Below are 529,641 nucleotides of genomic sequence, written 5' to 3'. Positions count from 1 at the left end.
ACTTTCAAAGGGTCAAGAATCATGATATCATGTTGCCTATACTCTTATGCTTGAATAGGTGTTCACCAATCTGATATCAGATATTTATCTATATTACCTTCTAGTTTTTTATCTTAAATGTGTATATAATACATGTGGAAATTATGTTGGTGAATGACGTGAAGTAGAGATTCAAATTTACTTTCATTAAATTCAGTTATTTATCCCAGAACTATTCATAGAATAACTTTATCATATGTTATCAATTTACTCAATAAATATTTATAGATAGTCTGTAGTGAGGTAGATCCTGTTCTTGGTGGAGATATAATAAAGACTAGTAAAATCAAGTTCTTTGCCTTCAAAATGTGCACATTTTAATAGTAAGAATAATTAAATTAAATAGACATTATGCAGTGGTGAGTGCCAGCAGAGGGTTAGTAGAGGGTGATACAGAAAAATCCACAGAAGACACAACTGGTATATGGAATCAGGAAGATCTCCTTGGAATTTTGGGAAAATGAACAAGAGTTCATCAAGCCAAGAGAATCAGGTGGCATGCGACAGGAGGGAGAGTTACAGGAAGAGAAAATAGCAGGAACTAAGGCCCACAGGAACTGACAGATATTAGACCTAGCCTGAGTGCTTTACCTTTTAAGCAATCTGGGTGTCCCACCTTTGTCCTTACACATCTTACATCTCCCGGTTATGCCTAGGTGTTTGTGCCTGTTCCTTATGTTGCTTCTTATAGAATGTGAACTACTTCAATCCACATACCAGGTTTTCCTTCAGCAACAGGAAAATTTTCTCATCACGTATTTTAAAATTAGTTTATATTTCTTCTTTCAGACATTTTAAATTGCAAGTGGTTAAGGTTAGAATTCAAGGGCCTGAGCTTTGTAGTTGCCAGACCTGGCTTTCATTCCATCTTCAGCCTCTCTACTTAACAGCTGTATGGGTCAGGGCAACTTATGTTTAACTCTATGAAGTTCAGTGTCTCCATCTATGAGCCAGAGATAATAACAATGCCTACCTCTTAGAGTTGCTGTGAAAAGCAAACTAAATTAAATAATACTTATAAAGCTCATAGCCCAATACCTGCAATATAGCACCTTTAGATGTTAACAATAACTGCAAGCTCTTAAGCTATTTAAAAATCACTTCAAAATTTGAAAAAATTGAAAACTATTTCAGTATGCAACCTAAAACTAAAAATATATTTTGTCCCCAGCCCCCTGACGGTTGGAGGCTTTTCAGAGAAGTCTTGAATAGAAGCATTATCCCTTTCTTGCAGAATGAAGGAGAGCAGAGTTCCTGGCTCTCAAAAATGCATCTTCTTGAGTAGTTTCCAAGCAACATTTCTTATAGTTGGGCATTCTGCAACCCCTCCCTTCCTTTCTCTTTGTAAATAGCTTGAAATCTTTCTTATTATTAATTTAATATTTATTTTATTAAAAACATATTAGCCAAAACAATTAGCTTGATTTAAACTTCCAACTGTTTTCCTGCCAAGGATGTTAGGAATTTTCATTATTCCCTTTGGGAATTTTGAGGCTGCTTTAGCCAGTTTAAGAACAGGGTACTGGTACACCATCGTTAATATTTGGCTGTAAAACTTGCCTTAAATGAAAGGATTTGAAGTCCCATGCAAAGATATGCTGATTTAAGTAAGTTCTTAATAAAGAAGGGCCAAGCATGAAGTCTTATATTTTGAAGTCAGAAAGCATTCTGCTCTGAAAGGCATAGAGTTTTGTTGCCTGACTGTAAAATGTGAATGTTTATTTGTTGTTAAGTTTGCGTTTCTGTATTAACCTGGTATTTCCTGAAATGTGAGATGAAACAAGGACTTGGGTACCGATGGCTTATATGGGGATGTGAAACAAGGTATGAACAACTTAGAGAGGAAAAATAGGGAAACACAATGCAAGAGTGTGCTATTGAGCTAGTCCTTTCCCTTGGTGGTCAAGAGTTGCCATGGGCAACTCCCTGACACTTCCAGGTCTGTGCGTGCAACATGATGGCTAACCAGAATGCTGCAGGAGCACCATGACAGTGAAGCAGGGTGCTGTCAGGTCATACCTTGATGCAGCTGGTTCCCATGGCAATGGCTGTTATGAAAAGGTGGGACAAGAGGATATGAGACAGGGCACAAGAAGAATCCAGTGCAGTCCACTGCTTGTATTGGTCAATTCTGGGTGCACCCTACTTCAAGTCCAAGCTGCCACAGAGCCTTTAAGATGATGACTGGCCCCAAGCTGTAAAATAACAATGCACAAAGTTCGTGAATAAGTGACAGACCCTGCTTCAGCCACTGCAATTAATATTCATCTCCTCCCTTCTCTACTCCCTTCCCCCATTCTAGATTCCCTGATTTGACCAACATTTCAGCAGGTCTGGTTTCTTACATTGTGAGAAGAGACAGAACTTTATCTGTATAAGGTTGGAGCTTCAGTTGTTTCACTCTTGTTGAGCCATGGTTGCTGATCTCACCCACTTACAGTTATCAGTGGGCATGGAATCACCAAGAGATGCCCTGGTGAATCTCTTGGGATCCAAGTGTTATCCTTCCTTTTTCAGTTGCTTAGAGATCAAAATATCTAGGTGGCAGTCAAATGTTACAAGTTTATTTAAACTCTTATGGTATCCCTAGAGAAGACTAACCTCTGAAACCAAGAATTAGGACTTTGAATTGAGCAAAGAAAGGATTATTGGGATAGGAAAGACAAATTTTATATGTTTCCAGTATCTGAAAACATTATTTACCATTTCTACAATCCTGGCATTGACCAAATCAAGCTGGTACGGTACCATGCACAAAAACTAATGGATGATCTATTTGCACAGGTGCTACATACTGCAAAGCAAAGTATATACAACAACTGCAATAAGCCACCCTGATCATTCTTCAACCTAAAGATTTGCAACTCTCATCCAAGTTCAACTGGTTGAAAGAGCCTGCCTCCTCACAGCAGTGCCTGATTGACACTATGAACTGAAATACTAAAGACACTTCTTCTTTCAGGATAACTGATTAAATGTTCTGGCTGGTAAAGCAGGTCATCACTCAATTGTTGTGGCTTTGGCAAGATGCCACCAAAGCAGGCCATCATGGTCGGCAGAGATGTAAAGGCCCCACATATTACAGAACACCCTTTGATATGCAGACTAATTAATAGAAGACCTAAGCCTTTCAAGGGACTTCTATACCATAGGATGTTAGGAGATGTCAAGAACACAAATGAAACTAAGATTTTCATACAGGGTTCAGGTTTCGTTACTTCAGATCTATAATCTAAAGTTCTGTAATCATCACATCACTCCAAGAACAAAATTTGATAGGCAAAATTCTTCACACTCATTTCATGGAGAACCTTGAGGGTCCAGAGTAGGGCTTGATGGCAAGCAGGAGCTCCCTGTCCCCTGTCTCCACCCATGCAACCCCTAGCTCACCCATTGTTTTCACTCTAAATTTGTGAAGTATAACAACCTTTAAATCTTAAATATTAAGAGATTTGGGTTTCTGTATCAACAATCTTTAAATATTAAGAGATTTTTCCAAAGATTAATGACTTTCCTAGAATTGGCCTACAAATTCACCACCTCAACTGGATGACTTGCTTTGGAATAAATTTCTAACTAACACCGCAAGTGAATTGAATATTTTCTTCCTTTTTTATGTAATCTAATATAGTACATTTTTAAAAATTTATAGGATGTCCAGATGCTTATAGTTTATCATTCTATGATTCAAAAGAATTTGGTATAATTGCATTGATAAGCTTACTGCCTTGGGCACTAAAGTAACCTAGAATATGGAGAAGTAGCTTTTGGTGACATGCATCTATTTATATCTCTAGCATTTACTAATTAATTAATTTGTTTAACAAATACACATTCAGTACCATTATATGTTTGGCATTGTCATAGATGTTAGAAAATCAAATATAAAAAAGAGGTAATTTCTTCACAACACACGGAAATAAGAGTATCCCTAGGAATTGTCTCTAGTTGAAATTGTTTTCTCCTACCCACCTCTATGATTCATCAATTTAGCTTTCCTTCACTGTAGTGACAGGTGTTTTAATCTCACCTAACAATACGCCTGATTAAGCTTCAACATACACAGAGAGAGGCCTGAAACTCATAACGTAGCTAACAAATGGATATACCTCAACCTTTGGTCTCTATGTCTAAGTTTATGTTGTTAGTAATAGTTATAAGAGCCACAGCGATGGCATCATGGTGTTACCTTCTCTGAAGGCTTTCCCAGCTTTCCTAGCAAAGCTCTTTTCTCTTCCCTCTCGTTAAAAAATAAATTTAAAAAAAATAAAGTTTTTCCTTTATTGTTATTCTTATGTGTCTGATTTTATCACATTTATTGTTTTGTTTTCTGATTGTATAAGTCATACATGCTCATTCAGAAAACTTGGAAACTATGGAAAAAGAGAAATAAAAAATAAAATCCACTCTAATCTACCTTGTTTCTATCTCTAAAGTAGCATTCGTCACTTTGGTATGAAGTTGATGTGAGTAGATCTGTCTAATCAACTAAATTTGGAGCTTCTCCTGAGAAGAACGCATGTATTCAGCTCTGTATTCCAGCTGTAGGAAGTGTGTGATGTATTGGAAACATTCCATAATTTTGAATAAGTAAGTGAGTGAAAGTGTAGTCATAAACAATGACACTGGGATTACTGAATTTTTACGTCAAATTGTATTTCCCTATTTCATATTAGCATGCATGCACGTGCGTATGTATAATGAAGCTTTATAAATTTTTTTTTTTGCCAAAACATACATAATATTCCCTAATAGCACAAAGGTGATCTAAAATAGTTATCGGTATCTTAAAACCTTGGCAGAATTTGAAAGATACAATTACATAATATCTGGGGCTAGGATTATTCAGCTGGACAATCGTTACTCATTTTCTGGAGAATGAAACTATAAATAAGGTTGTGTAAGTGACAAGTGAATTAGACATGAGTTCACTTGATGATCTTTGACTTCTAGAAAGGCCTAGAAGTGAAATTTATCACAAAACTGTTTCCATTTCACATAAAATATTTTAAAGGAATAATATTTTTATCTAAAGAGTGACTTGAATTGCAACATTTGACAGAAATTTCAGCAGTGTTTCCCATTTTCTTTCCATTTGGTTTTAACAAAGAAAAATCTTAATTGTCAAATTAACCAAAGATTGGCCCATACATAGAATCTGTGTTTGAAAGTGCATTATTCAGGCTCCACACAGCCTGAAGGAGACCCAAATGAAACCTCCACCGCCAGCAGTGACAGAATTGGGAAGGAAAATATTTTGGTGAAAACATTTTCTTTCAACATTTTATCTCACAATGAAATTCAATTTCCCCTTGGTGAATTCTTACATGTTTCAGTGTGTAGCTTTCTATACACTTACTACCCAATATAGGTTGGGTAGTAAGAGAACCTTTCTCCACATCAACAGTCCCAGAGTGAAAGAGCCCTGGCAACTACAAAGAAGTTACAGACTTCAACTGCAGAATTGCTTATCTATCTTTAAGTCCTTTCTTCCAAGGATTTCTAAGCATTCGATGGGCACCATAATAGTTTGTTATTGACTTGATCAAAAGGTACTTTTAAAGTATTCACGGGATGTGGAGCCTTGCAGAGCTAACCATTTTAGTCTAGAGCTAAAATGATAACTGGCTCAACCCATACATGGGCACATAAAGTAAGGGAGAAATTTCTGGGTTCACTTTTCAAAGGGAAACTGAATACTAAGATGCTAAACTCAGCTCCCATGGTAAATTTGTTCCAGAACTTTTTTTTAAGATCCCAGTTTCATATCTCACCTAGAAGTAGCTGATGAATAGAAAGAAAAAAAAAAGCGTTAGGGAGTTGCTGATGTTGAAAGAGATAAGATTTACGGGTAGTTACACATTATACAGATGGGTAATTTGCATGTTGAGCCATCTAATCTTGAATTGGCTCAGACATGCCACAGCAAATTTTCTAGAAATCTAATGTTTCATTTATTGGAAAGAACCCAACGATCTAATCCCAACACAGTGTCACGTTTCACTGCTGAATAAGTCAATGCACAACATAGAATTAAGAGGCTCATTAATTATATGGTCATAAATTTGAGAGTGAAAAAGGCAAATTGGGTATTTTGGAGTAATTAATGGCTTTGGGGGATGAGCAACCAATTTAGGGTGATTAACCAAATGAAAAGAAAATCTCACCTAGGCTCTTTGGCAAAAAATCACAGTGCCTGTGACAAGGATGGGTATTTGTGTTGGCCACTTTTAATCCATATTTTTGGATAACCTTAAAAAATAGTCTTTAAAAGCCAAAAAGAAATAATTACAATTCCTAGTTTATATCAGCACATGTAAGAAAACACCTGATATTTGTCAGGAACAAACGAATGGGTCAGCTTACCAGGGCTTACCAGACAGCTTTCTGCTCTCCATTTAGTAAGTCCCCTCATCCTGACTAGGCAATACTGTCATAAATACACACAGACAAGGAAAGTCCAAAGGGAAAAATGTTGTTGTGATAGTTTTCTAACTAAAAGAAATCATTCTAGAATTTAAGTTAAAAGATCACAAATGCCTTTTGAATAGCCCAAGATGTCATAGCTTGGGATGAATCTATACACTTAAGTAAGTGTAGTGTCAATTACTTTAGACATCTCTTAGATTGTGTGGTGACTTATACCAAGGCTTATTTGTAAGGACAATGTTCTAGAAAGTCAACGAGTGGCTAACAAACTCTGTAGTCAACTGTATGAATCTTAACAGTAACAACTCCTAAACTGAGTGTAGTCCCAAATAATGGTGCACAAATCAAAAATAATTCCCAGTTTCATACCAGGAAAAATACAAACATCAAGACATGCGCAATACAATAGCAAGTTAAGAAGCTCTTGTGCACTGTTTTGAGACAGTGTGATTAAAGATGAATTCTAAAAATATCTTCAGTACAGACGAAAAACCAAACCAATTCATGCCTAATCTGGAAAAGCCTCCATAAAACATACATCTATACTGAAGAGCACAGCACCAGTCATTTCTTAAACTGCAAGCCGTAGGTCTTCATTTGCAGTCGATGCTTTATTTTTGTTTTTTCAATGGAATGATGTTAAGGTCAAATCAATTATTTCAGGTCAAACATCTACTTTCCAAGATTCTTACATATCACTTATGCTTCCATTTTTCCAGTGGACACTGGAGCCAAGATCCCTGCCACTTGGTGCTGTCATGAACGGTCCCAGGGTAATTTCCCTGATGTGCAGGTGTGCCGCAGTGCATGGGCCGTCTCTGGAATCCAGCTCAACATTTGAACAAAGAGAGAAATTAGCTCGCCCTTTGCCCTCAGGAGAGGAAACCTGTGTCAGAAAATATCAGCCATGTCTCCAAGCTAAAACTGACCAAACCCCAAGCTTTAATTGTCAGATGGGCCCTTACATTCTGGAATGTCCTAAACTCCAGAATCTCACCACCACTGGTGCTGCACAAGGGGAAATGGGGGAGGCAGGCCTGTCTAAGGGGCCAGTCCATAGGGATACATGGCTAGAAATATCAGAAGGACTTCATTAGGGCAGCATGTCACCTGTAATACAGTCTTCATGCCAGGGTCCCCCAAGGATTATGTTATAGAAATGTTCTAGTGAACTTCAAAAATTAGAGAAGGAATGCAGTGATTTATCCTAACAAGATATAGTTCCATGTTCAGATGGAAAATTTGAGTCAAATGAACTTTGTGGGGGTTAGATACCTTCAGAGTAAAAGCTCACTTTGAATACAACATTACAGAAATAAAGGTGTATTTTATGTTGTATCAACCATCTTTTTGATGAGGGCAGCACTACCCGGACTAAGCTTCAGGCAAGATTGCAGGGTCTGGGACTTTAATTTAGAATTGAAGTATGTTAAAGCTGGAAGAATCCTTAGAAGCCTTCTGAGCCAGTTATTCCCAAACAGGTGCTTAAAAATCGTGTAGGGAGGCTACAGTAACCAAAACAGCACGGTACTGGTACCAAAAAGGAGATGTAGACCAATGGAACAGAACAGAGCCCTCAGAAATAATACCACACATCTACAACCATCTGATCTTTGACAAAACTGACAAAAACAAGAAATGGGGAAACGATTCCCTATTTAATAAATGGTGCTGGGAAAACTGGCTAGCCACATGTAGAAAGCTGAAACTGGATCCCTTCCTTACACCTTATACAAAAATTAATTCAAGATGGATTAAAGATTTAAATGTTAGACCTAAAACCATAAAAACCCTAGAAGAAAACCTAGGCAATACCATTCAGGACATAGGCATGGGCAAGGACTTCATGTCTAAAACACCAAAAGCAATGGCAACAAAAGCCAAAATTGACAAATGGGATCTAATTAAACTAAAGAGCTTCTGCACAAGAAACTACCATCAGAGTGAACAGGCAACCTACAGAATGGGAGAAAATTTTTGCAATCTATCTATCTGACAAAGGGCTAATATCCAGAATCTACAAATAACTCAAACAAATTTACAAGAAAAAAACAAACAACCCCGTCAACAAGTGGGTGAAGGATATGAACAGACAATTCTCAAAAGAAGACATTTATGCAGCCAAAAGACACGTGAAAAAATGCTCATCATCACTGGCCATCAGAGAAATGCAAATCAAAACCACAATGAGATACCATCTCACACCAGTAAGAATGGTGATCATTAAAAAGTCAGGAAACAACAGGTGCTGGAGAGGAAGTGGAGAAATAGGAACACTTTTACACTGTTGGTGGGACTGTAAACTAGTTCAACCATTATGGAAGACAGTGTGGCAATTCCTCAGGGATCTAGAACTAGAAATACCATTTGACCCAGCTATCCCATTACTGGGTATATACCCAAAGGAGTATAAATCATGCTGCTATAAAGACACATGCACACGTATGTTTATTGCGGCACTATTCACAATAGCAAAGACTTGGAACCAACCCAAATGTCCATCAATGTTAGACTGTATTAAGAAAATGTGGCACATATACACCATGGAATACTATGCAGCCATAAAAAATGATGAGTTCATGTCCTTTGTAGGGACATGGATGAAGCTGAAAACCATCATTCTCGGCAAACTATCACAAGGACAAAAAACCAAACACCTCATGTTCTCACTCATAGTTGGGAATTGAACAATGAGAACGCTTGGACACAGGAAGAGGAACATCACACACCAGGGCCTTTTGTGGGGTAGGGGGAGGGGGCAGGGATAGCATTATGAGATATACCTAATGTAAATGATGAGTTAATGTGTGCAGCACACCAACATGGCACATGTATACATATGTAACAAACCTGCATGTTGTGCACATATACCCCACAACTTGAAGTATAATAAAAATATATATATATATAAAAATCATGTAGGGAATTTGTTGACAATGCAGACTCCCAGGCTCCACCCTGGAGATGTTGACTCCTCTGGGAATCTGCTTTGGTTCTGAAATCGGTGCTCTGTGAAATATCACTGGAGAAACAATATTAATTCCAACCCCTGTGGTCTACAGAAAGGGAAGTTGAGAACCAGAGAGGGTAAGTGTATGCGCAAGGTAATGTAATAAAATATTGTCAGACATACTTCCCTCGTGGGGCAGAACTCTTGGGGGCTGACACCTTAAGATGTGCGGAAACCAGCGTTCACTACTGCTCTTGACCGAATAGCCTCCTTGGCACCAAAATGGCTACTGCTTTTTTTAAGAGAAAAGTGAATTAGATGCTGCCCTTAGTTACATGGAAAAAAATGTTGTGAGTAGCAAGCGCTGAAGTGCCTTTTCTCTTATTGAAATATATTCATATGTATTCGTGGTATTCACCAGGAATCAAGAGGACTAGATTCTAGTCTTCCCTGAGCCATAAGTTACTCTTAGGCAAGTCATCTTGCTGACTTTTACTTTGTGCATTGTTAATGATGAAGCTGGGCTAAGAGATCTCTAATATCTTTTCCAGACCTCAAATTATGAGTTTCACCACATGCAGAAATATCCAGCTTCCTTACTTTATTTTAGCCACTTGTCTTATGAATTCTAATAATTATACTAACAGTTAACAGTTCATAAGCACTAAGTGCCAGAAGTATCCTAAGCATTTTACATAATTGTTTGCATTTAATCCTATAATAACCCAGTACTACTATACCCATTTTTCAGATGTGGAGACTGAGAAACAGAGAAGATAAATAACTTTCCTAAGATCATATAAATAACTTGTGAGTGGTAGAGCTGGAAAGAAATTAGGTAACAGAAGTAAAAAAGGATGGCAAACCATTATGATGGCATAATATATTTTAAATGTTAATCTTTTCTCAGCACTTTATTTTGCCCTTTGCCTTGCTCCATTTAAAATAGTTAGGCTTATCTGTGTTCATTACTTCAGATAATGAATATAACAAAGAAGCCTTTCTTCTGGCTTTTATCTTTCAATTGCTTAGGCTTTTAGAGGAACTGAAAAGAGGCACTCCAGACGATTTGAGAGAAAATATTAAGAGTGAAGTTTACACACAGACACCATACACAGGTGAGACAAATATAGGCGAAGCTTACAAAAGAGAAGACCCATAGAGAAGTAATGAGGCTGTGGGTATTGTGGTGTAGAGCAAGCTCTGAAGAGGTGGTAAAAATCTCTGAAGAGGTGGGAGCAACCCAAGAGCAGGGAGGCTTAAGGGTCATTTCTTGGGAGAGGCCAGAGTTGGGCAACCAAGACCCAGAGTAGAAATAGCCAGCATCCTAAATAGCCAGCATCCTTAACGCTCAGGCAAAACTTCCATGGTCTATCATGACACAGAAGCATCAGAATGTTTATCATTTGCCCAGGAGCAGCATCGAGTACACAGAGGACTGCTGGACCTAGAACGACACATCTGGAATACCCTGAGTGGACGAGTGGCAGAAGAGCAAATGGAGTAAAGGATATCTCACCGGCTATCTGCATGGACACATGACATCGAGGACTGTATGGACCCTTCATAATGCTAAGCACTCTTACTTGGCTGTAACTTGGGGGAAATTAGGTAAAACTCTATACTGATCAAAATTGGGTTTCTACCACCCTGATAGAATTTGGGTTCAAGATAGAAAACAATAAAATTTTATTTTCTGCATACTTGAGTTTGTGAAATGAGATTTTCCCCCAATAGGGTAACAATAATTTCAACTTTTGAGAGGCAGTGACGAGCTTTGAATATGGTATGGTTTTGTTTTTGAGTTTACGTACTTCTACCATTTTGGTGAAAGGAAAATGCACTGACAAACCTCTGTCATATATGCATAGAGATAATAATCAGAGATCTATTAAATACAAACAGTAATGTTGACCGTTAAATAAAAACAGTTACACCTATAGGAGTTAAAAATAGTTGGAAAATGTCCCTATTAGCTCAAACAATAAGGTGATGCTTCTGTTTCCAGCCATGGATACTCTGACTCCTGCACTAAAGAACTTACTCAGAATTCAGCAACCTCAATTTGTGGATTAGAAGAGAGTATTGTAAGGAGATATAAAGTTGGGGGATATGGATTGGGGGAGGTCTCATTTGAGGTTAAACACTGAAAAGGTATTAAGAAAGAAGAGTGTGAGCTAGTACACATTTGTTAGTGTTGTCCCTTAGGCCTAGGAGAACCCTGGACTTGGAAACATTGCCTGTGGATAACGTGAAACACTCATCTTTGAAATGTATTTGTCTCTGGTTTCTAACAAAAGATGGTACCATCTGTCTGCCAACCAGCAAAGGAAAGTTGTTTACAGGTAACAATTCTCAACGCCCTATTTTATTTTTTATGTCTATGTTTTAATGATGAAAAAAATACTAATGTTGGGACTTCTGTTTCAAAAACCTTGGAGGAATAGGAACTGAATTTGCCTTTCTATCTTAACCATAAAACAGGACAAAATATATAAAACAATTAGTTTTAAAACACTGGGCATGAGACAAGGAAGGAAAATGATCACTGAGTGAAAGAAAACAAACTGAGTCCTTTTATTGCTCCAGCTTACTGCAAAGAGGCAGTTTCCAGAACCTGGCAGACTCCCTGAGTTGAGAAGGAGCTGGGAATCCAGGGAGACCAAGGGAGCTAGAATTTGCCTAGCAGAACACTGGGAATGAGAGCTGCACAGAGAACTCTGGAGATCTGTAGAGGATGCCCCTCAAGTGTGCACAGCATATACAGTGAGGAAATTACCCAAGGCCTGAGAAAGAACCACCTGAGAGGGTGATAAAGAATTAGACCTGGCATTTCCACAGGACTTGGAATACTGTCTTTTCTCACCAGCAAAACTGGGGTATTGGGTTGTTTTCAGAAGAGTTTGCCTCAGTAGTGGTAAATAATTCACCCTAGGCAAAATATGACTCTGGTCTCACCTAACAAATCTTAAAAGCAAATCCTGAAAAGATCAAACTATTTCCAGATAACTGTGTTCCAGACCAAAGCTTGAAAATATTTAGAGGAGGCCAGGCACAGTGGCTCATGCCTGTAATCCCAGCACTTTGGGAGGCCGAGGCGGGAAAATCACGAGGTCAAGAGATCGAGACCATCCTGGCCAACATGGTGAAACCCCATCTCTACCAAAAATAGAAAAATTAGCTGGGTGTGGTGGCACATGCCTGTAATCCCAGCTACTCAGGAGGCTGAGGCAGGAGAATCACGTGAACCCAGGAGGTGGAGGTTGCAGCGAGCCAAGATCGCACCACTGCACTCCAACCTGGGCAACAGAGCAAGACTCTGTCTCAAAAAAATATAATATAATATAATATAATAAAGAAAATATTTAGAGGAATACCAAAAGTTTCAGCCCCCATCAAGGTAAAATTCACAATGTCTACCATCTAATCAAAAATTATCAGACATACAAAGAAACAGAAAAATACAACCTATAATGAGAAGAAAAAACAATCACTGGAAACTGACACAGATATTGGAATGAACAGACAAAGATATTAAACAGTTGTTAAAATCATATTCCGTATGTTCAAAATTTTATTAGAGACATTGGTGATTTTAAAAGGAACAATATCAAACTTTTGGAGATGAAAACTACAATGTTTGAGATGAAAAATACACTGCATGGGATTTATGGCAGATAAAATATTGCAAAATGAAAGATTATTGAACTTGAAGACATAGAAATAGAAAGTTTTCAAAATGAAAAATAGAAATAAAAAATAATTTTAAAAAAATGAAATGAAGACAGAAAAAATATTTGAAGAAATAATGACTAAAATATTTCAACTTCATTGAAAACTAGAAACCCACAAAACCAAGAGGTTCAACAAACCCCGCACACAACAAACATTAAGAAAACTTCACTGTAGCATATCAAAATCAAACTGCTCAAAACCAGTTTTAAACAGAAAATCCTAACAGTGACCAGAGAAAAAAAATCAGACATGTTACTACAGATAAACAAAGATAAGGATGCCAGTAGATTTCTTATGAGAAACTGTGTTAGACCAAATCCAGTGGAGTAATATCTTTAAAGTATGGAGAAGGGCTAACCCAAACAATCAATCTGGAATTCTAGGCACAGTAAAAATATTTTTCAAAAAGAAAGCAACTAAAAGCTTTTTTAGACATACAAAAGCTGAAAGACTTACAGTAGACAAAATAGTAAATATTGTCCTTCAGGCAGAAGGACATAATTCTAGTCGGAAATATGCATCTACACAAAAGAAGGAAGAACAGCTGAAATAGTAACTACGTGAGTAAATCTGTAAGATTTTGTTCATAATATTTAATTCTCTTAAAAAATATGTATTGTTTATTCAAAATAATAAGGTGTTGTGTGAAGATAATAAAATATTTGACAAAATATCACAAAGGCCAGGATGGGAGAAGCACACTCTTGTAAGGTTCTTATGCTATATGTGAAGTGACATGTGAAGGTAGGCTACACTAACTCAGAGGGTATCATATAAGCCCTAAAGCAATTACCAAATTAACAAAAGAGAGAAGTTGTAGCTAATAAGCCAAAAAAGAAGTTAAAGTCATTAAAAATGGGTATTTAAAAATGTTTGATTCATTAAAAATAAAACAAAAAACAACAAAGGCAAAAAAACAAGAAAAGAAAAGAGCAGATGGGAGAAACAGAAGAAATAGAGAACTACATCTGATTGTGGTGATGTCTTCATACATGTAGACATGTCAAAACTTATCAAAGTGTATATTTTAAATATGTACAGTGTATTGTATTTATGTGTCAATGAAATTGTTGGAAAAAAACTGATTCGCAAGTTATTTTCACTATGGAAATAGCTTTATACATCAGTTAGAAAGGAAATTATGAGGAGTTGGATTGTGCCCCCTTCCCAAAATTCGTAGGCTGAAATCCTTACCTCTAGTATCTCAGAATGTTTGGAGATAGAGTGTTTACAGAGATAATCAAGTTTGAGTTATGTTATTAGAGTAAGCCCTAATCCAATTAATCCAATATCATTGATGTTCTTATCAAAAGGGGAACTTAGGATAAAGGCACCATCTGAGTTTGTTCTGCCATAATAAAATACAATAGACTAAGTAGCTTAAACGACAGATTTTTTTTTTTTCTGAGACAGGGTCTCACTCTGTGTCCAGGCTGGAGTGCAACTGCATGATCATAGCTCCCTGCAGCCCCAACCTCCCAGGCTCAAGCCATCATCCCACCTCAGCCTCCCAAGTCGCTGAGACTACAGGTATGTGCCACCACACCTGGCTACTTTTTAAATTTTTTGTAGAGAAAGGGTCTCTCTATGTTGCCCAGGTTGGTCTCAAACTCCTGGGCTCAAGTGATTCTCCCACCTCGGTCTCACAAAGTGCTGGGATTACAGGGGTGAGCCACGGTGCCTGGCCCAGAAATTTACTTCTCAAGGTTCTGGAGGCTGGAAAAGCCAAGATCAAGGTTCCAGCAAAGTAGCTTCATTCTGAGGCTTCATTTCTTGGCTTATACGTGGCCGCCATCTTGCTCTGTGCTCACATGACTTCTGTATGCATATGTGAGAGACAGAACAAGCTCCATGGTCTCTCTTCTTGTAAGGGCACTAATCCCATTAGACCAGAGCCCCATCCTCATGACCTCCCAAAAGCCCCATCTCCACATACCTTCCAATTGGATATTAGGTCTTCAACATATGAATTTTGGGGGGTACACAAGCATTCAGTCCCTATGCACACACACAGGGAGAACACCTTGTGAACATGAACATCATCTGCAAGCCAAGGACAGAGGCCTGAACAGCCTTCAGAAGGAGCCAACCCTGCTGACACCTTTATTTTGGACTTCTCACCTCCGGAACTGTCAGACAATAAAATGTGTGATGTTTAAGTTATCCATTTTATGGTACTTTGTACAGAAGTTTTGTAAAAATAATACATAAATGTAACTAATAAGAAAATTTTACTGAATCATCAGGAATCTAGAGATATTACACAGTATATAACCTCTTCAACGCTTCGTACAAACAAAAACATTCCTGGTCCAGCCATATTCAAAGTAGCTTCTTCTATAGCAAGAGGTCTTCTAGTACTCAACTCTGATAGGGAAAGAGATCAACATGGAAAGATACTGCTCTTTTCTTTCATCCTTAAAGGAAGATGATTTAATTCTTTATTCCTTATTCACATCTTAAGAACCCACAAAAACTGCTACAATATATAATTGTATATATTATAATTGTATATACTTGTATATACAAATATATAATTGTATATATAATTGTATAATTGTATATATTGTAGTATTAATACAGACATTCACATATAACAAAAGTTCTATAAAACCTTTATATCCCTTTAAAATCCCCATTTCTAAATTGATAATAACAAACACAACTTTGTAAAATCCAAGACAACAGTATGTGCACATTATACTTTATATTAAACCAATTAAACTTAACAAGTGGTATAGAGTTACTGTCTAAAGACTTGAAGACTATCAACTAGCTGAAATTACCTATCTAAGATTAAATGGCTGTCTATATTCCAAAAATGTACTTCCTAAGACTTAACTAGCAAGCCCTGAAAAACTATAGTGATATCCTCCAGATAAGACTCAGATATTTGTTTTCTGAAAGCTGATTGGAATGTTGCATTGTATTCCATAACCAAACCCTTTCGTGAAGAAACAACTTCTTGTTTACATTTTTTTCCTTGTTTGTCTAAGAAAATGTGTGCTTCTCACTAATATTCAAAAGCCCTCAAACAGTATACCTTATAGGAGAAAGTAGAGATTGTACCAAAAAAAAAAAAAATGGAAAGAGATACCATGAGAAATATTTTGCATTAGTGCAGCCTCTCATACATAGTAGGCATTGTCTTTTAAAAAAAATCTTTCATTGTAAAAGTTTATATGAAGGAAGGCTATCTTATTTCAAACCGAATAAGTTGAATGAGAGCAAACGGCTTCCTTCTTTAATAGTATCTGATATTTAGTTTGTAGCTGACATAACCCTTTCAAATACATTATGTTTTTTGGCTTTGCAACAAACCTTATGAGATAAGTACGATTAAGCCAAATTTACAGAAAGAGAAACAAACTCAGAAAGATTATACAGCTGGTAAGATCACCTAGGTAGGAAATGGCAAAGTTAGACTCAAACTCAGGTTTCTAATTCCACATCCTGTGCCTTTTACTTTCCTTCCAGGCCATACGGAAGCCTATCTCTCACACCACATCTTTCAGGGTGGTTTGTCAACTGGGTTTATGTTACAATAAAATATAACTTTCCTGCATAATCCCTTGATCTTGAACTGTTGTAATTGATCAAGGCCTATTTGTTGCCTGAGTATAAATGGAGGCAAATAATATACTTTGATCTCCTTACACAGGATCTGCTTCCAAGTATGTTGCACATACTTGCTAAATATCATCTAATATTAAAGTGGCAGAAAAACATTTTATTCCATTTATTTTTATTTTTTTGCTCAGCTAGAATGGCCAAGAAGAAGCAAATGAATTATAGTTGAATTTGTATTTATAAATGTTATCACCAAGAAATTGTTAGATTTGATGTTATCATTTCTGTAATTACAGAAGAAATATCCATTCCACTGGAAGTTACCACAATATGAGAGTAATTGCTATGCCATTACAGAATAGTTGCATGATATGGTTATTCTTGTCATAGAAACTATAAATTATGTACTAAATGTAATATAATTTATAATGAAAAACTTAACATGGCTTAAAGTAGCTGCTGAACCAAATAGAACTCTGTGGTTGTTGCAAAGTAATTACGTAATTATTTAAGCCTCACAAACTTAGAAATTACAAAGTACTTATGAAAAGCATTATCACGAGAAGCTAAATGGAACTTAAAATAGTTACCAACCTAATTTGGGTGATGTTTTTTGTTGTGCTAAATGGCAATCCCATCATTATCTTTTTCTGAGACAGCTTCTAATGTATTTTCCCAAATGCTTCCAATTTGTCTTTATTCATACAATCCTAGACTCTTAAGTTTCGAAGAAAACATTTAAACTAATTCTCTACCCAAACCATGATTCTCTTCTACAGCATTCAGACAACTAGTTATTGGGTTTCTTCCCTTAACCAACGCAGCCCAGAACTGCATAAATAAATAAGGTGGGTCAATTGGCTAGGATTCTTTGGTTGCATGTGATAGGAAACCCAATTCACACTGGTGTAAGAGAGAAAAGAAATTTATAAGCTCATGTAATTGAAAAGCCCAAGGTTATTGGCTCTGAACCTGGCTTGATCTGGGTGTTAAAATTATGTTCTAAGTATTCAATTTTAAAAAAGAAAAATCTGCTTGAGTTTCTCTGTTGGGTCTCTTCTCAGATAGGCCCTTACCTTACAGGGGCAAGCTGTTCATCAAAAGCTCCAGACACAACCTACCAGCTTAGCAATTTCAGTGGAGAGAACTTCTTCCCAGTGGTTCTGTGAGAGACCTGGAATGTTCTGATTAGGATATTCTGTATCACATGCCCTTCCCTGAACCAGTCACTATATACAGGTATTTTCATAATCTAAATCTTGGTCACATGGATATCCCTAGAACCAGCAGAGCTGGGTCATTGCCAAAGACATACTATGGTATTAATGAAAGAACAAAGAATGAAAGCAGAGCGAAGAAGCACAACAGATTTCCACACCAGGCAAGATGTATTATCCTTCCTCTAATAAAGAGATTCCTCTTCTTTCTCTTTTATCGTGGAGGAACTCTGGGAGATGAGTTCTGGTAAATATAAACTGGATCTGGTCAACAAATTGGCTGAGTTAGAAGCTGACATCCATACTGTTGGCATTTACCATGAACACAACCAGAAGAATAATTACAAGTTTAGAGAAGCCCTTTTATTTTTCATCCAAAATGCAGTTACTCTGGACACAGTGTTCTTTAGCCTCAATCCAAAGAGCATTGATTCACCAGCACCAAGCTTTCACAAGTACTAAAAATTTTTTTCTATCTTCTTTTTAAATAGTAGCTATGCATGACTCAGGATCTCTGATGACACCACTCATAGTCCACAGAACACTCTGGTGAACCACAAGCCCTGATATATACATACTGATGATCTGAGAATCACAGGGCTGAGGGGAGGAGCATCTTATACTCATGTGGATGAAGGAGTAAATTATATGGTGCTAGAAATCTTGCCACTCTAGTTCTCAGGTGTAGCCGGAATCTATTACTCCTTCTGGCTGCCATGCATCTAAACCTCACCTCCATTTGGCAACATCTACTTTGTAGGTTTCGGTGGGAGGTACAGACATTTATCAACATAGAAGCTAAAAAAGCTCCAAACTCACTTTCCCAGGCGCCATTGTGGGTCAGGCGGTCATGTGTGGGTGTGTGACCTTGGCTCCTCCAGTAAAATGCATCTTTGAATAGGGGACCAAAGATGAAAGGAAGCAAGGATTGAGAAGAATCTTTCCTGGCAGAGAGGGCCATTGCTATGATGAGATCAAGTTCTTGGGGCAACAGAGAAGCAGTGCCAGCATCTGTGTCCAGTGTCTGAGATCCATTGTATCACAGCTTAAGTGCAGGCCTAGGGCACAGTGACAGCAGCTCTGCAGCCATCCTTCCTGGACCCATTTTGCAGTGCAATTTTGGTATATTGTTCCTGACCGCAGCACCTCTGGGCCTGGACTTTCTACTTTTGCAAAGTTCCTATGGGCTCCTCTTTAAGTTTTCTTTTTTCTGAAACAATCCAGAATCAATATCTGTTGCTTGCCTCCCCAAACCCTGGCTGATATTAAAGTTCTCATTGTATGCAGCCTCAGGGCTGGATGTCTGTCTAGAAAGGTTTTCCAGTACAGCGGTTAAGGGGACGAATGCAATTCTGTCTCTGTCGCATAATTCTATGATTTTACTTAAGATATAGAACTGTTTTCATTCACAATCCTCTTAGCTGAAAATGCAGATAATAGTATCTAATTCCTAAGATTTAGGGAAGGCATTGTAAAGCATTTAGCATATCTCTTGAACTTAGTAAAGTCTCAACGTGGGTTTCTAAAATTATTAAAGAATTCTTCATAGTGTTGGGGCATGGCTTCTGGGTTACAAGAAGAGGTGGCATTTACTATCATAGAGGGATAAAATGAGGAATTTATATTTAAAAGTCAAAATTCTGTCATCAATAATATTTAAGCAGTTCTAAATTTTATAATTTCCTAATCTATTTAAACAAGTGTATTAGAAGTAGCGGCCTTGGTAAAAGGTGAGGGAAGCTCTGGTTAGCCGGAAGGTGACTTCTGTGAGCTTCTGAAGTATTTCCCTGTTAGGGGGTGAGTGCCCTCCACTGGCTTAGCTAATGGTTTTATTTCTATAAAGGAAAAAATATCGAGATTCTGATTCTCATTATTTACTGTTTAATGTGCCTAATGGGTCTGGTTAGATATGGGTGTATAGCTATGGAACAGACAAGGATGGCTTATGAATCCTGAGAGCAAGGGTGACCTCGCAACTGAGTAGAGAGAAAAATAACACCACAGTGGTGCCTGGGCTACCCCTAGATGGTAGGAGGGAATTTTCAATCATACATTCGCCTTCCCAAAACTTGCTGATTGACTCCTGTTTTGCTATGGAATTTTACTGCGAAACCAAAAACGTATGTGCTTATTTTCCTTTTGGACTATAATTATAGCAGAAAATGCTCCCCCATCTCTTGCAGGCATACCCCCCCAATACTCATGCAACTGTACCAGAAATTGGAGATGACAGCCATGGTCGAAGGACTGAAAAGGAAGAGAGAGGGGAAAGAAAGCCCATGTTACTAAGTTAATAACCAGAAGAACATCTAAATAGGGGCAGCTCTCTTGCAATCCCACATACTATTTCTTAAACAGAGTCATTTTGTGGTTTGTAATCAAGTGTCTGAATTCGGAATTTATAGGCCCCAGGATGGTAAGTGTGGTTATATGGTATTTAGCAATTTTATGTGGTGTTGTGCTAAATATGGAAAAGTCAGAAAAGTATTTTGGTGCTTTTCCTTAGAGTCCACTCTGAAAGTTAGGTTGGGTGACAGCTAAAAAAACCACCCGTCTGGCAAGAGATATTCAGGTTTATCTGCCTTTGAGCTTTAATTTCGTTGGAGAATCGTCTCTTTAGAATATGTCTAAATTAACTTCTTTTTGCTCATGAAATTGCATTTATTTATCAAAGTCTTGAAGTACCTAATACATGGAGATGAACTTCTACTTAATATGAAAGAAACGGATTTCCTAATAGTTACAAACTGGTCAAGGAAAAGTCCTGGGTTGAGGGTGTGAATGAGTAAAAGGCCAGAGATATCTTTATCATCCCTGGAGGGTTTTAGCGCAGCATAGTCTCACTGGGCAGGGCCTTGGGCTCTAAAATTATTTTCCAAAGTGTCTGGGGGCAAAGACATACAGTGAAAGGAATTTAGAGCCTGATAGTATGGGGTCCAAAGGTTTGCTCTGCCACTCACTAATATGGTATTTGAGCAAAAATATTGAGTGATACATATTAGTCCTTCTAATCTTAAGATTCAATGATGGAATTATAGGTTTGCTATAAAATAAAAATGTTCACATTTTTTATACCAAATATCACTCTTTCAGTATTTATGGTGGTCTAGAAATTCCAAAATCAATGATATTTTAAATTATCTTTTAATTCCATTTAAAAACCACCCAAAGTATTCAGTGTGTTTCCTCCAAGATCGCACCTCATTTTTGCTCCCCAAGCACATGAGTGTGCCCCAGTCTCCCACCATTTCCGACATAATTTATTCCAAAAGTCTTTTAACTGCCTTTAAAACTCAAATTCATCTGAAAGTACAAAGATGTATTAGTGAGTACATTAGATGAATCTACCTTAGGTTTTAAAGCATTTCTCAAAAAATATTTTGAGTCAAACAGCAGAATTAGAATATGAGCTTTAGTGTCAGATTGGAGTTGGATTGACCACTGGCTCTGGCACCAGCTGACCTAGCTGTCATCTCTTTTGGACAAGTTAATTACTTAGTTTTCTCATCTGTAAAATTAGGATAATAATGCTTACCTCCTAGGAATGCTGCAAAATTTGAGATAATAAAGCATTCATAACAGGATCCAACACATGGCAGACAATAAATTATAACAAAACAGAAATGGCAATATCATTATCCTAAGTATACAGTTGTCTAAGATAACTATTTGGGGAAGAAAAAAGATACTTGTTTACATGTATAAGTTGTAGTGTTTTCAAGAATCAAGTTTATTCCCTTTTAGTTAAACTGACTATGAACTAATATAGAAGTTATATACTGCAAAGTTACATATTAGGAAGAAGGATCTATCAGACCTTAGATGAGGATTTCTGAAGAGAAAATAGTTCCATTTCTAATTCATTTATTCATTCACCAATTCAACAGTACTATTAAATATAATCACTTTTGCAACTTATTCAGAACATTCATGCATACTTAGCTTCATAGAGGATTGCCAAGTTGCCATCTCCTATTCCAATGAGAAGTCCTGAGAACAACTGAAATGTGAAACAGGTTTTCTTACTATAGACTGATACAAATAACTGTGATATAAAACAATGTTAAATCTGTGCTTGTGATGTGAAATTGACAACTACTCCTTCCCTTTCCCTGCCCCAAAGTTCCTGGCCTTAACACTGTTCAGTACCTGCCCTGAGGATGATGCAGAAGTTGGAAGTTCTTCCATTGGGTGTTTCTTGCTTGTGTGGCTGCTGTCTTTCCAGTGTTCTGTCCCCTGGGTTCCAGAGGACAGGAGGAACTTCTGCCTGCCCTCAGTCCTTTCCTGTCCATCTTTCCTGGATTACAGATAGAGCCCTCTCATTCTTAAGGCGACGTGTCTTCATGTTTTTTTTTCATCTCTCACAATCACCATCACACTCATGGTCACCATCTGCTTTTCCTGTGACCTCCATGACATTTTCTTTGCTGATCAGTCATTCTGGTCTCCCCTTCACTTGCTCCACTCAGCCTCTTCCCGTTGTGTTTCTTCATGGAATGTATCAAAGTCAGATGACCCATTGGTTGAAATCTGCCACATTTTGCAACATAGCATTCTAAATGATGTGAGTGAGAAATATGTAAAAGTTTTGGATAATATAAAAAGTGGGAAAATAATTAGTTTGGCCTAGACAGACCTATGCAGATTTCCAGAGGAGCTAGGACTTCAACATGAACAAGAACACAACAATGAAAGGAGGAAAAGGAATTTCATGCAGAAGGGATGAAAAAAAGGCATAAAAACATGAAAATTCAGAAAAGAATATTCAGTATTAGTGATGTGTTTGTTACATGTGCAGTGAAGAATAATTGAAGATGAGACTGGGAAGGGGAATAGGGACCAAATCACAAGCAGCTAAATAGAGCAGCCTACAGGGGTCACATTTATCCTGTTGGCAAGGGGGTCTGTTAGAAATGGGAGGCACATGATAGAGCTGCACTTTTAAGATGAAGATGACTGGGCATGGTGGCTCACACCTGTCACCCCAGCACCTTGGAAGCAAAGACAGGAGGATCACTTGGGCCCAAGAGTTCGAGATCAGCCTGGGCAATATAGAGAGACCCTGTCTCTGAAAACAAAACAAAACAAATACAAAAAAAGAAAAAAGAAAAGAAAGGATGGTGGTGTTAGCCCTGTGGGGGCAAAGTAGGAAAGAGTGTAGAGATAGGGAAATTTCTCAAGAGGTAGTTGAGAGATCCAAGCTAACAAGAAGGAGGTCTTCGACCATGGGTGGTGAGAAAAAATGGTGAAGCCTGAATCAAGAGATGCTTCAGAGGAGAGGAGAGTTACAAGATGAGATCATTAATTGAAACTGTGGAAATAGGTAGAAGAAGGAGTCAAAGATGATTCTGAGTCAACATTTTAAATTTCTTCACTTTCTGGATAGGTAGATAGACAAATAGAAGATAGACAGATAAATAGATGGATAGATAGATAGATAGATAGATAGATAGATAGATAGATAGATAGATATTAGATAAATAGAGATTAGATGGATTGATAGATAATATAGATTAGATAGATAGGTAAATAGATAAATAGACATATGCTAGATAGATAGATCTATCTTTATTCTACTCTCACCAGCACCCTTTTAAAAATCTAGACATCTGCATATCATATAATAATGAAGTACTCAGCACTTGCACACTACGGTAGAAGAGCTTCAAGGAACTCATCATTTTCTCAGAAAAGCTGGGCATGTGGAATAGGTTACAGGGAGATTAGGGAATTTCCTCCCCTGGGGGGCTTTTACAATAAGTTAGATACCTGTTTGTCCATGATGGCTTAGGTGTGGTCCTTTCTGAAGCCTGGGAAGTGGCCTGTTTCAATTCTTATTATCTTTTCCAGGCCTATAATTCTACGCTTCTACATCATTTTATGGCTTAACCTTAAAGTGTATCATTCATTTGATAAATCATGAGATAAAACTTGGAATTTTCTATGGACACTGATATAGAATGTAGTCTGAAAATTCTTAAAATTAACTAATTAACCTACTGAAAAATTATAAATAATGTTATGGGTTAGGGTTTCTCAAATCGTGTTTGATGGAACTACTCCTGCAATATTCTTACTCCAGAAAGTGGAAACTGATTGAAATTCACAGTAGACATTAGCATATAAAAGCCCTAAGACGTCCTATAGAAAGAAGCTTCTTCAATTTTTACCTAAAGCTTCTCAAAACGTTTAGAAGAATGAGATGTATGTACCTGTAACTATACACATACATGGCTATCCATCTATAGCTATCTGCGCATGCACCCATCCATCCATTAGCTATTTATCTGCTTTTTAACCTCCTGGGAAAACAGGGTTTCACAAAACACACTCTGGTAAATATCATCTAAGCTTGCCCAAGGATGATCTTTGGTTAATCTGATAATTATTTTTAAATTACAGTTTGCTTCGCCACAAAATGGAGATAATAACACCTACCTCATATAGCTGTTACAAGGATGAAATAAAATAAAATGTGTAAAGCACCTGGCATAGGGCCTGGTACCTTGTTAGTGCTCCAGAAATGTTAGCTTTCTACCCTCTGCTCCTCCATTAAGGTTTGATATCTAATACATCTCACAAATACATTAGTTTAAGTGCAGAAATGCTTAAGCAATTAAAACTTTTGGCTTCTTGTAAGGAATGAGCATACTATTCTGTGGTAAATTATAATGCAGAAGGTCAAGTGGTTATCCTTCAGTAATCACAGCTATATGAAAATATATGTGTGTGTGCACAAGGGCCATTATAGGAGAATAAGAATTCACCTATTTTTAATAAGTGGTGGGATCATGGGTAGTTTGTTTCATTTTTAAAAATTAGTAGATTTTGTTTATCACAGAAGTTTTAGTAGCAATTAATTCATAGCAATTCATAGCAATCAATTCATAGCAAAATTGTTCAAAAAGTATAAAGAGTTTCTATGTAACCCCTCCCACCACACATGCAGACTTCCACACCATCAACATCCCCCAGCAGAGTGGTATATTTGTTACCAGCAATCAACCAACAATGACACTTCATTATCAACCAAAGTCCATAGTTTACATTAGAGTTCACTCTCGGTGGTGTACACTTTATGGATTTTGACAAATGTATGAAGACATGTATTCACCCTTCTAGTATCATACTGAGCAACTTTACTGCTCTAAAAATCCCCTGTACTCTACCTAATCTTTCTTTCCACCCCCAATCCTGACAAACACTGATCCCTTTAGCATCTGTCCACAGTTTTGCCTCTTTCAGAATACCATATACTTGAAATCATACAGTACGTAGCCTTTTTAGATGGACTTGTTTCACTTAGTAGTATGCCCTTAAGTGATCTCTGTGTTTTTAAAAGCTGTTTTACTATTAGAGAATATCACCTTTTAAATGTAAGAAAATGAAGTAAATTGAAAATAAACAAATAAATAGAAGAAGCCAACCAAAGAAAAATAAAGAATGGATGTCCTGAGGCAAGGGCCTCTGTCCTGGAAGTGGCTGGCCCTGCCTGCTTCCCATTTCCCCAGCTGCCGAGTTCCACCTCCAGACTGACAATTGCAAGCTGCCCTACTCCTCTTGTTCCCTGCTTGCCTGCTGTCACAGGGCTCCTGCTTTTCTCTCCCAGGAGCTCCACTTTTAGGGCTCCCTTGTGGATCTAAGGACAGAGCAGGCAGCGATCAGTGAATGCAGAAAAACCAAACAAAAACATGGAAATCATTTCCATGTATTTAGCACTTACTATGTGCCAGGTGCTGTACTAAGCATTCTACATATATTATTTCATTTAATCTTCACGTTGATGCTGTGAGATGGATAACTGTATCCCCATTTTAAAGATGCGCAAATGGAGGATGTGAGAGGTTTAATGACTTTCCAAATGGTACACAGGTAAGAATTAGCAGAACCAAGATTCAAATCCAGGATGGCCTGTGTGTAAATCCTGTGTACTTAACAATGCTTTGTGCTTAGAACGGTTACCCGAATACCACAGATAAGTGATTCCCAAATGTTAATCCTGCCCTTAAAAATTTTTGCTTATGTGAATCACCCCGATCACTTTCTGTTGAGCAGCCTCATCCCAATATTCCAGGTATGAGAAGTCACTAAGGGAGAGACAGAAGTCCCCTTTTACCCTCTCCCTGAATTTCTCACTGTCTGTGTTCCTGATCTACACCCCCATCTCAGGGTTTTCAGGCCCTGGAGGAAAAAAGTGGAGGAAGTTTGTGTGCCCCACACAGTTCTTAGAACAAAACCTGACTATTTAATATAAAATGACATTGAATTGGCTTCCAATTTTTATGTGGAATTTGACTTTTGATTTAAACACCAACAAAAAGAGGTAAGACAACATTGTGATAAGAAAACAAAGTTCTGCACCAAGACAGACATCAAGCTCTACCACAAGGTTCATTGACAAACATAGAGCCTAGAACACAATTTCACACATATGTAACAGAGAACAAAATTTTATGTTGTAATTTTCTGAATTAGAATTTTTAAAGTAGGCCTTTTAAAATATCAGTTCTTTCAAGCTATAATTTACATATATTAAAATTCACAAATTTTAGTTTAAACTTTCAGAATATTGATAACCAGTCATGTAACCACCACTGCAATCAAGATGTAGAATATTTCTTTCACACTAAAAAGTTCTGTCTGCTTTTGCCCCTTTGCAATTAATATCCGCTCCTTATCCTTGAGCCAAGGCAACCACTGATCAACTTTCTGTCACTATAGTTTTACCTTTTATAGAATTTCATATAAATGGGATAATATAGTATGTATTGTTTTGTCTAAGGCTTCTTAGACTCTGAATAATGCTTTTGAAATTCACCTGTGTTGTTGCATGTATCAGTAGTTCATTCCTTTTTATTGCTAAGTAGTATTCCATTGCAGGGACATACCACAGTTTGTTTATTCATTTACCTATTGGTGGACATTAAATACTTTTCCGTTTAGGGCTACTATGAAAAAGCTGCTATGACCATTCACATATATACCTTTGCAGGAATGTATGTTTTCATTCCTCTTGAGTAAATACTCAGCAGTATAATTGCAAGGTCATATGGTAAGTCTATATTTAACTGTATGAGAAACTGTCAAACTGTTTTACAAAGTGGTTGTAACATTTTACATACTCACCAGCAAGATATGAGAGTTCCAGTTGCTCCACAGCAATGTTAGCACTTGGTATTGTCAATATTTTAATTTTAACCATTCTATTGGATGTGTAGTGGAATCTTACTGTAGTTTGAATTGGAAATTCCCTGATAACTAGTGACAGTGAATATGTACTTTTTGCATTCATGCGTCTTCATTGTGAAGTGTTTTTTTAAAAACTCTTTCTGTCATTTTTTTGATTGGGTTATGTTATTATTATTAAGCAATGAGATTTTTATGTATTTTGTATACAAATCCTTTATCAAATATATATTCTGAAAATATTTTCTTTCACTATATGGCTTCCCTTTTTATTTTCTTAACAATGTTCTTTGGAGAGCAAATTTTGAATTCTAAAGTCCAATTTATAATTTCTTATTTTTTGGTTCATGCTTTTTATGTCCTAAATAGTTTTTTACAAACAAAAGGTTACAAAGATTTTCTCTTTTATTTTCTTTTAGAAGTTTTATAGTTTTAGCTCTTACACTTACCTCTATAATGCATTGACAGTTGACTGGTTTTTATATATATGATATAAGGTTTTTAAGTTCATATTTTCCATATAAATATCTAGTTATTTTAGTCCCATTTTTTGAAAATATTATATCCATTGAATTATTTTGGCACTTTTATTAAAAATCAGTTGACTATTTTTGTGTCCATTTATTTCTGAACTCCCTATTCTGTTACATTGACCTATACATCTATATCACTGGGAGAGCAATTTCTGTGACAGTTAGTTCTTTATGGGAGGAAGCCAATGCCCTAGCCTCTTTATGGTGTTGTTATTTTTGTGCAAATTTACTTTTAATAACTTAGTGTAGTTTTCCCAACTATCCTACTGTGAGAAAAATGATCGTTTAGATATGTCACTAAAGGTACAATCCTTGAAAGAAGGAATTAATAACTTATACTCCATTGAAATGAAAAATTTCTGCTCTGCAAAATACACTGTCAAGAGGTTGAAAAGGCAAGGCATAGACTGGAAGAAAATATTTGCAAAAGACATATCTGATAAAGGACTGTTATCTAAAATATTTTTTAAAAATTCTTAAAACTCAACAATTAAACAAAAAAGCCCCAATTTAGAAAATGCGCAAAAGGCCATAACAGATACCTCACTAAAGAAGAAATACAGATGGAAAATAAACATAAGAAAAGATGCTCCACATCATAAATCATCAGGGAAATGCAAATTAAAACAATAATGAGACACTGCTACACATCTATTAGAATGACCAAAGTATAGTATGCTGACAACACCAAATGCTGGCAAAGATATGGAACAACAGGAACTCTCATTCATTGCTGGTGGGGATGCAAAGTGGTATAGCCACTTTGGAAGACAGTTTAGTGGTTTCTTACAAAACTAGACATACTCTTATCATACAGTCCAGCAATCACACTCCTTGGTATTTATTCAAAAGAGTTGAAAACTTATGTCTACACAAAAGTCTACACATGGATGTTTAAAACAGCTTTACTCATAATTGACAAAACTTGAAATGGAAAAAGATGCCCTTCAATATGTGAATGGATAAATAAGCTGTGGTACATCTGTACAATGGACTATTATTTAGAGCTAAAAAGAAATGCACTATCAAGTCACAAAAAATGCATACATGAAACTTAAATGCATTTAGTAATCTAAGTGACAAAAAACCAACCTGGAAAGGGTGCATACTGTATGATTTCACCTATAAGACATTTTGGAAAAGGCAAAACTATGGAGATAGTAAAAAGATCAATGGTCATCAGGAGTTGGATTGGAGGAAGGGATGAATAAGTGGAATATAGAGAATTTTTAGGGCAGTTAGAATACTCTGTATGATACTATAATGGTAGATATATGTCACTATAAGTTTACCTAAATTCACAGAATGTACCAAACCAAGAGTGAACTCTAGTGTAAACTATGCACTATGGGTAACAATGGTATATCATTGTAAGTTCATTGATTATAACAAATGTACCATTCTGATTGGGAATGTTATTAGTGGGTGTGTCTATGCAAATGTGGGGGAAGGAGGCATATGGGAATTCTCTTTACTTTCCTCTCAATTTTGTTGTGAACCTGAAACTTCTCTAAAAAAATTAAATTCAAAAAATTTTTGATTCTCAGATTGTGTTCTTCATCTTTTTTGTTAAAAAGTACTATCTTTATGAAACAATTGTGATAGTATATGTAGATGGTTTTTAATACCTTTATCTGGTTAAAAAAAACCTGGAAACTATATCAATTCCTTAATATTTTGCTTGTTTATTTTATTGGGCCATGAAACGAAAAAATGTTTTGTTCCACTGTATTAGATCACAGTCTCACCCACATGGAGACTTAAGAAGGGAATAAAAGGAAATTGGTAGTGTCTACATGTTTGATCAGGATGGCAGTATAAGGTCTTAGTTCTACCCTCTAACTATATAGAAATGATATTAGAGTAGTTAATATAAACATGCCTCTGCCAACTAGCAATGTTGTAGATAGGCTATTTGTATCAGTTCAGGTTCTTGGAGAAGCACACACCACGATGGAGTTAAGAGTGCCAAGAGATTTGGGAGTGGTAAGATCATGAATGATAAGGGGAGTGCCAAGAGGAGTAGCCAAGAAAAGCCTTTAGTCTGTTCTGATCTCCCCAGATGAACATGGGAAGGGAAGGAGTAATCGGTAGGAAGAGGCCCAGGTTGTGCTAGAGCTCTGAGAGGCCTAGTCAGCCTAGTGGGGAGCTCCAATGCAAACACTGCCCACAGAGGAGTTCTGCACTGGGTAGAAATGACCAGGTCCTGTTACATGCTCAGTTATTGGCCAGGACTTCTCAGGAAGAGGGTGCACTAATACCCTGAGGCTGCAGGTGTGGTAGTCCTGAGAAAGAACTAGTCCAGATCATAGAAATGCATCCCAATGAGGCCACCTTCCTATTTCTCAGGGTATGTTCTAGTTTTCTAAAATGAGCACAAGTTTGGTGCTGGAATAACAATTGTTACTACCGGTTCCCCAGCTGATGTTTTAAATTTGAGTTATTGTACCACTGTGTTCCAACTTTCTTACCCATAAAATGAACATTACAATAACGTCCTCCTAGGCCAAATATAAATTGAAATAATATGAGAGAGTCGGGTAGATATAAAAGAAAAACAGATTCTGCCTCTTTATTAAGCCAAGATATTTTACGGAAAATCTATGTCTTCATCAATTAGCATGGTTTCACCCCTCCCCGCTCCATTCCAATTTCCAAATGGTTATAGAGATATCAGTGTTTTTCCAAAGTAAAAAAGAATAGAACTACCACCTTCAAGTTATCAGAAACATTCATGAAGAGTCTTTTCCTTTTTTTCATTTATTTGGACCCGTGATTAAGTTAAATTCTTACATTACACTGTGAAGAATTACTTGGGTTGCTTGTAGCCACACTGTTGCAGCATCCCTGGACTTCCTGTTTATTATTAGTTTTCAATTAAAAATTTACATCATAAATCACTCACTTCCTTAGCATTTATGGCTTGCTTCCCTTCAAGTAAAAAACATTTTAATCAGCTTTTCTGAAAGGTCATGCTTCGTTGTTTGTTCAGACCCGATGTTCTAAATTTAAAAGTCCTAGCAGACAGTTCTGTAGGAGAGAAACAGAAAACACTAAAATAGTAACTCACAATAGAGAACAACCCTGATGAAATCCAAAAACAACCCAAATTATGATTTTGTTAGAAAGAACTTTCATCAGAGGGAGTAAAATTATTGAGATAAGCAAAAACACAATCTGCATGCCACTGCTATAAACAGTAGTTGAAACAAGTAGCAGGATGACTTGGACTAAAATTTAGCTCCAACCCAAAACCAGGTTAGATTCCTCTACAGCGGTCTCACCAAGATTTGTGGTTAGGAGAATTGTAAAAATTTCATGATATGTCTGGCTGGAGGAATGACTAGAACAACAGAGACACATGTAGACAAGAGAGCACATCAAAAATGTACACATCGGGATGAATATTTCTGGGGAAATGCCACAATATGCCTTTACTGATCTATAAGGGTAGACTCACTAGGAAAGTAGGTGGGTACCTAGGCTTTACCTGCTTTCATTGCATTGTTGCATTCTCTTGCCTATCTGAAGGCTTCCATTTCTCTAGGAAATATAACCGAGGATAAGGATGGGAAGGTGGTTGCATCCTAAACTATTCCTTCCATCAGCATTGTTCCCAGAAATATAGGCAAGGGATTTTATATATATATATATATGTTAGAAACAATAGAAAGTTGGTCAAGGATCAAGTGTGCATCTAGCACTGTTTAAAAACTGGGGTAATTCAAAGAAGAAAACTTAGCCTTTGCCCTTAAAGAGTTATCCTCTCACAAAAGAGATGAAGAAAAAATACATTTGAAAGAAGACTAAACAAAATAAGATTATAGGAATTCTGTTCTAAAGCATTGCTTTGTTAATCACATTCCATTTCATTTAATTCTCACAGCTTGCCTTCCATATACACTTCTCTAGAGGTTGAAATTCTCTTCATCCCTTTTGCTGCTTAAGAAGTTGCTATTTAAGGAGAAAGGACCACACTTCACATTTTCTTTTACCTTAATGAACTGTGTCCAACTTTTACATTTTTTTTACATTATATGTTTAAAGTGGTTAAGACTAATAAAAAGAAAGAGATTAATAGAGATGAGGTAGTAAAAAAAAAAGTTGAGGTAAAAAAAACCTTGATCTTAGAACCCTAGGATTTAGCACATACAAGGCCCTTAATATATATGTTACAAATGAATGAAAGAATGGTTTGAAGATAAGTATTCCAGGAGTGGAAAGCAATATCATCAGAGAGAGGCATTGGAATGGCATATTGATGGATCTGAGAGAGATTAGGCAAACTAGAGCTGAAGTTGGGCAGCATGAAATAACAGGAAGTAAGAATCAGCAGGATGGACAAAATTATGGGTCTGGAAAATTCAGAACAGAAGCTTAGATTTGATATTTGAGAAAATGGGAATCTTTGATGGTTTGGAGACCAGTGATCTGTGGAATAAGAGTGTCTGAGGAAGATGAATAACTTTGGCATGTAGGATGACTTAGGCAGGAGGGGGAAGCCTCACCTAGTCAGCTATAAGCCCATGCCAGCCATCCCAGTGTGAAGTGATGACTGAGGGGCTGGGGAGTGATGTGGAAGGGATGGGATGTTGATAAGGGGCATTTCAAAAGAAGACTCAGCAGGATTTAATAAACACTTTTCGGTAGATCAAAATCTGTAGGCTTACTGAGGTCGCAGCAGAAGAGATAAGAAAATGACTAACAGTTGTAGAAGTAGCAGAAGACAGAAGGTCTAGAAAACAGAAGCCAGGCCTAGGAGTCAGCAACCCATGACCTTGCCCAATGCACTTGTTAATTCATTCCTTAAAACCAGGAGGTAGCCTCGCCATTATGGAACCTTGCTAGGCTCTTGCATTCTGCCATTGAGTAAGAGATCTAAGATGGAAGGAGAAAAGACACCCCAGCCCTGTCAATAGCAGCCTTTCTGAAATTTCCTGGATCCTGCCACTTCACAAGGCAAGCTTCTCCTGGCCTTGTCAAACCCTCCCCACCTAGTCCTGCTTCCTCTGAGGCTAAAGACGCACTAAGACAAGCACCCAGACATGCCCTCACATACTAGACAATTTTGGTCCATGAAGAACATTAGGTTACAACAGGTCTCAGTTTTTTATTTCAGTATTTAAAACACTCAATGTGATGTGTAGAAAGAGTAAATTCACCTGACTAAAGAAATATACCTCAGAATACATGCAAAAGAAGATACAATATAACTAAAGGTGGAAAGTAGAACTACAAAAGCATCATCTAGCATGCATTTTCTTGACATGTTCTCTTTGTGAGAATCTCTCTTAGGTGTGGATATTGTATTTGCTATGAATTCTGCCATCTGAGGGTCCCATTAATACTCCAAGTATTTCTTTGTCTGTTCAGGAGGAAAGAAGGACTTCTGGGAAGAGATAAATTGTGCTATCCCTATCCAACATATAGTGGAAATTATGTAATCGAGCAGCATGTGTGATAAAACTCATGATAAAATGTTATCCACATGGATAAAACTAAAACACAGAATGAGCCAGTTGCAAAAGAATACATATATACAGCAAGATTCTATTTACTTTGTCTAAAAACTGTAAAGAACACTATTTTTATTTGTTTGTTTGTTTAGAGACACCTTAATGTATGAAAAAACTTAAAGACTTGCCTCTGGAAGGCAAAGGAAGGATGGGGGTATGTGTAAGAAGGAAATACAACGGGGATGTGCATAGGGATTTCCACCATATTGCATTGATTGATCTCATTAGCTGGATACTGTGTACTTGGGTGTTCATTACATAATTCCTATGCCTTTCTGTAGCTTTAAAATATTTAACATATATTTTAGTTAAGTCTTCATTTTTTTCCTGAGAAGAAGGGAAAAGCCTGCCCTGGCAGTGAGCTTTTTTTCAACATAGAAGTAGACTCACTTTCCCTCCTCCTCAGTGTAGAAGACACCCACATCCACAGTAGGAAGAAAAAAAAAGACAGGATACCCTGCATAAATTGTTCAGCTATTAAAGGGACAAATAGTTTTCATTCAAACTTCAGTAGTAAGCTTGGAGAAGTCCATGTATGTTTTATTTTTATTGCACACAAGTTCCATTCCAGGAAGAGGAGGGGCATCATTTCTTCACATTCCTGTGCAAGAGAGAGGGCTTCCTCCTGTTACAATGCTCAAGAAGGCAAACATATGAGAGTCACCAAAAATGCTCAAATGCCTGAGACTTGCTGGCCCACAGAAAGGGGATTAGTAAAGCACCATTAACCCTGCAATGAAAACACATCAGTTTAGCGTATTCTTTCATCCTAAATCCAGTTTATAAACACAGCCTTATCACAGGGAGAATGTTTATCTTCATGTGTAATAAGTAGATTCCCAAAAAGCAACAGTAGCTAATGAAATTAAATATAATGTTGGAAAATATATGTTATCCTTTTAGCAAAAATGGCACAGTTAACAGTTAAGCCAGCATGTTTAAGCATCTTCTTCTACTCTGATTCATTTAGAAAGTTTGTTTATGAGTCGAAGAAAGTCAGAGGTTTGAATCTAGGAATCTCCTACTTTCCAGTTATCTAAGCCAAATTTCTAAATCAAGTCAAGAAAGAGAGCTTTTCATGGCTTCGCCGTGCTAAAAGTTAAGACACATTCTAGTAATTTATGATCATTTATCTGGGAAGTGGAAGTAGTTGATGACAAAGGAAACTTAATTACTGCTTCTTTTCCTTCCACTTCCAACTGCCCAAGAGGTCCTTGAGATTCCCTGTTTGTTTCTATTTATATGTAAACTTCCAGAGGCTAATTTAACTGTAGACACTAACTAACCTTGACCTTTCTCAAAGCTTCCCTTAAGGATTAATAACATGTTTCTATCCCTATCATCATTTTTCACCAGAGGGTCACATTTGTTATGCATAATTACTAATGAAATTATGAAACAAATAAAGAAGCAGTGCAGGCTCTCTCCCAAAAAGCCAACGTGCACATTTAAATGTGCCTCAGTTACCAAACATCAGTGCATATCCATTTGTACAGCATGTGCCATACAAAATCTTGACAATGCAAGAATCACTGCTAAAGAAAATTGAAAGCAAAATGTAATTTACCATCTAGTCTTTTCTCCTGGTGTGTGAGTGTGGGGTGGGGGCAAGTCAATAACTGAACAAAATGCATAGAATTTTCCACACCAAAATGTGGGTCACTTGGTCTCCAAAGAATCTAAGCAGTCAGAACAACAAGGGGACAGAATATTGAAAATGAGGACTCTCCTGGAATGATTGGGATATGTGGTTTTGGATCTCCTACTTTTCCAATTCCTGATCTACTCATGGGTAGCTGAGGGTAGAAGTGGGGAGATCCAAATGTGCACATTAAGACTCATATGTGGAGAAAGGTAGCCTTTTAAATTTTCAATAACTGACAACTTTTCTCCCAAGTCTCCTCTGTATTCCCAGAACAGACAATTTATCCTATTCTGTTCAGGTACGCATAGTCTGCTCTAATGATTTTTAGCCAAATCTGAATATTATAATGTCAGGTAAAATCTAATTGTCACATACAATTTATATATGAGTCTTCCAGGGATTCTACCTTTTTTTTTTTTTTTTTTTTTGAGATGGAGTCTTGCTCTGTTACCTAGGCTGGAGTGCAGTGGGGAGATCTTGGCTCACCGCAACCTCTGCCTCCCGGGTTCAAGCGATTCTCCTGCCTCAGCCTCCTGAGAAGCTGGAATTACAGGTGCCCGTCACCACGCCTGGCTAATTTTTGTATTTTTAGTAGAGATGGGGTTTCACTCTGTTGGCCAGGCTGGTCTCGAACTCCTGACATAGTGATCTGATCCACCCACCTCAGCCTCCCAAAGTGCTGGGATTACAAGTGTGAGCCACCACGCCCAGCCAGATTCTACCTCTTCCTATTCTCCTTTGGAGGTCATCTAATTTCCCAGAGACTCTCACATTGTCCTGGCAGATGTCTACTGCTGAGTGGTCCCTGAATTGGGTTTCTCACCTTGTTTGGTCTCTGAGCATTGGCTTTTCTCCTTGCCATGCCCACTGTGGCGTAGATTCAACCTGGTCTTTGAAGTCTCAGGCTGGAATCCGTAGACTTTTCCATTACCTGTGACCTGTCCTGGTGCTCTGGGATCCTGATCCTGATCCTTTCTGATCCACTAATTCTCTTAACCCTTCCTTTTCCTGCCTTCCTTCTGGGCCTGCAAATTCTCAGCTCCTTTCTCTGTACCACAATATAGTGAGTAGGATTCTGGGAGACTGCCCAGATCTACCTCCAAGGCATCTCCTTGAGAGAGTACTTTACTACTCCAGTCACATAGGTTGGATTTCTCTGAGGGGCTTGCAGGCTTGCAAAGAAAACTCAACACATGTCCTGATATTCTCAGATTTCTTCCAAACCTATCCGGGAGTCATCTTCCTGACCCTAGTCTGAGGTGTCAGTCTGTGAAAGGAAGCAGAGAATTAGGCAATAGCTTAAGGATAATAGTTGAGTTTGGAGAAGGATCATTCAGAACAGAGGATACTAAATAAGGTTTTATTTATTCACTTATTTATTCATTCATTTAGAAATACTGACTGTGCTAAATGCTGTGTTGATTATATTAATATAAGCAAGACATGGTCCATGCTTTTAAGGAATCCTCAGTCTGATAGAGAACAGGCACGTTAGCAGGTATTTCCAGGGCACACAAGGGGAATAAAAAATGTAAATAGATATTTGTACCAAATGACAGAGTGGCATAGGGTTTCAGAAAATTTTCCTTAGAAACATTGATGCTCCAATTTCTCTTGGAGGATGATTAGTATATCATCAACAATGGAAACAGCATTTTTGGCAGTGGGAGTAAAAATACGGAAGAATGGAACAGCACTAGAGTACTACAAGTACAATATGATTTAGTATAGTTGGAGCAGGAAAAAACATGAACTGGAGAATAGTAAGAAGAAGGGGAAGATGGTCAGAAGAGAGATAATGAAACTAAGGAGTTGGGGTTTTATCCTGTAAGAACTGAGAAACTATTGAGTCTCTTAATAAAGGTAAAGACAGGGCTACATTTACTTTGTAGAAAGTTCATTGTGGCCACAGTCTAGGGGAGGGTCTTGAGTATGTCAAGATTGGAAGTGGGGAGGCCAAACAGGAAATGATTTAAACAACAAATTAAGGGAGCAATAGAGAAATAAAAAAAGAATGTCTACAAGAAATGGTCAATAGACAGAACTGAGATTTGGTTACTGATTAGTGTTGGAGACTGGGAAAGGAAGAATTTGGCAATCACTAAAAGTTTTGTAGGTGAATAGTGGTATAACTTGCTAAGATAAAGGGTACAATTCAGGGAACAGATTTTATCAGGCAGATTATTTAGCTCAATTTTGAACGTACTAGGTTTAAACAGATTTGAGATATCCAGATGGAGTTATTCCACAGGTCACTGAATAGCTGAGGAACTCTAGAGTCAAGGTCTGGCCTGAACTTGCACATTTGGAAGTCATAAGCATACAGACTATATTAATGGCTGCGGCAGTCTTTGCATGCTGAAACATGTCCTTATATTGTTTGGTTAGGCATGAGTTTCTAGATGGAAATTATTAAGTAATTGATTCATGTTCTACAGGCTTGTTAATGAGGTGTCTAATTCCTACTTTAGTCTTATTCCTCTACAGGCATGGTTTTTCTCCCACCTCTGGGAGAACCCTAAAAACAGAAAAGAGAAGAACAAAGATGGAAACTTGGTAACACCAGCATTTCAGAGATTACAAGTGAACATGGACTCTTATAAAAACAGCCTGGAAAAAAAAAAAAGACCAGGAAAGTATCAAATATTTGAAGCCAAAAAATGAGAGATTTTCTAGAAAAGAATGATCAACAATATCAAATTCCAGAAAGATCAAGTAAAATAGGTCCAGAATAGACTGGTTAGATTTGGCAACCTGTGGTGCATAGGTGACTTTCACCAGTAGAGTATTAGACTGAAAACTGAATAGAGACTTCCAGGTAAAAATGGCAAACTGAGTATAAGTTCACCTCCCTTCCCAACCTGCCGAGATGACTGAAAGACTTACAAAGGAGACTAACTTCATTAACAGCTCTGAGAATAGGGAGAAGTCATGAGTGTACCAAATATTTGATAAATTTCTGGAAAACAGAAAATAAACAGGATTTTTACATTGTGACTACCCAGAGCCAACAAAGCTCAAAACCAGAACATATGCAGAAAACTGAAGAAAGCTGCTCTTCCTATGGGACCTGGAAAGCCTCTGAGATTGGTGTCAGAAGGCCAACTATGAGTCAAATCCAGAAAGAGATATGAAAGATATTGTTAACATATATAAGCAAAATGTAGAAATGTGTCCAGGTATAGCTTTTGAGGCACTGGACCAAGGAGGGTAGAATATAATTTTCAAATGAGCCAAATCTGTAGATATATAAATTTAGGTCAGAGATGCAATGTGCTAGCTAGAGCAACTTGGCATGGTATAATTGTTTGCATAGTTGAAGAGCTGAAACCTGGAATCAGTTATGGCCTAGGGTAAAATATGTTAAAATGCCAGTAGTTCCTCAGAATAATGTAGAGGAAAGAATCCAAAGACTTAGAAAAGGAACTTACTATGGACTATTTACGCACTGTCTGCTATGTGTTGAGTGTATCTCCCATATTTTATATGTTGGGAACTTTATCCCCAAATTCATATGTTAATGGCATTTGGAAGTAAACCCTTTGGGAGGTAATTAGAATGAGATAAAGTTATTAAGGTGGGGCCCCCGTGAGGGGACTGCTGGCTTTATGACTGTATAAGAAGAGGAAGAGAGACCTGAACTGGCATGCTCTTGCCCTTTTGCCATGTGATGCCCTCTGCCATATTATGATGCAGAAAGAAGGCCCTCACTAGATGTTGGCATCTTGATATTGGACTTCCCAGCCTTCAGAACTATACAAAATAATTTTTACATATGTATGAATTACCCAGTCTCATGTATTAAGTTGTAGCAACAGAAAATTGACTGAGACACTGTCCTTTTAAATATGTCCTGTAAAGAGGGATTAGGAGGGAATTCTTTCAATTAGACATTGAAAATATATCATTTTTTGTAGAGAAACTGCCAGCATCTTTGAAAAGTGTTACTCCATCTATTCTTTATGCTGCAAAGGTGGTGGGAGATACTGCAGTAAAAATGGGTTAATTTCAGTAGATGTCAACAATTCTATATGGTCTGAGATTTACTCTACTTACAAGTTGACAAGTTAGCTTACTAAAATTTCAGAAGACCTGAGACTCCTGGGTGAAAGACAAGGGACTTTTTAATTCATGGTACAGCAAGCAGCATAAGCATCAACATATCCTCTGGCCCAAAACTCTTCAGGAGTGATGGAGATGGTCCCAAATGGATATCTGTACATGCAGTGTGTTGTGTTACAGGAGAGAAACCCTGAGCTGAGGGAACCTAAATCTTAAATAATGAGCAATAAGCATGCCTGCTTTTTGATCCAAAGAAAGATGCTATCTCTATCTCCCAAAGCTATTTGCTACACAAACAAAAAAGATAATATGAAACTGAAGGCAGTCAGTGTCTCATTCATAGATACGCAGAAATGCAAGGGACTCATGGAGAACTGTCACTCAACAATATCCACTTATAATTTCCACACTGTCTTAGCTTTTGGTAAATATCTCATTAATGTACAACTCTGTTGGCCACTATGATTAATCTGAATCATAGAAGCTGGGTACTCTGAGTAGGATAATGGAAAAAAAATGAAGCTGGGATCAAATCTATTCATATTGTCTCACACAGCATTTTACTGAGGCTACTATCAATAGGACTCCAAGCAGCAGGATGATGCCAAACTGCAGTATTGATTTCAATCTGAGGAATAACTTTGTGTGATTACTTTTTAAATGTAGTAAGATTTATTGTGGCCTAACATATTGTCTATCCTAGAAAACGTTCCGTGTACACTTGAGAAGAGTATGTATGCTATTGTTGTTGAGTAGAATATTCTATAAATGTCTATTAAATCTAGTTGGTTTATGGTGTTAAGTCTCCTATTTCTCTTTCCTTCTGTCTGATTGTGCTATTCATTATTGAGAGTGAGATATTGAATTCTCCAGCTATTATTGCATTTTGATGGTCTATAATTAGATGTGTAAATTGTATCTTCTTGCTGTATTAAAACTCATTAATATGTAATGTCCTTCTTTGTCTCTTGTAATCTGTTTTGATTTAAACTCTATTTTGTCTGATATTAGTAAAGCCATTGTGCTCCCTTTTGGTTACTATTTTCATAAAATATCTGTTTCTACCCTCTCACTTTCAATCTATTGTATTTGTGTCTTTGGATATAAAGGGAGTCTTTTACAGATAGCATATAGCTAGATCATTGTTTTTATTCATTCTATCAATCTCTGTCTTTTGATTGGATGGTTTAATTCATTTACTTTTAGTTACTGATAAGGAGGGACTAACTTCTATCATTCTGATATTTGTTTCTATATGTCTTGTAGCCTTTTGTTGCTCATTTTCTGCATTACTGTCTCTTTTTGTGTTTAGTTGATTTTTTGTAGTGAAATGTTTAGGTTCTATTCTTATTTTGGGGCATATATTCTATAGCTATTTTCTTTGTAGTACCATGGGAATTACAGTTAACATACTAAAGTTATAACGCTCTAATTTAAATTAGAATCTAATAATATTGTACCTGTACTAGCTTAACCTCAATGATATACTAAACCTCTGTCCTTTAAAGCTTCATCCTTACCCCTTTCAGTTGATGTCACAAAATATATATTGTGTTCCCAAAAACATAAACTAATTCTTTTAAATGCAATTGTCTCTTAAATATGTAGAAAAGAAAAAATGAATTATGAACCGTTTTTACAAAAACACTAGATTTAATAATTGCCTATGTATTTGTTTTTATTGAGGTATTTATTTTTTCATACAGCTTCAAGTTACCATTTATTTCACCCTGCAGGACTTCCTTGAGCATTTTTTACAAGCAGATCTAGTGGTAATAAACTCCCTCAACTTTTGTTGATCTAGAGATGTCTTAATTTCTCCTTCGCTTTTGAAGCACAGTTTTGCCAGATTTAGCATTGTTGACTAACAGGTTTTTTTTTTTAACTTTAGCAATTTGAATGTATTTGCCCACTGCCTTCTAGCTTCCAAAGTGTTTAATGTGAAATTTATTGATAATTGTATTGAGAATCTTTTGTATATGATGACTCACTCCTCTCGTTGCTTTCAAGAGTCTTTGTTTTTGCATTTCTAAAGTTTGATTGTCTCTTGTGTGGGTCTCTTTGAGTTCATCTTATTTAGAGTATGTTGAGCTTTTTGGATGTACATATTCATGTCTTTTATCAAATTTGGTGAAGTTTTCAGCCATTATTTTTTCAAATATTTTCTCTGCCCGTTCTCTCTCTTCTCCTTCTGAAACTCCCACAATGTGTATATTGGTTCAGTTGATGATGTCCCATGGGTCTTTTTAGGCTCTGGTCAATTCTCTTAAATTTTGTTTCTTTCTATTCCGCAAACTTGATCATTTCTGTTGTCTTATATTCAAGTTCACTGATTCTTTCTTTCACCTGCTCAAATCTACCTTTGAATCATTTTAGTAAACTTATTTCAATTGTACTTTCAGCTCCATTAATATATATTAAATATTTTAAATATTTATAAATAGAAATATTAATAAAGAGATAGAATACCTGCAGAGAAATATATATCTAATATAAATAATACCTACAGAGAAATATATATATGTATACTTTTATATACATATAGAAGATGTAGAGAAAATAAACAACATATGAACAAAATAGAAATATCAATAAAGAGAATACCTGCAGAGAAACATTTTGTATTTTCAATAAATGGTCCTGGAAAAACTGAAATATTTCTCTGTAGGCATTTTATCTCTTTATTAATATTTTGATTATATATGCAAATAAATACATATAATTATCTGAAGTATTCTCTTTATTAATATTTCTATTTTGTTCATATGTTGTTCTCTTGACTTTCTTCACATCTTCTTTTAGTTCTTTGAACATCTTGAAGACAGTTGTTTTAAAGTCTTTGTCTAGTATATCTGCCATCAGATCTTTTTTAGGGACATTTTCTGCTAATTGATTGATCTTTTGAACAGGCTATACTTTCTTGTGTCTTTGTATGACTTAACGATTTTTCTGGTTGAAAATTGGACATTTAAATCTAATAATATTGTACCTATGAAAAGCAGATTCTTTCTCTTCCCCAAGGTTTGCTATTTGTGTTATTATTTTTATTATCTCAATTTTTTTTTTGATTCATGAAGGATGACTCTGTGCTGAGAATTAGCCTAAGATATAAATCTAAAATATTGTCAGGTCTTTTCTGAAACTTTCCCTGGGCATATATAGTCACTGTCTAATTTATTCAATTTATGTAGGTCTTTTTAGTTGTCCTAGTCTTTAATATCTGGTTCCCATAAGGAGTAAAAGAGCAAAATAGAAAAATACAGAGGGAGGAAGGACACTGGCACTTTAAATCCCCTGGAAGTCATTTCAGTCAAAGGGGCAGGGGCTTGGAACAGTGGGGGATGGTGTGACAATTGTTACTGCTTCATTGTCTTTTCCAGCCTTTTCCTGGAAGTTGCAAGCTTTCAATAGACTCTGGAGTTCAACAATAGTCACATCAGACAGACTCTGCAATGCAGCTGTTGTCTAAGTGAGGAGACAGATTCCTGGTGCTTCCTATCCACCATCTTCCCCAGCAGCCAGCTTTTGAGGCTTAAAATTCCAGAGGAAAGAAAAACATATTGATATGAGCCAGGCATTCTCTACTGTTGTTATTGTTGTTGTTTTCCTGGAGGCATTCACAAGTAGTACAAACCTAAAAGTGAAGATTACAAACAGAAAGTGAAGGTTTAAAAGGTGAGACATTAGCAGAATTATTAGCAGTAGTTCCACAGTACAAAGGAGACTACAACTGGAGTTCAGGACCTGCCAAGGCAGAGCTCTTTGATAAACACTCAAAGCTTTGGGATTCATTGAAGAACTACACCCCAGAAATAGGGACACGCTAGAAGTAGGTCAAACCTTACAGTGACTGAACCCAAGCCTTGAATCAGATCAGTCCCTGATTGAATTATGTGATATGTATAACATCATATGGATCCTCTATAACATATTTTACACAATATTCAACATTCAATTAAAAAATATTAGGAAACAGAATCAATGAGAAAAAAATAGAAATAGATGCACAAGGGATTCAGGAAGTTATGAGATAAAGGCTTAAACCAACTGTGATTAATATGTTCTAAACGATAAAAGGCAAAATACAAACTTTTACCAGAGACTTATACTTATTTAAAAGAAAAATAGAATGGACTTAACAAATGCAAAATATATATATATTGTAGTTAAGAATACAATAGATTGGTAAAAAAGAAGATTAAATACAGAAGAAAAGGGAGATAGTGATTTGCTAGATATATCAGTAAAAAATAATCCAGATTGAAACAAGGTAGGAGAAAGAATGTACAATATGAGACATGACGAAAGATTGAACACTTGTGCAGTTGGAGTTATAAGAGAAGAAAGACAAATGTAGCAGGTGAAATATTTAATTAGATAGTGATAGAGAATTTTCCAAAAATGAACAAAAGCCACAGACTACAGACTACCTAAGAACATCAAGTAGGATAAATACAAAGAAAACCACACCTAGGTAAATCAGAGTAAACTATTAAAAACCAAACCAAACTCAAAGACAAAAAGACATTCAAAGCAGCCAAAAGGGAGGGGGAAGCACTATTTTCAAAAGAGCAAAAGTAACCAAAAGGATAGAAGCCAAAAGACAAGGTAATGCATTCTTTAAAATGTTGAGGTAATAATCACCATCCTAGAATTCTACACATAATGAAAAATTTCTTCAAAATTGTAGATAAAATAAAGGCAGTTTCAGAAAATAAATGCTCTGAGAATTTATTGCCAGCAGATTTGCCATCAAAGTAATGATAAAATAAATTTTTTCACTCATGAAAGAAATTGAAAAGAAGACAAAAAATTGAAACACATTCCATGTTCACAAATTGGAATAATTAATACTGTTAAATAGCCATACTACTTAAAGTGAGCTACAGATTCAATGCAATCCCTATCAAAATACCAATGACATTCTTCACAGAAATAGAAAAAAAAATACTAAAATTCACATGAAACCACAAAAGATCCCAGTAGTAAAAGCAACCTTAAGCTAAAAAATTTCAAAAAGAAAAATCAAAGCTGAAGTCACATTACCTGGCTTCAAAATATACTACAAAGGTACAGCAACCAAATCAGCATGGTATTGGCATAAAAACAGACACATAGATTAGTGGAACAGAATAAAAAACCCAGAAATAAATCCACGTATTCACAGGCATCTGTTTTTTGACAAAGGTGCCAAGAACATTCACTGGGGAGAGAACAATCTATTCAAAAATGGTGCTGGAAAAACTGAATACACATATTCAGAAAAATAAAATTAGTTCTCTATCTCTCATTATATACAGAAATAAACTTAAAAGGGATAAATACTTGAATGTAATGCCCAAAACTATGAGACTATGAGAAGAAAACATAGGGGAAAGTTTCAAGACATTGGCCTGGGCAAACATTTTATGGAGAAGACCGCAAAAGCACAGGCGACAAAAGCAAAAAATAGACAAATGAAATTATATTCAACAAAAAGCTTCTGCACACCAAAGGAAACAATCAACAGAGTAAAGAAACAACCTACAGAATGGGAGAAAATGTTTGCAAACTATTCATTCAACAAGGGAATTAATATCCAGAATATACAAGGAACTCAAACATCTCAACAGCAAAACAACAAATAATCCAATTTAAAAATGGGCAAATGAGTTGAATAGACATTTTTCAAAACAAGACATACAAATGGCTAACAGGTGTATGGAAAAATGCTCAACATAGCTAATCATCAGGGAAATTCAGATCAAAACCACAATGAGACATCATCTCACCTCAGTTAGAAAGACTATTACCAAAAAAGCAAACAAAAAATGACAATAACAAAAAACCAAAACAGATACTAGAGAGAATGCAGAGAAAAGGGAACTCATACACTGTTGGTAGAAATTTAAATCAGTATAGACATTATAGAAAACAGTATGAATATCTTCAAAAAACTAAAAATAGAACTACCATATGATCCAGCAATCCCACATATCCTAAAAAATGGAAATCAGTATGTCAAAGAAATTCCCGCACTCTCATGTTTGCTGCAGTATTATTCACAACAGCCAAGATAAGGAATTAACTGAACTGTCCATTAACAAATGAATAGATAAAGACAATGCAGTATATATACACATAATGAAATATTGGCTGGGCACATTGGCTAATGCCTGTAGTCTCAGCACTTTGGGAGGCTGAGGCAGGTAGATTACTTGAGCCCAGGAGTTCAAGACTAGTCTGGGCAACATGGCAAAACCTCATCTCTACCAAAAATACAAAAAAAATTGCTGGGCGTGGTGGCATGTACCTGTAGTCCCTGCTACTCAGGAGGCTGAGACAGGAGGATCCCTTGAGCCTGGGAGGTGAAGGCTGCAGTGAGCTGTGATCACACCACCACAATCCAACCAGGGCAACAGAGTCAGACCTTGTCTCAAAAAAAAAAAGGAAAGAAAGAAGAAAGGAAAGGAAGGGAAGGAAGGAAGGAAGGAGAGAGAAAGAGAGAGAAGAAAAGAAAGAAAGAAGAAAGAAAAAGAAAGAAAGAAAGAAAAAAAGAAAGAAAGAAAAAGAAAGAAAGAAAGAAAGAAAATATTATTCAGCCATAAAAAAAGAATGAAATCCTGTCATGTGCAGCAACATGATGGAATTGGAGGACATTGTTAAGTAAAAGCAGCCAGGAACAGAAAGACAAATATCACGTATTTGTCTCTCTTTTTAATATGAACTTTTTCAGCTCTCGTATATGAATGGAAGTAGAGAGTAGAATGATGGTTATCAGATGCTGAGAAGGTTGGGGGTTGGGAATAAAGAGAGGTTAATGGCTACAAAAATACAGTTAGAAAGAATAAGTTCTAGTGTTTGACAGCATAGTAGGGTGATTATAGCTAACAATAATTTGTTATATATTTTGAAATAGCTAGAAGAGAAGATTTGGTATGTTCCCAACACAAAGAAATAATATTAGGTTGGTTCAGAAGTAATTGTGGCTTTTGCCGTTAGAGGTAATTATTTTTGAACCAACCTAATAAATGTTTGGTGTGATAGATGATTTCATCATTACACACTGTATGCATGTATCAAGATACCACACGTACCCCCATAAATATGTATAATTATTATGTAGCAGTAAAAAACTAGCCTTTTAAACCAGAGAAATTTGATGAAAAAGCATGAAAATGAAGGGAGAAATAAAGAGCAGACAATGAAATAATTATGTCAGTAAATTTAATTGAATACTGACTCTTTCAAACCATAACCAACAAACTAGTAGAAAAGAAAAGAAAATAATAAAAAGTGCTTCATTAATCAAAAAATGCAAAAAAGACAAAAAAGATTATGAATTAGGACAAATAGAAAACTAATAGAAAAATGGTAGATATAAGACCAGATATATAAGTACTTACATTAAATGTAAAATAAGTCAATAATCTAATTAAAACATAAAGATTTTAAGACCAAATTAAAACACCAAAACTGAAGTATATGCTACTTTAAGAAGACATATCTTAAATATAAAGAAAGAGAAAAATTGAAAGTAAAATAATGAAAAAATATACATATAATGTTAACATTAATCAGTAGAAAGTGTTGCAGCTATAATATTTTTTTAAACAGACCACTAAGAAGCATGACTAAAGATAAAACAGATAGAGGGATAACTAATATATATACTAAAGTGTCAATTCACAAGGAGGATATTACAGTTCTAAATTTGTATCTGAGAGCATAGCTTCAAAATATATAAAGAAAAATTTCACAAGATTAAAAGGAAAAATAGATACATTCATAATCATAGCGGGATACTTTAACACAGGGGTCCCCAGCCCCAGGGCTATGGACCAGTACTGGTCTGTGGCCTGTTAGAAACCAGGCCACACAGCAGGAGGTGGGCAGCAGGTGAGAGAGCATTACCACCTGAGCTCTGCCTTATATCAGGTCAGTGGAAGCATTAGATTCTCACAGGAGCACAAACCCTATTGTGAACTGTGCATGTGAGGGATCTAGGTTGCATGCTTCTTATGATAATCTAATGCCTGATGATCTGAGGTGGAACAGTTTCATTCTGAAACCATCCCCACCCCTAACCTCAGTCCATGGAAAAATTGTCTTCCACAAAACTGGTCCCTGGTGCCAAAAAGGTTGGGTACTGCTGTTTTAATATACCTCTCTCAGAAACTGAGAGAACAGAGATTAAAAATTATTAAAGATGCAGAAGATCTGAACAAATCTGACCTAGTTACATCTACAGAATGCCAAATCCAATAGATGCAGAACATGTATTTTTTTTGTCATTTTTTTGGTAAATGCTCAATCCACATTGAACATTTACCAAAATTGACCATTCTGGACCATAAAAGAAGTGAATATACTTTGAAAAATTGAAATCAGCAGAATATATTCTCTGACTGAATTGGAATTGTTAGAAATTAGTAACAATAGGATAACTAGAAATGCATACATGTTTAGAAACTAAGCAACACATTTACAAATAATCTATGGGATAAAATACTTTTTAGTGGAAATTAGAAAATATTTTGAACTAAATGACAAATGAAAATACAGCATACCAAACTTTGTGTATGGTATCCTGACAACTAAATTAAACTTGTGATCCTCTTATCAGATCGTCTGTTAGATATTACAAACCTTAAAAAGATAATATAATGTTATTATAGATAACTATGTGACAACCAATAGGAAAATTCTGAAAACAAAATTTCTAGGAAAAAAGTTACAAAAATAAGCTCAAGAAAAATAAACACATATGAATATGTGTATTCAAAAAATACAAATGGAATTTTAAAACTTCAAAAGGCAGAAAATTTCAGGCCCAGGTAACATCCCTAGTGAATTCTAAAATTTAGGGAAGATAAAGTATTAGTCTCCAAAGATTAGAAAACTTAACAGAAGATTACAGAAACTGAAAATAAGCAAGACCATCAATGTCTCAGAACTTACAGGTATGAAGATATAGTTTAACCCACTGAATAAAAAACTGCCTGAAAGCATAGGGAAAATGAATAACAGAAAAAGGAAGTCATAAACACTAACTACAGCTTTTTCATCAGCTTCAGATAGGTGGACTGTAATATCTACCTGTATTTTATTTTTTTCCTTGATACATGATATGTATCTTTCTATCTTTAAAATAATTTTTCTCATATTTTACCCCTTTTAGTTTATATAGAGTATACTGGTAATCGTTAACCTAGTAATTTTCAGGTTACTGAGTATACAGACCACATTGTGGCAAAACAGGAGGAAAGGACATGATCTAGAAATTTAGACTTGGTGATAAACACGGTAGCCAAGGAACCATGGTGAAGGATAAGTGAGTAGAAAGTAGATACCGACCCAAACACTGGACTTCTTATTGCTGGGCTTAGGTTTTTCTGATTCCGAGAAGTACTCATAGTGCTTCTCAGTGATCCTCTCCCAAGGGCTCAATGGGCAGTGGAAGCCCAGAATGGTGATTTGTGCTAAAATGGTCATCATCACGGTAGTGAAGCGTATTGTAAAATAAGAGTTGCAGGTGGCATATGTAGTCATGAGGGAATGAAACAGTGTGAGCTCCCTCAGGTCACTGAGGATTATACGCAGAGGCAAAATGTCTGAGTAATTCCTTCTGAACAAAGCATAGCTCAGTGCTATTCCTGGATCAGGGCCTACTAAATATGTTGGGTTTTGATAACGATCAAGATTACACATCAACAGGTAGTTGAGTGAAGAAATGGATTAACATCATGCTATAAGCATAAGCCCAAGAATGTGTTTGAAAACAGCTGCTATGAGAAGGACTGGAACAGAGCCATGATAACAGACCAACACATTCTGGCCCCCAGGACAGAGTCAGTTGTTTGATGAAGTTAATAAAAGTGTCATGTTTTCTAATACTGCTGCTCCAACAAGCTCAAATCCTCCAAGAGCAGACAGAGAAGCTAAGGAATGAGGTTCTGGCCAGGCATGGTGGCTCATGCCTGTAATCCCAGCACTTTGGGAGCCCGAGGCAGGTGGATTACGAAGTCAGGAGATCGAGACCATCCTGGCCAACATGGTGAAAACTCATCTCTACTAAAAAAAAATACAAAAATTAGCTGGGCGTGGTGCCACGTACTTGTAGTCCCAGCTACTCAGGAGGCTGAGTCAGGAGAATCGCTTGAACTTGGGAGGCAGAGGTTTCAGTGAGCCAAGATCATGCCACTGCACTCCAGCCTGACTACAGAGCGAGACTCATCTCAAAAAAATAAATAAATAAATAAATACATAAATAAATAAAGGCCTCACTAAATCAAATGGGAAGTCCAAGCCCAGGAAGGACAGGCCAATTATCAACTCAGAGACATGGGTGGTTCCCCATATGCTGCTTAAAGTTCCATTAGTTTTTTGGCCGTGCTCAAAAGCAGTACTTCTTGTTACCTGTCATAAGCAGGAGATTTTTATCTCAACAAAAGAAGATTTTCATGTACTTGGAAAATTCCCATCTTGTTACAAATGCTATGAAATAACAATGGATATCACATTTTCTTTCTCCCTAAGACGCTAAAGTACTTTGATATATATCTTATTTCACTTCAAAATAGCCCCTTGGGGCTATGGGAGGGAGGGATTAAATATATTTGGCATATGGAATACTCAACAATTGAATGAAAAGTGTCAAAAATAGTCAAGAATATAATGTAGTGTCTTCAGCTCCAAACACAGTGGCTTTTCTTAGACTTAGCCTCACTTTGATGACTTTCTGGACACAATTCTAGCCACAGGAAACCGACTTCACAATCTAGACTTATATTCAATCAACAAACACTTGCTGACATTCATTAAGTACAACTTATTAACTAGGTGTTTCGAGGGTAGGGTGGCCATGGTGGTTCATTAGGCAACATCCAGTGCACACCTCCCCTCTTGGTGTCTTATTCTGTTTGTGCTGGTATAGAAAGAATGCCATAAACTGGGTGGCTTATAAACAAAATAAATTTATATCTTACAGCTCTAGAGGCTGAGAAGTCCAAGATCAAGGTGCCAGCAGATTCAGTGTCTGCGGAGGGTTCTCTGCTTTGTAGACAACATCTTGTTGCATCCCCACTTGGTGGAAGAGGCAAACAAGTTTCCTAAAGACCTCTCTTATAAGGGCACTAATCCCATTCACGAGGGACCTAATCACCTTCCAATGGTCTTGTCTTTAAATACTATTGCCTTGAGGATTTGAAAGGGACACAGTCAGTACATAGAAGATAGGACCAAGCAGTTTGGCGAACTGCCTGTAGCTCAAGAGGTAGATGTGATGTATCTAAAGAGTTATCCTACCCCCCATGACAGTGACTGGTTTAGGAATGGGCATGTCACCAAAGAAAGACTTTCTGGAGGCTTCTAAGGAAGTGCTTTCTCACTCTTAAGGGAGCAACAGGAAAGCAGACACTCCCCTGCCAATGGCTACTGGCAGCCTTCCCGCAGCCTCAGGAGGAACTGCCTTAGGATTAGACTGATGCTGTGGACAGCAGCATAGAAGATGAAAAGATACTAAGTCCTTGATGACATTATTGGACTTCTGGATCTTCTAAGGCCAAACACTCTTAATTCTTGTTTTCATCTCATATGTAAGCTAAAGAAAAATCTTATTGCACAAGCAAGCTTGAGTTGGCTTTCCTGTTGCTTATAGCTGAGAACATTCTAATGCAAAAGGGACTCGGAAAAAAACTATGCTGACATGCAAAAGGAGCCTACATCTCCAGCTTCAGATCCTCCTTTCTGGCCTTCATTCCATACAACTGGACCTTGTAACCCCAACAGGTCCTTGTAACCCAACAGCCCAGGGTGCAGACACTTCATTTCCAACCAACCCCAAGCTCTCCTCAGCCAACTTCTCCTTATACCATTCATTAATCATGGTCCAAGCCACTAGATACCTGGGCTTATGAAAGGATTCATCCTCATTACAAAATCCTCTATGTGAGGTTGGCACAGGGTCATGTTGTAGGGCAATGAACTGTTAAGTACTTTTTAAATTTTATCCCTGGCTATACCCCGTAGCCCCGCTTTGAGACTTCCTCCAGGTATTTCGTCCTTGGAGGAAAGAGGAAGAAGGCAGCACGGTCTTCTCCATTGTTACTTTCCAGTCCCACAAAGAGATTTCATTCTCCTTGAGCTTTCCAGTTGCAGTGTACACAGACCTACTCCTGAAGCTGCCCTGTGCTGAGTGTCCCTGACTTGATGGTCTTCCAAGACCAAGGTTAAAGAGGCTGCAGGTGTCTGGAGCAGATTCCCAACGAGAGGCTTCTCATCCTAGAACAAAGGTTCCATTATGACTGAAACTGCCTGCTGGGCAGGGGTGTGGTGTTATCCCAAGCAGCCCCCAAGAAGCTCAGGGTCTAAGAACTGGGAACCAGAGTGGAAGGACAGGGAAGGGCAGATTTTCGGTGATTTCACAAAGCCCATTCAGGAAATGGGTTGAGGGTGGAAGACAGGGCAGTTTCCCTGAAGAAGTGAAGGAGCATTGACTTTGAAAATAGATGGACTCAATTCAGTTGTCACCTCCCAAATTGACTAGCTTTGTTACCTTTGACAAAATACTTAACTTCTCTTTCCTGTAGAATGGAACCAATGATCACTACCTCTTGGGGTTGCTGGTTTTTTACAATTTTAGTAATTTATATATAATAATTGTATATATTTATGGGGTAAAATGTGATGTTTTGATATACATATACATTGTAGAAACATTAAATCAAGCCAATGAAAATATCCATCACCCCTACTTATCATGTTTCTGTTGTTGTAAGGGCAAAGTCTACTCTTTTAGCAATTTCGAAATATACAGTCCATTATTATTAACTGTGGTCACCATGCTGTTTGAAGATTACAAAGACAAAGCACCTAACACAGACCTTCGTTAGTGGCATCTTTTAGGATTCTGTGCCCTCTTTCTCTTTGTGTGAAGTTTAAAACCACTCAGGGAGGTGCCCTGCAGAGGGGAGGGACTGGGAGCTCAGTGATAGGATACTATCTTATATGAGGGCATGTGTCCAAAGGGAAAAAGCACAGGGAAGGAACCTAACAATTAGATTCAAGACCTAGCTCTGTAAACTGGGTGACTGGGTCCTTCACTCATCCTCTCTGTGTTTAGCTTCCTTCTCCATAACAACAGAGTGGGACCAACTCATCTGTAAGGTCCCTTCGAGGTTTCAGAACTTCAAGAGGAGGAGATAACCACCCTGGCCATGCCTGGTAAGGATCACAGGCAGATGTGATTTCATCTACACACAGTTCCTTGTTGGTCCCCCCTGAGTGCTCCCTGCAGGGGCTTTGTCCTTGGCCACTGGCCTCACAGTGCCTCACACTCACCCTCACCCTCCTGTTTCACACTCCAAGAAGCAAATGGTAGCGCCTTCACCACCCTTTGCGAAGGGGCCAAGTATTGTGTCTGATCCTATACTTCCGCAATTCTCTAAAGGCTGAATTCCTACCTAATTATTTCTTCTCTTTCATTCTGTCAGTTCCATATTAGGGGTTCCGTATTGCTTTAGGACTTTTCACCTTGGAATTCTATGCCAGAATTGAAACAATCCACGAACAGCCCTTTCAACTCTGTCCCTTTAACATTCTCCCGATGTTTCATCTTCACCATTTTCATGGAAACTCCTCCTCTGTGTTTGTGCCCATCTAGACCCAAAAGTCCTGCTCAGTTTCATCTTAAGCAGTTTAAATGACATCCTGATAACTGTGTCATGGTCTGTCTTGTTTCCAGAAGGCATCTTTCTCACTGGCTGCCCAGGGTGAGGTTCCATTTTTCTACTTCTTTTCTAATAGACTCCAGAATTGGGCTTTCTTCAGCAGAACTCTATGCTTGGAAGTTGAGTAAGAATGAAGAATTCAGGCCATGTGTGCTGAGAAATCCCACATGAAGTGTGCTAAAAATGCAGACTTCTGACCTCGGACATGGTGCCAGAAAGAAGTTTTAATGTCCAAGGGTTTTATGCTTCAAAGATAGACCCTTGTGATTGTTGGTTTAAACCTCCATGCTACACAGGAAGCAATCTGATATCCCACTGACTGGAACACGTAAGGTAAGTCAAAATTGCTTCGATTGAAGCCAACAACCTTGCTGAAGATTTGATACCCTCTAGAGATTATTGCCTAAAATAGGTGAGTAGAGGAACAACTTGCTCCACCAATTGTACATTCAGCATATTTCATATATTACAGGCAGATTTAAGAATTTAAGTATTAGAATGACCAAGAATTAAGAATTAGGATTAGTCTTCATAGCATTTCCTGGCATTTGACAGCTTTTTGAAAATGTGTAAACCCTCAAATTAAAAAGATGGATAATAACTATCATTTGTTAATTGCAAAGCAAATGTATTTCTCCAGCAAAAAGAACCTGTCATGGTTTAAATAACGGTATAGCATTGCATTGATGATCCTCTTTCTAGGAAACACTTCAATTCCACCTTGTGAGAAGGTGACCCAACCAAATTGAGATACTCTTTTAAAATATCATTTAATCCAATAAACTTTTATTGAAAATTTCCATGTGCAAAACACTAAAGAGGATACCAAGATAAGACATTTTTTTTCCCTTGAGACTTACAGGTGAAAAGACAAAGATAAGCAAATAGCTACATTTAATAAATAAAATCTAATAAAATATATCTTAAAAAATAGATAACATACAGTGAAAAGCATTCTAGGAGGAAACTAATGACCCTTTGAGAATCTGGCAAAGTCTTATGGAAGAAGTGGCATTTGAGCTGAGCCTTGACCAATGGGGCACACTCCCAAAATTAGAGGTGATGGGAAAATGTTTCACCTGAGGAGGAAGAACAGCTGAGCCAGAGTTAAGAAATTGCACACACAGGCGAGGGACCAAATGTCATCTGAATAGTGCATCTGGGGAACATACCTTTAGTAGAGACTCAGAGACCAGGGCAGATGACAGTGAATGGCTATCCGAGAAGTTTTTGGTTTTTTCTGTTCCAGCTGGTCTCTCTGGTGTTGCTCAAGGAAATCGTTTACCAACATTGTATAAATAACCCCAGCAAATGCTATATTGAGTTGTCCATGAGAACAGCAGCTCCATGAAAAATCAACACCTATTGCAAGTCAGCATCTGCAATTCAGAGAACTTGCCCTTAAACATTCAATTGGGACTCAGATTGGAAACCATTGTTTTCTTTGTCCATGGTTGATGTTGTTAGCTGTGTCTCTTCCAAGCAGGAGTCACGCAGGTGCCCCATACTTCATTTCCAGCTGGTCTGAAGTTAGTGACCAAAACCATTGAGATGCCCTCCTGAGTGCCTTCAGGGGAATTTTGTGTAGTCCACATAACTTTGCATTCTAAATCACACCGTCCTAAACATATCCTCCACATTTGATGAAAACCCTTCTATCCATATTTACATGACACAGTAAGACTCAGACAACTGAAACTCAATTTTATTTATCTAGGTAAGTAAAAAGAATCAGCAAGATTGATGGCACGCTTTAAAAGGCACACTCCAGTGGCAGTGGGTTTATGGATAATAGGATGAGTCTGGGCTGTTAGGAGGATTTTACGATGCTCCAGGCAAGAGGTAACAAGAACCTGAATTAAAGCGGTGAGACTTAAAAGAAGCACAGATATGGGAGGCATGTTGAAGATAGGATCAAAAGGGTTTGGCAAGTGATTGAAAGTATGGAGAGAGGGAGGCAGAAATGCTAAAGTGGCTTTCCAAAGGCATGAGGCTGAGTTCACAGGAGGATGACAATAACATTACACAGGGAAGGAGAACCCAGAAAGAGCAGTGATTCTGGGGCTCAGGGAAAGGCGGTAACTTATTTAGAAAATGAAAAGAATATGCTTAGCTTCTATTTGCTGAAGTAGTTAGAATTAGGGTAATCCTTTAATATTATTCTCCAAACTGGGACACTGTGAAGAGAGAAAGTGGATGATTTCATAATTGCACCAGGACAACAGGTCTAAACCAAGATTGCTCCAAGTACATCCAGATGTTTGGTTCCCTTATTTATAACACCTTTTACTATTCACTCAGTGGGGGCTGGCATTAATGAAGCTGGCTCATGGTTTCTTGAATCTTGGGACCTCAGAGTTATAGTGAACCCCCAGAAATCCATATAACAGTCTCTCAGGACTCCCAGAAGGTCCTCTCTATGCCAGTTCCTATGTCCAGCCTCTACTGCAACAGTCCCCAGGACTGGGGACTCAATAAGACACTCAGAAGCTCATTCTATTTTTGGACAGTGCTAAGTATTCTTTCTCATTATGCTTAGCTAAAATTGGCTTCCCTGTGTATTCAGCACATTAGTACTAATAATAGTTCTAATAATAATGATATCACCAATATTAAAGTAGCTAACCCTTATGGAGCACCTACAAAGGGCCAGGCCTTTCATGAATTGTTTTTGAAGCTCTCCGACAAATCTATTTACATTGTAGCATCCCCCTTTTACAGATGAGGCACCAGACACTGAGATGGAATGTTACTTCCCAGGGACATACCACTAATAAGTAGTAACCTAGAATTTGAACTAAGTTCTCTCTTCCTGATCGTAAAGCCCATATTCTTTCCACAATAACACCTATCTTCAGGTCAAAATAGTTTGCTCTTGGAGGAATGCAGACCAGATTCAATCTCTCTTCCATTTGTCAGCCCTTATGATATTTGAAATAATTATCATCTCTTCCCTTGATGATCCTGATTCTTGTTTCATCCTCCCTACATCTGCCCTACCAATGGGCACCAGCTTTTTCTTTTTAACATTTCTGGATTCCTCATTCTCCACAGGTTTCAATGTAATAATGTACCTTTTGAAATATGATGCTCAGGACCAAAACCTATTTCAGGTGTTTTCTGACCAGCACAATGACCAGCTACCTACTTGCTCTGCTCTGGGCACGAGGCTTCAGCACAACACAAAGTCTCTGAAGTTTGATTTTCCCCTTCATTACCATCTCCTCTTCATTGATCAGTTGTTTGTCACAGGCATGTCAGGTTGTTAGTCATTTACAAGGGTTCAGCATGGAGGGTGTGGCATCCTGATTCAATTCATCACCAACTCTAAATGTAGATTTTGCTGACGATGGATGTAGAAGACATCTATTGTTTTTGCCCATTGGAATCCTCTTTGTTGTTGTTGTTGTTTTTTAGAGATGGAGTCTTGTTCTGTTGCCCAGGCTGGAGTGCAGTGGCACGATTTCGGCTCGGCACAAGCTCCACCTCCCGGGTTCACGCCATTCTCCTGCCTCAGCCTCCTGAGTAGAGCAGCTGGGGCTACAGGCGCACTCGCCACCACGCCCGGCTAATTTTTGTTTCTTTAGCAGAGACGGGGTTTCACCGTGTTAGCCAGGATGGTCTCGATCTCCTGACCTCGTGATCCACCCGCCTCGGCCTCCCAAAATGCTGGGACTACAGGTGTGAGCCACAGCGCCCGGCCTTGAGCCACCGAGCCCGGCCTTGGAATTTTCTTTAGATAACAGTGTCCTTATTTCTTTGCCCTTTCAGTCTTTATTCCAGAGGTGAGTCAGAATCCACCACTGGCTTCTAGCAGCCGAACTCATGACCTAGACTTATCCAATCACATACCAAGCCCTTGCCTTAGAGATTGGTATAGGAATGGGCAGAGTGGGCTAGTGGATTTTATCAGTTACCTGTTGCTATCATAATGCCGTGTAACAAATTATTACAAAACTCAGTGGCTTATAATAACAAGCATTTATTTCTTGCTCACATTTCTGCAGGTGGCTGAGGTTTGACTAACAAAGGGTAGGCTTGGATGATGTTAGCTCCAAGCAGATGACTACGTCCAGGGTTGACCCATCTTTCATCCTCCTTGCACGACAAGTCTTTCAAAAAGGCATTTTCTTCCCATGATGAAAGGCAGGGGTGCAGCAAGAGGGAAAGCCCAACTGTATACTTCAAGATTCTTCTTGAAGAATCTTGTTTGGCTAATGGGATGCTAACATTTGCTAGCATCCTATTAACCAAACAAGTCACATGGGCAAGTCCATGGCCATTGAGCTTATACAATGGTCCACTGCCTACCATGAGACTGTGGCCATAAGGGCATGTATAATGCTGCCACAGCAGAGTAAAGAATTGTGACCAAGAAATAACTCAATGTACCACAGTGATACTGTCTGGGTGAAGAGAATTCAAATCCTAGCCTTCATTTCAGTTCTTTTTGAAACTACTATTTCTATTTGAGACTCTATTTCCAGTAGACTGGGTGCTATAATGCAGCAAGCCTAAAGTTTGGGACCACCACCCAGAGACGGAACTGAACCACCACAGAGAAAGAAGAGCCTATAGGTGGAGCCTGGTGGCAGGAGTTGAGCCCTAAATGAAGCTATACCTGCAGTCAGAGCACCTGCTGAGTATCATTCAGTGCTGTGAACCAATACATTCTGTTTTGCTTAAACCAATTGAGTTAGGCTTTCTGTCACTTTGCACACAAAGGCATACTAACAGCTGGTGAATGAGCGAAATCATCTTTGCAACTGAGTTATAGCACATGGTTATTAAGCCTATAAATACTTTGGCCAGAGTTTTTATAACACAGTCTTCTAGCCCACTCATCACTGTCACAGCTCTTCTTCCTAGGTGGAGTGATAGCATACAATGCCTGGAACTAGGCCATTTCATCTTGTCTCTCAAACATCTTTTAAAACCACTTCTAATTATTAGTAGTCTAGGTTGATATTTAATGACATATTTTCCCATTAAAAAGCCCTTTTCACCTTAAGTGACTTCAATTTTTTTTCCATGGAAGAAATAAAACTGAATTTAAAATTCCAGGATGGAAGCTCAAAAGAAGCAGAATTACTGTTTTTTTAGGCCAAAAAAGGGAAGAGTTTTGTAATTACATTGTGTTCCTGGCCTGTGTGATTGAGTTTTTTGCTTTGACTGTTTAAGAAAAGAAACGACATGGTAAGGTTGAAAGAGCACTTAATTTCAGAAGCCATCACCTTTGTCCAGGCTCATCACATCAGTCTCTCTTAGTTTCCTCATCTAAATAAAGGGGATAGTTTCTGTCCTATATGACTTACAAGGTTGTTGCAATAATCACAGGAGATAATGAATGAGAATTAGATATTGTTATTATTTTCCTTATAATAAAATCATCTTCCGAACATGGTAAATTTAGAGAGAGACTGTTTGATTTTAGCTAGTTGGATGTATTTTATAATACTTTTATACCCTGTAACTAGACTGTTCCGAGTATTACAACCACCACATTGGAAGAAAGGGGGGCCATATTTCCTAGTGCTTTCTTAGGAGCAAGAAAGCCTTTCCTACAAGTTCCCGATGATACCCCTCTCCTGATTCATCGGTCAGAAGCGGCTAACATGTCCAACTATTAAACCGAACATTAGCATAGGGGAACGGGACAGCTAAAATTGGCTTAGACATATTTCCTTTGCATCCAATACCATGTTCAAGAGAGTGCATACCTGAACAAGACCAAAGTTTATTTCCCAAGAAAGAGAAATGGTGCTGAGGTTGGAGACCAAAAGAATCTGGTACAGTACTTACCAAACTCTACTAAAAATGGCCTGCCTGCATGTCTGAATCCATTACTCTCTAACTTCTGGGGCAAGAGAGGTAACTTGCTCTTATATCCCAAGCACCCAAGACAATTTCCAAAACCCAGTGGGAACTCAGTAAGCACTTATTGAATTTTATTACCAGATTTTAAATTCATTTTAGCTCTAAGGCACTATAAACATGTTTCAGTGGTAAGCTGACAGTTATTTCTATACTTTTCTTGGTGCTGGGTGGAGACTTATTAGGGAGGAAGAAACACCCCATGGTATGTGTAAAACTCCTGATAGCCTTCTGTGATTCTTTGATTTTTAGGATGATTCCATTTCACTGCCCCCTTTACATTATTATCTAAAACCTTTAGAACTAATTAGAAGTGGGAGGATCAAAGATGATATATTTTAAATTTGCTTCCCGCCTCACCCACTTAAAGTAAAGAATCCTGCATAGCCCATTAAGCTGGAGGTACTTGCTGACAGGAAGGAAACCATCTGGTGAACAACTTCTGTTAATTATGTTGGAACATACTAACGAGAATAAAGAACAGCCCTTAATGACCTTCCCCTTGGTGGCAGAATCCACTGCAGAGTAGACAGTCGTGGCTCAGAGCCAAAAGTTAATGGTTAGTATTGGCACCGAACACTCAGGCTCACTAGGACTTAATAATCTCCCCTCGGTGGAGAAAGTATTTTAGGCATTCACAGCATAAATCCTCCTACCACCTGCATGTAACTGAGCTCCAAAATAGTCATTTAGGGCATTATTTGGAATCCCTTAGTAAATGTGAATCTGGGTGTTACCTTCTCTGTATCTTTGGACACATTGAATGAGGCCAGACGAAGGTTTGCATTTTGTTTCAACCAATAACAATATTTAAATATTTCCTGGCAAAGAACAGATGCAATTATTGCATATCCCAGAGGGATAAAGATACACAAAAATAATTATCCTCATTATGACCTGGATGAGTTAATTATTTATAATAATATTTCTAATTCCACTTTACCCTTGGAAATCTAGACAACTCTATGTTGCCCAGCAAAAAGGCCGTTAAAGCTGTGGCATTTATATCACGAATTAGCTATAGGTATCAAAACATAGGTATTTTTGTTTCATTCATTTCTACTTGGTTTCAGAAATATTTTTAAAGTGGCTTATGTAGAATGACAAGATTAGGTAAAATTTAAAAGAAAGTTGTTTAAAATTTAAAAATTTAATATTAAACTTTAAAAAAGTTTAAAAGGAAACAAGAGGTGAGAAAATAATTTATGGAAGCTAGTAAACAAATATGCATATCATGAAATACTATGCCTTACTGGAGGTGGGTCACAAACTTGGCCTTAAGCTTCCTAGTGATCCACTTAGAAAAGGCAAATACGCTGGTGGGCACTTGAGGGGCTTTGGAAAATGTCTTACAAAACATCTCAAGCCTAAGAGTTTCCTAGTATTAAAAATACTTTAAGCTGACTGTATCACCTAGTACATTCACAATATGTGTGCGTTTTTAAAAATCCTAGAAACTGCTGCTTCAAATCAGGTGGAAAATGTTATTTCAACAGAAATCTTAAATAAAAGATGTGTAACTATGAACTGTCAACATTTAGCTTTTAAATTATAAAAATCTGTAAAGAATATAAATCTGTAACATATTAAAGTTTAATAATCCTAGATATTTGCCAAGAAAGGGCTTTATATATAATTTCTTGATGTATATTTAAGGCTTTTATATGTACAAGAATATAATTTTTATGAAGGCAGGTATGTCCAAGAGAGTGCACAGAAGTAACAAAATAAAAGTTGTTTGTGCCTAAATCATCCCATCTGTGTCTCTTGGATAATACTCAATCTTCTTTGCAACCACATGCATCAAGCTATTGGCTAAATATCTTTGTAGACAGGATGTCTCCTACTTGCATTTGAACTACTCTTTTGTTTAAAATATAAATGCAATTAATTTGCATTATTTATTTAATCTGTCTTTGCATACTAATGTCGCAAAAACTGAAAATAAATATTAGGTCGTGATCAACATGCCTCAAAATATCTTTGTGTTCAGTGAATTTAAATAACTTTTGGCAAAAAAACTAACCCCAACTTTCTTTGAAGCTTTTGATGCTTCCCCACCTCCTACTATCCTCTGCGCCGCCCACCACTATCTTTGAAGTTGGCTCATCTGGTAACAGACTCACTGCAAACTGTAGTGCACACCTACCATTCGAAGAGTTAGATGTTGTCCATGTGACAGATTTAATCAGTCCCTTGGTCTCTCAGACATGCAGCTGGTGGTGAATTCTTTTTTGCTAGTGTAATCTTGTAAGTGTCTTAAGTTAAAATCAAAGCTGCCATTAAATTTTCATCTTGTTCTTCAAGAAGACTGTTTTCTGGAAGTAGCATGTGTATATATTTTCATGTGGCAGTGCCAAAGAGATATTTTATACTACATCAAATCTTTCATGTTCAGATTAATAGAAAAGTCAGTAAAGAATCCAAGTTGTTGGATCTGGGCTAAACCAGGTCACCTAGAATTATTGGTAAAAATAAAAATATGACCCTCTTTGGCAGTTTTATGCTACAGATGCTGCATTTAAGATGACAGCATCGAAATACAGAAAATCATGTGGGATTTATAGAAATTCTCTCCATGTCCAAATTGCCTGGCCTCTACAAGTCAAAATGTCACTTCTGAAACACATCATTTACCAGTCCTTGAGCAAAACAAACAATCCTTAGGATGTCCCCCATGGAACCAACAAGGTAAAAAGTAATAGAGTTGGAATGTTATCACAATAAGGAGAGGATGGAGCTTCAGATATTGCCAACTTTTTGTAGAAAAGTCAAAAAAAAAGGAAAGGGAACTAAAATTAAATACAGGACAAAAAAGACTTTGAAAGGAGAAAACAAAATGAACTTTTGACAACCACCAACAAATATGTATCCTGTGGGAGATGGTGGATGTGGTTGGGGAGATAGAGGATACCAACTAATAGTAGAATATTTACCCTATTCTGCGAAGAAAATCTATATCTGGGTCTATAAGCAAGAGTTACAAGTTTTCACTGCCATTGTAATTGGGTAGAAAAGTATATTCATGTTTTTAACCTCTTTTTAATGGAAGCTAAAGCACAAGAAAAGACTTAGGAGGGGACTTCAAAAAGTTTGTGGAAAGTGGAATTAAAAGATAAAAATAAAAAATATAAACTTTTTTATTTTATTCAAGTTCCGGGCACATATACAGGATTTGCAGGTTTGTTACAAGAAAACGTGTGCCATGGTGATTTGCTGCACCTATCAACCCATCACCTAGGTATTAAGCCCCACATCCATTAGCTTTTCTTTTTTTTATGCTCTCCCTCCCTCCCTGACTCCCCACCAGCCCCAGTGTGTGTTGTTACCCTCCTTTCTTTCTCAAAATAAGCTCCACCAAGTTTAAGGCACTCTTATAAGTACCCAGTCATTTAATCCATCCTTAAACAACTGAAGGTCCTGAGAATTTAATCATGTCAATGCAGTCTTTTTCATTATTAACTGAAGAAAAATGGATGCCCTTTAAAGACTTTTTTAAGATTAGAAAACAAACAAACAAAAAAAACTCAGAAGGTAATCAGGACTGTAAGTTGCATGCCTAATTTTTTTCCATTGTTTGTTGAGAAGAATAAGAAGGAGCATTGTCATGTTGGAGAAGGACTCTAGTGAAGATTTCTTGGGCATTTTCTGCTTAAGTTTTGGCTAACCTTCTCATAATAAGCACATGCTATCATTCTTTGGCCTTCCAGAAAGTCAACAGGCAAAATTCCATGAGCTGCCCCAAAAAATCTGTTGCCCTGACCTTTGCTCTTGACTAGTCCTCTTTTGCTGTGACTGGACCCCTTCCCTCCTTGGTAGCCATTGCTTTGATTGTGCTTTGTCTTCAGGATCATACTGGTAAAGCCATGTTTCTTCTCCTGTTACAATTCTTCAAAGAGAGGCTTCAAGATCTTGATCCCATTTACTTAAAATCTCCACTGAAAGCTCTGCTCTTGTCTGCAGCCAATCTGGGCACAACAGTTTTGGCACACAGCAAGTGGAAAGTTTGCCTAACATTGATTTTTTAATCAGAACTCTCTGTATGCTGAACTAATTGAGATGTCTGTGGTGTTGGCTATTGTTTCTGCTGTTAATCATTGGTCCTCTTCAAGAAGGGCACGAACAAGATGAAATTTTTTTCTCACAGATTGATATGGATGGTTTGCCACTGCATGCCTCATCTTCAACATCATCTCATTCTTTTTAAAACAAGTTATCATTTGTAAACTGTTCATTTATTTGGGGCATTGCCACCATAAACTTTTCATAAAACATCAATAATTTTTCCATTCTTCCACCCAAGCTTTACCATAAATTTGATATTTGTTCTTGCTTCAATTTTAGCAGAATTCATGTTGTTCAGATAAAGGCTGTTTTTAAATTGATGTTTATCCTTCTTAGTGTCTCACACTAGGTCCTGTTTGACATGCTATAAGTTAATACGAGTTTATTTTGGTTCAAAAAAATTTTTGAAATCTATGCTTACTTTTTTCATGATATGCATTTTCTGTGACATTTTTGAAGTCCTTTTATGTATTAAACTTTTATTATCCTTTAGGAAAGAATTCTAATGAGCTCATTTTGTGCTTAAGATTTGATACTCAGAATAGTGAGGTTGTGGGTCAGAAAATCTTGGGACAGATTCCAAGCTCTACAGACTCCAAACTAGGTTATCTCTACTGAGCAAGTTTGCTAACCTATTTAACCTACAAATTTCTCATCTGTGAAATGGAAATAGTATCTTTTGCATAGTAAAAGTAATAAATACAAATTATGTTGAGCGTTTAGCACAGTGTGTGTCACATAATAAGTGATTGATAAAGTATAACTGATATTTCTAGTGAAAATACATGAGAACCCTACATCCTAACAAGTGTTACAAAATTATTCTAAGGCAGGAGAGTACTGTGTTAGGAGCATCCTATAAGACATAGATCTAAATTGCAGAATAGATTTAGAATACATAGAGTATGCTAGATAATAAAAAACCTCCATGCCTTTCTTCTTTGAAAAGATTATGATACAGTTCCAAATTAGGTAAGGAACAAAACACTAAGTCCTGAGGTTCTATTAAATGATGAAGAAACAAATTCGTATAGGTAAATATGAGACTCTTTCTTTTTGAAATATACATATTTTTTGTTTTGGATGATCTCTGGATTCTTGGGTAACTTAGGAGTGAAAAGCCATGATTCAATTTTGTACTATCATTCTAAAAGAATAAGTAAAGGCTTTTATCTTGGTTTAGCAATTATTGTGTTCATCTCAGAGGGTAGAAATTTGACTCCTATATCTACAGACTCACCTTGTAGTAGGCAAATTGCTTAATCTCCTTTTTAATCATCTTCCTCATCCATAAAACAGCACAATATTATTCACCTATCTCACAGAGTGTTATGTGTCTTTATTAATTAATGTTTGGGAGAATAATATCCTTAGATGAAAGGAAATGTGAAGTGTAATTATCATTTTATTTTTGCATGATACGTTATGGAATGAGACCTTAAGATGCTGTTCCTGCCACAGAGGCCAATAGAGATACGCAGATCTGTGCATCTGATGGCCAACAAACAGCCTATACAGAAATGATATGAAAGGTTTTATCAGACTCTAATTTCAGAATTTTTTTTTAATCTCCAACTGCATGAGTTAGCCAGTGATGAAGGAAAAGAGAATTAAGTATTTCCTCCATCATCACAGCATTCCACCTTCAGTTTTTACCTGTCTCTTAATCAAACAATCCTACCACATTGAGAATTCATTCTTTTCAAGGTCAGGTTGAGGGGAAGGGTCTCTAAGAATAAATCAGTAGTTAACAATAGGAACATAAATAAGGTATTTCTCTGTGTTCACCCTTTTTTATCTTTGATTTTTTTTCCTCTCATACATCTTTTGGATGAACCATTCGTTGTTTTTGTTGTTTTCTTTTCCATGAAATTGCCACAAACCTCAGCATTGAATGTGAAATTTTAGAACCCAGGGATACACCAATGAGAATATACCCTATTACACACGTGACTGTTTCTCCCTTACATTTTCAATGGCTAGGACTGTTTTGAAAGACTGTTGCAGGGTTTAATGATGCTTGGAAAACACTTTAGACCCCTGAAGGAAGCAGAGAGCATACCAAAGGATTTCTAACCAAGTAACCACCCTACAGATTTACTTGCTATAATAAAAATACACACTAGTCACATCCCTGGTCTGCTTGAAACCACCTTTTCATGGCTCCCCACAGTCCATAGGTAAAGGTCATTATTTAGTAGCACTTTACAAACCAGCACCAATCTTCATTACAGTCTTGCTGCCTACTGCCCTCCTTACTCCAAACCCTCAGCACAAAACGCTTTTCCCTAACCTCATTCTAATCCTTCAGGACTCAGGTCAAAAGTTCTCTCTCACCATCCAGGAAGTTTTTATAGTTACATCTCTGAGTCTCCCTATTATTCATAAATACATTTGCATTAACAATTGTTGCATTTATATATTAAAATTACATATATTTGTTTATTAATAAATTATTTAATGTGTTATTTAAATTTAAATTATATTACATTTTTATTATGTATTTATGTTTTATTTATACTTTATGTATGTATATATGTTTATTTCTCTAATTTATATTTGTCTATATATTTATATAGTTATTGTGTAAACATTAATTAAATACATGAAATATTTAAATGTATTTATGTTTATATAAATATGCATAGATTCATAGATGTGTATGCTTTATATATATCCTCATTACTATTTATTTAGAATTTTATTTATATGTTTATATTTATTTGTATTTAGAGTATGTTCAATTAAATATTAAAATTAAATAAAATTATTTAATTTCCTTTCTACTTCAACTACTAGGCTGTGAATTCCTCTAGGTCAAGGATTCAAAATGAGACTCAAACTCAACTCAATACAATGATAATACCTACCTTTATTGAGCACTAATTTCATGCCAGACCCTGGGCAAAGTGGTTTGTGTACATTATCTCATTTAATCTACACAATCATTGAAGGATATCGCTATTATTATTATCCACATTTAAAGATGAAAAGCAGTAACTCACCCCTAGTATTGAGTGCTTAGTTAGGCTTTGAACCCAGTTTTGGTCTTAACTCCAAAGACCTGGCCTTTGACCACTGGGTGATGGGAAAGCAAGGTGAGGGCCATGCATCCTAGTGGGTAAGAGCCAAGCAAGGGTTTGGGAGTCAGATAACCGAGGCACAAGTCCCTATTCCATTATCTCTTAGTGGCGTGGATCTAGAATATTTCCGTCTTTCATGACCATTTTGTGTGAGAGAGACCCAGATGCAGAGTGAATGCCAATTGGGAAAAGGAAAATGTATCAGTAGTTAGTGATAGAAAATTTAGATTTTGTAAAAAAATGGACATTGTTACTTCCTCGATGACAAAACTAAGAAGAACACTGGCTAAAAGTTAAATTCCATTATTTTCTATCCTTTAGATCCTTGCAACTCAAGAAAAGGTAACATTAGAATCACCTGGGAGTTCGTGAGAAATACAGAACCTCAAGCTCCAACCCAGAGTATAGAATCAAGTTCTGTATTTGGACGAGATCCTCCAGTGATGCCTACATAGGACATAGCTTGAGAAGTGCTTGTTTGTATCATTCTCTCCCTGACCAATACGATTAAACTGTGATTCCAAATAAGACTTGTTGATTCTCCAACTTTATATGTAAAAGAAATTCAAGGATTACAGGAGAGCAGTAAGGGTGCAAGTAAACCAAGAATCAGTCTAATATCAGGTTGGCTGCAAGTAAGCCCTGTGATCTCAGCAAATTACTTTCTCTATGACTTAAATTCCATCTCCATAACAAATGTTTTAGAAGGAAGGAGGAAAAGGAGATAGAAAAGAGAGAAATCAGTATAGATAATTATAAAGGAGACTTTCTAAATTCAAATATTCATTAAGTATAAGATTAATAAAGTAAAACAGACCTGACTAAAAATTATAAGGATTGTGTGTCTGTCTTAACTACTGCTATATTTTCTAGTACTTAGTAGGTGCTGCGTAAATATAAATGAACTAATAATGAAGAAGTGATCACTCTCACACTTAAAAATAGTCAGAAGTCTTTCTCAAACTAGCAGCACCTTCTTCTGTACTCTTATCATAATTTGTTTACATCCATTGACACTTAAGACAAGGTAACAAATTTATTAAACAACATACAATCATCCATAACCCTATCTACTAATAACATTTCTGCAGATTTTCTCCCCTCAGCACACATCTTTTATGTAGCTAATATCATAGAGTACGTAGATTTGCAATCTGCATATTTCTATACTATATAATAGCACTGGCATATGGCAGCCATCCAATAGACATTTGTGAATGTGCATAGCTTTCATAATTATTTTAGGACTGCATAATATTTCTTCAAGTTAATGTGCCCTCATTTTTAAAACAGTCCATAATGTTGAACATGTTGGTGGTTTTTACATTTTTTTTTCCTTTTACAAAATAATTCTAGAGGAACATCTTTGAGAATGTACATTTGTGGGTCTGTCGAGTGACATTTCTTTGACATTCACAGGAGAGGACTGATTGGAACAAAGAGCACATCATTATGGCTCTTGTTACATACTGCTGAATTTTCTTTCTAGTTCCCAGCCTTTAGGATTGTGAGAGAGTCCTAAATTTTCCAGTGGCTGTAGCAAAAACTAGAAGCCAGAAGCCAGCTACTGGTGCCACCACAGTCCTTGAAAATGGCAAGACAGACATTCCCACATTCTTTTCTTTCATAGACAATTTAAACAAAATGGAAACCCTGCACTAGAATTTGGCTTACAGCATCTAATGGATGAAATATCGTGTTACACAAATGACCAGACCTGCTGGATAAACAAGCTACATTCAGAGTTGCATTCTTTTCCAGAATCTTTGGAGCATAGATTCACAATTCTATTTCTAGCCTATTTTTAAAATATCAAAGAGAAGGACCAGATGTCACAATGAATTAATATCCTGGACTTACAAATCTGGAGACATAGGTTCAAATTCTCCCCAGTTGAAAGTAAATACGAGTTTTCTGGCTTCTTGGAGCTCCCTAGTGAATATTTCATTCACCCCCAAATTTGACAGTTTGACAGGATGATCCCAGCATCTTCTTTTCTATCATGACCTGAGGGCTGAAAGCTCAGATGAAGTGAGGCAGGTGCCATAACTGAGCCGAAGGAAAATCCAGCCTCATCTCCCACTCCCCTCACCACACAGACCTCTAGGGATTCCTCTCTCCTGTTCAACATTTCCCCATCAAGAGGCACTGAGTTACACAGCTGTTGCTTAAGAGAGACAGGAAATAAAGGAGGAGGAGCTCTGGCCCTTTGACTGACTTAGTGATGGAGAGTCAAAGGCCATCAAAGTGCAGCTGCACAGTCCATCGGCATGGCCATGGTACTGTTGCAGTCCATCCAAGCGGATCTCATGAAGGCTCTCCCTTGATGGATTTCCCCTTAGTGACACTCACTTTTATTCTCTACTTGAGTCAGTTTCTGACACCCATCACAGAGACTGTGGCAATGTTATTAACATATTTATGCTTGATGGCCTTTTCTTCTAGGAAGTCTTCCTGCTAAGCTGGGGTTACGTACCCTGTTGTCATGCTCTCCTGGCACCTTTCTTCCCATCCCAGCACTGCTTTTACTTCCTGCAATAGCCATACCTATCTGCTTCCCCCTGGGGCCCTAGACTCCATGAGAGCAGAGAATGCACCTACCCACTTCACTTCACTATTTAAAGATCTCAGTAAGGTCTTCTAGATCATCCTAGAAATCACTGGAGACACCTCTGGGAAAAGAAGAGTGGTGTGGGAGAGGCAAACTTTGTGTAGGAGAGGCCCCCTGATGGGGGATGAAAAGGGAAATGCCCCAGGCTCACTGCCAGCTGGGCACCTCACTCAAGTGAATTTCCCTAGAAACCCCAGCGGGTCCTCATGTGGAAAGTGTGGCTGGTGTGATGACAGAAAACGGCAAATGACCTTTCCCTCAAAAAGGCAAAGGAAAGGGAGGCAGCACGTTAAGCATCAATGCCAAGATGCAACCCACAATAATTACAGTTCAGGAAAACCTGAACTTGGAAAATTTTGATTAAAAAAAACCCTACATGTACAGTCTTACTTCATATCTGTTTTTCTTTCTAGTTACGTTGGATTTTCAATTTAAAGTACATTTAAATGGACATTTTAAAAGGCAGAAGGAGCAAATTCACACAACTCCCCCAGCAGCTTGCCCATGGGATTCATCATGGGGAGAAAGCCTGGCTGATCCTGGGCTTTCTGAAAAGGTGGGATGTCCACTTGTCACCCCATATGAAGATGCCCTGCTTTTATGTGAGTTCAGCTCTATCAAACTATGAGCATATGTTTCAAAAAAAAAAAAAAAACTATGTCTTTTAAGGCATAGTAAAGACAGTTGAAACATTCTTTCTCTCCCTCCAGAAACCTAGGAATGAATTCCTCACCACTAAGGCAGAGTCCAGGAGAGAAAAGGCAACCAGCCAGAGAGGAAAAGGGAATCCAGAGAGAGCCGATCAAGTCAGGCCAAGTTAATAACAGACCTGCAAAGACCAGCCTCCAAGACTCTAACCTGCAGCCATGGGGAAATCCCAAAGAACCTGTCTCTTTATCTTTAATTTTTTTTTCCCTGAAAAATATTATCCGGAGCTCTTCCTCTAAGTCTCTCGGCACCCTGATATTTGGGATAATTGCACCCACTGCTCTTAAGCTTGGGTGCTAAAATCCCCTCCTGGAGTTGAGTTTTTAAAGGGAGCAGATTTAAAGCTGTCAGCAGTAGAGGAGAGAAGGCCAAATTGCTCTCATGCTTGAGCCTGTGGCCCAATTTGTTTGTAATTGGATTGGTATGCAGGGAAGATAGAGCTGTCTGGGGGAAATGCTACATGATTCCCTTTAGTAGAGGATACTACTGATGCTGCTGGTAGCCCAGCGCCAGATCCCAACTAATGAGGGAGGGCAGTGAGACCCTAAACGCAGAGGAGAAGGGCCAATTCCATGTATTCACCAGGTAAAAGGACAGCAGGGGATGCCCTTCACCAAATTCAACCCAGAAATCAACATTGCAAGGTTTGTGTGCAAAGTTAGGGAATGTGGGCCAAGGAGGAAGCTTGGATGACAGAAGGGAGGAGAAGATGAAGCTGGACAGGATTCCAAGAGTCTAATAGCAGCCCTTTACCAGGAGAATTTTTTTTTTAATAAAATGAAATTGCTGCAACTTCCATTGCCTTCTCAGTTGAGTCTACATGGCCCAATTGTCAGCCAATAATATAAATTCCATCTGCAGGCCATCGCCAGCTGCAGAGCCTGAAAAATGTAGGCTTGGGGAGAAAGAGATTTAGTTCTACTCTCGGTTTTGCTACATATCATTTATGAAACTTTGGCAAGATACTTAACCCAATTGAAGCTCAGTCTTCTGATCTGTAAAATGAAAATAATAACTCCTATGAGAATGCTGACTTAAAGGGATCTTGAAAGTCTGAAGAGCCATATTGGGTAAAATTCATGGTCAGTCAGCATTATCCCCCCCCCCCCTTTATATATGTTCCCCTTTATCTCAGGCACCAGAAGCCTGGGAACTACATATCCCAGATTTGCTTTCCACCAAGGTTCTGAATTTGACTTACATTTGACAATGAAATTCATTTGTGAGATATCTGTAAGGGGAAAGAGAGCAAGAGATGCCTCTTCCTCTGTCAATGGTGGTGGTGGTGACTTGAGTATGAGCTCCCACAGATGCGACCAACATAGTAGCTGGCTGGTCACCTCTAGGCACCAGCTTCAAGGCTGTGGGCCAGTTATTATTTCCTGACCTCAGGTGGCAACCTGTGTGACATAACCTGAAAGCTAAGAGTAATCCACCTTGCTTTCTTGGTTCTAGTCTTTTCCACAGCATAGTACTTTCTTGGTTCTAGTCTTTTCCGCAATGTAGTAAGCACTCATATTTGCTTTCTATTCCTATTTGTTTCAGGCAATGGAAGGCAATGGAAGTTGCAGCAATTTCATTTTACTAAAAAAATTTGTATAGCAAATTATCACAAACTTAGCACCTTAAAACAACACTTATCACACACTTCTGTAGAGCAGGTGAGCTCAACTTGGTTCTCTACTTAGGGTTCTCACAGGGCTGAAATCAAGGGGTCAGTCAGATTGAGCTCCTATCTGGAGGCGCTGGAAAGAATCTACATCCAAGTTCATTCATGTGGTTGGAAGAATTTACTTCCTCCTGGTTTTAGGACTGACATTCCCCTTTCCTTGCTAACATCAACCAGGGGCCTCTCTCAACTCCTTAAAGCCACCTATGTTCCTTCCCACAAGGCCTCCTGCATCTTCCACATGGAGTCCTTCTCACAACATCACAGCCAGCAGCAGAATCCTTGTGTCAAATCCATCCCCACACTTTAACTCTGATTTGCTTTTCCCTTACGAGGAGAAAGCTGCCTGCTTTTAAGGGCTCATGTGATTAGATCAGGCCCCATAGATAATCTCCTTTTCTTAAACTGAGTCATATAATGTATCACAGGAGTGTTATATTAGCATACTTACAGCTTATAGAATTACAGTATAAGATTTTTGGGGAACCATTTGATAAATTCTGCCTACCATAGCACCTAATTCCCTCTATTAAATCACATCCTGCATGAAAAACCTAGAGTGGTTTCTGTTTTCCTGTACTGAACCATAAGGGATCTGAGGCCACTGTCTGCAAACAAACTCTAAAGTAGAGAAAATATCCCTTAAGGTTTCATAATGGTCTTACCCTTGGAACATGGTGGACCTTTACCCAACAAACATCAGTTCAACAAACAATTATTTAGCAACTGTCATGTACCAGGTTGTGCTACATTTAAGGCAATCAAACAAGAATAAGAAACCCTCCTATCCTTATGGTCTAACTGGCAAAATAGCCACATGAATAGAGCATTTCAGTGGATTATAGCATCAGAGATTATAAGAGAGATTAGGTTCAAAGTGGAGCACTATTCATTTACTCAAGAAATATTGTTTAGACAGCTACTCTGGGTCAGGCATTGGCTTAGGTGCCAGCGATTGGAAGACTAATAGAGTAGGTTCCTCCCTGGAGAATCTCAAGTCTGATGGAGGAATTGGATATGTAATCACAATAAAATATAATGTTATAATAATGTCTGCAATATTTAGACTTTTTACTAGGTACCCTACACTATGCTAAATACTTTAAGTACATTATCCTTTTTAACTTTTACTTCAAGCCACGGCTGGGCATGTTGGCTCACGCCTGCAATCCCAGAACTTCGGGAGGCCAAGGCGGGTGGATCACCTGAGGTCAGGAGTTCAAGACCAGCCTGGCCAACATAGTGAAACCCTATCTCTACTGAAAATAAAAATCAGCTGGGCATGGTGGCGCGCACCTGTAATCCCAGCTACTCAGGAGGCTGAGGCGGGAGAATAGCTTGAACCAGGGAGGCGGAGATTGCAATGAGCCAAAATCCAGCTATTGCACTTCAGCCTAGGTGACAAGAACAAAACTCTGTCAAAAAAAAAAAAAAAAAAGCTTACCTTAAGCCTAAGAGTTATATACAATTATTTTCTAAATTTTACAGAGGAGGAAAATAAGGCTGAAAACAATTAGGTCACTTTTCTAGGAAAAGATAGATCTGAGTTTGCAACCCAGATAGACCCAATTCTGTCACTCCCACCCCACCCCCTCAGGGGATCACTTCAGGATCATTTCTCACCATTTCTGTACTGCTTGCTCCACCCCACCTCCACAGCTTACCACCATTCCCACACACATGGGCTTCACTTCCCACAGCCAACACCTGCACTCTTTCTTGGAGAACTATCTTTTGAGTCTCCTTTGCCCACACAAATGGAGAAACCAAAGTGTCTTAGGGAGTGCATGTCCCCTGGGGTGGTTCTTGACCCATACCTGCTGGATATGAGGGTATGAAAACTCCAGTTCCTTTGCCTTAGGTTAGGACAACTCTGAGGCCTGATGTATAATTATTGACTTTGCCTGCAGATTGGGCAAAAGCTGATCGACTTTGTCTGTGATTGTACACTCCCTTGGCTTCCTCCTTCCCCTCACCTCTGTGCACCCCTCCCCACTACTTTCCCAGTTTCCTTTGGGAATTTCCTCATTGTGATGGTTAATATTATATTGAGTGTCAACTTGATTGCATTGAAGGATGCAAAGTATTGTTCCTGGGTGTGTCTGTGACGGTGTTGCCAAAGAAGATTAATATTTGAGTCAGTGGACTGGGAAAGGCAGACCCACCCACAGTCTGGGTGGACACAATCTAATTGGCTACCAGGATGGCCAGAATAAAAGCAGGCAGAAGAACATGGAAAGACAAGACTAGCTAAGTCTTCTGGCCTTCATCTTTCTCCCATGCTTGATGCTTCCCGTCCTCAAACATCAGACTCCAGGTTCTTCACTGTTTGGACTCTTGGACTTATACCAGTGGTTTGCCAAGGGCTCTCTGGCTTTTGGCCACAGACTGAAGACTGCACTGTCAGCTTCCCTACTTCTGAGGTTTTGGGACTCAGACTGGCTTCCTTGCTCCTCAGCTTGCAGATGGCCTATTGTGGGACTTCACCTTGTGATCATGTGAGTCAATTCCCCTAATAAACTCCCCTTCATATATGCATGTATCCTATTAGTTTTGTCCCTCTAGAGAACCCTGACTAATACATTCATAAACACCTTAGCACAGATCAGAGGGTCTGCCCTAAGACACCACTGCTCTGATATTTACACTACACCACTATGGGAACCAAGAGGAGTGACTATATCCATTTGGGGCAGTTGGCATGGCATTCCCAGAGAAAGTAATATTTCTGGGTTATAAGCAGAGGTCTGCCAAGATGGACAAGTGGGAAGAAGAGCATTCCAGCTGAAGAGAATGGAACACACAAAAACACAGAAAAAGGAAGGTTAAGGGCAAATCGAAGGATGGAGAAACAGGTTGGATAGCTGGAGCCAAGGGTAGAGGAGGCAAGGCCTGCAGTAAGTAGGAACCCTCAGGCCAGGAGAAGCACCTAAGAGTATTAAGGGAGATAGACCATGATCACCTTTATCTTTTTGATTCAGCAAATACTTACTGAGAGCTTACAATGAAGGTAGGAAACCAACCTAGTCACTTGGGGATATTACAATGACAACCACTAAATACATGTGCATATTTAAATTTAAATTAATTAAAATTAAATTTTAATTTCCCAGTCACACTAGCCACATTTCAAATGCTCAGTAGCCACATGTGGCTAGTGGCTCTCACACTGGTTAGTGCAGGTATTGAACATTTGCATCACTGCAGAAAGTTCTATTGGATGGTGACAATCTAATCACAGGAGGGGATAGCTATTCACCTTCCATCTAATTTTTCATTTTATGTGGCTATTTCCTTTTTAGTCTTTTTAAAAAGTTACTTCTTCTGCCTGTCCCTTTTAGTCAGAAGAATCTGAGGATTCTTTTGATTGCACAGTGGGGCGGCTGCACAAGCACCTGCATTGGGCAATCAAATCATAGTAGTGGTTGTCAAAAGATTGCAAAAGGGATTGCAGAAATCCCTTTGAAAATGCGCATGGTCTTTTATGTATTGGATGAGTGAGATATGCTCACACCTGCCTAGAGAATCCAAGTAGTGGGGTCTGCCTGCCTCAATCTGTTTACCTTATTCATTCTGAATGTGTGTAGCTCAAAGCATGTCCTCCCAAAGCAAAAGAATATTCACAAAAGAGACACAAACTGAATTCCTCACCTGGCACTCTGTCATTTCCAGTGCCACACAAATGAAAGTAAACCAGCCACTAGCAACAGTCATTTCCAAAATCCAGTGGGAAATTTAAAACTCATGATTTTATGAATTTTACATAATAAATTCGTAGGAACTGGAATTTTATTTGAAGAGTTGTTTCCTTCTGCTTCTTCATCTTCCATTTGATTACAAGAACCAACCAACCAACCAAGTTTTTACTGATATCCTAGAATAAATCTATCAAACAGAAACACTGAGCTGTGTTTAATCAGTGTCACTGCAGAGAAATTTAAACCTAACACAGTACAAATCATAACAATTATGCATTTAAATACTAAATTCACCCTAAAGAGGCAATTTAGTATTTAACTGAGAAAAGAACAGATGTCTCATTATTCCTGGTATGGTACACCTTTCAGGGTTCAAACAAATACCATCCACTTTATAAAAGCTCTCCTCTTTATCATAATAACAAGAGGAATTATAAGAGAGGAAAAATGCTATTTTTAAAAATAAAATTTCAACTTTTATTGACCATGATGCCTGTATCAACAGCTTAACCCAGTCTGCTTTATATGACTTTTAGTAGCCAAATAAAGTATAATATTTTTTAAAAGCTTGTAAACACTAGTAGACCAGTTCTTAAAGGCCTGGAACAGCTACATGAACCAGAAGCTACATAGAAAAGAGATTGTATTTTTTCTAGGGCAGAGAAGGTGTCATTGCAATCAATAATATGTCTTTTACAGTTTTTCTTCTTTTGGTGTATGTGTCTGTGTGTGTGTGTGTGTGTGTGTGTGTGTGTGTGTGTGTGTGTGTGTTTAGGGCTTGGTTAATTCTATTGCCCTTGCACCTGCAAGCAAAAGGGTACAGAATATTCCCACTCTCCTTTTTCTCTAATTCTACAAGACTGAGGAAGCAACAGCGACCAAGCTCTTAAAGTTTTCCAGCTGCTTATAGATAGGTGGGTTGTGTTCCACATTTTACTCTTACAGCCTTGCCACCAGATGAAAGGAAAAGCATAAAAGCGTCAGCAAAGCCTGGACTCTGCTTTTCCTGCTCTAACATGCCATCAAATAGAGACAGAGCACTCGACTGATGTAGGCATTCTGTTGTTCGTATTTGCCGAGTTCAGCTAAGAATGTCTGAGATCAACAGGTGGCCTTGCTAATGGAACAGATTCACTCATTGTTTGTGTGTTTAATGAATCATTGAGTTACTGATCAACAGTGAGCAATGGAAGCTGTTCAAACAGAAAGGAAGCCCAGCCGTGAGGTGGTGCCGCCAACACACTCCTTTGAAGCTCGGCTGGCCCCTGTGGGGAGTGCAGGAGGCTGGGGGTCTACTCCCTACGGTTCCCAGAGAAATGGTAGCAAGAAGACGGTGTTATTTCTAATTGGATGATGAAAGTCAGCCTAGGGGACAGAGACCAAAGGGCCAAACGTAAGAAGAGGAGGAAGTGAAAACATCTGAATCAAAGGTTGAGGTAAAACTGAGAGACAGGTGTTTGCAGTGAACCATGCAGTAACCTTCATCTTGCCCCCTGGTCTTCAGGAAACAAGCAAGTGGGGAAGCACCGAAAGAGGTAAGAAAAAAGCAAAGCTGAAGATGCAGATGCTGATTTTTTTTTTTACAAAGAGTTCATGGTACAGTGGAAATTCTCTGTCATTCTGAGGCGGGGCTGAACTTCATTGTGGGATTCCTAAGTTACACCAAGCCTTGCCTGTGAGTGGAATTGACTTACGGTAGACTAGAAGTGTAATTAATGAGATGTGCTTCTTAAATTCCCTACAAATGATATATTTTATTTGTCACCATTAAAAGTTTGAATTTTTAAACAGATTCTTGGACTTTCATCCATCAGCTTGTTTAACGTTAGCATCTGTCTCACCCCAGTAGCATTTCTAGAACCACTACCTTCATCATGAGGCTCCCTAGGTTTTCCCAGTTCAGAGTTGGGCATCTTCAGCTTCACTTTTCTAATGAACACATTATAGAGAGGATAACTAGATTGGCAATCCTCTTCTATGTCTTTCCAGTGCTTTCTGCTATCAATTCAATGGCCACTTCTTCCAAGACATCCGTCTGTACCTCCTAGGTCGAGATTTCTATCATCTTCTTTCAGGCTTGGCAGGCCTATAGTTGCTCGGTGTAGGAGGTCATCAGAATCTGATTGTTGCTTCTTTTTTTTTTTTTAGTAAAACCAACACAAAAGAGATGAAGCAAATAACCATCAGTAGCTCTGACATTAATGTAAACTTCATACCTGGTCTGACACTTTTTAACCATGGAGCACATTTTTTCGTGGGTGAAATCCCTGCCACGGAAGTTGGTCAGGCAATCTTCATCCTAAATACCCTCAGTAATGAACTTGAATTTTCTAAATGCAACCTCATTGTTCTGTAGATCAACAAGGCTCACTTCAAAAAAATGGCTCTACCACTTTCTCCTTGGATCCCTTTTCGGCACCTTTTGTGGGCTGTGTTTTTTTGTTTTTGTTTTTGGTTTTGTTTTGTTTTGTTTTCAGACGGAGTCTCACTCTGCCGCCCAGGCTGAAGTGCAGTGGCGCGATCTCGGCTCACTGCAAGCTCCGCCTCCCGGGTTCACGCCATTCTCCTGCCTCAGCCTCCTGAGTAGCTGGGACTACAGGCGCCGGCTACCACGCCTGGCTAATTTTTTGAATTTTTAGTGGAGACGGGGTTTCATCATGTTGGCCAAGATGGTCTCGATCTCCTGACCTCATGATCCACCCACCTGGGCCTCCCAAAGTGCTGGGATTACAGGTGAGCCACCGCGCCTGGCCTGTGGGCTGTGTTTTTAAAAGGGAGGGGACATATGAGAGATATGACCAAGTGTGGTCTGGTGGGGAGAGCACTGTGCTATGGGTTAAGCAGTGTGTGTCTTAGTTCCAATTTGGCATCTATCTTTGGAGCACCGTTGGTCCCATACTGTCTGTGGCAGAGACTGGCTAAGCTATTCATCAAACCTGTGTCCTTTTTTCCCAACACAGCTAAACCTGGTTCTTAGCCTTTCTGAGAGTCAGATGTGTCCATGTGACAGGTACTGACCACTGGACTGTGGACAAAAGTCAGGTACTTTACAATCAGGTCTGAATCAGGTCTGAATCCTCACCTTGAGCTGGATAGTGATACCTAGGGCTGGCCATGAAGATCACAGAGCTGCCAATCTTGGGTCCCCTCAGACCTCAGGGTGGCCAAGCATGGTCTGGGGCAGCTGGAGTACCTGGGCTGGGCACCTCAGTTGTAAGAAATCTCCATTTACCCTACTGTGCTAACTCCTTCTACACGTGCCATGAAAACTGAAAAGTAAGGCAATTTCCCAGTGGACTCTGAGATTGCTTCCAGTCCTACCATCCTCAGTTGGAAGCCATTTATGCTCTCATCCACCCTCAACAAAGATAGAAGGATGCTCTTCCTGTGCATTCAAGATCTCCTGGGGGAAGGAATGGGACTTTGCTTCCTCGTATTCTCCCTCAGAGATAGAGATGAAGGGGAAAATATAGAAAAGAAAGAAAACAGAATGTCTGTCGTAGTTCACTAGCCAGTTAATGGGAGGGAATCATGAAGGGGCCTCACAATGAGGAGGCCTATAAGGAAATAGCATGACATCTGTGAGAGACACAAGCCAGAGAACGAGGGTGCCACTTGCCACCACATCTGGCTGGTGGCAGATCCCTGGGCTGTAAATCCTAAACAAGGGCCAGACCAGTGACAACAAACTCCTGTTCCTCCAGCACATCTCTTGCTATGGGTTTGTGCTTAATCAAGCCAGCCTCAAATCCTTTTAGAACTAAAAGTCTCAGCTATTCCAAAATTAACCTCCTTCCATATGTCCTCTTCAATAAAGCCTTCTTTTCAACTCAAAGAAGGATGTGAAAGCTATTGCTCCCTTAGGCAATGCCATTGCTGTTTGAAAAACCAAGATGTATATACATATATGTCCTATGTATACATAACTTATAGCATAATTTTCTGATTCTGGATGTTTGTATGTATAGTGGAATGTTAGCTCCTTCTAGACATAGAAGCTGCACCATATGTCCCTGTGGTAGGAATGTGACCTACTCCTGCAATGAAGAGATTGCATTTGATCTGTGACATTAAATAGTCAAACTAAACACTCTACATTGAGACAATACAAAACTGGTCCATAAAGATATCAACAAGACCCCCACATTTTTACAAGGACAGCAAAAGATAATTCTACATTTTTTACAAGTCTTTTTAAAAAAATCTTTGAAGCATTTCTATAGTGTTTATTATGTAAAAACATAGTTCTAAATGCTTTTGCAGCTATTAATCTGATTCTCCATGAGAAGGATATTATTATCATCCCATTTTACAGGTAGAGAATCTGAGGAACAGATGAGGTCATTTGCCCAAATTCACACAGCGAGTTAGCAGTAGAACCGGGGTTCCAACTCATGTAGTCTAGTGTCACAGGCCGTGTGCTCAGTCATGACACCATGCTGCCTGGTGGCTTTATTTATTTATTTATTTATTTTTTGAGACAGAGTCTCATTCTGTCTCCCAGGCTGGAGTGCAGTGGCACAATTTCAGCTCACTGCAACCTCTGCCTCCCGGGTTCAAGAGAACCCCTTACCCCAGCTTCCCAAGTAGCTGGGATTACAGGTGCCGACCACCACGCCCGGCTAATTTTTGTGTTTTTAGTAGAGACAGGGTTTCATCCTGTTGGCCAGGCTGGTCTTGAACTCCTGACCTCAAGTGATCTGCCCACCTAGGCCTCCCAAAGTGCTGGGATTACAGGCATGAGCCGCCGCTCCCAGCCCCAGTGGCTTTAATAATGACCAAACCTCATCTGTGTTTTCCTCATACCCACCCACACTCTCTGGTCCTCCCCACATTGGAAAAGTGCATAATAAGTTTCACCCAGTCATTTCTCCAGAGTCTCCTGAACTTATGGATCAAAAGCAGCCCATCTGAAGTATGGCCCTGGCTAGGAAAAGCCTTCATGGCAAGTATAGAACCTGAACATGGGCTCTCGGTAAAAACTTTCGGTCCTTAGAAAATTTAATTCTTAATGAAAAGCCAATGTTCAAACTATCATTCTCTATGGAAAATAGGAATCTATTCTACAAGATTGACTTTTTCCTCCATGATGTTTTAGTTGTGTGAGTCAAAAAGACAGTATGATTGTGACATATTTTAAAGAGTAGGTGCTTAAATATTTAATGACTTTCAATAGTCCCTCTTTTCTAGCATTCAGGCAGAGTTGAGCAGAAATTGGCAGAAACCGTGTCAGAAGTTCTCATGTTCAGTCACCACATTACCATGCTTGGCTGGCTGAGATGGAGTGACAGAATTTACCCCTCTAGGCTCTGTTTCTCCATTTTTGAAGTGAGAAGGGCAAACTCTATGACTTCTGGAGTCTAATCCAATTCTTGCAGCATTTTTAATTCACTATCCCCATGGCTGCAAGACCACTAGAGATCTGCCTCCTGACAAGGCTTTCCTGCCTCATCTCAGATTCCTGAGCTCCTTGCTCATGAAACTCTAGGCACATGGGCTTCCCTTCTTCCAGAACGCTAATCCCTTTCCTGGCGTAGGGCCTTTCCACCAGCAATTCCCTCTGCTGGAAAGCTGGATCATCACCGTTTAGCTCTTTTTTATCATTCAAGTTGCTGGTTAACTTCTTTAATCAGCTCTTCTGTGAGCCTGTCCCCAATATCTCAAGCTAAACTAATCTCCCCATCCCAGCACTAACTCTCCATCAATCACCCTGATTTATTATCACCTATCAAAATCTGATATTCTCGTTTATTTCTTTTGTTTATAGTCTGTCTCCCCCCATTAGGTATAAACTCCATGTCTGTCTTATTCATCATTTTATCTCCAGTACCTATGTAAGTGCATAGTAGCTACTCTATGAATATTTGCTGAGTGAATAAATTCAAGAAATGCGGGACTCCTAATGCAGGCAAAATCAGAGCCTAAGAGCAAGAGGCAGTAAGATTCCTTTCTAAGAGTCACTTCTTGGTGCTACACTTCCCTTTTCTTTTTTAATTTAGTGATTTCAGAACGAAGGTCTGAGTGACTATACAGAGATCCACATTGTAAGAGGTAGGTTTGTGTGCCCTTTCTCTTCTGTGGATGGATCTCCTACCTCTTGTGAGAAGTTGTGAGTCTTCAGTGACATCTTGTCTGGTTATACTACCTGCATCACAAACAGAAAATTGCATGTTCCCCCTTAGGGAGACCAGCACCTCACTGTGAGGACAGCTGTGTTACTCTGGTTCTGCAGATTCTGGGCTTCTAGATCTGAATAAAGGTAGGTTCAAGTCAAGTGGCCAGCTGGGCAGAGAAAGGCTGGATGCTGTACTCTAAGAGGTGCTTCTATATTGGCTTCAATGTTCCCTGAAGCTGATTTGACATTGGCTACTGCCCTGGTGCAAAGGTGTCCTTTCTCTCTTAACAGAAGGACTGAATACCATACCAGATAATAGTGGATATTCTGTCTTGGATCTCTGACCAGACAGAGAGGCTTGACAAAGGCTTAGAGGCTTGACAAAGCTGCGTGGAGTTTCTGGGCGTGACACCTACAGAAGCTGCTCCTCCCAGCTCAAAAGGGAGCAGCTGCCTCCTCAGGGCCAAAGGCAGAGTCTCCACCCAGGTGACTCACCAGGGACTAAAGTAGAACGAGGAGGAACAACCCTGGTGAAGTCACAGGACAATGTGAAAGCATCACCACCTGGATTTCAGAAGGGAAGGCTTGGCCCTGATGTGTGAGGAACCATCTCAACACACCCATGACCCACGGGTAGAGAGCTGGCTTCATAGTTTTTAATGGTTAATTGACTTTGACTTTTCCTTCTCCCCTCCAACCAGTTTCAGAACCTCCAGGTCTGTGAAGAGACAGATCTCAAATTCCTCCATTCACTCTCCCCAGCCTCCTACATCAAATATGTTATAAAGTAACAACTCAGAACTAGTGATTTTCTATTCCACTGTAAACAGATTTCAGAGTCGGAGACTTCAGCACTTCATTGCCCCAATATTTGGTTGAGAAGTGCTTCCTTAAGTATTACCAACATATCTCTTGCAGCAATATCAGCCCATTTCTTCCTATTCAATCTAGTGTAAAGGAGCAAAATAGTGACTATCTAGATTCTTCATGATCCTTGAAAACAATTAAATCAACCCTTAGCTTTCTGTCTTTATTCATCAAATTTCAGGAGAGAACATGCTCCCACCATTATAATCTTTCTGGTCATCCTTTTACAAACTTTACTTCTTTGCATCATTTTTCTAACTATGAAGTCAGAATTGTACATCCTGCCCTCATAAGGTCCGTGGCAAGTCTTGGAGCAACAATAAGTTTCTTTCCAATTTTTGATGTCACATTCCTATTCTTTCTGATCTGGAAATGCATGGCTGACTTATATTCAACTTGAATTTAAATCTCAGGTCTTTTCTTGTCATATAGCCTCACCTAATTCTTCCCTAGACAGGATTAACTGCATTAGTTTTTTGTCCCTGGATATACTGACCTTGTCCTCTACCTCTTTTCAGATGGTTGGTGTCCTACATTTCCAAGTTTATTTACATTTATTTTTCAATCACTGAAAGTTTCAGAAAACTCAGACAGCTAAGAAGAAATACCTGCACATCATCTGACAAGAACATGGAACAGTCTTGGCACCAGGAAGATACAGATGTGGCTGACCCAGACTTGCTCCCTAAAGTTCACCCTGAGCTTGTGATACACAAAATTTGTTTAAGAGTTCCTGTAGTGATGTCCTCACCTGCTATTAGAGTCATTCAGGCCTCACCTAGAGAATAGTTGTTGGAAATCTGTTCTCAGCTTCATTTGTTCTCTTGACTTATTCCCACTTCCATATTGCTCTGCCTGTCTAGATACTTTTTTTAAACTTATATAATGACAACTCAGGACGACTGATTTTCTATTCTATTATAAGCAGATTACCAGGTCAGAGACTTAAGCACTTTGTTGCCCCACTATTTCATCTGTCATACGCACTTGCCCATTTCTTTTCTAAACATTGTTAACTGTATTAGGTTTCTATCCCTAGGTAGACTGTCCTTTTCCCAATTTTATTCTGTTTCGGATCATTGTCTTACCAAATTTATTAAGTTTAGTTACATTTCCTTGGAGGTTTCCCAGACTCAGAAACCTAAAACTGCCTGGGGTGGTCCCAGCTTATGTTTGTATTCTCAGCATAATTATTACAGAGTTTCCTTTCACTGTCAGAAGAATCTTGCTTTGGATGGTAAATTATATGGTCACTCTGCTGGCCTTTCAGACTGACTCGGAACCACCCCACACACCTGACTGAGGGCACCTCAACTTCTTCCAGAACTTCAGTTAGAGACTACATGTGGTCTTTCCTCCAGGACTAGCTTCTGGTGGTCTGGAAATCAGTATCTGATTCCTGGCAGGGGTGCTGTGGCACTGCCTAGGACATTAAGCTGAGCTTCTTCCTAAGCTAATGGAGCCCATGAAGGTTAGATGATGATTACTCTGCTTCTGTGTGTACCTCATAAAGATGGAGTGGAGTGGAGCAATTAAAAACTGGAACTTTGGAGCAGGACTGCTTAAGTTCAAATCCTGGCTCTGTCACTTTCATTTTATATCATTTAATTGGGGCCTATAAACCCATGTACCTGTTCTTTATTAAGAGATCTTTGAAACAGAATATTTATACATGCACAGACCCACACTCATTTAGTTGTACTTGTGATCTAACATTTGCAGATTTCCCATGTCACAAGATCTAATAACATGGACATGGCATGGATGACTCAGCTCCAAGCCAGTTTGTCATATTATGATAATTCATGGGACAGTAAGATTGGCAAAATTTCTCAGCACTAAGACTTCCTCTCCACAAGACAGACACAACAACTATTCCCCCTCTGGATGTTCAGTAAAAGCTGAATTATGTCATTCATTTATTCACTCACAAAGCATATGTTCTTTATGGAGCTCTCAGCCGTACAGCATTAAGGGCAGTAAAGAATCTAAAGAAAATAATGTCCATGCTTAACCTCAAGTAGTTTGTTACTGAGCTGGAAATAATAGAAGTATGCACACAAAAATTGAATGACCATGCAAGACAATGAAGCCAAAAATGCAAGACACTGAAAGCGAAAAGAAATATAATAACTAAATGTCAGATGACCTCACATAAGATCTGTAGACGCTCAGAAAAGAGAACCTAGGAATGAAGACACCAAGAGAGTCAAGACCTAGAAGAAGATGGAAGCTATGAATCTGGGAAGAAAAACATAAATTTTAGATATGCATTAAACATCAGATTCAGACTAAATCTAGTATCTGGCATCAGCTTCAGCCTTGGCTTCTAGAAAGCCAAACACCTACTTCAGTGTCCTTTTTTAGTATCCTGGAAGTTGTAAATGGTCAGTGATCCTGTGATTGTGCAGCTTAAAATCTTATTTGATGAGCTCAACAATGCTAGGAAGATGACAAAGCCATGTCATTTGGAGTAATTTTTAAAATAGATGTGCCATGCCAGCTTTTTATTCTGAGAAGTAAATATGTTAGAAAGGACAATCCTTATTATCATTTCATACAAGGATATTTGACACCAAAATATAGATATGACATGATCGGATTTAATTTTAATATCTCAATATTCACTTTCAAGTATGGGTAAGTATTCTCAATATCCATTGGAGTTTTTAAAAGACACTGTTTTGTTTTATGCTATAGCACATAACATAAATGCTATAAGATTAATTAGTAAAGCAACTGACTGTACTAAACAACCTAATATCAGTCAATTGAAATATAAAATATATTAATGATTGTAAAAGTAAAATGCTTTACTAATTAATTATAATTATAATAGCTAGTAATTTCTGTAAAAAATTAATTATAACTTTCTACTACATAACTATAAAAGAATAGAGTTTGGCAGCATAAATGTTAAGAGAAAGTACATTTCCTCAGTAAATTAGGAAGAATGCTGTATCTTTTTCAAACACATGCATGCTTATAAAAATTTAAATAGTAATATAAGACCAAATAAAAGAGATTGGGTTTGTTATAATTCTAATCTTCAAATAATTACTGCACTAGTGAAAAACTTTTTCCTAGTTACATTCTCTTCACAAAAAAGTGACATTGTTAAATGTAATTCTTCTGTGTGTCATGTAGCAGATATTTAGACAAGCAGAGACAACCAAGAGTCTTATTTTTAAGTTTGGCAGCATTTAGGACTAATTACGAATTCAAGTGGGTTTCTGCTTTACTTGGTTCCTGAGGGATTTCTGGTTCCCAAACATTGATCACTGCAGTAAATCTTTTCAAAGACACATTTACAGAATGAAAAAATTAAGAAAAAACAGCGTCACATAATTGTCATTGTCAATGGAACAAACATGAAGATGCCATGAATGATTTAGAAATCACAGCATGTCTTGTTCATACAGTTCATGTGTGTGCTAAGGAATTATAGGACAGGATAATGTAGTAGAAAAACTGGTAATCAGCAGGAAAACAGTGAGCTACTGTGGTCGGTTTTCTTTTTCTTTTTTTTTTTTTTTTTTTTCTTGAGAGGGAGTCTTGTTCTGTCACCCAGGCTGGAGTACAGTGATGGCGGGATCTCGGCTCACTGCAACCTCTGCCTCCCGGGTTCAAGCCGACTCTCCTGTCTCAGCCTCTTGAGTAGCTGCGATTACAGGTTTGTGCCACCACACCCGGCTGATTTTTGTATTTTTAGTAAAGACAGGGTTTCCCCAAGTTGGCCAGGCTGGTCTCGAACTCCTGACCTCAGGTGATCCACCCACCTCGGCCTCCGAAAGTTTTGGGATTACAGGCGTGAGCCACCGCGCCTGGCCAGATTTTCTTTTAGCCAAAGACAGACTCCTTGATGCATGAGATTTTAGAAGTGCTATCTACTTACACGAGGTATGCAAACAAGATGGAAAGAGGGACAGTGGCTAGTACATGCCCCCGCCTCCCCCCAAAAAAGAGCTGCTTGACAAAAGAATGTCTAACCCTCTGTTTCACAGAGAGCAGTGCCAACATCACAGGACTTCCTGCCACCGAAGACACTCCCTGTCTGCAGGAAGGGTAGTTTGTGTGCTGAAACCTTCTAAAGAAGTAGCAGATACAGAGGTGCCTTGAGAGGGCAGCGGCTGCTGCAGGGTACCTTCTCCAGAGATCCCCAACTATTCCACTCCAGGATGTGCCTAAAATGAGAGCAAAAACACAGATGGAAACTCTGAAATGGTTTTTTGTCTGGAAATCCAAGTACCTTGTCCCACTGATACATTTTTACATCCAAATGTTAAGAAACAATTTTTGTCTCAAGTGATTGTGGGAAGCAGCACAAACACACAAAATACTGGAAATAATTTAAATGAGAATAAAAATCTTAAATTAGCTTTCAAAGAGAGTCAGAAAGTAACTTCTGCAAATGGTTTTTCCCATCAGTAATCACTTATTGAGTACCTATGTAGCATGGAACCTGGAACCATACTGCCTGGGTTCGAATCATAGCTGGGTCACTTGCTGGCTATATAACCTTGGGTTAGTTATTTGTCTCTCAGTTTCCTCAACTGTAAAATGGGATTAACCATAATATCCACCTTATATGGATATCTTGAGGATTCAGTGAGTTAACATTTGTAAAGCACTTAGAATAGTCCCTGGCACATAACACACGTTATATATTATTTGTTAAATTAAAATAAGATGTACCATGCACTGTTCTAGACATTTGGGTTAGAACAGTGCACAAAGCACCTTTTGTGAGATTATTTCAAAGAAATTAATCATTACCATCAATCAAATATTCAAGTCCAGGAGTTGAAGGGAATGTAATTCATTATTTCAGCTGATTAGTTTTAGAGAGAAAAAGAAAGCTTAATAATTTGGTGACAATGTGGCTATCAGCTATACCTCATACTGGCAGATTAGCCAAAAGATATCTTGGTTTTTTAATCAATTTCAGTTGAAATGAGTGAATGCTCAATAAATGTTGATTAAATTAGATTGAAGAGAAGCTGCTACGGAGACTGAACCACGCAGTGCCATGGAAGAGAAAGTAAGGAAAAAGGGACACATGAAAAGGACATAAACATCAGGAAAACTAAGAATGCAAGATAAGAAAATTACAATGGTTTGATGGTTTAGGGGACCCTGGTGGCCTTCAAAAAACCAATTTCAGTAGAAATACTGGGGAATGAGATTACTGGAGGTTAAGGAGTTTGCTCTCTAGGGAATTTGGGAGGCAAAGAAACAAGCAGATGATACCTGTAGATGTTAGCAGGCTAAAAAAAAAATCTTCACTATATGAAAAACACAACTGATTAGAAAGGAGGCACTGGAGAAGGAGAAATTTTAAAAAAGTATAGAAAGTAAGGGATATAACTGATGAAGGTTCCAGAGGAGTTTAAAGGGGCATGAGATTAAAAACACTGGCAGAGTAATCATGGGAAACAGTGAATGGGAAAGAGCTCAGATCAGATGTTTTTTATTTTCTTGGTAAAGAAGTCCATAGGAGTAAGGAAACAGAAGTCTCTTTGGGCATTTAAGGAACATGGGAAAATTTATTACTACAATTATGGGGGATATGATACAGCATTAATTCTCCATGAAGAAAAGGATATCCCATTAACCCTGGTTGCCCAACTGAGGTCAGATAGCAGGGATCTGTGTTAGATCCAAGCACAACTTCTTGTAAGGATTCACTTTCTGAAATGGTTAACAATAGTATGCATAGGGATCATAGGCTTGGAAGAGTCAAGTCTGGAGCAGGGGACTTTTCACACCAAAAGATTTTTCCAGCTGACTTGGGCTAAGAAAGAACAAAGTGAAGACAGAGGTGTTGACAGATTTGGGAAACAGGCACAGATTAGGAATTGGAGGACATAGAGTGGCTTGGTGGGCATGAGGTGGGATGACAGGGCATTACTATCAGAAGGACAGTCAATGAGTGTAAGATCCTGGAGATGTCAGAGAAAAGAGAACCAAGAATCAAGTCTCGAAAAATATGCAGAAGAGAGGCAGAAGGGAGTCTACTAAAGATGCTACAGTGAGAGAACTATCAGAGAGATAGAAAGACAAAACACAGCTATGCCATGGAGGTCAAGGAGAAAGAAAACTTTACACAGTATACTTACAAACAATAATCCTAACAAACTTGCGATGTTATATAATGATTACTGAATGCTAGTGATGAAGCTAGCATAGTACAGTTTTATAGGCATTGCCATAGTAAGTTTTCTCAGCAACCAAGTAAGGCAAGTACTATCACTGATATTTTACAGCAGAAGAAAGCATAGCTGTGGGAAACAACTTATCCAAGGTCATACCACATGAGCTTCTAACCTTGACCATGAACAGCTTTCTATTTTAATAGCCAAGCATTACGTCTGAAGTAGTTGCCATATTACTGCAATTGTTTTTGCAAAAACTCTACCATATCATGTGTATGTATTATCATTATTATATTTCAGAGCAGACAACACAGAATTCAAGGAGGACTGAGGCCAAAGGTTATCACTGGATTTGTCCATTAGGAGATTGTTAGAAACTGGCAGAGCAGAGTGTGGGGATAGAGCACATTATTGAAAGACAAGACTGGGGAAGGACAAAGAAGCCACAGGGGGTGGGGTCAGGAACGTGGGGATTGAAGTTTGGCATATGTGGATTCAAATCCAGGCTGAGTCACTTAGTTGTGTGATCTTGGGCAAGTTACTCCTTGTTAATTAAGCTTCATTTTCCTTGAGTGTAAAATGGTAATGATAATAATACCTACTTCAACAAGATTGTTCTGAGAATTAAACAACACAATTTCTATAAATATTTTCATTCAGTGCTTGGCTCACAGTATGCACCCAATAATGTTTTTACTATACAAACTGCATATATAATTATACAGTTAACCGTATATACTATATAATCTGTACTATTATCAGTGAACTTTAAAAAATTCCCTTTTTTCTAGGCATTCATGATATAGCCACGTTTTGTTTATCCTCCTACCGCCTCTCTGATCTCTGGTTTCCTGAATTAATGTAGTTAATGTTATGTTTCAGAGCACTTTTGTATATATTAGTTTTTTTCTCAGACAAAACTTTGTGAGGCAGTTAGAGCAAATTTAGATCCTTTTCTAGGTAAAGAATTATCTGTTCTGATTAAACAAATATTCTGCTTTATAGAGAGCTATCATATGTACCATGCACCAATAATTATTTTTCAAATAATATTTAATAGAACACATTCACTAAAACTGTGCTGCTCATATAAGCACTTGTAGGTGATTTGAAAGGTCAATTTAGGATTTTTACTATCTTCACTATGTATGCATCATCATTATGAGCAATAATTTTCATCTTCCCATAGATGTTCAGAATACCAGTTATATGTCTTGTCAGAGTGTCTAACACCTGTGAATATAAATATGTATAATATACATGTGCAATGAGTTCAAAAAGACTAAGTCCTTAGAACACTAAACATATCGTAGGAAGATCAACTGTACTCAGACTCAAGGCTAGCATTTGGGATTAAGGAAATACCTGGAGTCACCAATAACTTTTGGAGAGCAACACCAACCTTCTAGGTTGCTCCTCCATATAGGGAGGTATGAGTTCAGCTAGGTATGGGAAAAACAAAGGATGACCTAGAAATTAAGCACATCTGTTATATTATTGAGACATCAGTATTTAACTTTTGGAACAAGAGGCTAAGTTTCAGATAAACTTCATTTTTTAAAAATCCTTATTAAGGACCTCTAAACACAGGACCAAATTCTGTCCTTGAATTTTTAAACAAAACTGGGTCTGAAATCAATATAGGCACTGTTAGAAAGGATTTGAGGATTGAATTAGGGAATAGGATTTGGCTCCTAGGACACAAACCATGCTACTAATCCCGGAGAAAGGATTTGCCCGTTTAAAGGATTATAAATTTTTGAAAAGCATATTCTGTTGATAATACTTTTCATTTCCTGCAAATCAAATTACTGAGGGATATTTTCATTGTGAATGAAATTGGACAATGTTTTTATTGTTGTTGTTTTAATTTTCTTTGTTTCAAAGGGTACTAAATTTCCAAATGATCAGACGTGAAGTTTCATGGCCCATAATGGCTACACATTTGAAGGCTCAAGCAAATAAATTAGAAATAAAGCCTACCAGCAAACCAAAAGATAATTACGTGTAAAAGCAAGTCTCCTTGATTTCTGATACTTGCACTTATGAGAATGAGAAAACAACGATCGCACAGAGAGATGGTGGACATGGAGGACAGGTCCTGTAGGCTCACTTCATGGGCTTTTTCATACCCTGACCACTTCCCACGCTGGATTCATTTTACTGTAGTGAAACAATTGGCTGTAGATAATGTTAAAAGATAGGACTTTGGTAACAGGAGAATTCATGGATTCTTGAAATTCCTGAATGGAACTGGCTCTCCAGAAGCTACTTGCAGCTCAGAAGAGAAAGAGAGAGAGAAAGCAAGCCAGAGAAACATTTGAGGTCATATAACACTTTGTCTCCAATGTTCTCAAGGCCTCCCTCTGTGCACAGACCCCACTTTGAAATTACCACCTGTCACAGGCCTAGCAAATCCCCTCACCAGAGACCATGTCTAATTCTTTGTTTTAAAGGGCATCCGATGGTTTTCTCCAGAGAAGTCATCATCATCAGTGGCAGCAACATCCTACTTTATTTACACAGCTTAGCATAGGACCATCCCCACAATATAACAAGAAAGATTTGACCCTGTGGGCTTTTTCCTGTTCTAAATTTTCTCCTGTTGCTTGGACAAAAGGTCCATCATTTCTGAGAAAAAAAAAAAAAGGGAGGATGGGGCTGGGTAAGGAGACTGCCACAGTAACAGCGTAATGCTATTAGTCTGAATTCTCCCATGACGGAGCCCTCGCTGGGAAAGACAATTACAGGCAAAAGGGTGATAACCTCACGAGGCAATAACCTCCTGAGAGATCCTGTGCCACATGTACAGGTTATTAATTTCAGGGAAGGAGCCAAACTTCAGGGGCCCTCTCAGAACCAACTCTTTCAAGGTTTGCCCATCTCTAATGAGCTGGGTCTTTTTTGCGATTGTCTAACCACACAATTTCCTTAATTCTTAGCTGGTTGCATAATGGCAAAGATAAATGTGGCTTTTTCCAGCTGCTTCTAAAATAGGTTCAAGGTTGAATTAATATGAATGGAAATACTTTCTGTTCATGTAAAGGGTTGGAAGAAACCATATGTATGGGATTTGCTGACACCTGCTAAAATGTACACTGTGTGTCCTACATGGAGGACACAAGAGGGGCAGAGGTGGAATAATGACTTATAGGAGCCTCAAAGTCCTAAGATGGTGAAATTCCACCAAATTTATTCCATTTCAGCATGAGCTAGAATATTCCAAAATTCAAAAAAATGGACTTAGTTATAAAGGAATCTTTTCAGAAGTCTTGACTCTCATCACATACTCAATGTTAATTACCATTTGTGTGTAGAACGATGTGAATTAAAACTAAAGAAACAAACAAAAAACTTGCCTTGTTATTCTGCCAAAGGACCCCATAATCTAATGAGGGAGAAGTGGCACCTGCAGACCAAAGAACACACAAGATTTCGAAGGTGGTTATTCCAAGTGAAAACACACAACTGAAAAAGTCCATGAGGACTGAGTGGAAATTGACAAGGACAAGGGGAGTTCATCAGGAACAACTTTTCCAGGAAAACTTGAGGTTCAGATTTGAAAGGATAATATGGCTGGATGAATAGGAGAAAATAAGCTACTCCAGAGAAAATGAAGGAAGTTAAGACATGGAATCACAATCCATTTCACCTCTTTGTTCTTTTCTTTTAACCTTAACTGCAACCTTCCCCGTAGTAAGCAGAGGAAGAGTAGATATTGTTTCTGTGGTTAAGTTACAGAAAGTGTGTTGCTTGCTAGGTACTGCAAAGTATTTTTCTGTTAGTGACAAGCAAATCATATCAAAATGTTCAAACTCAATTTCAAATCTTATAAGAGGATAGACATGGGTTTTCAGGAAAAGGTTATCATTTGCCTTGTTATTACCTCATCTTTGAGCCCCAACATGTGCCTTTACTACTTATCCCAGTGATTCTTTCAAAAAATTATTTAATAAATCAAAATATTCTATAAGTCAAAATATCTTCAGGTTGCGGATTTACCTTTGACTTTCATCTTAACCAATTGTTTAAAATTCCCCCATTCTTCTCTCATCTATTGTGTATAAATTCAGATTAAAATTTAGTTAAATTCATTAATGCTCAATCATTTGATGTTCCTGTTATTTATGTGTCTAAGACTGATACTAATAATGACAACCATGTATTTGACACTTTCCAAACTGCAGGCCATAGGCTCAGTCCTTTGTTTTGTTAGTTTATTTAATCCTTATAGCAAGACTAACCAGTGCTTCCAAAATCCCAATGGATATTAATCTTTGGGAATTGAAAACAAAAAAAATTAGAATTCCCAGAAAATCTTAGAAATTTCTGAAATCACAAGTTATTCTGTATTTTACTAGTATTTACCAAGAGAGAAGTAATATTTAATATTTTAGTTGTTCAGCTTTTTTTGGTTTAGTGGGGTTTTTTTTTGTGGGTTGGTGGGATTGTTTTGTTTTGTTGGCTTGTTTTTATTTTTTAATATTTTATAGTATTTACTAAGATGTGGTTTATAGTTAATATTCAAAAATTAGAAAATGCCTGCAAAAATTATGAGATAATGCTAACAAACCTAACATTTGGACTCCCTAGCAAGATTAACAACACTATATGAACTGATATGTCAAAATTGCTAATTTAAGGACTTATTTTGCTTCCAAATGTGTTATTTCTTGAAACACCATTCATAGGATTTGTATAAAGTATACGATGCATATGAACTTATAGACATTTATTTTATTTATAAGAATGACTCACCCTTAGTCACAGAGAAGATCACAAGCAAGCTCTTATAACATGGTTAGTTGGTTTTCTATTACTACATAACAAATTACCACAAATTTAGCAGCTTTAAACAACACAAACATATTATTTAATGTTTCTGTAGATCAAGATCCACAGGGCCAAAATCTAAAAGTATCAGCTGAGACTGCAGTTCTCACTGGGAGCTTGGGGTCCTCTGCAAGTTCACTGGATGCTGGAAGAATTCATTTTCTCGAGGCTGCGGGACTTAGATCCACATTTTCCTGCTAGCTGTTGGCTGGGAACCACTCTCAGCAACCAAAGGCTGTCCACAGTTTCTTGTCATGTGGTCTCATCAGGCAGTTCACACTCGATATTTTTCTTTCTTCCAGGCCAGCTGGAGTATGGCTCTCCGCCTTCCTTTCCAGCACCAGTCAGAGAAAACTCAGGTTTTAAAGGGCTCAGGTGATAGGTCAGGCCCACCTACCTAATCTCCCTGTCTTTAGGTAAACTGATTTGATTCTTTAATTGTATCTCCAAAATCCCTTTACAGCAGTACTTTTACTGAATAAGGAAAAGAAGGTGTGTATTGGCGCTGTGGCTCACGTCTGTAATGCCAGCACTTTGGGAGGCCCAGGCAGGTGGATCACTTTGAGCTCAGGAGTTCAAGACCAGCCTGAGCAACACTGTGAAACCCTGGCTCTACTAAAAGTAAAAAAAATTAGCAGGGCATGGTAAGGCACCTGTAATCCCAGCTACTCAGCAGGCTGAGGCTGGAGAATGGCATGATCCCAGGAGACAGAGGTTGCAGTGAGCTGAGATCGTGCCACTGCACTCCAGCCTGGGCGACAGAGAGAGAATCTGTCTCAAACGAACGAACAAGCAAACAAACAGAAGGTGTGTGTACACCAGAAGCATGGAAATTTGAGGCTGTCTTAAAATTTTGCCTGCCACACATAACAATAGCCATCAGCCACAAATGCTGGCCACCTCTATAATTTTAAATTCTTTAGGAGTAACATTAAAAAAGGAGGGAAAAGGCAAAAATAATATGTCATTTAGCCTAATATATCCAAAACATTATAATTTTGATATGTAATCAATATAATAATTATTAATGAGATATTTTACCTTCTTTTTTCCATACTAAGACTTTAAAATCTAATTCATATTTTATACTTATAGCTCATTTCATTCAGGCTAACCACATTTCAAGTACTCGATAGCCATACAATGCTGATCAGGATTGGATGGTGGCTGCTTTTCTCCTATATGAGACTGTCTCATTTCCAGAAATGCTTACCTTAACTTTCAACTCTGAGGGTCAGCAGTTCTTGTTCTTGCTTTCGGTGTGACATTGGTGTCTGTCTTAAAGCTCATAACACTTCTATGTTGATTATTAAGCTTTAATTCTCACAGAAGAACTATGATAGTTTTTTCCTGTTTTTCTGATTTCTCAATTGATTTTTATGGAATGCAAGATTAATGAAAACACACATTTACTGAGAAATTCTGAGAAGGAATTTCTACGTGGAAATACTATGAGATATATACTGCAAAAAGTAACTAAGGCTCAAAGAGACTAGATTATTGCCCCAAATCTTCACACAACTAGTATGACTGTCTGATCATCCTCTTGGCTACTGTATTGTATTGTTAATTCTTGTGTAACTAGAAGGACAAACCATCTTTCCTCTTCACTCCTCATTCCCAGTGTGTTAGAGGGTAATTCTTGTCTAAGACTTTAATCAGAGGCATACTTGTGAACAATATTTTTTATGCTTCAGCTAAATCCGTAGGTGTGCAAAGGAATATCCTGAGCTAAATTTGGAGGTGAGGGCTGGAGATTGTGGAATTGTTCTGCTTAAGAACATAGAGGTAAAACTATACATTTAGTGGTTAGTCAATTTTCAACAAGAGTGCCAAGACAATTCAATGAGGAAAGAAAAGTTTTGCAGCAAATAGTGCTGGGACACTGGATATCCACATGCAAAAGAGTAAATTAGACCCCCTACCTCACACTACCTACAAAAATTTACTCAAAATGAAGCAATGACCTAATTATAGGAGCTAAAACTATAAAATTCTTAGAAGAAAATGTAGGCGTAAATTTTTCAATTTCTCAAGAAGTTAAACATCGACTTACCATATGACCCAGCAATTCTACTCCTAGGTATATACCCAAGAGAACTGAAAATATATGTTCATGCAAACACTTGTACACAAATGTTCACAGCAACATTATTCCAATAGCCAAATGTTAGAAACAAACCAAATGTCCATCAACTGATAAATGAGTAAATAAATGAGGTATGTCCATACAATGGAATATTATTCAGTCATAAAAAGGAAAGAAGTACCGATATATGCTACAATGTGGATGAACCTTGAAAACATTACACTAAGTGAAAGAAGGCAGAACCAAAAGACCATATATTGAATGATTCCATTTATATGAAATGTTTAGAACAGGCAAATCCAAAGATAGAAAGTAGATTAGTGGTTGCCAAGAACTGGGAGCTAGGGGACTGAGGACTACTAAAGAGTATGAGGTTCCCTTTTGGAGTTGTGCAAATATTCTAGAATTATATAGTAGTGACTGTTGCACAACTTTGTGAATATATTAAAAACCATTCAATTGTACACTTTAAAATGGTGAATTGTATGGTATATGAATTATATATCAATTAATACAAAGGGAACATAGAAGAACTTGTATTTTGTTCCTGAGAAGAGAGAGACTTTTAGAAAAGGAAGCAGGAGCAGGAAGAGAAAGAAAGAGCATCCAGGGCAATGTGGCTGGGGACTCAGCCTTACTTGCAACAAGGAGCAAGGGGCATTTTAAGATGAAGACTGTCCAATATTCAGTAGTAAGATGTTGCAATAATAAATCATCTCAATCTTACCTAAACCCCAGTGAAGTTTGATAAATCCAAAAAGGCTTTTTATAAATGAGTCTTTTTATATTTTATTTGCTGCTTGCTTTGGTCTTTTTCTGTGTGTGTGTGGCGGGGACAGAATTATGTCAAAGCTCTGAGTTCCAAGTGTAGGCCAATGCACCATGGAGCAGTAACATAATGTGAGGGACGATATGATTATCCTCAAATGGAAGTAAGGTGAGCAGCTGGAACCTGGAGTCAGCGGTGGGCATAAGAATGTGAGCCCTGGAAATGTGCAGATATTCTGGGAAAGGAGGTTCACTTCCCACAGTGATGGACTGGAGTTTCTAGGTAATATTTTCTAAATCATAATAATGAGAGTGACTCCAATGAATGTGTGAGTAATCAATAAAACTTAGTTTAAGAATGGTTAATTCTGATTCTTTCCTATGAGATTTAGACCATACCTGCCCTGATGAGAGCTATGTGTATTTCAAATATCTAGACCTCAGTTTTTCTGTTTCTATAAATTAAGAAAGTTGGTCTAGATCCTTTTTCATCCCCCAAATTCTTGCACGCTGGGCAAATAAAAATTTGCAGCTCAAGTTTTACAAGCCCAAGCTTTCTGGATTAAAAATATATATATATGCCACCAACAAATTACCCTCAGATCCATAAAATTTCAAATCAGTTAGTTGGGAAAGTCACAAGGATGCCAGCAAGTACTTGCTAATAGAGAAAGAAAGCAAAGTTCTTTTTCAACTGGACACCCAAGGTAGGGGAGAACATCCTCCTCACCTACAAAGGAATTCTTAACAACTTGAGGTCCAGGCCCACGTCAGTGTATTTAGCAATGGTTTCAGACTTACAGTATGCCAATTTGCAAAATGGAGAAGGTTAACTTGTTGCATAAGAGGTTTTCTTTTCTGCTTTGTCAACTTTTCTCTATCTGAAGAATGGTATCTTACAGACAGCCTTGTTCCTATAACCAAACACTCTCATATGAACTAATTCTAGAGAAATTCATATTGTGTTGATTTCTGTCCCTCTGTACTTAAAAACCACAAAGAATGTATACAGTGGTCAAGAACATGGCTCTCAGGTCAGAAAGGTCTTCTTCCATCTAGAATGCCAACTCTGTGAGAGCAAGAGCTCTGTCATTCATCGTGACATCCTCAACATCTGCCATAATGCCTGACACAAATTGTTTAATAAATGTTTGTCAAATGAATGAATGGTTCAAATATCAATTCTACCATGATGATTTCATTGGCTGAGCCTCCATTTCCTCATCTGCAAAATGGAGGTAATAGCACCTCCCTCATAGAACTTTCTGTGGTATAGGGTATGCAAGGAGCTTAGCACAGGGCTGGCATGCAGCACTCATTCATGGTGCCTAATGTTGCTATTTTCAGAGCAACCTGTCTTTGAAACATTTTTTGGGACTCATTATGAAAGAGTCTTTTAAAAAGTGGACAGCTTGTCACATGACTCCAACTACTAGAGGATTATAAGAGTAAAGTAATGTCTGTTCAAATCAAAGCCCAACATAAATAATTCAGAGGGAATTATTTAGGTTGGGAATTCATTAATGAAGAAGCCGGTGTTTGCACACAATGAGAGACCTAAGACTGAAGGGGCAAAAAAAGACACTTCAAATTCTGTTCTCACATAGACCCTCAGAGAGTACTTTGGGAAGAAAAAAACACCATTCTCTTTATTCACCTCCTAATATTACTGTGGCCTCTACAACATCCTCCAGACTTAATTCTCATCTTTATGACTTCAGAAACTTCAGTACAAATCAGGGGTTCTGATGGGATATCTATGAATGGAGGAATCTCACTGCTTTAATTTATACCACAGAACGTCTGATTGTTCAGTTTTGCAAATTAGCAAGTGAACAAACCAATTTAAAGAAATAAAGACAATGCCACATAAAACACAGTCCTCTTATTTATCTTGACGAGGCATGGTTCCATTTTAATGATTTCTGTTAATGTTTTATTGTACAGTGGTTATGCCCCCAAGTGCATTTTATAAGACTAATGAAGTCTCAGTAATCCGAGGCGTCTTCTCCAATATGCTCTTACTATGTCTTTGCTGAGAACGCTTGTGGGGAGACCACCACCACTGTGTGAGCAAGGAAGTTTGTGAATTAGTGAAATGAGAATCAGTCAACTTCTACAGTAGTGAGGGGTCCACAGGCAGTTCCAGTGGGATTCTGCATTTTCACACAAAAATGGTCTATTGGTCTTCATTACAATGAGAGATGAGCAAACTCTGCTGTGTTTAGGGTTCATCAAACATCAAACCATTTTTTTTTTCAAATGTTTTGGGTTTGCCAAAATCCAAAACACGTTTTGCCCTCAGCATTTTTCCCTTCATTTTCAAACCCCTGTGTATTTTAAGGGAAATTTAATCCTTATGTTTCTGACTCATTTGCACTTAACACGTGAACATGTTGTTTCATAAGACTTATTTGAAGTCTATGAAGCCTTGTAAGTCTTCTAAAGCCCTTTTTCCATAGTGGCAGGAAGCTGTGTGTTGCAAAGTTATGTGAACTTGAATCCTCAATGAGTGGAATTGGTTTGAAACATAAGATTTTTTTAAGACACAATGTTAAATTGAGTTAAACTTGGTAAAACCCATCCTCTCTCCCACAATTGCTATCCTATATTTTGGTGCATAGCTTTTAACAATAAAATAACTGAGGCTACACAGCAGTTATTCTTGAAATTTCTGTGCTATATCCAGCAAGCTGGATTTCTATAGAGGAAGAAGGAGCTGAGGTCATTTGCTAGCTGTGGCCAGTGAAATGCAGTTTAAGTTCTAGATTTTCTAATTTCTAGTCACACCCTCCCTGGAAGCCACTGTCCGCTGGGTGTTTAGCTAAAAGACCCCCCCTGCAAACTTCCCCCAGCCTTACAAAGGGGTGTGTTGCCTGTAGAAGCCCACGCACACTGGCATCTACCAGACCTGGGTTCAAATCCTAGCAGCACTACTTCTTGGGAGTCATGCAAAGTAGGGAAGGATTACTGCCTAGATAGAGAACATTTCCCACCCTAGAGAGTCAGAAAAATAAACCAAAACAGTGATCAATTCATGGAGTTTTAATCCAGATACCGTGGCAATAGGCAGAGGTGGGGAAAAGTGGAGGCTTCAGCCCCTTCCGTGTTCTTATGTTCAGCCCTCTCATTCATCCTTTCTCCTATGCAGCTTCTTCCACTGCAACAGAGCTCCAGACGGGTCTGCAAAATTGATATGGATGGGGCATCCAGAGCCATTTCCAGATTCTTCTTCGAACAGATAGAAACCTTGGGCCTCCTGAGGTTTCTCTAGGTTAGAAATGATTTAGAATCATTGTGTAAGGAATAAGAATTTTAGAGTTAATCATTCTAGCCCTGTACCTTGCCTCTTCCACTTCTTAAGTTGTTTCATGTTTGGGGAGTTAACTATATCTTCTCTGATAACTTCTCTGAGCTCTATTTTCCAGGTGCAAATGAAGATTTAAAAAAATACTTATAAGGTGATAGCACCAATTAAATGAGATCAAACATAGTAAGTGATTAGTGAGCATGTAGTAAAGGCACAATGAATAGTCTTTGCATTTGTTACTATCATTGTTGACATCGTTCATTTTGGCAAATGACCAGCTCCTGCAGAATTTATGGTATCTAGTGTCCTTCTCCTCCACTGCTTATAATCCCTTTCCCTATCCCAATTATTTGGACAGGACTAAATATCCAAGTGTAGTATTTTGCACTATTTATTTTTGTCACTATTGAATCTCTTTGGGCATCAAATTAGCGGCACCTTCCTTCTGCCTCTGCCCCCATGGTCAATCATGAGCAATCCCACTCCTAATTAGATTAGGATAATCTTTAATCTAACCCTTAAACAGTAGTCTTCAGCACCATCTATTTTCAGGCACAACTGGTTGAATTCAAATATATTTGCCTTTCCTTTGAGACTGTCTTCTACATTCCTCCTTTTCAATAGAGTCCTTCTCTCTAGTCGCTCCTCTGCAAGCAGATACCTTTACTGATGGCCTTCTTTCTGCCTTCATGCCTTTCCATATAATTTCCTTGTAACTTTCATGGAGTGCTTTCTTATTTCTTGCTCCTCCAAGAAGTATCCTTGGTTTAATTCATGATCGTTATCTCAAAACTAATTCTCCTCCCTCTGTAGATTAATGAACGGCTCTGCTACTTTCCCAGACACTCAAGCCAAGACTCTCAGGTCATTTTGGTTTCTCTCTTTCCATCATCCCCCATATCTGATCACTCTATGGATTCCACATCAGCAACAAATATATTTCTCCATCCTCTTCTGCATGTTCACTGCTAACACTCCAGGCTAACCCTCTGTTACATGATGCCTATACAACAGCACCACTTTTCCAGCTGCTGATCCTCTCCACTTTTGTTTCCCCCGTTTTTCCCCAACAACCCATTCTCCAGTGTTTTTAGGATCCTACAAGGTTCACATAAGCCAGCACATCTTGTTTCACTCTCCCTCCAGCTCACCATGCACCAGACACACTAACCTTGCAGTCCTTCAAAGGTTTCCATCTGCCTTCCACAAGGGGGTATTTCCTCTGTCCAGAGCAAGGTTCCCTCCTCCCTTAATCCAGTCGATTCCTAGTCTTTCTTCTTGCCAAAGCTGAAACCTCACTTTCTCTGAGAAGCCTTTCTTAACCTTCCTCATACACCTTCACAGCACCCAAACTTCTCCGTTGTGATACTTATTACAAACATCACTAAATAATTTGGATGGTGACTATTCATTTCATAGCTCCTAATTGTGCCATAAGCCTAAATTCCAGGAGGGACCATGTCTGTCTAGTATACTGCTGTATCCCCCCTGCTAGAAAGAATGCCTCAGCCTGGTTTGTTCTTCATAAAAATGCCTTGAATGAATTCATCCCTCCCAACTCTGTGCACTGTTGTCCTACATCCCTTCCTGTGTAAGGTTTCAGTTTGCACAGCTGAAATTTGTACTAGTCTTAAAGTCCTTTGGTGGTTGTAGTCAAGGAACTAGATCTGGTTCAGGATTAGATTGTGAGCTCTAGGTGGAAAAATGCCACATTTTCCATTTCTTTTGTTTTTGCCACAGTCTCTTCACTCCTGATATAATGAAATCATATTTTTTGGTTTTACAGGGTGACTGATAACTCACACTCTTCCTGAACAACTGTTAGATTACCTTTGAGATTCCTCTTTTCTAAAAATCAAGTTCTTGACTTGACTATGGTTTATATTCTTCTATCAACCAAGTGGCAATATGAAATCAACGTTGTTAAAGCTCAGGAACTGTTTTACATGTTTAATAGATTATTAGTTGAAAGTTAAGTAAATGTATGCCTTTGATAAGTTGTATTGATTCTGAGATCTGACCCAATAACATGAAAAAAAGGCTCCAGAAAACAAAAGCATTTAAAACACATTGTTTTAATTTGTTAACAGGTACGTCAGTAATTACATTTTAAGGATAACAATTTTTTAAACTTTTATTTTAACATGATTTTAAACTTACAGAGAAGGTACAAGAATTGTATAGGAAATCAGGTACACTTTTCACCCAGATTCCCCAATTATAACATTTTACATTCTCTTTCTCGTTTATTGTTCTCTGTCTCTCTGTATGTACATTTCTGAATCATTTGAGAGTAAGTTGTAGATAGGATACTCCTTAGTATTTCAGTGAATATTTTCTAAAAACTAAGACATCTTCCTATGTATCTATAGCAAAACAATCAGAATCAAGAAATTAACATCAATACAATAATAATAGCTAATCCATGGATCCTAAACAAATTGTGCCAACTGTCCCTTTAACGTCCTTTACAAGTCCAGGATCAAATCCAGGATCGGCCATGCATTTCATAGCCAAGAGGGCTTGCTTTGTTTTGTCTATTTTGACCTTAATATTTTTGAAAGTACACAACAGTTACTTTGTAGAATGACCCTCAGTCTGGGTTTACCTGATGTTTCTTCATTATTAAATTCATATTCATGATTTTTAGCAAGAGCACTACAAAAATGATGCTGTAGTCTTCTTAGTGCATAACACAAGACACATTCTGTCAACTTTCCAATTTAAAGATTGTGTTAACTTTTTTCCTTAAGATGGTATTGACCAGATTTTCCACTTTAAAATTAATTAATATATCTTTTATACTTATTAAAAACTCATTAATAAGTAAAGTCTGTGGCTCTATTTTGAGACTATGTAAATATCCCATTCCTCATCAAATGTTATCCACCAGTTTAGCAACCATTGATGAGTCTTGCTTTAATCAATTATTATTATTATGGTTTTTAAATAGTGGTTTTTTTCTAAATTTTATTATTCCTTTTACATTCATTATCTGGCATTCTACTGAAAGATAGCATTTTTTATATTTATCCATTCATACATTTCTATCATTATGGTTTTTTGAGGCCCAGATCATTCTACATGTAGCCAGTGAGAGTTTTTTCAAAATAACTCTTGTATCCTTTTGATATGTCCCCAATATTCTTTGTAGGCTTTCTTATTTTTTTAGCACACAACATTTTTCAGAGTCATCTTGTACTTTTCCTGCTCCAGTCCCAGAATCACTTATTTCTCCAAGGAACTCTGTTTCCTTTTAGTGGAGAATGATACTTAGTAATCAAGATATGGGTATGAGGCGTACTCATTGCTACTGGGTATGATTGCTTCTACTCCCTCTAATACCCACATGTCTATACATAAATCTATATTTGTTTCAATATCTATATCTATCTCTCTATAAATTCCAAAACCCATGACTCATGTATGGGTTTTCTTTAGCCTTCCTTCTTTTTATTGGTAAATCCTTTCTCTAAAAGACAGAAATCTGGCTTTCAATTCTCTTAATATATTTACTTATATGGTCAATTCCCCTGCATGTAATCAATATCCCGACCACATGGACCACCTCCTTGGCCCCCAGCCCATGTCCTCAATCAAGTAGGGTACCTTCATGACCCTTGCCCTGCTGACGCTAAATATATTCCTTTCTTCTGGAGAGTCTCCATATATTTAGGAAAATGTCACATACTCTTTCTCTGTAAAACTGAAAATAAAGCTTATTTTTGACATATGACAACCATATTTTGGATCTTTCTTATAAGTAGAAACAATCTCTGAGACTCAGCAATGTTGAAATTCTTGTTTCAATGCCTTAATTCAGAAACATATAGTTCTTTAGCTATTGATCCCTAGAATCTAACATTACCTAAAAATTTGAAAAATACTTCTAATTTTAAATGGACTACACTCACAAGATTCTATGGAAGTCCAGAGGAGAAACACCCAATCCAGCCTTGGTGAGTCATAGAAAGCTTCCTGAAGATGATGTCTGGTTTGGTTTGTTATTGTTGTTGTTGTTGTTTGTTTTGTTTTGTTTTGAGACGGAGTCTCGCTCTGTCTCCCAGGCTGGAGTGCAGTAGCGTGATCTCCACTAACTACAAGCTCTGCCTCCCGGGTTCACACCATTCTCCTGCCTCAGCCTCCTGAGGAGCTGGGACTACAGGCACCCGCCACCACGCCTGGCTATTTTTTTTTTTTTTTATATTCTTTAGTACAGATGGGGTTTCACCATGTTAGCCAGGATGGTCTCGATCTCCTGACCTTGTGATCCACCCACCTCAGCCTCCCAAAGTGCTGGGATTACAGGAGTGAGCCACCATGCCTGGCCCTGGTTTGGTTTTGATGCCTCGTGTATTAGGTTTCTCCAGAGAAATAAGATCAATAGGATGTGTATGTATATGTGTATGTCTGTATATATACATATGTATAAATATTAATTATATATATATATATATATATATATATGGGAAAAGAGGATGAGAGGAAGAGAGAGGGAGACTTATTAAGGAATTAGATCTTGTGATCATGGAGGCTAAGAAGGCTGAAGATCTCCAGTTAGCAAGCTGGAGACCCAGAAGAGTTGATGTGTAAGTTCCAGTCCGAGGCTAAGTAGGCTGAAGATCTCCAGTCAGCAAGCTGGAGACCCAGAAGAGTTGACGTGTAAGTTCCAGTCCAAGGCCAGCAGCTTAAGACACAAAAAGAGCCAATGTTTTAATTTAATTCTGAAGGCAGAAAAGGACTAATGTCCCAGCTCAAGCAGTCAGGAAAGAGGAGATTCCCTTTATTTGCATGAGGGTCCGCCTTTTTGTTCTATTCGGTCTTTCATCTGACTGGATGAGGGTCACCCACATCAGAGAGGGCAATCTGCTTCAGTAACTCTACAGATTCAAACATTCATTTCATCCAAGGACACCCTCACAAACACCAGAAATGATGTTTGACCAAATATCTGGGCACCCTGTGGTCCAATCAATTTGACATATAAAATTAACCATCATACCTTGGTTTTTCTAAATACTATTTTTGTTGCTAAGATCTTTGAAAGATTCAATAAGTTTTCCTTTAGTCCTTAGACTAGATTAGATTTCTTTACTCTTCATTCACTTTATTATTATTATTATTATTTTTTTTTTTTTTAAGATGGAGTCTTGCTCTGTCGCCCAGGCTGGAGTGCTGTGATGCAATCTTGGCTCACTGCAAGCTCAGCCTCCCAGGTTCATTCCATTCTCCTGCCTCAGCCTCCTGAGTAGCTGGGATTACAGGCACCCACCAAGACGCCTGGCTAATTTTTTTGTATTTTTAGTGGAGATGGGGTTTCACTGTGTTAGCCAGGATGGTCTTGATCTCCTGACCTCGTGATCAGCCCACTTCAGCCTCCCAAAGTGCTGGGATTACAGGCATGAGCCACTGTGCCTGGCCTCTTCATTCACTTTCTTATTAATCACATTACTTTTTTATTCATCATGTTATTGTAATTAATCACATATTAACACCAGAAATTTCCCTTACCCTCTAGCTCTATGACCAAAGTGGCTGTATTTCACTTGTTTTCTACCATAGCCTTAGGTCCCAGCACTGTGCCTGACCTAGAGGAGGCACTTGATAAACATTTATTGAATTGAATTGATTATGTCCTCGCTCCTTGGTATTATGGCCTTTAAGTAATTATTTTCCAAAATTGCATCCATGCTACATTGTAGCCCAAGTACAAATGATGACAATCCTCTCCCCATCTGCTTTTTACTGAGCAAGGGTACCATGACTAAAACTTTTCTCAAGTTTAGAGTCTAGCAAAAATTCATATAGAGTCAAACAACCAAAATTCTGGATCTGTTGCTCATTCTTTTAACACACAATGGTGGTTTCAGCAGTTATAACCCAGCCTGTCATTGTCTAGCCACACTACCCTCAGACAGAAAACCCTCCCCTCTTAATGATCAGCACAATTAGGTGATTGTGGCTACAATTATTTGTCAGTTCAGCTTTGAATCTCCAGATGAACTCAGTATCAAATGAAATAGACAAAAAACAAAAATAAAGCAAATTCTGATGCAATGCTGAGATAGAACGTAACCTGGGGTTTCTCTCTCCTAAAAAAGTTGCAATAATGAGTGTTCCATGTTTAAACTCAAAATATCATAAAGTTTCTTTGCAGTCATACTATACTTAAACCATAGCTGCTGTTCTATTTTTATAAAAGATTAAATCCTAGCAATACCCTAATTTACATTCATTTTTACAAAGAAAGCTATGACAGCAGTCACCAGTAAAATGTTGCTCTAACACTTAAAATGTCACACCTACAAAAGTAGCTGTTTATTATTTCCCTCTCTTTCAGCATTATAGCATAGAGGGAATGAAGTCAGCCTAAGATTCAAGAACCTGTGTTTGATTTCTAACTCCATCTCTTACTAGCCATGTAACTTTATCTATGGAGTCATTGATTTATAAAATGAAGATGGTAATGTCTTTGCTATGTATTATAAAGAGTGGATAAACCAAATGATATATCATATGTAAGCATACTTTATGAAGTGCTGTACACACTAAGCGACCATCAATGCCACATTAGACAAGTATATTTCATTTTAAAATAAAGGATTCCTAGAAATGAAAGAATTTTTCATTAAGGTATAATTTACGAATTATACTTTTAAGTATTTTCTTCAGTTTTTATACTTAACTTTTTAAAAGCAACTTCTTTTAATTCCATAGGACACCTTGTATTTAATAGATAATGAACAAATAATTTGTTGAATGAGCAAATAATTGCTTCATCTTTTTGGGTGGGTAGTTACTTTGGTGAAGGAACACCTTCAGTTAATTCCATAGCCCCTGCACATACAGGCAACAGGAAATTTCAGGAAGATCTTTAAACTTTGGGAATTCAATGAATTGTCTTCAAGTTCAAGATGTTCCAGTCAACATGGCAAAGAAGAGGCAATGCTGACACCATGTTCAAACGTCCTAGTGAGGTTTCCATTTTTAAAAAGGGTCCCTTGATGGTTTGTTTCCACCAGGGCATCAGAGACAGCAGCCTGCTCTCACCATCTGGGTATAATAAATGAAGAATTTGAGTCATAAAAATTTCTACCCAATTTAAGATGCACAGTATTGCTTTTCTCAAACTAACTGCCCCTGGCAGTTCTAGTTAATACTTCCGTTCAAAATAAAAAACCTTAAAAGCCTTTTAAACTGACATTTAAAATAATTTGGGAAACAATGCTAAGGCTTAATCTCTTTTACATCAAACCTCCTGTGAGATATGATTGTATAAATTCTCCCATCCCCCAATTTCTCCTCATTTAAGGCAGACCCGCTGAGAAGCAATGCAGAGGGTAGAATCAGTCTCCTTAAGAAAACAAATGAGATGATGTGCATTTTACATTTCTGCACTGAGGAGGTTTTAACCAACATCAACAACAGCAAACTCAACAAAGTGGATTCTGCCAAATCACGAGCACACTGAGTCAATAGCAAATTTTTTAAAACTGCTATGTGCCAAAGTTTTAATCTTTGTCAAGCAATGCATTTTTAGGAAGGTAAAGAACAGATACTTCTATAGCCCTCAGTGGAAAATAATTTCTACTTAATGTGACTACTGCACTTACTGCAGACTCTACAAGAAATGGGTGTGAAACAAGAGTAGAAATTTTGGAATTGAGAAAAATATGTTTTCCCAAAATTAACCATAAATGACTTTAATTATCATAGATTTGTTTGAAGAAGGAAATGAAAGAGCAGGAGAAAAAAAGCGTGATGATAAAAACAAAATCTCCCTTACCTCTTCATGGTAAATATTTAGCTTTTTATACAAATTTTTTAAAGAAAAACAAACAGAAATTCATGCTTTCTAAACTTAAAAGCAGTGGAAGAAATCACAAGTGGAAATAACTTTAAAAATTGACTACATAAGAATAGAAAACTTACATGCACCAAGGACAGATAGAAATAATTTGGCACAAATTTGACAAAAAGTTAATGCCACTACTGTGTGAAAAGCTCATGCAAGTTGATACAAACAACAACCAAAATCCCCTCCCCTCAAAAACTGGACAAAGGGTACATTTGGATGATCAGTGACGGAGAAATCAAAGTGAAGAAACATTTTTTAAAAGTTCATAACTTCCAGTCTGGTGACTATAGTTAACAATACTGTATTGTATACTTGAAATTTGGTAAGAAAGTAGATTTTAAATGTTCTCACCAAAAAAAAACTGATAACATGAGGTGATTAATATGTTAATTAGTTTGTGGTCATTATTTCACAATGTACAAATCTATCAAAACATCATGTTATATACTTTAAATATATAAGATGTTTGTCAATTTTACCTCAATAAAGCTGGAGAAAAGTTCAACTTCACTAGCCAACAAATATTGCTAATTAAAGTAAAATGCTATGTTTCACCTATTAAACTGACAAAGATTAAAAAATGATAGTACTAATTTTAATGAATATACAGTGAGTTGGAAACTCTTAAACATCGCTAGCAAGAGTATAAATTAGTTTAGGACAGGTGCAGTGGCTCACACCTGTAATCCCAGCACTTTGGGAGGCTGAGGTGGGCAGATCACTTGAGGCCAGGAGTTTGAGACCAGCATGGCCAACATGGTGAAACCCCATCTCTATTAAAAAAATACAAAAATTAGCAGCCGTGGTGGTGGGCGCCTGTAATCCCAGCTACCATGGAGGCTGAGGCAGGAGAATCACTTGAACCAGCGAGGTGGAGGTTGCAGTGAGCCAAGATCACACCACTGCACTCCAGCCTGGGTGACACAGCGAGATTCTGTCTCAAAAAAAAAGGTGGGGGCGGGGGTATAAATTAGTTTAACCTTTCTGAAATCATTTCAACTACAAGCAAGAAGAATTTTTAAAACATCCATAATCTTTAACCCAGTACATTTATTTCAGGGTGCTTTCTCAAGGAAACAATCAAATAACCTCACAAAGATTTGGGTAGAAAAATATTTATTGTATTTTTTATATAATAGTGAAAAGCTGTAACATCTAAATTATAACAATAAATAAACAATGATGAATCATATGATCCAAAACTGTTACCAGAAAAAATACAGGGTTTGTTCATGGGGTAAGTAACAAACGACTCTCCACAAGAATGCAGGTTTTGATCTATAGGAGTTTTATTACTTGTCACAGGTAAGGAGAGCACTGAAAGGATTCTCCAAAGCAGCATCTCGCTGAGGGAAAGGGAGGGGAGGGTTTTATGGAGCAATGAAGAGGGTAGAGGGTACATCATTGCACATAGTGGAGGGGTCCCAGGGGCATGGACTCAGTCAGTCATCCTGCCAGCACATAGGGCACATGTTATGATAATAAAGCTGCATCTCCTCCTGGGGTGGAGACTTTGGCATGGTAATGAGGAAAGTTCATTCTGGTTCATCTATAAGTTGCCTGGGTCTGTCAGGACCTAGCTCCAGCCCACTAGGTTACCGCATTCCACACAGGGTTAGGGAAAAAACAGGCTGCAAGGCAGGAGGCTGTAAAACAGGCTGATTGCTTGAGTTGATTAAATTCCTGTAGTCCCTGGAGACCCTCCCTGTCTGCTTACATAATCATTAAAAACAGTGTTTTTCACGAATAATTGATGACAATGGAAAATGCTGTCCTAGTAGGATACAAAACTGCATGTATAATATGACCACATTTTGGTTAAAATACGTGCATAGAAGAAAAAAAAAGATAGGAAGGAAATGCAACAAACTTTCAACAAGGGATAAAGTAGAACTATAGTTTCATTTTTGTACTTGCATATTTTCTACATGTTTTATAATAAATATTTTATAATTTAAAAATTTCTGATTATGGAAAGACAAGCCATTATGGATGCATTCTTGCCAGAGAGGTCAGTGGATATAAACTTGGCTTCAGAAAGGAGTCAGTAACTGCAAATATATTCAGATATAAATATACATATATTTCTACTATTTCTGAAATTCACAGCTCAAATTCTACCTGATCCATTAAGTGGTCCATGGAAATTCCCCTAAGTATTCATACTCAAAGAAACCTCTCCCTTCAAAAATTCACACTTTATTTACATACATCTTCTTAAGAAATAATAAACATGGAGCTCCTGTCCTAAGACCCATAGATGCATTAATTAACTTTCTATTCTCATTTTACAGATGGGAAAAATGAGACACAGAGTGACTGAGCAATTTGCCTAGAATCACACAACTAATATGTGGTAGAGTGAGGACTCAAATATGGTTAGTATGGTTTCTATGCCATCCCTCTTTACTGAGTTTTAGTGTGTTCTACCTGTTAGGTCACCATTTTATGTGTGTTTTTCTCCCAAACAAGAGTGCAGTTGCTTTAGGGGCAAAGCATAAGACCTTGAACTTCTTCAACCTGTCCTTAAAAAAACTGAGGAAGTGAGCCAGATAAATATGGACTTAATTGTATTAAAAACAAAACAAACAAGTCAAATGTCTTTACACATTCACTGAAAATCTCAGGAGTACTTCAGAGATTAATATTATTGATTTTCAAGACTTGTTTCCTAAACGGATATCTATAAAAAGCAAACCATAGTCGGTCTATATAGCCATATGCTCTGGTCTTAATTTCCCTGATACAGTGACATAGAGACTAATAAAAAAATTTTAATGAAAAAAATCAAGATGTTGTTATGAACTGCCTTTCACGTAAATCAATGTATTACCTGTGGAATTTGTTTGGACAAATGCAATTCAAAGGTAGGAAATGAGAAGGATGGAATGAAAGACCCTCCTTTTGTAGCACTTCCAATAGGACAACATTTGAAAGTTTACATCTGTTGGATCCCATCTGTCCCTCTAAATCCCAAGTGTGTAAATAGCACAGTGCCCAGCACTTGGTAGGTACACCATGGATGTTAAACTCTTGGTTCCTTTTATTGTACCTTAGGCTTGGCCTAATGTAAGAACCTTCTCTCCCCAAAAACTCTTTAAGCCCATTCCCCACTTTAATTCGGTCCTTTCTGTCCTGACTTGTGAGTATCTTCTACATAAGCAGATTCCCCTATTGAAGAATATTTTGTCAGGGTGTCTTCTGCCCTGATTGTTTACTACAGCAATCAAACTGTAGCTTCTGTACTGGAGCTTCTACTGGCAGGGGGAATCTTCAGGTTGCTCAGCAGCTTGGCCCTTTCTACTTAACCATGTCTGCCTCCTCTAGCCAGGCCTCTCAAACTCCTTTGTGAGTGATTCCCTCCATTTCTCAGATTGCTTTATATACCCAAGTGTTTATATCTGCAAGGGACGGAGAACTATTTCCTTATCTGCCAAAGTGCATCTCCACCATATTTTCATTTTCTTCAAGGAGTTTTGAGACGTGAACCCTAGACTAGGATTTGGAAAACCTGGTTTCTAGTATCTACTGAAGGAAATCACTTAACCTCTGTTTCATTTCCAAACAGGGAATAAAGATCCCCATTGGAATTATGTGAATGAAAATATAAATGCTTATATGCAAATTCAAACAATTTCAAAACCATTAGTTGAATCATAGTATGAGTTAATCTTATGGCCAATCAAAATTTACCTGCAAATGGCCAAATCCATTATATTCAAATTTAAAAAACCTTTTAGTGCTACTCAAAACATTTAAGAGTATTGCCCTAAAAAGAAAAAGGCTGTAATAGGTCTTTGAAGTAAGAACTGGTTCTGCTGCCTTTCTCCCCCATTCCACCCCCTTCAAAGCCATCAAAGCAATGTTCTTAAAGTGTGAATGTCTTACAAGAAGCCTCTAATGGATTCACCCTTCACTCTGTTTCTCACTAATCAGAGGTAACCTGACTTTTACATTCCTAATTATGCCTCTTTCAAAGAGCATTAAGGCTAATATTGGTTTTAAATGGCCCTAAATGCATCTCTGCTTTTGACCTGGGCTGCTTTGACCAACATACATCCTGATCCTAGAGCAATCCGAAGGACAGTATGTCCCAAGGGCATCTAGCCAATAGGATTGTTTTCAGGGTCACTTCCCTTTCTTTTTCCCTAACCACCTGCAAGCTGTTCCCTAAATGGTTGATTCCCTTAGTCCTCTTCCAGAAGAATCCAAAGTTTTTCAAAGACTCAGCATTGTCTACAAGAGCGAATTTCAAATGGAACGCAATTTTTAAAAATCCTTGGAGAATATTGTAAAACATGAAGATCCCTGGGCCCCACAGCCTAGATATTTTAATCTCATTGGTTGAGGTGAAGCTGGGAGTGTATGTTTTAAATGAGCAGCCTCCAGTTCAGCTGTAGGTGATCTGCACTTGGAAAAACTGTTCTACAGAATAATGTATATTTCAGGCCCAGAGAACTTCCTGGGCTTATGTCCCATATTAACTCCCATCCTAAAAAGTTCACTCACACACTAGTTAGGCCAAGATCTAGCCTCTGTGCTCTTCTTTTCTCTCAGTTTTGAGTGTCCTTCCCCATCCCCCTGCCACATGAAATCTGTATGTTTTCAAGGTTGTGCACAGACACTGGCTCTGATGTCTGCCCTAAGAGCCCATTTGGAGCTCTCTCCTTGAAGTTTCAGCAGAATCCTTTTTTTTTTTTTTTTTTTCTGAGACGAAGTCTCGCTCTGTCGCCTAGGCTGAAGTGCAGTGGCACGATCTCTGCTCACTCCAAGCTCCACCTCCTGGGTTCACGCCATTCTCCTGCCTCAGCCTCCCAAGTAGCTGGGACTACGGGCGCCTGCCACCACGCCCGGCTAATTTTTTTTGTATTTTTAGTAGAGACGGGTTTTCACCGTGTTAGCCAGGATGGTCTCGATTTCCTGACCTCGTGATCCCCCCGCCTCGGCCTCCACAAGTGCTGGGATTACGGGCATGAGCCACCGCACCCAGCCAGCAGAACCCATTTTTTATGTCATTTGTCCCTCATCAAAACAGTTCTTGTATTGCATTTATTTTTTAGCCAATCAGTGTTTGCTATTAAACTGTTTTTTTTTTACACTATCAGTGTTCACTATTATACTTAAAGGTAAGTATTATATTTGATTTATCTTTTAATCTTAGAGAGGGCTGTGAACACAGTAGCTGCTGAATACATGTGTATAAAATTAAACCTACTTAAATTATGTCTATCAGATGTATTTAAGGTTAGTTAAGCGCCTCTCCTGTCTTCCCTCAGATAGCTGAAGTAGAAAGCATCTCTGACCTGGATGTAATACACAGCCCAACCAGCCAGAAATAAATGTTGTATGACTGCCTTCTGACCTGGCTGCTTACCTTATTTATCAATTTGAGCTCCAGAATCTTGCCCATAATAGATAAGTTATAATTACAAGTATCTAAATATAAAAATATTCAGAATTGTTCTTTAATGAGAAACCTTATAAAGGTATAAAAATATTAACTCAGAAATTAAATAATCCAATAATCAGAAAACTATGCTCATCAAATTAGCAAAAAAGAAAATTGAAAAGATTGATAACACTGTATATTACTAAGCAGATGGGGAACTGGGCACTCACATATGTGGTAAGAATACTGTAAACCAGAAGAACAGTTTTGGAGTACAATCTGACAGTTTCTATTCACATGTAAAGTGACCCAGAAATTCTACTATTTTTGTGGTCTTTCCTAGAGAAACACAAACAAATACGCAGAAAAATGCATAAAAATATTCATTGCAGCATTGAATGTAATAGCAAAAGTTCCACCAATAAGGGAATGGATAAATTAATGTCGGTATGATCACACTATAGGATATTATACAGTAGTTAATAATAAGCATCTACATATACATTATGAAAAGATCTTTCATATATCTTTGAGTTTAAAATAAAAGTTGCAGAATCTATATGGTAGAATACTGGATACTTACTTTTTAAAATGTGGACCTAAAAGTTGATAAAATAATATCTACACTTAACTGCAATTGAAAAAGTAAACATATGTATAAAAAGGTATGGAAGGCTGGGCACAGTGGCTCCCTCCTATAATTTCAGCACCTTGGGGGGTTGAGGTGGGAGGACTGCTTGAGCCAGGGGTTCAAGATCAGCCTGAGCAACATAGGGAGATCCTCATCTCCACAAAAAACTTTGAAAAATTAGCCAGATGTCGTGGCACACACCTGTAGTCCCAGCTACTTTGGAGGCTGAGGTGGAAAGATCGCTTGCACCCAGGTCAGGGCTGCAGTGAGTCGTGATTGCACCATGGCACTCTAGCCTGGGTGACAGAGTGAGATTCATTCTCAAGAAAAAAAGAAAAGAAAGAAAAAGGTGAGGAAGAATATGACACAAATGGAGGACATGAGTTACTCCTCCTAAGGAGGTGACTGTTACTGATATGGTGGATGTGGAAGAGTCTGAGTGTATTTTAAATAAATTTGTATCATATGTTACATATGTTAAGGAAATGTCTTATATGAATGATTTGTGCCATGAAATGACAAATACATTCTACTTCATATTTAATATAGTAGAATACTGTATTATATGGTTAGCTTACTATACAGACATGATGTAGTTAGCATAAAGCTGCAGTTTTCGAAGTATGTGCAGTTTCTGATTGTAAGTCCCAATTCTTTTCACAAAAGACTGACACAAACACTTAACTAGTCTGTTGAAAACAGAAATCTGTATTTGGTGTAGTTATGCTCATTTTCTTCCTGTTCCCATGGGTTCTCTTCTCAATGTTCTCATGCCTGCATGCTGCACTTGTCCTGTATTATTATCCTCCTATCCCAGGATTAATGACAAATTACAAAAGTCCTTATTCTCTGCATCTACGTACCCATTGCTTTGCTAATGAACCAGGAATGGCTGCACAGTACTGCAGCTCTCTGTCTCTCACTAACATGAGCTGCAGGTAATGCTTCTGAAAGCAGTGTTCTCTGCACATGGTGAGGAAGAGAGGAATATTTTAAACTCTCTGTGCCTGGAAACGACACCAGGATTGAGAGTTAAAGCTTTCCTTTTGCTCCTACCTCTCAACAGAAACATAGATGCCAAGATATTCCCTGTTTTTGTAAGGCCTGAGGCAGATACAATTTTGGAAAGCCCTATTTTGGAAAAAAAAAATCAGAAATTTACAAGTAAAAATTGCCAGAGTCCCTCCCAGGTCCCTGGAAGGAACATGCAAGTACAGGGACCTGAACTTTAAGCTTCATTAGCTTCTTGCTAAGTCTCTTCTGCTCAATGTGTAATATCAGTAAATGTGCACCTAGGCCAAGAGTGCAGGGGTGCTTTCATCATTTCATTTCCACTCTCAGGTGAGTTGCACAAGGGTATGTACGCTAAACATACTCAGGATATGTTTAGGCATTAAGTCCTGATGATGATGGTGAAAAGAACAGTGACAAACTGAGTTATATGAACACACATTCTGCCCTAGATTATTTTAAGATTAAAATGTACATCCTGTAGGTCATTGATAATAAAAACCAAATCCCATTATGGCACTAAAAGTGTAATGGACTGAATGTTTGTGTCCCCCGCAAAATTTATATATTGAAATTCTAACTCCCAAGATGACGGTATTACAAAGTGTGGCCTTTGGGAAGTAATCAGGTCATAAGGGCTCCACCCTCATGAGTAGTACTAGTGCCCTTGTACAAGAGGCCCCAGGGAGTTCATTTACTCCTTCTGCCACATGAGGTTAGAGTGATAAGACTATTGTCTTTGAGGGAGCGAGGCCTCATCTGTCACCAAATTTGTCGATGCCTTGATCTTGGACTTCCCAGCTGCCAGAACCATGAACAATAAATTTCTATTGTTTGTGAGCCACCCAGTTTATGGTATTTTTTTTTTACAGCAGCCTGAATGGACTAGGACAAAAAGAAAAAAGAAGTAAAAAACCCTTTCTTTCAAGGACCTGCAAACTTCATGTGTATAGGTAGTTTCCATTTTATGACAAAACTTCAGACAAAACTATTTCAAACAAGATAGGAGTCATATTATTTGTAGGACTTTATCAATACAAATTTTACAAATGTTTTAGTTGACAAACTTTTAAATTTTAGATTATTTATAGAAAGTAGAAAATTCTCCCTTTACATTGTAAGTGTGATTAATGAAGTTAGTTAGTGGCATTCACAGCACCCCATGCTTCAGGGTCCTCTGAAGTCCTCTGAAAATCATGGGCAATAGAAATAGTATTTTTGATTTGGTTTAAGGAAAGCTGCTTATGTCTGAGAGTATTGTTTCATAACAGTGTGTTCACATAACAATGAGCCTTCACATTACCATAAAGTAATAGAGATGAGGGAAAAGGGGGCTCAAAATTCACTAAAAACCCACAAAAAAAGCTGTGAGAGTTTGAGAAAAACCTAAAATTTAATAGCACACCTCCCTTTTAATATTAAGTGGGGAAATTTAGGCAAATTTTAAAGCTCTTCTTCTCATTGTATTTACAAAATCATTTCCTAACCCAGTCTTTAACAATCATAATCACCATCATCATCATGATGATAGCTACAATTTCTAGAAACTTCCACTCTGGTCAGTCATGCTACTGAACACTACATGCATCAATGCAATCCTTGTATGAGATAGATGAGATCCCACAAAGATACATGTTCCTAAAGGACAATCTTGAGAACTATGCCCTAACTGAACAGTTGCCACCCTTCCGCTTTCCTGCTGTGTCAGTTAGGATCTTTCAGTTACAAGTGCCAGAAAACCTTAAAATGAGATTTTTAAAAAATTCCATTTGACTAAAACTTCCAGTAGGATTGCCTTCAACAGAAGCTTGATGAAGCAGCTCACTCCATGTAACAAGAAATTTTTTTTTTACTGTTTTACCATGCCATTTCCTCAATGTCAGTTTCATGAGGTGCTCCAGGTTCTTCCCCTTAAAATTAAAAAAAAAAAAAAAAAAAAAAGAATAACTGGTAGGTTCTCAAACATAGCACATTGAATAGCAGCATCCCCATAAGCTCTTGGACTCAATCTCATTGGCCCACATTACTCATCATATGCCCATCATATACCATCACTGTCACCAAGGAACAGATGGAATAAGGTGATTGACTTAAGCTGACTCTTTGGGTTCACATGATATGATATTCATCTCATGGATGAGAAAAGAATAGGAGTAACTTCCCCAAAAGGAAAATCTTGGTGCTATTGGCAGAAAAGGGGGAGAATAGAGGCTGGGGGAGAGGGGTATCAGCCCAAAAAATAAGTACACTATACATACTACTATACATGTCCACTGCTAAGTGTTATTCCCATATAAGAATCTAAAACTTTGATGTAGCATCTGTTTACAAGTATTCAACTAAAAATAATAAACAAAACTATTGGTTTCCCATTCTCTCTCTCCTCCTTGAATAAGAGGGAGCAGTTTGATCATTATCTGCAATTTAGAAAACCCTACTAAAACATATTTAATTACTGCATATATGGATTTCCTTTCCTATGAGAAAACTATGGTGACCTAATGACCATAGGATCCAAAATCCCCCCTAAAGCAAAGACCAAATCTATGTGAGAGAGAAATGGGGATCAAAATAATGACCCAAACAATAGAGCTTTAGTGTTCTTTGTTCTTCTCATTCTTTTTTTTTTTTGAGACGAAGTCTTGCTTTTGGCCCCCAGGCTGGAGTCGGATAGTGTGATCTCGGCTCACTGCAACCTCTGCCTCCCAGGTTCAAGCAATTCTCCTGCCTCGATCCCCCGAGTAGCTGAGATTACAGGAGCCTGCCACCATGCCCGGCTAATTTTTGTATTTTTAGTAGAGACGGGTTTCACTATGTTGGCCAGTCTGGTCTAGAACTCCTGACCTCAGGTGATCTACCCGCCTCGGCCTCCCAAAGTGCTGGGATTATAGGTGTGAGCCACAGCGCCTGGCCAGCGTTCTTCTCATTCTTTATAGAGATCTCCACGTCAATCAAACTGCTTATACCCATGCATGACTTCATTATATATATTTTTAAATGTTCTTATACAAATATTTTTATCCCTTCATCAAGATTTTATTGGATTGCCAAAAACATAACTATATTTGGAATTATTCAAATGTTGTGAAAAAATTGAAATGTGTTAAATCTTAATACAACTGAGTTCAAGATTGTTATATTTATTGCTAATAACATAACCCAAGTTATGAGACCAAGATAGATTACTGTGTCATGTATATTGCTGAACGAGTTATGGGTCTGAATTTTCACCACACTTCACAACAAAAATGTTAGACTTGAGGAAATCACAAAAAAGTAAAAGAAGTTTTCTTTTCTCTATGTTAACAGAAGTCTTATTTGGAATATTGTTTGTAGTAGTAGTCAGCTTACCACAAAAAGTGCTGTTCAACTTGCATTTAAAAGGAATGGTGGAAAATGGACTGGGAAGAAAGAAATTTCAGTTCCAGTTTAAGCTCTGTGGCTAACCAGCTGTGAGACCTTGGGCAAGTCACTATACATCTCTGTTTCACATTCCTCATTTGCACAATGAATAGGTTGGTAGAGATTGTCTTTACAAGTTCCCAACCCTGAACGTCTTTGAGTTTGGTGAAATAAGCATACCAGACAGGGAGCTCAGTTTACCTACACATCCAAAATGGAACATTACTGTCCAACTCCCCTCTTGGGATGTTAATATTGAGTGATAGAGACAGAAAGTTTGGAGGATAATTCTGGGTTTTACAAACAAATTTCTGAGTACTTCTTTAATTTGCGATTACCTTAAGTAAGCAATTCCCTTTACATTTTTATTCAAAAATAACAAGCTGTGTTTGAAATGCCAGTATACACCATTTATTACGCTCTCCAACCCAAACACAAAAACATTTTTACTTATGTTATGACTTCACCTGGTGGCTTTCATTTTCCCCAACATAAAGACAGGGTGAAGCAAAGTAATAGAAAAATAGAAAACATCTTTGTCGGAAAATGAGATTGCAGCTGTGTAACTGGAGCACACAACCATAAATCAGAATGTCAAATCCAAAACACATGACTTTTTGCAAGTTCCCCATGTGCGCTCTAATGTGATTACAGCCTGGTTGCTATTATGATTTAAAACAAAGTCTTTCATGCTAGAAACAAAATGCGGAATGTGAGCCGCCTGGGGGAGAGAGCTGCAAGCTAGCTAGTGACATACCCCTTGCTGTCATTGAGGTGGGCTACGGTATTTCAAGTACTGGTTTGTCAGGTGTGAGAGAGCAAGAGGATACAAGAGGAACCTTGGCAGAGGTCTTAACATGAGGGACAAATTAGCCAGCAGTGTTCAGCTCAGCTTGACAATCTGAAATTAGCTTCTTTCTTCCCCCTCCCCATATTTTTTTCCCCTAAGCAGAATCCTGCAGCCAAATAGAAAGATTACAGAAGTCATTCTTTCCTGCCTATCACATAAACAAATGGCCCAGCTGTTATTGCTAAGATTCCAGTTTTAAACTTGGACTTTCTTGTATAAACTTCAATGTAATGGTATTTAAAGTGTCATAGGCAATAAGCATCTAATCCTACTCAATAAATTGTAGGCTCGTTGCATGAACTCCTAGAGCTGTTAAAGACAGCTGTGCTTTTTTTGTAATTTAAGTCATTTCCAAATTGGGCAGTTCTCCAGGTGTATTTTCAGACAAACAATGTGTGCTAGAAAAAGTAATGTTCTGATTCTTTCAGCAATGGAATAAACACAAAGAAGTAAAAGCTGAGGTATAACACAATGAAAATATCATTCCTGATCACCCCAGGAGGGCAGGCATCAAGGTAGGGGTGCTAGGAAACTGCCCTTGTTTCCTTTGACTATTAAAGTATGAGCCAGGACATTCTCCCCTCAAGGACCTTTTGCCAGGCCCATCACTTTTGTAACTGGTCTTTGGGCAAATGCCATAGATGAGTACCAGGATAGAGGATAACACGTTAGTATGTATCAAAATAGAACCATCAACTTGAAGAACAAAAATACAAGCCTCAAATGGAAAAAGCTCCTCCCATAGCTGATATTTAAAGGGTCCGGACAAAACAGTTTGCACTTCTGTAATGCCATTGAAAAAAGTCATCATAGGCCCATAGGATAAGAGGGAATTGACAAGAGGTTATTTCATCCAGCTGACTGTCTCTAAGAAGACCCACAACGGAAGAATTTCAAGCAGATTAGTTGGTAATTAATTTATATCCAAATTATCATTAAGCATTAAATGAATCCTCTTCCAGTACATAAAACCTCTGAGTAGACAGGGCACTTTCTATATCCACCCCAAGTTGAGAGTATTCGACAGTCAACTGATAGACCTGAGTAGGAAGCAGCCCCAGCTCTTCCTAACCATGGTTTGATGATGGTGAGTCATTTTCACAGAGGCCATTGCAAAGTTTGCCTCCTGTAGCTGATTCCGGAGCACAGGAGGGCTGCTATTGTTGTTTCATTTGGTGTCTTATCATCAACAGTTGGTTTGTGCCTACAATCTTACCCCGCCTTGTTCTACACTGTTATGAGATACTGTGCATTATCTTTTCGGCTAAACACATGTGATATCTACCTCATAATTGACAATGCAGAGTAAGCACAGAAAAGCACAGAGAAAACAAATCCCAGACCTAGAGCCCACAGTGTAGTTCCCCTGAGTCCTCTGTGGTGGGTTGAACTTCATCACAGAAAGAGTAGGCCTGAAATGAATCAACACCTCTCTCAGTTGCTGGAACATAACACAAGCACACAGGTGGAGGGAGTTTCAGGCAATGACTCAGGATTACTTTTGGCCTAGGTGGACAACTGGACAGCTAAACACAGTCCCAAAACTCTGAGAAATTGCTTTCTGGATTCTTACCTCCCCACAACCCCAAAAATGACAGCTCCAGTTGCATTTCTACTGAAGCTTTGAAGTTAAGCCTCGATAATTAGAACTCCCCTGGGATTGAGATAGTATTCCTACTGTTCCCCTTTGAGAAATGACAGCTTAGACCTGTCACCTTAGGGGAACACTTTACCTCAGGCAAAAGCAACGGTCCACTTGTTTCTAGTCCCAGAGAGCAAAACTCCTCAGGCTTTGTTCATTTTTGAGGGGAAACTCTACAGCTCTGCGTACATTAAAGACCTAACCAAAAAATGTCTAGAAACAACTAATCTCTCAGTGTCACTTCAAACAAGTATAGCATACCAGGCACATGATATTTATCAAACAACATAGACCCTCAGCTAGCCAATGCATTGAGTCCCATTTCTCTTGTTTAAGAAGTCTCTAAAAGCCTACAAAAATATTGTCAAAGTTATATATATAGTATTCAGAATTTTGTTCTGAAGGCAATTAACCCCATACTACAGGTAGCATTTTTCAATGTGTATAACCCCCACTAAAAACTGTTTGGTTTTCATGAAAGTGTCTTGAAAGGGAGGACATGCCCCATAGAATGGAATGGTGGGTTGTTGGTTTTTGTTTTTTTTTTTAAGCTAAAAGCTGGAGAATGAAATTATTGAAACCATCTTCTGTTCTACTTTAATTTTCACCAGCTTTTTGCTAGTTTACTTTAACAAGTAATGTTTGATTGAATTCAGGCCTGCTTTTGTTTACAAAATGAACGAGAGCCAGCAAGTCGTGGCCTGGCTAATTTGCACATCCACTGCCTTGGTCTCCTCCCCTTTAAACAAAAATCTGGAGTTTGTGATTTATTGTTGATTTGGTTAGCTCAAATGATTCTGATGGCTAAAATCTACCTTCCACCCCATCCTTGAAATTTTCTCCAAAAGCACCCACTCTATTTTTACCATACAAGGCAGACTTGACACTCCTACTCCCCCAACAAAAAAAAAAAGAAAAACACATCTTAACTCCCGAGATTTCAGATGCCAATGAATGAAGCTGAGAATAAAAATCCACAGATGGGAGAAGAGGAAAGCAAGACCCTCTACATCTATAGCTTTAGAAATGAAACTGGTCCATTCAGAAGAATAGTATCCTGACAGCAAAGCAAAATGGTAATTGTTGATAACAAATCTCTTTGAGGCTTTGTGAGACATCCTTGTTTGACAATCAGGTAGACCAGATGTTTTCAGATTTGGCAGCCCCTCAGAGTCATCTTGGAAGCCCTATTCTTAAGTATCCTCCTTTAAAAAGTCTGATTTTAAAAGTCTAGGGGCCAGGTACAGTGGCTCACGCCTGTAATCCCAGCACTTTGGGAGGCCAAGGCAGGCAGATTATGAGATCAGGAGATTGAGGCCATCCTGGCTAACATGGTGAAACCCCCTCTCTACTAAAAATATAAAAAATTAGCGGGGCGTGGTGGCAGGCACCTGTAGTCCCAGCTACTCGGGAGGCTGAGGCAGGTGAGTGGCGTGAACCCGGGAGGCGGAGGTTACAGTGAGCCGAGATCGCGCCACTGCACTCCAGCCTGGGCAACAGAGTGAGACTCTGTCTGAGAAAAAAAAAGAAAGAAAGAAAAAAGTCTAGGGTAGAATCTGTAGGTTCACAAAGTACCCTCAAATGGTTCTGGAGGTCCACCAAGCTTTGAAACATTAAGTATAGTCTTTATTCATGTTTAATGTTACCCTGTCCAGCCAATTTAATCTCTTTCTCTGCTTGAATTCTCCAGTTGCAATCTGGAGGTCACATAGGATAAGTATGCTGTGAAACTGGTGTGTGGTTCCCTGTATAGTCAGGAGAGGGGAGGTGAGGGGCAATGCTCCTTGTCATTCAGGCACAAAATCCACACACACGTTTCTGTAGGGGCTACTTCAGCAAGATCACTACCTAATGCTAAAAATCATTTGACTCTCACATGCCTACCGTCTATTCATAACGTTTCACCTCCATTCAGCCATCTATTCTCCTAACAGCAAGGCAAAACTCACTCCCAGCCCCCTCTATCCCCATGCAATCGGCTGCCTTTTGGTGATTTGCCCTCTTCCCTCAGGCTGTTTATTTAAACATAATCTCGTTTAAAGTAAAAATTAAATTTACCCAATGGTAGAGGTATTGAGGCAATGACTAGTCACTCCGACAGGGAAGAAACCATACCCATCTTGCTTATCCCTGCAATCCAACTGAATAATAGGAAATTCAGTTCCAACACCTATCTACCCAGAGTTAGGTCAATTCCAACACCTACCTACCCAGAGTTAGGTCAAATTTCACAGGTTAAAAGCAGAGTCCCCCATAAGATTCTCCTCTTCTCAGACACCAGCCATAAGCTCTGGGGTTCCCAGGCCACCTGCATTTCTAACTGGCTACAAATTCTGGGGTTCTCACTACTCCCTCAGTACTGTAATTCATTTTAACAACTCACAAAACTCAGAATAGCACCATATTTATAACTACAGTTTTATATAAAAGATACAAATTGGGACCAACAATGAAAAGACACATGGGGTGAGGTGTGGGAGGGTCCCAGATACAGAGCTTCCACGTCTTCAGGACACATCACCCTCCCAGCATATCAATGTGCATCACTAACCGGGAAGTTCAACTGAGCTCCAGGTGTCCATAGTTTTTATTGGGGTTTCATTATATAGGCATGATTGATCTTAGCACATGATTGAACTTCATCTCTAAGGCTCCTCCCCTCCCCACAGGTCAGCCTGACATCACACAGATCAAACCGCAATGCTCTAATCACACGATTGGTCCTTCCAGAGTAGCCAGTCCCCATTCTAAGTCATCTCATTAGCATAAACTCAGTCATGGTCAAGGAGAGGGCATCTATGAATAACAAAGACACTCCCCTCACTCAGAAAATTCTTTAGACTTAGAGGTTACCTCCCAGGGACCAAAGTTTAGCCAAACTCCTTGCTATACAACAGGTCTCTACTTGAATATGACTGTTCTTATTGTCCTCAGACCATAAACAGTACCAGGTCAGCTCCTTTGCTAAACAGGCCTTAGCTCTCTGCTTCTGCCTTTTGATACACTCATCGTACTCATAATCACTTGCTCTTCATCTCCCCTCCTTAAGCTTAAGGTCAAGAACCATGTCTGTCATATTCATTACACTTCACCAGTTCCTCACACTAGTTAAGGAACATAATTAATATAATCAAATATTTGTTGTTAGGTAAATTCTATCTCCATGCCTTTATTCATAGGTGTGAAAATGACATTTACAAACATAAAGCTAGCACCAGGCACACAGTAGCTACAGTAAAAACAGGTATGCATATAAATAAGATAACCAGGAAACCCCCCAATCATTGAAAAAACCTTTGGAATAGATTTGAAATATCCTTCATCTCAAATCCTGTTGTGTCTACCACAGTCCTGGGAAAATGTGAATCAACAGGCACAAAATAACAGGACTTCTATATTTTTCATCCTGAAGGTGCTGATAATGGTGATGGGGGAAGGGAGACATTGATTGATTTTCTTCTTTATTCAACTTCTAGTTGAGTTTCATTAACATTTTAGCAAACAATGATGTTCTAAACAAGCAAAGTGTTTCTTCGAAGTTTATTCTCCCCTAAATATATGGTAATAGTATTTGAAAGTGGATTTCTATTTCAATTGCCACACAAGCATCCTTTTCTCTAGCCTCTCACCAAAAAAAAAGATTATACATAATATGATTTTTTTTAAAAATGGAATTCAAAATTTAAATTTGCAATGAAAAACACAATCATCTTAGTTCAGTCAATAAAAAGATAGAAAGTGAGCCTGAGTATTTTGATCCACCCACTTATTGCAAAGTTCCACATAACTTTGACTTTCAGATGAAAATATTTTCAATAAACATTGGTAGAATCAAACTGAAATCTGATTCCTCATTTGTCTAAGTCTTGCTCTCCAGCAATTCTGGGTTGTAAACTCAATGGTAGGAAGTAGAGCTTATGGAATGTCATAGCTGGAAGCAATATGCATAATCAGAAAACAGAGATCCATAGAGGACAAATAACTTGCTCTACTTTCCACACCAAGTTAATGGCAGAGATGGGACCAGAATCCCATCTCCTGACTCTCTACTTCCTAACATTGTTTCTATATCACATTATATTAATATTTCTTTTCTATGCCCCAGAGTTTACAATAATGTTCGGCACATAATAAATGCTCAGTGAATACGCCGATTTTGATTTCTTAAAGTGTTTTGTCTAACACACTGTGAAGCATGATTCCATACTTTCCTTTCATACATTTAGTTATACTTTTGCACCTACACAGATGACATATGGCTGGTCATATAGCACTGCTCTGCTGAGAACTCAATGTGTCTGCATTTCTTCTGTCATCCTTCTTCCATCTCTCCCCAATCTGTGCGCTTAAAAATAAAGGTGCAGCCCTACACAACATACTCTTCATGGATTATCACTATCTTGCCAGGTGGTAGACTTGCTCTTTTAGCTCCAGTCTTAAAAGTAAACAAGAGTATTTGTTGTAAATGATTTAAAAACTTGACTTGTGGGTGGGAAAAAATATCTCATCCCTCCCAAGACATTCAAACTTTGTTTTTGGTTTCACTGGACTTCAAAAAAGACTACAGCTAGCATTTATGATATTCATTTGCCTTTTAAACCAAAGTGGTTGACACATGTTAGTCCCTCAAATGTGTGTTGAATGAAATGTGTGTGAAAACATGTGATGTGAATTATTTCACCTTAAACTGCAATGGGATGTGTTTTTATGCATTCTACATTTGGGCACCTTCGAATAGAGTGTTTCTCTTCAGGTAACTAATTAATGAATATGGGAATTTACACAGGAGCCAGCACCACCATTTGAAAAGACAGATCATATCAGTTCTTTCCTGCTTGAATTATTTTAACGGCTTTCATTTAGAATAAAATCAAACCCGTAACATTAGCCTACACGTCCCACATAATCTTGCTCTAGGTTCTTCCCTAGCCTCATCTCTATTGAAATTTCTTTCCATTCATCATCAGCCACCATGCTTTCTTTTCACCTCCTCTTATTTCAGCTCTTTAGGAGTCTTTGCACACGCTGTTCCTGCTGTTTAGAGTATTCATTGATATGGTTTGGCTCTGTGTCCCCACTCAAATCTTATGTCAAATTGTAATCCCCATGTGTTGAAGGAGGGGCCTGGTGGGAGATGATTGAATCATGATGGGGCAGACCTCCCCCTTGCTGTTCTCATAATAGAGTTCCCAGGAGATCTGGTTGTTTGCAAGTGTGTAGTGCTTCCCCCTTCACTCTCTCTCTCTCTCCCACTCTGCCATGTGAAGAAAGTGCTTGCTTCCCCTTCGCCCTTTCATCACGAAGGGCCTCCCAGCCATGCTTCCTGTACAGCCTGCAGAACTGTGAGTCAATTAAACCTCCTTTCTTCATAAATTACCCAGTCTCAGGTAGTTCATTATAGCAGTGTGAGAACTGACAATGTGTTCCCTATGCTCCTCCTCCCACCTCCCCCTGCCAATGAATCATGTCTCTTTGTGTCCATACTCCTGTGTAATGATATTTTGCTGCACCTCCCAGCAAATGGTAGAAACTATTTCTCTTCTCCTTAATCTGGACAAGACTAACATAATGCAATGGAAGTAACATTCTAGAATTTCTAAAACCAGGTCTTTAAGTGGCCTTATAGCTTCCACTTTTGCTCTCGGAACCCAACTGCTATGTAAGAAGTTTAAGCTGTCTTGCTGAAGAGAGAGGACATATGCAGAGAGAAATCCTAGGATAGTAAACCAGGTAGAAAGAGATGCCACATGGAGGAGAACTAAGGTCCTTTGGCTAATAGCCAGCATCAAGACCCAGACACACTAGTGAGGCCATCTTGGATTCTTCAGTCCCAGCTGAATTGACACCATATGGTCAGCTGAACCAGGCTGAACCCTGCCAAATTCCTGACTCAAAAAATTGTAAACAATAAAATGGTCATTGCCATTTTAAATTTATATTTTTGTTACACAGAGTAACATTTTGTCTTGTTTACAGTTATATGGGTTTCAGCACACACACAGATATTTGTAATCACCACCACAAGTGGATTTAGCTTAACTTCAACATCCCAAAGCATGTTCTTGTACTGACCATCAGAAGTCAGAGCTCTATACCCACCAACCCTAGCAACCACTGATCTATTCTCTAAACCTACAGTTTTGCTTATGTCAGAGTATCATATAAACAGAATCATACAGTATTCAACATTTTGAGACTGGTTTCTTTCAATTACCATCATATATTTGAGATTCATTCATGATGTATGTATTAATAGTTTGTAACTTATTATGACTGAGTAGTATTCTATTGCATGGATTACTCATCCATTGACATATTTTGGGGTTGGTTCCAGTTTTTGGTGATTTTGAATAAGGCTATTTTGAGTGTATATGTAGAGGTTTCTTTTCAAAAATAGGTTTTCATTTCTTTGGGCTAAATAGTTAGAAATGGGATTGCTGGATCATATGCAAGGTCTATGTTTAACTTTTAACTCAGAAACTGCCAGAAGGCCTGTACCATTTTGCATTCCCATGAGCAATACATGAGAAACCTAACTGTTCCACACCCTTGTCAGCAGACTATTTTCAGTGCTTTTTTAATCATTCTAATAGCCATGCAGTGGCAACTTAATTGTGCTTTTCATTTGCATTTCCCTAGTGGCTAATGTTACTGAGCATCTTTTCATGTACTTATTTTCCACCTGCATATCCTTCTTGATGAAATATTGTCTCATCATTTGCCTAAGCTTTTATTTGGTTGTTTTCTTATTGTTGAGTTTTGAAAGCTTTTTCTATATTTTGGATACAAGTCCTTCGTCAAATATGTGATTTGCAAATATTCTTACCAAATCTGTGGCTTATGTTTTCATCTTCTTAGCAATATCCTTTGAAGAACAAAATTTTTTAATTTTGAGAAAGTCCAATTTGTCTTTCTTTTTTTCTTGGATTGTGCTTTTGGTGTAGTATTTAAGAATTCTTTGCCTAGCCCAAGGTCACGAAGATTTTCTCCTGTGTTTTCTTCTAACAGTTTTATAGTTCTATATTGTGTATTTAGATCTATATTGAGTGAATTTTTATATAAGGTATAAGGTATGGGTTGAGATCTTGCGTATATTTTATTAGATTTATACCTAAAATTTTACTTTTTTGAAGGTATTGTAAATGTTACTTTTAAAAAATTTTAGTTTCCACATGTTCTTTCCTAGAGTATAGAAAACTAACTGATTTTTTGGATGTTGACTTCATAGTTTGTGACCTTGCTAAACTCACTTATTAGTTTTAGGAGCTTTTTTGTAGATTACTTAGGATTTTATACATCTTGAAGTATAGCTTTATGCTTCCATTTCCATCTGAGTGCCTTTTATTTATTTTTCTTGCCTTTTTGCACTTTCTAGGACTTCTAATACAATATTAAGTAGGAATGCTGACAATAGACATCTTCACTAGTAATAAACTTAAAAGAAAATCATTCAGTCTTTTCCCATTAGATATACCGTATTAGCTGAAGGACTTTTTAAATGTATTTATTTATTTTTTTGATGCCCTTCTATTTATGGCTTGTTGAGAGTTTTTAAGCTTTTTTTTAATTTTGTCAAATGCTGCTTCTTCATCTATTGATAGGATCACATGGATTTTCTTATGTATCCATTAATCTGGTGAATTATATTAATTTTTGAATGTTGAGCCAGCCTTGCATTTCTAGGATACACACCCCTTGGCAATGGTATAGAATTCTTCACATATATTGCTCAATTTAATTTGCTTATGTTTTGTTGTTTTGCTGACAACTTTTGTATCTATGTTCATAAGACATATTAATCTATAGTTTTCTTTCTTTTCTTTTTTTCTTTCTTTCTTCTTTTTTTCTGTCTTCCTTTCTTTCTTCTTTCTTTTTTTGTAGAGACAGGGTCTCACTTTGCCAACCAGAGTGCAGTCCAGTGGTGTAATTACAGTTCCCTGCAGCCTTAAACTCCTGAAACTTTACACCCATTGAACAACTCCCCATTTCTCCTACTCACCCAGCCCCTGGCAACCACTATCGCATTCTCTGCTTCTATGAGTTTGACTATTATAGATACCTCATCTATGTGGAATCCTACAACTTCATGGCAAAAATACCCCAAATAACTGGATTTTAAAATGTGCAAAAAACCTGAATAGACATTTCTCCAAAGAAGACATACAAGTGGCCAGCAGGCACATGAAAAGATGCTTACTACAGATTCTGTATTCCCTTTGCCTTCAGCAAGCACCTCAGCAGGTTTTGTTTTTTTTCCTGGTGGAGTGACCCAAACCCTCATTCCTGAAGGGTCTGGATCATTTGTAGTCCCGCCTGAATTGGGCTGTTATAGTTTCCCATCAACCTTAATAACAGGGCATGGTAATACTAAGAGACACCTTAAGGGATCTTTTGTATTCCATGCATACTCCTCCTTACCTCCATTGTGGAGTAGTAGACTGATTTCATCTTGATAATCTAAGTCAGTCACCCCAGCCAGTACTGTAACTCCCTTCTTAGCCTGTTGACTTAAAGGTAGGAGAAGCCCAAAGTGTCCAGGTGGCAATCTTCAGTTCCAGTTTAATGGAATCATTGTGTCTCCTGGTGGCTGTGTTCTTCTCTCTGAAACTAAGACCTCTAGGCCAGCAGGATGTAATGCCGTGGGAACAGGAAGCAAAAATGTTGCTAGTGGATCACTAGGGGTGATGGTGAGTGGTGCCACTTCCAATTCCACCTCTTGATTCCTGGACCCGTGAATCCTGGCTATGGGAGAAACAGTACCATATATTGGACACTGATTCAGAGCATACATGGCCTTCTGGAGAACTTTGATCTAGCCCTGCAAATTATTGTCACCTAGTTGTCATTGTCATTGTGACTTCAAAAGACCATTCCACCGTTCTATCAATGCAGCTGCTTCAGGATGATGGGGAACATGGTAAGACTAGTGAATTCCATGAGCATGAGCCCACTGCTACACTTCTTTAGCTGTAAAGTTGGTTAGAGGCAATGCTGTGTGGAATACCATGATGGTGGATAAGGCATTCTGTAAGTCCATGGATGGTAGTATTGGCAGCACTGCATGCAGGATAGGCAAACTCATATCCAGATTGTCTATTCCAGTGAGGACAAACCTCTGCCCTTTCCATGATGGAAGAGGTCCAATATAATCGACCTGCCACCAGGTAGCTGGCTGATCACCCCGAGGAATGGTGCCATATCAAGGGCTCAGTGTTGGTCTCTGCTGCTGGAAAATTGGGCACTCAGCAGTGACCATAGCCAGGTCAGCCTTGGCGAGTGGAAGTCCATGTTGCTGAGCCCATGCATAACCTCCATCCCTGTCACCATGGCCACTTTGTTCATGGGCCCATTGGGTGATGACAGGGGTGGCTGGGGAAAGAGGCTGAGTTGTGTCCACAGAACGGGTCATCCTATCCACTTGATTATTGAACTCCTACTCCGCTGAGGTCACCCATTGATGAGCACTCACATGGGACACAAATGTCTTCACAGTTTTTGACCACTCAGAGAGGTCCATCCACATAACCCTTCCCCAAATTTCTTTGTCACCAATTTTTCAATCATGCTTCTTCCAAGTCCCTGACCATCCAGCCAAATCATTGGCTACAGCCCATGAAACAGTATATAATCACACATCTGGCCATTTCTCCTTCTATGCAAAGTGCACAATCAGGTGCACTGCTCTAAGTTCTTCCCCCGGGAAGATTTCCCTTCATCGCCATTCTTCAGGGATGTCCTAGAAAGGGGCTGTAGTGCTGCAGCTGTCCACTTTCAGGTGGTGCCCGCATATCATGCAGAACCATCTGTGCACCAGGCCCTAGTCTTCTCTTCCTCTGTCAACTGATCATAGGGAACTCCCCATGAGGCCATTGGTGCAGGCTGGGGGAAAGAAGGCAGAATGGCAGGAGTGGAGACCATGGGCATTTGAGCCACTTCCTTATGTAACTTACTTGTGCCTTCAGGACCTGTCAAGCCTGATCAGGCATATGCCACTTCCATTTGATGATGGAATGCTGCTGTGCATGACCCACTTTATGGCTTGATGGGTCAGAAAGCACCCAGTTCATGATAGGCAGTTCAGGTCAAATGGTGACCTGATGATCCATAGTCAAACGTTCAGTTTCCAACAAAGCCCAGTAACAGGCCAAGAGGTGTCTCTCAAAAGGAGAGTAGTTATCTGCAGAAGATGGCAGGGCCTTACTCCAAACTCCTAGAGGCCTCCACTGTGATTCACCTATGGGAGCCTGACAAAGGCTCCAAACAGCATCCCTATCTGCCACTGACACCTCAAGCACCATTGGATCTGCTGGGTCATATTGCCTAAGTGGCAGAGCAGCTTGGACAGCAGCCTGGACCTGTTGCAGAGCCTTCTCCTGTTCTGGACCCCACTCAAAACTGGCAGCCTTTCAGGTCACTTGATAAATGGGCCAGAGTAACACACCCAAATGAAGAATGTGTTGCCTCCAAATAGGTCCACTAGGCATGCCTCTTTCTTGGTTGTAGGAGGGGCCAAAAGCGGCAACTTATCCTTTACCTTAGAAGGAGTATTTTGACAGGCCCCACAACCACTGGACCTCTAGAAATTCTACTGAGGTAGAAGGTCCCTGAATTTTAGTCAGATTTATTTCTCACCTCTGGCATGCAAATGTCTCACCAATAAGTCCAGTGTGTTTGCTACTTCTTGCTCACTGAATCCAATCAGCATAATGTCACCAATGTAATGGACCAGTGTGATATCTTTTGGAAGCAAGAAGCGATCAACGTCTCTCTGAATAAGATTATGACATAAAGCTGGAGAGTTGATATACCCCTGAGATAGGACAGTAAAGGTATATTGCTGGCCTTGCCAGCCAAAGGGAAACTGCTTCTGGTGGGCCTTATGGACAGGAATGGAGAAAAAGGCACTTGCCAAGTCAATGGCTACATACCACGTACCAGGAGATGTGTTAATTTGCTCTATCAATGAAACCATATCTGGTACAGCAGCTGCAATTGGAGTCACCACTTGGTTAAGTTTATGATAATCCACTGTCATTCTCAAAGATCCATATGTCTTCTACATAGGCCAAATGGGAATGTTGAACAGGGATGTGGTGGGAATCACCACTCCTGCATCTTTCAAGTCCTTGATGGTGGCACTAGTCTCTGCAATCCCTCCAGAGATGCAATGTTGTTTTTGATTTTCTATTTTTCTAGGTAGAGGAAGCACTAATGGCTTCCGTTTGGCCTTTCCCACCATAATAGCCCTCACCCTACCAGTCAGGGAGCCAATGTGGGGGTTCTGCCAGCTACTAAGTATGTCTATGCCAATTATGCATTCTGGCACTGGGGAAATGACCACAGGACGAGTCTGGGGACCCACTGGATCCACTGTAAATCAGACCTGAGCTAAAACTCCACTAGTTACCTGACCTCCATAAGCCCCTACTTTAACTGGAGGCCCACAATGACATTTTGGGTCCCCTGGAATCAGCGTCAGCTCAGAGCCAGTGTCCAGTAATCCCTGAAATGTCTGATCATTTCCCTTTCCCCAGTGCACAGTTACCCTGGTAAAAGTCCTCATGTCTCCTTGGGGAAGGATGGGAGAAAGATTCACACATAAATTGTCGGTAATGTAGTGGGGTCCTTCCTCAAGGGGACCCAGCCTCCCCTTCATTCAAGGGGTCCTTGGTCTGTAAACTGGCTCAAGCCTGGAAATTGACTGAGGGGCTGTGATTCTCTGTTTTTATAATTCAAATTAGTCTTTTGTTCATTCAACCTAGAAGTTTTCTGATTGTATAATTTAAGTTGGAATGCAGTACACTTCTCAACAATTTTACTTCTAGGAACACCATGATTAATTAGCCAATGCCAGAGCTCTACAGGAGTCAGACTCTTCTGGTTGCCGCTTTGCCTCTGCTGTCCATTACAGTAGCTATGCCCACCTTGACTTTGACAGTTGAGTCCTGCCACTTGGCTCCTGCCAATTATTCCCATTGTATTTAAATTTTGTAATTGAGTGACTCCAATTCCCACTGTTAAATCTGACATATAGAGAAAAGCAATTACAAGGCTCTTCAAAGATGCAGGTGCTGCCCTCACAAATCTATTTCGCAAGGTGTTGGTCAGGGGTATATCTTCTGGACCTTCCCAGCTGGGATGAATAGGTCTAAAGTGACTAATCCACTCCATCATCCCAGTCTCCCTAAGCCTTTGGATCCCTTTCTCTACATTAAACCAAGGGAGATCAGGCATTTCCAGCTCACTTACAGTGGGCCATCTTTTAAACCATATTTCAGCTAACCAAGCAAGTAAACTGTCACAACCTTTTTAACTCCTCGAGGGGCAACATTAAATACAGATTCCCTATTTAGTTGTCCCATATCGATAAATTCAGCCTGATACAACTCTATGTTCCTTCCACCAATATCCTATACCTTTAATATCCATTCCCATGCCTGTTCTCCAGATTTCTGTTTATATAAATTAGAAAGCTCAAACAGTTCTTTTCAAGTGTAGCGCACCTTCTCATGGGTCACACTCTCAACCTCCCCTCTAGGGGCCCACCTGGACTTCAGCCTATTTATAGGTCTAGAAGCAAACAGAGGTGTTGAGGGTGGCTTCTGAGGAGAATCAATATTATCTTGCCTGGCAGCTGCCTCAGGGGAGGCCATCACTGTTTCCTCAGTCAGTGCAGGGTTTATCTCCTCAGGCAAAGGTGGAAAGGCTGATGGCAGCCTGGGTCAGGGATGGGGTGTTGCCTCTACTGGGGATGGGGAAGCTGTTCTTTCTGGCAAAAAAGGTTCATGAGAGTTTACAAACTCAGTGTCCCCAGCTTCACCAGGGTCCTCCCACATGTCCCCATTACAAGTTTCAGGGTCCCCTTCTTTTCCAATCAATGCCCTCACTTATGTATAGAGTCACTAAACTTCTTGCCTCTGACGAGAGGTGAATCAGGAGTGTCAAATGCATTTATTTTGCATAACTCTCTAAACAGTTCATGCCACGGACTATCAGTGTTGTCTATACTATTAGAAGTAGAGTCCTTGGCATTTTAGGGTCTAATCATACTAAGCAGCCAACTCCAGAAAACCCAAAACCAATGAAAGAATTCCATCCTTAACACTCTGTTCCTCTAGAACCACTCCTGGTACTAAAATCTGTAGTCAGGGTTCAGCGTTCTCTTAGAGGGACAGAACTAATAGGCCATATATATGAGTTTATTAAGTATTAACTTACATGATCACAAGGTCCCACAATAGGCCATCTGCAGGCTGAGGAGCAAGGAGAGCCAGTCCAAGTCCCAAAACTGATGACCTTGGAATCTGATGTTCGGGGGCAGCAAGCATCCAGCATGGGAGAAAGATGTAGGCTGGGAGGCTAGGCCCGTCTCTCTTTTTCACGTTTTTCTGCCTGCTTTGTATTCACTGGAAGCTGATTAGATCCACCAGATTAAGGGTGGATCTGCCTTCCCCAGCCCACTGACTCAAATGTTAATCTCTTTTGGCAACACCCTCACAGACACACCCAGGGTTAATACTTTGTATCCCTCAATCCAATTAAGTTGACACCCAGTATTAACCATCACACACATATATATTCATGGTGCTTCTTGCCTTCCAAGTATTTCTCTACATTCTCTATAAATTCTGGATTTTTTTCATTTGTGTTCATGAGACTAACTTCCATTTCTTTGCTTAGAGAGAGAATTGAGCCCCCAGTATTCCCTCCTTGCCCTTTTGCTTGACCCTAGTTATCCTAGAAAAGTCTTGATCTTCGACATCCAATTGCTTCTGGGAATCTTTCTGGTCCCTTCTCTCAAACCCCATTACTCCTTCTTGCCTGCAGCTTTCTAGTGTGATCTATTGCTTTAAATCTTATTTTTGTTTTTTTCTTCCATTACCGTCGGACTGGATGCTTTGGAGCGTCCCTTACTTCCTGGGCCCACCCCAGCCCTCATCCCAGACTTTGATTCTAATTTCCCTTTAATTAGAGCCCTCCAAGTGCAGAAAAACCACACCTATTCTAATATCAGCCCCTGCTAGTAGAATTTCAACCTTGGCCCAGTCCCTGCTTTCCTGAAAAGGAAGGTCTGCCGTCTAGCTTGCTATGAACATAATAAGAAATCTGACAGCATGGAACTACCATGGAATAATTCATGCAGTCTTGCTGGCTTTATTGATTACATTACAATTTTATCCATTGAGTAAAAGATCTTTGATTTAAAGTTCAATAGAATCTAGATTTTTTTCTGCCTTCCTAAAAAATTACATAAAAATCATTTCACTTTTTTATTGGTATTATTTTAACATCAGTTATCTACTAGGATATTACAGAGTGAGAACCCCAGATCTTAGTCAAGTGAGGACTGTTTCCATTCTAGAGAGGCCAAGATTGCTGTAGGTTTATTGGGTTTTATTGTTCTTGGAGGTATATTTGTTTTTGTTCCTTTTTCTACTTCTTGTATTTTTGATGTTTTCTCCTTTTCTATGAAGCTATTAACTTCCTCTTGAAAAGTCTTTCTTTTAAATTGATTCTACTTTACTACAAATATTTTTTAAAACAAAAACAAGTTATTTGCTTAACTTACTACTCCCTTTTTTTCTTTTGAATTTTCATGCTTACCTATGACTTGAATTTTTACAATAATTATATATTACTATTACATATTAAAATTCAATTTTAAATACATTTTTAAAATAAATTAAACATAGTACTTACCTCATGGGAGAATTGTAAATTTTTAATACATAACAACACATAGGAAAGTACCTCATACTTTGTAAGTGCTCAGTAAATGTTAGCTATTATGGGTTTCACGTTTATGCCTGGTCCTAGAGATAGTCCAGCTCTGCATCTTCAGCTCCTATGAGACGTCTCCTCTTGGAAGTTCTATGTGCACCTCAAATTGCAAACTGGAATTCACCATCTTCCTCCACACCCACCCAAACCTGTTCCTACTCTGCCAGTAGCATAATGATTTTACTTTCATAGACTTGAATTTTTAAAGATGTATCTGAGTCTGAAGGAGTGCAGATCAACTGAGATCAAGAGTTCGAGACCAGCCTGGCCAACATGGTGAAACCCCATCTCTACTAAAAATACAAAAATCAGCTGGGCGTGGTGGCACATGCCTGTAATCCCAGCTACTTGGGAGGCTGAGGCAGAAGAATCGATTCAACTTAGGAGGTGGAGGTTGCTGTGACCCGAGATTGCACCACTGCACTACAGCCTTGGCAACAAGAGCGAAAATCCGTCTCAAAAAAAAAAAAAAAAAAGATATATTTGATTTTTCTCTTATGCCCCAACTGAAACAATTCCCAAGTGCTTTTTATTCTACTTCTGCCATATCTCTTAGGTCTCTTAAGACTTTATTGTCCTCTCCATACCCTCATTCAGAACCTTGTTGTTACTTATCTGGACTAACCCCATAGCATCTGGACTAATGCAGTAGTCTCATAACTGTCTTGGGTTTCCAGCCTCTGCAATATATTCTATGCACTTCAGGTTAATTTTCCTAAAGAACATGTCTAAACATGTATCTTTCCAACTCAGTAATTTTCTTTGACTCCCTAATCTATACTGAATTAAGGCCTTGCACTTTCTAGTCCCAATCAACCATTGCAATTTGCCTCGGAAACCCCTTAATGCTTTACACCCTTCAGACAAGTTATTTACCTTGTAGTAAAATAAAAACAGTAATATTCTCACTGAAGGTCTATGTGGTTTATTTTTTCTATATTTAAATGCATTCGATGTAATGAGTAGACTTAGAAGCCCATCTTTATCTCGGCTTCTAAGTAGTCTTTTCTGTTGACATAATAGGTTCTTGGCTTTATTCTGGATAGGTAAGATTGCCAAATAGAGCAGTTTCTTATAAATAAAATTTCCTGCCATTAAAAAATATATATATGTATATAATGGATACACACACAACCACACATACAGGTGTGGGCACAAACACAGACACACATACATCTAAGGAACACTTTGGAATTTCAACAATATTAATTCTTTACCTCAAATGCAGTAGATACCAGAGGAATACTTTTCCATTTTCCTTTACATTGGACATATTTGCAATTTGAGAACAAGAACCAGTGTTGGTTTTCAGACAGAATCCATTTAATTAATCATACTATTTGAACAGCTGGGGAGGCCACATATTTATGTAAGAGCTTAACATTCTTTCGAAAAATTGTCAAGTATGAATTAAAATAATATTATTTCACTTTTTAATGATATGCTATTTATCTATAGATTTTATTCACACCTAACTTTATAAATCAATAGTTCCAGTCTTTGAGGAACATTATTACCTATGCTTAAATGCTTTTAAAAGCACTATCATATGCAGTGCGGTAAAAAAGGACTAAGGTTCTATTTACCACAAGGACTCATTTGCAAAGTGTGAGATATTCCCATTTTTGTTTCTAAATTTGGCAAGCAATGGATAGAAAAGAGAAGAAATTGCTTGATAAAATCATGTTTTCCACTTACTCATCACCAGCAGTAAGATGAACTTTTCTTATTAAAAAAGATTAAGTTTGTCTCATTCAATACAGCAGTAAAAGCTCTACACAGACAAATGTGGGTAGAAGACACAGTAAAATGGAATTATTGTATTAAATTGCCCAAGAACACAGTTTTAAAGAAAAATACTCATGAAAGCACAACAGATGATAGTGAAAATAAGTGAGAAAATATTATAAAACGTGTTTTAATACCGGATTCTAGCTTCTGTTTCTAGAATAAAGGCCAACTTGAAAGAGAAACTTTGGATTCAGCCAGAGCTAATCCAACAGGAAACTCCAGGGATATGGGCAATTATTTAAATGGGAGTCACTTACGGGCACCATCAACAGCTGTCTTTTGGGCCAGCCAGTGTGGTTGGACCTTAGAACTGTGGAGTGACTCTAAGCACTTACAATGGGGAAGAGGCACCATATGAATAAGTTTGGGACAATAAAGGGAAGGATGGGTAACTGGAACACGGCACAGTAACGTTTACTTTTCTGATTTATATTCTTGCAGAACACACTGCCTATGCTCAGCAATTAGCATAGCTAATGCCATATGACTTTGACTGTTACGATTCCAATGGAGACAGGATAATGCTCTCCCTTACAGTGATAACACATGAAGCTTGCCACTGCAGACTGGTGCTCAGAGAAACCCAAAGGCCTTTTATGCATCAACTCAGCCTTGAAATTCAGATGAGCCATCAACCAAGGTCCACACACCACACACCTTTCCTATGTACCTCCCCTGCCAACTTTGCTTTAGGGGGCCATCTCTGCTTCTTCTCCAGTTCTTTAATTTAAATAAATTCCAGCTGTACAGGAAGAAGATGGAAATGTGTTATTATGTTCTCTGTTCTGTTTTGCAACCTCATGGATGTGGCCCTGTCTCTGATCTCTGTCTGAAACTGTGCTGAGGACTAGACAGGACAAACATAGAAAGCTAGTCTTTACCCTCTAGAAATTTAACAATCCAAGAGAAGAGATGCAGATGCACCTGAAAGTATGGACTTAAGAATAAAAACATCAACCTGATATACAAAAGTTTTGGGTACAAGTCAAGTGAACCTTATGTTGTACATTCATTCATTCACTCATGCATTTATTCATTCGTTCTACAGATATTTACTGGACACTTAATACCAGGCAAGTTCTTCAGTACTGCAGATATATAAATGATCAAAACTGAACCCTATCTCTGACCTCATGGACCTCTGTAAGTAGTGGAGTAGAAAGCCAATCAAATAAAAGATAAATAAATGTAAAATTGAGACAGTGGTGTGAAGAACATGGTACTATGACAGCTGATCATAACCAAAGTGACACCATCAGGAAAAACACTTGTTTTCCTGCGAAGGCAGGAATGGAGCAGGAGTAGTCCATGAGGCCATCAGGAAACAGTTTTCCATCAAGGAGGAGGAAGCATGTGAGGCACTGGAAAAAGGCCAGTGTGCCAGGAAAAGAAAGCATGGGGGATCTGATGGGAAATGAGGCTAGACAGGGAGAGGGGCTCAGATCCTGCACAATTTGCAGGCCTCCCTAATGAGTTTCATTTTGAGTAGAAAGCAGGAATAGCACATATTTTGAGGTAATTACACAAAAGAGTCATGTCCAGTTTGGAGAGAGGAGAGATAGACCCACAGTCTAGAATCCAGTATGGTTGAGTATAATAAGGGCACACCCACCCTCTCAGTGTACATTAATTGCTGAGGACAGCAATATTAAGAGATGGCTTCTTGAATAGGAGCCAAACCACCACTTGGTTAAAACAGGGAAGTTTTGACTAGCTCTACTAATAAATAATGAACCCAATATCCTTTGCCTGGCCTCCGCTCTTCCACATAAATTCAATATGTTAATGCATCTGTAACAAATTAAGTGTCTCTTAAAAGTCCCTTAAAAGTCTCCAAATCTTTGAAAATTTAGAGTGCCTATGGAAAACAAATAAGCAAAATCCTTGACCTTTTCTCTATTCATAAGTAAGATCAATGGAATATGCCAAGAACCCAGAAACCTCTCTATTCCCAGAAATTTTTTAAAGGAATTTGCTTGTATGAATCCAAAGCAAAATTGGAGGTCTCTTTCAAACTAGCTTGTTTGGTTTGCTTTTGATAATGAAGTCAAGAGAATACTAATATATACCAGTCATAATGCAGAACAACCCAATCTCCAAACTCACACTGATACTTGACATATGTAGCCTAGACAACTCTTGGAATCTAAGAGTAGCAATTTATGTTGTTTATTCTTACATAATACGAACAGAGGGAGGAAAAGAATTTCTATTTCCCATTAGACGGCATCACATGTCCCTTCTGTTTTGCATTGAGCATTTTCTATAATAACCCACTAAGCTGATCTGTAACAACCAATAAAATACCTAAGATCATGCATGAAATCCAAATGGAATCTGAGAATAGAGAGATAACAAGGAGATAGTCTTTTGACTGGACATGCTAAGTAACAGATTTTATTTTATTTTGAAAAAGAAAGAAGGAAAGAATCATGAGGGAAATGCTATTAAAAAACTACCCCAAGGAGTCAGCAATTTCTGAGTTTTTCAATTAAGTTGCCAATTTTAAGGCTATTACACTGCTCCCTGAATCAAAAGGATTAACAATTTTCCTCTTAGCAATTAGAAAGGTAGAATTTTACCATGGAAGCACATGGGGAAAGACTGTACAAGAAGTTAGAATTAACTAAATCTCCACTGAGGACCACCCAAGAGGAGCTAAATGAAGGGTTACTTTCAAGTGGGGTTGGGATCAAAGATTGAGGGAGATTAGAACCAATGGGAGGTTAAAGGAAAACATCTGGTCTTTTGCAGTAATCACCAATAGAAAGGTGGATCTTCCTTGGGGAAAGAGCAGCCCATCTGACCGCGGACCCTCCAACGTGCCATAGAGTGCTGACTCCATAGAGAAGACACCTCTGACATTCGGCAGAAAATGCAAAAACATTCTGAAAAATTAATCAGGAAGTTGCTTCATCAGGCAGAGTGCAGATGTACAATTCAGCATTGAGATTCAAAGACCTTTTTTCTCCTGTTTGGGCAACATGGTCATGCTACCCATTGAGTGTAACCCCTCGATAGTTTTGACTCGATGAAATCCATTGCTGTGGATGGTGGAGGAGGAGCACACTGCTCTCTTTGGACAGAAGCTTACAGCTGAAGCTTTCAGAAAAGGAGGCAATGCGTGTTAATATCATTTTTATTTAGCCTTAAAGCTTTAGCTTATATCATCAATTCCTATGTCTGCTTAGGCAAAAGACATTAAAGTCCTGGGAAGAAAGTGGAAATATTTAAGAGAAATAAGATGGAGGGGGAAGTTCCAATATTTTCCTAATAAAATATTCTTTGTTTTAGAATGTTCTTGCTTTTTGTAGTTTGAATCTTTTAAGAGGAGCTTTCAATGATTTCTATACAAAGTCTAAGTCTATACTATTTCCTATTCTTCAGATTATCCTGGAAGATTAATCACCTGGAAGAATGACAAAACAGCCCCAGAATGGCATCTTCACACGTGCCAGTTTTATCTGTTATCTCGTCACATCACATTTCCTTAGGAATCCAAGGAGGAATTTTTTTAAAGGATTAGAGCAAGTGTGTTTGCTTGACTCCTCTATCTAACAGGAAGGCAACTGGGACGGAGCTCCTGTGCACTTTGCCCTGGGTCATGGTGGGCGGCTGGCTGTTTCCTCAGTCAGCCCACAAGTGAAAAGAGGTTACTGCTTTCTGAGCACCATTTTTTCACACAACGCTTTTTTTGGCAATGAGCTTCTAAGAGGAGAGTCACAGATGAACGGGCCTGGAACGGAGCTTTGATTAGACCATCTCACTTTTGTAATGAGGACACTGAGGACCAAAAGAGTCACAGATCGCAAAACTAGAGCCACTTCCTCCTGGTTTTCATCTAGAGGCCTGAATTACAGCCCAGGACTTACCTCATTTCACCCATATCTCATCATCACTTTTTTTTTCTTTTTTTTTGTTTTCTTTTTTTTTTTTTTTTGAGACACAGTCTCGCTCTCTCGCCCAGGCTCAAGTGCAGTGGTGCAATCTCGGCTCACTGCAACCTCCGCCTCCCAGGTTCACGCCATTCTCCTGCCTCAGCCTCCCTGGTAGCTGGGACTACAGGCGCCCGCCACCAAGCCTGACTAATTTTTTGTATTTTTAGTAGAGACGGGGTTTCACTGTGTTAGCCAGGATGGTCTCGATCTCCTGACCTCGTGATCCGCCCACCTCAGCGTCCCAAAGTGCTGGGATTACAGGCGTGAGCCACCGCGCCCGGCCTCATCATCACTATTTCAGTGGGCCTCCATTTTTCTTCCCCTCTATCTCAAACGCCTGAAAGCTAGGGTAACAAGAACCAGGGAACCTTTGTCCCAGAGGAGTCAGCATCAGACTAAGAGGTGGGCACGAAGAGGAAAAATAACTCAGAGCCTGGGGTCACTGGCTTCTACCTTTTCCCCCAGTCATAAATGGGCTTTCCTACTAACCCAGCTAAACATTTCCCCCTTCTACTTTTCTCATTGTCTTCTTGGACCTCAGGTGTAGAATGCTGAGAATTATATTACTCAGTTTGTGATTCAGTATTATCATCTGGCTCTGCCAAGCCTGCTCTCTTTTTTAAAATTTTATTTGATTATTTTCTCTCTTCATCTTTCATCCTCACTCCCGCTACCCTCCCTCCCATAGGCTGCCCCTTTAATTGTTACTATATGTCCTTGAATATCCATGTGTCCTTGAAGTATTTAGTGTGTTGTTTTGTGCGGTACCTGTTTCTAATTTACATAAGTAATATTGCACTAAGCTCTCCTTCTGTTACTTTTTCCCTCAATAGTCTTAGTAAGATCTAGCCATGCTTCTTTATATGAATCCAGTTTATTACTTTAAGCTACGGCCTCTGATTATGTAGCAGAATGCATCACAATATTTTTCTTATCTATTACTTCCAGTGATGGACATCTAGCCGTCACCAGTCCCAGCTACCAGAAGTCACATTGCACTGAACATTTTCATATATAAATTCATTAGTCAATGGAAGAATTTCTCTTGGGTCTAATTCTGAGAGTTAGACTAGTGGGTCATGGGGAAAACCCAGGAATACTTATTTTACTACATATTCACGTACTTATTTTTCAATACATATTCACATTTTGTTCTCTAGAATGTCTGAACTAGCCCCTCCTGCCCACCTTGCAGTCCAGGAGAATTCTCACATCCTCATTAGTACTTGGTATTATGTGACTTTTTAATTGTTGCCAAGCGGGGTTCCCTCCTCTTTAATTGACTTAGCAATTAAAAGTATTTTTCTTATGTTCTGTTTTTCTATTTTGTGAAGTTATATGCAATGACCAAATGCAGGAAAATCTCGTTTGCAGTTTGAATAGGTACTGAGGAATAATTCAATGTTCTGATTAGTAGAAAGCTATCTGTATGGCATACCCAGGTTATCATTTTTGAAGAAGCAGAAAACAAACCAGCTTTAATTATAAAAACTCCTATGACCATAGTTTATGAGAATTCAGAAATCACTTCTGTATTAAGTGTGACCTACAAACAGACAAGAAAACTGGCACTCATTGAATTTTCCCTGTGGATATACCAGTTAAGAAATCACTTTGCTTTATAACATGGGACTATTTTGGATAAGGTAGCCAATATATTTATTATTTCCATGCTCTTTCCTTGAAATTGCTCTCCCCACAAAGCCTCTGCTGAAGGAGTGGTCCTAGGTTCATGTTAGGACCACATGATTCTGCCCTCTGGTCACAGCTTGCAGGATGAGGGAAGTTCATTGATCTAACATTGAACTCATCTATAACCTGAAATGGACCAGTAACAGACTTAGTGACTTCGAATTAAATAAAATGAAGTCACTTGGTCATGATAAGCACCTGAACCATCAGGTCATGGAAAGCCTGGCCTAGAGGCAGCCCAGGGCAAGACAGAGCTGAAATCATAAGAAAACAGAAACTAAGAAGCTGCAGAGGATCTTTGCCTGCAGAGAGGAGACAAGAGCAAATGTGCAGAGAGAAGCAGAGATTACAACCACTCCAACAACTGTGAGTACGTCAATCAGCCAAGCAGGAGCCCTACTGGGAAGAATCCTTATCAAAATCCTTCATCTGATTTCACTCCCATTTTACAGGAAATAAACCTGATGAGACATTCTATCCCAAAGACAAGCCTCATCTACCCCAGGCAAGGGGACGGATTTTCAGGCCTGTTTTCTCCAGTTCCCCAGAGCGTTCTTCAACAAAGCACCATCCACCATTGTGAAGGGAAAATAGAACACCTGAGCCGTCACCACTCCATACCTGTTAGAAGTAAACTTTGATAAGTTATCCTCAAGGAGATGGGTAAGGAACTGGAGGGAGAAAAGACAGATGTGGCACTTATCAGGGAATCAACTCATGCATCCAATACACAAATATATCCCCAAACTGTTGGAATGTCAAAGCTAGAAGCTACCTAAACATAATAACTCAGATTATGATTTCACAACATTTTTAAACATCCACCGAGTGTTCTCCTTTGAGTATGCTGAAGATGCTCTAAAAATTGTTTTTTAATAGAACAAATTGACTTGATAGAAGTCATCATGTGAGAGAGATGTGGGAGGAAACCATAAAACAAGAAGCTATGATTGTGAGAAATCACTTTCTCACCAGCCAGGAAGCAACTTCTGGGTTGCCAGAGAAAACCCACCCTGGCAATGCCCAGACCACAGGTGAACCAGTAACTCTCCATTTGCCGTCATGAGTTAGATGCTACCAGACCATTGGCTCTGTAAATAAATGAGCTAAGTACAGTGAACATCCACGTTTTTCTTTACCCCCAAACTCCTTTTCAGGTAGCAGAGTGTAGTGGTTAAGGGAATGGGCGGGCAGTGGGACTGTGAATGTTTCCATTCTAGCTCTATCTTCCCAGCTATGTGAATTTTAGCAAATTACTTAGCCTCTGTATACTTCAGTGTACTCATGTATAAAATAAAGATAATAACAGTGCTTCCCTTAAAGGGTGTCTGAGCATATTGCCTTTTGAATAGTGTCTGGGAAGTAAGTGTTTAATTGTCAGCTATTATTGTAATTATCATTTTGGGAACAGCACTAAGATTCTCTTTCAGAGAATCACCATCTCTCCCAGTCTCAGTCCAATTGACTGAGGTGAATCTGACCTCCTGCCTTGGCTCCTCAGACATTGCCAAAGTAGATTCTGTGAGAGTCAAAGTTAGGAGTTTCTATTTGAACTACTGGGAAAGAGCCACTTTTATTTTCTCTGGGGTTTGCTGAGCTAATGACTGTAAGCCTGGAGACACTTGGCAAATTGAGAGAACCTGCCTGAGGATACTGTTAACTCAGAAAAAAAAAAATCAGTCGAACAATGGCAAGACACCAAATCATTATGACATTATTCAAGACCCTGGATCTAGCTGTGCCCGAAGCCAGTACCCTTGGAATTTCTAGTTGTGTATGCCAAAACATTATCTTCTTTGCTTAACTAATATAAATTGAAGTCATACTACTTATAATTGAAGAAGTCCCAAGGATTACAGTAAATTATGGCCAAGAAATATTTAGGAACTACGTAATTTATTTATTTAATTCATCAAAAATTTGTGAGTACCCACTTTGCTAGACACTGTAATGGATACTGTGACACAGCTTTGAACAAAATCATATCTGCATTCTAGTTGGGAAAGACAGACAATAAATAAATAAAAATTATTAAATGGAATGACATGAAGTTATCATTTTTGGAGGTCAAATACAGTTGAATATTGGCAATTTCACACGATTCAGCCTAAGACCTATAGGCCATTCATACAACAGTTACTCTTTACCATAAGAGTTTAGATGCCCTGAAGGGGAAACACTTTTCTGGCTTCTAAGCAAAAATCACCACAAGGGGCTGCTGATTTAACGTCTTCACCCCAGAGGTCATCACCACTCTTGCCAATCATTTCTTCTGTCATTAATTCATCCTGATTAATATTGCAAGTTCTGTTCCATCATGGCAAAGGGATACAACCACCACCTTAGAAATCATCTTCTTATTAGGTCCCTCATACCTATAAAAGCTCATTGCTTACCAATACTGTTGCTGTATTTTCTTTCACATGTTTTTAGTAACAATCTGGCTCCCCACCCCCTTTTCCTAATCTTCACTCCTTACTTGATCCCAAGGGTTCCCCTTTATAAGTGATATCACCTGGTATTTTCCTTGCCTGCTGCTGGTCTGAGTTTTGATTCCTGCTTGGTTGCTCATTCCATGCCTCCCTAACCTAGAACATCTGGCCGGCCCCCATCCGTAGTTTAGGGGAAGGTTACATCTTGGCTGGCTAGAGGGAATTCAGCAGGCCTGAATCTGGTAGAGTGACTATTCATATTGGAAGCAACAGTAACATGGGGTGGAGCACGGAGCCAAGGTGGTAGCTGGGGGAAGTGGACTCTGAGACACAGAGTAGCATGCAAGAGATTATTAAGGAGTACTATTGAGAGTAAACAACTGCAGAAGAGAAGAGGAGGGAAGGAAGCAAGATTGAGTAGAAGGAGAAGTTGAGCTGCAATGCAGTCCCAATGGAAGCCTTAGAACCCTACAGGGAGTTCTGAAGATGAGTTAATGCTTAAGATTTGTCCTGAATTGTGGTAAGAGAAATGAGGCCTTTATATTCCAGCATCAATCATCAGATGGGGGTCATTCTGGGAAGAGATACGACAATAGCTTAAGAGGACTCACAACTGAGGGTGCCTGCTTAAGACACTCTCAGCATCCAGGATGATAAGTCCTTTACTCCTGAAGGGAGACCTGAGCAGTACAGCACAGCATCCACCACAGTGGGCATGCAAGAGAAAGGAGTTCCAACAGCCACCAAGGTACAGAGTAAGGCCAGAAGCAATTAGCAAAAGCCACAGCATGGTACAAGCATGGGACCTGCTTCACTTCTTTGTTAATATATTATGAACAATATTCATGTTATTTAGAGTGTGTTTCATCATCTTAATTTTAATTGCAGTATTTTCCCACTTGTTGTCAAGCCCTTTAGCCCCTAAGTGCCATCCTTAAAAGTCAATCAAATGCTTGTTAAAAGCATGAGTAAACAAATGAAGTGTCAGTGATTAAAGGGAGCAAAACAAGACAACAGTTCATGTTCTCTACAGGACTCCTTATGTTTAAGGAATAAATCTGATCATTTTATTCCCAACATTTGCATTAAGAGAAACCTAAAGACTCCACCAAAAAGCTGTTAGAACTGATGTTAGTAAAGTTGCAGCATTCAAAACCAATGTACTAAAATCAGTACCATTTCCATATGCTGAGTGAACAATCTAAAAAAAAACCAATAAAATAAAATAATTTCTAATTTTAATCTCTCAACAAATGTTGGCTGAGAAATCTGTACTCAATTTTGTAGAGATACAAACACAAATGAGAAATGGTCCTTAGTGTCAAGAAACTTGCCTTCTGGTTATAAGTCAGACAAACAAGTAATTCCTATGCAAAGCAGATTGTGTCACTACCATTGGAATCATCCAAAGTGCCCCAGGAGTTGGGAGGCTTGAGTCTTTCTTAGACCTGGGATGGGGCAGAAGGCTTTGGGGAAGTGGTACATTTTATCTAGTCTCCAAAGGTTGAGTTGGCTCGGATAAAGTTAACGAGCATGTTCAAAGCTGAGGGAATGACGCTGAACAAAGGAAGAGCAAGCTGTGTGAATTGTCTGGATGATGGAGTAAATTTGCGGAATGGCAGGAGGTAACACCAAAATACAGGTTTTGGGTCAGCTTCTGGAAATGTCCTAGCAAGTCTCAGCAGCCCAGACACCTGAGCCCTAAAAGAAAAACACTTTAGTATTCTTTACTGCAATTCTTAATTTTATCTTATTCTCTCCAGAAGTGGGCCTATGCTAGGTCAGTAATTCATTTGTGGATCTCAGTGTTTTTTATTTGATTCTGACATTTTCAAAAGATAGGAGATTATTCATGAGCACATGTGAAAATCATCTCAGCAATTGTATTGGTTGATAAGACCAAGGTGATTCTGAAATGTCCTAAACCCATCAAAAGGCTTAAAGATTACCTAAGCACTTGTGAGAGGTCCTTAATTTTGTTTCTTTTTGTGTTGACAGGGGAGAGGTCATGTTCTGAATACCCACCTGAGAAAAGGAAAATATTCAGAAAAGTTTTTTGGACAGCTAATAATTAAACTTCTACTACTCTTTAAAAGTGTCAAACCAATTGACAGTAGGGAAAGTGATGAAATAAAGGTGAAAGGGAAACATATTTCACTTCTAAGGTTGATCAGGACTAAATTAACCATGCGTTACTTCTCTAAGATCGTTCTATTTTGAGATAATTTTAAAAGACAATGGGTCTAATTATAAACAGTGACAGAAATAATTTGAGATTTTGGATAAACTTAGGAAAATAATAATAAACAATATATTTACTCCCATATTTCCATAACTATCAGTTTTGTCCTTCAGAAGGAAAGCCAACCATGGCCAAACCCTATCTCTGAGAATGAGAAATTGTACTTTTTTTTTTACCATAGCCTTAGTTTTCAGCTAGATCCATGCCTAAGTTATCTACCAGCATTTTTATGATAGTATTGAGGCTCACACTGAGCAGGAAGATGGACCTGTTGAATTAGAGCAGGATAGCCCCACATTTCTTTTGAAGAAATCCATGATTAATGTGTTCTTGCGTCTCCCTCAGCAGGTTACACATTGGAAAGGTCTTTCCAGAAGGCTCTCTTAAAAAAAAAAATTCACAGCATCAGCCAGATTCATGAATGTCTTCTCGCTACAGGAAAACTATCCAGACTGGAGATTTGCCAAAGGGCATACTTTGGCTTCCTGCCAGTATTTTGTAGTGGGGAAACATTATGTTGAGGGACTTCCTTTGCTCTAGTGAAAGCTTACTAAAGGTCAGAAAATTATCCATTTTACCCACACACGGTGTCTGACATTCACAGATTTATTGTGGTTCAGGAATTCATGACATGTCCTTTGAGTTTACCCTGGATGACAAAGAGAGTAGAAATACGATAATGAAATCATTATACATAAACATTAGTCTTTTCCACACATTTTCCTTACACTGCCCCCTCCACCAAAAAGTGTAAGTAATGGCTTGATTTGCTACATTCTATAATGCTTTAAATAACTTTAAAAAATGTTTTCCCAACAGAAACATAATAGCATTTGGTACATAATAACTAAACCTGATGTACTGGAACATAAATATAATCCTTCTTTAAATTTTTTAATTAGATCATTACATTTACAGTTCCATTTTTAAACTATACTTTTTAAACAAAACATTTGATGTTAAAGGGGAAATATCACAAGGACAGATGGGTTGTTTCTATCCCTTTATACTCCACTCTATTTTCTTTTTTATATTAAATACTAACATTAAGGAAAATTAATGTCTTTTTGTTGTTCTTTGTGAAATAAATACAAAAAATCATGTGCGCAAACTGCTAAACTTTAACAAAGCAATACATAGAGTTTTATTCTTTTTACAAATTAAAATTTATTTCAAGTCTTTTTCATTCAATGCCAGGCCTAAGACCACCAACCTAGAAATAATCTCTAGATTTTAATAGCCCCCATTAATATCTATGAAAGCACAGTAAATGCATAATTTTCACATCAGGATATGGAACCACAAGAAGTGAATTATTTATATGGACTACATAAAAGTAATCTAGCAATACCAACACTTGCCAAACAAAAGTATCCTTTATAATTTTCATTCATTCAACAAAGATTCATTGAACTCCCACCAAATGCTTTGCACCAAGGCAGAAGTTTTCAGGGATTTGAGATGTATAACATGCAACTCCTGTCCTAGAGAAACTAGGCTTTTTGTGTGTTGAGAGGGGAGTTTAGCAGACACAGAAGTATGTGTGCACAAGATAACTTACACCTACACAAGATATCCAGTCATATTATGTGATTACTGATGCAATAACAGTCATAGTAGACAAAGGGCATAGTGGCTCAGAAAGAATTGTGCTCACTATTATTTTTTAACTGTCTAATAAGTTGTCATGGAAATGGTGGGGCATTATTCCAAAGGATAAACCAATGGCCAAGGAGTCCACTCCTCACAGATGTATACATCTAATTGAAAGGAATTCTGTTGATGCTCTGTTACCCTGGATAAATATTTTTATACCTTAACATCCCTCTTCCCTCTTTCTCTTCTCCCACTCCACACCCATCAGCTGCTTGTGCTTGTAGTGCCTGTTGCTATGATTCCTACATGTTCTGCCAGAAATCCTAAGCAAAAGTGAACCTTAATCTTTGAGCACCAGAGAATACAATGTTACATTAATGACCTATCCTTATACACAAATGAGAATTGGGAAGGAGGCATATATATGAATGCATGGACTTCCTGAAGAACTTTCACGAAGAGTTATAAGCCATCTCTTGTATCATCTTCTGTGGAACCAAACCAGCCTCCTCCAGAATTATTAATCTCTGCGAATAGATGACTAAGCTAGATGGCAACTAAGTGTTCATACTTTGTAGTTAAGTTTTCTAAATGTTTTTGAACCTGCAAATTTATCCTCTTTCTTTTTTCTTAACATTATAGTTTTAATCATTAGAATCAGCACTAGAAGAAGGATCATTAAGAAACTTAATGTATGTACACTTAAAGGTAAGGAAATTAAAATCAGATATAAACTGCAGGATGTTCATAACAGAGGAATTGCTTTTGTTTCTAACCCCCCTGGGTCCAGTCTCCAGCCATGAGGTATCATGACATCATCATGTGATGGTAGTCCATGATGTGAGATGGGTGGAACAGAGAAGACATTAAGGTGTTACAGTGCATCCTGGCCAACATGGTGAAACCCCATCTCTACTAAAAATACAAAAATTAGCTAGGCATGGTGGTGCACGCCTGTAATCCCAGCTACTTAGGAGACTGAGGCAGGAGAATCGCTTGAGCCAGGGAAGCGGAGGCTGAAGTGAACTGAGATGGTGCCACTGCACTCCAGCCTGGGCGACAGAGCAAGACTCCATCTCAAAAATAAAATAAAATAAAAATAAAAAATAAAATTGTTACAGTGGCACAAAGGTTCTCCAGAAGGTAGAAAACTTACTGTTTTTCTTTAAAGCCTTTTTCTGCTTTGTTTTCTTCAGAACTTGACTACAATTAAGATATCTCACACACGTTATGCCTTATTTGGAGAAGTCAAGCCATGCATCCTTTTTTTATTTTTTAACAAACTGCCTGCTCTCTGCACCAACAATATGGATGCTGTTTTCACATATCAAGCCAAAAAAGAAATCAATTTATAGCCTGTTATTCAAATTAGGCCATCTGTGAATTCCTCGTTGTACAGAGAGTTTTTATGGCCAGCTATTCTTAAAAGTTGACAGGTGTTCAAGAAATATGTGTTAATTTTACAAATTGAAATTTTATTTATTAAGAAATTCCATGCACTCAGAAAGAGATGTGACTTGAATAGGCCAGCTTTGTTGAAAATGAGCAATCCAAATCTTTGGGAGATACAAGGACCAACTTTCCAGGCCAAGATGCCCCTTTAAGTAATGAAACAGTGGGATTTATTTTACTACTGAATGGTTAGGGATAGCCAAAATCTTATTCTGGGCCACAAGTCTATGACCTATTAAAAAGCTGAGAGACTTTGTACGTTTCTGAGGTTAAACAAAGGGGCCTATGGTTCAAAAAAAACGTACAGCCACGAAGCCCAGAGGCAAGACCTGAGCAGTTGGGAACAGGCTGCAGGAATCCAGCTCTTCCCAACTTTGCTCATCTCTGTTGCTATTTTATTTAGTGAAGTTATCCTTAGTGACTAACTCAGAATCAACAGATCTTATGCAAGTGAATTCCTATCTGGGCTAACAGGAGCCAGGGAGGTGGTACAAAAGAACACTGAAATCCTAGAGAAAAGGTCTATGGAAACATCAGCGATCTTTAATTCACTTTTCTCTTCCTCTAAGAACGTGCTTTTGTATTTCCCTTTCTCTCCTTTTCTTATTACTCCCCTTCATCAGTCATTCTTTTCTGTAGTCAGTTGGGTTACCACCCAAACCCACAGTGACACCTGCTGGCCAATTTGCAATGGCGAGCCTGAATCCTGCGAGGCCTTGCTTGGCCCACAGTAAGCAAGAGTCCATTGAGGCAAACATTAAATACTACAAAATTCTTTTAGAAACTTAGACAGTGAGAAAAAAATTAAGTGAGCATTGCCAGGGAAGTTCAGGAATGGAGAATTTTGCAGAGAAAGCTTCCTGAACCATTACAAATGTAAAATGTATGTATTATAGGTGTTTTTACCTCATAAAAAATAGCCAAAAATATATCCGGTGCTGTGAGACAATTGTGAAGACTTAAGAAAATAGTTATGGTAATCACTCATGGAATGTCACTTTTTACATTGGTTTTCAGTAACTACACTTATAGTCCAAAAGATTTTATATTAGCATTAACTTATATTAAGTCCCCCCCCAAAAAATGCAGGAGAATATGTTGTACAAACATTTATTTCCTTTAAAAATATTGATTAGAGCTCCAACACAAAGGGTTAAAAATTTAGGTTTAAGACTTCTTTTTCTGTTATTTCCCAAGGACTTCCAATTCTTGGTCAAGTTTCTTTACTGAAGAATATTCATATTTTGTTAATCCTAAGTATTTATACATTGGTTATTTTGGCTGGGTACATTTTTGAGGATGTTTGCTTTGTTTCAAGCAAATCCGTTCCTGACTTGAAAGTACAAATTCTAGCAAAAACAAAGACAACAGAGATATTTTTTAACATTAATACATTTTCTTAAAATATTTACACTTTTCATTTGAAGGTTAAATCCTAGGAATAATTTTCCATACACATGTTCATATTTGAAACAGGAGGTTGTCCCTAAGGACTTGTAGCAACAAATGTGTATTGGACAAAAATGTTGGCCTTCTTCATCCTTACTCTGTGTTCTAAAAGCCAAAACTTCATTTTAGCATGACCTTAGAAGAATAGTGATACTTTTAGAATTTCCTGATATTTGGTGGAAGGAATGTTTTTATTTGACTGCAGATGTCACTTGGTTTACAGGAAGGATTTGGTAATGCATTCATGCCAGTACTGCACTTACCCCAGATTTCTTGCTATGTAGGAAGAACACATGTCAAAGCTCACTGTTTGTTAAATGGAAAAGATTCAGTACACCAGAAGCTTCTATTATAAACATTGTGACTTTGTGCAATTTACAAAATGTTCTATCTCCATTAAACAATAAACCCTTGACCCCAGAGCTCAGTTTTGGGATTCTGCGATTTGAGAAGGTAGACATAATGGATGGCAATAATAAATGAAAAGTTCAAGAGGTTAAGAAAAACTGTTTAATTATTTCTGTACAGCGTGGGCTGCAGAAAGCTTGCATGTCTGCCTTCTTCCTCATAGAAACACTGCATGGAAGGGATCCACCAGGGCAGCCCAGGCAGGGCATAAAAGCAGGTTGCGGTCCCTCAGCTGTGTTTATGAACAAATGATTTCTAGATACCCTTCCATCTCTGAACCTTTGCAGTTCCTGCCAGGGGAGATCCAGTGCCAGTCCCAGCACTCAGCATCTGTTTTCCAAAGAGCTTGGATTTGTTAGCATGAGAAATTCATTGCTCACAGTTGCTCCCCAGCTGTGGCACTAGTGAGTGTAGCCTCTTTGCCTTATTTATTTGGAGAAAACATGCCCTGTCCTCTCTTGGAGGTTCTCTTATATAACTAGTCCTGGACACAGGCCGCTGTGCTTTTAATCCCAGTCCCATTAAGCTGCCTTGTTAGTGAAAGAACTCCTCCACATTTGAATTTCACAAGGTTGGGATGTCCACATGAGGGCAGAACTTGGCGATTCCCAAGGCACCAAGCTCTAAACCAGATGTCTAAGAAATAAGGGAAGTCTATCAACTTGGGCCTTAATTGGAGAGATAATCTAGGGACAGGTCTCAGTGGAGCTTTGGAGGCCAGGTGAAAAGCCTTCCCAGAAGGAAATGACCAGAGCAGAGCTGCTAGGAATTCCTCGCAGGGTCCACACTGCATTCAGAGCAGGAGCCAGCAAAGAATGCTTTGTAGGCCTAAACCCTGGATCTTAAGGATAGCAGACAAGCATTCTTGTTGTTGCCAGATGAGTGTGAATTCTTTAGAGCTTCCTATCTCTCCACCCATCCCAAAAAATTTACAATAAATTGCTATCTGTCTTATTCCATCTAGACTTGCAGAAACCAGATAGGGGCAGCTGCTTAGATGAACCTTGGCTTCTGAACTCTAGAAGAAAAGCATTGTGAAAGCTGTGACATGGGAAAGGAAAAGAACTTGGCTTTGCTTTAATTTAGACACTGAGGATTTTTTCTTTAAAATCTAGGGAAAAAACCGTAGAAATCAAAACTTTAATGAAAGAATTATAGAATTTATTCAGTGTCTTAATATGGAAAACACTGTGACCAGCATTCCCCACAAAAGAGGGGAAACTGCCTTTTTTCCCAATGTTTGGATTACATGACAGGAGATGGGCAGAACAATGAATAAGAACCAGAGCTTTGAGTGAGAAAGTTCTGGATTCCACTATTACCTAGGTGGGTAATGTTGGGGAAGTTATTTAAATTCTGTAAACTCCAGTTTTCTAATCTGTAAAACAGGGATAATAATAGTTCTGACCTCAGATTGTTGTAAGGATTAAATGACACAGTGCACCTAAGAAGACACAGAACCTAGGATCTGGCACTCTTCAGTCATTGCTGGCAGTGTCTTTTACAATTAAGCCATCAACTGTGACTAGAAAGGCCTCAAATTTAAAGCCAATCTTGACAAGACTCTGTGTGACCTAGAACAAATTTTTTCCCATTCCTTTGGTTCACTGGGATGAATAATAGAGTGGATGAAATGTTCCTTGTTTCCAATCTGTATGAGATTAAAGTAATCATTTCGATGGGAAAAGGCTATGCCCTAGAAACAGGTGCCTTTATTCTATTCTTATTCTGCACTGTACAGACAACCTCCTGACAAAAGAAAAATTGCAAACTCCATGGCCTCAGCACTAACTGAGACACATGGGAGAAGGGGCACGTGAGTAGACACACTGGGTACAGGCCATCTGGTCCCCAAGCAGAGAAAGCCTGGTTGAACCAAACTCAGAAGTAGGCTAGAGCAGAGTTTCTCAACTGCCATGCTCCTCCCATACTGCACACTGATATGCCTCAGATGGAGTGAGCCACAGCAGGAAGAAGAGGGGGCTGCCCAGGTGCAAAGCCAATGAGGCATGGACTTCAGGCACAAAACTTGAGAGGGCACCAAAAAACTCAGTAATCAAATAATATTTCAATACCGTACTTCAAAGGAAAATTTAATGTATAAAACCCCAGGTTGAGCAAAATATAATTTTAAATAAAGACAAGATTGTAGGGTTCAGAAGCACTTCAGAAGACACGGGCTGGAACTAACTTGGGGCTGTTGTTGCAACAGAAAAGATCTAAGTCTGACTGAGCTAAATGGGGTGCTAGAAGTCCTCAATGGAAAAGCCCATAAATGTCCAAGGTCTGTTTCTGAAGGCCTTGCCCCCAGAAAGCCTTGTTCCCATCATTGCTTTATAGTAGACACGTGGAAAGCTCCCCACTCTGTCTGGGAGATAATCTGAGAAGTATGCTCTGTACTTCTCTGGGTTCATTCAAAGAGAATTTTTACTTTCAGGTTCAAAGAAAAAAAATTGCTTATCAAAGAGCTCAAGAGATTTCTTGAACCCAGATCTAGTATTTACCATGCAATATTTTGATGAATGAGAGTTAAATGATTCCAAAATACCCGGATTAAATTTCCCTAGAATATACATGGTTTTGGAAAATGAAAGGAAAATGGTACTTTGAGCAAAATACATTTTGGGCTCTGCTGAACCCCAAATATTAAAAAAAAGAATATAAAGTTTGCCAAACCCCAAGTGCTTCTGGGCTCACATATTCTGGCTCTCTCCTTGAGAACACCTTTCTACCATCATTTTCCCCAGGCAGCTCTACTCACAACAGGAAGTCTGTAACTCAATTTCCCTTTTATAAATAAAGGCATCTTTAAATGGTATAGACCTGACATCCACATCAGAAGGCAAGAAAAATATGGCAAATACAGTTCTTTGGGGTCTTGTCATCCACACAGGATCATCATACAATTAGGCAGTAGGATGGCAGGTGCTAACCTTGGGGGGACTCTGATTAAACAAACAGCACCGATTTTCATGTAATGTTACACTCCAGCACAAGGCCTTGGGAAAAGAGCAATGGCATCACCAGGATCCTGAGTTCTTACCGAAATCTAAGTATACAGATGAACTGTGAGCGCTGGTCTATCCAAATTTAAATATACGCACAAAATGCTCTTTTGCATAGGGGTATAGTCCATCTCTGGAGTTGCAATGCTGTGGCCGGGGGACCAAAGCAAATGAACTAAGTTTTGATGAAAACCATAAAGTTACGTTTGGGAAAAATGTCTCGTTACACATATGTGACCATGTTTTCCTAATTCTCCTAGAGCAGGATTTGGAACAGGTATACAACAGACAGAAATTTTGTTTCCAAGTCAGAGAACGCAAGGCAGCCAACAAGAGCTAAAGACTCGCAGTGTTCTCGGGTTTACAAATGGGTTAGCAGGGCACAGTTGAGGTGTTTCCGTTTGTGGGTTTGTTTGCTTCACTCATTGGCGTGAGAAGCCAGGCACATTTCTTCAACTTTGGAAGCCACGAAGGAGTCCTATTCATTGGGGCTTGTGAATCAACAAAGAGGAATGGCATTTAATATTTATATATGTCTCATGTAGCCATTAAAAATCTTTTATGAGTGTGAAGCCATTATTAAAGCAAGATGGGTTCTGGGTCATGGACCCTTTCATGGCATTCCCATAGTGCTAATGAGACAAATAATATCTCCTCACAGTACAATGGCTGCCTCTAGCACTGAATTCAGTGTGCCTACTGTAGTTAAAAATTCTAAAGGAAAAAAATTTACCATTAGAATTACCCTACCCTAAGAACTTTTTCCTTTTCATTGCCTGAACAAACAATGCAGTTTCTAACTCAATTAAAACTAGGTTGGTGTGTGTGTGTGTGTGTGTGTGTGTGTGTGTTAGAGGGGCTGAGTAGAGACTATAGACTAAAGATGGCCAAATACATGGATATTAATAACACACATGAATGTCTGTTATCCACTGGACCACATGTAGTGTATCCCCAGGAGATATTTACCTTCATATATTTACAGATGACATTACGTTGCACCCTGATCTAAGTCATCCACTACTTCTAGAACAGCTGAAGAGAAGGCAGAAGAAGGAAAGAAAAATGATGACAAAAGCATGGAAAGCTAACAAAAGAGGATAAACATACTGCATAGGAGAAATATGTGAATGAACACTGATGCTTTAAATTTTATTTATAACTTGTTTGGGAAGATCTGCCTTACTTATGAGTGATATCTTACACTTGCCAAAATAAAAGTTTTATGATACCCCCTTGCCAAACCATATTCTACCAAGAGAAGCAACCACACAAATGAAGAGTAAGATATACATGTAAATGCTTTCAAACACACTTCTTCCCCTTTACCATAAAGAAGATAGAATTCTACATTCAGCTGCCATCAGAACATGGCATTCCCTACCAAGAGTAATTTAATGGCAACCAGCACGCTATGCGAATGAAACACAAATGTCTAGTGGTTTCCAGATCATATATTCAGCACAAAACTTCATTATAGCTTATTTTTATATCGCACATAACAACTTTTTAGTTCCGTACTCATTAAAATGAATTAATAATAAAGGACTATATAATAAGGACTTCTGAGTTCTGATATTAGTGGCATCTGATTTTTTTATGGACATTGGTAACAAGGAAGAAAACAATTTCCAGTGGTTTTGCAACTACAGACATTCAGTTTTTCAACTACAGACATGTAGTCAAGGCATTCAGAAGACATTTTTATGATTGGGAAATGGTAGTGGGAGGGTAACAATTACATTGGATATCCTCCAGTTAACTTATCTTGGTTTCTGTAATACTATCATCCATAGTGTCACAATATTCAACATAAAAGCATCAGGCTTCACTGAGGTTGTCAAGGCTCATTTGGCCATAAGGGGCAGAGGCAGTTCATTCAAGGTGCCCCAAGATAAGAGACATGGGTAAACCGAAATTGGAAGCAAAAGCAGTCAGGAACTGAGGTGGCTTTTGTGTGAGTCTGTGTATAAACTTGTATGCGTGTGTGTGTGTGTGTGTCTGTCTGTCTGTCTTTCTTCCTTTCTCTCATGAACTGCATGGAGCACTACTCACACCTTCTCAGTGCATCACTGCTTTGTTCTCCCTATTCTCTTGATCTTCATCCTCATAATTTCAGCCTGTCATTGCTGTCCTAGTCCCAAGTCTACTTTGCGGCCTTTCAAATCAGTTTCCAAAGCTAACCTGCCCAGTCTCTGAATTTCCCCAATTCTAAATTTCAACAGGAGAGCTAAGAGACAGAGAGAGAGTGTGTGTGTGTCTCATCTTTCCCACCCAGACGCCACTGCTGGTGGCCATCAGCAAGCCTAGGCTATCCTCGAATCACATGTGTCCCATTAATCCGCCCAGGTGTTACCAGGCCATGGAGTGACTGATTTTGTAGGGGCTGTGAGGGGAGAGAACCAAGCCAGCTCACAACACGGCATGAAAATGGCTAAACATGATACCAGTAAGCCACTCCCATCAGTGAGGACACAGGAGCAGACACAGAACATGTGGCAGCAGCTGTGCTTCCAACAATGGGAGACTCCGTTTTCACTTCAATCTGGAAACAATTCAGAGGTAAAAGTCTTCTCTTCTATATATATTTTTTTATTACAAGAAGAAAATCTCACACTATGAGAGTGCACAGAAAAAAAAGAGAGAAGTCACTCCCTGCTAATAAGTAGCTACAGGAAGCATTTTTCAGACTGAATAGATAAAGCAAGGTATTGTTGGAAATAAAATTGGTTAAAACTAAACAGCAACAATGACAACAAAACCACACCTCAAATAAACTTGGAGAAAATGCTCTTAGGGCCCTGATATGTGGAAATGACAGTGCCAGAATAGTTCATGAAAGAATAAGTTCACTCAGAAGAGAAGCAATAGCCACTAAAGGACCTAAAAGAAGAAATTTAATTTCAAGAAGATGCTGCTGTTAGTATCTGTCACCATTTTCAGTATCAGTTTTAATGTATTTTATTAGCTACTCTGGGGTTTTCAACAACCCTTAGTGAGAAGGGATTTAGAAAAGAAAGTTTAAACCCAGCTGTGTTCTTGCTGATCATTTGTTACCCATGATTATGCATACATTAACTAGATGGATAATAAACTATGCACAATTTTCAACCCATAGCAGAACTTACATGCACATCTCTCTTGTTCATTTAATCTGAAAATAGATACTTTTGTGACTGCTTATCCGAAGAGCTTTGAGCAAATAGGGAAACTGCACAGCAAGTCTGTTCATAGTTTTCTTTCAAAATGTTGTTTTAAGCAATTCCTAGTCCCTATTATCTTCTCATCCATCTCCCCACACATCTCAAACAAAGGAACAAAAATGACCAGAAATCTTCTTGTTCCCAATTCTGCTCCCAAACCACCATAGAACAAGAAGAAAGTGGGTTACCCAACTGACTCTAACAGAATATATGTCAATCCATTGTTGCTGTTTTTCTCATGACTTTAAAGATTGTGTTCAGTATAAATTCATTCAATAACATCTGAAATCTTCCTTGATAGCATTGGAACTACAATTCTAAAGCTTTACAATGGTGGTGAGATAGCATGCCTAGATTATTTCCCCAGGGCCTAGCACAGTGTTTGACACAAGGTTATGATGCAATCAATATTTTTTGAATGACTCAATTAATTATTGACAGTAGGCAGGAATGGAGAAAAGGACAAAGGGAGGTAAGGGTCACTAATCACATTTATGCAGGATTTTCTTCCAATCCTGTTAAGTATTATACTAGCAGGAGACAATCTGGGATGCTTTACTAAACACAGCTATTATATCATGCTAAATGACAGACAGATAACTTATAAGTTATTTCAATCTAAAAGCAAGACACAAAAATGGCAGTACTTCTTGTCCTCATTGTAGGCAGTGAGTAGTTCTGAGGCTCTAGAATCATTCTCAAACATGTCAGCCTTTACCAGTTGAAGTTTTGGAAATTACTCAGGTAACACTAAAACGTGACTTGATACAGAATCAGAGATTTTAGAACTGAAAAATGATGGTGTTAATTAGGATTGATGACCCTGACCATCTGATTACTGTTTGTAATTTCATCATTTGAGTTGTAATTCACTGCCCATTAGCTCATATCAATGTCTGGTTATAAAAGTGTTCATAATGTTTACAATGAGAGGCCTTGGTGATTACAGTCCCATAAATGTGTGAATAATTGAGAGGTTATGCTGCAGCACACGCCTCATCAAGCTTCCTTTTCAAGTCTCAAGTACATATTTAAAGCTCAACACTAGAATTCAATTACACTTGAATTGCCAGCAAGAAAAAAAAGAGCTAAATTAACAAAGCTGTCAAAAACACTCTCTGCTTTAAACTTACTGGGACAACTGGACAATGGAAATAGTTCACTCATTTAAGGGTTGATTTCATCTGGTAAAGATTTATCGAGTTTCTTTCTTGGTCCCCAAGAAGATAGATGGAAAGTCAATCTTGATAAAATAGTTCGCAAAATTGACTGGATTGCTAGATGTATATAGCAGATTTGGTAAAATCAATATAGAGAGAAGTGAGCAGTTTATGTATGACCCAACAAGATCATGTTACAGTGGTCTCAATAAATTACAATGGACCCAGCAATAAAATAATTTGGTACAGTGCGCACCATTCAAAGAGTACAATTAAGTACCTACCATCTCTGCTTTGACTCCACAAGGTAAGGGTCTGTAGTTTGGAAATGAAACTAACCCAACGCGTGTGAAAGAGTTCTATTCTTCTCCACTAATAAAAATACATTTCATGTAATACTCTTTTAAAGGATAATTCAAGTTTCTGGGATAACTCCAAACTGTTCTTAAATGAAAATGTCTTATAAAAAAAGTGTGATGAGATTTCAAAAATAATTACCACCAAAATTCAGACTTCATTAAAACTCTAATTTGTATTTATTTTTAATATGACATATTTTGTAAGCTGTACAATGGGCCAAGCGAAGATAATCTTGGACTACTCCTTTTATGCTAGGTTTTTTTTAACTTAACCCTTTTTTTCTTTTGAGACAGAGTCTCACTCTGTCGCCCAGGCTGGAGGACAGTGGTATGGTCTTGGCTCACTCCAACCTCCACCTACCGGATTCAAGGGATCCTCCTGCCTCAGCCCCCGGAGTAGCCAGGACTACAGGAGCATGCCACCACACACAGCTAATTTTTGTATTTTTGTAGAGATGGGGTTTCCCCATGTTGGCAAGGCTGGTCTCAAACTCCTGGGGTCAAGTGACCTGCCTGCCTCAGCCTCCCAAAGTGCTGGGATTACAGGCGTGAGCCACTGCACCTGGCCAATTTAAATCATATTTGAAACACCATCCACAGACACACTTGATCAATACCTTATTCTGAATCCCATAGTTATGTAAAACAATCCTTACCACTCAAAATAGAATAGACTTTTTTGCCCTGGAATCACCCACTTACGTGGTTCCCATTTTAAAACATCTAGAGGCCAGAAAGGGGGTTGGGGGGCTGAAAAGAAAAAAACAAAAGAATATAAATGTATTTTTACTACTGAATTGTACACTTAAAAATGGTAAAGATGGTAAATTTTATATGTACATTTTACCTCTATAATAAAGAAATAAAAATTTTTTTAAAATTTAACACATTCCTTGATTTACCTGAAGTTGTTCTCAGCACCTTACCTTAGATGTTAGAATCTTAGTGCTGTAAAGAAGCATAATGTCAAACTCATCCCATTCTCTCATTACAAAGAGAAGGGAACAAAGGCTTGGAGAGTTTAGTGACTCATCCAAGGCACATAGAGTCATGCAGTGGCAAAGCATGTACGGCCGTCCAGCTCTCTGATCTTTGCTCTGATTTTTTTCTGTGACATCATCTATTATATATAAAAAAGGATTTATATATAGAGCCATGAAGTGGCAAAGCATGTACAGCCATCCAGCTCTCTGATCTTTGCTCTGATTTTTTTCTGTGACATCATCTATTAACACCAGATGCCCTTCAGAAGCCACCACCATTTTTTTCCCTCCCGTGTATAGTCTACTGAAGAAAAATAGTAATTCAATTTAAAAAGCATTTCTGTGTACCTACATGCATGGCACTCTACAAGGTAAGGTGCGCAGGCCCAAAGCCAACTAAGACTAGGCTCCTCTCTGCAGGGGAAGACAGACATGCTCCCGGATGACCATCATACATAGTCGCTAACCTCCCGTAAGAGCTGACACAGACATGACCCATGCTAGGAAGGCACAGGAGTTAATAGAGTCATTACAGATTAGAAGACCTAAGAATGCTTTGAGAAGTAGGTGACAGGGTGGATGAGGAAGATTTTGGCAGGTGGCATGGTATTCATTCTGGGAAATTAGTTTATTCGGCCAGACTTGTTCAATTTTAATTCATTAAAAAATGGAATGTAAAAATATAGTAGACCATATGCAGTTGATGGATGGTGGCTCGGAATGTTACTACTGACTTAACAGGTAAGCTGGCAGACCACTAAATGTACATTTATCTACATAGCTTTGTCCAAGTTATTTGTATAAATAAATCTGTCCCCAATACAATACTTTAATTTTATAATGGGGCATTAAGGGCAGACATTTTATCCATTTTATGGATTTTTAACATGAGGATCAAAGAGATTGAAGACTTATCCACAGAAACATGGCTGGCAAGTGGCAGAACTAAAGTTAAAGCCCGTTTCTCCTCTGCCTTTTCCCTGCATTTACATACCACCATGTTGTTTTTACAATTTTACTGCTTTTAAATCCTTTTTTATGTGCATTGAATAAGGTCACGAACTTTCAGAATACCACTACAAAACCAATTTTGATAAATCAGATATAGCTGTTACACACAGTGGACTCACCCACAACCCACCATCAACAACTGTGATCAGCAACCTAATGTGATCGGGCAGTATCCTCTAGACATGGCCCATCAGACATGACATACATACTCGCCTTCTTTCCTAAGAAAACTGGAAACACCTGGATCATGTTAGGTCACTTCTTGGTTTCTACAGCTGGATTTTATGCTTCTCCCCTCTTAAGGAGTTGACAATCTGGAAAAAATCTTGATATTCAGCCAAGAAAACAAGAGCCTTTTGAACACAGACATTTCTATATGTTCTGGCAAAGGAGTGGGGAGAGTGAGATGGAAATTATTCCTTATGGTGTGTAAATAAAAGTGTGGGCAGTAAGAAAGATCGGTCATGACCTTCCAGTAAGGATATGTGAAGCAAGAAAAACCAGCCCATTTTCCTTCTAAACAATCCTCTTCAGCATAACAAGTGGCTGCGTTATGCAAGGGCCTTGGTCAGTAGTGCCCAGTGAACAGTAACTTCCAGCCTCCTGTGTTTCAACTGAACCATCTGCTGTGTGGGTCCACACAGCTGGGCTCTGCTCAGTGGTTCCTCCACCCTCTCTCAAAGAGACACTTGAGAATCTCCTCTCTCCAGGCAGAGGGCAGGGGATCAGGGGTGGGGCGGCCCTGCTTACTCTTGTAGCATACTGTTTCTCTGGTTGAAAAAGCTTCTGATGTAAAATTAGTCATCAATTTAGCTATTTTTTTCCATGAGCCTCAACTCTGGCTTTCTCAATATAATGTGTAGATGTAAAATATCCAAACCATGGGGAGAGCTGCATTTTCCAGGACATAAATATTAAAGCCAGCAACGTGCAGAGCAAATTTGGCATTAACCAAATATCACATCCCTACCCAGGCTATAAGCTGAAAAGTCACCATATTGAAAACAAGAAGAGGCAGTTTCTTACCCAAGGGAACACAAACTACTCCAAAACTGAGTGTGAAATAAGGACGCGTTGGCCTTTTGCTTATGGCAAGAACAGGCTAAGGTGTATGTGTGTGTGGAGTGGGAAATGCTGCTTTGCATTTACTAATTGTGAAACACATGCATCAGCCAGCAGAGACAAAGCCCAGGTGTGAGGGCAAATTCTACCTGCTGCTGACTGATTTCTTTGATCAAATTGGTTATCTACATATGTTTATTTCCCATCGATGTGTAGTTCAGTGCTTGCGAGCAGCTAGAGATACAAAAATGGGTGTGTCCCTTGTTAAAAGTCTCTTTCCACATGTGCAGTCCTGGTCATACATCTGATCTACCCCAATATTGTGCTTTTCATCTATTTCACTACACCTGGCTGATGGCCATTAAAGGCAGGTCCCAAGCTCCAGCTTCATTCTTGCAGTTGTCCAAAACATTCTCCTATTGCTCCTGATCTCACATCCTTCTGGTTTCACCCAGCTCCTAACTCTTGACTTTGCCTCTCATCAGCCAACCTGAAGGTGGCCCCTTCAGTTTAATGGCAGTATTTTCATATGCTGGTTTTAAGCCTCCATGTTCCCTAAAGACAGTGGATCAGAATAATCCTTTGACTTTTTCCATGCTGGGACACTCATATGGTAACTTCCTCCCCTCCCTACCCAGCTCTGGTCCCCAAGACCCAAACTTCAACCCTGACCTATCGAGTCCCAGTCCCCATGGAATTGAGGTGGGGAAGAGTGAGGCATTTCATTTCTCTGTTGCAGGGCAGCTTGTTGCCTTATTAAGGAGACTCAAGCCATAGGATTAAGCAGAAAGACTACCCTCTTTGTGAGACAATCAGAGGAAATAAGGGGATGTTAATGAACAATAGCAAAAAGAAAGAAGAAAAATAGTAGCAACCAGCAGTATTCCTACCTCCTCACTGTCTACAGCCAAAAGTTGTGGTATCTCCTACGTAGAGAAGTTGACTGCCTGTTTTAAGTGATATTTTAACCATTCTTTGCCCTCAATGAGATCTCAGTAGCCACAGTATTTAAAAAGAGCATTCCAAATACAGTCATTGCCAGGACCAAAAACAGATAAAGCTGTTAGAACCTAAATAACATGCTCATAAATTTTATTTGGAAGGTGAGGAATATGCCAGAATAATGCCCATTCAGCCAGAGAAGCCTTCATACAAGACGATGGATTTTTAAGATCCTTGAAAAGTAGCAGTAAGACAACTTAGAAAGCCCGGCAAAGGAGGCAATTCCAAGGGTAAGAGACCCCAAGCACATGGACTTAGAGCTGTGCCTGCTGCACAGCTGGAAAGAGAGGATGTTGTAGAGGGAAGCTTGGAATGGCAAAGAAGAGGAAATAGCAATTGCTACTGCTCATTATTCAAAAAGAAGCCAAGATCTAGAAAGGATGGATGATGCACTGGACCCAGCTTATGCCCTGCCCCCACCCTGGATTTACTCAGCCATGGTCTCCAGCTGCTGATGACTCTTCAGGAAGCTTGCCCAGCACCAAGCAGTCATATAGGCCACAAAGAAGTTTTGCTCTTCACTGGAGGAAGGATCATCTCTGTCTTCATGGTGACAATCTGCAGGCTGGGCTAGCTGGGTCTGCTGCAGCAGCTGCTCCTGGAATCTGAGGTAATGTGTGGCTATGACTGAAAACACCTCATGCCTAGAGCCTCCTGCCTCTTGCCAAAGGCTCTGTTTTAGTCTCTATGGTGGGCAGTACCATGGGACCCTCTCGGTGTTCACTATCTGCCCTGGTTCATGCTGGTTCTGCAGTGTGCCAGAGGTCTAGCCCACAGGGCGCTTGGCTTGCTCCTACTTGCTCCATGCCCCATAAGCTGCAGGTCATGCTGAGGAGGTGGCTACTAACATGGGTTCAGATTTCCACAGTGGCTGTAGCAGGACAGGTCATACAACCCAGAAGTGTGGAGGAGTTGCAGGGCAAGCTTTCACCAATGGGAGATGGAAGCTAATGGATGAATCCTCTTCTCCTCATTCCTCTACGTGGACTGTTCTGAAACACAGCAATTCATGCCAGCTCCTAAAGATGACCTAAAAGATTGAGCAATCAATAGTATTGTCACAAAGCAGTGGCCAGCCTGGGAATGTGCTCCTTCGTAGCTGCTCTTCCTCCTATCTCCTGTGCTGCCTCCCTCTCTTTTTTCTTCACTATTGTTTCTCTAGAATGACACTTCCCATGAAAGTGATAACATATACAGTTTTGCCTCAGGCTTTATTTCTAAGGTGACAGTGGGTTACGGTAAGTGATGTCCCCAATGCTACACAATTTGAAAGAGACAAAGCTGGGATTTGAAGCCAAGCCTATTCAACGATGATATACAGTTGAACAGAGACCCCAGGGAGCCATATAGACAAAGGAAAGGGTAGTGACTCTAATGAAAAAACTAGGACAGGCCTGTCTGACCTCTGGAAGAAGAAATGAGGTAAACAAATACAGGGGCAAGCACCATGCTCTGCAATTTTGGCTGTCTACATCCAGAGGAAAATCAAAGCTACCAGATCTGCCTTCCCTCTTCCATCGCAAGCTGTCTTGCAATTATCAAAAAAGTGTGGGCAGCAGATGAGTTTATTGTGTTTACTTTGTTTTGTTTGTTTTGTGGGATTATCCCAGGAGAGGGAATTGCCTAGTGATAACAGTAAGTTTGTTTCTCTGTAATTTTCACTCTGTTTTAGGTGCCTTCAAGTACACTGTCTCTAAAATGGGCACAAAACATTATTGGCTACTTACTTCACAAAAGACTTTTTACTCTATCTTTATGATATTAAGAGAAAGGCTGAGATTTAAGGATCTTGACACAGAACACCAATTACCACAATTCTTGCATTTTTTTATTACCCTCGTTGTCTTCTCTCTATATATCAATTCTTCAATTCTTCAAGAACATTTAAATTAAAAAAAAACTCTACTTGGGAAATAACAATAGCATCGTTTCCTGGAAAAGTCCATCATCTTTAGCAAAGAGATGTAATTTATAAGATGTGTGATTTCTTGTACTATCTTTAGGAGCTTTTGGTTTTCACATTGCACACTGACATCGCAGTAAAGAAAAAAAGATCTCCAGCATGTATTTGCCAGCTCTACCTCACAGATCTAGAGATAACTTTCTCCAGTTGTAAGGAAGGCGGGTCACATATTACCAAATAAATCTTCTCTGGTTTCTCTTCTAACGAGTTATGCATCTTCTCCCTGTAGTACTATTAACTCGATGACAAAATAATTCCCTTGGATTCTAATAATCCTCCTAGCTCATCTCCTTGAACTCTCATTTCAGTCTCTACAACATGTCTGGCTTCAAGCAACATCACTGTTATCTCATTTATCCTCTTACATGCACCCCTCCCCATTTCCTTCATTTGATCAAGGACAATTCATGAGTAAAGATCACAGACGAGTTTCCTTATCAACCTAAAAACACCATGGCTATCAGAGAAAACTAAAAATATTGAAGCTATCCTTCTGGAACCCTTAACGGGATTCCAGAAATGTCTAAAAATCAAGTATAAGCCTGGTATTAAAATCTTTCTTTTACTGCAAATGTGTCCCAGTGAATAACGCTAAAGGTAAAAAAAATTTTAAAAGATTAAAAAAAAGTCTTGAGCTGAATACATTTGGAATTTCTAGCTAGTGATGGCTGGATTCCAACCCACCATCAGATCTTCAAGGAAGCACCAGGAGAGCTTCATGTGGCCTATTAGTAAAACTAGTTAAATAACATGTTCAGAATCATCACATGGGTATATCTCTCGCTCTGTCTCTGAATATTTAGCAATATTCAGTGTCTCTGTCTCTCTCTCTTTCTCTCTCTCTCACACACACACAAACACACACATATACACACACATGCAGCTTCTATCTGCCATCCTTATTGCAGTAGAATTTTACATGATTGAAACAGAGATTAAGGGCAGCTTTGAATGGGAAAAGAAATTACTTCTCCAAGTCCATGAGGCTGGCCAGGACACATGTGTGGAAATAGAGAGCACTGTCCAACTCCATGCCTTAATTACGAGGTTGACAGTGGGTATTTCAATGACTACAATATACCTCCTTGGGCATGGTGGCCTTTTTAGACTTGTGACAACACTCTCTTTTTCCTTACCCAACTGCCAACACCGGAGGAGTCCCCAGACCAAGGGCCTTCATAAGATCGATCGCCATGTCCACATAAAACATCAATCATAAGATCAATTGGGACAATACTGCTTGCAAAAGACCACTTGTTCATTGAAAACCTCCATCTTCTCAAAAAATAATCACTACAACTCAAAATGATAGAATCAGATGGATTTTAGTTTAGTTTTTAAAAAACCGCAAACTTTGGCCTCCTTTTTAATTGTGTTTTAAGTGTTTGGTTTACTTTGTTTTGTTCTGCTTACTTTGACTGCAATGGCTTATTGGCACCCATGTAAGGCATTTCAACAGGCCAAGTGATTCACATGCCATCCAAAGTGCACAGACAAAAATACTTTCAGAGAAGTCCAAAGAGGGAAGATTATCCATTTGGTCAACTTTCTGCTTGAATGAGAGTCACCACTGTGTTCCTACTGTGAGTCCAGCCTTTGTATTCTGGTGGTTACTGAAGTTGAGAGGAAACCAGGAAGAAAAGAACGGTGGCCTTTTTTTGGGCAATATTCAGTGTTGGAAAAATAATCTGTATTTGTTGAGATTTCAGGCTGAAGATGCAACAAAATCATACAAAGAGTCAAGGAAGCCTATTCTCTCAAAGAGAATTCTATTTGACTGAGGGTCCAAGGGGAAAGTCACACCTGCAAAGCCCATCTATCTCCATCGGTAGTATGAAGGGAGAAATCTGGTGACCTTCTTATGATTTCTTTTTCTCAAGTCTATATGTAAGGACACACCAATATAGTTAAAAGAAACAACACAGTGAAAAAAGAAGTTGTTTTTTTTTTTCTTTAAGTTCTGGGATACATGTGCCGAACAGGCAGGTTTGTTACATAGGTATACATGTGCCATGGTGGTTTGCTGCACCTATCAGCCCATCATCCAGGTTTTAAGCCCTGCATGCCTCTCCCTCGTCTTGTCCCCTACCCCCTGATAGGCCCTGGTGTGTGATGTTTTCCTCCCTGTGTCCCTGTGTTCTCATTGTTCAACTCCCACTTATGAGTGAGAACATAGTGTTTGGTTTTCTGTTCCTGTATTAGTTTGCTGAGGATGATAGTTTCCAGCTTCATCCATGTTCCTGCAAAGGACATGAACTCATCCTTTTTTATGGCTGCATAGTATTCCACCTGGAACCAACCCAAATGCCCAGCAAAAGAAGACTTATTGATAGTAATGATCATGCTTTCCTAGGGAACTCCCACAATTCTCAAGTTCTTTATGGTTTTTCTGACTCCTGACTTTTTTCTATACTCACATGGCTTTATACTGTTTTCCACTGCAGGTGACAAGATTTAATGAGAATATTGTCAAAGAAAAATGTATTCAGGAAGGAGAAGGAAGCAAACACCTTTTAAAAAATATTACAAGAACGAAAGATCTGGTAAGAGGGTCATGTAAGGAATCACTGAGCTTACAGAAGACATTTAGTAAACAGAAAACCATCTGAAAAGAAATCATGATAGTATTTCTGTGTGAAAGAGAAAGAAGGCTTATCTGTGTAACCCTTCAAGACAGAACTATGCCTAAGATTTGGCATAATGCAAAGAGACTTTGGTTTATTAAACAACAGAGTTGTCTAACATTAGAATATATTGGATAAGTAAGGAGTGAGCTTTTCAACATTGGGAATATTTTAATAAAGACTAAATGAGTCCTTGTCAGGACTGTTGGCTAAGGGAATGTCTGCTTGGACTGATCATTGAACAATCTTTCCAACTAAAAGCTTCTATGATTCTCTAAGTAGCAATCAGCACTGACAGTTATGATTAATTTTTTCAAAATAAAAAAGTTGGAAGCAAATAATTAAATTTACCCCAAATTGCCTTTAAGTAAAATTGTTCACCTACTCATCCACTTATTGAATAATTCTTTGAGTCTCTGGAACATGCCCATGTGTTTTTAGGTGCTGTGGTACAGTGATGGAAAAGACAGATGAGGACACTCTCATGGCACCTGCATTCCCGCGGGGTACCACACAATAAATGTTTTTACAAACACACATGAGTTAAATTCAGACAATGATATATTCTATGAATAAAAGATAGAGGAATAGGATAGAGAGTGGAGGGGGAAGCTGCTTCAGCCAGGGCCTGCAGAGAGGTCCACTTAAGAGTAGAAATACCATTTGAGCTTAAGACCTGAATGAATAGAAAAAGTTGGCTATGCCAAGATCTAAGGGAAGAGAGGTTCAGCCAGGGGAAAGAGCAAGTGGAAAGACTCCTGAGGCAGACAGGATCTTAACCCAGAAGTAGAATGAGATGGAGTCCAAGAGAAAGGCAAAATACAGGTCATGTAGGACAGAGTAGACCCTTGTGAGACATTTGTATTACACTCCCATTGCAGTGGAAAGCCACCAGACAGTGATAGCAGGGGAGTGGTGTGGTCAGATTTACTTTTTAGAGCCACTCTGGCTATTGTGTAGAACATGGCCATCAGGAGTTAAGGGGGAGAAGCGAAGCAGGAGGGCTGGTTAGGAATCTGTCACAGTGGTCTAGGTGAGAATGACCAAGGGCTCAGGATGTTGCACAATTCACATGGCATGCTGACTATTTTTTAAACGTTTAGATGCACCGCCAATCAGAATGCTGTTCAAAGTATAAATTATTGAACAGTGTATGTACTTGTGTCTACATCTATATGTATATGTGTATGTGCTTGTACACTTTGAAAAGTGTACACACAGTATTTTTAAAGCTGAGAACAGGAGTTAACTAGAAAGCAATATTTGATACCCTAGTATGGATCAAATTGAAGGAGAATTCAATTAAAAAAAAGAAAACAGGCAAGTTTTCATTTTATTTGTCCCCAAAACTGCCTCAATCAGTTTTCCAAAGGAAAGTCAAAAGCCCATTATGTCCAGTTATGTAGTTATATTTAAATTATAATGAAATTGATATTTATGACACCTGCTGACATGAGAAGACAAAAGGGGAATAAGCCACAACCTAAGTCTGGTGACCTTCTTGTGGCCTGCCACAGAGCCACAAATAACAATTACCATCACACGTGAGAGACTCCTCCAGGCTTATCAAACAGGAGAGAAATAAAAAGCTAACTTACAAATGTTCCTTCTTATTTCTTCTATTCTTACTTTGGGAGAAAATATTCAGTTGTTTAGAAACTACAGGTGACATGACCATTCAATCCAGGATTTAAACACTGGTTTTACGTGCAGATGGATAAGCCATCAATCACTTGGCCGTAGGTGGAAAATCTTTGCTTAAGTCATCAACACTCCCAAGTGTAATCCTACCTGTGTTAAGCAGGGGCATTTCTGTTTTTCTGCTGTGATTTGATATTGAGAAATAACATGAGCAGATAAGCTTTATAACAGCACAAGAAAACCCTGTCATTTCTAACAAATGAAAACCACTGGGCTGCGTGAGTTGAACTCTGGCTCCTGGTCAGTGTGCATGATGACCAGGCAATGTGGCAGAACCCAATCACGCAGAGAGCTGAGCAAGAAAGTAGAGCAGCTGAAATCAATGAGGGACAGAGAGGGTGGGGAAAATTGACCCAATGAGATAAAGAGATTAGCTGGCTCCTAAATCTTCAAAATTATTCCTTTACTATGTTTTTTCAATTTATTTAAAGTTGACAGCTAACTCACTCACAGCCTGGGTGACAGAGTGAGACTCTGTCTCAAAATAAATAAATAAAATGAAGTTGACAGCTAACTTAGGGGACTTAAGTCATTCCTGAAGGCTTTGTGCTCAGGCAGATCACATCCAGAGTGGTCCTGACCTCCATGTTGAAAATTTGGTCACTGTCATTTCCATTGTGAAAACTTTGAGGAGGACTGTTATTATTTAATGCCTATTGAATGGTTTAGGCTTGGGAGCCATTCAAAATACCCCTCTTTTTCTTCTCGTTCTTCCCACCCTTGTTTCACCAAGCCTCAATGTGGCTCCACTCACTCTTTTCCTGTTCACATTTGCTATAGTTTGGTTTCCTTGACCCATCCAAATGTCATGATGAAATTTGATCCCCATTGTTGGAGGTGGGGCCTACTAGGAAGTGTTTGGGTCATGGAGGTGGATCCTACATGAATAACTTGGTGCCATCCTTGCAGTAATGAGTGAGGTCCTCACAGTAATGATTAAGTTCTTGCTCTATCAATTCCTGTGAGAGCTGGTTGTTAAAGAGAGCCTGTGCTTTCCTCCATGCCCCCTTCTTGCTTCCTCTCTTACCATGTGATATTTGCATATACCAGCTTCCCTCCCCTTCCACCACAGTTGGAAGCTGCCTAAAGCCCTCACCAGAAGCAGAAGCTGGTGCCATGCTTCTTGTACAGCCTGCAGAACTGGGAGTCAAATAATTTATAAATTACTCAGCCTCAGGCATTCTTTTGCAGTAACCCTAGAAGGACTAAGACAACATTTCTCGCCTTCATCCAAAAAGCAGTTGGGCATCCAGTCAATAGTAAGGATAGTAGTTGCAGCCACAGGAGAGGGAGGCTCCTGGACTTAGAGACATTCACCTTTTTTACGGCTAATGCCTGTTATTATTATCCAGTGTTTGGGAAAGAGATTTGTCATTGGAGTAAACATGCGTATGTATATATACATGCCTATGTGTATGCATTTATAGACATGTCTAATACATATGTTCTAAAAGAGAATCGGGATGAAATAGCCACAAATTTGTGATAGCTATTAACATATTTATTACTCATTATATCGCTATAAGTGATATAATAATCCAGCATAATCCAGGCCAATTATGAACAATAATCACAGGATAGCAATACAATGTAGGGGTGAAGAGCAGGTCTTTAGACCCAGACTGCCTGGATTCATACCTTGCTTCACTACTAACTTACTGGGTGACCTTAGGTAAGTTAGTTAAACTCTCTGTGACTCAGTTTCTTCATTTGGGATAACAATATTTCTTGCTTATTTTTTTGTGACGATTAAGTTCACCTAGTAAGTTACAATGTGGTAAGCACTGTTTATGTACTAGATGCTAGGGACTATCATAAGCAAGACAGACGTGGCCTCTGGTCTCATGCGGCTTACATTCTAGTGGGTTGGGCACTATATGTGGTTCATCTGTGCCATGAACCATTTCAAAAAAGTTTGAAAAAAGAATCAGTCTTAAAGAGAGAAAAAAAACCCACAATTTTATCTGTCCACAGGCAAGAAACTAACATGTTAATGTCCTTTAGATCTATATCCTGATCATGTCATTTCTATGTAAATATATCACCTCTGTTTTATGAGCCACTTAATATTTTATATTAATTTTCCTCATATTGGTCTGCTTCTGCCTCATCAGAAGGAAAGTACACACTATGAAGCTCCCTTACCTCAAACAGTAACACATTTGACTATAAAAGACAAGGAAATGTGAACAGCATGAGTGAATCTTGAAGCAGATACTAAAAAAATTCATCAGCAAGTTATTTTCAAACTCAAAGAGGAGAAAATGTCAAGTTGAGCTCCATTATAGTTTCATTCTCATTGAGAAATCACAGCTTAAACTATCCACAGAGAAGGCTTGCCTTCGGCAAAGAAATTCAACACTCACTTACATATGCTTGGGTTTGAAAAATCATAATATTGAATCTCAGAATAAGTGTAGGACACCTAATTGAAGTCCAGTGGTCTAGATCTTAATCCTGAGAAAGCTGCTAACAAGTAATCAAACCTCACAGGCCTTAGTTTCCTCTTCTGTGAAATGGGAGAAGAGTTTCTACCTTATTTATCTCACAGGTAATAATCATGTGAGAGAGCATGATAGAAAATAGAGCATGGTACCACAAGTAGTGGTAAAGAAAGCCTGCACTTCTTTCCCTGCCCCCTGGGAAGGAAGGACTGCCCCAGTCTTGATACTGGGGCATGAACCATGTATAGATGGTAGAGATGACTTTCAGATGACCAACTATATCGGCCAGAGTTCAACCAGAGAAACAGAAACTGTAGAGATTTGCTCCAGGGAATTGGCCTCGTGGGAGCTGAATAAGCAGTCTCTGTGAGGCTGTTGTCTCCATGTCTGAGTCTGGAGCTGGATGTCCATAGGACGAGCAAATCAGAAAGAGAAGATGGATGCAAAAAATATCCCAGGCAGGCTGGAAGCCATAGGCACAGATAGACTGATCTTGGTGATACATAGAAGTCAAGGCCCTTTGCCATAGAACTAAACACACACCTTGCACAGGAGGTGGAGAAACAGAGCAGAGTTTATAAATGCTTCTTCACACCAACCACACGTTGACTCAGCAGACCAGCAACAACATATGAGCTACAAGATGGCCCCTGCTTCCCTTCTGTCCTATAAATCTCCCAAGAATTTTCTTTGCGGTTCTTCTATTACCAGAAACATATAAAAAAGTGAAATCTGGGAAATGCAGTTCTGCCTAGCCAAGTTGATACACTACAAAACCATCACAAAACCCTTGATTAGGATTGAGAAATTGACATAGTAATTTTCACTTTGCTAAATAATGTGTCGCTGAGTGCTACAGTACAAACGTCACTAAGTGCTAAAGTACTGGTATATGTCTATGGCAGTGGTTAAAAGCAAGAACTTTGGAGTCTCCCTGACCCAAATTTGAATCCAATGTTTACCACTTTTTTGTTTGGAACATCAAGCAAGCAAATTATTTGACTCTCTGTGCCTCAGTTTCTTCATCTCTAAAACTGGGACTATAATACCTGCTTTATTGACAAGATCAAAGATTAGGGAGATGATGCAAGTAAAATGCTCGTACAGTGCCTATTACATAGTCAGTGCTCAGTAAGTGATTGACCTATTGTAATGGTCACCTGTCATCAACTCTTAAGAACTAACCACATTAGAATCAAGTGTCTGAAGAGATGCCCAGAGATCTCTTTTCCCTACTCGGCCTTAAGTGTATGCTTAAGGCGAGTGCAGAAGTGCTTGAAGACCATCCTTGAGGCAAATAAGAATGGAACCAATTTATACATCAAATCATAGAGGCTGACTATTTTCATATTTTCCCAGCTGCCAGAGATACTTGCTGAAAGAGCATTGGTATTTTGAAGCCTTATACTTCCAAGTTGACTCACCCTGTGGGTTCATCAGAAAAACATTTTACTAGGCAAGCCAAATTATGTTGGACAATATATGCCAAGCAATAGAATTATGAGCATGGACTCTGGGGACAGACTGCCTGTGTTCAAATCCTGGCACCGCCATTTATTGTGCTTAGCAGTTATATAAACTCTTATTTTCTCTCTTTCATTCTCTACATCTGCAAAATGAAAACAATACTAGCATCTATGTCATAGAGTCACTGTGAGGACTAATGAGTTAAAATATGTAAAATGCTTAGCATAGTAAGTGTAGTAGTCATCAGCTAAGCACTTACTATCATGATTGTTGCCATCATCTGCAGATCTCTCATCTTCTTTAGGCCAGGAATTGGCTCCTACAAACTCTGGTCCATCCACACCCAGCAGGAAGCAGAAAAGCAAGCAAGGAAAAATTGATCTCCACCCAAGGATGATTATTCGACTTTCTAACATATGCACTCTGACTTATTATTACCTACATGCTCCTTTTTGCCTAAGTAGCCTCCTCTAGACTTAACTCCTCACCTGTCCAGACCTGGGGAATCCATTCATTCTTCATATGTAGCTGAATTTTAAGACCTTCTTCCTGGCCACTTGTGGCCAGGTCAGCAACAGTCCATTAGAAAAAAACTTCTGTGACACCCTTATGCTTAAAAAGAATTGGTGAAATCGTTTTCCATTACTTGTTTGAACAAACCAAAATAGCGGACTATTGCACAGTCTCATTGTCCTGAATAGAATGCAATTCTCAAGCTCTTTGCTCACCCATGGGAAAGTATCAGATCATTGCAAGTTGCAAATTGAGCCTTGCTGCTCTGTAAAGAAAGGCCATGGCTTTTCTCAAATGTTTGCTTTTCCACACTTGCACCTGCACATCACCATAATAGTACAGATTAATCGAGTTTAAATAGAGATGTGTCTAATTCAGAACACAGAAGCTTAAGGAAAGAGCTCTGTTTTTAAGAGATTTCTGTAAGTGATTTAGCAAAGTTGAGCATATATAATCTGTCCAAAGTGCTAGCACACTTGCTTCAAGCAGCCAATTTTGTAAGCAAAGCTGTGGTTTTCTTGTTCCTTCTGTGAGCTGTGGCTGCCGTTTCCTCATGGCCCAGCCCTCAGTGATGCACGAACTGGGGATGTATTTCTCATTTGTGCATAAAAGTGGTTTCCTTGAATTATGAGCCCCAAAGTTCCAAGACACTTACAGTCTGGGTGGCCACACAGGAATAAGTGTATAAAAGTCTGTTCTTAGCATGGCTCAAGGAGTGAACGTATTCACTTCAAACAACTTGTCTCTCTGGGAACACACTAACAGCCCTCCACCAGAGCGAGGCATATTTGTGGTCGTGATGTACTACAGCAATGGTACAAGGAGACACACACTAAGAGAAATTAGAACACCAAAGAGAAAAATAAGTCCAGCTTCTCATAGGAAAGGATCCTTTAGCTCCCTTTCCTCTCCACTCTCTACCAAAACATCTTAGCTCCTTGGAATTCAACAGCAATGCCAAAGGGAGGTTGTGTTCATGAATCCAGTGGTAAGCCCAACAGTAGCAGAAGTTATTAATAAAATCTACACTTTCAAAAGGAATTATATATATATGTATATATATATATACAGAATTATTTTGAGAAAAGGCCTCCTAATTTTTTATTAATTACACAAAATAGAAACTCCTTTAGAGGAAAAAGGTGCCATCCTTTTTGGAATTGGAGAAGGAAGGCTCTTGTTGGCCATGCAGGGTTGCTTGAGTGGTGTGTATGCATCAGGACCCAAGCCTGGTAGAGAGTGAGCTGGTGCAGCCCATAGCGAGCCTCAGGCCGCCCTAGAGACTGAGGATCATTGTCACCAAATGTGTCACCTCTGTTCTACTGGAACAGGGGAGAACAGAGGGGAATTTTGTCACCTGGAATAAATGCAAGTTCTTTACATTCAGGAGATCTATTTTCTTTTCTGAGTGGTCCTGAGGCCCCAGAAACTTGTTCTTCTAGAAGCCAAGAGATCTCTTAAATGATTATAACTATCTGCCTGGACATTGACTCAAATTGGAAGTACTCATCTTCCTCTGCTCCTTCTTTGCCTCCTATGCACCTAGGAATAGAATTATTCTTGATTATAAAGTACACATTTGCCTATTAAAATAAAACTGCCAAACTAAGCAACATCATGATAAGCCATTATGAACGCATGAATTTGATTTTGTTTGGTTGTATGTGCACTTGAACTAAAATTGTCTACAGATGTATTTCTGACTATAGAATAGATACACCCCTTAAGAGCTGCCAGGAAATCTTTGAAAATAGAAATGTATCTTTAGAGTGCTAAGGGAGCTCATTATTTCCAAGAACCCTGAGGTGAATTATTTAGTAGAGAAACAATGTGTATTTATGGAGAGCTTAATGGGCAAAGGATATGAAAGAAATATAAGACACGATCTTTGCCCTCAATCAGATTTCAACTGAGTGAATTATTTCAAAAATTTAGACTTCCGTATATCGAATTTTCTTCAAATGAGGCCACCTGTACAGCATCCAAGAAGTCTGAATTTCACCTTGTATCAGGGAAGCAGCCTGTGATAAGGCCCTGTGGTCAGATAATGCCACTTCCTCACAGCTGAGACAATCCTGAACTTCTTTGATATCTTGGGCCATCCAACCTGCAAAGGTGATTGTATAAGATGGAGCAACTTCCAAGGCAAGTTGAGCAGTCTCTCCTCCTCCTTCCATTGCTTTCTCATGCCGTACTGCCTTTGTTCACACATCACACATACGCAGACATCTGGAAACATGCACACACACACACACACACACACACACACACGTTCACACAGCTTCTGGTGTCTTAGGTCATACGTCTTGGTAACCTCAGCCCTTCCACAGTGAGATCTTATTAGAATGAGTTAAACATCACCAGCCTGTTCTCCAGGCCCTCAAGGACTTCATCCTTCCTTCTTATCTCTCCCAATCAGAGAAGAATCAGAGGCAAGATATAGAGGCCTCTCTGAGCCCCTCAAATCACACCATGTCAGTGGCCCTAGTCTATTTGTGCCTAGATTCTGCTCTGTCCTCAATAAAATGGGAACAAACTCATTGTGGCATAGCTATAGAGACTCCTCACTCTGTTGGTTCAGTTATACCTAAGAATGCACCCAGATGGCTGAAAGGACCCTAGTGGTCTCCTAAATCTGCTTTAAACCACAAAGATCTATTGGTGGTTTAATGGCAGCAAGTAAAGCCACAGAGCAGGTCATGCTCACTGGCCTGGGGACACAATGGCAATAAGGAGATGTTTCTCCTTAGAGGCGCCCTATGGTGTTCCATAGGTGTCCTACACAGGGGTGACTGACTAAACTGGCACCCCATAAACCTTTCTACCAGCATACCACTCTATGAATGGTTGCATGTTTCTAATGCAACATGTCTTCACTTCCAATGTTATTCATTTGGCCACCTCCTCCTCGACACACACCCTGTTATCTTGGTTTCTGTGTCATCATGCTTTCCTAGTTTTATCTCTGCGTCTATTAACAACAACAATGGTAATGAGAACTTACATTTATTGAGTGCTTCCCCTGTATCAGACATGGTACTAAGTATATTCCATGTATTATTCCAGCCCTAAGCCCTGACTTCTCACTTTATCCTCCCTCCTTAATCTCTCCCATGGATTTAGAGACCATCTATAAACTAACCATTCCCAATTGCTATCTTCAGCCTAGAATTCTTTTTTGCATTCCAGACCTACTGTCTAACTGCTTAGTTGGAAACTCTTTTTAAATATTTTCGAGGCATTTCAAAGTGAATTGTTCGTCTTTCCTCCCCCAGCAGCCTCTCCTCCAATGTTTCCTGGCTCAGTAAATGCGCTGTAATGACAGGGATATAGATGTCATTCTTGACCTTTCCCTTCCCTCATGTCCAATAATCAATCACAACCCTGTCAGTACAGTCCCCACAATGTATACCAAACCAGCCACTTCCCTCCCTTTCCACTGCCACCTTTCTCAGCTGAACCAATGTCATTGCCTCATCATCAGCCTTCCTACTTTCATTCTTGCCTGTGGCCAACCTGTTCTCCACAAAGCAGTCAGGGTAAACTTTTCAAAATAAAATCATCTCTTCCCTACTCAAAGCCTTTGCTGTGACTTCACATGGCACTTAGGATAAAATCGAGAATTTTCCTACGGCCTCTGCCCACATCTCCAGCCCCACCTCTCACTGTCTACCTCTCCCTCACTCTACTTCAGCCACCATTACTCATTCCCCAAACACTCCAATGTGGTCCCCACCTCAGAGCTCTCCCACAAGCTTCTCTCTTTGCCCTCTTAATATTGACTTCCTTCCCTAGACTACACCCTTTATGAGGGGAAGAACTGTGCCTACTAGTTCAGCACTCTATAGCAGAGCTTGCACAGTGCCACTCTATAGCAGAGCTTGCACAATACCTGGACATATAGACAGGTATTCAGCAAATATTTGCTGAATTAAAATATTCAAAAATATCTTTTGAAGGTCTATTATATGCCAGGTATGGTGATAGACATGTGGACTTCTCCACAGGCTAGCTCACAATGGGCAACTGACTTTCCCGAGAGCAAGCAAATGAGAAAGCAAAAGAGGACAAGCAAGACAGAAGCCATCTTTTTGTTAAGATAGATGACATCTCCAAAGTGTTGTTCTATTACTTTTGCCATATCTATTCATTAAAAGCAAGTCACTAGGTCTAGCCCACACACAAGCAGAGGGGATGCCGCTATGGCATGAATACTAGGAAGCAGGGATGACCGGCGACCATCTTAGAGGCTACCTACCTCTAGTGTGGCTACCATGTCCATAATATACAGAAATCTAGCTCTTCATTACTATACACTCTTCAATACTATGTACTTCATGTATAGTATTCTAAGGTAGAAATGAAATAATTTGTTATTTGCATAATTTCCAGTGGTTGAATATTTATGATATTTATAATTTCCCACTAATTTTGCAATAAACATCCTTGAACACATACATTTTCACACTTACCCATTATTTCTAGAAGATCAGTTTCTAGAAGTGAAATTGCTGGGCCAAAGAATCTGTACAATTTAATTATTCATTTATGTTGCTAAATCACCTTCTAAAAAGTTTGTACCAATTTGTCTCTTGAAAATGTCTGACAATATTTTCAATACCAAATATTAAAATGTTTTAATATTCCACTTCACCACAGAAGAAGTCTAGGAACAGTGGCCACCCTCCCCAACTTTTTTTGTTGTTGTTTGTTTGTTTGTTTGTTTTTTGAGATGGAGTCTCACTCTGTCTCCAGGCTGGAGTGCAGTGGCACAATCTCAGCTCACTGCAACCTCTGCCTCCCAGGTTCAAGCGATTCTCCTGCCTCAGCCTCCTGAGTAGCTGTGACTACAGGCACGTGCCACCACACCCAACTAATTTTTGTATTTTTAGTAGAGACAGGGTATCACCATGTTGGCCAGTATGGTCTCAATCTCCTAAGCTCATGATCCATCCACCTCAGCCTCCCAAAGTGCTGGGATTACAGGCATGAGCCACCACGCCCGGCCACCACTTTTCTTCTTCATGGCCTCTTCCTCAGTGTTGCCTTCACTAACTCCTCAGTCAGGTATTTGATCTGAATATCTGACCTCTATATCTGCATATTTTACTTAATTCCTCTTTCTCGCACAGCTTTTCTTCTTCATCTGAGAGATGTTGGTACAGAAAGTATTAGGTAGGATAGACTAGCTAATGCTGCAGTAACAAAAAGCTAGAAATCTCAAAGGCTTACATTTGAAAATTGATTTCTTGCTTATGCAGAGTCCAATTTAGGTTTTGAAGGGCTCTCCAGAACAGCTATTCTTCCAGTGGTGATTCAGGTGCTTCTATCAGGTGGTTCCACCATGTCAACATGTGGTCTCTTCAATTGGAGTATGGGAGGGAGAGCTGAAGGATTAGGTAACAGCTTTAACTGTCTCAGCCAGGAACTGACATACATCATTTCACTCAAAATGCATTGACCAGAACTAGTCATGAAGCCCCACCCAGGGATTTTGGCAAACATTCAATTTCTGATTGCATTTTAACTTTACTAAATATTGAATAATATCATTAAAATTTAATATTAATACATTTTAATAGTTGATATTATATTATATAGACATGTAGTATAATATGGACATATAATACACACATATTACAATATAGACATAAAATAGACATATAATATATAGATATAATATGGTGATAAATATTTTGATAGATAATTTAATATTTATTAAATTATATCTCTGTCACAAAACACAATAGGTAAAAAAAATATATACTTTTATGGCTAACAGGGGCTTATCTCCATAGGCCCAGAGATTGTCAGCAAATCTGTAGCCATGTGTTGACTTTGGTCTTGTTGGTAAAGTCATATAAAAATACAAAAGTAAGATTGTACATCTCTGGCCTTGCCTTGCTTCGTACAGCCAGACATGTGCCACTTTGCTCCACATGTTGAAACAGCCACTGCCAGATGATGTATTTTTGCAGTGGACACGACTTGGCACAGGACTTTTCCACCTCTCCTGTTTCCAATCACGCATTGCCTGGGCATGTCAGGGTCAGGCTTAAAGACTTGCTAGAACTGGATTCAAGATTTACGAGAACGAGATGTAACCAGGCCTCTCCCAGAGGTTTGGGAAGAACAGCTGGAGTCAGGCCCTTTGCATCATGACAAGAACTATTAAAAACTAAAGCAGTGTGTGTGTGTGTGTTTTTAAAAGATGAGTGTAGAAAAGCAAAAAGTAATCCAAAGGAGTATCAAAGGCACCCTCACAAGGGCTACTTTTAAAGCAAAAGATCCTAAGGGCTCTGATGCTCTACCTCACTCACATTTCAAACTTGTAAACAAGAAGCAAAAATCATTAGGTTTGAACTGTGGATTTTCTCCCTTGACCCACTCCTGAATGGGGTTGAATCATCCCCACTCCAAGCAGTGAGGGGCTGCTGTGTTCTCCAGGCCCCACCCTGTGCTGATGTAATGCACCACGGCTGTGTTTTTCTGATGAATGTGCTAGGGAGGGTCCTCACCAGGAGGAGGGAAGCTGTTGCCTAGCACTTCTGGAATAGCAGGGAGAGAGGGGAGGCCTAAGAGCACAGATGGCTGTTGTGGAAGGGACTGATGGCTCACGCTGAGTATTGGAAAGTCCACCTTGTCCCTCCTCCTCTTACGCTACCACAACCACCCCCTGCTCCCACCCACCTCCTTCAAGACCCTTCATTCCTGAGAGCTCATCACTCATCACCAGGGAGCTCTGGTTTCTTTAAAGTGGTTCCTGCAGCCACATCCCCCTTCCTATGCAGCATTAGACAATGATGCCTGCCAGCCTAAGTGTGCCTGCCAGCTCCCCATGCCCAGGTTCACAGCCCAAGAAGAAGCACTCCCAGGCCCTGAAACACAGATGCCAGGATCTTCTTCCAACCTCCTCGAAGGGACAGGCTTTTTTAACTGTTTCATTTTATTTTAATGTTGAATTTGTGTTTGTGAACATGTCAGAAACACCAGGGCAGAGAGCACGTTTTAAACAAAATAAAAAACGTAAACATTCCATTTATTCAATCCACCCCTACCTCCACCACCACCACACACACACAAATTCCCTTCACTCCTGATTCACCTCTCTAATGCCTTTACTTTTCCTGTTGTTTGCTATCTGAGAATCATTTTAAAGAATTAACTCTACAGTTTCTTTTTAAAAAATATGAGAGTGGGTCAGGTACAGTGGCTCACGCCTGTAATCTCAGCACTTTGGGGGGCCAAGGTGAATGGATCGCTTGAGCCCATGAGTTCAAGACCAGCCTAAGTAACATGGTGAAACCCTGTCTCTAGAAAAAAAATGTTTTTAATTAGCCAGGTGTGGTGGTGTGGCACCTGCAGTCCTAGCCACATGGGAGATTAAAGTGGAAGAATCACCTGAGCCCCGGAGGTCGAGACTGCAGTGAACAGAGATAGTGCCACTGCACTCCAGCCTGGGTGACAGAGTGAGAGCCTCTCTCAAAGAAATAAAAATAAATGAATAAATAATAAAATAAAATAAAAATATGAGAATTATATAGAAAAACTTTTTGCATGCAATTTCTTAAACTCTCCAGAGCACGTCATATAAATAGTAACAAACTTATTATATTAAAGCAATTGTCTTTCACATGAAAGCAATTTTAGTGAAATACCTTTACTAAAGATGATCTATTCCTAATGGATCAATGAAAGCCACACATGATCCTTAAATTTAAGGAAAATTGTTAAGTAAATCTATATTGCTGCAAACTGTTTCTTTTTCCTAAGTGGAATTTAAATGTATCCTGACCTATTCAAAGATTTCAAATTGCTCTCTGTTTGGTAATTGATTTTTTTTCTATTCCCCTTGGAAAAGGGAACAAAAGATGGGAAAGCAGATTTTTACTCTGAAGGAATATAGAAGCCGTGTGTATTTATTGTGCAAAACAGAAAAAAAAATGGCCCTCTTTCATCATGAGTGGAGAAGATGTTAAGTATCAAGAAGAACACACGATTAAAATTTTAAAAGAATACAGTTCATCTAAAGCCATCTTTTTAGCTGAAGAATTTTGTCCCAAAAATGTTAAATCTGACACGTAACAGCTAAAAAAAGCATCCTAAAAAATCCTCTATTATCATTAATCATAGTTTTGAAAACATTCTAACCTTCCTAGCTCCTAAAATAAAAAATATTCCTTATTACTAAACAGATGAAGTGAAAAAATAAACCTACTTGAATTTATTAGCCTGAGATCAAAGAAAATTTAGAAATTAATCCTAGTTTGCCTTTGGGGGCACCCGAATGTGTGTCCTCCAACCTGCAAGGCTCTGCCTCTGGCTGCTCCCCTACAATACAAGGTGCAGTGTGAGACTCTGGAGTCTGGTAAGCCTTAATGTTTGGATGTTGCCATATGGCCTAGCTTATGGCATCGGCAGAAATCTGGAAGGTGGAAAATGAAGTTCTCCTAAAAGAGGATTGCGGAGAAGACAGCAGTGCCACTCAAGGTGAGATACTCCTGCTCTAGGATGAGCAACTGCTGAGCTGACAGCCAATAAAGGGGGCACTTGGCCACCCCAGCTCTCTGCTTCCTATTCTGTTCCCTATCACTTCACCTCTCTGATTTTCTTCCTCTCGGACTTTACTCTCCTGTGCCATTTTTTCCCTTTTCTTATTTTCTCTCCCTCCTTTTGTTTCTTATGCCTACAAGTGGAGGTCATTGACAAGACTTACCCCACAGGTGACCCCCAAATATGGAAACTGTCATCCCTATAGTAATGGAGTTTTTCATGAAGCTAAGTATCCTCACCAATCAAACATTTACTTTGGGTATACTATATACCATGCTAGGTGTTTGGTATAAAAAGATGATCTGGGCTTTAAAGCACCTATGTTCAGATGGAGACACAGACATCCATGGTCATTGATGATTTCAGTTCTAATGAGTTAGGGATGATCTATCAGTCAGGGTTTGTTCAGGAACCAGTGCACTCTATGCACTTTGAATATTAAATAAATAGATTTTACATAAAGTTAGGGGACCACATGCCTGTTGGAAGAGCAGATATCAGGAAAGATACTATGGAAGGTCAAGAGGTTGACCATGAAGATTTCACCCTGAGCACCGTAGTGTGGGTGCTTTTGCTGGAACTTTCCAGGAAGGCCACAAAGAGGGAGCCTGCAGAGAAGTTTGTGAAGCCCAGAAACCATAAAGTGAGAGCTCACATCTGGAAGACTGCCATGTCTGACCCCACACCTCGCTGAGAACAGTGACCTCTACTTCACTTCTGCTCTCAAATCTCACATGGATTTCTCTCATTGGCAAAATTAAATCTAGAGCTATACAAAGGAACTGGTTCTAGGAAATATGTCTCCCAGCCTTAGACAGGAGGAGGGGAGGGAGAGGCACAATTGAGTACAGAAAACCCACCATAGAAAGGAAAATGGTGCTATGCAACATGGACAAAGGCCATCTAGCCCAGATAAGAGTCTAAGAAGGAGGAGGCTGAAACCCTTCCTAGAGGAGATTATCTCTTAAAATCACAAAGAATTAATCACAGTTAGCAAAGCTGAGAGAGGAAAAGAGGCCATACCAGGCAGAAGGCACAGGATGAGCAAAGCCTTGGAGGTGGGGATATAGCAGGAATGTACCAGGAGTGCATGGATGCCAATGGTAGTGATTTTCTCTTCTGACTTTGTTTTTGTTTTTAATCAAAGAATTGTATTAATTGTGCTCATCAAGAGCCTCCAAGTATATGTCAAGTGAACCTGCTTAGGACACAGCAGTAGCAATAAAGGACAGTGGTTGAAAATGTGGGCTCTAGAATCCAACTGGAAGCACAGCTCCATCACTTTGTAGGTGTGTGACTTCAGACAAGTTACCTGACTTCTCTGAGCCTCTAATTTCTTTTTGCAAAATGCCAATAATCATAGTACCTCCTTTCACAATTATTGTGAGCAACAATTGAGCTATTCCGCAAAAGCGCTAAAAATATTAGCCTTTATTATCCCTCTACTTTTGATACTATGAGAATGTCTTTCTTATGTACCAAACACATAATAAAAATCATAAAAAATAAAACTCTAAAGAGGATAAAGAGATGATATGTCATTTTTGAAGGGGCAAATAAGTCAGAGAAGAAATGCTGCTACAGGCAACACGGGCTTTTACACAAAGGAACAGAGGATGGATTTAAGAACAAGAAGACAGAGACAAACACTTAAGGGCCTGTTAGAAGAACCCACATGGAAGACAATGAAGGCCGACTTTAGACATGATGATAGGATGAGCCTGGAGAAGAGAGATTTTGGAACAATTTTAGGAGGTAAAATTGGCAGGATTTGTGATGAAGTGATGAAGATTTTCTCAGCAAGAAAAAGGGAGAGAGAAGTTGTGGATTGCTCCCAGTTACTCTGTGGCTGACAGAAGTGATGGTACCACCCACTTTTGTGTGCTAAGGATGGAATCATTGGCAGAGAAGACAATGAGCTCCACTTTAGCCAATCAATGAAGCTACATTTTTTTTTGTCTTCCTCATTGAGCATGTGTTCCCTTTCCTTCTCCCTCTTTCCTCTTTTCTGTTCCACTTAGCCTCTCTCTCCTTTTATTCCGATGTTAGTGACTTACATAAACTCAGGATATACCTTGAAATGCTCTGGACTGTGGATAATGTTAAGGCATATTTTATAAAACTAAAGGCTGTTCTCAACCTATAAACCTGGCCTTAGCAGTGCTCGGTAGATCCAAGTTCCAGTCCTAATTCTTCCATGAACAAACTGTATAATCTTAAGCAAGTCACTTAAAACCTCTAGGTCTCCATTTATTCTTCTGAAAAATGAGGGGTGTGAATTAGACATATTTAGGGCTTCTTCCAACACAGAGATATTGGTTCCACAAAATCAATGAGTTTTCTAAACTCACACCTTGACAGCCTTTAACTAATTCATGTGGCACTGTAATGGTTAATTTTTCATTGACTAAAATCAGTCCTCATTTAATGCTAACTAGCAGGCTGCATCATAATGCCCTGGAGTTTAAGATATATAGATAGTGTTACAGACTGAATTCAACTGTGCACCCCTAAAATTCATATGTTGAAGCCCTAACCCTCAATGTGACTGTATTTGGAGATAGAGCCTTGAAAGAGGTAATTAAGATTAAATGAGGTCATAAGAGTGTGGCCCTAATCCAATAGGATTGCTGTACCTATAAGAAGAGGAAGAGACACCAGGGGTGGGCATGCACAGAGGAAAAGTCACATGAGGACACAGTGAGAAGGTGATCATCTGCAAACCAAGGAGAGAGGCCTCAGGAGAAACCAAACCTGGTGGCATCTTAACCTTGGACTTGCAGCCTCCAGAACTGTGAGAAAATAAGTATTTGTTTACGCCAGCTAGTCTGTGGTATTTTGTTATGGCAGCCCTAGCATATAGATGATAGATAGATAGATAGATAGATAGATAGATAGATAGATAGATAGATACATACATACATACATACATACATACATACATACATATATACATACCTAATGTTACTTCATAGGTGAGAAAAAGAATAAAATCAAGCTCTTCACATTCTATGCTCTGTTTCATTATGAGCAAGTCACTTTCTTTTCTGCCTCAATGTCCTCAATTTTAAAATAGAAAAAAAAATCCTCTACATCCCAAAAGTAGATAGAGAAGATGAAAGATAAAATTAAAGGCTGAGAGGATGAAGAAAAGCACTGTAAATGAGATCTGGTTTGTTCTTGGGGTAAAACGCTCCAAAAAATATTTATAATTATCATATTTTCTATTGAAACATCTAAGAACCCTTGGTTAATTCCGTAACAACATTTTGCCTCAGCTTCCTTCTTCCAAATGATAGAATAATATGAAAGTGCTTTAAAAAATATAAGATTTTCCTCCATTAAAACGGAATTTTAAAAATATTTAGTCTTTCCTTAGGCAGGCTTCATGCAAAGTACTAAAATACATTCAAAATCCACTAGATCTAGGTTCACATTCCAAATCTGACACTTGGCAGAGAGAGATGAAAACATGTGACACAAACCTCTGAACCTCAGTTTCCTCATACGTCATACAGAAATAATAATATCCACTTCATGAGTTGCTAGGACAATTAACTGCAATCTGTATACTTGAAGTCCTGTATACTTAAAGCAGTGGTAGCAGTGGATCTGACATATAACATGTATTCGACAAATATTTGTTCTCCTGCCCCTTCTCCTCTCCATTTGTCCATCACACAGCATGATTTTATCACTCCCCTTCTTAAAATTCAGCAGTGGCTTCCCATTACCTTAGAGGTGAAGTTTGAATTTTCTAGCATGGTATTCCCTGCCCATCTCCTATCACACTCGACAAAGCAACCTGTTCTGGCTCATGCAACTACTGGTGGTTTCCTGAGGAAACCACAGACTTTGGAAGGAGCTATGCTTTTTGCCAAGAACTTTCTTCCCTTGTCTACCTGATCTACCTGGTAAACTACTACTGCTCCTACAAGTCTCACTTCAAATGCACCACCTGACCTTCTTAGTTAAATTAGGTGTCCCTCCCATCTGTCTTGTGGACGCACATATGCTGTTTTAATCACTGATGTTCTTGAATGTCTAACACATCAGACTGGGAATTTATCAACTGTAGCTTTGGTTGGCTTGTCTCTGAATTCCTAGTACATAGCACATGGTAGGGACTTAATATGTATAAAAAGGGAAGAAATGTAAGAAGAATGGTAAGAAAAAGTGAAAAGAAGGGAAATAAAAGAAGGATGAAGGAAAGGTAACAAGAGGAAGAAAAGAGAGGGATGAGAGGAAAATGAAAATATTTTGACAGTCTAAAAATCCATCACTTCAAAGACTATTTCAAGGAAACATTTTCCTTTACCCAAATGAGGCTGATCTGCCTAAATCTCTTCTATGTCAGTAATGCTGTGAAGTTAAGCACTGATGACCTACTAAAACTACAATTTGATGAAAAAGAAAGATTTGAACCAATTTAAGTTAAGTAACTTTAAAAAATAATTTTGCATTGACAAAAACAAAGTAAGAGTATAGGCCAAAAATGCAGTCATGGGTATTAGATTACATATTAGGGAAAATGCCCTGAAGATGGAGATTCTAAAGGTTGAGAAAAGCAACACTATGGGAACTGTTCAAGTCTCTTTATATAGAGAATGTATAGAAAAGCGAAAGATGGAAGGAAGGGAGGAAAGGAGGAAAGAAAGAAGGGAGGGAGGAAGGGAGGAGGGAAGGAAGGAAGGAAGGAAGGAAGGAAGGAAGGAAGGAAGGAAGGAAGGAAGGAAGGAAAGAAGGAAGGAAGGAGGGAAGGAAGGAAGGAAGGAAAGAAGGAAGGAAGACACAGATACACAAAATATATAGAGATAAGATAATTCTGGAGGTTATTTGAACGAAGACCTGCCCCTGTGTTTTGTTTTTCAGGCAAAATTATATCTTTGATAATCTTTTTCCCTATGATCAAATAATTATGAATTATATCATGAACTATGACGATGACCATTAATTCATCCTTTCAAACAAATTTCAAAAATTGAAAACGTTTATACCTCATTCACTGAATGCCCTAGTTTTTTTTCAACTCAATACCTAATGAAGTTTGAAGTCATGATACTTCACATTCAGCAACTGTACAGCATTTAAAAGAAGAAGTTCTTCAAAATAAAAGCTGGGACATTAGCGAATCACAACACAAACACTCCTGTTGCAATTTTAGGTTTTCTCTGTGCCTCCACCTCTGGCCATGTCTTTTGGGTAAACCAAATGAAGTGCTTCAGTTACAGGGGGTAAGAGCTGCAAGTTCTTAATAAAACATTACTCAAAGAGGAACAATAAGAAGAATAAAAGGATAAACTAAGCAGGACTTCCTTATGCCAGGGACTCATAATATCTTTTATGGTGAAAATGTTCCAATGTTCTTGGAAAGGATACTCCCCTCTGATGCCCCAGTCAGCCAACCTCTCAGTGCTTTCTAGCATCTGACCTTGCCTCAGGCAAAACAGTTTCCTGGTACAATTCTCTTGCCGAGCCTTGGAGAGCTCTGCAGAGCCTGGCATTCAGAAATGCCAAAAGCAAGCCTAAGCTTTCCAATCATTGCATCTTTAACTTTAAAGGACATGGAATTACTGCAAAGTTACCAAGAAGCATAATTTCTAAGCAAACTGCTTATAGTGGGGGAGGAAAATTCTCAACACACCCTTTTGAAACAATTATTTGCAGCATATTCAGAATTTCTGCTGGTTCTCTCATTATGAAGGTTTTGCCCATTTACATGTGAACTATAAACAGACTGACAGATGGAATTCTTTTGTATAAACAATTTCAGATACACTACTCCTCCATGGCTGTGTCAGTTGTTTACAGTATCAAAAAGCCACAGATATGCCTAACGGTAAAGAAAGCCTGTATTTCTGCCAAACGTTTGCACAACATTCATTTATAGTTTGTACCCGGTGCTCAAAGTGTTACTGATGAAACACAGTTTCTCAAGTGCATTTGTGAGCATTGTGTCAATGAGACTCCCCCAGGAATTTTCTCAGAGCATCCCACTTTCAAAGTAGTTCATATATTCATGAAGAGATCACAGAGATAGCAACACCAATGTAGAAGCAAGTTGGGGAATGAGTGGACCTAGGAGAAATCCAACAGTGTAAAAGCAGTGAGTGTTCCATTACACCTTCTCACAGGTTCATTCCCTCGGGCTTAGTGCACTTTCTCCAAGGCAAAGGATTCATTTCTCTTCTTTCCTGTGACCCAAACTCAGGAGTCTTGGGAAGCTTATTGCAGACATTTCCATCCATTTTAGAGTTCTCTCCCTCATCCTTTTCGGCCATGTAAGTACTTAATTCATAATTCCTCATAAAAGTGATCCTCTTTGTTGGCTATTTGAGTTTTGGGAATCTTTTCATTTTCCTTTTTGTAATGTCCTACCCTCCCACCCTAAAGTTTAGCTTTTCTGCAGAAATGTTTGGTTTTATAAGCTATGCCTATTGCTCTCTGAATCAGTATAACTGAGACAGTCTACCTTGATATATCCATGTTAGGTACAAAATCTGTTTGTTACAGCTTTGTTGAATTAAAATTCACATGCAATACAATTCATATATTTAAATGTACAATTCCATGTTTTTAGTATATATATTCATCACAATCAATTTATTTAATTTATTTATTTATTTATTTATTTATTTATTTGAGACAGGGTCTTGCTCTGTCACCAGGCTGGAGTGCAGTGGCATGATCATGACTGACTGCAGCCTATACCTTCTGGGCTCAAGAGATCCTCCACCTCAGCCTCCTGAGTAGCTGAGACCACAGTTATGTGCCAACATGCCTAGCTAATTTTTTAATTTTTTGCAGAGATAGGATCTCACTGTGTTGTCCAGGGTGATCTCAAACTCCTGGCCTCAAGCGATCCTCTTGCCTCAGCCTCCCAAAATACTGGAATTAACAGGCGAGAGCCACCATGCCAAGCCCATAATCAATTTTAGAACATTTTCATTATCCCTTAATGAGACCTTGGCTCCATTAGCAGTCACTTCTTCTTCTGCCCTCTCCCACCCCCAACCAGCCCAGCCCTAGGCAACCACCATTCATCTACTTTCTGTCACTGTAGATTTCCCTACCCTGGACATTCATATAAATGGAATCATACAGTATGTGGTCTTTTGTGAGTTGCCTTTTTCACTTAACATATTTCCAAGGTTCACCCATGTTATGACATGTCATAATTTCCTTTCTGTTTATTGACAAATAATATGTCATTGTATATATATGACATCGTGTTTATCCATTCATCAGTTGATAGACATTTGGGTTGTTCATACTTTTGGCTATTATAAATAACACTGCTATGAACACATGTGTGCCAGTTTTTGTGTGGATATATGTTTTCATTTATCTTGGGTGCATTGATAAGAGTGGAATTGCTGGGTCCTATAGTAGCTCCATGATTACTCTTTTGAAGTACTGCCAAACTGGTTCCCAAAGTGGCTGCACCAATACACATTCCCACCAGCAATACATGAGGGGTTCCAATGTCTCTACATTCTTACCAACACATGGTATTATTTGTGTTTTTTGTGCAACCATCCTAGTAAGTGTAAAATGATATCTCATTGTGGTTTTGGTTTGCGTTTTCCTAATGGCTAATGATTTTGAGCATCTTTTTATATATTTATTGGCCATTCATATATCATTCTTGGAGGAATAGCTGTCATACTTTTGCCCATTTTTAAATTGATTTATCTTTTCACCACTATCTATTATGTTCTTTCACTTAATATAATGTTTTCAAGGTTTACCTATGTTATACATGTGTCAGAATTTCCTTCCCTTTGTAATATAAGTTTTCACATTATGAATTCTTGTATTAGTTCTTGTATTAGAACTGAGTTGTATTCTAATTGAGTTCTTATATTAAAAAGAATCGAGTTGTAAGAGTTGTCTTTTCACTTTCTTGATAGTGTCATTTATAGCACAAAAGTTTTAATTTTGATGAAGTCAAAGACTCTATCTACCTAACCCAACCAAGATCATGAACATTTACTCCAATACTTTTATCTAAGAGTTTTATAGGTTTAGTGCTTACATCTAAATTTATGATTCATTTTAGTTAATTTTTGTATATGATGAGATCCAACTTCATTCTTTTGCATGTGGATATCAAGTTGCCCCAACACTGTTTGTTGAAAAGATGATTCCTTATCCTGTTGAATAGTTTTGGCACCCTAGTCAAAAATCATAAATGTAAGGGTTTAGTTCTAGATTCTCAATTCTATTCCATTGTCCTGGATGTCTAATTTTATGTCAATATCACACTGCCTTGATTACTTTAGCTTTCTAGGAGGTAAATCAGTAAGAATGGGTCCTCTAACTTTGTTTTAGCTATTCTAGGTCTCTTGCATTTCTATATAAATTTTAGGATCAACTTGTCAGTTTCTGAAAAAAAAAAAAAAGCTAGCCAGAATTTTGATAGGCATTAATTTCACCTGTACTTCAATATGGCAAATATTGCTATTGTCAGGGCTCAGAACATGATACTCCAAAGTATGTGCCTTGGTATGCCAAGTGCTTTGAACTGAAAAATATTGGAAGAGCCTCAGAAGTAAAATGTCTGTGACCTTCTCCCATCCTTCTGTCTCTTGCCCCTCTTTCTTCCCTGAAGCCACTCACAGAAACCAGAATTCCTCTTCCCCAAGGCAAGTCACAGAAAATAGAACTCTCCTCCAAAGTAAGCCATAAAACCTAGAAAGGTCATTCTTTCCCTTCTCCCTTGAAGACCCTCATTTCACAGGAGTCCTGTCCCATACCCAGGAGTAAGGAATACTACACAGAGCAACCATGAGGGATTTGAACAGACAGGTCTTGCTGAGTTTCCCCTCAGTCTATTGCCATTAGATATACTCTTTTGTCCAATCACATTTTTACATGGCTGTCCATTCATTATCAAACCTAAGCATAAAAGTAGTTTTCCCTGTGTCTTTGACTCTTCATATCTGAAGCCTCCTATGTCATGTAAAATGTTTAGTAAGTAAATTAGTTATGCTTTTCTCTTTTTAATCCATCTTTTGTTACATAAATGTTGGCTGTGACCCTTCTGAACTGTCCTTACACAACATTAATATTAAATATTTCAATCCATGAACATAGGATGTCTTTCCATTTATTTAGATATTTGATTTCTTTCAACAATGTTTTGTAGTTATTAGAATACAAGTTTTGCACTTCTTTTATTAAATTTCTACCTAAGTATTTTATTCTTTTTGCTGATATTATAAATGAAATGTTTTTCTAATATCATTTACAGAATGTTTATTGCTAGTATACTGAAATATAATTGATTTTAAAATAGTAATCTTGTACCTTGCAGCCTTGTTGAGTTTTTTTTATTAGTTTCACTAGGTTGTTCTTTTTAATTCCTTAGGATGCTCTTTACATAAGAACATGTTCTCTGCAAATAAAGATCATCTTACTTCTCCCTTTTCAATTTAAATGCCTTTTATGTATTTCCTTTTTAAATCATCTTTGCTAGATCTTCCAGTACTATTGAATAGAAATGACAAGAGCAGATATCCTTGTCACATTCCTGATATTAGGGGTGAAAGCATGCAACCTTTCACCATTAAGTATGATGTTAACTGTGGGCTTTTTGTAGATGCTCTTTATCAGGTTTAGGAAGTTCCCTTCTATTCCTAGTTTGCTAAGTGTTTTATCAGGACTAGGTGTTGGGTATATACTTATTCTTTAAGCTTCATTGGTATTTCTATGAAAAAGTTAAAAAAGAACATTTATATTTCAGTATAAAGCCATGACATAGCAACTATTTTCAAGCCTACACATCTTATAGGTCTTTTTTGTTTCTGATTTCTAAGATTTTTTTCATGATAATGTATGAATTTTCATGATGATGTATGTATGGTAAAAACCATACCACTGTAGCATCTTAACATCTAAGAACTTATATTACAAAACCTTCAACAAAGTGGATGCCTCATCAAAATTCAAAGAGGAAAATAAAAATAATGAACCCCCTACACACACAAGAAAAGTTTATACGATCAAGAATCCAAAAGGTAAGATTCATTTGGGGGAAATAGAAGCTAAATTATATGTGAGACGGAAGCACTTAGAATTATTATAGATTTAGAGTTGCACTGTACAAAATGGTAGCCACTAGCCACCTTTGAACCCTTAAAATGTGGCTAGTGCAACTCAGGAACTGAATTTTAACTTAATTTCACTTCAGTTAGTTAAAATTTAAATTTAAAAACAAACACTCCAATTTACTGGAGAACTTTTAAATATGTTCTGAACAACTTGGCCTATAAATCTACTTCAGCATTAAAGTTTATGAAATCCAAATACAGACCAAATACTGTATTTCTGATTAATATACAGTGTCTGAACTGGGATGTAATGTAAGTATAAAACACACCAGATTTTCAAGGTTTCATAGAAAAAAAGAATTTAACTACACCATTAATAATGTTTAATATTGATTACATGTTGAACTGAAAATTTGGATATATTAAATATTATGAACATTACATGTGTCTTTTTACTTTTTTAATGTGGCTACTAGAAAACTTAAAAGAACATGTGTCACTCACATTTAATTTCTATTGAACAGTGCTAATTTAGAGGGTAGTACATTCCCAGGCACAGGTGAAAGTTTATAAATAATTAAATAAGAATTCTCTCCATGGCAATCTCATAGCCAAAGTAAACTTACATAGTGCTTTTGAAACGCTCTGGCAAAAGTAGCCCATATTAAGAAAGAGAGGTAATACTGGCTTCCTTATCCAGTCTAGGGTGAAACCACACTCAGTAGAGTCCATTCAGGCTTTGAGGACCTCACAGTGAGAGAGATGCACTGTGTGTAGAGTTCAGAGCAAGTCAAAAGGAATTACTGTATGGCCAGAAGGTTGACATATGAGGAGAGGAAAAATAAAAGAGTGAAATTCAAGGAAAGACTAAAGATGGTATAATTGTCTATAAAAGGCAGAGGGGAATTCGTTGGCATAACAAAAAGGGTTGTAACTAGAAGTAATGGGATAAAGGTAAGAAAGGAAAATTTACGCTTGAGACACTTCAAGTTGAGCAACAACTAGAAAGGGCACAGAGTGTTGGGAGGCTGATCCAGGTTTGACAGAGGAATGGAGGACTTGACCTAGGGGGCAGTCTTTCCAGCTCTGGTTTCTAAAATTCTTTCCTGGTGGTGTATTAATCTGATGCAGGTGGGTGTGGCAGGCAATGGAGGGGTGGGGAAAACAAATTGGAGGGCAATTTCACTCTGCACCTTACTGACATAGTGATTGACTCCCGGCTCCTCCGTCTTCCTTGAGGATTATTTTGGTTCTTTTTTATTCTGAGTTGGTGTGTGCCCCGTCTTGGGAACCTCTATGGCAGCCATTTGATACTCATGTATTTCTATACAAAAACTTCACCGTGAAGAGTGTGTCACAAGGCACATCTGCTAAATGACTGGGAGGGCTTGGGGGAGCGCCACAGGTACCTGCTTGTTACTGCGTTCCTTTCCCACTGCTTTCCTTGTGAAACAGAAGTAGAAAGAGCCAAGCTCAGCCCTGAAGATTGAAAACAGATTGACATTCACATGCATGCACCAAACCCATTTCTTTCTCAACAGGCTTCCACATACAGGGCAGTCTCCTCACGATTACTAAAATCATTCTCATCTACAAAGACAAGACATCTCACAATTGCTACATACGAGACACTATTTGCAAAGACAAGATAGATCACCAAGGTAAAACTACGTTATAAACAAAGACCATCAATCTGCAAACATCACTCTGGCAACCTTTGTGATAATCTCACCTATGCTCCCATAAAAAGTTACCAAAAAAACAATGTTTCCAAAATTAATAGAAGGGAAATAAACATTTCACTTGCATTAATTCAAGTACACTGTATTAGAAAGAAACTTCATTATCAAGAGTATATGTAGGGTGGGAGGAGGATACCACATCCCTTTTTTTCTCACTTCATATAATTTCCTTAAAATCAAGAATAGAAGGTAATGATACTTCACTCCTCTTGTACACACATCTCTAGCAGTTTCCCTTTGGTTCCGGTTTGTTGTTGTTGTTGCTGTTGTTTTGTCCCTTGATCAACCCAAGTACTTAACTTCTGGTGTGAACATTTCTTAAATGTAAAATGTCAGTAGGTTTGCTCTCATTGTCAAAAGTTGTCACACATGTTGGACTCTATTTATAGTACTTTTATTAAGATCATGGGTTAGAGAATCAAAGTGCCAGGGTTCAAATTCTGGATCTCCCACTTAAGAAGCATACGACTCTGGGCAAATTACTTTCTCCTATGAGCTGCTCCCTTATTATTAAACTGGGTATAGTATTTTAGAAGAAAATTTTTTCTCATTTCTTGGAGAAGTACATGAGCTAAAATACATAAAACTCTTTGTATAGTACCTGGCACATATTCTTTGTTGTTATTGTAGCTATTGCTGTTGTCATTGTTATGATAAATACCACAGTTATGGTCAATGGACATAGCACCAGATAGCTACTGGGGAAACAGAGTCATTAAAACAACTGGGAGCAGAAATTTAAAAAGATTCAGTTCTCCATAGGAGAGTAACAGATTGCCTTACCTGCCAAACACATATTAGAGCACATACTCCATTATTTATTCAGCAGAACGACTCTTGAACCTTACAATCGAATGGCTTGGATGAATGTATTTGAAACAGCCATTGGATAATTCTGCTAAGGCTAAACTGGGATAAATCATTAGCATGGCCCTGGAACTGTGCTTCATTATACAATCAAGAAATTCTGTATGGTATTACTTTTCATATGAAAAAATATCAAAAACTAGAACCAGAAAACATTTGGAATTTTTTTTTTTTTAGTCCATGGCCAGATCTTACAACATCAGTGATATAAACCAGGCATAGAATATGAATTCAACTAGGCCTCTAATATTTCTGCATTACTTGCTCACAGGGAACAATGCAGTCACTGGCTGTTGCTGAAACTCTGTAGCATGTGAAGGCTAAAGGGCTGTGCTAGACAACTAGAGTCTCACTTTCACAAAATTTCTCTGGCCTCCTGAATGTTGGAATAACTTAGTGCTACAGTGCTTGAGTCTTCCACGCCAAAAGTAAAAAATAAAATGTTAAATTTAATAAGTTGAGAGACTAAAATCAAAGCCACATTTACTGCCAAAGAAACCAACTAACAACAATATGAAGCAAGAAGAGAGAAATGCATATTCACCCTGGTTTAAATTTCCAAGAAAATGATAGCAGAAGAAAGAATTATGTAAATATGTATACTGTGAGCTGGAGCCTTCTTTCCAAAAGTCTTGAAGAAAGTACACACAGGACTTCATAAGTCCATTATGAACTGATTTTCTAAATGGCTGCAATTCTAGCAGCACTGCCTTCCCTGAAAGAGGAAGCTGTTGATTTGCATCTCCTATGCTGCCTTTTCTAAAGAGTCATTAAGTGATGTAGCGCAGCTACAAACAAGTACCTGGAAAGGATGGGATCAAGGCAGTGGTACAAAGCTTTGTCCCAGCAATCTGAATGCAGGTGTGAGAGACACAAACCAGGTGGCTAAAAGGCTTCTTTGTTTGAAGCTGTCAGTAGGAGGACCTGATTAATCTCATGCCCCATCCCTAAACTCCCTTTTAACTATGTCAAGACATCTCCTCACATCAGGAAGTCTACAATGACATGGCTATGTGCTAAGCTCAGTTAATGTGGTCCTAGGTTTAAACACTTCAGGTTGAAAGTGGATAATTGGTGGTAGTGGATTTTAAAAGCTCACACAGGTGCCTTTGAAAAGAGGTCAAAAGTCAAGTGCATCTCTCCTGAGAGCACTGACGAGCCCTTCCTAAGGAGATCAAAATTCTTTTACACAAACCCCCAGGGTCTTGTAAGAACTGTTATTAATTTAGTTCTGTATGTTCCAAATAAGGGAAAAACGATACCACATGTTATATTACCAGTAACTGGGCATATTTGTTCCAGAGAGGTAGATGTTAGATAGATTTTCACCTGGCACTTCTGGATCGCTAATGAAGTAATCCACTTTCTACCAGGGCAAAACTGGGGAGTTCAGGTCAGGGTAACGAACCTTGAAAACAGTGAAAAGCCTGAGGGAAAAAGGAGTATAAACATAGGAATGTGTTGTCATATACTGAATGTGTTTGTAAAACCAAGGCTGTGGAGTTTTAACTAGAGCACATAAAAAACAGACATTGCTGTGTACATTTCGATGTTTAAAAAAGAGTGTTGTTAAGCATGTTGTCACCTTTTTATTAATATAAATTATAAAGTTTCATCATCATAACATGTTTTAGATGTTTTCAAAAGCACCCAAACACCCCAACCATTCATTGGTACATGTCAAGTATCACTTGGGAAGAGTTTTCTAGTTCAATTTGGAGGTCTTCCACTGTTCCTCTTTTCTTAGTCTTTTCCTCCACTTGTTAGATATTTTTATTCATTGTGTCTACTATTCTATTATACTGGAGATGTATTATTTAAACAGGAACATAATTAAGAAATTCTATGTTTTTGCATATATCCAGTGAAAACATTTAATTTTATATCTTTTGTATCTGCATGTAAGAAGTTACAATAACATACTAGTAATTTAGAAAAAACCTTAGTAAACTCTCATTAGGAGGTCTATCATGAGAAAAAAACAAACAGAAAATAACAAGTGTCTGTGAGGATGTGAGGAAATGGAAACCCTTCTGCACCGCTATTCAGAATGTTAGAAAATGGTGTAGTCACTACAGAAAACGGTATGGTGGTGCCTCAAAAATTAAAAATAGAATTACCATATGATCCCGCAATTCTCCTCTAGATGAATACCCAAAAGAACTGAAAGCAGGGACTGGAACAGATATTTGTACACTGATGTTTATAACAGCATTATTCACAATAGCCAAAAGGTGGAAGCAAGCCAAGTGTCCATCGACAGATGAATAGATAAAAGGTGGTATATACATACAACAGAATATTATTATAAAAATAATGTTATTATAAAAAGGAAAGAAATTCTGACTTATGTTACTGGATTACCTTTAAAGGCACTAAGCTAAGTGAAATAAGCCAGACACCAAAGGACAAATACTGTATGATTCCACTTACATGAAGTACATAGAGGAGTTATATTTATAGAGACAGAAAGTAGAATACTGGTTGTCAGGGGCTGTAGGGAGATGGGGGAATGAGGAGTTATTGTTTAAGGGGTACAAAGTTTCAGTTCAAGAAGATGAAAAAGTTCTGGAGGTGGATGGTGGTGATGGTTGCACAACAGTGTGAATGTACTTAATGCCACTGAACTGTACACCTTAAAATGATTAAGATGGTGAATTTTACATTATGTATATTTTACTACGGTAATTCTTTTAATGAAAAATCCTTCATATGTTCATTTGTGCTCTGGAATTGGGGTCTGGATTAGGCACGCTTGCTTGATTGCACTTAACAATCTGATGCACTGTTACTAATGAAAAGAAAACGTGTTTCTTTCAAGATCTCAAAGAATCCAACTGGCTTGTGCAAACAGATAAAACCAAGGGTGTAGCTGACATTTTTTAATTGGTACACAAATTCTTGGACTCACCCACTCTGTACTTATAATTAGAAAAGAATGTCACTAAAATTTTTAATGAAAATCACAGGTTTGTTATAGTAGTTTTGCCACAAAATCATGGTCTCGCTTAAGAAATGGGGAAAGAAGAGGAAAAAATTCTTTCAGAAATAACACTTTAATTCAAATTTAATGTTAAACACACATAGCACGTAGGAAAACAAACTTAATAGCATAAAAAGTAATATGACATTTGATTAACTGGTGTTAAACTGAACGTGTTAATTGTAGAGAAGAAAGACTTGCCAAGGCATGTTAGAAGCTAAGCTTCCAATTGGAACTCAGAATACAAAGGAAATGGCTCTAAGATCTGAGTAACTGCTTTAACATTTACACAAGTCAAAAAAATTCCAAGCTCAAATCCCAAGAACATAAGTCTATTTATTCTATTTAAAGTGTTAACAGAGGACAGATCAATTAACAGCATGTAACATTTTTTGAGAAGACCTCAAAATCCCTTAACTTGCCAATAATAGTTTAAAGACTCAGTGGTGTTTAAAGTTAGGAAAAGGATTCAGTCTCTACCAAAAGGGAGATTGCCCTTGGAGAGCTCACTAAAGACTTTGGTTAACCAAGGAGCTATAAAACCCAATGTTCTTATTACTCACATATCTTTCACTCTTGATAGAGCACAGTGGTTCACTTGGATTGTTTACAATTAGTAGCATCCTCTGGTAGAACTTCATCAACAGGGAGAAAGTTACAGAATCCATTTCTCTCTGTCCTCACGTTTCCAGCCAATTTTCATCTACCAGTAAAATCATCATCATCTTCATCATAGAGATTGGGTAATCATGCTTCATTTCTACTGTCTTTTAATCAGTTCCATGGTTGAAACCTTTCTTAAAGAAAGACACACATACATACACACACACACACACACACACACACACACACAACCTTAGTAAAATTAGGGACCACAGAGGTTTAAGTTTTTAGTAGAACTAAAGTTTTAGGAGTGCTAGTCATTATCCTTAATAAGCATTATTGGGCCATAAGTTGCTAACTGAGATACTAACAATTATTTTTCCCTAGTTTTGACATTGGCTGCATAAAAACCCACTGGATTATAAACTTCGTGAAGTTAGCAACCACATCTTCAATGTTCACAAATAAATCCTCAGCCCTTAGCACAGTGTTGGTCCATGTTAGGCACTCAATACAAATATGTGTTGAATGAATGAATAAATGGAAAAATAAAAACAAGTGACATATTGACAGCCATTGGAAACAACACCATTTTAATGCCCAACAACATTCCAAGTGATTTACATAGAATAAGTCACTCAATCTTCAAAACAGTCATACGGAGTAGTCCTATTATTACTGTATTCCCACTGTACAGTTTTAAAAAGCGAGGCACAGAAATACATACAGCTTAAGTGATGGAGTTGAGAACCAGGGAGTCCAGCTTCGGTCTACACTCTTACCGTCATCCATTACACAAAAATAAACTAGGATTGATGATGTAAAAAGTAACAGGAACTCTAACTCTCTCATCTGTAAACATAGACCTTGAATTTATAACATTTTTAAAGTACTAAGGTGGGTCATTTCAATCAGAAATGCTCATATAATAAGCATGACAATGAAATTACCAGCAGAAAAAAAAATGGCTGTTTCTTAATGTGTTGGCCAAAGCAATGTTTTTTTAAAATCACTTCCTCAGAACTACCAAATATTAGAAAGAGAAGCCAAGAAGGCCATCTCTTTCTGCTCTTTACCCTTTGCAAGTATTTATAACAGTAACTGGCTAGGAGTAAGTCTTAAATAAATATTGTTGCTGTTACACAAAGCCCTTCTTTGTGATACCAATAACTGGTCACAATGTTTAATACTTCAACTCCCTCAAATATTCCAGGGATGGCCAAGTCCATTGCAAGCAACCGTAATATCAGAAAACTACTTGTCAGATTGAAATAAAATACTAATTGATATTATCCCTGCCCACTGGTGGCAATTTAGAACAACTTTTCTATAAAATTCTCTTTGGTAAAATAGCATTCAGGTATTTGAAGATAGAATTGTGTTCCCTTAAGTATTCATCTAACATTCTCAGGTTCATTAACTACTCATTTGGTGCCATGAATTCCAACTGTCTTTACCAGTTCCCTCACCCATTATTCTCTAAGCTTATATTTTTTCTCCAGCTATAATAAGGTCTACTTGGCAAATAAAAATTTCACATATTTAAAAATTACATATATCAGCCAGGCACAGTGGCTCATGCCTGTAATCCTAGCACTTTAGGAGTCTGAGGCGGGTGGATCACTTGATGTCAGGAGTTCGCGACCAGCCTGGCCAACATGGTGAAACCCCATCTCTACTAAAAAAAAATATATAAATTAGCTGGGCATGGTGGCCTGTAGGCCTAGCTACTTGGGAGGCTGAGGCAGGAGAATGGCTTGAACCCAGGACGCAGAGGTTGCAGTGACCTGACATCATGCCACTGCACTCCAGCCTGGGAGAAAGTGCTGGAGACTAATCTCAAAAAAAAAATTAGTTGTGCATGGTGGTGGGCACTTGTAATCCCAGCTCCTCGGGAGGCTGAGGGAGGAAAATCACTTCAACCTAGGAGGTGGAGGTTGCAGCGAGCCAAGATCGCACCACTGCACTCCAGCCTGGGCAACAGAACGAGATTTCATCTCAAAATAAATAAAACAAATAAATATTGCATATATCAATATGATGTTTTGATGTATGTATACACATATACATAACTACCATAATCAAGCTAATTAACATATCCACCACCTCATATTATTACTCTGTGTGTGTGTGTGTGTGTGTGTGTGTGTGTGTGTGTGTGTGTGTGATGAAAACACTTAAGATCTACTCCTTTAGCAAATTCCAGGCATACAATACAATATTATTAACTCTAGTTATCATGCTGTACATTTGATCTTCAGAACTTATTTGACTTATAACTGAAAATGTGTATCCTTTGACCAAAATCCTCCCATTTTCCTCATCACTTATCCCCTGGAAACCACCTTTCTACTTTTGGTTTCTATGAGTTCAACTTCTTTAGATTCCACATATAATTGAGATAATGCAGTATTTGCCTTTCTGTGTCTGGTTTAATTCACTTAGCATAATGTCCTCTAGGTTCATCCATGCTGTTGCAAATTGTAAGATTTCCTTCTTTTCAAAGGCTGAATAATATTCCATTGTATATATCTATATATACCATGTTTTTTAATTCATCCATGCATTAATTACCAATACTTAGATTGTTTTCATATTGTGGCTATTGTGAATAATGCTGCTATGAACATATCTATTGGAGATACTGAATTCATTTCCTTTGGCTATATATCCAGAAATGGGATAACTAGATCATATGGTAGTTCTATTTTTAATTCTTTGAGAAACCTCCATACTGTTTTCCATAATGGCTATACCAGTATACAATCCTACCAACAGTGTATAAAGGTTCCCTTTGCTCCACAACTTCACCAAAACTTATCATTTAGTTTTTTGGTAATAGCCATCTTAACAGGTATGAGGCAATATCTCATGGAATGTCTTATATGTCTTCTTTGAGAAAATGTCTGTTCAAGTCCTTTGTCTATTGTAAAACAGGATTATTTGTATTTTTAGTACTGAGTTATATGAGTTCCTTATATTGGAATATCCTTATTTTAGATACTAGCCCACTATCAAATATGTAATTTAGCAAATGTTTTTCCCATTCCATGGGTTGCCTTTTCATTTTCTTGATTGTTTCCCTTGCTGTGCAGAAAAATTTTAGTTTTATGTGGTCTCACTTGCATATTTTTGCTTTTGTTGCCTGTCCTTTTAGAGTCATATTCATAAAATCATTATCAAGACAAACGTCAAGGAGCTCTTCTTCTGTGTTTTTTTCTGGGTCTTACATTTAGGTCTTTAAAGCATTTTGAGTTGATTTTTGTTTACGGTGAAAGAGAAAATGCAGTTTCATTCTTTTACATGTGGGTATCTAGTTTTCCCAACACCATTTATTGAAGAGAATATCTTTTCCCCATTATGTGTTCTTGGCATCTTTGTCAAAGATTACCACTGCACATGTGTGAGTTTACTTCTGGGCTCTCTGTTCTGTTTCACTGCTCTATATGTCTGTTTTTAATGCCAGTACCATATTGGTTTGGCTATATTAGCTTTGTTGTGTATTTTGAAGTCAAGTAATGTAATGCTTCCAGGTTTGTTCTTCTTTTTCAAGATTGCTTTGACTATCTAGGGTCTTTTGTAGTTCTATACGAATTTAGGAATTTTATTCTATTTCTGTGAAAAATGTCATTGGAATTTTGATAAAGGTTGCATTAAATTTGTAGGTCACTTTGGGTAGTATGGATATTTTAACAATTTTAATTCTTCCAATCCATGAACACAGGATATCTTTCCACTTATATGTGTCTTATTCAGTATATTTCATCAATGCTTTATAATTTTCAGTGTACGTAAGTTTTTCACCTTTTTGGCTAAATAAACTCCTAAGTATTTTATTTTTTGCTGCTATTGTAAATTGAATCGTTTCTCACATTTCTTTTTCAGATAGTCTGTTAGTGTATAGAAATACAACTAATTTTTGTGTGTTTATTTTGTATCCTGCAAATTTACTGAATTTGTTTATTGGCTCTAACCATTTTTTGGTGGAGTCTTCAGGGTTTCCTATATACAAAATTGTGTCTTCTCCAAAAAGAGACAATTTTACTTCTTCTTTTCTGATTTGGATTTTATCCTTATATTTCTTTTATTTCTTCTTGCCTAACTGCTCTGGCTAGAACTTCCAGTACTATGTTAAATAGAAATGGCAAAAGTGGTCATTCTTGTCTTGTTCTTCATCTTCAAAGAAAAGCTTTTAGCTTCCCACCTGTTGAGTATGATGTTAGTTGTGGGCATGTCATATATGGCCTTTATTATGTTGAGGTATGTTTCTTCTATACCTAATTTGTTGAGAGTTTTTATTACTAAGGGATATTGAATACAGTCAAGTGGTGAGGGTTTTTTGCAACTATCGAGATGATCATATGGTTTTTATCTTTCATTGTGTTAAATGTAGTATATCACATTTATTGATTTACATATTTGAATCATCCTTGCATTCCAGGAATAAATCTTACTTGATCATGGTGCTCGATCCTTTTAATGTACTGTTGAATTCAGTTTACTATTTTATTGAGGATTCTCTAATCTATGTTCATGAGATATATTGGCCTATAGTTTTCTTTTTTTGTAGTGTCCTTGTCTGGCTTTGGTAGTAGGATAATGACGGTCTCACAAAATGAGCTTGGAAGTGTTCCCTGCTCAATTTGTTTAAAGGGTTTGAGAAGGATTGGTATGTTTTTACCAGTTTAAATGGCCTATTCTGGATACAATCTAATTGGTCACAATGCCTCCTAAATTATGGAGTCTAAATTGGACATATTATTGCAGCTGTGATCTGACCAAGACAGCTTTTTGAGGAATTATTAGGTCCCATGATCTGGAAACTATTTCTATTAATGTGGCCCATTATTGTGCTAGCCATTTCTATGTTTGCATCATACAGTTGGTTCATGATAAAATGGAAGTCATCTAAAATCCTAATTCATCATGTGACCTTTAACATGTGCTTGTGAAATTCATACTTTGACCTTGCTTTATTTTACTTTTATTAAGTTAAATTTCATCTGTCTATTTCAGTCTGAAGTTTGAGATAATTCTGTATTTTAATTCTATTGTTAAATGTGGATTTTACAATAAAGAGAATAAAAGTTAAGCTTTCAGGACCCCTCACTTACACTGACACCTTCTAAGACCCTGGGAGGGGCTCTAACAATGTGTCTACATGGTGGTAAGTTTTTGCAGAATTAGCATAAGTAAGATATTTTAACTATAATCAGTTCTTGATCTTCTGCTTCATCTTCCCCTCGATCACATGTGTCCTAAAGCATCCAGCACACAAGTATGTGGGACTGAAGGAAAAACAAGATGTGAAATATATAAAGCCAAAAATTAATTCTTTCAAATCTTACAGCTTTCATATGAAAGAAACTCATAGAAATTTTTCCAAATTTGACAACTATTCTAAAAAGTCACATGGCATTACCAAAACAAATTTTAATTAACCATTCTAGAGATAGGACAATTATCTTTATATTCTCTCTGACATTTCAAAACTATTCTCATATAAAGAGACCATCAAAGAGTAAGCATCCAAAAAAAGAACGAAAAAAAGGTATTACAAAGATATGTACAAAAATTACAAATTGTTATTTTCATAGCTATTACAGTGTTTGTGTCAGCTTTTTAGATTTGCAATTTTCTATATGTTTTCTTTTTCTAAATAAATAGATTACAGATCTTAAAGACTGATAAATGCTCCAGACATCATGCCTTTACAACACTCTGTAATAGGTAAATAAGTGTGTGGTTTGTTAGTGTTAAAAGAATGGAATAATTACTGCAAAGAATGCTGAAATAGATCACTTTTATTTTCTATACACATGCCAACTTTGTTCATTAAGGTAACAATAAAACACATAATCATATTACCAAATGATATTAGACCATTATATCTCTCATAATATACAAGTGGCACCCGTGAAGGTATGCAAGAGATGTGCACTTAGAGTGCAAGTACAGTTACTTTTTAGCTGGTTGAACAACTCAACTTGTTGTCAACCTGGTGAGAGTCTCCACGAGTGTGCCTCAGGCTCTTTCAATAACATAGTGAATAAAATATATGATCATAGGCAGGAATGAATCTAGGTTGTATAGGGCCTGAAGCTTACACAATTGGAGGGTAAGGGAAGTGATTTCTTTATAGAAATAATACAAAATTACAGTTATAAAATTTGCTATAAATATATACTTAGAATGAAAAAGAAATCACCACAACTTAAAAATTTTAAAAAGTTGACATTCCACAAATGTCACAAAATTCAGAAAAAAATAACACACTTTTATCAGTTCCCTTCTGGGACCATCTTTATGTCTTTTTTTTTTTTTTCCTATTTTTGGCTTCATCCTCTTTGAGGGCATATTTATGTTTTTTGTGTCTACATAAAATTTTCTTCATATAGCAATTGATTGATTAGGAAATATGTAATAAAACCTCATTAAACTGTAATAAGGGGCAGACTAGTCTAAGTAAAAAATTTGAATTATAGAATTCTTAAAATTATATGAATTTCAAATACTCATCAATTCATATGACTGCCTATGGTAGAGATAAAAAAAATAAATGTATAACTTACAAGCAAAATTAGAATTTATAACAAGGCTACATCATATTATAATGTATATAAGTATAAAATTCCTTTAACATACAAAATTAATAATAAACTCAGAAACTGAGTTTGCTGAGCCATTTACTTTGATTAAAAAAGAAAATTTAAATTTAAATTATTTTTGAATGTTTTATTTAATGATATATTTTATGATAGAAATATTGCTAATATTAAAATGAATTATGGTTTTCAATTAGTAGGAGTTTGTTGCATATCTGGATGGGTCAATTACATTTTCTAGAGATCTGATTTAGAAAAAAACTCATTTAATGTGTGATTTCAACAATATAGGATTTAATGGTAAGCCATTTATTAGCATATACTAATTGATTTGATGTACCACTGGATTCATGTAGTAATCTAAAATGAAAGTAATTATTCTGAAGTTATCTCTCCATAATAGTATATATAAACCATGAAAATTAACACCCATTCACAAATAATTTCAAAAAAACTTGATCGTACACAGCAGTAAAATAGCCAAAATTCATGTGTAAAATCTGTAACCTGAATATAACTTGAATTATTTGGAGAGCTGATGATTTATAGGAAAACTATTGTGAATTCTTCTGCAAAGCTTCCTCTAAGTATGAAATTTATGTATTTGGGCTGCGCATGGTGGCTCACGCCTGTAATCCCAGCACTTTGGGAGGCCGAGGCAGGCAGATCACCTGAGGTCAGGAGTTTGAGACCAACCCGGCCAACATGGTGAAACCCCATCTCTACTAAAAATATAAAAATTAGCCAGGCATGGTGGTGCACACCTGAATGCCCAGCTACTTGGAGGGTGGGGTGGCTAAGGCATAAGAATTGCTTGAACCCAGAAGGTGGAGGTTGCAGTGAGCTGAGATCACACCACTGCAGTCCAGCATGGACGACAGAGTGAGACTGTCTCAAAAGAAGAAAATGAAAGAAAAGAAAAGAAAAGAAAAGAAAAGAAAAGAAAAGAAAGAAAGGAAGAAAGAAAGAAAAGAAATTTATGTATTTGTACATTGTATAAAATGAGGCTCATGCCCAGAGCAAGGCAACCAAATTTCGTTGGCACCATCAGCTGCGCTTTATTCTAATACTAATCAAAGACAAGCCAAAATGCCTTGAGAAAGCTGGAGGACCTTGATGCAGTTTTGAAGGCTGTTCTAGGAGAGTGGGAATGCAGGGTTCCATCTTATCTCTTAGAGCTCCTCTGCCCATTCTTCAATCTGGCTATTTCTGGTGATATGTATATGCTTTTTTTTTCATTTGCTTACACACTACAATTTTTCATTATTTTGGTTTAGTAAATGATAGTGTTTGGATATGTGTCCCATCTAAATCTCATGTTGAAATGTAATCCCCAGTGTTGGAGGTATGGCTGGGTGGGAGATGATTGGATCATGGAAGTGGATCCTTCATGGCTTGATGCTGTCCTTGCAATAGTGAGTTCTTGCAAGATCTGGTTGTTTGAAAATGTGTGGCACCTCTTCCCACCCTTGCTCCTGCTCTGGCCGTGTGATATGACTGCTCCCACTTTTCCTTCTGCTATGAATCAAAACTTCCTGAGTCCTCACCAGGGGCTTAGCCAATGTCAGTACCATGCTTCCTGTAGAGCCTACAAAACCATGAGTCAATTCAATTTCTTTGCTTTATAAATTACCCAGCATCAAGTATTTCCATATAGCAATGCAAGAACAGCCTAATAAAATTGGTACCAAGGAGGGGCACATTGCTATAGAGATACCTGAAAATGTGGAAGCAACTTTGGGACTGGGTAATGGGCAGAGGTTGAAAGAGCTTGGAGGGCTCAGAAGAAGACAGGAAAATGAGGGAAAGTTTGGAACTTCTTAGAGACTGGTTAAACAATTGTGACCAAAATGCTCATAGTAATATGGACAGCGAAGCCTGAGTTGAGGAGGTCTCAGACAGAAATGAGGAACTTATTGGGAACTGCAAAGGTCACCTGTGTTATGCCTTAGCAAAGAACTTGGCTTCATTGTGCTCATGCCCTAGAGCTCTGTGGAAATTTTAACTTAATAGTGATGATTTAGTATATCTGATGAAAGTAAGGACCAAACTCTGATTTTTTTATCTTGCCCAAATTCCTATCTAAGGGGTCTGGGGAGTCATGCCCTACAAATCATAATTTCTTATCAGATGGGTTTTATTTAACCCTGTATATCATGATTTACTTTCCAACCTGACTCTAGCATAACATTATGAGACAAGGAAGAAAATCAAAATATTTTACCCCAAAACATGTTTCTTTACCATATTTTGAAATGGCCCTACAAAGCTATTCTTTGTGGGGGTAAATTTGCATATGTAAAAATCTCTATTAACATAGCTAGATCTTTTTCTTACAAATCCTCCCAATCCTAAAGAGATTAACTAAGAACTCAATAGGAAATATTTGTCATCTATTGTCTCTAAGGGCAGCCACTATAAGACTTCAAAAGAACTTTGGTCTCCACAGTCTTTATCTTAAACTGAACATCCCCTTCCTATCAATCCTAGATCTTTAGACAAACTCAACCAATTGTCACCCAGAAAATGTTTAAATTTACCCATAGCCTGGAAGCACCCCTGCTTTGAATTGTTCCACCTTCCTGGACCAAACCAATGTATTTCTTAAATGTATTTGATTGATGTCTCATGCCTCTCTAAAATGTATAAAACCAAGCTGTGTCCTGAACACATTGGGCACATGTTCTCAGGACCTCCTGAGGGTTGTGTCATGGGCCATGGTCACTCATATTTGGCTTAGAATAAATCTCTTCAAATATTTTACAGAGTTCGACTCTTTTTGTCAACAGAAGAAATTTCTAAGCAGCAAAGCATTCAGGATGTAGCCTGGCTGCCTCTAACAGCCTACACTCAAATGTGAGAGTGAATAAATAACTTAAAGTTGGAATTTATCATTAAAAGAGAAGCAGAGCATAAAAGTTTGGAAAATTTGCAGCCTGGCTATGTGGCAAAGAAAGAAAAAGCTTTTTCAGGGGAATAATCCAAGCAGGCTGGAGAGTAGCCACTTGTTAGAGAGATTTGCATGACTAAAAAAAGAGCCAGGTGCTGATAGCCAAGACAATGGTATATTCAAGTTAGCCCCTCCCATCACAGGCCCAGAGACCCAGGAGGACTGAATGGCTTCATGGGCCAGCCCTGAGGCATCACTGCCCTGCGCCACTTCAGAAGGCTGTTTCTCTTGTCCTGGCCACTCAGCTCCAGCTGTGGCTCAAAGGGCCCCAGGTATAGTTCAGGCCACTGCTCTGGACGGCACAAGCCATAAGCTTTGGTGGCTTCATGTGGTATTAAGCCCACAGGCATGCAGAGTGCCAGAGTGAAGGAGGCTTCATAGCCTCCAACTAGATATTAGAAAGCCTGGCTGCCCAGACAGAAGCCTGCTGTAGGAGTAGAGGCCTCAAAGAGAACCTCTACTCAGGCAGTGTGGAAGGAAAATATGGAGTTCAAGGCCCCATACAGAGTTCTGAGGCAGTCCTAGTGGTCTGTGGGGAGGGGGCCACTATCCCCCAGACCCCAGAATGGTAGCTCTACCAGCAGTTTTCATCCTGCACCTGGAAAAGCTGTAGGCACTCAACTGCAGCCCATGAAGGCAGCTCCAGGGTCTGGAACCTGTGAAGCCACAGAAGCAGAACTGCCCAAGACCTTGAAAGCCCACCCTTCACACGAGTGTGCCTTGGATGTGGAACATGGTGTCGACGGAGATTATTTTGGAGCTTTAAGATTTAATGACTCCCCTACTGGGTTTCAGACTTACATGAGGCCTGTAGCCCCTTTCTTTTGGCCAATTTATCCCGTTTGGAACAAGAATATTGACGTAGTGCCTGTACTCCCATTGTATCTTGGGAGTAAATAACTTGTTTTGATTTTACAGGCTCATAGGTGGAAGGAATTTATCTCCAGATGAGTCTTTGGACTTGGGACTTGGGACTTGGGACTTTTGAGTTAATGTTGGAACAAGTTAAGACTTTGGGAGACTATTGGCAGGGGATGATTGTACTTTTTAGTGTGAGAGAAACATGTGATTTAAGGGACCAGGGGCAGAATGATGTAGTTTGAATATGTGTTTCCTCTAAATCTCATGTTGAAATTTAATCCCCAGTGGTGGAGGTGGGACACAGTGGGAGCGTTTGAGTCATGGGATGGATCCCTCATGGCTTGGTGCTATTCTCACAATAGTCAGTGAGTTCTCATGAGATCTGGTGTTTAAAAGTGTGTGGCACCTCCCCCCAATCCTCTCTTGCTCCTGCTCTAGCCACGTGATGTGTCTGCTCCCACTTTGCCTTCTGCAATGAGTAAAAGCTTCCTGGGGCCTCACCAAAGGGCAAGCAGACACTGGCACCATGCTTCCTGTATGGCCTACAGAACAGTGAGCCAATTAAGCTTCTTTTATTCATAAATTACCGATCCTTAAGCATTTCTTTACAACAATGTGAGAACAGCCTAATACAGTAAATTAGTCAAATCTCTAATTTTGGGTCCCAGCATTATAAAAAGTTGCCACGTGACTCAAACATGAGTCCAGGATTGAGAACCAGGCAGTAGAATAATGAACAAGCCTGTCCATATCATGCAAGAATGGTAAAGCAGTAGTAAACCAAGGAGAGGGTGCAAGTTCCATCTAAAATGAACAGCTATGGCTCAGCTCTTAATCATTACCACCTAGAATGTGAGTTAATGTTGCTGCATATTCTAATTTTTCAAGAGAAACCAGGTAGGTGTGTGTGTGTGTGCATGTGTGTGACAGAGAGAAATCTCTTGACTATTAAATGATAGTTCCAAAAATTTTATCAAGTTGTAAAACCAAAAAAAAAAAAAATGCTTAGGGACTGAACTGAGACCTTTTCTATGCACAACATGAGGCTACATCCCAAGTGTTTGAGCTATAGGACCAATGAACATGCCCTGTAGTGGCCGTGGGGTCCTGAGCTTCCTGCCTGAGTGGCAGTCATCTACCAAGGACCAAAAATGAACAAATTAGACATTGAACGTGTGACACACAACAAAAGTAAACATTTCTCCACATTGTCATTTATCCCTTAAAAATATTACCTCATACTACCATTAAAAAAGAAAATGAGTGCTTACTTAAAAACCACATTAAAGTCATTTTGAGAGACATGAGATTACAAAATTCTGTTCTAAGAATGGACACATCAGTGGAACACACTGACAGACACATGAGGGGTGTCCATCAGACTTGATCAAGACTTGCTCTTTTCTTTGATTATCAGCATCAACAAATAAGAAACCATTTCACTCTGAAGAGAAAACAATATTTGATGGAAAAATTATAAAAGTTGCACCAACCAGCTCAAAGACAGTGATTTTCAGCACTGTATTTCTTTAATTTCCAAAGATTTTAATAACATTATTGACATGTATATAATGAAATAGCATGGACTAGGCAGTTAGACCATATACCAGAGTATAATAACACATAGAATTGCTCAGAAAATTAAATTACGTAATACAATTTAAAGTGCTTTGCATATAGTAGATATTAAATTAACATTTTGCTTCTTGTTTCAGAAAATAGTACTATATATTCATTTACATTATATAAAATAGCCACTCATTTTATGAAGGATTCTGAGATTACCACTGTTTATTTTTCACTTCTTTACTCTCATATAAGATGTATTAATTTAGTCTGTAATATTATTTGAGCTCTGATTATGTTCAAGCTACTGTGTTCAGAACTGTAGAGATTCCAAGATCAGCATAGGTCCTTCTATTAAGGAATACCTACTCCATTCATTGAATTAATCCAACAACCATTTAATAAGCACCTACTCTGTTCCAGACACTGTTCTGGATCATGAGGACACATCTCTGAATAAAACAAAAACTATTCTGGCTCCCATGGAGCTTACATTATAGTGAAGCTAGGTAGACAATGGACAAAGACAATTAGGTAGTAATAGGTGCCATAAAAATAGGTGTACAGCAGAGTGATTGGGTGGCTACTTTAGATTAGGTAGCCGGCCTAGTAAGGCCTCTCTAAGAAAATGAGTTAGCCCATAAATGAATAAAAACAGTCAGTCATGCAGAGGTCTGAGGAAGAGTGTTCCCCACGATGGGATGAGGCTGGCATGTTTCAGGAGCATCAGGAGGGCTCATGGGTGAGTAGATGGCCAAAAGGGAGTGGCATAAATGAATGGAGAAGAATTAAGCAGGCCTATCACACAGAGACTCATAGACCAGAGTAAGGTATGTGAATTTTATCATATTAGGGAAAATAAACACCCAGTTATAATACTAAGGAATATTAAATAAGGGCTATAAAAGCAAACTGCTGTGGAAACCCCAACAAAGGCTGTTGCTTCTGTATGCCTAGAGTGGGGTTCCAAAGGCCTCTGCAGAGGTGGATTTGAACTGGGGCTTAGCAAACAAGCAAGATTTAAAATGTAAATAGGCAGAGAAGGATAAAAAGGACATTCTAGGCTGGGAAAACTATACAACAAAGAATGCAGGCATTTAGTGGTATAGGATGGTTGGCATGGGAAGCTGGTAAAATGTAGAGGAAGTTAAAGATAAAAACGTAAAATCACAATTGGGAAAGAGTCTTTAACACCAGATTGAAGAATGAGGGCCTTGTCCACAGATGCAGAAAGCCACTTAGGAGATTGTTAGCGTGCAACTTCCTGAAGCAGTAGGGATATATCTCCTTTTATTTTTATTTCATAGTGATGTTTATATTAGAGACATTTCAAAATACCTGTGGACTGGTTAGACACCGAGAGTGAATGAGAATTGCCTTAATGCTCTGTTATTATTACCTGGGCATCTCTACTCCCCACATGCATTTATGTGTTCTAAAACATGTATGGATGATTTCTAGGAAAGCAATCTGGCAACACAAATTAAGATGTCTGAGGCATATATGCTTTGGTCCAGCATTTACACCTTGAGTAATACACAGCCTATAAAAATACTCACACAAGCATAATACACAGCAATTATATATGCAGATAGGAGCTATGGGACTGCTACATTCCACCACTCTAAAGTCCTGGGAGCCACCCCCATACACTCAGATGTCGGAAAAAAAAAAAAAAAAAAAAAAGCAGGGAGGGATTTAGAAATCAGAAACTGAGAAATTATCCAAAAACACAAGCTCCAAAATGAACTGTTTAAATTGGTATTTTTAAAACTGTAGATCATGATCCATTAATCAGTCATAAAGTCAATCCAGGAGGTCACCACTGACATTGTTTTTAATTTTAAAGTCTAGAATAAAATAAGGGGCTGGGTGCGGCGGCTCATGCCTGTAATCCCAGCACTTTGGGAGGCCAAGGCAGGCGGATCACGAGGTCAGGAGTTCCAGACCAGCCTGGCCAACATGGTGAAACCCTGTCTCTACTAAAAATACAAAAATTAGCCAGGCATGGTGGTGGGTGCCTGTAATCCCAGCTACTCGGGAGGCTGAGGCAGGAGAATTGCTTGAACCCAGGAGGCGGAGGTTGCAGTGAGCCAAGATCGTGCCACTGTACTCCAGCCTGGGCAACAAGAGCGAGACTCCGTCTCGGGAAAAAAACAAAACCAAAAAAATGGAATAAAATAAGACATAAAAGGAAAGTATTCGAGTGAATTGAACGTAGTAAGGGTAAGTACTGTGTTTCATAAACACATCATTTCTGTTTTTTATACTTATATATACACAGGCAATTGTGTACTGGGTGATGATGTAAGATCTGTTTCTTACTGTGGTTCATATTCTTTAAAAGTTGAGAACTGTTATGCGCTGGGTGCGATGGCTCACGCCTCTAATCCCAGCACTTTGGGAGGCTGAGGCAGATGGATCACGAGGTCAGGAGATCGAGACCATCCTGGCTAACATGGTGAAACCCCGTCTCTACTAAAAAATACAAAAAATTAGACGGGCGTGGTGGTGGGTGCCTGTAGTCCTAGCTACTTGGGAGGCTGAGGCAGAAGAATGGCATGAACCTGGGAGGTGGAGCTTGCAGTGAGCCGAGATCGCGCCACTGCACTCCAGCCTGGGTGACAGAGGGAGACTCCATCTCAACAAAAAAAAAAAGTTGAGAACTTTAACATCGTTTTTATGGACTAATGTTAAATAAACGTTTTTTAAAAAAATTCATTGATAACAGGTGGGGACTTATTAGGAAACCTGCTCAGTTATAGATGTATGTACACATATGTCATCTGCAGAGCTGTGAAGAGGTTCAAGTGTGCCTACCAAACAGCTGTGAATACCTCTGTGGAATATGAAAAATGTTATAAAAGGGGAGAATTTTCATTTCATATTTGATATGCTTTATATACTATATACTTTTATATATTTCTGCATTGTAATTTTAAAATATAAAGAAAAAAAGATGTTTAAGAGGTACCTTGCCTGGGCATCTCTACTCCCCACATGGAGTAGATGCTCCCCTATGGAACATCCAGTCAATTAACATGAAATGTGACCACATCACATCTTTCAGCCAAAGTCAGTGGGAAAGGAAGGGAAATGAAGCCATGTTTCACCCATGGAAAGTTGGTGGTAAATTGGCAGCAGTGTGAATGACAGAAGTCATTAATGTCCCACCTGATGTATAAAGTGATTTCAGGCAGGTAGGTGTTTGGACAGTCAGATAACATGGCAAAAGAGAATCTGAGAAAAAAAAATCTTAGGGGAAAACTTGGCACTAGAAAGTAGACTTGAAAAGTGGGAGAAGGCTGTGACTCAGGTGAAAAGTAGGAGCTGTAGCCAAGCTCTGAGGATGTTCATCTAATGGCCAGATGGCCCAGAACCATTAGCATTATGGCATTATGAAGAAAAGAGCCTCTGCCTAGAGCTCCAAGACATGGAGGGCTAGTGACCATATAACAAAGGCCAGCCGCCAGACAACGCCCTCAGTTCACCATCATTGAGACATGCTGGACTGAGGCATCCTTAACCCTAGGGCTGCACCCTATGGATGAGGCATTCGTGTTCATGGGTCAAGCCTCAGGACACTTACCATTTGCCTCTCTCTTCTTTAAGATTCCATGGTTGGAAGTCTTATTTCCTGCTAGCACATGCTTGCAACAGATGTTAACATTTTCAATCAGATCTCATCCAAGAAGCAGTATGCATTATACTGAGTGGCACATAAATGCTTAGCTTTTGCATTAGACCAGCTCTCACGCTTGATGACACCAGGCATTGATACCCTACTAGCTTGCCTTGTCCTTCTGTTGCCAACTGGTTCTGTGGCCTCCCACCTTTCCCAGGGTATACTCATTGAAAAGGAGTCTTTCTGTGTTTTGGTACCTGCTGTCTTGGTGTTGATAGCACAGATTTATTTTTGTTGACAATAACATACACTTGAATGGCAATTATACTACATCTATAAAGCTAGATACAGCCCAGTTCCAGGATGCCAAGCTTTCCGAAGCCACATTTTCAGCAGGAGCAAGCTTCTGTGTCCTGGATTGCAGTCAAAAAGTGCAAAAGTTATGAGGCCACTGAGTAAATGCATCATTACCCACTGGAGTAGACCAACCCCAAAGTTAGGCTTTGCAGTTTTTTGTCAAAGTTAGAAAATCCATTTAACAATGGGAATGAGTAAACTACTTTCCTAACTAAATATAAAACCACAAATCCTCATCATATCACTGTGCACAAGGAATTTCTTGTAAGTAGCAAATATGTCTTAGCCATATTTGACATTTCAGTACTCAGCAGTGGTGCTGCACATAACACATGCTTAATAAACATTCAGTGAGCACACTAATGGGTAGGTTAATTAGGTAAGATAGACATAATGTCTAATTTCATTGACGACAGTTGCTGATTACCACAGAATTTTTGAATCATAAAGCAAAGGCTGATTCTATTCATGAGACCTTGCGCTTAGGAACATTAATTACCCTTCTTTTCTGGCTTCCCTCCATTCTAGTCATTGGAAAAGCTTCAAAATTTCATAGTTTCAGTTTTTACATCATCTACAATACATAAATCTTCCATTTGCAAATTTCAATACAGTACTCATTCACCATTCAATATTGGCAGCTTCACTCTGGTAAGTCCCTCCTAAATCCTACAGATGGTGCCTGATTTTTATGAGACTGAAATCTATTAATTCTATTTTCTATTGCTCTTTGGAATTTATAAGTGAAAGAAAGGAGATCTATTCCTTTTATTAATCAGTAGCAGTAACATAACACACCCATAACCAGAACTAATTCTCTCTTTTTCTCTCTCCTCCAGCCTTTCTTTTCTTCTTTTGCAAGTTTGACTTAAGACCAAAAATCCAGATTAAAGCCTTAGAATGTATATATTAATGTTAAATGCATTTTTACAGAGGCAAGTGTATATGAAAGAAATTTTGTAGGCACAAATGATCAATTGTATGTTTAAAAGCAACTCCTACACATACTGCAGGGTAAACTGCCAAAGGCTTCATTGTATTTTCCATACCAAGACTTATGGCTAAGAACACTCAAGAGGTGAGCTATTTTAGATGCTTGGGTTTCACACCTTAAAGCTTCACTAAAAAAGAACTTGAGTGAGATAATGCAAAAGCAACTTTGGAATAATAACTGCTATTCCAACTCTCTTTCCTGGTGTCACAGGGTGACATTTTTAATCATTTCATTCAAAAGTTAATTATTCATTTGATTAGACAGAAATAAGTATTTTCCAAATCTTTCTTACCAAGCAACACATTCACACTGTTTAATCATATCAGCAACACTTCTTCAATCACGGACTAGAATTTACATCCTTTATAATTTTTAAACTACAGGCTTCCTGGAGCAATTCACCAACAGCGATGAAACTACCATAATGTCTTCTTTGTGTTTGAGACAATGGTGGCAAATTCTCAGTGGTTGACTATAAGCCTTTTTCTAACCACTTATTTTCCAGCTTGACCAGTGGCAACACTAACAGTCACCAATCTGATGCCAGACAGCCATTAACACCTCACCTTTTCATTTGATCAATTTCACTTACTAGGAAATGAATGGTCGTATTTACTCACCTACAGAAGATATTTACTTATCTTGCTGAAGAAAGAAACTTCTCTCACAAATCAATTTTAAAATAATTTTATCTTGTTAGATAGTGTATAGTCAAGGGCTGAGCCAAATGAGCCCATTCTCTAGCATGGTTAGCATAAGCTTAGCCAGCAGGGATGCTGTTGTGTATCTGAAGAATCACAGTAAGAGGAAAGAAAACCTATGCCAGTAGATGGGAGTGGTTGGTTACCACAGTGTGATAAGTCAGGTCACAATAAACTACTGTTCCTAAGGCAAATGAAGGAGCTGTGGGAATTGGGTAAGGAGACAGATTCCTCTCAGGTATCAGTCTAAGTAATTCAAAGGAATTGGGCTTTGCTGCCTACTATGCAAAGGATTAGCTTTCAATGAGAGAGCAGACTTGTCATTTTGAGTAAGTGTGCACATCACATCATGTCTCATAGTCAGAGAGAGAAAAAAGCAGAAACAAAAACAAAGACAAAAACAAGGCCACTATGTCTACCTCTAGTCCCCATAATAGAGGAAACCTTGAGCCCTTTCCAATAAGTTACTGTCTCCCTAAAAAAACAGCTTTCCCCTGATGCTTTTGCAATGGATATAATGCAGAAAGGACAACCAAGTGAGGAAATAGCTCTTTTTCTTTCCACTGTGAGTAGACAAACTCTGACCTTGATAATAATTTTGAAGGTTTTATGCCTTAAATAGCCATGATCCTTTGAGGAGCCAGTTCTTCTGAAATCTAGTCTTCCTTACAAAACTTCACAAGTAAACTACTCTTTCTTCTCAAAATATTTTGTCCCTGAATCTTTTATTTTTTCACACCCCTAAGACTCAGTAACATATAAAGATTAAATAATAATAATAATAAACTTGGCAAATAAACCTGGCATCCCTCAGGATTCTGCAACAGCATATTAGTAGATGATCACCTTCAAACTGATACAGACAGAGAAGGATTCAAACAAACAGGACTCAGTAAGATGAAAGGACAATCATTACTCAATTAAAAACATCTCTTCATGGCTTGAACCTGGGAAGCAGAGGTTGCAGTGAGCCGAGAACATACCACTGCACTCTAGCCTGGGTGACAGAGTGAGACTCTGAAGAAGAATTTGCCATGCTTGGGATTCCCTGAGCCTCTGTTTTTTGCTTACTTTTCTAACACACACAAGAAAATTCAATCTCTGGCAAGACATAAGATGGGCATTTCCGAGAATTACATTAAAGAAGGCTGTGGTACAGAAGTTAGGCCCAGTTTGGAACTTCAAGAATTTGTTTTCAAATTCAAAACACCAAAGATCAACCAGGACAAAGCATTATTTGACTTAAAGAGGTCAGTAGATTACTTGCTCATCCTTTCTGGAACCAGAGATTGCTGAATCATCCCAGATTCTAAGAACTTCAGAGAATAACAATTTCTTTCAGGGCTTGGGAATCAAGGTGGCTTCCTTCTCCTGAAGCATGATCATGTGTTGTGGGGCAAATAAACTTTTACCATGGAGTAGGGGAGTAAGTCATCCATCAGATGCATTAATTTCAGGAAAATACATTCAATATGTGCTTAATAATGAAGGTCAGGTGTTTTCTCTTACTGCATTTTAAAAAGTGAATCTTTTATTAAACAACTTAAAAATTATAAATTATACAGAAAAGAAGTGCAACTGTAATATCAGCATGACATGTTGGCCATTTCATTTCTAATTGAAGACTCATACATTATCCCATTTCATTGAAAACTTCCTTTATGTTATATCTTTGATTTCAAAACTGAATAACAAACTGATTTAAAAATAAGAAGTCATGAGGGAACTTAGGAAGGAGGGTTGCTCTTAGAGACAATAATGGTTTGTATTCTGGCACTATTTATGCATTCTCTCTCATCTCTCCAGTGGTTATTCCCTCCCCTATTTAAACTCTATTAATCTCCTTTAGTGAAATTTATCTTTCATTTCAGTTACTCCTTAACTTCTCCCAAGCCATCTCTCATCTCCTCACCCCACACATAATTACCCTAATGAAAAACAAACTAGGATTTAGCAAAGGACTACATTTTTTTCATTTGCTAAATTTTACCATATTTTTTGTTTGTTATGCATTTATTTCCATACTGTCTTAGAAGACAAGAGCCATAAGAGTATTTCGATAATGTAATATACCTAAGGGTGTAATCCACACTTGCTAAGAAATCCAGTTATGTTTGTTAGGTTGACATTATGTGAAATAGCTCCAAAAGACCAGAGCAGATGATGAGAGGGCCATATAGTGTTTTATGAATGATTTGAGTTCTAATACTGTTCATCCTGATATATTCTAATCAATTCTGAGAAGGGAAAAAAAACAGATTTTACACAGAAAGATAAAAAAGGACTATAGGATAAGAGAGTAAATTTTGAAGAAAAATAGCAATACTAGTCATATAATCTGAATCACAATAATATAGGTTATATTTATATAGCACTTAATATTTTTCAAAGACCTTTCAACTGCATTGTCCCCATTTGATTGAAAATCATCAGTAATCTTGAATCCACACTGACGACAAAGCTATAAGAAAATTGTGTTCAAGGATGGTTCCATTAGATTTCCTAAATATTTTAATGGGGAGAAAATAAACAACCAAGTTAGACATAAACGAAAACTTCCCAACTATGAAAGTTGTCTGATGCTAACACAGGTGTCAAAAATTTTAGGAAAGAGACAGAGCAAGATGGCCAAATAGGAGCCTCCACTGATCATCCTCCCTACAGGAACACCAAATTTAACAACTATCTACACACAAAAAAGCAACTTCATAAGAACAAAAAAATCAGGTGAGTAATCACAGTACCTGGTTTTAACTTCATATCACTGAAAGAGACAATGAAGAGTTAGGAAAGAGAGTCTTGAAGAGCTGACACCATCCCTCCCCCACCCCCCAGCAACAATGGTGTGGCATGGAGAATCTTCACACTTGGGGGAGAGAGAGCACAGTGATTGTGGGACTTTGCATTGGAACTCATATTGTCACAACCAAAAGCAACACCTCACCTGGCAGAACTCAGCCAACAAGCATGAAGGGAGGGAGCATTTAGGGCAGCCCTAGCCAGAGGGGAATTACCCACCCCAGCAGTCAAAATTGAGCTTAGGCAAGCCCTGCTCTCATGGGCCAAAATGCTCTGGAGTACTAAATAAACTTGAAAGGTGATCTAGGACACAAAGGCTACAATTCCTGGGCAAGTTCTAATACTGTGCTGGGCTATGAGCCAGTGAAATGGAGGGCATGCAACCTAGTGAGACACCAGCTGGGGCAGCCAAGGGAGTGCTTGCATTACTCTTCTGTCAACCCCAGCAGCTCAGCTCACAGCTCCAGGGGAGGCTTCTTCTTTCTAAGTAAGAGGAGGAGAGGGAAGAATAAAGAGGACTTTGTCTTGCAAGTTGGATACCAGCTAGTAGGATAGGACACCAGGCAGAGTCCTGAGGCACTCACTCCAGGGCCTAGCTCCCAAATGACATTTCTAGACATACCCAGGGCCAGAAGGGAACCCACTGACTTGAAAGGAAGGACTCAGTCCTGGCAGAACTCATCACCTACTGACTAAAGAGCCCATGGGCCCTCAATAATCAGCAGTGGTAGCCAGGTAGTATTCACCATAAGCCTTGGTTAACACTCTGAGATGTGCTGGCTTCAAGTGAGACCCAGAAAGTTCTCAGCTGTAGTGGCTATAAGGAGATATTCCTTTTGCTTGAGAAAAGCAGAGGGAAGAGTAAAGGGGACTTTGTCTTGTAGCTTAGGTACCAGCTCAGCCACAGTGGAGTAGAGCACCCAGAGGGCTCCTGGGATCCCTGATTCCAGGCCATGGCTCCTGGATGGAATTTCTGGACCTGCCCTGGGCCAGAGAGGAGCCCAGTTCCCTCCCTGAAGGGTGAGTCCCAAGCCTGGCAGCATTCACCACAAGCTGACTGAAGAACCCTTGGGCTTTGAGCAAATATAAACGATAGCCTGGCAATACTCATCTTGGGCTTGTGGCAGTGGTAGCCATGGGAAGAGACTCCTCCGCTTACAGAAAGGGAGGGAAGAGTATAAAGGACTTTGTCTTGTGTCTTGGGTGCCAGCTTAGCCACAGTAGAATAGAGCATCAGGTAGATTTCTATGGTATCCCACTCCAGGCCTTGCTCCTGGATGGCATCTCTGAACCTGCCCAGGGCCACGGGGAACTTGCTGCACTGAAGGGAAAGACACAAGCCTGGTTTGCTTTGCCACCTGCTTAGGACCTTAGCCTTAGGACCTTCAGTGCACACAGGTGGTAACCGGGTAGTGGTTACAGCAGATCTAAGGCAAAACCCAGTGCTGTGCTGGCTTTAGGTCTCACCTAGTGCAGTCCCAGTGGTGGTGGCTACAGGGGTGCTAGTGTCATGCCTCTTCCAGCTTGGGTCAGCTCAGCACAGAGAGACTCCATTTGTTTGAGAGAAACCAAGATATGAGAATAAGAGTCTATGCCTGGTAATCCAGAGAATTCTTCTGGATCTTATCCAAGACCACCAAGACCACCAAGGTGGTACATCTGTGAGTCTGAAGGAGTCACAGCATCACTGTGGGGTATACCCTAATGCAGATACAGCTGCAGTGACTAAAAACTTAGATCATAACACCCAAGTTCCTTCAAATACGGGGAAAATCTTCTCAAGAATGGCAGGTACAAACAAGCCCAGACTGGGAAGACTACAATAACTACCTGACTCTTCAATGCCCAAACACTGACAAACATTCACAAGCATCAAGGCAATCCAGGAAAATACGACCTCATCAAATGAACTAAATAAAGCAGCAGGCATCAATCCCAGAGAGACAGAGATATGTGACCTTTCAGACGGAGAATTCAAAATAACTGTGTTGAAGAAAGTCAATTAAATTCAAGATAAAATAGAAAGAATTCAGAATCTTGTCAGATAAATTTAACAAAGGGATTGAAATAATTAAAAAGACTTAAGCAGAAATTCTGGAGTTCAGAAATGCAATTGACATACTGAAGAATACATCAAAGTCTCTTAATAGCAGAATTGATTAAGCAAAAGAAAGAGTTAGTGAGATTGAAGACAGGCTATTTGAAAATACACAGAGAAGAAAAAAGAATGAAAAAGAATGAAACCCACCTGCAAGATATAGAAGATAGCCTCCAAAGGACAAATTTAAGACTTGTTGGCCTTAAAGAGGAGGTAGAGAAAGAGATAGTGGTAGAAAGTTTACTCAAAGGGATAATAACAGAGAACTTCCCAAACCTAGAGAAAGAAATATGGCACACCAAGCAGATTTAACCCAAAGAAGACTACCTCAAGATATTTAATAAGCAAACTCTCAAAGGTTAAGGATTGAAAAAAAAAAGAATACTAAAAGCAGCAAGAGAAAAGAAACAAATAACATACAATGGAGCTCCAGTACATCTGGCAGCAGACTCTTCAGTGAAGACCTTACAGGCCAGGAGAAAGTGGCATGACATATTTAAAGTGCTGAGAGAGAGAGAGAAAAAAAAAAACATTACCTAGAAGAGTATATCTGGTGAAAATATCCTTCAAACATGAAGGAGAAATGAAGACTTTCCTAGACAAGCAAAAGCTGAGGAATTTCATCAACACCAGATCTGTCCTACAAGAAATGCTAATGAGAGTTCTTCAATCTGAAAGATAGCAATGTTAATGAGAAATTATCTGAAGGTACAAAACTCACTGGTATTAGAACATACACAAAAGAACACAGAATATAATAACACTGTTATTGTGGGATGTAAACTACTCAAATCTTAAGTAGAAAGATTAAACAATGAACCAATGAAAAATAATAACTACAACAACTTTCCAAGATACAGACAAAAAAATAAGGTATAAATAGAAACAACAAAAAGTTTAAAAGCAGGGGGATGAAGTTAAAATGTAGAGTTTTTATTAGTTTTCTCTTTGCTTGTTCATTAATTTGTTTGTTTATGCAATCAGTGTTAAGATGTCATCAGATTAAAATAATGGATTGTAAGACGTTATTTGCAAGCTTCACAGTAACCTAAAATCAAAAAAAGCATACAACAGATACACAAAAAGCTAGAAATTAAAACATACCACCAGAAAAAATTACTTTCACCCGAAGGAAGTAAAGAAAGAACAGAAGACCACAAAACAACCAGAAAACAAATAACAAAACAAAAGGAGTAAGTCCTTACTAATCGATAATAACATTGAATGTATATGGACTAAAGTCTCCAATCAAAAGACACAGAGTTGCTGAATAAATAAAAAAACTAGACCCCATGACCTGTTGCCTACAAGAAACACACTCCACCTATAAAGACACACACAGATTGAAAATAAAGGGATGAAAAAAGATATTCCTTACAAAGGATAGCCAAAAAAGAGCAGGGTAGGTATACTTATATCAGACAAAATAGATTTCAAGACAAAAAGTATAAAGAGAGACAAAGAAGGTCATTATATAATGATAAAGGGATTGGTTCAGCATGAGAATATAACAACTGTAAATATATGTGCACCCAACGCTGGAGCATCCAGATACACAAAGCAAATATTATTAGAGCTAAAGAGATAGATAGACCCCAACACAATAAAAGATGGAGATTCAACACCCCACTTTCAGCACTGGACATATCATCCAGACAGAAAATTTAAAATAAAAATTGGACTTAATCTGCACTATAGCTGAAATGAATCTAATAGATATTTACAGAACATTTCATCCAACAGCTGCAGAATACACATTCTGCACTTTAGCACACGGATCATTTTCAAGGAGAGACCATTTGTTAGGCCCCATAATGAGGCTTAAAACATTCAAAAAGTGAAATAATATCAAGTATCTTCTCTGACCACAATGGGATAAAACTAGAAAACAATAACAACAGGAATTTTGGAAACTATACAAACACATGGAAATTAAATAATATGCTCCTGAATGACCAGTGGGTCAATGAAAAAATTAAGAACGAAATTGAAAATTTCCTTCAAACAAATGATAATGGAAACACAACATCAAAACCTATGAGATATAGTGAAAGCAGTCCTAAGACGGAAGTTTATAGCTATAAGTGCCTACATCAAAAAAGTTTAAAAACTTCAAATAAACAACCTAATGATGCATCCTAAAGAATGAGAAAAGCAAGAACAAACCAAACCCCAAATTAGTAGAAGAAAAGAAATAATGAGGATCAGAGCAGAAATATATGAAATCAAAATGAAGAAAACAATACAAAATATCAATAAAACAAAAAGTTGGCTTTTTGCAAAGATAACAAAATCAACAAACCTTTAGCTAGGCTGACTAAGAAATAAAGACAGAAGGCCGGGCGCGGTGGCTCACGCCTGTAATCCCAGCACTTTGGGAGTCTGAGGCGGGTGGATCACAAGGTCAGGAGATCGAGACCATCCTGGCTAACATGGTGAAACCCCATCTCTACTGAAAATACAAAAAAATTAGCCAGGCGTGGTGGTGGGTGCCTGTAGTCCCAGCTACTTGGGAGGCTGAGGCAGGAGAATGGCGTGAACCTGGGAGGCAGAGCTTGCAGTGAGCCAAGATCGTGCCACTGCACTCCAGCCTGGGCAACAGAGCAAGACTCCATCTCAAAAAAAAAAAAAAAAAGAAAGAAAGAAAGACAGAAGACCCAAGTAAATAAAATAAAAAAGGAGACACTACATTCAATAACACAGAAATTCAAAGGATTGTTAGTGGCTACTATGAGCGACTATATGGGAATAAATTGGAAAAATTTAGAGGAAATGGATAAATTCCTAGACATATACAGCCTACCAAGATTGAACCACGAAGACATCCAAAACCTGAACAAACCAATAACAAGTAATAAGTTTGAAGCCATAATAAAAAAGTCTCTCAGCAAAGAAAAGCCCAGGACCTGATGGCATCACTGCTGAATTTTACCAAACATTTAAAAAAGAACCAATACGTACTCAAACTATTATGAAAAATAGAGGAAGTAGAAATACTTAGAAACTCATTCTATGAGGCCAGTATTACCCTGGTACAAAAAAAAAAAGACACAATAAAAAAAGAAAACTACAGGCCAAAATCTCTGATGAACACTGATGCAAAAATCCTCAACAAAACACTAGCAAACAGTATTTAACAACACTAAAAAGATTATTCACCATGACCAAGTGGAATTAATCCCAGAGATGCAAGGATGGTTCAACATGTATAAATCAATCAATGTGATACATCATATCAACAGAATGAAGGACAAAAGTCATATGATTATTTCAATTGATGCTGAAAACACATTTGATAAAATTCAGCATCTCTTCACAATAAAACCCTCAAAAACCTGAGTGTAGAAGGAACATACCTCAAGGGTATAGGACAGGATCCTTAATTCTTCCTGCACAAGACACCTTCATATCTTTTATTCCCTTCACATCCACCCTAAATATTTTCTGGTTATCCAGTAATCTCAGATTCTTAATTCATCCACTTTGAACACCCTTTAGCTTGTCTTTGTCCTCTTCTAAGTGTCATGTCCAATACTAACTACAATACTCCATGTATCCACATACAGATTGATCAGAGCAAAATAGAGTAGGATTACCACTTTCCCCAGAGTGGGCATAATACATCTACTAATACAGTCCAAGACATTAACTATATTGGCAGCCATGCCACTCAGTTGACATACATTGCATAACCAAAACTCCTAATCTTCTTCTACATTGTATATGCTAAGGATCCAGTCCTATATCTTTTAAAAGAACCCAGAAATTCACTTTATAATCTCCAAGTTTTCATTCATGTCCTTATTTCCATGTAATTAAATTTGCTAGTATTCAAGGACCTACAATAAAAGTTAATATTATTAAATATCTTGTTGGCATTACATATTTTCTATATTATTTAATTAATGTCTTTACAACAGTAATCTTCCTTGTATTTGTTTATGTTAATAAATATGCCTTCTATCTACATTTTTTACTCAAATAGATTGGTATAAACCTAACCACATCTTAGAAATCTTAGAATTTCTTATCTTTAGGAAATATATCCCATATTCCAAAAAAGAAACCAAAAATGATTTTGCAAGCACACCTTATTTTGAATTGATGGTTTACTATCGGCTTAAGTGGAGCATCTTTATTTTCACTAACATTGTGTTCTGTTTAGAATCACAGCATTAATTTAACTCTGTTTTCCTGCCTTCACTCTCCATCCCCAGTTACTTAGTTTTAGTCTTAACCAACATCTGTGTTTACACAGCCATAAACTATAGATAAGCACAATTTTGCAAACGATGTTTCAGGACCCCTTTTCCAGCTTGGCAATATGTGGATAAGCTGTGTAACTTAGAAAGTTTTTACAGAACAGCTAGCTAAAATCCACAGTTTCAACAACAAGTTCTATAAATCTTATTTCTTTATATCTCTCAAATCATCTACTCCTTTCCGTCCCCATCACCATTTCCTTAGTGGAGGGCACCATCATCTCTCGGGAGATTCTGGCAACATTCTACAATTGCCCTGCCTTTAATACAATCCCCTTCCAGTGTGTGCTTCCAGTGCAGACAGAGTGATCTTTCCAAATATATCAATCTGACCCTGTCAAACTCTTGTTTAAAATCCTTCAGAGCCTCCACGTTGTCTTCAGAATTACAGGGAGTTGCATCTTACATAGGAGTTAGGTTCCATAAGCAACTAAAACCTAAATCATATATAGTCAAATTTATCCTGGAATGGTCCTTGATTGTTCTTAAGTCACATGTTCCAATTACCCAACTTTACCAGAAGTATAAGTATATTAGAATGTATTTAAAAATATTTATCAAGTGCCTATTACATAATCAGAAACTGTTCCAGGCACTGGGACTATCTCAAGGAACAAAACAGACTAAAATCTCTCCCTTCAGAGAGCTTACATTTAATAAACAAATAAGTCAAATACATAGAAAGTCTAATGGCAATAAGAGCTACTGGTGAAAATTGGGGCAGAGAAAGGGGATAGGGAAAAAATTGGGGACAGGATGGTGAAGGAAGGGGACTGCCATTTTCAGTAAGGTGTTCAGAGAAAGCCTAACTGTGAAGGTAGCATTTGAGCAAAGTGGAAGAAGGTAAGTGAGTGAGCCAAACAGACCTGTAGATGAAGAATGTCGTAAAGCAACAAGGAGTGCTTAAGCCCTGGAGGGTTTGAGAAATGAATGACAAAGTGCAGATAGGAGCTGGAGTGGAGTTAGAGATCAGAGAGGTGGCAGGGAGCCAACTGTGTAGGGCATTTTAGGTTTTTGCTCCTTGAGTGATGTGAGAAGCCACTTGAGAGTTTCAGGCAGTTGTGTCATGGTCTGACTACAAAGCTCAGATGGGCAGGCGAGGCTGGCCCTGTCCTCCATCCCCTGCTACCCCTCGCCTCCCTCTCCCTGAACTCCACAGCTAACTTGTTCTTGTGCTTTTTCTCCTAGACTCCAGAAGGGCAGGTGTGTTTCATGCAGGATGCCTTCCCTGATTTCCCCCGGCCTGAGCTGATGGACTTTGTTCATTTTCCCAGTGTGTCTAGTCCACACTGCCGAGCACTGGTAGCCAACTACCCCCATCTCTAGAAGGCAAACTCTTTGAGAGTAGTGCCCACGTCTTCTTTGTAACTCCAGCTTGCAGCACAACACCTACATGCAGATAAGCACTCAGGAAATGTTTGCTGAATGAATGGCTAAGCAACAGTGAAATCGGCTGCAGCAGACGAGTCTGCAGGAGGATTCTCACTTGTGTGAGGCATTTTGAATTATCTAGAATCCCGATATCTGGGTTTCTGATCTCCTTTTCGGAGAATTGTATTTTAACACACTTCCTTTTTATCTTTCAGATTTGGTTTTGACTGCATTCTTCTGAGCTTTAAATTTATTGTCCATCAAAAGGAAAAAGAAAAGCTATGAAAAGTCTTTCCTTTGGCAAACTCTAAGCAAAGGTAAACTTTTATGTTTGTGAGAAAGGAGATATCCCAATCCAATTGGCAATTTTTTTAAGTTTAAATATTTTTTAAATTTTTGTGTTATTAATAAATCATACTAACAGATACCAACCCCAAATGCAACTTACTTGTAAATTGAGGCATACTGGCTATTTCAATGGAAAAAAAAAAACTGTGGACAACCTGTGCTTTTACCTACATTTTGAAATCCACATTCTACAGTGTGAAGATAGAAATAAGAGATCACCAAGAAGAGTATTCAATTTGAGTTTAGATGTGATCAGCTCCTGAAAAGAAAAGATTATCAATGTTTATCTTCTACAGATATCATTTGAGCTTTCAGGGTGGGAGAGAAAGAACCAAGCATGGAAAAACAAGAGTATTTTGTGTGATACAACCTGGTCAAAATGTTAGCCTGTAAGGGTGGGTACAAAGTCCTTTATCACATTTGGAAAAAAAAAAAAATTCTCCTTCCTCCCTTCGGGAGAACATGGGGTTTAGGCCTCTCGCCCTTTCAACATGCATCCGAGCCCCACCCTCGCACAGAGGTAAGATAATGTGCTCTTCAGTAAGAAGTCAAGTATCCCCTGTCTTTTGAAACTGCCTGACGAGAATTAACGGCCTTTGCCATCCTCTTTTAAACAACTTCGGCCAGTATTTATAAGCACCTCGTTTATCTTGAGAGTCTTTCATCTATTATCTGACTGTAAGCGTGTTCATGGCTCATCAGCTGAATTCACTTTGACAGAGAAGTCTTATGACGAGTAGCCAACAGCCTAATGTCAGGTCTGTGAGTATCTCTGGAATTAAGGTGATGGGAAAAGGGTAACCTTCTGCTGCTTCTAACAGCATTTGCTGAACAACAGAAATAGAGCCTTAAATCATCCTCCCTTTAGGAAAGCAGGTCCCCTTTGCTAATATTAGAGCACATTGCAGCTGGGTTCGCACTTAGATCAGAAATACCACTTGAGGCCACCTCTGGATTCAGACTTATATGTGGTAATAGATGTGAACCATGAAATTTCCTGTTATATAGATGAAAGTTACCATCCAAATGGTTTTTACTTGACCACTAACAAGTCCATTTGCAGATATTTTTAACACTAACAAGGGGGAAAAAAAAAGACCATCATTCTCTATCTTTATAGTTTAACCACCAGGGCCCTGGAGGTTTATAATTGTTACTTCTCTTCTTCTGAAGAATTAGGAATGGGTTTTTTGATGAAAAAAAAAAATACCTGGCTGCAAACATAATATGCTTATTTTAAACAGCTCCAGTTTGGTTTATGATAATCTGAAAGTGCATGATGCCTAAAACAAAGATTTCTGTTTATAATAACTTATAAGAATTATATTTCAAAACAGTTTAAAGCTGGCTATACACATTCATAAATATTTTGAGTAACCAAAGTAAACTTTTGAGAAACCTCGCCACCACAGAATTCAATGTTTGTACTTTCTACGAATAAAACAGGAGCTTTTTGAAAGTAGCATTAATACTAAATTGACAGGGAGGTACCTGTTGCTCTAAATTTATCATCACCCAATCAGCATGGCCTATATCTGCCAAGCTGAGGAGTAAATCAATTGTGTTTAGCTTCACTAAGCACCTGATGATTATTCAGAATTATAGAAACAGAACTTTTCAGTCCCAAAGGTAAAACTGTATTACGAACAATGGCTTTCAATTGTTCAACACTTAGTCAACACTTCTCTTCCAGTCCTAAAAGAGTAACTTCATTAAAATGCAAGGAATCAGTGTGAACATACTTGAAATAATACTAATAAAGGAGCAGTTGGTATTGTACAGATAAGTCTGTTTCTATCTTCAAAGTTCTTTCAAAAGAGCTTTAGTCAGGTGTTACAGTAACTGGAATTAAATGGGTATCTGTATAGTATAGTCCCCCCATACTTGTCTTAATGTAGTTCCATTGACATCCTTTTGTGGGTCACTTGGAAAATAATGTACTCAAATTTCTATAGATAGAAACAACAAAATAAAAAGCCTACCCTTTGTTGAACTGTCACTCCTGTATTCTTGAGAAATCATGAGGTTAATGTACAGGGTGGGTGATAACCTTATGGAGCAGATGATCCAGCAAGAGGCATTTGTTGCTAGATGTATTTAAAAAAAAAAAAAAGTTTGGCTTTCTCTTTATGAGTTGTTAAGAGTGAAAAGCAAGAGTTTCTGTAAAAGTATTCACAACAGTCATGATTCTTCAGCTACGCCCAAGCCAAAGTAAAATAGCTCATTGGAATATTGTGATGAGCAAACTGAGGTTTTAAGAGTTGCTATTATTTTAGTCTCTGTCTGAAATGAAAGACGAACCTGTCGGAAAGTGTAGGCTAATTTAGAAATAAGAACCCCTGTAGCCCTCTACCCTCTCATGCCACGAACCCCCTCCTACACAGATTCAGAAACTTCTGCAAACTATCAAAAGACCCTAAATGCCCGTTACAACGGGGTTTACACAAGCTCCCTCCTCACCTCCGTTTCCCTATCCTTTGCAGGAGCTTCCCCCAGGAGCTTTCTTCCACATCTGAATCTGCACCTGAGCCAATTCCAAATCTCAGACTGACTACCATGTCTGTCCACTTGGGTAATGGCCAAAATCAAGTTGACACCTATGAGAAAACTTATGCATGTCTGCATCTCCCCTTGCTCCCTTTCTCTTCCTTCTCTTCTTCAAAAATATCCATAATGTGACTCCTTCACATGGCTTTCCTGACTCTGTCAGTGATAGCAACAATCTCCCCACCACCCAGATGATGGTCCTGGGGTTATGTTAGATTCCTCCTTCTCATTCATTCTGTTCATCTGCCTTTCACAGTCTTGTTTATGTTTCATGAAAATGTCTTTCAAATACAAGCTTCCTCTTCATTCCCACCTCCACCATCCTAGGAGAGCATCTATCACGTCACACATGGGTTACAGTAGCTGCCAGGCAACATCCCTTATGACAAGTTCTCCTGTGCGCCAAACCTTTGTATACCTTGGCAAAATGCACGCTAAAAACTATTAACACATTGCTATTTTATCTTAAGCCTTCAATGGTTACAAGCTGTCCACCTCATCCTTGTGTACTTGTAAAAGCATGAAGACCCTTCCCAGGTCAACTCAAAACTATTTCCTATATAAAGTTAATTACCTTCCTGTAATGCATATCCATTTGTTGTGCATGAAAAGAAAAAGTTAATTCTTTCTTCTACTAGGCAGTCCATCAGATATTTGAAAACAGCTCTCATGCATCTGCTTAATATTCTTTCCTTCCATTTAATTCCTTCCCTTTCTCTTCAGATGACTTTGTTTTCAGATTCCTCATCATTATTTAGATTTACTGTCATAGTCCCACCTAAAATATACAACACTCTTGAAATAAATATGTAATTGTACTTTTTCCCACTTTCAAATTCCTTGGGCCAGGCACGGTGGCTCACGCCTGTAATCCCAACACTTTGGGAGGCCAAGGCAGGTGGATCACTTGAGGTCAGAAGTTCAAGACCAGCCTGGCCAACATGGTGAAACCCCATCTCTACTAAAATACAAAAATTAGCAGGGTGTGATGGTGGGCGCCTGTAATCCCAGCTACTCGGGAGACTGAGTCAGGAGAATTGCTTGAACCTAGGAGGCAAAGATGCAGTGAGCCGAGATTGTGCCAGCGCACTTCAACCGGGACAACAGAGCAAGACTCCGTCTCCAAAAAAAAAAATCGAATTCCTCCATGCCTACCCAGAGTAACAGGAAATCCCCCCATACATATTTTTAATGAATCAGTACTAGCCTGAATGTATTTGAAAGTTTAAGCTAATGTAAAAAAAAAAAATTTTTACATTGTACTTTTATCTTCAGCATGACACATCATTTATATTTAATAAATGTTTAGTCATTGGATAAAGGGGAAAACAAATATAGGCTCTTTGGATATAATATAACTTTGGTGGAAAACCAGGAGAGCTCACTTTATAAAGACATGTATCTTTAGCTCCCTGATATTGTTGAAAACAAAACCAAATTAAACAAAAAAAAAAAAACCTGTAGCTACCTTCAGACAAGAGTTAAGAGCCTTTAAACATACTTGGCAGGAAACAGTCACTCCACTTTCATTCCTCCAACCGTCACATCAGTGACCTCCCTTGATCTCTGAGATGACAGTTTGCCAAGTTCCATGAAGATGGCATTCACAAATGACCCCATTAGACTTCCTAAAAACCTTAATTGCCCAATTCCTTTCACCCAGGTTTCTGAGGTTCAAGGAATGCTATCCTTCAGTTACTCTCTGGCATAGGTTCCAACTATTGTTATCTAATCCTTTCTGAATCCCTGAGAATGCAAAGAACTGAAGCTGACTTTGATTCTCTACCGAATTACAAAATACTTTACATACTTCTGTCACATAGTCATTCTCCTGTGTTTACTGTTCAACAGTGACATTCACTTTCATGTCTAAACATAGAAGGGAAGCACCATTGCAATAAATATAATCGTAAAGATTCAAAAGCTGATCCCCTTCAAAGGACCATGTTAAATATCTAAGAAAATTAATCACTTCCTGCTGTCCTAACCCCATATTTACACCTTATCTGAATGAACACTATAGGCTAAGGGGCCAAGTGTCCACTCTGCATATGCATTTGAAAAATACCTTGGCTTTTTCTTGCATATCAAATCAACATTTATTTATTGAGTATCCACTATTTGGATCACACTATCTTGGAGCAAATCTATTGAAAAAAAAAGTAATTTCATTTAAACTTTAGCTTTTCTTTCAGGATTTGTTGTGACCTTAAAGAAAAGTATTATGCTGTATACATGTAGATCTACTTTTCTGAAACCAAAACGGGCATATGATGTGGATGGGGGGAGGACGAGTTGCACCAGAAGAAGTAAAAATAGATTAATAAGTTAAAAAAAACTCCTATATTTATGTCATTCCAGAATCATATGCTTTAATTTTCTTGTCTAAAATTCTTAACAGCATTATATTGCAATCATTTGAATCAAGTTTCCCAATTCCATAAAAGTTTGCTGTATCAAGTGGAACAATTATGAATGCTAATGTTTCCTTTATTTGTTTTCAGCGGCAAATGAAAGCACATGAAGGGCCATGGTGTTACATTATGCTCTCATCCCACCAACACTATCACCCCGCACAGCACACATGCATGCACACCCTCTCTCACAGTATTCAGAAGGTTGAGCACTCTTCTGCTAGGAGAAAAACAGGATAAATGGAGGAAGCTTTACTTAGAGGCACACCCAAGAGAGAATAATCACCTTACAGACACATTAAGGGCTTCCAGCACCTCCAAGAGATTGAGACATTATTTTATAATGATAAATATGCAGCTAAATTACTCAAGTGATCTGTGGAATCAATCAATAACTTCATCCCTCAAAACATAGTTTTTGAAACCATATTCTATCACTTGAAGAAAAATTGGGCCAAAAAATTTCCAAGAATATTACATTTCTGAGTTCACAAGAATTATCTTGGAGGGGAGATGGATAAAAATAGATTAAACTAAAACAGTATCTGTTGAAGAATAGGCTAATGACACTCTTTCATGATACGTATAGCATATTTCAAAATTACTATGACCTATACTTCTCTGCATTTATGTTTTATTTCAATAAACATGTCCAAAACCATGTCATAGCAAGCTGATAATTTATCTAGGAAGTCTACTACTGGGGTCCCAGTATCACAGAGGAAACAGTATAGGGGAGAGCCAAAAAATAAAGAGGAGTCTGGCCAAGGAAAAAAGATAAACTGGATTGGGCAAGAGGAAGAGATTAAGATGTTGCTTCTTTGCCCTCCACAAATGCTGGGTCTGCAATGTGACCCTGGAAGATGAAATGAGATGGAGGCAAGAATATTATACATTTTTTTCTAGTTTGCTTTTTTAAAAAAAAAAATTGATATATAATAGTTGCATATATTTTGGAGGTACATATGATATTTTGATCCCTGTATACAATATACGCTGGGCTCAGTCAAGGAAAGCCAGCACCCAGCTAAGGATATGCCAGAGGCGAGAAAACATCCTATAAGGGTATGAGGTCCTGCACTGAATTGTAATCCTACTGGAATGGCATATCAGGATCCCAAATGTTTTGGAGTAGGTGACAGATGCAGTGAAACTCAAATACATCTCCAGCAAATATGAACAAAATAAACCAAAAGAAGAGCCCCCAAGGTCTGGGGAGCTTGAGAGAGGAAAGGTTGATCATCTTCATATTTCACCTAGGAATGTTCTTATTTATTGTTTTTTTGCTTTTTAAACTGCTTGATATATTCTTTCCAAGACTGCTATCAAGATGTGGTCAGTGAAGAATAAGAAAATTGCCCCACGAAGTCTGGTCAATATTCCCAGGTTCGCTAGAGATGCCAAAGTAAGAGAATAGTCATAAGCATCATCATCTGGGAACCCCCCAAACAATATTATATGGTCAGCAAGAGGTCGCCAGAGCTGTTCCTTTTTCTTTTAAACATTAAGCTCTTCCTGCCTCTAGGAAACCCAGTGAAAATCTCATTTCTAGGCTCTCTGAGCTATAGAAATTTCTCTGTTATCTGGGGAGTCCTAGACCACTGCAGTCCTTGGTACTCAAAATCCATATATTTGCATGGTCTGTTTATGCCAGAAAACCTGTACGTGATCTTTACCCACAATCGACATTACCTAATTTGATTTATCCCAATCAGCCTGAAAATTATTTAAGTTCCAAACTGAGGGAAAGGAAAACAAGAGTATTTTTTATTTGACCATGTCATCTGAGTATATATATTTGAAATCTGAGATATGGAGCTGCTTGAAAGATGAAAAGAGATGGGGGCAAAAGCATTATACATTTTTTTCTAGTTTACTTTTTAAATTTTTTAATTGAAATAGAGTAGTCGCACATATTTTGAGAGGGCATGTGGTATTTTGATACCTGTGTTCAATGTTTAATGATTATACACTTTTTAAAGTAGTTACAACACTCATAAGAGAAAATGTAGCATCATGACTAAGGTTGTAGACTCTGGAGTTGACTGCCTGAGTTCAAATCTGAGCTTCACCACTTCCTTATATAACTTTTATGGCCTTGAGCTTGCTACCCACACTGTCCATGTTTCGGTTTAAGCGCATTAATATATGTACAAAACATAGAATAGTGTCTTGTTTATGATAAATGCTAAATAAGTACTAATTAATTATAAGCAGATGCTAACTTTCCTTCTATCATAAATAGAAACATGATAATTACAAATAAATATTCCTCATCAGAGCCCCTTACATCACTTCAATGCTCACGTGGTGAGGGTCCATAAACCACAGTCCACCAGCGAAATCCAGCCCCTGTCTTGTTTTTGTCCAGCCCACAAGGTAAGAATAATTTTTACTTTTTTAAAATTAATTTTTAAAAATTTCAATAGCTTTAGGGGTATAAGCAGATTGTAGTTGCACGGATGAACTGCACAGTGAAGGCTGGGCTTTTAGTGTACCCATCACGTAAATAGTATACACTGTATCCAACAAGTAATTTTTCATGTGTCAGCCCCACAACCCTCACTCTTTCTGAGTCTCCAGTGTCCATTATACCACTTTGTATGCCTTTGCATACCGATAGCTTAGCTCCAACTTATAAGTGAGAACATGTGGTATTTGGTTTTTCATCCCTAAGTTACTTCACTCAGGATAATGGCCTCCAGCTCCACACAAGTTGCTGCAAAAGACATTATTTTGCTGTTTTTATGGCTGAGTAGTATTCCATGGTGTGTGCGTGTGTGTGTGCGCGTGTGTGTGTCACATTTATTTTATCTATACATCAATTGATAGGCACTTAAGTTGATTCCATATCTTTGCAGTTGTGAGCTGTGGTGCAATAAACACGCAGGTGTCTTTTTGACATAATGACTTCTTTTCCTTTGGGTAGATACCCAGTGGTGGGATTGCTGAATCGAATGGCAGATCCATTTTTTGTTCTTTGAGAAATCTCCATAGCATTTTCCGTAGAGGTTGTACTACTTTACATTCCCACATTTTTAAGAGATGGTTTTAAAAAAGAAGAGGAGAAGGAGAAGAATATATGACAGAAACCAAACATGCCCCCCAAAGTCTAAAATATTTACTATCTGGCCCTCTACAGAAAACATTTGCTGATCTTTGTACTGGATTATAAGAATATCATTACAATATGAGAACAAGGTAGTTTTCTAGAATATTTTGTGTGCCTGTTAATTATTTTGAGTACCACATATTTTTTATTAACTGGTGATATAAAATGCCAGGGTTTGGTTTCAGGAAGCTATTTAGCAACATCACAAATGTCACCTTTGCAATTTATGCTGCTCCATTGTCTTTAAAGAGGAGTAGCCCTTTACGCTTCTTCAGCTCACACCTACAAGCACACTCCAGAAATGACCACACTGAGACATGCTCACCAAAGGCAAGGGCACACACAAATCCCCTCTGCTCCAAAATGGGTAGGGTTGCTTCATTTAGCAAATAAAAATACAAGATGCCCAGTTACTTCTGAATTTTAGGTAAACAATGATTGATTGATTGATTGATTGATTTAGTATAAGTATGTCTCATGCATACTTAGTTGAGACATACTTATACTAAAATATTTCTCATTGTTTATCTGAAATTCAAATTTAAATGAAGCATTTTATATTTTACTTGTTAATCTTAAAAGGGTGGCTCATAAAAATGAAGGGAATTATGAACTATATATATTCAAAGCATACTTAAAGTAGTAAGAGATTTCTTTATTTTCTTTTCTAAATTAGTAACAATAGTAACAGTAACAACAGCTTATGTGTATTGAGAGTTTTCTGTGTTCCAGACACTGTTCTAAACACTTTCTATATAATAACCCATTTAATCTTCACAGGCACTGCATTAGTCCATTTTCACACTGCTATATAGAACTACCTGAGACTGGGTAATTCATAAAGGAAAGAGGTTTAATTGACTTACAGTTTCACATAGCTGGGAAGGCCTCAGGAAGGCAAAGGGGAAAGCAAGGCACGTCTTACATGGAAGCAGGAGACAAAGAGTGAGAGCAAAGAAAGCCACACACTTTTAAACCGTCAGATCCTATGAGAACTTACTCACTAACAGGAGAACAGCATGGAGGAAACCGCCACCATGATCCAATCACTTCTCACCAGATCCCTCCCCTGACACATGGGGATTATAATTTGAGATGAGATTTGGATAGGGACACAGAGCGAAACCATATTAGGAACACCCAAGAATGGTAAGATAGTGTTATTATTTTATTCATTTGATATGTGAGAAAACTCTGGAAAAGAAAGGTTAAGTACCTTATGCAAAACCACACAATTAGTACATCATGGAAGAAGCATAATTTGGGTATCTAATTCTCTCTCCCCACTGTGCTTAGCCACTAATTAAAAATTCCACTTAAACACAGGCACACAGAATGCTAGAGAGGTGAATTTACTTTGGTTGGGTTTGGATCTTGGAGCTACACACTAAGACGCTGGCCTGCCAGGTTGTCTTAGAGCAGGGTTTCTCAGTCTCACCACTGCTGATATTTAGGGCTGCATTCTTGACCTGTATGCACTAAATGCCAGCAGTATCTCCCTCCCAGTCATGATCATCAAAAATGTCTCCAGACCTTGCCCATCCCCTGGACATAGGATTCCCAGATTTAGCAAACGAAAGTACAAGACACCTGGTTGATTTTGAACTTCAGATAAGCAATGAATAATTTTTCAGTATAAGTATGTACCATGCAATATCTGGCACATATTTATAGTAAAAATTATTTGTTGTTTACCTAAAATGCTAATTTAGCTGTGCATCCTGTATTTTATCTGGCAACCCTACCTGGAGGACAAAATCTCCCCCAGTTGAGTACCAGTGTTAGAGCTCTGGTGAGAGAAGAGGCCAGAGAGTCAAAGTTTCTCACCCTCCTCTCTGTTGAACCTGAACATAATGCTCTAACCATACAGCAACAGAGAGGAGAAGACTCATCTGGCATCAAACTGGTGAACCAACCCATCTCTTCTCCCCTTACTGCTACACACATCCCTGGTTAGCCTGGGTATCTTCTTTCAGGGACACAAAAAACTCTTGGCCTTTCTCCTAGGTGCTAGTGAACATGGACCTCCTATTTCCTTACTCTCCATTCAATCTGCCTTGTTAATAAAATTCATTTTTAATAAGAATTCTGACTAATCCTTCCCCAACCCCCACGTCTTAATATTCTCCAATACCTCCCCACTTGCTGAGATCAGCTAGACCACCCTCATCCCTAGGTCCCTGTGTTAGACGACCAACCTCCAATCCTTTTGCTACTACCAGGACTGGGATGTAATAGGTCAGGGGTGAGGCACAGGTGCAGCTCTCCCTCTCCAGCCCTCACTCCTATACAGGACTCATTGTGAAACTGGACTTTGGTCTCATCCTCCTTCTGAATTCTGAGCTGTTTCTGCCTGGCACTTCTGCCTTCTTCTTAAGCTCAGAGTTTAGCCACAACTTCCAATCTGAGATATGGGTCCTAATACCCAGCCTGGTCATTGTCAGATATAGGAGCACATATTGCCCTTGTACGGAATGACATGAAAGCAGCCTTATGTGTGAAAATCACTTGGGACCATGAAAGATGCCTGGGCACCTCCAGAGTACTCTGCAGCCACCAGCATAGCATGCTGCTTGCCCTGGTGATAGCAAGTGCAGCAAGATACAGCTGAACAAGTGGCACGCATGCAGCAAGTCAGTATCTGTCACAGATAAGGTACATGGAAATTCAAGCTCATTCCTATGTCATTCATAAAGGGCCCCCAAAACATCAGAAAAAGAAAATAAGAAGAAAAAAAGACAGAAAGAAGGAAAGGAGGAAGGGTGGGGAAAAACAGGGAAGACTTTTTTCAGATTTTGACCCTGCCACTACCTTGAACAAGTTATGAAAATAATCTGAGCCCCCATTCATTTGTTTGTAAATGGAACAATAATACACACCTTAAAGAATTAGATGAATGAACATATGCTAGATCTGGGTCATAAAAACCATTCAGTGGGCTGGGTGCAGTCACTCACGCTTGTAATCCCAGCACTTTGGGAGGCCAAGGCAGGCGGATCACCTGAGGTCAGGGGTTCGCGACCAGCCTGGCCAACATGGCGAAACCCTGTCTCTACTAAAAATACAGAAATTAGCCAGGTATGGTGGCACATGCTTGTAATCCCAGCTACTCAGGAGGCTAAGGCAGGAGAATCACTTGAACCCAGGAAACAGAGGTTGCAGTGAGCTGAGATGGTGCCATTGCACTCCAGCCTGGGCGACAGAGTAAGACTCCCTCAAAAAACAAACAAACAACAAAAAAAACCCATTTAGTGAATATTAGATCCCTCTCTCTTCTTTTGTTCCCTTTTTTCCCTTTTCTCCCTGAAATGCAGTAAAGATTATTATAACCTCCAAGAGTAGACAGAGATTATTTCCTCCCCATTAGCCCTCACCCCCACCCCATTCTTTCCAATCTTCCCCCTTCTCTGCCCCTGCTAGTCTAATTTTGTCATGTTTTTCCTTTGCATCTGTAAGGCAGTCTAAATTTTATAACAGTTCAATCAAGTTCAATTAATGGAATTTTAAAGGGGCCTGGAAAATCAATGCTATATTAAATTATAAATGCAAAAATTAGAGCAAAACAAACCTCATGCCTCAGAGCAAAATTTTATGCTTTTAATGTGTAAGGAAGCCATTTGTCCTTGGCCCCAGCCCAACCCTCTCTCTAAGCAGCTATATCCGCCTTACCCAAACACTTTGATTCGTTATGTAAATATGGCTGCCTTCCTCCATATCGGAACAGCTATTTGTTATTACCAGGAGTTAAATGCTAACCCTGACAAAGCCATGTTCTAGCCCAGCACTTTACGGTCTGCTTTAATGGCTGGGCAAGAGTTGTAATTGCAGTCCTCTTAGCTATCCTGTACCACCTTAATCAACACACCAGCTCTGGAGGTCCTGAGGAAATGATCTTATCACCACCTCATTATTAATGTACATCTTGTTTAAAGGGATTTGCTAAGCTATTAAAGGGATATGATTCCCAGCCCTTTGTCACTATAAAATTCCTTTAGGACTATGAATTGAATAAATCAGCAGGTTATCACACCTGGCATTATTAAAATACATTAGGGTATAAAAATAAGACTTACCACTAACTTCTGTCATGGAGAAAAAAACAAATAAATAAGTGTCTGTTTTCTGACCATAACCTCATAGCCTCTTCTACAGTTTGGTCTGCTTAGCTAGTTTCAATGGCACCATTTCTGTGGATGAATTCACTGGGCCTTTACATTTATAAGAGAGTAGTTCTCAATTGTTTTTATGTTTTTCTTAATGCTTGAGTCCCTAGTGTATGGTTTATCCCAGTAAGCAATACTCCCTCATCATGTCCTCTTTCTCATAACTTTCAAGAACTATCTTTTAAAAATAATCTTAGTAACATTATGCTGATAATCTCCATAACATTATGATGAATGAGAAGTTCTCATTTATTTCGTCTGTGTTGACTAGCCTTATCAAGTTCCCAAATTGATCGATATTATTTCTTTTTTAGGTAGAAAAGGAAGGCACTGAGAATCCTCTTTGCCTCCCCCAAATTACTCAGCTTATACCAGTGATTCTTTGGCTCTTTTAAGGGCAAATGGCCTTTGCTTCCTTCTAAATGATGTCTGTAAAATGATGGAAACATCCAATTGCCTAATCGCTCTTTATAGCTTTTCCAACTTTTGTAAGCCTTTTTATAGGTCTCCATCCATCTCCTCTTTGCCCTGGGCCATCAGAACCATACTCTGTCTATTGCTTCCTCTCTCATCATTTCTTTCCTGAACCTCCTGTGAGTGCATTTCCCTCTCTTTTCCTTCTTTCCTCCAGCAAGGCTCAGTCTGGGGCCATGGGCTTTGTTCCCTTACAGCACACTCCTCATGGAAGCTCCCGTCAGATGGCTTTAATTACCACCTGAATGCATATGACTCCCCATCTCCAGCCCCAGCCGTGACCTCTCACCCTCTCTTCAGTCCCATATTTCTTTCTGTCTGCAGAATATCTCTACTTGGGTGTCCCACCACCTCCTAAAACTAAACATGTCAGATGCAGAGCTCATTATCTCTCCACTCCCCCTTGGTTGTCTCCCTGTTTCTCCAGGCTGTCAATAGCACCCTTTCCTCAGGCCCCAGTCCCTGGAACTCCCAGAGGGGCCCGGAGCAGTCCCTCACCCACATTCCTCAGAAAGACGGGTTTCTGCCCCTACATTCCCTCACAGCTGAAGACTGTGACAACACTGTGATCTCAACTGATTTTACTTCAGTGGTGGTGGTATTTTAAAAATTCTACTTTCCCATTCATCCAGCTGTTGACAAATATTTAAGAGCTCTGCTGCACTCCATTCCCTAAGATATGCTGAAGACCTGGAGCCCTCTGAATTGACAAGCAAATCACGTATCTCCTTCTGATTCATGATTCTAAATTATACAATATATAAGACTGCATATTTATAAAACTTTTTATTTCCTAACATAATTAATAGCTGTAGTTACCAATTAAATAGTAAACTAATTAGTAATTAGCCGGAGAGATTGATGAAATAGAAGGTTTAAGTGATTGCTTCTATTCTTAATTCCTAACCTCTGCACCAGAAATCACCACCACCCTATTCCCAGGGCTTGGTTACATGTCATTATCTGTAGCCTCCCACCTCTCCCCCACTATGTGACAGTAATTGTACTGCCACGATGGAGACTGTCTTAGATCACACCAGGCACTCTGCTAAGAAATTTACTCACACAGTCTCATTTAATCCCCACAATCATTCTAGAAGTAAGCATACGAATTGTTATGCTTTACGTGGCAAATAACTCAAACTGGCTTAACAAGTAAGGGAGACTTATTGCTCATATAACCAAAAATTCCATCAGTACTGTGGGCTTCAGATACATCTTGATCAGTGCTTAGATCAATTTCTCTGCAGTTCCCTCAGCTCTCTTCTCCTCCATGTGTTAGATTTGTCATCAAGTTGATTCCCCTCACCATCATAAAATGTTGCCAGCAATAGTCTGGCCTACATGCTTTCTCATTTGCATTCAAGAGACTGGATATCATCTCAGAACCAATGAACAAAACTGGCTTTTTATACAGAGCTTCAGACAGAGGCATGAGTTATCTGCACATCCCTGGTATCAACATTGGGACAGAGGGTGGGAATACAATGATTGGCTGAGACTAATAGGGACCCACTTCTGAAGTTGTGGATGGGGTCAGTTTCACCTAAAGCACATTCTGCAGAGTTGTAGGGAGGTAGGATGACTATTGGGAGGCAACTATAATGTCATAATCTCTATTGTTTAAATGAGAAAACTGACCAACACAAAGCTACTAAGTGATAAAGCTTGGATTCAAATTTGGGCTCTCTGACTTCATAGTTTGCTCTTAACCACTAGACACTAGTTCCTTCTTATAATCATATGGGTTCTTTAAAAAAAGAAGGTGAGGCTGGGCACGGTGGCTCACGCCTGTAATCCCAACACTTTGGGAGGCCAATGGGGGTGGATCACGAGGTCAGGAGTTCGAGACCAGCCTGACCAACATGGTGAAACTCCATCTCTACTAAAACTACAAAAATTAACTAGGCGTGGTGGCCTGCGCCTATAGTCCCAGCTACTTGGGAGGCTGAGGCAGGAGAATCACTTGAACCCGGGAGGCAGAGGTTGCAGTGAGCCAAGATGGTGACACTGCACTCCAGCATGGGCGACAGAGTGAGACTCCATCTCAGAAAAAAAAAAAAGAAGGTGAGAATTCAGAATGCACATCTCTTGACTCTTGGCAACTTGACATGGGAAAGTCTTCATTTGCTCCCATTTATCTTTTACACCTAACATTTGAAACACACTGAATTTATCTTGCTCTTTTATGGACCTGAGGATGTTCAAAAGGACTTTTCTTTCAAGGTGAAAATGTGCCACTCATACTTCAACCAAACATTTCATACATGGAGCAATTATGCTTATTCACATAAGATTGTCAAATCCTCAAGGCTTGGGCAGTGGCTGAAAAGTGCTCCCAGCTACTGTAATTTTAACAGGTCACTGAGGCAGGCATATTACGAGGTCAAGGGATCAAGACCATTCTGGCCAACATGGTGAAATCCCGTCTCTACTAAAAGTACAAAAATTAGCTGGGCATGGTGGCGCAAGCCTGTAGTCTCAGCTACTCGGGAGGCTGAGGCAAGAGAATCACTTGAACCCAGGAGGCGGAGGCTGCAGTGAGCCGAGATCGTGCCACTGCACTCCAGCCTGGTGACAGAGCGAGACACAGTCTCAAAAAAAAAAAAAAAGGCAGTGACAATGTCCTTGTCCTAGAGCACTGGGAAGTATCTGCCTTGTGTGGAGCAATAGTTTTTGGCTCACTGACAAGTTCCTATGGAAGAGCTACTAAGAACATGAAAACTTCTGGGTGCAAGTGAAGGCAATGTTGAGAAGATGGAAAAGCTTGCTTTTTATATCTTACATTTCTATATTTTTCTCTCCTTTTGACTTTGTTATCCAGCCCCCAATGTGGTGTAAAACAAAGAATATGGACTTTGGAGAGAAGTGGTATAAATATTGGATATTTCCTCTCCTCAAGAAAATTATTTAATTTCTGTGAGCCCTAGTTTCCTCTTGGTAAATGAGACTACTTGGTAATAAACTCTAAATAAAATAGTTTATTTATATAACCAATGCTTTTATAGAGAGCATACCTTTTGCTAGTCTTTGTTACTAGCACTTTGCAAACACTAACTCCTCTTCAAAACCCTACGAGGTAGACACTATTATTATCTCTATTTTTTGGATAAGGAAACTGAGGCACAGAGGAATGATGGAATTGCCCAAGGTCACAGAAGTGCTAAATAGTAAAGGTAGGATTCAACCTAGGCAGTCTAGCTCCAGAGTCTATGTTCTTACCTACTAAACCATCTCGAGTTATTGAGAGGGTTAAACCAAACAACTTTCCTAAAAGCTCCCTCACATATTAGACATGCACAGTACGCAGCAGATCACCTTGTCTTTCATGCCCTGTAGAGAGTCCTTCCCTTTTAGCAAAACACAAAGGACCAGATTTGTAACCATATAAACAAGCATTATTAGTTTATTAGGTATTTTAAGACTTCCTTACTTAATACACATAATACTATGTGCTATTAAAGGAACTCCATGCATCATTGAGTAGGTAAAAAAGATATTTCAAGGACAGTGGAAGATTCTCATTCCAGTGACCCTGGAAAATCACACTATTCCTACCCATGTAGTTGCTCCTTAAGAATCACCAGTAACCCATTGCATAATGCATAGGTATCTTAGGAAGGATGTTTCTAGCGCTCTTACTTCTGGGCAAATAGTAGAAGTGTACTTCTCTGCCACCTTGAAGAATGGCATTATCATGTGTGTGACTTGCTTTAACCGATGACATGTGAATGAAATGACTTATGCATTTCTGGGTAGAACCTTTAAGAGCCAGTGTGTGATTTGCCCTTTCCTTCCCCTTGACTGAGAAATCAATGATGTTCCCAGATAGTGGAGGTTCTGTCAGCTTGCATCCTGAGTGAGGATGACATGGAGCAAAGCACCTAGCCATCCTATGATGGATGTGCAAACTAAGGGAGACATACATCTTTGTAGTACTGCACCACTAAGACCTGAAGGTTGTTTATTACAGCAACATTATTTAACCTATCCGGACTGATTCATGAGGGGCCAAAAGAAGGGGGCAATGTTCTTCAGCATCTCTCTCAAATATGTTCTTCTGTCTTATTTGGGAGAACAGGTTAGAGACTATACCAGCTTCTGTTACTCAGGGCCCCTCCCCTAGAGTTGCTGGGTGATAGTTTCTTCGGGAGGGAAACCGTCCTACTCAAGCACGTGTCCTATCCTAGTCAGCTCCCAGCTATTTTCCCAGCCCTGACATAGGCTCTTCCTCCTAACCTTTACCTTTCCCTTCTGTAAGACAGTCCATTTCTACGGAGGAAAGGCCCCTTCTTCCTGTGTTTCTCTATTGCCTATGCCATCCAATCTACCGTGTGTCTATTATTCCGACGTCATGAGCCCGAGTTCTCTCGTGTCAAGACACCTACCCTCCAGAAAAGTTAGAATGGGAAATGCTGGTGGGGAACCCCTCAATGCCCCACAGAGGGCTGGAAAAAGGCAGGCATGGGAGGAGTAAGGTTGTCAACTGAAGAAAGAAATGATATCAGAGGAAGTTGTACTTTTACTCAAGGAGAATGCAGAGTACAGGATACAGGATCATTATGTAGAAACGTGTGGATCACTCAGGAGCGTACATGTGCTCAGATTTAAGTGCACACATAAATTCAACTTTTGGCAATTCTGTTCATATTTTTATGCCCCAGAGCCCAGCACAATACCTGGAAAATAATAACAACTCAATACATGTTTGACAGATGGATTTTAATTGATGGTACATGGTATCAATGAAAACTGCTGAGATCCATTTTAGATGAAGTTAAAAAGTAGAAAGTATAAAAAGTTGGTTTGACTTTCATCAATATGAATTACAATATTTTACAAGAACTGCTTAGCACCTGTGCCTAATTACAATGTAGCACAATAATAACTGTGAATATTATCAAACGTGTGTCAGATGAGCTTTGCTGTGTGTTTTATTTGATGACAACAAGCTTCATAGTCTTCTGCTCATGTAAAGTGGCTGTTTATGTAGCTTGCTCATCTGCTTCCATCATAAAAAAATTAAAGGCAACATTGTTCATTGACACTCCATTCAATTGACTCACCCAGAAGTGAAGTTTGCTTATGCAAGCAATGACAGAATCTCAAATAATCACTAGTATCTTCTTCTAGTTAAAATAGTGGTCCTGTAGTTCCTATTCTTCCTAACCTGTACAGGTTATTAAAAAGAAGGTTATCTGTGTTTGTTATGGGCAGGAGGCCACATGCCGGACTTTAGACTAAGCTCCTTTCTGCAAGTTACCTGGCAACTGCTGTTCCATCCTCACATCCTCAGGGAACTAAGCCACTGTCTCCATGCTCACTGTTGAGGTCATCTCTCCAGTTCTCCCTTGAATTTCAGTTCCTCTGTAACACATGCCTTTAAAATATCTCCACTTGCACGTCCCTTACCTGGACTTATTTCTTTTCCCAACTTTCCCAGTATTCTAAAGCAATATCATTTTCCCAACTACCAGGATGGAAACTTCACCTATTCTACCGCCCTCTGTCTTCACTCCCTGTTTCTAATCAAGTCCTATTTGTTCCTTCCCACCAGACATTTGTCAAATGTACCTCTTCCCCTATATTCTCACCATCCCCACATAATGAAGGCCTCAGTGTCATTCCTGAATGACACAGAAACTCATGAGTTTCCCCTTTATTCTCCATCTTGGGAGAGCCTGTGTCAGTCAGGTCTGGTAAAAAGACAGAAATAGGGTACCATAAAGAACTGTTAACTAGATATTGAAGAGCAGAACATTCAAAAGGGAAACATTAAGATATCACAGAGGTTACAATTACAGGAAGCAACTACCAACCTTAAGGCTCTGGAAACAAAAAGAAGAGACTAGATGTATTAAAACTTAGAAAGTGGGCCTGCAGGGAGCTGAACAACTCAAACCTCTGAGCAAGGGAGCATTTCAGCTGTGGGGCTGGTGTTTCAGGAGTTGGAGATGAGAGAAAGCAGATTCTGTGAGTGTTGGAAAAACTACTGGTTGGAGTCCATGGCTGCACCTGGAATCAAGTACTGGTTCCAGGTTTGGGAAAGAAGTGAGGCTGGGTGATGGTCACAGAAACAGGAAACCCAGAGGAAACAGGAAGGAGCACGTCTTCTCCATTTAGCATCCCCCAATGGCAAAGCCTCATAGGGAGCCAGTTGGCAAAGCCAACTTGTTTGCAAGGGCCCAGTCTCAGCATCAATTAAAGAATATAGAAGGGTGGGCTTGAAGCTGAAAGACAATAAATGGCACATGGTGACATAATTAATGAAGGTCACTTCATTTTATCAGGACTCTCTCCTTAATTTATTCTGGCTCAGATCCAAAAGCCAAATACTAAAAGCACTGTTGCATCGTCAGGTTTTCAACCTCATTATCCAACATTAGAGATATGCTGCTTACATCAATTTGTCTTTTGACTCTATCACACCCACTAACCCTCAGCTTCCCACCAATGCCATCTTCAATGGCCTGGCGATTATCTTGCCAATCAGGTTTCTCTCAAGTTCCCCCCCAGCAGCCAAATCTCTCTATAACTATTTTCAAATCAACTTACAAAGTTCAGTCAAGGGTCTGTTCTGGGGACTTCTCTGCCAAACTGAGGGAAATCCATCTTTTCCCTTAGGAAGAAACTCCTTTTGAGGAAGAGAAATAAACATTCCAGCAGGAGTATGGAAGCACGCCAAATGGGAAGCCCATTAAAATGTAGAACTGGGCTGGGCTTGGTGGCTTACACCTGTAATCCTAGCACTTTGGGAGGCCAAGGCAGGTGGATCACATGAAGTCAGGAGTTTGAGACCAGCCTGGCCAACATGGTGAAATTCCGTCTCTACTAAAAATACAAAAATTAGCCTGGTGTAGTGGTGCACACCTATAATCCCAGGTACTCAGGAGGCTGAGGCATGAGAATCACTTGAACCCAGGAGGCGGAGGTTGCAGTGAGCTGAGATTTTGCCACTGTACTCCAGCCTGGGCGACAGAGCGAGACTCTGTCTCAAAAATAAAATATACGTGTATAACTGAATGTAGTCCTTAGTGAGAGCACAGTGGAAAAAACACGGATCAGGTTAGCCTTGAAGATAGCTCCAGATAGTTTGGACCAAGAAAACAGGAAGGCACTCAGGTTTCTATGGCTTTGCACAGAGAAAAAAGCTCCCTTACGTGGAATTTCCTTTCTTTTTTCCATAATGAAGACAAGCCCCAAATTTTCCTCAGGGTCAACCTTCAGATTCACTTCCTCTTAACGCCATGTTTAGCCAGAAAAAGAGCCTCCCAACTTTTGCTAGTATGAACAAGGAAGCAGACAGTGAAGAATTAAGTTTGAAGAAAATAGTTTAAGTGCATCTAGTCCCCACCCAGAGAAAATCCTATACCCGAGGATACCACCTTTCACTGATTAGGCTGGACAAATTTTTAAAGATTGATAATACATTATGATATTCTAAGGAAAAGATAACGGCAGAATGTTATGATAGAATTTATTCATAGTATGTTATGATAAAATTTATTCATAATTACACAGACACACACATGCAAATTAATGCATTTTACAAAAGATCTGGAAGAATATACATCAAACTGTTGAAAGAGGTTACCTCTGGGGAGGGGAGTTTTGAGGAAACAGAGTAAAGGAGGACTTGTACTGTTAGCTCTATATCTTTCTGTGCTGTGTGAATTTCATTACAATGTTGATATATACCTTTATAATTTATTAATGGAAAAAATTAATTATAGACCCCAAATTAAAGGTGATAAGATTGTGGAGGTCAGATTACACATCAGAAATAGTCCAGTGAAAATACCAGAAATGTGACTAGCTCTTTTCGAATTATACAAATTTAAACTATTTGTTTACAAGAAAAAATAAATTTAGAAGATCTGTTTGTACAAACAGCCAACTGCTCTTTATCTAATTACATATATGAAAGTATGTGTTTCTTTGTAGATTTTAAAGGAGATCTGCCATCCTTAAAACTTTGTTTTTGAGCTTGTCTGCAGCTAAAAATTGTTGGAATCGACACAATGCAGGCTGCAGTGTACATTTTGGCACACACAGTTGAACATTTGAGCAGAGCGAAGATCAATGGGAAGCCCGTTATCCTTGGGTTTGGCAAAGTGTTTAAACCTGTTTGGGTTTAAGTATTCAGGATGATGAAATGTTAGCCCGTCTGAGACTACTTCAGCCTTTTTTCAGGTGCAATTTCGACAGCTGTGTAAAGGATTTACGCAAGTTTGGATGAATTCAAACACAGGTGTAAAAGATAAAAGGCAGCTGGAACAAATGCTCTACCTATGATCATTTTTCCATGTTTGGCCATCTTATTTTGTGCCTGTTGATTCCACTGCCCTTTCATGCAACATCTATCTTATGACTCATCAAAAAAATCCACCTTATTTTAATTTATTGCTAATAAAGAATGAAATTTTGAACAAAATCATGTCTGGTTCTTCTCTCTAAACTCAACTCTTATTTATTCCCTTGTGTTTCGTCCATCTTTTCTCCACAGCTTTCAAGTAGATTATTCCCCCTCCCCCAATCTTTGACCTGTAGATGTATTTAGCAGATCTTATAGTAGTGTCTCAAAATCTTGCACATAATCATTCCATCATATTCTAATGGAAAGGTCTAATATTTTGTGACCGCGGTAGAATATAAGGTCTGGAGGGTGGTTCAAAGTTATGTTATTTGTTCTTTATCACTCTAGACATCACGTTTACTGACTGACAGTAAGCCAAAGGTAATCAGATACTAGAAATCACATTGTTAAAATTTGATACTCCATGAAAAAAATGTTTTTAAAAGTGTCTGGTCTTAGTTTTACATTGCCACCATATGGTTAAATGAACTAAAAATGAGATGTACCATTCCTGCCTAGGTTTTTCTAAAAACAAGGGAAACATCCAACACATCCAACACAGGTCTCACCCTGGCCACAGGTAAGAGCGTCCCACAAGAGTGACGGATGTGCCAGACAGACATGCAGGACACCAAGGAGCAGGAACGCAGCAGAAGGAATGCAAGTTGCAGAATCACTATAGCTGCCCAAACTTTTTTATAAACTCGTGTGCCACACATCAGCCTCAAAGCCTTCTAGAAAATTATTGAAAGTAGTTTGGAATCCTGAAAAAAAAAAAAAACCAGAAATACAGAAGAGAAACCTAGGTTAGGGGTATACCCATTTTTAGAAGTAGAAGCTCTAGACAGGAGCAGGATCCTAGATTCAAGCTTAAGTTACCAGCTATGCAACTCCAGGGAAATTCTAACTCTTGAGCCTCTTATCTAAAGCAGGAATAATAAATTCTGTCCAATTTAGTTCCAAAGCAGTTGTAAGGATTAAATGAAATAAAATTGTTTTGAAAAGTGTTAAGCACTACAGAAGGTAATGCTGTTAGTGTCATTTTGTTAGTTTGTAGACAAAAATATGCATAATCTCACTTGCTCATAAAATTGTGTTTGGGATATTATTGTTGAAGAAAATTCTTAATTCCTTGTGAAGAGTTTGGGATATTAGAGTATAAATCATTTTCTAAATTTACTTATTGAATTTACTTTTAACAGTTCAATTTTTGTTGCAAAAGGAATGCTTAACTTTAAGAACTTTAAGACATTTCACAACTATTCACTTCTGGAAGTTTGTGAAAGCAGGAAAAACTCAAAAGTAAAGAAATTACAAACATAGTAGTAATGATTATTTACTTTTCTAATGTTTGGAAAACCCTCTACTGTAGGTTTTTAAAAAGACTCCCATTTTCTAAAAAAGACATAAAGAATTTTAAAAACTCATTATAAAAGTACTAATGATATCTAACTTTTGCACCCAGCTTTCTACCTAATTATCCTAAATTTTCAAGCTACTAATATAAGCACTTTTTAGGTTTTTGCAGCTTTCTTTTCACAGATTTATGAAAACAAAGGGTTTACAATAATTGAATCATGCTTTATATTCTTCCTAGAAGCACCTCACTTTTTTTTTTTCCAACCAAAGTATAATGAGACTGCACGACTAACCCAGCAAGATAGTGGAAGACCCAGGACCTACCAGGTCTCCCAACATGGTCCTCAGTCCTTTCCAGAGCACCAGTCAACCACCCTAATTTGATGATTCCAAACATAATCCACTTTCCTTTGTACACAGTAGATGATGGAGGAATCTAAATTAAGAAGAAATAATTGGACACCACATTGGAATGATATGCTAGAATCCTGATGTGGTTTGGCTCTGTCCCCACCCAAATTTCATCTAGAATTGTAATTCCCATAATTCCCATGTGTTGTAGGAGGGACCCAGTGGGAGATAATTGAATCATGGGTGCAGTTTCCCCCATACTGTTCTCATGGTAGTGAGTAAGTCCAGATCTGATGATTTTATAAGGGGTTTCCCCTTTTGCTTGACTCTCTTCTCTCTTGCCTGCCACTATGTAAGATGTGCCTTTCACCTTCCACCACAACTGTGAGGCCTCCTCAGTCACGTGGAACTGTAAGTCCATTAAATCTCTTTTTCTTTAGGAATTACCCAATCTCAGGTATGTCTTCATCAGCAGCATGAAAATGGACTAATATGAATCCCAAGCTGTATCCCATACCAATTGAAAGCCTTATTACAACAAAGTTGCTTTCTAACATTGTCTTACACTGTCTCACACCTAGGGGCCTTACCAGCTTAAAGCCACCTCCTGGAGAGGGCTTTCTAGTCACTCCATCAAACTCTCTGTCTCATCATTTTGGTTCTCTGCATTTATAATTGTTTTCTGGTGTGCTCTTGTGTTCCTCCACCAAAATGTAAGCTCCATGAGAACAGAGACCCTATCTGTACTGCTCATTTCCCATTGCCCAGAACAGTGCCTCAAACTTAGAGTACACTCAATAAATATGTGCTGAATAAAATGTTGGTTGCTTTATAACAGAAGCAAATGCAGTAACAGGGCTGTCATCACTTACATTTCTGCCTTGGAATTTTTGTTCCAGCAGGTTTTCAGCAGCATGAATTTAACCAACAAGAAGATTCTTCCTATTTCTCATATTATCTGAATTGATAATATTAACAAAATATTTCATTTTGCTCTTTTCTATATTTATAAGAGAAAATACACTTCTGTTCTTGGTAAAAGAAAAGTTATCTTTGACCTTTAACTTGACATATGTACTAATTGTATCAATTTTTCAAATATTTGGAAAACAAAAATTTGTCTAGCACTCAGAGAAGAGATTTTCTTCTTTGCCAGTTCCTTCCAGGCCTTAATGTATCCAGACACTCTACTCACCATTTCACCAGAAATCCTTTCTCAAATGTTCCTCTTTAAAAATTTTCAAGAACACGCCAATGCTCTTTAGTGTAGAAAGCTATTTTTTAAATAGTGGGTGGCAGGGAAGAGGGAGCTAAACAAAACAAAACAAAATGAAAAGCTTGAAACCTCTTGCCTGTTTGACTTGTCCACTGGTGCTGTTAAAACAATGGCTTTTTAATCTTGTTTATCATAGGATAGACACACTAAATGGTCCCTATACACTAAATATTCTTCACAAGGAATTAAGAGTTTTCTGTAAAAATAACCGCATCTAGTTAATCTGGATCTTTACAATTCTATGCAGAGCAGTGACTTCTGAAACAAACTAGCTAAATGCTTCTTGTCGAGTACGGTAAAGGATAGTGCTGGGATGCAAGAGAGAAAGGATGAAGTTCTACTGGCACCTTTTCTTTTGAAGTGGCCCCAAACCTTAAAGCCTGCATTTCATTTGGGAAAATCTTTTGCTAAAACCACTTCCCATATGCAACCCATCTGGAGGACTATAATCTAGTCTTGCCTGCAGCAAACCAACAATAATGATGCTTGCCTTTCATCACAGATCCCTGAGCACTAGACAAACATTAATTAATGCCCCCAACACACCTGTGAGGTAGGAAGTATTATTATCCCTGGCTCACAGATGAGGAAATTCAGACACGAAGAGGTTAAATGGCTTGCCTTAGGCCACAGAGTGAGCTAACAACAACAGCAAACTTTCCACTAACCCTTGGCCCTCTGTACAGGCTTGAGCTCTGAGAAACTTTGAGCAGAACCATTGCTACATGAGGTAGGCTACAATCAACTTATTTGTCTTTTTCACAGGGAGGTTGGACTCTACTCCAGAACATAAATGAACTCAGGGCCCAAAGGTCTTAAAAATGTGGAAACAGTAACAGAATATGGAATATTTATATCTTCCAGGGCCCTTCCCAAAGTATCCTTTAATTGTCATCTCTGGTGACACCCAGACTTCAGGTAGCATTTATTGAGAACCTACTATGTGCCTGGTACTGCAATTTCAGTACTTGTTCCCATGTCTTTCCAGAGAACCAAGTATGACTCCAGTAAAACAACTGTTGCAAAGTTTCGGTCAAGTGGAAATTAGAAACTATTGTAACCAAAAATGGTTTCTCTCTCTTCCCTAAAGGTTGGCATGAGAGGTATAAAAATTACCAAGAGAATCCCAATGGTGAATAATCATGTGATCATTGTACACCAGGACGCTTTCCAGCTAAAGTTGCAAAATCATGCAGCCCACCCATCTTTTAAATAGCCCAAGAGTTCTACCAACAGTCACAGTCCTAGTACTATTAATAACAAATAATAATAACTGTTCTTCCTTAATCAATTTTTTCTATGTTCCAGACTTTAAAAATATCACGTTACTGTTTGCAACAATCCTCAAAGAAGGTGTTACTATTTTTCTCTTATTTTTACAAATAGAAATACGGTTCAACTTGTTAGATAACTTGCTGGAAAATGGCAGAGCCAGAATTTAAAACCAAGTGTGACTACAAAGTCCATACTCTTTTCATATTTTACTACTTCTTTTCTGAGGATAATTGAGGATTCTTAATTATCTCTCTTTATTTTTACTTTTATTATTTTTTGGATATCCCTTTACTCTCTTAGCACCTTCTAGGAAGGCCTTTGACTAGCAGCCAGGTATCTCTAGCATGAGAGGGAACATCGTTGTCAGACTGTCCTAGGGAAATCTCTTCTCCCCACTGGCTTTCTCAGTAGTTTACAACACAGCCACATTTTGAACCTTCAGACCTTGCTGACCAAGCCCTGAGAATACTATCTCTTGATTCTGTTACATCAACATTCCAATTTGAAGTAGCGCTTCTTATTCAAGAGGCACTGTGACCATTTCCATGCCCTGGGTTTCATATCTAGTTTGAGCCCCTAATTTCAACCTGACCTCAAGCTTCTATGTAGCAACTAGTTCATTTCTCCATTCGCTCATGCATCACTTAGGCTGCAAGGACAGATCAACCAAGCCAAACTGACAATAAAAATAATTTACTTGTTGACTAAGTGAATAGATCAGCAGTAACATGGGCTTCAGGTATGGTTTGATCAGAACCCTGGCTCTGCTTCTCTCAGATTTATTCTCCTTTATATGTCAAATTGTTCCTTAGACTGATTCTTCTCCTATTGAAAGACGGACGTCGGTAGCAATTCTGTTTCCAGCTTCCTTGTTCATTTCCAAAACAGAGTGAAGAGGGATAGCAGGAAGGAGAATATGTCTCAGTGGGCACTTGAATGCTTTCTGATGAAAAGAATAATAATAATGCATTTGTTCACTAATTTGAAAGAGTGTATGACAATAACTATGCCATGTACTGAATGCTTACTATGTTGCAGGTGTAATACTAATCACATTAAATTACCTTAGCACACATAAGCACATGATGACCCTGCACAAAGGAGCTGTTATCACCTACATTTTATTGAAACCAAAGCACAGAGAAGTTTACAAATTACCGAGGATGACACAGCTAGTAAGTGGTAGAGTTGGGAGTTGATGATAAATCTGGATGACACAAAACTCTCTGTGCCCACAAAGGGAACAGAAATTTTCCAGGTATACCTTAACTGCGGTAACAAAGATAGCCTGCCCTGAGCTACACAGTCAGTGCTTGTTTGGATAGGAAAGGAGGGAAAGACAGGCATAAGAAAAATAAGGTCAATTCAGAACTCCATTTTTTGGCCTTTGGAAAATAGAGCCACTCACACAATTTCTCTATTATCTGCCAAGAGTTAATCTCTAGAATCCAAGCAGAGACTCAGAGAGACCCCTCTACTGAATAATTAATAAGCCAGAAAATCAACTTGCTCAGAAAATTACAGCATTTGGCACAGCACTGTACACATATGTATAGTAGGTGTCATCTTTAGTAAAGACTTTTACTTTTTTGGAATTACAGCATTTATTTCTAAATCTGGAAGCAGTATTTAAAGGCAAGTTCCCTGACATCCATACAGAAGCCAAGATACCTGACTTCACCTCATTAACTGCTGCAAATCTTCTGATTGTAGTCCAAAGTTAGAATATAAGCAGGGTCTACTTTGCTAATGACAGCCCTGGTTCTAAGGGCTGTTAATAGAATAGGTGATAGCAAAGGGTGTTTGTTTTAGCCATTTACAGTTTTACAACTGACTGTAAGGAGACTGGAATAAACAGCCATGCTCATGCTGTGCCACGACCTATAGCAGAGCCCAAAAACCTCCACAAACACCTGAAATACATGAAAGAAGTCTTGTAATTTAGCAGAAGCAAGGAGATAAGCCTGGGAATCAGTGTGACCCCTAACGCAATAGCACAAAATCAAGAGTCAATTTTGTCAGGGATGGAGGAGAAACAAAATCTACCACGCATCACCTATGGCTTCTGAAGGCTGCTACCAGAGGAACACATCTGTATTTGAGCTTTCCATGTTTTAAGATCCTAAAATATTCCATTGTGAAACATTTAAGGTCAATGTAATTGGCATATTCTTCTTGTGGGAGAAAACGGAAACTGTTTTAGCCTTCCTTCAATTCTCACTCCATCTAAGAGGCAGCTTTCATTAGCTGTAACTGGCTTCACCAACCCATTGATCATTTACAGCATTCAGTTTCTTTGCTTAAAATGTAGCTCAAATGAAGAAAAACTGTGGACAAGTTGAGTATGTTGAGTATGTGCCAAACTCTCAGAATCAGAGCTACAAGCCACATGTAACTACTTAAGTTTAAATTAATTAAAACAAATAAAATTTAAGATTTAGTTCCTTAGTTACAAAAACCACATTTCAAGTGCTCAATAGCCATGTGTGACTAGTGGCTTTTCCAGGAATAACCAGGACATAAACATTTCCATCATCATAAAAGTTCTATTGAATAGCACTGGTCTCTACAGCATCAGAATAGAAGATTCCACTGCTAACAGGTTAAGGCCATATATTACAGACACTAACTGCAAAAAAAAGTCACCTAATTATCTTAGTGAATTTGAATTAAACTTTTCTTGTATTGAGAATTATCCATGAGTAGGTTATTTAATTCACCTATAACTTTCTTTTCCTTTCTTTCTTTTTTTTTTTTTTTCCAAGACGGAGTCTCGCACTGTCGCCGAGGCTGGAGTGGAATGGCATGATCTCAGCTCACTGCAACCTCCGCCTCCAGGATTCACGCAATTCTCCTGCCTCAGCCTCCCGAGTAGCCAGGATTACAGGTGCCCGCCACCACACCTGTCTAATTTTTAGTATTTTTAGTAGAAACGGGGTTTCACTATGTTGACCAGACTGGTCTCCAACTCCTGACCTCGTGATCTGCCCACCTCGGCCTCCCAAAGTGCTGGGATTACAGGCATGAGCCACCGCACCTGGCCTCACCTATAACTTTCTATCAGCGACAGGTAGCTTGAATTAAATTCAGCTGTTCGTGACAAAAAACACAATAGTGGCTTAAACACACAAAGTGTTCTATTATTTCCAAGTTCCAGAAATGAGCAGTCCAAAGCTGGTACAGTAACTTGATTTGTTCATCATGTAACCAGGATCATGCCCACTTGCTGTTGTGTCCCCTCTAAGGAATGAACTTCAGTAGCCTGATCCAAAATGCTGTCTAGAACTCTAGTCTTTATATCTGCCTTCCAGCCAACTGGAAAGAGAATGGGGAAGAACTGCAAGCCCTTTCCTGTAAGGATACTCCTTAAGTTGCAAATGACATTCCTGTTTGCATTCTATTGTCCAAAAGGTAAACACAAGGTTACTCTTAGCTGCAAGGGAAGCTGGGGAATGTGGTTTTTATTATGACTGCTATAAAATTAAGGGTTGTATTACTGTGGAAAGAAAGGAGAATGGCTATGGGAAAGTAACCAGGGGCTTCTGCCACACTAATAGTGTTGAGACACTGTAAAATAAGAGAGACAAAGCAATTAAAGAGAATTTTTCCAATTGCAAACAACACTTTCAAAAAGCTTAAGCAAGAATTTTAAATTATTGAGTAAATGAAAATCTCTGAGTTTTGGGGAATTTTCAATGATCTGTATTTCCTTGGTGGCCACCTTAGTGCTGTGATTTAAGGAAAGTCACTCCATTCCTAAGCCCTCCTTCAGAATACCAAAAACTCTTCATTTAAGTTTCTCACATGGCTTGACACACAATCTGCTACAGGTTTATCTCAGTTAAAAAGTCTTTACAAAATGTGAACATTCCTGGGGGTGGTAAAAATATCTGTTCATTCTCTATTTATTATTAGTTAGTCAAATCCAGTTTTTGATCTCCAAAAATAGAAGGATTGACTGAGTTGGAGTCTGTGGGGAATGAGGTGAACAAGAAAGAAGTAACTTTAAAGTTTTGGATTGGGAAGACACGAGAGGAAAAGCATTTCTGGGGTGTTTCTTAGAGTGGTCAATGGTAGCTGAAGAGCAGATTAAGATCATTAGAAATATTAGGAGAAGAGAAAGGAAGGTGGAGAAGAGAAAGGAAGGTTGAGAAGAATGGAGGTGGGGCAGAGAGACTGAAGGGCACAAAGATGGAATTGAGAGCTGAGAACGCATCAAGGATGAATTTCACCGTCTTGAAATTTTGCCTAGAGCTGACCATGAATGCTACAATATTTATGTGATCTCTTAGCAAAATATGCAAGAATAAAGCTTTTTTCTATTAAGAAATTAAAAAGCATATAAGAAGTTAAAATGCAGTGCTCCTCTAAACTGATAGTGTTTTGTGTACAATCAACAAAAGCAAAAGAAATTGCATTATCTGAACTAAAAAACCTGTCTCTTACTGTTCTGGAAATGTATTAATTCATTCATTTTAATTTTAATTTAGCAGTCTTTTTAAAAAAAATTCTACCTAACAATAATAATAACAATAATGACAGCATTAAACAAGTATGTTTTGGGGAAGGCACCATACCAAGTGCTTTACATTTATCATTTCATTTAATCTGCACAGCGTCTCTTTGAGGTAGATATTGTTATATCCCTTTTACAGAGAAGGGAACTGAGGCTTAGAAAGATTGGGTGACTTGCCTGAGTTGGTCGTGGCAGAGCCAGGTTCCAGACCTATAAAGCCAAGCTCCAGATTCCTTGCTCTTAATCCCTATACTGACACTGCCTCCCTACTTGGTGTTTGGTAGAAATAGAAATGATTCACATTAAGATCAACAGTGACACCTGAACAGGCTATACACTTTGGACGCCTTTCTCCATAAGGCACTCTCCATGTGACTGACATCACTTCTGACTGTTTCAAATGTCCCTTATGCGGATGACCTACAACTTACTCCTAAAACCTTCTTCACTGTCTCTCCCTGGCTCCCTGCCTCACGCACCACCCCCCACCACCCTCACCACCACCTCCAGACAGCAGCCAAGGTGTTCTCTGTCAATGGTGTCACCTAGTGGTCAGAAGGTAGAACTCCTTTATTTGACTTCCCTTTTCTACACCCTATTCTTTTATTCCTCTTCAAGGACTTTTTGGCAGAATATGTCTACCTCTATTAAGTCATCACTCAGGGTTCATTCAATTCTCCCTTAATCTTTTTCACTTACATACACTCATCTCCTTTAACTCCCTTTCTCCTCAATCCTCTCTCTTTGAAGGAGGATCTCTCTCCCTTCATCATTTATTTCACTAGCCAAAATGTTCACCCAATCATCAGAGAATAGTGAGCTCTGAAATCAGACAGAACTGAATTTTAATTCCAGAGCCAACGCATTAATTGTGAGATGTTGAGTAAATTGTATGGCCTTTCTAAATGTCAGTTTTCAAATCCATAAAATGAGATAAATTTGCTACTTCACAGAGTTCTTATAGGAATGAGATGACTTCAGAAAAGCCTTATCTAATTGCACATAATCAGTATTTAATGACTATCACTCATCTCCACACCATCATGAGTAATGCATAAAATAATCATGCTGCTGTATCAAGAAAAAGGAAAGCCATATTCTTGGGGATTAAATTTGTTCTACTTAAGAACCAGTGTCTATAATACTTAAAATCTTTTCAGTAATTTCTCATCAAAACTTCCACAGGGGTCCATCTACTTGCTGGTTTTATCCTTGTTATAAATAGTATTTCTTCTTCATGATAGATAAATCAAATATTTATAAGATAGCCTGGGTATGTAATGTTAAATCAAGCTTAGCCTAAAGCTAAACTTCCTTACATATTTTAAGTTCGGCCTAAAGGTTTTGCCGTACATTGTGAACTATAGTAAGTGGAAGTGTAAACCATACACTACAGTTGTAGCCTACATTTGTGCCAATCACCAAGTTTTGGCCAATCAACTGTAGACAACTGTTTCAACGGTGTTCAAATAAGGCAAATGCCAAGCTGTAACCAATTTGGCTATTTCTGTACCTCACTTCCATTTTCTGTACATCACTTTCCCTTTTCTGTATGTCACTTTCCCTTTTCTGTCCATAAATCTTCTTCCCCTACGTAGCTGCGCTGGAGTCTCAGAGCCTGCTCTGGCTCCGGAGGCTGCCTGATTTGCGAATTGCTCATTCCTCAATTAAACTCCTTTAAATTTAATTATGCTGAAGTTTTTCTTTTATGAATGACCATCATCTACAAATATTACTTCTATGCAAAAGTGCATTCTAAATTCCAAAGAGCCATCAATTAGGAATTTATTCTAGTTTTGCTTTTAAAATTATGAAAAGCTTTAAACTAAGCAAACCCAAAGGTAAAGAGTCCGTTTTGCTTTTTTTCTAACAGAGGTCAGGACTTCTAAATGGGTCAGCTCACAAAATAAAGTGGAATGTGTGCTGATACACTGGAGAAAAATGTGAAAATTCAACCTGCCCTAAGAAGCACCGATTATCCTCTTCAAGCATAGTTTGTTATCTTAGCTACACATGTGACACAAAACAAATCCAGCCAAAGAAGCTTATGAACTAGCATTTGACAACATATGCAGATTACTGGTTTATGTTATTTATCAAAATACAATATATCAAAGATAATGCAATAAAGTATCATTTTTTAAACAAATGATACTGGAACAAATGGACACCCATATACAAAAGACTGAATCTTGATTCATACTTCATACCATATGTATATAAATATTCACCTAATATCAACCACAGAGTTCAATGTAAAAACCAATCTATAAACTTCTAAAAGAAAATACAGGAAAAAATCGTGACCTTGGGTTAGGCAATGATTTCTAAGACACGACACAAAAAGCATGATACACAAAAGAAAAAGCTGAAACTGAATTTTATCAAAATTTAAAACTTTTGTTCATCAGACACTGTAAAGAAAATGAAAGAACCATCCACAGACTGGAAAAAAATATTTCCAAAACACGTATCTGAAAGAGAGCTTAAATCCAAAATATAGGAATTCTCAAAATTTAATAAAAGTATATAAAAATGGGCAAAAGATTTAAACACTTTACCAAATGAGATATAAAAATGTCAAATAAGCACATTAAAAGATGTTAAACATCATTAGTCGCTGGGTAGATGCAAATTAAAACCATGATGAGATACCAGTATGTATCTATTAGATTGGCAAGAAACAAAGATGAAAATATCAAGTGCTGACATAGATGCTACGCAATTAGAATTTTACACATTGCTCCTAGAAAGGAAAAATGATTTAGCCACTTTGGAAAATGATTTAGAAGTTTCTCTTTTTTTAATTATACTTTAAGTTCTAGGGTACATGTGGACAACGGGCAGGTTTGATACCTAGGCATGCATGTGCCAAGTTGGTTTGCTGCACCCATCAACGCATCACTTACATTAGGTATTTCTCCTAATGCTATCCCTCCCCCAGGTCCCCACCCCACAACAGGCCCCAGTGTGTAACGTTCCCCACCCTGTGTCCAAGTGACCTCATTCTTCAATTCCCACCTATGAGTGAGAACATGCGGTGTTTGGTTTTCTGTCCTCGTGATAGTTTGCTGAGAATGATGGTTTCCAGCTTCATCCATGTCCCTATAAAGGACATGAACTCATCCTTTTTTATGGCTGCTTAGCATTCCATGGTGTATATGTGCCACATTTTCTTAATCCAGTCTATCGTTGATGGACATTTGGGTTGGTTCCAAGTCTTTGCTATTGTGAATAGTGCCGCAATAAATATACGTGTGCATGTGTCTTTGTAGTAGCATGATTTATAATCTTTTGGGTATATACCCAGTAATGGGATTGCTGGGTCAAATGGTAACTCTAGTTCTAGATCCTTGAGGAATCAACACACTGTCTTCCACAATGGTTGAACTAATTTACACTCCCACCAACAGGGTAAAAGCGTTCCTATTTCTCCACATCCTCTTCAGCATCTGTTGTTTCCTGACTTTTTAATGATTGCCATTCTAACTGGCATGAGATGGTATCTCGTTGTGGTTTTGATTTGCATTTCTCTGATGACCAGTGATGATGAGCATTTTTTCACGTGTCCGTTGGCTGCATAGATGTCTTCTTTTGAAAAGTGTCTGTTCATATCCTTTGCCCACTTTTTGATGGGGTTGTTTTTTTCTTGTAAATTTGTTTGAGTTCTTTGTAGATTCTGGATATTACCCATTGTCAGATGGGTAGATTGCAAAAATGTTCTCCCATTCTGTAGGATGCCCGTTCACTCTGATGGTAGTTTCTTTTGCCATGCAGAAGTTCTTTAATTTAATTAGATCGCATTTGTCTATTTTCGCTTTTGTTGCTATTGTTTTTGGTGTTTTAGTCATGAAGTCCTTGCCCATGCCTATGTCCTGAATGGTATTGCCTAGGTTTTCTTCTAGGGTTTTTATGATTTTAGGTCTACATTTAAGTCTTTAATCCATCTTGAATTAATTTTTGTATAAGGTGTAAGGAAGGGATTCAGTTTCAGCTTTCTACATATAGCTAGCCAGTTTTCCCAGCACCATTTATGAAATAGGGAATCCTTTCCCCATTTCTTGTTTTTGTCAGGTTTGTCAAAGAACAGATGGTTGTCGATGTGTGGTGTTATTTCTGAGGCCTCTGTTCTGTTCCATTGGTCTATATATCTGTTTTGGTACCAGTACCATGGTGTTTTGGTTACTGTAGCCTTGTAGTACAGTTTGAAGTCAGTTAGCATGATGCCTCCAGCTTTGTTCTTTTTGCTTAGGATTGTCTTGGCAATGCAGGCTCTTTTTTGGTTCCATATGAACTTTAAAGTAGTTTTTTCCAATTCTGTGAAGAAAGTCATTGGTAGCCTGATGGGGATGGCACTGAATCTATAAATTACTTTGGGCAGTATGGCCATTTTCATGATATTGATTGTTCCTATCCATGAGCATGGAATATTCTTCCATTTGTTTGTGTCCTCTTTTATTTCGTTGAGCAGTGGTTTGTAGTTCTCCTTGAAGAGGTACTTCACATCCCATGTAAGTTGGATTCCTAGGTAGTTTATTCTCTTTGTAGCAACTATGAATGGGAGTTCACTCATGATTTGGCTCTTTGTTTGTCTGTTAATGGTGTATAGGAATTCTTGTGATTTTTGCACATTGATTTTGTATCCTGAGAGTTTGCTGAAGTTGCTTATCAGGTTAAGAAGATTTTGGGCTGAGATGATGGGGTTTTCTAAATATACCGTCATGTCATTTGCAAACGGGGACAATTTGACTTCCTCATCTCCTAATTGAATACCCTTTATTTCTTTCTCTTGCCTGATTGCCCTGGCCAGAACTTCCAACACTATGTTGAATAGGAGTGGCGAGAGAGGGCATCCTTCTCTTGTGCCAGTTTTCAAATGGAATGCTTCCAGTTTTTGCCCATTCAGTATGATACTGGTCGTGGGTTTGTCATAAATAGCTCTTATTATTTTGGATACGTTCAATCAATACCAAGTTTATTGAGAGTTTTTAGCATGAAGGGCTGCTGAATTTTGTCAAAAGCCTTTCCTGCATCTATTGAGATAATCATGTGGTTTTTGTCATTGTTTCTGTTTATGTAATGGATTACATTTATTGATTTGCATATGTTGAACCAGACTTGCATCCCAGGGATGAAGCTGACTTGATTGCAGTGGATAAGCTTTTTGACGTGCTGCTGGATTCAGTTTGCCCGTATTTTATTGAGGATTTTCGCATCGATATTCATCAGGGATATTGGTCTAAAATTCCCTTTTTTTGTTGTGTCTCTGCCAGGCTTTGGTATCAGGATGATGTTGGCCTCATAAAATGAGTTAGGGAGGATTCCCTCTTTTTCTATTGATTGGAATAGTTTCAGAAGGAATGGTACCAGCTCCTTTGTACCTCTGGTAGAATTCGGCTGTGAATCCGTCTGGTCCTGGACTTTTTTGGTTGGTAGGCTATTAATTATTGCCTCAATTTCAGAGCCTGTTATTGGTCTATTCAGAGATTCAACTTCTTCCTGGTTTAGTCTTGGGAGGGTGTACTTGTCCAGGAATTTATCTATTTCTTCTAGATTTTCTAGTTTCTTTGCATAGAGGTGTTTACCGTATTCTCTGATGGTAGTTTGTATTTCTGTGGGATCGGTGGTGATATCCCTTTATCATTTTTTATTGCGTCTATTTGATTCTTCTCTCTTTTCTTCTTTATTAGTCTTGCTAGTGGTCTATCAATTTTTGTTGATCTTTTCAAAAGGCCAGCTCCTGGATTTATTGATTTTTTTTAAGGGCTTGTGTCTCTATCTCCTTCAGTTCTGCTCTGATCTTAGTTATTTCTTACCTTCTGCTAGCTTTTGAATTTGTTTGCTCTTGCTTCTCTAGTTCTTTTAATTGTGATGTTAGGCTGTCGATTTTAGATCTTTCCTGCTTTGTCTTATGGGCAGTTAGTGCTATAAATTTCCCTCTACACACTGCTTTAAATGTGTCCCAGAGATTCTGGTATGTTGTATCTTTGTTCTCATTGGTTTCAAAGAACATCTTTAGTTTTGCCTTCATTTCATTATTTACCCAGTAGTCATTCAGGAGCAAGTTGTTCAGTTTCCATGTAGTTGTGCGGTTTTGAGTGAGTTTCTTAGTCCTGAACTCTAATTTGATTGCACTGTGGTCTGAGAGACAGTTTGTTGTGATTTCTGTTCTTTTACATTTGCTGAGGAGTGCTTTACTTCCAATTATGTGGTCAATTTTAGAATAAGTGTGATGTGGTGCTGAGAAGAATGTATATTCTATTGATTTGGGGTGGAGAGTTCTGTAGATGTCTATTAGGTCTGCTTGTTGTAGAGCTGAGTTCAGGTCCTGGATATTCCTGTTAATCTTGTCTTGTTGATCTGTCTAATATTGACAGTGGTGTATTAAAGTGTCCCATTATTATTGTGTGGTAGTCTAAGTCTCTTTGTAGGTCTCTAAGGACTTGCTTTATGAATCTGGGTGCTCCTGTATTGGGTGCATATATATTTAGGATAGTTAGCTCTTCTTGTTGAATTGATCCCTTTCCCATTACGTAATGTCCTTCTTTTTCTCTTTTGTTCTTTGTTGGTTTAAAGTCTGTTTTGTTAGAGACTAGGATTGCAACGCCTGCTTTTTTTTTGCTTTCCATTCGCTTTGCAGATCTTCCTCCATCCCTTTATTTTTGGCCTATGTGCATCTTTGCATGTGAGATGGGTCTCCTGATTACAACACACTGATGGGTCTTGACTGTTTATCCAGTTTGCCAGTCTGCGTCTTTTAATTGGGGCATTTAGCCCATTTACCTTTAACGTTAATATTGTTATGTGTGAATTTGATCCTGTCATTATGATGTTCGCTGGTTATTTTGACCACTAATTGATGCAGTTTCTTCATAGCGTCGATGGTCTTTACAATTTGGCCTATTTTTGCAGTGGCTGGTACCAGTTGTTTCTTTCCATGTTTAGTGCTTCCTTCAGGAGCTCTTGTAAGGCAGGCCGAGTGGTTTCAAAATCTCTCAGCATTTGCTTGTCTGTAAAGGATTTTATTTCTCCTTCACTTATGAAGCTTAGTTTGGCTGGATATGAAATTCTGGGTTGAAAATTCTTTTCTTTAAAATGTTGACTATTGGCCCCCACTCTCTTCTGGCTTGTAGGGTTTCTGCAGAGAGATCCTCTGTTAGTCTGATGGGCTTCCCTTTGTGGGTAGCCCAATCTTTCTCTCTGGCTGCCCTTAACATTTTTTCCTTCATTTCAGCCTTGGTGAATCTGACAGTTATGTGTCTTGGGGTTGCTCTTCTCGAGGAGTATCTTTGTGGTGTTCTCTGTATTTCCTGAATTTGAATGTTGGCCTGCCTTGCTAGGTTAGGGAAGTTCTCCTGGCTAATATCCTGAAGAGTGTTTTCTAACTTGGTTCCATTCTCTCCATCACTTTCAGGTACACCAGACAAACATAGATTTGTTCTTTTCATATAGTCCCATATTTCTTGGAGGCTTTGTTCATTTCTTTTTACTCTTTTTTCTCCAACTTTGTCTTCTCACTTTATTTCATTAATTTGATCTTCAATCACTGATACCCTTTCTTCCACTTGATCAAATTGGCTACTGAAGCATGTGCATGCGTCACGAAGTTCTCGTGCCATGGTTTTCAGCTCCATCAGATCATTTAAACTCTTCTCTACACTGTTTCTTCGAGTTAACCATTTGTCTAAATTTTTTCAAGGTTTTTAGCTTCCTTGCAATGGGTTTGAACATCCTCCTTTAGATCGGAGAAGTTTGTTATTACCGACCTTCTGAAGCCTACTTCTGTCAACTCATCAAAGTCATTCTCCATCCAGCTTTGTTCTGTTGCTGGCGAGGAGCTGCGATCCTTTGGAGGAGAAGAGGTGCTCTGATTTTTAGAATGTTCAGCTTTTGTGCTCTGGTTTCTCACCATCTTTGTGATTTTATCTACCTTTGATCTTTGATGTTGGTGACCTACAGATGGGGGTTTTGGTGTAGATGACCTTTTTGTTGATGTTGATGCTATTCCTTTCTGTTTGTTAGTTTTCCTTCTAACAGTCAGGTCCCTCAGCTGCAGGTCTATTGGAGCTTGCTGGAGTTCCAATCCAGACCCTGTTTGCCTGGGTATCACCGGCGGAGGCTGCAGAGCAGCAAATATTGCAGAATAGCAAATATTGCTGCCTGATCCTTTCTCTGGAAGCTTCATCCCAGAGGGGCAGTTGCCTATATGAGGTGTCTGTCGGCCCCTACTGGGAGGTTTCTCCCAGTCAGGCTACACGGATGTCAGGGACCCACTTGAGGAGGCAGTCTGTCCGTTCTCAGAGCTCAAATGCCGTGCTGGGAGAACCACTGCTCTCTTCAGAGCTGTCAGACAGGGATGTTTAAGTCTTCAGAAGTTTTCTGCTGCCTTTTTTTCAGCTATGCCCTGCCCACAGAGGTGGAGCCTAGAGGCAGTAGGCCTTGTGAGCTGTGGTGGGCTCCGCCCAGTTCAAGCTTCCCAGTCGCTTTGTTTACCTACTCAAGCCTCAGCAATGGTGGACTCCCCTTCCCCAGCCAGGCTGCCACCTGGCAGATCAATCTCAGACTGCTGCGCTAGCAGTGAGCAAGGCTCCTTGGGCGTGGGACTCACCAAACCAGGCACAAGAGAGAATCTCCTTGTCTGCCAGTTGCTAAGACTTTGGGAAAAGTGTAGTATTTGAGTGGGAGTGCCCCATTTTTCCAGGTAGTCTGTCACACAGCTTCCCTTGGCTAGGAAAGGGAAATCCCCCAACCCTTTGCACTTCCCAGGTGAGGCAACACCCTGCCCTGCTTCAGCTTGCCCTCCATGAGCTGCACCCACTGTCCAACAAATCCCAATGAGATGAACCAGGTAGCTCAGTTGGAAATGCAGAAATCGCCCGTCTTCTGCATCAATCACGCTGGGAGCTGCAGACTGGAGCTGTTCCTATTCGGCCATCTTGGAATGCCCCCAGAAGTTTCTTAAAAAGTTATACATACACCAACCATATGACCCAGCAAAACCCCTCCTAGGTACAAAATAAATGAAAACATGTTCAAACAGAAATGTGAATGAAAATGTTTATAGTGGCTTTAGTCATAATCTCCAAAACTGGAAAAAATTCATATACATGTCATTTAACTCACGAGTGGGTAAACAAACTGATGGGGCTTGGGACGCACCACTGTAAAACATGACTGTAGGAGACCAGAATAGGCCACCCCAATATATGACTATTTTGCATACTGATTACTTTGAGCTGGTTATTTTGAGAAACTGCAGACACAGCATTAGCTCTGAAAAGTTGCCCTTTTGTCAAAGAAATTTGCATCTATAAAGAAAACCTCCATTGGTAAGGGTGTCTCCCTCTCTGCACCAGGAAGACAATGATGGTCATAGGCAATGTATCACTAAACAAATTACTAGTTACTTATAGTAATTAGTAATTACTATACAATGGAGAAGGCATAGACTTTAATCTGCATAACAAACCTTACTTTTATTTTATGGTGCTTTTCTTGGCCATCTCTTCTTAACCAGGCATTTCCCCACACTCTTCTTTCTTTGTTTCGGAGAGCAGAGGTATTGAAGCCTGAAGTCTAAAACTTTTTTGACATCTACTCTAGAAATTTACTAATTTCTCTAGATTTTCTCTTACATATGTATAAAATGTCCATGCAAATAAACTTGTTTTTCTCTTGTTAATCTGACTTTATTAAAGGAAGGTCCAGTTAAAAATTATGAAGGGGTAGAGAGAAAATTATTATCCATTTAGCCATTCTCTATTTTGATTGAAGAATTTAGTCCATTTACATTTAAATTAATTATTGTTAGGTAAGGGCTTACGATTGTCATTTTGTTCATTGTTTTCTGAGTGTTTTGTAGTTCATTTGTTCCTTTCTTCCTTTCTTGCTGACTTCCTCTGTGATTTGATGATTTTATACAGTGGCTTTCATTCCTTTCTCTTTCTCTTTTGTGTATCTACCATAGGTTTATGTTTGTAGTTACCATGGGGGCTTACATAGGACATCTTATAGTTGAAACAGTATATTTTTAGACGATAACAACTTAATTTAGATCACGTAGAAAAACTCTACACTTCTACTCCCCCTAAACATTTTATGTTTTTGGTGTCATGATTTACATCTTTTTATATTGTATATCCATTAATAAAGTATTATAGCTATTATCATTTTTAATTTTTTTCTCTGAACCTTTACACTAGAGTTAAAAGTGATTTATATGCCATCACTATAGTAACATTAACAATAGTTATTATTGGGTGTTCAGATTATACATCATATTTCTGTATCTCTATTTGCTAATTATCCTACAATGGACATATGGAATAAGAACAAAGTTATAAACTCCTTTTTATCAATATCACCAGTTTTGATGTATAAATAAAATCTTAGGACAAGAGGGTATCTTAGATCATCTTATCCAACAGATTTAACAGACGACTAAAACAAAGCCAATGCATTTAGATGACTTCTCCAAGGTACACAGGGAAGCAATTAGAATAATTAAAGGGAATACAAACGTATTATAAAAATACTTTTACATAACAAGGACTAGAAAGAATCAACAAATAAAATAAAAAGATATTAATTTTTAAATTATGTTCATTTTATTTCCAGGCTGATAATAGAGATAAATTTGTAGAAAAGATGTTATCTAGGCATGAGTATACCTTCTGCTTCTTGTCTTCCTCTTCCCACAGTGGTAAATTAGATGGACACGAAGCCATGCCTACACATTACAACTTAGCAAAAAATTATCAGAACAAGAAATCCACATATATTCTGTAGTTGTCTCTACTTGAGAAAGGGAATTTCCATTCTTTTGCAAATGTTAAAATGATGCTAAAACAATTTTGAAAGCATTTTTTAAAACTTTAATCCATTGCATTCTAATAATTGAGTGTGCATTGAGAAATAATTTTTAAATGATTTATACTTATCATCCTTAAGTCCCACACAGATGAAGTAAAGAAAATCAAAATCAAACAAGTGTGACTACTTGTATCACAGCATTTACACCAGTTGATGAAAGAGATTTCTTGACCCAAAGAACATTAGAGTTGTTAGGAAATCTAAAAGATCCACTCATCAATCTCCTATGTATTGCTTCATTAAAAAATTTCCAAAGGAAATTAAGTGCTTTGTCCTAAGTCTGGTATCACATTAGGGCCACTCAACAGAAAGCTCCTGATACCCATCTAGGGTTCCTTCTAGTGCACCATGGAAGAGCAAGAAGCCACAAGATAGAATGGAAAAACAGGTTTTGCTGTAGAGGGCCAAATAGTACTCTCTACCTTTGTATGTACTGGTTGAAAACCATGGTTATTTTTATCAGTGTTAACGTTACCCAACTTGGCTTGTAAAAAATCACAGCAGATGATGTTTCTTTTTGGTACAGAGGAGAGGTATGTCTCAGTGTAGGTTCGATAAATTATTTTTTACTACCAAGTAAACACTGTTTTACTTTTGATACATTCTAGATATACTAGTATTGATAAATGATACTGCTGTGCTTGGAGCCACTCTTTAGCAATATTTGCAGTCAACAACCTGGTTCATATACTAAGTGGAATGGGAGTGGGAAAAGGAGAGACATACTACTAATTCAAACTCCCAAGTGTATCAAGAATCTACTGGAATTTATTAGGGTCAAGAAGTTGCCTGAAAGACCCATTTAAGGTTATTCTGAAGATAGACGGATACCCATCTATCTTCATAGATACCCATGCCTCAGAGATTGTTCTTGAACTGGATCAGCATAATTCAGTGCCATCTCAAGATATGCAGCATAATTTTTTAATAAAAATAAATTTCTGATGCAGAAGTAATTGGTTCCAACTGCCTTTTAACAAGAAAGGTATTTAGGAAAGTATTTAGAAAGAAGAAAATAAAAATAAACTATAATCTCACCACACCAAGACAACAATGGCTAAAATTTTGGTATATTTCCTTCCAGAATTTTGTGTGTGTGTGTGTGCAGGTATACATTTGTGTGTGAATTTGCAAACATTTACTTAAATACAAAATTAGTACATAATCTTATTTTGTAATTACCTTTTTTCATGTCAGCAAACACAGATTTTCATCATTTTTAATGTTGAAAAAACCTCTGAAGATGGCTATTTAATCTGATAACAAATTTTTATAAATCAAAAAATTACCTAATAACTGATTTACATTATTAGTTGCATGATAACTATTTTCTTTACATAAATATCTGAAAGTGAAATAACTAAATAAAAGTATATGTGCCTTTTAAAATTGTTGTTTATATGAAAAACTACCCTCTAGAAAGATTGTGCCAACCTATGCTATCTTTGGCAATAGAAGAAACTGTCAGCTTCCCTACTCCCTTGTCAAGATTAATTATTATTTTTTTTAGAGATGGGGTCTCACTATATTGCCCAGGCTGAAGTGCAATGGCTATTCCCAGACGTGATTATAGCTCACTGCAGCCTTGAAATCCCAGGCTCAAGTGATCTTACCACCTTAACCTCCTGCATAGCTGAAACTGCAGGAATGCACCACTATGCCTGGTTTAGATATTATTTTTTAAAACAAATATTTTTCATTCTGAAAGTGAGAAATTGGTATGGTTTTTATTTGTGTTTTTAATTATTAGTGAGATTGAACATTTATTATATATTTATTGGTTACTGGGTTTTTTTTTTTCCTTTGAAACTTGACTTTGTCGAATTTTCTATATGGGCATTGTTATTGTATGTATAAGAATCTTTCCTCACAATAAGATATACACACGAATTCTGATAGGCACCAGAATAATGGCAGTGCTTAAATGTAAATTCGTGCATCCCTCCTCCCAAAAATCACAAGATCAAAAAGAACAAATAAACCATACATGACCCAGGAGACAGAATACTCCAAACTTAAAATTACTTAGAAGTAGAGGAGAAAATACTATATTCCAACAGAGGTATTATTAGATTTCCTGCTGCCACTACAAGATGATTGATGTAAGGAATAGTGGGAGGGCAGTCCTAAGATACTCCATGGAAAAGAGAAAAGATAAGTAGAGATCACAGACAAGTCACAGGCAAAATCACTCCCCAAAAGAGAAGGTCCAATGCTGTATTAGTCTGTGCTCATACTGCTATGAAGAAATACCCAAGACTGGGTAATTTAGAAAGAAAACAGGTTTAATTTACTCACATTTCCGTATGGCTGGGGAGGCCTCAGGAAACTTACAATCATTGCGGAAGAGGAAGCAAACACATACTTCTTCACATAACAGCAGGAGAGAGAAGTGCAGAGCAAAGGGAGGAAAAGCCCCTTGTAAAACCATCAGATCTCATGAGAACTCACTCACTATCATAAGAACAGCATGAGAGAACTGCCCCCATGATCTAATCACCTCCCACGAGGTCCCTCCCCCAACATGTGGGGATTACAATTCAAGATGAGATTTGGGTGTGGACACAGAGCCAGACCATATCATTCTGCCTTTAGACCCTTCTAAATCTTGTCTTTCTCACATTTCAAAACACGATTATGCCTTCTCAACAGTTCCGCAAAGTCTTAACTCATTTGTCCATAGCCTCATCTGAGAAAAGGCAAGTCCCTTCCACCTATGATCCTGTAAAATCAAAAGCAGATTAATTATTTCCTATTAATAGATACAATGGGGGTACAGGCATTGGGTAAATACACCGATTCCAAATGGGAGAAATTGGCCAAAACAAAGGGACTCCAGGCCCCATGCAAGTCTAAAATCCAATGAGGTAGTAATTAAGTCTTAAAGCTCTGAAATAATTTCCTTTCACTCCATGTCTCACATCCAGGTCATGCTGATGCAAGAGGTAGGCTCCCACAGCCTTCAGCAGCTCCAGCCCTGTGGCTTTGCAGGGTACAGTTCCCCTCCCAGAGGCTTTCATGGGTTGCTGTTGAGTGTCTGCAGCTTTTCCAGGTGCATGGTGCAAGCTGTTGGTGGATCTACCATTCTGGGGTCTGGAGGATAGTGGCCCTCTTCTGACAGCTCCAGTAGGCAATGCCCCAGTGTGGACTCTGTGTGGGGGCTCGAATCCCATATTTCCCTTCCACATTGCCCTAGCAGAGGTTCTCCATGAGGGTGCCACCACTGCAGCAAACTTCTGCTTGGACATCCAGGCATTTCCATACATCATGTGAAATCCAGGTGGAGGTTCCCAAACCTCAATCCCTACCTTCTAAACACCTGCAGGACCAATACCATGTGGAAGCTGCCAAGGCTTGGGGCTTGCACCCTCCGAAGCCACAGCCTGATCTGTAGCTTGGCTCCTTTTAGCCATAGCTGAAACAGCTGGGATGCAGGGCACCAAGTTCTAAGGCTGCACTCAGCAGGGGGGCCCTGGACCTGGCCCATGAAACCATTTTTCCCTCCTAGGCCTCCAGGCCTGTGATGAGAGGGGCTGTCACGACATGCCCTGGAGACATTTTCCCCATTGCCTTGGTGATTAACATTTGGCTTCTCATTACTTATGCAAATGTCTGCAGCTAGCTTGAATTTCTCCCCCGAAAATGAGTTTTTCTTTTCTATCACATCATCAGGTTGCAAATTTTCCAAGCTTATACACTCTGCTTCCTCTTGAACACTTTGTTGCTTAGAAATTTTTTCCACCAGATACCCTAAATTGTCTCTCTCAAGCTCAAAGTCCTACATATCTCTAACGCAGGGGCAAAATGCTGCCAGTTTCTTTGCTAAAGCATAGCAAGAATCACCTTTATTCTAGTTCCCAATAAGTTTCTCATCTCCATCTGAGACCACCTCAGCCTGGACTTCAGTGTTCATATCACTATCAGCATTTTGGTCAAAGCCACTCAACAAGTCTGTAGGAAGTTCCAAACTTTCTACATCTTCCTGTCTTCTGAGCTCTCCAAGTCTCTAGGAAGTTCCAAACTTTCCCACATTTTCCTGTCTTCTTCTGAGCCCTCCAAACTGTTCCAATCTCTGCCTGTTACCCAGTTCCAAAGTTGCTTCCACATTTTTGGATATCTTTATAGTAGCACCCCACTCTCTACAGTACAAATTTACTGTGTTAGTCCATTCTCATGCTGCTATGAAGAAATACCCCAAACTGGGTAATTTATAAAGGAAAGAGGTTAATTGACTGACAGTTCTGCATGGCTGGGGAAGCCTCAGGAAACTTACAATCATGGCAGAAGGGGAAGCAAACACATCCTTCTTCACATGGTGGCAGGAGAGAGAAGTGCAGAGCAAAGTGGGGGAAAGCCCCTTATAAAACCATCAGATCTCATGAGAACTCACTCACTATCGTGAGAAGAACATGGGGGATCCACCCTTATGATCTAACCCCCTCCCCCAACACGTGGGGATATCAATTCAGATTACAATTCAAGATGAGGTTTGGGTGGGGATACAGAACCAAACCCTATCAAATACTAAGAACTAAAATGATAAAGACAAGTCTGAAACTTTGTAGATCACAGCACTACTTACAGGGGACTTGGCAAAACTGGACATGGCAGTCTTGAAGACAAAAAAATGTTTGGAAGATTAAAAACATAAATCGAGAGAGGGAAGCATCATTCTGAGATGTGGAGGTGAAAGAAAAGAAGTAAGAGAGGAAAAGTAGTGATTCTGCACAAATAAAAGAGAATCAGAAGACATGCCAACAGCTCCACTTCCCAACCACCACAAAGATGCTATTCATTTAAAAACTGCATTTTACTATACTGACAGAAGAGAATAATTTCAAACCAGGAACCTCTATAAAATACCTAAAATTAGTAGAAATCAGAACACCTCTATTCAAAGCTACTAAAATTTTTTTAAAATGCAAATAAACATATTTTACCTGATAAAAATATTCCCAAAAAACTCCAAATCTGAAGAAAATTGTAACACAACACTCCAAATAAAACTAAATACCCTCAAACATTTATTTGGAGTATTAAAAAACACGTAACATTAGAAATTCAAAAACTGTGAATAGAAATTGTACAAAAAGAGGAAGAAAGAGACAAGGTTTAATTTAATGCAAGAAAAAAGTTGAAGAAAATAAAAAGAAAAACCTCATCAGAAATGGAGAATAAATTACAAGCTGCCCAAAGTAAAGTATTTTCAAATGCAGAAAGGCAGGAAAATAAGAAAGATAATAAAAATGAGACAATAAAGAAGTAAAAATGGGTCACAGAGAAAGTGGTTGAAATAGAAGACTGGCAAGTAAGAGCCAGGAAAATTGGAGTCCCTGAAGAAGAAAAACAATACTTTATGAAAAGAAGAGAAAACATAAGCAGACATAAAAAAGCCCCTTGTGGGCCTGGGAAAATTGATTCAGAATGGCTAACTCTGAGAATGCCTGTCTTTATTTTAAAGGAGAGTAAACACAATTAACATGACTCAACAACTACAAGAAAAATGCTTGAACACATGTGCCAAGAGATAAGAGTGTTCACAGCAACATAGTCTCAAATGGTAGAATGTTCAGCAATAGAAGAGATGAATATATTGTTGCATATTCAGACAATGGGCTACTATACAGTAGTGAAAAATGAATGAGCCATAGCTACCCACATCAACATAAATAAATCTCAAATCAATGTCAAGCAGAATAAGCAAGTCTCAGAGGAATATATTCAGTATTATCTTGCATATTTAAAAGTCATAAATAGGCAAAATTAAATGATATACTGCTTAGGGATGATAAATAGGCAATAAAACTCTGAAGAGAAGCAAAAGAATGACTAACACAAAGTTGGGAACCATGGTTACCTCTTGGTGGAGAGAGTGGAAGATGTTTTTTGTGAGGGACACATAATATGTGTCTAATTACTGGTAATATTTTATGTCTTAAGCTAGGTGTTGGATATACCACTGTTTAAATTTTACATATACTTTAAACAGTTGTATTTATGATATATTTCACCATTAAAAATCCACAGTAAAGTATTGTAGTGGAAACTTCATTTTGTGCTACCTTCTTCTGGGATGCTAGGCAAATAAAATTTGAACATTTAAACTAGTATCTCTTGGAAATCAAAAACAAAGCAGGCAGACTCCACGCCTCAGATTTCTGAAGCTGGGTGAGTGATTCTGAGTGTGCTATCTGCTTTGGTTGTTTAAATGACAGATCTTCTCTATCTGCCACGAGAAATTCATTTATGAAGCCAGAAGGCCCAAGCTACATTAGACTAATAAGGTGTCTGTGTGTCTCATCTTCTCTTTCCTTGACTTTTTGTTGCAATTTCACAACTCCTGGGAGGACAGCTTTCCACTGGCACCTGTGTGTACCAGCATAAGTATCTAATATATTTTAGTGGAGGATTAATTTATATCATACTCTAAACCAGCTGGGCCAACTGTCTGATTTACAGATCTGTGAGCAGGCTGCTAAATAACTCCACCAAGCTTAGAAGAGTGTGTGTGTGTGAGTGAGTGTGTGTTACCTATCAATAGACAACAGACAAGTCATAGACAGTGATGAAATAGGAAGATAAATATGTAAGCAAATGAGAAAGAATATTTTGATGGGATTTTTAATGTGCATTCTCATATGAACTCTAAGTATAAACAACCTAACCCAAATTCTTTCACCTCAGCTATTCTTAACATTTATTTAACTCATGTAAATTATATCTTTACGTTTTAAATGTATATTTCTTCAGACTGGTTCTTTTAATAGCAGTCACCTCCTTATATAATTATGTATCTGTGCCATAAAATTCCTGTAGTCAGAGACTATGTTGTTGTATCTACAATGGCTTTCCCTCACAAACACATGGTACAGGCTTCCCCTCCCCTAGAGCAAATTGGGTCTCATTTCCTAGCCTGTTAAAACACAGTACCTCTGAGTTCTAACTCTTCTGTAGGAAGTAGATACCTGCTGATTGTACCTATTGCACTCCCTTCCCCCTTTGCCACCAGAATCTATTTTTGTTATGGGGAACTGATTTCTCCTGGTCCCGGTGGAGCTGGCCCATCGTTATTGACCACAGGACCAGGCACATGATCCAGCCCTGGCCAATCAGACTCTTCCATGACCTGGCTACAGTGATGGGCTCAGCCATGGGAAATAATCATTGCACACCAAGCTGATCATATTCCTCCCTGAGACTGATCTGCAAAACCTATCAAAAAGACTTTCTTCTCACCCTAGAGTTTCTACATAGATACAATATGAGTCTGCCTTCGAGTACCCCTCTTGTTCATCACCTGACAATCAAGTGACCAAGAGATACAAAGCAAGATTGGCCTTAACAGTGTCATAGGAGCCCTTAGATCCAGCAGGCCTGAGGCAGGCCTCTACCCCATGCCTATTCCACCATAGGAGTCAAAAAATCATTCCTTTTATTTCTAAGGGATCTAAATTTTATTTGTTTCTACATAAAAAACTACTATAGCATAGTGATGCTAAAGGCCATTAGCACCACTGATGCAGCGTGGCATAGTGGAAGGTTTGTGGAATGCAAGATACTGGCTTCAGAGGGACCAGAACAATGGTGTTTTGTTGCAGAGAAAATGAAATCTGCAGCAATCTGGGTGCCCAGACACTGATGTGGGTGTGCAACAGACCTATATTGAATGAGGCAAGGATAGCCAGATTTAAAATCATACTTCTCAGTCTCTTCCATTTAAGAATTCTTTCAATATTTGCACACATAATATCTTCACTGCCAAATCAATAAAATGTCATTTTGATATGGACCTGTGTTGAGAATTTTCTGTTTCTCATGTAGCATTCTTTGAACTGGTCAGTGGCTCCACCCTGGAAATAAGAAACCCAAATAGAGAATATGGGCCCTTCTGTTCTCCTCCATGTTTTCTGAAGAGAATAGAAAACAGCGTCACCTAAGGAATGAAAACTTAAAATGCCTCAGAAACAAGAGCTCACTGAGATACAAAGAGAGAGGATGGAAAGATATTAGGTTTGGCCGTGACTTTCAATTAATGTAATCCAGATGTCGGTCTGCAATCTAGATACAATTATCTTGAAATTCCTATTCCACTATTTGAAGAAACATCAAGATTTCTGTGAATTTCTGGGTTTCTTATGTTCTCACAGTCACCTGCAGAACTCCTTCTGGTTTTGGATCATCTTCTCATCTTCCAATCCAGAAAGGGAAATCAGCTACCTTTCATTATTTCCATACCAAACAAAGAAGCAAAAGCAGAAATGCTCACAAAAAGTTTTGTGTGGGTGTGTTTCAGTCCATAAACATAAAATGTACATCACTGTTCTTCAAAGTCCTGCATCACTCCACAGAGCTGCTTACCCTTCCCCCACCTCTCATCCCATCTCCTCAACCCACAGCCCTATTCAGTTCAAGAGCACAGCCAGCCATCTATCTCCCTGCTTGCCCTTTATACAGCTAACCCACACTTCTCAGTATTTACCCCTGAGAGTTTAGCAAATGTTCTCCTACACAAAGCAACCAAGAATAATTTTGGCTTTCAGTGTTAAGATAATAAGGTTATCACCATGATACATTAAGAACCAAACAGAATGGAAGTGTACCCAGAGGAGTGCATTTTCTCTGTGTCCCTGAGCAATGATAGATTTGCAGGAGAGGCTAAGGGCTCATGGGATGGGGTAGACCATCTGCTCTGAGGACTTACATCTATAGAGTGTGCACCAGAGAGGGTCCCAAAAAAAGAGTCCCCAGGCAATGCTCCCTGGAGCAGAGAATGGTGCTAGACACCCCTGACACTCAAAGACAGAAAGAGAGCCTGCCCTCTGCTGGGGGCTAAGAGTGGTGTCTGAGTTTCCAAGACTGAAACTGTCTTCCTATGCAATTTGCAGGTCTAGGCTTGTTGATCCTGTTTTCTACTCACTGAATCTTTTCCTAAAACATCATAGGCGCTGACGATGGCAGGGAAGGAGGAGGGATAGCTTAAGCTTAACCTGTGCTTAGACACGCTTTTAAAAAGGTATTATTGGACATGCTTTTTAAACGCATTAGCTACAGTGGATCTCATGTTGCCCATATGCCAATGATGGGAAAAGAAAAAAAATCATATATGCCAATGAAAGCTATCTCAGCCCCTTCTTGGTCTCATTCTGTCTTAAGTGGGTTAAATATTCAGGCAATTCAAAGTTTGAAATCTGGAGCAGGGCTGAATTATTTCTTCTTCGGATGTCTTCCTTTATCCTTTTTCTCTCAAGATGGTGTCTGTGAAGGAGAAGTTGCATGGCTGTGTAGAGAATTGGAAGGAAGGACCTCAAGGGCTGTGGATCTTCTCCATGAAATTGAGTGGCTTATCCTGTGACTGGAGGTACAGTTGGTCCCTAATGATTCTTGAGGCATAACTATGACACCCTTTACTGAAGCCCTTGCTCCCTGTCTCAGACTCTAAGTGGAAATCTCTGCCATTTACAATCTCCTAATCCTGGCTCTTCGGTTCTCAAGACTTTTGTGTCTCACCAAGGCAGGCAAGAACATGGAGGTCCCTTTCATGTCATTTCCATACTGTAAGACACAGAAAACTAAGGGGCCCTGGCTCATCAAGTTTCTTTATAAAAACCCCCAAGCAGCCATTTTTCTAGCTGCAGATGGCTGTACTAAGTTGAAAGTCTCAGCAAGACCATCTTCTCACTGAGTTCCAATAAGGAAGAAACAAAATTCTTCGGTGTCAGCCTTATCCTCAGTTTATCTGGAGTTTTTGCCTCTTTTTGCCACACTTCCCTTCCCACGCCCAACCCTGGCTGAGGCACAGAGGAATGTAGTAGTGGGTCCAAGACAATTCGCTCCTGGAAACTGATAATTCATTCATCTGACATCTTTTATTGAAAATCTACCATGTGCCAGGTACGCTTCTAGGTTCTGAGGATACAATAGCAAACAAAACGATTTCAGTCCCCTGCAGTTTACGTTCTCTTCATGGTGGAGAGTGAAGAGCTGATATATACAAAATACAGGCCATGGTCTGTTTAACGTAAGTACCAACAAGAAAAAATAAAGCTGAAAGGTGTATAGAATGTGATAGAGGTAGATTTCAGCCAGTAGATCACATATAATTAAACTGGAGATGACTCAGCTATTCTCCAGCTAATATTTATACTATAAAGGTAACTATAGACTATAGATGCCTCAGAGAGAGAGAGAGAGAGAGAGAAAGAGAGAGAGAGGGAAAGAGTGTGTGATGTTGTGTGGGAGGGTGGGAATGATGACAGGGTGAGAGATCCAAACACTGGATACCTAAGAAACTCTCCCTTCTAGAGAAGAAAAATGTTGAAGGGGTGGCTCCCAGATTTTGCAGCAGCTACAGTTAGTACACATCTCATGAAAAGAAAAGGGGAGAGGGGAGAGAAGTATGCCTCTGAAGTTACCAACTCAATCGGTCATCTGTTTATAGAAGGCAAAGAAGGAGCACAGCTGTTGGAGACAGCGACTCCAGTTCTCCTGGGCCAGCTGTGGAGCCATTCGACAGGCAGTGTTCTGGGTGTGTGGGACCGGCATCTTCAAGCAACCCACATCCCAGCAGATGTGCCTTGAGAAAACAAATTCCTCCCAATCCTGATTCAAACCAGTGCCAGGCTGGTCACCAGCTGGAGGGCTTAATCACTGGGGGCAGGCATTGCTAGAGAACCAGGAAATGTTTAAAAACCAGAAATGATCTCAGAAACCATCCAGTCCAAATACCTCAGTTCAAATACATCTCTCTAGGAACACACAGGAGAGATAAGGGAGGAAGGTGGTCTTGGGAAGGATTGAAAAAAGAGGAGGTGTTAGTACTCAGTCTTTCTTTAAAAAAAAAAATTATTTCAATAGCTTTTGTGGTACAAGTGGTTTTCTGTTACATGAATAAATTGTATAGTGGTGAAGTCTGAGATTTTAGTGCACACGTCACCCAAGTAGTGTACATGATACCTAGTATGTAGATTTTTATCACTCACCCCCACCCACCCCTGCCTTCTGAGTCTCCAATGTCCATTACGCCATTCTGCATGCCTTTGTGTATTGATAGCTTAGCTCCTATTAATAAGTGAGAACATACAGTATTTTGTTTTCCATTCCTGACTTACTTACTGAGAAAAATGGCCTCCAGCTCCATCCAAGTTGCTGCAAAATACATTAGTTAATTCTTTTTTATGGCTGAGTAGTATTCCATGGTGTATATATACCAGATTTTCTTTGTTCGCTCATCTGTTGATGGGCACTTTGGTTGGTTCCATATTTTTGCAATTGTGAGTTGTGCCGCAATAAACATACACATACAGGTTTTTTTAATGTAATGACTCCTTTTACTTTGGGTAGATACTCAGTAGTGGGATTGCTGTATCAAGTAGTAGATCTACTTTTAGCTCTTTAAGAAATCTCCATACTGTTTTCCGTAGAGGTTGTACTAATTTATATTCCCACCAAGCATTCAGTATTGAAGGATGAACAGCAGTTTGCCAGACAAACGAGGAGGTGATAGGCAGGAGGAAACATTATCACAATAAACGCACCAAAACGTCATCTCCCTGGATTTGCCCTGGCCAGCCTACCAGACCCCTGAGTCCGTCAACCTATCCTGGGGATGCCAGGGGAAAGCTCATGGTTCCTGCATGCCAGTCCTTTAGCTCTGCAGTGGTCATCCCTGCTATGCTGCATAAACAGGACAACACACATAAAAAGAAAATGACAACATTTATCAACAATGTCAGATGACATAACAAGAATGGTCATTCCATGACTCAACTCCAAGTGAGCAGTGAAGACTTCAGAGAAAAAAGAAGTTATGTGGTTTCTCCAACCTCCTTTGCTCCAACCTTGGTAAAGGGGCCCTCCATTCTCTGCCCCTGTAAACCAGCTCACCAGGGAGGGAATAGATACAAGTGTCTTCACCACTTCTTAGCCCTTCTTGACAGCCAGGAATGATCTTTATCAACACAGGTGCAACTTTTCAATGACTGCAGAATTTTCCAGTGTGAGGCTTTTAAAGGGATGGAGGAAGCACCAAAAATAAGTAAATGCCTAAAGACATAGAGCTACAAACCAAAAAATCATGGATTCCAGTAACAACCCTGGACAAACTGAGTGACCATAAGCAATTCCTCCTCCCTCTCTGATGCTTGGTGTGCACATCTGTAAAATGAGGAGGTTAGTAGATTACCTCCGAGGCCCCACCAGGTCCAACACTGAGTGGGTTCATGTTTGCGCTACAAAAACACTAAAAGTACCAACATCTTTTGTGGCCACAAACTCCTGAACTTTGGATTTAATTGCCATTTAATTCTTATTATTTTGTGTGATGCCACACCCCTGGAATGTCACACAGTAAGCATCTGAAATGATTGGCCCTACTTATTCCTGTTTATCAACGCTTAGGACAAACAAATCCCATAGCAACAACACAGGCATTCAAAATAGTTTTGACCTTTTGTCAGAAAAATATTCTAATTATAAGCACACAATGTAAGTATAATGCTCTTACCATGTTACCCTCAATTGAAGCACCTATCATAATTCAAACTAGTAAGATACTTTAAAATAGATATTTAGGTTCGGATCTGACTCAAAATGACTGTCTCTCATGGTTTACATTGACTACAAAGGGAGTTAACTGGTAAGATGTACGTGTTTTGGGGTGCCCTCTATGTGCTTTTACAAATTTTTTTTTCTCTTTGATGATTTAAACCACATGTCAAGATATTTGAAGGATTATTTTATCAGGAATTCTCCAATGTGAAATAAATACCAGGGAAGAGCTCACAGGTTTATGCAAGATGTATATACACACACACACGTGTACAGACAAACACACAGACTCACAGTCGGGTGTAAATCATCCCTTGTCCTCCAGCAGCTGGTCTGCCATATTGATAAATAGGATGTACTGCATTAATTTAATTCTGAATTGCTGAAACATAGTTTGGGTGCAAACATAAATTTGGTAGAAAAATGGAGTGTGTTAAGCCTTTAACAAATGAGTGTTTAATGACTATTTGTGAAAAAAAATCAGTAATGGGAAACAAAAACTTACAAGATTTGGCAAAGTTATCCTCTAAGTTTGCAAAGCCTGAGAAATATTTAAGGGAGGCAATGTCATATCATACTTCAAATAATGCCCTTGAAAAGCATTTCTGTGACAGACTCTGCCAACATACTAATGGAGCTCTTGCAACTGAATGAGTTCTGCATAGTGACTCTAAGAGCTGCAAAACATATGCACTAGGTGATGCTTCATTAACAACTGTTACATATTTTAACTCAAGAGTCTGAGGTGACAGTTGCTTTTTATCTTTTGCCCATTCTGATCATCAAATATGAAGATCAAGAGTGCTGTCTTGAGAAGGGTTCTGAGGTTGCATCTGAGATCAGAGTCCTAGTTGATTGTTGATGTCTGCTGTGGGGGAGGGAGGCAGGAGTGGGGGAGGGAGGCAGGAGTGGGGGAGGGAGGCAGGAGTGGGGGAGGGAGGCAGGAGTGGGGGAGGGAGGCAGGAGTGGGGGAGGGAGGCAGGAGTGGTGACATGTGCACATTTCACACATCCCACAGGTGTCCATAGTCTGAACCACTATGCACAGTGCTGTAAGCAGTCTTCCTTTCACACAGTTCCTATCACAGTAGCTCCAGATAGCACTGTATATCAATTATGGCATTATTTTAAGTCTTGTATCAATTGATTACATTTTCTAACTGCCTCACCTCTTCCCTTTCTCACTTTCCTACTTAGGTCCTCAATTTCTTTTCTATTGCTCCCTCTGTGTAGGTTATTAGATCTCCTCACTGTTCTTCTATAGTCCTCAACCATTCCCACCTGCCCACCTCTACTCATGCTATCACTTCTTTGCTGGCCTGGATGGTGGTCTGAGCCAGTCTCCTCCTCAGAGACTCAAATAGAACATCCAAAAGTCTTTTGTAGCAGGCAAGTTGCTGATGCCTAATCTTAGCCCCATTTCTTCAGCTTTATGCTATATATTCTGTGCTGAATTATCACATTCTTATTTTTATGTTGATTTATAGCCATTCTATGATTGTTTCAAGAGAGTTTTTTTTTTCCTCTTTTCTGTGAAAGTGGATGTACCATAAAGATAAGTACCACATCTTTTAATTTATTGCATCTTAACTAAATAAATTACTGACCAGGCACAGTGGCTCACACCTATAATCCCACTTTGGGAGGCCAAGGCAGGAGGATCACTTGAGGCCAGGAGTTTGAGACCAGCCTGGGCAACACAGCAAGACCCCCATCTCTACAAAACATAAAAGAATTATCTGGGCATGGTGGCTTGCGCCTGTAGTCCTAGCTGCTCAGAAGACTGAGGCTGGAGGATTCCATGAGCCCAGGAGTTCGAGGCTACAGTGAGCTGTGATCACACAACTGCATTCCAGCCTGGGTGACAGAGCAAGATCATGTTTCCAAAAAAAAAAAATTAGTAAACATTTTAATATTTTGCATCATTTTATGGCTGTTATGATATAGCAACAAGAGCCATATATTATTTTTAAATATTCTATTTTTATCCTGCATTACATATTTAAAAAAGAAGGAACAAAGTATATTAACATTTTCTCTGTGCTTTCTATGCCCAGACACAGGGCATAGAATTTGCATTATCTCATTCAATGTTCACAACAACCTATGAAGAAGATATTATTATTAATCCACATTTTCCAGGAGAGTAAACTAAACTCAAAGAGAGTAAGAGACATGCTCAAGGTCACACAGCTAATAACACAGCATTTCTGTTGTGCTTCACAGTCTCTCTTCTGACACAGTCCAAAGAAGATAAGTGCCTTTTATTACAGAAAAAATAAAAATTCGTCCAACTAGAGAGGTCCAGAATGTTGAAAGAGTCAAATATTTTGAAATTCTACATTGGCTAGTGTATAAAAGTGGTTGTGCTTCTCTAACAAAATACCTGAAACTGGGTAATTTATAAAGAACATTTTTTTATTTCTCACAGTTCTAAAGGTTAGGAAGCCCAAGATCAAGGTACTAGCAAGCTGGGTGTCTGGTGAGGGCTGCTCTCTGCTTCCAAGATGGTGCCTTGTTACTACATCATTCAGAGGGGACAAACCCTGTGTCCTCAGATGGCAGAAGGAACGGAAGGGGTGAAAAAAAACAAACTGTCTCCATTAAGTCCTTTTATAATGACATGAATTCATTCATGAGGGTGGAGTTCTCATGACCTAAACACCTCCCAAAATCCTCCACCTCCCAACACTGCTGCATTGGGGATTAAGTTTCCAACACATGAACTTTGGGGGCTGTATTAAGACCATAGCAGCTAGGAATTCCCCTTTTTACATAAACAAGAGAATATCATCACATTATTGTAACACAATAGAGGGAAAGCTAATGCTACTGAATGGACATTTCAAAAATTAAGCATCTACTTCTTTCCTCAGGGGCAAGTAGACAGAATACATTTGTTCCATTCAATCATTTCTCATGTTGATATCACTTTTCTCCACTCCCCTTAGACAGTCCTTTCTGGTTTTATTATTGCCTTTCTTATTCTGTCCTGGCACCCACAACGAAAGTAGTCAAGAAATGAATACAAATACACCACAGGCAGAAGCAGCCATAAGGCCTTCTATATTAGTTTTTGTTGATGAAAAATAAAAAGCCTCCTGTAGTGTATGGTTTTATTTACGTAAGATTTATTTTGGAAACGGAAAAACTATAGAGAAAGAGAACAAATTAGTGGTTGCCAGGGGCTGAGGGTAGAAGGAGGACACTAGCTACAAGGGGGCAGGAGAGAACTTCCTGGGGTGATGGAAGCACCCTGCCATCTTGATCGTGATGGTGGTTACATGATGGTATTCACTGGCCAAGACTCATTGAACGGTACACCTAAAAAGGATGAATATCAGTGTATGTAATCATACTTTACTCAATTTGGTTTTAAAATTAAATTAAATTAAAAAGACAAGTAATTTGAAACATAAAATCTAGCAGCAGTAAGAGCGCACAGATATGCTTGCATGTGGGTATATGTCACTCACCTATTATAAAATATATTTAAGTTTGGATAGGTATCTAGTACATGGATTTATATTTTTCTCAATAATTTAAGACCATCAAGAGCATTTAAATTAGATTGACACAAGCTCTTGTAGAATTGAGAGGGTTCTCAAAGAAATTGAGATCACAGGCTGAACCTTTCTCTACTAGTTGGAACATCAGTAAAACATTGGTATGATGGATTCTTCTTCGAGAAGTTAACTTCTGCTGACATCTTCTCCGCTTACATTTGTCATTAAGAAGTTGCATGTAACTAAGAACCTGGATTTCCATTTCCTAGGAAACAAAGTATTCCAGGAGTCCTAAGCAAAAGCAATAATAATTACAAATAAAATAAGCCACATAAGATTATTAAACATATGACCTGTCAAAATAAGGAAATGATGGCCTAAATACTGCAAACTAACATTAGTACACTACATATCAGAAATTGGTTATTGTGTTAATCAATTTATTACTACTATAATAGTATAATATTACAATATTCATTGATTACATTACCAAGAATGTTTAAGAAGAATAAGGCAGATCAACCTTTAATTTTTTTTACTTCCGGAGAGAATTAAAAATTGCTTATGTGTTAAAATGTACACATTATTAATAATAAAAATGTACTATATACACTAATAAATTTCATGGAAGTATATCTAACTTCTCAGTATATTTTTAGACAAAAGTTCTCCTTTGGGCTTTTATTATCCTTATTTGTAACCTTAACCAAAATATTTATGTGCTTAGTAACTTTAAAACCATGAACGTTAATATTAACCCATCTAAATTTTATGGTAAGAAATTTTAAATGTCTCAGGCTACCAGTTGATTCTGAAAAAACAGAAACTGTGATTATTACCTAATTAAAATAGCTGCCTGCCAAATGCAGAAAGGTCTGACTTCGTAAATGTGTTCTTAATTCTACTGTTTCAGTAGAAAATAAAATATAAGCAAAAAAATATAACTACTCAATGGCCTTAGGCCTTCACTTCTAAACTAGGTGTGTTTGTTTTTAAACAAAAGAAGCAGATAAGAATACCAGCTCATAGATTTAAATGTCATTTGTGCATAATAATGAGCACAAAAATCTAGATGCATTTCAAATTGTAGTATCAATCAATAGTCACACTCTGCCTGTTTTTAAAATTCTAAACAAATTCTTGAATAATAATTAGATTTGGCTATTGTTAGGTTTTACAAAGACAAGTAGTGTCTTCCTATAAGGAGACAGTTTGCTGAAAGAATATACATGCCCCCAGTGTTAAAATATCAGTCGGCTCAGAGGGTATGTACTGAAAATTGATGGGCTGAGCAATGAGAAAGAACTAAGAATCTTCTTGAGTTTCTCAGTGTTGTTAATGGCACCATTTCCTAAAATGTCTAATCACACTGCTTTCAGTGTGGACCTTTGGAATCAATATAGCATAGTGTTTTTGACACTATGCTTCACTGTGGGGCAAATAACTATGGGGCATTTTAAACTCTTTGTGCCTTATTCATAAAATGGAGTCAATGGACAGCCCATAAAATCACTGTGAGGACTAAATGAGATAGCACACATAATGTTCTTAGGACAGTGTTTAGAATACAGTAGGCAATCCTTAAGCCTTTTTGTCGGTGGTGCTATTGCAATGCTAGCTATTGTTTTTTGGAGCATTTACTATTTTCCAGAAACTAATATACTTTGCTTTTCTTTATCTCTACGAAGTAGTGTATTAGCTCCATTTTACAGATGGAAAAACTGAGTTCAGAGAGTTTAAGTAACTTGTCCAAGGGCACATCAACATAGAAAGCCTGAATTCATATCAAGATCTGAAATCAGAGCCTGAGTTCTGTTCATTTTTACACTCCAGCAACATGACTCTTCATCCTTCATCTTCACACATTGGAGGGAATAATCAAGATGTTCTTTACTTAAAACTAAATAAATGAAGTCAGCGATGCGTGAGTTTTGAAAGAATCAACACTTAAAGTCTTAGAACACACGTCCTTAATTCCTATTAAGAATATCCTAGAGAATGAATGAGGGAGGGATGTGGAGGGTTAAATAGTTATGTAAGATGAAGCACATGGGTTTGAGAAGTTTTGGGTACTACAAATCAGCAGGGTAAAGTTGATATTCATTCATGAACTATGTTTCTTCACCTGTTCTACAAACTAGCTGATTTTCTTGAATGGAGAGATTATCTCCTGGTACCCTGGAATGGGGGCAGTCTAAGTGATTTCTAACCCTATAGCTGTGTGACACCTTGAGGGCTGAGACTGTAACAGGGGGGTAGAGGGACGCAGAACAAAGAGTTGACATCTTCTTACCTTTGTTGACTTGTTTTTAAAGTGCCATTAGACCTACTTTTACACATCATTTTGCTCCCCATCAAGTTCGATTTTAGGTTTTTCTTTCAATTGTTTATATTATTCAGCAACCATTTCAAATTGAATGCTATTTGAATCGTATTTGGAAGTCAAGAACATCTTCCAAAAACTACTTGTACATAGCTAGAGGGGCAGATGCTAACTGGTGACTTCTACAAAGCAGAGCCCACAGGCATATTAAGCCTGGAGAAATGGAGGTGAGATGGTGCTGCAAAATTACGTCTATAAAGCAAGGGGATTTAAGGGATACCAGAAGTAGAAATGTGATCCTAGTATAAATGAAAGACACAAAAACTACAGCTGCAATCCCATTTGTATCTGTCTCTGGCCAGGCCTACGCTTTGCTCCTGATTGTGCATTGTGATCTCAAAGTATTAATTCCTGATTTTCATTAACCATTTCTCAAATGTGTCCCTGTTATTTTGAAACCTAGTTTTCTAAAATACGAGCATTTCTAGACTGCTCAAAGGGAATGCCTACCTCTCTGCTTTAAATGGGGTAACAGATATAGATGTGTTTTCAGCTCTTCAGAATCAAATATAGTACAAACACTGGGTGTATAAAAAAGAAAGTTGCAATTTATTCTCCATGAGTCAGATAATTAACCTTGAAATATCCCAAATGAAAGCATATGCTAGCCTCCATTAATTCTTAAATGAGTTTTCAAATTAAAAAAATTTTAAACAGTTAAAAATATGCTGTAGTCAATTAGCAGAATACTTAGCAAGAAACAATGTAACTAGTAGCCTCATAAGTAACTGGTCGGAGGCAAAGCATTCTGTTTTGAAGAATAAGTGTTCCCCTAATTCTTTCCTCATCTGCGCAGTGGCAATATACCACCAACCTTTCCTATAAGGCTTGCAGAAAGAATCCAAACCTACTAAATACTTACAACCTACTCTTGTTGTTCTCATATAATTTATTTCCTATACCACATGCAGAGTATGATTTTTTCTTTTTTTTTTTTTTGAGACGGATTCTCACTCTGTCGCCAAGGCTGAAGTCCAGTGGCACGATCTCGGCTCACTGCAACCTCTGCCTCCTGTGTTCAAGCGATTCTTATGCCTCAGCCTCCTGAGTAGCTGAGACTATAGGCACGTGCCACTACGCCAGGCTAATTTTTGTATTTTAGTAGAGATGGAGTTTCACCGTGTTGTCCAGGCTGGTCTTGAACTCCTGACCTCAAATGATCTGCCCACCTGAGCCTCCCAAAGTGCTGGGATTACAGGTGTGAGCCATCATGTCTAGCCCCTGATTTTTCTTTTTTTCTTTTTTTTTTTTTTGGTTTATACATCTTATTTTCCCAATGAGCAAGATGATTGCCAGACTACCACATTCATTTCTCTATTTTTCTTAACCTAGACTTCAGAGAACATTTATCAAGTTCAATTGAATTTAACCAAATTCTAAGTAGAAAATTGTCATTATCACCACATCACTGTGTTCATTACTATTAATCCATATAGACAGTCACATTAAAGGCACAGAAACTATTTAAACCAATGGAAATTGGCTTATAAAGCATAAACTAGGACTGAGAAGCAGATGTTTGAAGTGTTATGACAGACCCATTGGACAGTTCTTAAAAGACACAAAGACGTAGGGCCAAGTCATTCAGTACTGACCACAAGCATTGGATTATGTTTTCCTTGCTGGTCAGTAGGCCCAACAAGATATTTACAGGAAGAAGAAAACAGTATGACATATAGTAAAAACAGTTTGTCCCAGGACAATTTCTCCTTCTCAGTTGGTCTGAGTTTTCCAAGCCAAATCCGCGGAAATAGAAAGCCTTTAAATTCAAGAGGAATAATTCAAGAGCAATACCTGGGTAATTTATGGTTTGTAGTCCAAGAGTTCAAAATGGGAAGGGTAAGCAATATACTTCTCATCTACAATGTGTGTGTGTGGTGGGCAGGGAGAAGGGATGATATGGGCACTAGCAATACCATTACATCCAGGCATCACCATGATACAAAATGGTATGAAATGTACACATCACCAGTCAGTTTACAATGTTATGAGGTACAAATTCCTGAGTATAGTTAATGTGGGAACCTGGGCTCAAATCCGACACGTTAACACGTACTTGGCGTATCTCTAATGTCCATAGTCTCACTATAACATGTTTCATCATATTCATTAAGGAAGAAAAGAAGAATACATGTGGTCACCAGATTTGTTTTTGTTCCTAAAAGAAAGCTGCATCCTTTAATTACCCCTTACCATCTTATTGCTCCAATTATTACTGCAACTTTGAAATAATTCTTTTTTGACATAGTCTTTTTAATCAAGAACAAGACCACACATCCTCCTGATTGATACATTAAAAACATATGTCTATTATGATAAATACCCTCATGAAGAAAATGTTTTAGTGAAAAGCCAAAAGCCAAACAAAATTATGAACCAGACTCTTGACTATTGATCACCTTTTCCAAGGCCTCCCCTCTTGAGAATATCAAGCCCTTAACATGCTGAATAGGACCTCAATAATATGTGTGCTTTCTGCCAGGATATCTGTTTGGTCTAGAAGGTCCAGAGTGTGATTCTGACCTCAACTTTGCCATACTCAAGAGTGAGAATCATAGAACCAAGGGGAAGAGAAATTTACTTGTGACATAAAACTTGTAAACATTATAAAAACTTGTAAAACTTGTACATGACAAGCAGGTCTGCAGCCAGATGTCATTGACATTTTTAATTTTCCTATCTAAAATTTTCCAAGATTAACCAACTGGTATTGAAGAGCAGTCGGATAAAAAAGAAATTCTACAAACTGACTAGAGAATTCCAATGCATGACATTAAATAACCAACATGTGAGCTATGTGCAAAAGAGTAGAAAGATTGACATCTATTGGGGACAGTCCACACATAAAATATTTTTATACAAAAGCATATAAGAAGAGCAATGTGAGATCCAGCAGCACAGAATAACATCAAATACAATGTGCAAAAAGGAAGAAAGGAAGAGGAAGAGAAACAATACAAAAAAAAAATAACAGAACACAGAACAACACCAGTACTAAAAGGGGAATCGCTAAAGACACAAGAGAAAATAAATATCAACTGATAGAATAAAATACTGCTTTTAAACCTATGAACCTAGCAAGATTGTGGGATTTTCAGCAGAGTCATAATTAAGGATTCATGATTTGTTTTGTTTTCTCTTCAGATATTATTGAAGATTGAAGAAATCCCAGACTTTCAGGCTGAGAAATTGAAAATGAATGAGACCCCCTGATTGATATGGAAGAATCAAATTGTAAGAGTCAGAGGAAAAAGAACCGTGTATCTCAAATGGACATGATTGGTTGCTCTGGAAATTGTGTAACTCTACCATGACAGAGCTCGCGGCATAAGTTGGAGGCATAAATCCCCATGAAAAAAGGATTTTTACAGTTGTGAAAATGAGTAAGTGCATCAAACATAGTCCACACTCAATAAATATTTATTAGAATAAACTGAATGAAAAGCAGTGGATAAAAAATAAAGAAAAGCAGGGAGCTAAGGAAAGAGCCTTAAAAGATCCCCTCAGCTGTCAACCAGAAACCTACAAGTAATATGAAAAGTGGAAGGAGGCAAAAAAGTCAGGTACAGTGTGAAGAAAAGCCAGTTAGGTAATATTTAAAAGACATGATCATTAGTGTCAAATGAAAAGAACTAATATAAGGAAATTGAGTTATGCCTGTTGTGGAAAAAAAGTGTTTCAAATGTTCTCTGGGAAAAAAAAATATGATCTTTAAAATTTTCTGAAAACTCTGAGGCTGAGTCTTATAGGCTGATGCAATTTATGGTACCAACAATCAACCACTATGTGAATTAAATAGAAGCCAATTTCTGCTAAGAAAAAAGTCTAAAGGTATTGGAAAGGAGAAAACAAAAAGAGGGAAGAAAAAAATTTCTCTAGTGGAAAAAAATTGTTTGGACTCTCATAAGCTTATGGACATTATGCTCCTGCATAACATTAATTATTTTTCTTCCGCTTTCTCAGCTGAAAATGAAGCAGTGGAAACTAAGATCTTCCTTATGTAGAAGTAGTTACAGAAAGAAACTGGTTGCAAAATATAAAGAGTCTTCAACTAGGATGCTTGGGTCTTTGACCCCCCTACATAGCATTCCATTCTCACTATTCATGTGTGAAAGATGGTCCATGGCTTCTACCAGATTCTCAAAGAGCTTGTTACCCTACAAAGGTTACGAACCACCATTCTAGAGAAAGTAATCGTTTTGGCCACCGGGGGGCAAGTTTGAAGGAGTTTTGATGGCAAGTTGGCTGACATCCGCACATCCTTATTCATCCTCACCACTTTCCCTTCCATCTCAGCGGAAGTATTGCTGTCCTCTTGAGCCTTCTCTGCACTTTAAATCTCACCCCACCCCACCCCATCTCCACTGCTTCTTCTCACTTGCCTTTGTCCCATAAATATTGTTGTTCCCAAGGCTCTATATCCAATCCCTTTCTCTTCACACTTTATACGTTCTGTCTGGCTGATCTGTATTCTATCTGGCTCCAGCCAATTTATAAATGATGGCTGCAAAGTCTGGAAACATAGGTGAATACATAAGAAATGATTTATTGATACTGTATTAAAATACCTGACAAAATATTATTATCTATGTTTCCAGAATTTATGGCCATCTGTATATATTTATGGTTTCCAAATTAATCTCAAGCCAAAAAGTCTTTCTTGAGCTGGATGTGATTTTTAGACTGTGGAGTGTCGATGGAACATCTCCACCTGGCATCCCCCAAACACTTCTCACATAAAATATCCAAATCAAAGCTCACCATTTTCCCCCAACATCCTTCTGCACTCCCCATCTCAGGGATTGGTGTCCCCATTCTTATCCAACTCACAAAGCAGAAACTTGGGAGTTATCCTCAGCAGTTCCCTCTCCTTCACCACTTCTCTTTCCAACTGGTCACCAATCCTGTCTATTCTAACTCAAATACTTTACAAATCTGCTCCCACCCCAGACCATCTTTACTGATATTACTTTAGTTTAAGCACTTACCATTTCTTGCCTCCACTATTACATTAGAGCTTCTCCACCGGTCTTCCTAATCCAATCTTGCCTCTTTTTAGGCCCTCCTCCAAAGACCCTTTCTAAAATGCAAATCTGATTGTGATAATTCATTACAAGCATACCTCAGATATTGTCAGTTTGGTTCCAGACCACCACAATAAAGCGAATATTGTAATAAAGTAAGTCACACGAATTATTTTTGGTTCCCAGTACATAGAAAAGTGGTACATACATTGTTTCTTTAGACATACTACTGCACACTTAATATGTGTGCACTTAAGTGTATGTACCTTAACATGTGTGCACTTATTAAGTGTATGAAACAATGTATGTACCTTAACTAAAAAATACTTCATTGCTAAAAATTAGTAATGATCATTTGAGCCTTCAAGTTGTAATCTTTTTGCTGGTGGAGGGTCTTGCCTCAATAGTGATGTCTGTTGACTGATTAGGGTGGTGGTTGGTGAAGATTGGGGTGGCTGTGGCAATTTCTAAAAATAAAACAACAGTGAAGTTTGCCACTTTGATTGACTCTTCCTTTCACAAAAGATTTCTATGTAGTGTGTGATGCTATTTGATATCATTTTACCCACAGTGGAACATCTTTCAAAACTGGAGTCAATCCTCTCAAACCCTGCTGCTACTTTATCAACAAAGTTTATGTAATATTCTAAATCCTTTATTGTCATTTCAACGATGTTCACAGCATCTTTACCAGGAGTAGATTTCATCTCAATAAACCACTTTATTTGCTTATCTACAAGAAGCAACTCCTCATCTTTTAAAGTTTTATCGTAAGATTGCACCAATTCAGTTACATCTTTGGGCTCAACTTCTAATCCTAGCTCTCTGCTATTTCTGACACATCTGGAGTTGCATCTGCCACTGAAGTCTTGAACCCCTCAAAGCCATCTATAAGGACTGAAATCAACTTCTTCGAAACTTCTGTTGATATTTTGACCTCTTCCCATGAATCGCAAATGTCCTTAATGGCGTCTAGAATGGTGACTCCTTTCCAGAAGATTTTCAATTTACTCTGCCAAGATTCACCCAGAGGAATCACTATCTATGGTAGCTATTGCCTTATTAAATGTATTTCTTAAGTAATATAAGTCTTAACAGTCAAAATGGATGTTGTGTTGGTAGGCATGAAAACAACATTCACCTTCTTGTATATCTGCACTAGACCTCTTGAGTCACTAGGTGCATTGCTAATGAGCAGTAATACTTTGAAAGAAACCTTTTTTTCAGTAAACCATGCTATAAACAGATATCCAACCATCTAGGCTTTGTTGTTCCATTTATACAATACAAATGGAGTAGATTTAGCATAACTCTTAAAGGCCCCAGGATTTTCAGGATAGTAAATGAGGACTGGTTTCAACTTAAACTCAGCAGCTGCATTAGCCCCTAACAAGAAAGTCAATCTGTCCTCTGAAACTTTGAAACCAGGATTGATTTCTCCTCTCTAACTACATTTTCATCTACATTGAAAACCTGTTGTTTGGTGTAGCCACCTTCATCAGTTATCTTAGCCAGATCTTCTGTATAACATGCTGCAGCGTCTACATCAGCACGTGCCGCTTCACCTCGCACTTTTACGTTACAAAGAACAGCTTCTTTTCTTAAAATGCATGAACTCATCTCTACTAGCTTCAAACTCTTCTTCTGTAGCTCCTTCATCTTTCTCAGCCACCACAGAATTGAAGAGAGTTAGGACCTTGCTCTGGATTAGGCTTCTATTAAAGGAATGTTGTGGCTCATTTGACCTTCTATCCAGGCCACTCAAACTTTCTCTGTATCAACAAGGTTTTTTCACTTTCTTATCACCCATGTGTTCACTGGAATAACATTTTTAATTTCCTTCAAGAGCTTTTCCTTTGCATTCACAACTTGGCTGACTGGTGCCAGAGGTCCAGCTTTCAGCCTGTATTGGCTTTTGACATGCCTTCCTCACTAAGCTTACTCATTTATAGCTTTTGATTTAAAGTGAGACATGTAATCATTTCTCTGCCTTTTGGCTAAGATCAAGTGTAAAGAGAGGGACATGTGACTTTTCCTTTCACTTGGACACTTAGAGGCCACCTTGAAAAAGAACAGAATAACAGAATAACAATGATTTTCAGGGAACAAGGGAAGACAATCATAAGGTCTGACTGCCTGTGGGGTTGGGCAGAATAGAGCCATATTTTTCTTCTTGCAGAGAGCCTATAAACAGACGTGCAAGTAGGGAAGATATCGCTGAATTCTTTTCCTAGCAAGGAATATTAATAATTAAGACCCTGGGAAAGGAATGCATTCCTGGGGGCGGAGGTCTACAAATGGCTGCTCTGGGAGTGTCTGTCTTATGCGGTTGAGATAAGGACTGAAATACGCCCTGCTCTCCTGCAGTACCCTCAGGCTTATCAGGGTGGGGAAGAAACCCCACCCTGGTAAATTTGAGGTCAGACTAGTTCTCTGCTCTCGAACCCTGTTTTCTGTTGTTTAAGATGTTTATCTCAAAATTTTCAAAGAAAAAAGTAAAGTGCAGTAAGACAAGGTATGCTTGTACTTCAAACCCTCCCATAGCTCCAGTTGCTGAACAACAGAATCCAACTCCTTGGCCTGGCATAAAAGGCCATCATCTTCTACCTTTTCAGCTTATCTTTGGTGCTACAGCCACACCCACTGACTTGACCTTCCTCTAATGTGTGTAATCCCCTGCTTAGATTTTCTCTGGAACTACCCCTTCCCTCACCACTGTCGAAAGCCCTCAGAGTTTGGACTTCTTATTCTGTATTCTGAGAGCAACTTACATCATTATCAGAATGTATTACAATTGTCTGTCCATTTAGAATCTCTTCACCACTATATTGCAAGCTCCCAAGTGCTATTTATTTATTAACCTCTTATAGCACTCTGTCATCATATGTTTAATGGAAGAATGGCAGGTGGGAGAGAGAAACTGGATAGTTTGGAACTGGAAAGGAATTTGTACTTTGTATTTTCTAATAAGCAAATGGTGTTATGTAAAATACTAGCCCCTGACACAGATTAGACATGGAAGGGTTAACTGGAGTAGAACCATAGGAACCACGTGGTGCAGGACTTAGATCCCATCATTGTTACTGAAGAAAAATTTGGGGAATGAGAGGAAGCCTACCCTCAGGCTTATTAGGGTGGGGAAGAAACCCCACCCTGGTAAATTTGAGGTCAGACTAGTTCTCTGCTCTTGAACCCTGTTTTCTGTTGTTTAAGATGTTTATCAAGCCTATACGTGCATAGCTGAACATAGACCCTTATTAGGAGTTTTTGATTTCGCCCTTTGCCTTGTGATCTTTGCTTTGCCCTTTGCCTTGTGATCTTTATTGGCCTCAGAAGCATGTGATCTTTGTTCTCCTTTTTGCCCTTTGACACATGTGATCTTTGTGACCTACTCCTTGTTCATACACCCCCTCCCCTTTTAAAGTCCTTAATAAAAACCTGCTGGTTTTGCAGCTCAGGTGGGCATCACGGTCCTCCCGATATGTCATGTCATCCCTGGTGGCCCAACTGCAAAATTCCTTTCTTTGTACTCTTTCTCTTTATTTCTCAGCTGGCCAACACTTGGGGAAAATAGAAAGAACCTATGTTGAAATATTGGGGGCGGGTTCCCCGATATCACACGTCACAATAGATGTAACAATAATGAAAAAGTTTGAAATTTTGCAAGAATTACTAAATGTGGCACAGAGACAGGAATTGAGCACAGACTATTGGAAAAACGATGGTGATACGCTTGCTTGACACAGAAGTGCCATAAACCTTCAATTTGTTAAAAAAAAAAAAAAAAGGAGGTCATGAGAATCGCTTGAACCCAGGAGGTGGAGGTTGCAGTGAGCTGAGATCACGCCACTGCACTCCAGCCTGGGCAACAGAATGAGACTCCGTCTCAAAAAAAAAAAAAAAAAAAAAGGTAATTATCATCACAGAAGGCTTTGAACAGGACATAGTGTAGTGCCCAATCCTGGGGAGAAATTGGTAAGGCAGGCGTGGTGGGACTAGGATTCTCAACAGGTGATCAGGAACGGGAATCAGGCACAGAGAAACAAGGTGAATTTTATTTCATTATCGAGGCTAAGGGGGAGCCCGGAGTCAGGGATGCAACTGAACTGAGAGAAAAGTCAAAGTCAGAGCCCCAGCAATATTGAAGCTAAGTTATGAGCATCTTCCTAGGGCCCCTGGAAATCCCAACAAGGACAGGATTGCTCCAGCATCTAAGGCAGAGCAGAGTTGAGGCTAATAAGTTCTCTGAGCAGGAGGAGCAGACTTGTGGTCAGGCACTAGGGCAAGCCACGGCTATATCCATAGGATACTACATTTAGGAAACGTGAACATCCTGTTTTGTTTTTTTTTTTTGAGACAGAGTCTTTCTCTGTCGCCCAGGCTGGAGTGCAGTGGCACTATCTCGGCTCACTGCAAGCTCCGCCTCCTGGGTTCAGCCATTCTCCTGCCTCAGGCTCCTGAGTAGCTGGGACTACAGACAAGCACCACCACGCCTGGCTAATTTTTGTATTTTTTGTAGAGACGGGGTTTCACCGTGTTAGCCAGGATGGTCTCGATCTCCTGACCTCGTGAGCCGCCCACCTTGGCCTCTCAAAGTGCTGGAATTACAGGCATGAGCCACCGCGCCCGGCTGGAAATGTGAACATCCTTTTATGAGTGCAGGCCCAATTTTTTTACTTATGGTAAGATACTTATCGGTTGGCACTTTTTCTAATGACACCTTACGTATTCCAAGGAAACAGAGGTTTTCCTCCTTCACACTACAGCCAATTAAGAGAACTAAAAACAGGTTTAAAAATGTTGGGCTTGTTTACATCTTAGTTAAAAAACTGAGAAATACAATTCTGGCAAAACAGTCATTATTGCTGGATTCCTTCAAGAAGCTGAAAATCAAAAGCTTTCAGAGCAGAATGTGAGCACTCTGCACCCAGTCATTTTGTGCTCCAGGTTTAGGCAGTGGTGACTCAGGTCAATGTAGGAGACCAAGGAAGGTCATCTGGAGGTCAGGGAGGCAAGCTTAGAGGGTCCCACTTTACATGTGGAGGCTCAGGTCAGATTTTTTTAAAAAAAAACAAAAGGAGTTTTGAGGCTAAGTTTTTAAATGACCCATTACACATTTCTTCTTTTACAGATGCATAATAAATTGAGGCACAGAGAAGTTACATAAAATTCCAAAATCATACCCCCAGTTGGTAGCAAAGATTTGATGACACAAAGGGAGATCAAGTCAAAAACTATTCAGACATTCTCTAGGAGCTTTTAGTCTACGAGTGGAAAATCAATGTTCCATGTTCTAATATCCACCTGCAGAAAATTCAGAGTGGTATATAAGTATTAAACAAAGCCATGACTGGATAGGTATATACGTCCATACAGACTCACATCAATATTTTCAGCTTCATGTATTGAAAAAAGTCTCAAAAACAATGTGATAATTTATAATATGTAATTTATAAAATTTAGAAGTTGCTTTAGCTAAGCAGACCAGTGAGGGTACAGTCCAGAAAACAAAAGCCATTCTGTATCTTTGAAACAAAAGTGTATTTGGTACAGAGAACTGGTTTCACAGATTATTAAAAAAAGAGGAAAAAAGCTGAGAATCCTAACAAATAGTGCAATTTCCCCCAGATGAGCAATTGCAAGAAGTCATGGCCACTCTTTGGGCTGGAGGGTAAGCAGGAGAGTTGGTGTCCCTACAGCTAGGCCAGGAAGGGAGCTTCCAGCAAGGGGCCAGGCCTGTAGAGGAAGAAGCCATCTAGTGGGGCCTGAAGTCTTGGAAAAGACTCAGTCTCAACTCTATCCTCAAGAAACACAAAAAAAGTTAAGAGAAAGTCAACTTAAATTAGGAAATGACTCCTCTCCGACTCCACCCTATCTCCCCCTTTCTGTGTTTTGATTGCAATCCGATTCATCTTCACCCACTGAGGTACCTCTCCAAAGGAAGGAAGCCACCCAATGATGCTGATCTGAGTCAATTGCTCTTATCCTTTGGGGTTAGGAATAGCTGCATGAGGAGTGAGCCATCACATGACAAAGTAACCCAGAGGAGTGTGGTTCCTGAGCATAATGAAAACACCAAGGTTAAAGATGATGACTAACTGCAGTTAAATCACCTTCCAAGTTGTACTTTGCTTAATTAATCCTTTCTTCACTCTCTGGCATATGAATTCTTTAAGGAACATTTTAAACTTACACAGTCACCTCCCCCATTCAAGCCAGCAAAAGTATGATCCAGAAAGATAGGAAACAGAAAAATCGATTCTATTTACCATTGAGGTGTTTTTGGAAACCCACTATTCTTCATACCTATTCCTTAGGGGACAGGGGGATACCAGAAAGAGTCTCTGCCCTTCTGTTAACCATCTGGGGGGAATATGCAACAAGGGAGCATGAACTCCCACTTTCAAGGTCACCCTGACACGTGGAGGTTTTCCAACATTTTGGAAGCTGACTCATTCCAGCACATTGCTTTGTTGTGGCATCAGCTGTCAGTGGGCGGGATGACAGGAGCAACCAAGACTGAGTATACATAGCCTGAGTCCCTAAATTAAGAGGCTTCTATGTGCTATCTCATTTAATTTTTAGAATAATCACATGAAGACAGAACTTTTATCTCCTTATGAGGAAGAGATGGCTTAGGAAGCCCTAACATGTAGAATTTAAATTCTCCTTCCTTCCAGTTCGCACTCCCACATGGACACACAGGCCACCCCTAATCCATCCCTCTCCCCTCATTCATTCATTCATCCATTCTTTCACTTAATGAACAGTTATTGGCTGGGCATGATGGCTGACACCTCTAATCCCAGCCAAGGCTGGAGGATTGCTTGAGCACAGGAGTTTGAGACCAGCCTGGATAACATAGCAACACCTCATGTTTACTAAAAATATTTTTTAAATTAGGCAGGCATGACGACATGTGCTTGCAGTCCCAGGTGCTTGGAAAGCTGAGGTGAGAGGATTGCTTGAGCCCAGCAGTTAGAGGTTGCAGTGAGTTATGATCACACCACTGCACTCCAGCCTGGGCAACAGAGCAAGATCCTGTCTAAAAAAAAAAAACCCAAAAAACAAACAAACAAAAAGACTATTGATCACCTACTATGTGCCAGGCACTAGACATATAGCAGAGAATAAAAAAAGAAAAAATTCCCACTCTCATGGAGTTTATATTCTAGTCTAGGATGATAGCAAAAAAAAAAAATCAAAATATATAGTTTATCCAATGATACTATGGGGTTATGAAAAAAACAACAATAATGTAAGGAAAGGTCATATATTTTCCTAGGATGAGAACATTACATTTTTTAATAAGTCAAGGGAAGCTTTTTTGTAAAGATGAACTATTGAGGAAAGCTCTAAAGTAGGTGAGAGTGGGAGCCATACAAATATCTTAGGAAAGAGCATTCCAGCCAAAAGGAACAGCAAGTGCAGAGGCCCTTAGGTTGGAACATGCCTTGTAACGTGCTCCACGAATAGCAAAGGGCCTGTGGTAGCTGAAGTGGAGTGAGGGTAAGAAAGAAACAGTGGGAGATGCGCTCAGAAATGTGAGAGAGATGAGATTTCATAGGGCCTTCTGGGCTTTTTTTAAGAACTCTGGCATTTACTCTGAGTAAGATGGGGAACCAGCAGAGCAGAAGACTGACATGCTCTGACTTGCTTTTTAAAAAGGATTGCTCTGTCTGTTGGATGGAGAAAGGAATGGAGGGGTACAAGTGCAAAAGCAAGGAAACCAATTGCAATAATCCAGAGGAGAGATGGAGTTGGAGGCGATAAAAGGTCAGATTCTGCATATATTTGAGACAAATTTTTAAGATCCTCCAGAGTACAAATGTATGGCCATTCATTCTCTTTCCCTGAGTCTTTAGGGTAAAACTGCGATGTTCATAAATCCAAGATCCAGGAACTTGGAGCAGTGAGGAGCTCAGTTACCAAAGCTTGGATTTGGTTAGTGTCTTTCACTGATTTTAAAGAAACTGAAGCAGGGAGTAAGTTTAATGAAAAGGAAAGGATATAAGTGGTTAATATTGGTCAGGATAAGGAACCGCAGCAGCAATATCAATATACTGAGTTCCTAACATGTTTTTTGTTGTTTTTATTTGTTTGTTTGTTTGAGATGGAGTTTCACTCTGTCGCCCAGGCAGGAGTGCAATGGTGCGGTCTTGGCTCACTGCAACCTCTGCCTCCTGGGTTCAAGTGATTCTCCTGCCTCAGCCTCCCAAGTAGGACTACAAGTGGGATTACAGGTGCCCGCCACTTAATGTGTTAAGTCCCTGTATGTAAGAGGTTTCTGTATACTATCTCATTTAATCCTTAAAACAATCATCTAAAGACAGAACTTATTTTATGGGGAAGCAACAGCTCAGGAAGGCTTAGTAACTCGGTCTGAGTCACATGATTAATACATGGCTAAGCTGAAACTTAAGTCTGGCTCACTTCTCTCTAAAGTCTGTGGCATTTCCTCTACACTACAATTATTCATTCACTCAATGAATGTTTATTAAATCCCTAGTGCAGCTGCATAAGACACAGACACGAGCTAGATAGGACACCTGCCCTCAATAAACTTCTAACTATAAATGTGGCACTGATGCTTAGAAAAGAAGCTGTTTCTGGAAAATATAGCTTTCTTCCTTTCATTCATTGAACAAATATTTATTGAGTGCCTACTAAGTACTGGCATAAAAGTCTTTCTCTCCCGAAGCTTACATTGTGGTAGGGGGATCCAGACAACAAACAAAAATGTAAAACCCCTCAGGCAGGGATGCATACTATAGAGAGAAATAAAGTCAAGCTGCAGAGGTCTCATTATTCTATATGGATTGGTCAGGGATGCTTCCTCTGCTACCATCATGTGTAAGGAAGGACCTAAAAAAAATGATGGAGCATGGCATGCAAATATCTCAGTAGAGAGCCTTCCTGCCAGAAGGAAGAGCTACTGTAAAAGCCCTGGGTACTCCAGGAAGAGCAAGAAAGCACCATGGCAGGAGTGGCAGGAGCAAGGGAGACGGTGATAGGAGACAAGGTCAGAAAGGTGGTAGTGGATGGCCCAGCAAAGAGATCAACCAGGAGGCTATTGCCATAATTCAGGAGAAAAATTATGAGAACTTAGACCATATTAGAAGGAGCAGCCATAATGAGGAGTAAAAAGATTTGGGTTATATTTTGAAAGTTGGGGATTTGCTGACAGATTTTATATGGAGTGTAAGAGAAAAAAATTTGACCTCAGCTACAGGAAGCACAGAGTTGTGTATTTGGAGTTAGGGAAGGCTACAGGAAAAACTGATTTGGGAGGGAATCAAGATAAATTAAGTTTTAGTTGTTGGATGGGGGGTTGATGCGTTAGTCTGGAGTGTGAGGGAGAGGAGCAGGCTGAAGATGTAAGTGTAAGTGTATACCTGGTATTTACATCTCTGAGTCTAGATAAAATCACCTAGGGAGCAAGCACAGCTGGAGAACAGAAGACATCTGAGCCTGGGGACTCTCCAACCTTGAGATGAAAAGGAGGCAGCAGAAAAATCCTAACCCCATACCTACCTAAGTGAGAATCTTGGGAGTTTGAGTTTAGATATCTGTATTTTTAACAAGCTCCCCCAGCCATGGTAATGCACAGTTGAGCTTGGGAACAACTGAAAAACTGAGACCTGCACTCAATGGTTCACCTTCTTGTCATAATTGAGTAAAGTACTTTTAATTGTTTGTGTTACTAATTTTAGGTAATCTAGTAAAGTGCTTGTGAGATGGGAATTATGAATAGACAGCCAGGGAAGGAGGAAATGTCCGATGCTATAGCTTATGCTTCCAACCAAAAGACATGATGTTTTCTATACTCTAGATCACTTCATTCAATTCCAAAAAATTGGCTGTCCCAAATTTCCATTCCTATATGCTCTCAGATGTGTTCCTAGTTTTTGAATAGAGAAAGGTGGGGAGATGTTTTTAAGCATATTGGTTGGGTTTTCTTAATTCATTGTTTCATCACATGAGGTAGCCAAAGAAATCTTAGCTTGCTTCTGTGTGCCTATTAAACAAGGGAGCAGATGACAAAAAGATTGATGCTAACCAATTTTTCATGAGGGTTAGAGTTATCCAGGAAAGTGTCAATAGTAGATACCCTAAAAAGGGATTCTGATAGATAGATATGTATCACTGAGTTTCACAAAGCCGTGAATCTGAATGTGAGATCAACAAAAGGGAGAGTAAGAGCCAAAAGCCAGTGCAAGCAAAATGGCCCCAAGAGAGTCACTGCAGCTGACTACACATTTATATATAGTATATACTGCTTGTCACAGCAATAGCCACATACACAAGGATTGAAATTCTAAGTGGATGATAAATACCAATACAAGAGGAACTAATCAAGAGGAGTAGAGCTGATTAAGGCTGCAGTGTTTAGCACTGCCAAAAGATAAAATGATCAGAAAGCTCAAACTGAGGATTCAGGGAGGAAAAATGGCTGCATTTGCTGAAAGGTTCAATAAATGTTTGGAGAATCAAATCCCTATAGAACCTCATATACATAACTTAGGATGAAGTTATACTTGATCTCTTGATCTGTTTACTGGCAGCATGGGAATTACCCGGAAACCTATTAGAAATACAGAATCTCAGGCCAACCCCCGACCTCCTAAATCAGAATCAGCTTGTTAATAAAGATCCCAGGGGATTTGTGTGCACACCAAAATTTGAGAAACTCTGATGAAGGAGTCTGTTGCCTTTAAAATTATCACTGACAAGGAGGGTGGAAGGAAAGGAAGTAGTGGCTGGCTCAGCACTAGACTGTGATGAAGAATGGACAGATACCTAAACTTGTCTTCACAGAGTTCAATAAAAAATCCAGGAAGCTCCTCAGTTTGTTAAGTGAAAGAAGACTGAAGAAGGAGAAATTTGGAGAGAAGGTCTGAGCCCTCAATCAAGTACAATCCCAGACTAGTTACTTGGGTTCCAACTGTTCCCATAGCAAGGCACAGATATGGAAGCATAAACTCTGATTTGGGGACATTCTGTGTGAGCTAACAAGGCACCAAGAGAAGAATCAAGGTGGTTTGGGTAGACACAGCAGTCACTAAGAGGAGCAGGCACTCACCCTTCAGAAAGTCCTTTCCATTCAGAAAGGAATGGAAATTATGGTCAAATAGCGACAATTCAATTTTGGTAAGTGGAATTTCCAGATGCACGGAAAATATGAACTTTAGAGGACTTCACAAACATTAACATTTCTGCAAAGGCTTCAGTGGCCATGAATCACACTTGCTTGCATAGCACTGATTTCTAACCATCTCCTATACAGTGAACCTCAACCCCACAGGCCTAACCAAGTCCATCAGGAACAGAATCCGAGAACTATGTGTTCTAAAACAAACCAACACACGTGCTCTTGCCACTCTGAAAGTGTTTTCTGGAGAGCCCTCTTCCTTCTATACCACAGTGTTGAGCAAGGAGAGGAAAAAGTCATATCATTATCCCATATATTCTTTTCATCCAGCCACAATTACAGGGGGGCTTGCAGCATGTTATGCGAGCCTGTCATCAAGGCTGAAGCTAAAAAATTTGAATTACACAACAGTAAGATGGGCCTGTGCATCCACTCAAGCAAGGGAATTCAACCTCAAACCAACTTACTTAAGGTACTCTGCCATCCATGCCAACTGCCAGTTACCCTGAAGAGTTCAAACACACATTGGTACTGATATCTTGCAAACGGACCAGAAAAAATATATATTCTTAAAGCATTTAATAGTATTACCTTCAAGTCAGGTGCTATGCTAAGTGCATTCCATGAATTTTCACATTTTCTCTTCAAATGTAGGACCTTCAAAAGTTGTGATTAGCTGTATTACCACCATTGTATAGATATGGGAACCAACACTCAAAAAGGTTCAATAACTTGTCCAAGGCCACATGGTAAGTATAAAAGCAGGATTCAAACTCAGGCCAGTTGACTCTAATGCCTTAGAGTTCACTACCAAAGGGCTCAACTTCCCATTATCATCTGCCCAGTCTCCCAACATTAATTGTAATGGAATAGAATTTACGAGACAGACACATTTACCATCTGCTTAAAGAGAACTTACTTGCCTGGACAAATGCCCACTTGCAAAGGAATGCCATAGAATACTTATTTATGGTATCCGCTAAGCATGGGAAATAAATCTAACTGAAGTGAAAAATTTATGCAGAAGTAGAGCCATCTGCCTTTGCAATGCCACTTGGCCAGTATACTTGGGCTCCCATTGTTCCCATAGCAAGGCACAGATATGGGAGCATAAGCTCTGATTTGGGGGACGTTTCTGCGTGAGCTAACAAGGCACCAAGAGAAGAATCAAGGTGGTTTGGGTAGCCACAGCAATCACTGAAAGGAGCAGGCACTCACCCTTCAGAAAGCCTCTCTAATTCTAAAAGAGATTTCTACCACAGTTACCACCTTCTAGAAAAGGGTCAAGGGGAGTCCACTCTCTTCCCTAGAGGTGGGTGGTTAGCAGCCAACCCTGATGCAAGCCTCCAGGACCACTCCATGGGGCAGTGGCAGACTTATATGTCAGCAGGAAGCCAGCTTGCCACCCAGACACTAAAATATTATTGGAGCAGGCTAGACCTTGGCATCTGGCTGGTCCAGCTGCCAACACACCTTGCCAGTAACTGCAGGTGCTGGCTGCTGCTCTGGCACTGTCTGAGGAACAGGAGAGTGTAAGAAAATATTACACAGACAAATTTTCAGCTTAGGGGCAGTGATTCTATCAATGTGCCCATGTGCCTTATCATTGTGTTGCTATATAGAAGTCGGGTTATGATGTTACTGTGAGCCTATCTTAAGCATGAACACATAATCAGGGTTAGGAGGAGGTCTTTCTCATAATATTATAGTTCTCAGTCAAGAGAACTTCATCATTGAGAACACACACACTTGCCAAATAAATATATTTAAACATCAGCGGAAAATTTTTCTGAGTTTGAGGAGGTTATATATAAAGGATCACAGTGAGGAGGAGAAAACATTAATTTATTATGGAAAGAAAGGACGACATCTTCAAACACCCAGTTGAAACAGCATCTCCTTCCTGGCTGGGAATTTGTGGTGTTACGTGTGTGTCGTGGAGGAGGTGATTGGGGGAGGCCGGCAGATGGCAGAAGTCTAAATAGAGCATAGTGTGGGTTGTTGGGCTCCCCAGGATGAAGAAACCTTACTGGAAAACTAGTTTTAAAAGAACAGAGTGTTTGTAAGCAGGGTTCCTATATGACGCCAGTGAAAGGAAAGAAGATGGAAAACATCTTCCAATTCCAAAAGCGGAAAAAGAAGATAAAGACCAAGTTTCATGTAAGAAAACGTCCTCTCATAGAAAAACAGCTATTTGTCACTGCTTCCAAGAAGTCATCTGTTTGATCCAGAAGGTTTCTGGCCTCTACTATGCCACCTGGAACCTCAAGTGTAGTCTCCCAATCTCTTGTAACCTGAGATTCTCCATCTACACACAGAAGCTAATAATGCCTCCAGGCCCAGCACTGTCCACACCTTTAACATGCCTGCCAGGAGGTGCCTAACCTCTCCAGAGCATAATTAGTCACCCTTCCCCAAGAAAATAAATACCAAGGAGGTGTTAGAAAACGATGTCATTACATTTAATTCACCAGTATTGGCTGCACTGGACATGCCCAGTACTGTGTGCTAACCAGCTAGCCAGGATCAGAAAGGTGCTAAGGATTAATTTGTCCATTCCACAGCCACTTAGTAAGCACTTAGTCAATGTAGAACATTGGATTAGGTCCAGAGAAGGGTACCTGTCCCATGTCCTCAAGATGCTTGCTCCACAGTAGAGAATCTTAAGAAATATATATAAATCACAATGATTTACAGTATTCTGTGAGATGTACCAAATGGTATAAGCTGGATTTGTTCACTGCTTGCCTTAGGAAGGCCTTACTCTTCTTAAGGTTGATTTTGCTAGTTAAAAGGCTAAGAAGTTTTCAAGAGTAGTTGGCAGGGTGGTTTAGTAATTAGTTCTGTGTGAATCCTACCATTTAGAAACCAAGAATGAGGCTGGATGTAGGAAATGGGTAAAAGGAGCTCAACCTCTAAAAAAAAAAAAAAAAAAAAAAAAGCAGTGGACTCACTTTGCTGAAAATTATCTTTTTTATTCTTGAGCTAGAAGAGTCACCATGGGTTTTGAAGAGTTCTTACATCAACAGCATGATAATACTCAGTTCCAAAAACATTGGGAGGCTTTGTTATTTTTCCTAATACTTCATCTTTTACCTTTACACTAACAAAACTATATTTCAGTTGTATCCTAAAAAAAAAAAAGTTGAGGTAATATACCAAAGATTCCGAGTTCCTCATGCAAACAAGATCAAGTTCTTTCCTGCAGCAATATATCAACTTGCCAACATCTGAGCTGAGAGGTTTGTGATGTTTTGAATAAAACTTCAAAGGTCAAGGGTAAGCAAGGACCTAGAATTACTACTGCATCTAAAATTATTTTACAGCCTTCAAAAGAACATGGAAAAAATGATTGCAATTCTCAAAATTATATACTGCCTCTGGGGAAAACACATTTTGGAGTCCTTGGAAGTGCACAGGTAATGTAAGAAGAGCCAGGCCATTTTCCACATTATAGTCAGTGCCAGACAGGAGGCATGGAGGCCTGGGCACTGCCTTAGAATCCCAACCTGTTGCCTGAAATTTGCATGTGGGTTTTCATCATTTCCCCCACAAATAGATACCCCTTCTCATTTTTTTCTATTACTTTCTTGGTTCCTAAGCTTGCAGACTTCAGTTGGTTTTTCTTGCTCTTCCTCTTCTCACATTGTTTATTCACTTATTTGACAACTACCTAAATGGCTGCCTGTACCACATTAGGCCCTGTCCTGGGTGTTAGGATTATAATGGCCTCTGCCCTTCCAGAGCTGCAGTCCAGTTGGGATTACTAATAAGTAAACAACCAATTACAATACAGCAGTGTTTCCAAAAGTGTGGGTTTGGTCAAGCTCTACTAAATCAGTCTTTGGCCTGAATCTGGAAGTGTGCATTTAGGAAGCACTAGAGGTTAATTTTGTGCCCACCAAAATCTGAAGAGACATTCAGTATAATAGTTTGTGCTAAAGTAAGATGCTAAAGTAGGATGGGTAATAAAGAGACCCATGGGAGAAAAAATTAGCCCTAGTTGAGGGAAGGGAGAAAAAATTAGCCCTAGTCGAGGGAAGGGACAGGAGAGATTTTCTGCCGAGTGATGTCTAAATTGAGATCTCAAGTATACATAGGAATTACCTCCATTTAGGGGAAAAGGTAGAGGGTAGGTACAAAAAGAAGAGATGTCCCAGGAGAGCCATTTCTTACAAAACCCAGAAGTGGAGAGAGTTCTTCAGGGTGGCTGGAATGAGAGGCAGCAGCAGGGAGACATGGGTGTTTGGAGAGGCAGGCAGGAAACAGATTAGGAAGAACCTCATAATGTTATTGTGGAATTTGGACCTTACCTTGACCACAATGAGGAACTACTGGAGAATTCTTAAGGCCAAGAAGAGAAAATTAAATGAGCAGTATGACTCCCTTTCCCATTACTATGGGTTTGTGCTACCCTTAGAGAGAGCCCATGAGGTTCTGGAACCACCTTTAAGGTAGAGATTTTTTTTCACCATCTGTCCTCAATTTGTTCCTCTCTTCTTTCCACTTCTGCAATATTTCTAATCTCTCCTGTCTGGATTATGATAACATCTTTCAACGTGGCTGCCTTGTCATTGTGCCCAATCTTGTCTATTGGCTATGCTGTCAAAATGACCTCAGCCATTGATTTCATCATGTTACTCTCCTGCGTAAGAATCTCCCTCTTTTTCTACCTGTGACTAAATTTCTTGTCCTAACACTCAAGGCCTGCCATCATCTTCTTTTCTCATCTCTGTCTCCTTAGCACATAGGGTCTTCATGCTTTTTCAAGCCTTCAGGCCCAGCATGGAACCATCAGGTACCTCATGATAAAAACATTTACTCTTGAGTATTAACTCTCAATTATATCACACGTTCAAGTCTATTAGCTTTAATTATAAAGCAAGCAACCTTATTTTTTATCTAAGGAATATTAGGCATCAGCAAAGGAAGAAGGAAAGATTTTATGAAAGCAAAGCTTCTTTCTGACTTCCCAGTCTCATGTGTGGTCTGACAAAGTTGCCCAGTGAAGCACCATCTGAGGCACAGTAATAGGAAACGACACCTTGTGTTTAGCTTTTGTCCTGCCCTTCCCCATCCTCTCCCCTGCGTGATTTTGCATTTCACAATGTCTAGAGGTGGTTGGGTTTTTTTCTTAATGAATTGTCAGATTTTATGTTTTTCCATTGCCTCTTTGTTTCCTGTTTTACATTTATATTTTGGGTAGTTACCAAAAGGTTTTCTTCATCTTGAACACCAGGACCTTATTTGGATTGTTTCATTGCAATATTGGGGACTGGTATGCTGCGCTACTAAATTCTCTCCAACCTTCCGCCTGGCAGAAAGGAACTCAGTATCTGTTCTTGGTGGGAGTGGCAATGTCCCTTCCCCAGCCTCTGGTCCAGTACCCCAATCTGAGTCCACCCCACTTTAAGGTTATGCTGGCACCTCTCCTCCCCATCCCAACCACTGGAATGGGTGAGGGGCTTATGCAGTTACCTATTCAGCTATCTAAGACTTCTGCCACTTCTCTTGAAAGATTTATAGAAATTGTGTAAGAAATATTTTTTCTTATTTCTAGGTTGAGTTTTCCTTTTCTCAGTTTCAAGTTGGTCACCTAAGAGTCAATCATAAAATTTATGAGTCATAAATTATGTCTTTTGTGGAATAAGTCACAAGGGAGAGAAAAACAACTGAAAAGAGACAGACAGAGGTAGGAGGAGAGAGGCTGAAAAAAAAAAGTGTGAGCTCTTTTAAGATCAAAAGAACAACATTTTCATTTAGCTTTAGTGATGCCCAGCATAATGGAATCCTTTCCTTTTTAAAAAACAGCTTTATTGAAATATAATTCACATATCACGCAATTCATACACTTAAAGTGTACAGTTCAATGGGTTTTAGTCTATTCACAGAGTTATGATATCACAATCTAATTTTAGAACATTTTCATACCCCCAGTCCACTTCCATTCACGGCAACCACTAATCTACTTTTGTCTCTATAGATTTGCCTATTTTGGACATTTTACATAAATGGAATTATACAGTAGGATTTTTTTGTGAATGGCTTCTTTCATTTAGCATAATGTTTTCAAGTTCCACCCATATTGTGGCATGTGTCAATATTCCATTCCTTTTATTGCCAAATAATATTCCATTATATGGATATACCACATTTGCTTATCTATTCATCAGTTGAATAGATTTGGGCTATTATAAATAATGCTGCTGTGAATATTCATATACAAGTTTTCATGTTCATATGTTTTTAATTCTCCATGGTATCCTGGGAGTAGAATCACTGAATCACGTGCTAATTCTGTATTTAACATTTAAGGAATTGCTAACATGTTTTCCATAGCAACTGCACCATTTTACATTCCCACTAGCCTTGTGTGAGGCTTCCAATTCCTCCACATCCTCACCAACACTTACTATCTGTGTTTTTCATTATAGCCATCCAAGTGGGTTGAAGCAATATCTCATTGTGATTTTAATTTCCATTTCCCTGATGACTAATAGTGTTGAACATCTTTTCATGTGTTTATTGGCCATTTGTAAATCTTTGGAAAAATATATATTCAGATATTTTGCTCATTTTTAATTAGGTTGTCTTTTTTATTATTGAGCTATAATAATGTTTTTCATGTTCTGGATAAAGGTCCCTTATCAAATATAAAATTTGCAAATATTTTCTCTCATTCTGTGGGCTGTCTTTTCATTTTCTTAATGGTACTGTTTGCAACACAAAACTTTTTAATCTCACTGAAATCTAACTTATCTATTTTTTCTTTAGTTGCTTATGTTTTTGGTGTCATATTTTCAGCAAAGTAACACAAGAAGAGAAAACCAAACACTGCATGTTCTCACTCATAAGTGGGAGTTGAACAATGAGAACACGTGGACACAGGGAGGGGAACATCACACACGGGGCCTGTTGGGGGTTGGGGGCATGGGGGAGGGATAGCATAAGGAGAAATACCTAATGTAAATGACGAGTTGATGGGTGCAGCAAACCAACATGGCACATGTATACCAATGTAATAAACCTGCATGTTGTGCACACGTACCCCAGAACTTAAAGTATAATAATAAATAATAATAATAATAATAATAAAAGCTGTTGCTCAACCCAAGTCACAAAGATTTACACCTATGTTTTCTTCCAAGAGCTTCATAATTTTAGCTCTAAAATTTAGATCCATAACCCATTTTGAGTTAACTTTTGTGTATGCTGTGAGGTAGGCAACCAAATTCATTCTTTTGCATGTGGATATACAGATGTCCCAGTACCATTTTGTGAAATTACTATTCTTTCCCCTATCAAATTGTCTTGGCACCTTCTCAAAGATCAATTGACCATAAATGTAAGGGTTTATTTATGGACTCTCAATTATGTTTCATTGATCTATGTGTCTATCCTTATACCAGATCCATTCAAAAGGCATTATACCGGTACTGCACTGTCTTGATTACTGTACTTTGTAGTAAGTTTTGAAATTGGGGAGTGTGAATCCCCCAACTTTGATTGTAGTGTTCTTCTTTCTTAAGAGTGTTCGCTATCCTGTGTCCCTTGCATTTCCATATGAATTTTAGAATCAGCTTATTAATTTCTGAAAGAAAAAAAGCTAGCTGCAATTTTGACATGTATTGAATTGAATCTGTAGGCCAATTTGGGGGATATTGCCATCTTAACAATATTAAGTCTTCCAATTCATGAATATGAGCTGTCTTTCCATTTACGTAGATCTTCTTAAATGACTTTTAACATGTTTCATGGTTTTCAGTGTACAAATTTTGCACTTTTATGATAAATTTAAACCTAAGAATTTTATTCTTTGGATACCATCACAAATGGATTTTTTAATCTCATTTTTAGAATGTTCATTACCACTCTACAGAAATATTCTTAATTTTTGTATATTGATCTTATATCCTGCAATTTTGCTGAACTTATTTCTAATAGGGTTTTAGTTTGTTTGTTTTCAGTAACTTCTTTAGAATTTTCTATATACAACACAATTTTCTATATGCAACTATTTCTACTGCAACCAGAAATAGTTTTACCTTTTCCTTTATCATCTGGATAGCTTTTACAGTAGTTCCCCCTTATCTGTAGTTTTACTTTCTACAGTTTCAGTTACCCGAAGTCAAGCAAGGAAAAAAATGTTAAATGGAAAATTCCAGAAATAAACAATTCATACATTTTAAATTGCACACCATTCTGAGTATCATGATGAAACTGTTCAGAGTCCCACTCTGTCCCACCTGGGACATGAATCATCCTGTTGCCCAGCATATCCACACTGTATACACTACCCACTTAGTAGCCTTCTCGGTTATCAGATTCGCTGTTGTGGTATCAAAGTGCTTCTGTTCAAGCAGCCTGTATTTTACTTATTAATGGCCCCAAATCACAAGAGTAGTGATGCTGGCAGTTTGGATATGCCAAAGAGAAGCCACAAAGTGCTTCCTTTATGTGGGAATGTCAACATTCTCGACTTAATAAAAGAAAGAAAAAAATGTATGTTGAGGTTGCTAAGATCTATGATAATAAAAAAAAAATCTATCCACATGAAGAAGAAAAAAAATTGTACAAGTTTTGCTGTCACATCTCAAACTGCAAAAGGTATGGCCATAGTGTGCAGTAAGTGCTTATTTAAGATTCAAAAGACATTAAACTTCTGAATGAAAGATATGAATGGAAACATGTTTCAATTGACAGCAACTGGGTTCGGTACAATCCATGCTTTCAAGCATCCACTGGAGGGGTCTTGAGTGTACCCCGGATAAGTGGTGACTACTGTATATCTTTTTCTTGCCTAATTGCCCTAGATAAAACTTCCAGCATAATTTTAAATAGAAGTGATGATCTTGGACATCCTGTTCTGTTCCTGATCTTTGGGAAAGGATTTTTGTTGAGAATTGTTCACCTACATTCGAAAGTAGTTTTCTTGTGATAACTTTGTCTGGTTTAGTTTGTAATAACCGTCTAATAGGATGAGTTAGAAAATGCTCCCTTCTCTTCTATTTTTTGAAAGAATTTGTGAAGAATTGGTGCTAACTCTTCTTTAAATGTTTGTTAGAATTCACCAGTGAAGCCATCTGGTCCTAGGCTTTTCTTTGTGTGAAGTTTTTTGATTACTAATTCAATCTCTTTACTTCTTACAGGTTTGTTCAAATTTCTATTTCTTCTTGAGGCAGTTCCAAAAACTGTTGTCTTTCAGAGAATTTGTCCATTTCATCTAAATAATCTAATTTGTTGGCCTATGGTTGTTTATAGTATTTCTCTATTATTCTCCTTACTTCTGCAGTGTCAGTAATGATTCCCCGCTTTCATTCCTGATATTAGTAACTTGAGTCTTCAAGTTTTTTTATTTTTTCCTGGCCCATCTGTTTAAAGGTTTATCAATGTTGTGGATCATTTTAAATATCCAACTTTTGGTTTTATTGCTTTTTCTATTGTTTTTCTATTCTCTGTTTTACATATTTCCACTCGAGTCTTTATTTCCTTCCTTCTGCTTACTTTAGGTTTACTTTGCTCCTTCTCATTCTGGTTTCTTAAGGGAGAAGTTAGGTTATTAGCTTGAGATCTGTATCATTTTAAAAGCATTTATAGGTATAAGTTTTCCCTGAACATTGTGTTGCTGTACCCTGTAAGTTTTGGTATGTTGTATTTTCATTTGCATTTATCTTAAAATATTATGTAATTTCCCTTGAGATTTCTTTGACTCATTGATTACTTGGGACTATGTTTAGTTTCCATATATTTGTGAATTTTCCAAGTTTAATTCTGTTATTAAATTCTAATTAATTTAATTCCATTGGAGTCCTTTCATTTCTAAGTATTTTTAAAGTATCCAGTCAAAACTAATCTTGTTGCAATTCCACGCTAAAAGTAAGAACAAACAACTAAAGCCTGTGCCCAAATAAGCCCGTACCCAAATTGAACAAAGCAATTTAAGGAATGAACTCTGCAAAGGAGGAAAAATGTAATCAACATCCTGGTGACTTTTTTTTCAGTGAATCTCACCCTTATTTTTAAATTAGAAATAGACATAAAAATACCTTCAAGATTTTCACAGGGAACATTTAATCTATGGAACTTACAAATATAAGCAGTAACAAAGAAATCACAGATTTTTTAGAAAGAGAAACGGTGGAGCAGGGGAGGACTAAAAAATGTGAGTGGTTTATTCAATCTAGTTTTAAGTGACTTCAAATAACAAGACTGTACCACTTCCCTTGGCAGATTTATGGAACTTGGGTAGAAATATTTTCCTGACATTCAGGCTGAGTTTTCCTTTTCTCAATTTCATCGTGTCAGGCATAGCCGTGCCTCTGTGCACCACCCCAAATAGTTCCTCTCCTTATTTAGTTTGAGTTTCAGCCCCTCAAGGACCTGCAGGTGGCTATTATATCTCTGTTTTTTCATTCTTCATCCAAGTCAAACATATTTAGGCCTCTTAATCTGTCCTCTAAAGCCAGCTATCATACTTTTGCATTTCTGTTCTTTGAATTTGGTCCAATACATACATTCATTCTTTCTAATTCATGAAGACCCCAAATTGTGTATGAGTCACTAGGGCTCGCTCTTGATGTCACATAAGCTACTGTCGACCTCTGCACCCCTGGCATTTTACTTGGGGTGTGAAGCCCAAAATAGTACTTAAAATTAAAAAAGAAAAATAAAGACATTTACTTTCCTTTACCAAACACAGGTGGTTTTCAGTCTCACTGCTTTCCAAGTACTGAACCACTGTCCTGTTGGATGTCTGTCATTTGGATTATTTTTTCCCTCTCTCAGTCGGCAGAAATAACCAAGTTCTTTCTCTGGCTCTCTCAACATTCCCAACAGTTCATCTGGTCTGGTGCAACCATTCACGGCTAAGGTCTGCCAAGTTTACAAGTGCACAAGTTTTTTCAGAGTCCTGCTAGTGTATCCTAACTATTTCTGAAACCCTCGGCTAATCTTTACCTTTACATGCCTCCCAATGGCTCTGCAGATTTCCAAGCAAAACCTAAGTCTGATTCTTTTGTATGTTTTCTCAAACCCAGCTAAAAGTATAAGATATTCTTTATCTAATCTTTAGAACAGTATTCTCTATAAGGTTCAGTAGCTCTTAGTACTGTATTACTACTTAGTACTATATTAGTACTTAGTTCAGTAGCTCTTAATATTAGTACTTACACAAGATACAAGATTCCCACATTCACCCTCTCAACGCTATTAACGGCTGAGCATTTTGCATTCGTTTCTACCCACTAACTTTTCTGCATGAGGTATACTGATATCTCATTCATTTGAATTCCACTAATTAAGAACGTAATGTTGCCTGGGCTAAAGTTTATCTTTGCTCCATGGATGAAGATTCAAATAAATACTATGTGGGCAGGGGCGGTACATTTGGCATATATAAAGGAATAATGCTGCCTGAGAACAAATACATGCTTTATTGGATATTTTGTCCATCAAAGTGTTTTTTACATTTATTTATTAAAGCAGGCTTTAATAAATAAAGCCTGCTTTATTTATTAAAACACATTATTTATTTAACATTATTTATTAAATAAACAAACACATTATTTATTTAAACACAACCTTGAAAGAATGTGTTTAAAAATTAATTCAAATTGCATGTGGAATAGAGAAGACTACATTGCTTTTCATATGGGAATTCAGATTTTTGCTACTTCCAACAGCGCTGGAAAAACTAAGTGTGTCATTCATTTAGGTTCCATCCACAGATGCAAAGCCAAGATTCCAAAATGGAATCCATCTCCTATAAAAATGGTTTGCTTTCATTTAACATTTTACCTTCAACGGTCACTCCTTTGCTCAAAAATAACTCTAGAAATTTTATCATGTGACCTATTTCAGATAATGTATTTGTTAGATTGTGAGCTCACAAGAGCAGAAATTGGATGCACAATGCATTTCATATAGTATGGCCTCAAGAAATGTAAATTAATGTACAGACAAGATTTGAATGCTTAAGACAAAGGAGTAAATAATAGTAAAAATGTCAGGCATTCTGGGTGACCCTTTGAAATGGATAGGATCTTTATTTTTCTTTTTTCATACCAGGAAGAGTTTTTATGTGTTCTCTCAACAGGTCGTGTATCACAAAGTGGTGTGCAGGATTAAATGGAGCCAGACATTGGCTCGGATAACTGGACCTAGACAATAAACATTCCCTGGCAAAAAGAGGCAAAGTAGAACCAGCAGCAAGATTAGACATTAAACCTAATGAGTCTAGGACAATTGAATCTAGGCATGCTTAGGTGAGATAAATGACAAACCCAGATATACAATTAATATCCTAGAACTGGAAGGGACCTTACTGAGTACTTTGCTCAATCCGTTTATTTTTCAGATCCAGAAATTGAGACCAGGAGAGGTTAAGGGACTTTCTCAGGAACATAAAACAAGTGCTAGAGCCAAGACTAAAATACACTTCTCCTGCCCCCCAGTCCCTTGTTCCTCCAGCTGTGTCCCAGGTTCATTATTTATATTGCCAGTTGAATTGATGATCTTCCATATAAACTGAAAGACTTGCCACTGACTCTGATTTTTAAAGCTTGAATAGGAAAAACATTTGCTCATATATAACTGAAAAAAAGCCTAAACCTCATGCTTTACATAACATTATTTGGTTCTTCTTTATGCCAGGTGTCATATTTAATTACTCTTCATGGTATCCACTAAGATTTTTGCTTTAAAATAGTCATTATGTTACCACTGGGCAAAAAAAATATGTAAAATAACTTGGCTCCCCTGACTAGGGTGGTAAGTAGGATAACAGGCTGTCTTTGAAAGAATACCACTCAATGAGCCAACTCAACTGTTTACATAGGTGGATGAACACACAAAGCTTCCCGGGTACAGGGCTGTTCTGCTGTGTCTTGGGGAGCCCAGAGGACCTGCAGGGGAACAGTTACTATTGTTCCTGGCCACAGTCTCATTTGGATGCTATATCTGTACAGCAGGCAAAACAAATGGCAGAAAGTAGATTCCAGAAGAGAACAGCAGACCCCAGCTATATAGTTTTTCACATTTATAATGAGCAATAGCAGGTTTTCCCTCTCTTTTCTTAAACCCCAAGGTTTCTGACATTTCCCAGAACTTTGCCAAGGTATTCATGTTGGTGTCAAGTATCCATAACAAATGTTAGAAGCCAGCATTGCAAACCCCAGGAAGAATTATGAGATGCTTTCCCATACCTCAGCACCTCCTCAACACATTTGTCCTTTCTTCAGGCTTCTGTTTCCTTTAAAAGTATCTTGTGTCCCAGGCATCCTGATAAATCCTCATGGGAGGGATGGTAAATGCGTGATCCGTGTGCCACGACTCCCTGCCTCCTGTGCCTATTGCAGACATTGCCAATCACAATTGTCTCCCCAAGTGATGTGGCCTCACAATTTACCTCAATATGGAACTCCAGACAATTATTCCTCATCAACATACCACACAAATAAAACCTGTTTCCCATCCCTGCCTTAAGATAGCATCACAATCTTTTTTTTTTTTAAAGCAGTCTGGAAGGGAAATTCTTGAACCCCAAAAGTCTCCACTGACTCAATGGGCTTGGACAATAGTACGCAAAATAACAAGCAGCAAGGTTGCCATTTTGCCCCTCAAATTATATCATCCTAACGAAGAGGCAGTCTATGCTTGCCAAGATCAAATAGGAATATCTTTGAGAACATTGTACCCTAGGCTTATAGACCCTTCATTTTCACATATATGGTATATATATATGTGTGTGTGTGTGTGTGTGTGTGTATATGTATATATATAAAATTTGTTTAAGACAGGGACTCACTCTGTCTCCCAGGCTGGAGTGCAGTAGTACCATCACGGCTCACTGCAGCCTCGACCTCTTGGGCTCAAGTGATCCTCCCACTTTAGCCTCCCTAGTAGCTGGAATTACAGGCACATACCACCATGCCCAGCAAATTTTATAGACTCTTCAACAATCAGATTTAACACCTAAGAGCTCTAGGGCTCCACAGTCTCCTTGTGTAGTCCCATAACACAGTGGTTCTCAAACTTTGTCAGTCATGAGAATCACCTGGAGGGCTTCATGAAACACAGATTGCTGGGCCCCACCCTCAGACTTTCTGATTCAGTAGGCCTAGGGTGGAGCCCAAGAATTTGCAGAAATAAGTGATACTGACACCACTGATCTAAAGGCTACATTTTGGGAACCACTGCCATAATCTGTTGCACTGCGGACTCCAGCCTCACCCTTCCTCCTATGCCTGCTCATCTGAAACCACGTTTTCAGGGTCACAGAGTTGTAAAACAGCAATTCCAATGCTCTCTCTGTCTGTGCTCTGCTCTCCCTGGCCTCTCAGCAGTACTTGGCATTCCATTTTGATGCCCACTCCTCTCTCAGTTGCCTGAATGCTGAACCACCCAGAGTTTCCTCCTAAATATATTACTGAGCAAATCTCCCTCCATATCTCCTTATGCCCATAGAAATACAAAATACAAGATTTTGCCCTCAGTTCGTCTCTCTGAATGTCCTTTATCTCACCTATTTCCACAAATGACATCACTAATGAATTTAGATTAAATCTGTATCTCCCAAATGTATCTTCATTCCTTTTTCCATCTTTATATTCTTAGTACATAGTACAATGCTTGATGTCTAGTCACCAAATCTCCCATTCAATATGGTGATCCACAAGACAGCAGAATTTACCTTTCTAGTCTTGCCTTACCCCATTCTCTCAACTGAATTATGTACTCACAGTTGTGCTTCCTGTGGTTTTTGCTTCCAAACTTCAGGGTTTCATTCATTCTGTGTCTCCACATGGAAGGCCCTCATGCTTACAGCTCCCTGCTCAAATCCTATACAACCACCAAAATCCAATTATATGCTGCCACTTTTACAGACTCTTCCCTGATTACCCCCAAATGGGTGAGCTGTCTCCCTTTGCTGATCTCCTCTGGTAAGAGCTTCTCACATGCAGCCTCTATTACTCTCATATGTTCATACCTTCTTCCTTCTGTGCGGAGATAAGCTCTCTTATTGCAAGGCATATCTTGGTGACCACATAGTCTCCTATTTACCAAAACAATCCTGATTGCAGGTATCTTATCCAATTATCCTCATCAGTATGCTCATACTTATCACACCATGTGTTCTCATTTTTGGTTCAAAGTATATGTTTCCCAGAATAAATAACCCATAATTTTTTCTGGAATATTAGCATGCTTCTCTTGGTATAAAAGCCACCCGGAAATATCACAAATCTACCCTTGATAATAGTTCAATGCTTTCCCCATTAATACTAGCTGTTCTCTGTCACAAAGACCTTTTACTACCTTCAGGGAGAGAATTTTTGTCCCCACTCCATCCAGCTAAAGGTGTTAAAGATTTAATCTACACATTTAGCCCCAGTTAGACCTTGAGCCACTTCTAACCCTCCCAGCATGGTGATCTTTCAGCAGCTTCATTCCCACCAGTACGTAAGGCCTGGGATCTGATTTGATGTTGCCAGCATGATATCCAATGTCCCTGAAGGGAACCACTGGGACCCACATGTCTGCTGACTGTAGTCTCCTTGCCAGGACCTGCTGAAATTCTACCCAATTTATATGACTTTGCTTTCTTCCCAACTTCCCAACTTGCACTCTAGTTCTTCCTGCTCTGAGTCACCTTCTTGACTGGGTGACTACGGTTGACTTAGTCTTCACCAGGCACCCTTCTGCAGGGGCTTGGACCCTGTCACTATTCCTCCAGGCTTCCAGACAGACCTCCCTTGATGTCTGTGCTAGCTTCTAAGTACAAGTATTGCTGCTTTCCAGGGATCTCTACTGTTGACCACCACTCACTAAATTAGAGCCTTCCCACCATTCCCCAGGACTCATTGGATGTAGTGATTTGAGCAGCCTCACAGCCATACCATTTTGGCTAATGATAGGCTCTCTAGGGCCTCACCAAAAGTCTACATGATACCTTCCTTCCAAGAACCCCCAAACCTAAATCCCTGCCTTGGACTCCCTTCTCATGGTATCCCACGGCCCTGGGTCCACTGTTCCTTTTGGGTCTTCCTCTGCGTGGAATTGAGGAAGGCCTTGCTGATATTACTACTGGCTATTACATGCTTCTCCCATGGGTTCCACAGTGTGGGCTTAATTATCATTAACTCATCACCTCCATCACCCACCATCTCATGATGAATGAGACACACCATACTAGTCACAAAGGGTGAGGTCTCCTCCAGAGCTTTCTCCTGCACAGTCTCTCATCCTCTAGTCAAGAGGATGACTACTCTCCTCCCAATCATCTCCAGAATAATTGTAAAGATTGGGTTGTGGAAGAGAAATCTTGGTCTCGCCTTCATGGGAGGCCTCAAGGCTTGAGATTTCTTTTCCTGAAACTTTCACCCACTCTTTGGGTAACAAAGATTGAATCCTCACCAATGACCATCAAGAAGCCCCACTGCCTATAGCTAGCATTGGGCCAGATGTCTGACAGGTTGTAGGGAGAGTACTTTTAGTCTTCAGCTCAGACTTCTCATGCTTATACACTGGATTTGGATGATTTTCAGATTTTCCTGAAGGCTACTTAAATAGCTCCTCAAAACAATGGGACCCCTAGCGTGAGTTTAGCACAGAGGGAAAACAAAGGCATACTCACCCTTACAATCACCAGGAGTGATATTCAAATTCAACACCTGGCAGCCGTTCACTAATTTGCCGGCTTGTCAACATTCTCAAAAATATAAAACTTCAGATTTTTTGTGGGAATATACTATTATTGTATCCAGCAAATCCTTTTCCATGGGGTTGCCAATCAAAATAAGCCATTTGCTGACCCAACACTGCTAATAGCATAGTTTTCAACAGAGAACACTAAGTGTCAACTTTCTCAGCCTTCTACTTCCACTTATTACTTGCAATTGTCCAACTACTCTTTAATTCGACTTACTATAACTCAGCAAACATTGATTTGAGGGCTATTGCATGACAGACCCTGCTGTTTCAGATGCTGCAGTAAGCAATAATAGCAGAGGATTTGAGAACGTTTACAACACTTTTCCCATACTTCATCTCATTTAATTATCTACACCAAATTATTATACAGCTCAGGTAAGTAAAACATTGATAGTCCTGTTTCTTACCTCCTTCCATCCAGCAAGCTATTCTTGATCCCTCTAAAGTCAGCTCTCTACTAAAAAAAAAAAAAGAGAGAGAGAGAGATAAGAAAACTCAGTGGCCCAGGGAGTTTCAACAACCAGTTTATCTAACTGTTCTACTTGTTGCAGTACAGGCCACAGAGACCTCTACATTTATTCAGTGACCTCAAAAATAAAAATTAAAGTTTCCTCCAAATAAAAATTCCTTAAATGACTTTCACTAAATTTTCAGGCTAGCTTTAATGCTGGCATAAACTAAATAAACAGAATAGAATTTTGTTTATAAACTCTCAAGATTTGGACTATTAGTCATGAGCAACCCATACAAATAAATTTTCAAACTGACCTTTTCTACCCTTGCCACTTCAGTGTAAGTCATCCATGACTTCTGGTCATCCCACATACTTTGTACTGACAAACCTTTAATTTGCAAATGGAGATGGGATGACTTAATAGGTAATTTTTCATTTAAGAAGTAATATTTTTGTTAAGTGCCTTGTCTGACTAAGTTAGCAATCAAAGTTAAATCCACAGAGTATAAAAAGAGTTTTGTTTACACAAAAAAAAGAAAGAAAGGAAGAAAAATTCTTGTCCACTTCATTCTTTGACAATGCATCTGAATAATAGTGGGCTATAAATAGAAGATGCAAGAATGACTAATTCTGTTTTGACTCTATCTCTTCAATGACAAAGGAAACCCCTCTGTACAAACATATTAAGCTAAATCATAACAGCTGGACTTTAGGAATTTTATCTAGAACATCTACATCAAACAACTAAGGGTGCCAACCTTGAAGATGTACAAATAACTCCCAGTGGAACCCAGTTTTATAACTATCAACTCAAGGGACTTGTGATTTAAAAGAAAGATTTAAATACTGCCTTGCTTTAAAAGAATACTCCCTTGAAATCATCACTGCTAATAAAATACAGGAGAAATTTACCCCAAATTACTTTATCCTGGAAAAATCTGTCTTTTGTGACTGAGAGAGCACATATGCTTCATTTATAGCTAGAATCTTTCTTTCTGAAAGCTTAGTTATCCTTCAGAAATTTGTCAGCTAAATTAAGCCCTTAGCCATATAGAGAGAAGTCTGCTGGCACTGCACTGGGAAGAGAATGAATGAAAGACTGGATTGAATTTTCCATGGAAGCCGACAATTAAAATTGTTTTCTTTGGTATATCCCTTTCTGTCCGTTGTTTTTGAGCTCTCCAAGAGAAGAAAAAAGTTAAGAAGCCTGATTCAGTCATTTCCAAATCTCACTTCCAGTTTCCATCTTATTTAAGACATGACTTAACTTTAATGTGTGTAACATAAACAGAATCATAAAAGGGAAAGAATTAGAACAGTCTGGAAGAGTCGGTGTCCAAAGCAGGAAAATGCCACAGCTGATTTGCCCTTTTTATTGTTGTTGGTCTTTTCGTTGTTTACTGCAAGGAGAAATTCTCTGTTCCTCTGCTGCCGCTTCCTCACCCTCCATTACAATCACTGGGAATTCCAATTTCACAAAGTTATTACAATACAGCCACAAATAATCCATCTTGTCAAGTCCATCTTCGGGGCCGAAGATAAAGTTGGAGCTGAGTTGCTACACACATCTGGAGAAGGTTCGTTACTTGTAATCGTGAGCTGCTCTGTTAATGCACCCATGAGAAAGGGGCTGACAGGCTGCATATTTCTGCAAACTGTTCCCAGAAAGAACCAATTTCCTGACTTCCATGTGGTGTCAATAATGGAGGCATGAGATGGAGCAGTGCTTATGAAATATTAAATCTGCTTACAGGACCAGCTAGAAGCAAATTCAGACCACCTGTGAGAGGGAGTCTAGCAGTGGGTACGCATACTTTGGCACACACATGGCACATGTGAATGATATGCTCTAATCTATGCATTTGGGCTCATTTGCCACAAAACTTCCTGACAGAAGTAGTGTGTGTGTGTGTGTGTGTGTGTGTGTGTGTGTGTGAGAGAGAGAGAGAGAGAGAGAAATGCAGTAAAACACATTTCTGCACATTTAGAACTGAAACAGTTCAAATCACTGACATTATTAAATTTACTATCATAAGCAGCCAAAGTTCATCTTATTCATCAGGAAAAAAGTGACTGATGTTTCGTGGCATTAGTATTAGATCATTTTGGTTCTTGCCAATAAAAACAAAGCATTAGTGTTTCAATGTTTTAATATCATGATTTAATTCTCTCAATGATATTAGGACCAAGAAGCTCAACCAACGTGAAGACCCCATCAAAATTCTTGAGTCAAAACTATGGTTCTGAAATGAGTTCACCATCCTGACCTCCCATTTCACAGTATATATTTTATGCTTGTGATTTTCCAAATATGGGCTCTTAACATTGCAAATGTAAAGTTTTATATGACTAACTTGTGTTTCAAGGGTTTGCCTAAGTAAATAGAAAAACATCTGGGCTCTTTTTACTGGCAAAAGCAAGAGATATTTGACCTAAGATCAGATTCTGAGACTTGAACATTAACTTGGTCTTTCCACAGAACGTCTCTAATTTTCCACAACTCTCTGCTGAGAGGGTTCAGCCCAGTACTTTTACAGAAAGGATGGACAAAGCCTGTGTCCCTCTAAGACATATGTCCCAGTTGGCTTCTTTCACCCCAAAACTTTACCCACTGTTCTAATCCACTCCCACCTAAACAAAAAGGTACTATTGCAGGGCTGGAACAACCCTCCAAAGTCAGGGTCTCAGTTAGACTGGGGGCATCTAGCCCAAGATCTCTCCAGATGGGAGGGTGTGCAGGATACTGCTTTAGCTGGGAGTCAGGACTTTCAATCTGTTCCATCAGCTCTTCAAGGGCACCATCTACAATTCTAGTCTGAAATTCCTTTGGTTAAGATAAGCCCCCTGCCCGGGACTCCCTAGAGTCTGGAACCAGAGTAGTCTGCAGAGTGGCATTCTGGGCCTTGACTCCCTTTCTGACTTGGCACTGACCTCTAGAAGCAGAACAGGCCCACCCTCCAGGGACAGAGTGGAGATTACCCAGACTCAAAGACTAGCAGTATGGACACCTGTTCACACACAGCTCTGGACGGCACCATTCCCACTGCATCCCACATGAAGGGCACACCTGCACACACAACTCCAATGGGAGGATGCAGCCTACAGCTGTGCAGCATTGCAGCCATTGGAATCTAGTCTAGCCTTTCTTGAAATTTTACACTAAAATTTAAAAGCAATCAACCTAATCCCTGATCGATCTACTTTTGTCCAAGTATTTTATTAAAAATCAACTTCAACATTTTTTAATTGAAAGTTAAATTCTATCTTGGATATAAATAATTATGCTTCTTCATGACATTCTGACAAAAATGTAGTTACATCCAAAGGATAAGAACCAAGGCTAGTTTCAATAGTCATTCTCTTCACAAGTTCAATAAATTCTTAGAATTTTAGACTTTTAGAACAAGATTACATATTAATATGTCTACACAAGGACCTGTACACGAATGTCCATAGCAGCATTATTCATAGTTGCCAAAATGTGGAAACAATTCAAGTGTCCACCAACTGGTGAATGCATAGACAAAGTGCAGTATGCCCATACAATGGGCTGCTATTCAACAATAAGAGGAAACACAAGTACTACAGATGACTCTTAAAAAGATTATACTGTGAAAGAAGCCAGACACAAAAGACTTCATGATTCCATTTTTATAAAATGCCCAGAAAAAAAATTATAGAAACAGAAAGTAGATTCCAGGCAGCCTGGGGGTTGTGGTGGGAACAGGTTGTGACTACAAATGGACACATCTTGTTGCAGAGATAAAAATGTTCGAAGTGGATTATGATGAGGATTTCCCAACTCTGTAAGTTTACTTTAAAAATCACCGAACTGTAGCAAAGATAAGGAATCAACCTAAGTATCCATCACCAGATGGTTGGATAAAGAAAATGTAGTGTATATTCAGCCATAAAAAAAGAACAGAATCACACCTTTTGCAGCATCAAAGATGAAACTGGAAATCATTGTCTTAAGTGAGATAAGTCAGTGATATTGTTTGGCTGTGTCCCCACCCAAATCTCGACTTGAATTGTATCTCCCAGAATTCCCACGTTATGGGAGAGACCCAGGGGGAGGTAATCATGGGGGCTAGTCTTTCCCATGCTATTCTCATGATAGTGAATAAGTCTCATGAAAACTGATGGGTTTATCAGGGGTTTCTGTTTTTGCTTCTTCCTTGTTTTCTCTTGCTGCTGCCACATAAGAAGTGCCTTTCACCTCCCGCTGGGATTCTGAGGCCTCCCCAGCCACATGGAACTGTAAGTCCAATTAAACCTTTTTCTTCCCAGTCTTGGGTATATCTTTATCAGCAGCATGAAAATGGACTAATACAGGAAATCGGTACCAGTAGAGTGGGGCATTGCTGAAACGATACCTGAAAATGTGGAAGAGACTTTGGAACTGGGTAACAGGCAGAGGTTGGAACAGTTTGGAGGGCTCAGAAGACAGAAAAATGTGGGAAAGTTTGGAACTTTCTAGAGATTTGTTGAATGGCTTTGCCCAAAATGATGATAGTGATATGAACAATAAGGTCCAGGCTAAGGTGGTCTCAGATGGAGATGAGGAACTTGTTGGAAACTGGAGCAAAGTGACTTTTCCATTGTTTTAGCAAAGAGACTGGCAGCATTTTGCCCCTGCCCTAGGGATTTGTGGAACTTTGAACTTGAGAGAGATGATTTAGGGTATCCAGCAGAAGAAATTTCAAAGCAGCAAAGCATTCAAGAGGTAACTTGGGTGCTGTTAAAGGCATGAAGCTTTATAAGGGAAGCAGGGCATAAAACTTTGGAAAATTCACCACCTGACTATACAATAGAAAAGAAAAACCCATTTTCTGAGGATAAATTCAAGCTGGCTGCAGAAATTTGCATAAGTAGCAAGGAGCCTAATGTCAATCCCCAACACCATGGGGAAAATGTCTCCAGGGCATGTCAGAGACCCTCATGGCAGCCCCTCCCATCATAGGCCTGGAGGCCCAAGAGGAAAAAGTGGTTTTGTGGGCAGGCTCAGGGTCCCCATGCTGTGTGCAGCCTAGGGACTTGGTGCCCTGCATCCCAGCCACTCCAGTCATGGCTGAAAGGGGCCAACATACAGCTTGGGCTGTGGCTTCAGAGGGTGGAAGCCCCAGTCCTTGGCAGCTTCCACATGGTGTTGAGCCTGCAGGTGCACAGAAGTCAAGAATTGAGGTTTGGGAACCTCTGCCTATATTTCAGAAAACGTATGGAAATGCCTGGATGCCCATGCAAAAGTTTGCTGCAGGGGCAGGGACTTCATGGAGAACCTCTGCTAGGGAAGTGTAGAAGGGAAATGTGGGTTCTGCATCCCCACACAGAGTCCCTGTTGAGGCACTGCCTAGTGGAGCTGTGAGAAGAGGGCCACCATCCTCCAGACCCCAGAATGGAAGATCCACCAACAGGTTGTACCATGCTCCTGGAAAAGCCACAGACCCTCAATGCCAGCCTGTGAAAGCAGCTGGGAGGGAGGCTGTACCCTGCAAAGCCACAGGGGCAGAGCTGCCCAAGACCACGGGAACCCACCTCTTGCATCAGCGTGACCTGGATGCGAGACCTGGAGTCAAAGGAGATCATTTTTGGAGCTTTGAAATTTGACTGCCCTGCTGGATTTCAGACTTGTATGAGCCCTGTAACCCTTTTGTTTTGGCCAATTTCTCCCATTTTGAATGGCTGTATTTACCCAATACCTGTACCCCCATTGTATCTAGGAAGTAACTAGCTTGTTTTGGATTTTATGGGCTCATAGGCAAACGGGACTTGCCTTGTCTCAGATGAGACTTTGGACTGTGGACTTTTGGGTTAATGCTGAAATGAGTTAAGATTTTGGGGGACTGTTGAAAAGGCATGATTGGTTTTGAAATGTGAGACTTGGAGGGGCCAGGGGCAGAATGATATGGTTTGGCTGTGTCCACACCCAAATCTCAACTTGAATTGTATCTCAACTTGAATTGTATCTCTCAGAATTCCCACGTTATAGGAGGGACCCAGGGGAAGTAATTGAATCATGGGGGCCAGTCTTTCCTATGCTATTCTCGTGATAGTGAATAAGTCTCATGAGATCTGATGGGTTCATCAGGGGTTTCTGCTTTTGCTTCTTCCTCATTTTCTCTTGCCACCACCATGTAAGAAATGCCTTTCACCTCCCACTGTGATTCTGGGGCCTCCCCAGCCATGTGGAACTGTAAGTCCAATTAAACCTCTTTTTCTTCCCAGTCTCAGGTATGTCTTTATCAGCAGTGTGAAAACAGACAAATACAGTCAGACACAGAAAGACAGATATTGCATGTTCTCATTCATAAGTAGGAGCTAAAAAATGTGGACACATGAACACAGAGAGTGGTATGATAGATGACAGAGACTTGGAAGGGTGAAAGGGCCAGGGTGTGGATGATGAGAAATTACTGAATGAGTAATGTTCATTATTCAGGATATGCATATCTTTTTTTTTCTTTTTTTGCAGTTGCAAGATTTAATAGAGTGAAATAGAGTAAAAACAGAGCTCCCATACAAAGGGAGGGGACCCAAAGGGGGTTGCCATTGCCGGCTCGAATGCCTGGGTTTATATCCCGATCCTTGTCCCTCCTGCTGTGCTCTCAGGCAATAGATGATTGGCTATTCCTTTACCTCCTGTTTTTGCGTAATTAGCATTTTAGTGAGCTCTGATTGGTTGGGTGTGAGCTAAGTTGCAAGCCCCGTGTTTAAAGGTGGATGCAGTCACCTTCCCAGCTAGGCTTAGGGATTCTTAGTCGGCCTAGGAAATCCAGCTAGTCCTGTCTCTCAGTCCCCGCTCTCAACAGGAAAACCCAAGTGCTGTTGGGGAGGTTGACCGACAACTGCTCTAACTGCTTCCTGCTGAACTGGGGCGTAGTAGGGGTTGTGTGGTTGAGATTTCCTCGGGAGGGATGCCTTCGATGTCATTAACATCAGAGCATGGGCTAGCAGGCCGGTCTAGGGGTCTGCTGTAGATCTTAAGTTATGGACTGCATCTGGGGCTCCATTTGAAGAACCATTTGTAGTTTTACAGCTTCAATTCTGGAAGAGACAAACTTAACAAGGAGGTTAAAGATATAGGGATTTAAATGTATGGCCTGCAGTGCAGGGGATTATTTCTTTGGCACACTTTACAGGCCCTGACTATCTGCTTGATAGTTTTGAAAAGGCCTGGTCCAGTAAATAATAATTTGGCCATCTGATGGGTGCTATCAATGCCTAAGTGGAAGGTTTGGTGAAGGGTTTTAAGTAATTTCTATTGGTTAGCTGCAGGCAAAAGTATTTTTCCTTCTTCGGTGGCTAGCCATCTGGAGGGGAGGAAAGTATGTCCTTGTGAGGTTCCTTATTTTATTTTTCCTGCTGAGTAGTGGGGCTTGGTTTCCCAGAGGGGATTACCCTATACTAGGGGTCCTTCTATAAGCATTTCTAATGGAGGGTCCTGCCTTGTGGCTCTTTTGACTTTAATATCCGCTTGGTGGTTTTCTTTTATTTTAAACCTCCTCAGTCACAGCTTAGTGGCTGGGAGAAGTATCTAGAGACTGGCTGTCATACGACCCCTAGGATAGTGACAGATCTGGAGGACAGTTATCTGGGATAAGAGAGTAAGACTGAGAAGGCCACGCCAGTGTCCAAGAGACAGTTAACCTCCTGGCCTTCAATGTTCAAGCATATCTGGGGCTCTGTGAGGGTGATGGCATGGGCTGGCACTTGCCCCGGGCACCCTCAGTCCTGCTGCGGGATCATCTGGTTAGTGGCTTCTGACTCAGAGGACCTTTGTCCCCTGGGCCAGTGGGCCTTCCAGTGATTCCTTTGACACAAGGAGCATAGGATATGGATATCTTAAAGCCCTGACATGACCACTACCCAATCTATGCACATAACAAAATTGCACTTGTGCCCCATAAATTTATGCAAATAAAAATAAAAATTATTGAATTGTACACATTGTAGAAAATATTATATAAAAACAATAATGGCAAATACGTATTGAGCTCTGTATCCAGGAGCTAGAATGTTTACATCTATTACTTAATCTTTACAACAATCCTGGTGAATAGGTACTATTATTCCTATTTCGCAGATGACAAAATTGAAGCGTAATGATTAAGTAATTTTCTTGAAGTCAAACAGCTAGTAAATGGTGGAACGAAGGCTCTAGTCTGAACTTCATGACTCAAGAATTTAATCACCATGCCAGAGCTTCCTTGAAGGTATTCTTCGGCATACTGGTATGCTCTAAATTTGTTACAGGTGTGGCAAAATATAGATCCTCCTTTCAGTCCCTGGAATAATCAGGCAGGACCTAGGGCAGGCAGAACCCCAGGCTAGTCTCTTTAGTCCAAGAGCAGCCTCACCAGTTTACGCCAAGTGTCATGTCCATTTTGCATAGGCACCATAACTCAAAGCCGCACCCCAGCTTATAATTATGCTATCTTACACTACAGCTGTTCACTCTCCCCACAAGGGGCTGAAATGATTGACCCAGGATCATATTTGGGGTTTGTGGTAAAGCTGTACTGGCCCCCAGGCTTCCAGGCAAGGGCTTTTTCCACCATGCCATGAGGATTTCTATGTCATGATAGAATGTCTGACTAGATGACATGACAGCAACTGCCCTGAAGTCAAAATAATTTGAGATTTAAACACACACACACACACACACACACACACACACCATTTTCAAGAACATAGAGATATGGACTAGAAAGACCCTGGGCTTCATCTTTAACTGCTGTCTCTTCCACACACCTGATTGATAACCACGTTCCAGCCCTCCTATCTTCTAACTATCTTTTGATTCCATCCATTTGTTTCCACCTGCACTGCCATTACCACATTCCTGGTCATGCATCTTCTGCCTGGATTACCTCAATGGTGACATAACGGGTCTCCATGCAGCCATCACTGCCCTCACTACTGATGCTCTATGCTGTAGCCTAAGTGATTTTCCTAAAGTATAGATCCTGTCATGTCACTGCCCTCCTGAAAACATTTCAGTGGGCCAGGCTCAGTGGCTCATGCTAGTAATCCTAATGCTTTCAGAGGCCAAGACGGGTGGATTGCTTGAGCCCAGATATTTGAGACAAGCCTGGGCAACATGGTGAAACCCCAACTCCACCAAAAAAATATAAAAATTAGCCAGGTGTGGTGGCACACACCCGTAGTCCCAGATACTCAGGAGGCATAGGTGAGAGGATGGCTTAGCTTGGGAGGCAGAGGCTAGAGTGAGCTAAGATAGTACTACTGCACTCCAGCCTGGGCAACAGAGCCAAACCCTGTCTCAAAAGAACAACCACAAAAAAAATGACCTTCCACTGACCACAGAGGGAAGTCCAAACTCCTTATTATAGATGGCTTTCACCTTCACACTCTTCCTATAGCCAGAATATTCTCAGTTCTGCAAATCATGGTGTGCAGACAGTGGGTCTTTGCACATGATGTTCCCACAGCCTTACCTGAGTGATATGGTTTGGCTGTGTCCCCACCCAAATCTCATCTTGAATTGTAGCTCCCATAATTCCCATGTGTTGTGGGAGGGATCCAATGGGAGATAATTGAATCATGGGGCAGTTCTCCCATACTGTTCTCATGGTAATGAATAATTCTCATGAGATCTGATGATTTTATAAGGGGAAACCCCTTTCCCTTGGTTCTCATTCTCTTCTCTTGTCTGCCGCCATGTGAGATGTGCCTTTTGCCTTCCGCCATGATTGTGAGGCCTCCCCACCCATGTGGAATTGTGAGTCCATTAAACCTCTTTCTTTTGTAAATTGCCCAGTCTCAGGTATGTCTTTATCAGCAGCATGAAAACAGACTAATACACTGAGGTTCATAGGTTTGCCTAAACAAATAGAAAACCATCTGGATTCTGTTTTATACAAAAGCAGGTTATTTTCCTTCTACCAAAAGATAAAGATGTTGACCCTCCTCTCTGTTCTTCATCTGGCTAACTCCTAACTCATCCTTCAGAGCTCAATTTAGAAGATCCAGAATGCCTCCTCTCTTTTCCTCCCCCAACCCTCAAACGAACCACTCTGTTGTGGACCTTATGTGTCTCCCTACTGTCAGTCTTACCTTCTAGTCTGCAAATCTGGAGAGCAGGTCTCCAGTGCGTTTGCTGGTTGCACAGATGTTCAGTGGCCAATGCACAGTACATTGAAAGAGCTCAACACATTTTAAATCAATGAAAAAATAACATAAATAAAAAACATAATAATGCAGAACTGGATTAACCTTTTCTCTCCAATAACAGATTACACCTATAATCCATTCAGTAGCTTTAGTCCTTTAACTACCCTTTTTGAGGAAAGCAATGAGATGCAAAACACCTGGACAGCTTGTCTGCCAAGCTGGCACACCATGAAAACCATCATCCCAGCAGCTCAGCTCCTTGGTAAAAATGAGAGATGATGAACTGTAATTTTCAACCAGAATACAATTAATTTGGCTAGTTTAATATCTTAACACCTATTGTGTTCATTGGAAAATAGCAAAATGTAAACATTAATCCATCTTGAATACAGCTCTGTAAATAATATGTTTATATATGTATGTATGGGGAAGGACTAGAGAACAGAAAAATAAACACAGTTGATCTGTTGGGATGATAGACATAAATCATAGATGATCTGCTATTTTTATATTATTTATACTCATACCATTGTGCTAATGAATATTTTTTAATATTAATGTCTAAAAAACATTTGTTCTGATGGCAAATCAATAAATACGATAGAGCTGATTACTCTATTTGATTTCCAATACATAATACAATTTACTTAAGAACTCACAATAATCATAATACAGGCAACATGTACTGACCACTTAGTATATCCAGGCACTGAGCAAAGTGTTATTCTTTCTCCTTTTTACAAAAGAAAAATTCAGTGTAAAGAAGTTGAGTGACTTGCCAGTAAGTTAAAAGCTAGAGTGATGATTTTATGTGTGAACTTGGCTTGGCCATGGTGACCAGTTGTGTGGACAAACACTAGTCTAGATACCTCTGTAAATGTATTTTTTTATGTGATTAACACTTAAAATTAGTTGACTTTAAGTAAAACAGATGACCATCCATAATGTGGGTGGGCCTCATTTAATCAGTTGAAGGCCTAAATAGCAAAGACTCAGGTTTCCTGAAAAAGCAGTTCTGCCTCCAGACTGACGCAGAGATTCTGCCTGAGTTTCTGGCCTTCAGACTTAACACTGAAATATCCACTCTTACCTGAATCTCTAACCTACTGGCTTACCCTACAGATTTCAAATTCAACAGTGCACATGCTCATTCTCTTTCTCTACTATATATTTATATCTATACATAGAATACATGTACAATATCTATACTATGTTATTATATATGTAGTGCATATTATATATCTATTTATGGGCTATATAAAGATAGATAGATATATATATATAACCAAAAGGAGATATATATGTATGCATATATGTGTACATACACACACACACACACACACACACACACACACACGGTCATGTATTAACCTCAGGGATATGCTCTAAGACATGCACCTTTATTTATTTGTTATGTGAATATCATAGAGTATACTGATATCAGCCTAGATGGTATAGCCTACTATACGATATAGCCTACTATATGATATATCCTATTACTCCTAGGCTACAAATCTGCTACAGCACTGAATACTGTAGGCAGTTGTAACACAAAGGTAAGTATTTGTGTATCTAAAACATAGAAAAGGTAGAGTAAAAATACTGTATAAAAGATTAAAATGGTACACCTGCATAGGGCACTTAACATGGATGGTGCTTGCAGGACTAGAAATTGTTCCAGGTGAGTGAGTGAGTGGTGACTGAATATAAAAACCTAGACCATTACCGTATGCAACTGTAGACTTTATAAACACTGTATAGTTAGGCCACACTAAACACATTTAATTTTTTTTCTCCTATAAGTAAACCTTAGCTTACTATAACTTTTTTACTTTATAAACATTTTTAAACTTTTTTACTTTTTTGTAATAACACTTAGCTTAAAACACAAACACACTGTACAGCCATACAAAAATATTTTCTTTATATCCTTGTTCTATAAGCTTTTTATTCATTTTTAATTTTTTCAACTATTTAAACTTTTTTGTTAAAAACTAAGACAGGCACACACATTAGGCCTACACAGGATTAGAATTATCCATATCACTTCTTTCACCTCCACATCTCATCCCACTGGAAGGTCTTCAAGGGCAATAAAACACATGGAGCCTGTCATCTTATGAAACAATGCCTTCTTCTGGAAAACTCCTGAGGACCTGTTTGAGGCTGTTTTATAGTTAACTCTTTTTTTAAGTAGTATACTCTAAAATAACCATAAAAATTATACTATAGTGTATATATAAACCAGTAACATAGTTGTTTATTATCAAGTATTATGTGCTATACATAATTGTATGAGCTATACGTTTACACAACTTTCAGACACAGGTTTGTTTCCACCAGCATCACCACAAACACGTGAGTAATGTGTTGTGCTATGCAGTTATGACAGCTATAAGGTCACTGTGTGATGGGAATTTTTCAGCTCCAACATAATCTTATGGGACCACTGTAATATATGCCATCCATTGTTGATCAAAATGTCATCATGTAGCACATGACTGTGTGTGTGTGGAGATTATATAGATATAGATAGATTATACAGAGATAAAAAGAGATATAGATATAGATCCTACCAGCTTTGTGCCTCTGGAGAACGCTAATACAGCTAATAAGTAGTGTCACTAGGATTTGAATTCTGTAAAGCCACTGCTTATAACAGTTACCAGAATAAGCTATATTACCAACTTGCATCTAAGAGTTTGTCTACAGAGCAGGCCATTTGGCTGGAGGAGGACAGTTCAGCTGTGCTGGGCACGGGGCAGTTGTGGGCATTGTTGAGCAGCGAAGAGCTCAGCATGACCTCCTTCCCTTTGCCCCCCTCGGCACAACAGTGCTTCCCCGTGGCTTTACCCTGGTTCCCAAACCCTTTCCAGTGCCGTCTTTTACAAGATGGAGACAAAAATGAAACTCTCTGCATTTCACTTCCCAGAGACACAATCTTCCATGGTTTTCTTCTTTTGCCCTCCTGATAGCTTTGCTTATTTCAATCACAACAGTGAGACAGAAACACCCGTGTGACTCTTGGGAAACAACGTGCCATTAAGGAAAAAAAGAGGAAAAAGAATTAAATTGCTGCAGGGAAGATTTACATTCTTCTTGCAAAAAAGGATTTCGGGAAAAAAAAAAAAAAAGTATTGCTGAGTAAAATCACGAAAGTTTCTATCCTTAAAAGAAATGTAAGAACAAGGCTGTTTTTTTTCATGGCTTTCTGGGACATTTTAGGTTTGGCTCACTATAACCGCTCAAAGATGTAGCTGATGCCTTTGCAAGTTTCCGTCCAGCCCCAATGCCCTGTGAGTGCAGCAGGCACCATGGAAGGACGGGAGCATGCACAAGCCTCCATGCCCCTCTCCCAGTCTAAATGGGCCCTGGCAGGCCCAGGCAAGGGCTGTGGGCCTGAGCTGAGAGCACTTCCTCCTCCATTTCTGAGCAGCACTCACAGTTTGAAAGTCCTGGCACTTAGCAAGCTTCCTGCTGAGCTGTAAAGTCATTCCAGACAAATCCCTGTGTTTACAGAGATTCCAGAGCAGCAGGGAACATCTCAGAATACCAGTCTGGATGTGGAAATTAGTGTATCTGTGCTAAGCTGCTCTCCACACCTGCCCTGGCCATCTCCCCCTCCTTCCACAACCTGTCCTCTCCTTTCTTCTCTACATCTGCTGTGGTTTCCTTCACACTGAGTCATCCTGGATGTTAATAGTGAAGTCCTTTAAGAATCAAGCTAAGCCAGAGGGAGTGAAGAGGAAAGGAAGCAAATTGGAGAAATAAATAAAAAAGAGGGAAGAAAGAAGAGAAAGTGGGAAAAAGAAGTGTGCATGGGGAGCTCTGATCCAGAGACTTTTCTCAGAGTCTTAAGGAGTCAGAAACGACCTAGTATTAAGAAACTGGTGGTTCCATAAACCATGTAAACAGCTATGGTATATCATCCCATCTTGTTACTGCCTACACTCTTAACGTGAATGTAAACTTTAACCAGAGATAGAGGACTGAATTTTGATTCAAAAGGCAGTTTTCAGACCTAACTTCACTACTTTCCAGCTGTTTAACTTCTCTAGGCTTCAGTTTTCTAAATCTTGAAAATGGGAATGAAATATTGCTTTGCATAATTTCAGGGCTGATATAAAGATAAACTGAGATCATGTGTATGAAATGCCTGCTAGCTATACAAATAAGATACTTTTATTAAGTTCAGTAAGCAGCAAATGTTTCTTACTATTTATTCTTTCTGTTTTTCAACCTCTAGAAAATCTTTTGCAGAACTGCCTTCCAACCACCATAACTGGTTATTTTTGAAGTACATAGGAAAGCTCTAAAATGGAAAGTAAAGCTAAAAATTGCCATCAGGTGGGGTTTCAAAGACAGCGTTAAGTGATCCAGAGTCATTCTATAAGCTCTGTTCAGATCCATCAATAGCCCATTTCTTCGGTGTCAGTGTATATGTAACTGGAAAGTGGCAGGTAATCTTTCTAATACCTGTTGTTTACAGAGATCAAGAGAAAATTACACATCACTTACTATTATATATATCTTAGCCAGTTCTTAATCACAGCTTTTCCTTCTTAGATTCCTCTGTAAGCATATGAGCTGTTCTCAATGAGCTTTAAACCACATTTCAAGTAAATTCTTATATAACCAGGTAACCCAGGATGAGGCTAGGCTCCCAGGTTTCAGAACCCTTTATGAGAAAACTGAAAAGAAAGTTGCCAAAGCTGCTGAGATCCCACATGTGCTTTTATTTAAGACCAAATAACCCAGACTTTAGGGAATGTGCTTATGTCAATCAATTATATATTGGACCACACCTCTATGGGTGGGGGTAGGGTTTCCCCCTGAAGAGAATGGCTATTTCCCCCATCAATCATCCTGGGGAAGGGTCAATACTGGGTCAGGAAATGAGGGCTTGGACAAGCAGTCCTAAGGCTGAAGTCAGGGAATAATTTTCTTCTCTCTCTGCATTCAGAATTTTGGTTTGATCAGGACTCTGTGGCAGGGAGCTGCCTGGAGAAGTTCCAATAATAGAGGTTGAGACATCCCAGGCCACAGAAGGGACAGACCAAGAGAGTTCTGAGAGCATCTCAGGAAGATTCTAAGATATTCTAGTATCTCCTCATCAACAGTTATATTTTGCTGAAGGTTACCATTTGGACTTTACTGAACTACATCCCACCCATGATATGACTTGGATGAGCGAGAGGTGTGGCCCTGTCCCAAATGACTGGGACAGTGATGCAGCAGTCACCATCAGGACCTAGCTGTGCTGCGTGAGGCAGAGATCTCTGGAGGGTCCTTAGAGATGATAATGGCAGCCACCACTACCAGCCGGAACTACCTTCCAGATCACCCAGCACCTAGGCCTGCATGTGACATAAGATTCACCTGAGGATCTCGTTAAATAGCCAGTTCTGACTCAGTAGGTCTAGAGTGGGGTCCAAGAGTCCGAAGTTCTAGCAAGATCCCAGGTGATACTAATGCTGCTTGCTGGTCCTCACACCACACCTATAACGAAGGTCTAGCCCTGAGGTTCAAGTCTAAGAAGGAGCTCCATCGGCCAGCAGAGAGGGCAACCCAGACTTGTGGTAAGACACAAGTAAGCATGCCCAAGCATGCCCTGGATTCATATCCAGGGAGGGTGACCCCAGGGGAAGACAAGCTAAGGTCCTTATTGATTAGGGAAATATTAACTCTAACTTGTTGTACTTTGTAGAACAAACTTAAGGGTGAGGTGTTTGCAACCCCAAGCTAGCAAACAGTGGACCTACCTACACTTAAATATCCAACCATCTCAGAAGAGTGAACACAAAAATTTTTTTTTTTTTTTTTTTGAGTGCAGTGGTGTGATCTCGGCTCACTGCAACCTCTGCCTCCCAGGTTTAAGCAATTGTCCTGCCTCAGCCGCCTGAGTAGCTGAGATTACAGGCACACATCACCACACCCGGCTAATTTTTGTATTTTTAGTAGAAAAGAGGTTTCACCATGTTGGTCAGGCTGGTCTCAAACTCCTGGCCTTGTGATCTGCCCGCCTCGGCTTCCCAAAGTGCTGGGATTACAGGCATGAGCCACCGTGCCTGGCCAATTATCTTTTTAATGCTTTATAGCTACATTGTAGTAAAGTTAAAAAGCACTGAGAACATGAGCAGAGAGCAGTCAGAATGGAAGACTCAGAGGCTTGCTGCTATGTAGACGGCCTTGGAACTTTAGAACCCACTAGCTTCCTGCCCCACTATTTTGTTACCAGTGGCAAATTCACTTCCATACGGGTCTGCAACAACCTCAATTCTTGCCCCCTCAGAAGAAAGAATTTGACTGAGGAGCATAAGGCAGAAGGAGAGACTGAGGCAAGTTTTAGAGCAGGAGTGAAAGTTTATCCAAAAGTTCTAGCGCAAGAATGAAAGGAAGAAAAGAAAGTACACTCAGAAGAGGGCCAAGTGGGCAACTTGAGAGATCAAGTGCACCGTGTGACCGTTTGACTTGGGGGTTTTATATGTTGGCATACTCCCAGGGTCTCGCGATACTTCGCCCCTGATTCTTCCCTTGGGGTAGGTTGTCTGCAAGCATGTGCTTGAGCCCACTCACCCAACTCCTGAGATCTTCTCAGGAAGCTGCTGATGACCAGTTTCAGGTGTTTTCTATCTATTAGGAGCGTGCCTTTCCCTGGCGCCAGCTGTGACCAATTATTATTTTAGAGAGCCCGTTAACAACCACCTGACCGTCATCTGATGGTCACCTGACAGTCCTGACGTGAGGAGTTGGGGGAGCCCTCTCCAGCCTTGCTGATGCCTGACCAGCCACTACTGTGACACTTTAATTCGAAAAATAATCACTGAACATCTACTCTGTCCTAGTCACTGATGAACCAAGCAGCAAGGTATCTGGTCTTGTGGAGCTTCCATTCTGATGGAGGAGACAATGACTAAGTAAAAAATATGTGAGATAACTATGAAGGAAATAAAGAGGGTGATCTGTGATAGAGAATAAGTGGGTGTGGGCAATTCTCTAGAGAGTGATACTCAAAGTGAGACCTGAAGGATAAGAACAAACATTTAAAGGCAGAAGATGCAGCAAGAAAAAAAGGCCTGAGCCAGGGGAACCTGTGATATGTTTGAGGAAGAGAAAAGAGGCCTAGTAGTTGAAGAAGTAGCAGCCAGAACAAGCGTGACCTGGAATCTTTTGAGTTGTGCATGGAAGAGATAATGATGGGGTGGACCAGGGTTTGGCAAACTGTAAAGTACCAGATAAAAAATATTTTAGGCTTTGCAGGCCAATAGGAAAATCAAGGATGTTATGTAGGTACTTCTATAACAGAGAGGAAAAGTTCCACAAATTTTTTACTGATGAAATTCAAAACATAATAATTGGGAATAATTTTTTGTAATACAGGTCTACTAATGAGAATGGAATTCTCTTGGGGAGGGGTAACATTTTACTTCACTGGGGTTCAGAATTAGTGTTACTTATCAAAATTGGTTGAAATGTTGGTGTTCATCTCTTACTGTTGATCTGTAATGAGATTTTACATACTCCATCTTTGAAAATATATTTCACAAAGATTTTAACAAATACTGATATCTCCCACAAACATATGATTTTCATTGAGCATATTCAGCACTCAGGAGGAATTTATGGAATTCTATTAGATTCTTCTCTTGATATGTGCCTTTTGGTATATCCTTGCATTTCAGATTAATTGAAGGTTAGGTGGAAGTTCCTCAACTGTCCATTAAATGGATTTCAAAATATGAAATGTGCACTGCAATGAGGTCCTGAAACACTGTTGGAACTGCAGTTTAAGCTCAGAAAACATATCTGCCACAAATTTGTGTGAAAATAGAGATCCTGCTTCTTATTTTAACTTTTGACAGCATGGAAAATATATTTGATCTTGCCATTACTTATTGTTGAAACAACACTAGTTCTCATCAAAATGACTTTTCCACATGTAAATTTCACACAGAAGCACTGTCTTATAATGTAATTTTAGATTAAATTTATTAGAAAACATTATCATATCTGCAACAAGGTTTCCAAAGCCATTCAACATTCAATAATAGTGATTCAGGACAAGTCTTCTTGTTCAGGAAAATTTCAATTGCAGTTTGAAAAATTGCAATAAAACGATGCTATTGCTAAGCCATCAAACTGTGGTGTGGTAGGGCAAGTCATGGTATTCAGCATCTATTTCTGACAAAAATTCATGGAACTAATGTCTAGGGTGGTACCCCAAAGCACTCCAATATGTAGTCATCAGATAGAGAAGGAAAGAAGATAGAGAAGTAGAAAACAGCAAAAGATACTCAAGGGGAGCAGCCTTAAGTAGGAAGGAAACCAGAGGAAAGAAGAGTGTTAAAAGGAAGTTAAAAGTTGCTGAAAGGTCAGATAAGCTAACCAAAAAAAAAAAAAAAAGCATCACTGGTTTGGAGGTGATTGGTAATGACCTTGCAAATGCAGTTTCCATCTTGTAGTAGGAAAGAAACAAGATTGAAGTGAGTCCAACAGAGAGTGGAAAACAGGACAGAAATCTCATCTAAGATGTTTTTCTGTTAAGTGGGCACAGAGAAATGCAGCCACAGATAGAGGAAGTCATGGTAGCAAAGAAGAAAGGTTTTTGTTTAGTTTTGGTGATTTTTTTTTTTTTAAGTCTCCATCCTTTAACAAGAAATCACAAAGCCTTGTACACATACTGGTCTACTGAAAATGTGAAAGTGACCACAGTAAGGCTCAATGGCCAGGCATCCATGAAGTGTGAGATATTCCACATACAAGGCTTTGGCAGACAACTAATTTACCCTAGTATGCATTAAATATTTTAGTTTTTATGCATTTTTGTGTAAGTCTTGCCAAAATATACTAACTGATTCTCTACTTTCTGAATCATATTATGGACAGCAATTATATTCTGGACTACATAGTACAGCGATGTCCTCTCAGGGAGTATAAAAGTGGGTTTGAATATGTGCTACCTCACAAGATGATCCCAGAAGACTAGAGAGTTTCAATTAGCTTTGAATCTCTTTAAGATCATCAGCTGTTCCTCGCAGTATAGATGTGCAAGTTTACCTGGCCCAGTGGATCTCAATGTGGCTGCAGAGTAGAATTGCCCGCTGGGGGTCAGGGAGAGGTTTTTAAAAATACCAGTGCCAGGCCAGGCGTGGTGGCTCACGCCTGTAATCCCAGCATTTTGGGAGGCCCAGGCAGGTGGATCAGGAGGTCGGGAGATCCAGACCATCCTGGTTAACACGGTGAAACCCCATCTCTACTAAAAATACAAAAAATGAGCCGGGCATGGTGGTGGGCGCCTGTAGTCCCGGCTACTCGGGAGGCTGAGGCAGGAGAATGGCGTGAACCCGGGAGGCGGAGCTTGCAGTGAGCCGAGATTGCACCACTGCACTCCAGCCTGGGCAGCAGAGCGAGACTCCGTCTCAAAAAAAAAAAAAAAAGGGCAGTGCCAAGATACCAAAGATTCTGACCCAATCCATGTGAGGTGGTGCCTGAGCATTAGAGGTTTTTTTTTCTTTAGTTTTGGCAGGTGGTTCTAACATGCAACAAGGGTTGAAAATCATTGATAGGACTCTAACTTCATCTTTCAAGATGAGCAAACAGATCCACAGAGGTTGTATAAAATAGGAGCACATAACTTCCAGTAGTCAGTGTACTATGCCTCTTTGAAAGATCCTTGTCCCCAACTTGTAATATAGGCCAGGAGATTAATTCATTCACTGGAACATTTGTTGAGCTCTTACTATGTGCTAGAATCCAGTCAAAGCACCTAGAGACAAAGGTAAATACGACAGCGGGTTAGTGGTGAGTAGTTCAGAATCCACGGGGTTAAAACTGCAAAAATAAAATTATAGTTAAATGTATGATAATCATTTATACCATGGAGTACAGACTAGGGAATGACTGAAGACTATCTAAAATCAAAGAAAGTAGTTCTGGGCAGGAGCCTGAATACAGAGCATGAGCTTTAGTGGCAACACAATTCCTACTGAAACCAAAGAACCATGATAGGCCAGTAAACAGCCTATAGAGCATCACTGCAACCAGCTGACCCTAACTAGATTTGCCTACATCAATCCCTTTTTCTTGTGAAATGTTGTGGGTTTAGCTTTTTATAATTATAAGCCCTGACTTTGCCTTTGTTCAAGGAGACTACCTCCACAGAGGCTGTTCTTCCTTGTCTATACCATCAAATCCTTGGTGCTTTAAATACTCGTCTCTGAGTTGTTATTTAACCTATCTACTTTATATGCTTACGTGTTTCTCATTTCAAAGACTTCACTTGTGTTCAAGTGCAGGACACTTAAGGAGCATTCTTAAGTAATTTCTGGATAAGACAGCTACAGCTATGGAAAGAGAGCTTAACTTAAAATGTAAAGTGCACTTAATGTAAGCCAGAAATGTCCTAGGTGCTTTGCATTAAATTTACTTATTCCTTAAGGAACTCTCTGAGCTAGATACTGTTAATATCATACCCATTTTGCAGAAGAGAAAACTGAGACTAGCAAGATTAAGCAACTAGCACAGAGTCTCGATTGGTAAGGCTTTGAACCCAGGCATCTGATTCCAGAGCCAACATGCTCTGTACTACTCTATACTGAATATTGACAAGAAATGTGCAGATCCTACCAAAAGGCAGAAAGGAAGCTTAATTGAGGGACATAAAAGAGGACCAATTACATTGAAAACCATACTATATTCCTGGAAGGACATGCTCAATACTCAATGTCAATTTTTCTTCCTCTACCAGATTAATTTGTAAATTGAATGAAATTCTGACTAAGATCTCAGAGACTTTTCCAGAACCAAGCAAACATTGTTCTTTTAGATATAAAAGTCAACCCAATGAAAAAATATTCAAGGTGAAGAATAATGGAAGACAATCAGCTCTACTAAATAATGAATTGCACTATAAAGAATGCATAATTAAGAAAGAATGATAGCAGTAGAATAGCAGCTATATCAAGGGAAGAAGACACCCAGAAATAAAGCCAAGTAGGTATGTGACATATGATAAATACTACATTTCAAATCTGTGGGAAAATAGATTGTTCTTATCGAATTGTAAATATAATTAGTAAATTATTTGGGATAAGAATTAAGATGGATCCTTACCTTATACCTAATACCAAAAAAAAAAAAAAAATCCCAGCTGTATTGTAAAAAAAGGAAGCCATAACAAAGCTAGAAAAGAAGTGAGTTTTGAGGAGCCTTGTTTGTTTGCTTGCTTGATTATTCTTAGAATTATGGATTGAAAAAGGCCTTTCAAATCATGATACAGAAGGAGATGATTGGGAGATTTAGATCAGTAGATGTAGATGAACAGAATTCTACAAGTAATATCTTACCTGACGCCTAATTTTATTTTATTTTATTTTATTTATACAGAGTCTGTTCCTGTTGCCCCAGGCTGGAGTGCAGTGGCATGATCTTGGCTGACTGCAACCTCCACCTCCTGGGTTCAAGTGATTCTCATGTCTCAGCTACCCAAGTAGCTGGGATTACAGGCATACACTACCATGCCCAGCTAATTCTTGTATTTTTGGTAGAGAGTGGAGTTTTCCCATGTCTTGGCCAGGCTGGTCTTAAACTCCTGGCCTCAAGCAATCTGCCTGCCTCAGCCTCCCAAAGTGCTGGGATTACAGGTGAGAGCCACTGCGCCTGGCCCAGATGCCTAATTTAAAAAAGATAAAAGCAGATATGTTTTGATTGACAGTGAATGAACCCTGGAACCCTCCCTGACTGCAGTGCCTGAAATATTTCCACAGAACCCCTGGGGTAGAATGGAATTCTGTAAGATTCTTAATTAAAATGCAGATTCCTGGGCCCATCTCATACCTACCGAAGGAGAATCCCTGGAGCTAGGACTTTGAGTTTTAAGCAAACCTCAATAAATACTCATGTACGCTACATTTTGAGGGTCACCATATGGACCTGAGCAATAGGGAGCACAGTTTGAAAGGAGAACAGCAATCACCTAACAATAGATTCAGGAGCAACTGGGTCCTTACACTCCTTCAAAGCCAGCCCAGAACCACCTCTAGGGAGAAGAGCCCCCAGAGGCTGGGAAGCAGATAGTTTGAGATGGAGAATTTAAGCATAACTTGAGAGCACGTCTTGGGAGAGTGAGCAATCAAAAGTGCAATGAGATGTTATTTAACACCTTGTATTCTAGAAGCTGAGAACAAACTGAAACCAAAAAGCTTGTAATAAGTAATAAAAATTGCCTGAGGTGGCCAAAATATTAGGAACACTAAACCAAGTGGTAGAAGAGCTGACTTAAGTCAGTAACAGAAACACATTATTTGTGTTTAATCACCTTGTATACTTTACAAGATTTGCTTCAAATAAACTATTTTGCAAGTTTTCATCTACTTTTAAGTTTTTTATTTTTATAATTTCAAAAATATTATCCTTTCCTTGTAAAAATTTAAACCACACTGAAATATTTTCAGTAAAAGTCCCCCATGCCCTCAGGGACAACTGTCATGAAGTTTGTGTATTTTTCTGATTATTTTTCTATGCACAAGTCATGTATTTTATTATACTATTACAATTACATAAAAATAGCAACATACTATAAAACTGTTCTGTAACTTGATTTTTAACAATACTTTGTGGACATTTGTTCCTCTTAGAATGTAGAAGTTATACCTCATTCTTTTAAACGGCCAAAGAATATTATGCATTTCGCAATTTTGGAGGAGAAGGTGAGGTTAATTTATGCCCGCTCAATATTTTAAGAAAACACATAGATGTGTGTTATTCCCAATCATATTCAAGTTTGCATATACTGCCTGTATGCTTTGAATTAATAAGAGATCACTAATTATCTGGTGGAAGCTTCCAGTACTAAAGTCAAAGCACCTAAGGGGAACTTGAAAGCTTTTGGGATATTCAACCTTCCTTTGGATATTGGACATGTTTCTTAATATCTCAGTGATTAGAGAGATTGTATTTTTTCATGGCAAAAACTGAGCAAATAAAAACAATGAAAACAGAAGAACCAAACCACTCAGGATAAATGTTTTCAAAATTTCAGGATGTTTGATCCCACAATGAATAATAACCACCATCATATACTGATCATCTATTAAATGCCAGATGCATTACGTGGGTCACTTCATTTAATCACCATGATAACCCATGAGAATATTCTTATTATCCCTAAAATGTGAAATATCTTAGTTCTGATACCTTTCCCATTTAACATTCCACATTCTTATAATACTAAAAGGCTCATGGACCCTGCTTTCCCTCATACGATTTGTGCATAGATAACAGAGGTCTGGAATTTACATCTAGATCTCTTCTGAAGTTGATAAATACATGCAGAATAGAAAGACCATCTTCAACTAAATTAAAGGACAGCTTGCACAGGCATCTTACAGACCTGCTTATAACTCTCAACACAGATTTTTTTTTTTTTCAGATGGAGTCTCCCTCTGTCTCTTCCAGGCTGGAGTGCAGTGGTGGGATCTCGGTTCACTGCAGCCTCCGCCTCCCAGGTTCAAGTGATTCTCCTGTCTCAGCCTCCCAGGTAGCTGGGACTACAGGCATGCACCACCACACCCAGCTAATTTTGTATTTTTAGTAGAGATGAGGTTTCACCATGTTAGCCAGGCTGGTCTTGAACTCCTGACCTCAGCTGATCCACCCACCTCGCCCTCCGAAAGTGCTGGGATTACAGGCATGAGCCACCGCACCCGGCCTCAACACAGACTTTTTAATAAATAGTTTTCTCTATAGCACAATGGAATTTGATTTCTGAACAACAGGAATGCCTTTCTGTGGGAACTGCACACATTATTAGAAGTGCCCACCTTCCTCTTTTAAGCTAGTACTGCCCTTCATTTTGCCTGAGCTCAGGAAAATGGCAGACGGGGGTCCCCTACCAAGTGATCACTGACCCAAGGGCTATTCATCCCTGACGGAGTTAGCGTTTTCTGACCTAGCCTGGGACATAAAGATGAGCCAATTTTCCTCTCAAGATTTTGAACTTCTTTGAATATGGAAAGATTGAAGCTGTTAGCAGGAGGAGATGAAGCAAAATGTTTATGAGTAATAGAGAGCTTAGAGGGACCAGTAGGGCCCTGAAAACCCCTGATAATGTAGCACAATGAAGGAAAGGGCTTCAGCATAAAGGAGAAATCCAAAGTCTCAAAAGCAGCTTGGGACCTGGGCTCCTATCAATGTCCTGACCACCGGGCTGCAGGCTGAGGGGTCCTGGGCCCCAGCACAGTGACTTCTGTGAGGCACCAAAAGCAGGAGACACCAGTTCAAATGAGCACTAGGCAGAACTCTTGCTTTAGTCAGCATCACCCTACCCAATTATTTGAGCTCAATAAGAGTCACAAATAAATCTCTGTGTATTATGAGGATGCTCATTATTTCCTAATCTGGATTTACATAGCTATTTGAATTAGCTACACACAACTATTTAATCAATGTGCATTGATACTTCTACTAAAGCTAGTCAGTAAATAAAATTATAGGCTATGAAAGTTTTAGCCAAAGGTCATCTACCTGTAAATATTTTACATAAATGCCCAGTGATTCTTTCGCCAAGAAAATAGGGTCACCTAATGTACCTACAACATGTGTACAATATAACCTCCCAATTGAAATACATCTGAATGTCTATGAGGAGTTTTAGATTTCAAACCCCATTTAAAAATATATCTACTAAAAGCAAGTGATGGGGTTCTACCTATCTTTGCTCTTATTCTCTCGGATACTCACAAATCTGTTGGGCCTTAGATCTTTATTGCTGGGAACATAAGGAGTGCCTTTTGAGTTCTCATAAGGAGCTGTTAGCTTTGCGACTAGAAGAAGAAAAAGTTCCATAGCATCTACTATGCCCCTAGTCCTAGAAATTTCATTTAGTTATTCAAAAGACATAAATTGAGGTTCTACTCTGTGCTTCCTTTACGGAGCAAGGTGACATATAAGAGCAGATGCGAGTTTTATAAGCTATCCTAGGTTTTCAAAACACCTACATGAAATATATTCCACCCCAAAGGTACACTACAATCTCTATAAGAGAGAGGCCTGAGTGTGTGCATTTTCATAACAATTTTCTAGAGGATGCTGATGTTCTTACTCTCTTTCCCAGCCCCACTCTCCATTGCTAGTTAGAGCTATGATGCAGACAATAGGGATTCAATCATAAAATTATGTGGTTTATCTTGAGAATGGAAAATAAAAAACATGGTTAACAAAACATCATTAAAAATAATACATCTTTTTATAGTCTTTATCATGCTCATTTTGGTATGCTAAGGATATGCATAGTTTAGGTATGTTAAAGTGAACTAAGTATGGCCTGAGAAGGACTCTGTACTTCTATATTTGAGTCCTTGTGGACTAACTGCAGCCTATATTGAAAACCTAACTAGGAGTATGCACCTGTAACAATACCTGAGTCTTGGCCAATCCCAGCGGCCGTACTTCAACCATTCATACACTGCTGAGTGTTCAAACTGTGTTCAAATAAGGCAAAAGCCAACCTGTAACCAATCCACCTGTTCTGTACCTCACTTCTGATTTCTATATGTCATTTCCAGTTTTTTGTCTATAAATCTTCTTCCACCACGTGGCTGTGCTAGAGTCGCTGTCAATCTGCTGTAATTCTGGGGGCTGCCCGACGTGCGAATCATTCATTGCTCAATTAAACTCCTTTAAATTTAATTCAGTTAAAGTTTTTCTTTTATCAAGTACTAATTTGGCTGCTGCAAAAGAGAGTTCCAAAATATAGTAACATAGAAAAAAGTTTTGTCTCTCACATAAAAGTCCTGAAGAGTGGGCTGGGCGCGGTGGCTCACACCCGTAATCCCAGCACTTCGGGAGGCCAAGGCGGGCTGATCATGAGGTCAGGGGATCGAGACCATCCTGGCTAACATGGTGAAACCCCGTCTCTACTAAAAATACAAAAAATTAGCCGGGCATGGTGGCACGAGCCTGTAGTCCCAGCTACTCAGTAGGCTGAGGCAGGAGAATCGCTTGAACCCAGGAAGCGGAGGTTACAGTGAGCCGAGATCGCACCACTACACTCCAGTCTGGGCGACAAAGCGAGACTCTGTCTCAAAAAAAAAAAAAAAAAAAATCCTGAAAAGTGGCCGAGGTTTGTTGGCTGACCCCATAATTATCACAGACCTACGTTCCTCCCATTTTGCTACTTTGACATCCTCTGCATGAGGCTTTCATGGTGACTGCTCTAGTCTCTCCCATTACCTCTGCAGTCCAGCCAGTGGCAAGGGGCCCAGGGGAGGAGAGGACATGGTCCTTTTCCATAAGAACCCAACCCAGAAGTTGGACTGAGCCACCCATCACAACCATTTACCTCCCTGGTCAGAGCATGGTCATGTTATCAAGCCTAACTAACATAGGCAGCATATGTCCCATTAGAATTTGTATTATTGGGATAAAATGGGAGAGGAGAGACACTGGATACAATTAGCAATTTCTGTCACACATTACTAATAGAAGTCTGTAAGTGAAATGAAGTCTGCCTCAGTTTTAACAAGGAGCAAAAGAGTACAACACTCAGTCTGCTCCTTAGGATTGTTTTTGATACGAACTGTCCTAGTTTGAGTACCTTGGGAAACAGACTCTGAGGTGGAGATTTGTGTGCAGAAGGTTTGTTGGGAAGTGTTTCTCAGGAATAGCGCCTGTGAAGGAACAAAGCTGGACTGGGCAGGGGGAGGAGTTGAAGTGTGGTGCAGTCCCAGAGGCCTCTGCTGATCCCATGGAGAGCTCTGGAGCTAGGATGGCCTTTTTTGTGATGGCCCTAAATTGAAGCAAGGGGCCAGATCTTTGTACCCCCCTGCATTAACCTGTTAGAGTATCCAGACTGCCTTTGAGGAGGAGGTTTAATCCTGGGTATGGTGGCTCCCTTAGGACAGCATTTCTCAACCTCAGCACTTTTGGCATTCTGGAATGGGTAATTATTGTAGGATACTACGCATTGTAGGATTTTAGGAGCATGCCTGAGCTCTACTCACTCGATGTTAGTAGCATGGGCACCCCCCTCAGTTGTAACAACCAAAAATGACCCTAGACATTGCCAAATATCCACTGTGGGGCAAAATCACCACCACTAGCAATCAATGCCTCAGGCCAAGGGCAGTGCTTACAGATAAATTCAGCTGTAAACCATCACAGCCCATCTTCCCAACAGTTGGGAGAGTAAGTGCCTCCGTCCTAAAAGGGGCATCTAGGACAGTGACTACAAGATCACACAATTAAGGATAACGCTGGAGCTTCTGCCTCCCTGTCCGGTGCTCTTTTCTCAGGAAAGTTATTTATAATTTACACAGTTCAAAAGAAAGAATAACTGATCTGGCCAGATAATCCTATAAGCTTAAGAAGGAGCCTGAGGAAAAGTCCCAGAGACTCTGAACTACGATTAAAAACTCAACAGCCAAGAGGAAATTCAAAGACAGCACGAGGACCTGGGTTTCCAGAATAGATGCATGAAAAGAGAATGGGGAATAAGAGAAGACCTGTTAGCATTCAGCTGCATTCCTGTGGATTAGAAAGCTCCAGTGCTGACGCTTCATTACATTCTTCTTGCCAGTCCTTTTCTGAAAGTAGTGCTCTCCTAGGCCCATAGGTAGCCTAACCTTTCACCCACATCTCAGACAAAGCTCTGCAGCCCCATCATTCACTTCCCTCCACTCCCTCCACCTTGCTTCACAACCAGCCCTTCCGGCCTCTTCGGACCTACTGGGTGCCTGCCTTCAGTTTCTCAGGCCCCCTGAGCAATCCTGTTTCCTGGAGGCTCTCAGGGCCTGAAGCCACATTCCTCCAGGCAATCTTGGGATAAGAGACCACATAATTGGGAGGAGGGGGATGAGGACATGGAGGTTCGTGCTTTCCTTCCTTTGCCTGAGAAGCAGCTGGTCTCCTATCACTAACTAGATATTGAATGGACCAGCCTGACATTAAAAACCATGATGAGATCAAAATGACCACAGCAGGACTTTTTTTTTTTTTTTTAATTCAGAGCAAAAATACATGAGAGAGGGGAGAAAAAAGAAGAAAACTGGTTAGAGTGAAACATTCCCCAAGAGTCACCTGTTGGCTTTTTTCCAAGAATGAGGAAGGGGTGGTCAAAGCTACATGTTTAATGATCTGTCCCATCCAAGGATCCTGCTGCTTCTCAGGAACTTGGAGGCCAGATGCTGCATCTTAGACATGGACCTATTCCTTCCAAACCCTGTCGCCAACTGGTTCCTTCAAACCACTGTGTCTAGGCCAAATTCGGTATCAGCAGGCACTGGTGAAAATATGACTAGACAATTCACAAGCAAGAAGGCTATGTTGCTCTTTGTTAATTATACACACCCTCCTTCAGACATTTTCTTTAATATGCCATTTATACTATAGCTAAATTCGACTGAGCACTTAGTGTGTATCTGCTCTAAGGCTATGACCTTGACATGTGTTATCTTTTCAATCACATAAACCAAAAGTCTCACCCCCCACCCCCGTTTTACAGATGAGGAAACTGAGGCACAGAGTCCAAGGTCACTTCCCAGAGGATGATGGCCATGGAGCCTGAACCCAGGAAATGTGGCTCCAGAGCCCTCTTGTCACCGTGAGGTCCACCCCCCTTGGTGCCCCTCCTCCTGGCCACACTTCTCTCCTACCGAGGAGAATGGAGGTGAACAGGGTAGTTCACCTTTGTGAGGGCACAAGCATAAAAACTAGCCTTAACCTCCCAGCAAGGGTCAGACACAAAAACTAACCACAGGAACACTTTCTTGCCAATCAAATCTTGCCAAACACCAAGCAATTTTGTGCATCAGACTCCGAGGGCAACAAGCCAGGTGAGATAATCTACAAAATTTGCTTTTAAAACGGCTGGAGAGGAAGCCGAAGGGGTCTGCTCTCCCTGAATATCCCACAGGGTGATCCAGCGCATGCGAACTTTCCCAATTTGAATGATTCTTTTTGAAATAGAAATGTAAAACTACCTTCAGTTTGCTCTTTTGCCAGGCCAAAATTACTTCCTTTCTATAAACACTCTAAAAATATTGACTGTCTGCCCCATAACCAAGTTAGTGTTTGCTTTAATTTATGGTATTCCAAGTTGAGAGAGTACTGAAGTCAGAGTCAGAAAATCCAACTTTGACAAATCCTGGCAGTTTGGACCTGAGCTACTCATTTCCCTTCACTGGGCCTTAGCACTTTCATCCACAAGTGGCGACGATGCCGTGTGCAAAATGAAAAGCCACATGGCGCAGGAGTGACGAGCTCAGGCTCAGCAGTCAGCCTCATGCTTGGTTCCTGACTTTACCCCTTCCTAGGGTGTGACACTAAACTTGTTATTTAACATCCCTGAGTCTCAATTTTCTCATTTTAAACTAGGGATAATTATAGTGCCAATCTGGGGGGTTGTCATAATTAAAGAAGATGTACATGTAAAGCTCTTAACACAGAGCCCAGGACATGGCACACAGGCAACTTCCATTGAATTATAAAGGTCTATGGAAATCAAAGTTATATTCTGCCTGTTAGTTTTCACTCTCAAATGCTACCACTCAATATCACCTTGCTTTTCTTTGAAATAATTAAATATTTAAATGCTAGTTTTCCAAGAAAAAAAGTTAGTTTACTTTTGCTGAAATTTCTAAAATGTGCCTTATATCCATCTGAAAAAGAGCTCTTTCTAACTTGTGTCTTTCACAACCAAATTTTCTGTTGGAAAGGAAACCAAAATAAACCTCTATAATTTTAATGGCTCAAGGTAATCTTCCTTATTAGTTAGGGTAGTTCTAGCTGCTGTAAGAGGTAAACCCAGAAATCTCAGTGACTTCGTATGTTTTGTTTATTTATGTGAACTTTTTTTTTTTTTTTTGAGACACAGTCTCACTCTGTCACCCAGGCTAGAATGCAGTGGCATTATCTTGACTCACTGCAACCTCCACCTCCCTGGTTCAAGCAATTCTTATGCCTCAGCCTCCCAAGTACCTGCGATTACAGGCATGTACCACCACACTTGGCTAATTTTTAGCAGAGACGGGGTTTCACCATGTTGGCCAGGCTGGTCTCAAACTCCTGACCTCAGGTGATCTGCCCACCTCAGCCTCCCAAAGTGCTGGGATTACAGGCATGAGTCACCGTGCCCAACCTATGTGAGCTTATTTTATGTATGAAACAAAACAGATGTTCCTATTCAGTGTGCATGACTGTGTGTGAAGCAGGAGGGAGTAGGCACAAAGGCTTTTTACCACATTAACTCAAAAGTGACATGTTACTTCCATTCATGTTCCACTCATTGGACATATGGCCCCACTCCAGTGCAAGAGGGGTCTAGGAAATGTAGCTGGCCCCAGGCTGAGAAGCCACTCCTAGCACCTGTGGACAGCTACCCATCCCTGCCTCACCCTCTGAATAGAAGTTACGGTCATGTATTCAGATGTTTCATTTATTTGCCGTCTGTCAGATAGCTTTTCTAAACAAATAAGTAGTAGTCCTAGAGTTCAAGTCTCCCAAATAAGATAACCTTGAACCTGAACAATTTGAGATCTCAAGTTGAATCTCACTGCTCATCTCACTGTCTTCCTGTGCTAATCCATGGAGAAAAGACCCTGTGTAAATTCAAAGTTTGTCATTAATTACTATTCAACATGTCTACATCCTAGTAACTTCATTTCTTTTTTAAGAAAAACACATAAAACACTGGGAATGGTGTCAGGTGGGTAATAAACGCTCAATATCAAGTAGTTATTATATGTCCTGTAGTCCCAGGTGAAAATATGAAGTGAAAGAGGCCATAGGAGAGTGAAGAGTAGGAGCCGATGGAACCATAACCCTCTGAGACCACATTGTTTCAAATGCCTAACCCTCCTGTGGAGTGACTCACTCTTCCCGACTTGGCATGACCCTCCCAGCTGTGATCTAGATCGCACACCCCATCCCTTCTTCACTGACATGGTCAGAGACACACAGAAGCCCTATGCTCTACTCTTCCCTCTGTACAACAGTGCTATGGGTTTTGCTGGCAGATAGTAAAATTTAGAAATGTTCACATATTCTGTATTTTTCTAGTGGGCTATATAATAAATTCTTAACTTATTCCCTCTGTCTCATAAGCTTTTCCAAGGGAAAATTTGGTTGATTTTTTTTTCTTTTATGTCTTAGTACATGACTACATGGAACAGCCTTTGGGGTACAAATCATTATTTTTCTTGTTGCCATGGTATTTATCATTTCTTCACAAACACTCTGAACAACAACATCCAGGAAAACTACATTTTGTCCTCTCCCTCTTAAAGCCTTTACTATATTTCTTTATCCAATATTTCTTTTATTCAAGATGATTCAACCATTAAAATTAAAACCTTTAAGGAAAATATCAAAGGGGGATAATAGCTCATATTCAGTGAAACTAGATTGGTAAGGGGGCTCGGAGTTGCCAAGAAACAAACATAACAGGAAGTTAACTTATTTACCACTTTTATTTATTCTCAGAAGTGGAATTTAATTTCAGGTGATTCATCTACTAAGACCTCTCCCAACAACAGTGCCTACTTTCTTAAGAGATTAAACCTATATTATTTTATTGGTTAATTCAAGAACAAATCCCTAAGATGTCAATCCAGAACAATTTTTCCCTTCAATTTGTTTTACATCTTCCATTTAGATTTGGACTGCTGATTTGATGGGGCAGGAAAACTGAGTTTTCTTCATTTCAGGGCCTATTCACCTCTCTCGTTGCTTTTTACTATAGTTAGGCATTCCCAATGTGCTAGGGACTTTCTGGGTCATTTGTGACAAAATTCCTTCTCTCTGTGACCTTGAAAATAATAAGGAAATGTCCATAGAGTTTGTCTAGACACTCATGGTAAGGATAGCATTCTTTAGAAATCACCACAGGACACGAACAGAAGCTATAGGATCCAAGGAAGTCCCAGTCCCTGGAGAGACGGTTTCAGACGTTGCACATGGAAACTGCCATTGTAAGAACAAGCAGAAATGTAACCAAGATAGTCATCCATATTAGGAAAAGTTCCCTGGTATGTAAAACTGATATTTTAGTCATCTTAAGATGTCAAATTCACCTCGAAAACTGTAAGGCAATATAAAACAAAACACCCACCGGCACCATAGGAATATGCCGCATACTGTTAGAATTATATCAGCTCATTTGGATGTCAAGAACTACACATCATTGTCACACAGAACTGCAAGAAATTTTCTTAAATTGGAAAAAGATACAGAATCCTCATTACCACAGGTACCACAACAATCTGCAAATTGAGGGCTATGTTTGCCAGACATGCATTCCCTGAAAGAATGATCTCTTTGACAATGGATCATTCTCTCCTAAGCAATTTGCTGAATCGACTAAAACCTGGCCAAAAGAATTCTAACTGGTGCCTCCACAGAACAACATGGCGTCCATATGGCACTCACGAACCCAACGCAGGGCCTAGAATATGGGGCTGTTTAGCAATGTGCTGGGGTCCAAATGTATACACTATGATTAAAATGTACCTTTATTTTCTGTTATCAGTCTCAAGCTGTTTTCTGCAATTTCATTCCCTGATTCCTTGGGAAGGGAGATGGAGTAGTGGTGGTGGTGGAGGAAAGGAGATGGCAAAGAAAGATTTTCAAATCACCCATTAATGATAACTTAATCTCTCACTTAAAAGAATCTCTGGTCAACTGAATCTCATGGTTCAATAGCTTTTCAAAGCCTAAACTCCTAACAGAGTGGATTCTTCATGCCTTAGGAGGACTGCCCTCTCCTTGTCCCAACCACATGAAGATGATATCTTGGTGCAGAGCTAAGCTTAAATATCCTCACGTAATGGATAAAAGAACCCCTGATATACAGGTTGTTCTCTGCTCAAGGTTTCTTAGCCAGAATATTTCTGGGCCTTGGTCTCTGTCGACACTCTTGTCACTGTGCAGGTCACCTCAGCTGCCATGATAGGAGGCCTGTACTCTCAGCATGGGCGGGCAATGAATGGCAATTGCTTCTAGGGGGCTCACAGGCCCCCTCTCAGCTTTCCCTCGTGCCATGGCCCCTCTGAGTTATGGCTGCCACTCCCACTCAGTCCCCACCCTGGGAAGACCACTTACGAAGTCCCTTCTTTCTTTGTGTCAGTCATCTGGTTGGCAAGGTTACCAGCAAGCACTTTCAGCCACTTCCCGCATGCATCATGGAGGAGGCCAGGACACAGTAAGAGCATCTGCATTCCTTAGGTGACATGCATAAGCATTAGAGAACAAGGGGGTCCATCTCAGGCCTCTTTCTGCCTGAGCATTTCACGCTGCCATTACCACCCTACTGCACTTCCCCATGAAGATGCAAGGAGAACCCTAAATGTAGTCTCCTCATAGTTATCAATGGGAATCAGGGGATGGGTAGCCTCTGCTTCTAGCTATCCCCTCAACTATCTGATGTATCTGCTTTCTTTCCAACACCACCTGGCCCCTACACACACAGGCCGAGATATAAGGCAACATCTTCACCCCATTCTTGATCCTGTTTCATCTCCTCCTTCCTCCTATAGAAGAAAGCTTTCCACTTCTTCCTGCTTGGAAGACACATCTCTTACATGATATCAACTGTCTCCTCTACACTTTGACACATAGTCCACCAAGCTGGGCCCTTAATATTTTAAGGGGGTATCTGGAATTTTTAAAAAATACTTGGCTGTCTTGATAAAACCAAGATTTAAAGACGTGTGGTATTGCTGTGTATGCAAACCTTCTTATATTGGAAGTCAATGGTTGAATACGGACTTGTTTTTCCTCTTTCCATTACTGCTTAAACGATCTGAATTTTCCCCAAGGTAATGGATGCCTTTGGTTGAACAGGGGTAAGATTGAACACAAATAAAGTGAAAAAGAAAAACTCTTTAAAATATTGTAAAAACCAACACCCTTTCTTCTCTTCCCATCCTTTCTTCCAATTCTTTCTTTCATTGAAGAAAGAATGCAAATATGTCAGCATCCAAGGAAGAGGCAGTGAGGAGTGCAGCAGCTTACCCAGGAGCCAGGGAGCAAAACAGTGAGCAAGAGAGGGCAGAAGGAGGAGAATGAAGTATGTGGAGACGGGTAATACTAAGCAGATTAGGTAATTCATTGATCAAATAAATGAATATATTGAGGGTAATATGAACCAGGTTTCTTACTGTCTGAGGAAGAATTTTGAAATGTGAAAAAGGTAAAGGCTAAAACGAACCCTGGAGTGTAAGACTGAAATTATAGGTATGAACTCATGAATTTTTATAGATGGGTAGACAAACAGATACTCATGAATTTTTATTGATAGGTAGATAAAATAACAGATTGATAGATGGAGAAACTGTCATAGATGTGTGTGAGGGATGGCTTTTTCTGATGGATCAGTTTGGCTAAGCTAAACTACAGTCCCCAGAAGTCCCTTTCTACTATGTTTCTGATTAGGGTGGGCTACAAGGGTTATTCTCTCGTGAGAACTGAAGGACAGAAAGGAAGCAGAGTCGTGTTGAAGCATATACATACCTTTTCCCAGTTATTCAAACACTAATCGAACTGCTAAGTGCTGCTGTGAAGGAATTTTGCAGACGTGATTAAAGTCCTTAATCAGTTGGCTTTAGTCAAATGGGAGATTCTACTTGTTGGGCCTGACTTAACCAGCTGAAAGGTGTCTAAAAGAAGGCTTAGTATATCACTAAGTGAAAGAACCCCATCTGAAAAGGCTATATAGTCTATGATTACGACTGTATGACATTCTGAAAAAGGCAAAACTATGGAGACACTGAAAGGATCAGTGGTTGCCCAGGATTGAGAGGGAGAGAGGTATGAATAGAACACAGAGGATTTTAAGGCAGCGAAACTGTTCTGTATGATACTACAATGATGGATATGTGTCATTATACATTTGTGCAAACCCATAGAATGTACAACACCAAGATTGAACCCTAATATAAACTATGGTATTTGGGTGACAAAGATGTGTCAATGTACATTTATCAACTGCAACAAATGTAGCACTCTGGTGCAGGATGTCAATAGCGAGAAAGTTTGTGCATATATGGAGATGGAGACATATGGGAATCACAGTACTTCCCTCTCAGTTTTGCTGTGAACCTAAAACTGCTCTAAAAAATAATGTCTCTTAATTAAAAAAAAAAAAAAAGAGGGCCTAAGCCTACCCTGATCAAAGAGCATTGTTCTGCAATTCCTCTCCCTTTCCCCTGATCTTCCTTCCTGACTACTCTCTGTGTGGACAAAAGGCTTCAGTTTGTGCCCACAAGTGTCCAGCTCCCAACAATTGCATAAGCCAGTTCCCTCTGTGTGTGTGTGTGTGTGTGTGTGTGTGTGTGTGTGTGTGTGTGTGTGTAATATACTGCTTCAGCTTCTCTGTTCAACTCTAATAGAATATATGTTTGTGTGTGAGTATATATTTGTATGTATGTGTATGTATGTCTACAGAGAGAGCTTGTCCTATCCACTGAGAGTGTCTAGGAGCAGTAACACCCCAATAGTAATAAGCACATCTAGCATCCCATCCAGACCTACGTTTTTAAATACCATCTTCCACTGCTAGGAACAAGGACTTCTGGAGAAATGGCTGATTACAGGCTCGGGGCAGGGAAAGTATAAGGTAAGCCTAGAATGTGTTGTTATGCTAGGAAGTAGGAAATGCTTAAGGAATGATAGGGACCTGTCAAAGGGACACAGAAGCCAGGTTTAGGGAGTTCACACTGGCCAAATCTACGACAATTTGTGCATCAAAATTAATTAGCATGTCTAATTATAATTCATGAAGCAAAACAGAAAACCATAACATTGCACTGATAGAAATAAATGAGTAAATAAATGAGGTAGAAAGGAAACCATTTATTTACAGTATAATGCCAATTAATCAATGTAGATCAAATGATGGGAATAGATAATCTCCATCGGGCACCATTTGGTAGTTGATATAGACAGGAGTCACCAATGGAAGCTGGACACAGATTTGCATAGAGACAGTATATTATTTATAATATTGGGCAATTCTGCCACAAAATATTCATCAAATGCAGAGGGAAAATGCTGACTTCTCCAGATGAGCACAGAATCATTTCTGTGGTACTCCTGCTAAGAATGCATGACCTGAGTCTGGTCATGTGGAAACAGCAAACAGACTCAGGTTGAGGGACATGCTGCATATATAGTGAAGGCCTGTCATCTTTAAGACAGAAGAACTATTCCAGATCGATGGAGAGTGATGGGACATGACAACTGTATTCAGTGTGTGTTCCTGGATAAAGTCCTGGACCAGAAAATGAAAAGACACATTGTTAGGACAGTTTGTAAATTTTGGATGTGTCTGTGCCTCAGACAGCCACATTGCATCAATGTTGATGCAATCAGGATTTGTGAGGGTTGTATAATGGTTAAGAAGGAGAATATCCTTATTTTTAATAGGTATACACTATAGTGTTTAAGAGTTATGAGCCATCCTGTCAAGACAAAATAAATAGGTAAGTAGATAAAGAAAATGTGAGGAACCTTGGGTATCGAGGATCCGGGAGTTCTCTATGCAGTTCTTGCAACTTTTCAATAGGTTTGAAATTATTTCAAAATTTTAAAACACTAAAAACTTAAATGCAATGTTTTCATTACAGTGATTCAAAAGTGAAAAACTAAAGGCATGTATACTAAAGTAGTTCAAAGTAAATTCACACATTATTTTTGTAGGGAGTAACTAAATGAGAAACATAGAGCTTGGGTGAGTTCTTCAAAGAAAAACAGGATATCATCCTTTTCATTATGTCATAAAGTATGATGTTGACAGTGAAATGACCTATAGCACTGTATAAATCAAATGTTGCTTCTGCAGACTTTAAAAAGTATGCTGATAAACAGAGTGAATTAGTTTTCTATCACTACGTAGCAAATTACCGCAAGTTCATTGGTTTAAAACAATGCACATTTATTATCTCATAGTTTCGGTGGGTGAGGGATCTAGGCACAGTGTAACTAGGTTCTCTGCTCAGGATTTCACAAGGCTGGATTCAAAATGTGACTGGGTCTGCATTCTCATGTGGAGCAGGAAGGTCTCTCTCAAGCTCATTCAGGCTGTTGGCACTGAGTTCCCTGACAATGGGCCAGGGCACCCTCAGATCCCAGATGTTGCTGAATCCTCTAGGAGGCCCTTTCAGTCCTCACCCTGTAGACCTTTCATAGGCAGTTCACATGCCTCCCCCTGCAGCCCATCAGGAAAAGCTCTCTGATGCTTTATCTGTTTTTAAGTGTCCACCTGATTAGGTCAAACCCACACAGATTAAGAAACAGGGCTTTCTCCTGCAAAGGTCATGGCCTTTCTCCTCATCCTTTCTGCTAGGGTTTGTCTGTGGTAACAAATCCACCAGACAAATGTCCAAGCAGCAGATTAGGGCAACGTGTAAAGAAATTTCATGACAAAACACTGAACACACTCAGTAATGTACAAGTATACAGATCAGCCACAGTTTGTCTTCCAATGTGGATGACAGCCCCTCCTTTGCCCCCCTGGGTATTGGTAAGGTGGGATTCTTTCTGGCTTTCTCTAGGGCTTATTCTTGAGCTTGGACTTGACCAGGCCTCTTCCATCCTGAGCCACGATCATGCCATGTGTGTTGCTAAGGTAACACTAAATGCTATAACAGATAAACTCTGAAAACTTTTGATTAACTCAAAGTCATCTGATTAGAAACCTAATTACATGGGTGATATCCCATTATGTCCACAGGTATTCCCCACACACAAGGGGAGGGCATTACACAAGACTTGAGTCATCAGATGTCATCTTAGAATTCTGCCTTACACACAGAATAAGCCACCCATACTGCTTGGACCTCCCAGATCATGAGTCCCACTCTGTATCAATGTGACTCATTAGAGAGAAAAAATCCAAAACAGTATCATTTTCTTGTTCAATCATGACACATCATAGCATTTGTGGGAACTACACTTTTGATTAACTCTTGAATAGACCTCAATACTTTTTACTTTCTTCCTGGTCATGTAAGTCAAAAGAGCTGACTATAATTATTTTCTAAAAGGACTAAAAAGGTTTTCCTTCCTCAGCATCCTTGATCAGAGTCTATAAACCTAAATCTGCATTAATACTGACCTGGAGAAAAGATGATAAATGAGAGAAATGGGTTTAAAACAATTTTTTTTTCTACCAAGCACCTACAATCACTGACTCTCACCTCCCAGCCCAGTTGAAGGTTCTGGTTAAGACTGTGATGCAGGACTCGCATCTGTAAAAATAACACTTGCCTTCGGGTTGGGTCAAATGATAAGAGTTGGCTTTTCTGACGTACATGCCTCAGGAGTCTTGAGTCAGGGCTTCACAGACTCACTTCCTGATTCTGAGATCTCCCAAGACCCTGACCACTGCTCTTGGAATGCTCTCCCCCAACTCTAATGGACTAAGCTTTGACCCTGTCGGCGGGAGCCCATGGTCATGAGTCCCAAGCCATTGCTTTCTTCCCACCCGGCTTTATGGCTTGGCCATTAACGCTAGTATCACATAAACCCAAAGAGAGAACAGAAAGATGGAAAAGATATGAGGTAGAGTGATGAGAAGATGAAAACGAAGTAACAATGGAGTCTGCCAACAATGCCAATCTTCCCAGCCATGCCGCAGTTCTTTGGCACAGTTTCAGGCATTTCTGGTCTTACAACTCACTCCCCACATCCTTGCCACCATCCCCAAATGAAGGCTAGGAAACGCCACCCACTCCCACCTAGAGAACAACTTCAGTTTGTTCTGCTACATAGATCAGACTACCCAAGAGGATAATTAGACACTTGGCTCTATGAAGTGGCCTGTACTTTGAGTGTTTTTTTGTTTTTTCCCTCCAGAAAATAATGAGGAGAGAACAACTGTTACGAATAACAAAAGAAAAAAAAGCAAGCCATAACTTTGGATGGCTTGAACATCCAGTCACTGAGTTTTCCTTGAGGTAATCTGACCTAGCTAGATCCTAGACATGGAATCTGCCCACTCAACCCTTTTAAAAGTTGCTTAGTTTTTAAGAAAACCTGAACTGTCAACCAACAGAGTAGAAAGATTTGCAGTGCCCTTAAATCAACCAAGGGAGATCTAAAAATCAAAATCTCCCTGACATTAGTAACTAGCAATAAATGTTCAAATACTCAAGGAAATTGGGCTTTCTCCCACAAAGGTCATGTTCTTTTTTCCTCACTATGTTCTTCTGGGGCTTATCTATAGTGATAGATCTACCAGATAAACATTCAGTCACCAGTTTAGGACACAGTATAGAGAAATTTCATGACGAAACACTAATTACAATGAGTAATGTACAAGTACACAGATCAACTACGGTTTGTCTTTCAATACGAGCCACAGCCCCTTCCTGGGCCATTCTGGTCCCTAGTAAGGTAATATTCCTCCTGGCTGATTTCTCCAGGGTTTATTCTTGAGCTCAGACTTAACCAGGCTACTGCAATCCTAAGCCACGATGATGCTATTTGCGTTATTAAGGTAACACTAATTGCTACGACAGATAAACTCAGAAATTTTGTTCCATGCAATTACTCAGGAACCAGACTGTCAAAGGCTCTGCTGACTTCAGCACCTGGTTTCCAAGGTCACCCTGACCACTGACATATAGCCAGTGGAGGAATGAGGATGGCAGTCACCTAGGAAGCATTGATGGGCCAGGCCTAGAAGTGATGTACATGACTTCAACTGGCATTCCATTGGCCAGAACTCAGTCACCTGGTCCCTCCTGAATGCAAAGGTCATTGGGAAATGCAGTCCCCATTTCAGTAGCAACTTCCCAGAAACAGTACTCTATGGAAGAGAAGCATGCGTCATGTGTGGACAGCAATCTAGATCTGCTACAATGAAGACAGTGGTAGCTGGTGGTAGCAACCACCATTTACTGTGTTCTAGGCCCCTGATAAGTGCTGGACAAATAGCCTCTCCCTGAATCCTCAAAATAACCCTATGAAATACATTTTATTATCCCACTTTTAAAGACAAGGAGGCTGAGGCTCAGAGAAGAATAAGTTAATTGCCCAAAATCACCTGAGTAGCCAGGAAGAAACAAGGGCTAAAATCCCAGACTATCTAACCATAAAGCCCACGTTCTCCAGCACTACTCCACACTGCTTCCGTTACGTTTGGCTATAGTGACTTGATTAGTTTTTTTCCTCTTTGAGTTGTTTATCTTACTGCCAGAGAAGTTTCTACTCACCACAGAACTTGGAACTCCCTACAAGTTTGAGAATTGTCTAGGGTCTATAAAATTCCTTTGTAGCTTGAAGCCAATTCTTTCTTTCCATGAAATGATCCCTGGATCTCCCACTCATCAAAACCTGCTTAAACTGGGCTCTCTTATTTCTTGGATGCACAGCCCCAGGTCAGCTCCCTGGGGCTGCTCCTCACACCCAAGTCTTTCTTAATGAACTTGCCTGAGTCATTGAGTGTATTTTTTGTTAAACTTAGAGCCTGTCCAAAAAGTTTTCTCAAAAATGTCCTGTCACTTTCCACAGGGCTCTCTAAAACTCTGAGATGTCACAAATCTCTCCTACTCACTCCCTAAAACTCTGTTTTAAGGCTCCGTCTTACAATCTATTATTTTTCTTTCTCCCTTGAGAAATAACACCTTCAAAACCTAACACTTATGTTTAAAATTGCTCTAACTTAGGTTCACATGACCTTCACGTTGAAGAGGCTAGGGTGAAATTGGGGAAAAAATTAGTAACACTGGGGGCTGCAAATGTCTTCAGTTTGGCAGATTTGTTTTTTACTGTGAGGCAATTCAACCAGCCAATGTGAAGGACTCTTTTACATAAATTCAATGGAAGTTTCAGTCTCCCTTTTTGAAGTATAAAAAAATTTGTAAATGACCCATTTCAGATCTTTGGTTGTTTATTTCAATAACAAAAGCCTGATTCCTTTTCCTCTCAGACCTCTAAACCATATTTTCAGGGAAATTCTCAGATCCTTGCCTGAGAACTTGGAACAGTCCAAGTGACAGAGCTTTTGTTTTCGGCTTTTTCATTGACCTACAAAATCCTATTTTACTTTGGTTCTCCTTTTTCAATCCTTTTAATTGGGAGTGACTTTTTTTCTCTTCCATGGTAACATTTAATATGTCATGTCTCCCTCCCTTCTAGTGAGCTCACACTTGAATGTCAAGTGACCTTGACACTAGAAAGCCTCACCATACTGCTTTTTTCTTCAAGAATCTTCATTAACTTACCCAAATGTGACCATATAATGGAGAGAGGGAGAGGGACAGAAAGAGAAGAAGAGAGAGAGAGAGTGTGTGTGTGTGTGTCCGTTTTTGGCAACCCAGAATCTATTTCCCAGAGCCAGCTGTAGCGCCTACTATGTCCCCATAGTAATCACACCCCCAAGGAATGTTCCAGCCAGAATCAGAATCAGCCTTGATCTCTGAGTCAGCCCTACAAAGTTCTCACCTTTTGTGGAGGAGTGGAGGAGCTCTGGGCCAATGTGACTCACAAAAAAAACTCTTATTTCTCTGTGCCTAGAGGCCAAAATTACCATTGCCATTCTAAGCAGTCAATAAAAGGCATAGGAGACATTCAGTTAAATGTGGCAGATTGAATGTGTATATTTACCTTCACTGTTTGCCAAATACCACAAAAATTACAGAAAGGAGCAAATAAAATGCATAAATCCACAAGGAAGAGAACAATAAGGAAAATTAGAATAATTAAGTTTTGGAAGCTGAAAAGCAAATGGACTACTGACTTAGCAGACGTGAAAAAAATAAAACCTAAGCTAGCAGTGGGAAAAAGCCAGAAACACATTGATCTGGACAAAGAACTAAGTCCAGTCTCTTAGCACCTCTTAAAGAAGGAGTGCAGACAAGCCTGAAAACAAATGGATTTTTTTGAAAGTCTATACCAAGCAGTATTTCCGTTATCTGCTGCTGCATAAAACCTACCCCAAAACCTAGTGGTTGAAAACAACCATTTTGTTTTGCACACAATTTTATGGGTTAGAATTAAGGAAGGGCTCAGCTGGCCAGATCATCTCTGATTCTGGTGGCATCAGCTGGGGCAGCTGAAGCAGGAGAATCAATTTCCAATATGGCCTTAGCATTCATGTTCTGGCAACTCAGTGATCCTTGGTGCCTCTCTCTTTCTCTTCGCTCCTCTCTTCACTCTCCCAGTGAAGTCTCATTCTCCAGAGCCTCTCCCATGGCTTGGGCTTCTCACAGCAGAAGCCTCAGCATAGTTTTACTTCTTACTGGCTTCCAAGAAGCAGAAAAGAGAAGCTGCCAGACTAGTTAAAGACCAAACCGGGAAGTGGCCCAGCATCATTTCCACTGTACTCTGTTGGTAGAAGTCCCAGGGTCCACCAGATTTGAGAGAGTGGAGAAGTAGACTCCGCATCTTAATGAGAGAGGACACAGTCACATTGGAAGAAGAGCACATAGGATAAGAGATGCTGTCGTGGCCATTGTTGAAAAATGCAATGAACTACAGTCCACCTTTTAACCACAATACTTCACATCCTTCCCAGCGCAAAATATATTCATCCCACACCCAAGACGGCAAAGTCTCATCCCACTATGGCATCAGCTCAAATCCAGGATCTCAGCATGTACATTAGATCCAGGTGCAGATTCCTCAGGAACAGCTTCAGGCACAATTTCCCAGGTACAGCTCCTTAAACTCAGTTCTCTGGAGTTGAAGATCTGTGAACTATAGACATAAGTCATCTGTCCCCCACAAATACCCGACATACAACACACAGCATATAGAATGAGAAATATTGTTCTGGCCATTTTAGAAAAGACCATATACCACAGGCAGTTAGACCACTCCCCTACAGTCAGGGAACCATCTCTCATTCACCAAAGGAAAAAATGAGAGAGATTCTCTGGAGAGGGTCTCTGGATTCAGGGACAGCAGGCTAAGTTGAAGGTAGAAATGCTGAATGGAAAATAAAAAAACAAGCAAAGTTTATAGGATGAATAGTGAAACCCCTAACTCCCATTTCCTCATTACTTGTCCCCAGAATGCTAGCAGCTACGCTTATATCCTGAGGAGAGAAAACCTCTCTGAAAAAACTGACCAGCCTAAAGAAAAGAAGCCTATAGGTACTGTCATTTCGAGGACCTCAATGAGGAAGCCCATTTCAATTACTCCACAGGTCAGGCTACCTCCCAACAAGGCTTGCCCACACCACACAGAACTAACATCCAGCCCTCTTTTTTTCCCAGTCATCAAGCTTTTGAATAAAAGCTAACATCCATGAACCATCATATACTTAAGGAAAGCTACAAACATGGAAGCATGAGATTGAAAAATTTTAGGGCTCTGAAACCACATACATACTCCATGGAGCCAATGCAAACTTTGCATTCATCCAAAGAAAAGATGCTGTTTTTTTTAAAGTTATTTTTCCTCAAAGCTATAAGTTTAAAAACTAAAATAACTCATGATATATAAAAATAACTTTTCAGCAGCAAGCATTTTTAGCTCTTTGAGCTACTTTTATTAATTATCTTCATATTTCTAATATGCCTATATCAATATTTCTGAATGTTTTCATGTTAGATATCATCTATTCACCTTCTAAAATAAAAGGATTTAGCTCTTTTATGTGAGATGAGGCATGTGTGTTATAGGAAACTACATCATCAGAATGTTTGCAGTAAAGAATAGTTTGTTCACTTAATGCTACAAGGCACTGGTATAACAGGACTTTTTAATTCAACATAGAGCACAGATGCTCCTGGGGAAGTTAACAGAGCTGCTTTACCTCATTTTCAGTTTGCTCTCAATAATGTAGATAGAAATAGAGGGGCTTTCTGAAAGATAAAAGAAACAGGGACCCCAATCCCTTTACTCTGAGGTTTAAATTTGTTAAAATCTCTCTGAGACTAGGGTGCCCCTTACTGAAGCTAGATGGCAGTAAAGACCACCAAGCCTCCTGAAAAAAGATCCTCTATGAGAGCAGGAAATTAAACCAGGTTTAAAAAGACAGGAAACTAACACTGTGAATCAGAAGTCTCTATAGGCTCCTAGAGCTCATCCCTGCTCACTACATACCTCACCTGGTGGCAGCACAATTTCATCCTGAGGGTGGAGGGTGGAAGGAGGATGAGGACTGAAAAACTACCTATCAGGTACTATGCTTATTACCTGGGTGATGAAATAATCTGTACACCAAATGCCCCATGACACATAATTTACCAATATAACAAACTTGCACATGTAGCCTGAACCTAAAATAAAAGTTAAAAATAACCACACTCCCAATACTATAATTAATGAGTTCATCTACATTGATTATTAAGTATAAAATACATGATTCACTCATTAGTGATAGTATAGCTACATTGACTATTAAGTATAAAATACAATTCATTCGTTGTAATTTTGTCTTTTCAATAAATTCAAAGTTTTCACAATCCGTGTTAAAAGAATCCTTTCAAATGTTACTAAAATGGAAACTCCTGAGGATAGACAGACTGAATTGTCAGCTGGTACCATCTTCTTGGTGCCTGGAAACAATCTCATGATCCTTAAGTCTACCAATTATCCGAATGTCAAATGCCTAAGTGGCCTTGAGAATGATATCTTGAATATTGCCATACATATAAGCTGAGGATGTTTTGTTATAAGCAACGGGAACCAACTCTGGCTAACTTAAAGCCAAAGGGGATTTGTGAGAGGGATGTGGCAAGAGCTCACAGAACTGTAAGAAGAGATGAACAATCAGGCTTCAGGAAGAACATGAACAGCCTCGGCTGCACCTGCAGCAGTGTGTGGGTGCCCCTCTGAGATACTTCAGGCAGATCACTGTTCCATTCATTCTCTACCTACAGGGAGACTCCAGATTCCAGAGGGGTTGGGGCTAGGAATCCACACATGGCCAAGGAGAGGCGGTGCAGGAAGACAGGAGAGTGGGAGAGTTATTAGCAGAAAAGGAGAGAAGAGGTTTTGGCAGGAAGAAACAAGAGCGCCTGAACCAGGCAGCCCGAGTCTCATTTTTTCTAATTGCCTAGCTTCACTTTTAAGATTCTAGATGTCATCCCCAAGTCGAGAGTAAACCAATGTTAAATGGCTGGCATGTGAACTGTGCAATAGTTTTTTTTTATACTTTAAGTTTTACGGTACATGTGCACAACGTGCAGGTTTGTTACATGTGTATACATGTGACCTGTTGTTGTGCTGCACCCATTAACTCATCATTTACATTAGGTATATCTCCTAATGCTATCCCTCCCCGCTCCCCCTACCCCACAACAGGCCCTGGTGTGTGATGTTCCCCTTCCTGTGTCCATGGGTTCTCATTGTTCAATTCCCACCTCTGAGTGAGAACATGCAGTGTTTGGTTTTTTGTCCTTGCGATAGTTTGCTGAGAATGATGGTTTCCAGCTTCATCCATGTCCCTACAAAAGACGTGAACTCATCACTTTTTATGGCTGCATAGTATTCCATGGTGTATATGTGCCACATTTTCTTAATCCAGTCTATCATTGTTGGACATTTGGGTTGGATCCAAGTCTTTGCTATTGTGAATAGTGCCGCTATAAACATATGTGTGCATGCATGTGTCTTTATAGCAGCATGATTTATAATCCTTTGGGTATATACCCAGTAATGGGATGGCTGGGTCAAATGGTATTTCTAGTTCTAGATCCCTGAGGAATTGCCACGCTGACTTCCACAATGGTTGAACTAGTTTACAGTCCCACCAACAGTGTAAAAGTCTTCCTATTTCTCCACATCCTCTCCAGCATCTGTTGTTTCCTGACTTTTTAATGATTGCCATTCTAACTGGTGTGAGATGGTATCTCATTGTGGTTTTGATTTGCATTTCTCTGATGGCCAGTGATGATGAGCATTTTTTCATGTGTCTGTTGGCTGCATAAATGTCTCCTTTTGAGAAGTGTCTGTTCATATCCTTTGCCCACTTGTTGATGGGGTTGTTTTTTTCTTGTAAATTTGTTTGAGTTCATTGTAGATTCTGGTATTAGCCCTTTGTCAGATGAGTAGGTTGCAAAAACGTTCTCCCATTCTGTAGGTTGCCTGTTCACTCTGATGGTAGTTTCTTTTGCTGTGCAGAAGCTCTTTAGTTTAATTAGATCCCATTTGTCAATTTTGGCTTTTGTTGCCATTGCTTTTGGTGTTTTAGACACGAAGTCCTTGCCCATGCCTATGTCCTGAATGGGATTGCCTAGGTTTTCTTCTAGGGTTTTTATGGTTTTAGGTCTAACATTTAAGTCTTTAATCCATCTTGAATTAATCTTTGTATAAGGTGTAAGGAAGGGATCCAGTTTCAGCTTTCTACATATGGCTAGCCAGTTTTCCCAGCACCATTTATTCAATAGGGAATCCTTTCCTCATTGCTCGGTGTTCTCAGGTTTGTCAAAGATCAGATAGTTGTAGGTATGTGGCATTATTTCTGAGGGCTCTGTTCTGTTTCATTGGTCTATATCTCTGTTTTGGTACCAGTACCATGCTGTTTTGGTTACTGTAGCCTTGTAGTATAGTTTGAAGTCAGGTAGCGTGATGCCTCCAGCTTTGTTCTTTTGGCTTAGGATTGACTTGGCGATGTGGGCTCTTTTTTGGTTCCATATGAATTTTAAAGTAGTTTTTTCCAATTCTGTGAAGAAAGTCATTGGTAGCTTGATGGGGATGGCATTGAATCTATAAATTACCTTGGGCAGTATGGTCATTTTCACGATATTGATTCTTCCTACCCAAGAGCATGGAATATTCTTCCATTTGTTTGTATCCTCTTTTATTTCATTGAGCAGTGGTTTGTAGTTCTCCTTGAAGAGGTCCTTCACATCCCTTGTAAGTTGGATTCCTAGGTATTTTATTCTCTTTGTAGCAATTGTGAATGGGAGTTCACTCATGATTTGACTCTCTACTTGTCTGTTATTGGTGTATAAGAATGCTTACGATTTTTGTACATTGATTTTCTATCCTGAGACTTTGCTGCAGTTGCTTATCAGCTTGAGGAGATTTGGGGCTGAGACATTGGGGTTTTCTAGATATACAATCATGTCATCTGCAAACAGGGACAATTTGACTTCCTCTTTTCCTAACTGAATACCCTTTATTTCCTTCTCCTGACTGATTACCCTGGCCAAAACTTCCAACACTATGTTGAATAGGAGTGGTGAGAGATGGCATCCCTGTCTTGTGCCAGTTTTCAAAGGGAATGCTTCCAGTTTTTGCCCATTTAGTATGATATTGGCTGTGGGTTTGTCATAGATACCTCTGATTATTTTGAGATACGTCCCATCGATACCTAATTTACTGAGACTTTTTAGCATGAAGGGTGGCTGAATTTTGTCAAAGGCCTTTTCTGCATCTATTGAGATAATCATGTGGTTTTTGTCTTTGGTTCTGTTTATATGTTGGATTACATTTATTGATTTGCGTATGTTGAACGAGCCTTGCACCCCAGGGGTGAAGCCCACTTGATCATGGTGGATAAGCTTTTTGATGTGCTGCTGGATTCGGTTTGCCAGTATTTTATTGAGGATTTTTGCATCGATGTTCATCAAAGACATTGGTCTAAAATTCTCTTTTTTTGTTGTGTCTCTGCCAGGCTTTGGTATCAGGATGATGCTGGCCTCATAAAATGAGTTAGGGAGGATTCCCTCTTTTTCCGTTGATTGGAATAGTTTCAGAAGGAATGGTACCAGTTCCTCCTTGTACCTCTGGTAGAATTCGCCTGTGAATCCATCTGGTCCTGGACTTTTCTTGGTTGGTAAGCTATTGATTATTGCCTCAATTTCAGAGCCTGTTATTGGTCTATTCAGAGATTCAACTTCTTCCTGGTTTAGTCTTGGGAGGATGTATGTGTCGAGGAATTTATCCGTTTCTTCTAGATTTTCTAGTTTATTTGCGTAGAGGTGTTTGTAGTATTCTCTGATGATAGTTTGTATTTCTGTGGGATCGGTGGTGATATCCCCTTTATCATTTTTCATTGTGTCTATCTGATTCTTCTCTCTTTTCTTCTTTATTAGTCTTGCTAGAGGTCTATCAATTTTGTTGATCTTTTCAAAAAAACCAGCTCCTGTATTCATTAATTTTTTAAGGGTTTTTTGTGTCTCTATTTCCTTCACTTCTGCTCTGATCTTAGTTATTTCTTGCCTTCTGCTAGCTTTTGAATGTGTTTGCTCTTGCTTTTCTAGTTCTTTTAATTGTGATCTTAGGGTGTCAATTTTGGATCTTTCCTGCTTTCTCTTGTGGGAATTTAGTGCTATAAATTTCCCTGTACACACTGCTTTGAATGTGTCCTAGAGATTCTGGTATGTTGTGTCTTTGTTCTCGTTGGTTTCAAAGAACATCTTTATTTATGCCTTCACTTCATTATTTACCCAGTAGTCATTCAGGAGTAGGTTGTTCACTTTCCATGTAGTTGAGCAGTTTTGAGTGAGTTTCTTCATCCTGAGTTCTAGTTTGATTGCACCGTGGTCTGAAAGACAGTTTGTTATAATTTTTGTTCTTTTACATTTGCTGAGGAGTGCTTTACTTACAACTATGTGGTCAGTTTTGGAGTAGGTGTGGTGTGGTGCTGAAAAGAATGTATATTCTGTTGATTTGGGGTGGAGAGTTCTGTAGATGTCTATTAGGTCTGCTTGGTGCAGAGCTGAGTTCAATTCCTGGATATCCTTGTTAACTTTCTGTCTCGTTGACCTGTCTAATGTTGACAGTGGGGTGTTAAAGTCTCCCATTATTATTGTGTGATAATAATCACTTATTACCCTTAGGTCCTTAGTCCTTAGGTCACTAAGGACTTGCTTTATGAATCTGGGTGCTCCTGTATTGGGTGCATATATATTTAGGGTAGTTAGCTCTTCTTCTTGAATTGATCCCTTTACCATTATGTAATGGCCTTCTTTGTCTCTTTTGATCTTTGTTGGTTTAAAGTCTGTTTTATCAGAGACTAGGATTGCACCCCTGCCTTTTTTTGTTTTCCATTTGCTTGGTAGATCTTCCTCCATCCCTTTATTTTGAGCCTATGTGTGTCTCTGCACGTGAGATGGGTTTCCTGAGTACAGCACACTGATGCATCTTAACTCTTTATCCAATTTGCCAGTCTGTGTCTTTTAATTGGAGCATTTAGCCCATTTACATTTAAGGTTAATATTGTTATGTGTGAATTTGATCCTGTCATTATGATGTTAGCTGGTTATTTTGCTCGTTAGTTGATGCAGTCTCTTCCTAGCCTCAATGCTCTTTACAATTTATCATGTTTTTGCAGTGGCTGGTACCAGTTGTTCCTTTCCATGTTTATTGCTTCCTTCAGGAGCTCTTTTAGGGCAGGCCTGGTGGTGACAAAATCTCTCAGCATTTGCTTGTCTGTAAAGGATTTTATTTCTCCTTCACTTATGAAGCTTAGTTTGGCTGGATATGAAATTCTGGGTTGAAAATTCTTTTCTTTAAGAATGTTGAATATTGGCCCCCACTCTCTTCTGGCTTGTAGAGTTTCTGCTGAGAGATCCGCTGTTAGTCTGATGGGCTTCCCTTTGTGGGTAACCCAACCTTTCTCTCTGGCTGCCCTTAACATTTTTTCCTTCATTTCAACTTTGGTGAATCTGACAATTATGTGTCTTGGAGTTGCTCTTCTCGAGGAGTATCTTTGTGGAGTTCTCTATATTTCCTGAATTTGAATGTTGGCCTGCCTTGCTAGGTTGGGGAATTCCCCTGGATAATATCCTGCAGAGTGTTTTCCAACTTGGTTCCATTCTCCCAGTCACTTTCAGGCACACCAATCAGACGTAGATATGGTCTTTTCACGTAGTCCCATATTTCTTGGAGGCTTTGTTCTTTTCTTTTTATTCTTTTTTCTCTAAACTTCTCTTCTCACTTCATTTCATTCATTTGATATTCTATCACTGATACCCTTTCTTCCAGTTGATCGAATTGGCTACTGAGGCTTGTGCATTTGTCACATAGTTCTCGTGCCATGGTTTTCAGCTCCATCAGGTCCTTTAAGGACTTCTCTGCATTGGTTATTCTAGTTAGCCATTTGTCTAATCTTTTTTCAAGGTTTTTAACTTCTTTGCCATGGGTTTGAACTTCCTCCTTTAGCTCAGAGAAGTTTGATCATCTGAAGCCTTCTTCTCTCAACTCGTCAAAGTCATTCTCCATCCAGCTTTGTTCCATTACTGGTGAGGAGCTGCGTTCCTCTGGAGGAGGAGAGGCACTCTGATTTTTAGAGTTTCCAGTTTTTCTGCTCTGTTTTTTCCCCATCTTTGTGGTTTTATCTACCTTTGGTCTTCGATGATGGTGACGTACAGATGGGTTTTTGGGGTGGATGTCCTTTGTGTTTGTTAGTTTTCCTTCTAACAGTCAGGACCCTCAGCTGCAGGTCTGTTGGAGTTTGCCGGAGGTCCACTCCAGACCCTGTTGCCTGGATATCAGCAGTTGAGGCTGCAGAACAGCGAATATTGTTGAACAGCAAATGCTGCTGCCTGATCGTTCCTCTGGAAGTTTTGTCTCAGAGGAGTACCCGGCCGTGTGAGGTGTCAGTCTGCCCCTACTGGGGGATGCCTCCCAGTTAGGCTACCCGGGGGTCAGGGACCCACTTGAGGAGGCAGTCTGTCCGTTCTCAGATCTCCAGCTGCATGCTGGGAGAACCATTGCTGTCTTCCAAGCTGTCAGACAGGGACATTTAAGTCTGCAGAGGTTTCTGCTGCCTTTTGTTTGGCTATGCCCTGCCCCCAGAGGTGGAGTCTACAGAGGCAGGCAGGCCTCCTTGAGCTGCGGTGGGCTCCACCCAGTTTGAGCTTCCCGGCAGCTTTGTTTACCTACTCACGCCTCGGCAATGGCGGGTGCCCCTCCCCCAGCCTGGCTGCTGCCTTTCAGTTTGATCTCAGACTGCTGTGCTAGCAATGAGCAAGGGTCCGTGGGCATAGGACCCTTCGAGCCAGGCATGGGATATAATCTCCTGGTGTGCCATTTGCTAAGACCATCAGAAAAGCACAGTATTAGGGTGGGAGTGACCCTATTTTCCAGGTGCCATCTGTCACCCCTTTCCTTGGCTAGGAAAGGGAATTCCCTGACCCCTTGCGCTTCCTGGGTGAGGTGATGCCTCGCCCTACTTCGGCTCACGCTTGGTGCGCTGCACCCACTGTCCTGCACCCACTGTCCGACAATCCCCAGTAAGATGAACCCAGTACCTCAGTTGGAAATGCAGAAATCATTCGTCTTCTGCATCGCTCATGCTGGGAGCTGTAGACTGGAGCTGTTCCTATTTGGCCATCTTGGAACCACCCTCCAGTAGTTTTCTTGAAGAGAAAAAATAATGTAGCTGTTACGTGCATGGAGGCTAGAGTCAGATATCCTGGGTTCCAATCCCAGTTTGGCCCTAACTGTGCCTTGGACATTTTCTAAAGGATCAGTGTATCTAGCCATTCCCAGCCTTTCTGAGATTTAGTTTCACCAGTAAAATACAGAAAATGTTTACATGTTTCAGTTGATATGCCTTCGGTAATAGAACGCAAGACCCAAATGAATAAGGGAATTTAATGTCTCATAAAACTGTAAAGCCCAATAGTAGGGAAATCTTCAGTGGCTCAGCAATCTCACTAAACACCCAGCCTCTTTCCATTGTCTGCTCTGCTCTTGGGAACATCCACACACCCCAAGGCTGGCTGTACTGTGATGGAAAAGGTGGCTGCCAGAAGCTTCTGGACTTTCATATTTCCCCATTCATATTCAATAAACAGGAGTGTCTTCCCTAACCATCTAACAAAAATCCTGGACCTCCCTTTAATTGGGCCATCTTTGTTCACCTGTTGGCAAGAGAAATGGGATCTGGGAATTAGAACAAACTGCAATAGGAGAGGGGCAGAATGGATACTAGGGAGGCAACCACAATCCTCAAATCCTTCACATCATCTCCTAGAGTCAATCTGAGGACTGAATGTACATAAAGTGCTAATAAATACCTGGCAGATATGTCAAATACTTGTGTGTGTGACAGTGTGTGTGTCAAGAGATCTAAAGAGCTTGAGACAGAGGTACAATTTCCAATTTAAGACCTATACAAGAGGGGGATTTTCAAGAAGATAGAGGATAGGAGAAAGGGCTAACATGTAGCTCCCACTTGGATGGACAGAACCGCATGAAGAGACTCACACCATGGACTTTTGCTCCAAGAACCACCAGAAGAACGTACCAGGAAAACTGAAAGAATTCACACATCCTTTGAAAGAAGCAGCACACCACTGCAAATTCCACAAGACAGATGAAAAACTGTGAGTTTCCAAAGTGTGAGAAGGGAAAAACCTGCCTCTGAACACACACCCCCACTGGGGAACCTGAAAATCCAGATTATGGGAGAAGGATTTAACCTTACCTGGAGCTGAAATGGATTTAGTGTGAAATATAAAAGTAGAAGCAGCAGTGGGAAGAGTCTTATAGGCACTCCAGTCTCCAGCTCGAGCCCAGGGAAGCCATCCCTGGCTCTATCTCACAGGGACCGTCAGGGAAGGCAGCCAGTGGAATTTGGGAGGGGTCACAGGGTGAAAGAAGCTTCCAACTGAACTTTGTAATAATTTCAACTGGGCATGAACTCTCTTGAGCAGAATCCAAGGAGCAAATGGGAACTGCTGCACAGAGGAACAATGGAGCTGTGGCCAACAATGTGGGCTGACGAGGAGGAGCAAGGCCTGAAAGCTGTGCTTGCTTTGTCAGTGGAGAAGTTTGTGCCTGGGGCAAGGTCTGAGCCCAGAATGCAGGCTGCCCAGAGATAAACTGTTACTTGGGCACTGCAGGAGCAAGACTGGCCTCACTGACTGCATGGGAGTTGGAGGAGGCCTGTTGCTACCAGCTTTCCCCCATATCCCCGGCAAAAGAGACAGCCATAATCCCCTCTGGAACATAACCCCTGAGAACCAGTCCCCAACCCCCACGGTGGCCATGGTAAGCCCTATCCAAGAAGAGTCTGAGCTCAGACTCACCTAACCCTTCCCTCACCTGATGGTATTTCTCTATCCACCCTGGTAGCTGATCACAAAAAACATAAACTCTTGGGAACTTTATGGCCCTGCCCATAACCCAAATACTAATCCTGGCCAACTTACGGTGAGCTTATGTCTCCCTTCTACTATTACAGCTGGTGCTCTCTTGAAAGCACCACCTCCTGGCTAAAGGCCAACCAACTCAGGACATTACAGCCACCTCCACCAGAGCAGGTCCTGGTATCTATGGCTGGGAGACCAGAAGACGGATCACATAATAGGACTCTGCAGACATTGCCCAGCACCAGCCTGCAGCCTAGTAGCCCCACTGGGTGACTAGACCCAGAATAGCAACAACAATTACTGCAGTCTGGCTCCCAGGAAGCCCCATCCCTAGGGGAAGTAGGACACCACCATATCAAGGGATCACCCCTTGGAACAAAAAAATCTGAACAATAGCCCTTGAGTCGCTAACAATAGCCCTTCCCTCTGACGGAGTCTACCCAAATGAAAAGGAATCAGAAAAGTAATTCTGGTAATATGACAAAACAAGATTCTGCAACACCCCCCAAAGACCACATTACCTCCCCAGCAATGGATCCAAACCAAGAAGACATCTCTGAATTGCCAGATAAAGAATTCTGATGGTTGATTATCAAGCTGTTCAAGGAGATACCAGAGAAAGGTGAAAACCTGCTTAAAGAAATTTAAAAAATAAATAATTAAAGGATATGGATGAAAAATTCTCCAGAGAAATAGATATCATAGAGAGAAAACAATCACAAATTCTGGAAATGAAAGACATACTCAGAAAAATACAAAAGTGCACTGAAAAGTGTCAATAATAGACTAGAACAAGTAGAAGAAAGAACTTCAGAACTCATAGACAAGGCTTTTGAATTCATCCAATCAGACAAAGATAAAGAAAAAAGAATATTAAGAAATGAACAAAGCCTCTATAAAATTTGGGATTATGTTAAATGGCTAAACCTAAGAATAACTGGTGTTCCTGAAGAAGAGAAATCTAAGTCTGGAAAACTTATCTGAGGGAATAATCAAGGAAAGCTTCCCTGGCCTCACTAGAGATCTAGACATCCAAATATAGGAAGCTGAAAGAAAACCTGGGAAATTCATCACAAAAAGATCATCACCTAGGCACACAGTCATCGGGTAATCTAAAGTCAAGACGAAGGAAAGAATCTTAACAGCTGTGAGGCAAAACCATCAGATAACCTATAAAAGAAAACATATCAGAATAACAGCAAATTTCTCAGCAGAACCCTCAAAGCCAGAAGGTATTGGGGTTCTATCTTTAGCCTCCTCAAAAAAAGTAATTGCCAGTCAATAATTTTGTATCCAGCAAAACTAAGCTTCATAAATGAAGGAAAGATACAGTCTTTTTCAGACAAAAAAAAAAATGCAGAGAGAATTCGCCACTACCAAGCAGCACTACAAGAAATGCTACAAGGGCTCTCCCTCTCCCTCTCCCTCTCCCCACGGTCTCCCTCTCCCTCTCTTTCCACGGTCTCCCTCTGATGCCGAGCCGAAGCTGGATGGTACTGCTGCCATCTCAGCTCACTGCAACCTCCCTGCCTGATTCTCCTGCCTCAGCCTGCCGAGTGCCTGCGATTGCAGGCGCGCGCCACCATGCCTGACTGGTTTTCGTATTTTTTTGGTGGAGACGGGGTTTCGCTGTGTTGGCCGGGCTGGTCTCCAGCTCCTAACCGCGAGTGATCTGCCAGCCTCGGCCTCCCGAGGTGCCGGGATTGCAGACGGAGTCTCGTTAACTCGGTGCTCAATGGCGCCCATGCTGGAGTGCAGTGGCGTGATCTCGGCTTGCTACAACCACCTCCCAGCCGCCTGCCTTGGCCCCCCAAAGTGCCAAGATTGCAGCCTCTGCCCGGCCGCCACCCCATCTGGGAAGTGAGGAGCGTCTCCGCCTGGCCACCCATCGTCTGGGATGTGAGGAGCCCCTCTGCCTGGCTGCCCAGTCTGGAAAGTGAGGAGCATCTCTGCCCGGCCACCATCCCATCTAGGAAGTGAGGAGCGCCTCTTCCCGGCCACCATCATATCTGGGAAGTGAGGAGCGTCTCTGCCCGGCCGCCCATCGTCTGAGATGAGGGAAGCACCTCTGCCCTGCCACCCCATCCGGGATGTGAGGAGCGTCTCTGCCCCGCCGCCCCGTCTGAGAAGTGAGGAGACCCTCTGCCTGGCAGCCGTCCCGTCTGAGAAGTGAGGAGACCCTCCGCCCAGCAGCCACCCCCGTCTGGGAAGTGAGGAGCGTCTCTGCCCGGCAGCCACCTTGTCCGGGAGGGAGGTGGGGGGGTCAGCCCCCCGCCCGGCCAGCCGCCCCGTCCGGGAGGGAGGTGGGGGGATCAGCCCCCTGCCCGGCCAGCTGCCCTGTCCGGGAGGTGAGGGGCGCCTCTGCCCGGCCGCCCCTACTGGGAAGTGAGGAGCCCCTCTGCCCGGCCAGCCGCTCCGTCCGGGAGGGAGGTGGGGGGGTCAGCCCCCCGCCCGGCCAGCCGCCCCGTCCGGGAGGGCGGTGGGGGGGTCAGCCCCCCGCCCGGCCAGCCACCCCGTCCGGAAAGGAGGTGGGGGGGTCAGCCCCCCACCTGGCCAGCCGCCCCATCCGGGAGGGAGGTGGGGGGGTTAGCCCCCCGCCTGGCCAGCCGCCCCGTCCGGGAGGTGAGGGGCGCCTCTGCCCGGCCGCCCCTACTGGGAAGTGAGAAGCCCCTCTGCCCGGCCAGCCGCCCCATCCGGGAGGGAGGTGGGGGGGTCAGCCCACCGCCCGGCCAGCCGCCCCGTCCGGGAGGGAGGTGGGGGGGTCAGTCCTCCGCCCGGCCAGCCGCCCCGTCCAGGAGGGAGGTGGGGGGGTTAGCCCCCCGCCTGGCCAGCCACCCCATCCGGGAGGTGAGGGGCGCCTCTGCCCGGCCGCCCCTACTGGGAAGTGAGGAGCCCCTCTGCCCAGCCAGCCGCCCCGTCCGGGAGGGAGGTGGGGGGGTCAGCCCACCGCCCAGCCAGCCGCCCCGTCCAGGAGGGAGGTGGGGGTGTCAGCCCCCCGCCTGGCCAGCCGCCCCGTCCGGGAGGAAGGTGGGGGGGTCAGCCCCTGCCCGGCCAGCCGCCCCGTCCGGGGGGGAGGTGGGAGGGTCAGCCCCCCGCCCGGCCAGCTGCCCCGTCCGGGAGGGAGGTGGGGGGGGTCAGCCCCCCGCCCGGCCAGCCGCCCTGTCCGGGAGGTGAGGGGTGCCTCTGCCCGGCCGCCCCTACTGGGAGGTGAGGAGCCCCTCTGCCCGGCCACCACCCTGTGTGGGAGGTGTACCCAACAGCTCATTGAGAATGGGCCATGATGACAATGGCGGCTTTGTGGAATAGAAAAGGGGGAAAGGTGGGGAAAAGATTGAGAAATCAGATGGTTGCCGTGTCTGTGTAGAAAGAGGTAGACATGGGAGACTTTTCCTTTTGTTCTGTACTAAGAAAAATTCTTCTGCCTTGGGATCCTGTTGATCTGTGACCTTACCCCCAACCCTGTGCTCTCTGAAACATGTGCTGTATCCACTCACGGTTGAATGGATTAAGGGCGGTGCAAGATGTGCTTTGTTAAACAGATGCTTGAAGGCAGCATACTCGTTAAGAGTCATCACCACTCCCTAATCTCAAGTACCCAGGGACACAAACACTGCGGAAGGCCGCAGGGTCCTCTGCCTAGGAAAACCAGAGAACTTTGTTCACTTGTTTATCTGCTGACCTTCCCTCCACTGTTGTCCTGTGACCCTGCCAAGTCCCCCTCTGCGAGAAACACCCAAGAATGATCAATAAAAAATAAAAAATTTAAAAAAAATTAAAAAAAAAAAAAGAAATGCCACAAGGAATTCTAAATCTTGAAACAAAACCTCTAAGCACACCAAAATAGAACCTCCTTAAAGCATAAATCTCACAGGGTCTATAAAACAACAGCACAGTGAAAAAAAAACACACAAAAGGTATTCAGGTAACAACTAGCATGGGGAGTAAAACAGTACCTCACATGTCAATACTAATGTTGAATGTAAATGGCCTAAATGCTCCACTGAAAAGATGCAGAATGGCAGAATGTATAAAAATCTACTGACCGAGTATCTACTGTCTTCCAGAGACTCACTTAACACATAAGGACTCACATAAACTTAAGGTAAAGCGGTGGAAAAAGATATTCAATGCAAACACAAACCAAAAGTGAGCAGGAGTCCCTATTCTTACATTAGACAAAACAGACTTTAAAGCAACAACAGTTAAAAAGACAAAGAGGTAATTTTACAATGATAAAATAAGTACAAAAGGAAAATATCACAATCCTAAATATATATGTGCCTAACACTGGAGTCTCAAATTTATAAAACAATTATTACTACACCTAAGAAATGAGATAGACAGCAATATAGTAATAGTGGAGACTTCAATACTTCACTGACAGCACTAGACAGGGCATCAAGACAGAAAGTCAACAAAGAAACAATGGGCTTAAACTATACCCTAAAACAAATGCACTTAACAGATATTTAAAGAACATTATACCCAACAACTGCAGAATAAACATTCTTTTCATCCGGCACATGGAACATTCTTCAAGATAGACCACATGTTAGGCCACAAAACAAGACTCAATAAATTTAAGAAAGTTGAAATTATATCAAGTACCCCTCTCAGACCACAGTAGACTAAAACTGGAAATAAACTCCAAAAGGAACCCTCAAAACTATACAAATACATAGAAATTAAATAATCTGCTGGGCACAGTGGCTCACACCTGTAATCCCAGCACTTTGGGAGGCTAAGGCAGGAGGATCACCTATGGTCAGGAGTTCAAGACCAGCCTGGCCAACATAGAGAAACCCTGTCTCTACTAAAAATACAAAATTAGCCAGGCGTGGTGGTGCATGCCTGTAATCCCAGCTAGTCAGGAGGCTGAGGTAGGAGAATCACTTGAACCTGGGAGGCAGAGGTTGCGGTGAGCCGAGATCACGCCATTGCATTCCAGCCTGGGCAACAAGAGCAAAACTCTGCCTCAAAAAAAAAAAGAAAGAAAGAAAGAAATTTAAAAATCTGCTCCAGAATGATCCTTGGGTCAACAATGAAATCAAGATGGAAATTTAAACATTCTTTGAACTGAACAGTAATAGTGACATAACCTATCAAAACCTCTGGGCTACAGACAAAGGTGGTGCTAAGAGGAAACTTCATAGCATTAAATGCCTACATCAAAAAGTCTGAAACAACAAAAATAGACAATCTAAGGTCACACCTCAAGGAGCTGAGAAACAAGAACAAACCAGGCCCAAACCCAACAGAAGAAAAGCGATAACCAAGATCACAGCCGAACTAAATGAAATTGAAACAAAAAAAATACACAAGATAACTGGAACAAAAAGCTGGTTCTTTGAAAAGATAAACAAAATTGATAGACCATTAGCAACATTAACCAAGAAAAAAAGGGAGAAGATCCAAAAACAAACAGGAGATATTATAACCAATACCACAGAAATACAAAAGATCATTTGAGACTCCAATGAACACTTCTATGCACACAAACTAGAACATCTAGAGGATATGGATAAATTCCTGGAAATATACAACCCTCCTGGATTAATTGAGGAAGAAATAGAAACTCTGAACAGACCAATAACAATAGCAAGATTGAAACACTGATTTAAAAATTGCCAACAACAAAAAAAAAGTCCAGGACCAGATAGATTCATAGCTGAATTCTATCAGACAATCAAAGAAGAATTGGTACCAATCTTTGGAAACTATTCCAAAAGACAAACAAAGAGGGAATCCTCCCTAAATCATTCTATGAAGCCAATATCACCTGATATGGTTTGGCTATGTCCCCACCCAAATCTCATCTTGAATTCTCATGTGTTGCAGGAGGGACCTGGTGGGAGGTAACTGAATCATGGGGGCAGGTCTTTCCCATGCTGTTCTCGTGATAGTGAGTAAGTCTCATGAGACTTAATGGTTTTATAAGGCGGGGGGGTGGTTCCCTACACAAGCTTATTTTCTTTGCCTGCTGCCATTTATGTAAGATGTGACTTGCTTCTCCTTGCCTTCCCCCATGATTGGGAGGCCTCCCCAGCCATGTGGAACTGTAAGTCCATTAGACCTGTTTCTTTTGTAAATTGCCCAGTCTCAGGTATGTCTTTATCAGTAGCTTGAAAACGGACTAATACAGTAAAATGGTACCAGTAGAGTGGGGCTCTGCTGAAGAGATACCCGAAAATGTGGAAGTGACTTTGGAACTGCGTAACAGGCAGGGGTTGGAACAGTTTGGAGGGCTCAGAAGGAGACAGGAAAATGTGGGAAAGTTTGAAACTTCCTAGAGACTTATTGAATGGCTTTATCCAAAATGTTGATAGTGATATGGACAATGAAATCCAGGTTGAGGTGGTCTCAGATGGAGATGAGGAACTTATTGGGAACTGAAGCAAAAGTGACTCTTGTTACGTTTTAGCAGAGACACTGGCGGCATTTTGCCCCTGCCCTAGAGATCTGTGGAACTTTGAACTTGAGAGAGATGATTTAGGGTATCTGGCAGAAGAAATTTCTAAGCAGCAAAGCATTCAAGAGGTGACTTGGGTGCTGTTAAAGGCATTCAGTTTTAAAAGGGAAACAGCATAAAAGTTCAGAAAATGAGTAGCCTGATAATGTAATAAAAAAGAAAATTCCATTTTCTGATAAGAAATTCAAGCCGCCTGCAGAAATTTGCGTAAGTAATGAGGAGCCAAATGTTAATCCCCAAGACAGTGGGGAAAACATCTCCAGGGCATGTCAGAGATCTTCACAGCAGCCCCTTCGATCACATGACCAGAGGCCTAGGAGGAAAAGATGGTTTCGTGTACAGTTATTTTTTTATTTTTAAAATTATGGCCGTTATTGCAGGAGTAAGGTAGTATCTCATTGTGGTTTTGATTTGCATTTCTCTGATCATTAGTGGTGTTGAGCATTTTTCCATATGCTTGTTGGTCATTTACATATCTTCTTTTGAGAATTGTCTATTCATGCCCTTTGCTCACTTTTTGATGGGATTATTTGTTTTTTTCTTGCTGATTTGAGTTCCTTGTAGACTCTGGATGTTAGTCCTTTGTCAGATGTACAGTTTGCAAGTATTTTCTCCTACTCTGTGGGTTCTCTGTTTACTGTGCTGATTATTTCTTTTGCCGTGCAGAAGACTTTTAGTTTAATTAGGTCCTGTCTATTTATCTTTGTTTTTGTTTTGTTTGCTTTTGGGTTCTTGGTCATGAACTCTTTGCCTAAGCCAATGTCTAGAAGAGTTTTTCTGATGTTATCTTCTAGAATTTTTATGGTATCAGGTCTTAGATTTAACTCTTTGATCATCTTGAGTTGATTTTTGTATAAGGTGAGAGGCAAAGATCTAGTTTCATTCTTCTACACGTGGCTTGCCAATGATCCCAGCATCATTTGTTGAATACAGTGTACTTTCCCCACTTTATTTTTGTTTGCTTTGTTGAAGATCAGTTGGCTATAAATATTTGGCTTTATTTCTGGGTTTTCTATTCTGTTACATTGGTCTACATGCCTACTTTTATACCAGTACCATGCTGTTTTGGTAACTATATCCTTGTAGTATAGTTTGAATTTGGCTAATGTGATGCCTCCAGATTTGTTCTTTTTGCTTAGTCTTGCTTTGGCCATGTGCACTCTTTTTTTTTTTTTGGTTCCATATGAATTTTAGGATTGTTTTTTCTAGTTCTGTGAAGAATGATGATGGCATTTTGATGTAAATTGCATTGAATCTGTAGATTGCTTTTGGCAGTATGGCCATTTTCACAATATTGATTCTACCCATCCATGAGAGAATGTGTTTCCATTTGTTTGTGTCATGTATGATTTCTTTCAGCAGTGTTTTGTAGGTTTCCTCGTAGACATCTTTTGCCTCTTTCGTTAGGTATATTTCTAAGTACTTTATTTTTCTTCACAGCTGTTGTAAAAGGGGTTGAGTTCTTGATTTGATTCTCAGCTTGATCGTTGTTGGTGTATAGCAGTGCTACTGATTTGTGTACATTGATTTTGTATCCTGAAACTTTATTGAATTCATATATCAGACCTAGGAGCTTTTTGAGTGAGTCTTTGGGGTTTTCTAGGTATATAATTATGCCATCAAAGAACAGTGACAGTTTCACTTCCTCTTTACCTATTTGGATGTCCTTTATGTGTTTCTCTTGTCTAATTGCTCTGGCTAGGACTTCCAGTACAATGTTGAATAGCAGTGGTGAAACTGGGCACCCTTGTCTTATTCCAGTTCTCAAGAAGAATGCTTCCAACTTTTCCCTGTTCAGTATAATGTTGGCCGTGTGTTTGTCCTAGATGGCTTTTATTATCTTAAGGTATGTTTCTTATATGCCGATTTTGCTGATTTTAATCACAAAGCGATGCTGGATTTTGCCAAATGCTTTTTCTGCATCTGTTGAGATGATCATATAATTTTTGTTTTTAATTCTGTTTATGTGATGTATCACATTTATTGACTTGCATATGTTAAACCATCCCTGGTATGAAACCCACTTGATCATGGTGTATTATCTTTTTGATATGCTGTTGAATTTGGTTAGCTAGTATCTTGTGGAGGATTTTTGCATCTGTTTTCATCAGGGATATTGGTCTGTAGTTTTCCTTTTTTTGTTATGTCCTTTCCTGGTTTTGGTATTAGGGTGACGTATTGGTCTGTTTCCATGCTGCTGATAAAGACATACCTGAGACTGGGCAATTTACAAAATAAACAGGTTTAATGGACTACAGTTCCACATGGCTGGGTAGACCTCACAATCATGGTGGAAGGCAAGGAGGAGCAAGTCATGTCTTAAATGGATGGCAGCAGGGAAAGAGAGCTTGTGCAGGGAAACCTCTTTCCCATGTGAAAGACCTACCCCATGATTCAATTACTTCCCACCAGGTCCTCCCACAACACATGGGAATTCAAGATGAGATGTGGGTGGCAACACAGCCAAACCATATCATTTCACCCCTGGCCCCTCCCAAATCTCATGTCCTCACATTTCAAGACCAATCATGGCTTCCCGACAGTCCCCCAAAGTCTTAACTCATTTCAGCATTAACTCAAAAGTCCACAGTCAAAAGTCTCATCTGAGACAAGGCAAGTCCCTTCCACCTATAAGCCTGTAAAATCAAAAGCACGTTAATTACTTCCTAGATACAATGGGGGTACAGGCATTGGGCAAATACAGCCATTCCAAGTGGGAAAGATTGACCAAAACAATGTTAACAGATGTTGGCACGGATGTGGTGAAAAGGCAACACTTTTATACTTCTGGTGGGTATGTAAACTAGTACAACCACTATGGAAAATAGTATGGGGATTCCTTAAAGAACTAAAAGTAGAACTACAATTTGATCCAGCAGTCCCACTACTGGGTATCTACCCAGAGGAAAATAAGTTATTATATGAAAAAACACACTTGCACACACATTTACAGCAGCACAATTCTCAATTGCAAAAACATGAAAGCAACCAACAAGTGGGTAAAGAAAATGTGAGATACATACATACACACACACACACACACCATGGAATACTACTGAGCCATAAAAAGGAATGAAATAATGGCATTTGTAGCAACCTGGATGGAGTTGGAGACCATTATTCTAAATGAAGTAACTCGGAAATGGAAAACCAAAAGTCACATGTTTTCATTTATAAGTGGAAGCTAAGCTATGAGGACCCAAACACCTAAGAATAAAATAATGGATTCTGGGGACTCAGGGGGAAGCGTGGGAGGGGGGTAAGGGATAAAAGACTACAAACAGGGTGCAGTGTACACTGCTCAGGTGTACCAAAATCTCAGAATCACCACTGAAGAACTTTTCCATGCCACCAAACACCACCTGTTCCCCAAAAAAACTATTGAAATTAAATAAATAAATAAATAAATAAATACCTATAGAAGCCCTAAAAACTAAAAGGTTACAAGACTACTACTTCCCATATATACAATGTTAACCCATAAAATCGGTATAAAGAAATTAATAAAGGTAATTTTTCTCAGAATGACCATTTTGATAAGTTTTTTCATATATCGAATTATTTCCAAAATATTTTTGGTACCACTGCTTGAGTACAGGCTTAATCTGCCTACTTGATAACCCAATATTATATATACGGGTAGGCAGATGAATGAAAAGAATGAAAAAAGAGGTAGATGAGAGATAGACATATAGATGAATAGGAGCTATATTTTAACTGCTCACATAATATTTCAAAGTCTATTTAAATGAAGATACGAGATTAATTAGAATGTTATCTATATACCTCAAAAATGACTCTTCTTCTTGCAAAGGTAGATTATGGTATTCTAAAACTTAAAAGGACTACAGAAATCATCATGCCAACCACTTTCCAGATGAGAAAACTTAGGCTAAAAAGATAAAAGCCAGGATCACACAGTTGGTGAGTGCCAGAATGAAACCAGATCCTAAATGTCCTGCTATCTAGCAAAGCAGTTCTCTACAATACAATCCCACCTTCCTTGATAATACTAAGTTGCTTAGCAAACAAGATCTTCATAAATGTTGCAAGGATAGATTTCCTTTCAGTCTGCCCGAAGCAAATAACCACAATTTCAGTATTAGTAAAACTCAGATCATCTAGGCATTGTCACCCCTTCAAGTTGCCCTCAGAGTGGGACAGTCAACTTGGAACAAAGTTTGACTTAACATAAGTTTCCCAGGTCTGAGAAATATGGCAAGAGGTGGGATTTATTGTTGTTGTTGCTTATCAAAACAGTGAGAAATGGCATGTTAATCAGCAAAGGACACATTGTGGCTGTCATTTCCTTTTTCTCTAAAAGGTAAATATGTATAGACTGCAAATCATGTCCAGGAGAACTTATTTCTCACATCCCCATCCATCAGTTTGCTCTCAACTGCTCTCAACAAAGTGAGGAACCAGCTTTAAAATAGCTCTGAAATGGAAGGCTACTCTAGGTATGAAATATCCCATGGACCAAACCCAATATCTCACTTCTCTTGAGTGCTCTCTTATTCTGACATCCAGCATGGTCACAAATAGCTTTTAAAACTGGACCAGGTACAGAAACCAGTCAAAGAAAATAAGAGGATAAAATTTGGAGAAGCTCGTCATGGATTTTAGCTTCCAAGCATATCACCAAAACTGTAATGTTCAACAACTTAAGCAGACATTCTCAGTGACTTCAGTTGACTTCAACGAATTCTGTTTCAGTCCATTTACCACAAAACAGTACGCCAAGGGAGGGACCCCACAGAGAGGAACCTCTCCTATCTAGCCATACCCTACCAACTCAGGTCTGAGGTCCTGATACTAAAAAGCTAAGTAACAAAGAAAATAATTTTTGTGCTTCTGAAGCCATTTTTCGAGGTGAGATGTTTCGCTCCTAGCCAAGCAAAGCTGCAGAATCTGTTGAATGTTGCCTTGCTCCCTCCTTGTCACCAGCCTGCCCTTTAACCCACCACTGAATGCCCTTTTTCTGCTCCAAGACAGCTATTGAATCACCACATTATACTCCCTGACCCTGCGGGGCCATGGTACAATATCAGAATGTCAAACTGGGTCTGAAAAGGGCTTTGTGTGGGATGAGACAAGACTCTAAGGATAGTAGAGCTGCTGAATCACTCAGGATCTGACCACAAATAGTGCTACGCTAAGCTTGCTGGGTAAAGCTGCTGCCAGAAGCCCCTGTTAAATTTCTGGGCTAATTATGGAGGGTGGGAGGGTGACCTTGGAGGCAAGTTGTACTTAACACAGAGACCAGGAAGCCTAAGGGAAGAAACCCAAGTTGTACATCCTCATAAATACAATTTAAAATTCTCTAATTTAATAAAAGCATGCGATCCTACGACAAGGTAGTTTTCCTTAGGAACAGGTGCATTGCAATTTTTTTTATTTTTATATTAAATCTTCAGAGAGTTACACGGTAGATGGCAGCCTGGAAATACGCTGATGTATCCTGGCAGAATTTCAGACATAATGATTTTTTTTCCTCTGTAAATCTTCCATCAGTGGGAAGGAAAGCCCTGCCAAAACTGAGGAACCCAAGCTGGAGGCAGCGAGGCTCCCACTCAGAGCACGGCGACATGCCAAGGCTTTCAAGGCCAAATCGGAAACAACCACGTTGAGTTCATTAAAACGACTGAATGATCAAAGTCATGCAAGCCTTCACAAAGGCAAAAATTAATCTGTTTAATACTTGGCTAAATTCTCAAGTGCTAAAGTAAATTTGAAACGAAATTCATCAAACTCCCCCTCTTCCTGTGGAAAAATCCTTTGAGTTCCTCATAGTGCCCAGCAGATGGCAGAAGCGGTCTTTGTTTCAATCCATGGGCCTCAGCTACCGCGCCATGCCCAAAATTAACGGGAATAGGTACACCTGGGTATAGCTGTCTATCTGAATGTGAAAATACACTTTCAGGATATCAGGAATTATATTCCAGTATGGCTAGGGTTATTCTCAGTTATCAATCTCGAGGGAGGAAATGTCCCCAGGAAGTGGTACCAAAAGATGACTCTTGCACATCAATGAAAAGGCCTGTTGAAGGACGACAGTCCAACTACTGGAACCCTGTTTTTATATCTCTCAGGAGCCTCCCACCATGCCCACCCCTCATCTCCCTCCCATTTCCTACTCCTTAAAGACTTGCATACACATTCCTGAGTCTTCAGCAACCTGTGTCCTCGCCACCCAGGTGAAGAAGCTGGGTATGTGCAGGATATTCCCTACTGCAACAATGCCTCCTCAGCCTGCCTCCTCTGCCCAGGTCAGCCTCCACAACCAGAGGTTCTGGGAATTAGGTTCCACTGTCCTGAGCATTATGAATATTGATTCCTGTTGGACAAACTGCAGCTAGTCTAGGATCTCAGATTCCTCCATTTCCCGGGAGGGCAACATATAAAATATTAATACATTTCATCATGAGAAACAAAACTCATTAAAACTACATACATATTCATAAAAATTCTTTCACTGTTTATTTCATGAAATGAAAACATTTTTTCCAACCAGATCAAGGGAGGGAAGAAAATGTTTTCTATAGGTCCAATTTTATACACTCTGGTATGAAATGAATCAATAGTAGCTAGGAGGAGAAAAATCAAAGATTTCCTTTTCAACAGCAATAAATCCAGTCAAATCCTATTTGGTATGGCACTTGCCATAGCTTGTAAAATCTGAAGTTGCTAAATTATGTATTTCAATAGTAATTCCTTACAAATTAATAGGAAGTGCTAAATTAGGACAAATGGCCTCCAATTGGATCCAGATGCTCAATCCTAGAATAGGTAGAAAGTGTGAAAAATTAGGAACTGTACTGATTCTTTCCCTGAGTTTCTTGAAGGAGCCAAGTTCTTCCAGCATGGAATGTAAACACTTGGGAAGGTAGCCTAAGAGAAGCATGTGTTACGTGGCAGCCTGAGTCCCAGCTGTGTTTACACTGAGATTCCAAAATATCTGAGCCTGGAAGGAGAGCTGTGGTGTAAGGAGGAACAGAGGAGCCTCCTGGGACAGAATGACCCCAAAGGGAAAGAGAGAAGCTGGTTCAAAATCAATGGGCCAGGGTTCAAGGGGAGGTGTGGTCGTTAACAAAGCAGGGTGACCATCGCTCAGCTTATCCAGGAGACTCACATCCAAGTCCCAAGGGTGATGATGGAGAAAATGCTGAAACCCATTGACATTATTGGCCCCCCTCATGCTGGTGGCTGTGTTGATGGTGGTGGAAACAATAAAAACAGCACTGGCCTTGGGCAGCCGTAGGGCTGACATCACCATCCTCAATCTTGGAGACTGGCAGCATCCACAGAGAGATGGTGCCTTTGGGAGGCATCTGTGACACTGCTGCTGCATCTGCCATTGATGAAGAAGAGGCCCCAGCTGCAAATGAAGCCAGCATTTTATGACCCAGTATCAGAAGAAGAAAATCACAGACCTCCTGCTGTGACAAAAACAACTAGTTCTCAGAGAACTGGATGCAGCAGGTGGAATAAAGACCCCCCAAAGATGCCCATGTCCTAAACCCCAGAAGCTGTGAATGCATTACCTTACAGGGCAAAAGGGACATTGTAGATGCGATTAAGGACGTTGAGATGGGGACATTATCCTGGATTATGTGGTGGGCCCAAGACAATCAATCACAGGGTCCTTAGAAAAGGGAGGAAGGAGAGTCAGAACCAGAGAAGAAGATACAACAACAGAAGCAGTGGTCAGAGAGATTCAAAGATGCTGCACTGCTGGCTTTAAAGATAAAGAAAGAGGCCTCAAGCTAAGAAATGTGGGAAGTCTTCAGAAGCTGGAAAAGGCAAGGAAATGGGTTCTCCCTTGGAGCTTCCCAAGGCAGCATGGCTCTGCCGACCCATTTTAGACTTACAGCCCCCAGAACTGTATAAGATAAGTGTGTGTGGTTTTAAGCCACTAAGACTGTGGTAATGTGTTACAGCAGAAATTGGAAAATAATACACTGGTGATATACTCTTTTGAGGGCTTTCAGAACCATTTGTGAGGATAAGGAGGCTCAAATTCCCACAGCACAAGGGGAAACAGAGCCAGAATGTGTGGGGGCATTCTCCTCCACGGTTTGTGCACATGGGGGAGGCAGAGTAGTATAGGGTAGACTAGGTCCATGGGTCTGCTTTACGGACCAAGCTCTCACGTTGAACCTTCATTCAAATCAGCAGCATCTGTTTTCTACAACACACATCACTTTGCTCTCCGTCCGTATCTTCAAGAACTTCTAAGAGGCAAGTTGTGCCATAAGCTCTTCAAAGGATACCGTGTGTCCCATGTCTTTTTTTTTTCTGTGAGACGGAATCTCACTCTGTTGCTCAGGCTGGAGTGCAATGACCCAATCTCCACTCACTACAACCTCCACCTCCCAAGTTCAAGCAATTCTCCTGCCTCAGCCTCCCGAGTAGCATGCACCACCATATCCAGCTAATTTTTGTATTTTTAGTAGAGACAGGGTTTTGCCATGTTGGCCAGGCTGGTCTTGAACTCCTGATCTCAGGTGATCTGCCCATCTCAGCCTCCCAAAGTGCTGGGATTATAGGCATGAGCTGCTGCTACTTGTCCCAAGTCATTTAATATCCTAAGGCCAAAGCTCATCCTTATCTTTTCGAGACTAATTACTCAACATTTCTCAATCATTTTCTCTAGATTTTAGTTCAGTCCTTAAAATCATTCTGCTGATGGAAAAACTGGAAACTCTAAAAAGCAGAGCACCTCTCCTCCTCCAAAGGAACACAGTTCCTCACCAGCAACGGAACAAAGCTGGATGGAGAATGACTTTGACGAGTTGAGAGAAGGCTTCAGACGATCAAACTACTCCGAGCTACAAGAGGAAATTCAAATCCAACGCAAAGAAGTTAAAAACTTTGAAAAAAATTTAGACGAATGTATAACTAGAATAACCAATACAGAGAAGTACTTAAAGGAGGTGATGGAGCTGAAAGCCAAGGCTCAAGAACTACGTGAAGAATGCAGAAGCCTCAGGAGCTGATGCGATCAACTGGAAGACAGGGTATCAGTGACGGAAGATGAAATGAATGAAATGAAGAGAGAAGGGAAGTTTAGAGAAAAAAGAATAAAAAGAAACAAACAAAGCCTCCAAGAAATACGGGACTACGTGAAAAGACCAAATCTATGTCTGACTGGTGTACCCGAAAGTGACGGCGAGAATGCAACCAGGTTGGAAAACACTCTGCAGGATATCATCCAGGAGAACTTTCCCAATCTAGCAAGGCAGGCCAACATTCAGATTCAGGAAATACAGAGAATGCCACAAAGATACTCCTCAAGAAGAGCATCTCCAAGACACTTAATTGTCAGATTCACCAAAGTTGAAATGAAGAAAAAAATGTTAAGGGCAGCCAGAGAGAAAGGTCGGGTTACCCACAAAGGGAAGCCCATCAGACTAACAGCGGATCTCTCAGCAGAAACTCTACACGCCAGAAGAGAGTGGGGGCCAATATTCAATATTCTTCAAGAAAAGAATTTTCAACCCAGAATTTCATATCCAGCCAAACTAAGCTTCATAAGTGAAGGAGAAATAAAATCCTTTACAGACAAGCAAATGCTGAGAGATTTTGTCACCACCAGGCCTGCCCTAAAAGAGCTCATGAAGGAAGCACTAAACATGGAAAGGAACAACCAGTACCAGCCACTGCAAAATCATGCCAAATTGTAAAGACCATCGAGGCTACGAAGAGACTGCATCAACTAATGAGCAAAATAATCAGCTAACATCATAATGACAAGATCAAATTCACACATAACAATATTAACTTTAAATGTAAATGGACTAAATGCTCCAATTAAAAGACACAGACTGGCAAATTGGATAAAGAGTCAAGACCCATCAGTGTGCTGTATTCAGGAAACCCATCTCATGTCCAGAGACACACATAGGCTCAAAATAAAAGGATGGAGGAAGATCTACCAAGCAAATGGAAAACAAAAAAAGGCAGGGGTTGCAATCCTAGTCTCTGATAAAACAGACTTTAAACCAACAAAGATCAGAAGAGACAAAGAAGGCCATTACATAATGGTAAAGGGATCAACTCAACAAGAAGAGCTAACTATCCTAAATATATATGCACCCAATACAGGAGCACCCAGATTCATAAAGCAAGTCCTTAGTAACCTACAAAGAGACTTAGACTCCCACACAATAATAATGGGAGACTTTAACACCCCACTGTCAACATTAGACAGGTCAACGAGACAGAAAGTTAACAAGGATACCCAGGAGTTGAACTCAGCTCTGCACCAAGCAGACCTAATAGACATCTACAGAACTCTCCACCCTAAATCAACAGAATATACATTTTTTTCAGCACCATATCACACCTATTCCAAAACTGACCACATAGTTGGAAGTAAAGCTCTCCTCAGCAAATGTAAAAGAACAGAAATTAAAACAAACTATCTCTCAGACCACAGTGCAATCAAACTAGAACTCAGGATTAAGAAACTTACTCAAAACCGCTCAACTACATGGAAAGTGAACAACCTACTCCTGAATGACTACTGGGTACATAACGAAATGAAGGCAGAAATAAAGATGTTCTTTGAAACCAACAAGAACAAAGACACAACATACCAGAATCTCTGGGACACATTCAAAGCAGTGTGTACAGGGAAATTTATAGCACTAAATGCACACAAGAGAAAGCAGGAAAGATCCAAAATTGACACCCTAACATCACAATTAAAAGAACTAGAAAAGCAAGAGCAAACACATTCAAAACCTAGCAGAAGGCAAGAAATAACTAAAATCAGAGCAGAACTGAAGGAAATAGAGACACAAAAAAACCTTAAAAAAATTAATGAATCCAGGAGCTGGTTTTTTGAAAGGATCAACAAAATCGATAGACTGCTAGCAAGAATAATAAAGAAGAAAAGAGAGAAGAATCAAATAGACGCAATAAAAAATGATAAAGGGGATATCACCACCGATCCCACAGAAATACAAACTATCATCAGAGAATACTACAAACACCTCTATGCAAATAAACTAGAAAATCTAGAAGAAATGGATAAATTCCTCGACACATACACTCTCCCAAGACTAAACCAGGAAGAAGTTGAATCTCTGAATAGACCAATAACAGGCTCTGAAATTGTGGCAATAATCAATAGCTTACCAACCAAAAAAAGTCCAGGACCAGATGGATTCACAGGCGAATTCTACCAGAGGTACAAGGAAGAACTGGTACCATTCCTTCTGAAACTATTCCAATCAACGGAAAAAGAGGGAATCCTCCCTAACTCATTTTATGAGGCCAGCATCATCCTGATATCAAAGCCGGGCAGAGACACAACCAAAAAAGAGAATTTTAGACCAATATCCTTCATGAACATTGATGCAAAAATCCTCAATAAAATACTGGCAAACCGAATCCAGCAGCACATAAAAAGCTTATCCACCATGATCAAGTGGGCTTCATCCCTGGGATGCAAGGCTGGTTCAATATACACAAATCAATAAATGTAATCCAGCATGTAAACAGAACCAAAGACAAAAACCACATGATTATCTCAATAGATGCAGAAAAGGCCTTTGACAAAATTCAACAACACTTCATGCTAAAAACTCTCAAGAAATTAGGTATTGATGGGATGTATCTCAAAATAATAAAAGCTACCTATGACAAACCCACAGCCAATATCATACTAAATGGGCAAAAACTGGAAGCATTCCCTTTGAAAACTGGCACAAGACAGGGATGCCATCTCTCACCACTCCTATTCAACATAGTGTTGGAAGTTCTGGCCAGGGCAATCAGGCAGGAGAAGGAAATAAAGGGTATTCAATTAGGAAAAGAGGAAGTCAAATTGTCCCTGTTTGCAGATGACATGATTGTATATCTAGAAAACCCCATTGTCTCAGCACAAAATCTCCTTAAGCTGATAAGCAACTTCAGCAAACTCTCAGGACACAAAATCAACGTGCAAAAATCACAAGCATTCTTATACACCAATAGCAGACAAACAGAGAGTCAAATCATGAGTGAACTCCCATTCACAATTGCTTCAAAGAGAATAAAATACCTAGGAATCCAACTTACAAGGGACGTGAAGGACCTCTTCAAGGAGAACTAAAAACCACTGCTCAATGAAATAAAAGAGGATACAAACAAATGAAGAACATTCCATGCTCATGGGTAGGAAGAATCAATATCATGAAAATGGCCATACTGCCCAAGGTAATTTATAGATTCAATGCCATCCCCATCAAGCTACCAATGACTTTCTTCACAGAATTGAAAAAACTATTTTAAAGTTCATATGGAACCAAAAAAGAGCCCACATCGCCAAGTCAATCCTAAGCCAAAAGAACAAAGCTGGAGGCATCACGCTACCTGACTTCGAACTATACTACAAGGCTACAGTAACCAAAACAGCACGGTACTGGTACCAAAGCAGAGATATAGATCAATGGAACAGAACAGAGACCTCAGAAATAATGCCACGTATCTACAACTATCTGATCTTTGACAAACCTGAGAAAAACAAGAAATGGGGAAAGGATTCCCTATTTAACAAATGGTGCTGGGAAAACTGGCTACCCATAGGCAGAAAGCTGAAACTGGATCCCTTCCTTACACCTTATACAAAAATTAATTCAAGATGGATTAAAGACCTAAAACCATAAAAACCCTAGAAGAAAACCTAGGCAATCCCATTCAGGACATAGGCATGGGCAAGGACTTCATGTCTAAAACACCAAAAGCAATGGCAACAAAAGCCAAAATTGACAAATGGGATCTAATTAAACTAAAGAGCTTCTGCACAGCAAAAGAAACTACCATCAGAGTCAACAGGCAACCTACAAAATGGGAGAAAATTTTTGCAACCTACTCATCTGACAAAGGGCTAATATCCAGAATCTACAATGAACTCAAACAAATTTACAAGAAAAAACAAACAACCCCATCAAAAAGTGGGTGAAGGACATGAACAGACACTTCTCAAAAGAAGACATTTATGCAGCCAAAAAACACATGAAAAAATGCTCACCATCACTGGCCATCAGAGAAATGCAAATCAAAACCACAATGAGATACCATCTCACACCAGTTAGAATGGCAATCATTAAAAAGTCAGGAAACAACAGGTGCTGGAGAGGATGTGGAGAAATAGGAACACTTGTACACTGTTGGTGGGACTGTAAACTAGTTCAACCATTGTAGAAGTCAGTGTGGGAATTCCTCAGGGATCTAGAACTAGAAATACCATTTGACCCAGCCATCCCATTACTGGGTATATACCCAAAGGACTATAAATCATGCTGCTATAAAGACACATGCACACATATGTTTATTGCGGCACTATTCACAATAGCAAAGACTTGGAACCAACCCAAATGTCCAACAATGATAGACTGGATTAAGAAAATGTGGCACATATACACCATGGAATACTATGCAGCCATAAAAAAGGATGAGTTCATGTCCTTTGTAGGGACATGGATGAAATTGGAAATCATCATTCTCAGTAAACTATCGCAAGGACAAAAAACCAAACACTGCATGTTCTGACTCATAGGTGGAAACTGAACAATGAGAACACATGGACACAGGAAGGGTAACATCACACTCTGGGGACTGTTGTGGGGTGAGGGGAGGGGGGAGGGATAGCATTAGGAGATATACCTAATGCTAAATGATGAGTTAATGGGTGCAGCACACCAGCATGGCACATGTATACATATGTAACTAACCTGCACATTTTGCACATGTATCCTAAAACTTAAAGTATAATAATAATAATAAAATAAAATAAAATAAACTTTAAAAAAAATCATTCTGCTGATGAGATATTCTGGAAATGTCTTCAGAGCTTTGCCCTATGACTACAAAAGAAATCCAGCCCACCCACCTGAGGTTCAAGGCTTTCTTTTCAGCCAGGTCATCATTAAAGATGGGAGACTATTTTTCAGGGCCTAAAAAAGTATTTGTACTGGCAGTACTCAACCAGTACTTCCTGCCAAATGAATAATCTATTTCTTCTCAAAAATCAAATGTGTCCCAGATCTGAAAAACATATAGTCCCCCTGTTACCCTTCACAGTACATTTTATTTATATCCAACTATATTATCTCTGTTAACAATAGGGTTCAGGGAACACTGAAATGATTTCAATTAACAAATGATTTTCAAACTTCATTTGAAAGCTTTGATATCATTTTTTCTTAATCCTCATATAAGCACTATCAACAAGAAGGAAAAAAGTGATGAGTTTGTTCAAATTCCTTTTATTATTTTTCCTGACCACCTTTTGGCAGGGAAGTTAATGAGTAGTCAAGTGATATAAAAGGACATAATAGTAGAGCAAAAGCAAAGTACACACTTGACCATGATATTCAAGACTGAGAACAACCTGCCCAATGCTGCCTTCCAGCTAGACTTGTCCTCTGAACAAGTTACACAACCTTGAACAAGTCACAAACTTTCTGGGCTTCCATCTCATCAACTCTCTGTTATAATACATCCACATTTGTTTTAATATTAAACATTTAATTTATCTGCCAGTTAAATTATTTAATATTCCTTCTTCATGTTTTCCAGTTGAAACTGGCATTGGAGGGAGTGCTCCCCATTTATACTGTGAGGACAACTCTTCCACCAGGGAGGTGAGTGCCCTAGTTTCAAAAGCCTGGGCCTGTATACTCTCTCATACTCCACATGTACTAATACGCTGTACATTCCCATCCATCTTCCTTGCTTTGGTTTGCTCCATTTTTTTCATTCTACTTCCTTCACCATTTGAAAGTGCCCTCTGCTTCCACCAATTTTCTCACATTTTAAGCCCAGCTTCTCTCTCACCTCCTCCATAAGGCCCACCCTGACCGTAACTTCTTCTTCAAATTCATGGCACTCATTCTTTGTAGCATTCAGTTGGAATTTAACTATATCTTTCTTGTGATGCCTTTTACTGTTACTTAACTCTTGTGTTATTTCACTTGTTTTTACATGCACCTGATCTTCCAGCCATGTCATAAACTTGTTAGAGAGCAGAAACCATATAAACTTCGTTTTACACTACCCGCAGCACCTAGACCTGTGCCTTGCATATGAGAAGTACTCATTCACTTAATTATTTATCCACTCAGTGTGTATTTATTAAACTGTGTGCCAATTCATAATTGTCGAGTGAATGAGGAGCAAAATAACTCATGTGATCTAAAAACTGAATAATTGGATCCTTAATAAATAAGAATTTATCCTTCTCATTTCATATTTACTCTGTTAACATTGTAGGATGATTTCTTCTTTGGCAAATTTAAACTGCAGATATTCTGAGCAGGTTTCAAATACAGGAATGGCTGTGCATGTCCTTGTAATTACAATTGACACAAAGTGCTACAGATTAAGTGCCTAGAAGAACAGATTTTGTACACTTTATAAACTACAGAAATTCCCAAGACTGACAGAGCGAAAATAATACTCCCTACACGTGCTCAATTGGTAAACTGCTTGTTAAATGATGACATAATTGCTTTTATTTAATCAAACTGTCTTTACAAAACATAGGTCAGTTCCTTTGGGGGCAATGAAGTAGATGCCCTTGCTTACTGTGCAGCCAGAATGAATGGCTACTTGCCACTTCTACCATAAACCTCAAATTTCAAGTATTTAACTAAATACCTTCAAATAATTAACTAATGAAAATCTGATTAAGCTGAAAGTTGCCATCAAATTATTAAATCAGATGCTATTTTAATACAAATCAAAATGGATTACATTCATTAAATAAATTGTGTGCCTAAGGACGGATGTCCGAAAATAGTCCAAAAGGGGATTCCCGGATTCCCGTAGTCTGACTACCTAAGACAACTCTATTTCAAAAATAAACACATTTACTTCATTGTATGGACTGCTGCCTTTTGCTGTTTTACCTACATGGAACCTGGCAAATTATTTCGCTGTAGAATGTAACGATGTGAGAGGTTCTGAGTGGTGAGTGTAATTACAGAACTTTGGTCAAGCGCCCTCTGGTGGTCAGATAAATATTTTTTTCTACCATAAAGTTTTGCTGAAAAGCTAGTCAAAGTTTATTATCGGTAATTACCAAAAATAAATCACTATATAAATAGTACATCATCAAACCTTAATTCTGTGGAATATTGAGCCACCTGAGTAAAAATCTGAATCACATCAATATAGGTCCAAATCTCAGCTTTAGCTTTTTTTTTATTGCCACTTTCTTTACCTTAGGCAGGTTAACTTAAACTCTGTGGGGCTCCAGTTTTCTCATTCATATCAAAAGTTGATTTAAGGAATAAGTGAAAGAAAGACATAAAGGAAATAAAAATAATTCCCTGGATATAACAGGTATCAATAAATGATACCAACAATTCCTATCGTTATCCTTAATAGCAATATGCACTTGTCTGCATCGAATGCTTATTACATGCCAAAAGCATTATGTTCTTTACTGATGTTACCACGATCCTCATAAGAACCATATCAAGTTGGCATTATTATCTACCAGTTTAAAAATTAAGAAGCTGACAATAAGAAAGTTAAATGATTGGTTGAGAGTCACAGGGTGAGTAACAGAGCCAGGATTCAAACTTGCCTGTGGAATGCCAAGGTCAAGGCCTTCCTCGCCATGATATACTGCTATTATCACAAATGATGACAACAGTGATGGGGATCACAATGAGAAAACGTATTTCATAGGATTCCCCTAATAAAAATAACTTTTCCTTGGCACAAAGGTCCTTTGAGATTCCATGTGAACATTTCTCTGTTTTGTTTTTTCTTACCCCTGTGTAAATACGGCGTAATGAAAAGCTACACATTCTCTGTTATATAAAGGATGCCAGCCCAGGCACGGTGGTTCACGCCTGTAATCTCAGCACTTTGGGAGGCAGAGGCAGATGGATCACCTCAGGTCAGGAGTTCGAGACCAGCCTGGTCAACATGGCGAAATGCCATCTCTACTAAAAGTACAAAAAATTAGCCAGGCGTGGTGGCAGGCACCTGTAATCCCAGCTACTTGGGAGGCTGAGGCAGGAGAATTGCTTGAACCCAGGAGGCAGAGGTTGCAGTGAGCCAAGATTATACCACTGCATTCCAGCCTGGGCGACAGAGAAAGACTCTATCTCAAAAAAAAAAAAAAAGGATGCCAACACTCTATTCCTTTGACAAGTGTTATTACCTCCAGATAGTCTCCTCCTGGTGGAATACCTGAGATGGCTCACATACTTTTCCATTAGAATTTCTTAGGAATATAATTCACTTAGGCATGCATTTGTTTTCAAGTCAATCTGTTACCAGGAGTAACTCAGAGGGCTCCATATTGTGCATTCTGTTTGCTTCCTTTAATTAAAATCACATACAAGTATAATAAAATAAAATTGTAAGACATTATATTTAATATTGTGTTACAAAAATACGTTCATTGTCATAGCTTTAAGAAAGTAGAAATCGGCCAGGCACGGGGGCTCATGCCTGTAATTCTAGCACTTTGGGAGGCCAAGGCGGGCAGATCACAAGGTCAGGAGATCGAGACCATCCTGGCTAACACAGTGAAACCCCATCTCTACTAAACATACAAAAAATTAGCCAGGCGTGGTGACGGGCGCCTGTAGTCCCAGATATTCTGGAGGCTGAGGGGAGAGAATGGCGTGAACCTGGGAGGCGGAGCTTGCTATGAGCCAAGATCACACCACTGCACTCTAGCCTGGGCAACAGAGCGAGACTCCGTCAAAAAAAAAAAAAAAAAAAGAAAGAAAGGAAAGAAAGAAATAATCAAAAAGAAAGGATAAAAGTTCACCATAGTATTATTGCTCACAGGAATGTTATTAATAGTCATGCCATATGTCCTTCAGTCTTTTCTCTATGCAAATTCCTTTTTAAAATAAGATTATGCTAACAAACTGTTTTTAAGCTTAATTTTTATTTCATATCAGGTGATATGCACTTGTTGTGACATCTTTGGGTGCCGGTCTCCATCTTTACAGTCCAGAAAACATTGTTATCCAGATGCCTTAAAGCCCCTCAAGCATTTCCAATTGGAAAATGAATAGTTCTGAAAGTAAAGATGCAGACTGAAAACTTCTGCAGTCCAACCTCAACTTTGCTGTAAACAACTTTTTTCTTTGTCTTTAAATATCTTTATCCCATCAAATATTTAATCATTCAATTAAAACATAACTGAACACCAATTATGCACAAAGTCCTGTGCCAGGCATTTAGGGGGCACCAATGCAAATCAGATACATCATTACAGTTATGTTTGAGGGAGCCAGGTGCTATACTTCATAAAGGCATTCTGTCTGGGGTTGAGATTAAAATGTAAATATATTTCAGGACTACGGAGGTAAGGCTAGACAACCCTCCTTCACCATATCTATTGCATTCTCCAGTTTTCGGGGAGGTTGAGAGGCTTCCCGGGGAGAAAGTTGAAAACTGCAAGTGGCGTTTGGAAATACATAAACTTGTGGGAACTCCGAAGTGGAGCAGGGAGATCCAACAGATTCAAATTGTAAAGTGTCCCATTTCAGGACCTCTGAAAAAAAATCATCCTAAAGAATCCAGACTCCTCCACAGGGTTAATACACAGAAGGGAGCGCTGGTTTCAAGATGCAGAAATGACTACTGTTGCTTGATCCTGGCCTAACCCAGCCTCATGGAGGAGTCCAGGTACCCCTAGGCGTGTGAAACTGCAGAGCTCTCATTAAACTACGCAAGGCCCAGCAATTTTACTTGGAGACCCCTCTAACAGATCATGGTACTGAAGAAAGAAAGAATGTGTCCCTGTACTTTCGGGAAAGTTAGAACCATTACAGCTCTGAGCAAATTGACAGTGGCCAGGGTCATTGGTAAAGATCTGTACCCAAGAGAGCACCAATAACAGCAGCTGTGGTGGCAGCACCTAGCTCAGGGTGCCAAAAACAAGGCCACAAAACAACTTTCGCAAATATAAAGGTATAGTCCTGGGAACTCAGGAAAATACAAGTGGGCAAAGAGCCTGCAGGCACGCAGGTATGAGGCTAAAAAGCCTGTTCAAGGGTTGCAGACTCAAACACCTGTGGACCAAACTTGTATCCTAAATAAGCAATATGGACTGGGTGGTGCCTGAAGTAAATTGGCAAGTGCTCCTCAGCTCTAGCTGACTAAGGCTATGCCGGCCCAGGAAAAACACTGGCCATATCAGCAACAGCATCAGGGTAGGAAGAATTTGGGGCCAGGCTGAAACGAGAGAGGTGTTTACTTAGAAGCAACGTAGCCAGGCTAGAATACCATAATCACCACCATAATAATGCAAAGCAGCAGCTGAGGAAATGGAGTGAAGCATCAATTGTCAACAAAGAGGCAAGAAACAGTAAATCAACACAGGCAGTTATGTGATGGGATATTCACCAGTGTCTCTTTCATACCTCATTTTTGCCTTGTCACCATTGCCCATAGGAGCGTCAGGCCAGGAGACCTCCATGGACCCAATGAGAAGTGGAACTAGAAAGATAAAATATCCAACTCTTGGGTTTTGAGTACAAAAGACAGAGCAAGTAGCCAATGGAGAAGTTAAGAGCAGGTGATCTGCACCTGAACAGCTGTGAGCAACAACTGAAGCCACAGTCACTGGCAGGCAGAACAGGTGAGCTTAGGTAATATATGAGGCAACATGTGACATTAACCTTCACAGAGTGTAAAATGAGGGAACAAACAAACAGCCACACTCAAAATGTCTCATTGAGAAATCTGATATTGGGTCTGATGTCATTGCTTAATATCTTAAGTTTGGTATCTCTAAAAATATCAATATGTAATAAAATATTGGCTTCAGTCTCCATCAAGAATTTAGTGATACATGCTTTCCCTAATAAGGAAGAGTTGCCTATCAAGGTTCTGGGGCAAAGGGATGAGTGATGAGATCCAGGGTGCCTCAACAGAGGCCATGATCACAGCACCAAGAGAGTGGCTCGCTTGGGGTACTACATTAGGGTTCAAGGCCTGCTGGCTAAGCTGAAGAAGTGCAAGAGCAACAAAGGGGTAGGTAGGACCATCCAATTGAAACTGAAGGAGGTTTGTCTAATTCGGCACATGCATATATAGCTAGTCACTTGTACATCATCCAAACTCTCCCAGAAATCAGTTCAGCAAGTCATGAACACCCGGCTCATGCTCCCCTGTGAAGCCCTAATGGATTAGTGTGACGGTCAGCAGCATAGCAGGGTGGGCACAATTGGACAAAGATCATAAGCATGTCATGATACTTCCCTTTGTCCACATCTCTATGTTCTATTTTCCCTTCATTAAATTCTATTTTGCCCTCTGAGGTTTTAAAAATGCTAACAAATAATTGTTTTCTAGAGGAATAAAAAGAACCTATAATTATTTCAATGATTAAAATGTACACTGAACATTACTGCAATTCAAGGAGTATAAATCTCAGATAGATGTGGGGTCATGCACCAGACCTAACCACATCAACCATTAGAACAACCATAGAGAACGCCAAGAAGTTAAGACATTCAGCAAGTAAACCTCTAATTAACATCAATTGTCGGCAATATATTGATATGTCATGAAAATACTCTATAAAGACAGTGCTGTAATGACCTCATTTGGCTCTGATTCAGTCAGCACTCCCAATTCTAACCATGTGTCTGATATTAAACAGTATAAGAAACCACAGAAATGATCAGCCCACTGGCCTAGTAATTTCCCCCCACAAGAAATTTATCTTGGGAAAATAACTCAAATGAAAGAAAAAGTAATATGCATGAAAATGTTCTTTGAAAGTGATTTGTGTAAGTATTATGTCTAACAGTAGGAGAATGGGTAAGTAAATTATAACACATCTACTCAAATGATCATTATAAATATTATATAGTATGGAAACATGCTTATAATGCTAATCTTAAAAAAAGTTAAGTTATATGTACACTAAAACTACAAGTAAAAGCAAAAGACATCCATAAGAATAAAGATAGGAATATGCAAAAATAATGTTACATTATGGCATGTTTCCGCACTTTTAAGAATGTTTACATATTAATAATTTTTGAAGGTGGGAGGAAAAATAACTAATGGATAAGCACACTATCCTGAGCCCAAGTCAATGACCGAGGATTTTAAATCACACACAATATAGAGATTTTTATAGAAAATGCTCCTGATTTTTCTTTGATGCTATATAAATGGCATTCTTATAATTAGACTTCTATCTCTTCCTTTTGCAAATTAAAAAATAATCATAAAGTAATAAAGAAATGCAATGCAGCACAGTGGTTAAGAGCTTGGAAGCTGGGCTGTGATTTCCTGAGTTTGAATCCTGGCTAGTTGCTCTGAGTAAGCATTTAATTTGTTTTAGGCTTTGGTTTCCTTGAGTATAAAATGGAGATAAATTATAGTGCCTACTTTATAAGGTTGTTATGAGAAACAAGTAAAATAATGCATGTAAAGTAATTTACATGGTGCCTGGAAAATAGTAAGGGTTAGTAAATATTAGCTGCTGTGATGGTGATGATGATAGATGATGACAAATGCATTGAAATGGTGGACCCAGGTGGAACAAGTCACTCCTGCAAGATGCAGCTGCCCAGAGAACCACAGCTAGGAAAGGTGTTTCCAAGTCTTTGTATGAATGGCTTGTCTCTGATGACATTTAAATCTTATAACACTAGAGTATGTGATGGCCATCATCCCTAAATGCATATTGATACAGTTTGGGTATTTGTCCCCCCAAATGTCATGTTGAAATGTACTTCTATTAAAATTTCAATGACAGTTTTTGCAGAATGTTTTTTAAATTCTAAAATTCATATGGGATTTCAAGGGACCTTGAATAGTCAAAACAATCTTGAAAATGAAGAACAAAGCTGAAGGATTCACACTTTCTAATATCAAAACTTACTACAAAGCTACAGTAATCAAAACAGTGTGGCACTGGCATAAAGGCAGGCATATAAACCCTCACATACTTGGTCAAATGATTTTTTTAACAAGGGTGCTCTGAGAGGAAAAACACTTGATTTTTTACTCTACTCACAACACAGATCACTTCTGTGACCTCTAGTCACCAAAATGTGGGTAGGGATTTCTCCCTACAAGCAACCAAGTCTTTGGCAGATTCTTTATGGCACACCAGCTCGGTGTCCCCTAGCTCAATTCAATTCTGACACTATCTAGCTGGAGATAGCATCAGATACCACAAGTTGAGGGCTCAGTTCCACAAGAGTGCCCTCATTTCAGACACAAGTAATAGATTGTCATCTATACTTCTGACCAATAGACTATAAATTGGAGTTCCCATGACCCATGTCCCAAGTTTGATTAATTTGCCAGGATGGCTCACAGAACTCAGGAAAACATGTTTACTAGTTTATTATAAAGGATATTGCAAAGGATATGATGGACACCTGATGAAGAGATACATAAGGAAAGGTGGGGGGAAGGGGTACAGAACTTCCATGCCCTTTCTGGGGCACCGCCCTCCAGGAACCTCCTCATGTTCAGTTATCAGGAAGCTCCCCCGATTCAGTTTCTTTTGGAATTTTATAGAGGCTTCATTTAATAGACTTGATTGACTAAATTATTGGCCATTGGTGATCAACTTAACCTGCAGCCCCTTTCCTCTCCCTGAGGGTTGGGAGATGAGGCGAATGTTCCAATCCTCTAATCATGCCTTGGTCCTTCTGGTGACCAGCCCCCATCCTAAAACTACCTAGGGACTTCCAGTCATCAGCCTATGCACGGGTATACAAAAAGACACACCACTTTGGAGATTCCAAGGATTTTAGGAGTTGTATGTCAGGAAATAAGGATGAAAACCTAATACTGTATTTATTTCTTGTTATAAATCACAATATCACAGGTGCCAAGGCCATTCAATAGGGAAAGGACAGTCTTTTCAGCACATGGTAGTAGGAAAACTGGATATCCTCATGCAAAATAATGAAGTTGAACCCTTACCAAACACCGTACAGAAAACTTAACTCAAAATGAATCAAATACCTAAATGTGAGACCTAAAACTATGATGTTCTTAGAAGAAGACATAAGGAAAAGCTTCACATTAGATTTTACAATAATTTATCGGATATGGCACCAAAGGCACAGGCAACAGAAGAAAAAATAGATAAATTTAACTTCATGAAAATTTAAAAATGTTTAAGCATCAAAAACATTGTCAGAGTAAAAAGGCAACTCACAGAAAGGGAGAAAATATTTGCAAATTCTATATCTGACAAGGGATTAATATCCAGTGTATAGAGAACTCCTAAAACTCAACAACAAAAACAATTCAAAAATGGATGAGGGATTTGAACAGACATTTATTCAAAGAAGTTACACAAATGGCCAATAAGCATATAAGATGCTCAATACCACTTATCTTTAGGGAAATGCAAATTAAAACTAAAGTGAGATGCCACCTCACACCCATTAAAATGGCTACTCTAAAATAAAACAGAGAATAGCAACTGTTGACAAGGATGTGGAATAATCAGCACCTTGGTGCACTATTGGTGGAAATGTAAAATAGTGCAGCCTCTGTGGAAAACAAATGGCAATTCCTCAAAAATTTAAAAAGAATTACCATATATTCAGCAGTTCCTTTGCTGGATATATATCCCCAAAAGATTTGAAAGCAGAACTCCAACATGTATTTGTGCACTCATGTTGATAGCAGCATTATTCACAATAGCTAAAACATGGCAATAACCCAAGTGTTCATTGATGAATGAATGGATAAGCAAAACGTGGTATGTACATACAATGAAATACTATTCCGGCTTAAAAAGGGAGAAAATTCTGACACATGCTATAACATGGATGAAACCTGAGCTAAGGGAAATAAGCCAGTCACAAAAAGAAAAGTATTGCATGGTTCCATTTAGTGTTCTTAGAGTAGTTAAAATCATAGAGGCAGAAAGTAGAAGGGTGGTTACCAGGGGTAATGGGGATTTACTGGAAACAATTTAATGGATTGGATTAATGTTTAATGGATATAATTTCAGCCTTACACGCTGATAAGAGTTCCAAAGATAGTGGTGATAGTTGCACAACGTTATAAATGTACTTAATACCACTGAATTGTACACTTTAAAATAGTTAAGATGGTAAATTTAATGTTATGTGTATTTCACCACTTTTTTTTAAATAAGGGGAAACAACTAAACATGCAACTACCACTTGACCCAGCATTAACTGCTGGGCATTTATCCCAGAAAATTGAAAATCTGTTCACATAAAAACCTGTACACAAATGTTTATAGCTTTATTCTTCATAGCCTCAAACTGAAAACAAAACAATCGTGGTATAGCCATACCATGGAATACTACCCATCACTAGAAAGGAACAAACTTTTGATATGTGAAACAACCTGGATGCATCTCCAGAGAAATACACTGAGTGAAAAAAGGCCAATATCAAAAGGTACACATACCATATGATTCCATTTACGTAACATTCCTGAAATGACAAAATTCTAGAAATGGAGGACAGATTTGTGGTTGCCAGTGGTTAAAGAATGGATGGGGCAAGAGGAAGGTAAGTGTGGCTGTAAAAGAGCAACATGAGGAATCCTTTTAGTGATAGAAATGTTCTATATCTTCACCATATTAATGTCAACATCCTGGTTGTAATCACTGCTCTATAATTTTGCAATTGGAAACTGGGAGAACTACTGGGAGAAACTGGGCTAAGAGTACAAGGGATCTCTGTATTATTTCTTACAATTGCATGTGAACATACAATTACCTGAAAATTAAAAGCCTAATTAATAATAATAATACTGTATTGTTTACAGATATGCAGAAGCCATGTTGTTTTGCAGTACACGCATATGTATAAAAGATAAAAATATGCATAGGAATGCAGAAAATTAAATTTAACATAGTGGCTACCTCTAGGGAGAGAACAGAGGAAAAAAGGAGTTTCAGTTATAAACGTAATGTTTTATTTCATTATAATAAAAATCTAAAGTCACTATGATAAAATATTAAGATTTGACTAAGCCAGAAGATAAGTAGAAAGATATTCATTATATTATTCTCTCTAGTACTCTGTATTCTAGTGGTATACCAAGGATGGGGCCATGGGATTAGTCTGCCATGAGTATAGTCAACAAAGGGCTGTATTTTTTTGTACAGAAGTTTAAAACAATGGTAAAACAAACTAGAAGTTGGCCTGTTTTGTAATATCCCCTTGAGCTGGCAATTTTAATATCAGTGATAAAAGATTTTTCCCAGCTGTGCAAACAACTTGACCAGTCCCAGTCCTTAACTGGTAAGCAAATTGCTGTATCCTTAAAATATTTCCTAATTTGTACAGATTCAGCCCATTAATATAAATATTCTTTATGAATACTAGTACACAATGATATCCATAAGGATCATTTTGAAATATGTTAATATCTCAAATTATCAAAGGAAGTATCTAGCATTATTACAATCTACTAAATAAATCAGGGGAAAGATATATTTTAGAAAAAATGTCTTACAATTATGGTTGACATTAAAAGCATCTGCAGTTTACCCCTCAGTTTAACTAGAAATACTGCAGTATACCACAAAGTTTTAATCACTCTAGTAAATCATGATGTTGTAATGACAGTGTGAGATTATATATTATGCAAGATTCGATTGCAAAGGCATCATAGATGGATGGCAAAAGTAAAAAGCCCTTAAAGAAAAACCCTTGAGTTACTCTGCCCTTATGAATGAATACATAAGGCTCCTATAAAAGGGCTTGGAGGGAGTTTGTCCTTTATTGCCCTTCCACATTCCACCACGTGAGGACACAATGTTCCTTTTCTCCAGAGGATGAAGCATCAATGTGCCATCCTGGAAGCAGAGAGCAGCCCTCACGAGACATGGAACCTGCCAGCACCTTGATCTTGGACTTCCCAGCCTCCAGAACTATAAGAAAATAATTTTTTTTTCTTTATAAATTACCCAGTCTCTGGTATTTTGTTAGAGCAACACAAAACAGACTAAGACAAGTCCTCTATTTACATAATTCCATGGTCACTCAAGTTTGAGATTCTGAAACAATAGGAACATCTGGATATCTGGGCCTACAAACCAATTTTCCATAAACATAACCATCAAACCCTTTGCTAGAATAAGGGGTGGGGAATGCTGCAAAGATTCTCAAACTTAAGCATACATCAAAATCACCCAAAGAGCTTTGTTAAAAAAACAAACAAACAAACAAAAAAACCTTTATCCAAATTAAATTTAAAGGAGTTACTTGAGCAAAGAACCAATTGTGAATCAGGCAGTCTCCTGAGCCAGAGTAGGCTCAGAGACTCCAGCGCAGCCACATAGTGGAAGACAGAAAAAGGAAAGTTAAATACAGAAAATAGAAGTGAGGTACAGAAACAGTCAGAAACTGTACCCACCAAGTTACAGAAACTGTAACCACCAAGCTGGTTACAGCTTGGTGTTTGCCTTATTTGAACATGGTTTGAGCAGTTGGCCACATTTGATTGGCCAAAACTCAGTGGTTGGCACGAGAGTAGGGTACGGTGGGTTTACAATTCCATTTAGGTTACAGTTCACGATGTCTAGAGAAGCCTTTAAGCTGAACTTAAACTATGTAAGGAGGCAGCTTTAGGCTAAACTTGATTTAACAGCTTGTTAAAACCAGATTCTTAGAATCCACCACCATAGACCCTGATTCAATAAGCCTAAAAATTTGCATTTTGAATAACCTCTCAGATGATACTGATAATTTTTTTTTTTTTTTTGAGACAGAGTCTTGCTCTGTCACCCAGGCTGGAGTGCAGTGGTGCAATCTCGGCTCACTGCAAGCTCCGCCTCCTGGGTTCAAGCCGATTCTCCTGCCTCAGCCTCCCGAGTAGCTGGGATTACAGGCACTTGCTGCCACACCTGGCTAATTTTTGTATTTTTAGTAGAGACAGGGTTTCACCATGTTGACCAGGCTGGTCTCGAACTCCTGACCTCCGGTGATCCACCAATCTTGGCCTGCCAAAGTGCTGGGATTACAGGCATGAGCCAGTACACCCGGCCACCCTCATTACTTTTGTCCTTATGTTACCTTTGGAATCTAACCCTGGAATAGTATTAGGTTCTAAAGTTGAAGTAAGTGCCCAGAAGATGCCAGACCACAACAGGACCATTACCATACATTGAGTAAAAAAATTAAATTATATAGTATATAACAACATAGAACCATGTAGTTTATCACCCTGAATAGTTTAAGGTTCCTGCCTTTCAGAAAATTCAGGGGGCTTCCTGTATCTTCTCTCTACTAGATATATGTGAACTTAAGAAATTATTTGGTAAAAAAGGAATTTACAGAAACAATTGATTGCCAATTCAACTGCCTGGGACTGTTTTTACAATAAGACTAAGAATTGGGCTTTTTATTAGCTGCTTGAGTACTTGAGTGACTTAAGGGAAAAATTTAATGGTGGCATTACATTTGATAGGATGCAAACAATTAAGCATTATACTTGATACACCAAAGGCACTTTGCTATCAACATATCAAAATAATTGGATCATGCCTTTAAAAACAAAAGAGGAAACTTACATCAGGAAAGCAGGAACATTTTGATCTTGAACACAAAGACAGTGTTTTGTCCACTATCTAGTGAAAGATAGTTATTGCTGTAGAATTTTCTTGCCAAATCAATGACTTTCCTCCAAAATCAAGCACCATAATTGCAGCATTAGAAACACACATTTTCTTTTCCATTAATAGTGATACTTAAGCTTACGTGTAAGGAAGAAGGTATTATTTGGCAAAAAGAGGTGACTCTTGAAATTTTAGCTTAAAATGTTAGATTTCAGAAAACTAATTTATATTAAATGTAAAGAGAAGAGCTGAAGAAAACAAAGATTGCTTTAAATGGAGGATTTCATAACTAGAATTTAACTTTTGAACAATTCTAAATGTGGGGTACCCTCCCTAAATGCAAGGACAGTATTTTCCAAAATATTTTTCAAAAATTCCATTTAAAGATCTGTAATATTCAAATCTAAAGAGTTTTCTGTTTATTTTATACAACTGAAATGTATAAACATAATAGAAGATATTAAGAAATATAAATTATGTGATCTTGAATAGAAATTATATTCCATCTTTTGTGTTTCCTTTTCTATAAACCTAAGCAATTTTACAAGGTAAACCTAAATTATCAACACTAAACTACTTACTGGCAGATCGAACATTTTTCTGACTTTATATTAGTGAAAAACATTCATTCAATGAATATTTACTGGGCAAATACTATATATAAGTGAGGGGTTTAAAAAATGATATAGCTGGGCATGGTGGCTCACGTCTGTAATCCTAGCACTTTGGGAGGTCAAGGCGGGCGGATCACCTGAGGTCAAGAGTTTGAGACCACCCTGCCCAATGTGGTGAAACCCCAATTCTACTAAAAATACAAAAATTAGCTGGGCATGATGGCAGGCACCTGTAATCCCAACAACATGGAAGGTTGAGGCAGGAGAATTGCTTGAACCAGGGAGGTGGGAATTGCAGTGAGCCCAATCATGGCACTGCACTCCAGCCTGGGCAACAGAGCAAACCTCCATCTCCAACAAACAAAAACAAAACAAAACAAAAAAATGATATAAACTGTGCCCTAAAGAAAAAAGCAAATTGCTTTAAATACAAGTTTTCATAACTGGAATTTAATATATGAACTATTATAAATATAAGATACCCTCCCTACGTGTAAAAGAAAGGGTCTAGTAGGCATTTCCCAAAGTACTTGGGGAATTTCATGGCCAGTAGGTTTTGTAAATACTGATTCTCATTCAAAGAGTCATAAGTAATTCTAATATATGATCACAAGTGTCAAGGACCATAAAAAACACAAAATATGACCTAGTGTTGACCTCCTTATCTGCCTCACTCTCGTCCCAATAATCCATCACTAATTCTTATGCCTTCTACTCATAAGACATATCTCCAATTAGTTTTTTTAAAAATATCATGCAAAATAACCAAAGGATTGATGTATATTGTCAATACAGTCAATATACATATATTAATACATCATATAGTATACACTATCCATGTTGTGAAATTAAATCAGAACTCAATAACAAAAAAAACCTAAAATCTCCAATGTTCAGAAACTAAGTAACATATTTTTAAATAACCCATAAATTAAACAAGTAATCAAGGGGAAAATTAGAAAATATTTTGATCAGAATGATAATGAAAACATGAAATATAAAAACATGGAATGCAGCCAAAGCAGTACTTAGGGAAAATTATATAGTTCTAAACACATTTATGAGAAAAAAGGAAGGTTATAAATCTGTAATAGAACTCTATAATCAAGCAAAAAAACAACAAATTAAACCCAAACAAAGGAGAAAGAAGGAAATAATAAAACAAAATAGCAAAGTTAATGAAAGAGAAAACATACATGTAATAGAAATAACAAAGACAAAATTTGATTCTTTGAAAGGGTCAATCAAATTGATAAAGTGCTAGTAACACTGATCAAATAAAGAGAAAAATGTTAATTAAATAAATTTTAAAAATTACAGATTACTATTAAATCTACAGACATTAAAAAGATCCAGCCTGGCCAACATGGTAAAACCCCATCTCTACTAAAAATAAAAAACTTAGCCAGGTGTGGTGGCACATTCTTGTAGTTAATACTGACTCTCATTCAAAGAGTCATAAGTAATTCTAATATGTGATTAGAATTACTAGAATTACACCAGAATTTAACTTTTGAACAATTCTAAATGTGAGGTACCCTCCCTAAATGCAAGGACAGTATTTTCCAAAATATTTTTCAAAAATTCCATTTAAAGATCTGTAATATTCAAATCTAAAGAGTTTTCTGTTTATTTTATACAAATGAAAGGTATAAACATAATAGACAATATTAAGAAATATAAATTATGTGACCTTGAATAGAAATTATATTCCATTCCATCTTTTGTGTTTCCTTTTCTATAAACCTAAGCAATTTTACAAGGTAAACCTAAATTATCAACACTAAACTACTTACTGGCAGATCGAACATTTTTCTGACTTTATATTAGTGAAAAACATTCATTCGATAAATATTTGCTGGGCATATACTATATATAAGTAAGGGGTTTAAAAAATGATATAGCTAGGCATGATGGCTCACGTCTGTAAGCCCAGCACTTTGGGAGGTCAAGGCAGGTGGATCACCTGGGGTCAGGAGTTCAAGACCACCCTGGCCAACGTGATGAAACCCTGATTCTACTAAAAATACAAAAATACAAAAACTCCCTAGCTACTCGGGAGGCTGAGTCAGGAGAATTGCTTGAACCTGGGAGGCGGAGGTTGCATTGCACCAAGATGGTGCCACTGCACTCTAGCCTGGGTGAGAGAGTGAGACCCTATCTCAAAAAAAAAAAAGCTATTATTAATAACTTAATGCCAACAAATATGAAAAATGAGATAAAATGGACAAATTGTTTGAAAAATACAACTTACCAAAACTGACAAAAGAAGAAATTGAAAATCTGAAGAGTCCTAGATCTAGCAAAGAAATTGAATCCATAATTGAAAACCTTCCAACAAAGAAACTCTAAGCCTTGATGGCTTTGCTAACAAATTTTCCAAATGTGCCCCAGAGCTCCACACAACCTTGTCATATCCTGACCTTGCCACCTCAATGCTCAGATCCTCACCGTTGTGCTTCACTTTGAGACCACAATGACCAATGCCATCATTTCCAATATCTCCATTTATGTAAGTCATCTTCTGGAGCCCAAGATCATCTCCCCACACTTTCATCTCCTTATAGAGCTGTACATCTCTTAATTGGATTCCATGTCTTCCTTTCCCCAATTTTCAAAACCTTTCAACTATTCCCTCTGGAATTGACAGGCCACTATCAGCTGAACCACCTGTAAACACAATCTCTTCTCTGAATAATCCTTTTACCTTGTTGCTCTAATTGAAAACTGTCTCTAGGCCAGGCACGGTGGCTCATGCCTATAATCCTAGCGCTTTGGGAGGCTGAGATGGGAAGATCACTTGAGTCCAGGAGTTCAAGACCAGCCTGAGTAACATAGTGAGATCCTGTCTCTACAAAAGTTAAAAAAAAAAAAAAAAAAAAACTGGGAGTGGTGGCATGCACCTATAGTCCCAGCTACTTAGTGGCTGAAGTGGGAGGATCACCTGAGCCTGGGAGTCTGAGGCTGCAGTGAGCTATGATCATGACACTGCCCTCTAGCACGGGCAACAGAGTGAGACCCTGTCTCTAAAAAAATAAATAAGAAAACTATCTTTTTCCTGAGGCTACTGCTTTCCCTTCAGCCCTCTCAGATGACAGCTGATTTCTTTCCCACAGTCCTTGTACCTGTGTCTAGAATGTGGATAAATGTTCAGCTTTCTCTTCAGTACCACTTCTCTAACATGGTCCCTACTTTCTTTAAAAATTCCTGTCTTGAAAATCATGTCTCAGACTCCACTACTTTCTACCCTTCCTTTTTGTAGCCATTTACAGACCCCCGAATCATCCCTAACATGTCTTGAAGAATATTAGCACCTGGCCACTATCACTTTTTCATAATATTTCTGACACATTACTTGGCAATTTCAGTGTCCATGGTGATAATTCTTCTAACCTCTAGCTTTTCAGTTCATTAGCCTCTGCTTCCCAATCTTGTTCTCCACTCTACTTCAGTTAAACACTCTGTTTTTTTGAGAAGGAATCTCACTCTGTCTCCCAGGCTGGAATGCAGTGACATGATCTCAGCTCACTCCAACCTCCACCTCCTGGGTTCAAGTGATTTTCCTGCCTCAGCCATCCTAGTAGCTGGGATTACAGACATGCGCCACCACACCCTGTTAATTTTTGTATTTTTAGTAGAGACGGGGTTTCACCATGTTGGCCAGACTGGTATCAAACTCCTGGCCTCAAGTGATCCACCTTCCTCGGCCTCCCAAAGTGCTGGGATTACAGGCATGAACCACTGCTCCTGGCCTCAGTTAAACACTCTTGTGGACCTACCCGAGGCCATGTTTTTATCCATAACCATAGATCATGTTTTTATTCATTGCTTCCCTTCCCCCTATACCTATCTTAGCTGACGTAAACTATTATAATCAATCCCTACCATATACCCTCAACCTCCTTGTCCTCTAATTCTGAATCCATTTGTGATGTAAACTGTGAGCTACTCTGCACCTGTAGCTAAATGAAGGTAGAGAAAAGCACATAAACCCGCTGATTGGTCTTGATTTAAATTATTGATGCCTGACCTCAAGTAGGGAACCCTACTGCATTTCTCTACTCCACTGATCACTCCTCTTCTCACCTTAAACTTCTTTCCTTCTCTACATAAATCAGTTCACGACCTTGTGTAAGGAACATGGCTGCGCTGCAGCCAAGCAGGCATAGGCAAGGTAAACATCCTGCATGACTCAGCGGGATTGGAGCACAGGTGCACACTATGTAGCCATAACATGGGAAGGCTCATCATTTGGCTGTAAGCCACTATTGTCTGTAAAAGGTATAATTTCCCTGCTGACACTGTACAGGCACACTCACACCCAGAGAAAGAGTCAGAGATGTCGGTCTTGCAGGTGGACAGGGGGGTGCCAGGACACAGCTCAGCTTGCTTGTGCCCAGAAGGAAAGAGTTGAGCTGCTGACCCTGAAGGGAGAGCTAGCCATGCAGCTATACATGGGAGTGGCTGGAGGAAGCAGCCGAGATAGTAAAAACAGTGTAAAAGAGCTGCTGAATAAAGCCATATTTCATCTACATACATTCTTTCAGCTATCTGCCACCCATCCACCCACTCCCTGTGGACCTCAGCATGGGCTGAAACCTGACCCTAGACCTGAAAATTGGCATAGTCGGCAGGATGAGATGAGTAGGTCTTCAGCCACGGAGGGCTCCCAGGTCATCTGTGTAGCGCAGATGGAAGTGGTACTGGAAGTGGTACTGCTAGGATAGGCCCCAGTGGAAATGTGGGAGGCGGTGGACAGGTCTACCGAGAGTATAGAGAAAGTACTGAAGCAGCTGGAAGCACGCAGCACTGAGAAGGAACGCACCTTCGCTGGCACAGTTGAATGGTGGTTTTTGATGGCACTGCCAGTCTCTACCAGAGGCTTCCCAGGTAAGGGACCTCCAGGCACAAGCCACATGTTTGGGGGCCCAAATTCACAGGTTGGAGCAAAACCTGGGGGTGAAGGACCTCTAGGCGTAAGCAGGGTACTTAGAGGCCCAGATAAACAGTCCAGAACAGGAGTTAGCAACAGCTGTGAGAGCGACCTTGAGCCCATCCTCCCGGCTGGAAACACCTGTTAGGTCTGATGCTGAGGAGGAGGCGGCGCCTCCCCAGCTGCGGGCTCACCCCGTGATCTGTCAGAAGGTAGAATATGAGCATCTGATGGGACCCCAGGGGAGAGCCCAGGGACCCCTCACAGTGGTGGAACACACCTCTAATTGTGCTTACACCCCCACTGAGTTGTGGAAGTTAGGTAAGCAATGCTAGCAACATCCAGGGGAGCCCCTCTCTGCCTGAATGCTCCATCTCTACGATGAAGGAGCTGACACGTTTCCTGCTCCGCCTCCAAGATGAAAAAGCTGGCTTCTTTAATTACAGTCTGAACTGATGCAGGTGAAATAGCGAAAACTGTCAATATATAGCAGTCGTATACTGATTTGGTGCAAGTACCCCATGAGCTGGGTATGCGGCAGGCTATGTTTGATCCAAATACCTGGGGCCAGATGATGAACACTTTATCTCCCACATGAGGGATCTTATGCTAGGCTCAGCCCCACTGAGTGCTTTTGCCTCTCTAGCCACTGTTCTCACCCTGTATGTGGAGCGCCGCATACATGAAGTGACTATTACTATGGCAACTCTCGGGGAGACAGAAGGCCATTGGCAGGACTGGGGAGTTTGTACCATAAAGAAGGTGAACACTCCTCATCCACAGGTAACCACCCCATGAGATAAAAAGGGGCCCCAGCAGGTGACCCACATGCAGATGTGGATTGATTTAATTGCAGCTAGGGTTGCTCAGGAGAAAATTGACAGGCAACCCAATGGAATGCTATTGGCTCTGTGGAGGCAACTGTCCCCAGAGCAGCAATTCTGGAAAATGCCCAAGAGGGGGCAAAACAATGTTGCTCAAACCAGCCCCACCTGGACGCTTCAACTCAAGGACTATCTGCAGACAGACAAAGATGCAGGGCCATTCCTGTTTGATTAGGGAACCGGCCGAGATGCCCGGCTTGTGGGGGAACCAGATGACCAGAGGCCATATGTGGAGCTGGCAATCCTCTGGTCCCCAACTAATGTACAGTGGGTCCTAGCACTGGTAGATACTGGTGCAGACTGCAGTCTTGTTTATGGGAACCTGGGTAGGTTTCCAGGCAAAGCTGCATTTAATGATGGTTATGAGGGCCAGTCAGTGAAAGTGAAATCTGTGTCTCTGCATCTTGGCAATGGCCACTTGGCTGCCCGCCTATATGCTGTGTATGTCTCTACCATACCTGACTATATTCTAGGGGCAGACATTTTGCATGGACTTACACACCACAGCCAGAGAATTCAGACTCTGAGTTCATGTAGTAAAGCTGGTACTGCATGGGCATACACATCACCAGCCCCAAGTTCTGCCACAACCCTGATGAGTTACCTCCACTTGTCAATACCATTTGCCAGGGGGCATATGGAGATAACTGAGACTATTAAGAAGTTAGAGGAGGTGCAAATCGTGTGTAGCACCCAGACTCGTATAATTCCCCAGTATGGCCAGTCAGAAAGCCTAATGGGATTTGGCAGATGACAGTGGATTATCAGGAACTGAATAAAGTACCACCCCCTCTGCATGTAGCTGTATCCTCCATCATTTATTTGATGGACCACTTGACAATGAAACTGGAATAGTACCACTTTGTGGTAGACTTAGCTAATGCATTATTCTCCATTAACATTGCTCCAGAGAGCCAAGAACAGTTTGCCTTTATGGGAGGGCGACAATGGACTTTCACAGTGTTCCTGCAGCACTATATGCATAGCCCCATCATATGTCATGGTCTTGTTAATGATGTTATGCTAACCTCTGATTCTCTTGCAGGTTTAGAAATGGCAATTCCCCTCTTGCCTGGGATTGAGATGATGCAGCTGAGACAGTCTTTCTGGTACCCAAGCGGGATATTTAGCAGACACAAAGCCTTACGGGTAGTTAGCCAGGAGTGCCCATTTGAACTTGATGTGCATGTGACCACAGACAGTTTCAGTTAGGGCCTATAGCAGCGCACAGGGCACCTGAATATGCCAGTAGGTTTTTGGTCCCAACTATGGAAGGGAGCTGAGCTCTGGTATTCCTTGATAGAAAAGCAGTTAGTAATAGCAAAATGGGTGCATTCATGGATAACAACCCCCCGGACTGGGAAAACAGTCAGTAACTGCATATGCTGCCCTTCAGGCTCATAAGAACATGGCAAGACAGGCTACAGTCATCACGTAGATGACTTACCCAACAGCAGGGTAAGTACGTTCATGGGTAACAACCCTGCAGACTGGGACGGCACAGACATCCACTTGAGCAAAGTGGGGTGCCTACTTGGAGCAGCAAAGTACACTGAGTGCAAGTCCCTTAGTAGCAGAGTTACAAGAGGTCTTGAAGCCTATAGTCCTAATGCAAGATAAGGCCATGGGACCTGAGGTACCTCCCCATTCCTGATGGAGCATAGTATACAGACAGGTCTAGCCATAGTACTGCTGCTGCCTGGGTTGCTGCTGCCGTCCAGCCTAGTACTGACACTACATAGTTTGATACCAAGTGTTGGACAAAGCAGCCAATGAGCTAAACTTAGAACGGTGTGGATGGTAATCACCAAGGAGGTGACACCTATGGTAATCTATGTCAATAGCTGGGCAGTTTATCGAGGCTTAACCTTGTGGTTAATTACCTGAAAGTTACAGAATTAGCTAGTTAGTCATAGACCATGTAGGGCCAGGCCATGTGGCCAGATCTATGAGAGCAAGAATGACCTTCTCCAACCAGGTGTATGGGGACGAACTCTGTTATTGCCTGCCCCAATACCCCTAAAGGTAGGGAAACAAAGAAAAAAAAATTTGGTGTTGCCCATGGACCCTCCAAGCCTCTCATTGAAGATGGCTGGCTATCAAAGCCCCCTGGAGGGAGGGTCTGCAGTATGACTTACATGTTACTCCTTGGGTATTTAATGTGTAGTCTACACAATTAACTGTTGGTAGAGGAACAGCCAGGGAAGGGACCTTCTTCTGGGGGACATATGTACTTTCTGTGTGGCCTATCGTGAGCTCTCCTGTGACTCTGCCATGCGTACAGAACCCAAAAGAACCATGGGAAGCTGATAAGCTGTGGTACCATCGCACAGGGCAGAAGCCCTTGGCAGCCGCATTGTTATCCAGAGATGAAAAGTTAGGCTGTATTTTGCCTGAGGGACATAATTTATCCTTGTTAGTACCTGTGCCTGCTTTGTCATTTCGGCTGTAGGTTGACATGCCCCAACGGCATCATGGACTGGGCCCACACTTACACCAAGGTGACCAATGTCTCCAGCTGTTGGATCTGCACCACTCTTCCAGCGGCAGCTGCAGACAGCTTGCCCTGGTACATGAATTCAGCTTCTGTGAAGAACTGGACATGGCTGGAAACTTGGGGTCCCATGGACAATGGTTGGGATGTAACACGGTGAACTTTGGATAGGGAATGTCACAAAACCCATGGCAAGCCTGTCCCCTGTCTGACTAGTAGTGTCCATGATGAATAGTGCTGGCTAAGGGGAGAACACGTGATGCCCCCATTGCAGGTACCACAATGTATAGAGCAACACTGATGGTAAAGTCACTGTGGGATGATTGCCTGCTGAGGTTTGTGTAAACATAACACATGTTACCACATCGAGGATGTGGTGGAACAAGTGGCCTTATCAAGGCCAGGCCCCAGGCTTTGTGCCCCATGGGAGTTTATGGGTCTGTGGGGACACAGGATGGCCATATCTGCCAGCCAATTGGACTGGACATTGTACCTGGGGGTGGCCTTATGTGCCTGCCACTGTGTGTCCCACATTGCCTAGTCACCCATATAACAGAGGTGCTGCATTCCTGGTTTTTGTGAGTACAGCGGGCCCCCTGGTGGCTCTACCCCTTAGCAATAACTATCCCTGGAGCAGGTGTCATTACTGTAGAAATGCAAGTTACAGCCCTTGCAGAGCACACAGCTTGGGTCCTGAATTATACCCAAGTTGCTTTCCGTTTGCTAACTGATAAGGTTGATCAGATCAGGAAGGTAGTGCTGCAAAACTGGATGGCCTCAGACATACTAACAGCTGACCAAGGTGGCACCTGTGCCCTTATTGGGACATAATGTTGTACATTTATTCCTGATAACCACCAGAACATAACAGCAGCTTTACAAGGGGTGTCAGAGGAGGTTAAGGTGATTAAACACCTTACTGATGATCCCCTGCAGAGATGGTGGGCATCTCTGGACTCTAATCTATGTTGGGCTCTCATAATTATAAGTAGCATAGCAGGAATATTATTATTAGGTTGTTGCTCCCTGTATTGTTGCTGTGGTCTATGGGTCCAGGGTGCTGCCCTATGTGCATGGGTCCCCACTAAAAGGACTCCCCCAGTAGCAGGTGGAGTGTAAGAAACATGGCTGTGCTGCAGCCCAGCAGGCATAGGCAAGGTGAACATCCTGCATGACTCAGCAGGATTGGAGCACAGGCGCACACTATGTAGCCATAACAAGGGGAGGCTCATCATTTGGCTCTAAGCCACTATTGTCTGTAAAAGGTATAATTGCCCTGCTGACATTGTACTGGCATGCTCATGCCCAGAGAAAGAGAGAGAGAGAGAGAGCCAGAGCTGTTGGTCTTGCAGACAGACAGGGGAGAGTCAGGACACAGCTCAGTTTGCCTGCACCCAAAGGGAAAGAGTTAAGCTGCTGACCCTGAAGGGAGAGCCAGCCATGCAGCTGTGCGTGGGAGCGGCTGGAGCAAGCAGCCGAGACAGAGACAGACAGTGTAAGAGAGCTGCTGAATAAAGCCATATCTCACCTACCTATGGTCCCCCAAGTGTTCTTTAAGCTATTTTCCACCCATCCACCCCCTCTCTTCAGACCTCAGCACGGGCTGGAACCTGACCCTGGACCTGACAATATGCTATGTATTTCAGAGAGAAACTTCACGGTGAGAACTTCCCTATCATTCTACCACATCTCCCTTTTGCTGTACTCTGACTTTCTTCCTGTTACTGTAAAAGAATCATACATACTCCTAGCTAACCAACCCCTAGCTCCTTCCTAACCCTAACTTGTATACCAGGACACATCCCCTTTCACCAACTCAAGGACATCACTAGGAAATGTCCCCTCCTACTCCCAAGTCATTAAATGTTTCCTCATTACTAGATCATTCTGTAATTATACTATACTACCTCCCATTATAAAAAGAAAAAACAATTACCCTATTTCCCCTTCTAGTTAGCATCCCACCTCTATGCTTCCCTTTTTATAAACACTTCTTGAAGAAGCTATCTATATGCACTGGCTGTCTCCACTTTCTCTCCTATTATTCTCTCTTGAAACCACTCCACAGAGTGTTAGAATTCCACAGACTTAGCCAATGGACCTCTTTCCTGCTCTATTTATACCCATCCCTTTATGATCTCATACAGTCCTGTAACTTTACGTTTCATGTATATATTGACAGTTGCCACATTTTCCCCCAATCCCTGACATTTCCCTTGAATTTTCAGCTTGCAGAGACATCTCCTCTTTGGCTATCCAGTACCCAAACCTATTCTTCCCATTGTCTCCCCCATCTCAGTAAATGGCAAATCTGTTAAGTCAATCTCATTACAAACCTTAGAGTAATCTTTGTGGCTTCTCTTCTTCTCACATCTCACAAGGAACCTTTCTATTCTTCTTAAGTATTTCAAAAATTTCACCATTTCCACCCCACCCAGGCCAACCATCTCCTTCCTGAACTTTTACAATGACCTCTTAGAGGATTTCTCTGCTTCTTCCCTTGCCCTCCACAGTTGATCTTCAACATAGCAACCAGAATGACCCTGTTAAAACATACATTGGATTATGACATTCCCCTGCTCAAAGCCCTCCAAATGCCCTCCAAATGCAATGACCCTGTTAAAACATACATTGGCTTATGATATTCCCCTGCTGCAACCCCTCCAAATGCATCTCCTCTTCCTTATAGTAAAATCCTTACAATGACCTCAAGGCCCTACGTGACATGTTTTCTGTATCTCTCTCACTTCCTGTATTTATACCCTTCACTTTATAGGAGTAAGGTCTCCTTGACATTCCTCAAACAGGCACATATGCTCCTGCCTCACAGGCTTTGCACTTACTGATCACTTTGGCTAATACATTCTTCCTTCGGTGTCCACATGGCTTGCTGCTTCACTTCCTTCAGCTATCTGTGCAAAGGTCACATTACCAACAAAGCCTTTCCTGACAACCCTATACAGAATAGCAACCTTGTACCCAACCCAAGGATAATGTTTCTCTTATCATGATATTTTTTCCTATAGCACTCATTATTACCTAAAATTTGATATATATATTTTAAATTGTTTGTCATCTATCTTCCCTCTCTAGGATATAAGCTATGTAAGAGAAGCAGCTTTCACGGTTTTGTTCACTGTGGTATCCCCAGGACCCAGAGCTTAGTAGTAAGTACTCAATGAAGAATTGTTTTATGAATAAATCAATTTCTTTAGCACTATCTTTGTATGCTTTAGCTGTGACTTCATATTCCTTTGGAGATATATTTCTATTATACCTTATTTTTTTCTGAGTAAATTATGCAATTTATCACTTCCAATGACATTTTTATTCCCCTATTATGCTTTCAAGATCTAAATAGTCTTTGAGCATCATAGTAGATATCTTTCTCACGTAACTACTTCATAATTTTTTTCTTTTAAAGTTAGTACTACTGTTGTTGAAATCTTGAGATGGTTGTGGACTTTCTGAAGTTATAGATATATTAACAATCTTGCTGCCAGTTCTTTGTTCCCCTTTGATGTTTTAATACACATGGTTTGGATTTGTCTTTTTATTTAAGATCCTCCCACTGTTTTTGCAACTTACTTGGCAAGGCAGGTGGGGGAGGATGTGAGATGAGGGCAGTGGTAGCAGAACAGAAAAACAAAGTTCTATTTAAAAAAAAAAACAGACTTGCAATATAGCATAAATATTAAGGCTCTGGATTTTAAAATACATGGGCTTTATTCTTTCTTCCACCATTTTCCAATTATGGTCTTTTATCTTGCTTAAACAAGATATATCTCTAAATCCATTTCCTTATTTTTAAAACGAAGTAAATAGCAATGTAATTAGAATGAAATAGGATAATGTATGTAAAGCATTTAACACAATGATAAGTTTAAATGTATTCAACATAAACTTAGAAAAACAAAAAGTTATTGATAATCAGAACACATTCAAGACATAACCTTATTTGAAGCATATCATTAGGCCAAAGGAGTAATTAGAACCTACACACAGAATATCATTTCAGGTCCTTGAGGATGCCTTCAACCCACAGGGAATGAGTTGAGACCAGAGACATAACCCACAACAGCATTTGAGTAAGAGGAGAAACAGGGCAGGTAATAAATAAATTTAGTTATTATTGTTTCTAAATTGAGATAAGGATTTGGGGGCAGGAGGATGATGTGCTGAAGACTTCATTTTCTTTTAAGGGAATGTGTGACAACATAAATTGTTTAACATTTAACAACTGTTAGTTCTGTAACTTTGAAATCTGAAATTATTTGTGTGAAAAAAAAGGCAGACCAGGTACAGATAACAAAATCTGATGGAGAAAATGCAAATGCAGAAAAGGTCAGACTTAATTGGCTAATTACATTGGCTATTAATTTTGTACAATTTTGCCAATAATATGAAAAGATAAATTTTCTGAGCAATTGAAATTGGATTTGTTTTTCTGGACAAGTACCATTCCAAAAGCAAAGCAGCAGGAGGAAAAAAAAATGTTGTTTTTCCAAGCAATCAGCTTCCAGTAGAAATTAAAAAGTAATAAATGGAACCAAGTCATAAAATAGATCTTCTTATGATCAACTTAATAACTTCCAAAATAATTTATTAATCATATATTAAACATCACCACAAGAACTGCTCCACATTTAAGAGTAAACCAGATTTGAAAACAATGATTAAATTAAAGGAGTATTTAAAACCCAAATATATTAAGCATCCAGACCCTTGTAAACACAAAAGATCAACAAAGGAATGAGAGGAAAGCAGAGACATAAGGGGAGTAAAGGTTGTTTTGCCAGAGGATGGAGAGAGGCATGTGATAACCTCCCACATTCCAGTGCATGACTGGCTTGATCAGCTGCAGCAAGCATGACAAAGTGGTTTCACAGGTTCCATTCCTTGTCCTGTAACCCTACAGTGGGAGGTTAACTAGAGTAGAAGATTCAGGTTAGTTCCACATGAAACTGAGGATGTCTTTATACTACTTCCAGTTGACTGAGCCTGGGACCACATCTAGTTGGAACTCAAGCAACATATTTAACCATCAGGTTGTAGACTTTTGAGGAATTTAACCATTGGGTTGTAGACTTTTTGAGAGTTGTAGACTTTTTAGGGATTCCTCTACAAGTGGAAGTAGAAAAAGGCATAGCTGGACTGAGACCTATTTGTGTTCCTATTTTTGAGTCTTTCAAATGATACCTAGAATGTTTTCCTTCTTGCAAGGACAGAGTAGGCCATTTGTAAACTTACTTTTCTGCAGAGAGCAACTAGAAAAGCTAGATGAAAAAAATTTTTATCTGTTGAAAAGCACTGGAGAGCTCTCTAGCCTGAGGATTACAAAATCAAAATCCAAGAATTTCTTCCTGTGAGACAAATGAGTTAAGCAAAGCATTTGAGACTGTTTTGCCAAATTTTCTGATTCCAAAATCAACATCTGAGAAGCTGAGTAGTTGAACAAAGACTAGGTGGGGAACCATTCAGGACATCAGGGTTAATATAAAGGTTATTTTTCAGATCCTGAAAGGAGCACTAAATATAGAAAATAAAGATCACTACCAGCTAATACAAAAACACACTTAAACACACAGATCAGTGTCACTATAAAGCAATCACACAAACAAGCCAACATAATAACCAGGTAACATCACAATGACAGGATCAAATCCAGACATGTCAATACTAATCTTAAACATAAACAGGCTGAATGCCCCACTTAAAAGGCAGAGTGGCAAGCTGAATAAAAAAGCAAGACCCAATGGTATGCAGTCTTCGAGAGACCCATCTCACACAAAATGACACCCATAGGCTCAAAATACAGGGATGGAGGAAAATCTATCGAGCAAATGGAAAATAGACAAAGCAGGGGTTGCGATCCTAATTTCAGACAAAACAGACTTCAAACCAACATAGATCAAAAAAGACAAAGAAGGGCATTACATAATGGTAAAGGTTTCAATTCAACAAGAAGACCTAACTATCCTAAATATACATGCACCCAACACAGGAGCACACTGATTCATAAAGTAAGTTCTTAGAGACCTACAAAGAAACATAAACTCCCATGCAATAGTAGTGGGAGACTCCAACACTCCACTGACAGTATTTGACAGATCACTGAGGCAGAAAATTAACAAAAATATTCAGGACCTGAACTCAACATTGGACCAAATGTGTCTGATAGACTTCTATAGAACTCTTCACTCCAAAACAACAGAATATACATTCTTCTCATCACCACATGGCACATTCTCTAAAAGTGACCACATAACTGGAAATAAAACAATTACCTGCAAATGCAAAAGAACTGAAATCACACCAAACATATTCTCAGACCACAGAACCATAAAAATAGAAGTCAAGACTAAGAAAATCACTCAAAACCATGCAATTACATGAAAACAACATCCTCCTGAATGACTTTGGGTAAATAATGAAATTAAGGCAGAAATCAAGAAGTTATTTGAAACTAAAGAGAACTAAGATACAACATACCAGAATATCTGAGACACAGCTAAGGCAGTGTTAAGAGGGAAATTCATAGCACCAAATGCCCACATCGAAAAGTTAGAAAAATATCAAATTAACAGCCTAACATCACAACTGAAAGAATTCGTTCAAGAATCAACCCCAAGGCTAGCAAAACACAAGAAATAACCAAAATCAGAGCTAAATTGAGAGAAACAGAGACACAAAAAGAATTCAAAAGATTAATGAATCCAGGAATTGGTTCTTTGAAAAAATTAATAAAATGGATAGGCCAGTAGCTAGACTATAAAAGAAAAAAAGAGAGAAGATCCAAATAAACACTCTTAGAAGTGACAAAGGAAAGTTACCACTGACCCCAAAGACATAAAAATAACCATCAGAAACTACTAAGAACACCTCTATGCACACAAACTAAAAAACCATATACATCCTCCTCAGACTAAACCAGGAAGAAACTGATTTCCTAAACAGACCAATAATGAGCTCCAAAGTTGAATCAGTAATAAATAGCCCACTAACCAAAAAAAGCTCAGGACCTGATGGATTCACAGCTGAATTCTACCAGATATACAAACAGGAGCTGGTACCACACCCACAGAAACTATTCCAAAAAAATTGAGGAGAAAGAACTCTTCCCCAACTCATTATATGAGGCCAGCATCATGCTGATATCAAAACCTGGAAGAAACACACAAAAAAAGAAAACTTCAGGCCAATAACCTTGATGAATATTGATACAAAACTCCTCAACAAAATATTTACAAACAGAATCCAGCAGCACATTAAAAAGATAATCCACCATGATCAAGAAGGCTTCATCCCTGGGATTTAAGGTTGGTTCAAGATAGGCAAATCAATAAATGTGATTTATCACATAAACAAAACTAAAGACATTTTCCACATCATTATCTCAAAAGATGCAGAAAAGGCTTTCAATAAAATTTAGTATGCCCTCATGTTGAAAACTCTCAATAAACTAGATATTGAAGCAACGTTCCTCAAAATAATCAGAGCCATCTATGACAAACCCACAGCCAACATTATACTAAATGAGCAAAAGCTACAAGCATTGCTCTTGAGAACCAGCACAAGGATGTTCTCTCTCATATTCAACATAGTATTGAAAGTTTTAGCCAGAGCAGTCATGCAAGAGAAATAAAGGCCATCCAAATACGAAGAAAGGAAATCAAACTATCTGTTTGTAGACAACATGATTATATATCTAGAAAACCCCACAGTCACAGCCCAAAAGCTCCTTCAGCTGATAAACAACTTCAATAAAGTTTCAGTATACAAAATCAATGTACAAAATTTACCAACACTTCTACACACCAACAATAGCCAAGCCAAGAGCCAAATTAGAAAGGCAATCCCGTTCACAATTGCCACAAAAAGAATAAAATACCTAGGAATCCAGGTGACCAGGGTGGTGAAAGATCTCTACAATGAGACTTGCAAAATACTGCTCAAAGAAATCAGAGAAGACACAAACAAATGGAAACACATCCCATGCTCATGGCTAAATAGTGTGAAAGTAAAATATCTTGGGTCCCCAAAATCACTAAGCTAAAGGGAAAAGTCAAGCTGAGAACTGATTACAGCAAAACTGACTCCCATTCTATTCAAAGTCACCCCTCTGCTCACTGAGATAAATGCATATCTGATTGTCTCCTTTGGAGAGGCTAATCAGAAACTCAAAAGAATGCAACCATTTGTCTCTTATCTACCTAAGACCTGGAAGTCCTCTCCCCACTTCCAGTTGTCCCACTTTTCTAGACTGAACCAATGTTCGTCTTACATATGTTGATTGATGTCTCATGTCTCCCTACAATGTATAAAACAAAACTGTGCTCTGACCACCTTGGGCCCATGTTGTCAGGCCCTCCTGAGGCTGTGTCATGGGCGCACATCTTCAACCTTGGCAAAATAAGCTTTCTAAATTAACTAAGACCGGTCTCAAATTTTGGGGATTCTCATTTTGGTAACCATGGAGAAATTCTGAGTGGAGGTGCCCCTCCTGACCTTTGAGAAATCTTCTATTGGTGCTTGGTACCAGCATGAGCTATCTTTATGGCTCAAACCAATATTACAATTTGCTGAGGTCTGGGAGCACCCCCCCAGAGTATCCTGGTCTACCAAATTTGGTCATGATCTAAAGTTTATTTTGCTGTACAACTCCCTTTTTTTGGGGGGTTTTACTTGCTTCCAACAAGGAAGGCAAGTTTTCCTGCTTCCATAATAATGGAAGGCAGAAAACTCCTTTACGGAGTTTGAGCTCACTTTCAACAGGGAAGATGAGTTTTGTTTCCTGCTTCTAGGATGATAGAGAGCCGTCTCCAGCATAAGACACATCCCTAGGTAAGTACCTGAATTGGGGTTTTATCTTTGCTAAAGTTAACAACCAGCTGGTCTTAAGTTCTCCTTACCATTACAGCACTCAGTAATCATGTAAGTTGTGCAATCATTTGTTTTGCTTAACTGGTTTTGTTGTTGTTGTCATTTGTTTCTGTTTTTGTTGTTGTTTCAGTCTTTTTTCCCCATTGGGTTTGATCAACTCTATCCAACTTCATCAAATCTGAAGGGAGTTCCAAATTATGGGGAACAAGACCTCTGAAGTGGCTAAATTCCCCCCAACCCCACCCCTCTGCCAACACACACACACAAAAGGTGGTGGGGAGGAGGAAGAAAAATGGCCAGCAAAAGGAAAAAAAAAAAAAAAAAAAAAACAAGAAAAAAGATGTAGAACACCCAATTCTGTCTCTGTTCGGGGCACCACTAGTGGCCTTCCACTGGTGGACTGAATAAAGTGGTGGACTGAACAAAGGGGGCGAACGTGGGAATAAAAGACAAAGACAAAAGAGTATATTTAGAAGAAGGGGTCAGGGGCACCTTGCCTCTAGTGGACAAGAGCCCTGAGCTTTACACAGCCCTCCATATTTATTAGACAAAAGAGCGAGAAGGGGGTTGGTGATTGTCGGATAATTGTCAGTCAGGCTTTTGGTTCACAGCAGGCTTGTGAGACTGCATCCTTTGAACAATAAGCGCTAGATTTCTCAGTAGATAACTTCAAGGAGCCCGGGGCCAGGGAGTGATGGCCCTCAGCAAACCTTTTGGTGGCAGGCACAGTGTGAGTTCGCTCACATCCTGCATTCATGATAAACAGTTTGCTATTTGATCATATAGCCTCCAGTGGAATGCTGAGTTGGTCATGATCCCTTTGGCCTTTTTGGCTCCCAACAAAAAGATTTTTGATTTTGACTACTAAGGGGCTTTATTTACATAACAAGACCACCTTTTTGCTAGCCAGGCCAAACTGAAAGAGCAATGGCTATACTTCTGAAATAATAGCAATTTGTCCTAGCTGAAATAGGGTAAAGAGATTTAAAAAGATTTTTTAAAGGAGCTCAATGGTTAAAAGTCAGCTTAATTAAAAGCTAACATCCAAAATGTATGTGTGTACGTGTGCATATGTGTGTGTTTGTATTTAAAAGGCCTTCATGTTTTTGCTTTTGCTTTTCTCCTAGGACTTTGTCTCTTTTTTTGAGCAAAAGTTTATTTCTTCTTAGTTGACTAAATTATGTCTCTCCTTTCTCTTGTACCCTCTGCTGCATGTGGGACCTAAAATAGTTTATAATAACCTTGGGTTCCTTAAAGAAAATGAAGAATATGATAGACTCCCTTTGGGGGAGAAACCTGTTTTTCCTTATGGCACCCCAAGAATGTAAACAGTCAAGTTTCTCTCAGCTCTTAAACTGCTTACTTTTGTATTGTGTTACCTGTTTGTGTACATATATTTTTTGACTAAAATACTTATTGCAACAGAGGTTATCCTTGGCTTTTTAAAGAAGAATGTGGTTTAGACACTTAGAAATGTCTTTGTTTTTAAAAAAAATTTTAAGTGCACTGTAAAAGCATCATGTGGTCTAATCTCATAATAATTCTCCCTTTTTGGAGACCCAGGATTCAATGTGGGCTCTGCCCAGAGCTCAGATACCTAATTAAAAGATAGATAGTTTCTATCTAAATAAAATTGGACTCCTTATACAATCCTATCATAGATTTCTATAATTTTATGTTTGATTTGGCATCCATCTTCAGTCTCCTTCTAGCACCACCAGACTTTTTCTCTCTGTACCTTATGATGTAAATTTTACTATTTGATTTTCACCTGAGTTGTTTCCTTTAACATGCAAATATAAGGCTGTTTAGCTGACAACTGCCCAGGATTGTGAAATACGTTTTCAAGAATCTGAAAATCTAAGACAGGGAAAAAAAAAAAAGGTTTTTATAAATCTGGCTGGGAGCGGTGGCTCATGCCTATAATCCCAGCACTTCGGGAGGCCAAAGCAGGCAGATTACCTGAGCCTGAGGTCAGGAGTTTGAGACCAGCCTGGCCAACACGATGAAACCCAGTCTCTACTAAAAATACAAAAATTAGCCAGGAATGGTGGCACGTGCCTGTAATCCCAGCTACTCGGGAGGCTGCGGCAAGAGAATCACTTGAACCAGGAGGTAGAGGTTGCAGTGAGTACAGATCATGCTACTGCACTCCAGCCTGGGCAACGGAGTGAGACTCCATCTCAAATAAATAAATAAATAAATAAATAAATAAATAAATAAATAAATCTATAAGATGTACTTCTATCAGCAAGCCTAATACATTTATGTATTTATGTGTTGTGTACACAATGTTTCACTACTGAAAATATATAAAGGAGTTCTGATTAATTGGCTTAAGAAAATAAAGTATTTGAAACACTTTATCTGGAAACAAGAAAAGATTAGTCGAATGCTTTTTCAAGTTTACATAACTTAAGTAAAATCTTAATAAATAATGTAGCTTTAAAATTATTGGTAAAGTAATATTAGAAATATCTTAAAAATTGCCAGCATACATTTTCATGTACAATTATTAATCAAGCAATTTCATATTTATCCCTGCCAAATACCATAAGGTGTCAAAATTTGGCACAGAGGTTACAAAACTCTAAATGCAGCCCAAGATAGAATGACCTTTGCTTGTATAATTTTTAATAAATAAGATATTGATATTGGTTTAATAAAAATAGCTACATCTTGAATTTAGTAAAATTACCATAACTTCTAATCTTGTGGCTTTAGGCAGTCTAGTCCACAGGCAGTAAGATTTGTTCTAGGAAAGGACTGTTTATCATCTTCGTTTCAAAGCTAAACTATAAACTAAGTTCCTCCCAAAGTTAGTTCGGCCTATGCCCAGGAATGAACAAGGACAGCCTGGAGGTTAGAAGCAAGATGAAGCCAGTTAGGCCAAATCTTTTTCACTGTCTCAGTTATAATTTTGCAATGGCAGTTCCATAACTTTAAATAATGGCATTCACAGTTTTTATAATCTAAGTAAACAATTAAAATAAAATAATTAGGTAATGTAGCAGGATAAAAACTTGTAGACAACACATCATAATTTAGATTCTAAAGTTATATTAAGTTAAATAATAGATATTTCATTATTTGGATATTGTCAAATAAAAACATATTTGTAGGAAAACATTCTTTCTAAAAATAAAAAAGGTGTGTCCTTTTAAAAAAAAGGTGGACAATTTTTGTCTAGTTCAAAGCTTATTTAAAGGTCATGTATGAAACAAGATAAAAGGAACCAGAAAATAAAAGATATGTAAAGAAACTTATAAAAATAAAGAGGTTTGGTGTTTTTTTGGTAAGAAAGCTTGAAGAGAAATCATTTCATATGAGAAAGAATCTTGTATAGTAAATTGAGTCCTAGAGTAACATGACTGGTTGTTTAAGAAGGAGGGATGTTCAGCACAAACCAGAAACTGCAAGCACGTCATGAACAGTCTATGTAAGTCATAGTAAGAGGATTTACTTTTTAGAAAACTTTTATATGATAAAGTTGTCACACTATTATTAAGTTTTGGTTTGCTTAGGAAAAAAACAGATTACAAATTTTTTTTATTTAAGGTTACTACATCCATGTATCTTTCTGTATGCACTTTTAAAGTATTTGTGACATTTAGTTACAGGGCTTTGACTGCAGGTCTAAAAAGGACACCATGTCCTTCTAAGTTTTAAACACTGATGGCAATTAAAGCCCTATCTTCAGGCCTGGTAGCAGATGCCAATCAAAATAAACTGCCTTCCTCAAACACTCTATTCAAGGGGTTGAATAGAAATTAAAGCTATTCAACCCCTCAAGGTCCAGGGACTATCACAGAAGAGGTGGACATGTAAGACTCTAAGGGCCAATTTTGAAACATAAAATAAGTTCAGTTTCTCTATAAATTAATCATTAATGTCAAGACCATTGATGCAAGACCTACATATAGGCCCCTGTGTCAGATTAACAAGGTTTTCTTGAAGTATTAACTGACTCCTAAATAAAGATTATAAAGGTTATGAAAGGGTCTTACGGAAGTTATATCTTATCATTAAGATTAAAATTTTACAGATTGTTTATAAAATTTTGAAAAACAAATTTAATTGGCTTCATGCTGTTTTTATTAGGACTTATTGTTTGGAAAATTAAGACTCCTCTATCAAAGAAGGAAGGTTTTCACCTTTTTTTTTTAATCTTTGAGTTATCAATTTAGTCAAATGAATGACTTATTTTGCAATGACCTGTGATTTCAAGTGTTTTAAACCTTTTATATTTGACAAACTTTCCAAAATCAAATTATAAATTATGTCTTTTTCTGATCTAATTAACCCTTTAAGATATTAGGTTTCTGGCCAGGTGCAGTGGCTCATACCTGTAATCACAGCACTTTGGGAGGCTGAGGGTGCCAGATCACCTGAGGTCGGGAGTTTGAGACCGCCTGGCCAACATGGTGAAACTCCAACTCTACTAAAAATACAAAAATTAGCCTGGTATGGTGGCATGGGCCTGTAATCCCAGCTACTCAGGAGGCTGAGGCAGGAGAATCACTTGAACCCAGGAGGGAGAGGTTGCGGTGAGCCGAGATCATGCCAATGCACTCCAGCCTAAGTGACAGAGTGAAACTCTATCTCAAAAAAAAAAAAGATATTAGGGTCCCTAAAGTCAAAAAATGACATAATTTGGCTTATTTGGTATAAAAATTATACAGGAAACATTGTCAAATATGAAATGGTGTTTGGTTTTCTTTAGTCTGTATTTGTATAAATATGTTATTGGTATGTGTTCCAAAATCATGGGAAACTCCTAAAGTTCTGATAAGACTTAGTGTACATTATCAGTAATAATTATAATTGTTATGTTAAATTATTGTGTGCCACAGAGGTAACAAATTTCCTTGTCAATTGTATCTTTGACTATGGCTTCCCTAAAACCTTTTGTCATCTATGGACAATTGTCTTGTTTTGATCCTCCTTAGAAGGTGGTTTTATAATCAGCTATAGAACTCTAACACGTGTTTTTAAATGCAGGGTTCTGATAACTTTGAAGATTGTGACATTAGAATGGAAGAAAAAACTTTCAGGACTCTCATGAAGAGCTGAAACGTTCATGAATATCAAGCAGAACAGGAGTTAACTGTGTGAACTGAACTAATAGAAGACTAAATCAATCTTTTTAACATTTTGCTTAAAACATTGCTGATCCTTTGTTTTGTTTTTCAGAGTCAAGAAAACTTTTAAGCTATTTACAGCTTTTAACAATTGAGTAAAGAATACTCCTATGAACAAAATTTGGAGTACATTTGTTTCTCTCTACCTGATTTCTCCAGAATTTGGAAACTATTTGTGAGTATTCTTAACTTATGACAATATAGCTATTTGCATAAGTGCAATCAGAAGCCATTTTCATTTGTAACAGGACACAATTGGAGAAATTGGTTATTTTACCAAGGCTTTGACTGAAATGGTGTGCTTTCCTTTAAGGAATCAGACTTGACTTATGGAGCCAATAAAAGAACCCAGGAAAAACTGACCTTATACCTTTGTCTATACAGCCCCTGTACAGGGTTCCTGAGCCGTGGCAAGTAAAGAATGTCATTTTCTGACAGGCCCAAGAGCCCCAAGTTTACCTTGGAACCTCAAAAGAAGAGGACCACCCAACTCACAGGTATTTGATGGCACAAATCCATGGCTGGGCTTGGCTTTAAAAAATCTTATGTGAGATTCCTTCTATGGAACAAAGTTCCATCTAAACCAGTTTAAAAGCCTATGTAAAAAATAATTATCCTTGCTGCACTATATACCAATAATTAGGCCAAGTATAATAAAGCAAAGCAGTCCTTCCATGATTTAGTAGGTAGTAAAAATGGGAAACTAGAAAGGGAAAACTATGTTTTAAAAACTATAGTACACCTGTTGTTAGAGTCTAGTCTTGCCTAATGTTTTTCAATTTCATTATTTTCTATGCTTTGGACCAAATCCTAATTTTTCTTGGCTATAAGTTTTTAAAGCAATGTTTTCCATTTTTTTCCTCATTTTTCCTAATTTGGAGTCACTGAAAACTAAGCTGTGCTTTCATAAAGCCCTACTAACTGAAGCTAGACAATTTAAACTTCAAAAGAAAACAATAGCAACCTATTTACATACATAAGTCACTTTCATACCTGCCTACGGATGTATGGACTTCAGAGTAATGTGGCCTATGTCAATTTTCCAGTATTGTTATTTTCTTTGTTGTTGTTTTTCTCCCTTCCTCCCCCTATTTTCTCATCATAGGACATGACACTTCACAACTTTCTAAAAATGAGCTTTCCTAATAACTCAGGACCTACCTGTCTAGGAATAAATCATCCTAGTCATGAGAGATCAGATGAAACCTGGGACCAGAGACTCATTTTCTTCTAAAATGCTTTCTTCAAAAGATTTTTAAAAAGAAAAGGGACGAAAGGTGAAAGGAAAATATATTGGGCCCTGAAAATCCCTAAGCTAAAGGTAAAAGTCAAGCTGAGAAATGATTAGAGCAAACCTGATTCCCATCTATTCAAAGTCACCCCTCTGCTCACTGAGATAAATGCATATCTGACTGTTTCCTTTGGAGAGGTTAACCAGAAACTCAAAATAATACAACCATTTGTTTCTTATCTACCTGTGACCTAGAAGCTCCCTCCCCGCTTCAAGTTGTCCTGCCTTTCCAGACTGAACCAATGTTCATCTTACACATGTTGATTGATGTCTCAGGTCTCCCTACAATGTATAAAACAAAATTGTGCTCTGACCACCTTGGGCACATGTCATCAGGACCTCCTGAGGCTGTGTTATGGGCACACATCTTCAACCTTGGCAAAATTAACTAAGACCTGTCTCAAATTTTGGGGGTTTTCAATAGGAAGAACAAATATCATTAAAATGCCCATACTTCTCAAAGCAATTTACAGATTCAATGCTATTCCTATCAAACTACCAATGACATCTTCACAAAACTAGAAAAAAACTGTTATAAAATTAACACAGAACCAAAAAAGAGCCCAAATAACCAAGGAACCCCTAGGCAAAAAGAACAAAGCTGGGGGCATCATGTTACCCAACTTCAAACTATACTACAGGGTTACAGTAACCAAAACAGCATAGTACTAGTACAGAAACAGGCACATAAACCAATGGAACAGAATTGAGAGCTCAGAAATAAGGCTGCACACCTATAACCATCTGATCTTCAACAAAGCTGACAAAAACAAGCAATGGAGAAAAGATTCCCTATTCAATAAATGGTGCTGGGATAACTGGCTAGCCATATGCAGAACACTGAAGCTGGACCCCTTCCTTACACCATATGCAAAAATCAATTCAAGATGGATTAATGACTTAAATGTACAACCCAAGACTATAAAAACCCTGGAAGACAACCTAGGTATCCATCCTGGATGTAGTAACAGGCAAAGATTTCATGACAAGGACACCAAAAGCAATTGCAACAAAAGCAAAAATTGACAAATGGTTTATAATTAAACCCAAGAGCTTCTGCACAGCAAAAGAAACTACCAAGAGAGTAAAGAGACAACCTACAGAATGGCAGAAAATTTTCACAAACTGTGCATCTGAAAAGGTCTAATATCCAGCATCTATAAGGAACTTAAACAAATTTACAAGAGAAAAACAACCCCATTAAAAGGTGGGCAAAAAAACATGAACAGACACTTTTCAAAAGAAGACATACATGTGGCCAACAAGCATATCAAAAAAAGCTCAATATCATTCATCATTCAAGAAATGCAAATCAAAACCACAATGAGATGTCATCTCACACCAGTCAGAATGGCTATTATTAAAAAGTTAAATAATAGATGCTGGCAAGGTTGTGGAGAAAAGGGAACACTTATATATTGTTGGTGAGAGTATAAATTAGTTCAACCATTGTGGAAAACAGTATAGCAATTGCTCAAAGAGCTAAAAGCAGAACTACCATTTCACCCAGCAATCCCATCACTGGCTATATACCCAGAGGAATATAAAATCATACTACCATAAACACATACGCATGCAAATGTTCACTGCAGCACTATTCACAATAGCAAAGACATGGAATCAACATAAATGTCCATCAGTGACAGACTGGATAAAGAAAATGTGGTACATATACACCATGGAACACTATGCAGCCATAAAAAAGAAGGAGATCATGTATTTCGCAGAAACATGGATATAGCTGGAGGCTATTATCCTCAGCAAAGCAACGCAGTAACAGAAAACCAAATACCGCATATTCTCACTTATAAGTGGGAGCTAAATGATGAGAACTTGTACACACATAGAAGGAAAAAAGAAAAACTGGGTTTTTCTTGAGGGTGGAGGATGGCAGGAGGGAGAAGAGCAGAAAAGATAACTATTGGGGCCAGGTGCTCTGGCTCACACCCGTAATCCCAGCACTTTGGGAGGCTAAGGCAAGAGGATGGCTTGAGCCTAGGAGTTCAAGACCAGCCTGAGAAACACAGCGAGACCCTGGCCTTACGTTTTTTAAATTTTTCTTAATAAAAAAAAGATAACTATTGAATAACTATTGGGTACTGGGCTTAATTCCTGGGTTATAAAATAAATAATCTGTACAACAAACCCCTGTGACATGAGTTACCTATGCAACAAACCTTCACATGTACCCCAGAACCTAAAGTAAATGTTTTCTTTAAAAAGGTTATTTTAAACTGGAGATATTTGAGATTCAAAAAATGCAGAAAGAAGACTTATCAGAGCTTTTATAATCTGACTAAAAGCAGAATTTTCTGAGAAATAAGAACTGCTATAAATTTTCTCTTCAAGTTGTCTATTCCTAGGAGAGAGATCAAAAGTAATCCCACCATAAATCCCTTCTCCAGGGATTTTCGTAGCCCTGAAGAAGACAGACCAGTCTGCATAAATAAGCATCAGAAGTTTTCTTTTCTCTCATTTGTTCTAAAAACCCATTTGTCTTTCTTAAAGGAACCTATTTGTTCTTCCCATAGGAAACTTTTCTCCCTGCTCCCTTTCCCCTCCTAAGTTAGATATATCAACATCAAATTCTAATCTCCCCTCTGCGTTACTCATCATTGAGCACTCCTGTCTGCATCCACATTGCACACATAAATGAACTTTTTTCCTTGCAAACCTGTCTTGTCAGTTTAATCCACATGCCCCCAATTACTTAATGTAATAAGGTAGAGGGAATTTTTCCCCCTCCACAACTTCAGTAAACTAATAAGCCAGAAGGATTCAAGGTCCACAGGCAGAAAGACCCTGGCAAGTATAACAGATTTACGTGAATGATACCAAAGAGCTATGTTCTAGGGTAACTGAACTATAACTAGACCAGTCCTCAAAGGAACTGAGAACCAAATTTGAATCATTCAGTCCTGATTAGAGTGTGGTGAACTGCTTTGATTGCTAGTGCCATAGCAGGCTGCACACCAGAAATCCTCTCTAGAGTAAGATGCCATTTTAAGGAATCTGAAATTACCTTTTCTGGGTTTTCATATGCAATGTTTGACACTCCTATTTTTAAAAGTGTACAAAAAGACAACATGATTTAAAACCCAGAGTAAACAAAAGCAGATAAAAAGAAACAGACTGGGGTGGAGGGTAGGCAGGGAATGGGGAGGGACCGCTAATGAGCATAAGATTTCTTCTCAGAGTGATGAAAATGCCCTAAATTAGATTGTGCTGATGGCTATACAACTCTGAATATATTGTAAGATACTGAATTGTACACTTTAAGTGAGTAAACCTCATGGAATGTAAGTTATATCTCTATAAAGATTTTTTAAATTAACTAATTAAAGAGAAAAAAACAATGACTATGAGAATTTTAGCCAAGACACTGGAATAGTGAAGATGTCATAAACTAAGATGGAGAAATCTGTTGATGGAGTTAGTCTTGTCTAGCCCAGCTTTGGACATACTAAGTTTGAGATGCCTATTTTACATCCAAGCATAAACATCAAATGGAGAGTTGAATACATGAGTCTGGAATTTAGAAGAGATATCTGGACTGGAGATAGAAATTTGGAAGTTATAATGTATAGATGGCATTTAAAACTATGAGACATGTTGAGATCACCAAGGTAGTAAGTGCATCTACAGAAGAGAGGAGTATCAAGAACTTAGAACTAGGTCAATCCAGGATAAGAAAAAGAAAGAAAGAGGGAGAGAGGAGGAGGAGGAGGAGGAGGAGGGAGGGAGGGAGGGAGGAAGGGAGGGAGGGAGGAAGGAAGGAAGGACAGGCAATGAAAAAGCAGTAAAGGAGAAAGAAAGGGAGCAACCAGGGAGCAGTAAAGTTAAGAGTTTCAGTGTTCTGGTAGCCAAGTAAAGAAAGTGAATTAAGGAGGAAGGAATCATCAACTGACAGGTCAAATAAGATGAGAACTGACAAATAACCATTGGATTTAGCAATGTGGAGGCCATTAATAACATATAAAAACCATTTCTGTAAAGGGCCAGGAAAGAATGTCTACTCAGACTAAGTTTAATGAACAAATGAATAAAGATAATGGAAAAAATAAGAATAAATATTTCAGAGATATTGTGCAAACGGAAGCAAATAAATTGGGGTTACAGCTAGCAAGATAAGTAAAATCAAGAAATGGACTGTATTCCCTCTTCCATGTCTGGTCTTGTAATTTTAATTGATGGTGAAATTGTAATTTTACTTTAAAAGAAAAACAAAACAAATCCATAATGCGTTCAATAAAGAAAGTATCAGATACAAAGTTTAAAATAATTATGATTAATATATTCAGGAAATTAAAATATGAAATTGAGAATTTTAGCAGTTAAATTCAACTATTTTGAAAGAACTGTGAAATTTTACAACTGAAAAAAATGCAATCAATGATATTAAGAACTCACTGAATGGATTTTTAATTTTAGGTCAAATACAGGGGTTTCATTTCTGTTACTGGCCAAGTAAATTTCTGTCACATCAAAGATTTCAGAGATAACAGCTCTAAACTCTGAACAAATTATAAAAACCAACTACCTGCAGCCTGCAAGCACTGGAGAGTTACCAAAAGGGGACTCAAGTCAACACTTGGAAGGAAGCACTGGCACCTAGCTCCCCAGTTTTTGTTTTTTGGTTTTTTGTTTGTTTGTTTGTTTGTTTGTTTTTACCATTCCTACCTAGCTGGTGGAAAAACACCAGACAGATCCCTTTGGAGTGGCTAAAATTCCAATAGAAAGCCTGCGATCCTTCTGCTGTGAGAAGCCAGAGGACAGAATGTAGAGCAACCACAGCTTTTGTGAAGTGAGGAGGAATCCCAGGCAAGGGAGAACAAGAGCGGAGCCCCACATTCTGCTTTAACTCCCTGCTTTTTCTCCACTATCAGCATGTTTTCTAAAGCTTAAAAATCCCAAAAACGAATGTGTGTTTTCCTCAAAGGAATGGAGACAACCTGTAGACTATATTGTGTTCCATACTGGGCTAGGACAAGAATCCCTGATCAGAAATAATGAGTAGTACCGGAAGGAATAGAAGTAGGCAGCTCTGTCTCTTGTGCCACTGGAGAAAAGAAAGACGCCTACCAAGAAATCAGCCTGGGAGCAAGCATCTCACAGGAGGTCCCCAATGCCCTCTCCCAGGTTCCACATGCCAAGTACTCAGAGTCTCCAACCCTTCCTCACCCTCTCTTTGACTGCAAATTTTGAGGCTTGCCTTCATGGCATTAACAACCACAACTGACTTGGAGTCTAAGGACTCCCATTCCAATTGCAGGGAGGAATGGATGATGCTGGCATCCACTAAAATGAAGCTTACATAGTTTAATATTACAAGTTGGGGCTTGGAAAATGTATTATATATCACCATCTTTCCTCCCATAAGTATATTAATGCTCCCACATTTTTTAATTTATGTGGTGGGAATAAAAATTTCTAATGCCAAATCATGGGCTGATTAGGAATAATGACTCATGCTGACTCTATGCTGGACACAACTCTAAATGTTTCATACACATTAACTCATTTCATGTTCACAACAACCTTATAATGTAGGTGTTATCCTTATGCTCGTTTTACACATGAGGGCAGAGAGGTTAAGTCAAGGTCAGATTACAACTTGCTGATGAGTAGGTTGTCTGAATTCACACCTGGGGTCCAGAATCCATGCTCTTAATCACCATACATGCAGGTTCTCATGAGCGCACAAGATCTTTCACCAAAAATGTAAAATGCAAGAGTGAATTTTCATACCAACAGGCATTGAAAGATTATACACATTATTTTTAATTTTTCACAGTTTTGCAAATTAATCAATACCTGAATTTTGTATAATACTATGCATTCTACAAGTGTATGAGTCTAGTTTTATTCAAATAAAGAAATATGGACTATTTACACTTTATAAGATCAAGAGTTATTTTTAACTGGCTGAATCTAAACACATTTAAAAAAAGTTTCCATAATAAGATACATTAGGAGTGGCAAATTTTTAGATTGCCTACATTATTATATTGAACTTATTGGTAATTCAGGCACATCCATAAGACATAATTAAGTACATATTAAAACATAATTTTGTCTCATTTATTTGTGTAAATGTGTGGAATAAATCTTATATTCTCATGAATAATGTACATTTCATGTATTCATTTTGTACACCCTTTGGCCCAAAGAACTCTAAGTAAAGAAGTGTTTACAAACTATGATAGAATATACAGGGACTTGAAAGCAGTCTCTTTAAAGGTATTTAGTTGCGCATGTGGTAAAAAGTCAGGTTTGAGGCACAGAAGGTTTTTCATTAGTGAAGTGATTCTTAGCTAAATCTGCAGAAAAATATAGCACACAACTTAAGAAAACAAAAAGAACAGAAAGAAGGTCAATCAAGGCATTTTGTGCCTTTTTGCAATTTAGATCTGTATGAAAACTGGGGTAGTTTGGCCGAGATAAGCCACCATGTTGGAGATGAAAGATGATTCTGCTAGAGTGCCCTTTCTAAAACACAGCTCTGATTATGTCACTTCAGAGTAAAGTCTTTATTGTTCTCCACCTCCTGCAGGATCAAACCTTATTCCTGGTATCCAAGGACATTTCCCAGTTGGCACAGCCTACCCTCCCTCACTCATTACTTGTAAAACCTGGAGCTTGTCACTTGACTTTCCCAAGCCTCAGCTTCCTCACCCAAATAGATTATAAATAGTGTCTGCCTCCCTTAGAGGTTCTGTCAGTCAGAGTCTAGTCAGGAAAACTGAAACCACTCCAGTATTTCAAAGAGCAGAAATTTAATACAGCACATGAGTTAAAAAGGTGACAGAAGGGCTGAGCAGTCAAACAGGGGACAGTAAGGCAATGCAGAGGTTTGCAACAACAGAAAGCCACTACCATTCCTAGAACTAGACTAACATAGCTCTGGAGCATGGGGTCCCTCTCCACCTAGCAGGACCATAGTGAGCCTGCCTGGCAGGAGCTGGGCCAGCAGCCAGAACAGGGGAGCAAGCTGCCAGGCAGGAGCTGGGACATGAGAGGGAATGCAGCTGCTGTCGAAGACCTCCCCAGAGGCTGAAGAAAAGGAAGAAACATTCTTACTTCTCCCCTCTTCCTTCTTTCTAGTCTCCCACCAGTGTCTTCCTTTGACCAAGCCCACTAGAAACCAGTTTACAACAAAGCCTGGGAACTGTAATCTCCTGTGATACCTAGCAGGGCCAGGGGAGGGCAGAGGGGAAATTAATATCAGGGCAAAAAGCAAGTCGCTGGCAGTGTGGCTGGGAGGACAAAATGCAGTCAACCTTAAAGCCCTTGGCCCAGTACCTATACCTACTAAATACTCAATAAACTGTAGTTATTATGAAAATTAATAGTGTGAATTTTCCAGCTTCATTTCCCACTCCTCATCCTGAATTCTCTTCTCCAGTCAAATAGAGCTATGAATCTTTTCCCAGTGGTAGTAGGCCTCCGTGCTTTTGCATATACTGTTGACTGCCAATGAGGTACTTCCTCCTCCTTTCTCTACCAGTTGACTCCCAGAGGATGAGAGGAGGGGTTGGAGCTATCCAGGACCCCAGCCTGCTCACAGGCAAAGGGGCACAGCATGAGCCTGCCAGTACTGCCTGCGAATGCTGTAGTTGAGGACCTTGGTTGAACACCACATGGCACCAAATGCATTACCATCCCTGGGATTACTCAAAAAGGCCTCTCTCCAGGGGTTACCCATGATTCTCCCTAGACCAGGGGATATTTTGCCTTTCTGGAAGTAGCAACCTGCTGTGTGATTCTTCCTCTGTCATGGCTTCCCAATCTCGCTTTAGTTCTGTTTAATTCCACTTAACATAGATATCAACAATACACCCGATTCTGCTAAACACCAGGGATGCGAAGATGAAGAAAATATAGATCTTCCTTGTCCTCAAGGATTTTATAGTCAGTAGGAAAGATATCTATCTAAAGATTACTTCAACTCAGTGTGGTAAGTGACCAAATAAAATGGTATTCACAGTGTGGGAGTCCAGAGGAGGGACCCTTAGCTCAATATGTGGTTTAGGAAATGGCTTCCAGAAGAAGCTAAGTATTCAAGGTTAAAGGGTTTTAAAGTGAAGAACATGAGCAAAGGTACCAATGGAAGAAATAGCAGAGTGTGCTGAGAAACTGGCACACAAAGGGACAAAAAGAGGGACAAAAGAGGAAAGAGAGAAAAGGGCAAGACATGGAGACAGCTTTGCCTCGGTGCAGAGATTTAGGAACCACCAGAAAGTTTTGAGCAGAGTGAAGTCAGGGGAAGCATAATCAGATTTGTGTATAGAGGAAGATCTAGAAGTACCAAGGGGTCTGAGTGTGGCCTGTTTAAAGCACAGATAGAAGACTACTCTCTAGCTGGAGTGAGTATCTTAGTCCACTTGGACTGCTATTAAAAAAACCCATAAACTGGTATAAAACAACAGAAATTTATTTCTCACAGTTCTGGAGGCTGGGAAGTCCCAGATCAAGGCACAGGCAGAGTCAGTATCTGCCAAGAACCCCATATCCTGGTTCATAGATGGCACCTTCTTGCTATGTCCTTACCTGGTGGAAAGGATAAGGAGTCTCTCTCAGGCCTCTTTTATAAGGGAACTAATTTCATTTATAAAGGCTTTGCTCCCATGATCTACTTACTTCCCAAAAGGTCCCATCTCCTAATACCATCATCTTAAGGATTAAGATTTCAGTATGAATTTTGAGGATATGCAAAGTTTGAGGCCATAGCAGGGAGTGAGGGAGATACTATTGGAGGGGGCTGGTGGGCCATGGTAAAAAGTCTAGGTTTGATTCTAAGTGACATGGCAATCTCTTTAAGGGTTATAGTGGTGGAGTGACATTGTCTGACTTACGTTTTAATTTATATTAAATCTTGCTCCCACATAGACACTGGAAAGAAACAGCATGCCTAGTGGTTTAGTTTGGGTTTCCCCAAAAGCAGATCATGAGACAAGGACTTGGGGGCAGATAATTTATTTGAAAGATGATCCCAAGATCTCAAGTTTGGGAATAAGCAAAATAGGGAAGGGTTACTGCTGTCAATTGAAGAAAATGACAAGACAAATCTCAATCATTTTAGGAGATTTCTTTGCCAAAGTTAAAGATGCACTCAGGAGATAGGTCTATGCCTTTCTCCAAAGATGATTTTGAGGGCTCCAATTTAAAGGGGAAAGGGCGGGATATTGAGAAGCACATAGTTTTCACATAAACAAAAGGGGCAGAGGAAAAATGTGCAGTATCTGCATTTTACATAAGATGACACAGACAAAATGGGATGGGGAACAATCAGATATGCATTTGTGTCTGGTGGGTCCAGGGTGACTGCACCTGTAAAGATAAGCTACCAGTTTGCATTGCCATGGTGAAGTTTTAAGAGCTCACCAGGAATTTCCTTGTGGGCAAAATATGAGGGAGGCGGTAGCTTTTCATCTTGTAGCCATCTTATTTAGGGACCAAAGCAGGAGGCAGGTTTGCATGACACAGTTCCTAGCTTCACTTTCCCTTTGGCTAAATGAGTTTAGGGTCCCAAAATCTAATTTCCTTTCACACTGTGTATTAGTTCATTTTCATGCTGCTGATAAAGATATATGTGAGACTGGAAATAAAAAAAGGTTTAATTGGACTTACAGTTCCACATGGCTGGGAGGCCTCAGAATCATGGCGGGAGGCAAAAGGCAGTTCCTACATGGTGGTGGCAAGAGAAAAATGAGGAAGATGCAGCGGAAACCCCTGATAAAACCATCAGATCTCATGAGACTTATTCACTACCACAAGAACAGTATGGGGGAAACTGCCCCCATGATTCAAATTATCTCCCACCAGGTCCCACTCACAATACGTGGGAATTATGGGAGTATAATTCAAGATGAGATTTGGGTAGGGACAATGAGCCAAACCATATCATTCCACCCCTGGCCCCTCCAAATCTCATGTCTTCACATTTCAAACCCAATTATGCCTTCCTGAAAGTCCCCCAAAGTCTTAACTCATTTCAGCATTAACCCAAAAGTCCACAGTCTTATCTGAAACAAGGCAAGTCCCTTTCACCTATGAGCCTGTAAAATCAAAAACAAGCTAGTTACTTCCTACATACAATGGGGGTACAGGTATTAGGTAAATACAGCCCATTCCAAATATAATATTTATAATACTTAATAAATACTTACATAATACTTAATAAACTCCCCTTTATATAGAGTTTATATATATAAAAATATATATATTTTGTATATATATTATATATAAATATATTTTTTATATATATGTCCTATTAGCTCTGTCCCTCTAGAGAACACTGACTAATACACAGGCATTGGGTAAATATAGCCATTCCAAATGGGAGAAATTGGCCAAAACAAAGGAAGTACAGGTCCCATGCCAGTCTTAAATCCAGCAGGAGAGTCAAATATTAAAGCTCCAAAATGATCTCCTTTGACGCCATATGTCACATCTGGGTCACGCTGATCCAAGAGGTGGTTTCCCACGGTCTTGGGCAGCTCTGCTCCTGTAGCTCTGTGGGGTAGAGCCTCCCTCCTGGCTGCTTTCATGGGCTGGCATTGGGTGTCTGCAGCTTTTCCAGGTGAACAGTGCAAGCTGTCAGTGGATCTATCATTCTGCGGTCTGGAGGACAGTGGCCCTCTTCTCACAGCTCCACTAGGTGGTGCTCCAGTAGGGACTCTGTGTGGGGGCTCCAACCCCACATTTCCCTTCAGCACTGCCCTAGCAGAGGTTCTCCATGAGGGCCCTGCCCCTGCAGCAAACTTATGCCTGGACATCTGGGCATTTCCATACATCTTCTGAAATCTGGGCAGAGGTTCCCAAACCCCAGTTCTTGACTTCTGTGTACTCACAGGCTCAACACCACATGGAAGCTGCCAAGGCTTGGGGCTTGCACCCTCTGAAGCCATAGCTCAAGCTCTATGTTGGCCCCTTTCAGCCATGGCTGGAGTGGCTGGGACACAGGGCACCAAGTCCCTAGACTGCACCCAGCAGAGGGACCCTGGGTCTGGCCCAGGAAACCATTTTTTTTCTCCTAGGCCTCTAGGCCTGTGAGGAGAGGGGCTGACACAAAGGTCTCTGACATGCCCTGGAGACATTTTCCCCTTTGTCTTGGGAATTAACATTCGGCTCCTTATTACTTATACAAGTTTCTGCAGCCAGCTTGAATTTCTCCTCAGAAAATGAGATTTTCTTTTCTATCACATTGTCAGGCTACTAATTTTCCAAACTTTCAAGCTCTGTTTCCCTTTTAAAACTGAATACTCTGGCTGGGCCTGGTGGCTCATGCCTGTAATTCCAGCACTTTGGGAGGTCAAGGTTGGGGGATCATGAGGTCAGGAAATCAAGACCACCCTGGCCAACATGGTGAAATCCCATCTCTACTAAATGTACAAAAATTAGCTCGGCATGGCAGTGTGTGCCTGTAATCTCAGCTATTCAGGAGGCTGAGGCAGAAGAATCACTTGAACCTGGGAGGCAGAGGTTGCAGTGAGCCTTGATTGTGCCACTGCACTCCAGCCTGGAGACAGAGCTAGACTCTGTCTCAAAAATAAATAAATAAATAAATAAATAAATAAATAAACAAACTTGAATACTTCTAACAGCTGGACTCTGTCTCAAAAATAAATAAATAAATAAATAAATAAATAAATAAATAAATAAATAAATAAATAAACAAACAAACCCGAATACTTCTAACAGCACCAAGTCACCTCTTGAATGCTTTGCTGCTTAGAAATTTCTTCAACCAGATACCCTAAAACATCTCTCCCAAGTTCAAAGTTCCACAAATCTGTAGGGCAGGGGCAAAATGCCACCAGTCTCTTTGCTAAAACGTAACAAGAGTTACCATTGCTCCAGTTCCCAACAAGTTCCTCATCTCCATCTGAGACCACCTCAGCCTGGACCTTATTGTCCATATCATTATCAGCATTTTGGTCAAAACCATTCAACAAGTCTCTAGGGAATTTCAAACCTTCCCACTTTTTCCTGTCTTCTTCTGAGCCCTCCAAACAGTTCCAACTTCTGCCTGCTACCCAGTTCCAAAGTCACCTCCACATTTTTAGGTATCTTTTCAGCAAAGCCCCACTCCCAATACCAATTTCCTCTATTAGTCCATTTTCATGCTGCTGATAAAGACATACCCAAGACTGAGAAGAAAAGAGGTTTAATGGACTTACAGTTCCACATGGCTGGAGAGGCCTCACAATCATGGCAGAGGTTAGGAGGAGCAAGTCATGTCTTACATGGATGGCAGCAGGCAAAAAAAGAGCTTGTGCAGGGAAACTCCCCCTTATAATACCATCCGATCTCATGAGACTTATTCGCTATTACAAGAAAAGCATGGGAATGACCTGTCTCCACGATTCAATTACCTCCCACTGGGTCCCTTCCACAACATGGGAATTCAAGATGAGATTCGGGTGGGGACACAGCCAAACCATATCAATCTCCAACCCAATCAATTATTTATTGGCACCTTCAACAAGCATATTACTTTATTTCCTCTCTTTCCTTCCTTTCTTTCTTCCTCCTTTCCTTCTTCTTTTCAACACAGGTATACTAAATGCTGACTATAGACCAGGCACTATTCCAGGCAGAGCGATCCAATGGTGAATAAGACAGACCCTCATGGGGTTTCCTTTCTAGTAAGAAGATACACAGTTAAAACAGCCATTTTAAAAATTATGCTATCTGCTATGATAGGATAAGAACCTAATAGAAGACCTAACCAAATTCCTAGCGGGTTAGGTAAAGTTTTCTTGGGGACAGGACATTCAGGCTTAACCCTGAAGGAAGACAGAAAGTAAGAGTGGTCCAGGCACCTACCACATGAGATGTCCTTGGATTTCTTTTCTTTTTCAGTCTTTCTTCAAAGATATTAACTGCCAGTGCTTCTGTTGCCCACAAAGTCAGGTAGGATACCTCAGTCTGGCCTTTGCTGCCAGTGGCCACCATCAACAGCACCTCAAAACCCAATTTATTTTCTCCCTGCTTCTCAAATTTAATTGTCTTCTTCCAGGTTGAGTTTAACTGCAGCTTAAATTATCTTCAAAAAGATGACACTAAGATTGTGAATGGGTTTTTTAAAAATTGCATTTACGGAAAGGTACAGAAACAAAACAACAGAATGTAAATTTGGTATAAGGGAAACAAATATTTATATTCAGTAAATGACTGCAATTCCTATTATGTTGGAATTGCAAGAGTTTAAGGGGCTTTTCCCTGCTTCCTCAAACAGGACTCTCAATGGTTGCAACCTGGTTAAGCAAAAGAAAATTCTGAGTTCAGGGTCTCCTTCTGCTCACATGTGAAATGAAAGCTACCTAACAGTTCAAAAGTTTCCATGTGCCCACGAAGAGTAAGTGGTGGTGCAGGCTGGCAAGCCCATGGTAGCTGTCTCAACAAGGCCAGTGGTGACCCTGTGGCTTGGAACCACAAGGCAGATTTCCCTCACTGGGAACCAATTAAGATCACAACCAGACTTCTAGGGGGCACCTAGCACTCAACCCACCACTGAAGACCATAGGTTCCTCACTAAGCTGGAAGAAGAAATCTAGAATTCACCAGAGGCCAAGTTCGGCCACAGATTCTAGTAGAGTGAGCAGTGGCCAGAAATATAAGGGAATCATCTTGACATAGACTAGCAAGGACTAAAGGGAGGCCCACAAGCACAGTAGGGACACAAGGCCCACTGCCCCTCCTCAGCAAAAGGACCTGGCAAATGCCCTATATACACACCACCTTGGGGAGTAGAAGAGAAATGGAGGAGAAATCTGAATGATTGGTAATTTTTTTAAAAAAAAAAGGAATAAAAGACTTTAAATAATTAGATTGAACTAAGTTGACTGAATTGGACAAATTTGGGTGGTTTTCTCCTAGTATTCAATTCTTTTTCATAATGATCTTACTTTGTAGATTGCTTGAAATTTGCTTCTTGCTTAATTAAGACCATGTTCTAGAGATGTTCTAGGTCAGTACACATAGATCTACCTCATTCTTTTAATCTACCATATGCTATTCTATTCACAATAACAACTTATTTAACTAGCACTGTAAGGGAAAGAGTTCAGTTGTATCAGTTGTTTATCCTAAAATAAACAGTGCTGTAATTCTCACCTTTGTGAACCACCACTCCTGCATCAAACTCAAGTGCTCAATTGTCTTCCCAGCCACTATCTCAGGTCATCATTGACATTAAGGTGGTCTACCAGACCTGGCCTAGTAGGGAACACAATTTAAACTCAGGTTTTGACTCTCTGCTATTAGAAAGTGAAAGTCAACCTCACCAGATAAGTCCAGTAGCCTGATTATCATCATCATCATCATTATCATCATCATTGTGCTCACTCTAGGGCAGGCATGGAATTATACCTTGATCTATGTTTTATCATTTATCAGTTGGGAAATACCTGGCTCACTCAGAGCTATTGAGCATGGTTAACTAATTACATGCTAAGAGTTCGGGCAACCCTTGTCCCAAAATTACTTTCCTGAAAACCTGAGTTACCCAGCTCTTTTTGGGCTATGCCTCCCACAGAGCACAAAAACAATCATCAGCCTGTACTGCTACTGCTCAACCAGTTGCCTGGGGCCCTCCAGATTACACAAAGTTCTAGATTAAAGCAATCTCTTCTGCTGGAATGGGTCTGAACACAATTTCAGGGTCTTAACTTTGGGGATACAAACCAGGCTTACTAAAATGCCTAGTATGTCCTGGATTGGCTGCTCACAGGGCTATATCGTGCCACAAGCATGGGGTATTGTAACGTTTTTTAAAAGAAACACTCAACAAGATTTAAAAGTAATTAATTTTAATTAAAAATAATTTATTAATTACTTGATGGCCTTAAACTAAAATAATTAAATATGTGCATTGCTTAGAAATTATTGTGATAAATAATTTTTATTAATTGCTTTCTATTAACATAAATTATGAATCATTTCAGGCAATTTGCATTTGTAGGTTTGTTTTCTTCCTGTGTACAAATTAATTTTCTATCTCAGCTATGTTAATGCTTCTATTTAAATAAATTCTTTTTTGTTCTTTTAGTTTAAAAGATTGTATATATAAAAGTAGTTAACGCCTTACTCATTGTAGTAGTTACCATTTCAAAGCACCAATTTCTATATTAGTTGTAGTAACAACAGCTGTAACAGATAACTCCCTAAATATCTGGCTTACCATAATAAAATGTGTTACTTGCTCATGTCAATTCCTAGCATGAAAGTAGAGTGGAGCTTCTACTCCAGGCAGTCATTCAGGGTCCAAGACTTTGTAGGCTCTGCCATCTTTGTCTTAAGGTCATCCAGGAAATAGATGCCCAGTAGAAGGGAGAGAATAGAGGTTTCAGAGTCTTTCTGAATCAGGCTCGAAAGTGGAGTACATCAAATATGTCTTATTCCACTGGCAAGAATTCAGTCACTGGCCATACCTAGCTTGAGGGAGCTTGAGAAATGTGGTTTACCTGTGGGCTCAGGCAGAAAAAGAAATTGTTTGGTAAACAGCTAGCCAATTTGTGTCTTGCCTTTTCACCTAATAATGCCACTCCTGGACCTCTCTTCAATAACCAATCCAAAATATAAAATGTTTTACATATACAAAGATGTCTTAGAATAGTGAAAAAAACTGGAAGCATCCTATATATGTAAAAATAATTAAATTAAATTAAATTCTAATGCAGCCACTTGATAGACTGAATTCAATGCAGTCATTTAAAAAGTTTTATTGAGCCTATACAGAGACATTGGGAAACACTTAGACTATAAAGAGAAGTGAAATAAAAGCAGAGTCCAAAATTGTATACACTGATTATGACTATATTCAAATGTTCACAGTAAAATAAAAGATTGTAGAAAAAGTACAAATAATTTTAAAAGTTATAATAATGATGGTCATTTAATGCATGCCTGAGATAAGCTAGGTGAAGTACTAACAACTTTAGATGTATTATCCCTAATGCTTACTACCTTGGTACCCTGCAGGATAAATATTACCTGTTGCAGGCATAGTGAGTTGCTAATAGATCTCGTGGAGAAGATAGGCCTCAACCTCATCCCCACACTAAATCAGTGGTTGATGGGGTGGCCCAGTGGAGCAGATGTAATCTAGTTCTGACCAATGAGACATAATAAGAAGTCTGCCAGAGAACTTTAGGAAAAGGTTTCTTCCCACATAAAAGACAGAGCCTCCTCGTGAGGAAAGAATCCTATTGTCTCCACTCCTTGACTCTCTGCTTTGGCTATAACTATGTGAGGCATTATTTTGGACCTAAGGTGGTCATTGGGGCCATGACTTGACCAGCCTAACAATGATAAGCCAATATTCTCAGAATAACAAAGGAAAACACACACACACACACACACACACACACACACACACACACACACAGCCTGGATCCGGGATGACATTGTTGAGCTGCTCCATCAGTACCACCGTAACTTGCCCTCAGAATACTTTTTTTTTTCTTTTTTCAGACAGTCTCTCTCTGTTGCCCAGCCTGGAGTGCACTGGCGCAATCTTGGCTCACCACAACCTCCGCTTTCTGGATTCAAGCAATTCTCCTGCCTCAGCCTCCCAAGTAGCTGGGACTACAGATATAAGCCACCACACCTAATTTTTTTTTTTTTTTTTTTTTTTTTTTTTGTATTTTTAGGAGAGATGGAGTTTCGCCATATTGGTCAGACTGGTCTCAAACTCCTGGCCTCAAGCAATCCACCCACCTCAGCCTCCCAAAGTGCTGGGATTATAGGCATAAGCCACCCTAGAATTTTTTTTAAGAGATATAATTTAATGTCTTTACAGTTTAAGCCACATTTAATTGGGTATTCTGTATTCTCAGCTGAAGATATTCCCAAATGACACATTATCTTTTTTTTATAGGCCTTACAGCCAGCATGTAAGAAACAGAACTGGGATACAAATCCATGTTGCTCTGGCTCCAAGGCCCAAAACTCCCTATGACAATACAATGAAATAAGGCCTCCCCTTCCCCCACCCTCTGCATATGCAGTATAATTCCTTCACTAAGGAAAAAGAATTTGCGCTTTTCCTGCAAGTCATTTCCTATACAACACACAGTTTCAGCAGCCATTGTCAAGAAAATCCACTTCCCTTTCATTTCTTGTTACTCTTGGATACTTAACAACTTCTCTCACTAATTTTACAGAAGATATTTTCTGTTGCAGGTATTTCCAAAATGTCTGTAACTATTATTTCTTCTTGGCATGTCCCTTGATATATCCCTTGTAGGTAAATGTTTGAGGGTGGAATGGTATTCCCTAAAACATATCTTTTTCTGGCCTTGTTTCTGACTGGGGTAAAATTATTTGGTCTTGGCAGGCTCTAAAATGAGTACTTGAACCCTCACTTTATGCAATGCATTATATCACTATGTTCTTTGGTTTTGAAACTACACTTTCTCCAGTGCATTTCTAAATTTTCCACTGGACATCCCCTAGCTGTTTGCTGATAGCTGTTTCCTTTAAAAAGGAAAAATTTGATACAAATTGAAAATGTTAACAAGAAGAGCATAGCTAAAACGCTAATCGTATTACTAAAGTCACCTGGAGACACATTAGTATCAAATGTGCCTTTGTAAAATACGCTTCACTTTTTTCAATTTATAACTACATAAAATGAACCCCCTTCCTCTGGCGCAATTCTCTTTTGTTCCCATTCAATTTCTACTCCCTCTTAACTAAAACACAAGGAGTCAGAACACTCTGTAGAGAGGACACTATCTTAATCCTCTGGACAAAGGACACTGTTGATTAAATGCAAGGTCTTGACCGAAGGAGATCCTTGGGAGGGTCCCATCGGAGATGATCTTTCTGATTAGGAATTGTGTCAGGCATTTTGGAGTTCTGCCATCAAATGCTGTGTGGTGAGCTTCTACACATCTCCTGCCACCACCTATTGTAGCAGAGAAGCCACAGCAAAGGTCAATTTCCCAGATACAAAAACAGGTCCCACTCCTGTGAAGGGCAATCAAACTCCTGCAAGGAAATGGTCTGCAAAAGGGAGCCCTTAGGAATTCGCTTTTTCTTTCCTCTGAAACTGGAGCTTGATACATCCCTGAAGCTCAAGTTTAAAATTGTAAAGAAGAAAAACACAATTTAAATTTTTACTCTTATTTACTCACGATGAGTAAAACCCAATCATACAGAATGAGAGAGAAAAAACAAGGCTCCTACAAATTAAAACAAAGAACTTTGAAAAGAGTCAAAGAGAAACAATCTAAACTAAGAATTTGGACACTCAGCTTTTAGTTTCTGCTCTATTACTAATAAATTGTGTGTCCCTGGAGAAAATAGTTAATCTTTCTGACTAATTTCAGTTTTCTCATATAAAATTATGATGACAATGATGATATAGTTGTACCCCACTTCATGGTTACAAGGTCCTTTTATATACTTTGATACAACAACCCATGAGACAATTATTATTACTGCTAGTCTAGAAATGAGGAACTAAGACTTCGAATGGTTAAATGACTGACTGAAGTTCATACAACTGCAGACTATAAGGTGATAATCACATATAGGTCTTCTAAGTCTAAAATCAATTGCCTTTCTACTAAACCCTATTGAGAGGAAGATCTCCAACATGATTCAAAATCTGTGATACTACAATCAAAATTCCGGGAGAGTAAGATTGAATTATTTCTGTACCTCTACAGAGACTAGGGCATCAGTTTTCATTTTCTTATTCTTACCTATTCCATTCTTAGGACAAAGCTCATAGACGTTAACTGAGAATAAGCTGGCCTTCAGAAAGAGGGGAAGAAAATACGTAACAAGAGAGCAAGAAATGACAGGTTGAGACACTATGGAATAATCTGTTGAATGATATACAAATAGAAATTTTTATGAGCCATATAATTATTTTTATTCCACTAACTCATTCTCTTCTTGCTCCCATATGAAAGATATCTTAAATACTTTAATTAAAGGATTTTTGTATAATTTATTTCATCTACTGTTTCATTACACACATTTTTATCATCTCAAAAGAAAATCCTCCAGTGATTTGAACTGTGCAGCATAATCAGCCACTATTACAAGTATGTTTTTCTCCCTCTGTCATCATCCTCTGCGATATACAAAGATAATAAAATGAACTAAGCATGCTTTATAATTTCCCTGGTCTAATTTGTTACTCATTGTGAAAAAGAGAAAGAATCAAGATGTAAGATTTCCAAGAGTTAGGGAATGAAGGATTAGAAATCTCAGCGACATGGGGGGCGGGGAACTTACCTTACTTCCTCCATGAATTTATTTAATCTTTTTATACATAAGTGTGTACATTTCCTAAAATGAATTTGAGGCAGCTTAAAGTAAAAAATACACATAAGTTAGCCACTAAAATTGAGATTAAAAACAGCCTGTATTTTTCTCTCAGTCTTATTCATTTTGAAGGGAAGATTAAAGGATGGTCTTACATTCAAAAGCAAATAATAATAGGAACATATATCACATCCTAAATACAAATGTTAAGACCTCAGAAATCTATTACTAGCTTTAGAAAGCACATAAGGACTTAGTTTCTCTGATACCATCACTGTTGTCATCAACTTTATAAAACAGTTTTAAGTGCCTACTTGCAGAAATCAACATACTTAAGCATTGTAGTTTTTCAGAAGTTGAATAAACATGTTCCCTATTATCATGGAACTCAAAATGTCACACTAGAAGCAGAACAGGAACATTAAACCAACCCTTAAATGGACAGCAAGATACTTAAGATAGTTCAAATGGGGTGAGGGCATCTCTTACAGGGTCATAAGTGAAGCATCCGCAGATGAGCTTTGTTTTCAGGAGCTTCTTAAGTAAGGAGAAAAGAATAGCTGGGTACTGAATAGAATAGAGAGTGTTTACTAAGTGGCACTGCTTAGGAAAAGATTCAAAGGCAGTAATTGAACTAGTCCAATGGTCAGTTTGGCATTGGTTAGCAGCCAGTGGAATAATCATCTTCTCTTTGCTGGTAGGGAGAAAAGATGAGGTTTAACTACGGGAAGTCTGCCCACCAAAAGACATCAGGGATCTTAGCCCAGATGACGTTATTGAAGAATGGTGGCCCTGTCCATATATCAAAAGCTTGAGGTGAGGCTGGGTGTGGTGGCTCACTCCTGTAATCCCAGCTCTTTGGGAGGCCGAGGCAGGAGGATCACAAGGTCAGGAGTTCGAGACCAGCCTGGCCAACATGGTGAAACCCCGCCTCTACTAAAGATACAAAAAATTAGCTGGGCATGGTGGTGTGCACCTGTAATCCCAGCCACTCGGGAAGCTGAGGCAGGAGAATCACTAAAACCCAGGAGGCAGAGGTCGCAGTGAGCCAAGATTGTGCCATTGCACTCCAGCCTGGGCAACAGAGCAAGACTCCATCTCAAAAAAAAGAAAAAAAAAAAAAAACCTTGAGGTGAAAGCAAAGAAAAAGCAATCCGAGTTTGATAAAGATAGACAATAAAGAGGATCAGAGAATGCCACCCCAAAATATGCCACTTCGGCACTATTATTTTGAGCTGAAGGCAATAGAGAAAGAGCAGATGCAAAACACACACACAAACCAGAAAACTCTCCACCTATGTTTGCCTAAAAGCTGGGCATACATTCCCATTTGTAAAAATGCCCTCCCTTGCCAGGTGCGGTGGCTCAGGCCTGTATGTAATCCCAGCACTTTGGGAGGCCGAGGTGGGTGGATCACCTGAGGTTGGGAGTTCGAGACCAGCCTGACCAACACAGAGAAACCCTGTCTCTACTAAAAATACAAAATTAGCTGGGCATGGGGGTACATGGCTGTAATCCCAACTACTCGGGAGGCTGAGGCAGGAGAATCACTTGAAACTGGGAGGCAGAGGTTGCAGTGAGCCAAGATTGTGCCATTGCACTCCAGCCTGGGCAACAAGAGCAAAACTGTGTCTCAAAAAAAAAAAAAAAAGTCCTCCCTCCTCTCTCTTGTTCCAGGAAGAGACAAATGAGTTAATCACCAGACATAACTCTAGACTCTTATCAGCCCAGAGGTGGCACCAAGAGGAAGCTACATAACAAACCTTACTAAACAACACTTATCTTCCATTAGTTTCCCCATATATTTACCTCTCCAAAGTTTGCTGTCTCCGAAAACCTAAATCTCCTTTTCCTTTGTCTTGTCATTCTTCCACAAATTTATCGTTCTTTGTTAAAATAGTATCTAATCCCTGGGGTCTGTCTAACCACCTCTTTGAGTTATTCATTAGTGAGTTCCTCCCACATGTTTGCACACTACACACATAAATAACCTCTGTTTTCTTTTCTCCTGCTAATCTGTCTTTTGTCAGTTTATTTTGCAGAGCCCCAGTTACTAAATCTGGTAGGTCAGAGGAGAAAGGTTTTGTCCTCCCTTCCAACAAATAAATTCAGATAATTTAGTAACAACCAAATATTTGCCCAAATTTTCCTCTATACATGTATATTACCCCATTTAATTCAGTTTGTGAAAATAGATGGTATAAGTTATTCTGATTATCACAATACTGATCATAAGATGGTGTAAGTCATTCTTTTTCTTGTTTGTTTGGAGATGGAGTCTCACTCTGTAGCCCAAGCTGGAGTGCAGTGGCATGATCTCAGCTCACAGCAACCTCTACCTCCCAGATTCAAGCAATTCTCCTGCCTCAGCCTCCTGAGTAGCTGGGACTACAGGCATACGCTGCCACGCCTGGCTAATTTTTTGTATTTTAGTAGAGACAGGGTTTCACTGTGTTGCCCAGACTGGTCTCAAACCCCTGAGCTAAGGCAATCTGCCCACCTTGGCCCCCCAAGGTGCTAAGATAATGTGTAAGTCATTCTTATTACCAGAACGCCATAAATAAGAAAAGGAATAAAGTATTAATAATAAAATGTCAAATAGAACATTTGCTATAATCAGGCTTAGCAATTTAATGTGAAAATCTATTTCGCTTTTTATTTTTATTTTCTTGAGATGGAATCTCGCTCTGTCACCCACGCTGGAGTGCAGTGGTGCGAACTCCGCTCACTGCAACCTCCGCCTCCTGGGTTCAACCAATTCTCCTGCCTCACCCTCCCCAGTAGCTGGGATTATAGGCATGTGCCACCACGCCCAGCTCAATTTTTGTATTGTTAGTAGAGACAGGGTTTCACCATGTTGGCCAGGCTGGTCTTGAACTCCTGACCCAAGTGTTCCACCTGCCTCGGCCCCCCAAAGTGCTGGGATTACAGACATGAGCCACCATGCCTGGCCCTATTTCACATTTTCAATTCAGTAATGTACAATTTAGTTTTTTTCAAATTTTCATTACCAGACTTAATAAATAGCAACTTCTTGATTTTGTCCATTCATAATGCAAACATTTCTCTGGGAAAAATGACCTAACATGTTTTCTATAGAAGCAGAAATGAGAAAAGAAACCATTCTTGACCCTCCCTTTCTCCTCTCCCTGCCAAAAAAAAAAAGAGAAAGAAAGAAAGAAAGAAAGAAAATGGAAAAAAGAATGTAATTCTTATATAAAATGTAATGAACTTGGGCACATTGACTCATACTGGTAATCCCAGCATTTTGGGAGGCTGAGGTGGATGGGTTACTTGAGCCCAGGAGTTTGGGACCAGCCTGGGCAACAAGGTAAAACCCCATCTATACAAAAAAAAAAAAAAAAATTAGCTAGGCATGGTGGCATGCACCTGCAGTCCCAGCTACTTTGGAGGCTGAGTGTGGAGGATCACTGGAGCCTGGGAAGTGGAGGCTCCAGTGAGCCATGTTCATGTAACTGCACTCCATGCTGGGTGACAAAGTGGCATGTGACCCTGTCTCAAAAATAAAATCAAATTGAATCTAATGAGACACAAACATTTCTGAGTATTACTTTGAAAAAATCTGAAATTTAAGAATTCTTAGCCAAGTCTGATAAAAATCCTTCAAAATTTCTGTCTGACCACAGCTTCCTACTTTCCAGTTTTTTCCTCCTTTATTCAGACCTCGTCACTTTCTACTTCGCACAGAGAGCTCCAATCTCACAGTCCTTCTGTCTCGATCTAATTTATCAGCAGTTTCCTTCCATATTCAGCCAAGATAGACCCAATGGATCTTCAAATCCTATGCTCTTGACAGAATTTTCAGATATCTTTTTTTCACCCACAGATCATCCAATTATCCATTGTATATTCTTCTACATGTAGCAGCCAGTTGATTGCTGCCAGAATAAATGAATTATTTCCTACTGCAGCCACTTAAATGTCACTCAGAAATGCCTTTTGCCTGCCCCAGTCAGTTCACTCTCCTAATCACAGTGCGAATGTCAAAATGACCTCCCTGCTTCTACTTGCCCTCCCACACACTCTCTGAAAAAAGACACTTCTACTGCTTAGAGAAAACAGTCCATCTCTCAGCTTCAAGGCCTTCGAGCCTACAGATTTATTACACGCTCTCCTAGATTTATGCTATTTTTCCTCTTGATGGGGGCCAATTTCCTTGTGAGTGCTCTGGATTCTTATCTTCTGTCTCCTAAAGGACCTGGCTCCAGCGATCAGTCACCATTGTCTTATCCCTCTCACTTCTTCAGCTTTTTTCTCCGTTAATTCCTTCCGCTATATGTACACACATGTTCAATAATCTCTCATCTAACAAAAAATAATAATAAGCTAAAACAAAATATAAAACAAACACCACCAATAAAATACTTGCTTAACCCAGGAAATTAATTTTAGCTTTTGTCCTGTCTCTCTCATTTTTTCTTCATACAAAACCTACTTGTTTTAAATAATGCCTATTTATATCATCATAACAGAAATTGATTATCATTATTATTTAAGTGAAAATAGAAGTGAATAGAAAAAAATCACCCATAGGTAAATTACCAAGAAAAAAAGCAGTTAATACTTTCCTACATTCATGTACAGTTTTTTTGTTGCTGTTATCATTAAAATAATTGTAATCATAAAACAAGCAAATTCATATATTTTGATTTTTAAAAACAAATCCACTTTTTAAAAATTAAAAGGTAGTAAGGACTCTGGCCACAACGATGCAGTGAACTTCTCCTTCAATATACTTTCCTCTGCTCTAAACACAAAACAACTAAAAATCCAATATTAAAAAAGAGAAAATTGAAAAGTGTTATCCAGTCAATCATATCGAATAAGAGATTCACGTCAGAATATATAAGGATCACCTAAAATTCAACAACAACAACAAAAACTTGATTTTAAAATGGGAAATTGACTTGAATAGGCATTTATCTTAAGAAGACATACAAACAGCCAAAAGCACATGGAAAGTTGCTCAATATCACTGAAAAATAGGGAAATGAAAATCAAAATCACAATAAGATGTCATGTCACGTCCATTATGATGGCTACTATTTATTTTTATTTTATTATTACTATTTATTGAGACAGGGTCTCACTGTGTTGCTCAGGCTGGAGTGCAGTAGTATGATCTTGGCTCATTGCAGCCTCTGCCTCCTGGGTTCAAGCAATCCTCCCACCTCAGCCTCCCAAGTAGCTGGGACTACAGGCGTGCACCATCACAACTGGCTAATTTTTGTATTATTTTGTAGAGATAGGGTTTCACCATGTTGCCCAGGCTGGCCTTGAACTTCTGAGCTCAAGCAATCTGCCCAACTCAGCCTCCCAAATTGCTGGGATTATAGGCGTGAGCCTCCACACCTGGCCAGATGGCACTATTTAAAAAAAAGAAAAAGAAAAAAAAAACAGGTGGGATGCAGTGGCTCATGCTTGTAATCCCAGTACTTTGGGAGGCCGAGGCAGGCAGATCACTTGAGGCCAGGAGTTCGAGGCCAGCCTGGCCAACATAGTGAAACCCCATCTCCACTAAAAATACAAAATATTAGCCAGGTGTGGTGGTGGGCACCTGTAATCCCAGCTATTCAGGAGGCTGAGGCAGGAGAATCGCTTGAACCCAGGAGGTGGAGGTTGCAGTGAGCTGAGATTGCACCACTGCACTACAGCCTGGGCAACAAGAGCAAAACTCCATCTCAAAAAAAAAAAAAAATATATATATATATATATATATACACACATATATGAATATAGAGAAATTGGAGCCCAGAACCCTGGTGCACTGTTGGTGGCAATCTAAAATGGTGCAACCACTGTGGAAAATAGTATGGAGGTTCCTCAAAAAATTAAACATAGAATTACCACAAGATCCAGAAATTTTACTTTTGGTTATATACCCAAAAGAATTTAAAGCAAAGACTCCAAAAGATATTTGTATACACAGATTCATATCAGCATGATTCACAATAGCTAAAAAAGTGACACAACCCAAATATCTATGAATGAATACACAAACAACATGTGTTATGTTCATATAGTGGGATATTATTCAGCTTTAAAATGAAAGGAAATTATCACATGTTACAATGTGGATCAACCTTGAAGATATTATGCTAAGTGAAATAAAGCAGTCACAAAAGGACAACCACTATATGATTCCATTATATGAAGTACTTAGAGTGGTCAAATTCATGGAGACAGAAAGTAGAATGATGTTGACGGAGCTAGAGAGGTGCAGGGAATGGGGAGTTATTGATTAATGGGTACAGAGTTTCAGTTTTGCAAGATTAAAACAGTTCAGAAGATGAATGGTGGTAATGGTTGTATAACAATGTGAATGTACTTAATGCCACTGAACTGAACACTTTAAAATGGCTAAAATGGTAAATTTTATGCTATATGTATTTTATCATAATTTTTAAAGAAAACTAAAATTTAAAGAGGTTTAGCCGCGTTTCAGAAATGATAAATACCTCTGTGACCACACATGAAGAATAAAACAAAGCAATGAACACAATCAAACTGGCTTTGTGGGGGAGATGGGGGGTGAGGGGTGGGCGGGGGGAACCAGAAGTGATCCTGGAAAAAAAACAAACAAACAAAAAAAAACCCTGACATTCAAAAAAATATATATCCTGTCAAATGTACATTAATACCAATATTTATAACACCTTGCAAAGTACTTAATAATAAATATTATCCTCACTTTACACATGAGAAAACAAATTAAAAGGTCTTAAGCAACTTGTCTAAAATCACACACTTAGAACCAGGATTCGGACAAAGATATGGCTTACTCCATTGCCTTTTTTTTTTTAATGCTATATGCAAATGTTTCTAGGGTAGGGAAGATCACCATTAGCTCATTAACTGACCCTAAATTAATAATTATTTTATTAGAAGGTTGAAAGGCCCTAGAAAAATAGCCTACATTACTCAATAAATATTTATTCAACACTTAGATTATCCCAGGCAACATTCTAGATTCTAAGACCATAGCTGTGAACTGAGATGGGGATGGGATAAAGGGAAGAAGTAAAAGAAGAGAGGAAAGAGGGAATGGAGGAAGATAGATGGTCATGGTGTACCTAAACTGGAAGCCTTGATAAAAGTCTACTGTGTGACTTCTAAGAAGTTCCTATGTCAGCAACTACTTATTACCTTGACTGTGGCACCTTTCCCATATGATCAACTGTTCCTATCCTGTTTCTAGACCCACTCATCACCAATTTTCATGCCTTAGAACAAAAATCAAAACTTCAGTGTAGTCTTTTATTGGTTGTAATTCAAGTATTAACTCATCTTCTTTCATATATTACCATCTTAAAAAGGCTCTATCAAAATGGAAAAGCCATTAAGAAAGACCCAAAGTAATGAAGTTATTAAAATAAAAAGATGACAGATGTCAGCAAGATGGCTGACTAGAGATGCCTGACATTTTCCCCCACTACAAGAAAAGGACAAAGGCAATGAATGAACAGCTAAGATTTGACTGGAGTGTTGAAGGGAGAGCACCAGAGTGTAGCAGGGAACTGGAGATGCACCTGTGGTGATTAGAAGTTCAGGAGGACAGCAAGGATGCAACTGGTCTCTGCAGCCTCCCCTCCCACCATGCTCCCTCCCTGATTGGATTGGCCTAGAGTCAGGAGGGAATTCCTGCTGCAAGGAAAAGGTAAGCAGAAGATTCCCACCAGCCCCCACTGCCACTACAAATACAAACAGTCCTTATATAACACGAGAATCCCACAGTCCTCACAAGCCCTGAGCCCAGTTTGGAGAGCTACCAGGAATTCATACAGCCACACTGCCCTGAATAAGGACCACAAGGTGTGCACTCCCACCCCTGTCTACCCGCTTTGAGCCAATCTGCTGCAGCAGGGCACCATCTTGAGGCCAGAGACACCTCTGAAGAGTGTCTTGCCCTGGGGGCCAGTAGCCACTGCACCTCTCCAGCAGCGGGGCTCCATCTTCATCATTCCAAGTCCACACAGGTGGCTGAATACCACAATCCCAGCTGCAGGGAAACCAACCACCATCACTGTACTTCTAGCCAGAGTAACAGTTTGCCAGTCCTCCCTGGGGCAAACCCACCCTCAGCCAGCCAAACCACTGTGCACCCTCCCCCAAGAGGAAAAGATTACCAAGTCTCTGAGCAGCCGATATGCCCCCAGGCCAGTGGAGTGACTATGTGCCCATGCCAGGACCTGAGAAACAGCCCCACAGTGCCCCCACCTCCCACAGACATGTTCTTGGCTTACCCAATGGCCTGTGCCCCCAATAAGAGTCTGACAAACAGCCCTGTAAGCTGCCCCTGGTAGGCACAACCCCTCAGCTGGCTGAGCAGCCTTGCACTAGCATCCCAGACCTGAGAAACTACCCCATGGGCTTCTCCAGCACACATGCCCCCAGGTCAGCTGAGCAGGTGTGTATTCACTTCCCAGGACTGAGGAATGACTCCATGGCCCATCCCCAGAAGACATGCCCCCAGGACAACTGAGCAGCTGTGAACCCATGCCCCTAGCCAGAGAAACAGCCCCATGGGCCACCTTGGTAGGATGCCCCCCGCTCCGCCGGCCAATTGAGCACTGCTGTGTTTCATAGGCCCATGTCTCATGCCTATGAAACAGGCTTCCGGGCTACCTCCCACAGAATTGGCCCCAGACCAGCCAAGCAGCTGTGCAGCTGTTCCTAGCACTGAGAAACAGCCCCATGAGTTGCCCCCAGCACACATATCACCAGACCTGCCAAGCAGCTGTGTGACCACATCCCAGGCCCGAGAAACAGTCGTGTGAGCTGCTCTTAGCAAGAAAATCCTCAGGCCAGCCAAGCAATTGTATGCTCATGTTCCTGGCTAGAGTAACAGCCCTGTGGCCCCAACACCACCAAGCAAAATCCCAATCTGGCTGATCCATTGTGTGCATACATGCGCCCCTAACCTGAGAAACACCCTGGCAAGCCACACTAGCAAAGTTACACCACCATCACCACAAATTCTCTCAGTCCAGGCCACGGAGAAACTCACAAGTGTCATTAGTGTAGATTATAGCTGAAGAAACTACATGGAGACTACACTACTATGTCCCTCTAGAACCAAGGCCAACACACCCTATTGAACTGATACACCAAGACCCATTCATACAACTAAGTCTTTCCCTATGAAACCTTCCATAAAATTGGAAGACGTGACTTCTCTGCCAGATGCATAGAAAATCAACATAGGGACATATCAACCATGAAAAAGTAAAGAAACGTGACCTCTAAGGGAAAGCAGTAATTCTCCAGTAACAGACTCCAATCATAAGGAAATATAAGAAATTCCACAAAAAGAATTCAAGCCCTAATAATCTTAAGGAAGCTCAGTGAGATAAAAGACAATACAAATAGACAAAACAATGAAATCAGAAAAATGATTTGAATGAGAAATTCAACAAAGAAATAAATATCATAAAAAAGAACAAAAAAGAAATTCTAGAGCCAAATAATTCAATGAATGAAATTTAAAAAACCAATTGAGAGCTTCAACAACAAACTAGACCAAGCAGAAGAAAGAATTTCAGAACTTGAAGGCTGGTCTTTTGAAATAACACAGGCATACAGAATAAAAAAAGAATGAAGAAAACCTATAAGATTTATGGAACACCATTAAGCAAACAAATATTTGGCATTCCAGAAGGAGAAGAGAAGGAAAAACAGAAGAACAACATATTTAATGAAATGATAACAAAAACCTTTGCAAGACTTGGGAAAGTGATGGATATCCAGTTCCAGGAAGCCCAAAGAAACCCAAATAGATTCAACATAAACAGTTCTTTTCTCAGCCAAATTTGAGTCAAATTCTCGAAAGTCAAACACAAAGAAATAATTTTAAAAGCACCAAGAAAAAAATGTCAAGTCACATACTAAAAAATTCCCATTAGACTAACAGAGGATTTCTCAGCAAAAAACTTACAGGTCAGGAGAGAATGAGATGATATTAATATATTCAAAATACTGAAAGAAAAAAAAGAGCTGCCAGTCAAGAATATTTTACCCAGCAAAGGTATCCTTCAGAAATGACGGAAAAATAAAACTTTTCACAAACAAGGCATAACTAAGGGAATTCACCATCACTAGATTGGCCTTGCAATAAATGCTCAAGAGAGCCTTACATCTGAAAATGAAAAGATGATAACCACCATAATGAAAACCTGTGAAACTATAAAACTCACTTGTAGAGCTGATAAACAAAGGAGACGGAGAAAGGAATCAAACCTTATTGTTACAGAAAACCACCCAACCAAAAAAAATAAATAATCAGAGACGAAGTAGGGAACAAAAGATATACAAAACAAACAGAAAACAACCAATAAAATGACAGAAATAAGTCCTATCAACAATAATCTTGAAGGTAAGTGGATTAAATTTCCCACTTAAAAGCTATAGACTGGCTGAATAGATTAAAAAAAAACAGACCCAAATATATGCTGCCTACAAGAAATTCACCTCACCTATAAAGATACACATAGTCTGAAAGTGAAGAGATGGAAAAAGATATTTCATGCAAATGGAAACCAAAAGCAAGCAGGAGTAGCTATACTTACATCAAACAAAACAGACTTCAAATTAAAAGCTGTAAAAAGAGACAAAGAAGGATATTATATAATAACTAAAGGATCGCTTCAGGAAGAAAATATAATAATTGTAGATACATACGCACTCAACACCAGAACACTTAGATTTATAAAGCAAATATCATTAGATATAAAGGGAAAGATAGACCCCAATTCAATAATAGTTGAGGATGTCAACGCTCTAATTTTCTCTCAGAAAATCAACAAAGAAACATCAAATTTAAACTGTAACATTGACCAAATGGACCTAACAAACGTTTACAGAACATTTCACCCAACAGCTGAATAATACACTTTTTTTTTCATTAGAACATGGAACGTTCTTCAGGATTGATCATATATTAGGACAGGCAGACACATTCTGAGACAAGTCTCAGAAAATTTTTAAAAATCCAAATCATATCAAGTATCTTATCTGGCTACAATGAAATAAAACTAGACATCAATAACAAGAGGAACATTTGAAACTATACAAATACATGGAAACTAAACAACATGCTCCTGAACAACCAATGAGTGAAGTAAGAAATTAAGAATAAAAATTTAAAATTTCTTGAAACAAATGAAAATAGAAACACAACATACCAAAAGCTATGGGGCTCACAGCAAAAGCAGTATTAAGGGGGAAGTTTATAGTAATAAAGGCCTACATCAAAAAACTAGAAAGATTTCAAATAAATAGCCTAATAATGCACCTCAAGGAACTAGAAAAGCAAGGACAAACCAAATCCAAAATTAATAGAAAGAAAGAATAAGGATCAAAGCAGAAATAAACAAAATTGAGAATAACAAACATAAAAAAATAAAAAAGTTTAATGAAACAAAAAGTTGGCTTTTGGGAAAGATAAAATTGACAAACCATTAGCTAGACTAAGAAAAAAAGAGAGAAGACTCAAATAAATAAAATTAGAAATGAAGAAGGAGACATGACAATGGATATTACAGAAAAAGAAAAGATCGTCAGAGGCTGGGCATGGTGGCTCACGCCTGCAATCCCAGCACTTTGGGAGGCTGAGGTGGGTGGATCACGAGGTCAGGAGTTCAAGACCAGCCTGGCCAACATAGTGAAGCCCCATCTCTACTAAAAATACAGAAAATTAGTTGGGCATGGTGCAAGATGCCTGTAATCCCAGCTACTCAGGAGGCTGAGGCAGGAGAATCACTTGAACCAGGAGGCGGAGGTCACAGTGAGCTGAGATCTTGCCATTGCACTCCAGCCCAGGCAACAGTGCGAGACTCTGTCTCAAAAAAAAAAAAGAAAGGAAGAAAAAAGAAAAAAAGATCATCAGAGACTACAGTGAACAACTATACACTAATAGATAAATTTGAAAACCTAGAGAAAAATGGATAAATTACTGGATACATACAATCTACCAAGATTGAACCAAGAAGAAATAGAAAACCTGAACAGAAGACCAATAACAAGTAACAAGAATGAATCAGTAATAAAAATCTTCCATAAAAAAAAAGTTCAGGCCAGGCACGGCACGGTGGCTCATACCTGTAATCTCAGCACTTTGGGAGGCTGAGGCAGGCGGATCACAAGGTCAGGAGATCGAGACCCGCCTGACCAACATGGTGAAACCCTGTCTACTAAAAATACAGAAATTAGTGGGGTGTGGTGGCACACGCCTGTAATCCCAGCTACTCAGGAGGCTGAGGCAGAAGAATCACTTGAACCTGGGAGGTGGAGGTTACAGTGAGCCGAGATCATACCACTGCCTGGGCGACAGAGGGAGGCTCTGTCTCAAAAAAAAAAAAAAAAAAAAAAATTCGGGACCAGGTGCCCTCACCACTGTATTCTGCCAAACCTTTAAAGAATAATAGCAGTTATTCTCAAAGCATTTCCAAAAATTGAAGCAGATGGAATTCTTTCTAACTCATTCTACAAAGCCAGCATAACCTTGGTACCAAAACCAGACAAGGACGCAACAAAAATATAAGCCAACTCCCTATAAGCCAATATCCCTGAAGAATATAAACATAAAAATCCTCAACAAAATACTAGCAAACTGAATCCAACAACATATCAAAAAGATAAATACATTATGAGCAAGTGAGATTTATCCTAAGAATACAAGGATGGTTTAATATATATAAATCAATAAATGTTATACATCATATCTATAGAATGAAGAAGAAAAAACATATCATCTCAATAGATGCTGAAAAAAAATTGAAAAAAATTCAATATCCCTTCATGATAAAACTGCTTAATAAATTAAGTATAGAAGAAAAGCATCTCAACATAATAAAGGTTGTATATGACAAACCCACAGCTAACACCTTACAGAGTGGAAAAAAGTTGAAAACTTTTCCTCTGAGAACTGGAACAAAACAAGGTTGTCCATGCACACCACTCTTATTCAACATAGTACTGGAAGTCTCAGCCAGAGCAATTAGGCAATAGAAAGAAACATAGAGCATCCAAATTGAAAAGAAAGAAGTCAAATTGTCCCTGTTTATATATGATATGACCTTATATATAGAAAAACCAAAAGATTGATTCTACAAAAAAACTCTTAGAACCAGTAAACAAATTCAGTAAAGTTGTGGGATACAGAATAAACAAAAATCATTTATTTTCAGAAACAACAAACTATCTGGAAAAAAAAAAAAACAGGAGGGCAATCCCATTTACAATAGCTACCAAAAATAAAATAAAATAAAATACCTAGGAATAAATCTAACCAAGGAGGTGAAAGATCTCTACAAGGAAAACCACAAAACACTGATGAAAGAAACTGAAGAAGACATAAACAAATGAAAAAGACAAGCCATGCTCATGGACCAGAAAAATTAATATTGTTAAAATGACAATACTTCCCCCAAAAAGATCTACAAATTTAACACAATTCCTATGAAACTACCAATGACATTCTTTACAGAAAAAAAAAAAAATCTAAAATTTGTATGGGACCAAAAAAGAGCCCAAGTTTCTAAAATAATCCTGCACAAAAAAAGAGCAAAGCTGAAAGTATCATAGTACCAGATATCAAAATAATCAAAACAACATGATATAAAAACAAATACATAGACCAATTGAATAAAATTAAGACCCCAGAAATTGATCCACATATCTACAGTCAACTGATTTTTGACAAAGGTGCCAATAACACTCATTGGGGAAAGCACAGTCTCTTCAATAAATGATCCCAGAAAAACTGTGTATCTGTATGAAGAAGCATAAAACTAGACCTCCACCTCTTATCCTATACAAAAATCAATTGAAAATGGATCAAAGACCTAAATGTAAGACTCAGGACAATAAAACAACTAGAAGAAAATATAGAGGAAACACTTTAGGACATTAGTCTGATAAAATATTTTATAAATAAGACCTCAAAGCACAGACGACAAAAGCAAAAATAAACAAATGAGATTATATCAAACTAAATAGCTTCTGCACAGCAAAGGAAACAATCAGCAGAGTGAAAAGACAACCCCCAGAATGGGAGAAAATATTTGCAAACTATTCATTCATCAGACAATTCATATTCAGAATATACAAGGAACTAAAAAATAACAAATACTGGCAAGAATGTAAAGAAAAGAGAACTCATATACTATTGGTGGGAATATAAACTAGTACAACTGCTACGGAGAACAGTATAGCGTTTCCTCAGAAAAACTACAAATGTAACTGACATATGATCCAGCAATCCCACTGCTGGGAATGTACCCAAAGAAAACGAAGTCATTATATCAAAGAGACACCTGAACCCCCATATTTATTACAACATTATTCATAATAGCCAAGATAAGGAATTGACCTAGGTGTCCAACGACGGACAAATTGATAAAGAAAATATGGTATATGGCCGGGCCCAGTGGCTCATGCCTGTAATCCCAGCACTTTGTGAGGCTAAGGCAGGTGAATCACTTGAGGTCAGGAGTTTAAGACCAGCCTGGCCAACATGGCAAAACCCTGTCTCTACTAAAAATACAAAAATTAATCAGGCGTGGTGGCAGATGCCTGTAATCCCAGCTACTCGGGAGGCTGAGGCAGGAGAATCGCTTGAACCCCAGAGGCAGAGGTTGCAGCGAGCCAAGACCAAGCCACTGCACTCCAGCCTGGGTGACAGAGCGAGACTCTTGTCTCAAGAAAAAAAAAAAAAGAAGAAAGAAAGAAAGAAAATGTGATATATATACACAGTGGAGTACTAGTTAGCCACATAAAGAAATCCTGTCATTCATGGCAACATGGATGGAACTGGAAAACATTATGTTAAGTGAAATAAGCCAGAAACAGAAAGGTGTTTAACTTTCATATGTGGAAGCTAAAAAAAGTTGATCTCATAGAGGTGAAAAGTAGAACAGAGGATACTGGAGACTGGGAAGTGTAGGAGGAAGAGATGGAGAGGGAGAGACTTGTTAAAGGATACAAAATTGCAGCTAGATAGCAGGAATAAATTCTATTGTTCTATATCACTGCAGGATGACTAAAGTTAACAATAATATATCACAGTTTCAAATAGCTAAAAGGAAGATGTTAAATGTTCCAACACAAAAATATGATAAATGTTTGAGATGATGGATGCTAATTACCTTGAACTGATCACTGTACATTATATGTATCAAAACATCACTGTGTACCCCATGAATATTAACGATTGTTACTTGTCAATTTGAAAAATGTGTAAAGAATGCAATAATGTTAAAAAATAGGCCGGGCACAGTGGCTCATGCCTGTAATCCCAGCAATTTGGAAGGCTGAGGCAGGCGGACCACCTGAGGTCAGGAGTTTGAGAACAGCCTGACCAACACGGAGAAACCCCATCTCTACTAAAAATACAAAAATTAGCTGGCTGCGGTGGTGCATGCCTGTAATCCCAGCTACTCGGGAGGCTGAGGCAGGAGAATCGCTTGAACCCAGGAGGCGGAGGTTGTGGTGAGCCGAGATTGCGCCATTGCACTCCATCCTGGGCAACAAGAGCAAAACTCCATCTCAAAAAATAGTAATAATAAAATTAAATAAAGAATTAAAAATAAATAAAAAGAGGAGCAATGGAACAAATATTTAGGGAAAGAGCTGCTTTGAGCCCCAAATCACTCCAGGTGGATAGCACCCTAATCTTAATTTAAATGTTACTGCTTATAACAGAAGAGCTCATTCTAGCTAGGCATGGTGGCTCATGCCTGTAATCCCAGCACTTTGGGAGGATGAGGTGGGGGGATTTCTTGGGATCAGGAGTTCAATACCAGCCTGGGCAACATAGCGAAAGCATGTCTTTGAAAAAAAAAATTTTTTTAATTAGCCAGGCATGGTGGCACTTACCTGTAGTCCCAGCTACTCAGGAGGCTGAGGTGGGACGATTACTTGAGCCCAGGAGGTCAAAGCTGCAGTAAGCCATAATTGCACCACTGCACTCCAGCCTGGGCGACACAGTGAGACCCAGTCTCAAAAACAAAACAAAGCAATACAAAAAAAACCTCACCCTGCCTTTTGATTAAAGGGATAAAGTGAGGAAAGAAGTGGGTTTTTTTATTTGCTACGTACAGGAGGATTCAATTCAGATCAGTTCAATTTAACAAATATTTGTTGAGCCCTACTCTATATCAGACATTATTAGGTACAGAAGATATGAATAAAATGTCTGTCTTCAGGAAGTTCAAAGTCTGCAGAGAAAGACTAGTAAACCAAAATTTTATGAGACTATAATGAAACACTATTACACATCCACCAGAATGTCTACAATTTAAAACTCACACAATACCAAATATCGATGAAGATATGAAGCAACACATTTTTGGTGGGAGTGTAAATGGTATAATCATTTTGGGGAAAAGTCCAGCAGTTTTTTTAAAAACAAAAACTAAATGTAAATATTCTATGACCCAAAAATATCAGTCATAGAATTGAGTGTGTGTGTGTGTGCATGTATCAACAAAAAGACCTTCACAGGAATATTCATAGTAGCTTTGTTCACAATAGCCAGAAACGGGAAGCAACCCAGGTGTGCTTCAACTGAAGAATGGATTTTTAGAATTTAGTATATCTATACAATGGAATATTACTTGGTAATTTGAAGACTTTTAAAAAATAATGACCTTGCCGGGTGAGGTGGCTCATGCCTATAATCCTAGCACTCTGGGAGGCCAAGGCAGGCAGATCACCTGAGGTCAGGAGTTCGAGACTAGCCTGTCCAACATAGTGAAACCCTGTCTCTACTAAAAATACAAAAATTAGCTGGCGTGATGGCACACGCCTGTCATCCCAGCTACTCAGGCAGGAAAATCACTTGAACCCAGGAGGCGGAGGTTGCAGTGAGCCAAGATCGTGCCACCACACTCCAGCCTGGGCAACAGAGTGAGAATCTGTCACAAAATAATAATAATAATAATAATAATAATAATAATAATAATAATAACCCTGTCTCTACTGAAAAACATAAAAAATTAGCCAGAGGTCGTGATGCATACCAGTAGTGCTAGCTACTTGAAAGGCTGAGGCAGGAGAATTCCTTGAGCTCAGGAGCTCAAGGCTGCAGTGAGCTATGACTGCACCACTGCCCCCCAGCATGGGTGACAGAGTGAGATCCTGAATCTAAAAGCAAACAAAAAAAAATTACTGATACATACAACCTATGTATCTCAAAAACATTATGCTGAGTAAAAGATTTAGTCTTACATGAAAGAGTACAGTTCAATGGATATAAAGTTCTATAACAGGCAAAACTAGTAGGAAGAAAATCAGAATAGTCATTGCCTCTAAAGGAGATTATTTCCTGGGAAGGGGCTTGGGTACACTTTTCGGGGTGGGGGTAATGTTCTATATCTTGATAGGTTTGTAGGTTACTCACATGTATTGAGAGGTGACAACGTGCTAGCAGCCCTCACTGGCTCTCGGCGCCTCCTCAGCCTTAGCGTCCACTCTGGCCATGCTCAAGGAGCCCTTCAGCCCGCCACTGCGCTGTGGGGGCCCCTCTCTGTGCTGGCTGAGGCTGAAGCCAGCTCCCTCTGCTTGTGGAGAGGTGTGGCGGGAGAGGCGGGGGCGGGAACCAGGGCTGAACGCGGCTAGTTCCGGGTGGGCGCAGGCTCCGAGGTCCCGCACTGAGAGCAGCCGGCCGGCACCGCCTGCCCGGGCAGTGAGGGGTTTAGCACCCGGGCCAGCAGCTGCGGAGGGTGTGCCGGGTCCCCCAGCACTGCTGGCCTGCCCCCGCGGAGCTTGAATTCTTGCTGGGCCTCAGCCGCCTCCCCGTGGGGCAGGGCTGGGGACTTGCAGCCAGCCATGCCCAAGCCCCGCCCCGGGCTCCCGCCAGCCCGACCCTACCCTACGGGCGCCGCCCCCTGCTCCTAGGCGCCCGGTCCCATCCACTGCCCAAGGACTGAGGGGTGTGGGCGTGCGGGCGCGGGACTGGCAGGCAGCTCTGCTAGCGTGTCCCCAGCACAGGATTCACTAGGGGAAGCCAGCTGGGCTCCTGAGTCAGTTGGGGACTTGAGAGAACTTTTATGTCTAGGGGAGGATTGTATATGCACCAATCAGCACTCTGTGTCTAGTGGGGGAGGGGGGGTTGTAGATGCACCAATCAGCACTCTGTATCTAGCTAATCTGGTGGGGACTTGGAGAACTTTTGTGTCTAGCTAAAGGATTGTAAATGCACCAATCAGTGCTCTGTGTCCAGCTCAAGATTTGTAAACGCACCAATCAGCACTCTGTATCTAGCTAATCTGGTGGGGACTTAGAGAACTTTTATGTCTAGCTAAAGGATTTTAAATACACCAATCAGCACTCTGTGTGTAGCTCAAGGTTTGTAAAAGCACCAATCAGCACTCTGTGTCTAGCTCAAGGTTTGTAAACACACCAATCAGTGCTCTGTGTCTGGCTAATCTAGTGGGGGCTTGGAGAACTTTTACATCTAGCTAGAGGATTGTAAATACACCAATCAGCACTCTGTGTCTAGCTCAGGGATTGTAAATGCACCAATCAGCTCTCTGTAAAACGGACCGATCAGCTCTCTGTAAAACTGACCAATCAGTAGGATGTGGGTGGGGCCAGATAAGGGAATAAAAGCAGGCTGCCCCAGCCAGCAGTGGCAACCCGCTCAGGTCCCCTTCCACACTGTGGAAGCTTTGTTCTTTCACTCTTTGCAATAAATCTTGCTGCTTCTCACGCTTTGGGTCCACACTGCCTTTATGAGCTGTAACACTCACTGCAAAGGTCTGCAGCTTCACTCCTGAGGCCAGCAAGACCACACACCCACTGGGAGGAATGAACAACTCCAGACGGGAGGAATGAACAACTCCAGACGCACTGCCTTAAGCACTGTAACACTCACCACGAAGGTCTGCAGCTTCACTCCTGAAGCCAGTGAGACCACGAACCCACCAGAAGGAAGAAACTCCGAACACGTCCGAACATCAGAAGGAACAAACTCCAGACGCACCATCTTTAAGAACTGTAACACTCACCGCGAGGGTCCGCGGCTTCATTCTGGAAGTCAGTGAGACCAAGAACCCACCAATTTTGGACACAGTATGATTTAGTGAATCTCATGGTACACTTAAGATCACCACTGCACCCCAGCCTGGGCAACAGAGTGAGACCCTGAATCTTAAAAAAAAAAAAAAAAAGTACTGATACATACAACCTATGTATCTCAAAAACATTATGCTGAGTAAAAGAAGTCTTACATGAAAGAGAATATACTGTACAGTTCAATTTATATAAAGTTCTATAACAGGCAAAATTAGTTGGAAGAAAATTGGAATAGTCACTGCCTCTAGAAGAGAAGACTTCCTGGAAAGGGGCTTCAGTACAGTATTCAGGGTCAGGGTCATATTCTATATCTTGATAGGTGTGTAGGTTACTCACATGTATGATTTAGTGAATCTCATGGTACACTTAAGATTTGTGCATTTCACATTTCATTGTACATAAATTTAACATGAAATTTAAAAATAAGAATTACAAACAAATATAGAACTCTATATGTTATGTAGGAACTCTGATATGTATTCTGAGTTATTTGGAAAAAAGTATATTGATATCTGCAACTTACTTTGAAAAGCATTTTTCTAAAAACGTGGATTGATGGATAGAGAGATGTGACAAAGTAAGCACAATAAAACATTAATTGTGTGATCACTGCAAAATTCTTTCAACTTTTCTGCTTGAAAATTTTCCTCATAAAATGTTGAAGAAAATTATATGCAAGTGTAAAGATGTGTAAGGCTCAGAGGTACAGAGAAGGCAGTTCACTCTAGCTTTGGAGGAAAGTGGGGAGATGTCAGAGACAATGTCAATGAAATGGTGATGTCTGAGTTGTGTTCTGAATGAACAAGCTTTCACCAGGCAGTCAAATAAGTTGGTGAATAAGATGTTTTGGTAGCTACAAGTAGTCTCATCTTGATGGACATGGGTATATAGATAAGAGTTACCAGAGATGGACATAACGTTATAAGCAGAGGTCAAATTATAGAGTTGTCTGTGCCATTCTAAAGTTTTGTCTTATCAGTGATGGAGGGTTATTGTAAAATAGGCTATGGCGTGGTCTGCTTTGCGCTTTAGAAAGATCATGCTGAAAACAGTATGAAAGAGAAACTTTCAACCACAAGCCTAGAGGAGGAAAAACCAGGATGAAGACCGTTGCAATAGACCAGACAAGGCGTATTAGTGGCCTGATTTAGGGCAGTGGAAGTGCAAGTGATGAGAAGACATTGGACTTGAAAACTGTTTAAGAGCTAAGGTTGACAGGAGATAAAATTGACAAAGCTAGTGATTGAGTGGACATGTGAAGTGAGAGAAAAAGGAAGAGTTGAGGATGATTCTCAAGGTTCTGAGTAAACAATGATAGAATCTAAAGGTGGGGGGCAAGTTTTAGGTGAGTAAATATGCAATTTGGGAAATGTTTATTTTTTAATGCCTATATGGAATGTCCAGGTACACCTGTTTAGGAGGGTATTAGATATATAACCTTGGCCTTAGTAGGGAAGTCAGTATTCGGTTGATTGATTTTATTTGCTTTTTATTATCTATTCACACTTTAATTCATTTCAAAGATGATTTGGGACATAACAACCAATATATAGTGTCAGGTTCATGACTATGCCAATTGTCATGTTGAGGTCCAAAGAGAGTAGATGGATGAGGAGAAAGAACACTCAGGGAGCCTTAGGCAGGTGAAAGATGATTTTATTCAGCAGCAGCTCTCATCAACAGCTTTCTCATCAGCAGCTTACTTACACTGTCTCTCTCGCACTGTCCTCCCTGTCTCGGCTGCTTGCTCTGAACTGCTCCCATACACACAGCTGCACAGCCGGTTCTCCCCTGCTTTCAGGGTCAGCAGCTTAACTCTTTCTCTGTTTCCCTGGGCACGAGAGACAAGCCAAGCCATGACCTGGCTCCCCTCTGTCCGTCCACAAGACAAGACAGCTCTGGTTCTCTCTCTGTTTCTCTGGGCACCAGTACAAGAGCCATGCTGAGCCATGCCTAAGAGCCAAGCCCCACGCTATAGTGTCAGCCGGGCAGTTATACCTTTTAAAGACAACAGCAGCTCCAAGCCAAGAATGAACTTACACAAACAGGTGATAACAAATGGAGTATGAGCCTGCACCCTAAACCCACTGAATCACGCAGGCCTGGATGTCTGCCTTGGCCTAACCTTGACCAAAGAACATCCATGTACCTTACATATAGTTAAAGCTATCAAATTGGATGAGATCTGGTCTATTACTAGCCCCTTACACATGGCAAAGGGAAAAATCAATCATTATGTTCTACAGCAACACCCACATAGTGTGTGTGTTTCCCCATGAGGATACAGTCTACCTCTATCTATGAAGCAGTAGAAAGAACACTCAGCAAGGAGTTGGGAAACATGGTTTCTGTTTCCAGCTCCTACGTTACAATGTGACCCTAGGCAACTCATTTAAGCTCTCAGAGGCCTCTGATGTGAAAAGGCTGGATTGTGTGATCTCTATGGTTATTTCCAGCACTGGAATGGGAATTCCCTTTGAACCCTATTTCCTGATTCATTATCCAGCCCTTTTCCTCCCTTTGGTGACCCCCAGTTGGCCTCCAAGGTGCCAGTTAGCAGTTCAACTTGAGAAGGAGAAAAAGGAAAGTAAAAAATGTTTGCTCTATGCTGGTTATTATGACAAGAAAATATAAAAATGGGAAAAACTAACATTATTAAAGTTGTTTGGACCTGGAGGTTTTGGTTCATATGGATTCACTCTATCACAGAAGATCACAGACAATGTAAATTCAGCTACACTCCAAGAAAGACCATTTAAACTAGGCTTATTTAAAGGCAAATAGGGATGTCCCTATGCTTCAGTCTTCCCATGCATTTCTACAGAAATCTTCTAGTTATAACATTCCAATTATAACAAAAAGTGTTCAGCCAACTTCATAATTTAATTTTCAGAAAAATAAATAAATACAACCAAACACAAAGCTTTTTCTTTAAATGTAATTAAGGATCCAATGACCTAAAAGGGAAAGATTAAGCTTTCCAGAACAATAAAAATACATGGATCTGAGCAAAATTTGGGGGAAATTCCCAGTATAGTCAGCTCACTATGTTCAACTTACTTTAAGTTCAAGCCATGACAAACTTCACAGAATGCTACAAATGACCTTTCCTCTGATTTGGGGGATACTTTTTCAATGGTGTCCAATGCTCCTTCCTCTCTTCTCTGTATGGAAAATGCTTGCATCCAGTGTTCTCAAACTTGGGTGATGTGTATCATAATCCCCCCCCCGACCCTCCCCCCATGGTGGGCATGTTAAAAAAAAATACAAAACAGATGGCTGGTCCCTACCCTCAGTTTGTAATTCATTAAGTCTGGAAAGGGCCCAACAAATGGCATTTCTAACATGTTCTCAGGGGATGCAGATGCTGCTGGCCAGGAACCACACTTTAGGAACCACCAGTCCTATGCCTACTTCTATTTCAAAAACTCAGCTCAAATCCCACTCCCTGAGTGAAGATGGGGTAGAGAAGGGAGGGGTATCCCCTGTTCCTTCTCCTCCCAAAAGGCTATCAATAGCTCCATAGCACAGCTGTTTTACATCTCTGGTCCCAATCTGCTCACCAGATCTGTTTCTACCCCACCTCCACCCCACTCCTTTGCAACTTACTTGAAAGGGAGGCCCAAATCTTATTCCTACTTTTATGTTTCTCAGTATCTACAACAGTGTCCATTCCCACCAGATACTTAATAAATGGACCCCCCCTACACACACACAAAATACACAAATGAATAGAAAAATGACTATGAAAGCACTTTTAAAGTCAAAGTGCTATGAAAAACATGTTGCAAATGAATCTGCAATCTAGTTACAATACAGACTTTTTTGTTTGTTTGTTTTTTGAAACGGAGTCTCACTCTCACCCAGGCTGGAGTGCAGTGGTACAATCTCAGCTCTCTGCAACCTCTGCTCTCAGGCTCAAGCAATTCTCCTGCCTTAGCCTCCTGAGTAGCTGGGGTTACAGGCACCCGCCACCACACCTGGCTAATTTTTGTATTTTTTTTTTAGTAGAGTCAGGGTTTCACCATGTTGGCCAGGCTGCCCTCGAACTCCTGACCTCAAGCAATCTGCCCACCTCAGCCTCCCAAAGTTCTGGGATTACAGGTGTCAGCTACCTTACCTCACCTTAAAATGCAGACTTTGATTCAGAAAGTCTAAGGTGGGGCCTGAGAGTTTGTATTTTTAATAAGCTGTAGGTGAGGCTAACACTGTCTATGGCCCACACTCTAAGTTGCAAGGTTTTATACTGGTGGTTCCCAGCTTTGACTATACATTAGAATTTCCCCATGGATCTTTGAGAATATAGAGTCTGATCCACTTCCCAAATTAAATCAGAATCTCTGAGTGTGAGACCCAGACATCAGTATTTTTAAAATGTTCCTCAGTAATTCTAATGCACAGCCAGGGCTGAGAATAGTTGATCTCTAAGTAATCACACATGATATATTCAAATTACCTTAAAATCTAAACTATGTGTTCCAAACATGAGAGTTTTCTATTATTTATGATTGCATTAATGTTGATTATACCAAATATATCATTTTATTCTCTTCAAATCACTTACTTATTGTAAAATAATGTCTTTACCCAGCATTATCTAAACAGCCAGAAAAGAAACTTCTAACAGCTTTTAAAATAAAGCTTTACTTAATATTTAAAGTTTACTTAATGTTTACTTGAAGTTTCTCAACTTTCTACCATCTTTAAAAAAAAATCAGTAACTGTTTTATACAATAATTATGATATATATTTTTCTTAGAAATAGGCCAATGTACCTGCCAAAGAAAGTGCCCTCAACATTAAGGATGCCAAGTGTCAGATGTCACAGCATGTGGTCCTAAAAAGCTGACTTCCAGAGTGCTCCATTGTTTTTTGTTGTTTGTTTGTTTTGAGACAGAAATTCGCTCTTGTTGCCCAGACTGGAGTGCAATGGCGCGAACTCGGCTCACTGCAGCCTCCGCCTCCCAAGTTCAAGCAATTCTCCTGCCTCAGCCTCCTGAAAGTAGCTGGGATTACAGGTGCCCGCCACCACACCCAGCTAATTTTTGTATTTTCAGTAGAGACGGGGTTTCACCATGTTGGCCAGGCTGGTCTCGAACTCCTGACCTGAGGTGATCCACCCACCCCAGCCTCCCAAAGTGCTGGGATTACAGGCATGAACCACCGTGCCTGGTTTCTGTTGTTTTTATAGTCTGCCTTAAAGAAGCAGAGTCAGGTGACTTTAAAAAAATCTATTTTAAGAAAAATTATCAAATAAAAATCCACAGCTACACAGAAGATATATTAGAGAGTGTTCTTTCAAACAAAATAAAGATCTTAATAGCATACCTTTAACTTTTAAGTAAGTCACCAGAGTTCCTATAAAATATAATCCAGTCTTCTACTCAATTTCTACCAACTCTTCACAAAGACATCTGTTCCATAATGTAAGGAATGTTTATAGGGTTAACTTTGATCTTGGTGTTTAAAAAAGCAGCCCAGATAATACAAAACTTTCTAGACTTGGAGTGATCTGTTTTAACATTGTACTAGAAATGGGCTACATAATCCATTTCAGGTCCCTGAATCCTGGGTTTCAATCAGCAGATGCTGGAGTCTCCTCTTGCCAAAATGTGAATTAAAATATCTTGTACAGTACTAGGAAGAGGTACTCGGCCAACACTACCAACTCTAGTGTTGCTGCAGCTAAGTCTCAGAATGATAAAGAGAAGCTCAGTTATGCATTTGGTCAAACCAAAGCTGAGTGCAGGAACTAAGTAAACCTCTCACAAGCCTCTTACCCTTTAAGAATAAAAGATTGAGGAGAGGATGTGGAGAAATAGGAACACTTTTACACTGTTGGTGGGACTGTAAACTAGTTCCACCATTGTGGAAGTCAGTGTGGCGATTCCTCAGGGATCTAGAACTAGAAATACCATTTGACCCAGCCATCCCATTACTGGGTATATACCCAAAGGACTATAAATCATGCTGCTATAAAGACACATGCACACGTATGTTTATTGCGGCACTATTCACAATAGCAAAGGCTTGGAACCAACCCAAATGTCCAACAGTGATAGACTGGATTAAGAAAATGTGGCACATATACACCACGGAATACTATGCAGCCATAAAAAATGATGAGTTCATGTCCTTTGTAGGGACATGGATGAAATTGGAAATCATCATTCTCAGTAAACTATCACAAGGACAAAAAACCAAACACCGCATATTCTCACTCATAGGTGGGAATTGAACAATGAGAACACATGGACACAGGAAGGGGAACATCACACTCTGGGGACTGTTGTGGGGTGGGGGTAGGGGGTAGGGATAGCATTAGGAGATATACCTAATGCTAAATGACAAGTTAATGGGTGCAGCACACCAGCATGGCACATGTATACATATGTAACTAACCTGCACATTGTGCACATGTACCCTAAAACTTAAAGTATAATAATAATAAAATAAAATAAAATAATAAAAAACAAGGAAAAAAAACAAAATTACTTTCACACATACAGACTTAGTATCACTCATAATACAAAAGAAATGTTTAATAAATGTGTACTAGATTAATAAAAAAATAAAAGACTGAAATAATAACCTTTAGAAGACTAATAGTTAAAATTCTTCATTAGGTACAACTCTTATGATGTACCTTTTCTGATAATCTTACATTTCCAGGCAATTGTAATTGTCAAAGAGATATTTGAAACAGCATGATTTGTATTCATGTTAAAAAAAAAAGATGACAATGTGCCAAATTCAATAAATTGTGCTATTGTGAAATAACCATCTGACGGAAAGGAGAAGTGCCAGGAATTGGCCAAAGGGTTCTCTACACATAAATTTCCTAATGGACTGAAGTTTATATTCTTATGGCTGAACTCAAAACACAAAAATGCTTTGTACATATTAAGGAAAGGTATTATTAAACCTAAGATCCAGCTTTTATTCCCCTCTAATTAACTCAGCACCTTGAAATCTGGTTTCCAGTTTTATCCTATTTCTGAAACTTTTCTAAGATTAGCAATGGCATCCCACAGAAAAGAGAACAGGTGCCAGAAATCTGGAGAATATCTTTTCCCCCACTGATTTTCAACAAAGGGAAGAATATAAATTATATAAAACAAAATGGGGGCAAGTAAATCCACCATTGATTCTAGGAAAATCTCTAGAATTATTTTAAATATATTAAACACTTAGAAAATTGTGATCACAAGGAATTACACTGAATTCAAGAACACTCATGACAAACATTTTTTCCTAAGATTCGTAATGTGGTAAAAATCTCAGAACTGCTATAGGTACTAAAAATCTGCATTTCAGCAGTCATGATGTCCTTATGGACAGGATGAATAAAGCGACTGCTCAAAAGTATACATAGAACCAAACCCAAAGAATGCTGAGTTATGAGTCAAAGTCACCCCAGACAAAGATTTCCAAAAGCATTCCCCAGAGCACCGACCTTGTCCCTAACTACTTCAAGATCTTACTGACAACTTGAATGAGGGTATTTGTGGCCCAGTGATCAAATTTTCAGACAATTTGAAGGTAGGAAATGCCATTAATGGTAAATAACTGAATTAGATCACAAAAAGGTCACACCTGTCTGCACCAATAGGCCAAATCTAACCAGATTTAATTTAACAGGACAAACATAAAGTACTACCCAACATTGGGTAGTTTACAAAGGAAAGAACTTTAATTGACTCAGTTCTGCAGGGCTTTGGAGGCCTCAGGAAACTTACAATCACAGTGGAAGGGGAAGCAAACATGTCCTTCTCATGGCAGCAGGAAGAAGTGCCAAGCAAAAGGGGAAAAGCCCCTTTTAAAACCATCAGATCTCGTGAGAACTCACTCACTATCATGAGAACAATAGATGTAACCACCCCCATGATTCAATTACCACACATCTGGTTCCTCCTACAACACATGGGGATTATGGGAAGTACAATTCAAGGTGAGATTTGGGAGGGAACACAGCCAAACCATATCATCCAAGGTGTGTGTGTGTGTGTGTGTGTGTGTGTGTGTGTGTGTGTGTATCACATTTTATTTATCCACTCATTGATTGATGGGCATTTGGGCTGGTTCCATATTTTTGCAATTGAGAATTGTGCTGCTATGAACATGCATGTGCAAGTATCTTTTTTGTACAATGACTTTTCTTCCTCTGTGTAGATACAGAGGAGTGGGATTACTGGATCAAATGGTAGATATACTTCTAGCTCTTTGATATACTTCTAGCTCTGAATCGCCACAGTTTTCCATAGTGGTTATACTAGTTTACATTCCCACCAACAGTGTGAAAATGTTCCCTTTACACCACATCCACACCAACATCTATTATTTTTGGTTTTTTTATTATGGCCATTCTTGCAGCAGTAAGGTGATACTGCATTTATTTTTGATTTGCATTTCCCTGTTAAATAGTGATGTTAAGCATTTTTTCATATGTTTGTTGGCCATTTGTATATCTTCTTTTGAGAATTATCTATTCACATTCTTTGCCCACTTTTTGATGTGATTGTTTGTTTTGTTCTTGATGATTTGTTTGAGTTCCTTGTAGATTCTGGAGATTGGTGTTTTGTTGGGTGTCTAGATTGTGATGATTTTCTCCCACTCTGGGTTGTCTGTTTACTTTGCTGATTTATTTCTTTTGCTGTGCAAAAGTTTTTATGTAATTAAGTCCCGTCTGTTTATCTTTATTTTTGTTGTGTTTGCTTTTGGGTTCTTGCTTGTGCAGTCTTTGCCTAAGCAAGTATCCAGAAGGGTGTTTCCAGCGTTTTCTTCTAGAAATTTTATGGATTCAGGACTTAGATTTAAGTCTTTGATCCATCGTGAGGTGATTTTTATATAAGGTGAAAGATGAGGATCCAGTTTCATTCTTCTACATGTGGCTTTCCAATTATCCCAGCATCATTGTTGAATAGGGTGTCTTTTCCCTGTTTTTTGTTTTTGCTTCCTTTGTCAAAGATTGGTTGAATGTAAGTATTTGGCTTTATTTCTGGGCTCTCTATTCTGCTCCATTGGTCTATATGCCTGTTTTTACACCAGTACCGTGCTGTTTTAGAGACTGTGGCTTTATAGTGTAGTTTGAAGTCTGGTAATGTAATGCCTCCAGATTTGTTCTTTTTACTTAGTCTGGCTTTGACTATGTGGCCTTTTTTGGTTTCATATGAATTTTAAGACTGGTTTTTCTAGTTCTGTTAAGAAGGATGGTGGCATTTTAATGGAAATTGCATTGAATTTGTAGATTGCTTTTGGCAGTATGGTCATCTTCACGATATTGATTCTACCCATCTATAAGCATGAGATGTGTTTCCATTTGTTTGTGTCATCTATGATTTCTTTCAGCAGTGTTTTATTGTTTTCCTTGTAGAGGTCTTTCACCTCCTTGGTTAAGTACATTCCTAAGTATTTTATTTTTTTGCAGCTATTGTAAAAGCAGTTGAGTTCTTGATATGGTTCTCAGCTTGGCTGCTATTGGTGTATAGCAAAGCTACTGACTGTGTATTTTAATTTTGTATCCTAAAACTTTGCTGAATTCATTTACCAGTTCTAGGAAGTTTTTAGATGAGTCTTTAGGATTTTCTAGATATGCAATCATGTTATCAGCAAACAGCAACAGTTTGGCTTCCTCTTTAGCAATTTCGGTGCCTTTTATTTCTTTCACTTGTCTGACTGCTGTGGCTAGGACTTCCAGTACTATGATGAGAAGTGGTGAAAGTGGGCATCCTTGTTTTGCTCCAGTTCTCTGAGGGAATGCTTTAAACTTTTCCCCATTCAGTATGATGTTGGCTGTGGGTTTGTCATAGATGATTTTTATTACCTTAAGGTACGTCCCTTTAATGTCCATTTCTCTGAGGGTTTTAATCATAAAGGGATGGTGGATTTTGTCAACTGTTTTTTCTGCATCTATTGAGATGATCATGTGATTTTTGTTTTTAATTATGTTTATGTGGTGTATACATTTATTGACTTGTGGATGTTAAAACATCCCTGCATCCCAGGTTTGAAACCCACTTGATCAAGGCAGATTATCTTTTTGATATGCTGTTGGATTCAGTTAGCTAGTAGTTTGTTGAGGATTTTTTGCATCTGTGTTCATCAGGAAGGTTGGTCTGTAGTTTTCTTCTTTTATTATGTCCTTTTCTGATTTTGTTATTAGGGCAATTTGGCTTCATAGAATGACTTAGGGAGGATTCCCTCTTTATCTTTTGGAATAGTGTCAATAGGTACCAATTCTTCTTTCAATGTCTGAGAGAATTCAGCTGCTAGTCCATCTGGTCCTAAACTTTTTTTGTTGGTAACTTTTTAATCACTTTTTCAATCTCGCTGCTTGTTATTGGTCTGTTCAAAGTTTCTGTTTCTTTCTGATTTAATCTAGGAGTGTTGTATATTCCAGGAATTTATCCACCTCCTCTAGGTTTTCTTGTTTAGCACATAAAGCTGTTCATAGTAGCCTTGAATGATCTTTTGTATTTCTATGGTATCAGTTGTAATGTCTCCTGTTTCATTTCTAACTGAGCTTATTTGGATCTTCTCTCTTCTTTGCTTGGTTAATCTCTCTAATGGTATATAGATTTTACTTATCTTTTCAAAGAACCAGCTTTTTGTTTTCTCTTTTGCATTTTGTTTGCTTGTTTCAATTTCATTTAGTTCTGCTCTAATCCTGGTTATTCCTTTTCTTTGGATGCATTTGGGTTTGGTTTTTTCTTGTTTCTCTAGCTCCTAGAGGTGTGACCTTAGATTGTCTATTTGTGCTCTTTCAGACTTTTGGATGTAGGCATTTAATGCTATGAACTCTCTTCTTAGCACTGCCTTTGCTGTATCCCAGAAGTTTTGATAGGTTGTGTCACTATTATTGTTCAGTTCAAATATATATATATATAATTTTTTTTTTTTTTTTTTTTTAGATGGAGCCTCACTCTGTCACCTAGACTGGAGTGCTATAGCTATAGCACAGTCTCAGCTCACTGCAACCTCCACCTCCCAGGTTCCAGCAATTCTCCTGCCTCAGCTTCTGAAGTAGCTGGGATTACAGGTGCCTGCCACCATGCCCAGCTGATTTTTGTATTTTTAGTAGAGACAGGTTTTCACAATGTTGGCGAGGCTAGTCTCAAACTCCTGATCTCAAGTGATCTGCCCGCCTCAGCCTCCCAAAGTGCTAGGATTACAGGTGTGAGCCACCACACCTGGCCTAGTTCAAAGAATTTTTTAATTTCCATGTTGATTTTATTGTTGACCTGAGGGTCATTCAGGAGGAGGTTATTTAATTTTCATGTATTTGCATGGCTTTGAGGGCTCCTTTTGGAGTTGATTTCCAATTTTAGTCCACTGTAGTCACAGAGAGTACTTGCTATAACTTTGATTTTCTTAAATTTGTTGAGACTTGTTTTGTGGCCTATCATATGGTCTATCTTGGATACTGTTCAATGTGCTCACGAATAGAATATACATTCTGCAGTTGTTGAGTAGAAGGTTCTGTAAATAGCTGTGAAGTCTATTTGTTCTAGGGTATAGTTTAAATCCATTGTGTCTGTATTGGCTTTTTGTCTTGACGACCTGTCTAGTGTCCTCCACTATTATTGTGCTGCCATCTATCTCATTTCTTAGGTCTAGTAGTAATTGTTTTATAAATTTGGGAACTCCAGTGTTAGATGCGTATATATTTAGGATTGAAATATTTTCCTTTTGGACTAGTTCTTTTACCATTGTATAATGTCCCTCTTTGTCTTTTTTAACTGCTGTACTTTTAAAGTTTCTTTTGTCTAATATAAGAATAGCTACTCCTGCCTGCTTTTGGTGTCCATTTGCCTGGAATATCTTTTTCCAACCCTTTACCTTAAGTTTATGTAATTCCTTACGTGAGTCATGTGTCATGTGAGTCTCTTGAAGACAGAAGATGCTTGATTGGTGAATTCTTATCCATTCTGCCACTCTGTACCTTTTAGATGGAGCATTTAGGCCATTTACATTCAACATTAATATTGAGATGTGAGGTACTATTCTGTTAATCATGCTATTTATTGCCTGAATACCTTGTAGTTTATTATAATTATTATTGTTTTATAGGTCCTGTGAGATTTATGCTTTAAGGTGGTTCTATTTTGGTGTATTTTGAGGATTTGTTTCATGATTTAGAGCTCCTTTTAGCAGTTCTTGTAGTGCTGGCTTAGTAGTGGCAAATTCTCTCAGCATTCATTTGTCTGAAAAAGACTATCTTTTCTTCATTTATGAAGCTTAGTTTTGCTGGATACAAAATTCTTGGCTGATAATTGTTTTGTTTAAGGAGACTAAAGATAGGACCCCAATCCCTTCTAGCTCGTAGGGTTTCTACTGAGAAATCTGCTGTTAATCTGTTAAGGTTTTCCTTCATAGGTTATTTGATGCTTTTGCCTCACAGCTCTAAAGACTATTTCCTTCGTCTTGAGTTTAGAAAACCTGATGAATGTGTGCCTAGGTCATGATCTTTTTACAATGAATTTCCCAGGTGCTCTTTGAGCTTCTTGTATTTGGATGTCCAGATCTCTAGCAAGGCTGGGAAAGTTGTCTTCTATTATTCCCTCAAATATGTTTTCCAAACTTTTAGATTTCTCTTCTTCCTTGGGAATACCAACTATTCTTAGGTTTACTTGTTTAACATAATCCTAAACTTCCTGGAGGCTTTGTTCATTTTTTTTTTATTCTTTATTATTTGTCTTTGTAGGATTGGCTTAATTCAAAACCTTTGTCTTCGAGCTTTGAGATTCTTTCTTCTACTTGTTCAATTCTATTGCTGAGATTTTCCAATGGATTTTGCAATTCTCTAAGTGTGTCCTTCTTTTCCAGAAGTTGTGATTGTTTTTTATTTAGGCTATCAATTTCACTGGAGATGTTTCCATTTATATTACTTTTTTCATTTCCTTAAGATGGACTTCACCCTTCTGTGGTATCTCCTTCACTGGCTTAATAGTCAACCTTTTGAATTCTGTTTCTGGCAATTTAGAGATTTTGTCTTGGTTTGGATCCATTCCTGTTGAGCTACTGTGATCTTTTGGGGGTGTTAAAGAACTCTGTTTTGTCATATTACCAGAATTGTTTTTCTGGTTTCTTCTCATTGGGGTAGACTATGTCAGAGGGAAGATCTGGGGCTCAAAGACTGTTGTTTAGATTATTTTGTCCCACCGGGTGCTGCTTTGACATGGTGCTCTGCACTTTCTCCTAGATTTAGGCCTTCCTGAGAGCTGAACTGCAGTGATTGTTATTTCTCTTCTGGATCAGCCACCCAGCAGAGCTACCAGGCTCCAAGCTGGTACTGAGGAGTGTCTGGAAAGAGTCCTGTGATGTGATCCATCTTCAGGTTTCTCAGCCATGGATACCAGCACCTGCTCAAGTGGAGGTAGCAGGGGAGTAAAGTGGACTCTATGAGGTGCTTGGTAGTATTTTTGTTGTGTTGCATTGGTTTTGTGTTGGTTGGCCTTCAGCCAGGAGGTGGTGCTTTCAAGAGCACATCAGCTGTGGCAGTACAGGGAGGATCAGGAGGTGGGTGGGGCCATAGAGCTCCCAAGAGGTTATTTTCTTTGTCTTTGGAGTTCCTTGGCTGTCCCATGGAGCCTGAAGTTGAAGTTCAAAGGGTCTGTGGATTATCTTGGCTTTCCTGGTATGTTCCTGTAGTAGTTATTGGAGCAAAAGTTCATGATATGGGTCTCCACACGCTTCTCTGTCTGTCTTAGTGGGAGCTGCAAGTTAGTCCTGCCTCCTATCTGCCATTTTCCCAAAATTTTAAAATTCTCTAATTTTGCCCTAGCCCAGGCCAGGGCCAAGGCTGCCTCAGGGAGTAGTAGTGTGCCTGTGGTCTGTGGCTGTGGGGTGGGTCTGGCACCTTTTAAAGTTTGATAAGAAACATTTACCAACTATTCTCTCTGAAGCCTGCTACGTGGAGACTTCATCTGCATAATAAGAACCTTAGTCTCCACAACCCCTTATCTTAACCCAGACATTCCTTTCTATTGATTTCAGGTCTTTAAATAACAACTTAACTCTTTCAATCAGTTGCCAATCAGAAAATCTTTGAGTCCACCTATGGTTTGATTTGATTAATGTTTGCTTGTAACTTCTGTCCCCCTAAAATGTACAAAATCAAGCTATAACCCAACCATCGTGGGTAAATGTTCTCAGGATCTCCTGAGGTTGTGTCATAGACATGTCCTTAACGTTGGCAAAATTAACTTCTAAATTGATTGAGACTTGTCTCAAATACTTTTTAGTTTACAGTACATTAATATGGTAATACTCTAACCCTCTAAAAGCCCTTTATTTGGGCTTTACTGAACTGCCTACTGTATAGCCCTACTGTATAGCTATTTCTAAGCAAATCTGAAAAACATTTATGATCTTAACAGCTATAATTTATTAAGTGTTTCTTGTGTACCTAGCACTCAGCTAGGTATTTATAAATAAATTACTTCTAAACCTCACCAAAATGCAGCAGAGGTATGCATTATTACTTCCATTTTATGTATATCCTCATGGAAACTCAGATGATTTAGAGATCTATGTGTCCAAAAATCAGAGGTCAAGTGCCTGGGCCACCTTCTTTCCACTTTCTCCCCAGATAATTGTCCCCAAATATTTTGGCCATCTTAGAAAAGTAGTCCCCATTCCAAGCCCCAACCCACCAAGTTCCTCAGCAGTTCCTAACCTTAGTAGAATACTCCTACAGATGCATTTCACACTTTGTTACCTCTATGCAATACATTCATAGCTTTATTTGGTCACTGATTGTATTAGTTCATTTTCACACTGCTGACAAAGACATATCAAGACTGGGAAGAAAACGAGGTTTAACTGGACTTACAGTTCCACATGGCTGGGGAGGCCTCAGAATCATGCCGGAGAGTGAAAGTCACTTCTTACATGGTGGCAGCAAGAGAGAAATGAGGAGGAAGCAAAAACGGAAACCCTGATAAGCCCATTAGATCTCCTGAGACGTATTCACTATCATGAGAATAGGACAGGAAAGACCACTCCCCATGATTCAATTACCTCCCCCAGGTCCTTCCCACAACATGCAGGAATTCTGGGAGATATAATTCAAGTTGAGATTTCAATGGGGACACAGCCAAACCATATCATTCCGCCCCTGGCCCCTCCAAATCTCATGACCTCACATTTTAAAACCAATCATGCCTTTCCAACACCCCCCCCCCGAACTCTTAACTCATTTCAACATTAATCCAAAAGTCCACAGTCCAAAGTCTCATCTGAGATAAGGCAAGTCCCTTCCACCTATGAGCCTGTAAAATAAAAAACAAGCTAGTTACTTCCTAGCTACAATGAGGGTACAGGTATTGGGTAAATACAGCCATTCCAAATGGGAGAAATTGGCCAAAACAAAGGGGTAACAGGGCCCATGCAAGTCTGAAATCCAGTGGACAGTAAAATTTTAAAGCTCCAAAATGATCTCCTTTGACTCCAGGTCTCACATCCAGGTCATGCTGATGCAAGAGGTAGGTTCCCATGGTGTTAGGCAGCTCCACCCTTGTGGCTTTTTAGGGTACAATCTCCCTCCTGGCTGCTTTCACGGGCTAGCATTGAGTGTCTGCAGCTTTTCCAGGTGCACAGCGCAAGCTGTTGGTGGATCTACCATACTGGGGTCTGGAGGATGATGGCCCTCTTCCACTAGGCAGTGCCCCAGTAGGGACTCTATGTGAGGGCTCCAACCCCACATTTCTCTTCTGCACTGCCCTAGCAGAGGTTCTCCCTGAGGGCCCCACCCCTGAAGCAAACTTTTGCCTGGGCATCCAGGCATTTCCATACATCTTCTGAAATCTAGGCAGAGGTTCCCAAACCTCAGTTCTTGACTTCTCTGCACCTGCAGGCTTAACACTACGTGGAAGCTGCCAAAGCTTGGGGTTTCCACCCTCTGAACCCACAGACCAAGTTGTATGTTGGCCCCTTCCAGCCATGGCTGGGGCAGCTGGGACACAGGGCACCATGTCCCCAGGCTGCACACAGCACAGGGACTCTGGACCTAGCCCACGAAGCCACTTTTTCCACCTGGGCCTCTGGGCCTGTGATGGAAGGGGCTGCTGTGAAGTTTTCTGACACAGCCTGGAGACATTTTCCCCTTCGTCTTGGGGATTAACATTAGGCTCCTTGCTACTTATGCAAATTTCTGCAGCTGGCTTGAATTTCTCCCCAGAAAATGGGCTTTTCTTTTATAACACATTGTCAGGCTGCAAATTTTCTGAACTTTTATGCTTTGCTTCTCTTATAAAACCCAATGCCTTTAACAGCACCCAAGTCACCTCTTCAATGCTTTGCTGCTTAGAAATTTCCTCCACAAGATACCCTAAATCATTTCTCTCAAGTTCAAAGTTCCACAAATCTGTAGGGCAAGGGCAAAATGCTACCAGTCACTTTGCTAAAACATCACAAGAGTCCCCTTTGTTCCAGTTCCCAACAAGTTCCTCTACTCCATCCGAGACCACCTCACCCTGGACCTTAACATCCATATCACTGTCAGCATTTTGGGCAAAGCCATTCAAGAAAGTCTCTAGAAAGTTCTCTAGAAAGTTCCAAACTTTCCCACATTTTCCTGTCTTCTTCTGAGCCCTCCAAATTGTTCCAACCTCTGCCTGTTATCCAGTTCCAAAATCACTTCCACATTTTCAGGTATCTTTTCAGCAACATCCCACTCTACTGGTAACCATTTCCTATATTAGTCCATTTTCATGCTGCTGATAAAGACATACCCAAGACTGGTAAGAAAAAGAGGTTCAATTGGACTTACAGTTCCATATGGCTGGGGAGGCTTCAGAATAATTGCAGAGGGCAAAAAGCACTTTTTACGTGGCAGCAGCAAGAGAGAAATGAGGAGGAAACAAAAGTGGAAACCCCTGACAAATTCATCAGATCTCATGAAACTTATTCACTATTACGAGAATAGCATGGGAAAGACCAATCCCCATGATGCAATTACCTCCTCTAGGTCTCTCCCACAACACGTGGGAATTCTAGAAGATACAATTCAAGTTGAGATTTTAATGGGAATACAGCCAACCCATATCACTGATGATCACCTGAATCACAGCTATGGTGGTGGCATCCAAGATTCTGAAAGACTTCTTCATCAGGTCTCTAATTCTCATCTTGTAGGACTCACAATGGCCATTTCTTGTTGAGATGCCACTCTTGAGCCCCCAAACCCACCACATTGTAAGTGTAACATCCCTGAGGGATTGATTTAACAGACTTGAACCAACCTTTGCAAATATAACAGTGAGAAAATTAAGACACTGAAAGAGATATCATCTAACCAACCCCTGTGTTGCCTTTAACCCCCAAACTGCCCTTAATCATTCCTGGGCTTGGGCCAAGCTAACTTTGAGAGATATTTATAGTTTAAACGATAATAGCCCTCCCCCAAAACTAAACTGCCTTTGTAAAGCTAGTGACAGACCACCAAGTTAGGAGGATGAGAGGAGCCTGAATTCTGCTTTGGTGTAGACATAAACGATTATCAGCCATTATTATTTATGTCACAAGATTTGCAACTTCCCTAATTACTCCTGCAGATAACATTACTGTCATAGAACCTAAGATTGGCCATTTGAGCTGTCTTTTCAGATTTTTCTGTTTCTGAGGATGATGGCTCCACCCAGACCCACCAAACCATCCTGTGGCCCCCACCCAGAAGCGGGCTGTTTTTCACACCCCTGTGATTGCATCCCCAACTAATCAGTGGCACCCATTCCCTGGCCCACTAAACTATCCTTGAAAAACCCTACCCTCTGAATTTCAGGAGAGGCTGATTTGAGTAATAATAAAACCCTAGTCTCCCATTCAGCCAGCTCTGTGTGAATTAAACTCTTTCTCTTTACAATTTCTCTGTCTTGATAAATCAGCTCTATCTGGGCAGCAGGCAAAATGAACCCACTGGGTGGTTACAGACTTACATAGGAAATGTCATGGTAATATGCACTGAAAGATCCATTTGTAGCTGAGATTCCATTTAGGAAGGAATTAGGGATTTTAAAGAGCTCTCCATCACTGCAGTATCACAGATTGCTTATCCATAGAGAATAAATTCAGATAGACACAACAGACATCTCACATAAGAGACCAGAGCTGAAGCAGCCAAGATTCAGGGCTGATAAATGAACACGAGATTCTCAAGTCTCCATCTTTCTGGGTTCACCTTTTGCTTTAACATCCAAATGCTCCAGCGCAAACCCCCATTCCAAGCACTGTAGGTGGTTCAGAACCTCTGCTAGGATTTTTGTTCATTCATTCCAACAACTTTTTATTGAGTAACTACTGTTACTCAATGTGTCAAGCTCTTATTCTAGGCACTAGAAATATAACATGAAAAGCAGGTTAAAAAAAAAAAAAAGTACTGCCCTCATGGAGCTTACATTCTCTGGGTGCGTTTGAGGTAGGGGAAATGGGGAGGAGGTAGGCTGTTCTGGTGTGTCCACTCTGCAGCCCACTTCCCTGTAGTCCCCTGTATCCTGCTAGCTGCTGCCACCTCTCTCTGCCCTGGTGGGAAATACTACTTTCTTCACTACTTTCTTCATTCCCCATAGCACACCACAAATACAAGCTATCTAGACATCCTTCAATCCAATTGAGTTGACACCTAACATTAACTATTGCACCTAGTGTTGGTAATAATAACAGGAAATACAACTTTCATACATTGTTAGTGTGAAAAGTAAATTGATACAACCTTTTTGATAGGTAATTAGGCAATAAATGATTCAGAAATTCTACTTGTAGGAATTTTTCCTCAGATGTATATAAAAGGATACTTTTTACAGCAGTGTTTCCCATGGCAATATGACTACAATAATGTAAATGTCCATCATAGAAGTGGTTATATAAAACCTAGTACATTCATACCATAAAACACTATGCAAAATACTATGCAACCATATTGAAAAATGAGGTAGGTCACTGAAAAGCTATATTATAGACTTCTTAAGTGGGAAAAAGTGTGATCTCACTTATATAAAGAAAAAATGTATACATAGCACTTCTAAATTTCAGTCCAAAAAACTGAAATGTATTTTTAAGAATGTCACTTTATTTCTCTAGAGCTAGATATAATATCTACATGGAATTTCTATTCAACCAAGTGGCAAAACTTAATCTTAACCAATTTGATGTCCTACTTCCCAGGGTTACTTTTAAGTTTCAGGGGGTTTAGAGTTTGGCAAGGCATTCAATAGACAAATACACCTATTCCCTAGAATAGGTATCTATACATGCTGGCATCCATGAGTCATACTTTTTCCCATCTGCTCTTTTGATCATTTCACCAAGGATCAATATTTAACTGGTACCCACCAACTATAGCCAGGATAATGTTTTAGCCAGTTGTCAAAGCACTGAAATACTTCTAAGCCAGTTGGTACACAGATGCTGCCCAAAACACTGCTCCACCCACCAGACCCACCCACCCCAACTCTCCTCCACCCTTGGAGCTGCCCTTACCTCTCCCACATCCATTAACTAAAGGGTATTTCTAGGCACGGCAGGGTTTCCAGGACCTGCTCCCGTGACACAGCCAGCATGTCATCCGACTGGCAGGTGCCCATGCCAAATATTGTCGAATATGTGCTCCCTCAGAATACAACCAAACTAATCTATTGATAAGGCAAAGCTGAGTTTATTAATTACTGCAGTATTGGAGAGCACTACCTTAGTAGTGAGATAAATTCTCAGTAGTATCCTGGAGCAGAAATGCAAAGTCAGGACGTTTTTGGGGCTTACAGATTGAGTTTAAGACAGGTCTTCCAATAGGGGGCGGTTTGATTAATACTGGGTAAGAATCACGTTATAATCATAATTTGTGTATGTAGCAAGGTAGGGGTTTTAAAGCAAAGGTTTTAGAAACTCTTGGAGAGCAAATTATCATGATGCTTATTTAAATAAAATTTTAACAAAGTTCTTGAAATGGAAAATATAGTTACTTGCGATTTTTATGTTTCTAAGAGTGTCCTGAAATAATAAAGCTATCTTGATTAAAACAATTAAATGGTAAAGTCATGTTAATGTAGAAGACATGCTGTTTGTCTATACATGGCTTCACTTCTGTGTTCTCTCTTGTAGTCATTTTTAAGCCTGACCTGCAAGGTGCGATGCTTAACATCTGGGACGTGATCAATCCACCTCTTCATTACCCTTTGGGTTGCCAAGATTGAGCATCACGTGTCTGAAGATGGTGCTATGATTTGAAGATGGGTTGTCCCCACCAAAACTCATGTTGAAGTTTTATTGCCAGTGTTCGGAGGTGGGGCCTAATGGGTGGTGTTTGCCCAGGCTGAGTGCAGTGGTGCAATCTCGGCCATAGGGGCAGATCCCTCATGAATTGATTAATGCCATCTCTTGGGAGTAAACTCAACTCCTGATATCCTTTAACCTACTCTATTTTTTCCATCACACTTTTCACCTTCTAACCTATTATATCTCATTTACTGTGGTTATGGTTTACTGTCAATCTGCTCACTCCCCAAAAGCAAAAAAATTTTTGTTTTTCTTTTTCACTGATGCATCCAAAACACTTAGAAGACTACCTGACACTGGCCGGGGGTGGTGGCTCACGCCTGTAATCCCAGCACTTTGGGAGGCAGAGGTGGGCGGATCACGAGGTCAGGAGATCAAGACCATCCTGGCTAACACAGTGAAACCCCGTCTCTACTAAAAATACAAAAAAATTAGCCGGGCATGGCGGCGGGCGCCTGTAGTCCCAGCTACTCGGGAGGCTGAGGCAGGAGAATGGCGTGATCCCAGGAGTCGGAGCTTGCAGTGAGCCGAGATCGCGCCACTGCACTCCAGTGTGGGCGACAGAGTGAGACTCCGTCTCAAATAAAAAAAAAAAAAAAGAAGACTACCTGACACTTAAAAAATGTCCGATGAGCAAATAAAGCACTTAGAAAAGTACCTGGCCAATAGTCAGAACCATGTAAGTGTTCATTCTCAAGGAAGATTATCTAGTGAAAAAGGAAAAAGAAGAAAACTTTTTTTTTTTTTTTTTTTTTGAGACGGAGTCTTGCTCTGTTGCCAGGCTAGAGTGCAGTGGCACGATCTCAGCTCACTGCAACCTCCGCCTCCCAGGTTCAAGCGATTATCCTTCCTCAGCGTCCCAAGTAGCTGGAACTACAGGCACGCACCACCACATCCAGCTAATTTTTTGGATTTTTAGTAGAGACGGGGTTTCACCATGTTGGCCAGGATGATCTCCATCTCTTGACTTCGTGATCCACCTACCTCAGCCTCCCAAAGTGCTGGGATTACAGGCGTGAGCCACAGCGCCCAGCCCAAAGAAAACTTTTTGAATGTAAAAATAAAATTCCTTGAGTTGTTAAATTAGAAAAAGTAAACCCATCCTTAACTCACTTTAATTTAGAAGTCAGTGTGAATTGGTAAATAGTTACTTTTGCATGATAAATGAGTTTTGCTACTTATAATCATATATAGCAATTCTTTTATCAGAATGTCCAGGTAACAGCTCCTCTGGTTCTGTTGACCATGAAAAGGACCCTTGTCTATAGTATGACTTGAAACCAGAAGGCAGAGCATTGTCTTGCTCACACTCAGCTTGGAATACGCATATCCAGTGACTCAAATTTTTTGCCACTCTGCACACATCTTCAAATGACTAGGAAAGTGTGATACATCTTGATTTTTGGGGTTACAAATAAATGTTAGCTCATAGGTAAATTCACAAATTCAGAATCCATGAATAATAAGGATCAATTTTACCATAAAGCACTCAATTGTATACTTTAAAAGTTAACTTTATGGTATGTGAATTTGTGAATTATATCTCAATAAAGCTCTTTTTTCCTTTTTAGTTTAAACTTAGTTTTTAAAAATTAGTTAAAAATAAAAAAAAGAAAGCTGGGCATGCTGGCTCGTGCCTGTAGTCCCAGCTACTTAGGAGGCTGAGGCAGGAGGATTGCTTGAACCCAGGAGTTTGAGACCAGCTTGGGCAACATAACATAATGAGACCTTGTCTCTAAAAAAAAGAAGAAAGAGAAGAAGACTATTGAGCATTTCAGTGGGCATTTCTATACTCAACGTATAAAACTCATGACTGACCAGCCACAGTTGCTCATGCCTGTAATCCCAGCACTTTGGGAGTCTGAAGCAGGTGGATCACTTGAGGGCAGGAGTTCAAGACCAGCCTGGCCAACATGGCAAGACCACATCTCTACTAAAAATGCAAAATTTAGCTGGGTGTGGTGGTGCATGTCCGTAATCCCAGCTACTTGGGAGGCTGAGGCATGAGAATCACTTGAACCCAGGAGGCAGAGGTTGCAGTGAGCTGAGATAGTACCACTGCATTCCAGCCTGGGCAATAGAGCAAGACTCTGTCTCATAAATAAATAAATACATCCATGTATACAAACTCATGACTGTCTGTGGCTTTTTCTTTACTCCCATGTATTCTGTGAGACAGAAAAATACCTTGCTGCTCCCTGAAAGAATGAGATTCATGAGTAGGCAGAGGCAGAGCAGGAGGAGACCCAGAAAGAGGACTTCCTAGGCACATTACAATGCTCCACATCCCAGTTCCTACCCTTTTGAGGCCTGCTTGTTCATCTTTCTTTGATCCCGCTGTAATCAATTGCTTAAGCTGGCTCAGGTAGGTTTCTATTTCTTGCAACCAAAATAATTATAACTAATACTGTAACCACCCAATGGGTTCACCTTGCCCACTGCCTAGACATAGCTGATTTATCAAGACAGGGGAATTGCAATAAAGAGTAATTAACGCAGAGCCAGCTGTGCAGGAGACTGGAGTTTGATTATTACTCAAATCAGTCTCCCCGAGCATTCGGGAGCAGAGTTTTTAAGGACAACTTGGTGGACTGGGGGAAACCAGTGAGCCAGGAGTGCTGATGGTCAGGGATGAAATCATAGGGAGTCGAAGCTGCCTTGTGCTGAGTCAGTTCCTGAGTGGGGACCACAAGATCAGATAAGGCTAAAGTAAGTCCTACAAAGTCAATCTAGTCCCCAGGCAGGAAGGAGGTCTGCTTTGGGAAAACGCTGTTATCATCTTTGTTTTAAACTACAAACCATAAACTAAGTTTCTCCCAAAGTTAGTTCAGCCTACACCCAGGAATGAACAAGGACAATTTGGAGGTTAGAAACAAGATGAAGCCGATTAAGTTAGATCTTTCATTGTCTCAGTCATAATTTTGCAAAGGCGGTTTTAATCCAACAGATTTTTAGCCACTTTTCTGGGATTATTTGACAAAACAATGAATGAGTATAATTAGTTCTTCAACTAGAACTTCAACAGATATTAAGATGACTGTGAAGCATCAGACTGTGAATTCCTTGAGGGCAAGATGTTAGCTTTTCATCTTTGGTCTACCTTAAATTTAGACTTGCCATCCCTTGAGCATAAGGAAAATGTTGAAATGTAAATAAATGTTGAGTGATATAAGGTATTCCTGGCACTGCAGGCTGTTCGTTAGAATCCCTGGAACAAGCACTCCTTTATGAATGATAACAACTTGGTGTGCGGTCCTGACTCTATCACCAACTAGCTGTGAGAACTTAGAAAAATGAGGAGAGCAGAAAAATCATCATGGGTTTCTAAGGCCTCTTGCAAGTCTGATATTTTCTCTTACGTAAATTAAACATACTTCTAAAAATAGTTTATATGATTGATTATCTTACTTCCTGGCCTGGAAGAAGGAGTGTAGTAACATAATCAATCATATATAAACCTTCTTCCTTCCTCCCTGACAGAAGACAAACGTCAATTTAGGCTGGCTCAGTCCAGTGCATCCCAGATCAAGTCAGTGTCCAACTAAGAACTATTCTAGCTCTCAGCTGAATTGGCAAATCCCTATTAAGATTAGAATACATAATTAAGGTGTTATTTTAGTGGAGAGACAGGGTATTTTTATTTTAACAGGACAAAAAAGAAGGTAAGCTTCATTCCCTCTTCACAAACATTTATTTTCTCCTCTGTTCAAGAGCCTAAGGCCTAAGGGAGCATTTCCCAGGTGACCAGAGCTACTAGTGCACTGCAGTCTGGAAGGGTCAGGGTGAAGCAGTGGTTTTCAAACTTTAGCTTGCAACAGAACCACATGGAAGGCTTGTCATAATCAGATGGCTGGGCTCCACCCCAGAGTTCCTGATTCAGTTAAGTCCAGGGTGGGGCCAGAAATTTTGTATTCCTCACAAATTCCCACAGGGTATGAACTGTTGGTTGTTGGTTCAGAACCTTACTTTTAGAACCAGGGAGGGAGAGAACCTCAGGGAGTTGATAGTTGGAGCCAGGTTATTTTATCTCTGAGAGGTTGTCAAATTGGAACATTATTTAATATATCACAGATAGAGGTAAAGAGAACCTCCATAAATGTTTTCATTGTGGTCTTCACCTTTCCTATTTTTAACTTTCCTAAAGAGCTAGGGAGCTTCTCTTAAGAGCTTTCTAGATGATTAAGTGTATCTCCTTTCAAAGCCCCATGACATGACGTACCAATTGAAAGAAACCTGTTCCCTCTTGAATCATCTATTTGATGCCTATGTAATGTGAGAATAGCTCTTTAATGAAACCAGTACATTAAAGCCTTTCATAAATGTTTTATGCCACTTCTTTTATCAATAGAGACCCCCCCTCTCCCCAAGTTAATCTTAAAAATACAGTCTTCTTACACTCCTTTATGAGTGCCTACTATGTACAAGGAATCAGATTAGGGACTATGGGAAATACATATTGGCTGCAACACAATTATATTGTATTCTGGAGTTAAGGGTACAAAGCAGAAGATGGCATGTGGCCTTACAAGGGCGCAGGCAAAGTTCTATAAGGGTCCAGGAAGGGTCATACTTTGAGGAAGGAATCACAGATAGCTTCATGGTATGGATTTTATTTTTCTCAAGGTTTTGAGCATCTGGAAATTTGGCCCTTTGTTACTTGGTGTTTAATGCTTTTTATGGTACTATGAATAATTTAAGCTAACATCAGTGGTATAACATTGTTATCTCTAAGAAATAAAAAGGAGAAAGCTGCATAGGACAGAAGAAAGTAAAGGGTTATTCACTGAATGGGAACCTGGAAGTCATAGTAGCATAACTGATTACTCACAGTAGTTCAGTGGAACTCCCTATTCTAACCTTGTCTCTTTTTCCATCATACACACACACACACACACACACACACACACACACACACACACACACACCTCCCACCCACACTGCTCTTTCAGCCTACCCATGTGTTAAGCCAGCTGGGCAATTGCAGTTTTAGAAAGAGCAGAGTCAAGAGGTGCACAAAAACACATTAGTCACCTTATAAACCGGACCTGTTGAAACAAACATACTTGCAGTTTCACTGGAACTATTCATATTTAACACTAGAATAAATAGTGTTGTGTATACTAATCTCGAGTATTTCAAAATGGATATAAGTCAGAATACGAGTGAAATTCAAACTGTGACATAACTTTCTACTCAATGTGTATTTAGTTCAATTAGATATATAATTCTGATCATACTTAAAATTGAGATGGAGGGTAAATTATCTCCAAATTTTTAGCAGCAGGTGGGAAGAAAGTGCCTATACCACATTACTATATTATAAAGAAAATTTTAGGCCAGGCATGGTGGCTCACACCTGTAATCCCAACATTTTGGGAGGCAAGGTTGGAGGGTTACTTGAGCCCAAGAGTTTGAGACCAACCTGGGCAACATAGTGAGATCCTCTCTTTACAAAAATTAAAAAAAAAAATAGCCAGGCATGGTGACATGCACCTGCAGTCCCAGCTACTCCAGGGGCTAAGGTGGGAGGATGGCTTGAGCCTGAGAGGTCAAGGCTGCAGTGAGAAGCGATCATGCCACTGAATTCTAGCCTGGGTGACAGAGCAAGACCCTGTAAGAACCTGTTTGAAAAAAAAAAGGAGAAAATTTTAAATGTGGTCTTCAAACATAATGTTATGGTTTTTTGATATTATTTAATTAACATAAGTATATTTCACTTCTAAAGTCAGAGTAGAACAAAAAAGGCTGTATTATAACAGAGTTCTGTTTTTTAAACCAAGTGGGCGACTCTCTCTTGAGTACACCCACACTCCCCTTTTTTGAGTGTGTACTTTTCACGAAAAAAGAAAAAACAAACTGGGCACAGTGGCTCACACCTGTAATCCCAGCATTTTGGGAGGCTGATGCGGGAGAATCGTTCAAGACCAGTCCTGAGGACTTAGCAAGATTCAGTCCCCATTAAAAATTATATATATAAATTTTCTATATAAATATATATAACATATTATACACAGACACACACACACACCCCAAGTGAAAGATTTTTCAGTTTCCTTTTAATTCTAGATCCTTGAAAACCATTAAACTCCTATCTTTTATTAGATGATTGTTTGAGGCATATATAATCATACCTTTTAACTGCTGCTGGTGATCAGGTATACTAGTCCATTCAGAGCTAAGTTCTCCCCTTATACAACATCTGAGAAGAAATACATTTGAATTATTTACAGAGCAAAGGCTGTGCCAGTGGAACTGAGGCAATAGCAATGTAAGCAGAAATACAGAAATCTATGTGGTATAATAGCATAATATTAAGTTCTGTCACTAACTAGCTGTGAGACTTTGAATAGCTCACTTCAGATCTCTGGGTCTTAGTTTCTTCATCTATAAAACAGAGTAATTGGACTTGATAAGTGGTTCTGAACTAGAATAGGCATCAGAACTATTAAGAGAGCTTCTTAAAAGCATCCATGGGCCAGGCGCAGTGGCTTATGCCTGTAATCCCAGCACTTTGGGAGGCTGAGGTGGGCGGACTATGAGGTCAGGAGATTGAGACCATCCTGGCCAACATGGTGAAACCCCGTCTCCACTAAAAATACAAAAATTAGCTAGGTGTGGTGGCGGGTGCCTGTAGTCGCAGCTACTCAGGAGGCTGAGGCAGGAGAATCGCTTGAACCTGGGAGGTGGAGGTTGCAGTGAGCCGAGATCATGCCACTGCACTCCAGCCTGGGTGGCACAGCAAGACTCCATCTCAAAAAAAAAAGTAAAAGAAAATGAAAAGCATCCATGCCAGTCCCCCATGCTCAGTTATACCCCACACCACCACCCCATCCCAGGCCTGGCAGGTGCTCTCCAGTGAAATTCTCTAGGTCATTCTGGATAGACTTCTGGATTCTTTCCACCTCCCATCTAAGAATCTCTAAGCTATGAAATATGTCTTTATTTTCTCTCACATTATCTCAAAGTGGAGCCAAGTAAGAGAAGCACTTAAGGCACTTAAATGGAAACTTGAATATTTATTAAACAAAGATGTCTTCCTATCTTAATCTGGTTGAAATCCTAGAATTCAAGCTCCCAGAGGCCATTGCAAACTTAGGCTATATCTAGAGCTTTAAAAATGAGACATGATTCTACATTCTTTTAAAACTTTCAAATCTGTACTGGCCTCAACATTTGTTCTGTTTCATACTGGAATGTCTTTTTTTTTTGTTAAAGTTTGTTCGGAAAAAAAAAATGTATCCTTTCTAGCTTGAATAGTCATTTAATCATAATCAAAATAACATTGGTTAAATGCCTTATTCTGCCTGATACAATGCTAGAAAATTCATAAAACGAGAAAAAGAAATCATTCCTGGTCTCTGAAAATATGTTTCAAAATCAATAGCATAAATAGCCAACCTTGAAGGTTTATGGTTTCATGATTCAAGATACAGAATTTCATGATGCATCATGAATTCTTTTTTTTCCCAAAGCACTTGAATATTTATTACCTATTTTTATCCACAGATCAGCCTTTTGAATTACAATCAGAAGGCATTTCATTCTTATACAACAAACTAAAAAAACAGATTAGATTCCTTGTTTTCTGTGAACAACGAGTTTGGGAAAGGTGGATAAGATTTGTAGCTCCAGTGTCTAGCACAACATAGGTGCTCAATAAATATTTGAGTAACTGGATGTGTTGCCTTCTTTCTCCAACTAACTCTGCCAGGCAAGCAAGCAGCAGGTTACCTGGACTCATCTGAATCATCACACACGATACCATGAGAATGAGTATCCACTCTCTTGGCTTGGAGTTGCTGATTTCTGAGGTTTTCAAGTGGTAATGCAGTGAATAGACCAGGAGAGACACTGCGGACATGTAATCGCATGCGTTGTTATTTTCACTGACTTCAAGGATGCTTTTAATTACCTCCTGATTCCTGGGGCAGCCTCAGCCTCGCTGCCTTTTATAGCAGCTGTAGCAGCTACAACTTTGGAATAGTTGACAGCTGTTCACACTTATTCATCTTTGTGCAGCATCTAACACAGGGCCTGGATTTAGGGGTTCAATAAACATTTGTTAAATTGAATTACAGAGGCTGCTAGGTCTAAAAAATACTGATGTGTGGCTCCCATGCCTAGAGATTCAGATTTAATTGGTCTTCAGTATGGCCTTGTATCAGTGTTTAAAATGTTTTTTTAGGTGATTTGAAGGTGCAGCCAAGGCTGACAACTATTGAATAGTCTTCATATACCCTGTCCTTTATTAAGAGGGAGATTAGTAGTTCATAAAACACATACACACACACACACACACATGAGATGTTAAAGAGAGACTAGCATCTTAATAGAAAATTTCTCTCTAATGTAGTCAGAATTCAAAGCTCAGAAAATAGCAGGAGGACATTCAGAGAGAAATAAGCACAAATGCCACTGACTTTATGAAACCTTTCAATGGCATTGCTTTGTTCCTAAGATACGGCCCAACATTCTTTGTTTTGTTTGCTTATTTCTTGAGATAGGATCTGTCACCCAGGTGGAGTGCAGAGGCACAATCACAGCTCACTGCTAACTCGATCTCCCAGACCCAAGTGGGAGACTCAGCCACCAAAGTAGGTGGGACTACAGGCATATGTCACCATGCTAATTTTTTTCTTAATTTTATCTTTTGTAGAAATGAGGTCTCATAATGTTGTCCAAGCTGGTCTCAAACTCCTGGCCTGAAGCAATCCTCCTGCCTAGGCTTCCCAAAGTGCTGAGATTACAGGTGTGAGCCACCACACCTGGCCTGGCCCAACATTTTCTCATGGCTACAAAGCCTCTATCATGACACCCCAACCTGGCTTTCCAATCTCATCTGGTGCTGCCTCCTCCCTCACCCTCTTTGCAGCCTGCCTGCTGGCCTTCTCTCAGTTCCATGGTCTGCCATGCCCCTTCCCACTTTGGACCCTCCCAGCTAGAATACTGTTCACTCCTCATTCTTACTTTCATCCCAACCATCCTACCCAAGCCTTTGCCTTGCCAGCTCCTAAGCACTGTGGGAGTTCATGATTGAATGTCATTTTGTCAGGGAAGAATGCTTTCCTTGAACCCTCAGAACAGAAGTTATGCCTTGGCTCAGCACCTGTCATAGCACTCATTACAGCTATCATCAATTATTTATTTGGTTAATTGTTTAATGTCTGTCTTCTTCACACAGGAATGGGATTGGATTGATCTTGTTTGCCCCTCAATGAGCCTCTGCTACTGAATCATTCTGCGACTTTGGACGTATTATTTAACCTCGCCAAGCTTCAAGTTTCTAATTAGTAAAATGGTAATATCAGCACTACTTATCTGATAGGATTGCTGTAAGAATTAAATGAGATCATTCCTGCAGAAGGCTTGTGGTTCGGTGCCTATGACATAGTAAGTGCTAAAAAAAAATAAAAATAAAAAAATAAGGATGATTATTCTGAAAAGGTCTTTAGCTTAGACATGTTTCAGATGGCCTCTTAAGGCCCCTTCCCAACTCCCTCTCACAAGTGTATGATGCCACATCATTTTGGAGTTTAGGGCTTAAATAACAGCTACTTTATTCCCTTCCAAAATATGTAATCAAATCAGAAATAAAACACAGAAGACAGAAAAATAAATATCAAATTGTTAACTTTAAAACAGATAAAACTCATTGGATAATGTGACTTTAGATATAAAACCAAAGGGGCTTATTAACACCCCTCCCCAAATTGAATTTGCCTCTCCTTATGGGCAGAGATGCTTCAGCAGGCAGACCACAGGGAAGAGCAGAAAATGTAGGCATTCTGGGTATAGACTGGCTCTGCAAGACAAACCCAAAAGGCACTGAGCTAAGTGACTTCACCAGTCAGGTAAGTTATCACATCTCCTTGAAGGAAGAGAGAGAGAGCAGAAGATAAAATGTGTCCTGCCATGCCTTTCTCTGCTGGGGAAGGGAGTGGATCATCTATTCCTTCCATGGAAACAGGAGTGGGAAAGAAGTACTCTCTCCCTCACAGTGTGGTTCCAATGCCAGTAGAATGGTATTTCTCAGAAGATAATTACAAAATTTACTTCGAAAAACAAGTCATACTGTACTATGGGTGATATTTCCAATAATGATATACCAGAAGTTTGTTGAATGATTTGTCTTTTAAATCAGGTGGTGTCTCTAGGTGTCTGTATGAATAACAATGTTTGAGGATAACATCAAGAGTCTTAATCTGAGGCCCCTCATAGCTAAGGCCCAGGCTTCCTCTGGCCTTCCAAGATCACTGCCAATCTCCTGCCCGTTCTTCAGGAGAGACCCTGATTTTCAAACTAGTGCAGGTCTGAGACCACTTTTTTATACCCGTTGATGTCAAAACGAGAAAAATAAATTATGTAACTCCTGTGGTCTGAATGTTTGTGTTCCCCCTAAATTCATATGTTGAAATCCTAACCCCTACAGTAATGGTATTAAGAGGTGGGGCCTTTGAGAGACGATTAAATCATGGAGTCAGACCGCTAAAGAATGGGATGAGTGCCCTTGTATAACAGACCTGAGAGAGACCTCACCCCTTCCATTATGTGAGTACACGGCAAGAAGGCAGCAGGCTGTGAACCAGGAAATGGGCCCTCCCAGACCCTGAATCTACAGGCACCTTGATCTTGGACTTCCAGCCTCCAGACCTATGAGAAATAAATTTCTTGGCCGGGCGCAGTGGCTCACACCTGTAATCCTAGCACTTTGGGAGGCCAAGGCAGGAGAATCACCTGAAGTCAGGAGTTTGAGACCAGCCTGGTCAACATGGTGAAACCCCATCTCTACTAAAAACAAAAAAAATAGCAGGGCATGGTGGTGCGTGCCTGTAATCCCAGCTACTCAGGAGGCTGAGGCAGGAGAATCGCTTGAGCCTGGGAGGCAGAGGTAGCAGTGAGCCAAGATCACGCCACTGCCCTCCAGCCTGGGTGACAAGAGCAAAACTCTGTCTCAAAAAAAAAAAAAAAAATTTTTCTTGTTCATAAGCTACCCAGTCTATGGTAGTTTGTTATGGCAATACAAACTAAAACATAACCAACCACTTTTTTAGGGAAGCTAAATGTATAAGGCCTTATTAAAGATTATCGCATAGTTTTTAAAACCATGGACTTTGGAGAAATAAATCCAAATTCTGACATTACTATATGACTTAGAACATATTACCTCTTTGTACCTCAATGTCCTTATCTATAAAATGGGAACAATAACAGTATCCATCTCATAATGTTGTGTGAGTAAAAGAGTACATTCAAATAATTTAGATCAGCATCTTGCCTATGTGTTCAATAAATGTTAGCCACTATTATTCAGTTTGAAAGACCATTGTTTATTCTGGAATTATATCCACTTTATCACTTTGGTATTAAACTGTCTCTTCATAAAATTATATCAATTGTTTCTAGTAAATCCCTTTTTTAATTTCCTTATCTGATGAAATTAAAAGTTGGCAAATTATAATTGTCCCTCCAATTTTTGTTTTTAAATATAACCGATGCGTAAAAAACAAAGCATAAAAAGTAAAGTAGAGGTTCCTCTTCAAAGACTTTCCTCCCCATCTAATTAAGAATAAATAGTAACTTCTCTTAGAAGCAAAATTTATTCAAAGACCTGTGCTAACATTCTTAAATATCTGCTAGCTGTAATAAAGAAATCAGTGTACTTTATGTTCTTAGCTCCCATAATTTAGCCTAAATATTTGCCCTGGCATGCTTACACTAGTCCAAGCAAGCATTAGGTTATAGCCTGTTCCTCTTATTTGAAGGTGTTTTTACCTTTTTCAGCATTCCACAAGTTACTGCCACCTTCCTTTGTTCTCCTCTGCCCTTGCCTCTTTTAAAAAGTTCTAAGTTGCTAGCCAATCAGGACAAATACAGAATGTGAGGTCCCATTCCAGCCAATGGAAACTGGACACAGCAGTAAAGTGGACCATCAGGTTATAAATGACCCTGTCTCCTTTGTTTGGTGCATTCTCATGGCAAAACTGCTGGTGAGTGTACCCTTTCTGCAGAAAGTATAAAAACGGCATTGCTGAGGAAATTAAATTTGTGTTCAAGTGCTATTTCTTTACAGCACCAAGGAACAAGCATTACAAATAAAAGTATCTAGAAACCACTTCTAAAAGGGAAAATTAAGCTATTTTTCTCCTTCTCACACACTCATGGAACACTTTTATGACCAAATGTGTTGTGGTTTTTCCCCACATACCAAGCAATTCTCCAGTAGTGTCTCCAGCTGGGTGTGTTCTAACTCAAGCCGGCACTGTCTACTTAGAGATAGTGTCAGATCCCACAGACTGAGGGCTCAATCCCACAAGACTGCTCCCTACTTCAGATGCCAATCTGAAGTAGTAGGTTGTCACCTATACTGATGACTGACAAGCTATAAATCAGGGCTCCCTCTAGCCCCTCCTCAGGTTCAATTAATTTGCAAGAGTAGCTCACAGAATTCGGGGAAACACTACTTACATTTGCCAGTTTATTGATGAAGGATATTTTAAAAAGATAAAAAGGAACACCAGATGAAGAGAATCATGGGGTGAGGTGTTGGGGGAGGTGCAGGCCTTCCATGCCCTCTCCTGGGCACCACCCTCCAGGAACTTCCACTTGTTCAGCTATTTGAAGCTCAATCCTTGTTGAGGAGTTTTTAGAACTTAATGTCCAGCCCCACCCCCTTTCCTGGAGGTTGATGCGAAACTTCCAACCCTCTAATCCTCTAATCGCTTGGTCTTTCTGGTGATTTGGCCCTATCCTGAGGCTATCTAGGGGCCCTACCCTAAATCACTTTATTAGCATAAACTTTCTCGTTATCTAAGGGGCTCCCTATGAATAACAAAAGACATTTCTGTAACTCAGGAAATTCCAAGTGTGTCAGGAACTGGAGACAAAGATCAAAGATACTGCTTGTATTTCATATTATACCACACCACTGAACTACAGTGCAGTGCTTCCCACTTTCCTTTTATGAAGATCTTAAAGCTAAGGAGATAGAAATAAATATATATATGTACATATATATATATAGTAATTAACTTTTAGAATATTACCAACTCTCCTGCCCCTTTATCCACATAATTTGTCTTTGTTGCAATGTAGTATCCTACCAAGGTTCTGTTAAAGGATTTGCACAAAGGTCTGGAGGGCTCTGTGAAAATGTTGATGGGTTAAACAGTCTTCATTCATGGTTAATTGTTCTGCCCATTTTCCTTGATGTGGCATCATGCAGTGGTGAATTTATGATAAACATGTAATCGTCCTACAAATTCTTCCTGACTGCTGAACAGACAAAATCAATTCACTGAGACCATGGCATTAAGTAGAGAAAAAGTTTAATTGACCCAAGGCCAGCCCACATGGGAGAACTGGAGTTATCACTCACATCAGTCACCCTAAAGGCTCAGATGTTAAGGGTTTATATGGACAATTTGGTGGGCAGAGTGCTAGGGAATGGTGCTGCTGATTGGTTGGGATGAAATCATAGGGGTGTGGAAAACTATCTTCATGCACCAAGTCCATCTCTGGGTTTGGGCCACAGGATCAGTGGAGTTTAAGTGTACTCAGTTTGAAAAACATCTCAAAAACACCCATATTAGGTTCTACAACAGTGATGTTACCTACAGGAGCAATTGGGAAGGTCACAAACTTTGTGACCTCTGGCCACATGAGCCCAGAGTGGTAAGGGATTAGAAACTACATCTACCTCTTAGCAGAGTGCAGACCCCTCTCATAATCCTAACCTCGTGGCCTTTCATTGCTTTTTCAAAGGCAGTTTAATTTTGGGAAGGGCTGTTATCATCCTTGCTTAAAGGTTAAACTATAAACTAAATTCCTCCCAAGGTTAATTTGGCCTATGCTCAGGAACAATCAAGGACGACTCAAAGGTGAGAAGCAAGATGGAGTTAACTACGTCAGATTTCTCTTACTGTCATAATTTCACAATGGCAGTTTCAAATGCTCCTCATGATGATAATGTCTGTGGTGACAGTGATCCTAATATTCTCTGTCCCTTTGTTAGATATGAGTTCTAAATTTCTTTTCAAAGAATCAATATGTTAGTATGTTCAATTATTTGCCTTCTACTTTTAAACTTAACTTCTTCATAAAGCAATGTTTTTCGATTACCTGCTCCACCCTGACTCATTCCAATTACCTGCTCCACCCTGACTCATTCCGATTACCTGCTCCACATTGACTCATTCCAATTACCTCTGTCATAACCATTTTTCCCCGCCAAACCACTTACCCCATCACTCTCTTTAAATTAGCCAAATGGAATTAGTTTAGCCTGTGTGGTCTAACCCTAGCCAACAGGGGAATGCCACAGCAGCAGAGGCCATGTGCATCAGGGATAAGAACCCCTTCCCCTCCCTTGTCCAAGTGTGTGCTCACCATTGCTCCATCTGTAAGGGCACACCCTTCTATAGAAGTGACTTGCCTTACTGATAATTAAAAAGAAAATTTTATATTTGAGTGCTATTTGTTTTGCAGCACCAAAACTTTATTTATAACAATTTGGGGGCTCGCCTGTGATTACATTCCCCTCCAGGGGTGGTCTCTGGTTCTCTCTCGTGAGGAGGTGTGCCCCACCCCCTTGTGGCAGCCTCAAGGGTGAGAAATCAGGACCTACCCAGTGTGAGGAATAACCTGAGCTCTCAGCAACATGGAAAGAAACTGGCCAGCAACCTAGCTTAAAGTATCCTCACATACTGCCACGATGGCTCTGTGCACAGACCAAGGAAGGAGAAGCCCACAGGAGCCAGTAAAGTATTTCTTTGGTGGTCAGGACTAAGGAAAAAGCCAGGGGGCGATAAAGCATTCATTGGTTAGGACATACCAAGGACAGAGAAACCGCAGGGGCAGTAAAGCATTCCTTAGTCAGGACTAGAGAAAGAAAGCTGCAGGGGGCGGTGAAGTACTCCTTAGTCAGGATGTCTTGGAGGTTAAAAAGAGGTGAGAAATCCCCATTGGGGGGTGCTGAATCTCACAAAGAGGTGAGAAATCCCCATGAGGAGGGGTTGAACCTCAGAAAGCGGTGAGAAATCCCCATGCTGAGAGTGAACCTCAAAAAGAGGTAAGAAATCCCCATGGGGGGGTTGAACCTCAAAAAGAGGTGAGAAATCCCCATGGGGGGGGTTGAACCTCAAAAAGAGGTGAGAAATCCCCATGGAGGGGGTTGAACCTCACACAAACCTCTGGTAGTAAGAAAAATATTCAGAACTCCCCTTTCCTTTCTTCTCAGGGGAAGAAAGAGTAGCTCCACTCCCGCCGGTTGCTCTCATAGGGGAAGGGGAAGGAGAGGGGAGAACAGTAGCATAAGCGGCTGGCAGAGGCAGGGAAAGACCAGCAGAGAGGACGGAGAAAAGAGAGAGAGAAAAAGAGAGGCAGAGAGAGAGAGAGGAAGAGAGAGAGACAAAGACGGAGTCAAAGAGAGAGAGAGGCAGAGACAGAGGAAGAGACAGAGAGACAAAGAGGGAGTCAAAGAGAGAGAGGGAGAGACAGAAAGTCAAAGAAAGAAAGAAAGAAAGAGAGAGATAGAAGTAGTAAAGAGAAAACAGTGTACCCTATTCCTTTAAAAGCCAGGGTAAATTTAAAACCTATAATTGATAATTGAAGGTCTTCTCCATGACCCTATAACACTCCAATACCACTTTGCTGTCAGCGTAAACAAGGGCGTAGCCCGAAAGCACTGAGGCCACTGACAACCCATAGCCTTTCTAATCAAAAATCCTTAACCCAGTAACTCGCAGATGGCCCAAATGCATTCAATCTGTAGCGGCAACAGCTTTGCTAACAGAAGGAAGTAGAAAAACAACTTTTGGAGGAAATCTCATTGTGAGCACACCTCATCAGGTCAGAACCATCCTAAGTCAAAAAAGAAAAGAAAAAAAGAAGCAAAAAGGTAGCTTACTGACTCAAGAACCTTAAAGTATAAGGCTATTCTGTTAGAAAAAGATGATTTAACATTGACCACTGAAAATTCCCTCAACCCAGCAGGTTTCCTAACAGGGATCTTAATTACCTTACAAAGGTCCAACCAGACCTAGGAGGAACTCCCTTCAGAACAAGACAATAGATGGTTCCTCCCTCCCGGGTGATTGAGGGAAAAAGACACAATGGGTATTCAGTAAATGATATGGAAACTCTTGCAGAAGCAGAGTTAGGAAAATTACCTAATAATTGGTCTGCTCAAACATGCCAGCTGGTTGCACTCAGCCAAGCCTTAAAGTACTTACAGAATTAGGAAACAGCCATCTATACCAATTATAAGTTAATATGGACTGAACGAGGCCTTATTAATAGCAAAGAATAATTGAAATCCCAAACTTACAAAAGTAACTGTACTTTACAAAAGTTAAGTTTGCTAAAAGTTAACCGTATAACATGTATTATCCTAACTTCTAATCTGTGGCCTTAGACAGCCTAGTCCACAGACATGAAGGAAGTTCGCTTTGGAAAAGAAAGGTTATCATCTTTGAGAAAAAAAAGTCAGGGGGATAATTTATATAAAAAGGAATGTTATATGGTAAGTTCTTGTCCTAAAATAAATTAACCGGTTGTTTAAAGAAAGGGATGTTTGCAACAAGTAAAAAAGTTGAGGCATGTCAAACAATTGTCTGTAAAAGTTGTGAAAAAAGAAAGTTATAACAGGGAATTTATGCGAAATGCTGTATAATTTAAAAGTAATTAGGCCTCCTGAATGTAAAACTAATGAAGAAACAGTTTATGTGCAAGGTGTATAAGGAAAGTAAAATATATCTTTGGTAAAAGGATTATAAGGAGGCATAAGAATGTGGATTTTTACCTACATTAAAAGGTTAAAAAATTTGTTTTAAAGGTTTAAACAAGTTTTGAAATGTTAATTGTAAAGGAAATTCTGTGTGTAAACATACTGGCCAAAGTTAAAGGGGTATCATCCAGTTTTTCTGTGAACTGGACATTAAAATAAAAGCACAAAAGGTTTTTCTAAAAGCACTAACCTGCTCTTTAACAAAAATTATAAAAGGTTAAAAAGAGACTATAAAAATCTTACCTTATGGTCAGACATTAAAAATTGAATAAATATGCCTACAAGGTTTTATTACAATTAAGTTTAACATTAATAACACACTAATATAAAGATGAAATTTAGCTTATCTGGTATAAAAATCATACAGGAAGCATTGTCAAATATAAAATGGTGTTTGGCTTTCTTTGGTCTAAAAAGTAATAAAAATAGGTGCTAAAGGAAATTTCTCAGTAAGAAGGCACCAAGGACTATAAAGTCCACTGCTGATGTCCCCACATTTAAAACAAAAGGTCAATTTCTTAGAAATTATATACTTGGTTTATCTTCCATTTTCCTTTCCCTCAAAACTAAAAGTCTTTTAGCACAGGTAGCACCCCTAGAATTTCTGGTAAACTAGCACGAGCCTGAGGATCACGTTCTCATCAAATGGTAGAAAGAAGGAAAACTCGAGCCAGCCTGGGAAGGACCCTACCTTGTGCTGCTAACCGCCAAGACGGCTGTTCGTACAACAAAAAGGGGATGGACTCATCACAGTTGAGTCAAAAAAGTGCTGCCCCTCCAGAGTCGTGGGCCATAGTCCCAGGGGAAAACCCTACCAAACTAAAGCTAAGAAAAATTTAACTCTCTTTCATCTATTCTATTACTCTTTCTTCTTTCCTCACTCTATTGCTGACCATCTAGTTATTAATATAACCAAGTCAATTTCACCTCAAACTATTGCATTTAATGCTTGCCTTGTTATACCCTGTGGGGACTTGCCAACTCAAAGACAGCTCTCTGCTTCAGAAAAGTAACTCTGTCCCTCCTGACTCTCCTCAGACTAGGCATTAGTGAATTGGGACCATTTAATCCGGGGAGATTTTAATAAAGACCCCAGTGTCAACCAGCAGTCTTGCTCCCAGATGTACAGCTTTTATGCCATAGTTGGTCCAACATTCTGTGGACCACTAAAGAGCAAGGATGGACTGCCCCAATCTGTTTTTATAATTTCCTAAAACCATGCATTCATTTTACTAGAGGGTCACCCTGCCCCCACCCCACCCCCCAACTCTCAGCTAAACCAGTGCAATCCTATAGAGGTTATTATCTCAAACCCTCAAAGTTCTTCCCCTTTTCTAAGCTGGTTCCCTTCTTTAAGCTGGTTTTATGCTATGGGGGCTGAGGTTTCAGAGACAGACCCTATTGGATTCTTTGAAATGCATTTCTTTGATTCCCCACCACCTGTACCTTTCTCTAAGCCTTCTTCCAAAACCTCTCACAACGGAACAATTGCTCCTCCTCCATCTAACAAGACCAAGACAAGACCGAGACAGCTATCATAGAAGTTAAAGACTTAAAACAAATTTTGGCAATTAAGACAGGATATCAAGATGCAAATGCCTGGTTGGAATGGATCAAATATTCCATCTGCACGTTAAACAAAAGCAATTGTTATGTTTGTGCACACCGCAGGCCAGAGGCCCAGATTGTCCCCTTTCCACTAGGGTGGTCCTCCAGTTGACTGGGCGTGGGATGCATGGTAGCTCTTTTCCAGGATTCTACAGCTTGAAGTAACAAGTCATGCCACCCTCTGTCTCTGCTATATCCCAAAATCCGGCACCCAGCGGGTCAGCCCCCAAGGGCCATCCAGCTTCCATCTCCCAACACTAAGTTCACTTCGTGTCTCTCACGACAGGGAGGAAACTTAGCATTCCTTGGAGACCTGAAGGGGTGTGGTGAGCTTAAGAATTTTCAAGAGCTTATCAATCAGTCAGCCCTTGTTCATCCCCGAGTGGATGTGTGGTGGTATTGCTGTGGACCTTTACTGGACACTCTGCCAAATAATTGGAGTGGCATCTGTGCTTTAGTCCAATTGGCTATCCCTTTTACCCTGGCATTTCATCAACCAAAGGAAGGGAAAATAAGACATTATAAAGCGAGAGAAGCCCCTTATGGGTCTTTCAACTCTCACGCCTATTTAAATGCCATCGGAGTCCCACGGGGAATACCAAATCAATTTAAAGCCCAAATCAAATAGCTGCAGGATTCGAGTCAATATTTTGTTGGGTGACAATTAATAAAAAGGTAAATTGGATAAACTACAACTATTACAACCAACAGTGATTTATTAACTACACTAGAGGTGCTGTTAAAGGAATAGCTGAGCAATTAGGGGCTACTAGCCAGATGGCTTGGGAAAATAGGATAGCCTTAGACATGATATTAGCAGAAAGAGGAGGAGTCTGCATCATGATTAAAACTCAATGTTGCACCTTCATTCGAAACACCACCACCCCTAACGGAAGTATAACAAAGGCATTGCAAGGTCTGACTGCTCTATCCAATGAGTTACCCATCAACTCAGGGGTAAATGACCCCTTTACAGAATCGCTAGAAAAGTGGTTCGGTAAACGGAAAAGAATAATAGCCTCAATTCTTACTTCCCTCACAGCCGTAATGGGTATACTTATCCTTGTCTGGTGTTGTGTCACACCATGCATCTGTGGGTTGGTGCAGAGGCTCATAAAAACGACACTTACTAAAACCTCCCTTAACTATCCTCCACCTTATCCAGAGAAGCTTCTTTTAGAAAATCAAGTAGAACACTAAGCCAAGACATGTTAAAAAGTTTGAAAAGAAAGAGTTGTGAGGAAATGCAAGAGGTGGGGTTGTTGGATATGCGTTCTAAATTTCTTTTCAAAGAATCAATATGTTAGTATGTTCAATTCTTTGCCCTCTACTTTTAAACTTAACTTCCTCGCAAAGCAACCTTTTTCGATTACCTGCTCTACCCTGACTCATTCCAATTACCTATTCCACCCTGACTCATTCCGATTACCTGCTCTGTCATAACCATTTTTCCCACCAAACCACTCAGCCCATCACTCTCTTTAAATCAGCCAATCGGAATTATTTACCCTGTGCGGTCTAACCCTAGCCAATAGGGGAACGACACAGCAGCAGAGACCATGTGCGTCAGGGATAAGAACCCCTTCCCCTCCCTTGTCCAAGTGTGCGCTCACCATTGCTCCATCTGTAAGGGCGCACCCTTCCGTAGAAGTAACTTGCCTTGCTGATAATTAAAAAGAAAGTTTTATATTTGAGTGCTATTTATTTTGCAGCACCGAAACTTTATTTATAACACCTTGACTTGAGGCAATTGAGGCACTGAATGAACAAACTGTTCATTTGAACTGACTGCAAGACAATCGAGGAAGTGGTGAAACAATTCACCAATTTCACCAGTGAAAACAAAACTTATTCTGATTTCCAGACTGACCTTATGAAATCACTGTTACTCTGATGGTCACTACCGGGAGGCAAAGTCATATTTTGAAATAAATTGGGGGATTAAATGAGGAAATGAGAACCCATGTAGTAAGTGAGAATCCATGCCAGCAGTAACACCCAGAAGTTTTTCTACACATTCCACTGAGATAAATTTTAAAAGTCCAGAGCATTTTCCCAGGACCCCCTTCTTACTTACATTGCAGCATTGCTGATTAAAATTGTGATTAATTCTGGCCAGGACCACAATTAAGTGGTAATATTTTATCATACAAACATATAGTCTTTTGCTTAAAACCAATGTGTATGGGGATCTTTTACTATTAAACTATCTGGGCTCCTTTAGCCTGTTCCTCCAAGCCAGCTCTAAGCATCTGGCACATCTCTTTGAATGGACAAAGGAGTGAGGCCAAAGCTGTAGTCCCTTGTTGTCTGAGCTCTTGATCTGCCTTCCCTGACAGCCCTGCTTGCAGACAAACAGAGAGATTAGGGAGATGCCTGGGGGCTGGGAATGTGACAAGTGACAGTTTCCATCAGCATTTATCTCTACTTGGCAAAAATAAGAAAGGTCTGGAAACAGGCCTCTGGTGGAACGTGTTGGCAATCACAAAGCATCCTGAGTTGTGCTTTGGAATCCAGAAATATATGTGTATTATCCATCATAACCAGGTAACAAGCCTCATAGTGACTGTGAGAGTCACTAGAATTTGACCTTCATTGAAATAAGAGCAACCATTTATTGGCCAAGAGATTTATATGCATTGCCTTTAATCATTACAATAACCTCTGAGATAATCTATTTTATGCTTGAAGAAAACTGAGATTGAGGAAGATTTGATGATTTGTACAAGAGCACAAAGCCATAAATGTAAGGGGCCAGGGATCCAATTTGGGCTTTTCTGGCTCCAAAGCCCAGGCTCTGTCCACTGTGCCAATCTGCCCCTTGCTAGGTACAAGGTAAGACTGCTCTCTGCAAGACCGGGCTGCGTTTGTGAAACTGTCTTTCTAATTAACCTTTGTGCTCAAGTGTTTCTCAGAAAAGGCCACCCCCTCAGCAATTCTTAAGTGTTTGGCTAGTTGTTTGACCCAGACTGGTTAGTTTGTTTGTTTTCCTGTCATTTTTTCAAAAATCCAAATCTAGGCATAATGTGTACATTTGTCTCAGTGGATCCATTTCTCCTGGTTCTGAAGCTAGCTCATCTCAACCATCTCTTCACTTTGGAAAAGTCTCCCAAGCAAGCTTTGCTAACCATCAGCAAATAATCCCTTTGGCTACTACCGCTTAAGAAGTACCTGATTCTGAAGATATGTTCTGCTGATTTGTCACGTAGAAGAATGGAAGCATAGAAGATTGTTATTTATTTATTTAATTTATTTTTTGAGATGGAGTCTCGCTCTGTCACCCCGGCTGGAGTGCAGTGGCAGGATCTCGGCTCATTGCAATCTCCACCTCCCGGATTCAAGCGATTCTCCTGCCTCAGCCTCCCAAGCAGCTGGGACTACAGGCTTCCACCACCATGCCCGGCTAATTTTTGTATTTTTAGTAGAGACAAGATTTCACCATGTTGGCCGGGCTGGTCTCGAACTCCTGACCTCAGGTGATCCTCCCGCCTCTGCCTCCCAAAGTGCTCGGATTACAGGTGTGAGCCACTGTACCCAGCCGCCAAGTGGGGAAAATTAGAGCATAGTTAAAACATATTTCTTTGTGTTCTACTCCCACTTATTTTTTTTTTATTTATTTATTTTGAGACAGAGTCTTGCACTGCTGCCCAGGCTGGAGTGCACTGGTGCAATCTCACACTCACTGCAACCTCTGCCTTCTAGGTTCAAGCAATTCTTCTGCCTCAGCCTCCCAACTAGTTGGGACTACAGGCGCACACCATCACGCCTGGTGAATTTTTGTATTTTAAATAGAGGCGGGGTTTCGCCATGTTGGCCAGGCTGGTCTCGAACTCCTGACCTCAGGTAATCCTCCCACCTCCCAAAGTGCCACTGCACCCAGCCTGTACTCCCACTTCTGACTGCCATCACCCCAATTAGCTATATCAAGGTCCTCATGCCTGGGCAATAACATACCAAGGGGAGGTCCTAAGGCTTGAGACATGCAGCCAATATCTGGCCTAGAGTGAAAATCTACAATCAGGAAGGCAGGAGAATGGTGCCAAAGCTCAGAATCCTGACCAGTCAATCAGTTGGAGGGTAGTCAGGACCAGAATCCTGACCAATCAGCTGGTTAAACAGATACAGATGCAATGAGACTAGCCAAATCTAGTAAGGAGACATTAAACCAGATGTGGGCAAGTCAGGCAGGACAATGGTAGCCCAAGAAAATTTGAAGTAATTCCTTGTGTAACTGGGCTTGGCCCATTCTGCTGAGCCAAGGTGGAATGAAAGGATTCAACCATGTTGGAAAATCTTAGAGGTAACATTGTTTACAACTTTTGCACTGAGAATATAGGTGATTAGAAGTTACATCTGGGCTGGGCACAGTGGCTCATGCTTGTAATCCCAGCACTTTGTGATGCCAAGGCAGGTGGATCACTCGAGCCCAGGAATTCCAGACCAGCCGGGGCAATGTGGCAAAACCCCGTCTCTACAAAAAATACAAAAATTAGCTGAACATGGTGGTGCACACCTGTGATTCCAGCTACTCAGAAAGCCAAGGCAGGAGGATTGCTTGAGCCCAGGAGTGCAAGACCAGCCTGGGCAACATGGTAAGACCCCATCTCTACAAAAAAAAATAAATACATATATATATGTGTCCGTCGAAGATCGGACAGGAACACTGACAATTTTGGCAGATGCCAGAATGGATAAATGACAACATTTATTATATATATATATATATATATATATATACATATATATATGTATATATAAAAAATAATTTTTTAAAAAGAAGTTAGGCCGGGTGTGATGGCTCAAGCCTGTAATCCCAGCACTTTGGGAGGCCGAGGTGGGTGGATTACTTGAGGTCAGGAGTTCAAGACCAGCCTGGCCAACATGGTGAAACCCTGTCTCTACTAAAAATACAAAAATTAGCCGGGCGTGGTGGTACATGCCTGTAGTCCCAGCTACTCTACTCAGGAGGCAGAGGCAGGAGAATCACTTGTACCCGGGAGGCAGAGGCAGGAGAATCACTTGTACCCGGGAGGCGGAGGTTGCAGTGAGCCAAGATTGTGCCACTGCACTGCACTCCAGCCTGGGTGACAGAAGCCAGACTCGGTCTCAAAAAAAAAAGTTATGTCTGAAAGGTATTAATTTAAGACATAAATACCTAAAGGTATATACCAAACAGCTACAGTTGAAAATCAATTCTGACTGTATTTCAAAAAGCAATAAACAGCACACTTGCATGGTAAGAATTTTTCGACAACACTAAAGAGACCACTTCCTTCATCATCATCAGGAGCTCTAACCATTCTGGCTCAGTATCTTTAAACCCACAGCACATGCCAAGCATATATACAGCAAATGTCCTTTCCCATTCCCTCTTTTGGACTTTACCTGAGAAACCCTCAGTCTTCCTACTTCTCAACCTGTCTGAACACTTCCATGTGCCAGCCCTGTTTAATACCTGACTCTGACAGGCTCCTTCTGATAGCTGTTCTGCAGTTCTGCCCCTGATGGCCTGATAGGTACCTTTGTATACCAGTGCTCTTCTGTATTGCAGCTGCTCCCTTCTCTGAGTTGTCCCTCCCTTAACTGATTTGTTCCAGGCTTCCAGGGAAATCAGATAGAGCACCCTTTCCTTTACTCTGAACCATGCAGTGATTACTCCAATAGTGAGAAATAGATAAAAATCTCTCCTTTCCAATTATCTTTTATTTTTTTGGATTTTTCCCTTTTTTTTTTCTCTTCCCAGAAAAATCTCAGGCACACTCCAATTATCTTCAATCCCATCTATAATGATCCATTCCTTTATTTTAAATGTGGGGGCTGCCTTTTTTTAAATTTAAGCATTTCTTTTATTATTTATTTATTTATTTATTATTTATTATTTATTGAGACAGAGTCTCACTCTGTCGCCCAGGCTGGAGAGCAATGGCGCGATCTTGGCTCACTGAAACCTCTGCCTCTCAGGTTCAAGCGATTCTCCTGCCTCAGCCTCCCAAGTAGCTGGGACTACAGGTGCGTGCCACCATGCCTGGCTAATTTTGTATTTTTAGTAGAGACAGGGTTTCGCCATGTGGGCCAGTCTGGTCTCGAACTCCTGACCTCAGGTAATCCACCCGCGTCCGCCTCCCAAAGTGCTGGGATTACAGGTGTGAGCCACTGCGCCCAGCTAAAATTTAAACACTTCTACAAGGCAGAACATTTTAGTATGAATGAATATATCTCAATTTTTAACCCTGGGTCCAAAGAGACCAAGATAATGCCTGGGGAAGAGAAAGCAATAAAAAAAAAGGAGAGAGAGACAAAAAGGAAACTAGAAGCACCAGACAACATCACTGCTTTCCAATTCTGCTATTAATATGAACAGCATTGAAGTTTTTCAAACAATATCCTATCTTAGCTACATCTTTAGAACGAGTAAGTCAAATAGTTTACAGGCTTATTATTGTCTTACACCCAAAATCAGGAACCCAAAATATAGACCCATTAATATTTGTGTAGTCGAATAATATTTTGAGCTATTAACCTAGAGTTCCTCTCCTTCCTCCCATCCCTTCTTCCCCTACCCTACCCAGTATTTCTTAGTTCCACTCGCCCTTCCCTGAGCCCTAGCAGCTAGGACATTCCATCTTCACTGTCTCAAGGTAGAACCTAAGGAGCCTGCTAGGTCCTTCAGTTCTCCCCACTCAGCTGGATATGACAGAGTGTAAATGGCTGCATGATGTTTCCCCATGCTCAGAGGGCCTTGCATTTTCTATAGGTCACTATGTCACTCAAAAAATACTACAAATGTAGCTGAGAGAAGGCTAGCAGGCCTGAAGAAGCCTTGAGCTTGGGACAAGGAAGACAAAACAGTGATCCATTGATCCACCATCAAAGATCGGACAGGAACACTGACAATTTTGGCAGATGCCAGAATGGATAAATGATGACAACATAAAACAGATGCTCCCAGTTCCTCACCTCCATTCTGACTCCTTGGCACTGGTGAACATCCCAGAACTCAGACCCGGAGCTTAATTTTCAACTACCTGGCAGAATAGAGAAAAAAAGGATGTTTCTTATACAATTGAATGTGTAGCCTGAAATGTACACCCACTATGTTGGTTAATAGAACAAGGTGCAATGTGACTAAATAGAAACACATGTTTAAGAAACAAGAAGACAAGGCACAAGCTGGACATAGAAGTACACTGAGAGCCTCTGCCTTACACCAGGTGAACCACAGGGTCCATGTACTGAGATAACATGTGTAAGGGTCCTATCCCTAGGATTCCAGTGCTAGGAACTCCTGCAGAAGCAGCACCTCCCACCTCACGCTCCAGAGGCTTTGCCCAGTGTGAGCTGATGAATGAAGTTGGCTGGGAACGTATTTCAGTTAGCAAGAATTATAATACATTTATTTCAGACCCCAACTTATGAAAATTCTTTTGCAAGAACACTAAAGCTCAAACACTGTAAAGTAAAGAAAGGGGTCAGGGTTGGAAGAAGAATATAAAATAATATAAAACACAAAAATCAGATAATTGTGAAAATACAGAAGTATAAAAAAGAGATAATACATGAGATCATGGAAGTGGTCTGTAGGCCACATCCACCCTCTCCCAGTCCCCCGGGACACTCCTGCTACTTCAATAGCTGTAGTTTCCTCTGGGTTGACGTGATATATCAAAGTTCAATTACTTACATATTGGTTGATAGCAGTATGCCAGATGTCCCCATTTGGTCAAACGGCCAAAAAGTTTATGTAGTCATGGATGCTGATTTGGGGTTTGGAAAAACAATTATAAAAGGCTGTAGGCTGGGCGCGGTGGCTCATGCCTGTAATCCCAGCACTTTGAAAGGCTGAGGCGGGCAAATCGCCTGAGGTCAGGAGTTCCGAGACCAGCCTGGCCAACATGGTGAAACCCTGTCTCTACTAAAAATACAAAAATTAGCCGGGCATGGTGGCAGGCGCCTGTAATCCTAGCTACTTGGGAGGCTGAGGCAGGAGAATTGCTTGAACCCAGTAGGCGGAGGCTGCAGTGAGCCAAGATCCTGCCATTGCACTCCAGCCTGGGCAACAAGAGCGCAACTCTGTCTCAAAAAAAAAAAAAAAAAAAAAGGCTGTAGCTAAAAATGACTTTTAGCTCAGTTTGTTACAGTAGGTAGTCAGGCAGACATGAGCAGGGCAGGAGGCAGCACCCTCCCCACCCCCTACCATGAACATCAGGCGATCATCGGGTGATGGTCAGGTGGTTAACTGTCTTGCTAAAATAATAATTGGTTGCAGCGAGCACAAGGGATAGGCAGTTTCCCAACAGATGGAAAAAACCTGAAACTGGTGATCAGCAGCTTCCCAGTAGTATCTCAGGAACTGGTTGAGTGGGCTCACAATGTACACTAAGAGGCAAAATGGGGCAGTTTAACTGGTATATGACCTCCTAGGGACATTCGGCAGGTAAGGGAAGAACTCCTGGAGTGAGCATGCGTACAACTCCAGTAAACACTGCGTATGCTCCCTTTCCAAGGGCTAGCAGGCCACTGCGCATGCGGACAGCACACCCCCAAGGGAAGAATCGGGGCAGAAGGGAGGCAAGACCCCGGAAGTATACTTACATAGAAAACCCTAAGTCAAAAGGTCAAAGCGGGCACTTGTCCTTCAACTCGCCTGCTTGGCCCTCTTCCAAGTGTACTTTCCTTCTTTTTTTCCCTGCTCTAAAGCTTTTTAATAAACTTTCAGTCCTGCTCTAAAACTTGCCTCGGCTGGGCGCGGTGGCTGACGCATGTAATCCCAGCACTTTGGGAGGCCGAGGTGGGCGAATCATTTGAGGTGAGGAGTTCGAGACCAGCCTGGCCAACATGGTGAAACCCCGTCTGTACTAAAAATACAAAAATTACCCTGGCGTGGTGGCAGGTGCCTGTAATCCCAGCTACTTGGGAGGCCGAGGCAGGAGAATCTCTTGAACCCAGGAGGGGGAGGTTGCAGTGAGCCAAGATCGGGCCACTGCACTCCAGCCTGGGCAACAGAGCAAGATTCCGTCTCAAAAATAAATAAATAAATAAACAAGTAAATAAATAATACTTGCCTCAGTCTCTCCTTCTGCCTTATGCCCCTCAGTTCAATTCTTTCTTCTGAGGAGACAAGACTTGAGGTTGCTGCAGATTTGTACAGATTTGCCACTGGTAACAAATTTCCTCATATTACAGATGAGAAAAAATCAGACCCTGTGAGAGTAAAAGAGTTGCCAGAGGTCACATGTCTAATTAGTGGCAGAGCTGAGTCTGGAATCCAGGTTTCCTAATTTCCTGTCCCATACTTATTCCATTCCTTCATTCCCACATGCTGCTATTAGCTACACATCTTGAAACACACCCGCTTTCCCTGATCTCTATCAAGAAGACTAACGTTTTTTCCTTCTGTCTATGAAGGACACTGCTAAGGAGAGCTAGGACCAGCAAGGCCCAAAGCACCTACCTACAATAAGAAAGAGAAAGTTACTATAATCCAAATATTCTGTCTCTCCATACCTAGAGCTCTGCCTGGTGGAGTTCTGAAAAAGGCCTCCATGCAATAACAATAAGTAATTTTTTAAAATTAATTCTTTTGTCACTTGAGTACACTGATGGCTGGGGTGACAGCAAGCCTTAGTTGGGGAAAGGGTAAACCATCATTGCATCACCATGTCTTAGTGAGCTCTGGGGAACACAGTTAAAACAGAAAGTAAACAGAAGAAATCTGAGCAGGCAAAATAAGTTTTTGCTCAATGTTATTGCCAGTTAAACAGAATTGCTGTTCGGTTATTTCTTTGATAGAAGGAAACAATATTTATGTCCACTTAGGAAAAGAGATCTTCTAAGATAAAGTTAAAATATTCTAAAAAATAAGTATCAGAAAATTCTTTGTCTTTGGGGAAAAGCCAAACTTAAGGAAGTCTCATTTCATTAGACTACCTTTGCAATAAAGCAGGACTGTTAAAAACGGATGGCATAGCCATTTTAAGGGGGCTGATAAAATTGTTCCTCTCAGCACCATAAGGCAGGGTGAGAAAAAAAATTGTTCCTCATGTTTCATGGACCAAAAAAAAGCATCTTTTGAAAATAGAAGTGCTCTAATTCTTGATGCTGGTGCCTGCTAATATTTGTGAAAGAAATTTCTTTAAAAGGACACCTCTATTTAATTTGAAAATGAGTTATTGGATGTTGTTGTGTTATATCATTTTATAGAAAGTCTTCTGGTATAATGGCATCCCTTATCAGGAAGCAAGGTCTGGTGAGAGACAGTATAGTGAATGGAAGAAGTTAGCATGTAATTCAATCCTTTCTTATGGGTTTATCCAAAGCTAGATCTTCAACAGTATGTCTACACAGACCATTTCTGGAAATGTTCCCTCATATTTACAATTATGGCAGGCAGTCTCATCTTTTTTTTTTTTTTTTTTTTTGAGATGCAGCCTTGCTCTGTCACCCAGGCTGGAGTGCAGTGGCACAATCTCAGCTCACTGCAACCTCTGCCTCCCAGGTTCAAGCAATTCTCTTGCCTCAGCCTCCCGAGTAGCTGGGACTACAGGCACCCACCACCATGCCCGGCTAATTTTTTGTATTTTTAGTAGAGACGGGGTTTCACCGTGTTACCCAGAACAGGGTCTCGATCTCCTGACCCCATGATCTGCCCACCTCAGCCTCCCAAAGTGCTAGGATTACAGGCATGAGCCACTGTGCCAGGCCAGTCTCATCTTCTTTAATTCATCCTACATCGCATTGACTAATTAATCTTCCTTTTCCTTAAAAAAAAGGTGGGGGGTGGCTGATATGATGTTACTCTCCTGATAAAATATCCTTTAATGTTTTCATACATTAAAATTTATTCATACAGAATAAATTCTACTCTCATGAGCATGCCATTAGGGGTCCTCCCTGATCAGGTACAAACTTTGGCACAAGCGGCATGCAATTATTGTTTTACTTTACATTTTTTGCTACTGTACCAGATGAAGTCTTTATCCTATTCTCTTAACAATTTTCAAGTTTTCATTTCCTCTTTTGTTAATTTACGTTCATAATTTCTGCCGTTTTCTAATGGAAGCTTATTATGATTTTCAGTCTGTGAATAGGACCTCTTTATTTATTGAGGTTTGTAATCTTGTGTCAGTCATATTTATGACAACACTTTCAGAGTTTGTTGTGATATTAACTTACGGGTGATGTTAGAAAGTCAAAAAGTTTATAGCTTAATTGATAGGTCAGAGTTTGTCTTGCATATAATTTATGTCTAGAATCTGTTTTTGGAAGCTTTCCCTCTCATCCTTTGTTCTTCCCATTTTCTACCAGATTCCTATGAAACTACCTAGAGTTTTCCAGTCTCAGGTATTTAATACTCTGACATTGGCTGTCTTCAGACTTTAGACCCTTCATGCCTTTACCAATCTGCTAAATAATTCAGAGTTTATTAGGTTAATAGCAAAGGAGCTTACCTTTTCCCCTCTGGATGGCAGAGTTTCCTTTCTGCCTAAAGTGCTTTAGCTGGGCCTGGGCCCTAAGATTTTTGAAACCTGGGTGATAGAAGTGAGGAAGTTGTCATTTAAGAGTTACAGATTCTGGCCGGGTGCAGCGGCTCAATGCCTGTAATCCTAGCACTTTGGGAGGTCAAGGCAGGTGGATCACTTGAGGTCAGGAGTTCAAGACCAGACTGGCCCACGTGGTGAAACCTCATCTCTACTAAAAATACAAAAAATTAGCCAGGTGTAGCAGTGCATGCCTGTAATCCCAGCTACTCAGGAGACTGAGGCAGGAGGATCACTTGAAATTTCAGGTGAAAGGCATGGCTCAGAGCTGGGGGTGTCCACTCCTCCCTGCTCAGCTTGGCACCTGGATAGTGGAGCCAGAGGGAATCAGAAGACCATGCTCTTGGCAAGGCCACCACCAATATCAGGAGGGTATAGCATCATTACCAAGGCAACAATGAGATTCCTTCAAGCTACTTGGAGGACAGGCAGGGCATATGGGTGAACACAGTGTTGCTAGACTAGCAGGAAAGGAACATGGTTGGCTTGGATGATTACTGTAGTGGACACACTGTAAGCAGATATAAGCTATCCTTTGGGGGACGACAGGAATATTTGGGAAATATTTGACTAGCAATCAATTAAGTGGGGGCTCAAGTTATATTTGGAGCATTAGAAAGTTAATATGACCTCATTTATATCTAGTGAAAAGCCTGGTCATACCAGCTGCACGCATTTAAAAATATACATACAGGCTGGGTGCGGTGGCTCATGCCTATAATCCCAGCACTTTGGGAGGTTGAGGCTCGTGGATCACCTGAAGTCGGGAGTTCAAGACCAGCATGACCAACATGGTGAAACCCTGTCTCTACTAAAAATACAAAATTAGCTGGGCATGGTGGCACATGCCTGTAATCCCAGCTACTTGGGAGGCTGAGGCAGGAGAATCGCTTGAGCCCAGGAGGCAGAGGTTGCAATGAGTCAAGATCATGCCATTGCACTCCAGCCTGGGCAACAAGAGTGAAACTCCATCTCAATAAATAAAAAAATAAAGAAACAAACAAGGACAGTGTTCCTACCTTTGTTATGAATGTATGTCAAACCATGTAGGAAGGAAATGCCCTACTGAGGAAGTGTTTTAAAGCAGGTTGAGCCTTGCGATGTCCCTTCCATCAAAATCAGCACAATGACCGAGGATGAGCCCTTGATAGGACTATATGAGAATAATGATATCAGTACAGGTCATGGAATGAAACAAATACCTAGAAGTGCCCTCATTCAATTATATGGACTGAGTGGCAATTATGTGCAAGGCCCTGTGCTAGATGCTGAAGGAGCTATCAAAGTGCTTCCAGTCAAATTGATTTAAGGAAGGCCATAGCTCTGATTATTGCTAGGGACTTAAGCCCACCCTTTAAATATGTTATGGCATCTGCTATATTTAGATGATTTTTAGATGGGGTCTTGCTAAGTTGCCCAGGCTGGTCTCGAACTCCTGGGCTCAAGCAATCCTCCCACCTCAGCCTGTCAAGTAGCTGGGACTAGAGGCATGCACCAACGTGCCTGGCTCTAGATAATTATTGTTTTATATTGTTTGACTTTTCTAGTAATCTACACCTGCTCATATTCCTGGCTTACTCTCTATTTTCCAGTTTGTCTAGCTCTTTCATGACTTTGGATCAGTAGGTACATCATTCTTTCTGCCTGGAATATTCTTCTACATTCCACCTCCACTCCCCTTTTCAGTTATCTTCTATTCGTCTTTCAAGTCCCGGCTTAGGCCTCTGCTGTGGTTTGAATGTGCTCCCCAGATTTCATATATTGGAAATTTATTCCCCAAATTCATGTTGGTTGGAGGTAGGGCTTTGGGAGGTCATTAAGATTAGATAAGGTTATCAGGGTGGGGGCTCGTGATGGGACTGTTCAGGCTTTATAAAATGAGGAAGAGAAATATCTGAGCTGACATGCATGCTCTTTCTTTTCATCATGTGATGTTTTCTGCCATGTTATGATCCAGCAAGAAGGCCTTCGCCAAATGCTGGTATTATGCTCTTGGACTTCCCAGCCTCCAGAGCCATGAGCTAAATAAATTTCTTTTCTTTTTCTTTTTTCTTCATATTTTTAAAATTTCATTTTCTTTTTTTATTCTAATTTTTTTCTTTATAAATTACTCAATCTGTGGCATTCAGTCATAGCAAAATAAAACAGATGAAGACAGTATCTCTTTTTCTGGGATGGCTTCTGCAACTAAATGTTCCCATCCTCACCCCCAACTGATGGGTTGGTCATCCCTCTAAATACCATAATAGCACCCTTCAAGGCCCTTCTTAGGGCTTCTTTCACACTTTACAACAGCATATTTTCTACATTTTCCACCATATTGTAAGTCCTATAAGGGTCAGTCTATTATTTTCCCTGAAAGAGTACAGTCAACACTCAGTATCCATGGATTCTGCATCTATAGAGTTAAACAGCCACAGATAAAAAATGCGGTAGGCCTACAATGCTTGCATCTGTACTGAACATGTACGGGCCTTTTTTTGTCATTATTCCCTATATAATACAGTATAACAAGTATTTACATAGCATTTACATTGTGTTTTATAATACAGGTATTATATTAATAAGTAATCTAGAGATGATTGAAAGTATACAGGAGGATATGCATGGGTTATATGCAAATACTGTGCTATTCTATATAAGGGACTTGAGCATTCACAAATTTTGGCATCTGTAGGGGGTCCTAGAACCAATCACCCACAGCTACTGAGGGATGACTGTACTTGGCTGATACATAGTAGACATTCAATACATATGTCTTCACTGGAGTTGACCTTTTGTCAATTACTCTAATAACTCATCACTCTTGAGAGAAGGATCATTTCATGTCCCTCATTTTACAAGTAGGAAAATTTTGCCTGACAATTATTTATAAGAGCTGAAACATGCTACTGAGCATAAAATTCTATTTGCATCTTTTTTCTCCCTAAGAATTCTATGTTTTCACCTGCGACTTAGACTACTAGGTCATCAATCAGAAAACTCCAAGGAAGTTTCACTTACCTTAAAACTCATTTAGCTCTAATGGGGTTCTCACAGTTTTCATGACCTTTAAAGGAGATCAGAATTTGTAGGCACCAAAGAATCTCATGGGTTCCTGGATTCTTCTAAAGAAGATTTCAAACAAAGCACATTAAAGAGTGTGTTAAATTGGCCCGGCGCGGTGGCTCACGCCTATAATCCCAGCACTTTAGGAGGCGGAGGTGGGCGGATCACCTGAGGTCAGGAGTTCGTGACCAGCCTGGCCAACCTGGTGAAACCCTGTCTCTACTAAAAATACAAAAATTAGCCGGGTGTGGTGGCAGGCGCCTGTAATCCCAGCTACTTGGGAGGCTGAGGCAGGAGAATCTCTTGAACCCGGGAGGCGGAGGTTGCAGTGGGCTGAGATCACGCCATTGCACTCCAGTCTGGGGGACAAGAGCGAGACTTTGTCTCAAAAAAAGAAAAAAAAAAAGAGTTGTTAAATTTTAGTTTTTAAAACTCCATGGATTGCTCCACTGGTATTAAGAAGGCCAGTACTATTAAGTAGGGGAGAGCACAAAGTTGCAACAAGGACTGCACATGATCTAGAATTCAGGTCTGTGGCCTTTCCAAGAAGTTGCACTAACGTGGAGAAGCCAAAAAGGGTTTATGAACAGCTTCAGAGAAGAGAACATGGGTAATTACAGGCCCTTTGAGGACTGAGAGGTTGAGTCCCTTTTCCTCATCTCTGTTTGGATTGGCCAACAGTTCTGAGATGAACAAGGTTGAGTAACTAACATATCAGAGGAATAGAAAGAAATGCAAATAAGTAAGGTGTTTTAGATGCTGAATCTCACCAATTCTACTTTGTAAGACTTATAGATAAAAAGAAAGCAAGGGGAAAAAACTTTTGAAAAATAGGAAGTCTTTTGTTGCATAATATGTTTGCTGTCAGCTATGGCAAGTGACAGTCATGGGAGGTACCACAAGAGCTTTCATACACATCAGCTCATTTTGTCTTAAATAATCTTTACCACAACAAAGTGAGGCAAGCATTGTTATTATTCCCATGTAACTGATGGTGAATCTGAGGCTCAAAGCTCACAGTCAGTCTTCCACAGGACTGAAAACTGAACCTAGCTCTGTCTGCCATCTGCATGTGATTTGTATGACACCTGTAGACAGTGATTTTATTCAAATATGTTAATTGTCTAAATTGATACAGTCCAGAAAGGAGAGGGCTGCTTGAAGAGAAATCTCTAAAAGCAGGTAGGTGTGGTCAACATTAAATTATATTTTCCCTTTTATTTTACTTATTTTATTTTATTATTTCTTTTTGAGGCAGAATCTTGCTCTGTTGCCCAGGCTGGGGTGCAGTGGTGCAATCTCAGCTCACTGCAACCTCCATCTCCCAGGTTCAAGTAATTATCCTGCCTCAGCCTCCTGAGTAGCTGGAGTTACAGGTGCCCACCACCACAACTAGCTAATTTTTGTATTTTTAGTAGAGATGGGGTTTCACCATGTTGACCAGGCTGGTCTTGAACACCTGACCTCAAGTGATCACCCCTCCTTGGCCACCCAAAGTGCTGAGATTACAGGCGTGAGCCACAACGCCTGGCCTATTTTACTTATTTTTAAAAGCTATTTTTAATTCTACAAGTAACATATAAATATGTGCTCATCATATAAAGTTCAGATATAGAACTTAAGGTCTACCTTTATTTCCCCCTCACCATCCAGAATTAACTAGGTGGATAGTTTGGAACATATCCATTCAAACACATCCTTTTATCAACAACTTGCATATATGTAGGTAAACATATAAAAATATATGCATATATGTATATATACACACAGTGTGGGAATGTTTGTGTTTTTAATGTAAAAATAAGATCAAACCATGGGTTATTCTGTAACTTGACATTTTCCTCTAATAAATAATATGTCTTTGAGTTATTTCTGTGCCAGTACATTCTTTTTAGCTGTTTTTTTTTGTTTGTTTTTGTTTTCGTTTTTTTGATACGGAGTTTTGCTCTTGTTGCCCAGGCTGGAGTGCAATGGCGTGATCTCGACTCACTGCAGCCCCTGCCTCCCAGGTTCAAGCGATTCTCCTGCCTCAGCCTCCTGAGTAACTAGGATTATAGGCACCCGCCACCACACCCGGCTAATTTTTTTGTATTTTTAGTAGAGACAGGGTTTCACCATGTTGGCCAGGCTGGTCTGGAACTCCTGACCTCAGGTGATCCAACCGCCTCAGCCTCCCAAAGCGCTGAGATTGCAGGCATGAGCCACCGTGCCCAGCTTAGCTCTTCTTTCCATAGTGTTCCATAGTCATGATGTACAATAGGCTATTTAACCATTCTGCTATTTTCATTCTTAGACCAAGATATTTTCTACTATAGAATAGTTTTCTGTTTTTAGTTTTTCTGGTTTTGGTTTTTTGTTCTTGCTTAGTTTTCAAAACAGAGATAATACACTTTGGATTATCTTGTCTAATACCTGTATCTATGTCAGTAAGGGTTTAGGAAAGATAATCTCTCTCCCATTGGCTTCCCAAAAATATTTTTTGAAACATCTATGACTTATCTGAGAAATTAAAGAGAAGAATATCTGTAGCAAAGTATTACAATAATATATGTATCAGGCCAGGTGTAGTAGCTCACACCTATAATCCCAGCACTTAAGAAGGCTAAAGCGGGTGGATCACTTGAGGTCAGGAGTTTGAGAACAGCCTGGCCAACATGGTGAAACCTCATCTCTACTTAAAAGAAAAAAAAGCCTAGTGTGGTGGAAGGCACCTGTACTCCCAGCTACTTGGGAGGCTGAGGCATGAGAATCACCTGAACCCAGGAGGCAGAGGTTGCAGTGAGGCAAGATTGCACCACTGCACTCCAGCCTGGGTGACAGCGAGACTCTGCCTCAAAAAATACATATATTTATTAATTTATATTTCATCTAAAATTCTAAAGATGAAAATAAGTAATTCCCTCTACTGAATAATGCTTTATCCCCTTGCTTACATATGAAGAACAAATATCAGTAACTAACTTTCATCTGATTGAGACTATGAGTCACATAGCTAATCTGCTGGAAAGCTCAGAATCTGTGGCCCATCTCTATTTTACAAATATATAGGGCTTTGCCCTGTATGTTTTATTCCTGATTTCTTATTTTTCTAACCTCAATTTTCCATTTTCTCCAATTTTCTCACATGTATTTGTTGTTTTGCATGGTTTTTTTCTTTTTTTATGGTTTTTTTTTTTTAGGAGGATTCTCACTCTGTCACCCGGGCTGGAGTCAGTGGTGCAATCTCAGCTCACTGCAAGCTCCGCCTCCCGGATTCATGCCATTCTCCTGTCTCAGCCTCCCAAGTAGCTGGGATTACAGGCATCTGCCACCATGCTCAGCTAATTTTTGTATTTTTAGTAGAGATAGGGTTTTGCCATGTTGGCTGGAACTCCTGAGCTCAGGTGATCCACCTGTCTCGGCCTCCCAAAGTGTTGGGATTACAGGCGTGAGCCACCACACCTGGCCATTTCTGTTGTTTTAAACCATGCAGTGCAGCCCTAGGAAATGAATACACTGTCCCTCTATATCTTCTAAAAGTTTATAATTAATATCTGTCTCTCTCTCTCTCCTTCTTTTTTTTTTTTTTTTTTTTTTTTGAGATGAGCTATCACTCTCACCCAGGCTGTGGCATGATCTTGGCTCACTGCAACCTTCGCCTCCCGGGTTCAAGCAATCCTCCCACGTCAGCCTCCTGAGTACCTGGGACTATAGGCACACCACCATGCCTGGGAAATTTTTGTTTTTGTTTTTTGTTTTGTTTTTGGTAGAGACAAGGTTTTGTCATGTTGCCCAGACTGGTCACGAACTTCTAGGCTCCAGTGATCCTCCTGCCTCAGCCTCCCAAAGTGCTGGGATTACAGGCATGATCCACCTGGCCCAGAGGTTTATAATTTCTAACCTGAGAAGTACAGTCATATGAGTGATCAAAGTTTGTAATTGTTAACCTGAGAAGCAGAGTAATATGAATAATCAAATGAAGGACTATTTGTGAGTTCTTACAGATGATTAAGAATTAGTATGAATCTGATGTTGTAAACTTTAGAAGTGAAGAAGTCACAAATGCAGGGCCATTGTTACTAATTTCTCATATTTAAAATACATGTTGCTGAATCTTGAAGATAAAATTTCTGAAGAATTTTGCTTTTCTGCCATGCCATTTACATTTATTAATGGTATTATCCTAATGGCTATCTAGTATGGTTCAAATAACCCAATGGGAGACCCACAAAAAGAATTTGGGAGCTTGTGAGTCTAGAATCATATATATGTATATATAATTATTATATATATATGTGTGTGTATATATATATGTGTATATGTATATATATATATATATATATATTTTTTTTTTTTTTTTTTTTTTTTTTTTTTTGAGATGGAGTTTCGCTCTTGTTGCCCAGGCTGGAGTGCAGTAGCATGATCTCGGCTCACTGCAACCTCTGCCTCCCGGGTTCATGCGATTCTCCTGCCTCAGTCTCCCGAGCAGCTGGGATTATAAGCACACACCACCGCGACCAGCTAATTTTGTATTTTTAGTAGAGATGGGGTTTCACCACGTTGGGCAGGCTGGTCTCGAACTCCTGACCTTGTGATCCACCCACCTTGGCCTCCCAAAGTGCTGGGATTACAGGCGTGAGCCACCATACCCGGCCTAGAATCATATTTTATTCAAGCTGAAACTTTAAATGAGTTGCTGACTTATGATGTAAGTATAAACATACTTTTTTAAGCAGCAGTTGCAAAAACAGTAAATCAATTCTGCTGTTCAGTCTTTTAAATGCTCAGCAAATTACTGACAGTTACATTAGTGGAAATAAATCCTTATTGGAACAAAGCTTCTCTTTTCTTTCCTTTTTAACTTATATATGACAATACACATATGCAAGGTGCTGCCTCTAAGTCTTGCTCAGCACCATACTATGATTATCAATTACTTTTTATTGAAGGCTCATATGAGTCTGTGAACAAATATGTACTTTCAACTTACCTGTGGAGGTAGGAAAAAATCCTAGAGCACAGAAGTCATTAAATACGTCTACAATGGGTGCATAATGTGGGCCTCACAGCAGCCAATAGCTATGGCCCAACTCACTTTTCTATAATGAAAGGGCAGGAAGATGGCCAAATCTGTCTGATATAAACAAGCTGATGAGGATTTTGTGGCTGCCTCCACAGAGTATGCATCAATGTTGTATTGATTTATACTTTCTTTCATTTGAATATATACCTTCACCACCACTGACCTTTATTTCCAAAAGGAATAGAAAACATTTTTATAGGGTTTTGGTAAGTATGGTTTTGTGGATAGGCCTCTTATAAATCTTTAAGTAAATGCATTTCATAATTCTAAATTTTAAGTGTGATTTCAGTTAAAAATAAAAACACAATAGCACTAGACAATAAATATTTGTTGAATGAATAAATGGAAGGATTAATGACTTTATTCATCATGAATCCCTACGTTATTTCTGTCCACCTTGCTTCCTTTGGATTGTAATTTGATTTTGTTTATTGATCTGTCTGTAGGGAGAGAATGACCCTGTGGTAGTGATGCAGCTATAGTGGCATTACAATTATATTCCTCATAGGAATTTAAAAGTTAGCATTGTGGTTTTATTTATAGACACCACTAGACTGTGAATGCTTCACTGTAGAGCCTAGCACAGTGCCTGAAATGTCCAGCGAATATTCCCTGCTTCAGTCTAGGTTGTTGTTTCATTTGGTCAGGGCATCAAATAAAACACTCTCATCTTTAAAAACCGGATAAGTGGTAATCCTAAAAATAAAAAGTGAAATAAAATTTAAGGTGTGGTGGATGGCTTATCGAACACGAGATACAGCAGATGGGGGCATGGTTATGTCTGCCCTCTTTCTTTCATTCTAAGTAGGTGTCTTCCATCATACACTTTGGATGAAGCTATTTCAAGTGCAGGTGTGGGATGTTGGCTCAGGATAAATTACTTGGCATCAAGCATTCCCTAATGTTACAAAGGTGAAGACAGGTTAAAATGAACAACATGGTGGCTTCTGCCTGTAATACTAGCTACTGGGGAGGCTGCAGCAGGAGGATTACTTGAGGCCAGGAGTTCGAGGCTGCAGGGAGCTAGGATTGGCCTACTATACTTCACCCGGGCAACAGCAAGACCCTATCTCTAAAATAATAAAATGAATAACAGGGACAAACTTTAAGAAAATAAGAAAAGGGAAAGACAGCACACAATTGCACTAAAACATCTTTGAGACACGTGGAGGAGATGGCCATTGTTACCAGATAGCTCTTGCCATATGCCTAATGGGGACAGGAAGGTGGTAGGATACACAGACGAGCTGTTTTAGTCTTTTGTAGTACAAACCAACTGGCTTACCTCTTTTTTTTTTTTTTCTGCACACCAATAACTCCGTCAGGCTTGATTCCACATGCACCTGTTTCTTGCGGCAGCATGGCCCAGTAATGCCAGAAGTCTGAATCAATCACACTTATTTGCCTTAAGTGAAAGAGGCCTTGTCTTGCGTAATTATTAAAATACAATGGAATGCTTTACATAGAGCCATGGAAGTTCAGATAATGCTGTGTCCATTGTACACACTAATGATGTAGAGTGGTGAGGAGCCACCTGACACCTATTCTGGCGGGTGGGGACTAGAATAGATGCCCCAACCCATCTCCCTCTGGTCAGGATCATATTACCTGAGAAGATGATCTAGAAAACAAAAGGAGAGTAGGAACAGGAGGCATTAGATAAAACATGACTTTTTAAAGCAGAAAAGTTGAGAAAAACAACATCATGACCTTTGCCTTGCTATGATGGCTAGGGAGTAAAAAGGAAATAAACACATGCAGTCACATGAAGTTAGATATTGTGCTCTCAAATATCTTCTGAGCACTGTCAGGCTGGGACCCAGTATATGGGTCTGCCATAGCCCAAGCTCACTTCCAAGGGGCAGAAGCAATCTCAGCCCACAAATGTTGATTGACATCTCCCCTCAACAAGGTCTAGACCAAGCTTGTCCAACCTGCAGCCCATGGGCCATATGCAGCCCAGGATGGCTTTGAATGTGGCCCAACACAAATTCATAAACTTTCTTAAAACAGTACGAGATTTTTTCGTGATTTTTAAAGCTCATCAGCTATCATCAGTGTTAGTGTATTTTATGTGTGACCCAAGACAATTCTTCTTCTTCCGATGTGGCCCAGGAAAGCCAAAAGATTACACACACCTGGCTCTAGACCAAGATAACCAGGTAAGCAGAGAATCTAGGATTCCCTTCTTCTGCCACCTGGGTTGTGTTGAGAATC

The 529,641-nt window shown here is 39.5% G+C and overlaps 1 long non-coding RNA gene across 7 annotated transcripts; it reads right to left on the bottom strand.

Moving 5' to 3' along the window:
* Positions 1 to 100,495: 100,495 nt before the first annotated feature.
* On the bottom strand, positions 100,496 to 522,562 carry LOC129526638 (uncharacterized). 7 transcript variants are annotated; one of them, XR_010130751.1, is made up of 8 exons: positions 522,318 to 522,556; positions 519,225 to 519,302; positions 516,836 to 516,978; positions 514,735 to 514,798; positions 370,611 to 370,718; positions 319,280 to 319,329; positions 178,730 to 178,884; positions 100,496 to 103,123 (listed from the first exon to the last, which is right to left on the bottom strand). It is a non-coding gene; the product is annotated as an uncharacterized lncRNA (long non-coding RNA). The 7 variants fall into 7 exon arrangements; XR_010130749.1 differs by lacking the exons at positions 100,496 to 103,123; positions 178,730 to 178,884 and adding an exon at positions 114,338 to 115,235 and having other exon boundaries at positions 522,318 to 522,549; XR_010130750.1 differs by lacking the exons at positions 100,496 to 103,123; positions 178,730 to 178,884 and adding an exon at positions 283,067 to 283,421 and having other exon boundaries at positions 522,318 to 522,551.
* Positions 522,563 to 529,641: the final 7,079 nt, after the last annotated feature.

This window comes from Gorilla gorilla, chromosome 15 (assembly GCF_029281585.2).
Source record: "Gorilla gorilla gorilla isolate KB3781 chromosome 15, NHGRI_mGorGor1-v2.1_pri, whole genome shotgun sequence".
NCBI lineage: Eukaryota > Metazoa > Chordata > Mammalia > Primates > Hominidae > Gorilla > Gorilla gorilla.
This window is presented reverse-complemented; position numbering and strand designations above follow the sequence as displayed.